Source organism: Rhinopithecus roxellana, chromosome 15 (genome assembly GCF_007565055.1).
Source record: "Rhinopithecus roxellana isolate Shanxi Qingling chromosome 15, ASM756505v1, whole genome shotgun sequence".
Lineage (NCBI taxonomy): Eukaryota > Metazoa > Chordata > Mammalia > Primates > Cercopithecidae > Rhinopithecus > Rhinopithecus roxellana.
Genome location: NC_044563.1, coordinates 124,372,742 through 124,949,457, shown reverse-complemented (window position 1 = coordinate 124,949,457; position 576,716 = coordinate 124,372,742). Strand labels below are relative to the sequence as shown.

The 576,716-nt window shown below is 39.9% G+C and overlaps 7 protein-coding genes across 22 annotated transcripts; 4 read left to right on the top strand and 3 right to left on the bottom strand.

The window, feature by feature from the left end:
- Positions 1-53,730: 53,730 nt before the first annotated feature.
- Positions 53,731-87,487, top strand: EXPH5 (exophilin 5). Of its 2 annotated transcripts, XM_030918661.1 has the most exons (5): positions 53,731-53,896; positions 56,667-56,829; positions 67,903-67,951; positions 77,635-77,773; positions 81,523-87,487. In XM_030918661.1, exons 1-5 carry the CDS (start codon positions 53,845-53,847, stop codon positions 86,910-86,912), a joined length of 5,793 nt encoding a protein of 1,930 aa, XP_030774521.1. In that variant the 5' UTR covers positions 53,731-53,844; the 3' UTR covers positions 86,913-87,487. The 2 variants fall into 2 exon arrangements, with proteins under 2 accessions (XP_030774521.1, XP_030774520.1); XM_030918660.1 differs by lacking the exons at positions 53,731-53,896; positions 56,667-56,829 and adding an exon at positions 57,831-57,881.
- A 10,361-nt stretch (positions 87,488-97,848) lies between these two features.
- POGLUT3 (protein O-glucosyltransferase 3) lies at positions 97,849-123,312 on the top strand. 2 transcript variants are annotated; one of them, XM_010371336.2, is made up of 8 exons: positions 97,849-98,238; positions 105,610-105,807; positions 110,840-111,123; positions 115,952-116,168; positions 116,800-116,996; positions 118,697-118,891; positions 120,310-120,414; positions 122,902-123,312. In XM_010371336.2, the coding sequence occupies exons 1-8, from the start codon at positions 98,037-98,039 to the stop codon at positions 123,025-123,027; spliced, it is 1,524 nt and encodes a 507-aa protein (XP_010369638.1). In that variant the 5' UTR covers positions 97,849-98,036; the 3' UTR covers positions 123,028-123,312. The 2 variants fall into 2 exon arrangements, with proteins under 2 accessions (XP_010369638.1, XP_030774522.1); XM_030918662.1 differs by lacking the exon at positions 97,849-98,238 and adding an exon at positions 103,821-103,953.
- An 8,015-nt stretch (positions 123,313-131,327) lies between these two features.
- C15H11orf65 (chromosome 15 C11orf65 homolog) lies at positions 131,328-268,077 on the top strand. Of its 2 annotated transcripts, XM_030917293.1 has the most exons (9): positions 131,344-131,382; positions 137,489-137,578; positions 153,342-153,434; positions 177,085-177,138; positions 177,271-177,471; positions 178,978-179,108; positions 190,969-191,139; positions 199,068-199,123; positions 201,876-202,410. In XM_030917293.1, the coding sequence occupies exons 2-9, from the start codon at positions 137,498-137,500 to the stop codon at positions 202,028-202,030; spliced, it is 942 nt and encodes a 313-aa protein (XP_030773153.1). In that variant the 5' UTR covers positions 131,344-131,382; positions 137,489-137,497; the 3' UTR covers positions 202,031-202,410. The 2 variants fall into 2 exon arrangements, with proteins under 2 accessions (XP_030773152.1, XP_030773153.1); XM_030917292.1 differs by lacking the exons at positions 153,342-153,434; positions 177,085-177,138; positions 201,876-202,410 and adding an exon at positions 267,526-268,077 and having other exon boundaries at positions 131,328-131,382.
- ATM (ATM serine/threonine kinase) lies at positions 215,988-350,138 on the bottom strand. Of its 11 annotated transcripts, none has more exons than XM_030917282.1 (63): positions 349,784-350,138; positions 345,272-345,373; positions 345,080-345,192; positions 343,658-343,803; positions 336,931-337,095; positions 328,710-328,875; positions 327,801-328,039; positions 325,705-325,868; positions 323,729-323,898; positions 321,943-322,314; positions 321,001-321,195; positions 320,120-320,215; positions 318,886-319,111; positions 316,592-316,717; positions 314,878-315,003; positions 313,436-313,525; positions 311,146-311,317; positions 309,849-310,048; positions 306,995-307,077; positions 306,742-306,897; positions 305,556-305,631; positions 305,311-305,441; positions 298,547-298,664; positions 296,942-297,115; positions 295,225-295,394; positions 293,628-293,874; positions 290,511-290,626; positions 288,005-288,131; positions 287,310-287,509; positions 284,317-284,491; positions 283,613-283,777; positions 281,902-282,034; positions 279,626-279,721; positions 277,070-277,241; positions 275,132-275,273; positions 273,892-274,068; positions 271,745-271,922; positions 268,612-268,699; positions 266,279-266,434; positions 264,119-264,206; positions 260,712-260,800; positions 260,510-260,612; positions 259,103-259,251; positions 256,714-256,818; positions 255,347-255,466; positions 252,053-252,287; positions 251,373-251,540; positions 249,548-249,661; positions 248,084-248,301; positions 246,902-247,109; positions 245,777-245,890; positions 245,300-245,458; positions 244,442-244,580; positions 243,383-243,465; positions 242,244-242,384; positions 241,365-241,481; positions 233,754-233,903; positions 231,189-231,354; positions 229,732-229,818; positions 224,029-224,143; positions 222,913-222,976; positions 218,636-218,772; positions 215,988-218,531 (listed from the first exon to the last, which is right to left on the bottom strand). In XM_030917282.1, the coding sequence occupies exons 2-63, from the start codon at positions 345,341-345,343 to the stop codon at positions 218,348-218,350; spliced, it is 9,171 nt and encodes a 3,056-aa protein (XP_030773142.1). In that variant the 5' UTR covers positions 345,344-345,373; positions 349,784-350,138; the 3' UTR covers positions 215,988-218,347. The 11 variants fall into 11 exon arrangements, 10 of the variants coding, with proteins under 10 accessions (XP_030773142.1, XP_030773143.1, XP_030773144.1 ...); XM_030917283.1 differs by having other exon boundaries at positions 259,103-259,161; XM_030917284.1 differs by lacking the exon at positions 279,626-279,721 and having other exon boundaries at positions 217,983-218,531.
- A 174-nt stretch (positions 350,139-350,312) lies between these two features.
- LOC104660483 (protein NPAT) lies at positions 350,313-413,640 on the top strand. 3 transcript variants are annotated; one of them, XM_030917281.1, is made up of 18 exons: positions 350,313-350,452; positions 376,023-376,141; positions 379,420-379,480; positions 381,216-381,288; positions 382,884-382,924; positions 383,915-384,010; positions 384,946-385,027; positions 387,076-387,163; positions 388,158-388,249; positions 388,333-388,420; positions 392,942-393,038; positions 393,647-393,775; positions 396,151-397,806; positions 400,299-400,414; positions 400,490-400,598; positions 408,426-408,486; positions 408,571-409,726; positions 411,839-413,640. In XM_030917281.1, exons 1-18 carry the CDS (start codon positions 350,416-350,418, stop codon positions 411,914-411,916), a joined length of 4,179 nt encoding a protein of 1,392 aa, XP_030773141.1. In that variant the 5' UTR covers positions 350,313-350,415; the 3' UTR covers positions 411,917-413,640. The 3 variants fall into 3 exon arrangements, with proteins under 3 accessions (XP_030773141.1, XP_030773140.1, XP_010359151.1); XM_030917280.1 differs by having other exon boundaries at positions 383,786-384,010; XM_010360849.2 differs by having other exon boundaries at positions 350,314-350,452; positions 383,786-384,010; positions 408,592-409,726; positions 411,839-413,455.
- Positions 413,641-424,433: 10,793 nt separating this feature from the next.
- ACAT1 (acetyl-CoA acetyltransferase 1) lies at positions 424,434-450,527 on the bottom strand. The gene is made up of 12 exons (XM_010360850.2): positions 450,369-450,527; positions 439,996-440,043; positions 438,035-438,152; positions 437,639-437,734; positions 437,032-437,132; positions 432,873-433,016; positions 431,701-431,851; positions 430,201-430,296; positions 429,344-429,457; positions 427,835-427,899; positions 425,522-425,679; positions 424,434-424,746 (listed from the first exon to the last, which is right to left on the bottom strand). The coding sequence occupies exons 1-12, from the start codon at positions 450,438-450,440 to the stop codon at positions 424,626-424,628; spliced, it is 1,284 nt and encodes a 427-aa protein (XP_010359152.1). The 5' UTR covers positions 450,441-450,527; the 3' UTR covers positions 424,434-424,625.
- A 16,527-nt stretch (positions 450,528-467,054) lies between these two features.
- Positions 467,055-569,925, bottom strand: CUL5 (cullin 5). Its single transcript, XM_010360851.2, is given in 20 exon segments — positions 467,055-470,641; positions 475,998-476,121; positions 476,728-476,846; positions 479,322-479,483; positions 479,988-480,163; positions 480,464-480,587; positions 485,643-485,774; positions 486,637-486,769; positions 496,885-496,949; positions 502,116-502,223; positions 503,140-503,270; positions 505,429-505,522; positions 520,490-520,570; positions 520,653-520,798; positions 522,648-522,789; positions 525,452-525,628; positions 529,044-529,143; positions 542,740-542,849; positions 569,234-569,260; positions 569,263-569,925. Coding segments are annotated over 20 exon segments (2,574 nt in total). The 5' UTR covers positions 569,491-569,925; the 3' UTR covers positions 467,055-470,446.
- Positions 569,926-576,716: the final 6,791 nt, after the last annotated feature.

Below are 576,716 nucleotides of genomic sequence, written 5' to 3'. Positions count from 1 at the left end.
CCGGGCTGGAGAGCAGTGGCCGGATCTCAGCTCACTGCAAGCTCCGCCTCCCGGGTTTTACGCCATTCTCCTGCCTCAGCCTCCGGAGTAGCTGGGACTACAGGCGCCCGCCACCTCGCCTGGGTAGTTTTTTGTATTTTTTAGTAGAGACGGGGTTTCGCAGTGTTAGTCAGGATGGTCTCGATCTCCTGACCTCGTGATCCGCCCGTCTCGGCCTCCCAAAGTGCTGGGATTACAGGCTTGAGCCACCGCGCCCGGCCAAGCAGGGTTCTTTTTAAGCTTAGTGATATTATGACTTTTAGCTTATACAGTCTTTCATATTTGTTTTTTTATCCTCATCCTCAACCTAATAAAGCAAATACTATTATCTTCTTTTTCAAAAGCTAATAAAACAACTACAATAATAGCTAACATTTGTTGAGTACTGACCCATGCAAGCTCTTTGTGTGCACTATCTCATTTAATTCTTACAACTGATGAGTTAAGGGATATCTTTATCTCCATTCAACAGAGGAAGCTTAGAGAGGATAAGTGACATGCTTGAGATCATACTGCTAGGGAGTGTCCGATCTGGGAACTCCATCTGTACATAATCACTGTGCTGTGCTGCCTCCTATAGTACCAAAAAGTTGAAGCAACTTTCCTCACCTGGCCCATCTAGCTCATAATAGAACCAAGACTGGGATCTATCCACTTTAAAACTCTTGCTATTTTATCTCCACTCAGCATAAAAATAAAAAACACACAATTCTATGTAGTCAAATGCCCAGCTAAAAGTTGGAGATGTTATTACTAAGGAAAATGGCATAATGGATATGGGAGGATAACTAGTACCATCTGCTTATATAGAAAAAATTGCTGGCAACCATTTATGTTAAAAAATGCATACATGCATTCTGTAAGGACAGACTTTATACTGTTAAAATGATTATCTTTGGGGAATGACATTTAAAGGGACTTTAACCCTTTTACTACTGTTTTATTTTGAGTTATCATATGCTATTTAAAATAGGCCAGGTGCTGTGGCCTGTAATCCCAGCACTTTGGGAGGCCGAGGTGAGTGGATTGACTGAGGTCAGGAGTTCAAGACCAGCCTAGCCAACACGGTGAAACCCCATGTCTATTAAAAATACAAAAATTAGCCTGGCGTGGTGGCTGGCCCCTGTAAGCCCAGCTACCTCGGAGGCTGAGACAGGAGAATCGCTTGAACCTGGGAGGTGGAGGGTGCGGTGAGCCAAGACTGCACCGTTGTACTCCAGCTTGGGTAACGAGCAAAACTCTGTCTCAAAATAAATAAATAAATAGAACTGTTTCTTTGGATAATAAATATGGAATGTTTGACTATTTTTTACTTTCATACTTTTTTTTATGAAGGTAAAATAGTTTTTAAAAATGTCTTAAGAAATAAATAACTTTTACTGGTAAATTTCTTTTTTTAAAATGTCTAAATGTTTTTCTGCCCTTGTCCTTTTCTTTACAATGTTAATGTGTGAACAGGTAAGTTGGTATATGGTAAGTTGTACATCAACCTTGATTTCTTGTGTGAGAGCCTCACACACTTAGGTACTCAATACCTAGTCAAATGGAACTTAACTTACTGCTATAGGAAATACAAACTAAGGGAAAGAAAGCTCTGAGGAAACCAGGTGAAGGGCGAAAGAAGGTCAGGTGAAGGTTAGTCAGAAGATACTTTCGTTCCTCATTAGTACAGATGGTCTTAAACCTGAGAACCACATGAAGGTCAAAAGGAGGTCAGGTTAAGTTTAGTAAGAAAATGCTTTCCTTCCCGGTTAGCATAGCAGGGTCTTAAAACTGAGAAGAAGGTGGCTAAGAACTAAGGAGGGCTAGCTAAGGCATGATCTTTCATAAACGTGGGTGGATTCTCTCTTTCACCTTCATTCAGGTCGGTTTTTCTGTAGTGAGTTATTCCCCAGGCTGTGAGATTTGAGAGAGATAGGCTCATCGCCCTCTCCTTCTCAGGATGTTTCCTTATTGACATTGCCAATGGCCCTATTAAAAGGCCATACTTCAAATATTAACAGATCACAGGAGCCAGCTTCCTCATTCCATGGTGTGTTAGGCTTTCTAGATGAAAGAGGAAATGGGAGATGACAGTGACCAAATTCCCTGCACCCCAACATAGAGTTGTGTTTTTTTATATTGATCAAGCTTGTCTTGGTTTGAACTTTGAAACGATGCATTTAACAGCAATTGAGGGAGGAAAGGGGGTGGGGGAGGGAGTAACTTATCCTGCCAACCATTATTTCGTTCTTCATCACTAGTTTTATTTTTTAAAGAACGTTACATAAATGGAAGCACAGAATACGTAACCTTTTGAGAATGGCTTCTTTAACTCAGTAAAATGAGGGTCACACAGGTTGTTGTATGTATAAATGATTCATTCTCATCAGGCAAGTTGGCTCACGCCTGTAATCCCAGCACTTCGGGAGGCTAAGGTAGGAGGATCACTTGAGGTTTCGCCATGCTGGCCAGGTTGAGACTAGCCTGGCCAACATGGCAAAACTCTGTCTCTACTAAAAATACAAAAATTAGCCAGGCATGGCGGCGCACATCTGTGGTCCCAGCTACTCGGGAAGCTGAGGCAGGAGAATCACTTCAGCCCAGGAGGTGGAGGTTGCAGTGAACCGAGATTGTGCCACTGCACTCCAGTCTGGGTGACAGAGCAAGACTTCATCTCAAAATAAATGAATGAACAAATAAATAATTCATTCCTTTATATCGCTAAGTAGTATTTAGTATTTCATTACATAGATTACTACAGTTTGTTTATCCTTTCACCCACTGAAGAACACTTGTCTTGTTTACACATTTTAATAATACTGAATAATGCTGCTATCAACATCCATGCGCAGGCTTTTGTGTGAACATGATTTTTATTAGCAGTGGAACTGCTGGATCATATTCTTGAATTTGCAAGAAACTGCCAAACTGTTTTCCCCACAGCTGTACCGTTCTGCATTCCTACCAACAGTATATAAGAGTTCCAAACTCTGTCTTTGTCATTCAGGCTCCTACAACAAAATACCTTAGACAAGGTAATTTATAAACAGCAGAAATCTATTGCTCGTAGTTCTAGACCCTGGGAAGTCCAAGATCAAGGCACTGGTAGATTCTGTGTTTGGTGAAGTCCCCCTCCTCATAGAGGGTGCCTTCTCTGTGTCCTCACATGGTAGAAGGGGCAAAAAGGCTTTCTCTCAGGCCTCATGTGAAAGGGCACTGATCCAGTCATGAGGGAGGAGCTCTTTCGACCTAATCACCTCCCAAAGGCCCCATCCCTTACTACCATCACCTTGAGGGGTAGGGCTCAACATGTGAATTTTGGGGGGACACATACTTTCAGACAAGAGCATAGTAGTTCTTCAGTCTTGCCAGCATTTGGTATTTTCAATTTTATTTTAACCATTCTAATAGGTATCTCCTCATGGATCTCCTCATGTTTCAATTTGCATCTCCCTAGTGACTAATGATGGTAAACATCTTTTTAAGTGCTTACTTGCCTTCCATATATTCTCTTTGGTGAAGTATCTGTTAAAGTCTTTTGAACAGTTTTTAATTGGGTTATTTGTTTTCTGATTGATGGATTTTGAGAATTCTTATATATTCTTGATACAGGTCTCCTGTTGAACACCAAGTTTGTAAACATTTTCTTCCCATCTGTAGCTTGTCTTAACTTTCCTACTGTGTCTTTGCAGAGTACAAGTTATCCAGTTTGATGAAATCCAACATACCAAACTTTTTTCTTTTATGAATCATGCTTTTAGCAGCATTCTAAGAATACTCTGTCTCAGCCCAGATTACAGACATTTTCTCCTATGATTTCTTTTTGAAGTTTTATAGTCTTATGTCTTACACTGATGCATTTTGAAATAAGATTTATGTAGAGTGTGAGGCTTAGATTGAGGCTTATTTTTGCATATTAATGCCCAATTATCCCAACACCATTGTTGAAAGACTGTCCTTCATTAAATTGCCTTTGCACCTTTGTAAAAAATTTGCTGTATTTCTGGACTCTGCTCTTTTCCATTGATCTCTATGTCTTTTCCTTCACAAATACTATGATATCTTGATTACTGTGGCTTTATAGTAGGTCTCAACATTAAGTAGTATGCTTTCTCCATTTTTTTTGTTTGTTTGTTTTGTTTTTGTTTTTGTTTTTTTGAGACGGGGTCTCTCTTTTTCACCCAAGCTGGAGTGCAGTGGCACAATCTCGGCTCAATGCAACCTCCACCTCCTGGGTTCAAACTATTCTCATGCCTCAACCTCCTGAGTAGTTGGGATTACAGGCGTGTGCCACCACACCTAGCTAACTTTTTTTTTTTTAATTTTTAGTAGAGACAAGGTTTCGCCATGTTGGCCAGGCTGGTGTCAAACTCCTGACCTCAGGTGATCTGCCCATCTTGGCCTCCCAAAATGCTGGGATTACAGGCGTGAGCCACTGTGCCCAGTCAGAATGAATTATTTACACATACAACAACCGTGTGACTCTCAAAGGTGTTTACTGAGTTACAGAAGCCTTTCAGGCCGGGCGCGGTGGCTCAAGCCTGTAATCCCAGCACTTTGGGAGGCTGAGACAGGCGGATCACGAGGTCAGGAGATCAAGACCATCCTGGCTAACCCGGTGAAACCCCGTCTCTACTAAAAAAGAAAATACAAAAAAAAAACTAGCCGGGCAAGGTGGCGAGCGCCTGTAGTCCCAGCTACTTGGGAGGCTGAGGCAGGAGAATGGCGTAAACCCGGGAGGCAGAGCTTGCAGTGAGCTGAGATCCGGCCACTGCACTCCAGCCTGGGCGACAGAGCGAGACTCCATCTCAAAAAAAAAAAAAAAAAAAAAAAAAAAGAAGCCATTCAATTTACTCTTTGTTTTTAAAACTATTTTGTCTATATCGTTCCTTTGCTTTTACATGTAAATTTTTACATTTAAGTTTAATATTGTTCATTGCTAGTATAGGGAAACACAATTGATGTTTGGTATTGATCTTGTACCCTACCACTTAGCTAAGCTTACTTATTGGCTCTAGGATGTTCTTTTTTGGGGGGGAGTTTTTTTGGGTGATTTTCTACATGGCCAATCATGTTACCTATAAATGGAGATGGTTTTATTTCTTCCTTTCCAATACGTATGCCTTTTATTTCTTTTTCTTGCCTAATATTGACTGGGACTTCAAGCATGAAGTTGAACAGGAGTATTGAGATTGTACTTCCTTGCTTTGTTGCTGAGCACTGTCTTTCACTATGAATTACGATGTTAGCTATGATTTTTTTTGTGGATGAGTGTTTTATTTTTTTGTTGTTGTTAATTTTTTTTTTTTTTTAATAGAGACGGGGTTTTGCTATGTTGGCCATACTGGTCTCCATCTCCTGGGCTCAAGTGATCCACCCGCCTCGGCCTCCCAAAGTGTTGGGATTACAGGCAGGAGCCACCATGCCCAGCCTATAGATGACTTTTATCTGGTTCTGTTTCTTGCTTGCTGAGAGTTTTTATCATGAACGTATCTTTAATTTTATTAAATACTTTTTCTGCATCAACTTATATGACCATGTGACTTTTTCTTCTATAGACTATTGATATACTTATTTATTTTATTATTATTTTTTTGAGATGGAGTCTTACTCTGTCGCCCAGGCTGGAGTGCAGTGGCACAATCTCGGCTCACTGCACTTGACTTCATGCCATTCTCCTGCCTCAGCCTCCCAAGTAGTTGGGACTATAGGCACCCGCCACCACGCCCGGCTAATTTTTTGTATTTTTAGTAGAGACGGGGTTTCACGGTGTTAGCGAGGATGGTTTCCATCTCCTGACCTCGTGATCTGCTCGCCTCAGCCTCCCAAAGTGGTGGGATTACAGGTGTGAGCCACTGCGCCCGACGATATACTTATTAACAGTAATTGATTTTAGAATATCAAACCAACCTTACTGTTGTGGGTTGAACTGTCCTCCAAAAAATTAAAAAAAAAAAAAAAAAACAAAGAAAAAAAGCTGTGTTAGAGTCCTAATTGCCAATACCTCAGAATGTGATCTTAATTAGAAATAGCGTCTTTACAGAGACAATCAAGTTAAAATGAGGTGATTAGGATGGGCCCTATTCTAATATGAATGATGTACTTATACAAAGTGGAAAATTTGGACGCAAAGACAGACAAGCATGCAGGGAGAATGCTTTGTGCAGACAGGAGTTAGGCTGCCACAAGGCAAGGAACTACTTCAGAAGCTAGAAGCCTGGAACTGACCCTTCCTTAGTGCCCCCAGAGGGAGCATGGCCCTGCCAGCACCTTGATCTCTAGCCTCCAGGACTGTGAAACGTGTGGTGCAAGTCGCTCAATGTGCCATACTTTATTATGGTAGCCAGAGAAAACGAATCCACTTATATTCTCAAGAAAATCTCACTTGGTCATCATGTGCTATTGTTTTTATATGATTTCACTACATTTGCTAATATTGAGGGTTTTTAAAAAATCTGGGTTCATGAGAGATACTGATATATAGTTTTCTGGGTTTTTATCCATTTTCTTTTTTTTTTTTTTCTTTGGAGCAGGGTCTCATTCTGTCACCCAGGCTGGAGTGCAGTGGTGTGATCTCAGCCCACTGCAACCTCCACCTTCCAGGCCTGAGTAATCCTCCCACCCTAGCCTCCCTAAGTAGCTGGGACTACAGGCATGTGCCACCACGCCCAGCTAACTATTTTGTATTTTTAGTGGAGACAGGGTTTCACCATGTTGCCCAGGCTGATCTTGAACTCTTGGGTTCAAGTGATCCCCCTGCCTCAGCCTCCCAAAGTGTAATCCCAAAGTACTGGGATTACAGCCCTAAGCCACCATGCTCAGCCTGTATACTATTTTCTGTGGTTTTGGTGTCAGTAATTCCAGCCTTATAAAATGACGTAGGAAATGTTTTCTTCTATTTTCTGGAAGAGATTATATAGCCTTGGCATTGCTTCTTCCTTAAACGTTTGGTAAAATGAAACAATGAAACCATCTGGAATGGGAAGTTTCTTTTTTGAAAGGTTTTAAACTACGCATTCAATTTCTTTGACAGATATACAGCTTTTTCAGCTATTTCATCATGAGTGAGTTTGACAGTGTGTGTTTTTTGAGAAATGGATCTATTCTAAGTTGTCAGGTTTGTACGCATAAAGTTGTTTATAATATTCATTTATTATCCTCTTAATGTCTGAAGATTATGTAGGAATAGCCCCTCTTTCATTCCTGATATTGATAATTTGTGTCCTTTCTCTATTTTTCTTTTTTAGTCATGATAAAGGTTTATCAAATTTATTGATCTTTTCAAAGGACCTGCTTTTTGTCTTACTTTGATTTTTCTTTATTGTTTTTCTGTTTCAATTTAATTGTTTTCTGCTCTGATACTTACCATTGCCTGCTTTATGTTTATTTTGTTATTTTTTTCTCATTTCTTAAGGTGAAAACTTAGATTATTGATTGAAGACCTTTCTTCTCTTCCAGTATAAGCATTTTTTGGTTTTTACATTATTTTAATTTTAATTAACAAATAATAATTGTACATATTCATGAAGTACATGGTGATCTTTTGATACATATAATAGATGGTGATTAGATCTGGATAACTAGCATATTCATAATCTCAAACATTTATCATTTCCTTGTGTTGGGGGCATTCAATATCCTCTCTTCTAGCTATTTGATATATATATATATATATATATATATTTTGTTTTGTTTTTGTTTTTTTCTGAGATAGAGTCTTGCTCTGTTGCCCAGGCTGGAGTGCAGTGGCACAATCTGGGCTCACTGCAACCTCCACCTCCTGGCCTCAAGCAGTCCTTCCAACTCAGCCTCCCTAGTAGCTGGGACTACAGGCACTCACCACCACGCCTGGCTAATTCTTCTATTTTTTGTAAAGACAAGGTTTCGCCATGTTGCCTAGGCTCTCAAACTCCTGAGTTCAAGTGATCTACCTGCCTCAGCCTCCCAAAGTGCTGGGATGACAGGCATGAGCTACCATGGCCAGCCATATTAATGTTATTAAGTACCTATAGTAATCCTACAGTGCTGTAGAACAGTAAAACTTATTCCTCCTGTCTAGCTGGAATTTTGTATCCTTCAACCAATCTCTCCCTCTCCTTCCTTTCCCCATTCCCAGCCTCTAATATCTTCTATTCTACTTTTTAATTCTATGACGTCAACCTTTTTTAGCCTCCACTTATGAGTGAGAACGTGTGGTGAGAACTTTGTGTTCTTGGTTTATTTCACTCAACATAACGTCATCCAGTTTCATCCATGTTGCCACAAATGACAAGATCTCGTTCTTTGTATGGCTGAATAATATTCTACAGTGTATATATGCCACATTTTCTCTATCCATTCATCTGTTGATTCCATATCTAGGGTATTGTGAATAGTGCTGCAATAAATATAGAAGTATAGCTATCTCTTTAATATACTGATTTCCTTTCTTTTGGATATACCCAGCAGTGGAATTGCTAGATCATGTGGTATTCTTTTTTTTTTTTTTGAGACGGAGTCTCGCTCTGTCGCCCAGGCTGGAGTGCAGTGGCCCCATCTCAGCTCACTGCAAGCTCCGCCTCCCAGGTTTACGCCATTCTCCTGCCTCAGCCTCCAGAGTAGCTGGGACGACAGGCGCCCGCCACCTCACCCGGCTAGATTTTTGTATTTTTTAGTAGAGACGGGGTTTCACCATGTTAGCCAGGATGGTCTCAATCTCCTGACCTCGTGATCCGCCCGTCTCGGCCTCCCAAAGTGCTGGGATTACAGGCTTGACCCACCGCGCCCGGCCGATCATGTGGTATTCTATATGTAGTGTCTTGAAGGACCTTCCATATTGTTCTCCATAGTGGCTATACAAGTTTACATTCACCACCCACAGTGTATAAGAGTTTCCTTTTCTCCACATCCTCACCAGCATTTGTTATTTTTTTTTCCTTTTTGATAATAGCTGTTCTAACCGTACTGAGATGATGCCTCATTATAATTTTGATTTGCATTTCCCTGATGATTACTGATGTTGAGCATTTTTTCGTGTATTTCTCACCCGTTTGTATGTCTTCTTTTGAGAAGTGTCTATTCAGATCATCTGCCCATTTTGAAACTGGATCGTCGGCTTTTTTGCTGTTGAGGTGTTTCAATTCATTGTGTATTCTAGATATTAATTCCCTTTTGGATTAATAGTTTGCAAATATTTTCTCCCACTCTGCAGGTTATCTTTTCACTCTATTGATTGTTTCTTTTGCTGTGAAGAAGCTTTTGAGTTTTATATAATCCCATTTGTTTATTTTTACTTTCGTTGCCTATGTTTTTGAGGTCTTATTCATAAAATATTTCCCCACACCAATGTCCTGAAGCATTTCCCTTATATTTTCTCCTAGTTTTGTCATTTCAGGTCTTATATTTTGATATTTTTAATCCATTTTGAGTTTTCTTTTAATCGGGTGAGAGGTTGGGATCTAGTTTCATTCTTTTGCATATGGATGGATATTCAGTTTTACCAACACCATTTACTGAAGAGACTGTCCTCTCCCCAGTGAATGGTCTTGGCACCTTGTCAAAAATTAGTTGGCTGTAGATATGTGAATTAATTTCTGGGTTCTCTATACTATTTCATTGGTATATGTGTCTGTTTATATGTCAGTACCATGCTGTTTTTGGTTATTACTGTTTTGTAGTATATTTTGTGGTCTGATAATGTGATAACCTCCAGCATTGTTCCTTTTGCTCACGATAGCTTTGGCTATCTGGGGGTCTTTTCTGGTTCCAAACAAATTTTAGGATTTTTTTTTTTTTCTGTGAAGAATGTCACTGATATTTTGATAAGGAATGCATTGAATCTGTAGATTGCTTTGGGTAGTGTTACCATTTTAACAATATTAATTTTTCTGATCCATAAGCATGGACTGCCTTTACATTTGTTTGTATCCTCTTCACTTTCTTTCGTCAATGTTTTGTAGTTTTCCTCATAGAGGTCTCTTACGTTATAGAGGTCTTTTACCTTATAGAGGTATTTTACCTCTTTTTTTTTTTTCTTGAGATGGAGTCTCACTCTGTCACCCAAGCTGGAGTGCGGTGGTGTGATCTCAGCTCACTGCAACCTCCGCCTCCCAGGTTCAAGTGATTCTCCTTCCTCAGCCTCTTAAGTAGCTGAGATTACAGGCACCCACCACCATACCCGACTAATTTTTTGTATTTTTAGTAAAGACAGGGTTTCACCATCTTGGCCAGGCTGGTCTTGAGCTCCTGACCTCATGATCCACCCACCTCAGCCTCCCAAACTGCTGGGATTACAGGTGTGAGCCACCATGTCCAGCCAAGGTATATTTTTTTAGTAGCTATTATAAATGTGTTTGCTTTCTTGATTTCTTTTTCAGCTAGTTCATTGTTCATGTATAGAAATACTACTGATTTTTTAATATGTTAATTTTGTATCTTGCAACTTTACCAAATTTGTTTATCAGTTCTAAGAGTTTTTTGGCAGAGTCTGGGTTTTTCTATATATAAAATCATGTCATCTGCAGATGCAAACAATTTGACTTTCTCCTTTCCAATTTGGATGTCCTTTCTTTCTTTCTCTTGCCTAATTGCCCTGGCAAGGACTTCCAGTACTGTGTTGAATAAGAGTGATGAGAGTGGGCATCCTTGTCTTGTTCCACTTCTTAGGGGAAAAGCTGAAAGTTTTTGTCCTTTTTATTAAAATGTTACCTGTGGGTTTGTCATACAAATCCTGTTTCATGTTGAGATACTTTTCTTCTATACCTAATTTATCAGAACTTTTATCATGAAGAGATGTTCAATTTTATCCAAAGCTTTTTCTGCATCTATTGAGATGATCATATGCTTTTTGTCTGTCATTCCATTGATGTGATGTATGACATTTATTGATTTGTGTATGTTGAACCATCCTTGCATTTCTGGGATAAATCCCACGTGATCATGGTGCATTATTTTTCTGATGTGCTGTAACATTTGGTTTGCTACTATTTTGTTGAGGATTTTTGTGTCCGCTCATCACTGATATTGGCTGGTAATTTTTTGTTGTTATTGTATCATCTGGTTTAATATCAGAGTTATACCAGCCACATAGAATGAGTTAGGAAGAGTTACTTCTTATTTAATTTTTTGAAATAGTTTGAAAGGAAGAATTAGTATTAATTCTTCTTTAAAGGTTTGGTAGAATTCAGCAGTAAAGCCATCCAGTCCTGGACTTTTCCTTGTTGGAAGACTTTTTATTACTGATTCAATCTTGCTATTTGTTATTGGTCTGTTCAGGTTTTCTGTATTTCTTCTTGGTTCAATGTTGGTAGGTTTTATGTGTCCAGGAATTTTTTCCATTTCCTCTAGGTTTTTGAAGTTATTGGCATGTAGTTGTCCATAGTAGTCTCTAATGATTCTATTTCTGTGGTATCCATGTGGTGTCTTCATTTCTGATTTTACTTATGTGGGTCTTCTCTCATTTTTTCTTAGTCTAGCTACTGGTTTGTCAACTTTGCTTATCTTTTTAAGAAACCAAGGTTTTGTTTCATAGATCTTTTGTATCTTTTTCATCTCAATTTTATTTATATCTGCTCTGATCTTTATTATTTCTTGTCTTCTACTAATTTGTGGTTTGGTTTGTTCAAGCTTTTCTAGTTCCTTGAGGTGCATTGTTAGGTTGTTTACTTGAAATCTTTCTAGTTTTTTGGTGTAGGCATTTATTGCTATAAACATGATTCTGAATACTGCTTTTGCTATGTTCCATAAGTTTTGGTATGTTGTATTTCTATTTTCATTTCCAGTGTAAACATTCAATGCTCTAAATTTCTCTTTAAGCACAGCTTTAGTTTTATCCCACAAATTTTGACATACTTTCCTTTTCATTACCGATTTCAGACTTTCCTCTTTTTAAATTAACATTTTATTTAACATTTAGTGCTATAAACTTCCCTCTCAGCACTCATATAGATTTGTTCCACAGATCTTGACACAATATGTTTTTATTTCATTCAGTTAAGTGCATATTTCCTTTCTCTTGAGACTTTTTCTTTGACCTATAGATTATTTTAAGTGGGCTGTTTAACTTTCAAGTGTTTGGAGATTCTTTTGTTATATTTCTATCACTGACTGGTAGTTTCAGTCCCTTATTGTCAAGAATATACTTTATATGATCCAGTTCTTTTAAACTTACTAAGGTTTGTTTTATGACCTAAGTTATGGCCTATCATGGTGATTGTTCAATTCACTTGCATTGAAAGAATGTATACTCTGATATTGTTTAGTGGAGCAATCTAAAAATCTTGGTTATATCCCTTTAGCTTATGTTGTTTAGTTCTATATTCTTGCATTTTACCTATTAATTCTGTCAATAACTGAAAAAGGAGTGTTGAAGTTCCAACTATAATTGTGGATTTATCTACTTCTTTCAGTTCTGTTAGTTTTTTTGTTTCACATATATACATATGAAGCAATATATGCATTATATATGAAGCATATATGTATTATATATGTTTATTATATGTTTATATTATATACATATATACACATATATGTACATACACATACATATGTATCTATTATATACATATATACACATATATGTATATACACATACATAGGCCTATATTATATACCTATATACACATATATGTATATATTGTATACATATATACACACTTATGTGTATATGTACATGTGTATATATTATATACATACATGTGTGTATATACACATACATATGTATATATTATATACATATACACATGCATATACACATATATACATATATACATGTGTATACACATGTATGTATATATTATATACATATGTACACGTATATATCTATGCACACACATATATTATAACATATATACATATGTATATATAATATATACATATATTATATATATACAGATATGTTATATATATATTATTTTTTGAGACAGTCTCACTCTGTCACCCAGGCTGGAGTGTTGTGGTGAGATCTCAGCTCACCGCAACCTCCACCTCCTGGGTTCAAGCAATTCTCATGCCTCAGCCTCCTGGGTAGCTGGGATTACAGGTGTACGCCACCACGCCCATCTAATTTTTATATTTTTGGTAGAGATGGGATTTCACCATGTTGGCCACAATGGTCTTGAATTCCTGACCTCAGGTGGCCTTGGCTTCCCAAAGTGCTGGAATTATAGGCATGAGCCACCACACCCTGCCTGCTTCTTGTATTTTGAAGCTTTGTTGTTAAGTGCATTTATATTTAGGATTGATATGTCTTCTTGGTGAATTGACACTCTTATCATTATGTAATGTCCCTCTTTATACCTTGTAATATGCTTTGCTTTGAGGTCTACTTTGTCTGGTATTAGTATAACTATTCCATCTTTCTTTTGATTAGCATTTGCATGAAACACCTTTTCTCATCATTTTTACTTTTAACATATATATATTATATGTTTACTTTTAACATATATATATTATATATATATGTTAATGTTATATATATAGTAATATATATAATATATATATAATATATATATAACATATATATTACTATATATACCTATATTACTTATTTGAATTTAAGTTATGGTAGGCTGCATTTAGTTGGGTCATTTTAAAAATTCCTTCTGAGTGGGGCCCAGTGGCTCATGCCTGTAATTCCAGCACTCTGGGAGGCTGAGGCGGCTGATCACTTGAGGTCAGGAGTTCAAGACCAGCCTGGGGAACACGGTGAAACCCCGTCTCCACCAAAAAATACAAAAATTAGCCAGGCATGGTATCAGGTGCCTGTTATCCCTGGCGATCAGGAGGCTGAGGCAAAAGAATTGCATGAACCCAGGAGGCGGAGGTTGCAGTGAGCCAAGATCATGCCACCGTACTCCAGCCTGGTCAACAGAGCGAGACTCCATTTAAAAAAAAAAAAAAAATTATTCTGATAATTTCCACCTGTTTCATGTGTTTATTTGAATCATTTTTATTTAATGTAATTATTGATATGTTTGGGGTTAAATCTACCATTTTATTTGTTTTCTGTTTGTTTCCTCTTTTTCCATTATACTCTCTCTCCCTTTTCTGCCTTCTTTTTGGTTATTTGCAACATTTTCAATATTCTATTTTAATATACATACTGTAATTTTTTTAATCTAAACTTCTCTCTTTTTTGTGGTTATGCTAGGGGTACATACATATCTCTTCATAGTCTACTTAGAATCACTATTTTACCCTTTAAGTGAAATGTAGAAGACTTGCCACCACATAAGCCACTTTCCCTCTCTGCTTTATACTGTAGTTGTTTTATGTGTTAGAACTACATACATTGAAAAATCCCATTAAATAATGTTACAATTTTTGCTTTTAATCATCAAACATATTTTAAAGAACTCAAGAAGAGAACAGTCTATTATATTTACTCAGTTTTACCATTTCTATTGCTCTTTTTCCATTCCAGATGATCCAAGTTTCCTTCTGGTATAATTTCCCCTCCATCTGAAGAATTTCCTTTAGCAATTATTTTATACCAAGTCTGCTAGCAATAAAGTCTCTATTTTCCTTTATCTGACAATATCTTTTTTTCATCTTCATTCCTGAATAATATTTTCATTGAATATAGAATCTAGGGTTGATGGCTCTTTTCTTTTAGCACTGTATGGCATTGCTTTCATGTGTTCCACTATCTGCACCATTTTCCCAGTACTTTCTGGTTCCCTGGAGCTCCCCCTTTCAGTCATCTGTCCCCTACTGGAAGGGCAGAAAGAGAAAAAAAGCAAAAGACCTCTGCCACATCCCCTTGGGACCACAGCTACTCTAATTTGAAGGGAAGATTCCCTTCCCTGAGAGTTTTAGTGTGTATGGGCCCCGGCTACCACTGCTGTTGCTGCCAGAAAACCCTTTTCCTACTCCTCAAGCCTGAACTAGAGAGCTTTTCCTGGAACTCTCTCCATTCGCTCCAATGCTCTCCTTCTGGGTTTTGCACTACCCTGAGTCCAAATCAGGGTATAGTGGAGGAGAGGGAAAAAGTAAATTCACAGCAGGTTCAGTGGTATTTTGCATTCTTTCACAATCTGCCTACTACTGTTTACTTATCAGATATCTGTTCTGTGCCTTGTGACCAGGTTCTATGGCTACATCTGCTAGGAGAGACAGGGTGAAAGCCCTTACTCTATCTTACCTGGAAGGAGAACTCCCCATATTCACTTTTTTTTTTTTTTTTTACTTCCAAACTAATTGTATAAGGCCAACATTACCCTCATACCAAAACCAGACAAAGACACAGTGAAGAAAGAAAACTGTAAGCCAATAACTAATAAATATCAATGCAAAAATAACAAAATACTAGCAAACTGAATTCAACAACACGTTAGAATGGTCATTCCTTATGATCAGGTGGGATACTTCCCTGGGATGCAAAGATAGTTCAACATATGCAAGTTAATAAACATGATGTATCACATTAGTAGAATCAAGGGCATCAACCATATGATCATTTAAATAGATGTCAAAAAAGCATTCGTTAAAATTCAACATCCTTTCATGATTTAAAAAAAAAAAAAAGCTCAACAAACTGCATGTAGAAGGAGCATACCTCAAAACAATCAAAGCAATATAGGACAGACCCACAGCTAGCATCATACTGAGTGGGAGAACACTGAAAGCCTTTCCTCCAAGATCTGGAACAAGACAAGGATACCCCTTTCACTACTTTTAGTTCAACAGAATACTGGAAGTCCAAGCTAGAGCAAGTAGGCAAGAGAAAGAAAGGGCATCCAAATTGGAAAGAAAGAAATCATTGTTCTTGTTTTCAGACAATATGATCTTATATTTAACACAAAAAACCTAAAGACTCTGCAAAAAAAATGTAGAACTGATAAATGAATTCAGTCAAGTTACAGGAGACAAAATCACCGTACAAAAATCATTTCTATATGCCAACATTAAACAATCTTTAAAAAATCTCATTTACAATAACTAGAAATAAAGGAATTTTTACTTAACCAAAGAACTGAAAGATCTCTACAATGAAAACTATAAAACGCTGATGATAGAAAGTGAAGAGGACATAAACAAATGGAAAGGCTACCCATGCTCATGGATTGGAAGAATTAATATTGTTTAAATACCCATACTACCCAAAGTGATCTATAGAATCAATGCAATCCCTATTAAAATGTCAATGAAATTCTTCACAGAAATAGAAAAACAACCCTAAAATGTAGATGGAACCACAAAAGACCCAGAATAGACAAATCAATCCTGAGCAAAAAGAGCAAAGCTGAAGTCATCACATCACCTGACTTCAAAATATACTACAAAGCAGCAGTAACTAAAATAACATGATACTGGCATGAAAACAGACACATAGACCAATGGAACAGAATAGAAAACTCAGAAATAAATCTACATTGGCCAGGCGCAGTGGCTCACGCCTGTAATCCCAACACTTTGGGAGGCCAAGACGGGCGGATCACGAGGTCAGGAGATCAACGGTGAAACCCCGTCTCTACTAAAAATACAAAAAATTAGCCGGACGTGTTGACGGGCGCCTGTAGTCCCAGCTACTGGGAGGCTCAGTGAGCCGAGATCGCGCCACTGCACTCCAGCCTGGGTGAAAGAGCGAGATTCCGTCTCAAAAAAAAAGAAAGAAAGAAAGAAAGAAAGAAAGAAATCCACATTTACAGCCAACTAATTTTCAACAAAGGTGCTGAGAATATACAATGGAGAAAGGACCCCTCTTCAATGAATGGTGCTGGGAAAACTGAATATCCATATGCGGAAGAATGAAAGTAGACCCCTATCTCTCACTATATACAAAAATCAAATCAAAGTGGATTAAACACTTAAATCTAAGACTTCAAACTATGAAACTACTAGAAGAAAACATAGGAGAGATGCTCCAGGACATTGGTCTGGGCAAATATTTGAGTAAGAAGTCAAAAGGACAGGCAACCAAAGCAAAAATTGACAAATGTGATTATATCAAGCTAAAAAGCTTCTCCACAGCAAAGAAACAATCAACATCATGAAGAGACAACCTACAGAATGGGAGAAAATATTTGCGAACTATTCATCCAACAGGGATTAATAACCAGAATATGTAAAGAACTCAAGCAACTCAATAGCAAAAAAAAAAAAAAAAAATCAAATTTTAAAATGGCCGAAAGATCTGAATAGACACTTCTCAAAATAATACATACAAGTGGCCAATAGGTATATGAAAAAATACTAAACATCACTAATCATCAGGGAAATGCAAATCAAAACCGCAATGAAATATCATTTCACCCGTTAAAATGGCTATTATCAAAAAGACAGAAAATAACAGATGGTGATGAGAATGTAAATTAGTACAGCCACTATGGATAACAGTTTGGAGGTTCCTCAAAAAACTACGAATAGAACTACCATATGATCCAGCAATCCCATTGCTAGGTACATATTCAAAAGAAAAAAAATCAGTGTATCAAAGAGATCTCTGCACTTCCATGTTTATTGCAGCACTATTCACAATAGCCAAGATACAGATCAACCTACGTGTTCATGAATGGATGAATGGATGAGGAAAATGTAGTGTATGTATACATAATGGAATATTATTCAGCCATAGAAAATGAGTTAAATCCTATAATTTGCAACAACATCGATGGAACTGGAAGATATTATATTAGGTGAAATAAACCTAGTACAGAAAGACAAATATCACATATTCTTACTCATATATGAGAGCTAAAAGAATTAGTCATGTGGAGGTATTGAATAGAAGGATGATTACAAGAAGCTGGGAAGGTAGTGGGGAAAGGAGGATGAAGAGGACAAAATACAGTTAAATACAAAAAACTTGGCACAAAAATAGTTAAATAGAAAGAATAATATCTAGTGTTTGGTAGCACAATAGGAAAACTAGAGTTAATAATTTCTTGTACACTTCAAAATAACTAGAAGTAAGGATCTGGAATGTTTCCAACACAAAAAAAATGATGAATGCTTGAGGCGATGGATATCTTACTCATATTTGATCATTACACATTGTATTCTTATATTAAATATCACATGTATCCCATAAATACGTACAACTACTATATATCCATAAAAATTAGAAACAAATTCAAAAAAGAATGAAAAATAAAATTTTATTGAAGTTAAATTAATATAACATAAAACTATCCACTTTAAAGCTAACAATTCTTTGGCATTTTGTACATTAACAATGTTGTACAATCACCCCCTCTATCTAGTACCAAAACATTTTCATCACCCCAAAATAGAACCCATTAAACAATTACTCTTCATTCCCACCTCCCCTCAACTGCTAGCAACCATGGATTTACCTATCCTGGATATTTCATGTAAATGGAATTATATAATTTTTATCTGTCTTCTTTTACTTAGCGTTAATGTTTTTGAGGTTCATCCACCTTATAACATGTATCAATACTTTATTCCTTTTCTTGATTGAATAATAGTCTATTGTATGCATATGCCACAATTTATTTATCTGTTCATCCATTGATAGACATTTGAGTTGTTTCCATATTTTGGTTGTGGTGAATAATGCTGCTATGAACAATTGTCTTACAAGTATTTGTTTGAGTACCTGTTCTCAGTTCTTCAGAGTATATAGCTAGGAATGGAATTACTGGAACATATGGTAATTCTATGTTTAACTTTTTGAGGAACTATCAAACTGTTATCCCCACATCATTTTATTTTATTTATTGATTGATTGATATGGAGTCTCACTCTGTCTCCCAGAGTGGAGTGGAGTGGCATGATCTCGGCTCACTGCAACCTCTGCCTCCCATGTTCAAACAGTTCTCCTGTCTCAGCCTCCTGAGTAGCTGGAACTACAGGCATGTGCCACCACAACTGGCTAATTCTTGTATTTTTAGTAGAGATGGGTTTTTGCCATGTTTGTCAGGCTGTTCTTGAACTCCTGACCTAAAGTGATCTGTCCGCCTCGGCCTCCCAAAGTGCTGGGATTACAGGCGTGAGCCACTGCGCCCAGCCTTCCCCCACATCATTTTTAACACAGTTGTGGTCTTATATATTTTTGTTATTTATGAACATCATAACATAAAAATAACCCCTTCATATTAAAGACTCTGAGTTAACATAACTTTTGTGGTTGTATACTATTCTACTGAATATATTCTATAATTTAGTTAACATTCCAATATTTTAGTCACTTTAGTGTTTTCTTATTCTATTTGTTTCTTATTGCTACATTAAGTAACACTGGCAAGCCTTTATGCTTACATTCTTAATTCAACTTAAATTATCTCAAGGGAAAGTTCCAAAAAGTAGAATCACTCATTTAAATAACATAGATATTTTCTAAGTTCTCATTACATGTTACCAAACTGCTTTCCAAAGTGTTCTACCAAATTGCACCTTCACTGGCAGTGCACGAAGGCCTTTGTTTTAACGTATACTTTCTATCCCTGGATGATGGTATTACTTTTTAAAAATCTTTGCCAATTTTGTGGAAAAAAATTGTGCTTCATTTAATTTCTAATGCTGTGATTATAATGAACTTAAACTGTTTTCATATGTTTACTATTCACATTTCTTGATTTGTGAATTGTCTCTTCACATCACTGCCCATTTATATATCAAGATCTGTATCCAGAATGCTTCTGCTCGCAAATAATAGAAAATCTAACCATGACTTTAACAAATTGGGGGTACATTTTTCTGACATAACAATACATCTGGAAGTAGGCAGCTGCTAGCTGATTTAGTGGTTTAAGGATGTCAGGATGGTGTCTTTGTAACGCAGAATGGCTGCAACTGCTCCAGACATCACATTCATATTCAAGGCAGAAAGGAAAAGGAAAGAGTGGAAACAACTGCTTCTTTTGGATATATATCCAAGAAAAGAGTCCTTTTTATCATGGAAGCAAAGGCCTTCTCTGATGCCTTCGAGTGGATTTCTACTTTATATTTCCTTGACCAGAACCATGTCATATGGCCATCCTTAGCTGCAAGGAAATTAAGAAAGCAAGAAATGGGATTGAAATATTAGAGTTTGACCAATGATGATCCATCCCCTGGGACTGAACACTCTGATGTTGACAACAAAATCAGAAAGGAGGGGAGTTGAGGGAAATGCATTCTAGAAGGCAGTCAACACTGTTTAACATGGCTTGGTGTGGTTTCAGTCTTACTGATTTATATATTTCACTAGACATTGAAGAAACTGACTTTTGTCCCATGTATTTCCCAGGTTTCAATTTGCAGGTAACTTCTCTTTATCTGAAAATAGATTTTTTTCTCAGTTTTATGTAACCAAATGTACCTCTTCTCTTTTTAAATTTCCTTTTTTTTTTTTTTTTTTTTTTTTTGAGACTGTCTTGCTCTGTCACCCAGGCTGCAGTGCAGTGGTTCAGTGTGCCCTGTAACTCCTAGACTCGAATGATCTCCCGCCTCAACCTCCTGAGTAGCTAGGACTATGAACGTGCACCACGACACCCAGCTAATTTTTTAAAAATCTTTTTGTAAAGACAGGGTCTCATTATGCTGCCTACATTGGTCTCTAACCCCTGGTCTCAAGTGATCCTCCTGCCTCACCTTTTGTTTTTAAGATGAGAATACTCTTCTCATCTAGAGATTAGAGTAATATTCACTTCTAGTCTTAATTTTTAATGTAATTTTTAAATTTACCTGACATATATTTTGTCTATAAGATAGGATTATATAAATTTATTTTTTCCAAATAGTTGGCAAATTGTCATAGTACCATTGATTTCCATCTCCTTCTGAGGCCCTTGATAATTCCCTTTAGGGAAAAGACTGTAGCAACCAAATAACAACCACAAATAGTTGATGAAGTGAAATGCTATAGCACCAGGTTGTGTAAAATCTAAGAAGGAAATCATATGGGGGAAAACACAGCTTTTTTTTTTTTTTTTTTTTTTTTTTTTTTTTGAGACGGAGTCTTGCTCTGTCGCCCAGGCTGGAGTGCAGTGGCGCGATCTCGGCTCACTGCAAGCTCCGCCTCCGGGTTTACGCCATTCTCCTGCCTCAGCCTCCCAAGTAGCTGGGACTACAGGCGCCCGCCATCTCGCCCGGCTAGTTTTTTTGTATTTTTTTTTTAGTAGAGACGGGGTTTCACCGTGTAGACCAGGATGGTCTCGATCTCCTGACCTCGTGATCCACCCGTCTCGGCCTCCCAAAGTGCTGGGATTACAGGCTTGAGCCACCGCGCCCGGCCAAACACAGCTTTTGTACAGAGAAGTGTGATTGTTGTCATACCTCTACCACGTACATAGTTAATTACTTCTGTCTCAGTTTCTTTCCTCTTCCCATTTTCTATGTCAGATGGCAAGCCCAACCAAGGGTGGACCATTCATCATGAGGTCTCCATCAAGTGGCCTGATTGCCATTTAGATCTGCTTGTTTTGCTGCTCAAATCAGTACCCTGTACCCTGTACTAGTATACTCTTTCTTTCTCTCTTTCTTCTTTCTTTCTTTCTTTCTCTTTCTTTCTTTCTTTCTTTCTTTCTTTCTTTCTCTCTTTCTTTCTTTCTTTCTTTCTTTTTCTTTCCTTCTTTCTCTCTTTCTTTCCTTCCCTCCTTCCTTCCTTCCTTTCTTCCTTTCTTTCTTTTTCTTTCTTTCTTTCTTTCTCTCTCTCTCTCTCTCTCTCTCTCTCTTTCTTTTTCTTTTTTTCAAAATTTTTTTGAGACAAGTTCTCTTTGTATTATTCAGACTGGTCTCAAACTCCTGGGCTCAAGCAATCCTCCTGCCTTGTCCGCCCAGACTGCTAGGATTACAGACGTGAGCAGCCCATTTTTTAACTTATAACAAAATTAATTTGCTTCAAAAATTACTTAATCGCAAAGATAAATGACTAACAGAATTACTAGACAAGGGCCTGGGGGCGGCGGCTCATGCCTGTAATCCCAGCACATTGGGAGGCCGAGGCGAGTGGATCACCTGAGGTCAGGAGTTCAAGACTAGCCTGGCCAACATGGTGAAATCCCGTCTCTACTAAAAATACAAAAATTATCTGGGCATAGTGGCGGGTGCCTGTAACCCCAGCTATTCAGGAGGCTGAGGCAGGAGAATCACTTAAACCCGGGAGGCGAAGGTTGCAGTGAGCTGAGATCACGCCATTGCACTGCAGCCTGGGCAACAAGGAGCGAAACTCTGTCTCAAAATACATAAGTCAATAAATAAAAATAAAAATTGCTAGATAAGAAAGCAAACAAAATAAGAATCTCACATGTTGTGAATCTAATGTTTCCACTCACAGGGGCACTGGTAAGGATCCTTAGGAGATCATTATCTGCACATCAGTCAGGATCCAACTAGGAAAACAGAAAGTAGTGCAGTGACTTGGTTCCACAGAGATAAAAAGAAGCAGAGAAACCAATCAGGGGACAGTGAGTAAACGTGTGGAGTACTTTGCCGCTTTAAAACTGCTTGGCAGGATCAAAGGGTTCTTCTGCCCCTGGAGCTGTTTAGGCAACTGTGAAGAATCACTTTTTACTTTTAGTTGCTTGGTTTTGTTTCACTGCCCACGTGGTGTGGGTTGTGCATAAACACAAATGCTGTCGTGCCCACAAGCTGGTTAGATCCTGGCCTGGTGAATAGCTTCTTTGAACCCCACTGTAGTTGGTCACATTGGCTCTACTTGAGCAGTTATGTTCAATGCCTATTGTAAACATTACTGTCAAGTATTTTATGTGTGGTTCCCTTCTTCAGATGTCAAAAAGGTATATGAAAATGACTTTTGGGATCGTACATATTTGAGGGGAGGTCTCAGTTGCTGACTGAATTACTACATTTGAACTCGAGCTTGCCCTTGGGAGCTCCCCTTCAGCATTACCAGGGGCCAAGTGAGAGCTCTGTTTGCTCAACATTGTACTCTAAGTAGTGGGTGTTAAGGGCTTCATGCCTCAGAGTAAAAAAAGCTCTTCACTCCTCAGAATAGAAAAAGCAGGGGGAATTCTGACAATAGCCTTCTCCATGGGGAGTACATCAGGGAGGGTCTGTCCACCTCTCTGCACTCTCTGGTCTGTTTCCCAGTGTCTCTTCCTCCTTAAGGACATCAGTTTCTTCCCTATTCTCAGCAACTCTGCTCTTCACCCCACCAAAATTCATTCTTAGTTGTAGGTTATGGTATAGCACTGGCTCCACAGTAGGTAACTAACTGGAAAGGCCAATAAATTAGGTCATGTCTATCCGGTTGTGTAATTGCTTTGCCTCTGCCATCCAGGCAAGTCTTTAAAAGGTTTATGAGTAACACGCTCCCTCCGGGGTAGCTGTCTCCACTTTCAAAGCCACACCAGGCCTCACCCTCAGCCAGCTCTACCCAGCTCTTTGTACAACTCCCAGTTCCACTGAACTCAGGCTCCAGCTTCTTCCTTAGACTTCCTTTCGTTTTCCCCATGTGTCAACTTATAACACCTTATCCTGGGCCTTCCAGAGCCTTAAGGAGAGTTCACAGTCACAAAACAATATATAAATGTAAATTTTTTCTTAAAAACAACTTGCACGTGTCTAAAACCCACCTTGCAAATAATGTAAATGCCACAATTTCCAAAAAGTTCTCCAAAACAACGACACTTTTATCATTAAAGTGATAATACTTTTCAATGGCTCATGCCAGTAATCCCAACACTTTGGGAAGTCAAGGTAGGAGGATCACTTGAAGCCAGGAGTTCAAGACCAGCCCGAGTAATGTAGTGAGACCCCATCTCTGCAGAATAATTTAAAAATTAGCCGAGCATGGTGGCACATGCCTATAGTCCCAGCTATTTGAGAGGCTGAGGTGGGAGAATCGCTTGAGCATGGGAGTTTGAAATTGCAGTGAGCTGACCACGCCACTACGCTGCAGCCTGGGCAACAGAGTGAGATCTTATCTCTAAAAAATAAAAAAATAATCTGGGCACAGTGGCTCACACCTGTAATCCCAGCACTTTAGGAAGCCGAAGCAGGAAAATCACTTACGGTCAGGAGTTTGAGAGTAGCCTGGCCAACATAATGAAACCCCATCTCTATAAAAAATACAAAACTTAGCCAGGCATAGTGGCGTGTGCCTGTGATCCCAGCTACTTGGGATGCTGAGGCAGGAGAATCGCTTGAACCCAGGAGGTGGAGGTTGCAGTGAGCCAAGATTGTACCACTGCACTCCAGCCTGGGAGACAGAGTGAGACTCCATCTTAAGAAAAATGAAAATAAAAAATGCTATTCTGTTCTCAGCTTGCCTGAACTTCATCTCTGAGGTGCTGCAGACACTCACAGGTGGCAGTCTCCTAAAGCTGAAAGATCCCACACCTCCAGGAACCTCGGCCATTTCAGGAGGCAGGCCAGACCTGGTTACTCTCTTGGCTCAGACCTGCTTTCCTTTCTGGAAGGTAAACAGTCATCTGGAGTTTTTGACTGTAGGTCAATCATCAGCATTAAGCATTGGGAGTAGCGCAATTTTGCCTTTTTTCTTGGAGCTGCCAGGTATGATAAACTCCTCCATTTGCAGCATTGAGGCAGTTGTCTTTGGAACCTGTCACTGTCTCAAGACCCTCCTGCCAGTGCCTCACAGCATCAGGAGTCAGAGGTCTAGGGACCTCTGTGTTCCTCCATAAAATGACAGCCCCATAGATTGTTTTTCCATGTCATGATTCAATGACACTTCTGTTCAACAGCACTAATTTATTTAGAGGATATATTTGAGATCCTACTGTGAACCTGGTACCGGAGATATATAAATGTTCTTTGTAACCTTTCAATACCATAAAAGAGGTGGGTTTAAAAACACTACATTCAGGCCAGGTGCAGTGGCTCATGCCTATAATCCCAGCATTTTGGGAGGCCAAAGTGGGTGGATCACAAGGTCAGAAGTTTGAGACCAGCGTGGCCAATGTGGTAAAACCCCCGTCTCTACTCAAAATACAAAAATTAGCCAGGCATAGTGGCGTGCATCTGCAATCCCAGCTACTTGGGAGGCTAAAGCAGGAGAATCACTTGAACCCAGGAGACGGAGGTTGCAGTGAGCCGAGATCACACCATTGCACTCCAGCTTGGGTGACAGAGAGAGGCTCCGTCTCCAAAAAATAAAAAATAAGAAAATAATAAATAAATAAATAAATAAAAGCAGTACATTCACTATAATGTGACGAATGATAAGATAGTCACACAGAGGGCCACAGAGGTCATTTAACCTCATGGGAAGTCTCAGAGAAGACTTGCTGGAGGAGATGATGCCTGAACTGAGTCTTGAAGGAGATGAGAGGTGAACAGCAAGTGGAGTGAACAACATTAGGCAAGACATAAAGATGTGAAAGACTACAGGGAGATGCAGACACCATCAGCAGTGAATGTCACCAGAATGCAACGTGAGAGGCAGCCACAGGCAAGAGAGTGAGCTAGGGGTAGCAGGGTGGAACGTGGACCTGTGTGCCAAGCCAAGGACCCTGAGCTTGACAAAACTGGAGGGGAAGAGGAGCCACTGAAATGTTTAGAGTCACTGAATAACAAGGTCAAATTAGGTGGATAGCTATGGGTGGCAAGTGAAGCCTGGATTAGGAGAGAATTGTGTTTAGGGGCCTCGATTAGGGATGAAGAGAAGGCAAGTGATTTAAGAAATACTTGGAAAGTCGAATTAGCAGGGCATGGTGGCTGACTGGCCGCAGGAGAAAGGAGAAAGGAGAGTTCATATGAACTCAGGTTTCTGGCTTTGACGAGTCTTTGGCGTTTGACCTACTACTGAAACGAGTGGGTCCAAATGGATTCTATACTTTGTGATTCCAGGGTAAGGTAATATATCTGAATACTAAAGGACATCAATTCTTCAATCAACTCTGAAATATTTAAAGGCATATCTCTTGTTGTACATTATTTCTCAGCGATTGAGGTCAAATTTTAGTCCTGTGACCAAGATTGGGGGTTGAGGGGAGGTGTGGACAGATTTCAAAGCAGAATTCTGGCCAAGGGAGCTTGGAACTTGTTCCTTGGCTCCAGATGGCCCGGTGAAAGACTTCTGGGAGAGAAGCTGAGAGCAGCCACCTGACAGTAGAGGAGGGAACCAATTGGCTCTCAGGAACCACCACACCAGTCAGCCATGGTGAGCAGCCTGCCAGGCAGCAGGTGCGTAGCAAGCCAGAGGAACCCGCGCACATAGTCATTTCCTCCCCTGCAGCTTTGGACTTCAGTCAGGAGCTTTATCTCTCCTATTCTAAGCAAAAATGGTTAAGGCCAACTGATTATTGAGACACCCTCCCCCCGCTCAAAAAAAAGTAAGACACTTTATTTCAGTAACTGCTTCTCCTCCCTGAAGCAGCAACAAGCTGGCTTTCAACGGCACTCTCCCCTTTGGTATGGGGTCAGCAGAAGGGTGTTTTGTCTTCAGCGAGTAGGAAACCCCCTATCTTCAGTGTGTTCTGCCCACCAGGATAGGGCACTGTGGATTTTGGTTTTGAAGCTTGTCCAGAGTCACTCAAGAGAGACAAAGCCGCCATTCTACTGTGTGCTACCCAACACCCACCAGGTAAGCTGCTGAGCAACAGGATGAAGCCCCTGGAAGATTGTTTGGCTTTGGTATTCCAGAATTTGCTTAAATATGTGGAACACACACCCCTGAGTTTAAAGCAGTGAGGCTGAGAATAATATCTTTAGCAGGCACAAGGATAAAGGAAAGAGATACCTGTTTCCAGTTTATCATGATGTTAGTTTGCTTAACTAAGTCCCATTTAACATTTGGGGGATCAAGATTTGTGATGTTTTCATTTTTCTTGGAGAAATACTTGACGAATATTTTGAAGGCCTAATATTTGTATGGGCTATGAAATCTGCTACGGTAAATGCAAAGTGTGGGACCCAAGAAATGTATAATCTGTTTGGGAGGACAGACCACAAGAATTCAAACAAGAATATAAGGCTACGCGTGACTAAGTACTTAATGGGTGGCATGGACAGCAGTGAGGTAGGGTTTTGGAGAAGAGAAAGATGGATGGGCGCTAACATTATTAGGCAAAACTTCATAGAGGCTGGCCTTGAAGTGGCAGGTGGATAAATGGGAGATAGATAAAGAAGAATGATTCCTAATTATGGCTTTATGCTTCCATTAAACCAATTCTACATAACATAATTATTGAGCTATAATCAGGAGTTGGAATACGTAAATCTTCAATTCAGAGACCCTGTTCATATCAATATGGAAATTAAAGTCCTAAAGAAGAAGGCTGACGTTTGTATACTGTCAGTAACCGCAGGCTTGTCAGATTTCGTCCCACCTGACTTCTTTCTCTTCCCCTCCTTAGCAATCTGTTCACCATCAGTAACTTCTACTAAATGTTCACTAATTTTTAACAACCTTGCACATAGAGTGAGATTTAAGTTAATTGTTTTTGTTTTAAAATTCTGTAAATGTCAAATAGAAGAGAAGCACGAAATCATTTCTGATAAAAATAGAAGTTAAATCTGTGTTAAAGGGTTTTGTGGTCCCTTTCTCCCTAGCTGTGGCTCTCGGCTGAATAGGTTGCATCAGGGAGTGATCACGCAGTGTGTTGGTGCTGTCTGTGTTGAGTGACTGGCAAAAGACCACTAAAGGAAATCTTTAGTTTCCCCTCTAAGTCTCATTCTTTACATAGGAGCATAGGAAGCCTCCAGAAGACTTGCAAGATCCTAGTATTGAGTCTTCTTCTATGCATCTATCAAGGAAAATGAGAGAATTTCAGAGCAGCTGGAATTATTTATTCATTTATTTTAGAGATGGGGTTTTGCCATGTTGCCCAGGCTATTCTTGAACTCCTGGGCTCAGGCAAGCCTCCCACCTCAGCCTCCCAAAGTGCTAGAATTATAGGCATGAGCCACCATGCTCAGCCTGAAATTCTTATTTATAACCCAGTGACACAAGATGGTAATAAAACTATTAATAGATAATAATCAACCTCATCATTTGGTCATTTTCTCTTGATGCAAGGCCAGCAAATAAAAATTTTATATCCACTTAAAACAAACAAAACAAAAACAAAGTTTCCTTCGCTCAAAAGGTCACTTAGAAGGAAAGTCTGCCGATGAAAGCCTTCACCCATTGATTCCTGCCCATCCCCTTCCATGCACACCTTACCTACTTTCCATATTATTCACTCATTCACCGGGGAATGAACATCACTCTTGATGAACAATAATGGATTCAGACCCAGCCTTAGTGGAGTTTATTCCCTGGCAAGTCTAGTTCCGATTGTCTTTTAAGACCTGTCTTCATGAATGCTTTCCCAGCCCTTAGCTAGAATTAATCTTACCCTTCTTCATAACGCTAAAGCAAGAATCTTGATTTTCTATTAATATATTATCAACCATGTCCTGTGTTATATCATAGCTGCTTTGTACATATCTTTTTCCACCAATAGATCTTGAGTTTCCTAGTGTCTTCACGTCATCCTTACACATTCAAAGCTCATTATGGTTGAACAGGATTTTTTTTCCTCACTCTAAAAGGCATTTTTCAACTCTTTAGCTAAGTGCCAGCACAAGTTAGACTGTGTGACAAAGAATATGTAGAAAGGGCATTGTAAACAAAAGAAAAACTTGGAAAATTGCCCAGAGAGCATGGCAAAGTGCTTGGAATGGTTGGCACCCAGGGTTTAAATGACGGAGTAATGGGAAACAAGTCCGGATAGGTAAGCATGGGGCTGGTGATAAAGAACTGAGCTTTACAGATGAGGAAGATGAGACACATAGATGTTATTTGATCAACCCAAATAATGAAGGAATTAGAACCCCTCACCTGATTATCCTCACCCTCCAGGCCCAGCACCCTCACGTAAGCTCGGACAGTGATTTTATGCTACCATGCCAGTCCAGGGCAATTGGCTGGGAAAAGATGAAGATAGTGACAGAGAGTGTCTATGACACTAATGTCTGTGTAGTTGGGCCACATTGTTCCTCTCTTTGTAGTGATCATGCAACTTGAAGAAAGGCAAGAACAATAGGAAGCAAACAACCGAGAAGCTTAGGTGTATTGAAGACAACATTCAGCACTGATCTGTGGCATGCTGTAGTGGCCAGTCCGAGTCCCAGGTTAGTGTGATACAGACATGGCCTGTAAATTACACTCTGAAGCAAATGCCAAGGTTGCCAATTTTGCCATTTGCTTGTCTCTTTACCTTGAATTTCATAGAACCAATATTTTAAATGGTGCCTGGGCCAAAATAATCAGCAAAGGTGTTGAGCACCTTTTTTATCAAAAACTACAGGCCGGGCGTGGTGGCTCGTGCTTGTAATCCCAGCATTTTGGGAGGCTGAGGCGGATGGATCACTTGAGGTCAGGAGATCGAGATCAGCCTGGCCAACATGGTGAAACCCTGTCTCTACTAAAAATACAAAAAAAATTAGCCGGGCATGGTGGTAGGTGCCTGTGATCCCAGCTACTCGGGAGGCCGAGGCAGAATAGCTTCAACCGGGGAGGTGGAGGTTGCAGTGAGCCAAGATCTCACCACTGCACTCCAGCCTGGATGAGACAGAGCGAAAAAAAAAAAAAAAAAGCTACACATATCCTATAAACAAAATAAATAATGTTCACCCTCTCTAGTAATCAAAGAAATAGGAAAAAAGAAAAAAAAAAAAAAAGAAAAATTTTTTTGGCCTATCAGATTAGCAAAGATCAAAAAGAACAGACATAACTAATATTGGGAAGGACATGGGGAAATGGATGTTCATACAAGGGAAAATTTGATATAACCTCTCTCCAGGGTAATTCGGTGTGATATATTTCATAAGTCATTAAAACATGTTCATCCTTTGGCCTGGCAATTCCACATCAAGGAAATTCATTCTACGGAATTAATCAGAGATGGGCACAATGCTAGTTTTGAACTGGGTTTATTTCAACATTATGACTCTAAAAAATTAGAAATAACTCCAATGAGAGGGAAGTAGGATCATAGGTTGCAGGATAGATATGCAGTGGTAGAATATTGACATAGCACAGCATTCTTAATGTAATGCTAAGTGGCAAACAGACTACACAACAGCATGCATAGGGTAAGAGCATTTTTTGAAAATGCAGGCATACATAACCGACATGTGGAGCAAGTAGGAATCATGGGATATAACCAGAAAGCGTCTTTAGTTTTGCCTCCTACTATCCCTTTATTTCTTTTTAATTTTTTTAGACAGAGTCTTGCTCTGTCACCCAGACTGGAGCGTAGTGGCATGATCTCAGCTCACTGCAACCTCTGCCTCCTGGGTTCAAGTGATTCTCCTGCCTCAGCCTCCTGAGTAGCTGGGATTACAGATGCACACCACCATGCCCAGCTAATTTTTTTTTTTTTTTTTTTTTGTATTTTTAGTAGAGACAAGGTTTCACCATGTTGGCCAGGCCGATCTCAAACTCCTGACCTCAAGTGATCCATCCGCCTCAGCCTCCCAAAGTTCTAGGATTACAGGCGTGAGCCACCGTGTGCAGCTATCTCCTACTATCCCTTTGAATGCCACTGGATAAAAACAAAGGCAGTCCCTTGACTTTTCTGGTCACTTTAAGACACAAACACAGTCACAATTCAATGATAATTAGAACATCTGGTCCTAGATTAATCCCAGTTTTATTCAGAGGAGCAGCCCCTCACACAGTCACCACTTGCTGCAGAGCAACGCCTAGGACAGTGAAGAGGATTTGATCCTTTTCCCTTTCGCCATCAGCCTCTGCCTCTCCACCCTTTCAATAGTTTTGTGTGTGTGTGTTTTTTTTTTTTTTTTTACTGTTCCAGGGTTGAAGCGGAGGGTGGCTGGGAGGCAGGTTTGAGTTTGAATGGAAGGCACGTGCAGAAAAGCTGTTGCTCGACTAGAATGGTTGTGAGGTGGCGTCACACTCTCTGGGTAGGGCAGATGTTTAAATCTGCCTCTTCTCTTGTGTGCTCTTCTGGGGTTTGCTGAGATGGCCTGTGGCCCGGCGCTGTTCCCCAGCAGCTCTTTCCATGCAGACGATGTGCTCTCCCCTGCTCTGTGCCAGGAATCCAGGGATTCACCCACAACCTCTTTCTACTCAGGTTTCTTCACCCCTGGAGCCAACTCTAGCAGACATGAACTAAGAGAACGCCATGCCTCCTCAGCCTCTCCTGGGGCCCACATCTTCTCCACGGGACACACTCACACTGTGGTTGCCTGAGAAACCCTGGAAATGAGGACTGATTGACAGCTGAGCTATGCACTTCATTCTGCAGTCAAAGCAACCGTCAGGCCCCAGTTTCTCCAACTCAGACTTCTCAGGCAGGAGGTAGATACCAGTCTACCTTTCCTCCAAACCACAAGGGACATAATTAAGCTCTTCCAGTCGTACTGGTTAAGCTCCCTTGCTCTAGAGAAAGCCTCCTCACAAATCCTCCCTCTGCCTTCACTCTTCCAAGTCAATGCATGTAAGGGGACTTAAAACCCTAACTAGAGAGATTTGGCTTTTGTTTGTTTTCAAAAATCCCACAAAGCAAGTTCTCCTGATCTTCTCACAACTCCCTTAGATGTCTTGAATCTCTTGCTTTCATGCTTTAGCTAAAAATGGGAGAGTCCTAGTCCTGTTACCACTGCTTTAAAACACGTGGATGAACATATGTACACACACAGCAGTATATCTGACTGTGGTAAATAAATGAGTGATTTATTTTATTCAAGTTTTTGTTTGTTTGTTTGTTTGTTTGTTTGTTTGTTTGTTTGTTTCAATGGAGACAGGATCTCGCCATGTTGCCCAGGCTGGCCTTGAACTCCTGTGCTCACTTGATCCTCCTGCCTCGGCCTCCCAAATTGTTGGGATTACAGGTGTGAGCCACCATGCCTGGCCTCTTCAAGTTTTTTCTTTAATTTCCAAGTCTTTTGCATTGAATGTAATTTTACTTTCTTTTTTTCTTTCTTTTTTTGAAACAGTCTTGCTCTGCCACCAAGGCTGGAGTGCAGTGGTGTGATCTCTGCTCACTGCAACCTCTCCCTCTCAGATTCAAGCAATTCTCCCACCTCAGCCTCCCTAGTTGCTGGGACTACAGATATGCACCACCATACCCAGCTAATTTTTGTATATATATATGTATATATATATTTTTTAGTAGAGAACGGGTTTCTCCATGTTGGCTAGGCTGGTCTCAAACTCCTGACCTCAAGTGATCCACTGCCTCGACCTCCTAAAGTGCTGCGATTACAGGCATAAGCCACCCAGCCCAGCCTGATGTAATTTTACTTTCATAATTACAAAAAAAAAAAAAAAAAATCAACGTGGAAAAAATTGTATAATGTCAAAGCAAAGTCAGTTTTATTGACATTTGAAATTTCCTGTCCCAATCAATGCTGGAGAATTCCTCTGTGAACAAATTCCTACATGCTGCTTATGGCTGGATGTTTTCATTATGGTCTTTCAGGTGACAAGGAACATACAGCAGTTTCCTCAAGGGATGGGTGGCACTTTATTGTCAGGATCTAATGGAGAAGTAAGGAAACACAGGAAACGGCCTCAGCCCTGCATGGCCAGTCCTCAGGAACTGGAATGTTGATCAGAATACTGCAGCATTCTGGTGCCAATCAATCAACCAGGCTGGTAACCACAGGCTTGTGGCCCGGCTTCTCTCTTCTGCTTCTTCCTACTCACTTCCATTGCCAGGGCTGATTTTCTTCTTGCAAGTTTCCTCTCTGCCCCAAAGTTTCTTCCTGTTCAAGACTCTGGTGCCTCATGGTTTCTATTCATGGTACTGCTTAATACCTTCTCGCTACGTATCTCTTAGCCATGTCACTTTGGTTTCTCTTTCTTGTCATTATGATTTTAAGACATGCCAAGAGGAAAGACGTTATTAAGTTGTTAATCACTCTCCAAAATAGAACAAGTAGAATTTTCTGGGCAGCATTCTTGCTCTTGTTTAGCTTTTGGGTCAAGCATGAATCTCTGGTTCAGGTGATTCAGGCAGGAATGCAAAAAATGTTGGATCCCATGAAGCAAAGCACAGGAACCACCCATGACTGCTTTACTATGAGTGGGACAGACTCCCAACACTTCATGGGATACCTGTATGCTAGAAAAGTGGTCCACATCTTTCAGACAGATCTACCACCATGCTTAATTCATTACTTTTGTGGCTTGATTAAGTGCTATTTTTGGGTGTTGGCAAAGAGAATAGAGATGCCAGAATGATTTAAAACAAAACAAAACAAGACGGAGGGAATCAGATATCCAGATTTCTTTTTCTATACCAATAACATCAAAGGGATTCAAAGCTAAATAGATGATGTATTTTTAAATCTAAGGTCATTATTAATAAATAATAGGCTACACCCATATATATATACCAAATAAACAGTTCTTTTCTTCTATAAAGCACACCTAGCACTACTGCTTCTTTGCGTTGACATGTCTTTTCATTTTTGTGAAATAAGTTGATTGTTTACAGACTGAGTTCAATTATTTTGTACCTATTCTTGATGCACTGAGACACATTTATTTAAAGTACATAATGTCCACCAAAGTTAGTTATATTATCCTTTATATTATGTAACAAAGCTTCTTTTAGGCCTTTTCTCCAAAGACTCATTGAGATTTCATGATAAAGTATTTAATACGTGATAGGGAATGATCACAAACTTTATTATTGAGATTGAGAAAGAGGAATTTAGATACTAGAATTTGAAAGTTAAAATGATAGTGAATTATTAGAACATATAACAATGACATTACCAGAAAAATATCTTTTACACAAAATCAAACTTCCATAAATAAGTTACATAATTTGGAGTAGTCACATGCATTTGTACTGCTAGCAGTATTTCATTTGACCCCCAAGTACAGATTTTGTTACAGAATTATTCCAGGAGTGGTTCTCAGGAGTATGTGTTGGTAAATAAATGTAACTACATCTACAGACAAAACTTAACGAGGTCTTCTGGATAAGATAATACCATATGAAAACAATATGTGTGTTTTGAATCGCCGAGGCAGAATAATCATTCTAATCATAACATTTAGTGCAAGGATTCAAGAGGAAACATTCAAAGTTAAAGCCCTTTGGCGTGTAATTCTGCAGTAATTTCTGATGAGGTGGCGTGGTCTGTCAGGTCAGTTGGTTTATCAGTAGATGGATAAAAAGGGTTTAAATGCCACACCCATCTTTGTAAGGCGGGGTTTATTTGCCAGAGGACTTGGAAAAGGCAGCAACCATGTGGAAAAGGGTTATTTCAAAAGTTAACTCTTTTTGAAAATAAGTACACTGTAATCCAAACCAATGAGCTTTAACTGATGTCAGCAACAAGCTTCCTTTGACCCAGTGAGTGAATCCTGAAGCAGATGTGGTTTGCGAGTCATGGACTCTCCGAACCTCCACTATCCCTAATGGGAACCAAGAGCAGTAGATTGATGGTGCTGACATTTAGAAAACCTCCAGGCATTTCCTCAGCATTCTGCATCTTAACACAAAGACTGAATAGCTATTTGAGATCTATCGTTCTTTCGTCTGATTTGCATATTTGACCAGTGTGTGTGGGTGGGGTGGGAAGGAGGATAGTGAGAGTCTCATATTGCAACATTAAATTCCTTAAAGTTAAAGCAAGGTCCAGAATGTTGGATTTGAGTTGGTTTCCCAACACCCTTAAAACTGCCTGATACAAAGGGTGAATTCAGTTGAATGCAATAATAGTGGATTTTAATTACAGTATGAGAAGTGAAAATAATGTCATCTTGTCACCTTTTTGCTTAGACACAGAAGGAATCTGTAAGAGCATCACTCTCCTTCAACTTTATGAAATAGCGTAGGCTGCTCTTTCTGTCTTCTATTCCTGGCAAGACAGATTCCAAGAATAAGAATTAAATTGCCTGAATATGAGGGAAAAAAAAAAAAAAAAACATGCTCTGCATTCTTATTAATGAAAATGAAGGAGAGATGCATATTCATGTGTACCATTCTATCTTGTTACCTAACTCTACATAACTAGCAGTGCAGAGGATGTGGTCAGAATTTAGGATGTAGTTGTCTTTGGAAAGAAGCCATGAACAATATAATGAACAAATTCAAGACGTTGAGATCATACACTCTGTCTATGGATGAAAACCTTCATGGTTCTAACCTGCCTTGCAGCTGTGCTAGTATACCAGACTTGCGAGAGGCATTTATGTCCCCATTCTGCAGCTCTGAACAGCTTCCGTGCACTTTTAGAATCCTGACACTCAACTTGCCATTAACCCTTGCCCTCCAAGTTTCAGTGGAAGATATCTGAGCATCTTTATAAAGGGGAATAAGAGGGATGAAAAAGCTAAAAGCTAGTTTTTCATTCTCTAGCATTCATTTTTTTTGGTTATTCAACAAATATTTCTTCCCTGCTTGCTGTGTGTTCAGGAAATCTACACCTGACTTGGGGAGCTGACAATCCAGTGATGAGACAACCAACACCAAAATAAAAGTACAGACACTCAACAGAGGAGGTTTATTCTAGGCATGGGTCGAATAAATCAGGCTCCTGGAAATAACTGCTCTTACTCAATGATTATCGTCATGCTGGTGGGGTGAGGGGGGTCTGAGCTGGGTAGAAGCTTAATTCTTTCACTCACCACTTTACAACCTCTGGCAAGTGTTTTCACCTTTCATGGTTTCAGCTCCTTTTACTGGATTCCTGTGGTGATTACATGAAATAATCTAGGTGGAAGCGCCCAGCATCATAGCTGTCACGTGAAGTGTGTTTACCAGTGCAAACTTTCCGTCTCAGGAAACAATATACATTTACAGTGTACAGGTTCCCATCACCTTCAGCAGCAGCATGAAGGTACTGGAAATGATACTAAATACTGCCTTCATTTTCCATAAAGTTATTGTCAGTTGGGATCTGGAATCATGTGTCCTTTTCTGGTCATTTCATTTTAATCACGTAAAGGATACAGACAGGAGCAGCAGAAAGTTCAAAGGAAGTGAAAGAAAGGACAGTAGATGCAAGAGGACAATATACCAGACTGGGACTTCCCAGGCTGAAATACAGAGGCCCAAGGGAGACAGAGTTAGAAACTATGAGTTCTGAGCCAAACACAGACTTGTTGACCACATTCTTAAATAGTGGAGCATACCCTTTGCAACCATAGCAAAAGTGTACTTAGAATCACAAAAAGTGGAAAGTGTGGTGCAGTGGCGTGTGCCAGCTACTTGGGAAGCTGAGGCAGGAGGATAGCCTGAGCTTGAAGGTTCAAGGTCAGCCAGGGCAACAGAGGCACTGTCTCTAAAAAAACAAAGTTTAAAAAGTGGGGGCTGGGCACCGTGGCTCACACCCATAATCCAAGCACTCTGAGAGTCTGAGGCAGGGGGATCACTTGAGGTCAGGAGTTCAAGACCAGCCTGGACAACATGATGAAACCCCATCTCTATTAAAAATACAAAAATTAACTGGATGCAGTGGTGGGCACCTGTAATCCCAGCTACTCAGGAGGCCAAAGCAGGAGAATTGCTTGAGCCTGGGAGGCAGAGGTTGCAGTGAGCTGAGATTATGCCACTGCACCCCAGCCTAGGTGACAGAGTGAGACTCCATCTCAAAAAATAAAAAAATTATAAGTGGGAAGGCATCCTTGATAGCCTCTAGTTCAACCCCCTAATTTTGTGGATGAAGAAATGCAGGTCCAGAGAAAAGAGAGTTTCCAAAACTCATATTCATTCACTAGTTCACCAAAGGCTGAGTCCCTACCCTATGTCAGACATCTTTCCAGAAAACAAGACAGGCAAGGTCCTCATGCTTGTAGATTATATTTTAATGGGGTACAAGAGATATAATCAATAAGAAAGTAAATAAGTGAAGAAGATAATTTTAAAAGAAGATTAACAAGATTAAGAAAAGTAAACAAGGGCCAGGTGCAGCAGCTCATGCCTGTAATCCCAGCACTTTGGGAGGCTGAGGAGAATGAATCGCTTGAGGTCAGGAGTTCAAGACCAGCCTGGCCAACATGGCAAAACCCCGTCTCCACTAAAATTACAAAATAATTAGCCTGACATGGTGGCAGGCACCTGTAATCCCAGCTATGCTAGGGAGGCTGAGACACGAGAATTCCCTGAACCCAGGAGGCAGAGGCTGCAGTGAGCCGAGATCTTGATTAAGTTTTCTTTTCTTAATCTTGTTAATCTTCTTTTGAAATTTCTTCACTTATTTACTTCTTATTGATTATATCTCTTGTAACCCATTAAAATATAATCTACAGGCATGTCTTGTTTTCTGGAAACACTCCAGCCTGGGCGACAGAGCAAGACTCCATCTTAAAACAAGCAAACAAACAAACAAACAAAAGAAAAGTAAAGTAAACCGAGTAACTTGATAGAAAGCAGCTGAATATGAGAGAAGGAATAATCTTTTGGAGAGCCGGGGGGGCCTCTCTAAAGATGTGACATTTTAGCTAAGGCCTAAATGGCACAAAGGCATAGCCATGTCACAAAATAGGGAAGAGCATTTCAGGTAGAGGGAACAAGTCTGAAGCCCAGTGGGAGCCAGCTTGGCCTGTTAGAGGGAAAAAAAGAAGCCAAATGCTGAGTGGAGAGGAAAGAGGAGTGATTAAAAGTGGTAGAAAAGGCAGAAGGTCAGACACTATGTAGACTTGAAGACTACAGAGTTTAACATTGTATTCTAAGCGTGATGAGAAGCTGCTAGAGGGATTTAAGCAGGGGATGGCATGATATATCTTACATTTACAAAAAATCATGTTCAATAAAATTGATGGGGGCCAGGCCTGATGGCTCATGCCTGTAATCCTAGCACTTTGGGAGGCCAAGGCAGGTAGATCACTTGAGGCCAGGAGTTCGAGACCAGCCTGGTCAACATGGCAAAACCCCATCTCTAATAAAAATACAAAATTAGCTGGGCTTGGTTGCGCATGCCTACTGTAATCCCAGCTACTCGGGAGGCTGAGGCAGGAGAATCGCTTGAACCTGGGAGGCAGAGATTGCAGTGAGCCAAGATTGTGCCACTGCACTCCAGTCTAGGTGACAGAGCAAGACTCCATCTCAAAACAAACAAACAAAAACAAAACAAAAATAAAATTGATGGGATGCCACTGATTTGTACTGACCTTCTCCTGTACTAGGTCCCAGGAGATCAAACCAAAATGGAAACACTCTTAAGTGCCACATGATCAAACTGAAACTTAAAAAACAAAAACAGGCAAATCCCCAAATAGCCCAGATTTTCCAAAACAAAACAAAACAAAACAAAACAACACAGCAGATTCACAACTAATTGCAAAGGGCCCAGCCAACGCCCACATGATAAGGCTTCCCTGCTTTAACCCTTACAAGGAAAGTAACCTGAAGTAGCCTGATGTTAATCAGTCCACTTTTTTGTATTATGTTGTTGTATTGTTACTGCTCAAGCTATCTTGTAAAAACCCACTGTTCTGCCAGGCAAGATGCTACTCAATTCATGAATCACTAATAAATGCCAATTAGATCTTTAAAACTCATTTTGTTGAAATTTTGTTCTTTGGCCATCACTCTTGCTCCTGCATGGAGCCCGGATGGAAGGGGAGCCAGAGTGCAGGGAGACAGATAGGGGCTTGTATTATTCCTGTTCTCACGCTGCTATGAAGGCATACCTGAGACTGGGTAATTTATAAAGGAAAGAGATTTGATTGACTCACAGTTACGCATGGCTGGGGAGGCCTCAGGAAACTTACAAATATAGCGGGAAGGAAAAGCAAACATATCCTTTTTCACATGGCGGCAGGAGAGAGAAGTGCTGAGTGAAGTGGAGTAAACCCCTTATAAAACCATAAGGTCTCCTGAGAACTCATTCACTATCATGAGAACAGCATAGGGGAACTGGCCCCATGATCTAATCACCTCCCATGAGGTCCCTCCCCCAATACATGGGGATTAGAATTCAGAATACAATTCAAGATGAGATTTTGGGTGGGGACACAACCAAACCACATCAGGGCTCCTGCAGACATCCAGGTGAAAGATGGTGGTGGCTTGGGCCAGGGAGGTGGCTATGGAGATACTTGCTAGACTGCAGGCTCCAGAAAGGTGAGAATCTTTGTCTCTTTTGTACACTAATATATTCCAAGCTGCTCGAACAGTGTATGATATATAGTAAATGCTCAATAAACTTTAGTTGATTCAGTAGATGGTTATTTTCTGAAATTAGACTAGAATCCAGGTTTCAGATAAATAAAAGTATAAGCTGTTCATGTATGCTCAAATAATATGCCTTATTCAGATGTGGAATAGTATGTGTTTTTAGACATTTTAATAAAGTACGTGCAATATTCTTGCAGTTGTGTGGCCCAAACCATGGCATCAGACAATGCATTCAGTGCAGTGTGAGAGTTAGCCTGGTGACAACAGGCAGTGAGCCTTGCCCAGTGCACTCCTCTTGTCTTGAGCTTGCCATCTAAGCTGTGTTTGTGAACATCTGCACTGCAGTTTGTTTTCTCATGATCATGCGTTGATTTAAGTACAACATAGAAAACTGGGAGTAGATCTGTTGGGCCTTTGCCAAATAGCTGATGTTTTTGAGTTTTACAGGATAAGGAAACCTGAGGATGATTCCCTCTCTTTTTTGTGGGGGAGACAGGGTCTCACTCTGTCACCCAAGGCTGGAGTGCAGTGGCATGATCTTGGCTCACTGCAACCTCTGCCTCTTGGCTTCAAGTGATTCTCCTGCCTCAGGCAGCCAAGTACCTGGGACTACAGGAGCGTGCTACCACACCTGGCTAATTTTTTTGTATCTTTAGTAGATACGGGGTTTCACCATGTTGGCCAAGCTGGTCTCAAACTCCTGACGTCAAGTGATCCACTCACCTTGGCCTCCCTAAGTGCTGGGATTACAGGCCTGAGCCACTGTGCCCAGCCATGATTCTCTTTACTACCATAGACCTCTTTTGTGTTGGGAGTGGTGATATGTAATTCCCGCCCTCCAACCCCATTATCCCTCCACCACCTTTACCACCCATCCTGCATATTTCACAGGTCACAATGACAGTGTTTCATTTGTTCCAGGCACAGCTGTACAGGCCTTACATACATTAACTCCAGTAATCCTCACACAAGCTCCAGGAGATATTACTCTTATCCCCACTTTACAAATGTGCAAACTGAGGCACAGAGAGGTTAAAATCACACCCAGTTAATAAAGATCAGGGTGGCTGGGCATGGTGGCTCACATCTGTAATCCCAGCACTTTGGGAGGCTGAGGTGGGAGGACCACTTGAGGCCAGGAGTTCAAGACCAGCCTGGCCAACACGGCAAAACACCATCTCTACAAAAATTAACCAGGCGTGGTGGTGCATGCCTGTAATCCCAGCTACTCAGGAGGCTGAGGCAGGAGAATCACTTGAACCCAGGAGGCAGAGGTTGCAGTGAGCTGAGATCACGCCACTACACTCCAGTCTGTGCAACAGAGTGAGACCCTGTCTCAAAAAAAAAAAAAAAAAAAAAAGGTCAGGAGCCACATTCATCCCAGGAAGTCTGATTTCAATTTAGTCTCAGTATTTTAATTTCTTCACTGGTAAAATAGGGATATTATCTACCTTCACAAGGGTTCTTGTGAAGTTTAAATTAGTTAATATGTGTAACATGCCTGGCCCAGGGCAAGCACTGTGTAACTGTTAGCTATGATTAGCTTTCCAGTATTATTCCTATGGAAAAATTGCTTTTTACATACATGATTTTAATTTATGTATAGGATCACATCTTGCACTTATGTCAAATATCAACTGCACTGCTTCACAATCATGGCAAAATCAGTTGGTAGAACTCATTTATTATCCCCTAGATGGAGCAAATATATAATGATCGACCATGAGTCTGGGACCATGCTAGGCCCTGGGGATACCAAAACAAATGAGACACAGCACCTGTCCTCAAGGAGCTGATGGCCTGGTGACACAACCAAATAGGCACATGACAAGTAATTAAATGTGATTTGGTAAATACAGAAGTGACAGTGAATGATTTCTGAGCTGGCTCAGGTAAAAGGTATAAATTCAAAAAGGGATCACGTAAACCTAGGAAGACAGAAGAGCTCTGATGAGCTACAAGAGGGACTGACACTTAAACCCTAAGTCTGACCTCAGGATGGACAGCTAGTCCTTTCTACAGCGCCTTCTTGAGGGTGACTGTTGGTCAAGGGCGACTATTGGTGAGAGACCAATCACTGTGCTCTGAACCAGAAGGGAATTACACATCCTTATTTTTACTTAGATAATTTATCTTTTCTTTCTGTTGTGAGTTTCTGGATGTTTTGTAAAAAGAAACATCCAGAAAGATTGCAATGGTCAATTTATTGTATTTTTTATTATTATTTTTTAAGATAGAGTCTCACTCTGTCGCCCAAGCTGGAGTGCGGTGGCACAATCTTGGCTCACTGCAACCTCTGCCTCCCCAGTTCAAGCAATTCTCCTGCCTCAGGCTCCCCAGGTAGCTGGGATTACAGGCACCCGCCATTACACTGGCTAATTTTTTTGTATTTTTTATAGAGACGGGGTTTCACCATGTTGGCCAGGCTGGTTTCAAACTCCTGTCCTCAAGTGATCTGCCCACCTCGGCCTCCCAAAGTGCTGGGATTACAGGCATGAGGCACTGCACCCGGCCTTTTTTGTTCTTTTCTTTTACCCAGGCTGGAGTGCAGTGGCATGATCTCAGCTCACTGCAGCCTTGACCTCCTGAGCTCAGATTATCCCACCTCAGCCTCTTGAATAGCTGGGATTACAGGCACGCACTAGCATGCCCAGCTAGTTTTGTTCGTTTGTTTGGGGTTTTTTTGTAGAGACAGAGTCTCAGTACATTGCTGGTCTCAAACTCCTGGGCTCAAGCAATCCTCCCACCTTGGCTCCCCAAAGGTGCTGGAATTACAGACGTGAGCTACCATACAATGGTCAATTTTTTAAATACAGAAAATACTGCTTTTTATCCTAGAGTAGGCAGTCTCTACCACAGCCATTCATGGAATTGAAGTGGAATTTATTATCCAGCTTGGCTTAAAAGCTGGTGCCATTATTTTGCTGCCTCTCTTTGAGTCCTAAAGGCTGCTGCCGTTACTCTTGTTGCTTGCTTGCTTTATAAAGTTTACACTTTTCCTTATCTGAGCTTCCCTTCCTTCAGACTTCCATGTATGATTTAACTTTACCCTTATGAAAAGAACAATATACTTGCTTGCTTTTTTTCAATATACTTGCTTGCTTTTTCTAATTCTTGCCCCTCCCTGAGTCTTGGCCATGGGCTGAACCAAAGAACAGGCTCAGATGTCAGGGACAAAGGCTCTCAAATAACAATCTTTTCAGAAGATCAACAGGGAGAGAGACCAGGCCCCGGATGATGAAGCTGCTGGTGCAGCCACTGAGCCACAAGGCTTTCTCTTCCTTCACTCTGCCTTTTTCTGACAGGGACTGCACAACAGTTGTTCTAAAACTTTCCCTGGAGGGTGAGCGGTAAGAAACCTGTTACCTGGAAGTATCACCTTTCTGAAGTAGGAGAACAGAAAGCCACACTCTCCCCAGGTGGTGAGTCTCTTGGGGCTTCAGGGTTTTGAAAAGGCTCTTGCTTGGACATCCTGATCCACCCTCCATTATGACACTGGCCCGACGTTTAAGCTCTGACTCGGGATACAGTTCCTGCTCCATCCTCTCCATTTGTGCTTTTCCGTGTGTCGTGGTTGCTGGGCAATATGACAAAATTATGTTTGGATTCCTGTGTGGGAGGAAAACTTTAAAGCTGCTTTGATCTGCAAATCAAGGGACAAATTCACTTTCACAGCATTCGGTGTAATTGGAAACTTTATTCTGGGGTTGGCTGATGGCTGAACTTGTAGGAGATCAAGGGACTATTTGGCAAGGCGCCCTTGAAGGCTGGCGTGGAGGGTTGATAGAGATTGGGGTGCTTAGCTGCCTGGAAGGAGAACAAGGTGTAACAAAACGGTCAGGTCAGCGAAGATCAGCGAAGATGTAAAAGAAAAAAAGGGATGCGTGTACAGAAGCAAGGGAGTAAGAAAAGTGAAAGAGAAATATCAGAGATGTCAGAGAGGAGATAAAAACAGAAGTGAGAACATCAAAAAGAGGAATGGATGCCCTTGGCAAGAGGAGCTGATAAAGGGAACTATTTTGAGAAACATTTGAGATTTTTCTGACAAGAAAATGGAAGCTATTCCTGGCTTAAGGAATTGTTTGTTTTCAAAACTTGCATAACTGCTCTCTCTTCAATCATATCTGAATTCTCGTTACTGCCTGTTTAATTGGCAAAAGTCACTGTAAGTTTATATCAATTGCATTGTTTATTGGTGGGATTACTAATGCCCACAGACAATGAGATATACGGTTAGGAGAACATGGGTTTTAGACTCAGAAGCGTGTGGGTTCATGTCTCAGTTTGGCAGCTCCAGCACAACTGCCACATCCTCTCTGTAAATGAGGACGATGCTGGAGCGGTGTTAGGGTGAGGACTGGCAATAAGGACTGCAAAATCCAGCAGGTGGCAAGAGCCCAATTCATATCGTTGGTTATTATTTTTTATTGGTATTATTTAACCTGAAGACAGGGTGTTTGGCCAGATTGTATCTGGAGTCCTCTTTCAGCTTTATAAGATTCCTCAATGATTTGGATGTGATGTAGGAATGTTGAGGTTTTTCTGATCATAGATTTTAGACTGGGAGATACCTTCAAGATAACCTCATCTGTATCCATGTTTTTTTCAATTTATACATAATGAACCACCCCAAAATTTATTTTTATTTTTATTTATTTATCTTTTTGAGACGAACTCTCACTCTGTTCCCCAGGCTGGAGTACAGTTGCATAGTCTTGGCTCACTGCAACCTCACCTCTCAGGTTCAAGCAATTCTCCTGCCTCAGCCTCCCGAGGAGCTGGGATTACAAGAGTGCACCACCACGCCCGGCTAATTTTTGTATTTTTAGTAGAGACGGGGTTTCTCCATGTTAGCTAGGTTGGTCTCAAACTCCCAAAGTAGTGCTGGTATTTCAGGTGTGAGCCACCGCTCCCGGTCTCACCCCAAAATTTAAAGGCTTAAAACTACTTCTGTTTATTAGCTTAGCATTCTATGGGCTAGCCATTTGGGCTGGACTCAGCTAGGTGGGTTGCCTGGGATCACACATTGGGCACCACTATGACAGCTTGGCTGGGTCTGGATGGTCTAAGATGCCTTCACCCACATGTTGGGTAGTTGGCAATGGCTCTCTGCTGGGCCTCTTTCTGTGCATGGTCTCATCCTCAAGGAGACCAACCCAAGCTTCCTTATACAGAAGTCTCAAGGTCTCAAGAGGAAGAGAGCAGAAGCTGTAAGATACATTGAGGCCTGGATTCAGAAATCTCAGTTTCACTTCCACCATATTCTATTGGTTTTAGCAAGTGCAAGTCTGGCCCAGATTCCAGGAGGAGGTGAAGGGAGGTGCCTCTTAACAGCAGTTGTCCTGGGTCAGTCTCACTTCAAAGGCCAGAACTCTTTCTGTTTTGCTTCCTTGGTAATAGTATATACAGTGCCATCACTGACTACCCGAACCTTGAATTTTCTGGTTGTTGACTGTACCTGTTCATCCACTTTCCTGACAACCACTAAGAAAGAGGTTAAAGAGACCTTGCCTCAGCCGGGTGCGTTGGCTCACGCCTGTAATTCCAGCACTTTGGGAGGCCGAGGCAGGTGGATCACGAGGTCAGGAGATCGAGACCATCCTGGCTAACACGGTGAAACCCTGTCTCCACTAAAAATACAAACATTAACCAGGCGAGGTGGCGGGTGCCTGTAGTCTCAGCTACTCGGGAGGCTGAGGCAGGAGAATGGTGTGAACCCGGGAGGCGGAGCTTGCAGTGAGCCGATATCGCACCACTGCACAACAGCCTGGGCAACAGAGCGAGACTCCACTGCCAAGGAGTATACCTCCAGGAATGATAGGAATTGTAGAGGAATTCTTTGCAAACAATCTACCCATCATTTATTCCTCTTCGACAAGTGGGGAAAGAAAAACCAAGAAAGTTAAATATTTGGCCAAGATCACCCAGCTAGAACCTGACACTACTCCTGGGCTCTGTCTCCTGTCTGATAGTACCTCAAGAATGGGCCAGGGAGGCTTTCATTAACAAGGAGCAGACAAGTGGGGCCAACGAATTACTTACAAACAACGACTGGGAGATAAACGGACAGCTATCATTTACTGAGCATGTTCTAAATGGTTAGTACATAATTAATTTGTCATGGAGAAAAGATGGGCACAAAGCCTTGCTCAGAATAAAGACAGACAAAAGTGACAAGCAAAGGTCAGCAAGGACTAAGCTGGGAAAGACAAAGAGGAGGGGGAGGTGGGTGTCATAACTCAAGGCTGGAAATAAAGGAAAAATAAGTTTAACTCAGGAATAGGAATATAAGAGGAGTGGCGTATTCAAGAGGTGCTAAGGTGAAATCCAAGGCAGCATTTCGCAGACAGATTCATGTGAATGAAGAAAGGACATTTTGACTTGGAGCAGAGGGCTGGGCCTCTGGCCCAGCAAGAAAAGACCTGATTTAATTTAATCAAGTTGATCAGCCTCAGGGTAAAACAAATTAGAAGTGTAGACAACAGTCCCTTGTGATATGTTGAGTCAAGCTGGACTAATTAAGCAGGCAAGCTGTGTATTAGTAATTTCCCTGTATGTATGTCATTCTCAACCCTGAGGTTCTCATTGGCATAAAGTGGACTGTACGTCCCAATTGCCCAATTGGCGCTGAATATATAACAAGCCCACATGGAAGAGGAAGAGCCTTGTGCAGGCTGGTTATAAAGTTGGTTGAATTCTGCTTACAAACAAATGTCATCTTTGTCAAACTGGGACTAGCGGGAATAGAAAGTACTGTCCTCAAGATTCATGTCACCGCATTTCCACTTTATGTTTAGATTTTTTTCTTACTTGCTAATGTCGAGCTTATTTGATGGTTTTTTAAGTAAATGAACGAATCTAGACCACTGATTTTATAATTGTTGTGCTCCTTTTAGTACCAGAAGCTCAGTAAACCATTGTAAATGTACAAACTATACTTCCTGGGGATCTTGGGTATGTAGGGTTAAGAAGATGAATTACAGGTACCCAGAAAGTTTGAGTTTAGACTTTTATGTCATATTTTCTCTTCCGGGTCACCCTTACATCAAAGGCCAAAACTATTTCTGTATTGCTTCCTTGGTAATAGTAAACATGATGCCATTATCAACTACCTGAACCTTGAATATTCTGGCTGACGACTGTACCTGTTAATCACTTTCCTGACAGCCATCCCTGGAGTCATCCTTGAAATATTTCTGCTTAAAAAATATTTGAATTTCTTCAAAATCTTGCCCCCTTCATGTATCTGCATGCCACTACTGTCTGAATTTCATTTCTCACTATCTTCAGGAAACAAATACTAGCATAAACGTATCCACGGATTATTTATAATTTACTTCCAACAGCGCTAACCAGAGTAGGGTTTGTATAGCTCAACATTCAAAATTTAATCAAAATGAAAGTCAATCTCATCACAATAAGACGATGATCAAAAACAGGAAAAAAAAGTCAAAAACTTTCTTATTTAAAACACATAAGAAAAATGAGCTTTTTTAAATTAAACATTTCTTATTCCAATATAGAACTCTGAGACACTGAGTTTTTTTTTTTTTTAAAGATGGAGTCTCACTCTGTCACCCAGGCTGGAGTGCAGTGGCGCAGTCTCGGCTCACTGCAACCTCCGTCTCCTGTGTTTAAGTGATTCTCCTGCCTCAGCCTCCTGAGTAGCTGGGATTACAGGCGCCCACCACCAAGCCTGGTGTATTTTTTGTATTTTTAGTATTTTTATTTTGTATTTTTAGTAGAGATGGGGTTTCACCACGTTGGCCAGGGCCTGGTCTCGAACTCCTGACCTCAGTGATCCACCTGCCTCAGTCTCCCAAAGTGCTGGGATTACAGGCATGAGCCACCACACCTGGCTAAGACACTGATTTATAAATTGACAAAATATACAATTGCCAAATCACAAAGTATAATTACTAAACAGACCTAAAGGAAGAGTTCAAGCCTTCCTATTATCAAAGAAATGTAACATATTTTATTAAACAAAGAAAATAAAGATTCTTAAAAAGAAAAATAATTACTCACAATTATAAATAGTACCACCAAAATATTAAATTAGAAAAATAAAAATACTTGAAATAATACCTTGTCTTCTAAGGATGCCTAGTGGCAGACTTGTACTTTGCTGGCATAAATGATATTGGTGTAGCTATTTTGGTAGTATGTATAAAGAAGGACAAAAAGGGCTAGGGTCTGTTGTTCATGCCTGTAATCCCAGCACTTTGAGATGCCAAGGTGGGAGGATCAATTGAGGCCAAGAGTGAGAGACCAGCCTGGGCAACAGAGTGAGAGCTCTATCTCTACAAAAAACTAAAATATTAGCTGGGCATAGCAGTGTGCAACTGTAGTCCTAGTTACTCAAGAGGTTGAAGCAAGAGAGTCATCTGAGCCCAGGAGTTCGAGGCTGCAGTGAGCTGTGATGGCACCACTGCACTCCAGCCTGGACAACAGAGTGAGACCCTGTCTCTAGAAAAAATAAAATTTAACTTTAAAAAAAAAATCACAAAAATGTTTTGACTCTTTGGCCCAATCATTCCACTTTCGTGTCTGACAGACACTGTAAAAATAGAAAATGCACAATAAAATTTATTATTACAGCAATATTTATAAAGAAAATTCTCAATGTCCTGGATGAGGAGAATAATAAATAAAGGTGGAAAACATACTAGCTTGAATATTAGGCAAATACTTAATGATTGCTCTGAAGGTGAGTGATGTTAAAGGTGTTGTTTAAGTTTCGGTAATGTTAAGTTTTTGCAGTGTTAACTTTTGGGTTTTTAAAGATTATATATGCATGATATCTGTAAGTGGCATCTTCTGTTTTTTTTTTTTTTTGAGACAGAGTCTTATTCTGTCATCCAGGCTGGAGTGCAGTGGTGCGATCTCAGCTCACTGCAAGCTCTGCCTCCTGGGTTCACACCATTTTCCTGCCTCAGCCTCCCAAGTAGCTGGGACTACAGGTGCCTGCCACCACGTCCAGCTAATTTTTTTTTTTTTTTTTTTTTGTATTTTTAGTAGAAACAGGGTTTCACCATGTTAGCCAGGCTGGTCTCGATCTCCTGACCTCATGATCCACCCGCCTCAGCCTCCCAAAGTGCTGGTATTACAGGCGTGAGCCACTGTGCGAGGCTTTTGAGTGGCATCTTCTATGCACTTCTGTAAATCAGAAGTCTAGGAATCTTCCTTGATGTGTCTCTACCCCTACTCGCCAAAACACCATTACTTGGGGGTCACTTTTCACCTTAAGTCACCCTGAACACTTTCCACTTTTCTCCAGCTTCCCCACTACCATCCTGGTCCAAGCAAACTTCTCTTTTAGACCTTAAGTCACCCTGAACACTTTCCACTTTTCTCCAGCTTCCCCACTACCATCCTGGTCCAAGCAAACACCTCTTTCTTTTAGATCCTACAAGTATCCCGACTGGTCTCCTGCCCTCCACTGGAATCTACTCTCTACCTGCAGCTAGGATGATCTTTCAAAAATGCAAATCCAATGTGTCTTGCCCCTGCTGAGCCATCATTGTTCCATGACCAAACACCAAACCGCAGAACCTTACCCCTAATGCTATGTTATCTAACAGCTGCCTCTCTTTCTGCTTTACTTGGGCTTCTTCTCTGTCCCCGCACTCCAGCTACACAGGCCTTATTTCAATTCCTTACTTCTTCCCTGGGTGCATTTGTTGCTCTACAGAGGCTACCCCTCTGCTTGGAAAGCTCCCTCCCAGACCCTTCTGCCATGACCCTTTGGCCTCATCCTTCGTCCTTCATTCTTCCAGCCCGATGTCATCTCAGGGAAACCTTCACTGCTGGTGCCTCAGCCCAGGTCCTTGTTATATGCTGTCTTAGCAACCATTTATTGGTTTTTGTTTTGTTTTGTTTTTTCAAGGCAGAGTCTCGCTGTGTCACCCAGGCTGGAGTGCAGTGGTATGATCTCGGCTCACTGCATCCTCCACCTCCCGAGTTCAAGCGATTCTCCTGCCTCAGCCTCCTGAGTAGCTGAGACTACAGGCGTGTGCCACCACACCCAGCTCACTTTTTGTATTTTTAGTAAAGATGGGGTTTCACCGTGTTAGCCAGGATGGTCTCAATCTTCTAACCTCATGATCCACCTGCCTTGGTCTCCCAATGTGTTGGGGTTACAGGCGTAAGCCACTGTGCCCGGCCTATTTACTATTTTTTTAGACCAGGTCTCACTCTTTTGCCCAGGCTGAGTGCAGTGGTGTGATCCTAGGTCACTGAGCCTCCAGCTCCTGAGTTTAAGGGATCATCCTGCCTCAGCCTCCTGAACAGCTGGGACTACAGGAGCACACCACTACACCTGGTTAATTTTTAAATTTTTTGTAGAAATGGGTTTTCGCTATGTTGGCCAGGCTGGTCTCTCACTCCTGGCCTCAAGTGATCCTCCCACCTTCCTTCCCAAAGCACTGGGATTACAGACAAAAGCAACCACACCCAGCCCTATTTACTTTTTTATTGTTTTCCCCGACACACACCCCCACTCCAGCAGAATTTAAATCCCATGAAGTCAGGGACTTGTTCACTGTACTTTGCTCAGGGTTCAAATGTGTGTTGGGTGAATAAGTCATATTTACCATTATTTGTTACCTTATGTCAGTATTGTTATTGGATTCATACCTGTCTCTCCCACTAGACTGTAATCTCTCTAGGGTTGGCGCTCACCACCGTATGCCACCATTGTATGCCAGCATTTGCACCATAGAAGGCCTTCTACAAACGTATATTGAATATTATATATATACCTCAGCATCCCAAGTAGCTAGGGCCATAGGTGCAAGCAACCACACCTGGCTAACTGTTAAATTTTTTGTAGAGACAGGGTCTCACCATGTTGCCCAGGCTGATCTTGAATTCCTGGACTCAAGCAGTCCTCCTGCCTTGGCCTCCCAAAGTGCTGGGATTACTGGTGTGAGGCACCACGCCCAGCCTGGATATATTTTATCACAATGGTGTGAGAAATGCAGTAGAAAAATCACACTGAAAGAGTAATATTGACTGTGTTCAGATTATGACAATGTTACTGACTTCTTTCTGTCTCCAAAAAAAAAAAATTGATGGAAAAGTGACAACACAAATAAAAATTCACAATTAAACAAAAAGAAGAAATAGCTCCATATATTGTAGATAATGTATAATAAAAAAGCTACAATAAAATGAAAAATAATAAGCTAAAAATAGAAATGATACCTATAATCTACTCTAAAACATCAGGTGTCTTCAGTTTTTTTTTTTTTTGGTGTCCCCTAAAGGGGGATCATTTTTACATAGCTACAATCATAGATAAATGTTGTATTTTCATTTTCCTGCTTCATGTTATGTCATGTGCATTTTCCCAGGATTCTATGTTGTCTACATAATTATTGTTAGCAACTCAGTTGCTCAGTTAAATTAATGCTCTTGGGGTGGGGTTATTGCTGTAAGATAAATTTCCTGGAGTGGAATTCAAAGTGTATGAGTACTTTCAGGGAAATACAGATTTCTGGCTTCATTGGACAGAAGACAGAAAAGAAGCAGGCAGTGGTGGATATGTACACAACCATGGAAGGAAAGCTTGAGGTATGATTAAGTAAACTGTGATTACCTTTAAAAGAGAGTCAGGGCTCGGCATGGTGGCTCATGCTTGTAATCTCAACACTTTGAGAGGCTGAAGCGAGAGGATCGCTTGAGGCCAGGAGTTCAAGGCAAGCGTGGGCAACAGAGTGAGATTCTGTCTCTACAAAAATTAGTCAGGGACAGTGGTCCCAGCTAAGGAAGGAGACTGCTACTACTCCTGCTGCCCTCCTCCCCCCACCTTGCCTAGTTCACAAGACAGGAGGAAAGAGAGAAAGCAAAAAGAAAGAAACAAAAGTAAGATAAATAGCCAGACAACCTTGGCACCACCACCCAGCCCTAGGGGTTAAAAAAAAAGTAATAATAATAATATCAACCCCTGACCTAAACTACTTGTGTTATCTGTAAATTCCAGACACTGTATGAAAAAAAATTGTAAAACTTTTTATTCTGTTAGCTGATGCATGTAGCCCCCAGTCATGTTTCCCACGCTTGCTCGATTTATCACGACCCTTTCACGTGGACCCCTTAAAGTTGTAAGCCTTTAAAAAGGCCAAGAATTTCTTTTTCAGGGAGCTCGGCTCTTAAGACGCAAGTCTGCCGACGCTCCTGGCCGAATAAAAACCTCTTCTTTCTTTAATCCGGTGTCTGAGGAGTTTTGTCTGCAGCTCGTCCTGCTACACAGCTACTGGGGAGGCTGAGGCCAGAGGATCACTTGAGCCTAGGAGGTCAAGGCTTCAGTGAGCTATAATCGCACCACTGCACTCCAGCCTGGGCAACAGAGTGAGACGTTGTTTATAGAAATAAATGCAGAAATAAAGAAAATGTGTAAAAAGAGAGTCAATATTACATCAAGCCTGTATGGGGGAAAATGTTGTTTATATGAAACATTTCTAAGTCAAGTAGCTTGACTGTCTCCTGAAATGAGACCGATGTTTTCAGAAACAGAGAAAGGTGGTGCCAGCTTTTGGGGAACTGACAATTAGGGAGGGCTCCAAGGAAGGGGAGGTCGTGTACAAATGTGGGTCATTAGTAAGTGAGGTGTTCATAAGTTAGAGGCAGCCAGTATTGGTTAGAAGCAGATACTTAGGATCTCTTAGTCTGCTCTGTTAGTAAATGAAGTAGCAATAGAGACAGGAGTACCAGGCATCAGAGGGCGGAAATGGCAAAAAATTTGCATTGAGGCACCAATGCAAATTCTGTAAGTTGAACATGTTGATTACTGTCTAGTGCTTTGCAAAATGCAAGTCTGGGCAGGGTGACCTCTGGCTCCTTTCTCGAATATTTTATAAAATAGCAGTATCATAGCCCCAAGCAGGAGCCTGAGTTGCAGCCATCTCGGTTCATTGCCTTTTAACTCTAGATTTGCCACTTCACAGATATCTTGCTCTTCAGCTCCTTAGCAATACAAAGACCCTAACACTGTGCTTTACAGCAGACCCTGGATAAAGGATAACAGCTGCTGAGCCACACGGAATACTTTTCCAAGCAGCAGAATCTCCCAAGGTTGGAACCCAACAATTTGCTTAACTTTTTCATTAGTGCTGTCTAAAAGCAACCACTCTATAAGCCTTGTCATCATGTTCTTCAGACTCCGCTTTCTGCTCATTTTGCCTCTGTCCAGGAACATCTCCCTCCGAATTAGGGACCTCTCATTTCCAAACAGTTCTAGAGTCTTCCTTAAATAGAGCAAAATGATCTACTTTGAAAAAAGTATTAATAAATCACAACAACCGGTGATTTAATTAAGAACTTAAAGCAGCATTTTCATTTGAAAGAGAATTGGGCAGGAAAGGGGAGGACAGAAAAAAAAGTAATAGGATTTCAGGCCACATGTTCTGATAATATGGGGCAGACACATTTGTGCACCGCATGGCTTTTCTGTCCATCTCAAATTATCCCATCTCTTACTACCTTTGCGTTAGACCTGTGCTCACTCATGGGCTTTTGTGTTTTTGTGTGTAAAGAACTTCATTATCTAAGATCATTATATTCGGCAGGGTGCGGTGGCTCACGCCTGTAATCCCAGCACTTTGGGAGGCCGAGGCAGGGGTGATCATCTGTGGTCAGGAGTTCAAGACCAGCCTGGTCAACATGGCAAAACCCCGTCTCTACTAAAAATACAGAAATTAGCCAGGTGTGGCTGTAGGCACCTGTAATCCTAGCTACTCAGGAGGCTGAGGCAGGAGAATCACTTGATCCCGGGAGGCAGAGGTTGCAGTGAGCCAAGATTATACCACTGCGCTCCAGCCTGGGTGACAGAGAGAGACTCTGTCTCAAAAATAATAATAATAATAATAAGAGTGTTACATTCAATAATTTCTTTTCTTCATGTTAGCTTTTATCTTTGACCACTGGATGGACAAGCAAGTATCCTATTTGTTACATTCACTGTTGAATCCATTGCCTACCTGGGGCCTCATAAACACTAAATTGATTAACATTGCTCAATAAACATTTAATGAATTAACAAGTGAATGAATGAGTAATCAGAATGAGAATATTCTAGTTTCTGCATGTCATTAGAACATCTATCATTCAATTGCATTATTAGGTCAGGTTTTAGCACATTGCTTAATCCAGGTTGTCCTCATCAGCCTGATGATTAGTTTAACTACTGGCAAAAACTTTTACTTTGCCATCATATTTACAAGAATACTAAAAAAGAAAAAAAAAAGAATATACCTAAAATACACGCAGTGTTGAAAGGGAAATTCTGATTAGAGCCATTTTTTTTCTAGACTCATAGATTATGCTGCTCCTCCATTAGGTAAAGTTTAACCCATCACATGAATTGGCATTAGATGTGAATGAATTTAAAGAGTGCATTGAGGCTGGACCAGGTGGCTCACTCCTATAATCCCAGCACTTTGGGAGGCTGAGGCATGCAGATCGCTTGAGCTCAGGAGTTCGAGACCAGCCTGGGCAACATGGTGAAACCCTATCTCTACTAAAAATAGAAAAAATTAGCTGGGCATGGTGGTATGCATCTGTGGTCTCAGCTACTTGGTAGGCTGAGGTGGGAGGATCACTTGAGCCCAGGAGGTGGAGGTTGCAGTGAGATGAGGTTGTGCCACTGCACTCCAGCCTGGTGACAGAGTGAGACCCCATCTCAAAAAAAAAAAAAGTGCATTGATTTAAGGATGAGCTTGATGTTAAGAAAATAAAGACTGCGCTAATGTTTTTATTTTATTTCAGCAAACTTCAGAAGACAAAGAGGGATATCAGATGGCTTCAGGGAGTGACTGGTGAATGGTTTGAAGAAATTCAAAGAAAAAAGTTTTGTAATGAAACAGATGTTAGCCAAATGTTAAAACAACCACTTACATACAGGCTAAGGAAGGAGATGGCAAAAAACGGTAAGAAAAACATTTTAGATTTAAAGTTGGTTTCTTTTTTTCTGTGGCATAGTATTGTAGATAATGGCCCAGTGGATCTCCAATGTAACCGATCCATGTTTAGAAATATTTTAAAGTCGTGCCGGGCGCGGTGGCTCAAGCCTGTAATCCCAGCACTTTGGGAGGCTGAGACGGGCGGATCACGAGGTCAGGAGATCGAGACCATCCTGGCTAACATGGTGAAACCCCGTCTCTACTAAAAACTACAAAAAACTACAAAAAACTATCCGGGCGAGGTGGCGGCGCCTGTAGTCCCAGCTACCCAGGAGGCTGAGGCAGGAGAATGGCGTGAACCCGGGAGGCAGAGCTTGCAGTGAGCTGAGATCCGGCCACAGCACTCCAGCCTGGGTGACAGAGCGAGACTCCATCTCAAAAAAAAAAAAAGAAATATTTTAAAGTCGTAAGCCACAAAAGTTTATAATACAATATACACTTAAAAAAAAGTGAACTGAAATTTTACTGTAATAATGTCTTGGGGTTTCTTGTTTTTTGTTTTTTGTTTTGAATCGGACAAGATAGCATAGTGGGTAGGAATATAGACTGTGATGTCAACAGAGGCCTGGATTCAAATCTACTCTGTCTCTATTCATGTGAGTCTGTTCAAGTCATTTACTGTCTGTAAACCTCAGTTTCCTCATCTTTAAATGGATACAATGATACCTACACCTCATAAGGTGGTTATGAGAATTAAGTAAAATTATACGTATAATGTATTAAGCTGGGTGGGGGCGGTGGCTCACAATTGCAATCCCAGCACTTTGGGAGGCTGAGGCAGGAGGTGGCAGGCGCCTGGAGTTTGAGACCAGCCCGGGCAACATGGTGAAACCTCATCTCTACAGAAAAATACAAAAGTTAGCTGGACGTAGTGGTGCCCGACTATAGCCCCAGCTACTCTGGAGGCTGAGGCGGAAGGATTAGTTGAGCCTAGGAGGCAGAGGTTGCAGTGAGCTGAGATCATGCCACTGCACTCCAGCCTGGGCAACAGAGTAAGACTGCACCTCAAAAAATAAATAAATAAATAATAAAATATTAAGCTGGAACAGGGTAAGCACTTAATAAATGGGATGACTATGATGAAGGGGAGGAAGAAAAAGGGGAGGGGTGGAGGAAAGGAGAATCAGAGATCAGAGGAGAAGGGAGGGAAGGTGGTGGAGGAGCTGCCACACTTCTGGAACTTTGGTAAACTCCATGAATGAGTTCTAATAAATGCCTTCTATGTAGATTAAAAGGATACTAAAACTTGCTTTCACAGGCTATTGTGAAGATAACCAAAGTGCACTAGAAACTATAATATACTAAAATAAAGTATCTTTTTACTGACGCAGAGTCACATTGACTACTTTTTTGCATGTTATTAACATTAGTAACATCATGAAACATGTAAAAATAATTCTAAACTTCTATATTGATAATATCTTGCAACTCTCATAATAAACGTATCTATGTAAAAAGACTCACAGTTCAGATTTTTTAGATCACCCCCATACATACCCTCCTGACTTTTCCCTTGTCCTAAATTCCCCTAATATTTATAAAGTCATCGTGTCCAAAATCATTATAAGAGCATGGATTTTAAAAAATTTTATTTATTTATTTATTTTGAGATGGAATCTCACTCTGTCACCCAGGCTGGAGTGTAGTGACGCCATCTTGGCTCATTGCAACCTCCACCTCCCGGGTTCAAGCGATTCTCCTGCCTCAGCTTCCTGAGTAGCTGGGATTACAGGTGTGCATCACAATGCCTGGCTAACTTTTTTGTATTTTTAGTAGAGATAGGGTTTCTCCATGTTGGCCAGGCTGGTCTTGAACTCTTGACCTCAGGTGATCCACCCACCTCAGCCTCCCAAAGTACTGGGATTACAGGCGTGAGCCACTGTGCCTGGCCAATACTATGGATTTTGTATATGTTGATGTTGCCTTTGAATTTTTAATACCCATATATTACCTATACATATATATTATATATAAACAGGTTGAATATCCATTATCTGACATGTTTGGGACCAGAAGTCTTTCTGATTTCAGATCTTTTTGGATTTTGAAATATTTGCATTATATAAACTGAAAAGTTGAGCATCCCAAATCCAAAAATCCCAAATCTGAAAGGCTCCAATGAGCATTTTCTTTAAGCATCATGTTGGTGCTCAAATTTTTTTGGATTTTGGAGGAATTTTGGATTTCAAGTTTTTTGGGTTTAGGATGCTCACCCTGTATATGTTACATGCAAACACATATATAAACCATGTATGTAGCAAATACATATCCACAGAGATAGATTTTGGAAACGAATGAAGAACAATCTAAATGACTTAATTTCCTTTTCCTTTACTTTCTTCAGTATAAGAAGTTATGTAGTATGTATCTATCACCATTGTTATAAGGTACTGAAATAAAAACTTCTGAAGGACAGCATGGTTAAGCAACATGAGAATTGAATGGGGTCCCTGACTTCCTAGCTTGAGTGAGGAAGAACACTGTACGGAATTTGATTCACAGTACACGTGGAAAGATTCCCTACTACTTGAGTTTTCTCTATGCAGCAGAACCATCAGAGGCGCAGGAGAGAGGTTGTTCTGACTCCCTTAGTCCCTGAGGTCTTCATGTGAGGTTGCCTGTCCTGTTTCTAGTCTGCATAGAGGGAGAAAGTGACATAAGAGCAGAGGCTTCATTCTTTCAAGTATATTTACTTGGAAATAATTGATGCAAAATTTTTACAATTTTTTTTTTTTAGATCCAATAGAATTACCTACATCAAGATCTAAAAATGTAACTAATCAGAAAAAGCCAACACCTTTTTCTTCCCGGATGAGCTTCAAGTCGTCATTTGCTTCCCTGTTCTCATTCAGGAAATCTGGAAAGGAGACTTCAAAGCTTCCATCGCTGGGACAGAAAGGGTGAGTTAAACACAGGTCATGTTACGGCCCATTTGTTATCCGATATCAGAGGCCAGCAGCCTGTTTTGTGTTCAAAGTGTTTAATATTTGTTCTTAGAATTTCAATTCAATTGGTATTCATAACAAAGGAAATGGGACTTAGCTTGCATAGTGACAAAGTTCTTAGGAAACCATGAAATTTGGCTCACCTGAAATCCAACTTCTAACGAACTGCAGAGTGCGTTGGTGGTGCATTTGGTGAGTGATGAGTTAAATATTGGGAAATAGTGATTGTCAGTTTTTCCACTGCTCCAAGAGTCTGGCCTATGCCCTGGCCAGGAAGATATATTTAAATAAAAACTACTCCTTCTTTGCAGAGTATGTGTCCTGGTCACGTCCTGGTCATAAGGAGAGTTGGGGTATAAAGACTAGATGAGAGAAAATGTGAGACGAACAAAGAAACTAGAGAAAAATAGAATTCTAAAACAGAGGGAGGAAATGTGATTACTGTTACTAGAAATACTGAGGGTTGTTCTCATGTGTTTGCTCAGAATGTATAAGGTGAGGGAGGAGAAGCTTTCGGAGCAGTGGAAACTTAGTTCCAGATGGTTCCCAGTTTAGAACTGTGCAAATCAGTTCACTTGACTCAGTATGTTGTTGGATTACTTTGTGAAAAACAAGCAAGGTTATGCTTAAGTGCAATTGAGCTGACTGCTAAATATTTTCGGCATGTCTTCCTGGTTGCAAAGCTTCCCACCCTCTTAAGGTGTTGGCTTGGCACGTGATGTGTTCCGTGTGCCGTCAAACCACACGGTGTGTTGCAGCACTAAATAAAAGGTGTTGGAGGTCACTGTTGCTGAGAAACAAGAGGCAGCAAGCAGCTGGTGGGTCGTGTGATGAGGCTGCTGGATTTAGCAGACCACTGTCCTCCCCTCTTGGGTGAATGGAGGGTTTTTCACTTCCAGCTTTCACCCGAGGCTGTTTTTGTCTGATGAAAAAAAGAGCTGACCGCAATGTAGATTTATGTGACCATAGCTACCAGAGTCACTTGCAAGGAAATACTCTTCAAATAGGTGAGTCGTTTCTCTTTGTAAAAATTTTTGAGAGACTAGTGATTCTCACATTTGGGGGATTAAAATTGAGAAAATGTTTCTTGCACAGTAAATATTTCTTTGAGGGAGAAAAAAATATTTCCACTGCACGGTACAGCTAGGATTTGTGATATCATTTGTATCCTACGTGATTTTCTTTAAGGTAGAATGTTGTATAGCTGAACCATCTAATATTAGTAAACTGGGAAAAGTTGAGGAACCTGTTAATTCTATGGGCAAGTTATTTCCAAGCTCATATTGCAAATTATTGCAAAGGTGGATCAAAGAAGATATAGATCTATAATCTTCATTCTGGGTATCATGTTTTTTGGTTACAGACCAAACTGGAAAACATTAAAACTCCTGCAACATTCTATTTAGCAAATGTTCTTCTTAGATATCAAAATACTTGCAGCTGTCTTTTATCGGGGAGAATTGAAACATACACACAACATGCAGAAATAAAATAAATATCATCATTTAAGTATATTTATGTGTGTTTAGTAGTTTTCAGAATTTGTCATCTTCAAATACATTTTACTTTCAAAACATAAATGGAAATATTTAACATTTATCTTATTATTATTGATATTGATAAGTATTTATTATTTCTGCTGGTACAGAATATAATTAAAGGCACTGGATTTTGCTCCTAAGAGGTTTCAGAAGATGACATATAAAAGCATGTCGTTTTTATTTTTAAATTTGAATGTGACCTAAATATTTGGATATGAATCCTATATGTGGGAGAAGAAGTGTTTATTAAAGGGGGCATTGTATTATGAGGAGGTGATATGAATCAGGTCATACATTATGAAGGGCTCTATAATCTCAGGTAGAACCTAACTTTCTTTGGCAGTGTTGATCTGAAATAGAAAATCAATCTGCAAAATGGAGTGTGATTCAGGAGCTCCTCCTTACCTACAAGCACTCTGGGAGGGACTGACAAATGGCCCACGGACACACAGTCATCCTCTGCAGGCAGCAGTCAGGTTTCTACTTGCTGAAGCCATCAAGGGCTTGACTGTCACACTCAGTGCTCTGGAAAACAAATCAGTAAAGCAATTTAGAGGATCTTTTGCAAATCAGAGAAAAAGAATCAACACAAGGTGAAAGATAGCCTTCTGATCAGCACTTTAAAACGTGCTTATCAGAGACTTTTTTTCTCTCTTTTTTAAGCTTTGGTTCTAACTGAGAAATGCACTGGGTAATAGGTAACCCTCCCCAGAAGAACATGGACTTCATCATTTCACCAGATTCACTTGTTCCCTTTAAGGCCTAGCCAATAATAGTATATGATATCTTCAAGCTCTGATTTCCTAATATCAGAGATAAAAAGCCATGGGAACACAGTGACTTGGTGAATTTGTAAAAAATGTAAAAAGAAAGGCCTGTCGTGGCGGCTTACGCCTGTAATCCCGGCACTTCGGAAGGGCAAGGCGGAAGGATCACTTGAGCCCAGGAATTTTGAGACCAGCTTGAGCAACACGCTGAAACCCCATCTCTACCAAAAAGATAAATTATCTGGGCATGGTGGCGCAAGCCTGTAGTTCCAGCAACTTAGGAAGGTGAGGTAGGAGGATCACTTTAGCCTGGGAGGTGGAGGGTACAGTGAGCCATGATCATACCGCTGCACTCCTGCCTGCGTGACAGAGTAAAACTCTGTTTCAAAAAAAAAGCAAAAAGATTGACCACTTCTGCCTCAAATATGATTTGCTCCTCTTCTCAAACATATACACTTCCCAAATTATCTCATTATGAATTTAATCCTATTCATAAATGATTGACCCTACTCCAACCCCAAGAAAAAAGAAAAATACTTTCCATTCATGTTTTAATGTATACATTCCTACCCAATAAATCCAAGAAAAGTATACATATACACATGTAGCTTTCCCTCAACATCTTCCTGCAAGTCATGTTTCCACGGGTCTTGTTCTGGGGTATCTAGTGCATGTAACATGTGCTCAGCCCCTACCACAGAATTTCAGTAACTTTGTCATCTCACGAATGCCTTCCACAGGGCATCCAATGGTGTATGTCATCAGCTTATACATGCAGTCTTCTCAGCTGCCAAGCAGAATCTATAGTTGTTCCTTTCTTATTCCAGACCCCCAATTATTCCAGTGATGCCTTCCCTACTACGAATAAGTGATGTGCATTGCCCTTTGGATGCAAAGAGCTTTGGGGGATCCACCTAGCTACTCTCAGGCATGTCCAAATTTTCCTGACCTGTAGGGTGTACACAGCTCAGACAGTCCAACTGCAACCTCTAGGTTACATAAGTAAAAAGGTCAAATTCTATTTTGGAAAATTAAAAGAGCAGGTCATTTTTTTTTTTTTCCTGGTCTCTCTGTCTCTTGATCTCTCTCTGTTACCCCCCTTCTTTCCTCCTCCCTCCCTCCTCCTTCCAAATGCTCTACTGTGTACTCTTGCTTGTTGCTAGTTGAGTGCCTATGTCTGAGTTGGAAGACACAGGAATCTAAGACACCTAGATTGCAGGAGAAGTCAGAGAAAGCAAGCTCCTTCTTTGGAAATGCTCCTTCTGTGATTCCAGGCATGGTGTCCACAGATAAATGGCAGCATTGTGGTGGCAAGAGGGAGAAACAAGACAAGGGGAGTGGTTTTGAGTTTTCTCCTGGGTGGCTTATGGTTCCCAGCTGGTCTGATCGATCATTATTAGAATCTCATCAGCAATTGTTAAATGAAGACCGACAATCAGGCTCCAACCTGGTGCTTTTGAAGTAAGGTACAGGGAGCTTTACTTATTTATTTTTAATTCTCCAGAATATTTGGGTACTCATTCAAGTTTGGGAACTGCTGCAGCTTAGCTTTCTCTCACTCTGGTAAGGGTTGTCAGAATTTTTGGCATAGGGGATAAAAGCCAGGTAATAGCTTCCCTTTCATTTATTTATCAAGCTTCTGTCCCACTCTGGATCAGACCCTCTGTTAAGAGCTGGAAATCAAACAGTGAAATGAAAGCAAAGTCCCCGCCTGGAAGATTTTATATTCTAGTAGGGAACACCATATTGCTGCATAGGTCAGGCAGGCAGCACGCCACAGAACTTTAGGATGTGCCACTTGCATCATGACCGTCATGGATTTGTACATGTCTTATGGAAATTTCCAGCAAATGACAGGAAGGGGTCTTGAGAAAGAAGTGCGCTTTAGAATTCACACAGGGATGCCATGTGGCCTAGCTGCCTAAGTAACAGCTGGGTACAGTGACAATTACAGTAGAAGGTGGTGAGTGCTATGGTGACGCATGATGTTCCTGCCAGGAAAAAATGTAGAAGCACTTAACTCAGACTAGAGGATCAAGATCCCTTCCTGGAAGAGGAGAGCTAATTTTTGAAAAACAAATAAGACTAAGCCAGGCAATTAAGAATCCAGATGCTGCACTTGGCAAAAGAAATGACATAAACCAAAGTGCAGAGAGTGGAGAAGGCAGGAATTCATCTAGGTCACTGAAGTTCAGTGACCCAGTACAAGGTGAGGGCTGATAAGAGATAGGGGAGGAGAGGTTGGCAGACGCCACAACACAGGGGCCCTATATGTGCAATGCCCCTAAGGAGCTTGGACTCATTCCTGCAGGCAGTGGGGAGCCATTAATACTTTTAAAATAATGCCACTCTTCTCCTTGTTTTGTACATATGACAGATAAAATCACCCAAAGCCAGTTCATCTGGACAAACACTAACCTTTTGGCATCTTTCCATGTGTGTGCATGCATCCATTGACGGTTTTTCAACAGAGAAGTGACATAATTGGGTCTTCATTTTAGAGAGATTACTGTAGCTCAGTGGTTTTCAACCAAGCGTGATTTTGTCACCCAAAGGACATTTGGCAATGTTTGAAAACATTTTTGGGTCAGATGTGGTGGCCGCCTGTAATCTCAGTGCTTTGGGAGGCTGAGGCAGGATGCTCACTTGAGGCCAGGAGTTTGAAATTAGCCTGGTCAACATAGTCAGGCTGTATCTCTACAAAACATTAAAAAATTAGCCAGGCATGGTGGCACACACCTGTAGTCCTAGCTACTTAGGAGGCTGAGGTAGCAGGATTGCTTAAGCCCAGAAGGTCAAGCTTCAGTGAACTGCGATTGTGCCTCTGCACTCCAGCCTGGGCAACAGAGCATGACCCTATCTCAATAAAAATAAAACATTTTTGTTTTCCACAACTGAAGAGGGGAGGGTGCAATTGGGATCCAGTGGGTAGAGGCCAGGGATGCTGCTAAACATCCTACAATGCTCACAACAGATCACCACAACAAAGAAACATCAACAGTGTAGAGACTGAGAAACTTTCTTCTAGCCGTATGCAAAGAATAGATTTGAGGGGGCAAAATTAGGCTCAGGGAGACCAAGTAGAGATTGCTAAGATAATGGTGGCCTAAACTAAGGTAGAGGCAAGAAGGAAGACAAAAGAATGGGCAGATTTGTACAAGATTTAGAATGTAGGCCAGACGAGGTGGCTCACATCCATAATCCCAGCACTTTGGGAAGCCGAGGCAGGTGGATCATGAGGTCAGGAGTTCATGACTAGTCTGGCCAACATGGCGAAACCCCGTCTCTACTAAAAATTAGACAAATTAGCCAGGTGTGGTGGCAGGTGCCTGTAATCCCAGATACTTGGGAGGCTGAGGCAGGAGAATCGCTCTAACCCGGGAGGCAGAGGTTGCAGTGAGCTGAGATTGCACCACTGCACTCCAGCCTGAACGACAGAGCGAGACTCCATCTCAAAAAAAAAAAAAAAAAGAAAGAAAGTAGACTCACGAGAACCTAAGAAATGAATGTGGTGGGTAAGGAAGAGAGAGAAGTAGAGATGAACTGTCCACTCTGACTGAGGAAACTAGGTAGATAGATGATCATGAACAATATGAGGAAGAGCAGATGTGGTACAGATAAGAATGAATACACTCATTAATTTATTCAGCAAAACTGCCTGAAGAATACCATGTGCAGCACTGTGGGACAAAACAGGCCTTGCATTCCCAGGCTGTACTCTTGTGAGGACAACCAGAAGGAAGTAGAGAAACACACAAGAACAATGCTAAGATGGGGAAACTCCATACGCCACAGGAGCATATATGAGGGGTATGTCTTCTAGACAAAGTCCAGGTAGGTCTCCTGGAGAAAATGACATTTCTAGTGATTCTTCAAGTACGAGATAGTCAGCCAGGCAAAGAGATGGTAGAACAGTGTTCTAGGCAAAACAACAAAATGTGCATAGGCTCAGAGGCCTATCTGATTTTCTACAGCAGGCTGGGCTTTCATCGGCAGTGAGGGTGATCGAAGCTTTGTTTGTTTTTGTTTTTTGTTTCATTTTCTTTAAATGGTCACACAAAGTTTTCATTTGCTAGCCTTGCTTCAAGAGAAACTGGCCAAATGATGAGGTTGATCATTATCTATTAATAGTTTCATTACAGTCCTGTGTCATTGGGTTATAAGTAAAAATCCCAGGTCAAGCATGGTGGCTCATGCCTGTAATCCCAGCACTTTAGGAGATCAAGGCAGGCGGATCACTTGAGCCCAGGAGTTCAAGATCAGCCTGGCCAACATGGTGAAACTCCATCTCTACAAAAAAAAAAAAAAAAAAAAAGCCAGTGTGGTGGTGCACTCCAGTAGTCCTAGCTACTCAGGAGGCTGAGGTAGGAGGATTGCTAGATCCCAGGAGGTAGAGGCTGCAGTGAGCCATGATCATGCCACTGTACTTCAGCTTGGGCAGCTAGGCAAGACCCTGTCTCAAAAAAAAGAAAATTCCCTATGGCAGAATGGATATAGGAAGGTGAGTTATGAGGCTGGAAAGTATGCAGGAACTAGATCATACAGGGCTTTATGAATGCAGAAAAAAATTTCAACTTTCACCTGAGAGCAAATGGAAGTCTGCAGGGAAGTGGCATGATTCAGTTTATATGGATCACTCTGAATAAAGCATAGAGGATTGGTTGGATTGGGACAAAAACCTGTACACAAAGGACAGTTAAGAGGTTATTACAGCAAAAAAGCCAAAAGATGATAAATGTCTTACTAGGGTAAAGTCAGGGAGATGTTAGAGATGTGGATGGGTTTGAGAGGGATTTCTGAGTTTGAATCAACAGGATTTGTTGATTAGGTGGATAGGAAGGACTGCAATGGAAGGAGGACATAGATTCTGTTTTGGACAAGTAGGATCTCAACGGCCTGTGGTTATCCAGGTGGAGGTCCTCCTCAGTGGGTAAAGTGTGCCCCACCAACACTTGGGGGGAAATCACCCAGGGTTCCAGTTAGAAAAGGATATTCTTGAGCTCCACTCAACTCTATTGAGTGAGAATTTCCAAATGGTGTCTGTAAAGGTGTGGAAATGAGAGAATATTTAATGGAGGTGGAATTAATTTGACAAGTCTAGAGTACAGGTACCTGTGGAAGAGTGGAATGTGAGCAGATGAGACTTGAAGGGTACTGGATTATCCAGGAGTGTTTGCCAGGTTAAAGAAAAGCCTTATGTCATGTTAAGATTTTGATTTTTAAAATTTTCTTAATTTTTTGTATTTTTAGTAGAGACAGAGTTTCACCATGTTGGCCAGGCTGGTCTCAAACACCTGACCTCAAATGATCTGCCCACCTCAGCTGGGATTACAGGCGTGAGCCACTGCGCCTGGCCTCATTTTAAGATTTTGGATAATACTTTATTGTAAGATTTTTAGGCAGGGGATTGATAAGATCAAATTTGCATTTTAGACAGATCTTTCTATTGCTAGTGTGAAGGATGGAGAGGAGTCCAGAAGAGAAATTGTGAAAGTTGATGCTCAGGCAGAATGACTGGAGATGGAGAAGTGGGGATATATGTGAAATATCTCAGATACAGCATCAATAGGACTTATGTGTAAATGCAGAAGACAAGGTAACTTAGTATTCCTTGAAATGACCAAGTCCAGGGGGCTTTTACCAGCATAGTTTTAATGATACCACTGTTGCTTTTATTGACTCTCTAAGTGGAAACTCTTCACATCAGAAACATAAATTAACTTGTGGGAAGGCCTGGGAGTGGGTGCAGAGACTCTGGCCCCCCAAAACTGCTGAGTCCTATACTCTTCTACCCAAATCCATAGGAGCACACGCAACCATGGCACTCTTAGGCAAGCATGTGTCCTTCCACTCGCTGCACACCCTCACATTTGGTGGTAGCATCCCAGCTGTGCTCCAGGCACCCTCTGGTCCTTTAGCTGCATCTCCCTCACACCTGCTATTCTCAGAAACCTGCTCCTGCTGCCTTCACTCCAAATCAGAAGGGGAGCCTGGTGAGCTGGTGAGTGTCAGACTGTGGGGAAGCACCGTGAGGGCTGTAGCCCAGCAGAATTCCAGAAAGAACCTTCACAGTCTGGCATGTAGTCCTGGCTCCAGGCATATTGGATTACTTGCCAGTCCCCGACCTCCCTTGCGGTGCCCCCATGTCCAAGCTTTTGCTCAGGCTGTTCTTTAGCCTCTTGTACCACTTCCACTGCCATCTTCCTATTGCCTTCCCTGTTTGTCCCAGGAAGTGCTTGCTGGCTCGCCCCTCTGCATTTCCCATGCATTTTACTTACACCTCTTCATCGTCCTTATCAAGCCTTGACTTAGGTTTTGGCTCTTTACATATCTGCTGTTTCCTAAAAGCTCTCAGAGAACAGGGTCCCTATCTGAGCCATATTTGTTTCCTCCAAAGAGCTCAACATAGTATGTAGAGTGTGGGAGGAAAACAGGCTCAATAAATGAGTATGGAAAAAAAGAATAAAAATAAAAGCAGCATTTAACTCCTAGATATTATTAGTAGATCCAGTATTTCAGAGTTATATGGAAACATCCATAGTTTTCATTTCAATTTCTGCTAAACTCTGAGCTAAACTGTAAAATGCATGTGGTTATCTTAAGGATATAAAATTATTTCATCTCCCAGGTTTTATGTTCAACTTTTATGAACCATGGAGCAGCTAGAAGTTTGAATGGACAACCGTGCCTTGCCACTTTTAACTGATCTGTACCTAGAGACCCAGTTTCTTTAACTCTTGATCCCCATTACTGTTCTGTCAGTGGAGGAAAGGGCCTGATTTCATACAGAGCACTCAGTCATTATGGTCTATTAAATCTTTTTTTTTTTTTTGAGACAGAGTTTTGTTCTTTTTGTCCACGCTGGAGTGCAATGGCGCAATCTCAGCTCTCTGCAACCTCCACCTCCTGGGTTCAAGCAATTCTCCTGCCTCAGCCTCCTGTGTAGCTGGGATTACAGGCACCCGCCACTGCACCTGGCTAATTTTGTATTTTTAGTAGAGACGGGGTTTCTCTATGTTGGTCAGGCTGGTCTCGAACTCCTGGCCTCAAGTGATCCACCTACCTCGGCCTCCCAAAGTGCTGGATTATAGGCGGGAGCCACCACACCTAGACAGTCTATTAAATCTTGAATTCAGACAGAGAACCCCTTGGCATAAGACTATAGATTTAAAAGATTATGCCAGACGCAGTGGCTCATGCCTGTAATCCCAGCACTTTGGGAGGCTGAGGTAGGAGGATGACCTGAGCCCAGGAGGTCAAGGCTGCAGTGTACTGAGATCACACCACTGCACTCCAGCCTGGCTGTCAGAGTGAGATCCTGTCTCAAATAAATAAATAAAAGATTAACATTTATCTCAGTTCTGCGCCTAGGTCTTAAATTTGTCACCTTCTCATTGAATTTGAGAAAGCAACACAAATATTAAAAGAATACGTGTTCACAATGAGAACACCTGGACACAGGAAGGGGAACATCACACACCGGGGCCTGTCGTGGGGTAGGGGGAGCTGGGAGGGATAGCGTTAGGAGATATACCTAATGTAAATGATGAGTTAATGGGTGCAGCACACCAACATGGCACATGTATACATATGTAACAAACCTGCACATTGTGCACGTGTACCCTAGAACTTAAAGTATAATAAAAAAAAAAAGAAAAAGAAAAAAAAAGAATACTTGTTCACTCCCAAAATGGTTTCCTAATAAGTCAGGCATCTTTATAGAAGTAAACATCCTAAAGCAATGTTCGTTGTGGTGGTGGTGGTTTTTTTCTCTTTTTTAGAAACAAAATTATCTTATGTACTGTTAAATCTGGTCATTACTTAATTGCTCTTTAAAATAAAAATGCAAAGAAACAGAAAATTTGTTTCCCATTAGGAAAAAAAGTCAGCATGCTGTGCTGGGTAAGAAAGAGGGCTCTGACCAGGCACCATGTCTCACACCTGTAATCCCAGCACTTTGGGAGGCCGAGGCAGGCGGATCACCTGAGGTCAGGAGTTCGAGACCAGCCTGGCCAACATGATAAAACCCCATCTCTACTAAAAATTAGCCAGGCGTGGTGGTGGGCGCCTGTAATCCCAGCCACTTGGGAGGCTGAGGCAGGAGAATTGCTTGAACCCAGGAGGCGAAGGCTGCAGTGAGCCGAGATTGTGCCACTGCACTCCAGCCTGGGCGACAAAGAGCAAAACTACGTCTCAAAAAAAAAAAAGAAAGAAAGAAAGAAAAGGAAAGAAAGAGGGCTCTGGATCCAGACAGCCTTTACCCAACTCCTAGCTCAGCAACTAACTGTGTATTCTGACTTCTCTGTACCTCCATCTTCTCATCTGTAAAATGGGAGTAGCCATAATGTCCATCTCAGTAGAGTGAAGTATCTAAATGAATTAACATGCACAAAGATCGAGCCTGACACAGAATAAACAGTGCAACAAACATAGCTATTATATTTTATGTGTTATGTTGTGCTCAAATGCAAATCCACTAATATGTAATTTTTTCTAGGCTACCTGAGGGACAAAGATGTAAAGCATTGATTCTAAGCAATCATAGAATACGGTTTCTATTTTTTTTCAATAATGCACTAACGAAGAAACATCTTTCTATGGTGAATTAGAAATAGATCTTCTCAAGATATCAAAATCTAATGGCAAATGTGCTGTTGATTTTTCCTCCTGGTAAAAGTTAGGCTCTTCTTCAAAGAAATCATTTCAAATTATTTCCACAGATGCGACGGCCACGCAGGACCTCCCGTGCCTGTGAGGGGAGCTGCTGTGGTAAGTAACCAGATAACTACCAGTTACTCTAAGAAATTCAGAATATATGTCATCCCAGGGTGGCTACATATTTAAGTAGTATTCCCCTCGGCTCAGTTTTAAATTTATTTTAGAAGCTTGGATTTCTCCTCAATAGTTCAAATTTTCCGAATAATATTTGGCTTCCAATTGACTTTGGTACTGGAATTCTCCGCCAGGAAGGAGTAAGGCCATCATGTTTCCACTCACGCCATCAGTGGCATCTCTGATATTTTACCACGTGTTGCTCCTGTACAGCCCTGAGGGATTGGGCAGAGGAGGTGGCCAGAGGAGGAGCCACAGCCACGTTTGCCAGCCAGGATGGGTCTGGACCAGAACCTTTCTGAGTGTGGTTATCATTTGTACTCAAAGAGGAAGCCACTCATAGGTGAGATGCAGGAACAAGTTTGCATGAGGGTTGACCCAGAGAGACGCATCCTCAGAGGCTAAAATTTAAATTTGTCACCATGTTCAGATGCTGACAAGATAAAGAAGCTTAAGAGTTCTGTTTCTGCTTTTTCATGGTCATAACTTTTGATCTGCACATGCCTGTGTCTTCCTGTGTAACTCATATGGTTTGGAGGTAAAAGAAATGGAGAGTTTTGGAAGGCACCTTTAGGAAGGTTTTGAAAGCGTGCAGGAGGAGAGCAAGTATATTTATCAGTGGATCGAAGCCTTAGTACTGGGACCTCTCTTTTTCTTTCTCTCTGTCTCTCTTTCTGCTCTCTCTCTCTCTCTCCCTCTCTCTTTGCAAAAAGCACGAGGTAAAATTCTGGTGAGGAGGAGTGCATTAAACAGAGGGTCTTTATTTTTTTTTTTTTTGAGACAGTTTCTCACTCTGTCACCCAGGCTGGAGTGCAGTGGTTCGATCTTGGCTCACTGCAACCTCTACCTCCAGGGTTCAAGCAATTCCCCTGCCTTAGCCTCCCAATTAGCTGGGATTACAGGACCGCACTACCATGCCCAGCTATATTTTTAGTAGAGACAGGGTTTCACCATATTGGCCAGGCTGGTCTTGAACTCCTGGCCTCAAGTGATCCTCCTGCCTCAACCTCCCAAAGTGCTAGGATTACAGACGTGAGTCACCGTGCCCGTCTGGAAACAGAGGTTCTTTACACCCCTTCTTTCTGGATAACACTGATCCCTATTTTTCTCCTCCATATGCCTCAGCCCTAACCATGACACCAGCATTAAAAATTGCTACACTCTAATGTAGAACTTGCTGTCCTCTAGGCACTTGACATAGATCATTTCATTTAATCCCCAGAGAAACTCTATAAAATAGGTACTATTATTCTCCCCCATTTAAAGATGAAGAAATTGAGGTTTAAAGAGTTAAAGATCACACTTGAGGTCACCCTGGTAATAGACTCAGGATTAGAAAGCCTGGGTTTCTGGAACTCCACAGCGGGAAGTCAGTAATGCCAGCAGCTCCTCAGCTCTGATGCCCTGTTTGCACATGGACCCTAGTTGCTCGCCACCTGCAGAGACTCTGCTTCAGCTGAGCAGTGGACTGAAGTGGCATGACCTCCCCATCCAGCTTTGCTCTCTGAGAGGACAGAGCCCTGCTCCAGGATGCTTCTGTACAGGATGCTTCTGTACAGGATGCTTCTGTACTCTTGATTCTCCTAGGGCAAGTATTCAGATTGACCATCCTCTGCCATTTGAGAGCCATGGGGTCTGAAGCAGAAAAGGCATGTAAAAAGAAAGGCAAATGCCTGAAAGAAGTGGAGCTAATTTGAAGTTTTGGTGATTTGAAAATCCAGTCTAGGGATTAATAGACATCTTACTTTGACAGTCCTGATTCCCACTTGCATGTAACCATTTCACTGCTTGGAGCATGTCAATCTAAAAGGCAAGAGCTAGGCAAATAAGTGAAATGGAACCCAGTGATTGTTGCTCCTCATGAATAGCTATTATGAAAAGGAAGAGAGAGGCTGGGAAGAGTGGCTCATGCCTATAATCCCAACACTTTGGGAGGCCAGGGTGGGAGGATTGCTTGAGGCCAGGAGTTTGAGATCAGCTTGGGCAACATAGTGAGACCCTGTCTCTACAAAAAACAAAAAGTTTTTAATTAGCTAGGTGTGGTGGCGCACACTTGTAGTACCAGCTAATCAGGAAGCTGAGGTGGAAGGATCACTTGAGCCCAGGAGTTGGAGGCTGCAGTGAGCTATGATTGCATCACTGTACTACAGCCTGGGCAACAGAGAGAGACCCTGTCTAAGACAGAAAGAAGGAATGAAGGAAGGAAGGAAGGAAGGAAGGAAGGAAGGAAGGAAGGAAGGAAGGAAGGAAGGAAGGGGAGAGAGAAAATAATGAAAGGAAAAAATAATAAAAGTACTATCTCTAAATTTTTTAAGTACTATCTAAAATAAGCCTTCTGCATGACATGTAGATTTCTCTTACTTACTCAAGGAAGTTCTAGCCCCTCAACCCCACAGAGAGCCGGAAATTGACCACTGATGCCATAGCGATTCTCCCCAAGATGTGAGGTGATGAGCGTCTCATCACTTGGTTGGTAGCCTGGCAGGAGTGGTACAAGCAGATTCCACCATTTCATGGGAAGTTGTATTATATTATTAGATGATCTTCCACTTAAAAAAGAAGGAAGCTGCTACTTAAACATTTGCCTAAGCTTAAAAGAAGCAAAAGAAACACAGAAATTTCAGAAAACATAGAAATTTTAGAGCTAGAGAAACACTTAGAGATCATCTAGCCCAGGGTTTCTCTCAACCTCAGCACCACTGACATTCTGGACTCCTGTGTATTGCAGGATGTTTGGGAGCACGTCTGGGCCACTTGACTACTCCTTATCCCTGAACAAACTCTGGCTACTGTCCAGTGATACTGCCAGCTCTGTACCCTTAGGAACACACCTCCAATGTGGCACTTCTTACACCGGGCTCTTTGTCCAGATTGGTGTGAGCTCCTCAGGCAGGGCCTGTGTATTAGTTTGTTTTCATGCTGTTGATAAAGAGATATCCGAGACTGGGTAATTTAAAGAAAAAGGGGCTTAATGGACTCACAGTCCCATGTGGCTGGGGAGGCCTCACAATCATGGTGGAAGGTGAAAGTCACATCTTACATGGTGGCAGACAAGAGAGAATGAGAGCCAAGCTAAAGGGGAAGCCCCTTATAAAACCATCAGATCTCGTGAGACTTATTCCCTACCACGAGAACAGTATGGGGGAAACCGCCCCGTGATTCAGTCATCTCCCCCTGGGTCCCTCCCACAATACGTGGGAATTATAGGAGCTACAATTCAAGATGAGATTTGGTTGGTGACACAGCCAAACCATATCAGCCTGTGTACCCCCACTGCCTGGCACAAACTGAGCACTCAGTAACTGAAAGAAGAAATGAATGAGTGGTTTTAAGCTGCAGCTACATCGGTGGATATGACCTGTGCTGGAAAACAGACATGGAACAAATTCAGGAACACCTTGAAAAATTAATTTGTTGATTTTACCAAGGCATTTGATAATATCAGTGAGTTTAGGCTTCAGCTCTGACAGCTGTTCTACAGGTTTGGCTGCCCTAGGAAGTTCTCAGGTACTCTAAGGCTACTCTATGACAGAGGTTTGTTTGTCTAGTCAGGTCAGAATGGCAGACAATATCAGTAGAGTGAATTGGAGTTGTGTAAAAGGCCTCATTTTGTTCAGCCTATTTTATGTACCATGTAACTGAGATCCTGAAAGCCAGCATTTTGCAACTGGCCTCTCATCCTGTGGGATACTTCTCTACCTCATTTGGCTGCCAGCATCGACAGGAGTCCTCCAGGAAATTCTCTATAACCACAAAAGAATAGTAGCAGCAACAGTAAGGATTATTAAGTGCTAGACATCATTCTAAATGCATCATAGCTATTAATATTAATTCACCCAATTCTTACAGCAACCCTATGCAATGGGTATTGTTACTGTTGCTGTTATTTTCCTTTTACCAAGAAAGAAACTAAGGTACAAAGAGATTAGATAACTTGCCCAAAGTCATATAAATATTAATGGGCAGAGCCAGGATTGGAACCTATGTAGAGCTCATGTGCTTAACCACTATGCTGTCCTGCCTCCAACATGCTTTTCTGAATCCTAATATTACAAATCTTCAGTGTCTCAATTTCTGTAATAATATATACTAGTAATCTTATATAATTACTTTTCTTCATTTTTTGAGATGGAGTCTCACTCTGTCACCCAGGCTGGAGTGCAGTGGCACAATCTTAGCTTGCTGCAACATCTGCCCCCAGGGCTTAAGCGATCCTCCCACCTCAGCCTCCCAAGTAGCTGAGACCATAGACATGTACCATCAAGCCTGCTAAGTTTTTGTACTTTTGGTAGAGACAGGGTTTCACCATGTTGCCCAGGATGGTCTTGAACTCTGGAGCTCAAGCGATCTGCCTGCCTTGGCCTCCCAAAATGCTGAGATTACAGGCGTGAGCCACCACACCCAGCCTTATATAGTTAGTTTTCTACCTTGGTATATCATAAATCAGTTCATAACTATGTGCAAAGTATCATGCCATATATAATGAAAGGCATGGAATGTCTCAGACAAGGTTCCTTTCTTCAGAGAGTTTACCATCTAACCAAAGATATGTACATTAGTGAAATAACAGTAAAAAAAAAAAAAAAAAAAAAAAACCATAATGGAAAGAAGAGGGCTTGGGATCCGATCATATGAGTATGAGTAGCCAGTGCCACCATATAGATTATTAATGTAACTTCAGTAAGGCACTTACACGAGATATAGTTTCCTCATCTGAAAAAATGGGAACGATAATTCCTAGTTAATTCATAAATTTGTTATAAGGATTCAGTAAGAGAGGACAGTTTTAAGTATATTAAAAATAAATGAGTAATTTTGTTCAAATACAAGAAAGTTGGAGGCTGGGCTTGGTGGCTCATGCCTGTAATCCCAGCACTTTAGGATGCCAAGGTGAGAGTGGGTTGCTTGAGCCCAGGAATTTGAGACCAGCCTGGGCAACACAGCAACCCCATTGCTACAAAAAATTAAAAAATTAGTCAGGTGTGGTGGCAAACATCTGTAGCCCCAGCTACTGAAGAGGCTGAAGTGGGAGGATTGCTTGAGCAGGGAGTTTGGGGTTACAGTGAGCTGTGATTGCACCACTGCACTCCACCCTGGGTGATGGAGCAAGTCCCTGTCTAAAAAAAAAAAAAAAAATTGGAAAGGATTTGTGTTTGAACCTCCTCATCCTCTAGGCCAGGGATGGGAAATAGGCTTCACCTTTTATGACAACTCCAAAGCATGCAGCATTATTTTGAGGGGGCTTCTGAGTCTAAAACTGAGCCCTGATGAGGATCAGTCAGTGTCTGCTCTGGGCCCTGGAGAGATTTACTTCTCTTCTAGGTCATAAGAAACTTCAGGAGCCTCCCAGCAGCTCTATGGTCTGTGTTTGGCTTCAGAGAATGCGAGAATGCCTGCTACAGGGATGTAATGCACTAATAAGCCAAGAGCTGCAAAACTTGATCATGAGGAGAATGAGGTATTTCAGCATTGGCTCTGGAATCTGACAGACTAGAAATGAACCTCCTCCCCTGACCAGTGTGACCAAAGGCAAATGACCTGACCTCTTGAAACCTGTTTTCTCAAAGTAGGGATAATAAGAATACCAAATCCACAGGGTAGTTAAAACTAAATGAACTGAAGTAACTCACATAAAGCCCTTAACACATTGCCTAGAATAATCAATGTTTAGTTGCTGCTGCTAACAACAATAATAATATCTCACACATAGCTTAAATAAAAATTAGGAGTCTATAGGGTAGTGATAGTTTTCAATCTTTATGTCTGATACCTACTATTGACTAACAGTTCCTTTTTTTTCTTTTTAAATCACTAACGTCACCCTTGAAGAGTTACAGTTGAGTGTAAATGAAACCTCAGTATTTTCTCTTGTTAGCTGTATAATTTACATCTCTGTGTGTTGAAAGCATCCTGAACATGTTGTTTGAGTAGGGTAGGTCTTGAAGTAGAGGGTCTGGGCGAAATAAAACCAGAGGAAATTACACTCAGGGTCTCTAGAAGGTAGTAATTCTTCCCAATCTAGAGAGGGTCATCTCTTCACATGACCCCTCAGTTCATGTACTTTTCATTTCACTGTAAATTATCATTACAAAGGCATGTGATTCTGGGGGCCACAAGGAATGTACTGGTCTACATACATAGAGAAAAGATTGTTTGGGTGTTAAATGGTCGAGAATGCCTGCTGTTCTCTTAATCAGATATATCTACTTTGCACCAACTACCAAAATTGAAGATTTGAGAAGAATGGATTTATAAGATCTGTAATGAATTGTTATTATCACTAACAACAATTATTGATGTAGGGTAACCTCTGAGTTGGACAGACAAAAGGGAACAATTTGATGTAGGGTAAAAAGAATTAACTTTAACCGATCTGATTTCTCAAATGATTAGTTTGAGGTTTTATTACCTCCAATCAGTATCCCATTATAATTGTGTTTTGCTTTTAACATTTGTTTACTTCTGAATTTTATGTTAGTATGCTAAATCATATTCAATGACCAATAAGTTATCATGGGAGCACTCCTTTCTTATTAATAAATCTCCTTTGTGAGTAGTCAACCGTGGCTTGCTCATAGAACTGAAAACCATAGGTCAATGAAATTTGGGCAGGTTTCTGTAGGAAATAACTGACCTAGACCTTGAGAAAGAAAACAAACAGGAGTGAAGATACAAGGTCGTGAGGAACGTAGGGGTGAAGAGAACCAGCGCCGTGGAATCTGACAGACCTGATATGGAGAAATTAAGAAGTTGGAGCTTTGGAAAGGATCGGCGTGTGGTCTTAGGCTTGAAAGACGAGATGAAATGTAGTGGTGAAGGTCAAATAGAAAGGGAAATTTTGAGGTGGGGGAGAGGGATTTAAGAGGCAAGGACTGGGTAGCAGAGTGAGCTGAAAATAAAGACTGTAAAGGGAAGTGGGTGAGTGTAGGATGAGTTAAAGTGCAGTCATGAGTGACAGAGCCAGTCTGACAAAGGAAATGCAAATGGAGTTTTGGCACAAGAAAGTGAAGGCTTGGGAGTGGATAATGTTCGAAAGGTTATGAAGACAAAAGCTTGAAAGTAGGGCAGTGATTAGATTTTATGAAATTAAGATGAACATTTGTTAGTAAAAATAATAATAATAATAGCTGGGCGAGGTGGCTTACGCCTGTAATCCCAGCACTTTGTAGGGCTGAGGCAGGAGGATTGCCTGAGGTCAGGAGTTCAAGACCAGTCTGGCCAATATGGTGAAACCCCATCTCTACTAAAAATACAAAAAAATTAGCCAGGTGTGGTGGCATGCACCTGTAATCCAGCTACTCGGGAAGCTGACGCAGGGGAATTACTTGAACCAGGGAGGTGGAGGTTGCAGTGAGCCAAGATCGCACCACTGCACTCCAGCCTGGGCGACAGAGCGAGACTCCACCTCAAAAAAAATAAATAAAATAAATAATAATAATAAAGGAAAACAAATTTAGTTCTATATCATTCTCCTAAATCCTTTCATTGAAAACTAGCAATAGGTTTTTTTTAAGTCATTTATTATTTATACAGTCATACTCTTGAGAGCCTTTGTTTCAGAACTATCAGATCAGCTCCTTATGGCTGTCTGAGGGATTCTACCATTCTAGATCAGCAGTCCACAACCTTTTTGGCACAAGGGACCCACTTCATGGAAAACAACTTTTCCACGGAAAGGGCTGGTGGATGGTTTGGGAATGAAACTTCCACTTCTGATCATCAGGCATTAGATTCTCATAAGGAGAGCACAACCTACATCCTTCGCATGCGCAGTTCACAATAGGGTTCGCCCTCCTGTGAGAATCTAAGGCCTAATCCTGGGGCTAAGGTGACTGGAAGCGGAGCTCAGGAGGTAATGCTTGCCCCTTACCCAACACTGTGCGGCCTGATTCCTAACAGGCCACAGATCAGTACCAGTCTGTGGCCCAGGGGTCAGGGACCCCTATTCTAGATGACCTCTAATGGAAACCCATTTTTTCCCCTAAATCCTCAGGTTCACAATTTTTTTTTTTTTAATTTTATTTTATTTCATATATTTTTTTGAGACAGAGTCTCCCTCTATCTCCCAGCCTGGAGCGCAGTGGTGTCATCTTAGCTCATTACAACCTCTACCTGCCCGGTTCAAGCGATTCTCCTGCCTCAGCCTCCCAGGTAGCTGGGATTACAGGCATCTGCCACCACGTCCAGCTAATTTTTGTATTTTTGTTTTCTTGAGGTTTTTTTTTTTTTTTTTTTTTTTTTGAGATGGAGTCTTGCTCTGTTGCCCAGACTGGTGTGCAGTGGCGTGATTTTAGCTCACTACAACTTCCACCTTCCAAATTCAAGTGATTCTCCTGGCCCAGCTTCCAGAGTAGCTGGGATTACAGGCACTCGCCACCACATCCAGCTAATTTTTGTATTTTTTAGTAGAGACAGGGGTTTCACCATGTTGTCCGGGCTGGTTTTGAACTCCTGGCCTCAAGTGATCTGCCCACTTTGGCCTCTCAAAGTGCTGGGATTACAGGCATGAGCCACCGCATGCAGCCAAGTTCACAAATCTTAAGGTCCACTAAGAGTTCTAGCTAACAGAGTCTTGAAAAAATACATATATCGTTAGGAAATCCAAAATCCAGCCATTGGAGCCATGGAGACAGCACTCCAAACTCAAGAGGGGTCAATTTCTTTCCTCTCTGCAAGGAAGCCCCACTAAGATCTGTGTAATGCTATTACCGCACCCCACCACTTACCCAAAGTTAGCCTTTGGTTGGAAGGTTTCCTTAGTATTGTTCCTTCCGTGGTCTCCAGGAAGATGTTACCAGAAAAAGGTCTGGATCCAGATCCCCAAGAGAAGGTTCTTGGATCTCGCACAAGAAGGAATTCAGGGCGAGTCTGTAAAGTGAAAGCAAGTTTATTAAGACAGTAAAGGAATAAAAGAATGGCTATTTCATAGACAGAGCAGCCCTGAGGGCTGCTGGTTGCCCATTTTTATGATTATTTCTTGGTGATATTGTGCTAAACAAGGGGTGCCTTATTCATGCCTCCCCTTTTTAGCCCATATAGGGTAACTTCCTGATGTTGCCATGCCATTTGAAACTGTCATGGTGCTGGCGGGAGTATAGCAGTGAGGACAACAGGAGAGGTCACTCTTGTCACCATCTTGGTATTTGGTGGGTTTTAGCCGGCTTCTTTAGTGCAACCTGTTTTATCAGCAAGATCTTTATGACCTGTACCTTGTGCCGACCTCCAATCTCATCCTGTGACTTAGAATGCCTTAACTGGCTGGGAATGCAGCCCACTGGGTCTCAACCTTATTTTACCCAGCCCCTATTCGAAATGGAGTTGCCCTGATTCAAACACCTCTGACAGTGCTGTGTAAGTTTGTAGGAAACTTTGGCAGACAGAGGCTCAGTACCTTGCCTGAAGTCTCATCATTGAAAGAATTAATGTAGGTATAGAGAAGTTGCAGGTCAGTTACAAATGGCAAAAACAACACATTGTAAATTGAGAAATAAATATTAGGAAAATGGATTTGTAGTCCTTAGACTAATATTTTTAAGCTTGGGACAGTTTTGTGGGAACGTGTGAGTATTCTGACTGGTGAAGGCTCAGAAATAATATTGTGTTCTCTACTTTAAAATTAGCAGGCAAAAATATACAGTTCACCTCTGGAAAATCAACTAGTTGACAGTGCATTTGTCCCAAAGCCAGCAGTCATGAGGGAGGAGAGTGGCATGCCTCCACCGTGGGATGCTTCACTGCTGGAGAATGAGTTTTTCCAAGGTAAGTTCATGCATTAAATTGCCTTTGCAACTACTGGTACTAAAGGAAGTAAACAATAACTAGTTTGTATTAAACTACTCAAAACATATCAAATGCTGTACTTTAATTTTTATGTCCTCATGTTTAGCTTATTTGAAGAGGATGCTGACATGTTATTAACACAAGTATTAAGAACTTATGATTAAATATAATCTAAGCAAACATTCTCAAATCAAGGACTGATAAATATATGGAGTAGTAATGTTTAATATTTAACCTCAGAGGTCAGGAGTTCAAGACCCCATCTCTACTGAAAATAATACAAAAATTAGCTAGGCATGGTGGTACGCACCTGTAATCTCAGCTACTCGGGAGGCTGAGGCAGGAGAGTTGCTTGAACCTGGGAGGCAGAAGTTGCAGTGAGCCGAGATCGTGCCACTGCACTCCAGCCTGGGTGAGAGAGCAAGACTCCATCTTGGAAAAAAAAAAAATTAACCTCAGGTAAAAAGGAAATACATCTTTAGGAAATATATCTACAAAGTTTGCTGTTTAATAGACTTTTATTGTTCCAGATTAGGACCGAAATGCACTGTGATAAAATCTAATTCATTAGACAATTAACCTTGTATGATGATAAAAACTGAAACAGGTTCCAAAAGCAGTGGCGTTCCAAATGCACCTGTATCTTATTACAATCTGATCATAGTTCACTTTTACAAAGGTTATTCTGTATAAGCCCGGCCATTTCAAAAGTTAACTCTGAAGTCGCCACCAGCTTCACCTTGAGGAACTACATTTAGTTTGCAAAGGCAATACCATCGCCTGGCCCCTATTGTGTGGTACAGCAGTCAGGAAGAGACAGTCAGCTGGACAGTCAACATAGGGGCTTTCTTCAGTAAGATGTTTCCTGGCAGAGAACAGAGGAAAATCTTTGTTCCAAAAGAAGGTTTTGTTGGAAGAGGAGAGCTACTGTTTACGGAATGAAAAAATAATGAAAAAAGTAATAATAATGTGGCCTTTCTGAAAATAATGTAGAGAAGTAGAACGGGAATTGTTCTGATGTCAGGAGTGGTGAGTAAACAGCATTGTTAATCTGGGATTCTAAGTGGCTTTAATTTAAAATCCTGTCGTGGGAATGTTAAGAGTGGTTACCTTTAAGTAGAATTCCTGGCAATTTACCTATATTGTTATACTTTTCTGTATTTTCTGTTGTAAATACATTCTGCTCTTGTAGTCAGCCAAGACTTTAAAGGGAAAGAAAACATAAACAGCTTGAAAGGGAGAATGGATATCAAAGAGATTTTCATTATAATTTGTTTTAAAGATAGATTTTTATTCATTATGCAGTTTTGTTTTGTTTTGTTTTGTTTTTTGCCCCACCTTATACCTCAGCATTGCTTATTTTATTGTGGCTATAGGGAACAAATTACTTCAGGTCCTAGGGATAAATAAATATTTTTCACTAAAACATTGACAGATCATTCCCTAAAGAATTCCTTAATTACATATCCTTAATACTCAAGATCAGTTCTTCTTTTGGTTGTACAAACTTAATAACACCAACTTGCAAATAAAATAGGATAGGGAAAAATCCAGAACAGATTTTTTTAAATCCCTTTAGCATCTGCCCTAACATAATTGGCATGTTGTATGTACATTTCACCTATGTGTTCTCAGACACTTACATTTCCTGTCATTATACAGTTGAAATTTCTGCGTATTTATTTGTAATTTGTAATTTCTGCGTATTTATTGAACATGAATATAGTAAACTATATCTATTAGAGACTGGGTCTTAGAGAGTCTACAAACCTCAAAAGATTATGATTCTGTTCAAAGTCTAATGTGTTTTTATTGAGGAAAACATGTCAAGTACAATTAAATTGGTACAATTCAAAGAAAAGCCAACTGTGTCACCAAAAGGTAACACAGGCTTGTCTGAGATCACAGAAGCTGTGGTCCTAGAGAGGAAGAGCCCTGAGTCTGGGCTTGGTCTAGGTCTTCAGTTATCATAAGGAGGCCCCTGGGCACTGACTTTAACATCACCCCCGACTTTGCTCCTGAGAGAAAAGTAATCATTATTTGACAACAGCAGCTTCATGTCTTTGTAAAACTATGAGCTCATCTCGTAGTGAAATCATTTGTATGGTTCATAAAGAGAAAAATATGAAAAGTGAGGGGTTTTTTTCTGGGTTTTTTTTTTTTTTTTTGAGACAGGGTCTCGCTCTGTCGCCCAGGCTGGAGTGCAGTGGCACCATCTCAGCTCACTGCAAGCTCTGCCTCCCAGGTTCACACCATTCTCCTGCCTCAGCAGGAGAATTCTCAGCCTCCCGAGTAGCTGGAACTAGAGGTGCCCGCCACCACGCCCGGCTAATTTTTTGTATTTTTAGTAGAGATGGGGTTTCACCATGTTAGCCAGGATGGTGTCGATCTCCTGACCTCGTGATCCGCCCGCCTTGGCCTCCCAAAGTGCTGGGATTACAGGCGTCAGCCACTGTGCCCGGCTGAAAAGTGAGGTTTTATGGCACAGAGGTTGCATTGCACAGTGGTCGTATGCATGAACACAGAGGTTGCATTGCACAGTGGTCATATGCATGGACACAGAGGTTGCATTGCACAGTGGTTGTATGCATGGACTCAGGAAACAGACGGTCTGGGTTCAAATCCCAGCGCTGTGTGATCTTAGGAATTTGCTTAATCTCTTCTTGCTTCAGTTTCCTCATTATAGAATAATAATGGTAGTAGGACCAACCTTCTAAGGTGGTGTAAGGATTTAATGAGTTAATATATTAAGTGTTTAGGACTCTGCGTGACACACAGGAAGTGCTGTTTTATAGGAGTGTTAATGGGTATTAATTTTTCCAGAAAAAAAAAATCTACCATTGGCATATCATTTAATAATATTATCTGGCACTTTTAATTAAATATATTGCTCGAATCCCCCATCCACCTTAAGTATGTTCATAAATTAGGTGCTAAGCTTTTGGTGGTAATACTGTTTTCGTAACAGTATAACCTAGAAATCATATGCTACTTACAGAGGCTCATTTCTATTATGATCCCAGGAGGTATACACAGCTGGAAATATTGTAGCAACCTAGTGACATGAAAGAAACGAAAGACAAGGCTTAACAACACTAACAATTGTCTAGTTATTCAATGTCTGCATTATTAGTTCCCTTTTATTACTAGCCCATATAGAAAAACTCAGTACGCTTTAGATGCACTAAAAAAAACCATGATTAAAATTCATTGTTAGAAGAATATAGTTCTATTTCCTTAGGGCGTTATGGAAGGTTCACTTTGGAAAAAAGTGATTTGAAAAAGCAGGAAATTCCATCCTGGCTAACACTGTGAAACCCCCTCTCTACTAAAAATACAAAAAAAAAAAAAAATTAGCCGGGCGCGGTGGCGGGCACTTGTAGTCCCAGTGACTCGGGAGGCTGAGGCAGGAGAATGGTGTGAACCTGGGAAGTGGAGCTTGCAGTGAGCCGAGATCGTGCCACTGCACTCCAGCCTGGGCTACAGAGCGAGACTCCGTCTAAAAAAGAAAAAAAAGAAAAAGCAGGAAATAAATTTTCACTATAGTCTTGTAAAAGTCAGACTATCTTAAAAATATAATCAAAATTAATGTTATAACATTTATGATAATATGATAAAAAATAAAATTGTAAACGATTATGTTTCTTGAAAAGGAGCCTTCAATAACTCAAATTATTATTAAACTGTAAAAACATATACAAAAAAGTTGATTCACATTCTCTTTTCAGTTTTAGATGACTTGGATAGCAAATTGGCTCAGGAACAGTCTGCAAGCTCAGTGAATACCAGAACACCCCTCAACTATGGATCAAGGACACAGTTCAGTCACTTTTATTCCAGTGGTAGCAGACATGGTAATATCACAGAAAGGCACAAAAAACACTATAATGAAACTTCCAATATGTCTATCTATGACATCCTAAGACCAGGAACTCCTAGGGAAGGTTTTAAAACCTTTTCTCCTAGGACAAGGACAATTTATGATATGTACAGGACAAGGGAGCCCAGAGTCTTTAAAGAAGATTATGTGCAAAAAAATACTTTAGGAAGTACTTCGCTGTGTTTTGACAGCAGACAACGGTTGGCCTTACCAGCCACAGGGCATTTCACAGCAAGAAGCTTGCATTTTCCAGCCACAACTCAGAACAAGAGTGGGTTTATACCACCAAGGCACCAGCAGAGTCCAAAGAGAACTCCTTTATCATCTATCATATGGAACAGATCGGATTCCTCTAGAGATAGGGAGAACCTGAGGGCACCATCACCAATGGAAATTGACCCTGCTGACAAGTATGTGTATCCCAGGGGTTTTCAGGAGAATAGGAGATATGAATCTTACCATTCACAGAATGTTTACCAACGTGTTAGTTTAAATGTTCCCATGGAGAATGCAATGAGTCCTGACACTTTTGAGAACTCAGAGAATATGCCATTCTACCATCAAAGCAACCCATTTGCCAGGTCTTTCTTCAGCAATACCTTTGGACAAAGCGGAGAACAGAGGAGATTTGGACAAAGTCCTTTTTGGAGCCAACAGAAAGGACATTCTTTCTGGTCTGATTTTCATCAAAGCAGGAAGTCATTCAGTTCTTCTGACAGAGACTTTGAAATGATTTCCATGGAAGCAAATAGTGCATCAGCCATTCATGGCCATAGTGTTTCTTCTGAACACTGGGAATCATTTTCTTCTGGTTATGGAACAGATGTTTCCAGAGTCCAAGAAGAGCCACATCCCTGGCAGTTTGATTTTCAGACATCCACACTGGAGAGCATGGCGGTATCACATGGTAGTGAGACCAAGTTGACTCCTCATTTTGGCACACCAAATGTTTGCTCCATGACTGGTTCAAGCTATCATGTCAAATCTGGTGAGTTGGTAAGCCAACAGGACAGTTCTCCTGTTGAAGTACATATAAACAAAGAAGCTTCCTCATTTGGAATTGCTCAGACTCTAGCATCCTCATTCAAAACTTCCTTTCCCCAGACTTCTGATGACAGAAGGAATCCTCAGAGTCCCAACTTGCAGAATCCCACAGTCACTTTGCAGAAAATTATTCCTAATAAGCCTGCCTCTCATCCAATGAGAAGCCATACAGAAGTCACTGTGACCAACAGCAATTCAATTGACTCTCTGTCTCTTGCCAAAAGCCAGCCCAATATCTTGGTCACAGAAGTGAATAATGAGAAAGACTTAAATGAATCTATTTCAGAAGAAGACAAACAGCTAAGCAAGATGGACCAGACAAACAAGGCAGGTGAAGTGCCCCAACCTGTTTCACAGAGAGGGATCTCAAACTCTTTACCTGATTTTCAAAATCCTTTCTCCCAGGACTCAGCCAAGAGCAACAGGTTTGGTTTCAGTGCATCTACCACAATAAGTTCAAAACAGTCACCCAGAGTCTTTTCCAGGAAAGATACCTCCAAAATGTATACACCGCACAAAGATAAATCCAATGACATTAAACAAGATAAGAGGTTTACTGAGAACAGAAAACTTGGCTCAACGGCTTCCCTTCCTTTCATTCAGGAACACAGAACACCACTATCTTTCCCCAGGACAGACCAAGGTTGTCACCAGGAATTAACTGTAAGTAATGAAGATATTTCAAGCATTATTACAAATAACCACTGGAGCTCTGCACCAACTGATATTCAAAATGCACAATCTCCAGAAAAGCCTGTTATTTTAGATACTGAGGGAGAACAATGTGCCACAATTCATTCTACCAACTGTGGCAAGTTGACTACTGGCCACAAGACCTCGTGTGATTCTTTAGATCTGTCATCAGCTGCACTACCAGATTCCTCACCATCAAATAATTCTTCCCTTGATGCTCCTGTGGTTCCATCTACTACAGTGTTCTCCAGGAGAAGTCCTTCAGACAAAGATCCATCGCTAGGAGAAAGAGAAGAAAAAGACAATGCTGGGAAGAACCAAAAGAATCAGTTTATTTTAAGCCACTCAGAAAACCAAGAGAGAAATGATAGTCATGTGCCTACACACGATGAAGTGGTTGATGTCAAATGCCATTCACACTCTCCTTTTAGGAATGAAAGAGGAAAGGGAAAAATAAGGCATCGTATATCCTGTATTGAAAAGTTAAGCAAAACAGAAAGTATATCAGTACCCACCAGTGATCACAGGAGCCTCATTGAAGCAAATCAAAGCAATTCCAAAGGTTCTGAGCTTGACACAATTTATTGTACCTTGCCAAGAAAATCAAGCAGTTTTCTCATACATGGCAGGCAGTCAGGGAGTAAAATAATGGCTGCTTCATTGAGGAATGGGCCACCTCCCTTCCAAATCAAAAATAACGTGGAAGATGCAATGGGGAACTATACATTAAACAAATTTAGTCCCGGCTCTCCTGAGTCAGTGAATGAATGTTCCAAAGTCATTTCAGACTCAGCCCTGGAAGCACCTGAAGCCACAAAGAGAATGACAAATGTAAAAAGCAGTGGATCTACTTCCATTAGAAAAGGACCCCTTCCATTCCTCATTAACAGGGCTATGTCGTGTCCCTCAGGGGAGCCACATGCCTCAACTGGAAGAGAAGAAAGAAAAAAGCCATTGACCTCAGGCAGGGATGCTTCTGAGCTAACACCAAGGGCTTGGGAGAGAATCATTAGCCCTGTGGAAAGTGACTCATCTGTTAGAGATTGTTCTTTAACCAAAAGACACCACCGAAAGGAAAACTTCCAAGAATGCACTGAGAAAGAGGGTAAAATGGCTGCCTCCAGGAGAAGTGTACTTGCCCTTTCAAATGAAGACCCTTTACCTTTTTGTTCAGACTTGTCAGGAAAAGAACGTGGGAAAACATTACATAAAGTTAAGACAACTAGTACGTTTTCTGTTTCTGGTGATGAAGATAATGTAAAATGTCTGGAGGTGGTCTCAATATATTATACTCTACCGAGGAAACCCAGCAAAAAATTCTGTAACCTCCTTCAACAGTATACACAAAATACTAATTCACTTACAGAATCACCTCAAGTGGAGACTGAAACATTTCCTAATGCTTTAGAAAAAGATGAACAGAATTATTTTACACGAGAGCAGTCAGGAACACCTTCATGTGAAAATCTAAAGATGTCGGTCAACTCTGATCAGACGCTGACCACTGAAAATATGACTGCCTTCCGATTATCAAATAGGGGGCCCCTAGTGCCTACATTACAGGAAATGGCTTCTGTTGAAGCAGCTGTTTCTCTTCCTGAAGAGGAATCTAAAGCTAGAGAGATTTTTTCAGATAATTTAGCTAAAACACCTCTAGGTGATTCAGAAAACAAGAAAGAAAGAGGTAAAAAACTGCAAAGTGAAACCCTGCATACTTTGTTGATGCTTCAGAGAAAAAATGTTTCTGAAGAAAAATCTGAAAATTGTCAACAATCCATTAATACAAGTAACAGTGGTCCCTCTAGTCTTCCAGCTCTTTCAGAAGTTAATATTGGAAATTCCCAAGCCAGAAGAAATTCTTGGGAGTGTACAGGGAGTGGCAGAGCCATTCCTTTTACTGGAAGTGGGAAGTGTCCTCAGAAAGATCACACATCCACAACTGTAGGTGAGAGCTCCAGTGGATCACAGCCTAGGGAAGGCAGAGGGGACGTCGGAACCAACTGCCAAAAAATGACTAATAAAACACTTTCTCACTCAGAGAGTCAAGTCTTTGCTCTTACTCCAGCATTGCATAAACTACAGCTTGGTGAAGAGACTCAGTCAGATGAACCAAACTTAGAGAGTCTGCAGTCTGAACCCAGAGAATTACCTCAAAGAAGTCAGGAGGCAAATATGACAGAGAGCAGGAAGGCTGAAGATGAAATGCAGAAATCAGCTTGGGATCAACCTTCACTTCCTGAAGGAAACAATAAAAATAAAACCAATTCTGATGACCTAGTAAAGGGGGAAAATAGATCTTCAGTTAAACACAGATTGGCAGTCATGTCTAAAGCAAACAGAAAATTCCCAGCTAAAGATGTAAGCCCCAGAAGACATGTAGCTACTATCTTCCCCCAAAGTGGAGGCAGATCTGGCTTTGACCATTTACCTCTTGGCACAGTGGAATGCAACCCACTGTTCCCTGAGCCTACTCCAAAATCTGCAGACTCCATAGGCGAAAGCAGGTTGAGTGAGGATGGAAAGCATGTGAAGAAATCCGAGAACCCTCTCCCCATTACTGTACTACCCAGCAGAGAACCTTCTACACATGTCAGCAACCAGAAGTCTAACAGCATTTCACAACGACATCAGAACGAGTTTAAAAATGTCTCAGAATCACCATCAAAGCTTGAGAGTTCTAAAGATGTCACAGTAGCTGAGAATTTAGAAAGAGAATCAGGAGCCCCATCCCCCATCACATTCACCAGCCTCAGGGAAGCAGAATTCTCTGACGATCAGAGGAGGCTGAGCCCTCCTTTTCCACTGGAGCCTGCACAGAAATCTAGAGTAAGCATCCCACTGGCCAGTTTTCTGCGGCAACAAAGGAGTGCTTCATCTCTGGAGTGGGAACCTGAGCCACACCTCTATCGTTCAAAGAGTTTAAAAAGCATTAATATGCATGGCGATCTACTACGAAAAAGTCATCCTCCAAAAGTCAGAGAGCGCCATTTTTCTGAAAGCACTTCTATTGACAATGCCCTGAGTCGACTGACCCTTGGGAATGAATTCTCTGTCAACAATGGGTACAGTCGAAGATTCAGATCTTTTTCTGAACTCCCCTCCTACGATGGAAATGAAAGTTGGGCTTATCGCAGCGGTACAAAAACAGGTACCAGGTCTGCAACATCTATATACAGACCTATCGACTATGGGATCTTTGGGAAAGAACAACAATTAGCTTTCTTAGAAAATGTAAAGAGGTCACTTACACAAGGAAGATTATGGAAACCAAGTTTTCTTAAGAACCCTGGCTTCCTAAAAGATGGTTTGAGGAACGCTCCCAACCCCTCAGAGTCATTAAGCTCAAATTCTCCCTGTAGTCAGATGCCAGAAGATGGCTTATCTCCAAGTGAACCGCTTAATATCTATGAGGATGACCCAGTGGACTCGGATTGTGACACAGACACAACCACAGATGATGAATACTACCTGGATGAAAATGACAAAGAGTCAGAACTGTGAGGCTTTTTCAATAAAATGCTTTACCTTTTTCACCAAAAGCTTATAATGGAACTGAGGTGTATGTGTGCATGTGCATGGGAGGATAAAAGATCTAGTCTGGGCAGTGTCTGCTCTGAAATCTCCCACATCTCCTTTTTTTCCTCCACACCCTATATAGATACTTCCTGAATGTTAGAACAATGAATTCTTGTTTTGAGAGAGTCTCTATTTTCTCTCTCTGTAAATGTTCTTAGCCTGCCTTTCCACCACTCCCACTTAATCCCCAATTCACTGTCTGATTCGGGCTTTCTACTCTATTTCTCTCCTCACATTTTTCATCTTTAATTGTGATTTACAACCCTAATATCCCAGGCACACATACAAAACTTACTAATTACCCCGCACAACTGTGAAACTCTGTATGGCTTCTTCCGGTCCACACCCTATACTCATGACATTAAATAAAAGGTAGGGATGATAACAATGGGGTAAATATTATCATCCTGTTTGACTCATGAACATTTAGGAAGTTTAAGGTGATGATCTTCTCTTTCAAAAAAGATAAAGGATTTTTTTTTTTTTAACTTGAGAAACTGCAAAAAGGAAAAAAAAAGGATAAAGGAATTTTCTAAGTACATCCTGTTATATCTGTAGTGGAGCCTGGGAGGCACATGGTCAAAGCACATGTTGAGGTTATAGATGAAGACCTGAATCCCTACCCTAGTAAGCTAATAGAAGGTTACCACTTCTAGAAATTCTTCTGAAACTGTGGGGCACTGGCTGGATTATTAAGGGCTTTTGATCAAGCCAAGGACTTAGGCCAGGCAACCTGGCCATACAGAGAGTTGCCTGGTCACAGAATTTCTGCTTCTGAAGAGAACATAGCTGAGGAGCAGAGAGAGGAAATAGGCATCCCTTCATGAGACCGACTTGTCTTTACTCCAGCTCTCTCAGCAACTGGCTTTTCCCATTTCCTCAGAACTATCCGTTTTCACATTTTCTTTTGTTGTTGTTCTTGTTGTTTGGTTTTGTTTTGTTTTTGTTTTTTGGAGATGGAGACTTGCTCTGTCACCCAGGCTGGAGTGCAGTAGCATGATCTCGGCTCACTGCAACCTCCGCCTCCTGGGTTCAAGTGATTCCCCTGCCTCAGCCTCCTGGGTAGCTGGGATCACAGGCGCACCCAGGTGCATGCCACCATGCCCAGCTAATATTTTTGTATTTTAGTAGAGACAGGGTTTCACCATGTTGCCCAGGCTGGTCTCAAACTCCTGAGCTCAGGCAATCTGCCTGCCTCAGCCTCCCAAAGTGCTAGGATTACAGGTGTGAACCACCATGCCCAGGTTTGGTTTTTTTGTTTGTTTGTTTATTTTTTGAGATGGAGTCTTGTTCTTGTTGCTCAGGCTACAGTGCAATGGTATGATCTCAGCTCACTGCAACCTCCTCCTCCCAAGTTCAAGCAATTATCCTGCTTCAGCCTCCTGAGTAGCTGGGACTACAGGCACCTGCCACCACACCTGGCTAATTTTTTTTTTTTTTTTTTTTTTTTTTGGTATTTTTAGTAGAGATGGAGTTTCACCGTGTTGGCCAGGCTGGTCTCAAATCCTGACCTCAGGTGATCTGCCCACCTCGGCCTCCCAGAGTGCTGGGATTATGGCCATGAGCCCCTGTGCCTGGCCCACATTTTCTTTAATTGCAAGGTAGACCATTTCTTTTCAGGTGGGACATATTAGTCCCAAATATCAAGTGGGAACCTTGGCCAAGTCCCTAAAATGCCGTCAAGTCAGATCTGTTACCCTGGAATTCAGTCTTCACTGCAGGATCATTTACCAAACCCTTGGGAAATTCTAAGGCAGAGCTCCTAAGGGCCTGTCACTATGGATCTCTCAATAATTTATCTAGAGTAAACCACTTATGATACCCACTGATATTTTGACTTTCCTAACTCTTTAGTTGCCATGCAGAACCTTGGGGGATTTCTCTTCTAATTCAGGATAAAGACCAATAGATGGCAGTGAAGATAATCTGCTTTAACTACAGAGAGCATGCATTCCTGGATCTCAATACTATGATAGTCAACATGAATGGATTTTATCTTGTTTGGTTTATATTTGCTTCGTGACCTAATCTAATTTTCCATCTTTTATACCTAGTCTGTTTCTTCATTATAAACTAAGAATAATGATAGGTGTTGGTGAAGCGTATAGAGATCTGGAACTGATAGAGATTTAAGAAAGAACTATATTATTTTTATCCTACTAACCATTCCCTTACCTAGACACAAAATGCCTGGGTTAGTTTACATGGTTCCCATGCAACTCAAAGCTAATGAACATGAGGTAACTAACATGAAAGCTATTCCCTAAATCTGTCAACTATTTTAAACTTCAAGGTCTGAACAATCCTGAACTCAAAAAGTTCAAAAATCAAATATTGTGAACTTTTCAATGCAAATTTGTGTGGTAAAGAATAGATAACACTTTATTTCCTGTTTAATATATGTTTGTAAATTCTGCCTTTCCTCTTTTTCTGTTTATCTGATTATTATTATTATTTTCTTTGAGACGGAGTCTCATTCTGTCACCCAGGCTGGGGTGCAATGATACGATCTTGGCTCACTGCAACCTCCACCTCCTGGGTTCAAGTGATTCTCCTGCCTCAGCCTCCCGAGTAGCTGGGATTACAGGCGCCCACCATCGCGCCTGGCTAATTTTTGCATTTTCAGTAGAGACAGGGTTTCGCTATGTTGGCCAGGCTGGTTTCGAACTCCTGACCTCAGGTGATCTGCCCTACTCAGCCTCCCAAGCTGCTGGGATTACAGGCATGAGCCACCTTGCCCAGCCTATTTATCTGACTATGTAAATAAAACGTTTATAAACCATGACCTACATTTTCTATGCAATTTTAAGATACTCAGAGTTAATATTTTAATATTGAGTTTCTTGATTTTTTTAATGGTCAGCTTTCAGATTATATTTCAGTATATACTCTGAGTCTACGTGTATGCTACAAAAGGTGAAATGAAGTTAGCTTATTTTTCAGTGAGTTTAGGCTATATTAAGAGTTAGGTAAGTTAGGTAAGGGTGAAACTGCTTTGGGGCCCAGACTGCACTGGAATCTACTATTTAAATTCAAAGGTAATTGATGGCCAGTGTTCAGTTGCACTATTTGTAACGTTTGCATGTTGGTCTGGCTCAAGTATCAGAAAAACACAAAATTCATGAAAATAGCACCTTTTATAATTTTATGCTTTTATAAAGCACTTCGTTAAGTATAGCAAATTTCTATGTATTTTAACATATAAGTCACTGCATTTTAATGTTCATTTTTGGTATAGCTATGGTAACTTATAATAGTCATTTTTATATTCATAACTTGTTTTTTGAAAGATATAATCATTATTAAAAGAAACATTCATGTAAATGGAGTAAATCATGGGGGAATCAATCCTAATAAGTACCTTATAAATTATAAACTTGTTTATATACTACATTTCTATAACCATAAATTTTATACTGTAAAGTCCATTTAAAATAGGGTTTAATGAGGTTATTTTAATTTTTAGAGACTCCCCTCTAGATAATTTACTCTTACATTGTAAATACATTGATGCCAACAAAATTCCAACTGCTACTAACAAAGGTTTGGTTGGTGATAAGCTAATAAAAGCTACTTTGTGTAGGAGGTAAATATGTGTACCAGAGGGGGTAAAAATCCACTTAGGTTATGGCAAAGATGGGAATCAAACTGGAAAGCTCATAGCTCCATAAAATTAATATTCTTTGTTAAGTGCCAGAGGGTTTAAGAGAACTTCTTGCTAAGAGTTTATTGATAATAATAATGCTTCAGAATATCCCATTTAAATGTACAGTGTAAATATGTAAAATATTTTACTTCCCAGGCAAGTTTGTGAATGTATTGCCACTTAGTGGCTCTTTGTGACTGGTGATTCTGTATATCTGAAACAAATAAGCTGTAAGCACTTTTGTTAAAACTTTGTCAAATAATCCTATTATGTACTTGTTCTCAGACCTGTTCTCTGGGTATGAAATGTGTTACAAGACAAGGTACAAATTTAAAACAATGCCTGTATTGAAATAAATGATTTAAACAGATGCACTATGTGATTTGGTTTTTATTCACATCCTCAAATGATTATTAATTTTTTTTTTTTTTTCGAGATGGAGTCTCACTCTGTCACCCAGGCTGGAGTGCAGTGGCCTGATCTTGGCTCACTGCAGCCTCCGCCTCCCGAGTTCAAGCAATTCTCCTGCCTAAACCTCCTGAGTAGCTGAGATTACAGACACGCACCACCATTCCCAGCTAATTTTTGTATTTTTAGTAGAGATGGGGTTTCACCATGTTGGTCAGTCTGGTCTCGAACTCCTGACCTTGTGATCCACCCACCTTGGTCTCCCAAAGTGCTGGGACTACAGGCATGAGCCACCGCACCTGGCCCAAATGATTATTTTTAAGTGTGAAAGTTTCAGGAAAAATATAAAAGGTGGGGGGCTTGAGGGAGGCATAAGTTTTCAAACCAGTCTTTCTTATGGCTATTGAATGAGATCTGCCATATAGGTGGTTTTAAAAAAACAGTGGCTTGCTTCTTTCTTATTTGTACCCAAAAAGTAACAACCAACAGCAGGAAATCAATGTGCCTTGTTGCATAATAGGAGAGGAATGAAGAAAGTCTGACATTTCTTTCTGGAGATTCTCACATTTATAAAGGAAGAGGGGCCGGGTGTTATGGCTCACACCTGTAATCCCAGCACTTTGGGAGACCGAGGCGGGTAAATCACCTGAGCTCAGGAGTTTGAGACCAGCCTAGCCTGGCCAACATGGTGAAACCCCGCCTCTACTAAAATACAAAAATTAGCCGGGCATGGTGGCATGCACCTGTAATCCCAGCTACTGGGAGGCTGAGGCAGGAGAATCACTTGAACCTATATGGCGGAGGTTGCAGTGAGCCAAGATCGCATGGCTGCACTCCAGCCTAGGCAACAGAAGAAGACTCTGTCTCAGGAAGAGGGAGCTACGTGGAGTTGGGTCATCCACTGTCCAGTAGCACTGACGAAAGATAAGCAGGTCTCTCCAGTTGATATAAGTCATGCGATGTGAATTCCTCCCAAGCAAATTAATTAATAAATTTGTACTAATCTTTTACCTTTTCTGGAAAAGCAACCCAAAACCCGTTTTCTGTCAGGGACAGGAGAGTGTCATCATCTTGAATATGGACAGCATTTTATTCAAAATATTTTTGCTGTCCTTTATTAAAAGTTAAAATACAGTGGATCAGCTAGGACTTTTAGTGATAGACAATAGAATCCTCTCTAGCTTGTTCAAATAGAAAAAAAAAAAATAGGACTTTTAGTGATAGACAATAGAATCCTCTCTAGCTTGTTCAAATAGAAAAACATCTATGGGAGGCTGGGCGCAGTGACTCATGCCTGTAATCCCAGCACTTTTGGAGGCCAACGCCGGCAGATCACTTGAGGTCAAGAGTTCAAGACCAGGGACTGGCCAACACAGCGAAACCCCATCTCTACTAAAAATACAAAAATTAACCAGATGTGGTAGTGGGTACCTGTAATCTCAGCTACTGGGGAAGTTGAGGTAGGAGAATGGCTTGAAACCAGGAGGCAGAGGCTGCAGTGAGCAGAGATCACGCCACTGCACTCCAGCCTGGATGACAGAGTGAGACTCCATCTCAAAAAAAAAAAAAAAAAAGCAAGAAAGAAAAGGAAAAGGTCTATTAAATTGTAAATTTTGCTCACAAACTCATTAATAGAGATAAGGAGATAGATTTTGAGCTGAAATTCCAGGACCAATTCTAAAATCCATGCCACAGAATTGGACCTGCCAAGGGAGCTGCTGTCTCTGTTATGACCAGGAAGATGCGGAATCAGGACATCGAGTGGGCCAATGTCCTGAATTACCACCTTCATTTGGTCCAGAAATTGCTCCTATAGAAATAAAAACACCAGTATGTATAGACTTGCATGTAGGATTTTTATTACTACAATGTTTGTTGTGGCAAAATCTGGAAACAAAGTTAATACCTGATTGAGAAATGACTGACATAGAACACTTACATATGTATATTGTAAAACCATTGAAAATTCCTCTTTGGCTTTAGAAACTGTCTAATTTTCAATGTCACTAAGTTGACTTAGAAGAATTTCCATGAGGTACTGTTAAGGGAGAAAAGTAAAATTCCATGTTTGTAAAGCATTCACCAAGAAACCTGCATATGCATGTGTACACATGGAGGGACACACTAGGTTATTAACGTTGGTTGTTTTGTAGACAGGTGTTGGGGGAGAAGACGTTCAAGAACAGGAGAAAAGAGAGAGAAGTTTCTTTCCTCCAAAGAAGAAACTGTAAATATACACACATATATGAATATATATAGAAATATATAAATAAATGAGAATAGTTATTATTCATGTACTTAAGTGCAATGATTTATCGGGGGTATACAGATTGAAAACTAAGCATAAGTTTTTAAAGGATTTCTGTACAGGAGAGTATTTAATAAATTACTTTTCTTTCTTAAAAAAAGTGATCATCGGTCAGGCACAGAGGCTCATGCCCATAATCCTAGCATTTTGGGAGCCCAAGGCAGGTGGATCACTTGAGGTCAGGAGTTCGAGACCAGCCTAGCCAACATGGTGAAAACCCATCTCTACTAAAAATAAAAAATTACCTGGCATCATGGCACACGCCTATAGTCCCAGCTACTCGGGAGGCTGAGGCAGGAGAATTGCTTGAACTCGGGAGGCGTTAAACCCAGGAGGCGGAGGTTGCAGTGAGCTGAGGTTGTGCCACTGCACTCTAGCCTGGGTGACAGAGTGAGACTGTCTCAAAAAAAAAAAAAAAAAAATTGATGATCATACTTAATTCTACAAAACGTTGTGTTTTAATAATATAAATGCTAGCACTAAGTTTCCCTCTAGGCCCGTGTTCTTTTCCCCAATCATCCTTTCTAGATTATGTCATCTTTCCAGTCTGGGAATTACAATTCCATTCTAGAAATGTTTTGGAGAGATGTGGTAGGTACTGACATGATTGCCCAGTAGATCCTTTTTCTTTGCTCTGGAAACTGACATCCCCTCCCTTCAGGCCATATGTTGACTGTGGAAGAATCAATGTTATTCAACCCTAAGAATTAGGGCACAATTGATTGTTTCAAGGTGGAATGTTTTGAAGGAAGTTGGTTCTGGATGGAAGTTAATATTTAAACCAATTGTCTCACCATCTAAAATGTACCCTATAGACTGTAATACACGGAAGGGCAGGGACTGAGTTTATATCCCTAGCACCTTGCATAATGCATGACATAAAGTCATGATATAAAGTGTGTGTTGAATAAATATTGTTGATATTATTAAAGTTTTGTGCATTTTATGGGATCTAATCTTGTCTAACCCTATGTAAGTTTTTGTATTCATTAGTGACATTGAAAATTAGACAATTTCCACAAAAACTAACCAGGCTTGGTGGCTTGCACCTGTAGGCCCAGCTACTCAGGAGGCTGAGGCAGGAGAATTGTTTGAACCTGGGAGACAGAAGTTCAATGAGCCGAGATCGCACCATTGTACTCCAGCCTGGGTGACAGAGCGACAGTCTGTCAAAATAAAATAAATGAATAAATAACAATTAAAGAAAGAAAATTACACAATTTCTAAAGTTAAAGAGGAATTTATTATAAAGATGCAAGGATGTCTCAGAAACCAGAAATAGAGACGCTGCTCATGAACTGTACCAGACTGTAGTGCACTACACATAACCCAGAGAGTTTTCTGTATTTCTCTTCTGTTTTCAGAATACGAGGGAAAAAAATAGCAAAGGTTATAATGCTTCTGTTGGAGAGCAGTCAGTATGTTAAAAATCTCCTAACCTTGATTTTAAACTCTCAGGGAAAGGGGATTAGTTCAGCATGAGTCAGTTTCCAAACTAGGAGCCAATGAACTGTAGCCATAGTTAAAGTTATGCTGTTACAAAGCCTCACTGTTAACCAGGTAGACTGTGGAGTAAAAAAAGAGGAGTTATCAGAAAAGGTAGAAATGTTATAAACTGAGTCGACAATAATTAACTGTGAATTTTACGTGGCATTAATGTAAAGATTCCAGGGGCCAGTGCAATTCACAGAAGTGTATTGAATCTAGACCTTCCAGAGTCACACACTGACTGTAATTCTATGTGTTTGAGATTGGAGTTCAATATGGAGATGAATGTGAAAGGGAATGAAAAACTTCTCGGAGTGTATCGTTTACTTCAAAATTTTATACATGATGTTCCTCCTATCCAGAATGCTCTCCTCCTTCTCTTTATGTGGCTGATTCCTATTTGACCTTCAAGGTTCGGCACAGATGTCATCTCTTTCAGAAGCCTCTCTTGGTTCTCCCAAGACTAGGTTAGCTGGCCTTTATATGTAGTGTATAAGTACACTGTACTATATTGGAAAAGGCTCTCTGCCATGGCACTTGAACTTCTCTGATCATTCTTGCTTGGTATGCCAGGCTTTCTGCATGGACCTTGAACTTCTCTGATCATTCTTGCTGGTCTGCCACTCTAATGTCCAGCTCTTTATCAGGCCATTTCTCTGGGCAGTGTTTGTAGCAAGCAACGTTGAGGGATGAGATAACATCTCCCCACCCACAAAGAGCAGGCTTAATTCTATGTAGCCTAAAAGAGGCAAATTCCTTTAGCTCAGTGCTCCTGTCCTGTAATGCAACCCACTTGAGGCATCCATCAGAGTCTGTGTGCATTGTCCCCACAAGGCTTGGGAGGCTTAGGAACAAAACGCAAACCAACATAAAGCTCTGGCTACTGCTTTTGCAGTGAATAATAAAGTTCTTTGATACAGGAGTGTTGTATCTTTTGACAGCATCCATGAAACAGTAACAGGCCAACTTGTTAGTTTTTAAGTGGGATAAAATCCTAGACCATGCAGTTCTTGAGGCCCATATTTTAACATCCATAGGCTATTTACATTGCCTCTTTGCCTTTCTTCTCCACTAAACTACAGGCACTTTGAAGTCAAAATACAATATCTAAAATACGGTAGGCATTTAATAAATATGTGTTGAATGAATGAAATTTGATTAATGATAAAGAGTCTGGTCAAGGCACTGGTTGCTCTGAAGAGATATACTCTTTGGAGACAGGTTAAGATGAGAAAGAAAACAGGTTGGTGCAGGCTTAGTATTGCTAAACACGAGTGTGTTCAGGTACAATTATATGGCTTCCCTGACGTGTTCTCAAAAAAAAAAAAAACACTGGGTGTTAACGCAAGTGTTATGTAATTTATTAGGCCATGTTTTACTATCATCCAGTACCAGCAAACCTCAGATTATTTCTCTGGAAACTGTTTTAAGTCAGATTTTGAAAGAGTGTGAGCAAAATGTGTTCCATACAATTTTTTTAAGTGATAGCTGGAACAGAGCAAAGCTATTTAAAGCAAGCAGACACCCCCACAAAATAAAATTTATCAATGAAAGTAATACCGAGTGATGTTACACTTTAGCCCTAAAATTTACCAGCAACTGACTACCAGTTCCTGAAAATCTTTCCAAAGTACAAAGAACACCATCCACAAGCACTGCTTAGCATTACTAAAATAGGTCAACAGAACTGTGAAAATGTGGGAAAGATTTTGCCCTGGTAAAACTTGGTCATAGCAAGAATGCTGAGTAGCACAGTTAAAGCTGTGAGGTGGACAAAGGCTTGCCTAGTGCCTGGCTCTGATGTTTTGGGGATTAAGGACCCCCAAGAGGGTGCAGAAACCCTGTGTCCATTCTAGGGTGTGAGTTCCTTCTGGCTCATTCAGCCAGAGGAAAATCTTTATTGTCTTTAAATAGATTCAGACCATAAGAGGACAAAAAGGAGGAAAAATCGTTAACAAATTGGATCAAATGATCAAAAAAAGAGAGGCAGACAGTGGCCTTGACAATCTCTCCTGGATCCAGCGTTCATCTTCTGAGGAGTGGTGGAGGTGGCTGAGACCACCACCCCTTCTCCTACATGGATTACAGAGGAACAGGAGGTTTCTGGCTTTGAGGTAAAGCTCACACACGGGCTCAAGGCAAGGCCTGGTCTTCTGCCACCCCAGTGGCCAGCTCCTCACTCTGGGCTTGGCCCAAACTCCGTGGATGTTATGTAAACACCTGCTGGAAGAAGGGGAGTGCGGGAGGAAGCGGGAAAAGGGAGGAGTGGTGGGGATCACAGTCCTGTGAGGAAGGCTGCTGAGCAGAAAAGCAACAGAACAGGCCACAAGAAAACGGTGCTGCTGTGAACAGCGGGCTGTGAGGGAGGCCGGGGCGGGGCCTGACCTTGGCTCTCATCTTGCAAACTCATTCCTTGGGAAAAGGCATTTCCCTAAACTACATCGATCTTGGGGTGGGACCCTTTCATCCTCCCACAACAATCACCACCGGGTCCTTTAAAAACACCAGAGCTGCGGACCCGGTGGCTCAGGCCTGTAATCCCGGTACTTTGGGAGGCCGAGGCGGGCGGATTGCTTGAAACCAGGAGTTCAAGACCACCTGGGCAACATAGTGAGACCCCGTCTCTACACATAATAGTAATAATAATAATAATAAATTAAATTAGCCAGCGTGGTGTCGTGTGCCTATAGTTGATCCCAGCTACCCGGGAGGCTGAGGCGGGAGAATCTCTTGAGCCCAGAAGTTCCAGGCTGCAGTGAGCTGTGATCGCGCCACTGCACTCCAGCCTAGGCGACAGAGCCAGCCCCCTTGTCTGTACAAAAACAAAGAAAGAAAAGAGAAGGAAAAGAAGGAAGAAAAAGAAGGATACTGGAGGTCGAGGCCAGGCGTGCCCGAGGCCTTGGCAATCAACAGCGCACACTCGCAGCCTCGGTCTCTGTGCGGGCCTCTCCACCCCTTTCCTCCATCCGGCCTATGGGGCTGCGGGGAGGAAGGGGCGCGCCCATCGCCGACCCCTGCAGGGCGCGCAGTGGGTGATTGGAGCCGGGGCCGGACAGAGGGCGGGAAAGGGAGCCTGCGCCGCAATCTTTCCCGCCCGAAAGAACCGCCCCTCCCTGCGCCCCAGTCCCAGCCCGGCCCGCGGCCCTCCGGGCCCCTCCTCGGCGCCGCGGAGTTGGACCACAGTTGTGCCCCGCAGACCATGCGCAGCCTCCCTCCGGCCCTGCTGCTGCAGCTGCGCCTCGCCCTGCTGGTGGCCGCGGGGGCCCCGGAGGTGCTGGTCAGCGCGCCGCGGAGCCTGGTGTGGGGGCCCGGGCTGCAGGCGGCCGTCGTCCTGCCGGTCCGCTATTTCTACCTGCAGGCGGTCAACTCGGAGGGCCAGAACCTCACTCGCTCGCCCCCAGGTAGTGTCCAGCCGCCGGCCTCCCTCGTCCCGCGGCCGGGTCCCCGCGCGTCCCTGCCGCGCTGGAGTCCGCCCGCGGCCTGCGTGGCGTCCCTCCTCGGCGTGTGTCGCCCCTTTTTGGGTCTGGTCAGCTCCTCTTCCCTTCTCCCGCCCGTAATCAAAGCGGGCAAAAATCACCACAAAAGTTTATGGAATGAATGAATGAACTTCAAGGGCGCTTCCGCATTTAATGTGCAGGGGTTGATGTTGCGAATGGACGGCGCCCGGGCGTTACAAGGAGTGTGCCGTGAGTCACACGTTGGCTTTCATCTCTGACTTAGCTGTCTGAACTGTGAGGGATTGCAGGGTGCGCTTTCCAGTGGTGAGTCATCAAGCCCACGGATCGCGTCGGATTACATGGTTTAGGCCTCATGGGTTTGGAGCAACGAACTCTTACGCAGAGGAAATGTCAGAGCCATAGGAAGGAGGAGGGGTTTGTTAGTTTTTTGTTTCCTTTTTAGTTCTCTGAGTTCTTGAAAGCAGATTACAGAAACTAGGGAAACTCAGTAGCAATCATTCGGTTTTCCCTCCACCGAGGGTGAGATGGATCTGGTCCTGAATCCCTTTCTGCCCGGTCCTCCTCCCATGTTGTCCTTCACATCTTACCTTTGCAACTTCTTAAAACTTGTCCTGCTGGTTTCACGCTGTTGCCAGTCAGGATTTGCTAATGTATAAGTTTAGGGCTCTGGCCAACTAGCACCTTGTTTTATCAGCGAAGAGACAATTAGAATAACCCAGTGCCTCTGCCCCTGCTAGTCCTGCTGGGAACATAGCTGCCAGAGGTGTGTCCCAGCTTGTGAAAGGGGTAAAGGGGTCTTGACAGTTGGGCAAAGCAGAGAATTTAGGAGCCAAACATAATTCACTTTTAGATTTAATGATTTTAAAAATTTCGTTCATTCAAGAAATACTTCTTTGATGTCTACTTCTGCGTTTGGTAATTCTGCTGGGGATCTAAGGATGAAAATGCCTGCCCATCAGGGAACTTAAAGTCTGTTGGTAAAAGACATGCAAATAACTGATCACTGTACAAGATAATGAAGGTATGTACAGAGTGCAGTGGCAACATTGAAGCACTGCCAGAGACTGGAGAAGTCCAGGAAGGTTTCAGGAGCAGAGACTTGAAGGATGAGAAGGTTTGCTGGGCAGGCATGTAGGTGGACACCCCGGCATGCGCAAAAGCACACAGACGTAAGAGACCGTGGTGTTCGGGAAAATAAGTACGGTAATTTAATGATACTGAGCAGAAAAGTCTAGTTCATTGTAGCCACTGGTCTTCAAGCGCCTTGAATGCCAAGCAAATGACTGTATAACTGGATAAAAGCGAGCCACTGGAGAAATTTGCGCTGAGGCAAGAATCTGCCTCTCCCTTAACCACCTCAGTGGCTTGTGTTCTACATTTGATTCAGAACACCACTCCTGAAGTTGTCTTTGAGCATTGCTTTGATAACGTGTCTACCAGTTAAACCCTAAAGACTCAGACATCTGGTTTCATATGCATGATATGCATTTAGGGAAAATAATTCCGACTGTATTGACTGAAACGGATGTGTGTATATCAGGGTTTCACAAACTTTTTCTTTAAAGGGCCAAATAGTAAATAATTTAGGCTTTGTAGGTGATATCATCTCTCACATTTATTCAGCTCTGCTTTGTAGCCATGGACCTATAACAAACCCGTTTATGTTACAATAAAACTTTTTATGGCTACTGAAATTTCAATTTCATATAATTTTCCATAAGTTACAGAATATTATTCTTTTGATTTTTCTCCAACCCTCTCCCTGCCATTTTGTTTTTTTTTTTTTTTTTTTGGAGACGGAGTCTCGCTCTATCGCCCAGGCTGGAGTGCAGTGGCGTGATCTCTGCTCACTGTAAGCTCCGCCTCCCGGGTTCACGCCATTCTCCTGCCTCAGCCTCCCCAGTAGCTGGGACTACAGGCGTCCGCCACCACACCCGGCTAATTTTTTGTATTTTTAGTAGAGATGGGGTTTCACCGTGTTAGCCAGGATGGTCTCAATCTCCTGACCTCATGATCCACTCGCCTTGGCCTCCCAAAGTGCTGGGATTACAGGAGTCAGCCACCACACCCGCCCCCCGCCTTTTTTTTTTTTTTTAAGAGACAGGGTCTCTGTCACCCAGGATGGAGTGCAGTGGTACAATTATAGCTACCGCAGCCTCAAATTCCTGGGCTCAAGGGATCCTCTTGCCTCAGTCTCCCCAAATGCTGGGATTACAGGCATAATCCACCATGCCCGTCCCCATTTTAAAACCATAAGTATTGTTAGCTTACAGGATTTACAAAAACAAGCAGTGAGCTGGATTAGCTATAGTTTGCCAACCTCTGATATATATTAAAGACTCTCAATTAAGATCCAAATGATACAGACTTAAAAGTTGTGTGTACATTTATATATGCATATATATTATATATACACATAAATATATTCTTTAAACAAATGAAAAAACAGTTTACAGTTTCTATTAAATATCTTAACAGAAGGAAAGTTACATTTATGTTTCTGCTTGGTTTACCCCTACGATCTATGACTTTCCTTTTTTTAGTCTTAGAAAGACTTCCCAGCCAGGGCAACATAGCAAGATTCCATCTCTACTGAAAATAAAAATTTAAGAAATTACCTACTTGGGAGGCTGAGGCAGGAGGGTCAGTTGAGCCCAGGAGCTCAAGGTTTCAGTGCATTATGATTGTGCTGCTGCACTCCAGCCTGGGCGACACAGCAAGACCCTTTCTCTAAATAAATAAATAAAATGAAGACTTTTCAGACAACCTTACTTTCATTCCTTTGGATTCCCTTTGTTTCCTTTCAGGCCTCTTGATTTCTGGCTTCCAGTTAAAAAGCTGCCCTATAGTTTTGAAAACTCACCCAACTAGTTTCTTACATTTCTGCCACCAGCATTCACTTCCAAGTCCTGAGGTCTTTCCCTCTTCAAGAACCAATTGAATGGCTCGGTATTCATGCCTTGCAATCTCAGCACTTTGGGAGGCCAAGGCAGGTAGATTGCCTGAACTCAGAAGTTTGAGACCAGCCTGGGCAACATGGCAAAACCCATCTACCAAAAACATCCAAAATATCAGCCAGGCGTGGTGGTGCACAGCTGTGGTCCCAGCTACTGGGGAGGCTGAGGTGAGAGGATCTCTTGAGCCTGGGAGGCCGAGGTTGCATTGAGCTGAGATTGCACCACTGCACTCCAACCTGGGTGACGGAGTGAGACCCCATCTCTCTCTTTCTCTCTCTCTCTCTCTCTCACACACACACACACACACACATACACAAGAACTAAAAAGAACTAATTGGAAAAGAGGAAAAATCTTTTCAAGCTATAGCCTGTTGTACACAACTGAGAAAGTTTCCCTTATTATCACTCCCATTCAAAGTGTAGAATTTATCTGAATGCCACTATTATGCTACATATATCCAAGTACCCAGATAACAAAAATATTGTGAACTTCAGTGATCTCAAGCAGGACATCTCAAACTGGGGTTCACAGACAGAAATTACAAGGTCTTTGTCCTTGGATGGGGGGAAGAAAAAAACCTGTATCTTTATTTTCAGTAAACTCTTGCTTAAATTGAACATTTCCTTCAACTATGAATGTAGGCAGTACCTGTTGATACTGTTATATTCCCAGCCTCTAGCACAATGCCTGGCAGAGATGCTGAGTATTATAGATGAAAAGAAGGAAAGGGTGGAGGGAGGGATGATTGAAATATGTCAAGATGGAAGGATATAAATAGTTATTTTCTACTCAGTCTTCTATTTTCATCAGTAATAATATCTTCATAAAATAATCTTACCTCCTGGTTGTGTAGTACTTTAGTGTTTTGTACTATGCCTTGCTTAATTTGTCCTCTAAAATAGTCTTGTAAGGTAGGAAGGATAGATATTACTGTCTTTACACATAAGAAACTGGGCTCAGTGAAGCTAAAATGCCTTGCCTGGTGGGCTCCACAGCGAATGTGTCAGAGCCAAGGCAGGAACAGCCCTTTAACCTTCTACTTCATTGCTTTTTCTGTTTTATCACATCATCCTTAATATGATTGTCGTGCGTCAGTTTACAATAAGATGTTGGAGGGTGTTCATCGTTGGCAGCTAGCCAGGTATTTTTGGAGGATTTCCATTTAGCCTCATGGTACAACACCTTGGCCTTCTGGGATTTTGCTTCCCTTGACCATGTGGGGTCAACACTTACGTTGCAGCTGTAGAGAGCCTTAATGAACTTTCTGAACAACAGAGGAGGAGATGACTCTAACGTATCCAAAGTGCCAGAAGTATTCCTCCAACTGTGACTGCTGCAAAGCTACATTCAAATATTGGCTCCTCTGCTCATTATGTATGTGACCTTGGGCAAGTTACTTTACTTCTTGGAGCATTGGTTTCTTGATGTATAAAATGGGAGTGACAGATACCTACCTCAAATTTCTTGTAGGAAATAAATGACACAGAAAATACATATGAAAGTCTCAAGCCCAGTAAAAAGTACTAAGTTAATTTCTAAATATGCGTTTGATTTCTTACCAAATCAAACATGTTCAAGATTTCGGATTGTGATGATGTAACACTTTGATACTACCAACCTCCTTTTGTCTGCATAGTCACTGCATTCTCATCCAGTCAGCTATTTTTCTTAAGTTTGAATTTATTGAGTAGAAAACTCAAGCTGAGCCTCATTTCCTTTTTTTTTTTTTTTTTTTTTTTGACACAGAGTCTAGCTCTGTTGCCCAGGCTGGAGTGCAGTGCTGCAATCTCAGCTCACTGCAACCTCCGCCTCCTGGGTTCAAGCGAATCTCCTGCCTCAGCCTCCTGAGTAGCTGGGATTACAGGTGTGTGCCACCACGCCCGGCTAATTTTTGCATTTTTAGTAGAGAAGGGGTTTCACCATGTTGGTCAGGCTGGTCTCAAACTCCTGACCTTGTGATCTGCCCACCTTGGCCTACCAAAGTGCTGGGATTACAGGCGTGAGCCACCACGCCCAGCCACTGAGCCTCAATTCTATCCCACTATATTAGTCCCCAGAGCTAATGAGAATTTTCATTCCTTCCATTTGAAGCAATTAGAAATTTCACTCTTTTCATTTTCTCTTTTATGAGGTTAGGATTCCTTATTTCTATTTCAGTCCTGATCAATATTATCTTGCATTAATTCTAACAGTTAATTTCATGTCAACAATGACACAGGCATGAAAGATTATAAAAAATAACTGAACATTTAAAATATGTATTTCCAATGGCTATATTATAGTTGTATACATACATTTTAGAATGTGACTTTTAAATGGTATTTCAGCGACAAAAAATATTACAACTGGAAGCGACCATAATTATTTATCTAATACTTTCAATTTACAAATAATTGACGCATTTTGGAGCTAGTTGTTTTTTTCTGCATGTCTTTCCCAAAAGTCACAGTCAATAATAGTCTTGTCTTATATCTGTTTTGTTTATTTAAAATAATAATGTATGGAGAATAAGACTATTTGATCAGGAAATAAGAAAACCTTTTTGTACATTTCCAGTTTGGGGAGAGAGCAATGGAAATGGCTTTCCAATTCCCAGACTTTCCTGTCCAGATTTCAATCTGCTGCACCATGTTGCCTTTCTGAAACCATGTGGGAAATAATGCAAAGCAATAATTTATGTGTTTCATTTATTCGGTTCAGGTAATTGGCCAACATTTCTAATAATTTCATATTAAATTATTACCACTTTATAGCATCTTCCATGTTTATTATACTTCATTTAGGTTAGCAGGTTTCTTTCATAATTTTATCATACTTGTTTCAAGGATCCTAAAATGTTTATGTTTGGTACTCAATTATTAATATTTAATAGCAAGATGTCAGATACCACATTGTTATTACTAAATTGAAGACTGAGAAACATTTCTGCGAACTCACAAGAAAAACCCTTACAGATCAAAAGAAAGTAGATCTTATACTTACTAGATTTAGAAACTAAGAATTTCACAAACTTGTTTAGTAATCTCAAAAGATATATTTTAAATATTCTAAATTTTATAATATGATAGATGTGAAGTGAAAAACAACTTTGGTCACAATTTTCTGTTTGCTAGGACTGGGGATTTCAGAGGATTCATTACTTTTTTTAGCATTTCCATTTGATATGGTGATCTAAATGGTACATCCACTGCACTCTCTGAGGAAGAAGTTTCAAAGTTTATTCCTGGCCACAATAGCATTAATCACAACAGTATCATTTCAAAGCCAAAATGTCAGCAAATAGGAAAGGGAAAGTTTGTTAAATAGGTATTATTTACCTAGAACAGAAACCCCACAAAACTTTAAAGGTGGAATGGATTATTATAGTGTAGCTGTTTCATTTCAAGCTGAACAAACAGACTCAGAAGTAATCTCTAGTATTTGCAAAGATGTGTATGTGTGTGTTTGTGTGTGTGTATGTGTGTGAACTTGTACAAGAGTCTGGTAACTAGCTATAATCTCTCTCTACCTAAGGAAATGGGCTTAGAAGTACCACTTGAAATTTGGGCTTAATAAACGGGGAAATTTTCACAGAAATGAAAGTTATTAGATACTGAAATGGTATACAAAGAAAGCTTGTGTGTATTTTACGAGGAGGAAGTTCGATTACTATAGAGATCTGTCATGATTAGAGTCCATGGGTTTTTAACTATCTGGGCTTTAATCCTACCTAAAGGAGGAAAGAGTAAACAAGCAAAAAGTTTATTTTTTATTTGCTTTCAAAAAATGAATTGCTTCTCTTCATGCAGTAAATCAATGTTGAGTCTGATCCGTAGTTTGAATACATGAACCAGACCAAGCACTGTGGCTCAAGCCTGTAATCCCAACACTTTGGGAGGCTGAGGCAGTGGGGATCGCTTGAGGTCAGGAGTTTGAGATCAGCCTGGGCAACATAGCAAGACCCCCTCCAACCCATCCCGCCCCCCACCATCTCTACAAAAAATTAAACAAATTAGCTGGGCATGGTGGCACACTCCTGTAGTCCCACCTATGCATGGGGCTGGTGCAGGTTGAGGCAGGAGGTTCATGAGCCCAGGAGGTTGGAGCTGTAATGAGCTAGGATTGCACCTCTGCACTCCAGCCTGGATGACAGAGCAAGACCCTGTCTCAAAAAAGAAAAAAAAAAAAAAAAAAAGAATGCATGAACCAGACATGATAGTTCCTGGCCTCAAAGATCTTCCAAAGTAAATGATTTTTTTAAAACCACCAATGCTGCAGGAATAAGCAACATATTTAAGTTATCCAGTGACACCTATCCAATAATTGTAAATCATAATCATGACATGGTAGAGTGGTTTATATCTCTTTTCCTTTCAGGTCAAACACCATTCAAAGTAGTAGTCAAATCTCTTTCACCCAAAGAGTTGGTCCGGATACATGTCCCTAAACCTTTGGACAGGAATGATGGAACATTTTTGATGAGATACCGGATGTATGAAACTGTCAATGAAGGGCTGAAGATAGAGGTCCTTTATGGTGATGAACATGTGGCTCAGTCTCCCTATATTTTGAAAGGTAAGGATTATTATATACTGCAGAGTCAGCCTTATGTGTAGGTCCTGTGCCTTTCAGAATGGCCTAAACCTGATGACTTCAAAGTCATGTGCAATAAACATTGTATACATACCTCCTGGAGCTCAATTTAAATTTTAAGGGAAAGAAAATTAAGTAAAGAGATTTAAATGATAAGAAAAGAAATCTTGTGTATTAACATCCATGTAGTTACTATTTGCAAAACTCTTCATTCCTTTGTGTAGATCCGTATTTCCATCTAGTAACATTTGCCTTCTGCCTAAAGGATTTTTATTAATATTTATTTTACTGTGAGAATGCTGGTGATGAATTCTTCCAGCTTGTGAATGTCTAAAAAAACTTTATTTTGCCTTTTGTTTGTTTGATTTGTTTTTTGTTTACTTTGAGACAGGGTCTTGCTCTGTGGCACAGGCTGGAGTACAGTGGCACAGTCAAAGCTCACTGCAGGCTGGGCGCAGTGGCTCCCACCTGTAATCCCAACACTTTGGGAGGCAGAGGCGGGCGGATGGCTTGAGCTTAGGAGTTCAAGACTAGCCTGGGCAACATGGTGAAACCCCGTCTCTACTGAAAATACAAAAATTAGCCAGGCATGATGGTGGCACATGCCTGAAGTCCCAGCTACTCAGGAGGCTGAGGCTGGAGAATCGCTTGAACCTGGGAGGTGGAGGTTGCAGTGAGCCAAAATCACGTCATTGCACGCCAGCCTGGGCGACAGAGTGAGACCCCGATCTCAAAAAAAAAGCTCACTGCAACCTCAGACTGCTGGGCTAGGCTATGTGCAGTGGCTCATACCTATAATCCCAGCACTTTGGGAGGCCGAGGTCAGGGGATCACTTGAGCCCAAGAATTCAAGACCAGGCTGGGCCACATGGCAAAAAACTGTCTCTACAAAAAATTAGCTGAGTGTGGTGGTACATATCTGTAGTCCCAGCTACTCAGGGGGCTGAGGTAAGAGGATCACCTGAGCCCAGGGAGGTTGAGGCTGCGGTAAGCTGTGATCGTGCCACTGTACTCCCGCCTGGGGGACAGAGTGAGACCCCCTGTCTCAAAAAAATATAAAACAGAAACAAAAATTGCTTAAAGCAAACCTCCTGCCTCAGCCTCTGGAGTAGCTAGGACTGCAGGCACACGCCACCATGCCCAGCTAATTAAAAAAATATTTTTTTGTTTCTCCAAAACATTATTTTGTTTCTACAGGGTCTTATTATGTTACCTAGGCTGATCTCCAACTCCTGTGCTCAAGTGATCCTCCTGCCTTGGCTCCCCAAAGTGCTGGGGTTACAGGCATGAGCCACCATGCCCAGCCTAGTTTGCCTTTGTTTTTAAAAGACATTGTCGGCCGGGCGCGGTGGCTCAAGCCTGTAATTCCAGCACTTTGGGAGGCCGAGACGGGCGGATCACGAGGTCAGGAGTTCGAGACCATCCTGGCTAACATGGTGAAACCCCGTCTCTACTAAAAAATATTTAAAAAAAGCTAGCCGGGCGAGGTGGCGGGCGCCTGTAGTCCCAGCTACTCGGGAGGCTGAGGCAGGAGAATGGCATAAACCCGGGAGGCGGAGCTTGCAGTGAGCTGAGATCCGGCCACTGCACTCCAGCCTGGGCGACAGCCAGACTAGGTCTAGGTCTCAAAAAAAAAAAAAAAAAAAGACATTGTCTCTAGTTATAGTTATAGGTTGACGGTTTTTTTTTCTTTTGATACTTTAAAGATGCGGTTCCACTGTCTTCTCACTTGCATTGCTTCTAACAATAAATCTAGCATTTTCCTTATCTTTGTTCATCTGTGTTGCTTTTAAGGTTTTTTCTTTATCAGTTCTTTTGAGAAGTTTGATTATTATGTGCCTTGGTGCAGTTTCCTTAATGTTTCCTGTCTTTTGGATTTGTGGAACTTCTTGGAATTTAATCATCCAAGTGATTTAAATTTCATCACATTTAGAAAAATGATGGCCATGATTGCTTCAAATATGTTTTCTGTTCCATTCCACCTTACCTTCAAGGATACTAATTACCCATATATTGGGCTTGAAACTATCCTATGGTTCATCGATATTCTTTTCATTTTTTAAATTCTTTTTGCTCTTTGTTTCATTTTGCAAAGTTTCTATTACTGTCTCTAAATTCTATTATATTCTCTTCTGAAATGTACGATCTGTTGTCAATCCTATACAGTCTAGTTTTCACCTCTTGATGCTTTTTCATCTTCTTGAGCTCATTTCTGGGGTGCAGTTACATTACTGGGAAATAGTTTAATCCTTCCAAGCTTTGCTTTTACAATTTGTTAGGTGGGACTAGTGCCATGTTTAGTCTAGGGCTAATTATTCCCCGCTACTGAGGCAATACCCTTCTGCATACTTTACCCAAGCCCTATGAATTAGAAGGCTTTCCAGTCTGGCTGGTACCCACTGGTAAGTACTGTTCCCTCTGATCATTTTGGATGGGTTCTTCCCCTTTCTTCCCCAAGAACATATGAACACTCAGGTGGCAAATATCTTAGATGTCCATTTCTCAGCCTGAAATCTGTTTTCATCCTTTGTCATTATCATTCTAAACATTTAGATGTTATATCTACATAATTAAACTGTATTATTTTTGGAACCAGTACAGGGGAAGAACTCATCCAACATGCACTGATCGTATGCTGTGCTTAATATGTGAAGAGGACTTCCTACAGAGGAACATCTCTAATGTTCTCTCTGTGCAGTGCTTCCTTTTTAGATACTCTGTCCTACAAAGTCTAGAGCTGCCTTGGTCCCCCTGGACTGTCAGCTCTGTCTCTTCAACTCAGTGAGGCTGCCTGCCTTTGCCTACAGGCCCCCTCCCTGCACTACAACCTCAAAGCTCCCTTAAGCAGTAGGCTGTAGGAATTATAGGGCTTACCTTATTTGTTCCCCATCTCTCAGACTCACTGTCCTTCATTGCCTAATACCTAGGGCCTTAAAAACTATTGTTTAAGGCCAAATGTGGTGACTCACACCTGTAATCCCAGCACTTTGGGAGGCCGAGGCAGGCAGATCACTTGATATCAGGAGTTCAAGACCAACCTGACCAATATGGCAAAACCCCATCTCTACTAAAAATACAAAAAATTAGCTGGGTGTGGTGGGAGTGCCTGTAATCCTAGCTATTCAGGAGGCCGGGGCAGGAGAATCACTTGAACCCAGGAGGCAGAGGTTGCAGTGAGCCGAGATCATACCACGGCACTCCAGCCTAGGCAACACAGTGAGACTCCATCTCAAAAAAACAATAACAAAAACAACAAAAAACTATTGTTTCATATGTTTTGTGGGGGTATTTTCTGGTTGTTTCAGGTGGGATGGTACAGCAGTCCCTGTTACTTGTTGTCAATGAAAAGAGTCAAATTTATGGCCAGGCACGGTGGCTCATGCCTGTAATCCCAGCACTTTGGGAGGCCAAGGCAGGTGGATCACTTGAGATCAGAAGTTTGAGACCAGCCTGGCCAACATGGTGAAACCCCATCTCTAGTAAAAATACAAAAAAGTTAGCCAAACATGGTGGTGTGCACCTATAATCCCAGTTACTCGGGAGGCTGAGGCAGAAGAATCGCTTGAGCCTGGGAGGTGGAGGTTGCAGTGAGCTGAGATCACACCACTACACTCCAGCCTGGGCGACTCTGCCAGAGTCTCAGCCCGAGTGGACTGTGTCCCCCTGCCACAAAAAAAAGAAAAAGAAAGAAAGAGAGGGAGGGAGGGAGGGAGGGAGGGAGGGAGGGAGGGAGAGAGAGAGAGAGAGAAAGAAAGAAAGGAGGGAGGAAGGAGGGGAGGAAGGAAGGAAGGAAGGAAGGGAGGAAGGGAGGGAGGGAGGGAGGAAGGAAGGAAGGAAGGAAGGAAGGAAGGAAGGAAGGAAGGAAGGAAGGAAGGAAGGAAGAAGAAAGAGTCCAGCTCTATAATATTTGAAGAGATTTATTCTGAGCCAAATATTCAACTCAGTGAGACTACCTGGTTTTGCCTACAGTGCCCCACCCTGCACTACAGCCTCGAAGCTCCCTTAAGCAGGAGGCTGTAGGAACTGTAGGGCTTACCTTATTGTTCCCCACCTCTCAGACTCAATGACCAATGGCCCATGACACAACCCTCAGGACATCCTGAGAACATGTGCTCAAGGTGGTCCGGCTACAACTTGGTTTTATACATTTTAGGGAGACAAAAGACATTAATCAATACATGTAAAATGTACATTGGTTTGGTCTGGAAAGGAGAGACAACTGGAAGGGGTGGGTGTGGTTGGGAGTGGTTGACGGTAGCTTCCAGGTCACAGGTAGATTCAAAGGTTTTCTGATTGGCAGTTGGTTGAAAAAATTAAGTTATTGTCTAAAAACTTAGAATCAATAGAAAGGAATGTCTGGGCTTATGATAAGGGTTTGTGGAAACCAAGATTTTATCATGCAGATAAGGCTTCCAGGTAGCAGGCTACAGAGAAGAGATTGCAAATGTTTCTTATTAGACTTAAAGAGTCAGTTCACCAAGGTCTGTGTTGATGTTAATGCTGGTCAGCTGGGCCTGAATTCCAAAAAGGAGGAGGGTATAATGAGGCATGCCTGTCTCCCCTTTCCCTTCATGGCCAAACTAGTTTTTCAGGTTAACTTTGAAATGCCCTTGGCCAAAAGGAAGGATCCATTTGGATGGTCTAGGAGGCTTAGAATTTAATTTTGGTTTACATAATGTCTAAAAATTAATACATTCTTTTTCTCCTTCCTAAAAGGTAAGTTGTTTTATGTTTGCCAGCCATTTATACCTTACTAGAAATGAATTTATCAGCTAAGTGACCAAGAGTAGGTTAGATTGGGAGAGGGCATATACTAAATTGTGTTATCCAAGGTGATGTGAAAAGGAAAGTAAAAGTGTAGGACTCTAACGTAATCACTTACACCACTGATTTGACTAGGGCAGATTATCTCTGGATAATCTTAGAATTCACCAAGAAGCAGAGACAGAAGTGACTCCCTGTGCTGTGGTGCTTGCTAATGGAGTGCGGCCTTGTTCATGTTTTCCTTCCCTAGGACCAGTGTACCATGAGTACTGTGAGTGTCCGGAAGATCCTCAGGCCTGGCAGAAAACTCTTTCTTGTCCAACCAAGGAACCACAGATCGCAAAAGATTTTGCTTCCTTTCCCAGCATCAATCTCCAGCAAATGCTAAACGAAGTCCCCAAAAGGTTTGGGGATGAGAGAGGTGCCATTGTTCATTACACGATTCTCGATAACCACATTTACCGGAGATCTTTAGGAAAATACACAGACTTCAAGATGTTCTCTGATGAGATTTTGTTATCATTGACAAGAAAGGTAGGAGAATGAATGAATTGATAATACAGTTTAATTATTTGGGTATACACATTTAAATGTTTAGAATTATAATGACAAAGGATGAAACAGATTTTAGGCTGAGAAATGGGCATCTAAGATATTTGCAATCTGAGTGTTCATATGTTCTCCACCTTTGTGGATCTCACTTTCCTGTAAGATTTAAAATTAAGTAGCTTGAGGCCGGACATGGTGGCTCATACAAGCCTGGCCAACATGGCAAAACCCCATCTCTAGTAAAAATACAAAAATTAGCTGGGCGTGGTGGTGGGCACCTGTAATCCCAGCTACTCAGGAGGCTGAGGTAGGAGAATCGTTTGAATCTAGAAGGTGGAGGCTGCAGTGGGCCAAGATTGCGCCACAGCACTCCCACCTGGGTGACAGAGTGAGATTCCATCTCGAATAAATAAATATAATAAAATAAAATAAAGTGGCTTAAGCCCCCATTCCAGGTAGGTATGCCGTACAGGACACTCCCAAGGTTTCTTTGAGCTTTCAGACATTTATAACAAGGTTACTACCTCTTACTCTTTTTTTTTAATAGTCTATATTTATAGTATCCAAACAGAACTGTCTCTTATTTATTTATTTATTTATTTTATTTTTTTAAATAGGGGTGGGGTCTTGCTGTGTCATGCAGGCTAGTCTCAAATTCTTGGGCTCAAGCCATCCTCCTGCCTCATCTCAGCCTTGGTCCTAGCTGGGACTATAGGCATGCACAACCATACCGAGAGGTCACTTTTCTGTTCCTGCTGAATACCACTCCTGTTTAGATTTCACCTTCTGCAGCTGTTTTCTTCTCTTCGCCTCAAAATGACTTGAACTTAGAACACATTTTCCGGGCCGGGCGCGGTGGCTCAAGCCTGTAATCCCAGCACTTTGGGAGGCTGAGACGGGCGGATCACGAGGTCAGGAGATCATAGACCATACTGGCTAACAAGGTGAAACCCCGTCTCTACTAAAAAAATACAAAAAACTAGCCGGGCGAGGTGGTGGGCGCCTCTAGTCCCAGCTACTCGGGAGACTGGGGCAGGAGAATGGCGTAAACCCGGGAGGCGGAGCTTGCAGTGAGCCGAGATCCCGGCCACTGCACTCTAGCCTGGGCGGCAGAGCGAGACTCCGTCTCAAAAAAAAAAAAAAAAAAAAGAATAAATAAATATAATAAAATAAAATAAAGTGGCTTAAGCCCCATTCCAGGTAGGTATGCCGTACAGGACAGTCCCAAGGTTTCTTTGAGCTTTCAGACATTTATAACAAGGTTACTACTTCCTACTCTTTTTTTTTAATAGTCTATATTTATAGTATCCAAACAGAACTGTCTCTTATTTATTTATTTATTTATTTATTTATTTATTTAATTTTTTTAAATAGGGGTGGGGTCTTGCTGTGTCATGCAGGCTAGTCTCAAATTCTTGGGCTCAAGCCATCCTCCTGCCTCATCTCAGCCTTGGTCCTAGCTGGGACTATAGGCATGCACAACCATACCGAGAGGTCACTTTAAGTTCTCTGTTCCTGCTGAATACCACTCCTGTTTAGATTTCACCTTCTGCAGCTGTTTTCTTCTCTTCGCCTCAAAATGACTTGAACTTAGAACACATTTTCCGGGCCGGGCGCAATGGCTCAAGCCTGTAATCCCAGCACTTTGGGAGGCCGAGACGGGTGGATCACGAGGTCAGGAGATCGAGACCATCCTGGCTAACACGGTGAAACCCCGTCTCTACTAAAAAAAAAAAAAAAAAAAGAACACATTTTCCTTGTTTTACCCTAAGCATACCTAGAAGATAGCATGCATGGAACATTTTGTCAAAGCTTGGGGTACCAGAAACAGGTTTTTTTTTCCCCACCAGTACATACTAAAAAACAAACAAAAATCCTGATATTTAAAAATAGACATCTCTGTACTAATCAGACTCTCAGTCATGCTTGCCTCTGGGAATTTCTTGTGGCTGTCCTTGACCTTAAGGTCTTAGCGTCTCACTAATGTGGTTAGGCCCCCTGTCTTTCAGGCTCTCCACATCCCCCAATAGCGCCCCCTTATCTTACTATTCAACCTCTCTTTCCACATTTGCAGAACTCTAAATTCCTCTTAAGCAGAGCAACTTAAACTACCTTTTGTCCTTGTTTCTGATCATACGGGGTGAGGGATGGAGCTGGGCAATATTTATCTTTCTTACTCAGAGAGACCATCAAGGGAGTTTGTTTGTTTGTTTGTTTGTTTTGAAACGGAGTCTCTCTCTGTCGCCCAGGCTGGAGTGCAGTGGCATGATCTCGGCTCACTGCAACCTCTGCCTCCCGGGTTCAAGCAATTCTCCTGCCTCAGCCTCCCGAGTAGCTGGGATTATAGGCATGCACCGTCACTCGTGGCTAATTTTTGTATTTTTAGTAAAGATGGGGTTTCACCATGTTGGTCAGGCTGGTCTTGAACTCTTGACCTCGTGATCCGCCCACCTTGGCCTCCCAAAGTGCTGGGCGTGAGCCACTGCACCCGGCCAAGGGATTTTTATAAACCAAAAAACAAAGCACAGTTTTCCTGATATGTTATACAGTTTCCCAAGTATGCTGACTGTGTGCCTGCAGTCAGTTCTTACTTTAAATAGCAGTCCCCAACCCCTCTGCCACCAGCCCACAATGTGAGGATGCAAGCATATGATAGGCATCTGCTCCTAAAGGTAGTGCTCTCTTCCTGGGCTACAACTAGTCAACTGTGCCCTGTATTCTTGCCTCTTTAATCCATGTTGCTGGTTTCATAGCAGTAGATTTCAACCAGGGATGATTTTGCCCCTCAGAGGACATTTGCCAATGTCTAGAGACATTTTTGGTTGTCACAGCTCAGGGGTTGCTGTTATCATCTAGTGGACAAGCATTCTACAGTGCAAAGGATAGCACCCCCCAACTCCATAGCAAAGAATCATCTAACCCCAAATGTCAATAATGTGAGCTTGAGAAACCCTACTCCACAGTGAGTACGTCCAATGTGGAGTTTATTAATGAGTTTATAAATAATAGCAGGGAGGCTGGGCACAGTGGCTCACACCTGTCATCCTAACACTCTGGGAGGCCGAGGCAGGTGAATCATTTGAGGTCAGGAGTTTGAGACCAGCCTGGCCAACATGGTGAAACCCCATCTCTACTAAAAATACAGAAATTAGCCAGGCGTGGTGGCACGCGCCTATAATCCCAGCTACTCAGGAGGCTGAGGCACGAGAATCACTTGAACCTGAGAGGCAGAGGCTGTGGTGGAGAATCACTTGAACCTGAGACGCAGAGGTTGTGGTGAGCCGAGATCGCACCACTGCACTCCAGCCCGGGTGGCAGAGCGAAACCCTGTCTCAAAATAATAATAATAATAATAATAATAATAATAATAATAATAATAATGGCAGGGAAGCAAGAGGGTGAATATTCACATCTCTCACCCTTTCCTTTTGGTATTTGCCCAGTGGCTGGGGAAGAAATAAATCTAAGATAAATGAGACTCAGTCCTAGTCTTTGAGTAGCCCACTCTAGTGGGAATTTTTTGTTGTTGTTTGGAAGTGGGGGTGGGATGTGAATACAAACAAATGATTATATCCCAATATGATGATAGGCATCAAGAAAAGTAAGTACCTCGGGTTTAAGTGCCAGAGGAGGGTGAGTCATAGAAGAGGTGGTATTAGATCTGGGCTTGAAGGATTAGAAAGGAGACTGCCAAGTTAAATAAGTAAAACATTCCAAGCGAAGGGAATTACATGTTGAGGTGGATGGCATTTTCAGAGAGTAGCCTGAGGTTTCCTGGTGTGTGGGCAGATGAAATATGAAGCTTATAGCCAAGCTGGAACAAGATAGTGAGGCCTTGAATGCCAGCCAGAGAGTTGAGATCTTGTGCCATAGGCTTAAGGTTCTGTTGAGCTTGGTAGTGACATTAACCAAGTTATTTTAGAAATGTTAGTTTTGGAATTAATTTTAGTTTTGGAAATCTGAGCAGCCCTAGAGCCCAGAATCAGAACATCTAGTAAGGAAGCTGTTGCAACAATCTAGGCAAGAAACGACGAGGGCCTAAACTGAGACATTGATCGTGGAGATGGAAACGGAGTGGCAGGTTCCAGAGGCAAGCGCATATGAGGTAAAGAGGGAGAATAGTGAAGGAAAACAAGGGTTTGGTTATAACTTTGTAGATTCTCTTAGGCAGCTGGCAGAGAGGGTTCTCGAAGGCATTCATACCTTTCTACACAATTTCCACTTCTCTAACACTACATTTTATTTTATTTCATTTTTTGTTTGTTTGTTTGTTTTTGTTTTTGTTTTTGTTGTTGTTTTGAGAGGGAGTCTCACTCTGTTGCCCAGGCTGGAGTGCAGTGACATGATCTCGACTCACTGCAACCTCTACCTCCCAGGTTCGAGCGATTCTCCTGCCTCAGCCTCCCAAGTAGCTGGGATTACAGGTGTCTGACACCAGTCCAGCTAATTTTTGTAATTTTAGTAGAGATGGGGTTTCACCATGTTGGCCAGACTGTTCTCAAACTCCTAACCTCAAGTGATCCACCTGCCTCGACCTCCCAAAGTGCTGGGATTGCAGGTGTGAGCCACCACGCCTGGCCTCAAACACCGAATTTTAAATGCACCTCTGGACAGAGGTAGTGACTCCTGGTTAAGTGAATTTGCCATGTAGGATCCTCACAGATGACAAATTGACAGGCATTCTTCTCTCTTCTCTTGCTGTTTTTGAATGGTTAGCCCGGTCAGAATATGTAAGAAAACCAAAGAACTATTGTATTTAGTACCAAAGACTGAGATCTTCCCAGCACTGATGTTTGTTTATATATTTATTTAGGTCCTTCTCCCAGATTTAGAATTTTATGTTAATCTTGGAGATTGGCCCTTGGAGCATCGAAAAGTCAATGGAACCCCCAGCCCCATACCTATCATTTCATGGTGTGGCTCTCTGGATTCAAGAGATGTTGTCCTCCCAACCTATGACATCACCCACTCGACGCTTGAAGCCATGCGGGGTGTTACAAATGATCTCCTCTCTATTCAGGGAAATACAGGTATTCAGGGAAATGCAAGGCTAATTAATGAAGAAAAAGCTTAGAGAGTGGGTTATACATATATGTTTGCATTCAGTAGCATATTAGAAAAAGTCTTTCTTGTATTCAAAATTCTGACCAACCTAGGGATTAAAGATTTGTGGATGTTACTCAGTTATTTAGTTTTTTCTGGTCACCCTATGTAAGAACAAAGACCAAGCTCACATTTTATTGTGAAACACAGAAAATGGAAGAAGCTAATGCCTTGGTGAGTGGGCGAAGTCATTGAATCTCTTTTTGCTTTGAACATGGTCCGACATTATTTCAGGTATTTCCTAGTATTATATAACAGAATATACCAATACTTGCATGAGCTTTCACTAGCAGACAAATAGATGAAATTAGAGCCTTCTTTTATATAATACAGCAAATAAAAGGACTATTTTTTTGAAAGTCTAAACTTGAAAGTTCTTCTGGCAAATTGAGACTCAATCCCATATTTTATTTGAAATAGCATCTACTTTAGAAGATGAGTTGATGATAAAAGAGCTTTAACATCTTAAATGACAACAGTAGATTAAAGAGGATTATGCTTACCATATTAAAATGTCAAATTCATAATCATAATTTTTTAATGGCTTCAAACTTGTAGGACCTTCCTGGATCAATAAAACAGGGAGAGCTTTCTTCAGAGGTAGAGACAGCCGAGAGGAGAGGCTTCAGTTGGTACAGCTGTCCAAAGAAAATCCTCAGCTACTAGATGCAGGAATTACAGGATATTTCTTTTTCCAAGAGAAAGAAAAGGAGCTTGGAAAAGCCAAGTTGATGGGTTTCTTTGATTTCTTTAAGGTATGCATTTGAGTCTTCTTCTGTGGATATGAAGTGATAAAATTTTGTATTAAAAGTCTACCAAAATAGGTGGGCTTCAGCAAATTTCTCGTCTTGTGAACTGACACACATGTTCACACTTTCTTAATAGATATCAGGAATTACAAAAATCATTGTGGTTTCCTTCTTTTGTTGTTAAGTTTACCAAATAACTCAGAACTGTACTTAATTCTCAAAATATAGTATAAGGATTAACCTGGGATTTTGGTGTATTTATGTCAATTTTTTTCTTTTTTTTTTTTTTTGTATTTGCTTTAATAAACTGAGAATTTAAATACCTTTTACCTAAAGTGATCTCAAATGTCTTTTGTAAATAGAAAAGGTATAAATTCCATATATGTAAAGTGGGAGTTGGGATTAGGGTTCAAGGCCTGCTTCTATCCTGCCTCTGCCACCAACTATGGGACCTTCCTGTCTTGGCGCCTTGGTCTTTAAACCCATGTGATACCTACCTACTCCTTCGGAACATTATCACGAGGCCCAGAGGAGAGATGTGAACAATGTGACAAAACCTGATGGGCTCAAAAACTCCTTGTACCAATTATTTAAGAAAAAATTATTTACCAAATCTGGGAGTGTGTCCTCTTCATCCCAGAGAATGAGTAGAACAGGGGATTTGGACTCAGAATAAGGTTTATACATTTCTCTGAATACCAGTTTTCTCAATTGTAAAAACAAAAAGAAGGGGTTAATAATACCTGCTTCAGATTATTATAATTGAATGAGGTTTAATGCCTATGAAAACTGCATTTGAAATGGAAAACAAAGTATATTAACCCAACAGATATGCAGACAGCTTTCCTACTGTGTTGCCAGCATTGCCCAAGTCCTTAAATGTCTCCAGGTTTCTGTCTCCTCAGCTCTAAAACTGTAAAGTAGAGACAGTGCCTGCCTGTTTCATAGACTGCATATAAGGAACAAATGAAATAATGAATAAATGAAAGTGTTCGTTGTTATCAGTATTCAGCTTTAAGAATTTTGAAAATAGTTTTCCCGGCTGGGCGTAGTGGCTCACGCCTATAATCCCAGCACTTTGGGATGCTGAGGCGGGCGGATCATCTGAGGTCACGAGTTTGAGACCAGCCTGGCCAACATGGGGAAACCCTGTCTCTACTAAAAATAGGAAAAAAATTAGCTGGCCGCAGTGGTGGGTGCCTGTAATCCCAGCTACTCAGGAGGCTGAGGCACTAGAATTGTATAAACCCAGGAGGCGGAGGTTGCAGTGAGCCAAGATCACGCCACTACACTCCAGCCTGGGTGACAGAGCAATACACTGTCTCAAAACAACAACAACAACAACAAAAAACAAAACAAAACAAAACAAAAAACTAATTAATTAAAATTTAAAAAGAAAAAATAGTTTTCCTACCTGAAATCTGGAAATCTGGATTCCATATTACAGAGACATGATTGAAATAGGTCTTCACTCCTATTTCCAAAAATTTCGCATCTTAGCTTTAAACAATATATTTCTTAAAATTAATCTGAGAAAGGCTCTTGTGATTTTTATACAAAGAGAAGATATAAGTTATAAAATAAAACTTTTAAACACCAAAGTTGGAAAATAATTCCTCTGTAGTTGGTATTATGGTGTTGATGAGAAGCAGAAGTGAAGCAAATGACTACTGAAAGTTTGTTTATGTTTGTTTTTCATCTTCCAGTACAAGTATCAAGTAAATGTGGATGGGACCGTGGCTGCTTACAGATATCCATATCTCATGCTGGGCGACAGTCTGGTTTTAAAGCAGGACTCGCCATACTATGAACATTTCTACATGGCATTAGAACCTTGGAAGCATTATGTTCCAATTAAAAGAAATCTGAGTGATTTATTAGAGAAAGTTAAATGGGCTAAGGTATGCTTTCAGCAATTTTTGTTTCTTTAAGCAATAACAAATTTACCAGTGTTAGATGAGTTCCATCACAACACAATTTGATGTGACATAATGGAATGAAAAGAAATATTGTCTTCTGAAATTGCTGTTCCCTTGAAATATCTAAAGAATCAGCATCAGAATCATTTTGCATACCCTCTATCAACATTTTTGAAGATTTTCAGAAGATTTGAAGTCCAGCCTTATATAAAATACAGATTTTCTAAATGCTGTGTTTACACATACAAACAAGAACATACAAAATGCAAATTACTGATTGAAAGACCAGAGTTAAGGTGCTTTATGAACAAGAAAACATTTCAGGCAATTACAGTACTCTTTTCTTATCCCCAGGTAGAAAAAAGGCACAAATTCTTAATGAATGTGTGTTATATAACGCAAGAATCACGTTTCCCATAAAATAGGAATTCCTTTTTAAAAAGTAAAAGTATTTAAAAAACTGTTGCATTTTATTATAAAACTACAAAAATGTACCCTTCCATTATGAGATTTTATACTAAGTTTCTAAGAAACAATATATGGTTATGGAAATAATCGGATGCCTGAGGCAGAATCACTTTTGTGACCCTTTGTAAAAGCCTCAGTTGCTCGCAAATGGCTTACCTGCGGACAGCATGGTAGAAGATTAACTATTTTCCAAAAGTATAATTAGGAATGCTGACTATTTCTGGTACTGAATGAACAGCCTGTGGGTACTAATGACTGAATTTTTCGGTTACAAAAGCAATACAGTCTTTTATAGCTACCATTTTATAACACAACTTTTTGGCTCTGACTGCATATTTGCATGGAGCTTTTAAAAGATATTATAACATGAAAACGTATTCATTCTACTATCATGCAGAGAGGAAATAGGCTGGTGGGACAGATGAGGAAGCTGAAGAGTACTTCCTGGGTGGCCAGGAAAGTACCAAGATGGTCACAATAGGGGCTGCACGTGGGTTGTTGCACTGTGGGGAGCAGTGGTTTCCTCGTACTGTGGAAAAGGGGCCAAACATGTGATCATTTCTTTTAACAGAGATGTCTAGGAAAATACTCTCTTCCCGTAGCCTCATTCTTTATTTATTTATTTATTTATTTATTTATTAGTTTATTTATTTATTTTTGAGACAGAGTCTCACTCTGTCACCCAGACTGGTATGCAGTGGCACGATCTCCACTCACTGCAACCTCCGCTTCCTGGGTTCAAGGAATCTCGTGCAGTGAGCTACCGCACCCGGCCCCTGTAGCCTCATTCTTAAGTTATAATTCCATTATGTTCTGTCTTTCCCATGCTGTTCACTTTCAACCCCACATCTGTTCCACTTCACACTTAACCCTCTCTTTGTGGGTCTTAGTAGTAATTTTAATTCATTTTTATTTATTTTTTAACCTTTCAGGAAAATGATGAAGAAGCCGAGAAGATTGCAAAAGAAGGACAGTTGATGGCTAGGGACCTACTACAGCCACACAGGCTTTACTGCTACTATTACGAAGTACTGCAGGTCAGTTCAGAGTGTCCGTCCACACTGCTGGGTCAGCTGTCCTCAGACTACCCGCTTGGCCTGTACACTTCCTGCCTGGCTTCCTGAAGGGCTCAGAGTCAGCCTATGGACTGGCTGGCTAAGCCAAGGCACTTGCCTAGGGAAAGATGGTGCTAAGTCTTCATTTGGTGGCCCCCTTTTTTTTGTTTTTTGTTTATTTTTTTTTGGGTTTTTTTGAGACGAAGTCTCACTCTGTCGCCCAGGCTGGAGTGTAGTGTCTCAATCTCAGCTCACTGCAGCCTCTGCCTTCCAGGTTCAAGCAATTCTTGGGAGCCTCAGACTCCCAAGTAGTTGGAATTACAGGCATGCGACACCACGCCCAGCTAATTTTTGTATTTCTAGTAGAAACGGAGTTTCACCATGTTGACCAGGCTGGTCTTGAACTCCTGACCTCAGGTGATCTGCCTGTCTTGGCCTCCTGAAGTGCTGGCATACAGGTGTGAGCCACCATGCCCAGCTGTGGCCTCCATATTTTCATCTTTATTCCATATTATGAAAAATGATGCTGGGAGCCCTCACAAATATAGATTAGCAGCTCCTCCCATCTGCTCAGTGCTCTCTTTTATTAAATGCTTTATTGAATTCCAACCTCAGAGAAAAACATTTTTCTTTATCTGGAAAACAAGACGGTTGGACTGGAGATCATTAACATCCCTTTTTAGTCAAAATGTGGCCTCCTTATTCTCCGTGATACTTAAGATTCATGCCTTTTACAGTACAAGGCAGAATGCAAATATTTAGCTTGCTATAGCAAACAAACTAATGAAAAATATGTATAACAGTTCTAATACCTTAGGGCTGAATCCTGAATTACAGTGTTTATTGGGATTCCGAGGATTGGTGTTTTGAGTAATTACCTTAAGTTTTACTCAGAAAAATCTAGACAGGAAGGATTAAAAAAAGGAAATTATGTTCTTGTTTTTAACCTAAATTTATTTTCCGGTAGGCATAATAAAAGTAAATTTCCCTAGATGCTTGTGGATACTACCCTCTCATATTTTCATTTTCATAGAAAAATAAAAATGATGTTACACCATTTACTAGAAGCAGCACTTCCTTCTCTTAAATTGGTCTACCCCCTCTGTTGGTCTAGCTTTAATTGTTAAACAGTTTTTTTTTTTTTAACAATTTCTTGGCTGGGCACAGTGGCTCGCACCTGTAATCCCAGCACTTTCGGAGGTCGAGGAGGGCGGATCACCTCAGGTCAGGAGTTCAAGACCAGCCTGGCCGTCATGGTGAAACCCCGTCTCTACTAAAAATACAAAATTAGCCACGTGTGGTGGCACATGCCTGTAATCTCAACTGCTCAAGAGGCTGAGGCAGGAGAATCGTTTGAACCTGGGAGGTGGAGGTTGCAGTGAACCAAGATTGCACCATTGTATTCCAGCCTGGGCAACAAGAGCAAAACGCATCACTCAGCTAATTTATTTAGTTTCTTTAGAAACAAGCTCTCGCCATGTTGCCCTGGTTCCTCAAGTGATCTTCCAGCCTCAGTCTCCCAAATAGTTTCACTTTTAATGGTAGGAATTTCTGTCTCTAAAATATTGATTAGGCTCATCTACTTATGTCAGCGTTTTGTTGCATTTGGTCCAGTACCAGGAATGTACAGCGAAATGGACATGGTATCATTGAACTGAAACATCCAATTTATATCCAGGCAGGATGGCTCATGCCTATAGTCGCAGCACTTTGGGAGGCCAAGGTAGGCAGATTGCTTGAGTCCAGGAGTCTTCAGCCTGTGCAACATGGTGAAACCCCATCTCTACAAAAAATTAAAAAATTAGCCGGGCATGTTAGTATGCACCTCTAGTCCCAGCTACTCAGGAGACTGAGGTGTAAGGATCACTTGAGCCTAGGATGTCAGAGGCTGCAGTGAGCCAAGATCACACCACTGCACTCCAGCCTCGGTGACAAAGTGAGACGGTGTCTCAAAAAAAAACACCCAACTTCATTTATAGAAATATTTCACTCAGGGCCACAGTGGAGGAACACTCCACAGACCTGTTGCCATTCAAAAATGTCTGTGACTATAGGCCTAAAGGAAAGGATGTGTGAGACTGCCAACTTTTCAGATGGTTATCTTGCTTGTTTGCTGGCTTGAGTATTCAACAAAGTCAATTATTCATTAACAAGTGTAAGATAAATGCGAGCTGCTGTTTGTTTCAGGCCTTTTGTAAGGTCTGTTGTTAAGCCCTTTTGTAGAGGCTTCCAACCAACACATGAAATTGTGGATTGGGGTTTCTTGCTAGATTATGAATTATCACTAGTGCCTGTGATAGCTAAAGTTAAAATGTAACTTTAGGACTGGAATAAACCAGACCTTTGGTTTTAGTCTGAAGACACAGAGCAACTAGAAAAGATGGCGTGACTGTGGATGGGAGTGGGTGGGGGAGTCAACAGAAGGAAGTGTGAACTAACCTTTCAGTTCCCTTTAAACCCACATTTCAGAAATATGCTGAGCGCCAGTCCAGCAAACCTGAAGTACGTGATGGAATGGAACTTGTTCCTCAGCCAGAAGATAACACAGCCATCTGCCAGTGCCACAGGAAAAAGCCTTCGAGAGAAGAGCTTTGAGTCAGCCCAGATTCACACTCCTGTGTATCCCGGCTACATCTTTAAGGAAAGATCGAATCTAAGCTGTGAAGGACAGTACAGAAGACTTTACCAAGTGGACTAGTTCTCCTGGTAGCTTTATATGTATAGATGGATGTAGCAGTACTGGTTTAGTATCCCTTATCTGAAATGCTTAGGACCAGGAGTGTTTCAGGTTTCAGATTTTTTCAGATTTGGGGATATTTGCATATACATAATGAGATATCTTGGGGATGAGATCCAAGTCTAAACACAAAATTCATTTATGTTTCATATATACCTTGTTCACATACCCTGAAGGTAATTTTATATAATATTTTTAATAATTTGTGCATGAAACAAAGTTTGTATACATTGAACTGTCAGAAAGCAAAGCTGTCACTATCTTAGCGACCCATGTGGTGGTGTCAGCACTCAAAGAGTTTTGGATTTTGGAGTATTTCAGATTTTGGATTTTTGAATGAGGGATGTTCAACCTGTATTTGAACAAGCATTACCAAATATCATTGGATATTAATATCTTTTTAGTAAAAACTGCTATTATCAGCATCATAGTTTCTCTAAAAAGAAAACTTGGGTATCATAGCAAATAGAGAGGCTTGCTAAAATATAAATTGGCCTCTGCAAAACTGTTTACATATTTATTAGTTTACATATTTTATTGGTTTATTTCTATCCCCTGTTCACTTTTTCTCTTCCACTTCCAATTATGAAGAGAAAATATTTGTTCAGGGATTTTTTCCCCCGTCACTGCATAATTTCTCCTCTTACAAGCTGCTTTTCGCTTTCATTAATAACAGCTTCCTTTTAGAAGGTCTGATAAGGATATTTAAGGAAGAAGAGAATGACTCTGTTATTAAAGGTGGCATGGAGACTGTGGTGGGAATATTTTTTAAAGCACTACTCGTATCCTTTAAACTAAATTTTGCCAAAGCCTGAGACAACATTAAGGAGAAATTGTGCCTTAAGGTAGTAATTCCAAATCTATCTGAGTTGTATACCCATCAAAGACAATAGCGTTATTAACATAGATGAATGTATGCTTTAGGCATCATTCATTATCTCTATATTGAATAGGTGAAAGATAACTGTAGTTGGCCAGGTGCGGTGGCTCAAGCCTGTAATCCCAGCACTTTGGGAGGCCAAGACGGGCGGATCACAAGGTCAGGAGATCGAGACCATTCTGGCTAACATGGTGAAAGCCCGTCTCTACTAAAAAATACAAAAAAAAAAAAAAACTAGCCAGGCGAGGTGGCGGGCGCCTGTAGTCCCAGCTACTCGGGAGGCTGAGGCAGGAGAATGGCGTAAATCCAGGAGGCGGAGCTTGCAGTGAGCTGAGATCCGGCCACTGCACTCCAGCCTGGGTGACAGAGCGAGACTCCGTCTCAAAAAAAAAAAAAAAAAAGATAACTGTAGTCAGGTGAAGGGTGTTCATTATTTTCAGGCTGAAAAGGGGATCCTTGAAAACACTGAAAACCTCTACAACAACCTTCAGGAAGCCTGCTATCTTGGGATTCACTAATAACAGGCCAAGAACAAAGGCAAGCATCCATTCCTCACTCCACCACTTTTCTATTTCAGTGGGTGTCATTGCTAAGATAAAGACTTTGGAAATTCTCTCTCTTTTAGGACAGGGTCAGGATTTAGGACTCACAGCCTGAAAGTTCATTACATACCCCTTGTAACCATCAGTCCAAGGTTCAGTTTACTAAAGCACATGCTCTAAAACAAGAGTTATCCTCATTCCCAATTTAAAAATATGTATTCATATTCCAATTTAAAAATATGCTGGTTGCAGTGGCTCATGCCTGTAATCCCAGCACTTTGGCAGGCCGAGGTGGACGGATCTTTTGAGGTCAGGAGTTTGAGACCAGCCTGGCCAACATGGTGAAACCCCATCTCTACTAAAAATACAAAAATTAGCTGGGCATGGTGGCATTTGCCTGTAATCCCAGCTACTTGGGAGGCTGAGGCAGGAGAATCGCTTGAACCTGGGAGGCAGAGATTGCAGTGAGCCAAGATCACACCACTGCACTCCAGCCTAGGCGACAGTGAGACTCCATCTCAAAAACTAAAACTAGCCTGGCGCGGTGGCTCAAGCCTGTAATCCCAGCACTTTGGGAGGCCGAGACGGGCGGATCACGAGGTCAGGAGTTTGAGACCATCCTGGCTAACACGGTGAAACCCCGTCTCTACTAAAAAATACAAAAAGCTAGCCGGGCGAGGTGGCTGGCGCCTGTAGTCCCAGCTACTCGGGAGGCTGAGGCAGGAGAATGGCGTAAACCCGGGAGGCGGAGCTTGCAGTGAGCTGAGGTCCGGCCACTGCACTCCAGCCCGGGCGACAGAGCGAGACTCCGTCTCAAAAAAAAAAAAAAAAAAAAAAAAAAAAAAAAAAAAAAAAAAAAAAAAAAAACTAAAACTAAAACTAAAACTAAAAATATGTACTCTCCTAATTGAGATATTTACTTAATCTGGAAAACAATGTAACTATTTTTAAAGTGGTTACATCTATTCTTGCTGAAGAACAATAAACAGAATTTTTTGACTAAGCATAACCAAATTTCAGAACAATTTAATCAACACCAAGTATCCAAGGCAAACTCTAGTACCCATCCATTGTGCAAAACCACAATCGCACAAGTATTAAATAAGAGCAAGCTGTCCTGAGACCATACCTAATGAATTTGTGTCTTAAATATTGTACACAGTGTTTTTGAGGCTTGTCAAAACTGGGATTATGGCAAGAAAGGTTGCCTGCCTCATGCCTTTCTGCCTCGAATTCCAGGTGCTAATGGCTAATGGCATTTTAAACATCTTAAATTTTTAAAAATGTATATTGCCTCTGCCAAACAGGCCTAACAGTTAATAGCAAGATGAGACAAACGAGGCAGCTTCAGTGAGTGGAACAGGAAGGATGTGCTTTAAAAAAAGGTGGAATCCCTCAAAAAATTCTACAGGGAGACAGCAGCCTTAATCTACATAATTCTTCATCTCACCAACTCAACTGCAGCCTTTAAAGAGTTAGTGTTAATGGCTTTCTGGTTTGTAAACAAAAATGTATCTATGTGGTTGAAAGTTTGAGAGGAGACTCACCAATATCTGAGGAGAAGATGGAGTGAAGGGAATTTTTACTTTTTGCTTTATACCTTTCTATAATATTTAAATTTTTTTTACTTTAATTATGGATCAAATTGCAAAATAAAAATGCCAACCTTAGAAAAGACAATAAATGCACAAAAGATATAAATAGGAACAGAAAATATTTATATTTTTTTCATTATGCTCTTTTTAAATCTATGTTTAGAACTTTTTATCTTGAGACATATATGTATACTTTTTAAATAAAATAAATTTTCTAAATAAAAATTTGAAAAGGATACCTTTTGTTTTTTAAGAAAGAGGTTGTAACCACTTATAGCCCTGGTATTTCTATAACTGCATTGGTCTAATTTTGATTCTATTATGTCTTCATGAATAAATGAACCAAAATCACCGCTCAGTCCCTAGAGGGCAGAAATCTATAGTAACATTAGAAGAAAAGGCCAGTCACAGTGGCTCACACCTCAGCACTTTGGGAGGCTGAGGCAGGAGGATCACTTGAGCCCGGGAGTTTAAGACTAGCCCTGGCAACACAGTGAGACCTTCAACTCTACAAAAGAAAAAATTTAAAAATTAGCTGGACATGGTGGTGAACACCTGTAGTCCCAGCTACTTGGGAGGCTGGGGTGGGATGACTGCTTGAGCCCAGGATTTCAAGATTACAGTGAGCTATGATCATGCCGCTGCACTCCAGCCTGGGCAACAGAGCAAGATCCTGTCTTGAAACCACCTCTGCAAAAATTATAAATGAGAGAATCATTACAGTGAAAGAGATCTGACCTAACCAACTCCATCTTTCTTCTAACCTCCAAGCTGTCCTTGTTTATTCCTGGGCATAGGCCAAACTAACCTTGGGAGGACCTTAGTTTATAGTTTAACTTTGAAACAAAGATGATAACAGCCCTTTCCCAAAAGAATCCCCCTTCATGCCTGGGGATTAGACTGCCTTTGCAGGACTAACAAATTAGCTACAACATAGAAATTATGATTTAGCAGTCATGCATCTGAAGGCTGCCGGATTTTGAACCTCCTCAAATTGCTCCTGGGGATAACATCACTATTGTAAAACCTAAAATCAGTGCTTGAGATATTTCGCAGACCCTGTACTCAATGATTCCACTAGCATCACTCAGATCAATAAACTGGCTCATCTGGTGTTGTGGCCCCAACCCAGGAACTGACAGCATAAGAGGACAGCTTCAACTCCCTTTGATTTCATCTCTGACCCAACTAATCAGCACCTCCCCCACTTTCTGATCCCCTACCCACCAAATTATCCTTAAAAACCACACTCCCCGACATTTCAGGGAGACTGATTCGAGTAATAAAACTCTGGTCTCCCACACAGCCAACTCTGCAAGAATTAAACTCTCTATTGCAATTCCCCTGTCTTGATAAATTGGCTCTGTCTAGGCAGCAGGCAAGGAGAACTCATTGGATGGTTACAGCCTCAAAAAAAAAAAAAAAAAAAAAAAAAGAAAGAAAAGAAAAGAAAAAACATTTAAGTTTGGCACCATTATTTTTGTTGATGGCGAAAATACAACAAGGGGCAGGGCGTGGTGGCTCACGCCTGTAATCCCAGCACTTGGGAAGGCCGAGGTGGGCGGATCACGGGGTCGGGAGATGAGACCATACTGACTAACACAGTGAAACCTCGTCTCTGCTAAAAATACAAAAAATTAGCCAGGCATCATGGAGGACACCGGTAGTCCCTGCTACTCGGGAGGCTGGGGCAGGCGAAGGGCATAAACCCGGGAGGCGGAGCTTGCAGTGAGCCGAGATCCCGCCACCGTACTTCAGCCTGGGCAACAGAACCAGACGCCATCTCAAAAAAATAAAAGAAAGAAAGAAAGAAAAAAATACAACAAGGGTACGCAGAAGATAAACAGTCCCCTGGCATAACAAGAGTCATTGTAGTGAAGAGGACAGATTTCTCAGCCAATAATTAGCTAAAGGTGCCAACTCCCTTCCCCTAGCCGCTTCAAACTGCTAAGCCTCAATAAAAGGATTGATGCCTGGTTGGAGGTCCCTCTGGCCTCCTTTAGGACCACTGCAGGACCTGTGCCTTTGACCCACACCCACTCCTCATGTGTGACATTGTGGTTTTCTACTACATGACATATTTTCCACAATTATAAAAGATTCCATGCTCACACCCAGGGGACAGCCTTGGAGTCCCCTATTGTTGGAGTTTGTTCCAGTGCCAAAGCAGACAGGAAAGAAATGGCATATAATTGTGACTCTTCTCCCTCGGCACTACAAATATTTCCCCTTTCCTCATACGAATTCATTTTTGTTTCTTTATCTCTTGTCTTCGCATGGTTTATAAAGAAAAATCTTTGCCTTGTAAGTGGAAAGCAAGAATATTAATTTCATAAATATGATATATTGTATAATAGTAAGACAAAGAAGAGAGAAAAGAGGAAGAGAATGAGTGGAGCGCGGAAGAGAGAAGGAAGGAAGGAACGATTTCTGTGAAACGACCCAGAAGTTCTTCTGAGTTCTGCTTCTTAGTAAACTGTTCCTAGATTTAAGCAGGTACATATAAATGAATAAACCTAACATTTGAGAGTTTCTAGTCTTAATGATCCCTTGTGGCTAAAGAAAGATACTTTTAAAGAACTGAACAATTTTTACATGTATTAGAGCAATAAGAAAATGTTCGAGCCTATTATGCAGAAATTGCTGAATTCTTCTGGATCAGGTTAGAGGTAACGTAAGTATTCGATAGTAACTATTGTAAACACTTTTTAAAATAATTCAGATAAGCACTACATTAAAAATATGTAGGGTTTATTAGGTTGATGCCAAAGTAATCGCGGTTTTCGCCATTATGTTTACGTATGTTTAATGGCAAAAATCGCAATTACTTTTGCACCCACCTAATAAAAATAATATATAAACAGCAGTAGACCTTAAATTTATTTTTATATTTCATCCTGTACATTTAGGAATTTTTGTTCTAAATTATTTACTGGCTTAGTTTTGTAGTTTTTTAATTGAAAATTTAAAAATTGTGGTAAAATATAAATTTATCATTCTAACTACTTTTAATTGTACAACTCAGTGGCCTTAAGTATATTCACATTGTTGTGTAATTTTGAATTTAATTTTTTTTTTTTAAGAGGGAATCTTGCTCTTGCCCAGGCTGAAGTGCAATGGCGGCATCTCCGCTCACCGCAACCTCCGCCTCCGGGGTTCTATCGATTTTCTTGCCTCAGCTTCCTGAGTACCTGGGACTACAGGGGGCGCGCCAGCATGCCTGCCTAATTTTTGTATTTTTAGTAGAGAGGGGGTTTCACCATGTTGTCCAGGCTGGTCTCAAACTCTGGACCTCAAGTGATTCGCCCACCTCAGCCTCCCAAAGTGCTGGGATTACAGGTGTGAGCCACCGCACCTGGCCTGAATTTAAAATTTTTAACCCAGTTTCTATTAGATTGAAAATTAAGATATACATAATGTTTCCATGACTATATTTTTAGTTTATTGTTCATAACTACTGTGTATTAATGCATCAAGGTAACTACATGAAGGGGAACTGAAGCTCACCCCTTGCTTATGATTGTGATTATTTTAAAGAACTCTGGAAGCTCAGTGAGTCACTGAATTAACCTACCAATAATTTTTTCTGTACAAATGTTTTCATAATACAGGGAAATTTCTCTTCAGGTGTTTCTTTTCTCCCCTTAAAAGTTTATCTTCCTTGGCCAGGTGCAGTGGCTCATGCCTGTAATCCCAGCACTTTGGGAGACCGAGGCGGGCGGATCACGAGGTCAGGAGATCGAGACCATCCTGGCTAACACGGTGAAACCCCGTCTCTACTAAAAATACAAAAAATTAGCCGGGCGTGCCGGCGGGCGCCTGTAGTCACAGCTACTCGGGAGGCTGAGGCAGAAGAATGGCGTAAACCCAGGAGGCGGAGCTTGCAGTGAGCCGAGTTGGCGCCACTGCACTCCAGCCTGGGAGACAGCGAGACTCCGTCTCAAAAAAAAAAAAATACAAAAAACTAGCCGGGCGAGGTGGCGGGCGCCTGTAGTCCCAGCTACTCGGGAGGCTGAGGCAGGAGAATGGCATGAACCCGGGAGGCGGAGCTTGCAGTGAGCTGAGATCCGGCCACTGCACTCCAGCCTGGGCGACAGAGCGAGACTCCGTCTCAAAAAAAAAAAAAAAACAAAAAAAAAAAAAAAAAAAGTTTATCTTCCTTACAAAGTAATTATATTCCATGCCTGAACATAGGAGGAACGTAGCAAAACTGGGCAGTTCTGAACAAGATTTTTTTCACATTGCAATAATCTGTGACCAACTAAAGGACTGCCGGAGTGTCAGAATCAGAATTCAAGCAAGTCAGACTTGCTTTAGATAAGCAGTGCTTGCATTATTTAAGGTCATTTGAAAACTCATTGAAGAGGTCGTCTGTTTTCACTTAAAACCAATTTAGCTTCACCAGCTGAAGAGCTTACATTTAGAAATAACATTGGACTGCAAGTCACGTATTCTTTGACCTTGAGCAAGACCTTAAATAGGCTAATTAAATAAGCCGGGCGCGGTGGTTCACACCTGCAATCCCAGTACTTTGGGAGGCCAAGGCGGGAGGTGGGTTTGGGGGGGGGGGGGGGATCGCTTGAGCCCAGGAGTTCAAGACCAGCTTGGGCAACATGGAGAAATCCTGTCGCCACTATTAATAAAAATAGAAAAATGAGCCTGGCGTGGTGGTGCACTCCTGTGGTCCCAGCTACTCGGGAGGCTGACGTGGGAGAATCACCTGAGCCCAAGGAGTTCCAGGGTGCAGTGAGCCGAGATCGCGCCACTGCACTCCAGCCTCGGCCACAGATTGAGACCCTATCTCAAAAAAAATTTTTACAAAAATTAATTAAATAGAAAATACTTCATTATGTTTCTCAACATCTTTAAGGTTCTTGGTTGAAATGACTGGGCTTCATTATATACCAAGCCCAACTTCGTAGACAATCACTTTGCTTTCCCTTGCAAAATCCTTTGCCTCAAAGCCATTGACAATCGAAAGCAGCCTTCTAACAGAACCAGCAGTCTTCATAGGCTTTTGGTCTAGATGCCCCGGACTTGGTCAGAGCGCGAGCAGAGGAAAGGCGCGGGAGGAGTGGCGGGGCCTATAAGGCGGGGCTAGGAGGGCAATGGGGCGGGATAGAACGGATTGAGTTACGTCATTTCCGTCTGCGACGTTACCTAGGAGTCCAGCGGCGCCAGGGCCAGCAGCGATTGGTAGGTCAAGGGAAAAGTGTCCCTTCCTTCTCAGCCCGTACTACTATTCCGCTAGCCTTTGTGGCTTTTGTTTTGAGCCTTCCTTGTTTCAAGGCCCTAAAGAACCCACACCCTTGATATCCGTTCCCCATCCGCCCCCCTTAAGGATGTTTCATGCCTCTAAAGACCCCCAGCGAGGCCTTCAGCTAGTTTACAGTCCTGCCTGGGAGTAACCCCTTCCTCAGAGCTTCCTTTCCTCGCCCTCGGTGAAGCTGCGTGGGGCTGGTCAACCAGCCCTTACCACTCATACTGCGCGTTCACAGACCCCCCACACCCCAATCCTCCGCAAAGATACTGCTCCGTCCACCTTCCCGCTGACCGGGAAGTACACATTAATCTTCCTTAGATTTTTCCTCATTTCTTTCCGTTCCCCCCTCCCATTGGTTTTACGTCATTTCATTTTTTTTAGAGATGGAAAAGGGAAACGCGTTTTTAAAGAATAGTTTAGTTGTTTTTCTTCTCCTGTCCCCGGTATCAAGGACCACATGTAAAGAGGAAAAGCGAAATTACGAAACTTATAAAGGCCACGAGAATCATTTGTGTATTCAATAAATTTAGTAGAGGAAACAAAATAGGAAGTATACAGGTTCGAATCCAAGCAAAGTGAAGATTGTTTGCTGCTTTAAAAGTGAAGCTAAGAATCCAAACACATCTTGTGGGCTTTTATCCGTGAAGTGTAAAAATAAATAAGACATCTATTATGATAAAAATTTGTATTGATTAGGGATATAATAAGCTTGGAAGATCTTTGTCTCTGAATCTACAAGTGGTACATGGGTGTAGTAAAATACTTCATTGCCTGAGCAGTTGTTTGATAGTACATTTTATTTATTAGTTTTTTTTTTGTTGTTTTTTTTCAGAAGGCATGCCGCTCTGTTGCCCAGGCTGAGTGCCGTGGCACGATCTCAGTTCACTGCAACCTCTGCCTCCCGGGTTCAAGCTATTCTCCTGCCTCAGCCTCCCAAGTAGCTGTGACTACAGGCGTGCACCACCACACCCAGCTAATTTTTGTATTTTTAGTAGAGACAGGGTTTCACCATATTGGCCAGGCTGGTCTCGAACCCCGTACTTCAGGTGATCCGCCCACCTCGGCCTCCCAAAGTGTTAGGATTACAGGCATGAGCCACCAGACCCAGCCTGGTAGTACATTTTAGTATCTTGAAACTTATGAAGGGTTTTCACAATGGTTAATTTATTTGGAGCATCATAATAGCCGTATAAAGTCGATCTTATTTCTTATCTAAAGCCAGCAATGGTCCCACCCTCCTTTCTGCTCCAGATGGTGTCCTCTTACACCTACTGAAAGGTTTTACCCTTTAACTTATCCCTTTCTTTGCCCTTTGAAGTTCTCCGTCACTTTAATTTCTCCCTAACTACTGGATGGTACATTTTAACATGCTTTAGAATCTCTGATGGTTTTTTTTTTGTTTGTTTGTTTGTTTTGTTTTTTGGTTTTTTTTTTTAGAGCGAGTTTCACTCTTGTTGCCCAGGCTGGAAGAATGGCATGATCTCGACTCACTGAAACCTCCGCCTCCCTGGTTCAAGCGATTCTCCTGCCTGAGCCTTCCTGAGTAGCTGGGATTACAGGCATGCGCCACTATGCCCAGCTAATTTTGTATTTTTAGTAGAGCCGGGTTTCTCCATGTTGGTCAGGCTGGTCTCAAACTCCCGACCTCAGATGATCAGCCCGCCTCGGCCTCCCGAAGTGCTGGGATTACAGGCATGAGTGACCGCGCCCAGCCTTTTTATTTTAAAAAACCTTTAATCCATTCTCACTCTCTAGCTACACCCCATTTTTCTGCTCCCTTACAGCACCCCAAAGAATTACTACTGTACTTACTGTCTCAACTTTCCCACTTCCTCAACCTACTCCAAACTTCCTTCCCTGTTTACTCCACTGAAACATACTCCACTGAAACAGTGCCTGTACTGTCACTAGTGACTTTATCTGGCCAAATCTCCCTTTCTTTCCTCTGTGTTTACTTGTCCTTGCAACAATATTTGACACAATTGAATATGTTCTTTCTGGAAATTGTGGAACTTCATTGTTTATTTCTGAATCATAATTTTGAATGCTGGAATATATTTCCTCAATATTTTGTGTATTCATAAACATATAATGGTGGCATATATGACATAGTTTTTTGGCAGCCTCTAAACACCCTTTAGCCTATGTCACTAGAGAAGTAGGAAGCAGGTGTATGCAGAAAGCCTGTGTGAAATTATTTAGATCAAAGTGTTCAATAAAGTGGGTCAGAATTTTTAAGATCCAGTGTTAAATTTTCACCTACAAAATTGAGAATGTATTTGGGAAAATGACAAAATTGTGATGGATTAATGCTAATGCTATCATGTTAAATAACATACACACTACATTGATGACAGGTAAAAATCATACAGTTTAGTTCTTGGAAAGAATATTAAAAGACCCGTTATAGTCCTAATATCTAATTTACGTTTAGTTTTTTACTTTTCTAAAATTTAGAGTCAGGCATTCCCATGGAATGTTTATGGGTATAAATTGGACACCATTTTTGAGGACAGTTTGGCAGTGTTAGGTTTTAATATGCATACTATTTTATTTTTTATGAAGTTATATTGTGTATCTCTGAACTAAATGCACATTGTGGAAAAAAAACAACAGTGTATAAGGGTATACTGGAACAAAAACATCTCTTCCCTTTCCGAACCCAGGCTCCTCAGTCCACAGGTCCCTTCCTAGAGACAGTCATTCTTAGTAATTTCTCATATCCTCTTCCAGAGACAGTCAATTCAAATGTATATGTGTGCCAGGCGCAGTGGCTCACGCCTGTAATCCCAGCACTTTGGGAGGCCGAGGTGGGTGGATCATGAGGTCGAGAGATGGAGACCATTCTGGCCAACATGGTGAAACCCCATCTCTACTTAAAATACAAAAATTAACTGGGCACGGTGACACACACCTGTAGTGCCAGGTACTCCAGAGGCTAAGGCGGGAGAATCGCGTGAACCCGGGAGGCGGAGGTTGCAGGGAGCCAAAATCACACCACTGCATTCCAGCCTGGCAACAGAGCGAGACTCCGTCTCAGAAAACAAACAGACAAAAAACAGAAATATATATGTGCCTACCTTTTGTCATAGCAATTCCACTTTTAAAAACTATCCTACAAAAATTGTTGCTGCTGAGTGCAATGGCTTATGCCTGTAATCCCAGCACTTTGGGAGGCCAAGGCGGGTGGATTGCCTGAGGCCAGCATTTCGAGACCAGCCTGGCCAACAGGGTGAAACTCTGTCTCTACTAAAAATACAAACATTAGCTGGGCATGGTGGCACACACCTGTAATTCCAGCTACTCAGGAGGCTAAGACATGAGAATCACTTGAACCCGGGAGGTGGAGGTTGCAGTGAGCTGAGATAATGTCTCTCTGCACTCCAGCCTGTGTGACAGAGCAAGACTGTCTCAAAAAAAAAAAAAAAAAAAAAAAAAAAAATTAATGAATCTTTTAGGCGTGAAATTTCCTTAATTTCATTTATGCCAACAGTTATTTGTCAATTAAGAGAATAATTGTACTTAAAATATTATCTCAGTTTTCTAACTGGAATAATGCACATGAATAGTTTTTATTCTGGAAAAGTTTGTATTATCATAATAGATAAGATTTATTGTGATGGGTCAGAAACTATACTATATGCTTTACCTGTATTATCTGACTTAATCCTGACCATTCTATGAGTTAGGTACAATGAGTCCCCATATTTTACAGGTGAGTAACTTGAAGTTTGAGTGAGTTAAGTAACTTTTGCAAAATCACACAGCTAAGGATGAGGTAGAATTTGTTAAGATTTAAACCCTGGTCTATCTTGCCTCAGAGCCCAAAGACTTAACCTCTCTTCCCATGCCTCCTATATTGTTTTTTTTTTTTTTGAGACGGAGTCTCACTCTGCCGCCCGGGCTGGAGTGCAGTGGCCGGATCTCAGCTCACTGCAAGCTCCGCCTCCCGGGTTCACGCCATTCTCCTGCCTCAGCCTCCCGAGTAGCTGGGACTACAGGCGCCTGCCACCACGCCCGGCTAGTTTTTTGTATTTTTTTTTTTTTTAGTAGAGACGGGGTTTCACCGTGTTAGCCAGGATGGTCTCGATCTCCTGACCTCGTGATCCGCCCGTAGGGAAAGCAAAAAAGACATAAGTTTTTTTCATAGAGAACCTTCTCCTGACTCTTAAAAATGTCAATTTAAAAAACAATTTACCAAATTAGGAAGAAAACACCATTAGTTTTAAGCATCTGAATAACTTTAAACATCAAAAGGGAAAAATGACAAATTGAGAAATATATAAATACATTTTTCTTTCATTTTTCTTATGAATGGCATATCCTTTTTGGCAGTTTTCTGTTTAGCCTCTGTCTTTCTAAACATATTAGTAGATGTATGTTATGTGTTTAAATAGGTCAGGGCTTTGGGATTTGTAAATCCTTACATGTTTTGCATTTTACATGCACCAATTCAGAATTTAAATTTTTATTATTTTTAGAGACATGGTCTTATTTTGTGGCCCAGGCTGGAGTGCAGTGGTGCAATCATAGCTCATTGCAGCTTTGAACTCCTGGGCTCAAGCCATCCTCCTGTTTCAGCCTCCCAAGTAGCTAGGACTACAGTTTGTGCCACCCTACCCAGCTTTTTGTTGTTGTTGTAGAGACAGGGGTCTTGCTATAGTGCCCAGGCTGGTGTTAAACTCCTAACCTCAAGCAATCCTCCTGCCTTGGCCTCCTAAAACCATGGAATTACAGGCATGAGTCACTGTATTCAGCCCAGAATTTTAAGCTTTTAAGCAAAATTTATTCACTTTGGACTATAATAAAGCATCTCAGAACTATATTGCTACTGTAAATGTAACGAGTGACATTATTCTGTGAAGTGTAATAGCTCTACGTAAAAATCCATGTTTCTCCCTGTATTCAGTGCATAACCTTTTTCTTCCTTTTATATTTGACCATATAAGGTCTAATTTTAGGTTAGGGACCTGTACAATGTTGTGGATGCAACTCTGTCTCTATGCACGTTAAAAAAAGGTTTATTTGAAGTCATACAACAGTGCATGTAAAAGTCATGGACTTTGAAGATAAACTTGAATCAGTAACTGGCTTAGTTACTCACTATTTGACCTTAGGCCTTAAAGCTTAGGCTCCTCATCTCTAACGCAAGCATGTTAGTGAAATCTGCTATGCAGGGTTATTGCTGGAATTAGAAAAAATATACAAATTAGGACATATTAAATCACCAATAATTGCTGACCACTTTTGGCTGGGCGCAGTGGCTCATGCCTGTAATCCAAACACTTTCAGAGGCAGAGGTGGGAGGATCACTTGAGTACAAGAATTCAAGACCAGCCTAGGAAAGATAGCAAGAACCTGTCTCTACAAAAAATTTTAAAAATTAGCTAGGTATTGTAGTATGTGCCTGTAGTCCCAGCTACTCAGGACGGCGAGGCAGGAGGAGCGATGGAGCCTAAGAGATCAAGGCTGCAATGACCTATGATCCTGCCATGGCATTCTAGCCGAGGCAACAGAGAAAGACTCTGTCTCTTAAAAAATAAAAAGGTGACTATTTTTATTTTTATTATTTTGATACAAAATCTTAATTGTTTTATTTATACAACTCTAATTTTCATTGAGTTGTAGCGGTAGTTTTATAATGGAGCATATAGAATAATTTTAGGCTGGGCATGGTGGCTAACGCTTATAATCGCAACACTTTGGGATGCCACGCCAGGAGGTGTTTGACACCAGCCTGGACAACATCGCAAGACCCCATCTCTACAAAAACATAATAATTAAAAAAAGAAAGCCAGGTGTGGTGGTGTGTGCCTACAGTCCCAGCTACTTAGGAAGTTAAGGTGAGAGGATCACTTGAGCCCACCAGTTTGAGGCTGCAGTGAGCTATCGTCGCAGCACTGCACTCCGCCCTGGGTGACAGAGCAAGAATCTAAAATAAATAAATAAATAAAAATGTCCCCCCAAAAAATAAATAAATAAAAATGAAAATAAATTAAAATTATTTAAAATGTACCCTTTTTGCTCATTTTCTTTTAGGAATTTCAAATGCCTTGGAAAGAGGAATTAGAAGTTATAAAGCAGGATAAAGCTGCCAGAGTCATTCAGCAGGCCTGGAAAAGTTTCCTTGTGAGTTTATTTAGAAGTTTTATTGAGATGTAATTTTTATGTCATGAAAATCAAAGTGTACAGTTCGATACTTTTTTTTTTTTTCAGACAGAATCTCACTCTCTGTTGCCTAGGCTGGAGTGCAATGGCACGATCTCGGCTCACTGCAGCTTCTGCCTCCCAGGTTCAAGCAATTCTCCCACCTCAGCCTCCCCAGTAGCTGGGATTATAGGCTCTCCACCATGCCCGGCTAATTTTTGTATTTTGAGTAGAGACGGGGTTTCACCATGTTGGCCAGGCTGGTCCCGAACTCCTGACTTCAGGTGATCCACCTTTCTTGGCCTCCCAAAGTGCTGAGATTACAGGCGTGAGCCACTGTACCCAGCCAGTTCAATACTTTTTATATAAAGTGTGCAATTCCGTAGCTTTTAGAATACTTGCAGAATTATGTGCCACTCTTCACTTTAAAAAGCAGACTTTTTGACTGGGCGCGGTGACTCACACCTGTAATCCCAGCACTTTGAGAGGCTGAGGCGGGTGGATCATAAGAGGTTGGGAGTTCGAGACCAGCCTGACCAACATGGAGAGATCCTGTCTCTACTAAAAATACAAAATTAGCTGGGCGTGGTGGCGCATGCCTGTAATCCCAACTACTTGGGAGGCTGAGGCAGGAGAATCACTTGAACCTGGGAGGTGGAGGTTGTGGTGAGCCTAGATCATGCCATTGCACTTCAGCCTGGGCAACAAAAACAACAAAAAAGCAGACTTTTTTAACGTTTCAAAAAGTTACAATTATTTCATTAGCTGCACAAATGTTTATTGAGTTCCTGATCGCACTTTTATAATGGTTATCAATGAAAGTATCATTAATAAGATTATTTGCCTTTCACCTCTAAACACTTTATTTCTTGACTGAGGAACCGGCATTGTGAGCAGATGTTAGGAATATAGCCACTCATTAAATATTTGTTGAGTACTTATTCTCAAGGAGCTTAAAGTTTATTAATAATACACTATATCCGGGTTAATGTCGTGGTCACTTCTTGTACTTTTGTAAGGGTAGAGCTGGTCTTATAGGTGTAAGGAATATTCCAAGTTGAATTATCTGGTTGAGTGAGAGCCAAGAACTAAAATGACCTCACTCTTTTCTCTCTGATAGCAGCAGGACTCTGTGCCTGGTAATTTTTTTTTTTTTTTTTTTTTTTTGAGACGGAGTCTCGCTCCGTTGCCCAGGCTGGAGTGCAGTGGCCGGATCTCAGCTCACTGCAAGCGCCACCTCACGGGTTCACGCCATTCTTCTGCCTCAGCCTCCTAAGTAGCTGGGACTACAGGCGCCTGCCACCTCGCCTGGCTAGTTTTTTGTATTTTTTAGTAGAGACGGGGTTTCAGCATGTTAGCCAGGATGGTCTCCATCTCCTGACCTCGTAATCTGCCCGTCTCGGCCTCTGAAAGTGCTGGGATTACAGGCTTGAGCCACCGCGCCCGGCCTGTGCCTGGTAATTTTAACTGAAGAAATATGGCTCTATTTCTAGCACACACTGATACAAAGGTTTTATGGCTTACAAGACCACCTTTGTATCAGTTAATCACATTTTGTAAAGTTGCTTCATTTTTTGCCTATACCAAGGCCATAAAACCTAGGGGTATGACTATGTTGATTTCTAGCACTAAAATTATATGTATTTTTAAAAGATACAGGAATCTCACTATGTTGCCCAGGATGGTCTCAAACTCCCGGGCTCAAGTGATCCTACCACCTCAACTTCCCAAGTAACTTGCCCTATAGCTGAGCACCATTATACCCAGCTAATCTTCTTTTAAAACTTATTCTTCCTTAGTTGGTTTTGATTGACATATACATCATCTAGGCTTAAGCTTTTCTATTGTTTGCAGCTATTTTCTCTCACATTCATCCAGCCACACACCTTTGACTAACTGTTGTGTTCCTGACATTGTGCTAGGCGTTTTACAATACATCCTTGCCCTTAAAGGAGCTTTGGCAGAAAAGCCGTGTAAATAGGGGTGTGTGTGTAGATTGAGGACACATTTCACCTTGTGTCCCTCCAGAACCCCATTGAAATGACACTGTATAGAAGGTTAATCCATAATAGAGGGGGTCATGAGCAGATAAAAATTTTATCTAATTTTTGGAAAACTAAAAATAGATGATAGCATCCTTTGGAAAAACTGTAGAAACACTTGCCTAGACACATTTCATAGGGGTTCCAATGAGGGAATTGGTTTGCCATTGGAACCACAGAGAGGATATGAATTTGGAGTTAACAATTTAAAAGAGCTGGAAGGAGAAGGACTGAAGCCAGGGGGTTTAATCGAAGGTCTGTACATGGAGCAGCTGTGCCAGTTGTCTCCAGTCTTTTGCAGACCAAGAGCTGCAGGTAGGTGGATGTTTACTGCTAGTCACAAATCTGCTTGTAGACAGATATATACTATTAGGCAAAAAAGACACAAAGAAACCCTGGAGGCTTATCTCTTTTTAAGAAAAAAAAATGAAAAATGAAAAATCAAATGAACTATCTGGAAAAGCTAGTTCTAGCATGGATTTGGCATTCCACAGTGAAACCCTCTTAATTATGCCCTGTTGCCTGTTAATTTTGGTATTTGAGAGACACCCTGCTTAATAGCTGGCTACTTGACCGTACCCATTAAAGAAAGCCTGCTAATTGCTTATTCCACTCATGTCATGAAGCCCCCAGGCAATTTTCCCACTCCTGAGTGAGAACACTGGGGAGACAGAATACTAACAAAAGACACTCGTACTAGCTCCTAGAAAAATTGACACAGACTTTCATTCTTAAGTATTAATGGACAACCAAGGTTCACTTTTAAGGAAAACCAATAATGTCAAAACAGAAAGGAAGAAAAAAGAGATAGAATCTAAAGAAAATAAAAATAGTAATAAATTTAAATTAGATCAGGATATTGAATGCCTCTAAGAGGGTTATATCCGGGAGGAAAATGGTACCCCATGCAACAGAAAGTATGACAGAGTCTGGATTTAGAAAAAAGAGATTAGAAACTCTGAAAAAAAGCTAACCGTGAAAGTCATGGTTCAGATATGACAGATTAAAATTGTTCTAAGATGTGAAGAGAATACATTTGCTTTTGATTATAGACACAGCATCTTGATTCTAGATAGAGTCAAGTGGGTGACTTCTAAAAAAGGATGCATAGTTTTAGCACATTGCTTGGCCGTAGAAGTGAATTATTTGCATAGTTATAGTAATGTAATGTAGGGATTTTAAAAAATTAAATATTTTAATCTAACGTGTACTTCTTTAATAAGTAATATAGAAGAATTTATGATGAAAAATAAGTATTTTACCCCATTTTACTTTCTTTCACCCTCATACCCCAAAAGCAACCATTTTTAATTTTTTTTTTTTTTTTTTTTCTGAGATGGAGTCTTGCTGTGCTGCCCAGGCTGGAGTGCAGTGGCTCAATCTTGGCTCACTGCAACCTCCATCTACCGGGTTCAATCAGTTCTCTGCCTCAGCCTGAGTACCTGGTATTACAGGTGCCCACTACCACACCCAGCTAATTTTTTTGTATTTTTAATAGAGATGAGGTTTCACCATCTTGACCAGGCTGGTCTTAAACTCCTGACCTCATGATCCACCCACCTCAGCCTCCCAAAGTGCTGGGATTACAGGCGTGAGCCACCACGCCTGGCCCATTTTTAGCTATTTTTATTGTAGATCTTCTAGTAGTTACTTCCATGCTTGTAAATAATATGCATGTACGATTATCTTTTATTAACTTTAGAAGTAATCCGTTGGCTTTCTGCAAAGATAATTGAGAACTTAGGTTACTTACCCTCCACAGCCCTGCTTATCTCCCCACCCAATATCATAATGTTATTTTTAAAATTCCTGTATTTTATTACCTTATTGGTTTAAAGAATATTTAAGTCTTAGTTATCTTGTTCCATCAGGCTGACATAGGCTCTCTTGACTCCACATTATATATGATGAGAACATAAGTATCCCTACCCTTTTCTTTACCTCTCCTCTCCATCTTCAAACCGCCAAGATCTATTACCTGTACTATTACGTTATAAGTATTCTCTGGAGGAGTTCATATATCCTCAATGGAAGTCCTTTGTTAAATACTATATGTGTTGAATATTTTCTCCCAGGCTTGCCTCATTCCTCTAAGAAGTTCTTAATGAAAAGAAGTCTTTAATTTTAATAAAGTCCAATTTGTGACTTTTTCTCTTTCTTTCCTTCTTTCCTTCTTTTCTTTCTTTCTTTTTCTTTCTTTGGCAGGGTTTAACTCTTTTGCCCATGCTAGAATGCAGTTGCATGATTACAGTTCACTGTAACCTTGAACTCCTGGGCTCAAGCAATCCTCCCTCCTCAGCCTCCTGTTTGGACTACAGGTGTGCACTGCCACGCCTGGCTAATTTTTTAATTTTCTGTAGAGACAGGGTCTCTCTATGTTGCCAAGGCTGGTGTTGAACTCCTGGCCTCAAGCAGTCCTCGCACTTTGGCCTCCCAAAGTGCTGAGATTAGAGATGTCAGCCACCATGCCCAGCCACCACTTTTTCTTCATGGTTAGTGCTTTCTGCATCCTGTTTAAGAAATTTTGTCTAACCTAGTCAGAAGATATTTTCCTTATGTTTGTCCTAGAGGCTTAATTGCTTTAGTTTCAGATTGAGATCTAGTATCCATCTCAAATTAATTTTTGTGTATACTCAGAGGTACAAAGTTCATTTTTTTCATATGGATATCCAACAGATCAAATACCTTTGATTGAAAATACCATCCTTTTCACAATAAATTGCCGTGGTGCCATTGTTTAAATCATGTAATCATATATGTAAAGTGTTTCTGTAGTGTCTATTCTGTTACATTGGTCTATTTGTGTATATTTATTTATTTATTGTTTAAGACAGAGTCTCATCCTGTTGCCTAGGCTGGAGTACAGTGGCACAATCTCAGCTCACTGAAATCTCCACCTCTCAGGTTCAAGCAATTCTCCTGCCTCAGCCTCCCAAGTAGCAGGGACTACAGGCATGCGTCACCATGCCTGGGTACTTTCTGTACTTTTTGTAGATGGGATGTCTTGCTGTGTTGCCCAGGCTGGTCTCTAACTCCTGAGCTCAAGTGATCTACCCGCCTTGGCCTCCCAAAGTGCTGGGATTACAGGCATGAGTCACCATACCTGGCCCATGTCTTTGGATCTTAAATTTCTCTCCATGAGGTTCTTTTTCTTTTCTTTTTTTTTAGCCGGAGTCTTGCTTTGTCACCCAGGCTGGAGTGCAGGGGCATGATCTCAGCTCATTGCAACCACTGCCTCCCAGGTTCAAGCAATTCTCCTGCCTCAGCCTCCCGAGTAGCTGGGATTACAGGCATGTGCCACCACACCTGGCTAATTTTTGTATTTTTGGTGGAGATGGGGTTTCACTATGTTGGTCAGGCTGGTCTCGAACTCCTGACCTTGTGATCCACCTGCCTTGACCTCCCAAAGTGCTGGGATTACAGGCATGAGCCACTGTGCCTGGCCTCTAATTGCTTTTTTATAAATTCCTTTGGATTTTCTTAGTCATGTTATCTTTGAATGATGATAGTTTTACTTTTCCTTTGTGAACATTATACCTTTGGTTTATAGAAACACCACTGATTTTTGTATGTTGAGTTTGTAACTTTACTAAATTTGCTTATTATTTTTAACAGTTTTTTGATAGGGTCTTTAAGGTCTTCTGTATATAAGATCATGTCATCTGCAAACAGAGACAATTTAACATCTTCCTTTTCAATTTGTATGTCATTTCTTTCTCTTGCCTAATTTCTCTGGCTGAGACTTCCAGTGCCATGTTGAATACAAGTAGTAAGCAGGGGCATCCTTGTTCCTGATCTTAGAGAAGAAACTTTTAACTTTTGACCATTGAGTATGATGTTAGCTGCGGACTTGTCATATGTGACCTTTAAAGGTAAATTAAGGAATATATTGAGACAAACAAACTGGAGACACAGCATACAAAACTTATGGGATGCAGCAAAGGCAATTCTAAAAGGCAATTTCATAGCAATAAATTCCTACATCACAAAACAAGAAAGATCTCAAACAACCTAATGTTACACTTTAAGGAACTAGAAACAGAAAAACAAACCAAAGTTAGCAGAAGGAAGGAAATAAAGATTAGAGCAGAAATAATTGAAATAAAAACTTGAAAAACAATGGGAAAGATCAACAAAACTAAGAGTTGGATTTTTGAAAAGATAAACAAAATTGGCAAATCTTTAACTAGACTAACTAAGTTTAAAAAAGAAAATCAGGTGTGGTGGCACACGTCTGTAGTCCCAGCTACTTGGGAGGCTGAGGCAGAAAGATCACTTTAGCCCAAGAGTTTGAGTCCAGCCTTGGCAGCACAGTGAGACTACATCTCTAAAAATAAATAAATAAATAAAAATGTAAAAGTAGGCCTGGCGCAGTGGCTTACGCCTGTAATCCCAGCACTTTGGGAGGCCGAGGTGGGCGGATCACCTGAGGTCAGGAGTTTGAGACCAGCCTGACCACATGGAGAAACCTCGTCTCTATTAAAAATACAAAATTAGCCGGGTGTGGTGGCACATAGGCATGCCAACTACTTGGGAGGCTGACGCAGGAGAATCGCTTGAACCCGGGAGGCGGAGGTTGTGGTGAGCTGAGATTGTGCCATTGCACCCCAGCCTGGGCAACAAGAGTGAATCTGTCTTAAAAACAAACAAACAAACAAAAACAAAAAAAGGAAAAGTTAAAAAAAAAAAAAAGACTCAAATAAAATCAGAAATGAAAGATGAGACATTACAACTGGTACTACAGAAATACAAAGGATAGTAAGAAACTACTATGAACAATTATAAGCCAATAAATAGGATAACTTAGAAGAAATGGGAAAATTCTTAGATACATATAACCTTCCAAGATGGAATCATGAAGAAATAGAAAATATGACCAGACCAATAATGAGTAAGGAGATTGGACCAGTAATAAAAAGCCTCCAATCAAAGAAAAGCCCAGGATGGCATCACTGTTGAATTCACTGATGGCCTTACTATTGAATTCTACTAAACATTTAAAGAAGAAATAATAACCTGCCCTTTTCAGACTCTTTCAAAAAATTGAAGAGAAGAACATACTTCTAACCTTATTTACAAAGCCAACATGACTTGGCTACTGAGGCCAGACAAGGATGCTATAATAAAATTACAGGTTAATACCCCCGATGAACATGGATGAATAGGATCTTTAACAAAATGCTAGCAAACTGAATTTAACAGCACATTAAAATAATGATCAAGTGAGATTTATTCTTTATGTGCAAGGTGGTTCAACATATACAAATCAATAAATGCGATGACCATATTAACAAAATAAAGGACAAAAAACATATGATCACTTCAATAGATATTTCGTATATTTTACAACACTTCTTGGCTGAAAGAACATTTTATTTTATATTGATATAGCTACCCTAGTGTTCTTTTGGTGAGTACATGACATTTTTTCTTATTCTTTTACTTTTCAGCTTTTTGTGCCTTATATTTAAACTGTGTCTCTTGTAAACAAAATACAGTTGGATTTAATTTTGCATAATTCTAAATAATCTTTGTCTTTTAATTAGCATGTTTAGACCATTTGTATTTATTGTAATTACTGTATTCATTGGGCTTAAGGCTACCATCTTGCTGTTTGTTTTCTACTTGTCCGATCTGTTCTTCCTGTATTTCCCCCTCCCTTTTCCCTTTCTTTGTAGTAATTAAATATTGTTAGTTTGTCATTATTTTCTTCTCTATTAACTTTGTAGTTATTTTGATTAAAGGATGCCATAAGTTGTTTTCTATTTCTCTTATTGACAGCAGGTGGCAATATTTTCCTTTTCTTTTTTTTTTTAATTATTTTATTTAAAAAAAAATTTTTTTAAATTATACTTTAAGTTCTAGGGTCCTTGTGCACAAAGTGCAGGTTTTTGTTACATATGTGTACATGTGCCATGTTGGTGTGCTGCACCCATTAGGTCGTAATTTACGTTAGGTATATCTCCTAATGCTCTCCCTCCCCTCTCCCCCTACCCCATGACAGGTAGGTTCCCCACCCTGTGTCCAAGTGTTCTCATTGTTCAATTCCCACCTGTGAGTGAGAACATACAGTATTTGGTTTTCTGTCCTTGCGATAGTTTGCTCAGAATGATGGTTTCCAGCTTCATCCATGTCCCTACAAAGGACATGAACTCATCCTTTTTTATGGCTGCATAGTATTCCATAGTGTATATGTGCCACATTTTCCTAATCCAGTCTACCATTCATGGACATTTGGATTGCTTCCAAGTCTTTGCTACTGTGAATAGTGCCACAGTAAACGTAAGTGTGCATGTGTCTTTATAGCAGCATGATTTATAATCCTTTGGGTAAATATACCCAGTAATGGGATTGCTGGGTCAAATGGTATTTCTAGTTCTAGATCCTTGAGGAATTGCCACCCTGTCTTCCACAATGGTTGAACTAGTTTACAGTCCCACCAACAGTGTAAAAGTGTTCCTATTTCTCCACATTCTCTCCAGCACCTGTTTTCTGACTTTTTAATGATCACCATTCTAACTGGTGTGAGATGGTATCTCATTGTGGTTTTAATTTGCATTTCTCTGATGGCCAGTGATGATGAGCATTTTTTCATGTGTCTGTTGGCTGCATAAATGTCTTCTTTTGATAAGTGTCTGTTCATATCCTCCGCCCACTTTTTGATGGGGTTGTTTGATTTTTTTCTTGTAAATTTGTTTAAGCTCTTTGTAGATTCTGGATATTAGCCTTTGTCAGATGGGTAGGTTGTAAAAATTTTCTCCCATTCTGTAGGTTGCCTGTTCACTGTGATGGTAGTTTCTTTTGCTGTGCAGAAGCTCTTTAGTTTAATCCCATTTGTCAATTTTGGCTTTTGTTGCCATTGATTTTGGTGTTTTAGTCATGAAGTCTTTGCCCAAGCCTATGTCCTGAATGGTATTGCCTAGGTTTTCTTCTAGGGTTTTAATGGTTTTAGGTCTAACTTTTAAGTCTCTAATCCATCTTGAATTAATTTTTGTATAAGGTGTAAGGAAGGGATCCAATTTCAGCTTTCTACGTATGGCTAGCCAGTTTTCCCAACACCGTTTATTAAATAGGGAATCCTTTCCCCATTTCTTGTTTTTGTCAGGTTTGTCAAAGATCAGGTGGTTGTAGATATATGGTATTATTTCTGAGGACTCTGTTCTTTTCCATTGGTCTATATCTCTGTTTTGGTATCAGTACTATGCTGTTTTGATTACTGTAGCCTTGTAGTCTAGTTTGAAGTCAGGTAATGTGATGCCTCCAGCTTTGTTCTTTTGACTTAGGATTGTTTTGGCTATATGGGCTCTTTTTTTGGTTCCATGTGAACGTTAAAGTAGTTTTTTCCAATTCTGTGAAGAAAGTCTTTGGAAGCTTGATGGGGATGGCACTGAATCTATAAATTACCTTGGGTAGTGTGGTCGTTTTCACGATATTGATTCTTCCTATCCATGAGCATGGAATGTTCTTCCATTTGTTAGTGTCCTCTTTTATTTAGTTGAACAGTGGTTTGTAGTTCTCCTTGAAGAGGTCCTTCACATCCCTTGTAAGTTGGATTCCTAGGTATTTTATTCTCTTTGAAGCAATTGTGAATGGGAGATCACTCATGATTTGGCTGTTTGGCTGTTATTGGCATATAGGAATGCTTGTGATTTTTGCACATTGATTTTGTATCCTGAGACTTTGCTGAAGTTGCTTATCAGCTTAAGGAGATTTGAGGCTGAGACAATGGGGTTTTCTAAATATATAATCATGTCATCTGCAAACAGAGACAATGTGACTTTCTCTCTTCCTGATTGAATACCCTTTATTTCTTTCTCCTGCGTGATTGCCCTGGCCAGAACTTCTAACACTTTGTTGAATAGGAGTGGTGAGAGAGGGCATCCCTGTCTTGTGCCAATTTTCATAGGGAATGCTTCCAGTTTTTGCCCATTCAGTATGACATTGGCTGTGGGTTTGTCATAAATAGCTCTTATTATTTTGAAATATGTCCCATCAATACCTAGTTTATTGAGAGTTGTTAGCATGAAGGGCTGTTGAATTTTGTCGAAGACCTTTTCTGCATCTATTGAGATAATCATGTGGTTTTTGTCTTTGGTTCTGTTTATATGATGGATTACGTTTATTGATTTATGTATATTGAACTAGCCTTGCATCCCAGGGATGAAGCTAACTTGGTCGTGGTGGATAAGCTTTTTGATGTGCTGTTGGATTCGGTTTGCCCGTGTTTTATTGAGGGTTTTTGCATCATTGTTCATCAGGGATATTGGTCTAAAATTCTCTTTTTTTGTTGTGTCTCTGCCAGGCTTTGATATCAGAATGATGCTGGCCTCATAAAAATGAGTTAGAGAGGATTCCCTCTTTTTCTATTGATTGGAATACTTTCAGAAGGAATGGTACCAGCTCCTCTTTGTACCTCTGGTAGAATTTGGGTGTGAATCCATCTGGTCCTGGACTTTTTTTGGTTGGTAGGCTATTAATTATTGCCTCAAATTCAGAGCCTGTTATTGATCTATTCAGGGATTCATCTTCTTCATGGTTTAGTCTTGGGAGGGTGTATGTGTCCCGGAATTTATCCATTTCTTCTAGGTTTTCTAGTTTATTTGCATAGAGGTGTTTATAGTATGCTCTGATGGTAGTCTGTATTTCTGTGGGATTGGTGGTGATATCCCCTTTATCATTTTTTATTGCATCTATTTGATTCTTCTCTCTTTTCTTCTTTATTAGTCTTGCTAGCAGTCTATCAATTTTGTAGATCATTTCAAAAAACCAGCTCCTGCCTTCATTGATTTCTTTGAAGGGTTTTTTTGTGTCTCTATCTCCTTCAGTTCTGCTCCAATCTTGGTTATTTCTTGCCTTCTTCTAGCTTTTGAATGTGTTTGCTCTTGCTTCTCTAGTTCTTTTAATTGTGATGTTAGGATGTCAATTTTAGATCTTTGCTGCTTTCTTTTGTGGGTACTTAGTGCTATAAATTTCCCTCTACACACTGCTTTAAATGTGTCCCAGAGATTCTGGTATGTTGTGTCTTTGTTCTCACTGGTTTCGAAGAACATCTTTATTTCTGCCTTCATTTTGTTATGTACCCAGTAGTCATTCAGGAGCAAGTTGTTCAGTTTCCATGTGGTTGAGTGGTTTTGAGGGAGTTTCTTAATCCTGAGTTCTACTTTGATTGCACTGTGGTCTGAGAGACAGTTTGTTATAATTTCTGTTCTTTTACATTTGCTGAGGAGTGCTTTACTTCCAACTATGTGATCAGTTTTGGAATAAGTGTGATGTGGTGCTGAGAAGAATGTATATTCTGTTGATTTGGGGTGGAGAGTTCTGTAGATGTCTGTTCGGTCCACTTGGTGCAGAGCTGAGTTCAATTCCTGGATATCCTTGTTAACTTTCTGTCTCATTGATCTGTCTAATGTTGACAATGGGGTGTTAAAGCCTCCCATTATGATTGTGTGGGAGTCTAGTCTCTGTAGGTCTCTAAGGACTTGCTCTATGAATTTGGGTGCTCCTGTATTGGGTGCATATATATTTAGGATAGTTAGCTCTTCTTGTTGAATTGATCCCTTTACCATTATGTAATGGCCTTCTTTGTCTGTTTTGACCTTTGTTGGTTTAAAGTCTGTTTTATCAGAGACTAGGATTGCAACCCCTGCTGTTTCTTGTTTGTTTGTTTGTTTGTTTTCCATTTGCTTGGTAGATCTTCCTTCAACTCTTTATTTTGAGCCTGTGTGTGTCTCTGCAGGTGAAATGGGTCTCCTGAATACAGCACACTGATGGGTCTTGACTCTTCATCCAGTTTGCCAGTCTGTGTCTTTTAATTGTAGCATTTAGCCCGTTTACATTTAAGGTTAGTATTGTTATGTGTGAACTTGATCCTGTCGTTACGATGTTAGCTGGTTATTTTGATCCTTAGTTGATGCACTTTCTTCCTAGCATTGATGGTCTTTACAATTTGGCATGTTTTTGCAGGGGCTGGTACCGGTTGTTCTTTCCATGTTTAGTGCTTTCTTCAGGAGCTCTTGTAAGGCAGGCCTGGTGGTGACAAAATCTCTCAGCATTTGCTTGTCTGTAAAGGATTTTATTTCTCCTTTGGTTATGAAGCTTAGTTTGGCTGGATATGAAATTCTGGGTTGAAAATTCTTTTCTTTAAGAATGTTGAATATTGGCCCCCACTCTCTTCTGGCTTGTAGAGTTTCTGCCGAGAGATCCGTTGTTAGTCTGATGGGTTTCCCTTTGTGGGTAACCTGACCTTTCTCTCTGGTTGCCGTTAATATTTTTTCCTGCATTTCAACTTTGGTGAATCTGACAATTATGTGTCTTGGAGTTGCTCTTCTCGAGGAGTATCTTTGTGGCTTTCCTGAATTTGAATGTTAGGCTGTCTTGCTAGGTTGGGGAAGTTCTCCTGGATAATATTCTGAAGAGTGTTTTCCAACTTGACTCCATTCTCCCCTTCACTTTCAGGTACACCAGTCAGACATAGATTTGGTCTTTTCACATAGTCCCATATTTCTTGGAGGCTTTATTCATTTCTTTTTACTCTTTTTTCTCTAAACTTCTCTTCTTGCTTCATTTCATTCATTTGATCTTCAATCACTGATACCCTTTCTTCCACTTCATCGAATCTGCTACTGAAGCTTGTGCATGTGTCATATAGTTCTTGTGCCATGGTTTTCAGCTCCATCAAGTCATTTAAGGTCTTCTCTACACTGTTTATTCTAGTTAGTCATTCGTCTAATCTTTTTCAAGGTTTTTAGCTTCTTTGCGATGGGCTCAAACATCCTCCCTTAGCTCAGAGAAGTTTGTTATTACCGATCATCTGAAGCCTCCTTCTCTCAACTCGTCAAAGTCATTCTCCATCCAGCTTTGTTCCATTGCTGGCAAGGAGCTGCATTCCTTTGGAGGAGAAGAGGCAGTCTTCAAAGCTGTCAGTATACAAAATCAACGTGCAAAAATCACAAGCATTCCTATACACCAATAATAGACAAACAGAGACCCAAATCATGAGTGAACTCCCATTCACAACTGCTACAAAAAGAATAAAATACCTTGGAATACAGCTCACAAGGGATGTGAAGGACCTTTTCAAGGAGAACTACAAATCACTGCTCAAGGAAATAAGAGAGGACACAAACAAGTGGAAAAACATCCCATGTTCATGGATAGGAAGAATCAATATTGTGAACATGGCCATACTGCCCAAAGTAATTTATAGATTCTATGCTATCCCCATCAAGCTACCATTGACTTTCTTCACAGAATTAGAAAAAACTACTTTAAATTTCATACGGAACCAAAAAAGAGCCCATATAGCCAACACAATCCTAAGCAAAGAGAACCAAAGTTAGAGGCATCATGCTACCTGACTTCAAACTATACTATAAGGCTATAGTAACCAAAACAGCATGGTACTGGTACCAAAACAGATATATAGACCAATGGAACAGAACAGAGGCCTCAGAAATACCACCACACATCTCATACTTGACAAACCTGACCAAAACAAGCACAAAACAAGCCTCTCTGGAGGCTCTAGGGAAGAATTTGCTGCCTTTTCCTCCTTCTAGAAGTTGCCTGCGTCCTTGGCTCATGGCATCCTTCAATTTATTTATTTATTTATTTATTTATTTATTTATTTATTTATTTTCTCTCTCTCTCTCTCTCTCTCTCCCCCCCCCCCCCCTTCTCCTTTCTTTCCTTCCTTTCTGTTTTTTTCCTCCTAAAATCCTTTCCTGGAGCAACCCCTATTTTCAAAGCCACCAATGACCTGTCAAATCTTTCTCACATCACACCACTCTGTTGCTGACTCTTACATGTCCTTTATATGGACCCTTGCAATTACCTTGGGCCAATCAGGATAATTTCCCTGTGTCAAAGTCAGCTGATTAGCAACCTTAGTTATATCTACAATCTTAATTCACCCTCTCCATGTAACAGCATATTTACAGTTCCAGATTACAGGGATTAGGTGTGAACATCTTTTGTTGGGGGGCATTATGCTGCCTACCACACTGTGATTAACACACTTTACATTTGTTTTAGGGGAATGTGAGCAGGAGAAAACTAAAGAAAAAAATGGCTAATATTTATATGCAGATATATGGAAAAAATACTCATAGATACTACCTGTTTCTGCAACTAATTATGGAATCATAACTGGTATTTTTAACTTTTTTCTTCCACTAGCTATTTCATATTCTCTCTTTTTTTCAGCAAGCACTTCAGCTGGTTGTGGTTCTTTGCTCAGGGGTGGAGGAAGGGAATGATGCAAAACTTCATTCCTAAAGGGGCTAGACCTAGAATAATTCTGCATGTGTGGGGTTATTATAATTTTCCAATTAACTTTTCTTACAGAATATGGTATTACTAAAAAACACCCCAAAAGTTCTCCTGAATTCTAGACATCTTCATACTATGAAGAAGCTCAAACTGAAGGTCTGTGTGGAAAGAGAGGCCCAGCTATCCTAGATATTCCAACAATTTCAGCTTAAGACCCTGATATGTGTGTGAGGCCATATTGATTAAATCACCCAACTCTAGCTGATCTGGCAGCTGACTAAGGCCACATGTATGAGTCCAACCAAGACCAGCAGAACTCCCCTGTCAACCCACAGAAAGAGAGAAATAAGAAATGGTTTTTGCTTTAAGCCACTAAGTTTTAGGGTGGTTTGTTATGTATTAGTAGACAGCTGATATAGTAACCACCTATTTAGAAGATACTGTTCAGATTTTAAACCATAATAAATATTTCTTGATACTCAATTTGGAGTTTTATTTGGGGAAAATTGTATCTTCCTTTCAGAAAGAATGCTATTAGTATAGACATGGGCTGTACCATCTTCCATAGGCAGTTGTAGTGGGGCTTTAGATTGTTATATTGGTACTATGGATTACTTAAATTTGAGTTTTTTTTTTTTTTATTTAACACAAGCAAACTGGGAGTGGGGTGTTTACCAAGGGTTATTAAAGCATTTTTAGGAAGCTAGGGTTTGAGGGGAGGGTTACGAAAGAAATAATTTTCCAAGATGGACTAATTGGTAGGGATTGTTTAGCTAAATTTGCACTAATGTGAAACATAGATAAACACTCAATAAATATTAATCGCTGTTACCATTACAGAATCCGGTAATAAATCAGTGGAATTACTATAGGAATGAGGAGGATTCTGCAATGGTAACAATGGCTAATATTTATTGAGTGTTTTCTTGTGTCAGAAAGCTTTAAGTGCTCTACAACTATTCATTCATTTATTTCTCACCAAAGCTGTATGAGATGGCTACTATGATTCCCACTTTATAGTTGAAGAAACTGAGTACAAAGAGGTTAAGCAACTTGTCGAGAGTCACAGCCGCTAAATACTAACAGCTGAACCCAGACAAGAGTATCCCATACTCAGTGTTCTTAATCTGTAGTCCATATTTTGTTTTTTTTCTAGATTACTCTGGAGAGTACACTGAGATGACTTTACTGAAGTTTGGGATATTACATTTATAGGTGGTAGTGATTCTATTACAAATTTAAGAATAAAACTCTGTGAGAATTATACTAATATTACTAGGTTTATCAAAGCAAACCCTGAGTGCATAATATTTCTAAAATCTGGTATGCATACATAAAATCTAACTTTATTCATTTTTCCCTAATTAGACAAAAAGCTAAGTAGAAATAGTAAATCCAGTTTTGATCATAAAATCTTGTGTTTGAACCTTTAGAATGTTGCTATATTTCAACACTTTAAAAGTCTGATTGATTTAAGAAGACAAGGGGAACCACGTCAGATCGTGAAATATATTAATCCCAAAGAGGTAAGGACATTACTTGTTGATATTGCATCCTATATTTTTCCTTAAAATGTGATTACTTTATCAATTCAGTGTGCTCATCATATTTCTTTTTAAAACTGTTTTTAATAAGTATTACACATATGTTGAAAGTTCATAAAACATAAATATATAGCTCAATGAATCATCACAAAGTAAACACCTATGTAACCATCACCCAGATCAATGTTTTCATACTCCAGATCACTCCCTTCAGGTACCCTACAAATCACTGCCAACTCCCTTCTTCCAAAAGGTAACCACTATTTTGTATTCTAACATAATACTTTAATTTTCTGTTTTTGAACTGTATATAAATAGAATCCTATAGTATGCTTGGGGTATATATTTGTTCATCCAACAATACATTTACATAGCTAAAATTCATTCATTTTTAATTAATAGGCATTATTCACTTTTATGAATATATTGCTATTTATTCATTCTACAGTTGATTGACCTTTGTATTTTTTCTAGTTTGGGGCTATTATAATAACGATTTCTGGAAATTTTCATGTCTCCTCATGGATAAGTGTACACATATTTTTGTTGTTGTTGTTTATACTACACCTAGAAATGGAATTGCTGAGCAACAAATTATGCTTATCTCAACTCTGGGAGATAATGCCAGATTATTTCCCAAAGCTATTGTACTAATTTATATTTGCACTAGCAATCTTTGGTATTCTTAGTGCTTTACATTCTCACCAATACATAATATTATCAGTTTGTAATTTGTATTTCCCTGATACTTTTGTGATGTGGAAAGTGCTTATTTAAGTCTCGTGTGTGTGTGTGTGTGTGTGTGTGTGTGTGTGTGTGTTCCCTATCCTTATGGGTTTTGGGGTTTTTTTTTTGTTTTTTGTTTTTTTTTAAGACAGGGTCTCACTCTGTCACCCAGGCTGGAGTGCAGTGGCACGATCAGGGCTCACTGCAGCCTCAACCTCCTGGACTCAAGCAATCCTCCTGCTTCAGCCCCATGAATAACTGGGACTATAGGCACATGCCACCGTGTCCCCCTAATTTTTTGTATTTTCAGTAGAGACAGGATTTTGCCATGTTGCTCAAACTGGTCTAGAACTCCTGGACTCAAGTGATCTGCCCACCTTGGCCTCCCAAAGTGCTGGGATTACAGGTGTAAGCCACTGTACCCCTTATTGGTCTTTTAAAAATCAATTCTTTGTATTTTTTTTTAACTACTTCTTTTTTCTCAACTTATTTTTTGTGGTAAAGCACACATAATATAAAATTTACTATCTTAACCATTTTTAAGAATACAGTTCAGTGGTACTAAACACATTTATAATGTGTGTAACCATCACCAACCATCACCACCACCCATCTCCATAAATCTTTTCATCTTATAAAACCAAAACTCTATCTTCATTAAACAGTAACTCCTAATTTTCCCTTCTACCTATCTCCCAGCAACTACCATTCTACCTTCTGTCCCTATTAATTTGACTAATTATCTCATAGGAGTAGATTTATATAGTACTTGTCTTTTTGTGATTGGCTTATGTCACTTAGCACAGTGTCAAGATTCACCCATGTAATAGTTTATTGCAGGATTTCTTTCTTTTCTTAAGGCTGAGTAATATTCCATTGTGTGTATATACTACATTGTACTTGTTCACTTGTCCATTGATGGACACTTGGGTTGCTTCCATCTTTTAATTATTATGAAAAATGCTTCTATGAATAGTTATACAAATATCTCTTTGAGACCCTTCTTTTAATTCTTTTGTGTATATATCCAGAAGTGGAATTGGTGGATCATATGGTAATTCCATTTTTAAGTTTTTTAGGAGCAACTATACTGTTTTCCACAGTGGCTGTACCATTTTGTACTCTCACCAATAATGCACAAGGGTTATATATTCTTTATAGAAGCCCTTTGTCCGTTATCTGTGTTACATGCATCTTTTTTTCACTCTATGACTTGTCACTCTCTTAATGGAGTCTTTCCTTTGATTTTTTGTTATTAAAAATGTCAAATATATACAAAAGGAGAAAGAGTAAAGTCAAAAGCCACCATGTACCCATCATCTAGCTTCAACAATTAGCAATTCATAACCAATCTTGTTTCATCTATACCTCTACCCACTTTCTACAACCTCTAGGTTATTTTGAAGCAGTGGTGTCTTTTGATGAACAAAGTTCTCAATTTTAATGTAATTCAGTTTATCAGTATTTTCCTATATGGTTGGTGCCTTTTTAATTTGGTTTTTCTTTTTTCTTTTTCTTTTTTTGAGACAGGGTCTCGTTCTATCTCCCAGGCTGGAGCGCAGTGGTGTGATCACAGTTCACTGCAGCCTCAACCTCCTGGGCCCAAGCGATCCTCTCACCTCAGCCTCACAAGTAGCTGGAGCAACAGGCATATGCCACCATGCCCAGCTAATTTTTTTCATTTTTTGTAGAGATAGGGTCTCCTTAGGATGCGCAGGCAGGCCTCAAACTCCTGGGCTCAAGCAATCCTTATGCCTTGGCCTCCCAATGTGCTGGGATAACAGGTGTGAGCCACTACACCAAGCTGGTGTTTTTTGCTTTGTTTTGTTTTTTGGTTTTTTGTTTGTTCGTTTTTTAGTACTTTAAGTTCTGGGATACATGTGCAGAATGTGCAGGTTTGTTACATAGGTATACACGTACCATGGTGATTTGCTGCACCCATCAGCCCGTCATCTACATTAGGTATTTCTCCTAATGCTATCCCTCCTCTAGCCCCAACCCCTCTACAGGCCCTAGTATGTGATGTTCCCCTCCCTGTGTCCATGTGTTCTCATTGTTCAACTCCCACTTATGAGGAGAACATGTGGTGTCTAGTTTTCTGCTCCTGTGTTAGTTTGCTGAGAATGATGGTTTCCAGCTTCATCCATGTCCCTGCAAAGGACATGAACACATCCTTTTTTATGGCTGCATGGTATTCCATGGTGTGTATGTGGCACATTTTCTTTATCCAGCCTATCACTGATGGGCACTTGAGTTGGTTCCAAGTTTTTGCTATTGTGAACAGTGCTCCAATAAACATATGTGTGCGTGTGTTTTTATAGTGTAATGATTTATAATCCTTTGGGTTTATTCCCAGTAATGGGATTGCTGGGTCAAATGGTACTTCTGGTTGTAGATCCTTGAGGAATTGTCACACTGTCTTCCACAATGGTAGAACTAATTTACACTCCCACCAACAGTGTAAAAGCGTTCCTGTTTCTCCACATCCTCTCCAGCATCTATTCTTTCCTGACTTTTTAATGATTGCCATTCTAACTGGTGTGAGATGATATCTCATTTTGGGTTTGATTTGCATTTCTGTAATGAGCAGTGATGCTGAGCTTTTTAAAATATGTTTGTTGACCACGTAATTGTCTTCTTTTGAGAAGTGTCTGTTTATATCCTTCACCCCCTTTTTAGTGAGGTTGTTTTTTTCTTGTAAATTTGTTTAAGTTCCTTATAGATTCTGGATATTAGCCCTTTGTCAGATGGATAGATTGCAAAAATTTTCTCCCCTTCTGTAGGTTGCCTGTTCATTCTGATGGTAGTTTCTTTTGCTGTGCAGAAGCTCTTTAGTTTAATTAGATCCCATTTGTCACTTTTGGGTTTTATTGCCATTGCTTTTAGTGTTTTAATCATGAAGTCTTTGCCCATGCCTATGTCCTGATGGTATTGCCTAGGTTTTCTTCTAGGATTTTTATGGTTTTAGGTCTTACGTTTAAGTCTTTAATCCATCTAGAGTTAATTTTTGTATAAGGCGTAAGGAAGGGGTCCAGTTTTAGTTTTCTGCATATGGCTAGCCATTTTTCCCAGCACTATTTATTAGATAGGAAATCTTTTCCCCATTGCTTGTTTTTGTCAGGTTCGTGAAAGATGAGATGGTGTCAAAGGTGTGTTTGTTTTGGTCAGGTTTGTCAAGGATGAGATGTGTGGTGGTGTTTCTGAGGCCTCTGTTCTGTTCCATTGGTCTATATATCTGTTTTGGTACCAGTACCATGCTGTTTTGGTTACTGTAGCCTTATAGTATAGTTTGAAGTCAGGTAGCATGATGCCTCTAACTTTGTTCTTTTTGCTTAGGATTGTGTTGGCTATATGGGCTCTTTTTTGGTTCCGTATGAAATTTAAAGTAGTTTTTTCTAATTCTGTGAAGAAAGTCAATGGTAGCTTGATGGGGATAGCATAGAATCTATAAATTACTTTGGGCAGTATGGCCATGTTCACAATATTGATTCTTCCTATCCACGAACATGGAATGTTTTTCCATTTGTTTGTGTCCTCTCTTATTTCCTTGAGCAGTGATTTGTAGTTCTCCTTGAAAAGGTCCTTCACATGCCTTGTGAGTTGTATTCCAAGGTATTTTATTCTTTTTGTAGCAGTTGTGAATGGGAGTTCACTCATGATTTGGGTCTCTGTTTGTCTATTATTGGTGTATAGGAATGCTTGTGATTTTTGCACGTTGATTTTGTGTACTGAGACTTTGCTGAAGTTGCTTATCAGCTTAAGGAGATTTGGGGCTGAGACAATGGGGTTTTCTTAATATACAGTCATGTCATCTGCAAACAGAGACAATTTGACTTCCTCTCTTCCTATTTGAATACCCTTTATTTTTTTCTCTTGCCTGATTGCTCTGGCCAGAACTTCCAATACTGTGTTGAAAAGGAGTGGTGAGAGAGGGCATCCTTGTCTTATACCGGTTTTCAAAGGGAATACATCCAGATTTTGCCCATTCAGTATGATATTGACTGTGGGTTTGTCATAAATAGCTCTTATTATTTTGAGATACTTTCCGTGAATACCTAGTTTATTGAAAGTTTTTAGCATGAAGGGGTGTTGAATTTTATCAGAGGCCTTTTCTGCGTCTATTGAGATAATCATGTGGTTTTTGTCATTGGTTCTGTTTATGTGATGGATTACATTTATTCATTTGTGTATGTTGAACCAGCTTTGCATCCCAGGGATGAAGCCTATTTGATTTTGGTGGATAAGCTTTTTGATGTGCTGCTGGATTCGGTTTGCCAGTATTTTATGGAAGATTTTTGCATCGATGTTCATCAGGGATATTGGCCTGAAATTTTCTTTTTTTGTTGTGTCTCTGCCAGGTTTTGTTATCAGGATGATGCTGACTTAATAAAATGAGTTAGGGAGTAGTCCTTTTTCTGTTGTTTGGAATAATTTCAGAAGGAATGGTACCAGCTCCTCTTTGTAGCTCTGGTAGAATTCAGCTGTGAATCCATCTAGTCCTGCGATTTTTTTGGTTGGTAGCCTATTAATTACTGCCTTAATTTCAGAACTTGTTTTTGGTCTATTCAAGGATTCGACTTCTTCCTGGTTTAGTCTTGGGAGGGTGTATGTGTCCAGGAATTTATCCATTTCTTCTAGATTTTCTAGTTTATTTGCAGAGGTGTGTATAGTGTTCTCTGATGGTAGTTTGTATTTCTCTGGGATCAGTGGTAATATCACGTTTATCATTTTTTATTGTGTCTATTTGATTCTTCTCTCTTCTTTATTAGTCTGGCTAATAGTCTATTTTGTTAATCTTTTCAAAAAAAAAAAAAAAAAAAAACAGCTCCTGGATTCACTGATTGTTTGAAGGCTTATGTCTCTATCTCCTTCAGTTCTGCTCTGATCTTAGTTATTTCTTGTCTTCTGCTAGCTTTTGAATATGTTTGCTCTTGCTTCTCTAGTACTTTTAATTGCGATGTTAGGGTATCGATTTTAGATCTTTCCTGCTTTCTCTTGTGACCATTTCGTGCCATAAATTTCCTGCTAAACACTGCTTTAGCTGTGTCCCAGGGATTCTGGTATGTTGTGTCGTTGTTCTCATTGGTTTCAAATAACTTATTTATTTCTGCCTTTGTTTCATTATTTATCCAGTAGTCATTCAGGAGCAGGTTGTTCAGTTTCCATGTAGTTGTGCAGTTTTGAGTGAGTTTTAAAATCCTGAGTTCTAATTTGATTGCAGTGTGGTCTGAGAGACTGTTAGGATTTCCGTTCTTTTGCATTTGCTGAGGAGTGTTTTACTTCCAGTTATGTGGTCAATTTAGAATAAGTGCGATGTGATGCTGAAAAGAATGTATGTTTTGTTGCTTTGGGGTGGAGAGTTCTGTAGATGTCTATTACGTCTGCTTGGTCTAGAGCTGAGTTCAAGTCCTGAATATCCTTGTTAATTTTCTGTCTCGTTGATCTGTCTGATATTGACAGTGGGGTGTTAAAGTCTCCCACTATTATTGTGTGGGAGTCTAAGTCTCTTTGTAGGTCTCTAAGAACTCGCTTTATGAATCTGAGTGCTCTTGTATTGGGCGCATATGTATTTAGGATAGTTAGCTGTTCTTGTTGCGTTGATCCCTTTACCATTATGTAATGCCTTTCTTTGTCTTTTTTGATCTTTGTTGGTTTAAAGTCTGTTTTATTGGAGACTAGGATTGCAACCTCTGCTGTTTTTTTTTGGTTTCCATTTGCTTGGTAAATATTCCTTCATCCCTTTTTTTTGAGCCTACCTGTGTCTTTGCATGTGAGATGAGTCTTCTGAATACAGCACGCCAGTGGGTCTTGACTCTCCAATTTGCGAGTCTGTGTCTTTTAACTGGAGCATTTAACCCATTTACATTTAAGGTTAATATTGTTACTGTGTGAATTTGACCCTGTCATTATGATGCTAGCTGGTTATTTTGCCCATAAGTTGGTGCAGTTTCTTCATAGTGTTGATGGTCTTTACAATTTGGTATGTTTTTGCAGTGGCTGGTACTAGCTTTTCCTTTCCATATTTAGTGCTTCCTTCAGGAGCTCTTGTAAGGCAGGCCTGGTGGTGACAAAATCTCTCAGCATTTGCTTATCTATAAAGGATTTTATTTCTCCTTTGGTTATGAAGCTTAATTTGGCTGGATATGAAATTCTGGGTGCAAAATTCTTTTCTTTAAGAGTGTTGAATATTGGCCCCCACTCTCTTCTAGCTTGTAGGGTTTCTGCAGCGTGATCTGCTGTTAGTCTGATGAACTTCCCTTTCTAGGTAACCTGACCTTTCTCTCTGGCTGCCCTTAACATTTTTTCCTTCATTTCAATTTTGGTGAATCTGATGATTATATGTTTGGGGTTGCTCTTCCCAAGGAGTATCTTTGTGGTATTCTCTGTATTTCCTGAGTTTGAATGTTGGCCTGTCTTGCTAAGTTGGGGAAGTTCTCCTGAATAATACCCTGAAGAGTGTTTTCCAACTTGGTTCCATTTTCCCCGTCACTTTCAGGTACATCAATCAAATGTAGGTTTGGTCTTTTCACATAGTCCCATATTTCTTGGAGGCTTTGTTCATTCCTTTTCGTTCTTTTTTCTCTAATCTTGTCTTCATGCTTTATTTCATTAAGTTGATCTTCAATCTCTGATATCGTTTCTTCCGCTTGATCGATACAGTTGTTGATACTTGTGTATGCTTCATGAAGTTCTTGTGCTGTGTTTTTCAGCTCCATCAGGTCATTTATGTTCTTCTCTAAATTGGTTATTCTAGAGAGCAATTCCTATAACCTTTTTTTAAGGTTCTTAGCTTCCTTGCATGGGTTAAAACATGCTCCATTAGCTCGGAGGAGTTTGTTGTTATCCACCTTCCAAAGCCTACTTCTGTCAATTCATCAAACTCATTCTCCGTCCAGTTTTGTTCCCTTGCTGGCAAGGAGTTCTGATACTTTGAAGGAGGAGAGGTGTTCTGGTTTTTGAAATTTTCAGGCTTTTTGTGCTGGCTTTTCCTCATCTTTTTGGATTTATCTGCCTTTGGTCTTTGATGTTGGTGACCTTCGAATGGGGTTTCTATGTGGATGTCTTTTTGTTGGTGTTGATGCCGTTCCTTTCTGTTTGTTAGTTTTCCTTCTAACAGGCCTCTCTGCTGCAGGTCTGCTGGAGTTTGCTGAAGGTCCACTCCAGACCCTGTTTGCCTGGGTATCACCAGCAGAGGCTGCAGAACAGCAAAGATTGCTGCCTGTTCCTTCCTCTGGAAGTTTTGTCCCAGACGGGCACCTGCCAGATGCCAGCCAGAGCTCTCCTGTATGAGGTGTCTGTCAACCCCTGCAAGGAGGTATCTTCCAGTCAGGAGGCACGGGGATCAGGGACCCACTTGAGGAGGCAGTCTGTCCCTTAGCAGAGCTCGAGCACTGTGCCGAGAGATCCTCTGCTCTCTGCAGAGCTGGCAGGCAGGGGCGTTTAAGTCTGCTGAAGCTACACCGACAGCCACCCCTTTCCCCAGGTGCTCTGTCACAGAGAGATGGGAGTTTTATCTATAAGCCCCTGACTGGGACTGCTGCCTATCTTTCAGAGATGTCCTTCCCAGAGAGGAGGAATCTGGAGGCAGTCTGGCTACTGTGGCTTTTTGGCACTGTGATGAGCTCTGCCCAATTCAGACTTCCTGGCAGCTTTGTTTACACTGTGAGGGGAAAACCGCCTACTCAAGCCTCAGTAATGGCGGACACCCCTCCCCCACCAAGCTTGAGCATCCCAGGTCGACTTCAGACTGCTGGACTGGCAGTGAGAATTTCAAGCCAGTGGATCTTAGTTTGCTAGGCTCTGTCTAGGTGGGATCCGCTGAGCTAGAGCGCTTGGCTCTGTGGCTTCAGCCCCCTTTCCTGGGGACTGAATGGTTCCGTCTCGCTGGCATTCCAGGCGCACTGGGGTATGAAAAAAATTGCAGCTAGCTTGGTGTCTGCCCAAAGGGCTGCCCAATTTTGTGCTTGAGACCCAGGGTCCTGTTGGCATAGGCACCCTAGGGAATCTCCTGGTATGTGGGTTGGGAGCATCATGCAAAAAGCGTAGTATCTGGCTGGAATGCACAGCTGTGCTTTTTATAAACTTTTCCAACTCCAAAGTTATAAAAATATTCTATTATACAAGATTTATTGATTTGCCTTTTATACTTAGATCTACAGTCCACCTGGGATTGACCTTTGTGTATGGTGTGAGGTACAGGTCAACATTTTTTTTTTTTTTTGAGGCAGAGTCTTGCTGTGTTGCCCAGGGTGGAGGCCCGTGGTGCTATCTCAGCTCACTGCAACCTCCACCTCCCATGTTCAAGTGATTCTCCTGCTTCAGCCCCTCTAGTAGCTGGGACTACAGGTGCCCGGCACCACACCCGGCTACTTTTTTATATTTTTAGTAAAGACAGGGTTTCACTGTGTTAGCCAGGATGGTCTCCATCTCCTGACCTCATGATCCGCCCACCTTGGCCTCCCAAAGTGCTGGGATTACAGGTGTGAGCCACCATGCCCGGCCCAGGTCAACATTCTCATTCTTCCATACAGATATCCAAGTGATTAAACACTATTTATTGAAAATACTATCCTATCCCTACTGTTCTGCAGTGCCACCTTTAAAATAATTAAATCAGGTGGCCATTTATGTATTGGTCTGTTCCATTGGTCTATTTTTCTACTATTGTCGTAACTATTACAGCTTTATAACAATCCTATTAAATGATAGAGAAGACACCCAATCTTACAATTCTTCTTCAAGAAAACACTCCAGGCTATTCTTGAATGCTTTTTATTTCCACATAAATCTTTGAATTAGCTTGTCTATTTCCACACCAAAATAAATCTGTTGGGGAAATAAATGAAAATTGTAGAGTAAGGAGTTCTAAGAATAACTGTCAGCTGGCGTGGTGGTTCACGCCTGTAATCCCAGTACTTTGGGAGGCTGAGTCAGGCGGATCATGAGGCCAGGAGTTCGAGACCAGCCTGGCCAATGTAGTGAACCGTGTCTCTACTAAAAATACAAAAATTAGCCGGGCACGGTGGCATGCGCCTGTAGTCCCAGCTACTCGGGAGGTTGATGCAGGAGAATCACTTGAACCAGGAGGCAGAGGTTGCAGCAAGCCGAGATTGTGCCACTGCACACCAATCCGGGTGACAGTGTGAGACTTCATCTCAAAAAAAAAAAAAAGAATAACTGTCAGAATCAACTTTATTGGAACTCTGGAGTCTAATTAAAAACTTAGAGCAACCAGAGGAGTGCTTTTAATGAAGAAAAAGGCTACTAAACTTTAAGAAAGCAGGGTGGTGTTTTTGCCTACCCATCAAACATCCCTTGTTCTCCAGCTTGGCAGCAGCCATAGAAACAAAGGCACCTATTCCTGGTATGGCTTACTGGGGCCAGAGTGCAAAATACAGAACGTGTTCTCAAAAATTGTGGTTATGTTTATTTGTTTGTTTGTGTGTGTGTGTGTGTGTGTGTTTGTCTTTGTTTTTGAGATGGAGTCTTGCTCTGTCACCCAGACTGGAGTGCAGTGTCGCCATCTTGGCTCACTGCAACCTTCGCCTCCCAGATTCAAGTGATTCTCCTGCCTCAGCCTCCCAAGTAGCTGGGATTACAGGCGCCACCACCACACTCAGCTAATTTTTTTGTATTTTTAGTAGAGACAGGGTTCACTACGTTGGCCAGGCTGGTCTCGAACTCCTGACCTCAGGTGATCCACACACCTCGGCCTCCCAAAGTTCTGGGATTACAGGCGTGAGCTATTGCACCTGGCCTGGTTGTGCATTTTGATCTGTCTGGCAGTTCCCTGAGGAACCTGCACAGAGGCTTGCCTTTATTTCACCCCTCTCCATGCCATCACAGGGATGGGCCAGCTTATGGGATTTAAAATCGTTTACAACCTGCAGCCACCTCAGGCAATAGATGGCAGACAAGGCAAGGACTGGCAAACCTAAAAATCTAGGTAGAATGAAGCTGAGGAGAAAGATACATGGGGATGTCTGAACAAATAGAGATTATCAAAAAAGAGAAAGATGACTAGTACTTACCAGGTGTTGGGGGTAGGGTGAAGGAAGTGACTGCTTGATAGATATGGGGTTTCCTTTTGCAGTGATGAAAATATTGTGAAAGTAGTGGCTGTACAATACGAAAGTACTAAATGTCACTAATGGTTAATTTATGTTGTGTGGATTTTTACCAAAATAAAACATATTTTTTAAGTCTATTGGAATTTTGGCTGGGTGTGGTGGCTCACACCTGTAATCCCAGCACTTTGGGAAACTGAGACAGGAGGATCACTTCAGCTCAGAAGTTTGAGACCAGCCAGGGCAACATAGTGAGACCCCATCTCTACAAAAAATAAAAAATTAAATTAAAAGTCTATTGAAATGTTGATTGGGATTGTATTGAATATTTAGCTCATTTTGAGGAAAACTGATATGACAATACTGAGAGCTCTAATTCGTGAACATTTGTGGGAAATATGGATAGGCTGCTTAGATCCCTCTTTAAGAATGATTTACTACCCAATCTCAGGGACTGCAGTCCACAGACAGCCTCCAGCTGTGAGAATCTTCAGTGTCTACCCTAACTGCAAAGAACTGCCTGATCCTAGGTCAACCCTTTCCAGGGAATCCCACATCCAGTGACTGAGCAGAGTGTGGTGGGTGAGGAGATGGGTCTGGAAGCCATTGTGATGTGCATCAACTCTTTTGGCAGTATTCACTTTAGAGGTCCCAGCAGGATTGGCCCAGGCTTTGTGTGGCTTACATTGCAGTTCAAACTCTTTTTCTGCCTAGTTCTTCTTCCCTCCCCTTTCTTCCATAGGTATTGAGCCCTAATAAACCTGTGGCACTCAAACTTCATATAAGCATCTTCTTTTGGAAAACCTAATTTAAAATATTATTTAGTTCTTCTAAATTTTCTCTCAACAAATGCTTTATAGTTTTCTACAGAGAGACCTTGCATCTCTTTTGTTAGGTTTATAACTTGCTTTTTAATGCTCCTATAAATGGTAATTACAAAATTTTTATTTTCTTATTTTTGATGCTATTATGTAGAAAGACAATCAATTTTTGTATATTAGCTTTGTTCCCAACAACTTTGCAATCCTCATTTATTAATTCTAATAATGTGTACATTGATTATTTTGGATTTTCAATATAAACAATCATGACATCCTCAATGAGTTTGTTTTTCCTTTTTCAAGCACAATACATTTTATTTCTTTTTCTTGCCAATATACACTGGCTGGAGTCTTCAGTAATGGTGAATAGAAGTGATAACCACTGTCTTATTTTGGATTTCAGAGGGAAGGATCAATATTTCATCATTAAGTATGAGGCGTGCTATTTTTGTTTGTTTGTTATAGAATCCTTTTATCTGATTAAGGAAGTTTCCTTCTATTCCTGTTGAGCTAAAAGAGTTTTTTTATTTTGTTTTTAGAGGCCAGGTCTCACTCTGTTACCCAGGCTGGAGTGCAGTGGTGCCATCATCGCTTGCTACAGCCTCAACCTCGTAGGCTCAAGTGATCCTTCCACCTCAGCCTCCCAAGTAGCTGGGACCCCAGGTGTGGGCCACCATGCCCAACTAATTAAAAAAAATTTTTTTGTAGAGACAGTCTTCTTATGTTGCCCAGACTGGTCTCAAATTCTTGTCCTCAAGCAATCCTCCTGCCTTGCTTGGCCTTTGAAAGTGCTAGCATTATAGACATGAGCCACCGTGGCCAGACAAGAGTTTTTTAGAAATCCAAGGACAGATGCTAAATTTTATGAGACCTTTTTTGCTTTAATTGAGATACTATTTTTCTTTTGTTCTTATTTTTTGTTTGAATGTTAAATCTTCTTAGCATTCCTAGAATAGGTACATTTTGGTTATGATTATCTTATCCCTTTTAAATATCACTGAATTTAGGTTGCTAATATTTGGTATAAATATTTTCACCTGTGTTTCTGCAGCACATGTAATTTACGGTCTCTGTCAGATTGCGGTATCACATTTAACTGGCCTCCTAAGACAAATTGGGAATGTTTCTACTCTGTTTACTTTCTGAATTTCTTTTTCATATTGTTATTTTGTCCTTAAATGTACTTTGTAAGGATTTACTAATAAAGCCATCTGTGCCAGGAGTTTTCTCCATGAAAAGATTTTAAATTACAATTTAGAATTATAGTCCTTTCTATTTTGTATTTCTTCTTGTGCTAGCTTTGATAAGTTATATTTTTCTAGGAAGTTTTCATATAAATTTTCAAATTTATTAGCTTAAAATTATTCATAATACCTCTTATGATCTTTCTAATGTCTTAGAATCTGTAATAGTTATCTTTATTTTATTCCTAGTATTGGTTATTTGTGTCTCCTCTTTGTATTCTTGAGCAGTCTCTTTGGAGTTTATTACTTTTATTAGTCTTTTCCAAAAACAATTTTTAGCTTTGTTGTTTCTTTGTATTGTTCGTTTGTGTCCTACCTCATCATTTTCTGCTGTTTATTATTTCCTTCTTTATATTTTCTTTGAATCCTGTTTGCTGTTGTTTTTCTAACTTTTTGAAATGGATGCTGAATTTATTGATTTGTAGCCTTTTCTGGTATATGTATTTAAGGACATAAATTTTTATCTAAGATTGGTTTTAGTTGCAGCTTACAAGTTTTGATATGTCATATTTTCATATCAAATTCAATTTAAAATATTTTAAAATTTCTACTTTATTTCAGTTATTTAGAATTGTACTTTTAAATTCCTGGACACTTGGAAATTAGCCAGTTATCTTTTTGTCCTCAGCCCTTATCTTGATTATGCTGTACTTTCAATTCTCTGTTAATTGTCTATTTTTTATTAATTTTTATCTGTACTTGAGAAGAATATATGTTTTCTAGTTATTGAGCATAGTATTGCATGGATGTCAATTAGGTCAAGTTTTTCAGTTATGTTGATCAAATCTTCTATAGCCTTGCTGAATATTTTTGTCTAGTTATACTATCAGTTACTGAGAGATATGTATTCAAAGCTTGCACTATGACTGAATATATGTCTATTTTTCTGGTAGTTTATATATATTTGAGACCATGTTATTAAGTGAATACTTAAGGTTATCGTATCTTTCTTGAATTGAACATTTTATCATTATAAAGTGTATCCCTTAAGGTCTTAAATTTCTGGTATTAATACAACCACATCAACTATCTCTTTTTTTAAAACAAATCAGAAAGTTTTATTGGCAGTAATATTGTGTTTCCTTTTTTTATTATCATACTTTAAGTTTTGGGATACATGTGCAGAATGTGCATGTTTGTTACATAGGTATACACATGCCATGGTGGTTTGCTGCACCCATCAACCTGTCATCTACATTAGGTATTTCTCCTAATGCTATCCCTCCCCTAGCCCTCCACCCACCGAAAGGCCCCGGAGTGTGATGTTCCCCTCTCTATGTCCATGTGTTCGTTCTCACTGTTCAACTCCCATTATGAGTGAGAACATGTGCACACCAACTGTCTCTTATTTGCATGGTATATCTTTCCTGTTATTTTACTTCCAACATTCTGAATCTTTACATTTTTGCTGTGTCTTTTTGTAGGCAGCAGGGTTTTTGTTTGTTTGTTTGTTTGTTTGTTTTTTTGAGACACAGTCTCGTTCTGTTGCCCAGGCTAGAGTGAAGTGGCAGTATCTATCTCAGCTCACTGCAACCTCTACCTCCCGGGTTCAAGCATTCTTGTGCCCCAGCCTCCCCAGTAGTTGGAATTACAGGCATGCGCCACCACGCCCAGCTAATTTTTTGTATTTTTAGTAGAGTTGGGGTTTTGCCATGTTGCCCAGGCTGGTCTCAAACTCCTGAACTCAGGCAATCCTCCCACCTTAGCCTCCCAAAGTGCTAGGATTACAGGCGTGAGCCTCTGTACCTGGCCTGGCAGCATGTTGTTAGCTAACATTTTTTATCCAGTAGGATACTCTTTGTCTTTTGTCATAACATTTACTTCATTCACATGTAATGTAATTACTGATATTTGGGAATTTAAATCTACCCTGTTACTATTTACTCTCTTTATGTCTCAGACATTCTACATTCTTTTTCAACATGTTATGGCCTTCTATGGGAATGAGTTTTTTTGTTTTATATTTTTCTCTATATATTATCATTCTTTTACACTTATTCAAGAGATTGCAACATGCATATTTGACTTATGAAATCATATATAGTTTTGCATTTTTATCTTCTCCCAGACAATGCACTTATTTCTCATTATCCCCTTTGACTTATATACTCTGGCTGTTATACTTTTAAATTCTCTATTGATGGATCTTATGGTAAGAGTACATTTAATTCAATAAGAAGCTGCCAAACTTTTTCCAAAGTTGCTGTGCTATTTTGCATTCCCACCAGCAAAGAATTACCGTTCCACATCCTTGCTAGCATCTAGTGTTGTCAGTATTTGAATTTGGTCCTTCTAACAGATGTATAGAGGTATCTCATTGTTTTTGTTTTGTTGTTGTTGTTTTGAGATGGAGTCTCTGTCGCCCAGGCTGGAGTGCAGTGGCACAATCTGGGCTCATTGCAACCTCTGCCTCCCAGATTCAAGTGATTCTCCTGCCTCAGTGTCCTGAGTAGCTGGGATTCACACCCCATCACACCCGTCTAATTTTTGCATTTTTAGTAGAGACGGGGTTTCACCATGTTAGCCATGGCTGGTCTCAAACTCCTGACCTCAAGTGATCCACCTGCGTCAGCCTCCCAAAGTGCTGTGATTGCAGGCTTGAGCCACTATGCCCGGGCCCTCATTGTTGTTTTAATTTGTAATTCCCTAATGACATACAACGCTGACCATCTTTTCATATGCTTATGTGTCATCTGTATATCTTCTCTAGTGAGATAGCTTTACAGGTCCTTTGTCCATTTTTAATTCAGATTGTTTGTTTTCCTATAGTGAAGGTTAAAGAGTTCTTTGTATATTTTAAATACCAGCCCTTTATCAGATATGTGTTTTGCAAGTATTTTCTTCCCAGTTTATGACTTGTCTTTTCATTATCTTAATGCCCTTCATTTAGTACAACTTTTTAATGAAGTCCATCCTATCTATTATGCTTTTGGTGTTATATCTAAAAAGTCATTACCAAACCCAAGCTCACCTAGATTTCCTCCTGTGTTATCTTCTAAGAGTTACACAGTTTTGCATTTTATATTTAAGTTATCATCCATTTTCAGTTACTGTTTTGTGAAAGGTGTAAGATCTTTGTCTAGATTTTTTTTTTTTCTTGAACGTGGATTCCCACAATGTCCAAATGGTGTTCCAGCACCATTTGTTGAAGACTATTCTTTCTCCACTAAATTGCCTGTGCTCCTTTGTCGGAGAATAGTTAACTAAGTTTGTGTGGGTCTGTTTCTGGGCTCTCTGTTCTGTTCCGTTGATTTATTTGTCTATTCTTTCACCAATACCACACTGTCTTGATTATTGTAGTTTCATGGTAAGTCTGGAAGTTGGGTAGTGTCAATTCTCCAACTTTGTTGTTCACCTTCAATATTATAGTGGCTATTCTGGGTCTTTTGCCTTTCCACTTAAAATTTATAATCAGTTTGTCCTTATACATAAAATAAGTTCCTGGGATTTTGATTGAGATTGCATCGAATCTATAGATCAAGAAAGAAGGGAAGAGCAGACATCTCGACAATATTGAGTCTTCCTATTCGGGTGTATGGAATCTCTCTCCATTCATTTAAATCTTCTTTGATTTCCTTCATCACAGTCTTGTAGTTTCCCTCATATCGATTTTTATGTATTTTGTTAGATTTATACCTAAGTATTTTACTTTTTTGGGTGCTGATATAAATGACATTGTGTTTTAAAATTTCAAATTCCAGTTGCTTATTGCTGGTTTATAATAAAGCAGTTGATTAGTGTATTAACCTTATGATTCATTGGGATTTTTTAACATAGACAATCATGTCATCTGTGAACAAAGACAGTTCTTTTTCTCCCTTCTCAATCTGTATACTTTTCATTTCCCTTTCTTGTTTTATTGCATTAGCTAGGACTTCCAGTGTGATGTTGAATAGAAAAGGTGAGGGGACATCTTTGTAGGAAAACATTTAGTTTCTCACCATTAAGTATGATGTCAGGTGTATGTTTCTTGTAGATATTATTAAGTAAAGGAAGTTCCCCTCTAGTCCTAGTTTGCTAAAGTTTTTATCATGAATGGGTGTTGAATTTGTGCTAAAATTGGTTTATTATCCTTTTTAGTGTCCATGCAATCAGTAGTGATGACCTGTATTTTGTTTCTTTTTTTTTTTCACCATTTTCATTCTTTCTACATTTTATTCCAAAAAAAAGGGGATGTGTGTGGAAGATTAAGATGTCCATGAAGAATAACCCGTCATCATGACAATAAAGTATTCAATTAGACAGAAATGACAAGGACCATTTCTGATATTAGTAATGTGTAGTATCTGTCTTTTTTTCTTAGTTACCCTAGCCAGAAGCTTACCAATTTTATTGATCTTTTCAAACCAGCTTTTTGTTTCTTTTCTCTCTAGGTTTCTTATTATCAATTTCATTGATTTCTGCTCTAATCTTTATTATTTATTTTCTTCTGCTTGCTTTGAATTTAATTTGCTTTGCTTTTCTAGTCCCTCAAGGCAGAACATTAGATTATTTCATTCAGATCTTTTTTGTTTTCTAATACACACATTCAGTACTATAAATTTTCCTGTAAGCTCTGTTTTTGCTGAATCCCTCAAATTTTAGTCAGTTGTATTTTCATTTTCATTTATTTCAAAGTATTTTTAACTTCTCTTGAGACTCTTTATTTGACCTACTTGTTATTTAGAAGTGTGTTATTTAATTTTCAAGTTTTGGAGTTTTCCAGCTATCTCTCTGTTACTGATTTCTAGTTTAATACTATTGAGGTATGAGAGTATATTTTGTATGATTTCTATTCCTTTTAAATTTGTTAAGATAGGCCCATATATGACAAATCCACAGCTAATATTGTACGGAATAGGGAAAAGTTGAAAGCACTTCCTGTAAGAACTGGAAAAAGACAAGGATGCTTATTATTACCACTCCTATTCAGGACAGTATTGAAGTCCTAGCCAGAGCAATCAGGCAAGAGAAGGAAATAAAAGGCATTCAAATGGGAAAATAAGAAGTCAGATTCTCTTTTTTTTTACTGATGACATGATCTTATATATATATCAAATGTTCTGATATAGAAGTGGGTGCTAAAAATGTATACACATGAAGGTAGACAGTGGAGTGATAGACAATGGAGAGTAGGAAGGATGAGCTGGTTGGAGGGAAGTGGACTATGAGAAATTAGTTAATGGATACAGTGTACATTAATTGGGTGATGGATACTCTAAAAGTCCTGACTTGACCACTCTGCATTCTATGTTTGTAACAAAATTGCACATGTGCTGCATAAATTTGTACAAATAAAAAAATGTGTTAAGGTGTGTTTTATGGCCCAAAACGTGGTCTGTCTTGCCAAATAATTTGTCTGTGCTTGAGAAGAATATGTATTCTGTTGTTCGAAGAAGTGTTTTATAAATGTCAATTGGATCCAGTTAATTTATGCTGCTGTTCAGTTCAATTATGGCCTTACTGATTTTCTGCCTTGCTGAATCTGTCAATTACCGATAGAGGGTTATTGAAATCTCCAATTATAAAAGTAAATTACTATATTTTTTCTTGCAGTTTTATCAGTTTTTGCTTCACATATTTTCCTGCTTTGTTGTTAAGTACTTACATTATCATCATGTAATGCTCCATTTAGTCCTGACAATTTTCCTTGATCTGAATTTGGCCTTGTCTGAAATTAGTATAGCAGTTTGGCTTTCATTCTATTAGTATCATATGTCTTTCTTCTTCTTATTCTTTCTTCTTTCTTCCTCTTCAATAAAGCCTCATTCTGTTGTCCAGGTTGGAGTGCGGTGGTGTTATAATGGGTCACTGCAGCGCTTGACCTCCCAGGCTCAAGTGATCCTCCCACCCCAGCCTCTGAAGTAGCTGGAACTACTGGTGCATGCCACCACACCCAGCTAATTTTAAATTTTTTATGTGGAGTCAGAGTCTCACTATATTGCCCAGGTTGGTCTTTGTTCTTTTCTTTGTTATTAATCTGTGTCTTTATATTTAAAGTGGATTGCTTGTGGATAACATATAGTTGGGTCTTGATTTTTTATTCACTCTGACAGTCTCTGATATGCCCTTTTTAATTGGTATAGGTAGATCATTGACATTTAAAGTTATTGATATAGTTCAATTGATATTTATTCTATTTGTAATTGTTTCCTGTTTGTTGCCTTTTTTTTTTTCTATATTCCTTTCTTTTTCTGCCTTCTCTGGTTTTAAGTGAGCATTTTATATGATTTCATGTGTATGTTTTACATGTAAATAGACTAAAGAACCCAAATGAAAGCAAAGGTTGTCAGACTGACAAAAACCGTATCTATTTATTATTTTTCAGGCATACTTTAAACAATAAGAATACCAAACAATAAGAATAAGACAATGGAAAAATATACATCATGCAAACTTTAATTAAAAGAAAGTCAGGCCAGGCATGGTGGCTCACGCCTATAATCCCAACACTTTGGGAGGCCAAGGTGGGTGGATAACTTGAGGTCAGGCATTTGAGACCAGCTTGGCCAACATGGTGAAACCCCGTTTCTACTAAAAATACAAAATTTAGTCAGGCAAAAGTTAGTCCCAGCTACTCGGGAAGCTGAGGCAGGAAAATCACTTGAACCCAGGAGGGGGAGGTTGCAGTTAGCTGAGATCACACCACTGCACTCCAGCCTAGATGACAGAGTGAGACTCCATCTCAAAAAAAAAAAAAAAAAGAAAAAGAAAATCAGTGTCATTATGTTAGTATTGGACAAATTAAGCTTTAAGGGATAAAGTTTGTGAGCTATAAAGAGGGCAGTTTCATAATGATAGAGTAAGTTCAACAGAAAAATATAAAAATTCTGTACTTATAAGACAAAAATGTACATAATTGCCAGAAGAAATATAGTAGTTATCAAGCATAGTCAAAGATTTTTAACACAGCTCTCTTGGTAACTGATAGAAACAAGCATGCAAAAAAATTTAGTACAGATATTATAGATTTTAAATCTTTACCTAATTGATATATAGAGAGAACACTGTCACTACTCTTGCAACACTGCAAAATGTCTGAAGTTCTGCAAAAGTAATGTTGTTTTTAAGTGCACAGAAAATGTTTCCCATAATAGGTCACATGCTTGGATTTAATGAAAGTCTCAACAAATTTCCAAGGTTTGAAATCACAGAGAATGTTTTCTAGTCTCAGTGGAATTAAACAAAAAATTAATGAGAGTACAGAAGTAGAAAACCACCAAATTTTTGCAAATTAAGCACATGAGATTAAATAATCTATGGATTAAAAGAGAAAATTAGAATATATTTTATACTAAGTCATAATGAAAATATGACATCAAAACTTGTGGAATGTATCTAAAGTAGAGCTCAGACAGAAATTTATACCTCTAAATGCAAATATTAGAAAAGAAGAGAAATTAAAAATCAGTTTACCAAGTTTATACTTCAAGCTAGAAAAAGATAACCAAATTAATCCCAAAGGAAGTAAAAGGTAGGGGGCCGGGCATGGTGGCTCATGCCAGTAATCCCAGCAGTTTGGGAGGCTGAAGCAGGGGGATCATGAGGTCAGGAGTTCAAGACCAGCCTGACCAACATGGTGAAACCCCGTCTCTACTAAAACTACAAAAAAATTAGCTAGTCGTGGTCATGCGCACTTCTGATCCCACTTACTTAGGAGGCTGAGGTAGGAGAATTGCTTGAACTCAGGAGGCAGAGGTTGTAGTGAGCCAAGATCGGGCCACTGCACCCTAGATTGGGTGACAGAGCAAGACTCTGTCTCAAAAAAAGAAAAGAAAAAAAAAGAAAGAAAAAAAAAACAGTAAAAGGAAGGAAATAGTGAAGATAAAATCAGATATCAATGAATAGAAAGTAGAAGTGGCTGGCAGGGTGGTTTACACCTGTAATCCCAGCACTTTGGGAAGCCAAGGTGCACAGATCGCTTGAGCCCAGGAGTTTGAGACCAGCCTGGGCAACATGGAGAAACCCCTTACCTACAAAAAATAAAAAAAATATTACCCTGTCACGGTGGTGCATGCCTGTAGTCCCAGCTACTTGGAATGGTTAGGTAGAAGGATCAGTTGAGCCGGGGAGGTTGAGGCTGCATTGAACCATGATGGTGCCACTATGCAAGTAAAAGCCAGTTGGTTCACTGAATAGGTTAATAAAATTGATAAGCCACTAGCATGATTGATAGATCCATATGGCCAATAAGCATATGCAAGGTGCTCAGCATGGTTAGTCATAAGAAAATACAAATAAAAACTACAGTGAGCTACCATTATAACCCCACCAGAATGGCTAAAATTAGAAGGATTGACAGTACCAAATGTTGATAAGGAGACGGAGCAACCAGAACTCTCATATATTGCTGGTATGGGGTTGTTAGAAAAATTTGGAAAACTCTTTGGTAGTCAGTAGTACAGCAAATTACAGATGCTCCTTGGCTTATCGCAGTGTTATGTTAAGATAAACTCATCGTAAAGTGAAAATATCATAAGTAAAAACTGCATTAAATACACCTAACCTGCCAAACATAACTTACCAGTTTAACTTAGTCTATACTATAGAGCAGCAGTCCTAACTTTTTGGTGCCAGGGACTGGTTTAGTGGAAGATAATTTTACCACAGACTTGGGATATGGAGGATGGTTTTGGGATGAAATTGTTCCACTGCAGATCACCAGGCATTAGATTCTCATAAGGCGTGTGCAACCTAGATCCTGTGCATGTGCAGTTCACAAGCGGGTTTGTGCGCCTGTGAGAATCTAATGCTGCTGCTGATCTGACTGAACGGGGAGCTCAGGCAGTAATGCTCCTGCTGCTCACCTCCTGCTGTGTGGCTCAGTCAGTTGTTTACCCTCATGATCATGTGACTGACTGGAAGCTGTGGCTTACTGCCACTGCCCAGCATCACGACAAGAGCATCATACCACATATTGCTAGCCTGGGAAAAGATCAAAATTCAAATTTTGAAGTATGATTTCTACTGAATGCATATCACTTTCACACCATTGTAGTCAAAATTGTAAGTTGAATCACTGTAAGTCGGCGCCATCTATATACTTACGTACCATATATATCTCATGACCTCTCATATTTCATTTCTGGGTATGTAACAAAGAGAAATGCTTGCTATAACCCACAGAAGACATGAAAATGAATGTTCACAGTAGTTTTATTCATTTTAACCCAAAACTAGAGACATAGCAAATGTCCAACAGTAATATAAATTGTCATATATTCTATTATATGATGGAAAGGTAGATAGCAGTGAAAAAGAACTAACTGCTGCTATCTACAACTACATACATGAATCTTAGAGATTTATCACAGATTCATGTTGAGCAAAAGAAGCCAAGCACAAGAGAGTACAATACATATGTAAAAATTCATGGAGCTGTACACTTAAGATCTGTCCACCTTAGTGAAAAAATGTGTATATGTATATTATTACAGTTCAAATGCAGAAAATAGGTTTTATAACAGCATCTCACACTTCATATTTGAATTCATAAAATTTTTAGTCAAGAGAAGATTATTCGGCAAAATTAATGTTGTCTTTAAGATTCTACAGTTTGAATAGCATCTATTTTCTGATCTAACCTAATATGATCAGGAGACAAGATTGAACTGCTTTCCAATAAAGGACCAAGAATTTTTTTCTCTACTTTCCATTTGGTGCAGCATACCAAACTAAAATCTAGAAAACCTATTATATACAATTCTTACATTATTTTATATTATTTTATCTATATATTTATTTATTGAGACAGAGTCTCTGTCGCCCAGGCTGGAGTGCAGCCTCCACCTCCCCGGTTCAAGCGATTCTCCTGCCTCAGCCTCTAGAGTAGCTGGAATTAACAGGCACCCAACACCACACCCAGCTAATTTTTGTATTTTTAGTAGAGATGGGGTTTTACCATGTTGGCCAGGCTGGCTTCAGAACTCCTTACCTCAAACAATCCACCCTCCTCAGCCTCCCAAAGTGTTGGGATTACAGGTGTGAACCACCACGCCTAGCCGAGAATTTTAAACATGGATTTTTAAATTTAACAATAGCTAATTAGAAAAGGTCATCTACTGTTGAATTTAGGTTGCTCATAATTTTTTCTTTGAATTTACCTGTAAGATAATATTTTATATGTAATATTTGACGACTTATTTAAAAGTTAAATTTTATGAGTAAAAAATTACTTGGCTTTTATGTTTATATGTTGTATAAAGAGGAAACAGTTTGGTATCATTTTTTCATTTACCATAGAAGCTGTGTTAGTTATTGATGTCCATAAGAAATTAAGTACTTAGCTTATAAAATATTTACTAATTACAAAAAACATTTTTTTAATGGTTGAGCACCTTGGCTCATGCCTGTAATCTCAGCACTTTGGGAGGCCAAGACAGGAGTATCAGTTGAGGCCAAGAATTCGAGACCAACCTGGCAACATAGACTCTTGTCTCTACATGAAAAAAAAAAAAAAAACAAAATTAACCAGGCATGGTGGTGCATACCTGTAGTCTCAGCTATTTGGGAGGCCGAGATGGGAGCATCACTTGAGCCCAAGAGGTTAAGGCTGCAGTGAGCTGAGATTGTGCCACCACACTCCAGCCTGGGCAACAAAGTGAAATCCCATCTCAAAAAAATTTTTTAAACAATTTTTCTAATTTAAAATTGTTTGTCTGAGGTTGATTCACTTGACCTATTTCCTAAATAGTCAATATTTAGCAATTATTTAAAATAATAGAGTGAGAAGTAGTGAATTGATACATACAGAATCCTGAAGAATAATATATAAGAATGATATATTTTCTTATAGGCAGAGCTTCTAGATGCTGCTGCTGGCATTCATGTGCGATTCAGATTAGGTGGAGTAAGTATGGATGAATGCTTATTTAGTAGTTTTAAAGCACATTTTTATGAAATTGAAACAATGTAATTTTTTAAATGTAAAACATTTTTGTAGTTAACATTACAATGGTTCTTTGAACTTTTCCATCTACAGGTGAAATTTCCACCTGATATATACTATAAGATTTTTACTCACAGACCTATTGAAGATCTGTGTGCTAACAGCCCTAGAAATTATGCAAAACTTCCAGCAAAGCATACATCTCATAATAAAAATGATCACCTTCAGGAAGAGGATCATAGTGGCTGGTATCATCGTATAGAAAACAATGGCTGGAGGCCAGTTTCTGATACAGTAAGAAAAATGTTAATGTTTAATCTTATGTATTTAGAAACCCATTTGTATTTTTGAAAATTAATTTTAAAATTATTTTTTAAAATAATAAATCCTAGTAATTTAATTGATACATTTTGCTTAAGTTAGCTACTTGGGGGTTGCTTATAATACTTCAAGGCACAGCAATTTATCTTTTTAATTACATTTAATTTTAATTTTAATTATCCACTTTGGTTTTTTGTTTTTTTTTTTGAGACGGAGTCTTGCTCTGCCGCCCAGACTGGAGTGCAGTGGCCTATTCTCAGCTCACTGCAAGCTCCGCCTCCCGGGTTCACGCCATTCTCCTGCCTCAGCCTCCCGAGTAGCTGGGACTACAGGCGCCCGCCTCGTCGCCCGGCTAGTTTTTTGTATTTTTTAGTAGAGACGGGGTTTCACCGTATTAGCCAGGATGGTCTCAATCTCCTGACCTCGTGATCCGCCCGCCTCGGCCTCCCAAAGTGCTGGGATTACAGGCTTGAGCCACCGCGCCCGGCCTAATTATCCACTTTGAATCTAGGCCATCTTTAGATACTCTCTGGTACTCAGCAGATTATATACTCAGTATGCGGATTGTAGAATGTGGTATGTTGAATATATTAACACTAAGTATGACGAGGCACTGTGGCTCATGCCTGTAATCCCAGCACTTTGAGCTGAGATGGCACCACTGCACTCCAGCCTGGGCAACAGAGTGAGACTCTGTCTCAAAAACAACAACAACAACAACAACAAAAACAAACAAAAGAATATACCAAGTATGAAAAGTAAAAATGATCAAGGTATGAATTCATTCATTTGTTTAATAAACTATTGCATATCAACCATATACCAGACATTGTTCTGGATGCAGGGGATAGACTTAAGTAGGTTGCCTTTCAATTAGGGAGACAGTCAAGTAAACAGGATATTTCAGTACAGTGTAGTAAATATGTTAAGTGGTTTAATAAGGGCAAATATATAGTGTTTGGAAGGATTAACAAACTCTCCTTATTATTTAGGGTGTGTGTGATAGAGCAGGGGGAATGAGCTGGAGAGTGAATATAGACAACCAGTTAGGAAAAAGTATCATAACGGGGAAACCACAAAGTCTTAGGACATGGTACAGGGACTTCTGCATTCCTGAAGGGTGGCTGTACTCCTTGAGAATTAGAGTCATCAGAAGCCATCAGCACTAAGAGTAGGTCAGGTCTATTCATATGAGAAGATGAGACATTCTTAGAATATATCTGTTTATCCATTCAACAAATACTTATTAAGTACCTCAGTACACTAGTACTTTGTTGGTCTATCTGTAGCATGTGCTTCTGAAGGCTGAGTGTACTATTCACCCGTAACTTAATTAGAAATACCTTGAAAGTATCTATCCTCTCCTCTGTTTCTATCTTGGCATATTCCTACTGAACACACAGAAGTTCTTTTCTATTGCCAGATAACCTCGCAATCAATATTTCAACATTTTGTATATTCGTTTTTGTTTCTCAATAGTTTTGGCTATCTACTGACAGTATAGTGGTAGAAGACAAAAAGGAAAGTGAATTCCATTTCTCTAAACTGAAGAGAAGGCAAGACTTGGAAAAGAAAAGAAAACTTAGAAAAATAGAGTGGATGAGGCAAATGTAAGTTGATGAAATACTTACTAAGGAAATATGTAGTATTTGGGGAAAAAAACAAATTTGAAATGAGGTATTGCTCCTCACAAGAGGGCATTAGCTGCAGGGGGTCTGCCCGCAGACCCTGACCCAAACGACGAATGAATAAAATGCACACTGACACACAGATATTCTGTTTTGCCCATCCTGCTGAGTGTCCGACCGCCTACACACCAAGAGAGGCTTGTCACTGTGGCTGGCCCCAGTCAGCTAGGGAGACTCATATTTATTCATTAAGATTAATTAACAAAAGCTTGAGTCAACGCCATTAGAGGGTAACTGACATTGTGGACTTCCCCAGTAAAAAGCACACATCAAAGGCTTGTCTTAAGACCACATGAGTAAACAAGCTAACTAGATTACACTTCCCCATATCCCGTTGTTTACTACTTTAAACTTTTTAACTAAAGGTAGTGGGACCAGGCCGCCTTCGGTGGGGTCTATTACCGAAGTCATGTGAAAACCCTTAGGCCTTCCAAAAAGGTTTTGTGGCCATGATAACTAATATTTTTCCCAGCAGCCTGATCGAATCCCAACATTGGAGAACTGTACCGCCTGATTTCAAGACTTACAAAGCTACTGTAATCATGATATTGTAGTACTGGCATATAGACAGACATATAGGTCAATGGAACAGAATATGGAATTGTGAAATAAACCCCCATGTGGCTGGGCATGGTGGCTCACGTCTGTAATCCCAGCACTTTGGGAGGCCGAGGTGGGCGGATCACGAGGTCGGGAGATTGAGACCATCCTGGCTAACACGGTGAAACCCCATCTCTAGTTAAAAGAAAAAAAAAATTAGCCGGGAGTAGTGGCAGGCGCCTGTAGTCCCAGCTACTCGGGAGGCTGAGGCAGGAGAATGGCGTGAGCCCGGGAGGCGGAGCTTTCAGTGAGCGGAGATCAAGCCATTGCACTCCAGCCTGGGCGACAGAGCGAGACTCCCTCTCAAAACAAACAAACAAAAGTATCAAAGACAGAAAGTGGAAGTTACAAGGCTTTTTCAGGCCTTATCTTGGAAGTCACAGCAACATTTATTCTGCATTCTGTTGGTCAAACTCAAGTCCTAACAGGCCTAAGGGGGTCAAGTAAAAGGTGAGACTCACAGGAAGTTCCATATACATTACAGCTTCACTTGCAGTACAGAGGAGAAGGGAAATCCTTCCACCGGGATAGAACCTCAAGTAGCATACCTGGTTGTATATTGTGCCTGGAAGAAAAGATGGCCAGAAGTACAGATCTATAGATGGATGGTGACTGATGGTTTGCCTGGATGGTCAGGGATTTGGAAAGAACATGGGTTAGAAAATTGGTGACAAGTGGTCTGGGGAAGAGGTATGTGCAGACTTCTCCAAATGGGCACCAAGTGAGAAGATGCTTGTGTCCTATGTGAATGCTCACCAAAGAACAATCTCAGCAGAGGAGAATCTTAATAATAGGTGAGCAAGATGACTCATTCCTTGGAATCAGTCAGCCTTTCCCTGCAGCCACTGCTATCCTTGCACTATCCAGCCTGGACGACAGAGTGAGACTCTGTCTCAAAATAAATAAATAAATAAGCCTCCATGTATATTGTTAATTAATTTTCAACAGAGGTGCCAAGGGAACTTAATTGGGAAAAAATGGTCTTTTCAACAAATTGAATATTCAAATGCAGAAAAATGAAACTTGAGTGTTATCTTACAGTATGTGTAAAATTAACTGAAAAGAGATCATAGATCTAAATATAAGAACAAAAACCACAAAGCATCTAAAAGTAATTGATGGAGAAAATCTTAGTGTCTTTTGTTCTGACCAAGATTTTTTAAAGAGGCCACAGAAGCTAGGAACTATGAAAGAAACAATTTTAAATTCTACTTCATCAAAATTAAAAGCTTTTGTTCTTTGACATGTTACAAAAATAAAAATACAAGCCATAGACAGGGATAAAACATTTGCAAAATATATATCTGACAAAGGTCTTGAATCAAGAATACGTAAAAAAAAAAAAAAAATCTCTCAAACAGTCACATTTTAAAGTGGGCAAAAAATTTGAATAAACACTCCATCAGTGAAGATATATACATAGCAAATTAGCATAACTCAACCAGTGACTATCATTAATCATTAGAGAAGTGCTAACTAAAACGATAATGAGATACCACTACACACCCACTAGAATGACTGAAATAGTCTGTCATGCCAATTGTTGGCAAGGATATGGAGCAAATGCCAATCAGTGTGTGTACTTCAGAAAACAGTTGGGCAGGTTTTTTTTTAAACAAGTAAACACACCAACTATTCTACCTAGTCATTCCACCCCTACATACTTACCCAATTGAAATAAAAACATGTCCACAGAAAGATTGTATGCGAATGCTCATAGCTGGTTTGTCATTGTAATAGCGAAAAACCAGAAACAGCACAAATGTGCATCAGCAGGTGAATGGATAAATAAGTGATAGGATATCTGCACAAAGGAATACTACTCAGCAGTACAACAGAATGAACTACTGATACACAGAACGACATGGACAAACCTCAAAATAATAATGAATGAAATAAATCTGTCAAAAAAGAGTACATACTCTATGATTCCATATACATACAGTTCTAGAAGACATAAATCTGTAGCGACACAAAGCAGATCAGTAGTTGTCTGGAGATAGAAAAGAGGAAAGAGAGAGGGATTCCAAAGGAGTACAAGGAAACTTTGGAGGGTGATGGATAGGTTCATTTTTTATGGTAGTGATGGATTTACAGGTATATGGACATGTCAAAACTGTACATTGTACAATTTAAATATGTGTAGTTTATTGTACATCAACCATACCTCAATAAAATAGTAAAATAAAAAAAATTTTAAAACCTGTGCAGAAAATCAGAAGACCTCCCTGGCAGCTCTGAAGTGGTCCTTTATCTCATATCCACAGCATGGGTTGAGGGCAACCCTGGGTTTCATTGCAAGGGTCACAGGGTTACTTACAATGCCTACAGTACTACCAAATGCTTAACCCTGCCAGGTCTTTTGCACTAAGATAAGGGGGGAAGAAGTAGAACCCTGAGCCCTGGGATTAGGACATTTGGGCAAACATACACAAAGCTAAGAATCTTGAACTTCCAAAGTGCCTTGTTGGTGTAGGGAACCCTTGCTCTCCCTTTTGAGGGAAGCAGCGCAGCCCTTTTCTGCATAAAAGCCTTTCAGTGACTGCACTGGCACAGTTGCCACACACACTTATGCTGATTCTCCTCAGGATTCCCCCTCCACTATTTCTCATTGCCTTTAGCTCACAAGGAGATTTGTATTTCAGGACAGCCCAGACAAAGGTACAGGATCCACTCCAAGAGGAGATCGTTTATAAACCAGAAGAGTTACAAGAAATTACTAATCTATATTGCCAGGAGTCTCAGAAGCATTGTGTGGGGGTGGATTCTAAGGTTGTTAGATCAAGAGTTGGCTGAGCCAAATTTACTGATATGGCCATACTCATCTGGGATTGTGGATTTAATGTTTTGGCCAGAAATTATGTTAATTGTCTGTTAAGTTAGCTAATCAAAGCCTGATTTAGGTAGAGCCAACCAAAGCTCAACCTTTGCAAAATGCTGGAACTTCTCTGGTATACTGTAGTATAGCAGGATTGATAAGGAATCAGAGAGACCAATGGGGTTGAGGAGGATATTTATTATTTTAGGTGTACCGGCCCGGTCGGATTAACATCCAAAGGACTGAGCCCTGAACAGAGAGTTAAGCTACCTTTTAAACACTTCATGGGGTTGGGGGAGATCTGTGCAGGGGGAAGCATGTTACAGAAGCGAGAAACCATAGTTAATTCAATTAATTGAGACATGCATTACATCATTTCTTACTTTTCAAGGAAAATATGTTTTATGACTTGAGTTTATTTGTCTAGTGACCTTGCAGCTGCACAGCTAGAGAAACAGGGTCTTTACAATGCCTGGGAAGGAGGAGAGATAAGGCTCACTAGCCACAGAAAAACAGGCAGTTAATTTTTAAAGCACTCCAACTCTTTCTCCTTCTCAGAGGGAATTGGGTTTTCTTATGTACAACTGAGTTTCTATTTACACATTCTTTAATTTTTTTAAATTCCTGTTCCATTAGAAAAGGGATTTCTAAAAGTTCAGGGAATTGTGCGTTTGTTTCTGTTATGTGCAATCTACTAAACCACCATCTAGCCATCACCCCAGGAAGTCCCAGGAGATACCTTTTTCATCAAGCTATGAAGTAATAGCTTGGTGAAGGGAGCAGCATGTTTCTTTCTCTCTCTCTCTTTTTTTTTTCCTTTGAGACGGAGTCTAACTCTGTCACCCAGGCTGGAGTGCAGTGGCGCAATCTCGGCTCACTGCAACCTCTGCCTCCCGGGTTCAAGCAATTCTCCTGCCTCAGCCTCCCGAGAAGCTGGGATAACAGGCATGCACCACCATGCCTGGCTAATTTTTTTGTATTTTTAGTAGAGACAGGGTTTCACCATATTGGCCAGGCTGGTCTCGAACTCCTGACCTTGTGATCTGCCTGCCTCGGCCTCCCAAAGTGCTGGAATTACAGGCGTGAGCCACCATGTCTGGCCCAGGAGCAGCATATTTCTTGATGAACTCTGTGGTGGCTGTCCTTTACAAGGCTGGAGATGACAGTGGGGAAAGCTATGATGGAACTGGTCCCTTTAGTTCATTGGGACTAATGGAACTTTGAAGTGGTAGAGGTCAGGTGATGATGACACAATTGCAGCGAGGCTTCCAGATGTGGCTTCTTCAACAGAGCAAATCAACACAGCGCCAGGTACCTGGTGTGCTGCAGCTGACCTGGCAAATGTGTTCTTTCCCATCATGATCACTAAGCAATAGGAGAAGTAGTCTGCATTTTCATGGAAAGAACAGAGTGTGTTTTTACATCTTGCTCCCAAAAATATATCAGCTTTCCTGCTCTTGTCCCCAGGGGCTTGTACATCTGTTTCCATAGAACATTATGCCTGTCCATTACATTGATGACCTTACCTTGATTGGATGTGGTGAGCAGAAAATAACAGCTCCTTGGTGGCTTAGTAGGACAAATGCATACTAAAAGGAGGCAGATAAACTTTGCAAAAAGTTAAGGATCTGCCATATAATTGAAGCGCTTAAAGACATTTGAGATATCCTTTCAAAAATGAGAGATAAGTTACTGTACCTTATACTGTCCATCTTGAAGAAGCACAACGCTTAGAGGCCCTCTCTCGATTTGAGAGCTAACGTATGACATATTTTGGGGATGCTGCTCCACCCTCTTTACTAGGTGATCTAATAAAGCAGACTGGCTCCAGTGGGACATGGAGCAAGAAAGAGGTGTGTAGCAGGTCCACAATGTGGTCAAGCTGCCCTACAACTTGAGCTTTATGGCCCAGCAGTCCCAACAGCATTAAAAATGTCCTTGGTAGTGAAAAACTGTAGAGTCTCTAAAGAGACCTAATGGGAGAATCATAGCACAGACCTCTAGGGTTTAGGAAGAAGGTAATGAATTCCTTCCTCTGCCAGAAGCTATATTCCATTTGAAAATCTGTTCCAGATTTGCAGCTGGGTCCTGGTAGAGACTGGATGCTTAATAATAGGGTACCAAGTGCTATGATCATGAACTGACCTGGGATTTATCTAATCAATTAAACAATAAAATTGAGAGTATCTAGCATTGTTTCAATATAAAATAATGCGGTCTATATGGGAATGAGTCTGAGAAGGTCCAGAAGGCCCAAGTAAGCTGCATGTGCAGGTGGCTCAGATTCCTGCAACCACTACTTAAGCTGCATTACCTCCACATCGTCTCCACATCGTCTCCATACCTTTGGCTTCACAGGGAGTCCCTATGACAAGTTAACAGGGAGGAATATGTTGGAGAAAATAAGTTGGATCTGTACAGGATGCTGCACCATCTAAAAATGGACAGTTACTGATTTCAGTTCCTCAGTTGGCCCAGAAAATGATCAAAAGATATCTTTCCAGTGAGCACAACTTCAGGTGGTATGTTTGGTTTTCCACTTCATTTGAAGGGGAAACAGCCTGAGGTAGGCATCTCGTTGACTGTGCTGACCAACATTTATAGTTTCCCAGCTGATCAACATTTGCAAAGAATAAAATTGGAAAATTGGTGAGTATAGGTCAGGGTAGAGGTATGCTCAGAATGGATACAAAGTATATTTCTGTCCCATGTGAATGCTCTCCAAAGGGGTTATATGAGGCAGACAGCTCTCAGTATCAGATGGACAAGATGATCCATCCTGTAAATGTCAGCTTTTCCCCCTGGCACCTCAGTGGTTGCACCGTGGAGTCTTGTCCAAAGTGACCAAGATTACAGGGATGGAGGCTTTATATAGACTCAACAACATGGTCTTTCCCTCACCAAAGCTGTTCTGGCTACAGTCGCTGCTGATTATATATCAAAGGCTATTGCTTTGCTCCCAGTAATGAGATATGCTGGCTAGTTGGTGGCAGGATGATTATATTAGACCATTCCCATAATAGAGGAGGCATCCATTTGTCCTCACAATGATAGACAAATATTCTGGATATTAATTTTATTTCTCTGCCTGCATTACTTCTGGCAATAATACCTCTCATAACATAATGCAGTATCCGTCATTATTTTATTCATACAACATTGCCTCTAATGGGGACCCATTAACAGCAAAGGAAGTGTGGTTATGGGCTGAGAGCAACAAAATTCCCCTACCATATGTGCCATCACCTAGAAACAGCTGGCTTTGACAGAGTGGTGGTATGACTTGTTGAAGTGCCCTTACAGTACCAGCTGCGAGACAGCATCTGGGTCAATAAACACAGGAAAGAAGTAAAATTCATATTATTATTCTACAATGCACATGAAAAATAATATGCATTTTACTTCTTTCCTGTGTTTGTTTACCTCAACACAATCCACATCTGTAACTGAGCTCTGTATTTCTAATTATATGGGCATTTCTAATTATATGGGCATTTCTGTATCAAACTCAACAGTTCCAAAACTGAATTTCTAATCTTCCCCATCATAAAAGTTGCTTATTCTCAGTATTCCTTCTGGTCTCAGCTTATGACACCACCATTTAGCCAGTCATCCAAGCCAGAAACAGAGGGCTTACCCTAGATTTCTCACTCTTATTAGTGCCTACATGTAATCTGTCATCAAGTCCTATTAATTCCACTTACAAAGTATCTCCCAAATCTGATCTTTTCTTTCATTCTCCACTGTAACATCTCATTTTTCATCTAACTTCTGATTAGTTTCCTAGTCTCTAGTCTCTTCGTCTTCTCTGTATAAACACTGAACTTATGTTTCTAATAATTTCCTTACTTAAAACATGTTGAGGGCTCCCCATTACCTACACCCCCCATAATATTTCCTCTCCCTAGAGTGCTCAGCTGCATGACAATGACATCTTCATCTTTTGATACTTGGCCCAAGTATCTCCTTCTGAAACCTTCCCTTACCCACCTAGACACAATTAGGTACTTCCTTTTGATGTGCCCCGTGGATCTTTTATATACTCATTGGTCACACTTTTGCAATTAACTGTGTATTTGTCTGCCACCTTCACTAGACTTTGAGTCCCTACAGAGCAGAGACTCTGTTCCATTTATTAGCACAGGATCTCAGACATAGTTCATGTTTAATGAATATATGTTGCTTATAGAATAAATAAATGAATGAATGATTTTTTTGACAGGATGTTCCATTTCCTTTTCATAGAGTTGCAGGGAGTGAATGAGAAATTTTACTTTGTGTGCTTTGTTCATTTATGGCATTTAAACACTCTTCATTCTGACTGTTGCTGAGAATCAGTAATGAACAAAATCAACAAAATTTTTATTTTTTCCCCCCTATCTTACTAAAAGAATTCTGGCTTTTAAATCTTGTCCCTTCCTGTGTCCTATAGATCTTAGCTTTCCTCAACCTCCTTTGCAACTTAAGCTTTGATTCTTCCTAGGTCTTTGTTGTTTTAACTTCTCTCTCTGTCATGACATTTAGACAAACATTTCTTATAATGTTTTTTCCTTCTAAATTTCCTAGTTTAGAAAGAATATAAGATCGTGTTAAAGTAAATACAACTAAAAATATATTGCAAAATTATCCATGAAGACAAAGTTTATGTCTTTTTTTTTTTTTTTTTCCAGAAATTGTCTTGCTCTGTTGCCTAGGCTGGAGTACATTGGTACCATATCATCTCACTGCAACTTCCACCCCCGGGTTCAAGCATTCTCCTGCCTCAGCCTCCTGAGGACCTGGGACTACAGCTACATGCCACCACACCCAGCTAACTTTTGTAGTTTTAGTAGAGCCTGGGTTTCACCATGCTGGCCAGGCCAACCTCAAACTCCTGACCTCAAGTGGTCTGCCCACCTTGGGCTCTCAAAGTTCTGGGATTACAGGCATGAGCCACCACCCCAGCCAATTTTGTGTCTTTTTTAAAAATCACTAGTTTGTTTATAAAACAAATTATGTTTATAAAGTGATCTTTTATTTCTGATCACTATATTTGAAACACTGTTGCTGCTTGCAAACCTGTTATTTTATCAATATACCATTTAATTATAATAGTAACTAATTTTAAAAGCGTTCAAAATCTGAGAATTAAATTATTTGAACAATTACTATGACTCTCTTGAAAACAGAGTGCATTTTATTCTTCCCTAATAAGAGGAAAAAGATATCTGAATTGTTATATATCACTGTTGAAAAAAGAAAAATAAGAGGCCAGGCACAGTGGCTCACGCCTGTAATCCTAGCACTTTTGGGAGGCAGAGGCGGGCAGATCACTGGAGGTCAGGAGTTTGAGACCAGCCTGGCTAACATGGTAAAGCCCCGTCTCTACGAAAAATAAAAAAATTAGCCAGGCATGGTGGTGCGCTCCTGTGATCCCAGCTACTTGGAAGGCTGAGGCAGGAGAACTGCTTGAACCCAGGAGGCACAAGTTACAGTGAGCCGAGATCTCGCCACTGCACTCCAGCCTGAGCAACAGAGCATTTGCTGTCATGGATCATTATCCATTTAAAATCTGATGAAGTCGAAATTTTATCAGGGCAAGGATGTATCTTCTCACTGTTAATAGCCCTACCACCCAATACAGTGTCAGCCTATGGTACACAGTTTACTGTGTACCAGTCATTGTTCTAAATGCTTTACATAGATTCACACTTCTTTTTTTTTATTATTTTAAAAAATTTGGGGGGGCTGGGCTCAGTGACTCATACCTGTAATCACAGCACTTTGGGAGGCTGAGGTGGGCAGATCACAAGGTCAGGAGTTCGAGACCAGCCTGGCCAATATGGTGAAACCCTGTCTCTACTAAAAATACAAAAATTAGCTGGGTGTGGTGGCACACACCTGTAGTCCCAGCTACTGGGGAGCTTGAGGCAGGAGAATTGCTTGAACCCAGGAGGCAGAGGTTGCAGTGAGCTGAGATCACATCACTGCACTCCAGCCTGGGTGACAGAGTGAGACTCCATCTCAAAAAACAAAAAAAAAAAAAATTGTAGAGACAGGTTGTCCCTATTTTGCCCAGGCTGGTCTTGAACTCCTGGGCTCAAGGGAGTGTCCTGCTTTGGTCTCCTAAAGTGCTGGGATTGCGGCCATAAGCCACCATCCGTGCCCATCCCACACGGATTTACACTCCTAAACCTCTCAAGAATGCTAGGAGGAAGTAGTGTTATGATTACTTTTTTTTTTTTTTTTTTTTTTTGTTTTTTTTTTTAAGAGATAAGGTCTCGCTCTGTTACCCAGCTGGAGTGCAGTAGTGCAATCATAGTTGACTGCAGCCTTGAACTTCGGGGCTCAAACAATTCTCCCACCTAAGCCTCACTGGTAGCTGGGACTACAGGCATGTGCCACTGTGCCTGGCTAATTTTTTTCTTGTTTGTAGAGATGGGGTCTCACTATGTTGTCCAGGATGTTCTTAAACTTCTGGCTTCAAGTGATCCTTCCGCCTTACCCTCCCAAAGTGCTGGGATTATAGGCCTGAGCCACCACACCTGGTCCTGATTACCATTTTAAGGAAGTGGTCAGTGAGGCCCAGAAAGGCTAGGTTGTTGTTGTTGTTGTTGTTGTTGTTGTTGTTGTTGTTATTATTATTATTATTATTATTATTATTATTATTTGAGACGGAGTCTTGCTCTGTCGCTCAGGCTGGAGTGCAATGGCCGGATCTCAGCTCACTGCAAGCTCCACCTCCCGGGTTTACGCCATTCTCCTGCCTCAGCCTCCGGAGTAGCTGGGACTACAGGCGCCCGCCACCTTGCCCGGCTAGTTTTTTTGTATTTTTTAGTAAAGATGGGGTTTCACCGTGTTAGCCAGGATGGTCTCGATCTCCTGACCTCGTGATCCGCCTGTCTCCCAAAGTGCTGGGATTACAGGCTTGAGCCACCGCGCCCGGCCAAGGCTAGGTTATTTAGCAAAGATTATATAACACAGAACCAAGATTCACATCCAGATAATTTGATACCAGAGTCTTACTCCATATCACCACTATGCTGTTTCCTAATCAATGAGTGTTTAATTAATAAACAAATAAACTTCATAATAGGTGACCCTTTAAAATGGCTACCAATGTAGATCTTAAACACCAAAAAAATGTTTTGATGATCTCGGTAAGGACTACTAACTTCTGTCTAGTTACTCAGCTCATTATCAGTGAATACATTATTTTATGTGTTCAGATTAAGACAGGCAGTGCTGCAGAAGGAGGCTGAACTTAAGACTAAGGGTCTGAATACTGGCTCTCATAAGTATTTACTGCTACATGATCTTGAACATTTCTTTACACATTTTTAAAATTATTAATCAAGATGAGGGTCTCTCTGTAGCCCAGGCTGGTCTCAACCTCCTGGCCTCAAATGATCCTCCTGCCTCAGTCTCCCAAAATGTTGGAATTACAGGCTTGAGCCACTGTGCCCGGCCTTGAACAATATTTTAACTTCTTCAGGTCTCAGTTTCTTTATCTCTAAAAGAGGTCTAAAAATAGCTGCCACAAATGGCTGTCTTTTCTTCTTTCTTTTTTTTTTTTTTTTTTTTGAGACTGAGTCTTGGTCTTGTCGCCCAGGGTGGAGTGCAGTGGCACGATCTCAGCTCACTGCAACCTCTGCCTCCGAGGTTCAAGCGATTCTCCTGCCTCAGCCTCCTGAGTAGCTGGGATTACAGGGGCCAGCCACCACACCCGGCTAATTTTTGTATTTTTGGTAGAGACGGGGTTTTGCCATGTTGGCCAGGCTGGTCTCGAACTCCTGACTTCGTGTCCACCTGCCTTGGCCTCCCAAAGTTCTGGGATTATAGGTGTGAGCCACTGCGCCGGGCCTGGCTGTGTCTTTTTAAAGAGAATTAAATAAGAATGTATGAAAAGTACCTGGCACAAATAAAATAGTGTATGTCTTCCCTTTACCTCTTCCTCTCTTTCCTTTTTTCACTTTCCTTCCTTTTTTATCTGCTATTAGCCCCTTGATTTTGTAAAATTTACTTAACTCCTCTAAGATTTATTTCCTCACCTATAAACTGAGTAGGTTAGTTATTTAGTTTCTAAGACCCTTTCCACTCTATCATTCTAATATTCAACAACTTAATAACTTAGTTTTTCCATATATCATAAAAATGCAACTTATTGAGGGGTGATTTGAAGTTAGTGTGGTTAAGTTGTTTTTTCCCCCAAAAGATCCCATCACATAGATCTTGGTTTAGATGCATCTGAGTTATATAGGAGGAAAACTTTATTCAATATGCAAATAGTTTTAATATGTAAATAACAACAATATATATCGCTTGTATCTACTTGTTATCTCCTATTTCAGAAGATTTACGTCTCTTTCCCTTTCCTCTATGTAGGTACTACTCAGGAAGTCTGGAGGCTAAGTCAACACATCGTGAAACTCTAGGACTAATTCACACTGCAACAAAGGGGCTGATTAGAGCTTTTGAAGATGGTGGCATAGATTCTGTGATGGAATGGGAAGTGGATGAAGTGCTGAACTGGACAAACACACTGAACTTTGATGAGTAAGTACATGTATTCTTGGGGAACAAGGGCAGTTATCATATTTTTTTCTAACATTTCCTATTTCCGTGTTGAATCTTGGGGCTGCAGATAATCTTCAAAGAAAAAAATCCTGAGTATAATTTGTCTAGAAAGAACAGAAGAAAAAAGGAGGGGTAAAAAATGACTGATACAAAAATAGTAAACAAAAAATTAGACTTAGGGCTCTTTATTCCTAAACTTTATTCTTGTGCCTTAGTCTGCTTTGCTTCTTACTTTGGGATTTAGAAAAAAGGCTAAGAGCATGAAATTAATAATACAAAGGTTTTCTTTCATCTATATTCCCTAACCTTTCTGTATGAGACAGTAAAACGTTATAATTTTTCAGCGATGTACTGTGGCCCTTGGAAAACATTTTAAAAATTTCTTTTGTGGTGGAAATATTTAATGTAGCCCCATTAAGGAAATGCAATCAAAACCATAATGAGATACCACTTCATACCTACTAGGAGAGCTATAATTAAAAAGACAGATAATAAAAAGTGTTTGCAAGAATGTGGGGAAATTGGAACTCTTATACACTGTTAGTGGGAGTGTGCAATGGTGCAGCCACTTTGGAAAACAATCTGGCAGTTCCTCAAATGCTTAAACACAGACCTGCCATGTGATCCAGCAGCTCCACTCCTAGATATATACCCAAGAGAAGGGGAAATACATGTCCACACAAAAACCTGTGCATGAATGTTCATAGCAGCATTAGTCATAAATAGCAAAAAGCAGAAATACTCCAAATGTCCATCACCTGATGAATGGCTAAATGAAATATGGTAGATCTACACAATAGAAGATTGTTCCACAATAAAAATAAGTGGGCTGGGCGTGGTGGCTCATGCCTGTAATCCCAGCACTTTAGGAGACTATGGTGGGCAGATTGCTTGAGCCCAGAGTTTGAGACTAGCCTGGGCAACATAGCAAGACTCCATCTCTACAAAAAATAAATAATTATCCAGGCCTGGTGGTGCACAACTGTAGTCCCAACTACTCAGGAGGCTGAGGTGGGAGGATCTCTTGAGCCAGGAGATAGATGCTGCAGTGAGTCATGATCACAACACTGCACTCTAGTCTGGGTGACAGAGCGAGACCCTGTCAAAAAAAAAAAAAAGGCCAAATGTAATGGCTCACGCCTGTAATCCCAGCACTTTTGGAGGCTGAGATGGGAGGACTGATTGAACCCAGGAGTTCAAGACCAGCCTGGGAAACACAGTGAGACCGCACCTCTATTAATAACAGAAAAAAGAAATTAAGTTCTGATATCCACCATAACATTGATGAATCTGCTAAGTAAAAGAAGCTAATCATAGGCTGGGCGCGGTGGCTCAAGCCTGTAATCCCAGCACTTTGGGAGGCCGAGACGGGCGGATCAGGAGGTCAGGAGATTGAGACCATCCTGGCTAACATGGTGAAACCCCGTCTCTACTAAAAAGTACAAAAAACTAGCCGGGCGAGGTGGCGGGCGCCTGTGGTCCCAGCTACTCGGGAGGCTGAGGCAGGAGAATGGCATAAACCTGGGAGGCGGAGCTTGCAGTGAGCTGCGATCCGGCCACTGCACTCCAGCCTGGGCAGCAGAGCGAGACTCTGTCTCAAAAAAAAAAAAAAAAATTAAAAAAAAAAGCCAATCACAAAGGATCACGTGTTATTTTATTTATATGAAATGTCCAGAACAGGCAAATCTGTAGAGACAGAAAGTAGATTAGTGGTTTCCTGGGGCTGGAGAATTAACTAGGGGGAAGGGGAGGTGGTGGCTATGGGGTGCAGGGTTTCTTTTTGAGGCAATGAAAATGATTGAAAATTCACTGTGGGCCAGGCGTGGTAGTTCACACCTGTAATCCCAGCACTTTGGGAGGCTGAGGCGGGTGGATCATTTGAGGTCAGGAGTTCAAGACCAGCCTGACCAACATGGTGAAATGCTGTCTATACTAAAAATACAAAAATTAGTTAGGCGTGGTGGTGGGCGCCTGTAATCCCAGCTACTCGGGAGGCTGAGGCAGGAGAATCACTTGAACCTGGGAGGCGGAGGTGGCAGTGAGCTGAGATCGCGCCATTGCCCTCCAGCCTAGGCAACAAGAGCAAAACTCCATCTCAAAAAAAAAAAAAAAAAAAGAAAAGAAAAAGAAAAGAAAGAAAAGACAAGAAAAGAAAATTCATTGTGGTGGTGGATGCACAACTCTGCAAATATTATACTAAAAGCCACTGGATATTATACTTTAAATGGGGGAATTGTATGGTATATGAATTATACCTCAATAAAGCTGCTTAAAATGTTCAATATTTACTCAACTACAATAAAGAATGTGGATACCGCATGAATGTAGAGGCAGAAAAATTTAAATGGAGATGGTGTAAATAAAGAAATGTTAGAAAACAGAAGAAATCAGTAAAAATGAGATAGGAAAATGGGGTAGGGAAAATTAAGGTAATGGTCATTGAACAATAGAACATGAAAAAAAGAAGCCAGAGGAAGCAGAGGAGAGAATAATGATGCAAGGAAAGATAAATGAAGAAAAGGGGGGAAGAATGATAAAGGACAAAGGAAAATCAAAACAAGAATAAAAGAAAAAAGAAGATACTGATGAGAAGGATAGATCAGAAAATAACAAGGACAAGATAAAAAATAAAGGACTAAGTATCCATAGTAGATGCCTTAAAATATTTTTAAATAAGAAGAAATTGCTATGATTCAATAACCCCAATATTTTGTGCAGACCCGAGTCTTGAGATTCCCTACAGCAGCACATCTGTAGTTTCTGGGACACTGAACAAATTGCAGATGGTAATAATGATGCAAGAAATGACAGCCAAATAAAGGACCTGGAATGCCTTGCTTTTACTTTTCTTCCTAAGAGTAAAAATTGCTGGGTGGAGAAGAGAGGGAAGAAAGGGAAAGAGAGGTAGGGGAGGTCCATTTTGAATGAGTTTCCCAGGACTGGATAGAGAATTTTCTCAGGTGAGCTTTTGAAATCCTGTTCTGCCTTTCCCTTGGCTGAAGAGAAAGCTATGGGCCGGCAAACAAGTACAAAAAATTCATACCAGATATTCTATATTCTGTCATTACTGTAATATAAAAAGAATAAAACCACTGAGTTCAAAGGAAAGAAAAAATAGGCATCTGGGTCCACATAAGACTTTCCCGTCATCATTGCTAAGTGATAGTAGGTGAAGTCTTAATGGCTTCCCTTTAAAAAAACGAAAAACAGCTGGGCGTGGTGGCACACGCCTGTAATCCCAGCACTTTGGGAGGCCGAAGCGGGTGGATCATGAGGTCAGGAGGTCGAGACTATCCTGGCTAACACGGTGAAACCCCGTCTCTATTAAAAATACAAAAAATTAGCCGGGCGAGGTGGTGAGCGCCTGTAGTCCCAGCTACTCAGGAGGCTGAGGCAGGAGAATGGCGTGAACCCAGGAGGCGGAGCTTGCAGTGAGCCGAGTTCGCGCCACTGCACTACAGCCTGGGGATCTCAGAGCGAGACTCCATCTCAAAAACAAAAACAAAAAACAAAAAACAAAACAAACAAAAAACAGAATAAACCAGTAAGACTTGAAGCGATTTCTTCATAGCATGTAGGAGTGGGATGGATATACCTAGCTTTCAGATGATAAGAGCAACTAAAAATTTCCATTTAAAAAAATGCAAATACCTTGTTTCCAACTTATGTGTAACTTCTATCAGTTTATTTTCTAAGCTGAGGATACTTGTAATTTTGTACCATCAATGTGAACCTTAGCAAAGTTTTACATTGAGCCTTGAACAACAAACATTTCAGATGAAATTTCAAGTGTGATTATCTGGGTATATTTCAGTAGCACTACTTGGCCACAAGCACTGATTATCTCAGTAAGACTAAACTTTGCAAAGGCCTTCCCCTAGCTAACTGCAGACATTAGGCATAAGCCCCTTCTTTCCAGCGCATTTATGGTCTCCACAGTCTACTTCCCCGTTTGACCTTTGTAGACCTCTAGATAGTTGTAACTGGCTTGGGGTGACATCTTGTTTGATGAAAATTTAAAAGTCTGACATTTGTCCCCTCTAGAGAATTGGTAACCCCTAATTCCTTGGAAAGTATCCTTTAAAATCTATGGACATTTTTCTATAGTTGGACAATTAGAATGGCATAGATGCCTTGAACACTGATATTTAGTGATAACAGCCAGTTTCTCCCCAAAGGCTTTTGTGCTAGTGTGTTATGACAGACCGATGCTCTCCTGAGGTGAAGCCACGTCCATCTTCAGATGTGTACTGCAACTATTAACCGAACATTATTATTATCATTTGGAAGAATGGATAGAGCCAGTTTCACTTGTGGACTCAAACACACTAATGAATACTGTTGCAAATTCCTGTATCCAGAGCTATGTTACTGCAGATGTTTAGAAACCAGAACAGTCCTCACATCACCATCACGGAGTTATGCACAATGCCACAGGACAGCTACTGTGGCTCTTGCTGGCATTCATGCATTCATCCTAATGGATATTCAGATGTTCCTCTTCCAGGATCATCATGTTTTTCAAACAGCAAGTGAATTGTGACATACCTATTAAGCAATCACCAGCTAGAAAATACTAAGTAATTTCCTGATATTCTGTTGGTGAGAGCTCTGTGCCTATGTCTGTTATGGATAGTATCTATATCTGAAGCTGCTCCTTTGATTTCTAAGATATGTAGTTTTGTGACCTCTCTGGCTAGGGACTTTTTCTGAGCTCTTAAAGTGTTAAATTTGTAGTTTAACAAAGGGATTCATTGTAGAGTCCACACACACTCGATTGTGTAACTATTTTCTAAAAATTTCTACAAATTTCTTATTGAGAAAGATCAGCTGTGTGTTATAAACAGCATGGTAATGCTATCATCAGACTTGCTTCTCTGTCTGTAAAACTTAGATTTTTGTAAAACTTAGATTTCTTTTTTTTTTTTTTTTTTTTTTTTGAGACAGAGTCTCGCTCTGTCGCCCGGGCTGGAGTGCAGTGGCCGGATCTCAGCTCACTGCAAGCTCCGCCTCCCAGGTTCACGCCATTCTCCTGCCTCAGCCTCCCGAGTAGCTGGGACTACAGGCGCCCACCACCTCGCCCAGCTAGTTTTTTGTATTTTTTAGTAGAGACGGGGGTTTCACCTTGTTAGCCAGGATGGTCTCGATCTCCTGACCTCGTGATCCGCCCGTCTCGGCCTCCCAAAGTGCTGGGATTACAGGCTTGAGCCACCGCGCCCGGCCAAACTTAGATTTCTTATCAATTACTGCTGGTATGTTCTTTATGTGAAGTTCTTTTTTTTTTTTTCTTTTTTTTTTTTTTTTTTTTTTTGAGATGGAATCTTGCTCTATCGCCCAGGCTGGAGTGCAGTGGCGCGATCTCGGCTCACCGCAAGCTCCGCCTCCCGGGTTCACGCCATTCTCCTGCCTCAGCCTCCTGAGTAGCTGGGACTACAGGCACCCGCCACCAGGCCTGGCTAAGTTTTTGTATTTTTAGTAAAGACGGGGTTTCACCGTGTTAGCCAGGATGGTCTCGATCTCCTGACCTCGCGATCCGCCCGCCTCCGCCTCCCAAAGTGCTGGGATTACAGGCGTGAGCCACCGCGCCCAGCCATGAAGTTCTTTTTAAAATAATGGAATAAAAGTCATGTGCTAATCTTGGATAAAGCAGGGACAGTGATGGGCCTAGCTATGGTATGTGTTTGTGCCCCAGACTGTCAGGGCTCAGCACACTATTGATCAAGGTCTTTTATCTTGGTTTCTTGAAGGTGGTGGCATGAAAGTCTTTTCTGTGTATAAATCCAAGCAAGCAGGGTGAGTCTTTATAGTGCTCCTGAGCAACCACTGAAAGCTCAAACAAAGTCTGCTAAAATTTAAGGTCAAACCAAACTGAATTGCCTACTGAGAGATTGTGGAAGGAGTTTATACCACCTGCTCTTGTCCTGCATCCTTTCATTTAAGTCACCCAGCAGTATCCTATTTAAGGCCATTGAAGAAAGTTCGCAGAGCACCAAGGGGTAGCAGTAGTGAGAAGGAGCCAAATTCAGACACAACATCTGATTGTAATTAAATACTGTTGGACAGGCCAGGTGCAGTGGCTCACGTCTATAATCCCAGCACTTTGAGAGGCCAAGGTAGGTGGATCACTTGAGCCCAAGAGTTCAAGACCAGCCTGGTCAAAATACCGAAACCACCCCTCCCCATCTCTGCAAAAAATTAAAAAGTTAGCCAGGTGTGGTGGCATGCACCTGTGGTCCCATCTATTCAGGAGGCTGAAGCAGGAGGATCACTTGAGCCCATGAGTTTAAGACTGCAGTGACCCATGATGGCACCAGTGCACTACAGCCTGGGAGACAGAGTGAGACCTTGTCTCTATAAAAATAAGTATTAAATACTGTTGGAAGTATATACCTTCCTACTGCAAAAAACTTCAGGATCCCAGGGTTGACAGAAGTAAAAAGAATTCAAATGGAATGAATAATTAGAAAATCACAGTGTCACTTTGGGAGGCCAAGGCAGGCAGATCACCTGAGGTCAGGAGTTCGAGACCAGCCTGGCCAACATGGTGAACCCTCCTCTCTACTAAAAATACAAAAATTAGCTGGGCGTGGTGGCAGGCGCCTGTAATCCCAGCTATTGGGAGGCTGAGGCAGGAGAATCGCCTGAACCTGGGAGGCGGAGGTTGCAGTGAGCCGAGATCATGCCATCGCACTCCAGCCTCGGGGACAAGAGCGAGATTCCATCTCAAAAAAAAAAAAAAAAAAAAGGAAAAAGAAAAGAAAATCACAGTGTTTTCTGAATTACATGACAATTTTTTTTTCCTTTTTTTGAGATCTCGCTCTGTCACCCAGGCTGGAGTGCAGTGGCGCCATCTCAGCTCACTGCAAGTTCCACCTCCCAGGTTTTAGGCCATTCTCATGCCTCAGCCTCCCGAGTAGCTGAAACTACAGGCGTGCACCACCACGCCTGGCTAATTTTTTGTATTTTTAGTAGAGATGGGGTTTTACCGTGTTAGCCAGGGTGGTCTCAATTTCCTTACCTCGTTATCCACCCACCTTGGCCTTCCAGAGTGCTGGGATTACAGGCGTGAGTCACCACACCGGGCCAATTACATGACGATTCTAATTCTTCACCTCTCTGTGCTAGCTCCTTTTCAGCACCTACTGTAACCAAATCTTGACCTGATTTTTTGATTAAAGTGGGTGCAGTTGTAAAGGCAGCTTAGGAAAGTGGTATATGGAGCCTAAAGTGAAGTAAGTCTTAGGCAACCTGCCTCTTGGTGCTTTCCATCATCCTCACAGAAGGTGGTACCTTGTCCTTCCCTATTCCACCTCTTCTCAGGCAACCCTGTTCTCTCTATTTTCAGTCTCTGTTCAGGAGCTGAGGTGACAGCTGCATTTACCCTACCTGAATGTATCTCTTACGTGTTCTGGACACTGAAAAGACAGCACTGCTGTTCTAATGAGCTCAGAAACTAGACACTTTAAATTTCCCTTCATATATCAGAGACAGTGGATCTGGCAATCCAGAACCAAGGAGAAAGTTTTTGTTGTTGTCTCCAGGAGAGTCTTCTGCCCATGCTTTAAATTTAGATGTTATTAACTAACATCTTAGTAAACACTCAGCTGAGGACATGATTTTGCAGGAATTCATAGAATAAAATGAGGAGGCATGCTAGAGGGAGGCAAAAGAACACTAAGTATGGCAGATGGTGGGCACCATTTTTATACCTCCTTCAACTCCTTGTCCTGAAGGTTCTTAGCTGGATGTGAGCTACTAGGAGGTGGGAAAGTCATGAGAATTACACATGGAGGCTAGTGAACATGCCATCATTAAGATTTCTCAAAAGAAAGTGGAATTTTAGACGTAGTCTAAGTATGTAGTAATGAATCGATTTAATTTAATGAATGCTCATATAATGTGCTTAGATACATTGCCAGCTGGAAGGAAATTGCTACAAGCAACTCTTCGGCTAATTTCAAAGGTAGGTGATTTTTAGCAGTACCTTATAGGAAATTCTCATGAACAAAAAATGCATTCCACACATGTATTTCTAGGCATTTAACCTTTCAGTAATCTGCATGATGTATAAATTTAGATGCATTTGTCAAGTCATTTTTACCTTTGTATGTAAGATTGCTGTTTGGGAATAGAGGGTAATGTCCTATATTATTTAAGGTTGAATAAAATGATTTTAAAAATATGAATCCTTTTTTTTTTTTGAGACTGGAGTCTCACTCTGTCGCCCAGGCTGGAGTGCAGTGGTGCAATCTCGGCTCACTGCAAGCTCCGCCTCCCGGGTTCGTGCCATTCTCCTGCCTCAGCCTGACTGCAGGTGCCCGCCATCACGCCCAGCTAATTTTTGTATTTTTATTATAGACGGGGTTTCACCATGTTAGCCAGAATAGTCTTGATCTCCTGACCTTGTGATCTGACTGCCTCGGCCTCCCAAAGTGCTGGGATTACAGGCGAGAGCCACTGCCCCTGGCCAAAATATGAATCCTATTTTAAAAGTTACTGGTCAGGCTCAGTGGCTCACACCTGTAATCCCAGCACTTTGGGAGGCTGAGGCAGATGACTCACTTGAGGTCAGGAGTTCGAGACCAGCCTGGCCAACATGGTGAAACCCTGACTCTACTAAAAATACAAAAATTAGCTGGGCATGGTGGCAGATGCCTGTAATCTCAGATACTCTAGAGGCTGTGGCAAGAGAATTGTTTGAACAGCGAGGTGGAGGTTGCGGTGAGCCAAGATTGCACCACTAAACTCCAGCCTGGGTAACAGAGTGAAAAAAAAAAAAAACAGTTACTTATAGTTTTAGTAATGATTTTTCATGAGCAGACTTCATTCGGTAAAATAAATGCCTCAAAATGTTGAAAACAGTTTTTAGGTTCTAGGCCACTATTGTTCTGCCAGTAGTTAGCAGTACTGAAATGCTGAAAGTGAAAGCCAGCATGTTGAAGAAGAGTGTCATCAGACCTCAGAAATGCCAATAATTTTAACATAGCCAAAGCCTAATGATGGTGTATGAGTTCTGTCCTAATAGCAGATAGGAGAAGCAATAAAGAGGTTAGGATTGTGGAGTTTTTTGTTTGTTTGTTTGTTTTTGATTTTGTTTTGAGACAGAGTCTCACTCTGTTGCCCAGGCTGGAGTGCAGTGGCCCAGATCTCAGTTCACTGCAGCCTCAGCCTCCCAAGCTCACCGATTCTCCCACTGCAGCCTCCTGGGTAGCTGGGGCCATAGGCACACACCACCATGCCCAGCTAATTTTTTTATTTTTGTCAAGATGGGATTTCGCCATGTTGCCCAGGCTGGTCTTGAACTCTTAGACTCATGTGATCTGCCCATCTTGGCTTCCCAACGGATAGTGGAGTCTTGATTCAGAGTGCCTGGGTTTGATTTTTGGCTCCACTCTTTACTGGCTATATGATCTTGGACAAGTTACTAGCTCAGTTTCCTCATCAGTAAAATAATAACAGTAGTACCTGGCACATAGGTTGTGAGAAAATGAGATAATCATGCACAGAGCTTAGAATAGTCCCTATCTCATAATGCATACTCCATAAATATGAACTATCCTTAGTATTTACTGATCCACCTATTTCCATCTCATTGCCACCCACTCAGCCCAAGTTGCCTTCATCCCTCTACAGGCTTCTGCAATAGCCTCCAAACCAATGCCTCTCCATTCCCTTCCTGCACAATAGATAGTGATCTTTTACATATTTAAATCAGCACAGAGACCCAGCACAGTGGCTCATGCCTGTAATCCCAGCACTTTGGGAGGCCAAGTTTGGAGGATTGCTTGAGGCAAAGAGTTCAAGACCAGCCTGGGCAACACAGAGAGACTCTCACTCTACAAAAAATAAAATGTCAGCAGGGCATGGTGGCATGCACCTGTAGTCCTTGCTACTTGGGAAGCTGAGGCGGGAGAATCGTTTGAGCCCAGGAGGTGGAGGCTGTGTGATTGCGCCACTGCACTCCAGCCTAGACAACAGAGTGAGACCCTGTCTCAAAAAAAAAAAAAAGAAAAAAGGAAACAATATAAATTACTGAGTTAAAAGAAATTACTGTGATAAGAAGGAAAGATATAGGATGGTAGTTGAAAGGAGCACAAGAGCAAGTGAAAATTATTTTAAGTAGTGGAGATTTGCATAACTGCAGTCAGTGAAGGTGATACATTGAAGATGTTGGCATTGGAGAAGAGGAGAATGTGTATCACTTCTTCAAGAAGCAAGAGAAGATAAATCCAGAGCAGATTTAGAAACATGGGCTCTTGAGAGGAAAAGGGCATCTCTCCCTTTGTGAATAAAGAAGTTAGCTAATAGTTAATTACAGAGCACCAACTAAATGCCAGATGCTCTAAGTTCTTTACATGCACTGTCACATTTAATTCTTGCAGGAATATGATGAGGTAGGTGCAGTTATTATCCCCATTTTACGGATGAGAACACTAAGACTTAGGTTAAATAATTTGTCCCAAATTACACAGTTAGTTACTAGTAGATCAGACCTAAAACCCAGGTCCTGCAGAGCCTTTTGTAGGGATGGACAGTGATATGTGAGAGTGAAAGTGGGATGAACTCAGAAATTTGGAGCATTTCTGGTTTCAGGTGAAGATATTTGCTTTAAGAGTGATGAAAAGGAATGTGGAACAGATTGGCACACAGTAGCATTTTGAATGAACATCTTATTATATCTGGTATCTTTCTAATCATTTGTCACTTCTCTTTAGGATTCAGATTTGATCAAGCACAGAAAAACATATATGACTATGGAGGAGATATATCAAAAATGCAAATGGAAACACCAGATCATACTTATTGTGAAAATGTTTATCAAGAACCAAATGTAACTAGATTAACGCCTGATTCTACTTATGGACTATAAAGTACTTTATTTCTATTCTGAGTTATAGACATTTGAGCCCTCCATCCATCAGTTATAGTCAAGGGATAGTGTATTCTGACTGGAATAACTTGTTTATATATTCTGGGCACAGAATCTAGCTCAGTTAAGTAAGGAAAATTGAGCAGAAATAGAACACTGGACTGAATACAATGATCATGGCAAATATAGAAATTATTCCTAGTGTTCTGAGAAACCGTAGTATTCTAACAGTTACACTTAAGTAAAGAGACTACATTTAGGTGCAAGAAACTTCAGACTGATTATTTTGCATGTTTACTGGAGGCATTTAGTGCAATCATGGAAGGCAGAGCTTTCGGTCCCTTTATCCCATATCCAAGTGTGCCTTGCTTCTTCCCCCATCTCCCGCTTTATCCCTCTCATTACTCCATTTTTTTCTTCACTGAACTTTTTTCTTTCTTCCTCTTGATTCTCTGTCTCCTTACTCATTATAGTTGTCTTTGCAATTCTGTTTCCCTCACACTTAGTTACTGCCTATTTTATGTCGTAGTTATTTCTTTCCTTTCTTTTGTAATGTGCTTTATCTTTCCTTGTTTACGTTTTTCTCTTTACTTGCTTTCATCAATGTTGTGCTTTCCTTTTTTCATTTTCCTTTCTACATCATTCCCCTAATCTCAGTTTTTTGGGGCCTACGATTTGCCTTCACTACTCTGCAGGCAATACAATTCTTTGGATTCCCATTCCCTTTCTTCCAGGTTAGAGCAGTTAATTAGTTTTTTATCACTGCATAATAAATTACCCCAAGACAGCAGCTTAAAGCACCAAAAGTTATTATCTTGTTCAGTTTCTGAGGGTTAGGAAACTGGGAGTGGTTTAGTTGGGTGGCTCTGGCTTGAAGTCTCTCAGGAGGTTGCAATAAAGATTTTGCCCAGGGCTGCAGTCAGCTGAAAGCTTGACTGGGTTGGAGAATCTGCCTACAAGACGGCACACGTGAACGGTTGTTGGCAGGAGGCCTCAATTCCTTGATACATAGACCTCCCCATAGGATAGCTTGAGTGCCCTCATAACATGGCTGAGCAAGCAACCTGAGAGAGAGAGCAAGGAGGAAGCCACAATGCCTTTTAAGACCTAGACTCAGAGGCCACACACCATCACTTCTGCCCTATTTTATTAATTAGAAATGCGTCAAGTCAAGCCTATACTTATGGAGAGGGGAATTAAGCTCTATCTCTTAAAAGGAAGACTATCACAAAATTTGTGAAAACATTTAAAATCAACACAAAGAGAAAAGGAACAATCTTAGTGGTTCCTTTCAAAGGAAACCATAAGACATTGGTACAGATAGTTTGTTTAGGAGATAATCGCAGAAAACACAAATTAGAAATTAGAGAATTAGAAATTAGAGAAATTAGAAATTAGAGAAAGTGACACACAGAAGGGAGAAAAACCAAAAAACATTTGTGTTAAGAATGGGTTATTGCTGTGGGTGTCCAGGCCTCAGTTTGCTAGGAATGCTCTGAGGAACCATACAGAATGCACTTCAGAATTTTCCTGCTAGTGGACAGAGAAACCAGGTATTTATCTACCAGCATGAGGAGCCAAACATGACCAGGCAGCAATCATAGCTTTAGGTTCAGTGGAATCCTTACTGTGACCTCCAGGGGAGCCATTCCCTCACTGGATACAGGGAGGATACATGTAACCAGTGGCTACATGGACTCAGTTCTGCTGGGACAAGAAGCACAAATTCCCAAGGGATCACTGAGAGTAGTGGTGAGAGGGGCCAACCTTATTTCCATCCCTTGGTTCTTGGACCCATATGTCATAACCGTATTTAAGTTATTTAGACAGAGCACCATATAATGGCTCTTGGTTCAATGTATATATCACATCCTGGAGGAAAATGCTCCAACCTAGCTGCCTGTCCTACTCAAGCTAGAACCTTAGGTTACTCTTTAATAGGCCAATTTAACACTCTAATAGTTTCTGGATTGTGTGGCATATGATAGGACTAGTGTTTTCCATGGTCATATACTCATTTTTAAAATTCCTTTACTGTAAAATTGGTCCCTTGGTTAGAAAGCCCATAATAGTAAATCATGCATTTTATAGGTCCTTAAATAGTGGTCCTTAAATAGTGGTTCTGATAGAGCCACCATGGTCAAGAAAGGCAAATCCATACCTGCACCAAGTAGCAATCCCTGTTAGGAATGAATTGCTGCAATGTCCAAATAAGAATGGGTCTGTTATAATCATGTTGCCACCAAATAACTGATTGGTCTTTTCAAATGATGGTGCCATATCAAGGCCAAGTGTCATTCAGCAGTGGAAGCAGCTAGATTAGTTTTTCTGAGAAAAGGCCCATGATTTTGGGCCCTTGGCTTCCATCCATGCCATCATGACTCTTCTGTACATGAGCTAATTGCATAAGCACTAGGGTGGCCAAGAGCATGTTGGCTGGCCCTCAGTGCCAAAGTCACCTTATCCATCTGGTTGTTCAGTGTGTCTTCTGTAGTGGATGCTCTCTGGTAAGCATAAAAGTGATAAGTGAAGATCCACACCTTATAAGTCAATCGTTATGACATTTCCCAGATTTCCTTGTCTCTGATCTAATTTTGCCCTTTCCGAGTTAAGTACCTGACCAATGAGTCAAACTATTTGCCACTGCCCAAGAATTCATGTATATCTCTACTTAAGGCTACTTCTCGCTCAATAAGAAGTGAATGACCAAGTATAGTGCTCAAAGCTTTGCCCACTAGGATTTTCCCTTACTGCTGTTCTTTAGGGCTATACCTAAGTGGGGCTGTAGTAAGGCATCAATCCAGTTTTAGCTTGAGCCAACTCATTCATGAACAAGGCCCAAGTTCATAGGGAACTTCTCTACCTCGAGTGACATACCATAGTATAACATAGTCAGTATCATCATTGTGGGCTGAGAGAGAAGCATTTGGGCAACTGCATTAGGTGACGTGGAGATGAGGGCTTTTGTTGTGTAACTTACTTGTGCTTTTCAAATCTGCTGGAGATAATTCCCAAATGTCTCATGTAATGGGTATCTACTGTGCCTGCTAGATCTGACAGTTCACAGCAAATAACCTCCCCCCTTGAAATCTGTCAGATATTACCCCTTTTTGAGAAACTATATCCATGACTATTTACTCTCCCAGACATTCCATGTAACATTTATCACCAAGCCCTGCTTGAGGAGTAAGAAAGTAAAGCAGCTGGCCTGTGCTCCCTTCACTTTGTCAAGGGAACTTCTAGGTATATCTAATGTTATTTGTCCTTGTGTAGAAGTTCCTTAGCAGGCTGACCCTGAGTAAGGGTTACTTAAATAAACCCAGGAGCTATGGATTTCTGAGGCATGGCTTCCTGAAGAATGTTATGTAACCTATACGATTCCATGGGGTATCAAATTGAGACGTTTTGTGATTTAAATATCCCTGCTCTGTGTAATGCAAACCCACAAAACCTTAACTGGAGACCTAATCTGTTATTCTAGGCCAGATAACCCATGTTCAGTGTGGCTGAAGCTCCACAGTCCAGCTGTCCCAGACCTTTCTCTGCCTTGTCTGAGCCTTGATTCCCTGTATCATTGAAATTATTTGTAAAACTTCATACTGAATGAAATCTTTATGTGAATCTGACATGACAATCCAATCTTTTGTTAGTTCACATACTAATATCATCACGTAAATACCTGCTGAATTCATGTATTTCATCTGTGCTGTCACAAACATAGACCATGCCACCATCATCTTTTGCTAACTGGTTTCTTTGACTCAGGTCTTGTTTTCCACACCACAGCCAAAGTGATCTTTCTAAATACAAATGTATTTAATTTTCTTCACTTAAAACACTTCAGTGCCACCTCATGGCAGCCAGGTTAAATCCAAACTTTTAAATATAGTTACAATGTCCTTGAGGAGTGATATGGTTTGGATTTGTGTCCCCGCCCAAATCTCATGTAATTGTAATCCCCATTGTTGGAGGAGGGGTCTGGTGGGAGGTGATTGGATCATGGGGGTGGGTTTCCCCCTTCCTGTTTTCATGATAGTGAGTTCTCACGAGATCTGGTTGTTTAAAAGTGTGTAGCGTGCCTCCTTTGCCCTCTTCCTCCTGCTCCAGCCATGTAGGACTTGCCTGTTTCTCCTTCACCTTCTGTCATGATTGTAAGTTTCCTGAGGCCACCTCAGCCATGCTTCCTGTGCAGCCTGTGGAACCAGACCCAATTAAATCTCTTTTCTTTATAGATTACCCAGTCTCAGGTAGTTCTTTATAAGCAATGAGAGAACAGACTAGTACAATGATCTTGCCCCTCTTCACCTCTCCAGACTCACCTTTCTCCACTTTCCATCCCCATACTATTAATATTCCATAATTTTCTATATAACCTATAACCTAGCCATATTGAAGTTTTCAGTTTTGTAAATGCACGATTCTGTCTTCCCACCAGCTGATTGCCCTGTCTGAAATGCTCCCTCATCAGTTCCTCCAATACCATTTTCCCAATATTCTGTGGAATATTGGTGAGTGTGGTTGTCTGTTGGCATCCCCGGGGGATTTGTTCCGGGCTCGCACAGACACCAAAATCTGCGGATGTTCAAGTCCCTTACATAAGACAACGTCGTGTTTACATATAACCTATACACATCCTCCTATATTAGTTTAAGGCATCTCCAGATGACTTATAATACCTGATACAATGTAAGTGCTATATAAATAGTTGTTATACTATATTGCTTAAAAATCTGTTATTTTAATTGTTATATTGGTATTTTTTATGTTTCAGATATTTTTTGTATGCAGTTGGTTGAATCTGTGAATGCAGAACCCTCAGATATGAGGGCCGACCATGTTTATTTGGCTGGAATTAACACAAAAAAATCTGATTAATAGTGATTTAAACAAAGAGGACTGTTTTCCTCAAATAGTCTATTCCACAAGTTACGTTTGTTCAGCTCTTTAATGATGCCATCACATAGCAAGGCTCTTTCTACCTTTTTGCTCTACCATCTTTAATATGTGGCTTGTTGTGTTTGAGCGTGTTCTCTTATGGTTGCAAGATGGCTATGAAAACTCCACACATCATGTCCATGATAGACAGAAAAGGGGCACCATAGCAAGTTCTCCTTTTATCAGAAAAGCAAAAGCCTTACTAGAAGCCCCTGCCTAAGTCACCTTAGACGTCGTTGAACAAAACTGGGTCACAGGGGCACCCTTGGCTAAAAGAAGCTAGAAAAGCAAAAATCTGTCTTTCAGTTTCCACAGTGGAAGGAATAAAGGATTGGAGATGACTGCTGGGTCAAAGGAACAGAGTCCACCACACTCTCCAGTCTGAATTACTCTATGTTCCCCAAAGCACCTTGTACTTTTACCCATCATGACACTTAGCACATTGTATCTTTAAAAAACTGTCCATAATCCTAATAGACCAATGTTTATACCTCAAGTATAAAAACAAATCAGCCAGAAAATCTATTATTTAATAATAGATTTAATTTAAAAATCTGATTTACTGAGATAAAATTTACATACAGTTTACCCATTTTGAGTGTTCAGCTTGATGAGTTTTAACAAATATATGCATTACTGTGATTTCCACAATATGTAAGACATTTCCATGACCTCCAAATTGTGCGTCTTTGTAGTTAACTGACTCACTCCAACTTAAGCCTCTGTCAACCACTAATCTCTCCATCACTAACATTCTGCCTTTTCTAGAATGTTATATAAATGAAATCATATAGTATGTGGTATTTTTTTGTCCCACTTCTTTCATTTAGCATAATGCTTTTGAGATTCATCCATGTTGTATCAGTAATTCATTCCTTGTTTAATGACTAGTGTTCCATATCACAATATGTTTATTCATTCACCAGCTGATAGACATTTCATTGTTTCCAGGTTGGGGCCATTAAAAAAAAGCCGCTATTGACATTCATACACAAGTTTTTGTTTGTTTTTGAGACACAGTTTCACTTTGTTGCCCTGGCTGGAGTGCAGTGGCATAGTCTCGGCTCACTGCAACTCTGGGGCTCAAGCGATTCTCATGCCTCAGACTCCCAAGGAGTTGGCATTACAGGCACCTGCCAACATGCTCAGCTAATTTTTTTTTTTTTCAGACGGAGTTTTGCTCTTGTTGCCAGGCTGGACTGCAATGGTGCAATCGTGGCTCACCACAACCTCCGCCTCCTGGGTTCAAGCAATTCTCCTGCCTCAGCCTTCCAAGTAGCTGAGATTACAGGCACCTGCCACCACGCCTGGCTATTTTTTTTTTTTTTTTTTTTTTGTATTTTTAGTAAAGACAGGGTTTCTCCATGTTGGTTAGGTTGGTCTCGAGCTCCTGACCTCAGGTGATCTACCCACCTCGGCCTCCCAAAGTGCTGGGATTACAGGTGTGAGCTACCATGCCCAACTCATGCTCAGCTAATTTTTGTATTCTTAGTAGAGACAGGGTTTTAACATGTTGGCCAGGCTGGTCTCGAACTCCTGACCTCAACTGATCCACCCACCTCGGCCTCCCAAAGTGCTGGGATTACAGGTGTAAGCCACCATGCCTGGCCTCATGCACAAGTCTTTATGGGGACATGTTTTAATTTCTCTTGGGAAATACCTGAGAGTGGGATTGCTCTGATGAACAATAAGTATACATTTAACTCTTTGTTGTATTTTACTTTGGGTTCCAGGATACATGTGCAAAACATGCAGTTTTGTTATATAGGTATACATGTGCCATAGTGGTTTGCTGCACCTATCAACCCATCATCTAGGTTTTAAACCCTGCGGCATTAGGTATTTGTCCTACTGCTCTCCCTCCCCTTGCCATCCACCTGCCGGTGGCCCCAGTGTGTGTTGCTTGCCTCCCTGTGTCCACGTGTTCTCCTCCCACTTATGAGTGAGATGTGGTGTTTAGTTTTCTGTTCCTGTGTTAGTTTGCTGAGGATGATGGCTTCAAGCTTCATCCATGTCCGTTGTAAAGGACACGATCTTGTTCTTTTTTATGGCTGCATAGTATTCCATGATGTATATGTGCCACATTTTCTTTATCCAGTTTATCATCGATAGGCATTTGGGTTGGTTCCAAGTCTTAGCTATTGTAAATAGTGCTGCGATAAACATAATGTGTGTGTGTCTTTATAGTAGAACGATTTATATCCCTTTGGGTATATACCCAGTAGTAGGATTGCTGGGTCAAATGGTATTTCTGGTTCTAGCTTCTTGAGGAATTGCCACACTGTCTTCCACCATGGTTGAACTAATTTACATTCCCACCAATAGTGTAAAAGCATTCCTATTTCTCCACAGCCTCAGCAGCATCTATTGTTTCTTGACTTTTTAATAATCGCCATTCTGAGATGGTATCTCATTGTGGTTTTGATTTACATTTCTCTAATCATCAGTGATGTTGAGCTTTTCTTCATACGTTTGTTGGCTGCATAAAGGTCTTGTTTTGAGAAGTGTCTGTTCATATCCTTTGCCCACTTTTTGATGGGGTTGTTTTTGTCTTGTAAATTTAAGTTCCTTGTAGATTCTGGATATTAGAAGCTGGAGGCCTCATGCTACCTGACTTCAAACTGTACTACAATGCTAGAGTAACCAAAACAGCATGGTACTGGTACCAAAACAGACATATAGACCCATGGATCAGAACAGAGACCTCAGAAATAACACCACACATGTACAACCATCTGATCTTCGACAAACCTGACAAAAGCAATGGGGAAAAGATTCCCTATTAAATAAATGGTGCTGGGAAAACTGGCTAGCCATATGCAGAAAAATGAAACTGGACCCTTTCCTCACACTTTACACAAAAATTAACTCAAGATGGATTAAAGACTTAAATGTGGCTGGGCACGGTAGCTCATACCTGTAATCCTAGCACTTTGGGAGGCTGAGGTGGGTGGATCACCTGAGGTCAGGAGTTCAAGACCAGCCTGGCCAACACGGCGAAAGCCTGTCTCTACTAAAAATACAAAAATTAGCCGGGCATGGTGGCGGGGGCCTCTAATCCCAGCTACTCACGAGGCTGAGGCAGGAGAATCGCTTGAACCTGACGGGTGGAGGTTGCAGTGAGCCGAGATTTTGCCACTTTACTCCAGCCTGGGCATAAGAGCGAAACTCCATCTTGGTCGGGGGGAGAAAAAGACTTAAGTGTAAAACCCCAAACCATAAACACCCTAGGAGAAAACCTAGGCAGTACCATTCAGGACATAGGCATGGGCAAGGACTTCATAACAAAAACACCAAAAGCAATTGCAACAAAAGCCAGAATTGACAAATGGGATCTAATTAAACTAAAGAGCTTTTGCAAAGCAAAAGAAACTAGCATCAGAGTGCACAGGCAACCTACAGAATGGGAGACAATTTTTGCAATCTATGCATCAGTTTATTTTATAATCTGCTTTCTAAGGTGGCTATACTATTTTGCATTTCCACCAGCAGTAAATAACTTTCAGTTGCTCCACTTGGTTTTTATAAATTGGTATTGTCTGATGTTTTAACTTTGCTTTTCTAGAGGATGTATAACAGTGAATGACATCTTCTTGTGATTTTAATTTGCATTTCCCCAATGACTAGTGATGATGAGGATTTCTAACTTGCCATTTTTAATATCTTCTTCACCAAAGTGTCTGTTCAAATCTTTGGGCAATTTTTAATTAGGTGTGTATCTCCTTATTTTTGTGTTGAAAGATTTAAAAAATATATTCTAAAACCAAATCCTTTATCACATACTGTTTTGCCAGTTTGTGGCTTGTGTTTTCATTTTCTTAACAATGTCTTTTGATGAGAAAGAGATTTTAATAATGCCCAAGTTACCATTTTTTCTTCACCGGTTCCTGCTTTTAGTGTCTTATCTAGGAAATCATTGCCTAAACCAAGGTCATAAAGTTCTTCTGCAAAATTTAGCTCTCACATTTAAATATATGATCCATTTCTAGTTAATTATTGTATATAGTGAGGGAAGGTTTGAGATTCATTTTCTTGAATATGGATATGCACCATTTATTGGAAAGACATCTTTTCTCTGTTACCTTGAAGACTTTGCTGAAAATCAGTAATCACTATGTTGGTCTATTTCTAGACTCCCTGTCCTGCTCCATTAATCTGTGTGTCTGTCTTTATGGCAATATCACCTTGTGTTTCTTTTTTTTTTTCTTTTTCTTTTATTGGTTGATTGATTGAGATGAAGTCTCTCTCTGTCACCCAGGTTGGAGTGCAGTGGTATAGTCTCAGCTCACTGTAACCTCCACCTCCCGGGTTCAAGCGATTCTCCTGCCTCAGCCTTCTGAGTAGCTGGGATTACAGGTATGCACCACCACCCCTGGCTAATTTTTGTACTTGGGTAATACACATATTTTATATGCCCAATCGTTTCATATTTTTGATGCTATTTTTTAAAAATTTCAACTTCAGACTGGTATTGATGCTATATAGAAATATTGTTGATGTCTTGTATATTGACATTTACCATGTGACATTGTTAATTCTAGAATTAAAGAAATACAGAATCTTTAGGATTTTCTACATATAGATGTTTGTCTTGTGCAAATGAAGATAACTGTAATTCTTTTCAAACGGTATGTCTTTTATTGCTTTCTATTTATATTACTGCATGGCTAGAAACTCCAGCGCAATGTGGAATAGAAGTGGTAAGAGTGGCATCCTTGCCTCATTCCTGATCTTTGGAGATAACCAAGGTTTTCCTCATTAAATATGATGTGAGCTGTTTTTCACAGATGTCCTTTGTCACATGTCTTTTATTCCTAGTTTGATGAGTTTTATCATGAATAAGTATTGAATTTTCTCACAAGCTTTTTCTGCACTACTGGCATGATCATATGGCTTATTTAGTTACATTGATTGAGTCAATCTGGAATAATGCCATTTGGTCATGATTTACCTCTTATATTGATAGAATTGATTTGCTAATATTTTGTGAGGAATTTTATGTAAGTGTTCATGGAGGATATTGATCTTTAGTTTTCTTTCTTGTAATTCTTTTTTTTTTTTTTTTTTGAGACAGAATCTCACTCTGTCACCCAGGCTGGAGTGCAATGGCACGTCTCGGCCCACTGCAACTTCTGCCTCCTGGGTTCAAGCGATTCTTGTGCCATGCACCACCACGCCTGGCTAATATATGTATTTTTAAATCTTTGGTAGAGATGAGGTCCCACCATGTTGGCCAGGCGGGTCTTGAACTCCTGACTTAAAGTGATCTGCTGCCTTGGCCTCCCAAAGTGCTGGGATTACAGGTGTAATCCTGGCATCTTTCTTGTAATTTTCTGTCTGGTTTTGATATGAGTATGCTGGCTTCATAAAATGGGTTATTCTAATATTATAAAGAGTTTTTGCAGAATTGATATTATTTTGTAGATGGCACTGACTTACCACAATTATTTTCTGTGTTTTTGTCCTTTTCATGTTTGAAATGCCTATGAGGTCCACTTGTCCATGATGCTTTACACTGCAGTGATTTAAAATAAATCTGGCAAGCAGCTAATTTCCTTTTTCTCTCTTAAAACCTTTGCAACTCTGATAATCATGGAAATCTAAAAACATTTTTTAAAAAATAAGAATTACTGGCCAGGCACAGTGGCTCACACCTGTAATCCCAGCACTTTGGGGTGCTGAGGCGGGCAGATCACTTGAGGTCAGGAGTTTTGAGACCAGCCTGGCCAACATGGTGAAACCTTGTCTCTATGAAAAATACAAAAATTAGCTGGACATGGTGGTGGGCACCTGTAGTCCCAGCTACTCAGAGGCTGAGGCAGGAGAATTACTTGAACCTGGGAGGCAGAGGTTGCAGTGAGCTGAGACAGTGCTGCTGCACTCCAGCCTGGGCAACAGAGCGGGACTCCATCTAGGAATGAATGAATGAATGAATGAATGAATAAATAAGGTTTAGTAGTATTTACAAAGGACTAGAAGTTTATATTAAATATTCAAACACAAATATTCAAACACTACAGTAGGGAACATTTTGGGTAGTTTTCAAGTAACCTAACATTACCATCTCCTAACAAGGCTAACAATACACAGAATCAGGTTTTGAAACCGTCAATTGAAGGATATCTTCTGTTTCTAAAACTTCTTAGAATACCATTTATAGGATTGGTGTAAAATATACAATGCTTCTACTTTTAAGAGTCACCCACACCCATTATATTTGCTACTCAGACATAAAAACAGAAAATAACAAGTATTGATAAGGATGTTGAGAAATTGGAATCCTTGTGCACTGATGGTGGAGTTGTAAAATGGTTCAGCCACTGTGGAAAAACAGTATGGTGGTTCCTTAAAAAGTTAAAAATAGAATGACTATATGATCCAACAATTCCATTTCTGGGTATAAAGAAAAAAGAGTTCTGAAGACATATTTGTATACCTATGTAAATAGTGACAATATTCACGATAGTCAAAGGGCAGAGACAACTCTGGTATCCATTGATGGATGAATGGATAAACAAAATATATACAGTATATACACACACACAATGGAATATTATTCAACCTTAAAAAGGAAGGAAATTCTGCAATGTATTACAACATAGATGAACCTTAAGGACATTATGCTAAGTGAAATAAGCTAGTCACAGAGACAAATATTGCATGATTCTACTTATAAAAGGTACAGTACCTGGAATGTCAAATTCAGAGAGACAGAAGGTAGAACAGTGGTTCCTAGAGGCTGGATGAATAGAGGAATGGGGAGTTGTTGAATGGGTATAGAATTTTAGTTTTGTAAGGTTAAAGGAGTGCTGGAGGTTGGTTGCACAACAACCACTGTATCATTGTATCGCTATGAACTGTATACTTAAAAATGAGATGGTATATTTTGTTCTGTGTGTGTTTTTTAAGTGACTCACCATTAGTAGTATACCAGCTATGAACACACACTTATATCAGGGCAAGAACTATATGCAAGATCATGACCACTTCTCTCCTATATGTTTCTGTCCCAGTATGGGAATACTGACCTTAACCTTTAATACTGTGTCTCAGTGTTCAGTGCTCTTTGTGTCGCTGGATTCCTTCAAATCAGCAATGTGTCTTATGTTGACTGCTAAGCTTTAATTCTCACGGGAGAATTATAATATCTTTCCTATTTTCCTGATTTTGTTACTGATTTTTCTTGGGATTCAAAATTTGGAAAAACAAAATTTCTCAAGAAATGCTGGAAAGGAAATCCCACTTGGAAACACTAACCAAAACATCTGCAAACAAAATAAAGCAATAGATAAAATGGACCAGCTGAGGTTATACTAGGAGTATAAGATGATTTAACCTTAGAAAATCAAACAGTGTAGTTTACATTAACATTCAAGGAAAATAATCATCATCAGTAAACGCAGATAAACCGCCAAAATTCACCATCTGTAATAAAACCTCACAGCAACCTAGGGACAGAAAGGAACTTCTTTAATCTGATAAGGGAAATATACACATTAAAGAAAACAAAAATCAAACCCTGCAGCAAACAGTAAATTTAAAGGTAAACACTAACATTTTTATCTTTGACATGAGGCGTGGAACAGAATGTCCCAACATTCTACGGATGATTGTGCTAAAGAGAAGTCCTAGCCAGTAAAGGAAAAAAATAAAAAGCAAACAGTATGGGATTGGAATATGATCCAACAATTCCATTTCCAACATTACTCACAGATGATATGATTATATACATAGAAAATCCAAACATTACTCATAGATGATATGATTATATACATAGAAAAATCCGAAAGAATCCAGATATATTTCTAGAAAGAATTAAAAGAGGTTACTGTGGTTACTGGATAGAAAAATCAATATGTAAAAACTAATTTTAATTCTAACAGTAATAATTAGGAAAAACTTATAAAAAAAAAGTCCTTTATAAGAACATTAAAAAAATAAAGTGCTTACGAATCAACATAGTGAACTATGCAAGATCTCTGCAAGGAAAACTAAAACTTAACTGAGTGACATTAGGAACGGGGGGGAAAATCCCTACCTGAAAGATTTAACCATAAATGAAAACACTAATAAAAATGTCTGTCAACCAAAAAAACTCCATTAAGAGAATGAAGACACAAGCCACAGAATCAGAAAAGATGTTAGCTAAGATGTTATGTAACCAACAAAGGATCAGTAGAAATATCAGCAAAGAATATGTACAGGCAATTCATCAAAGAGAAAATCATACTGACTAACAAGCATATACTAAAAAGTTTAATCTCCCTAATAATTAGTGAGGTACAAATTAAAATGAGACATACCATTTGAATCCCATCGAAATAACTATTTTATTTTGAAAATATCAAGTGAGGCAGCAAAATCACCCCTGGTTTTAAGAACCACTGCTTTTGGATCATACACAATGAAAGTATATATTTCTATATACTGTTGTACATAAAACTATGTATGCTGTACTTTTAATGGCAAAGGGATTTTTCAGAGGATAAATGTCTATTATGAGATCTCCTTACTTAACAAATTCTGAGTCGTTATAATCTTTGTGGAAACTGACTCCACTATATTCATGCAAAATTCAGTTTGTTAAAATCTAGGCAAAAGAGCCTAAAACTCTGAAGAGGACTGAATTTATTTTAAAAATATGATAAACAAGTAAAAAACTTTGCATTTAGGATACCAGGATCTTTGCACTTGTCATATTCTAGTACAGATCTTTTAGGCTAGAAATGTCAACTAGATCACTTTCTAGGCCCAAAGAAAGAACATTGATATTTGCCTTTTTGTCAGGAGGCGATTAAGAAACACTACTAGGATACTTAGACTGAGATGCAACATTATCAGACTGGCTGTGCGGTAGGCTCCCTGGATCACACTGCATCGTCAGTTGCCTATCCTCCTCAGATTGGGAGCTTTATATAGGCAGATTATGCCTGCCTTGCTCACTGCTTTCTCCTTAGGAACGAGTCCCATGCCTGGCATACAGAACACACAAATATTTGAATAAAGTGAATGAGTCTTAGTATATGCTTTTAGAATTATTTATTCAAAAACACTTTATAATAGATTCAGGTAACAGTCAAGTAATACAATCAATAGTACTAAAATAAATCTATAGAAAATAGATTTCATTAAGGTGCAATTAAAATACTTGAAATTGGGACACATCTCTATATTTCAAATCAACATACTGGCTTTCTACTTTTTAAAAGACTATTCTAGTCTTTAAGATGTCCAAAGTTTTTCCTCTTTGCTTTTATTTGCTTTGGACCATATTTAAATTTTTAACATTCCTAAGTGCATACATTTTAGGCATATACTATAATGACCAAGAGTTTTTTGTGAACCTACTGATTAGGTAGACACTTTGGGGAGGTATGACCTGCACAAAGTAGGGTGGGAGGGCTATTATCTCCCTTAATCTGGACACAACTGTTCAAGCAGTCTATAATTTATTAGCTTCTCTTAATAGCTTCACTATTTGGTTTTCATTGACCTTTTGAGCAACTGACTGGCAAACCCCAGGTTCTTTTCACCTGAAATCTTTTCATGTTAGATATTGTCCATATTACACTTGTACTTATAATTTACTATCTTCTTGCCTTGGACAACTTATTTCTCCAAATTTTGATTTCTGCAGCAGTAAATTGGGATTTCACTAATCTTGCAAGGCAAAGATCAGAGATGCTGCATATAATATGTGTCAGTGACTTAGCATACAACAAATATTCTATGATTAATATTTTCAAAATCTAACTACTCCTCTTTTGTCCTTGGCAGTTTTCTAAGTCATTTGCAGAAAGTGTTCCAGCTTGCCCGGCATGGTGGTGGGCACCTGTAATCCCAGCTACTCGAAAGGCTGAGGCCGGAGAATCTCTTGAACCTGGGAGGTGGAGGTTGCTATAAGCCAAAATCATGCCATTGCACTCTAGCCTGGGTGACAAGAGCAAAACTCCGTCTCAAGAAAAAAAAAAACAGAAATGTATTTGGATTTTTCCTAGTAAGATCACTGTGTTACTAAATAATGAAGAACCCAGGACTTGCCAAAGGCAGGCAGTGGGAATTAAATGTACCTCCTTCCACCCCTAACATAAAGGTGAGACACATGGAAGCTTATACTCTCAGTGAAAAAGGCATCAATCAAATATTCTGCCCACTAGCACAGGGAGATGAGGAGGAAGTATGTCTGCCTTGGCCGGAGAAATCTCCTATCAGTAAGTTATACTACACTTCAGGTGTGGAAACCCTAAAGCCAAGAAATTAAAAATAAGAATGGGCTGTGTCAGCAACAGCCCCGGGAATGTGACATAAACAGAGACTCACGATTCCCATAGATAAAGCCTTGCTGAAAATAAACTCAATTTTCACAAAGACAAAAATGGATAAAGTCTATCAAATACAAAAATCAACAGATATAAACAGCAGGAACTAAATTTAATAGAACTATTAGCGTGACTATCAAGTACAGACATTTAAAATAATTAGTGACATAAAAAGAAAACATTAAAAAATGACATCAAGAAACAGAGATCTGAAAAAATGATGCATAATTAGAAATGAAAGCCAATTTCTGAAAGAAGCCCAAGGGATAGGGTAAAAGAGATTATATACAGCTGACAAGAGAATTCATGAACTAGAAGGCAATATATGAAGGTATCACAGAAAGATAACATATATGGACAATACAGAAGGGCTTAAAAGATAAAGAGAATAGAATGAGAAGTTTCAATACACACTTTAAAAAATAGTAACTACACTAACTGTGTCTTTGAAATTTGTTCTCCGTAACAGCTTCATTATTTAGTAACACAGTGATCTTACTAGGAAAAATCCAAATACATTTCTGTTTTTTTTTTTTTCTTGAGACGGAGTTTTGCTCTTGTCACCCAGGCTAGAGTGCAATGGCATGATTTTGGCTCACAGCAACCTCCACCTCCCAGGTTCAAGAGATTCTCCGGCCTCAGCCTTTCGAGTAGCTGGGATTACAGGTGCCCACCACCATGCCTGGCTAATTTTTGTATTTTTAGTAGAGACGAGGTTTCACCATACTGGCCAAGCTAGTGTCTTGGCCAGGCTGGTCTCAAACTCCCGACCTTGTGATCCGCCCACCTCAGCCTCCCGAAGTGCCGGGATTACAGGCGTGAGCTGCTGTATCCAGCCCGAATAACCATTATTTCTAAAGAGTGAGAGCAGAGATGTTTCTTAAGACCATCAAAACATTTTTGAGTGGTGATTAAATCAAGTATTAAAACCAATATTAAAAAAAAACCCACAATAGTTCTTAGTTAAATATGAATCCCTACTTAAAGTATGTTGGCAGGTTAAAAATAAAGGCTAAAATATAATTTCTAAAGGCTGAATGCAAGGGTAATCATATGCTGAAGATCACACCCAAGCTTTCCATCCTGGGAAAAGTCGGCTGAGATTTTTGGGGTCCATGGCCTGCTGTATGAGCAGATTCACTTGTCCACCAACACTGAGCACAGTGCCTTCTTCCACTCCTTTCAGTTTCTCTTGTAGTCTCATTAAGACACGTTCAGCTACTTTGTTGAAACTCTGGTCAATATCACTAAGGACAAAAACACAAAGGTTTCAGTGAGGTGAACAGTTTAAAAGGCCTTGGGAATAAGAAAATCTGAACAACTGACAGGACCTTCTTAAAATACTGCTCACCTGAGATTTCGTTTGCATTCTTGGTCATCTGCATTCAGAGTAGGGTGAAGCTCAGTTTCATCTTCTGGCCTCTGCTGTAAATACAAAGCTTTCAAAGGATTCATGGTCCAGTCAAAGAGTGGATCATACAGAAGGACCTAAACAGAAAGAACATATGTATTAAAAGAACAATGTACATTTTAATCACATACTTAGAAACAGTGGAACCAGTATCATACAAATAACAGAGGCCAGTCACGTGGTAGATGATGGGGGAGGGGAACAAACATCATACACGCTTCATGTTTCCTTGTGGAGGAAACTATCCTAGCATAATGCTCCAAGCTTCTCATTCAACCCTGAATTCATTCTTCTTCCATGGTTAGGGGTGACATCCCCTGACCCATGTTTCCCAACTGGATGGAACTAATCTATTAAAAGGAGATAAGCATTAGTCACTTTCTTTCCTTCTCTCTCTACTCTTAACCCTGGGTTAGGGTATTTGCTTTGTAGGGCCCAATTCTTCCTCAGCCAGGCTGTCTCAAGATATAGATTGGGTTGTGGGGACTGCAGAGCATGAGCAAGCCTATTTGGACCTCACTCCTAAGCCATCTTCTCCAATAGTTTTATCAGTAACAAACCTGAAATTCTGATCTCTACTCTATTCCTATGGCTCTTTTTCTCTCAGTTCTAAATCTGGGTGGATCCAGAAAGGTATAATTTATTGAAACCTCCTGAAAACCCAAGGTTTGGTGCTGTGTTTGGAATCTTGAGATATGTATTAGGTGTAGAATTAGGATACCAAAACAACTGACATGGCTAGAGCAAGTGGCTTTAGGTCTTAAATTTTAGAAAGTGAGGTCATGAGGAATCTGATATTGGCAGTTCAGAACAGCTAACTGCTCTGGTATTTATAAACACAGAACTTAAAAAAAATAGGCTTTGGCAAACGCTTACAAATCTTAGTAGTAAGTGGAGACAATACGAAGAATGATTCTATAGGGCATTCCAGTATTACAAGGTTGGAACACTTTTTTGCTGCTGCCTGTACACAGTTTCTCAGTAAATCTGCAGGTTGGGACTATAAAATGTCTTTAGCAGATTTAGTTTCAGGACATGTACTATATTAGCAGAACCAAAATCTCTCTATTTTTTAATGCTGTTTTGAGTGTCCTCCAGGACCATTAAATACTGTGGAGAAACTGGGCTTGATTACATGTAGCTTGTTCGTAAGTTCAAGGGTTTCTATGTGACTTCAAGTTGGGCATTGACATGGCTTTAGATTTCAGAGATCCAAACCAGTTTCACCCACAAAAGGAAAATATTAGTATATTTTATTAATGAACTAATGAAAAGGAATGAAGGCCTCTAATATAGACTAGATGGTTTTCTTGGGTTGAAGTAGAAGAAAAATCCAAATTACTTCAAAACCAAGGGCTTGTGTCACGAGTCACACTTGGAAATATTAGAATTAAGGAGGAACTGGAATAAGTAAAAAATTATGCTTCAGTCTGACAAGACAGAAGTGGTTGGAAACAGTAAAGTCAATAGAGACTGATTAAGCTAGAGCAGGGTTTCTCACTCTCAGCACTACTGTCATTTTGGATGGGATATTTCTTTGCTGTGGGGGCTAACTTGTACATTCTGGGGTGTTCACCAGCATCCCTGGCCTCTACCCAGTAGATGCCAATACTGTCCTCATCTCCCATCCCCAATTGTGACAACCAAAAATGCCTCCAGACATTGCCAACTGTCCTCTTGGGGACAAAATTGCTCTTGGCTAAGCATCATTGAGCTAGAGGGAGAGAGATATTTCCTTAGCAGGACATATAAAATCTTTAGAGGACAGAATGGTCCATTGGGAAGAAAATGAAATCTTGAAGGCCAGGAGAGACAAATACACTGAGAGGAAAAGGGAAATACACCCAGGTCAAAGTGCTCTGAAGAAGGGGCTTAGGAAGCAGGGAGATCAGATCAGAAATAATGACTGTGTCTCAATGAAATCTAAGAGAAGAAAAGAATCCAAGAGGAGAGAAATGATGTCCCAGAGGACTGGGAACCTGGATGCTATTGAGAAGCACCCTCCTAAAGCTGAAGGCAGAAAGTGGTCTTACTGTGTTAAGATCACTGGGGAAGTTATTATTGAAGATTGGGATAATCACACCAAATGATTTTGGGAAATTCAGACAGATTTACGGAGGGAAGATCAGGTAGATGAGTGTAAAAATACACAAAGCATTGGAGGGTGTGTTTAAAGGTGAGAGTTATTGTAGGTGGAGATGCAAATCACTTTTCAGACTCAAAACCCTGACTCAGGAAATCCAAAGTCCTTACAATGGCAAAGAATCTGGCCACTGTCACTTCTCTAATTTGATCTCCTACCACTCTAAAAAATGAAGTCCATAAGCAGTTTGGCATTAAACTAGTAAGATTTTTGAGGCCCTAAAAGAACTACCGTCTTCTGGTGAATGTTAGGTAGGATAAAACTACTGGAAGAAACTCCCAACTCCACCTTAGCATAAAAATCCCTTCTGACTGAGACTAGGTAGAGTAAAATACTAAAGAATATGTTAAGCTGCTTTGACTCTTTAATTTGAAAAGTTTGGAGTTTTTTTTTAAATTTGTTTTTTTTTTTTTTAAAGACAGTCTTGCTCTTGTCGCCCAGGTTGGAGGGCAATGGCACGATTTTGGCTCACTATAACCTCCGCCTCCTGGGTTCAAGCGATTCTCCTGCCTCAGCCTCCTGAGAAGTTGGGATTACAGCTGCCTGCCACCACACCCAGCTAATTTTTGTATTTTTATTAGAGATGGGGTTTCACCATGTTGGCCAAACTGGTCTCGAACTCCTAACCTCAGGTGATCCACCCCCCTCGGCCTCTCAAAATGCCGGGATTACAGGCGTGAGCCACCGCACCTGGCCTGGGCTTCTTTTTCTTACATGACCAAGTGCAAGATAATATAACTTTAGAGTTTAATTTCGACATTATTGAGGCATCCATGTTATCATGTATTCTTTTTTTAAAATGTTACACATCATGCTTATTTTCTGTATCATTTATTCTTACTGCAGAACCAATGGCAAACTGTAACAAATGACAACATGTATGAACAGAATTTGAAATGGGTGAAAGAAAAAAGAATATATTTTTAACCTTGGGAATAGCACAGCCTTGGATTTAATTTTACCAACATATTACTGGGACCTATTTCAGCAAACTCTTTGTAGCAAAATCTGTATTACCATCTGTGGTCCAAAGGAGATCTATAAAGATGCTTCGGTTCATAAAGATGCACACAGGACCACCCTGTGGTCTTCCAAGGGATAAAGCCCCACCCTTATTGACCACAGGCTTAATGGTTAATGCCAATGAACTAAAACAGTTTTCATATCCTAGTTGTACAGTAGGAGAGGTTTTTAAAAATACATATATTCCTGCCCCATCCCTAGAAACCTGGTTTGGATTTGATCAGCATCAATGTCTTTTAAAAGCAGTACAAGTAATACTAACATGCAGCCAGTCCAACATTATCAGGTTAAAGGAAGAAAAGCTGAGGAGTGGAAGAGGCAAGCCCATGCTGCACTCTACCTGCCATGTTTCCCTGGGGAGGCCACACTCCTGATTTCTTGTCTCACATACCCTTACCAGGTTGGTGAATGACTGGCATAGGTACTAACAGCACAGACACTGAAATTTGTCTGACTTCCTTTTTTTCTGCCCTGGATCAAGACAAGGCAGTGATCCTGATTACATATGTTTGCTCTGCAGGCCCAAACCCTATACAGGTTCCTGAGAGTCCCAAGGTTAAGACAGCAGAGAGGTACTGAGGTAGCACCAGCAGTAAACTAGTTTGGCCCTCATTCCTAACCCATGTTCCTCTAGTAATGATGCTGACAATTTTATCTCCATTTGTCTGACTAATTAGTTCTGAACCTGGGCAGGGAAAAAGGAGATACCGATTTCCCTTAAGCCCTAATGGAAACCATTCTGAAAATAATACCACCACATGGAATATCTAAATGTCAAAGAGTTGATTTACGAATTGAAAACTAGAGACTACTTAACTTACAATGCTATAACATTCCAAGCAGCTCGAGGGGGCTGAAGGCATTTCTAAACCAGTATTTTTGGATGTGTGAAAAGGCTAAGTGCGCAATCTCCTCCCTTCTGCTGCCCAGCCACATCCCCCTATGTTATAATGAAGCAGTGTTCTTCACATCAGTGACTTCCCGATGAGGTACAGTCTACCTGGTTAAAAAAAAAAAAAAAAAAAAAAGGTCTCCTTATAAAATACTTTACCTCTACAATGGTTAACAGAGTTTCCTGAGAGTTTCTCATCACTTCCATGGTTTTCTCACAGCATCTAGAGTCAAACACATTATAAATACAGATTTTGTTACACACCAATGTTTTCAACATATCTTTATCTGTATACTCTCGTGTAGTATGCTGAGCCTATGCTTGTTAATACTCTACAAATTTGTATCTCAAAATAGCAGAATACCTGGCAGAGTGGGCTTTCATTAGATATCTGAAATGAATACAAGTATGTATTTGACTATTTCTGCAAGCTTGGCATTTATAAGAATAACACAACATTACTATGAAAGATTTATTTCCGTCTTTGATTTTCTTTTCTTTTCTTTTTTTTTTGCAACGGGATCTTGCTACATTGCCCTGGCTGGTCTCAAACTCCTGGGGCCAAGTCATCCTCCTGCCTCAGCGTCCCAAGTAGCTGGGATTACAGTCATGCACCTCTGTGCTCAGCTCTCAGTCTTTGATTATTGTGGCAATTATTAGTTTACACTGACTTCAATCTGCCCCAATCTGAGTACACAGACCTATGCTGAGAAAACTACAAGGAACTGCAAAGCTTTTTTTGTAGCACAATGTTACACTGGAACACAAGCTCCTATAAATAAAAATGTAGTCTCTTCTATATCCCCAGTGATGAACACCCAATAGTAGTTCTGATCACTAAAAAGGAGTCAGCCAGGACAGAGGTGTTAAAGGTGGGATGCTTCCAGAGGAGGTTTGGAATAACAGTATGTATGTTACATGGGCTTAGCTCCCAGGTGGGGTAGAAGGAGGGGGAACTATTATTGCTTTTACCCAGGGTCTTTTCCTTAGTATTGGTAAAGCACTGGGCTATGATTCCAGCATTAAATTCTATAATCTGTACAAATCTCTAACCCATGTGTGTATATATATGTGTATACACACACACACACACAAATTTTTTTTTAGAGACTGGGTCTCTCTCTATTGCCTAGGCTGGACTCAAACTCCTGGGCTCAAACAATCCTCCCACTTCAGCCTCCTGAGTAGCTGGGATTACAGGTGCAAAGAACCATGCCCAGCCCATGTAATTTTGACATCAAAAATTATTTCCCTCCTTTACTTTGTATCACTTACCTTCTGAAGACACCTTCAACACCAGTAATGCCCATGCCATCCACAATATCTCTGGTGAGTCTAAAAGGAACTGTCTCAGGAGTAGGAAGGATTTTGCCCTGTTCAAAAGCAACACCTAAAGTAAAGAATACAGTGAGGTTAGGAGGTTTGGCAGCTAATTTACTTTCTTTCCAGTTAGAATGTGAACTTTACAAAGGCAACAAACCATTTGTTACCTATATTCTATGAATACTAGTACATACAATAGTTTATTTCTACTCTGGCTGCCTTCCTCATCATCATCTCTATGAGATCCACCTCAAATCCAAATAACATAACTTCTTCTTGATGTAACTAGAGAAATCTAGGTTAAAGGGTGATTTTTAAAAATGAAGTAACTACTGGTATAATTTAAAATGGAGACGACATATTTATGTTTAAAAAATTTTTAGGCTGGGCGCCGTGGCTCACACCTGTAATCCCAGCACCTTGAGAGGCCGAGAAGGCCTGATCACCTGAGGTCAGGAGTTAAGAGACCAACCTGGCCAACATGGTGAAACCATGTCTCTACTAAAAATACAAAAATTAGCTGGGCGTGGTGGTAGGCGCCTGTAATCCCAGTTACTCGGGAGGCTGATACAAGAGAATCACTTGAACCTGGGAGGTGGAGGATACAGTGAGCTGAGATCGTGCCATTGCACTCCAGCCTGGGCAACAAGAGTGAAATTCTATCTCAAAAAAAAAAAAAAAAAAATGAGACTTTATAATTATATGTTCACTTGGAGTTACAAGAAATCATACAGGAAAGATCATCCCATATGCCTTTTACCCGTTTCACCCCAACTGTAATATCCTGCAAAACTATACTACTACTGACATCAATGAAGTCAAGATACACAATATTCCTGTCATAAGGATCCTTCATACTGCCCTTTATGGCCACACCTATTTCCTTCCCATAGCCTATCACCCAGCCCCCTAACCCCCTATTTTTCTAGCAACCACTAATCTGTTCTCCATTTTTACAATTTTGTCATTTCAAGTATGTTATACAAATGCAAGTGGAATAATCATACAGTATGTAACCTTTTGGGAATAGCTTTTCACACTCTGCCTAATTCTCTGGAGATTCATCCAAATTGTTATCAATAGTTCTGTTTCTTTTCATTGCTGAGTAGTATTTCAGGGCATGGATGTAACAGTTTGTTTAAGCATCTGCCCACTGTAGGACATCTGGATTTTTCCGGTTCTTGGCTATTATGAATAAAGCTGCTATATACATTTGTAGTACATGGCCATTTTATGAGTAGATTTTGTTAAGTTTTGCGAGTTCTTAAAGATTGTTCTTCTAGTATCGAGTCTAGGAACTCTGATTTGCCCTAGATGCTAAAGATTTCCTCTTAATTTTCTTCCTCTGTTGCTCAGCTTGAGTAATTTATACTGCTCTGTCTTCTGTTCACTGATCACTTCTTCTGTCTCCTCATTCTGCAGTTGAAATTTATTTTATTTACTATATTTTTCTATTCTAAAATTTCCATCTGGTTCTCCTTTATATCTATTTCTATACTGAGACTAATTATTTCTGTGCTGAGACTTACTATATTTTCATTTGTTTCAAGCATGTTTGTAATTGCTCCTTCAAGCGTTTTTATGATGGCTGCTTTAAAATCTTAGATAATTCAAACATCATTGTCATCTCAGTGCTGGCACCTACAGGTGGTCATTTTTCATTAAAGTTGAGACTTTCCTTGTTCCTGGTATGACTAATGATTTTCAATCGATGCCTACACCTTTTAGTTATTATGAGACTCAGGATCTTCCTTAAACTTCTGCTTTTGATGCCTTTGGGAGTCACCACCTTGTTACTGCTAGGTAAGGGCAAAAGACTAGATTCCCCAGTTGGCCTCCACTGACACTCAACAGGGAAAGGGTTTGCTGTAGCTGAGTAGGGCTGAAAGTCCAGGTTCCCCGGATATGTCCACGGACACCAAGGAATGAGTCAGAAAAAAGGAAAAAAAGGTTGGAAAATATAGACTAGCAGGTAACAGTATAGAGTGAGAAGGCCTAACATAGGGTTACTGGAGTCCCAGAAACAGGGAGGAACCTGGATGGACCCTACGGCATGACTATGACTAACACAATGTGATGGAAGTGATACTGTGCAAGCTGCAGGCCTAGCCCTTAACTTCCACTTCCTCCCCCTGAGAGCCCCAAGATGCTGAATAGGTCCAGGACACTATTGTGGACAGAGAGGCCACATAGGAGTGCTGAAGCATCAGACATGTAAGTGAAGAAGCCATCATGAACTCTGGCCCCGCTGAGTCTTAAGATAACTCCAACCCCAGATGCTAACTGCATCTGCATGAGAGATCCTAAGTGAAAACTGCCCAGCTAAACCCAGTCAACAGACTATGAGAGATAATAAATAAATAAATAAATAAATTGTGATTTTAAGCTACTGAATTCTGGGGTGGTTTGTTATGCAGCAACAGGTAACCAAACAGATATACACAGAATAGTATACAAATCACCCGTGTGTGTGACTGAGATTTTTGCAAAGTGAACAAATCCACATTAACAGAACGCACCAGCATTCCAGAGGCCCCCCTTCAGCCCCTCCTACCAGTCACTAACTACCTCTTTGAAAAGGTCACCACTATCCTGATTTCTAATGCTGTACATTGATTTTATCTGCCTTTGAATTTTATACAAATGGAATTATACATATGTACTCTTTTGTGTTGGAATCTTTCACTTAGCATTGCATTTGTGAGTCTTCTATAGTGTGCTATTGTCCATTCAATCTCATTATATACAAAGAGAGTATAAGTACACAATTTGTTCATCCATTCTACCTATGAGGGATATCTGGATTGTTTCCAGTTAGGGGCTATTATGAATAGTGCTACTATAAACATTTTTAAACATATGTGTGCATTTCTGTTGGAATGGAATTGATGGGTCACAGGATATACATAAAGTCAGCTTTAGTGGATAATGCCAAACAATATTCCAAAGGGGTTGTAGCAATTTACCCTTCTCATTTATAGATGCTTTTAGCACAACCTGAATGGACACAGGTTGGCATACTCCTACCTCTAATTTGCATCTTCCAGACCACTGCCTTTTCATTCTCAGATAAAGTCTCACTCCCCTGTTGAGATCCCCACCTTCTGGCTCTAACAAATCCCTCCCATCTTCATGTTTACTATGTAAACCTGTAAGGTTTTCTCTCACATTCACTGAATGTTGGCATGGACCTAGCTCACAATCTTCTCCTCTGTCCCAACTCTAGAATTCATTCTGGGGACAACCATACAATATCCACGACCATCTCTGTTCTAATGGAATTCAATTTCATTCTCTCTTAGCAACCACTCATATGGGTTGCACTCCAGAAATGAGTCTCCTAAGACTGCACCTTCTTAGACATTGTAAATTGTACATTCCAATCAAAACCTCTTCTCCTTCGACCCCATATTCTTACTAAACAGTCTCTGAATTTGAGATTTCTAGTTTATTAGCCCTCTTCCTTCCCTAACTCAGCCCATGGGTAGAGAATAAGCTTGATTACTCTCATCAGTGCTTCAAATCTGTTTGTCCCCTTGTCCCTCCGCCACATCTACCATTTTAAACTACAACTTAAGCTCCAAAGATGTTGAGGACTGCTGGAAAATCATACAACAACCCTACTGGGTCCACTGCAAATTTAGGATTGAAAGTGTCCCTTAAATTGCTTGCCAGTTCTTATTTATTTATCCCTTTCTAGTCAGGTCTTGGTCTCATTTCCATGGTAAATTTTAGAATTTTATTGTTCTTTTAAGGCCAGTTACCATCCCTCCAATTCTTAGCAAATGAACATGCTTTCTATTTCTCAGCGAAAACAGAATAGCAAATATAATTCCTTCATACTCCTTCCCCTCCAGCTTAAGACTTTCCTATTGGCATCACTTTTCCTCCTCTCTCAGCAGAAAAGCTAACATGCCTCTAATCTACCAGACTTACGTACTTTATGATATCCCTTGCTATTTCAATTATCTTTTGTTTTTCTCCTGTATCTTCAATATCTAACATGTTTACACCTCTCCTATCTTAAAAAAGCAAGGACCAAATGTGTTTCTCATCCCTGCCGCAAACTTCTCTGCCATCCTTCTCTTCCCTTCTTAACTTCTTATAGGAATATTCCACATTCTTTTTTTTTTTTTTTTTTTTTTTTTTTGAGATGGAGTCTTGCTCTATCAGCAGGCTGCAGTGCAGTGGCTTGATCTTGGCTCACTGCAACCTCTGCCTCCAAGGTTCAAGCAATTCTCCTGCCTCAGCCTCTCAAGTAGCTGGGACTACAGGCGCCCACCACCACACCAGGCTAATTTTTTGTATTTTAGTAGAGACAGGGTTTCACCATGTTGGCCAGGATGGTCTTGATCTTCCGATCTTGTGATCTGCGCCTGGCAGATTTCACATTCTTAATCTACACATCCTTAACTTCCATTCAGTCCTTGCCTTTTTACAGTATGGTTTCCTCTATTCTATCCAAAGGCGACTTCCAAGGCTTCTAAGATTGATTACTTGTTAAATTCAGAGGTCTATTTTCAGCATTCATCCTCTCTGACCTTTCTGTATCAGATACTATTGAGCACTACTTCTTTCATAAAAGATTTTCCCCTCTTGCCTTCCAAGATCCTGACTTCCTAGTTTTCAAGACTTGAGTACTTCTCAATTTTTTTCTGGCTTAGCCTTTCCAAAGCTCACTTTCCTTTTGATCTCATCTTTAGGTCTCTTTATCGAGGATGATGTGTAAGATCAGAACCTCCTCTAGCCCAACGACTTCAACAGAAATCTATTTGCTGAAGATTCTGGATCTTTGTCATTACATTCACACTCCTTTCTTTCTTATATATTAAACTGTCCATTCCACCTATAAATCCCATTAATACTTCAAAATAATGAGCAAAACCAAATTCATCACTTTCTTATTATTTACAAAACTTGATATACTCCTTAGCTAGAAGCTTCAGTTATCCGGGAGCCCCACTCTCCCACTATTTCCTCATTTAGTATCACTGGTACAGTTTACTACAAAAATGTCCCTCAAATCCAATCTTCTGGTTTCCACAACTTTAGTAAAAATCTTCATCATTTCTCTGCTAACCTATTTATATCCCTTAATTTTTCTTCCTGTTGTCAATACCACTCCCCAAAGTGCTCCTGAAACTACCTTTCTGAAAATAAAATATTATTATGTCCTTCATTTATTTCCTATGGTTTAACGCACTGAAGCTGAAACTCTTCAGCCTGACTTTTTACAGTCTAGTACCAATCTCTCTCTCAAGTGACTCAACTACAAGCATACTTCACTCCAGACACATTTAATGTCTCACCACTCCCACAACATGCTACATCTTAAAATTACTCCTTGTTTTAGTGGAATAGCCCTGATTCCTTCTTCTGAATCTGCTCTTATCTTCTGTCTGAATTATGCTTCCTTTCTTTCTTGAAGACCAGGCTCAAACGTCACCTCATCTATTAAGTTTCACTCAGTATCCCAGGCAGAGTTAACTGTTTCTTCCAGCACAACTGTTTATGCTGAAAACAAAAAACACCAATATTTACTGCTTTGATGTATCTGTCTCTCTTATATTTGTAATATCTTGGTAGGCAAACAACATTCCATGATGACCAAATATTTATTAAAAAGAATAAAGATACATAGATTTGATTACTTACCCAAATCTATATGTACAAGTTCTGCCGACTGCTCATTTATCAAGATATTCTGTACATGTCTATCCCCAAGTCCAAGTATGTAACCAACTGGAAAAAAAACAAAAAACAAAAAACGAACAATCTGAAATAACTGATTCCATCGCTTTCTAATATACAGCCATAATTTCAATTAAGACCACTGACTTGGTATAATCTTTAAGTGGTTTAGGATTTTTAGCCTACTTAAATGATGTGCATAACTGGCCATATTGAGTTTAACTCAAATCTTACCAGCTATTTTAATGCATACTGCATTTTACAAATCCTAGATGATTTGCTAAAAAAATTTCTGTTTACTAATAGGCACACATTTTAAAGTATTAGTACTTAAGAAATTATTGTGGCTAAAGTTGAGACCCATTATTTACCTGGGCCAAAACAGTGCATTATATGTACTCAAATTTTTATTGAACATACTTATAAGAAGTCTATGGATAAACTCTTCACTCTTCAGTGAAACCTTCTCCTTGATGAATTATATTTAACACAAACTAACCATTAATTCATTTCATTTCACCAGGTATATATCCCCCCAAAAAACTGCATTTCTGTATTTCAGACAGATGATGACATCTGATGGGAGAGAAATCACATGGCATTACAAAAAAAAACATTGGGTAGGCAGTCAGAATGACTGGATATCTGGCTCACTCTGTCATTAACTAGGCCTACTTTCTTGTTTATAAACTAGCTGTATCCGATTAGTGATTCTCTGTAGAAAAGAGTTTCACAATTCCCTGGGAACTCTTTTCAAAACATACAAGCCCTGCCTTCCTGGGATATAGTAGGTAAGTGATGAGTCGTCTTTAGTTTAAAAAAAAGAAACAATAGATTAGATGATCTCTAATGTTTCCATTAGTTCTCATGCTCTGGGATTTTGTTAACCATACTATCTACCTATTCTAATTTCTTAGGTGAAAAAAGTCAAAATATATATTGTATACAAAATACTCAAATATATCTCATGATTTCTATTCTGAAAACAAAATTCTATTAAACAATATTAATCACTAGGTGATAATATTTAGAGTTATTTTAGAGGTTATATGCAAAAGAACAAAAATAATTAAAGGAAGTAAGTTATCATAGGTTTTATTATTTTCCAAAGAAAGTCTCAGAAAATAATACATTGAGGAGAGAAAATACGCCACATTAACTATAAAACAAAGAAGAAGAAAACCCTTTTTATTATTTATCAAAGTACGAGAATTCTCTTCACATAAGTTATAAAAAGGTAGACACTAAGACTCAGGATGAACAAGAAACATAGTGATTTAATAATAAAGATGGTTTGGTTACTAACTACATCATCACTATCATCCCCCTGCAACTCAGAATGTAAAAAAAGTGCTGAATCAAAATAAAAATAAAACCTGCCAAACAACAAAGTGCTGAATCTACTATATGTACAAGATTACCAATAGAAGAAGTGGCTACACTGCGCGTATAGGCCAATCGCTTCTCAAACCAAATAGCTGGATCCAAGAATTTTTCCATGCAGAAGTAACGGAAAACTGGTTGAAAATTTTGGCAAACATCCATGAAGACTTCATATTTATCTTCAAAAGACTTTTTTTGCACCTCCTTTAAATACAGCATATATATAATTATTTTTCAATATTGTATTCAATTAAACTAATATCCACATTTTTATATAAAAATAGATATGGGGCAATAAAGATGAACAGGATACATTACCTACAAGAAGCTAACAGTCTGGATAGGGAAGCAATCAATTACAAGTGACAATCCCTTTAGGATTTCCGTTATTAATCGTTGGGAAGGAAGCACACCTACGGTGACTGTTATTTGTTTTGATTAAATTCTAATTTGAATAATCCTGTAATCTTAAGCAGAAGCAAAGACAGAAACACCTCAGTAGTTCCAGTAGCTCAGATGGCATCACAACATTGGATTGCAATAGAAAACAGGAAAAGGGAAACAACAGAGGAATCCCTCATGGATGGCAGGTGACATGACTCAGATCTCTATCCTCCAACATATTCTTGCTGTAAAATACTACCTGAAGCAAAGCTTACCGACTTCAACTCCCTCCCATCTATATGCTGATGATTTCTAAATCTGTATGTTTGGCCCAGATATCTTTATTAAGCTTTAGCTTAGTATGCTTCTCCAGCTGCCCATTCCACATCTTCACTTGGATCACTTCCAAATCCAAACAAATACTTCTTCATCTCCGGCAAACTTTAGTCACCTCTTCTATTCTTCAGTTCAGTAAAGAGCTTCACCATCTACCCAGCTGCCCCAACCAGAAAACTGGGAGGCACTGGCTACTCCTTTTCTCCAAATTTTTTTTTTTTGTTTGTTTTTTTGTTTTTTTGAGACAGGGTGACAGGGTCTCCATCACCTGGACTGGAGTGCAGGGGTGTGATCACAGCTCATTGCAACTTTGGCCCCGGGGCTCAAGCAATCCTTCCACCTCAGCCTCTTGAGTAGCTGGGATTACAGGCACGTGCTACCACTACCTGGCTGACTTTTTATTTTTTGTAGAGATAGGGTCTAACTCTATTTCCCAGGCTAGTCTTAAACTCCTGGGCTCAAGCAATCCTCCTGCCTTGGTCTCCTTAAGTGCTGGGATTACAGGCATGCGCTACCACACCTGCCCCCCAACCTTATTTTTAATCAGCAATCAAATCCTATGAATTCTGTCTCCTTCATATTTCTTATCTCTACCCACGATTCTCCCTTCCTACTGCTATTCATCTCAGTTCAGACCATCTCATGCCTCCAGTCTGCATTCTCAAAAATAGAACCCACAGTGCTGTCGGAGTTTCTTTCTAAAATGCAAGTCTGATATTACTATCCTTTAGGGTCTTATAAGACCTATAGCATAAATTGCAAACTCCTTTGCATTTCATAAAGCAACACTCCATCTTTTGACCAACAACTACTGCTCCAATCTCATCTTTTCTTCCTCAAACACTAAGCCTATGCTTATGTTGTCTGTGCCTGCTCATGCCTCTTCTCCTTTGCTTATATGCTCCTTCTGCCTGGAAAAACGACTCATTTACAAAACTTGGTTCACACACATTTTCCTCTGTGAAGCATTTCTTGGATCTACTTATCTCTATTCTCCCCACCCCAGGCAGAACTAAGCACTTCCTTCTCCATACCTACACTGTACCCTGTGTGCTGGGTACAGATTTCCATCACAACACCTATAGCACTTACCACATATTTTAAAAAACATGTCACAGAAAGCACAATGAAATGAAAAGTAAATGGATTTTGGATTTAGACAAGGCTCAAATCCTTGCTCTGTTTATTAGCTCACTGGCCTTGGGGAAGTTAAGTTCTCTGAATTTCTCATTTTAAAATGGGGATAAGGATCATGATGGTTAGTCATACTATTTGTGAAGTCTGAAGTCAGCACAGTACCTGGTAGATAGAAAGCATACAATAAATGTTGCTGATTCTGTGAATGAGTATCAGATTAGATGGCCAATGTGACATTGTAAATGTCTTAGAAGGTTTTCTATTTCAATTTCATAAAAAATTACTTCATACTCTTGTTGTTGTTGTTTTAGTGTGTGTCTGTTTTTTAGAGATGAGGTCTTGCTCTGTTGCCCAGGCTGGCCTCAAAATCCTGGGCTCAAGTGATCCCACAGACTCAGCCTCTCAAGTGGCTGGGATTACAGATGCATGCCATCGCGCCTGGCATTTTAGTGTTTTGTTTGTTAAGAATTAGTTTATTCCCAAATTGAAAATAGATCAGCACATATTGAATAAATAACCTTTACATTTCTTACCTGACAAGGGTTGACATATGTAGTTTAAAATCCTTCCTTTTTCACTCACACACTTTCATTCTGATGAGTTTACTTTCTTTTACTTATTATCTTTGATAATTATTACCTGACGAAATTTAAGGTTTTTTTGTATTCTACAATATCTGATAGCTGTCAGCTTTAATAAGCCATTAAATAATCTTGCAATAAGCTTTAATTTTGGGTGTCACTCACCATCATTTTCTTTTGGCATTGAAAGGCACTGAAATCATTTGGCCTGTATCTTTTATGAGCACCGTCTTCATTGTTAACAAGAAATTCACCAATAGGGATAGTTCCTGTACACCATTCAAGAACACCACTTCGCTGAGAGAGGGGAACCACCTGGAGTTACAGATTAAATAATTTTAAAAGGCCATTAAAGAGCATTTGGTGATCATTCAACTATCAGAGTCAGTACAAAGCATTTTTTTCAGGTTGTATTAATATTTCTCTGTCCATAGAAGACAAAGCTCCTTGGAGGAAACCAACCGGAAATAAACTTAAGCTCAAAGGATGTAATTTTCCAGTCAGCTGCCTAGATGTTTGAGAGCCTGCCCATCACTCAGTCCCCATGATTCTCTGCGAGGTCACTCCTGTTATTATACTCACCATCATCTGTCATTAATCCATACTTAGTTTGTCCAGTTAGGAGAGGAATTAACTGCTTTCCTAACAATTTTAATATCAATTAAAGTTGGGGAGCTTCACTTGGAAATTATTTTTTTTTTTTTTTTTTTTTTGAGACGGAGTCTTGCTCTGTCACCCGGGCTGGAGTGCAGTGGCCGGATCTCAGCTCACTGCAAGCTCCGCCTCCCGGGTTCACGCCATTCTCCTGGCTCAGCCTCCCGAGTAGCTGGGACTACAGGCGCCCGCCACCTCGCCCGGCTAGTTTTTTGTATTTTTAGTAGAGACGGGGTTTCACCGGGTTAGCCAGGATGGTCTTGATCTCCTGACCTCGTGATCCGCCCGTCTCGGCCTCCCAAAGTGCTGGGATTACAGGCTTGAGCCACCGCGCCCGGCCCACTTGGAAATTATTACCCCTGAATGTGATCTCAATTTTAGTGTAACTTCATTATTGAAATTACATGTACTCTTGCTTTACAGTCTTATTATCTTCACAGAGAGAAAATGTACTCCTAAATATAAAATAAGCAATTTTACAAGGAAATTTTTTAAAATTATAAGCACACAAAGTATAGAAAATGATATTAACAGATACCCTTTTATCCATTAAACAGCCATATCAAATCTAGGATTTTCTGACATTTGCTGGGAAAGAGATGAAGCTCCCCGTTGTGTGCTTCACTGACCCCAAGTTCCTCCCCACCATCAAGACGACATTAGCTGGTTTATCATGTTCATGTATTTTTTGGTATACTTTTATTTCAAAGCTATATGTACACAAATAGTTGTAAGTATTAAGTGAAATTATGATACTATATGTATACTTCTGTAATTTGGTTTTTTATTCAATACTATTTTATCCTAACTGTGAGCATATTTAACTCTACATCATTCAACAGCTATATACTACATAAATACACCACAATTATCCAATCTGCATTTACATTGTTTCCACATTTCCATGAAATATTGCTGCAATGAAATAAACTACTCCTGAACATATTTCAGTTTCTCTAGGCAGGGTGTCCAATCTTTTGGATTCCCTGAGACACACTGAAAGAACTGTCCTGGGCCATACATAAAATATGCCAACACTAACGATTGCTGATGAGTTAAAAAAGAAAAGAAAACAAAAAAAAAAAACTGCAAATCTCATGATCCTTTTTGTTCTAATTAACATTATTATATTCATTTTCTCAGCTGGTCATTCGTCTTTATGGTGTCTTTAATTCTATACATTTTTTAAATTTTAATTTTCTCACATACGTTGAACTGTTTTGTGTCTTAAGGAAGCATTTGATTAATTTATTAACATATATTTGTTGGGGGTATTATGTGTTACACACAGGGCTAGGGCACTGAAAACAGACTGGCAAAAAGGCAGATGAAGACTATGCCCTCATAAAGTTTCATTCTGGTGAGGAACATATATCCTAATAAACATTTCATGATATTAGATAATAAGTATAAGAGAACAAAACATAAGTTTAAAAAAGAGAGAAAGTGGGTAATGGCAACATGCTCGGAGGCCTTTCTGAGGGTAACACTGGAGCAGAAGCCTGAATGAAGGGAGTGACTGGTGTGAAGATCTGAGGGAAAAGCATTCCAGGCAGAAGCAGAAAAGCCCCGAGGCAGAAACAAATTGGTGTGTCTAAGCTATTGCAAAGACCAGGTAAGTCAAGTGGAGATGACTCATCTATACAAGCAGAAAGTGAGAGGAGTGTGAGGAGACTGGTAGATAAGGCTGGAGGGAGAATAGCAGAGGCAGATGACTTAGAGAGCTGTCATTCAGGACAATGTGAACTCATCTGGGGTTCTGAACAGGAAAATGGAATACAGCTGGCCCTCTGCATCCACAGATTCAACCAACTGTGGATCAAAAATATTCACCAAAAAACCCTCAATAAAAATTAAAAAAAAAACCCACAAACTTTAAAAACCAATACAGTACAACAACTATTTACATAGCATTTACACTATATAAAGTATTTTAAATAACCCAGAGATGATTTACAGTAATGGGAGAAGGTGCATAGGTTATAGGCAAATGCTACATACACCACTGTATATAAGTGACTTGATTTTAGTATCCACAGGGGGCTCTGGAAACAATCCCCCACAGATACCGAATGATAACAGTACTCTGTCTTAGATAGTTTTAAAAGGATCACTCTAACAGTTACGAATAAAACTAGCTTTTGAAAACCAAGAGCAGAAGTAAACTGTTGGTTTGAACTCTAGTATCTACAGAGATGTGACTGTAGAAGTCGGGTGGTAATAGCAGGGGTGGTAAAAAGTGACCTGCCTGGAAGTTGACCAATAGGACTTGCTGATGGCATAGATGAGACTTGAGGAGAGAGAAACAAGAGTTTAAAATGACTCCCATTACTTGGTGATATTTAGGAATTTTGTGAATTGTTTTAGGTGTGATGACAGTAATGTGATAATGGTTTTTTAAAACAGACATTATCTTATAGATCTACACACTGAAATGTTTACAGATGAAATGATATGACATCTTGCTTTAAAATAATATTGGAAGGAAGTTGATGGAGAAATGGAACAAAATTGTCCATGAGTTGGTAACTGCTGAAGCTAAGTGACGAGTACAAGGGGGTTCATGGTATTGTCTCCTTTTGCATGTTTGAAATTTTCCATAATAATAAAAGTAAAAAGAAAATAAAGCCTCTAGGTTTCAGTCTGAGCAACCAAGTGAAGGTGGTGCCATCTCTAACAATACACTTTGCATTTTAATTATGTTTATTATGTTTATTTTCCCTATGAGAATGTGAACACTTTAAGAACCAGGGCGATGTTTTACTGCTTCTATAGACCTAGCACTCACTAGAGTATCTAACCCAACATAGGCATATAAATTCACATTTATTGAACAAACGAATGATCTCATGGCCTTTCTGATTTCCCTTCCTGCCTAAGTATTCTACATTGCTCTCTTCTCCCCTGCTCTTTGACTTTGAGTTAGCTGTGACCCTTGATGCTTGATCACATTAACATTCTTGCAGTGTAGTGTACTTAAAGTCTCTTTTACATTGATTACTCTCTGTCAATATCTAGTTCTGGGGGGCGGGGGGAATCAAACCCTTATTTTTTGTTGAGAGATTGATTTAGAAAGGAATAGGTTAGCTTTTTCTGCCTCAGCTTAGAGTCTCAACTGTGATGTTGGTTGCTGGAGAAAGAGCTAAATTTGAATTTCAAAAAGCAAATGACAGTGTTTTCTCTGGTACTAAAGATTCTCTATAAGATTTCAATTGGATATCTGGGTATTTTGTGTAAATACCACAAAAAAGGACTGATGATTGTTTTCTCACTTCTCTCAAAATACACAGCTGATACCATCCTAGGTACACAGAAATGAAGTTAATTCATTATATTCAGTGAATGCCTTAAGATATCATGGCTTCTCTCCCCAGAACCATGACTGAGATGGAGGCTCTGAAATATGCATGACAAGGAATAAAAATTATTTATTGGCACAAGGCAGGATGACCAGGTTAAGTACAAAGCTCCTTTCAGCACTTTAAAACATATTAGAGACTTGCCTTTTAGAAAACAAATTCTCTGACACCTAAGATTTTAGGCTTGTTCAGTATACTTCGTAACAATGCATAGTTTTGGTGGAGAAAAATGGGGTCAGCCACCCTAATTCTGGTTAATGTTAAGGGTATGTCTGAGTTATCAACATATACAATAAGAACTGTCTTCATTTCCATCTGATTCTCTGACAAGAGGTATCTGGCATGCCTCAATATACAAGTCTCTCCTTTTGAGGTTGCACAATGGCACAAAGTTTGTATACCAAGATTTAGTTCCAGGTAGTCAATGTTTGTTCTTGGTGACACAGTGACCACAGAAGACCTGTATCTCAGGACTGGGAATGACTCCACAGATGACTGGACTGGGTAGACTACTTGGCTGTAGTCTAGGGAACCTCAACTAAAGGCAAGAACAGTTAGTTTAACATAATGATGACACAACTTTCACATTCTTGGAGTAAGCTCAAAATAACATAATTGGCTTGATGCCGTAATTCTAAGAAATAGTCAAACCTAAACTGTTGTGTTTAGAGGTTATACTTTAATATTGAGATGTATAACATTAAATACTCAATTAATTATCTGGGTTACCCCCCCCGCCCTTTTTTTTTTTTAAGACAAGGTCTTGCTCTGTTGCCCAGACTGAACTGCAGTGGCATGATCACAGCTAATGTACAGCCCGAAACTCCTGATTTCAAGCAATCCTCCCGCTTTAGCTTCTTGAGTAGCTGGGACTATAGGTGCAAGCTACCATGCCCAGCTACATTTGTAATTTTTTGTAGAGATGAGGTCTTGCTATGTTGCCCAGGTTGGTTTCAAACTACTGGCCTCAAGTGATCCTCCTGCCTTGGCCTCTCAAAGTGCTGAGATTACAGGCGTGAGGCACTGCATCTGGCCTCTAGACATTTTTCTTGAGACGAAGTCTCGGTCTGTCACCCAGGCTAGAGTGCAGTGGTATGATCTTGGCTCACTGCAACCTCTGCCTTCCGGTTGAAGTGATTCTCTCACCTCAGCCTCCCGAGTAGCTGAGACTAGAGGCATGCGCCACCATGCCTGGCTAATTTTTTTTGTATTTTTAGTAGAGATGGGGTTTGGCCATGTTCACCAGGCTAGTCTCAAACTCCTGGCCTGAAGTGATCCACCCACCTCGGCCTCCTGAAGTACTGGGATTACAGGTGTGGGCCACCATGCCCGGCTAGAAATCTTAATGGAATAATTTATATGGTAAAATAGTTTTGTGTGAAAACCAGCTGTTGAAAAAGTCATAAAGTAGAGATGTAAGTTTAGCAATTTCTGCCTTCAAGATATTCTAGGTCAGGCATTGGCTTTTTTGTACTTTACAGCAATGAACTTTGGAGGTTCAATTGTGTACCTGATTGGAAATCTTAGCTACTTTCTGAGAGTTCAGGAGGTGCTCCTATAGCCTGTACTTTTGTAACCCAATTCTTCAGTCATTATCTTTGCAATCTACAAGTCTGGCATTTAGAGCATAAAAAAATTTCCTTTCATTCACATTACAGGAAAATCTACTCTCTAAAAATTTCTTAGCAATCTCTACATTATCTGTCAGATTGGAGATAGCTAATACATCATCAACTTTGTTCTAAAATTAGGTCAGGTCAATAGATGGTAGAACAACTAAACTGGTGGGTCTCAAAGTGTTGTCCCTGGACCAGTGCAGCATCAACATCACTGGTATCTTGCTAGAAACGCACATTCACAGATTCCACCCTAATCTTGCTGAATTAGAAATTCTAAGAATGGGGCTCAGGAATCTGTGTTGTAACAAACTCTCTAAGTGACTATGATGTCTGCTAAAGCTCGAGTACCAATGATCTTAACCACATCAAAGAATTCCTGTACAGGCCGGGCGCGGTGGCTCAAGCCTGTAATCCTAGCACTTTGGGAGGCCGAGATGGGCAGATCACAAGGTCAGGAGATCGAGACCATCCTGGCTAACATGGTGAAACCCCGTCTCTACTAAAAAAATACAAAAAAACTAGCCGGCGAGGTGGCGGGCGCCTGTAGTCCCAGCTACTTGGGAGGCTGAGGCAGGAGAATGGCGTGAACCTGGGAGGTGGAGCTTGCAGTGAGCTGAGATCCAGCCACTGCACTCCAGCCTGGGTGACAGAGTGAGACTCCGTCTCAAAAAAAAAAAAAAAAAAAAAAAAAAAAAAAACACAGAATCCCTGTACAGAGTAGCTTTTATAGAGCAACTTTTGCTTTCTGTATTCATCGAGGATTAATTAGCTTTTTAAACTGCTAATGAAAAGCATCTATTATGTTAGTTATTATTACAGAAAGTTCCATGTCACAAATTTCTCACAAACTTGAAGGCTAAGGAAAAAAATTGTGCTTTCCTTAATGAACAGTATGCCCCTCTCCCAACCAGTAAGTTTTATATTTGTCTCTGAAAGCAGTAAGAAGCTCAAAACCAAGTTTTGCTTTTTATTACAATAGCCTAGCTCAAGCAGAATTTTGGAGGGTAGATCTAATTTATTCTTCTCCACTCCCTTATTTAGGGCTTTTAATTTAGCCATTATTTTAAAAATAAAACACATTCCTCGTAGAAAACCAGAAATATATAAAAAAGCAGGTGTCACCCATAGACCCTGTTAGAACATTTATAGAAGGAGAAAGTTTTAAAATGAGGTACAGGAATGAAATCACAAAAGACAAACCTATGGAAAATAGGCCCTTTAAGTTAAGGATTTATTGTTATTTCCAAACTGGTTAAATGAATAATTAATATGAGTCAAAGATGATTAGCTAATAGAATGTGACTGAGGACTGTCTTCTCAGGCAAACAGCTAGAGGAAATGTAAGTGGGCACACCACCATTGGGAGTAATTTGGCAATATGTACCAGATTACAGGTGCATGTATCCTCTAACCCAGCAATCCAACTTTTGGAAATCCATGCTACCGATTTGCCTGCACATGTATGAAATTTGTATGTTCAAGGTTATTCACTATAATACAGCATTGTTTGTACCAGCAAAAGACTGAAAACAACCCAAATGCCCATTGATAAGGACTTGTATAAAAAACTACATACATACACACAATGCAGCTGTTAAAAAAGGAGAAAGATTTCTGTGACATATTGTTGAGTAGAAAAAAAAGGAAAAAATACCTAACTATAAGAAACACCTAACTATAATTAACATTAATAAAGACTTTTTAAAAGAAAATAAATCTTTATTATTTGGTCCTTCACAGAAAACATTTGTAGACTCCTGGTCCAAATAATGGCATCTTCTTCTTCTTCTTCTTCTTCTTTTTTAAACAGGATCTTGCTGTGTTGCTCAGGCTGGGGGCTCACTGCAGAGCCTGAGCTCACTGCAGCCTCAAACTCCTGGACTCAAGTGATCCTCCCACCTCAGCCTCCCAAGTAGCTAAGGGACTACAAGCACATGCCATCGTGCCTGGCTTTTTTTTTTTTTTACTTTTTGTCAAGATGGGGTCTCACTATGTTGCCACGGCTGGTCTCGAACTCCTGGCCTCAAGCGATCCTCCCACCTTGGCCTCCCAAAGCATTAGGAATATAGGCATGAGCCACTTCACCCAGCCAAATGGCATCTTTTATATGTTTCTGGTGAAGTAACAGAAGTACAAATAGTTACCTTGTAAGTACAGATAGTTAATTTCCTCTTCCTAGTTTCAGTATTTCTCTGCAGTAATGTATTACACATCTGGAAGACCTGTTGCATGACAGCATCTTGTCTCAGGTCATCACGGCCCTTCAGAATAATTAAACATGAATAAACAAGTAGTACAGTTTATTTTATTATAAAAACACAGAGCCATCTGAGAATAGCAAAGGGCACTCAGAAACAAATCTGAGCATCTGTGCACCTCTTGACAGTCTCCCAAATAATTAAAGATCTACTGCCATTCTTTCATTTAGAATAAGCTACAACATTTACACTGATTTAGAAAAAGAAGTTTCCCCTAGCTACTTCTGTAATTAGATTAACTGGAAGTCCCCCATAGGAAGGCATACTGCAAACACCTGAGTAAAACAGCACTGTGTCTTTCCACCACTCCCCAGTAGGACCCAAAGAGCTCGTGAGCAAATGGTAAGGGAAGAATGCTCTCCCTTTTTGGTACATTAAATAGCCCTTGGAACAGTACCAGACCCAGTATACTGACACAAAGGACGTCAACTTGTACTATTCAAGGAGATAAGAGACAGACACCAAAGTATTTTTTTTTTTCACAAGAAGCAAGCTCACTGTACATGTCTGTACATCTTAATGGTATTCTTTTACTTGAATCAACCATATAATGATGGTCTTTCAGAGACACACATACACACACACACACACAAAATGGAGAAAAGCCTGGTTCTAGAAGGTAATGCATTTCTACTCTACAAATCTTCCTCATTTGCAATTATTCAAAATAAAGACAAAAACCCAAATAAAGCAGAAAGAAGATATCAACTAAAATTTTTCATCATTAAAACTCTTAAGGGCTAAGCCAGAGAAGGGATGGCTCACCTTAACAAGCTGTCTCCTCTCCTTGCCATCAGAACCTACACAATCTATTATTTTTGGTAAATTTACACCTCCTGCTAAGCGAAATTCTGCTTTAAATGACTGTATAGTCACGAGATTTCCATATTCTCCTGTGTGGTCCACCTAATAAAAGCATAAACATGATTGATAATAAGTCAGATACACTATTTGCACTTAAAGAAAAATACATTATAAATGGCAATTTTAATATTAAACAGAGGAACAAATGACAATGTGATACTGGTTAAGAACTGCAACTATAGGATGGGTGTGGTGGCTCTTGCCTGTAACTTTAACTACTGTTTAATTAAAGATTCACTAATATACGTAAAGTCATCTGAGAAATAACTCCTCACAAAAACATAAAGTAAATTTTGGAAAAGAGTAGGAGTTTTCTGGGTTGTAACTGCTAAATCTGGCATTTTAAGGAAATATTCAGCTAAATCACTTAGCTGATATAGCTAGAAAAATAGCAGTCAATCCAAATGATACAGCTACATTTCAAATCAAGTATCTAGATACTAAGCACTAAACTGCAAAATGAAAAGAAAGACAATGTATTTAAGATGATCATTTTCTAAACTTATAACACTTATTATTACATATATCCCTGCCCACATGAAATTACTTCCATTATTTCTTGCAATGAAAGAACATTAGAACAGAGCTAAGTGCATTGTGCATATGAAGTCAACTTAATATTATAATAATAGGTACTATATTACTTAATACTGTGATATATCACAGCCAATACATTTTATTGCACATAGAATTTTTAAAAACAATATATGACAATTGGAAACTTCCTTGCCAAGTCAAAAATTAATCTTGGCATAAGCACATAGAAACTCCTTCTGGCCAATGAAAGTAACAGTCTACAGACCTTCATAAGAAAGATGGGAGGTGTAGAACTGAAGGGAATGGAAAAGAAAGCAAGAGAAGCTTTTGAGTATTTTAGGGCTTGGGCAAAGGAAATATAATACTGAGAAATTATAGGTTGAAACACATGAAATTTGCCAATATTTAACCAATTCTGACTTACATAAAAATACTATTTCACATGGTTCAATCTAATAAATAAATTTAGTTTAAAAAAAAATCAAGAGTTAATTGTAAATTACCTTAATTTCCATAGTAGGGACAACAACATCTTCTAAATTCTTAAGTTTAGTAATTGGCTGGTCTGCTGGAATATTTATGCCTTCTGTATTGAAAAATGAAGAGATTTTAGTGACAAACTGAGGAAGAGCATTGAAGGTCAAGCAGGAATAGTCAGCAGATACCACTGGCCCCGACTTGTTGCTAATCTGTGGTTCAGGCTATGATTGAGAAATGAAGACTCTAGGCTTTGGCCACTATGCAGCTCAGGGTCAAAGCTCAACAGTGGCTAATGTAGCTTTAAGTAAATTTGCAGGTTACCTGACAGGGGTAACTAAACCAGATTCCACCTGAGGAACCAGACTAAGCATCTTAAAATACTTACGTAATAGTTTGCATAGTACATAGATAACATACTTCTGTCACATTACTATTAAATGCAACTAAAGACATGTCAATACTTTTTGTTTGCTTAGAGAAACAATATGTGAAGCCTCATTCATGTTTTAAAGTAATAAGAATTTAAAACTTGAAGATATGATTCTGAATAGAAAAAAAATGCAATTATTAAAGTATGGGGAGTACTTAGAAGCATACTTAGAGACTAGTCACAAAACCAAAGATTATAGCAGCTTATAATTATCTGAACCGACACAGTAAGAATAATAATTAAACAATGGCATTTTAGCACCTATGGAAGAAATGGTAAAGGCTTTTTGTTTTTAAGTCCCAGGGCACAGTTTTAGTAACCACATCATTTAAAAAAACTTTTGACTCTAGAAATGTTCAGTTATTCAATTATTTGAATAGACTTGCCTCTATGCAATTCTCCGTAATAAGTATGCCAGAAGATTATCAGAAGAAATCAAATAATTAATTTAGTGTAGTCACCTATTATCAGTTCTACCAAGAGATATTAAGTGAAAAAGCAACCAGGGAATGTTGAAGCTATCAGATACAAATTAAGCTTTTGGATTACGTTTGTGATTTTAAACAGATTTACATATTAGGCTCTATAATTAATATATCTCTACAGAGAGTAACATAGCAAGAAAGTAATATTCCTTCTTTGAAACACATACTTCTCTGAGTCTTCCACTGAGTGGCATCTAAGTTTGCTAATATAATATAAGCATCACAAAGTGCCTCAACACTTCTGACCATCTGAGGTCTCCTACTTCTGATAGTACATATTATTCTGTTTGCAGCTTCTGTTCGATCCTATTAATTAAAAACAAATAAAAAACATTACATAAGGAACTACCCAACATTTAAACTTCTCAGAGTTAGAAAAACAAAGAGAAAACCAGAATTTATGCACAAATCTAGACAATGGAATGATTATAATTCCTCAGATACAAACAAAACAGTCATAAATGAAATACATCAAAAATACATACTCTCATCAATGACTTAGGTGCCTTTCAAAAATCTATTGTTTCCCTTTGCCAGCTGCTGTGAGGAAAAAAGTAAAATACTACTGGTATCTCCTATGCTTTGACAAACATTAAGGAATTTTGAACCAATTTTAATTAATTAATTAATTAGAGACAGAGTTTCACTCTTGTTACCCAGGCTGGAGTGCAATAGTGCAATCTTGGCTCACTGCAACCTCTGCCTCCCGAGTTCAAGCTATTCTCCTGTCTCAGCCTCCCGAGTAGCTGGGATTACAGGTGCCCACCATCATGCCTAGCTAATTTTTGTATTTTTAGTAGACAGGGTCTCGCCGTATCTGTCAGCCAGGATGGTCTCGAACTCCTGACCTCAAGTGATCGACCCGCCTCAGTCTCCCAAAGTGCTGGGATTACAGGTGTGAGCCACCGTGCCAGCCTTGAACCAATTTTAGATGGCATCATAATAACACAAGATTTTAAAAATAAATATTCTAGGAAAGACTGAATATCACACTTCTAAAAGGTATATATGTTTAATCCAAATACCTCATCAAGCTGAGAGCTTTGTTTAGGCGCATTTTTAGTTATTCTACTTCTTCTTGCTACCTCTGGTTTAGTCAGAAATTCATCTCTGTTTGCATTTGCTAAGGCCAGTATAATAAATAAAGTATGATGGGGGTGATCCATTGAAATTCTAGAGATTAGCTGTAAGAAAATTAAGAACTATTAGATTTATGCAAATAGACAAAAAAAATATAATCCATATTTTTCATTTTGGTTAACATTAAAATGTGTATTACTGTCTAGATACTGCAGTGGGTAGAGCATGTATGTCTGCATGTGTGAGAAAGAGGCAGAGGCCTATGAGGAATTAGAGAAAATGAGTAATTTATGTGATGTGAGAAGAGACAAAATATAACATTTTGTATTTCCATTTCTTAGAGGGAATGGTATACATACTTTATATAATATATAGTAATAATAGAAAATAATTATTGTGGTTTGATTTTCAGGTTTACTTACATTATTGAGGACTTCATGAAATCCTAGGCCTCCCATCATCTTGGTCCCCATTCTAGCAGCCAGTTGGTACATAAGAGGCAAAAATTTATATGATGGAATCTTCATTCCATCTCTCTACCATTAAAAAAAAGACACAAAATTAATAAACAAGGTATTTCAAATATTCTCACATCTAAGCAAATAAATTATTTTAAGACAGTGCTCCTCTATTAGCACAAGCAAGTGGTTAACAAAACTTCATTAACTATATTTTTTTCCTTCATTTCTTACGTTATCTGAAGGTCTTTCTAATGGGTACTCTAGATTAATGCATTGGTAAATCAAAATATTTGGTCCTAAATTAAACTGGTTTCAGAACTGGAATACTTGGTACTGCTTATATTCCAAAAAATCTAAGGAAGACAAATGTGATCTTGATTCCTGAGAAGTCAGTGTACAATAAAATGAAGTAATTGCTTTTCCCCATAGGCCAAAAGTAATATTTAGTGTATACTACAGCAGAGATGGATTGTATCTATTATGTCTTATTCTTTTACTGCAGTAGAAACATTTTATCTCTAACCTTCAAATTGACTGACTATATATCTTGTCAACATAAATTTAATATTAAGTGTCATCACTATAACATTTCCAAAGAAAAACTTACACAATACTGCTGTCTTGACATTTTCTTAAAAATGTATTTTCTCTACTTACAAAAGTAATTTATTGTAAAAATCCCAGATTTTTGCAGCAGGGGGAAAACCCACCTGTGATCACATCATCTTTAATTGCTTTCTAAATCCTCCAATCTAATTCCCCATTCTAGACACTCTCCTATGGTAACTGCAAAGACATAGGACCAAGCTAAATTCTCTCACCTCCACACAAACTTGCATCATTTAGAGCTTGTCAGCTTATATAATATTATAATAATACAAAGGAACTTTTGTAGAAACAAGACTAGAACTTGTAAATAATTCTAAATACAGATCAAAGTTTAGAAAACTACAAAATGCTACTCATGTATAGAGCACTGGATGAAGTGCTAGGAATACAAAGAGGTATACAAAATCCCTGATATCAAGGGGCTTACGTCTAAGTTTTTCAAGCACAGGGTAGAATATTGGGCTGAATAACACTTGCCTTCATCATGCCATTGACCTCAGAAACTCCAGAATTTTCAAGCCAGAGGGAACAAAGTCGGAATACCCACATATCATGTTCTTCTCCACTTAATAAGCAGTTGATGTAATTTTCAACTGCTTTACATAAGAAGCGTTTACGATCCTCTTTCAGTGCACGCAGGGCAAGTTCATCCAACTCCAGCTCTCGCTGAACCTTTACTGTGTATCTTGCATAGAATAATTAAGGTAAAACACAAAAGCCATGAACTTTAACAGAACTACAAAATCACACACATGATATACAACATAAATGAAAAAAATTGGGTTTTTATCCCAGGGAAAAAAGCAAACTTCTAAGGATTATAAAGGAAATAAACTTACTTTTGTCTTAACTGTGCAGTTCACACACCTAGGCATCGAAGGACAAAGGGGACTCTCCCCAAGCTATTTAGCTAACTTAAACCTCTACTTACACTAAAATATACAGATTCAAGACAGGCTTAAATAAAGGGATTTAATTACATCAAAATCGGTAACTTTTGTAATTAATTTCAATATCTATCTCCTTTTCCACTACAATACCAACAAACCAAAAAAGCAAAACAGAAAGCTAATATCTATATTCTCCACAATGAACTTAGAAGCAGAGCATGAATTATTTACGAAAGAACACATGTCAATCTCTTACATACTAATTTGTGATTAACTACATACAGTAGGACCAAGGCAGACAGGGCACAATGCCTAACACCGATAATCCCAGCACTTTGGGAGGCCAAGGTGGGCAGATCGTTTGAGCCCAGGAGTTTGAGACCAGCCGGGGCAACATGGCAAAACCCCATCTCTGCAAAAAATACAAAAATTAGCCAGGTATGGCGTGCACCTGTAGCCCCAGCTACTTGTGGGGCTGATGGGAAGAATCATTTGAGCCCAGAAGGTCGAGGCTGCAGTGAGCTGGAGGACAGTGATCACACCACTGTACTCCAGCCTGGGTGACAGAGTGAGACCTTGTCTCAAAAAAAAACCCAAAAACCAAAAAACAAAAAGAACCCAGAAGACCAAGATAATCTATCTATAGTTAAGCCAACCTTTAGTGCTCACAACTATATCACATAAAAAGACCAAGTCACTCTTTCTGTGCAAAAACATTCACTCAGTTAACTGGTGAACATAAAATTGTCACTTGTAGAAACCTCGTTACCTGTTTGTCTGAATTTTATGTTCCCTAAGGAGACCTACTTCCTCTTTGGCTCTTTTCAGGAGAGCTTGCTTGTTTTCAAATTCTGATGATTTCATGTAGTTTTCAATTCTTTGGTATTGCGTATCTGAAAACCGGGCTAATGACAGAAATGCCTTCATTTTTCCATTTCTTAGCTCATCATTACTTTCTCCATCATAATTTCCAGCAACTTCTACTGCCTTCAAGAAAACACAACCAATTTAAATTATATTTACAAATACTAAATACATCTAAAGAATCACTCGTATTAAGGTAATACACTAAAGTTTAACTTATATACATGTAAAAGCTAGCTAAATTATATGAACTATTGCAAGCTTCTCCAAGCCATGGCCCATGGGCCGCATGTGGCCTAACACAAATTCGTACATTTTCTTAAAACATTATGAGATTTCTTTTGTGATTTTTTTTAAAGCTCATTAGCTATCATTAACATTAGCGTATTTTATGTGTGGCCCAAGGCAATTCTTTTTGCAATGTGGCCCAGGGAAGCCAAAAGATTGGACAGCCCTGAACTATAGTATTTTCTTGACTTTTCAAAACAACTTTGACAGTGTAGAAATAACCCAAACAGCTAATACTCGTAAAGAAGTCTGCAAAAACAAATAACTTTATAAAATTTAAAGACAATCAGGCTGGGTGTGGTGGCTCACACCTGTAATGCCAGCACTTTGGGAGGCCAAGGAGGGTGGATCACTTGAGGTCAGGAGTTCGAGACCAGCCTGGCCAACATGGAGAAACTCCGTCTCTACTAAAAATACAAAAAATTAGCCGGGTGTGGTGGCACACTCCTATAGTCCCAGCTACTGGGGAAGCTGAGGCAGGAGAATCACTTGAACCTGGGAGGTGGAGGATGCAGTGAGTCAAGATTGCGCCACTGTACTCCAGCCTGGACAACAGAGCAAGACTTCATCTCAAAAAAAATAAAAAGTAAAAAATAAATAAAGACAATCACATCATGTGTTTCATGTTACACTTATTTAGTGAGGTAACTATTTCCAGAATGAGTGAATCTAAAGGAATGAGGGAGAAACAGGAAAAGTCAAAGGGGGCTAGTGTACGGAAGCCTTTACTTGTGGGTGGCTGGGCTAATGAAGAGCAAAGGCTGACTTGCCTATTCCTTAATCAGTTATTTTTGTAGATGAATAAATGAAGAAATTATCAGAAACAACCTGCTGAAAGGGTAGCTGGTAGTGGAGGCAGTAAGGAGGAAGAAGAGATACTATACTTGGGCCTACTTTCCAAATCAGCTGCTTCATTTCTGTTTCACTCCACTCTAGAGACTATACAGAGCTACAACAGTAATAATATATAGAAAAATAAAACCATACTTTTATTTGCTTTTGAAATATATTGATCTTGATGAAAAGATGAAGCATATTCATGCTAAGTAACTTATCTTAAAGGTTGCTCCAAAAATCTTACCTTTTCTAGATAGGTCTGCATGATGACCGCAGGATTTTCTAAGCAAGTTTCTGCTAACCAGTTGCCACAAACCCTTAGACATTCTGTGTATATAAGTTTTAGGCTGGGATTGTTCTGTACAAGAAAGGCAAAATCTTAAAATACATTACCATGACTGTACCCAACTGTCCTTCATGTAAGGGGAAAAAAGCAGGTTAAAAATGTTTTTCCTCGGTAGGTGGGGGGGAAAAAAGTTTTTCCTCATCTGCTTTTGCCATACAACTACTTTAATAATCCCATGTAGGAAATGATCATCCTCTCTTTATTATTATTATTGCCATTATTGGAGCAAGTCACATTTATTGAGTACTTACATATGCCCGACACTTTGTAAAGGCTTTATATATATTAACTCATTTAATTCTCACAAGAATCCTATTAAATAAGTACTATTATTACCCCCAATTTGCGGATTAGAAAACTGAGGTACGAGGAAGTTGGGTAACTCCAGACAGCACATACTTCAGGGCAAATACTATTAAGCAATATTTACACATATCATATTGGCATTCAGTGCTTTGGTATAATGATTTCTCTAATAACAGAAGATGCTATACAATGAGTGCCCAACATCAAAAAGTACAGTAAAGGCCAGGTGTGGTGGCTCATGTCTGTAATCCCAGCACTCTGGGAGGCCAAGGTGGGTAGACTGCCTGAGCTCAGGAGTTCAGACCAGTCTGGCCAACGTGGTGAAACCCCAGCTCTACTAAAAATACGAAAAAATTAGCTGGGCATGGTGGCGTGTACCTGTAATCCCACTTACTCGGGAGGCTGAGGCAGGGGAATTGCTTGAACCAGGGAGGTGGAAGTTGCAGTGAGCCGAGGTCATGCCACTGCATTCCAGCCTGGGTGACAGAGCAAGACTCCGTCTCAAATATAAATAAATAAATAAAAAATAAAGCACAGTAGGCCGGGCGCGGTGGCTCACGCCTGTAATCCCAGCACTTTGGGAGGCCGAGGCGGGCGGATCACAAGGTCAGGAGATCGAGACCATGGTGAAACCCCGTCTCTACTAAAAATACAAAAAAAATTAGCCGGGCGCGGTGGCGGGCGCCTGTAGTCTCAGCTACTCAGGAGGCTGAGGTAGGAGAATGGTGTGAACCCGGGAGGCAGAGCTTGCAGTGAGCCGAGATCGTGCCACTGCACTCCAGCCTGGGCAACAGAGTGAGACTCCGCCTCAAAAAAAAAAAAAAAAAAAAGCACAGTAAGCTGATATTCACTAAGCAGGAACATGTCTGTGGGACACCACTGTAGACAAACGTTGGGGACACCAATGTCTCTACTTTATCCAGTGTGTATGCTGGGTTTATAGCTGAAGTAGCAACATAAGTTTGCAAAAACTAACAGGTAATGTTAGATAAAATATTAGATGTGATATTTTCAAAGCATTTGGATTGACAACCTAACTGTCCCAACTTGCTTTTATTTTCTAATTTAGTTCTCTCATTCATTTCCTCTTCCCTTTTTTCACTTGCCATTTCAAATTCAGAATAGCTATTTCATTCATTTCCCACATACCTTTCTTGAATTCTGTAGGAAGTTAAAGGCTTAATACTGGGATGCATTAAATGAATCTACCACATGACGAACTAATAGAATTGTTATATATAGGAAAAAGTTTCTAAACTTCTTTTACAAATTAATTTTCAAGACTAGTTTTACAATATCTTGTTCATAAATTAGTAATTTCAAGGCTCTAATAAAATTGTTATTAAAACGATTTTAAAGCACATTTGTGTTTTTTAAATAAGAGTAAAACACTAATCCAGCCAATAAAAAAACAAACCGCTGCACAGCTGGCATCCAACTTCTTGATCATTTGCTTGAGAATACTCAGGGCAAGACTCTGCTCCTTTTTTGCCCAGAATACTTGTGCTTCTTCCAGCTGCCACTCAGAGACTCCACAGCTAACTGGATTATACTGTTTAATTTGAAATATTGCCCTTTCAGGGAGCTGAAATGAAAATGACATATGGGAATAAATACTTCTACTATTACTACTACCACCATCAATAATAATAATAATGAAAGCAGTAACTACCATTCATTGAGAACTTAACTACTTGTCAGGGGCTATCTTAAGTACCTCTCTGTCTGCATGACATTTCCCCAACCCCACGTATGCCTATCTGTCCGTCTCTCTCTCTCTCTATATATATATGTATGTGTATCTGTGTGTCTATACATACAGTTTATAAAATCACCGAATTGTTATCAATATAGTATGTTAGGTATCTTCTCATTTTATAACCAGGAAATTGAGGCTGAGAAAAGATTAAGTACCTTGCCCAAGGCGTAAAGTCAGATCTAATTCCAAAATGGGAACTCTTAAACAACTATCTTTACTATATATTAATAGAGATCACTATCTCTTAATGACATTTCTTTTTCATTCAGGCTTTCTGTTTTTTAAATAATAAAAGGAAGGTCAAGAGGTAAGATGACATAGTTTTAAATTATATTTACCTGAGTGTTCTTGAAAGTTCTGGACAGTATAGAGAGTTCTACAAGGTGTTTGGTGAGAATCTCCTTAATACATTCTCTTTGTGAGTTCTCTATTTCCTTTTCCATCAGGATCTCCAAAATGACTGTGCGTAGAGCCATGATAGGCTCCTGAAAACTAAAATCACTGTCCTTGAGAAGCTGGGAGTGTTTCTGCCACTTAATATATACTTCAGAGAGTTGTCTATGTGTGACTGATCTGAATGCCACATCATAGAGTTCATGTAAGCAAGATAAATGAAAAAAAAAAAAAAAAAAAAAAAACTATGTAAGTTCTGAAACTTAAGACATAATATAATAATACAAAGGAACTTTTGTAGTGACAACACTAGAACTTGTAAATAATCCTAAATATGGATCAAAATTTAGAAAACTACAAAATGCTATGTGGTCAGAGCTCATAAGAGGTTATTAGCAGAGAGGCCACAGATAAGAAACATTAAAAAAAATTTTTTTAATACTCTGACATTACAAAAAGCAGCCCTTCTAAATACTCTTCTGAAACAAGAATATATTCATCAGACCTATCATAAAGAATGCCTACATCTTTAGTCCTGCTTCAATACTGCTTGTAGTAATGAAGACATGTCAGCAAGGAAATGAGGGATCCCCTACTGGGGACAACTTGATGCATAATTATAGATGTCAAAAAAAATCACAATCCAGTGAAGGAAAAGCTGGCATCTGGCAAAGGTTTCATTTACCAACATTATTAAAGGAACAGAAAAGGCATATTTACAATTAGTTTATATGAATAGTATGCTTCCCAAGTAACTGAACTATGAAATACTACCCAATCCTTCAGGGACATTTATTGAAAGAAATAAGAAAGAGGAAGCAGGGAGAGTAAGATGACAAAGTGATGACTAAGAAATGAAAGCTCTTTTAAGTTGCTTGATAGAGAAGGAACAGTAAGAAAAATGCTAGGAACCAAAACTTCAATTCCTCTCTAAATGATCCTACCACAGCAGGTCTCAAGCTTTTTGAGGAACTCCTTTACAATCAAACAGATTATCGAAGACCCCAAAGAACTTTCAATTGTTGGACCATATCTACTGATATTAGATATGATATCACATTAGAAAGACTGAGAAAAATCTAAAATGTATTAATTTATTCAAAAATAATAAATCTAGATATCATAAATAACAATTTTTAGGAAAAATAACTGCAGTAGTTTCTCTGTATGTGCAGAAAATTGGCTCCAAGACACCTTGATAATGCTGATGTTCAAAGTCCCTTACTTAAAACGGCAGGGTATTTTCCTATTACACATAACCTCTAGATTACATGTAATAGGAGAATGTGCATAGGTTATACACAAATCTCTAATTACATATAATACCTACTATAATGTAAATACTATGTAAATAAGTGTTATATCCTATTCTTTAACATTTTTTTCAAATATTTTTTATCACATTTGGTTGAATCTATACATCGAAACCTATAGATAAAGAATTTCAACTGTATACTTCCCAAAACAAAACAAAACAAAACTTAGTGAGAATGGCACTGTTTTGCATTTTTGCAAATCTCTTTAATGTCCCGATTAACAGAACGAGATGAATTCTCATCTCTGCTTCTGCATTCAGTTTGTTACGATTTGACGTTTTGGTTGAAGTACACGAATGAAATCTAATCTGAGAGCATAAGCGTTTGTTCACCAGTTCATCCAACTTTCCCTCTGCTTCTCTTCTTCCTATTTCTCTACCAAAGAAAGAGCCAGATTATTCTTTAGGCATTTCTTCTTTTTAAAATTTATTTTTAATTTTTATGGATATATAATAGTTGTATATATTTATTAGGTACGTGTGATACTTTGATACAAGCATACAATGTGTAATGATCAAATTTGGGTAACTGGGATGTCCATGATCTCAAACATTTATCATTTCTTTATGTTGGAAACATTCCAAACCTTCTTTTGTAGCTATTTAAAAATATACAGTAAATTACTGTTAACTACAGTTGCCCTATTGTGCTATCAAACACTAGATCTTATTCCTTCTATTTACCTGTATTTTTTTACCCATTAACCAGCCACTCTTCATCCTCTCCCTCCACAACACCCTTCCCTGCCTCTGGTTACTATCGTTCTATTCACTGTTTCTTAAAGAATTCTATACTCTTTTTAGCAGGAGAAATCTTTCATTCAGAGGAAAAATTTCTTGATTTCTGGCAGTAAGAACTGCCAAGGTACTTACTAATGAAAGCAGAAAAGAGTTTTGTTCCTTTATTTTCTTCCTAAGAAAAGCCACATTAATATGTATGTCTTCTGCTATGTCATTTTGAAAAAGCTATTATTCTTTTCTTCTGACTCTTAAAATTTCCTTCTGTTTTCTACTTCCAGAACATATTCCAAATTTTATTTTTGCATAAAGGTAGGGTGACCTTAGTCATTTATATCCTCTTTCTTTCCTCTTATAATAATAATAGTGACTCAAAATAGCACGGCTAAAAGGGGCTTTAGAGACCATCAAATATAAATCCCTGACTTTAGAAATGAGGAAACTGAGGACACAAAACACTTTACTTTGTCATCCTGACAGACTCAAGGCTGCCCTTACATAACTCTTCCACTTCTTTTACTCTAGCAGCAAGGCAGACATAAAATAACAGTAATGCAATGTAGTGCTAAAACTGAATGGAGTGTAACATGCTGTGCAAAAACATGAGGAAACAATTTTATCTGGGTAGGCCAGGGAAAAAGTTATAAAAGAAAAGCATATTCAAGCTGAATTTTTAAAACATTAATTTTTACAATGACTATTTTGGAAAATGTTTAATAAAAGCACAATTCACTGGGGCTAATCAACTTATATCTTGAAAAAAGGAAAGAAACACACACATCTGGTCTCTACATAGTTTTCTGTTTGTTTGTTTGTTTTTTGAGACAGAGTCTCGCTCTGTTGCCCAGGCTGGAATCCATAGCACAATCTCGGCTCACCGCAACCTCTGCCTGCTGTGCTGGGTTCAAGCAATTCTCCTGCTTCAGTCTCCTGAATAGCTGAGATTGATTACAGGTGCCCACCACCATACTCGGCTAATTTTTGTATTTTTAGTAGAGATAGGGTTTCACCATGTTGACCAGGCTGGTCTTGAACTCCTGACTTCAAGTGATCCACCCACCTCAGCCTCCTAAAGTGCTAGGATTACAGGCATGAGCCACTGCGCCCAGCTTATAGTTTTTTTAAAGTCACTACTGGTAACAGAAAAGCTGCACTTTAGGATAACAAAGTCATGTGAATTACATACTTTGAGAAAAGCTCCCCAATGCTTTCCAGCTCTCCAATGGCCTGCAACCTGCTGAGTGTGGGGTAGAGCGAATACACAGACTCAAGGCTGCGCTTACACAACTCTTCCACTTCTTTTACTCTAGTAGCAAAAAAGAAAAGACACTCTGAAAACAAAGAAAAGGTTTTCAGGGAAATGAAAGTTCAAATTTGTTGTTAAAGAGTTCTCATCATAGGCTTTGCTACTGATCTAGTAATACTAACAAGCAACAGTGAATATGAAATAGCAGCGGAAACAAAATACAACTGATCCTTGAACAACACAAATTTAAATGTGTGGTCCACTTATACTCAGAGTTTCTTCCATCTTTGCCACCCCTGAGATAGCAAGACCAACCCTTCCTCCTTATCCTACTTAACATGAAGGTGGCAAGGATGAAGACCTTTATGATAACCCACTTCCACTTAATTAAGAGTAAATATATGTTCTCTTCTTTATAATTTTCAATAACATTTTCTTTTCTCTAGCTTACTTTATTGTAAGAATATGGTATTATAATACTTATACAAACTATGTGTTAATCTATTGCTTAAGTTATTGGTAAGGCTTCTGGTTAACAGTAAGCTATTAGTAGTTAAGCTTTTGAGGAGTCAAAGTAATACTCACATTTTCAAATGTGTGAGGAGGAGGGGCTCAGCACTCCTAACCTCCAAGTGGTTCAAGGATCAACTGTAAACCTTGGAATCACACAGACCAAGATCTAAATTGCAGTTCTGTCACTTATAGCCGTGTAACTTTGGGCATGTTACTGGACTTCTCTAAGCCTTTTTTCGCATCCATAGTTATTGTCATGATTAGAGAATACATATGAAAGGAGTCTAACAGTGGCTAGCATATCATAGGCACTTAAATGATAGTAAATTTTATTTCTGTGATAAACATAGGATTTATTAAGTCACTACTGTTATAAAAACGCTACATTTGTTTAGCCCATTATAATTATTTCCTCATGTCTCATCACATTTGTGCCTCAAAACAAGTTTGTAAGTATTAACCATGAGTTACAATTTTATAAATTAGAACACTAAATGCCATACAATTACTAAATGAGACAAGACGAAATTCTCAGGATACTTGTACTGGAAGAGAACAAAGAGGGAATCACCAAAACTTTCTTGAAGGGTCAGGGTAAAGAATGAACCTGGAATCCCAGAAACAATTTGTTTTGAAGGAGGGTAGAGAATTCCACGGAAACATCTGATCACAGCCACTAAGTCTTTATCTCTTCATCAATGCAAATCCTTACATTAAAATTGTTTTTCAAGTTTTCAGAAAAGAAGCCATGACATTAAATGTTAAAATACAGTAACTTTGTCTTTTTATAATACCTTGCATATTTGAGACTTTCATAAAATGCAGAGAATTCTCTGTCTCTTAGAGATTGTAGAGCACTGTACAATGATTCATGGTAACTGGTTCCTTCTATTTCTTTGCTGTGAGATAATAAGTCAAAGAAAAAAATATATTTAAAAACAGAACCCTAAGATATACATGTACAAATAGCTTCACCAAAGGACAAAATTTTTAAATTAAAATTTCTCCATTCTAAAAAATGTGTTTCTAGAATTTTTTGTAAGAAATACAAATTTTATGAGTCATTTAAATTCTTTAAGCAGAAAAAAAGGAAATTACTCAGATACTTTGCCTGGTTCTAAATATGCTCTACTTTTATTTATTCAATAAATACCTATTATGTGCCAGGCACTAGGCACAAGGAGGATTTACAAGTTGACAAGTCAGATCAGGTCTCTACTCTCATGGAATTTATGTGCTGGTTTGGAGGAATACACAATAAATAAGTATTGGAGAGTAACAAGGGACATGCAGAGAATTAAAACAGGGTAACAAAACAAAATGGCTAGACGGCTATTATAGAATAGGTAGTCAAGAAAGGTCTCTCTGACAGAGATACAATATTATTTAACTAGGGTCAGAATGAAAAGAAGCCACTCGCATGGTAACTGGGGGAAAAGGAGAAGATACATCTAAGGCCCTTGGATAGAAACAGCTTGGCCTGATAAGAAAACACAAGAGAGGCCTGTGTGGCTGAAATACAAGGGGAAGGGGAAGAATAGTATACATTGATTTACAGAGGCAAGCAAGAATCAACTCACACAGGAAAAAGTTTTTAAAATGAGGGTATATCTCTAATTTTATAGCAGTCTTACAGTTTGAAATATTTGAAAGGCACTCCAATAATTATTATTTTTTGAGACAGAGTCTCACTCTGTTGCCCAGGATGGAGTGCAGTGACATGATCTCAGCTTACTGCAACCTCAGCCTCCCAAGCAGCTGGGACTACAAATGCATGCCACTGTGCCCAGCTAACTTCTGTATTTTTTTGTAGAGATGGGGTTTCACCATGTTGCCCAAGCTTGTCTTGAATTCCTAACTTCAAGTCATCTGCCCTCCCGGGCCTCCAAAAGTGCTGGGATTACACGCACGAGCCACCACGCTCGGCCAATAATTTTTTTTTCTATGAAGGCAACAAAACATACTTAAACATAATTTATTTTTTAGTGTTTATATTATCAAAAAACTTTACATAAATATGAAATCCTTTATTAGATTAGGTGCTTGGCTTTTCATTCAGAAAACATGGTGACCTTACATACAGATTATAAATGTTATCTTCCTGGGTAACTGAATGGTTTTTTTTGAGACAGAGCGAGACTCTGTCGATCTTGGCGATTGACAAGTGGTGCAATCTTGGCTCACTGCAACCTCTGCTTCCCAAGTTCAAGCACTCTCCTGCCTCAGTCTCCTGAGTAGCTTGGATTATAGGCGTGCAGCACCACACCCGGCTAATTTTCGCATTTTTAGTAGAGATGGAGTTTCACCCTGTTGGCCAGGCTGGTCTCAAACTCCTGATCTCCAGTGATCCATCTGCCCCAGCTCTCAAAGTGCTGGGATTCCAGGCGTGAGCCACCACACTGTTATTTATTTATGTATTTATTTATTTTTTAAGAGATGGAGTCTTGCTCTGTCGTCCGAGCTGGAGTGCAGTGGCGCTATGTCAGCTCACTGCAATCTCTACCTCCCGTGTTCTAGCAATTCTCCTGCCTCAGGCTCCCAAGCAGCTGGGACTACAGGGGCACGCCACCACGCCTGGCTAATTTTTTGTACTTTAGTAGAGACGTTGCCCAGGCTGGTCTCAAACTCCTGAGCTCAGGCAATCCACCCGGCTCGGCCTCCCAAAGTGCTAGGATTATAGGCGTGAGTCACTATGTCCAGCCGTATTATTTTTTAATAAAAGAAAATATTTCATAAATAAAGATAAGCGGTCCTTTGTGGATCCTCCAGTCAATATAAGTGTTATCTTACTGACTAATATGTTTGTAGCAGGGAGTAGAAAGAGGAATGCCTATACTTTGCTTGACACGCCTTAGTCCAACAAACAGTATGTGAGATGATTCTCATAAGAAAACCCTTTTCATGTTTCTGTTTTTAGAAATACTTAGGGGTGGGGTGAAGTTGTCCTAATGGAAGAAGAGAGTAAAATTCAAGCCTAGGTGCCTTAACTGCTTATTGCTATCTTACTGAAGGATTTAGGGCTATCTATAGCTTGCAACATCTACTGTGTGTGTGTGTGTGTGTGTGTGTGTGTGTGTGTGTGTATAAACTCCTGTTATATTCACAGAACAAGAGTAAAACAGTTGTTGTTTAGAACTAGGAGAGAGGCAAAAAAAAAGAAAATGAAGTCAAATTTCTTCTTACCTGACATTGGTGCAATGGTCCCACTGCATATTCCTCCATGCTGCTTGGTAATGGAGTTCCTGTAGTTCAGGACACCAGTCTTTATTTTCATAATCTAATCCTTTTAAATACACAGAAAGAATATGGCAGAGTCCCAAATTCTGCAAGGCCTAAACAGGAGTTATTTTTGTTTTTAAGTTAAGTAATCAAAGATATCAACAGAAAACCAGAGAAAAAAACAGCAAACATACAAATTAACTTAAACAAATTTTAGTTCACAATATCGCTTTAAATCCCAAAATATCAGCTGAGTGTGGTGGCTCATGCCTGTAATCTCAGCACTTTGGGAGGCTGAGGCAGGAGGATCACTTGAGCCCAGGAGTTTGAGACCAGCCTGGGCAACAAAGCAAGACCTTGTCTCTACAATTTTTTTTTTTTTTTTTTTTTAATTAGCTGGGTATGGTAGTGTGTACCTATAGCCCCAGCTAGTTGGGTGGCTGAAGTGAGAGGTGCCCTTGAGCCCAGGAGGTCAAGACTGCAGTGAGCTATGATCGCGCTATTGCACTCCAGCCTCAGTAACAGGGTGACAACTTATCTCTAAAAAAAAAATTTCTTTTTTTTTTGAGACGGAGTCTCACTCTGTCGCCCAGGCTGGAGTGCAGTGGTGTAAGCTCGGCTCACTGCAAGCTCCGCGTCCCGGGTTCATGCCATTCTCCTGCCTCAGCCTCCCAGGTAGCTGGGACTACAGGTGCCCGCCACCGTGCCTGGCTAATTTTTTTTTTTGTATTTTTAGTAGAGACAGGGTTTCACCGTGTTAGCCAGGATGGTCTCGATCTCCTGACCTTGTGATCCGCCCGCCTCAGCCTCCCAAAGTGCTGGGATTACAGGCGTGAGCCACCGCACCTGGCCAAAAAATTTTTTTTAATCCCAAAATATCGGTTAATGTTTCCCAAAAAACACAAAGATGGAGCTCAAAGGGCTCTAACATTTCATGGAAGAATGGCTAAGGAGTATTAGCCAGTAATAGAAACAATAGGTTCTGGGACCAACTCTATTGCAAACTATGAGAAATAGTTCACAGGAGATTTTCCATGTGAAGCAGTAAGTACACTACCTGGCACATTGTATATGCTCAACTAATGTCTTCTATTGTTATCCAACAACACTGTGATCAGGAAATCTACACTATATTTTAGATCAATGACCTGTCTGACTTTCCTGTGTCTCCCTGATTTTTTTCTCTTTTATTTTTTCTGCATCCCTCTGCTTCAGGAGTATCCCTGAATGTTTAGCCTAATCCTCTGAAAAACAGATAACTTCTAGTCTTATCTCTAGAGTTTATCTGGCTGTGTAAATTTCCACCAACATAGTGAAATAACCTCAGCACTACACTAGTGATGACTTTACCAAATTTGGGAAAAAATGTACCTGAATGATTCCCGCCTGGCGGGTTGATGAGGAGATTGCTGTTTCAAGGTCATATGTTACTAGGGCTTTGCCCCACATTGCTTCATGTTCATATGTTCGTAGTCTGTAAGAAAAGATTGTAAAAATAGCTTTGGGTTTTACACACACGTAACTCCTTCATAAACAGAATTACTATACCATTGTTCAGAAAAATGCAATTTACCTAGTAATGGGTTGTAACATCTTCCCTCCACCACAGCCATACAAACTATCTGGTTCTCCTATACTTCTGTAGATTTCTAAGAGAAGATCCTGAAAACACGGAAGCAACAAAAAATTGAAGAAGGAAAAAAAATCAGTCTATAAATTTAGCAAATTTTAAATTGTATCATTACCAATATGTAACTCCCAACTCTAAATGTTATGTTATATAAATAAAATGTAATGATTCTGAAATACAGTTGATCCTTAAACAAGAAAAGTTTGAACTGTGCAGGACAACTTACATGTGGATTTTTTTTTCAATAAATATAATGAAAACTTTTTGGAGGTTTGCAACAATCTGAAAAAACTCACAAACCACACAGTTTAGAACTATTGAAAAATTTTTTTAAAGTTATGTCATGAATGCATAAAATAAATGTATATACTAGTCTATACATTCTATCATTTGTATACATTTGATATGATACATTTTATCATTTACTACCATAAAATATATACAAATCTATTACAAAAAGTTAAAATGTATCAAAACTTACACATACACACTGTACACAGCATTATTTGTGGTTAAGACAAATGTAAACAAATGTAAAGATGCAGTATTAAATCATAATTGCATAAGATTAACTACAGTACATATTGTACTATTGTAATAATTTTGCAGCTACCTCAGTTACTATTGTGGTAAGCATTATTGTGTTGTGAGTATCCACTTAAAATGCCATGTGACACTAATAATTTCTGCATGAGCAGTTCATTTCTCTAGCAAATTGTATATAGCAATAAAAAGTAATCTCTCCAGGTTCTCGTGTATTTTTTCACTGTGTTTACTGCAATACTATAAGCCTTGATTAACACCACGGGTGGCTGGAGGTGCTCCCAAGATGCAGAGAAAAGTCATGCCATTACAAGAAAAAAGTGAATTGTTTGATAGGTACTGTAGATTGAGGCCTAAAGTACATATCAACCAGCGGTGGTTGCCTCAAATTTCAGACAGATGATTAATTGTAAAGAGATGATGTAAACTTACGGTATTGATAAATACAGTACAGTTCTGTAAATGCATTTTCTCTTCCTTATGATTTTCTCAATAACATTTTCTTTTCTTGAGCTACTTTATTTAAGAATACAGTATATAACACATATACAAAATATGTGTTGTTTATATCATCGGTAGGGCTTCTGCTCAACAGTAGACTATTAGTAGTTAACTTCTGACTACAAATTTAGTTTTACCCTGATTTTTAATAGCACAGGGGGTTAGCACCTCTAACCCCCACATTGTTCAAGGGTCAACTGTATATACCAATGATCTGGATCAGCAGCAACACAGTAGACTGGTCCTAGACAACAGGAGGACTGTAGTTTACCTGAGAAGAACTGCCTACAATTGCATGAATTAGATAAGAAACAAGTACCAACCTACCAGGCTTTTATCACATGCAAAAATAATCACACAAACAAAACCAAACAATCTTGTCAACACCTAAAACTGTACATGGGCTGGGCGCAGTGGCTCACACCTTTAATCCCAGTACTTTGGGTAGCTCAGGCAGACTGCTTGAGCTCAGGAATTCAAGATCAGCCTGGGCAACATGGCTAAACCTGTCTCTGCAAAAATTAGCTGGAGACGGTGGGGCATGCCTGTAGTCCCAGCTACTTGTGAGGCTGAGGTGGGAAGATGGCTTGAGCCTGGGAGGCAGAGGCTGCAGTGTGTTATGATTGCACCACTGCACTCCAGCCTGGGCAACAGAGCCAGACCCTGTCTGAGAAACAAAAAACAAAACAAACAAAAAAACCTGTACATCAGAAAATACAGTCCTACAAAGTCTGACTCTTGAAAACTGAATTTGGTAAGAATAAAGGTCATGGATTTTTCTTTGAAAAATAGCACAAAACTGTATTGGAATTGGTAAAATTTGATATGGATAAAGTAGTTTGGTTACTGAAATCTTTGTTGTAAAATTTACATAGAAAAGATAGATTTTGTTTAAAACAATCTCCGTTAAATAAAAATGAAAACATAAAAAAACATAAAATAGAAAAAATTAGGAACTCTACTGCATAGAAAGTTGACCAAGCAATTGAACTGCCTACATGGTGCTTGCTCTGTGAAATATTTTCTACATACAAATCCATTTATATTGGCATAATTCTATAGTTCCAACTCAAATGCTTCTATTCATAACGTGAAATCAAGTCCTCAGAGTAGAAAAGTTCAGCCCATGCTTAGCACAGTGCTTAGTACACACACGATATTCCAAAAACTCAGTAGAGGAGCAGGAGACTATGAAGAAGCCAAAAGTGAAAGGAGAAAAATCAGGAGAGTGGATCAAAAAGGTAAACAGAACATAGTTCATCAAGGCATGGTTGATGATGAAGTATTAATAAAACCTTAAGGAAAAGGAGGAATGAAAGGTGACCACCAGACTTAGCAACATGAATTTTATGAGAGATATTAGCAAGTGCTATTTTACTGGAATAAATGGAAGGAGGGGAAATACAGACAGCAAATAAAGACAACTCTTTCACAAAGTTTCTCTATGAGAGGAAGGAAGAGAGAGGGTGATACCTAAAAGAGAACATAGGGAAGAGGGAAATTATTTTGTGTTTGTGAGAAAGGGAATTTTTAAACAGGAGAGGTTTTAAAATGTTCAGAACATAGTTCAGAGGGAGAACCGCATATTAAAAAATAAAGTACCTGAGAAAGAGCAGATAAAAAAACAAAGCACAGGAAGAGTTAGTCTCAAATAGAAGGATAAACTGTTTCTGTAACGTGAGGGAAGGTTATTAAAGGAGCAGATGCCAGGAGATTTCAGATTTGATAGTGGGATGTGGCGAGATTTCCTCTCTATGCCTTCTATTTTCTCCAAATAGGAGGCAGGCTGAAAGCAATGGCGTAGAAGAGAAGATGAAAAGTTTAAGGAGAATGGAGAAGCTGAAATTGTCATTGTGAAGGAATAAGTTGACCAAAGAAATTTGGTCAGCATCCCAGACAGTAACATGAGCCAATTTAAGAATGGATATCAAGAAATGTATAGAAGAGGCAATCTGCTTCTTCTGTGACATACAATAAACGAGCAACTAAATATATAATTATAAACCCTAAGTGCTATAAAGGAAATGAACAGGGTGCTATGGCAGAAAATGCATGGTATAAATTCTTGAGAAAGGTGGTTTTACTTCCGTCTTTCAGGTGAAGGAACTCAACTAGTGGCAGAGTCAGTATTAGAATTCAAGTCTGTCTACTCCAAGGCTTAAGCTTCAGACCATAAATTTATATATATGGTGCTTAGTCCAATAAGTAAATTCAGTTTAAAAATCACATGGCATCTGTACAATGTCTATAACAACCCAAAGTATGAGATAAATATTGTCATAAATAATAGAACCTCTAATATTTACCTGTAAACTTATTCCAGTTTCTTCTTTACTTTTTTCACTCAAGCTAGAAATAGTTGTACTTTGGCTTCCTTCTTCAAATGCAAGACTTCTGTTTGTCACAAGAACACATCTTTTAATGAGAACATACTATTTGGAAGCTCCTGAATACATACACTATAGACTTTGACAGAAAAAAACTAATGAAGGTTGCAAACAAAACAGAATAAATCACTTATACTTTAAAACTTAATACCATTTATACCTAGGATGGAAAAGGAATTTGTGAATGAAAATTATATTTTAAGAATAATCTTCTAGATATGGAAAGCCCATATGCAAAAATATGATTATTTATAAAGAGACAGGATTGTTTAAAAATAGAGCACATGCCCTCCAGTTCAGGTACTATATACTCTGTCAGTGGTTTCACCTGAAATTCAACTCAATCAATAATTACAGACACACAAAGACCACAATAAGAATTTAATACCTAATAGATATAAATTAAGACATCTGATATTAACTATTGAAAAGGAAGTAGATCAGTAGGATCCACTTAAACCAAGATTATAAAACTAGAAAGTGACAGTCAGGATGAGAACTCAGATTTGTCTACTTTAAGGCCTTAACTTTATGCATTTTATACATATGACATTCAGTTCTGTAAGTAACTTCAATTCTAAAACCATGACAGTTATGGTGTCTATAACAGTAATAATCTAATACATAAAATAAATACTATCATAAGTGATACTGCCTCTAATATTTACCTATATGCTTATTCCAGTTTCTTTTTTTTTTTTTTTTTTTTTTTGAGATAAGGTCTCGTTCTGTCGCCTAGGCTGGAGTGCAGTGGCACAATCATGGTTCACTGCAGCCTCTCCCTCCTGGGCTCAAGTGATCCTCCTCCCTCAGCCTCCTGAGTTACTGGGACCACATGTGCAAGCCACTATGCCCAGCTAATTTATTTTTATTTTTAGTAGAGCTGAGGTCTCACTATGTTGCCCAGGCTGGTCTTGATCTCCTGTTCACAAGCAATCCTCTCACTTTGGCCTCCCAAAGTGCTGGGATTACATGCGTGAGCCACTGTGCCCAGCCTAGAAATAGTTATACTTTGGCTCCCTTCTTCAAATATAAGGCTTCCTACTGATCCACTTCCTTACCAACTACGTTTCTGTACAAAAATGGGTATAACCGCTTTAAAAAACAATTTGGGACCAGGTGCAGTGGCTCATTCTTGTAATCCCAGCACTTTGAAAGGCTGAGGTGGGAGGACTACTTGAGCGCAGGAGCTAGGGACCAGCCTGAGCAACATAGCAAGATCTTGTTTCTACTAAAAATAAAAATAAAAATAAATGAGCTGGATGCAGTGATGTGTGCCTATAGTCCCAACTAGTTGGAGGCTGAGGCAGGAGAATCACTTGAGCCTGGAAGATCAAGGTTACAGTGAGCTATGATCGCACCTCTGCACCACAGCCTGGGCAAAATAATGAGACCCAGGCCATTTCAAACGAACAAAGATTTGAAGAGGGCAGTTGGGATAATAAAGTGTTTTACTTTATTTTTTACTCTTACTTTCTTGATTATTTTTTGTTCTTCACCATGATCTAGGGGTATATTTATTAAATTCTTACGACAGTTCTAACTCAGGTCAGAGGAAAGCAAATTAAATTCACTAGAAATACAGGTAGATAAAGAAATGAAACTTAGTCACAGAAAGAAATCAGTCACATTACTTTATAGCCATTTTGGATTATAATTTTGGGTATTTTATATCCAAAATGAATCTTGAATAGTTTAGGAATTAGTAGTAAATCTAATCTGATTGAAGTTAGGAAATAATTTAATCATTTGAAAAATATTTATCACCCTTAAATTAAGTACTCGATGCTAGGGCTGTTATGGGGAATATACAGAAAATTAAGTATGGACTCTGTCCTACAGGAATTTGCTATCTGTTAAATTTTTATAATACCTAAGTATAAACATTCCTATTGTTTCAGAGCAGGAATTACATATTCCTTTTTAAAAATTTATTATAATTTCACTTTAAAACAAAATTTCTATCTAAATAATGTCTTTTAAACGGGGAACAGGAGGCAAAGTAAATCTTTACTGTATACCCTTAATGAGACAATGCCAACATTAATTCTAAAAACCAAAAATTGTAAATTCCATTACCTTTTCTCTTGATCATCCATGCTTTTCTTATCTGCATAGATTTCTGCATAGAGTAAAGCTGTAAAGTGAGCAGCACAAGACTGAGCTACCTTGGCAACTTCTAGATAATTTAAATCCAGCCAGAAAGCATCATCAAAAATTGTTCCTGAAGAAGGTCTAAAGAAAAATTAGATATAATATCACTCACTTTTTAAAACTTCAATATCAAAAGAAAAGCATGTTGATATTGAATACAATGGTAGTAACTGCTTAATAGAAAATTACAAATTCCCGAAAACCACTTTTCCCCAATATATACCTATAAACATTATAACATGGCTGAAGAGTCCGATTTAATCATCTTTTTGGTTGTTCTTTTTTCCCTCAAACTGATCAGAGAATCTGATAAAACCTATAGACTATCACTTGATACAAAATCGGGGTTCATATCTGCTCCCCACCAAGAAATCCATGTACCACAGGCTAAGAATAGGATACACAGAATAGCTAATACAAATGCACACAAGCACCCCCCCAACACACACTTTTAATATTCCTATTAAATAGTCAATTTAATAAAAATATTGTTTCATCTAAGACACAAATACATGTCTTTCCTATTGTGACTTATTTTCTCCTTAATGTATTGCCTAGGTTGAGTTACTTAATAAAAAAACCTTCCACTGTGTTAACAGGTAGGTCAAGATTGAAAGGGACCATAGATAGTATCTTTTTTAAAACTAGCATTATAGAGATGGGACATGGTAGTGGTTAAGAGCACTGGTGTTGAAGTACAATACAGGTAGGTTCAAATCTAGCTATATTACCTACTACCAGCTGTGTGATCTTAGCAACTTAACTTCTTAAACCTCAGTTTCCTAGTTTCCTTACTTGTAAATGCTGGAACAACATGGACCTTGGAGAATGAGTGCAACAATTAAATAATGCCTGCAAAGCTGATGAATAAGGCACACCCTACTACATAGCAAGCACTCAACTAAAGTTAATTTTCTGAGGAACCTGAGGTTCAGAGAAGTGAAATAATTTCCCCATGGAAAGGAAGACACTGCAGACATTATTCTGATTTTGAAAGATGATAAGACTGAGGTTCAAAGATACCAAGCAATTTTTTGTTGTTGTTTTATTGTTGTTCTTTGTTTTTGCCCAACATACTGTATAGGATAACAAGTAATTTTTACACAGCACAAGCTTGGACTTGAATGCATGTCTTTACCCCCTTTTCTATATCCCATTCATACTTTCTCAAGGAATCTTCTTTAGGATCTTATTCAGAATTAAAATGGAATATGAAGAATTTTTATCTTCTCCAAATCCTGCTAATGTCAACACCATTCTACCCCAATGGTAAATCTGAAATGAATGACTCAAAGGTAAAACTGCCTCCCAACACCAAGAAAACAAATGCTCTCAACTACGTTAAAGCTTCTGATAGGCCTTCTGAGAAGATAATCTGGTATAAAACTATAAGGTAAAATAACCAGAAGCAAAGACACTGAAAAGCACAAAACTTCTTTTTCTACTAGAGAAGAAGAATGGCTAAGAATACATAGATATTAATTTTTTAAGATATTAATGCATTTAGACTTAAAAACATTTCATTTTTCACTCACCTCTCCCTCTCATTCTTTACCAACCACTGCCACCACTACCATACACACTTATGAGACATCGATTCCTACCTATTCAAATTATAGGCCTACTACACTATTTCTTCAGAGTTCTGGTCAACTCTCAAGCAGTATTGATCAGTCAGACCATTCATTCTAGCAATTCCTGTACGCATTGTTAAAAATTTCATGAGAAATAACAGGAACAAAGATACTATAATATAAAACAATTTACCAGAAACAATAAAATAAACATTGTCACAGCACAGTACTGCCACAGATTTTGAGACCACTGCACACAGTAAAGAAACTTACATCTTAAAATAAAGATACATAAGGAAGACATTTACACAACTCTATTTACTTCTTAGAACTAAAGCAAAGAGAAAAGTAAAAAGAGTGATAATACAGCTAAATGTAACTTGGAAAAACACTTGCTCCTATCCCGAACATAGATGAAATAAATTGGAGCCAAGAAGGCTGCATAATTTAACAAAGGTAACACTGTTACTGGTACAGCTGGTACTAGAATTGAGAGTTCTTGACACTGATTTAACTGAAGTGCTATCCTGAATATGGATTACTGCAAGGAGATACAAATATCACACAAATTAAATATAGCACTTTGCAACAGCTTCACCTAAGACAATCATGTTAAAATTCAGCCAATAGTTAACAAGTTACACTCTAGATCCTAAACATAAGAAGCAACACTCATTACATTACCTCTTTTGTCTTCTCATGTAGTCCACAACAGCAAGCATTGTTCTTTGTGATTTTTTATCCAAACAGCATCGGAAAAAGTGCTCTGACTCTGACAAACAAAAATATCTCCCCTCAGTCCCAGGCATTCTTGCTTACGCACTTTCTTCCTTCTTGTTTATGTGTCTGTAACCCACTATGCTATAAGGTTCTAGTGGGCAGTACCTAACACAAAATTGGTTCTGAGGGAATTTAATAGCATTTCTTTTGCTTTTAAAAGAAACTGTTATCTTAATAAAAGTGAGAACTTACATTGTAATTTATATTTTATTTCTGAGGAGGACTAATTAATTGATTCAATAAGATCTTTTATGTGCTAGGTCCTCAGTATATAACCATGAACAAGATAGACCATGTCAGACCACACAGAACTCACTGACTAGCCTGGGAGATTACAACACAATATGATTAAGTGTTATAACAGGAAAGTTTAAAATGCTATAGAATCTTAGCAGAGGGAACCTCACTTATAGATAAGAAAAGTTTCATAGAAAAAGTGATACTGGCCAGGTGCAATGGCTCACGCCTGTAATCCCAGCACCTTGGAAGGTCGAGGCAGGCGGATCACTTGAGGCCAAGAGTTTGAGACCAGCCTGGCTAACATGGTGAAACCCTATCTCTATTAAATATACACAAATTAGCAGGGCGTGCTGGCACACATCTGTAATCCCAGCTACTCAGGAGGCTGAGGCACAAGAATTGCTTGAACCTGAGGGGCAGAGGCTGCAGTGAGCCGAGATCGCACCACTGCACTTCAGCCTGGGTTACATAGTGAGACTCTTGTCTCAAGAAAAAAAAAAGAAAAAAGAAAAAGTGATACCTGAAAGAAGAGTAATAGTCACAAGAGCAGGAAAGGACAGTGCTACAGGCAATAATAACAATATCTGAGATAGCTGGAAGCAAGAAATAACTTGGAAAATTTAATGAAAGAATTTCACCTGTGCTAAGTCATAGAGCTAGAAAGCAGTAAGGATGCTAAGGGCAGAGAGAAACAAATGGACTAAGTTATTCATAATACGGAATTGGCAAGATTTGGTAATTAGATGAAATACATGAGAGGTTTCTAGAGTAAGCAACTGAGTGCCATTTGTCAAAGAGGTACACATTTAAAAAAGTAGACCGGGGGAAGAGATGAAGAAGATGACACATTTGCTTTTGGACAGCTGAGTATGAGATGCACATGGGACATTTAGTGAAGGCAATGAGGCTTACAGCCATCAGAAAAGATATACCATTTAAATTTTATAAAAATATGCCTTTACTTTCCTTTTCAATAATAGAATTTTATATGTGAAGTTTAAATTTTCACTTAAGGTAATAAAAATATTGGCACTGTACACAGATATAATAAAACAATTACCTTCCAATGGTTGTGGCATAAATACATAACTGATAAACATGAAAAAAGTCTTGGCCATGTTCACAATAACAAATTACCAGATTATCATAAACAATGATTACCTTAAACTATGTAATAAAAATTGTTTTTAATAGTACTGTAAATTATATATTAAAGTTTTAAACACTTAAATCACTTATACCTGTATTTTCCCAATTAAAGATAAGAGATACATTTTTGATAGTTTACAAAGCCTCTATGAAAATTTTTATTTTAGGATTTTCATTTCAGTGGCCTAAAGAAAATTCATATAAGCACATTCTAGATCATTTATAGAACAGCTTATAATCTAGTAGGATCACAGGATGGGCATCTATGTCTATGTTTATAATTTATATTTTTCCAAATAGTAGATTTGTAATTGCTGTTAGCCAACAGGAAAGAAAATACATAAAATATAAAGCATAGTAAACTGAAGTCTAAATGACATTAGAGTCATGTCAAATGAAGGTTGTAGCAGTAAAACTAGAAGAAACAACTGGAAGAACTGAGTAATCACAACCTTTGCTGAAGCGACTGGAAGGATTGGGAGGAGCAGACTAGTTGTGGCAAAATATCACATTAAATCAACAATTACATTAGAATTGATTGGTCTTTAAGTACAACAAGTGAATTTGTACCTAGCTTTAAGATTGCAAATAAAACACATTAATAATATATAATAAAGAGAGTTAACAATAATCTGTGAATTTTGTATCCTTTCATAAAATTTAGGTTTTAAAAACTGACCCATAATGAGCCCTCAAGTATGCATATATGTAATATACATACCCAACCCTGGTGGAATTTCTTTTGCTATTATGCTCTTGGCATGAGAAACACTCGTTATATGTCACAGAAGGAAAGTAGGTTATAAGAGTAAATAAAGTGCAATTCAATTTTTGTTTTAAAAAACTTAGAAGGATATATACCAAATGTTAATTATAGTTATACAAAGGTTTTTTTTTCTTTTTCTTTTTTTTTAAGACAGAGTCTCACTGTGTTGTTCAGTCTGGAATGCAGTGGTGTCATCTTGGCTCACTGCAACCCTCTACCTCCTGGGTTCAAGTGATTCTCCTGCCTCAGTCTCCCAAGTAGCTGCAATTACAGGTGCCTGCCACCACGCCCAGCTAATTTTTGTATTTTTAGCAGGGACGGGGTTTCACCATGTTGGCCAGGTTGGTCTTGAACTCCTGACCTCAAGTGATCCACCAACCTTGGCCTCCCAAAGTGCTGGGATTACAGGCGTTGAGCCACTGTGCCCAACCAAAGGCTGCTTTTTAAATTGAGTTGGCCAGAGCTCTGAAAACATGAAAATTCTATCATATCTGCACCACAGTACCTAAAATATCTGATTGTGTTTATTTGTTTTTTCCATTGCTAGAATGTGGGTGTTTCTTTTTCACATTAATATTGCTGGTGCAAGCACAGTGCCTGGCACATATTGAAAGCTCAATTAGTTGACCCATTATCAATAGCCAAAATGTACTGAGGGAATACTGTACATCAAGTATTATCCTAGGCACTTTACACACACTATTTCATTGAAAACTTGTTGCAACTATTGCAACTTTTATCTCCATTCCACAGATAAAGAAACAAATTTAGAGGTTACAGATTTAATCCTGTCAAGTGCTTTTAGCGGGATTCCACCTTAAATCTATCTTTCTCTAGAACTGAGAAGTTTACAGTATTAATGTTAAAAATTTAATAGAATACCTGAATCCAAGTTTGCAGGGGTTGTGGATCGGCTCGTTTGTGAGAAGTGTCGAAGACAGCTGGTGAAAAATCCCTGAACATGTGTAGAAAGCAGATTTCTCCATGATTCATTTGTATCTTGGAGCAAAATATCATGAATCAAGTATGGAAGTACAATCTGACAAAAGTCAGTTTTCACCTAGAATATACCAAAAAATCCACCCAATAGTTTGAGTAAAAATGAGTAAAACTAATACATTTTACTTAAACTTTTCATGCCCTGTTGACATATTAAATTTCTAAAAGATGACAGATTAATCTGCCATAAACTCAACATACTGCTAAAAAAAAAACAAACAAAAAACATGTATTAGGTGGTGTTTAAAAAAAACACACTAGGCTAGTATAACAATATCAAATGTATATGTTAGTGACATTGTAACTGTTTATTTTCAGTCTAGGCCATTAGCATAATGAAATAGACCATTGCTTACAAATGAAATTATATCACCACTTTAAATACAGTTTCAGAATTGAAAAGTGTTAGTAACAGAAGGAGTTTTCTGATTTGATAGAAGAGAGAAAAAGGTATCAAAAGTTTAAGACAAAAGTTGAAAATCTGATTTTTATGCATTTTCTATCCTCAGTGAAGAACTACAACAGTCATGTTAAAAATGTTTATGTTTTGGCCGGGCGCGGTGGCTCAAGCCTGTAATCCCAGCACTTTGGGAGGCCGAGACGGGTGGATCGCGATCGCGGTCAGGAGATCGAGACCAACCTAGCTAACACGGCGAAACCCCGTCTCTACTAAAAAATACAGAAAAACTAGCCGGGCGAGGTGGCGGGCGCCTGTAGTCCCAGCCACTTGGGAGGCTGAGGCAGGAGAATGGCGTAAACCCGGGAGGCGGAGCTTGCAGTGAGCTGAGATCCGGCCACTGCACTCCAGCCTGGGCGACAGAGCGAGACTCCGTCTCAAAAAAAAAAAAAAAAAAAAAAAAGTTTATGTTTTAATAAGCCCAACTTCTGGGTATAAAATTTGGTTAATTATTTGTGGTATATTCCAAAGAGCAGAAAAGCACTCTAATACATCTGGCACATTAAAACAGTATTCAGCTTTACTTTTGCTATTCACCGCACTCCATGTTTAACATATGAATGAATCATTACACTCCATATCCATCATATTCATCAGACTTCACACACATAAGACAGGTTATAGATTACTAATTGCACCCTTTTTCTTTTTCAAACCAAAGACAAGGCAAAACACCACTTTTAGAGCTAGAGAATTTAAAGTACCAGAAATGAGGTGTGTACATACGTATATTTGGAACATTTTATCTTCTGGCTCAAAGTTAAAACTTTATAAAAATCTTAGCTTTGTTCACTAATGAGAAATAAGCTGTATGTGTGTTCGGGGTACCACTCTGCTGAACTGGTATGAGTGCGGTGTAGTATTGTAGAGAAGGTGATGTTTTATTCATTGTCATTACTTTTTCTGTAGAAAATAAGAACTGCTTTTTACATTGCTTCCAATGTGAGTACATTATGAAAATACTTTCCTATCAGTTATCTGTAATTGGCAGATGTTTAACCTAGTCAGATGTTGTATTTTCACATTTCTGTTGAATCACATTTGACAGTGCTATAAATTAACTCTGTAAAGCATCAGGTTTTGCTGTTTTAGATTACATATTTGATGGAAGAGTATAAACTTTCTGTTTCATTTGGTATGCACCTTCACTCTTTATGGAGATACATACTATATCCTCAAAAATAAAAAAGCTACGCTGATTGCTGCCCCACTCCTTTTTCTTATTCAGGAAAGCGTATCAGGGAAAATAAATGTGCTCTTATCAGAAGACGTAAACAAAGTTAGAACAGGCTTTTGGTTAATGCAAATAATTTATAATCAGCAGTATTTTAACTATCATTAGTATTAGTAACAAATTATTCAAGGCACCCGTTAGAACTCCTCTAGGATGTTGCTATCCTGAAGCTGAAACCTAATGCGTAAAGTTATGACTAAATACGGATGCTCACTTTAATAAATTTACAACAGTTTGAGTGGGGGTGATATTATGTGAAGATGATGTGCAGTAACACAGAACTCTTTAGATAAACAGGTCATAAACAAGGAATTAAATCAGGCTAATTAATCTTCTTACTTCACACATTGGCTTTAATAATTGAAGAATTTCACATTTTGTGCCTCCACTGTCCAAAAAAGCACAAGTCAGTGTCTTTATCCAAATGTCATGATTTTCACTTAGAGGCATCCACAGATTTATGTCATCCAGGCCTTCAAAAGGGTTTTCTTTGTCAAATCTGGGTACTTCTAAAAACTAGAAAGAAATGGATTAGAAAATGTAAATAAGAGAACTGGAAATCATTGTACCTTTCCTACCTAAAATGAGTATAACAAATCTGTTTCTGAGTAAAGCTAAATACAGTTAAAACTAAATCTGGAGGCAATGTTTACCTTTTAAAATTAAAACATTTATGTGTATACGAGAGTCAGAGTGGTATGGTAAAAACTGCTGCTTTAGGCACCAGAAAAACTGGGTCCTACTCTCAGCTCTGTCACTCATTAGTAGCATATTACACAAATCACAAACTCTGACTCATCTGTCTCTTGAACAAAACCAGACCATACCTATCACATAGACTTGATTTCAAAATGAAATGAGATTTTAAAATGTTAAAATTATAATGCCTTCCAGGTTATATTATTAGTTTCATTAACAGTTTATATTACTAGTAATTTTACTAAGACCAAAATTATATTTGTGATGCACTGAAAGTACTGCTTCAATGTTGGTTTCTGCCCTGAAATTAAATTGGTGAAAACTAAACTGTGTACTTCTCAGTCACTTTATGAAAAGAAGATAGTAGAGAGGAATGCTTAGACTAAGGAAGGAACAAGTGTTCTTAAACATGCCTCACAGAGTACTTACAGTGGAATCCTATTATGATACTAACATGGAAAAAGGAAGAAATCTATGGGTCATCCTGTATTTCACCAGGGGATTGTGATACATTAACTTGCCATGGAAATAAACACTTGTGGATCACAATAACTATAAATCATACCCAGAGCTAACAGCTTTCATGGGCGCAAAGTAGGGTTTTCTATTTCTAAAAAAATAAGGTTTGTCTTTAAGAATTTCCCCTCCCCCCAAATCAACTACTATTTCCTCAGGTTACCTATCTCAGCTTTTCCACACTGCCATGATAAGTAAAAAGTAGCAAATTCCTTGGATTTATGAAATATGGTTTAAATTACTTATAGGAAAGGTTAATTGTTAGTACAATACTATTTCAAGCAAGTTAACAGTCACAACCCACAGCAAACAGAACTGTTTTAGATATGGTGGGTATTCGATAAACATTTATTACTTAAGAGACCTTTTTTCTCGATGTTCTAAAAGGCTGTAGATAGGCCAGCATTGGATCTGTTGTCATCTTATAAATCTCCCAGAAACTATGTCCAGTCTTTGTGGCTAAAATGTTTTTCAAACAAGTAACAGCTGCTGATCGAACTGTGACACTGAAAAAACAATTCATATGTCTATCAAGTACACCAGTTATTAATCTTGATGAATGTTAACCTCCACTGAAAAAATTTCAAAACTAAAATTTAAAATTTGTATTAGGAAACTTTACATTCACCAAATTCTCCAAAATCAAACAAAATTATCAAAGGACTTTCACTAGTCATTCAGTAAACTTGAATTACTAATCAATGCAACAGCAATTCCCTTCATTCAATACAGTTTAATTGTGACTACTATAAATTAAAAAGACTCACAAAAAGAAATACTTGAAAATATGTTCTAATACATGTAAGTAATAAAAATTCTGGGAATCCTTTGGTCCACATCTTCATATGCTAAAGTCCCTTGAATATCTAAAGTTTTTCCCTGTTAAAGAAAAATACAAAAAACTTCTACCTGCTTCCTAGTATTCTTAAGTTTAAGTCACACTAATATTTCTGTGCATCTGTTTCAGAAAAACCAATTTCGAGTTACTATGAAACGAATGAAACATCTAATGCTTGCAAATTTTCTGTGGTACTCTCTTCAAAAACTGTGCTTGATATACCTTTAAACACATTTAAAAAATGAGATGAACTGGCTGGCTGTGGTGTGGCTCAAGCACATAAACCTTGCACATTAGGAGGTTGAGGCAGGAGGATTGCTTGAGCCCAAGAATTTGGGGTTACAGTAAGCATGATCTATGATGTATGATCATGCCACTGCACTCCAGTCTGGGTGATAGAGCAAGAACCTGTCTCAAAAAAAGAAAAAAGAAAAAAAGAGAGAGATGAATTAATACATGTTAATACAAGGATAGACTGATGGCTAGAAGTGATTAAGCAAGGATAGCAGTAAAATATAGAAACTATGTGATAAGCATATGGGTGTTTACTATAAAATTATTCCCATTTTGCTATATGTTTAAAGTTTTTTATAATAAAATGTTCAGAAAGAAACCATACAAATTTGTTTAATGAAACAAAAACAACAAAAGAAAAAATATATAGGTACATTAAATCAATAACAGAAACAGGGCAGTTAGACATTACTGCCAATCATTTATTCCTCAAGAGAAGGAGAAAGGGAAGTACAGAAAAAAAATCAAAACATGTATTTATCTTAGAAAGGTGCCTGGTTGTGAAGAAAACCCTTTGAGCCTACCACCAAATATGGTGGTGATGGAATACTCAAAGACACCAATCAATCCATCAACAAATGAGAGAGAGAAAAAGCACTGCACACAAAAGTAATCTCAACTAACCAGTTGAAATTTTGATATGTGGTGCAATTCTGTTTTGCATAGAGAATAAATAAGCAATAGAAAACCCTGTCTGATTAGCTTAAGACTTCTAGGGTTATAAAACAACCTCTCTGCTTTATGGCTTATTTTAAAAGGATCAAAATAAGGCCTCACTTAGAGGAGAGTGGCACTTCTGATATTGACAAGAGCCTAAAACATCTCCCTTTATACTCCCCTATCTTAATTTTCTGTGTAGAACCATCTGGCATTTTTCTTATTTATTGTTTATTTGTCTAGTCCCACTAAAATTTTAACAGGGACCTTGTCTGGAATGTTCACCATTATATCAAGTGTCTGGCACATAGTAGGGTCAATAATTCTGTGAATTAATAAAAATACAAGAATTTTCAATCTTATAAAGACATTGAGATTAAATCTCAATAAAGACATTGAGATTAAAAAAAGGACAAAGCTTTAGTTACTGAGAATATCAATTTGTGTGAAGTATCATTCTCCATGAATGTCATATTAAGTGGGATTACATATAAGGTATCAATAAATACTCACCAATCTTCTACCAGTGTGTTATTCAGGTAGGTCAGCATTATGAAGGTCCACTGAAGTTCTTTACCTTCAAATAACTTAAGGGCCTTGGTATAAGATGCATCTTTACTATGTTGTATAGCTATGGTAGAGAAATCTATAGGACCCACTTCTCCCAAGCAGCTTCCAACAGCCTCTACATATAGAAATTCTATTTCAGTAGAGTCATAGGTAAGAGATCATACATAAAACTGAAATTTTCTAATTTCAAAACTATAGTGCTGTTTTGCTGTACTTTGAGAATTAACCTTAAGGCCGAGCACGGTGGCTCACACCTGTAATCCCAGCACTTTGGGGGACAGAGGCAGGTGGATCACCTGAGGTCAGGAGTTCGAGACCAGCCTGGCCAACATGGTAAAGCCCCATCTTTACTAAAAATACAAAATTAGCCAAGCGTGGTGGCGCAGGCCTGTAATCCCAGCTACTCAGGAGGGTGAGGCAGGAGAATCATTTGAACCCAGGAGGCGGAGGCTGCAGTGAGCCAAGATTGCACCACTGCACTCTAGCCTGGGTGGAAAAAAAAGAGAGAGAGAGAGAGAGAGAGAGAATCAACCTTAAAACTGTTAAAATTTTTGTTGAGATATCACACAAATTCCATAATCTTAAACACAGTTCAATGAAAATTTATACATACAAATATACATTTTTTTCTGCCTGTGTTCTCCCTAACCAGATGAAGATAGGACATTTTCAGCAACCCAGAGGGCTCTTGGTGCTCTTTCCATCATGATGGTATTTACTAAAATAAGTTCACAAATTTTTTGAGAGTCCTTCTTTCAAAGGGTAGAACCTAATTTCCCTCCCGTTGAGTGTGGGCTGTACTTAGTGATTCACTTCTAACAAACAGAATGTATATGTCTTTCACCTCTTTGATTAAATTTATTCCTGGGTATTTATTTCTTTTAGATGCTATTGTAAATGGAATTGCTTTTCTAATTCTTTCTGGATTGTCCACTGCTAGTATATACAAACACCACTAATTATGTGTTGATCTTGTACCCTGCAACTTTGCTAAATTCATTTATTCGCTCTACAGTAGCTTTCTTGTGCATTCTCTGGGATTTTCTCTACCGTATCATCTGTAAATACAGATAGTTTTACTTCCTTTCTAATTGGCATGCTTTTAATTTCTTTTTCTTGTTTAATTGCTCTGGCTAGAACTTCCAGTACAATGTTGAACAGCAGTAGTGAAAGTGGACAGCCTTGTCTCATTCCTGATCTTAGGGGGAAAGCTGTGAGTACAAACCACATTAATTTTATGCTACACAGGAAAGCCACTTAGGGCTTCGGTTATAAATCAAGTCTGTCCCTAAAAGCAGTGCCACTATGGACAAGGAGGTAAATACGCTGGTTAAAGAAAACTTCTACAGTTCTGGTAAGATTCTGTTTCTTAGTCTGGGTGCTACATGTACAAATGTACTCTGCGAACGTTCTTCAAGCTAGATATTTTTGATCTGTATACTTTTCTATATGTAGGATATATCTCAATTTTAAAAACCTAAAAAAAAAGGAAGTACTCTAGATATTAGGCTCCTACCGAGAAGTTAAGACTGTTGAAGAAAGATAGTAGAATCTGTAAAACACTACTTATTCCTCCTATTTTTCTAATTTGAAGCAAAACCATCATGAGAGCTTCAAGCTGACTATAATCAGGTGATTTCTCCATCCCGTGGTCACTAAATCTAAACACCTAAACTGGACATGATGTTAGCTTCTTATCTTACATTAGGTTTCCCCTAAAATGGCTGTAGGAAAGGACTTGAATGGTTTTTAATTATTTAAGTTTAATCTAGCCCTCCAAGTCTTCATTCTTATGACTGTTACATAACAAAAGACACTGAGTACCTGTCAGTTATATTTACAAAATACATTGGCAGTCAATTTATTTGCAACTTAACTCTAAAAATAGATATTTCTGCCTTTCCTAAATATTTATAAGGCATTTTCAAATTAAGTTATACACATATGTAAATCTCTTAACTTTTCATTTTATATGAATATTTAAGGAAGAAAAGTACAAAAGGGGGCTTTTTAGGGACACTTTAATAGGCATGTAACTTAGCTAGCATCTCGTATTTCCCCAATATCCCAAATGACAAACCCTCACTTATTTTGAAGATATAATAAAGATGACCACTCATATAATAAAGATGACCACCACATAACTCACATTCAGCCAATACAATCATGCTTTGCTTAATGACACAGATATGTTCTGAGAAATGTGTCATTGGGCAATTCTGTCATTGTGCGACCATCACAGAATATACTTACACAAACCTAGATGGTATAGCCTACTACACACCTAGGCTATATGGTATAGCTTACTGCATCTAGGCTAAAAACCTGTATAGCATGTTACTATACTGAATACTACAGGCAATTGTAACACAATAGTAAGTATTTGTATATCTAAACAGAAAACCTACAGTAAAAATACAGTATTCTAATCATATATAATCCTATATGTGATCCACGGTTGACTGAAATGTTGTCATGCAGCACATGACTGTAGTTTACCTAGCACTTCTTTTTCACCAGTGTGGTTTATTGCCATCTTGGATAACTGCAACAAATTGACAACTAGCTTCACCATAATCCCATCTTGTGGATTATCTAGAAATAATTTTTTAAAAATTAGTTTCAACTAGCACAAAGACAACACTTTTGTTTACAATAACATATATATTAAATTATCTGACTAGAAAATTTCTATAAAGTTTAAAGAAGGTTGTAAGTCATGAGTAGCTCAAAAAATACATAGAGAATGAATCTGAACTTCCTTAATACCACAGATTCTTTTGAAAGTGATTAGCAGTATTTGACAACAGAGAAAATAAAATGTCTTAAACAAATTGTGCAGATAAGTCAACACTTTAGCAAAATCACAAACAGATGCACAAGAATCATTCAACACTAAAGCTAGAAGGGACTTTGGGAGCTTGCTTGGCTTTTTAACATCTGACATTTAGAGTTTAGACCAGCACTGTCCCACAGAACTTTCTGCAATGATGGAAATGTCTATAATCTACACTGTCCAATGATCACTACTGACCAAATGTACTACTGAGAACTGCATATGTGTTCAACACAATGAAAAAACTGAACTTCAAATTTCATTTAATTTTACTTCACTTAAATAGCCAAATGGCTAGTGGCTATAAGGCACAAGGCAGATCTAGCCCATAAAATACTCAAGAACACAAGAACAAGAAATAATGGTGTTTCTATTTACATACATTTTATACATCTCAAAAGTACTAGAAACTCTGCTCAGTCAAAACTAAAATTCATTTTAAAAAGTACTGAGGGTAAAAACAACACAACAGAAATACAAAATTAGACCGGGTGCGGTGGCTCATGCCTGTAATCCCAGCACTTTGGGAGGCTGAGATGGGCAGATCACCTGAGGTCAGGAGTTCAAGACCAGCCTGGACAACATGTGAAACCCCGTCTCTACTAAAGATATAAAAAATCAGCTGGGCATGGTGGCACACAACTGTAATCCCTGCTACTCGGGAGGCTGGGACAGGAGAATCATCTGAATCCGGGAGGTGGAAGTTGCAGTGAGCAGAGATCATGTCACTGCACTCCAGCCTGAGTGACAGAGCGACACTCCGTCTCAAAACAAAAAAAAAATAGAAAGTTTCCCAAATACTGTAATAATGTACATTTCAAATCAAATTAACATAAATATAGATGTTTCATAAGTAAAAAGCAAGCTAGAAAAACTTACAAATACATACACACACATATATACACACACATAAACACACATGGCTAAAGTATTAAAATGAGACATATTTCTTTCATTCAGGTAAATTGGACTAGAAGACAAGACTAGCTTGTATGTCTGGCTCTAAGGAATTAAATTTTTCTTTTACATAGTCAGAAGGTGTTAAAATGTTTAAGCATGGGCCGGGCACAATGGCTCACGCCTGTAATCCCAGCACTTTGGGAGGCTGAGGTGGGCGGATCGCCTGAGCTCAGGAGTTCGAGACCAGCCTGGCCAACATGGTGAAACCCTGTCTCTACTAAAAAAAGTACAAAAACTTAGCCAGGCGTAATGGCAGGTGCCTGTAATCCCAGCTACTAGGGAGGCTGAGGCTCGAGAATCTGAGCTTGGGAGGTGGAGGTTGCAGTGAACCAAGATAGCGCCACTGCACTCCACCCTGGGCAACAAGAGCGAAACTCTGTCTTAAAAGAAAAAAAGAAGTTAAAAATGTTTAAGCATGGCTAGACGCCGTGGCTCATGCCTCTAATCCCAATGCTTTGTGAAGCTAAGGCAGGAGGATCGCTTGAGGCCAGGAATTCAAGACCAACCTAGGCAACATAGTGGGACCCCTGTCCCTACAAAAAATAGAATAAAAAAATAAAGTAGCTATGTGTAGTGGTGTGTGCCTGTAGTCCCAGTTATTCAGAAGGCTGAGACAGGAGAATTCCTTGAACCCTACGATGGTGCCACTGCACTCCAGCGTGGGTGACAGAGTGAGACTCTAAAAAAAAAAAAAAAAAAAAAAAATCTGTCTCTGAAAAAAAAAAATTTAGGCAGTAGAAAAACACGATCATATTTGGGTTTAGAGAAATCGTTATGGCAGAGGATGAATACAATAGGAAGAGTTCAGGGGGAGGGGCCCAGTTAGGACCAGTTTTACAGTTAGATGAGAAATGAGGGTCTGAACTAAATGATGAGAGCCTGAACTAAGTCTGTGACAGTGAAACCAAGAGCAAGACTTTACAAAATATTCTTTCAAGAGGAAACAGGTAGAAATAACCCATGTCATTAAAATTAGTACCCTGAGATGCTCTCATAATGTCCATCATCTGATCTTTATGTAGTTCCAGTTGTCTTCGAAGATCCTTTAGTCCTTCAAGTCTTGTCAATGGAAGTGCATCATAAACACTTACTGAGAGAAAATGGTTAATTTCCTAAAAGAGAAAATTAATTAAAATGTAACTTGCTTTTAACATGTATTGGTTAAGCCTGTGAAATAAAACTTAATAAAAGAAAAAAATTAGTTAAGTGCCATTTATAGACACTGACTCATGTCTGTATTACTACCAAACAAGGAAGAAATAAATGACTTCTTCCACTGCAAACCCTACAATGTTTTAATTCTTTCTTTTAGACAGAGTCTCGCTCTGTCATCAAGGCTAGAGTGCAGTGGCACTATTGAGGCTCACTGCTATCTCTGCCTCCCGGGTTCAAGTGATTCTAATGTCTCAGCCTCCCGAATACAGGATTTACAGGAATTCAGCCTCCCAAATACAGGATTCAGCCTCCCGAATAATCAGCCTCCCAAATACAGGACTTACAGAAATGTGCCACCATGACTAGCTAATTTTGTATTTTTAGTAGAGACGGGGTTTTGCCATGTTGGCCAGGCTGGTCTTGAACTCCTGACCTCACATGACCTGCCTGCCTCAGCCTTCCAAAGTGCTGAGATTACAGGCGTGAGCGACTGCACCCAGCCTAATCCTTTAAATTCTAACAGACTCTCTCATGGTAACACAGATTTCAAGATTGTTATAGCATACTCAACTGGAGGGAAATGCTTAAATTTCTCTTTAGTAGTATAACTCTACGTCTTAACATATTTAAATATGTTTTTATATTTACACAGAGTCAAATACAGACTATCATTTAAAAATTATAATTAAGATCTGTATGGAAGAATATACCTAAACATAATTTTGAGCTTTATAAAGATTAAAACTTGAAATATGCTTTCGAAAGTTAAACATTATCTCTTACACAAACATTAAATAGACATTGAAAAGATCCAATGGTAGTTTTGGGCTATTAGTGGACCTTAGGATCTTATGTGTTAAAATCAAAACTATTTTATGTCACATTCCTTGAAAACTTAAATTTGGATCTTTACCAGGAAGTTTTGATATTTATACTTTGACTTCAATACAAAGAGATACATTAAGATTCATTTTTTTATTTGTTAAGTAGGTAGATCTCATGTTATACACACACATACACACACAGGTATGTGTGTATATACATATATACACATATATATCTAAGTATATAGATATCTATCTATCTATTTATATATATCTATATACTTAGATATATATATGTATTTTTTTGAGACTGGGTCTCACTCTGTCACCCAGGCTGGAGTGCAGTGGCACAATCTTGGCTTATTGCAGCCTTGACCTCCAGGGCTCAGGTGATCCTTCCACCTGAGCTACCTCAGTAGCTCATTCTACAAGCACGTATCACCATGCCCGACTAATTTTTCGTAGAGACGGGGTTTCGTCACGTTGCCCAGGCTAGTCTTGAACTCCTGGGCTCAGGCAATCCTCCTGCCTCAGCCTTGCAAAAGTGCTGAGATTACAGGCATGAGCCAATGTGCCTAGCCTACGTATATATTTTTAATCACAATTTAAAAAAAGATTCCATTTTTTATTGCTAGAGCATTACAGATTTTTAAAAAGTACTACGGTCTATGTTCTTTAACAAAAAATAGTAGATGATGAAATTTTTATTACCTCCAAGAGTGAAAAGGGTCCTCTACTGTATTTGATTTTTTGCTGAGTAATACGCAAATCCTTAAAAACAACATGGTCAGGAAAAGGATCTAAAAGCTTAATCGTGAGATAGAGGTTTTCATTATCCTTGTTATCTATCACTAAGTATTTCAACAAGTCCAATACCTAAATATAATTTAAAAAGAAAAAATTATGAGAGAAATAATTTTAAAGTAAGCCAACAAAACTTACTGTAATAAATGATAAAATCTATTAACCTAGATCAGATTAAATGTTCTAATTACATCTAAGATACCCAGCTTTTAGTTTCCGTGTTTTCAAATAATTCAATAACTATATAAGGTACTACTACAAGGTGGGTACTGAGGTTAAAAAAAAAAAAGCCAGTATTAATGAAACAGTTTATATAAGTAGTAACTCAAACACCACCATAATGTTGTGAACTCCTATCTCTAGTTTTGACTACCTCTATACTTCAGCATAGTAGATGAAACCATCAGGTTATTTATTAGATCAAAAGTACCAAGTGCTCTGTAATTGATTACAAAAGTTAATTCATTAAGCATATTGTTCCAATCATTTTACAAAAAAATTCGCAATAAACTCACCAATTATACCAAGTAAACAAAAAACACTCAAATCCTTCTAACAATACTTTATAAATATATTTTAAATACCATTCTGAAGATGATTCAGAAAATTACCTGTTTCTGAACCTCCACCTGCTCATCCACAAGGGGTATAAGTGTACCAACAATAACATGAAGATGGTTTTCTAGAGCATCCTTACAGTAAGTCACTGCTGTCTGGCAAACCTGACTTAATAAGTCACAACAAAGGGAGAAGCTACGTAATGACACATCCATGATACGAGAAGGCCTAATATAGGGAGAAAACAACAACCAGTAAGTTCTGGAAAATTACTCTGAAATAAATTCATTCAGAAGTCACTTTTGTTCAGCATCTCTTAATTCTTATATGCCTTGACATAAATATTTTAATGTCTTATAAGCCAAAATGAGAAGTGACATCAGCAAAATGCAGAATAGACAGCTCTAAGCTTCCATCCTTTAACAGAAACACTGAAAAACAGGCAAACTTGTCAGAACTAATTTTGTTAGAATTCTGTAAAATAGTCAAAGGTTTACAGTAATCAAGAAAATATTGAATCAAGAAACATGCAACTGAGAAAAAGTAGGAAAGCTTCGTGGTGACTTTATTTGTCCTTGCCCACCTCTACCCCAGGTTGGCAACAATCACAAAAGCAGCGGCCTGTATCCTCCGTGTGAGACGCTGGCTCACGATAGTTCATGGAGCTAAGCAGATTAGTTGCAAACTATTGTATATGTCTATTCTAACTTGTCTGGAGCCAAAGACTGATGTAAAGTGCGTGACTCTGTTTTGTTTAACCTCATACAAGCTACAAAAGATATGGGTGTTGCTTGAAACTTTGTAAGGCTGACCAACAACCTGCAGGTGCATAGGGCAAAAGATTACTGTTGAGCCATACAAGAGGCTGCCTAAAGCCTAGGAGTAGCTGGAGAGAATATTTCTTTGGGAAATTAGTGTATTCAAAAGCACCCACAAATTAGGGGGAATTGAGAAAGCCACACACATGCTTCAAGATAAGACTCTTGCTCAGAAAAGACCAGAGAAGACCCTAAGCTTGTATTTGGGGCTGATCCCAAGCAATGCAAGCATGGCTAAGTGTTGAAGAAGAATCCTAGCATAAAGCCAATCTGCAAACACTAGGAAAAGTTTTCTCCTCTCATACCTCCTCATCCCAACACTCTTGGCTTCCAAGGAAATCTCTATCAAACACTATCTAAACACAAGCTAAAGTACAAAGTTTTCAGTGACCACACAAGGCAAGACACAAAAGGACATATATTGTACAACTCTAGATTAAAATATCTACAATAGGCAAATTCATTGAGACAGAAAATAGATGAGTTTCTCAATGGCCAGGAAGGGGGAAGAGGGAATGTGGAGTTATTGTGGAATGAGTAGAGAGGTTCCGTTTGAGAAAATGAAAGTTTGGACATAGATAGTGGTGATGGCTGCACAACAATGGAAATGTAATTGATGCCACTGAACTAGCCATTCAATAGCAAAAATAAAAATTTTATGTTACATATTTTACCACAATAAAAAAGACATTAACAAATAGAAATCTCATTAAAATCAATGGAAAAGATCAGAGATGCTAAATTGAACAACCCCAATTCTTGTTTTTTTTTTTTTTCTTTTTTTTTTTTGAGACAGAGTCTTACTCTGTCGCTCAGGCTGGAGTGCAGTGGCACAAGCTTGACTCACTGCAAGCTCCGCCTCCCGGGTTCATGCCATTCTCCTGCCTCAGCCTCCCGAGTAGCTGGGACTACAGGCGCCCGCCAGCATGCCCAGCTAATTTTTTTGTATTTTTAGTAGAGACAGGGTTTCACTGTGTTAGCCAGGATAGTCTCAATCTCCTGACCTCACGATCCACCCGCCTTGGCTTCCCAAAGTGCTGGGATTATAGGTGTGAGCCACCACACCCAGCTGAATAACCCCAATTTTGTAGAAATGTTTATTTGAGGCCATCAATAGCTAGAATATTAGTATTAAAATGTTGAAGATCCTTCTTAAGATTTCTAGAATTGGAGAAGTAGTGTTTTTTTTTTTTTTTTTTTTTTTTTTTTTTTTTTTTATTGAATGAAAGTCTCAGTCTGTTGCCCAGGCAGGAATGCAGTGGTGCAACCAAGGCTCACTGGCAGCCTCAAGCTCATGAGCTCAAGCCATCCTCCTACTTCAGCCTCCTAAGTAGCTAGAACTACAGGTGCATATCATCATACCCGGATAATTTTCTTTCTTTTTTTTTTTTTTTGAGACAACAGTCTCGCTCTGCCTCCCAGGCTGGAGTGTAGTGGCACACTCTTTGCTCACTGTAACCTGCAACCTCTGCCTCCCGAGCTCAAGCAATCCTCCCACCTCAGGCTCCAGAGTAGCTGAGACTACAGGTACATGCCACAATCCCTGGCTAATTTTTTAAAAATTTTTTTGTAGAGATGGGGTTTCACATCATGTTGCCCAGACTGGTCTCTAACTCCTGGGCTCAAGCAATCCACCTACCCCAACCTCCTAAAGTGCTGGGATTATAGGTGTGAGCTGCCACACCTACTACTAATTTTCTTTTTTAAAAAATTTTTAGTAGCAACAAGGTCTGCTATGTTTCCCAGGCAAGTAGTGCAATTTTAAAAAACTAATAGGTAAATATGATAGACATCGTAAAAAGCAAAATTCAGAAAGCAACACTCTTATATCTACCTCTTAGAAGCATATAAACTTTCAATTAAAAGAACAGGATAGGTTGGGCATAGTAGCTCATGCCTGTAATCCCAGCACATTGGGAGGCTGAGGTTGACAGTTCATTTGAGCACAGGAGTTTGAGAACCACCCTGGGCAATATGGTGAAACCCCACCTCTACAAAACACACAAAAAATTAACCGGGCATGGTGGTATGCTCCTGGAGTCCCAGCTACTCAGGAGGCTGAGGAGGAAGGATAATCTGAACCCAGGAGGTTGAGGATGCAGTGAGCCGTGATTGCACCCAGCCTGGGCAGACAGAGTGAGTCTTTGTCTCAAAACAAAACAAAGCAAAAAAACAGGAAGAAGAGGATAGAAAGACTGCTTATATATTGGTCCAAATGTGTTATTTACCTTTGGTTGATATAGTGAATCAGAGTATAAATAACATCTCGAAGAACAAACGCCCAAGCTCCTCCTAAGCCACTTTTTATATCTTTCAGTAATAAACTAACAAACAAGTGGTATATTTTAAGAATTCTGTGCTTCTTATAAACATTATTTGTTTCAGCTGCTTGCTCACATATGGCAAGAAGAATTTTCTGATAGGAATCCTAGAAAATAAACAGATTTAGTAAAAACTTGTTTAATTAGATAGTCGGCTACAATAAATACATTTTATATTTTTTCTTCCAATATTTGAATACATACACGTTTTATATTTAAAATAACTAAATAACAGAATTTAGATTTGGGTTCGATATCAAGTGCAAAATGTTACATTAAGAAAATTACTATCTTAAACTATTGCCAATTTATTTAATTTTCAGAAAGTAAACTATAATTAAATAGTATATTCCTATGAAAAAGTAAATACATTCCGAGCTAATATATGAATAAAGTGTCACAAGATTCTGTTCTCATATATAACATATTTCAATTAAAGTTGACAAGTAAAATACCATTTAAACTTGTAAATAAATGTTTTCCTTTTTAATTATGAGATAAATTTTTTTTGTTTACTTTTCCTCTTTAAGATGTACTTACAAAGATTTTTTTAGCTAAAAAAGAAAGAATGCTCTATTATTAAACTCATTATGTATACTTACAGGGCTTTTGGAAAGAATTTCTAAAATGCTCTTTAACTTGGTTTTATGACAATTGCTGATATAGGCAAATGTTGCTTTAATCACATGCGATGGAAAATGAGGTGGATTAGGAGCAGGATCCAAATCCCTAACAGAGTTAAGGGAAAAAATACAGTCATCATTTTAAAAAGTTTTGTTCATAGACCAGTGAACTTCCAAAATGAAAATTTAGATTTTAATAACCCCCAAATTCAAAAACTATTTTTCTACTGAAAAACTACTTTTAATAAAATCACAAATAAATATCAGAGTCCAGATATATAAATCAGATTATCTAAATACCTTTCACCCTCAATAACTTAAATAATCTTTTTTTTTTTTTTTTTTTTTGAGGCGGAGTCTCGCTCTGTCGCCCGGACTGGAGTGCAGTGGCCGGATCTCAGCTCACTGCAAGCTCCGCCTCCCGGGTTTACGCCATTCTCCTGCCTCAGCCTCCCGAGTAGCTGGGACTACAGGCGCCCGCCACCTCGCCCGGCTAGTTTTTGTATTTTTAGCAGAGACGGGGTTTCACTGTGTTAGCCAGGATAGTCTCGATCTCCTGACCTCGTGATCCGCCCGTCTCGGCCTCCCAAAGTGCTGGGATTACAGGCTTGAGCCACCGCGCCCGGCCAACTTAAATAATCTTAAATGATCTTGTAATGATTTTATTTTATTTTATTTTTTATTTTATTTTATTTTTTATTATACTTTAAGTTCTAGGGTACATGTGCATAACGTGCAGGTTTGTTACATATGTATACTTGTGCCATGTTGGTGTGCTGCACCCATCAACTCGTCAGCACCCCTCAATTCATCATTTATATCAGGTATAACTCCCAATGCAATCCCTCCCCCCTCCCCCCTCCCCATGATAGGCCTCAATGTGTGATGTTCCCTTTCCTGAGTCCAAGTGATCTCATTGTTCAGTTCCCACCTATGAGTGAGAACATGCGGTGTTTGGTTTTCTGTTCTTGCGATAGTTTGCTAAGAATGATGGTTTCCAGCTGCATCCATGTCCCTACAAAGGACACAAACTCATCCTTTTTTATGGCTGCATAGTATTCCACGGTGTATATGTGCCACATTTTCTTAATCCAGTCTGTCACAGATGGACATTTAGGTTGATTCCAAGTCTTTGCTATTGTGAATAGTGCCGCAATAAACATACGTGTGCATGTGTCTTTATAGCAGCATGATTTATAATCCTTTGGGTATATACCCAGTAGTGGGATGGCTGGGTCATATGGTACATCTAGTTCTAGATCCTTGAGGAATCGCCATACTGTTTTCCATAATGGTTGAACTAGTTTACAATCCCACCAACAGTGTAAAAGCGTTCCTATTTCTCCACATCCTCTCCAGCACCTGTTGTTTCCTGACTTTTGAATGATTGCCATTCTAACTGGTGTGAGATGGTATCTCATTGTGGTTTTGATTTGCATTTCTCTGATGGCCAGTGATGATTTTCTTAAAAAATCTTTTAAGGCAGTTCTGCAAATGAGCCTCAGTATTACTTCAGTTCAGAATCAAAGCTCTATGCCAGTACTGAAAAAGCAGTATTTTAAGACATGGCAATCAACACTTATTTAGATAGCATGAAATTACATATGTGAAAGTACTTTCTCAGATATTATTACTATTTTATATGCCCAGAACGGTAGGGCACATGAAAAAAAATAAATAAATAAACTAAAGCCTATTTTGAAGTAGCTTACAATCACACCAGGAAAATAACTCTAATGTGCATATACAACTCAGAGACATTCACATCCAAATTAAATTGTACAGATAATAAAGCACAATAAAGAAAAAGTGAGGCTGGGCACAGTGGCTCACGCCTGTAATCCCAGGACTTTGATTGGCCAACACAGGGGAATCAGTTGAGGCCAGGAGTTCGAGACCAGCCTGGGCAATATGGTGAAACCCCGTCTCTACCAAAAACATAAAAAATTAGCCAGGTATAGTGGTGCACATCTGCTGTCCCAGCTACTGGAGAGGCTGAGGTGAAAGGAAGGATCGCTTGAGCCTGGGAGGTGGAGGTGGCAGTGGGCCGCGATTATGCCACCACACTCCAGCCTGAGCAACAGAGTGAGACTCTATCTCAAAAAAAAAAAAAAAAAAAAAAAAAAGAAAAGGTGATCAAGAAAGGCAAGACCTAGATAAAGAGAACTAGGAATAATGTGCATGAAGAAAAAAATTTCAAGGGACAACAGATGGCACAATGTTCAAATATTACAGAAAGACTAAGAAAAGGTTATTGGGTTGGCCAACCAAGTGGTCAATTTAGAAAGAGTAATTACTGTGGGGAGACTATGGTAAAAGAGGATCGGTAATTACCTCAATTCAAAGGTGGCTATTTTTAAAGAAACAAACTTTTTAAAAAGAGTGATGTCTATAAATTGAAATAGATATTGAAGGTGTCAACTAATAAACTTCTTTAAGAACTTGTGAAGCTACAGCTAGTTCTCTAAGTTTAAAATGTACATACCCTGAAAAGTCACAGAGGTCAGTGCTCTGACTGGCACTAGAATTTGCTGGCTCATGTAACGTCATCAATAACTCCACCACAATCTCTGGTAAGTTACTAATGAATAAATGATCGATCTGCAAGGGCACAAAATTAAAATACATCTAATATTTTATATCTTTGAACCTCAAGACAGCTCAAAAGGCATATATTACCTTATTTCCAAAATTATTCAACGATTGCAAAAGAAAATAGATGACTCAAAGTCCAAGATCTACAAGATTATAACTAACTCTTTTTCTTCTATGCAGTGAACCTGTAGACTAAGAGGAAAAAGTAGGAAAATCAAGCCAAACAAGGCCCCTTTAATCCAATTCTTCAATTTTACAGAATCATTTTAAATAAGACTTCAGGTCTATCATTAAGTTATGTGACCTGGTAATTTTTCTGCCAACCAAATTTCCCACTGATCTGTAACTGCTCCTCTAACTGAATTTTACTCTTGGCTTTTTATTTGGGAATTCTTTCTCAATTACAGAACTTTACCGTTAAGAATTCCCAGTGACTGGGAATAATCTCATCTTTGTTCCCTGCATAACTTCTTCCCAGACTTCTACTTGAGTGCCATCCCAAATTCTAAGGCTAGCTGATATCCACATCCCCTTTCATCAATAGTAGAATAAAACCCTTCCCAACAGATTTGGACTTTTCATCAATCTACTTCCCACTATAGACAGGTAGCTTCACAAAAGACACAAATTCTCTAAATAAAAAGAATAAGTCTGCTATGTTACACGTTAGTTAAATGAATGAGATTTGTGAAGTCTTAAGGGTGAATTTAACAACTTTCCAAATAAGGAATTACAGTGATCTAAACCAAAAGGCAAATGGCTACTTTACTTAATGCATAAGGAAGTTCAAAAACATACTTCCTAATAAAAAATATTTTAGAAGGTGACAAGAAAGAAACCTAACGTAAATGAGGCAGGGCAATAAGGTCTGGAGGAAGGGAACCTAAGGCCAATCCACGCTGACTTCCTAGAACGAAATCAAGAGGAAAACCCCAACTTTCCACGCTCAAGTAACGAAAGGACAAGAGGCTAATCCCTTTGCAACCTCCTCCCTTTTACTGTGGCAGATAAGAAATTAAAAGTACCTCTGATTGGTCCCCTCCTATAACTAATCAGACTGATTACGGGCCACTACTTTATTTACATAGGGTGTATACCAAGTAACCAATGGGAAACCTCTAAAGGGTATTTAAACCCCAGAAAATTCTGTAACCAGGCCCTTGAGCCACTTGGTTGGGGCCAACTCCCGCCCTGTGGAGTATAATTTCATTTTTGATAAATTTCTGCCTTTGTTGCTTCATTCTTTCCTTGCTTTGTGTGTTTTATACAATTTTTTTTTTTTTTTTTTGAGACAAAGTCTCCCTCTGTTGCCCAGGCTGGAGTGCAGTGGCACCATCTTGGCTCACCGTAACCTCCGCCTCCTGGGTTCAAGTGATTCTCCTGATTCAGCTTCCCAAACAGCTGGGATTACAGGCACGCATCACCATACCCAGTAGAGACGGGGTTTCACCATGTTGGCCAGGTTGGACTCGAACTCCTGTTATTTAATTTTTGCTGTTCTTCATTCTTGAGGCAAGTGTTTCAATCAAGACTGAACATAATTACTTTTCCCTCCAAAACCTATTCAGGCTCTAAAAATTGCTGTCTTTTGGTTTGAATACATTAAAAAAGAATAGTAAGATTAAGAATGCTCAGAAGACTAAGCTGGGAGATTGAATGGGAGTGGCTAGAGGCTGTCTCTCTCAAATCCCATAACCTCTGGAGTGCCTATTTCTGTTCCAGCTGTCTTTGGGAAAGGAGTCCTCAGCTCACCAATTCCCTTCAGACAGCAGACTTACAACCAGTTCTGAATAGGTCCACCTAAGCAACTGAGGAAATGCTGTTCCATTTCTTGGTTCAATATAGATAGCTAGGAAACTAAAAAGGTCTCTTGAAGTTTACCTAATATTGACCAAGTTTGGTTAGTTATCCCTTACTTATATCCAAAATAAATAAACACATAAATAAATTTGGGGTGACCATAGCTTTTTTATCTTAAAAAATTTATATGTATGTTTTAATATAAGTTGCTTCAAAAAAATTTGGAATGTATATAAATTATTATAAAACAAACGAAGCTTGTTAAATCCTTCTTTACTTGACTCCTTCTTTTGACAAAGATTTAATGAATACCCAAAATATATTACATGGTTGAGATACATCAGCCAAAAAAAAAAAAAAAAAAAAGAGAGAGAAATGTATGCCGGAGAAGACTGGCAAATAATTAACATAATTCAAAAGTAAATTATGGTCCAGCAAGGTGGCTTACACCTGTAATCCCAGCACTTTGGGAGGCTGAGGTGGGAAGATCACCTGAGTTAGAGTTCAAGACCAGCCTGGCCAACATGGCAAAATCCCGTCTCTACTAAAAATACGAAAATTAGCTGGGTGTGGTGGCACACACCTGTAGTCCCAGCTACTTGGGTGGTTGAGGCAGGAGAATTGCTTGAACCCAGGAGACAGAGGCTTCAGTGAACTGCGATCATGCCACTGTACTCCAGTCTAGGCAGCAGAGTGAGACTCTGCCTCAAAAACAAAAGCAAAGACAAAACAAAAAAAAAAGTAAATTGTATCATATGTTAGAAGGTAATAAGTGTCATGAAAAAACAAACAGCAGGGTATGAGAACTACAGGAATGAGGGATGGTTCTTTTTCTTGAAAAGTGGAAAGCTTGGTGAGACTGAAGAGAGGGTGAAGGTTTTCTGTACACTGTTTAGTATTCCTTGACTTTAACAACCAGTTTGCATTCGTGTATTACTGCAGTTAAAATACATTTTTAAATGGCAGAAGAAAATTATTCAAATGGTTTTTTGGGTTATTTCTAATTCGAAACATTTCTACTTAGTTAAAAGCCAATCAGAGGGAGAGAACATGACATAACCAAAAAAATTCATGGGTTGGCTATGCTAGATAATGATTACCACAAGCTAAGTTTCAATATATAAATAAGAATAAATAGCCTTAAAACTTAAAGGTTATATCTCAGATCATTCAGGGAATGAAAAGTAGATAAAAATTGAAGCCATACCTGTTTTCCCAGTAAGTTTTCACTTTTAAGCATATCATAGACCTTGGTAGCAGTCTCTCTTTGCTGTGCCATCCCACTGTCTCCTGTACCCTCATAGGCAAAATAAGGAAGAATATTTACAAGAATCTTTGGAAAGCAGTCTGTTAGAAGACTTTTCCAGTCCTCTTGAATCTGATTAGCAATGGACTTCACCTCATCAAAATGACTTCTAATCACCAGATGTGGAACCAAAACCTTATAACAAGATCTAAAAATATAAAAATTTAAACTATAGATTATATATAACTTTTCCAAGTAAAATCTTATAAAATAGTTCTTAAAATACTGTTTTAATAGCATCAGCATTAAAGTATCACAGTTTATCCAGATTATTAAACATTCTTTAATTTTCTAAATGGAAAAATTAACTAAATTCTAAATAGTCACATTAAAAAAATAAAAAAGCTTAGAACATACCACTACAATTATGGGATTTAAAAATGGGGACCTTGTTCAGTAGCACCCTTAGCATAAAGAAAAAACAAAACAATAAATAAATAAAAATGGAGATGTGAATTTATATTTATTTCTTCTGCATAATCAACTAATGTAAATGAAGTTGACCCTTGAAAAACATGGGTTTGAACTTATAATTGCATATTTTTCAACCAAATGCAGATAGAAAAACAGTATTCACGGGACGTGAAAGTCTGTATATACAGAGGACTGACTTTTCATATACGTGAGTTCTGCAGGGCTGACTTGGGGACTTGAGTATGTGCAGATTTAGGCATACATTGGGAATCCTGGAATGAATCCCTCGCATATACAGAGAGATGACTATATTGTTCTTGCCAAAATGAATGAACCATAAGGAACACTAAATTTACTTCTGTAGGAATATCCTTCTTAAAGGAAGTTACCTACATACAACTCATAATCTATTAGAAAGCTCTATTAGGATGGGCCTGAAACTCAGTCTGTGATCTACTACATGTAAAATGCATAGCAAAGTCCATAACACAGAGCATGCTCAACAAATATGAGATGCCTTCCCATCATCCTGATACCTAAACACTACTTTTTGGTTGTTTCAAACCTCTCCATTTTCAAATTTTTCTTCTACGGAGTTAAAGTTAGCAAAATAAAAGTTTTACATTAAGTTTCTAACTCTAATAGAAGTAATGACTAAACGGCCTATAGTCAAGCAACAGAAAAGAAAAACAGGCAGAAATAATCAGCTACTAGTAATCTATCTTCAATCTTTTCCAAAGGAAAGATCATCAAATATTAAAGCTGAAAGGAAACTGAAAGATCTCCTTGTGTAACTTCCTTACTTTACATATTAAAAAACCAAGGCATAGATAGACGGTCTTTATGTGGTTTGACCAAAGTCACACAGCTGGTTGTTGGCACAGCTAGGACCGGATCTGAAGTCCAGTGACTCCCTTCAATACATTCTTATTAAAAGAAGCTGTCCCGCTTCTCATACTATGTAGCCTCCCACACACACGTGTGTATGGGTATGGTATGTGTGGTGCTGGTGATAGGGACTTGCTAAATATTGTTAACTAATTTTAAATTAAACAAATTTCACATATGTCATGTATAAACTTACCTATAGAAATCCTCAATATTTGTATAGTTTAATAAAATAAAAGGAAAAGAAGATAAGTTGTATTCAGTATCTTGAAGATTTAGCCATTCCAAAACCAGATAATCTAAATGAGATGCCATAAAGTCTTCTAAACATCTATATCCAAAAGTTTCAGAAACTTTCTCTAAAACCTGCACGAACCAAAAAGTCAATGTGTTAAGAAAAATGAAAAAATAAATCATTTAAATGCTTGTTAATATTATTTAGAATAAGACCTAGAAACAACATTCATTTAACTTTTCTTCATTTCCTCATCTATGAGATGGGAATAATAATTAAGAAAATGTACTCAACTGGCACAGTATCTGACACATAGCAAACCCTTAATAAATGTTAAGTAAATAAAAACATAAAAATATGCATAAAAACATAAACAGTTTCCAACATTTGGCTATACTTAAAGGAAGATTTAATGTAAGATTATTGGCCAGGCATGGTGGTTCACCTGTAATCCCAATGCTTTGGGAGTCTGAGGAGGGAGGGTTGCTTAAGCCCAAGAGTTCAAGACCAGCTTGGACAACACAGCAAGAGCCTGTCTGTACAAAAAATTAGCCAGGTGCCTGTAGTCCCAGCTACTCAGGAGGCTGAGGCAGGAGAACGGCATGAACCCGGGAGGCAGAGCTTGCAGTGAGCAGAGATCGCACCACTGCACTCCAGCCTGGGCGACAGAGCGAGACTCTGTCTCAAAAAAAAATAAAAATAAAAAAATAAAAAAATTAGCCAGGTGTGGTGGTACATGCCTGTAGTCCCATCTACTCAGGAGGCTTGGGAGGATCGCTTGAGCCCAGGAGGTCAAGACTGCAGTGAGCCATGATTGCATCACCGCACTCCAGCCTGGGTGACAGAGTGAGACCCTGTCTTTCAAAAGAAATAAATAAAAATAAAATAAAATTATTCCTCTCAGGCTTAAATCCAAATAAGGAAAAATCCAAACAATACATACCACTAATGATTATTAGGTAATGTACTTGTATACTTTTAAGAAACACCAAACAAGTCTTATACTGAGAGGTAAAAGGCTAACTGATTATAGGTTGGCTTACTACAAAGCACCACGGAAACTATGCTGGTAGAATGTTAACTGGCATATCAGTCCACTGACCTACCACTGATTTATCGCATAAAAATTTGCAATGGAAAGGCCGGGAACTTCCTAAACCATAAATGCTGAGGGGATGGAAAAGAGAGGGGGCCAACGTTCTACAATACCGTGCTGATGTAGTAATTACAAGGCTTGAACCCTAGTCCTTCCCCCCTGATAATTGAACTTAAAAGCCTGATAGTTCTAAAATTTGACTTCTGGCCCTGCCAGATCCCAATGTGGTGCCCCAGTATCTACCGGGCAAAACACCTATACTGCTCTTGTCTCCATGTGTTTCCCTCAATAAATACTATTTCCAAAAGCCTGGTCAGTCTGGTGGGCAAGTCATTCACTCTTGTTAGTTCAATGAAAGCCTTGTGAAATGCTCTCAAATGGAATGTAAGAAACAACAGTGCATGCACATAAATACACTATTTGAATAGTTTTTATATAACTGCTTTCCAATATTCCCAACCTAAAAAATAAAACTGTTTCCTAGTCTTAAATAAGTGCAACTTAGAAAATCTACCTTTAACTTTTTAAATTATTTCATAGTGACCTAAGGAAGCTTATAATAAAATACTCATCCACATATACCTTTTTCACAAGGTGAGGTTCTAATCCATTCTCCTTCACAGATTTACATAGGGCAAACAAAGCCTGTTTTTCACAGATAGGGCTACAGGATAAAACCACAGCTATCAACATCAGTAAAAGAGATTTTCTATTATAAATTTCATCCAAAGGTTCAGGGTTCTCAGCACTATGGGACTTAAAAAGAAATTAAAAAAAAAAATGTAATGTAAAATGTAAATGCTTAACAATCAATTATAAAATCCCAACTGAACTCCAGATTTTTTGACTAGCTATACACATTTAAAAAACCTCCTACTCACTAATCCTAGTTCTGTCTTTTGGTACAAGAAACAGTAAGGACCAATACCTTTGCTAAATCACAAGCACTGACATGTTTAAACAATTATGAGCTTTCCACTAAGTCAATTCCTTCACCCATTTTTTATAAGACACAGATCTATAATATCCTGGCTAAAAATCTTTTACTTTACTAAGAACCAAACCAAACATTATAGTTATCCTCTAAAAAATACAGAAACATTTAATAACTGAAACAGTGTAATTGGATTGCTTGTAACACAAAGGATATTTGTTTGGGGGATGGATACCCCATTCTCCATGATGTGATTATTTTACATTGTATACCTGTATCAAAACATCTCATGTACTCCCCAAATACATATATATATACACCTACTATGCACCCATAAAAATTAAAAAATCTAAAAATAAAGCAAAAAGTATAAAAGATCCAAGTTCTTGTATCAACTTTGTTCATGACAATATGCTTCTGTTAATGCAGTATAAGACAGAGTTAGCCTTTTTTGATAACTGTAATACAATGTTGATTCATACTATAATCTCAAGATATAAAACTTCTTAGGTCTTTTTCTAAATGAATTGCTGTGAGATCAGTATTTTCCCAGTTTGCAGATGACAGGCTGCTTTAAAATGTATAATATACATTATCTCATTAGATTTTATGTTATTTATACTTATCTTTCTAATCTATTGAAATTCTTTTCTAAACTCACATTCTTTCAATTGTGCCTTTCAATTTCCTGCTATCACAGATTTGACAGTTATTTAACTATCTTAAATACTTGTAAGAAACAAATCAGGGCATAAATAAATGAAAAAATTTGAAACCTAAGATAATCATTACCATAATAAGTATATTATTCTACAGAAATGTGAAATATCACGTTTCACTGTAAACACCACAATGATTTGATCTTGTGTGAGATTCTTCTCCTCAATCCATTTCTTCCCATTGTCACCTGTTCTCTTAATTAGCTTTTAATCAGATCACATACGAAAGGATTTTTAAAATAAAAAAGGAAGTCATTTATACTCCCATAAAAACTCAGTTAAATTTTGGGTTTCTCCATAAAAATTCTAAACCAAAAGAAACATATTAAGGTAAACCAAAAGAAATTTCTATGATTTGGCCCATTGTGACCTAGAAATAATGCAGTTTCATTCAATTCATACAGTTGTTTTAGAGCAGCTTTATACTGTAAACTACTGCATTATAAACTCTCTTATGCCAAACTTGGTAAAGTAATTTATGGGATATTCATAGCAAGCATATGATAACAGCAAATACATGTTACTTAAAATTACCATTTCTCTCATTCCTTCCTGAGCTTTCAAGTATGCATTTTCAAAAGCTGTTTGCTGAAGCCTCAAAGGAAGTGCTTTCAGTAACCTGGAAGAATCTCTCTTCGTGTCCTGGAACAATCTTAAAACAAGCAAACCAACAAACAAAAAGTGAAATAATTTTTTAATTTCAAACCCTACTTGCCAAAGCGTATTCCAGAATAAAAATAAATCACTCTGTGAGACATAATAACATACTAGCTCTTTCTTAAAGACTAATAAAACCTGAGTTTATTTAAAGAGGTTCAGACCAGCAGCTTAGTATTAAGGTCTTGAATACAAAATCTATTTTCTCCTAGAATTGAAGAGGGTCTCAAAATATATTTTAACTGTTGCCCAAATTTGAGTGCACTGAACTCAAACTAGCCAGAAAAGATCAACTGTTCTCTGGCCAAACACCAATTAGTTGAGTCCACAGATTCCATTGTCAACCTGCTCTAATATTTAATCACTCTGAAAGTGGGTAAGTTAATGTTTTCATGTATCATCTAAATTTTGTTTTATGTGATGGAAAAAAGTTGATCAGTACACCTTTTGTGTAATAGCCACATATTTAAGGATAACTCTTTAATCAACTTTGTCTTTTATCCTTTTTTAGTAATCGAATCTTTTATAATTGTTTATGTTCCTCTGATTCTTCTAGTTTCTCTCACTGCTCTTAAAATAGCTGAACATTAGGTATCTGCTATTGTCTGAATGCTTAACCCCTCCGAATGTCATGTTGAAATCTGATCCCCATTAGGTTATGCCTAATGGGAGGTGTCTGAGTCTTGGAGGCAGATCCCTCACAAATAGATTAAGGCCTGAGGGTAAGGAATGAGTGAGTTCTCACTATTCAGTTCCCACAAGAGCTGGTTATTAAAAAAAAAAAAAAAAAAAAAAGAGCATGGCACGGCCTTCCCTGCCTCCAACCTTGCTTCCTCTCTCACCATGTGATCTCTGCACACACTGATTCCTCTTTGCCTTCTGCCATGAGTCTGAGGCCCTTACCAGACGTAGATGCCATACGCCAAATAAACCTCTATTCTTTATAAATACCCAGCCTCAGGTATTCCTTTATAGCAACACAAAGGGACTAAGACAAAATCTAACAAGTGTAAAAAAAAAAAAAAAAAAAAAAAAAAAAAAAAAAAAAAGAATGCTACTTGCATGTCACTCTTGAATTTATACTTTTTGAATCTTCAATTTTTCTCAATGCCACCACTACACTGCTGCCTTATTACATTCAACTCAGTCTTATATTACCTCAGTCCTTAAAGTTCAGCATACATTTGCTATCTTTTATCTGTGAAATGTAATAAGGACGTGAACTACTAAACATACTCATGAGAAATCCTTACAATGCATTATGGTCTTACTAAAAAAGAGTTCCAAACCTGAGGAGTTAGACACAAATCTAGTTTATGAAAACACTACTGTCAACATATTCAAATACTGAAATATTAGTTTTAATACTTTATGTGACTGCTGAACAATATAGTGATCTTTTATTACTGATCACTTACATTTGACCAGTAAAGTTACTCAAATGATTTTCAGCTTTGATGTTTTTGGAGCATCATGTAATTTTTTTTCAAGTACATTCATTTATTTTAAAACAGTTATTAGATACCTATCACATGCCAAGTATTGTTTTAGGTGCTAAAAATACAACAATGAACAGAACAGACAAAAACCAGTGCCTTTTAGGAACATATATACTAGTGGAATAGGGAGAAGTAAATATATTAAAATATGTTTCAAGTTATCATAAATGCTAGAGAAAAATGAAACAAGGGAATAGCAAGATGGCAAAATAGGAACAGCTCTGGTCTGCAGCTCCCAGAGAGATCAGCACAGAAGGTGGTGATTTCTGCATTTCCAACTGAGGTACCTGGCTCATCTCATTGAAACTCGTTAGACAGTGGGTGCAGCCCACGGAGGGAGAGCCGAAGCAGGGTGGGGTGGAGCCTCACCCAGGAAGCGCAAGGGGTCGGGGAACTCCCTCCCCTAGCCAAGGAAAGCCGTGAGAAGCTATGCTGTGACGAACTGTGGATCCCGGCCCAGATACTATGCTTTTCCCATGGTCTTTGCAACCAGCAGACCAGGAGATTCCCTTGGGTGCCTACACCACCAGGGCCCTGGGTTTCAAGCGCAAAGCTGGGCAGCCATTTGGGCAGACACTGAGCTAGCTGCAGGAGTTTTTTTCATATCCCAGTGGCACCTGGAACGCCAGCAAGACAGACCCATTCACTCCCCTGGAAAGGAGGCTGAAGTCAGGGAGCTGAGTGGTCTAGACCAGCGGATCCCACCTCCATGGAGCCCAGGAAGTTAAGATTCACTGGCTTGAAATTCTCGCTGCCAGCACAACAGTCTGAAATTGACCTAGGATGCTGCAGCTTGGTGGGCGGAAGGGCATCTGCAATTACTGAGGCTTTAGTAGGATGTTTTCCCCTCACAGTATAAACAAAGCCACTAGGAAGTTCGAACAGAGTGGAGCCCACCATAGTGCCACAAAGCCACTGTAGCCAGACTGCCTCTCTAGCTTCCTCCTCTCTGGGCAGGGTATCTCTGAAAGACAGGCAGCAGCCCCAGTCAGGGGCTTACAGATAAAACTCCCATCTCCCTGACACAGAGCACCTGGGGGAAGGGGCTGCTGTGGGCGCAGCTTCAGCAGACTTAAACATCCCTGCCTGCCAGCTATGAAGAGAGCAGCGGATCTCCCAGCACAGCGCTCGAGCTCTGCTAAGGGACAGACTGCCTCCTCAAGTGGGTCCCTGACCCCCGTGCCTCCTGACTGGGAGACACCTCCCAGCAGGGGTCGACAGACACCTCATACAGGAGAGCTCCGGATGCCATCTGGCAGGTGCCCGTCTGGGACAAACTTTCCCAGAGGAAGGAACAGGCAGCAATCTTGCTGTTCTGCAGCCTCCACTGGTGATACCCAGGCAAACAGGGTCTGGAATAGACCTCCAGCAAACTCCAGCAGACCTGCAGGAGAGGGGCCTGACTATAAAAAGGAAAACTAATAAACAGAAAGGAATAGCATCAACATCAACAAAAAGGACGTCCACACAGAAACGTCATCCAAAGGTCACCAACATCAATGACCAAAGGTAGATAAATCCACGAAGATGAGGAAAAACCAGCACAAAAAGGCTGAAAATTCCAAAAACCAGAATGCCTCTTCTGCTTCAAAGGATCACAACTCCTCGCCAGCAAGGGAACAAAACTGGACGGAGAATGGGTTTGATAAACTGACAGAAGTAGGCTTTGGAAGGTGGGTAATAACAAACTCCTCCAAGCTAAAGGAGCATGTTCTAACCCAATGCAAGGAAGCTAAGAACCTTGAAAAAAGGTTAGAGGAATTTCTAACTAAAATAACCAGTTTAGAAAAGAACATAAATGACCTGATGGAGCTGAAAAACACAGCACGAGAACTTCATGAAGCATTCACAAGTATCAATAGCTGAATCAATCAAGGAGAATAAAGGATATTAGAGACTGAAGATCAACTTACTGAAATAAAGCATGAAGACAAGATTAGAGAAAAAAGAATGAAAAGGAATGAACAAAGCCTCCAAGAAATATGGGACTATGTGAAAACACCAAATCTACGTTTGAGTGGTGTACCTGAAAGTGATGGGGAGAACGGAATCAAGTTGGAAAACACTCTTCAGGACACTATCAGAGCTTCCCCAACCTAGTGAGACAGGCCAACATTCAAATTCAAGAAATACAGAGAACACCACAAAGATACTCCTCGAGAAGAGCAATCCCAAGACACATAATCATCATATTCACCAAGGTTGAAATGAAGGAAAAAATGTTAAGGGCAGGCAGAGAGAAAGGTCGAGTTACTCACGAAAGGAAGCCCATCAGACTAACAGTAGATCTCTCAGCAGAAACCTTACAAGCCAGAAAAGAGTGGGAGCCAATATTCAACACTCTTAAAGAAAAGAATTTTCCACTCAGAATTTCACATCCAGCCAAACTAAGCTTTGTAACCAAAAGAGAAATAAAATCCTTTACAGACAAGCAAATGCTGAGAGATTCTGTCACCACCAGGCCTGCCTTACAAGAGCTCCTGAAGGAATAACTAAATATGGAAAGGAAAAACAGGTACTGGCCACTAGAAAAACATACCAAACTGTAAAGACCATCGACACTATGAAGAAACTGCATCAACTAATGGGCAAAATAACCAGCTAGCATCATAATGACAGGATCAAATTCACACATAACAATATTAACCTTAAATGTAAATGGGCTAAATGTCCCAGTTAAAAGACAGAGACTGGCAAATTGGATAGAGTCAAGACCTATCAGTGTGCTGTATTCAGGAGACCCATCTCATATGCAAAGACACACATAGGCTCAAAATAAAGGGATGGAGGAATACTTACCAAGCAAATGGAAAGGAAAAAAAGCAAGGGTTGCAATCCTAGTCTCTGATAAAACAAACATCCAACAAAGATCAAAAATGACAAAGAAGGGCATTAGATAATGGTATAGGGATCAATGCAACAAGAAGTACTAACCATTCTAAATATATATGCACCCAATACAGGAGCACCCAGATGTGTAAAGCAAGTTCTTAGAGACATACAAAGAGACTTAGACTCCCACACAATAATAGCGGGAGACTTTAACACCCCACTGTCAAAATTACACAGATCAACGAGACAGAAAATTAACAAGGATATTCAGGACTTGAACTGAGCTCTGGACCAAGCAGACCTAAGAGACATCTACAGAACTCTCTAACCCAAATCAACAGAGTAATATACATTCTTCTCAGCACCACATCACACTTATTCTAAAATTGACCACATAATTGAAAGCAAAACACTCCTTAGCAAATGCAAAAGAAAGGAAATCATAACAAACAGTCTCTCAGATCACAGTGCAATCAAATTAGAACTCAGGATTAAGAAACTCACTCAAAATCACACAACTACATGGAATCTGAACAACCTGCTCCTGAATGACTACTGGATAAATAAGGAAATGAAGGCAGAAATAAGTAAGTTCTTTGAAACCAATGAGAACAAAGACACAATGTACCAGAATCTCTGGGACCCAGCTAAAGCAGTGTTTACAGGGAAATTTATAGCCCTACATGCCCACAGGACAAAGTGGGAAAGATCTAAAATTGACACCCTAACATCACAATTAAAAGAACTAGAGAAGCAAGAGCGAACAAATTCAAAAGCTAGCAGAAGACAAGAAATAACTAAGATCAGAGCTGAAGTGAAGGACATAGAGACACAAAAAAACCTTTCGAAAAAATCAATCCAGGAGCTGGTTTTTTGAAAAGATTAACAAAAGAGACCACCAGCAAGACTAATAAAGAAGAGAGAAGAATCAAATAGATACAATAAAAAATGATAAAGAGGATAAAACCACTGATCCCACAGAAATACAAACTACCATCAGAGAATACTATACATGCCTCTACGCAAATAAACTAGAAAATCTAGAAGAAACTGATAAATTCCTAGACACATACAACCTCCCAAGACTAAACCAGGAAGAAGTCGAATCCCTGAATAGACCAGTAACAAGTTCTGAAATTGAGGCAATAATTAATAGCCTATCAACCAAAAAAACCCCAGGACCAGATGGATTCATAGCTGAATTCTACCAGAGGTACAAAAAGGAGCTGGTACCATTCCTTTTGAAACTATTCCAAACAACAGAAAAAGAGGGACTCCTCCCTAACTCATCAGCATCATCCTGATACCAAAACCTGGCAGAGACACAACAAAAAAAGAAAATTTCAGGCCAATATCCGTGATGAACATCCATGCGAAAATCCTCAATAAAATACTGGCAAACTGAATCCAGCACATCAAAATGCTTATCCACCACTATCAAGTCAGCTTCATCCCTGGGATGCAAGGCTGAGTCAATATATGCAAATCAATAAACATAAGCCATCTCATAAACAGAACCAATGACAAAAACTACATGATTAAAGGCTCGTGCCTGTAATCCCAGCACTTTGGGAGGCCAAGGCAGGTGGATCACCTGAGTTCAGGAGTTCGAGACCAGCCTGGCCAACATGGCGAAACCCCATCTCTACTAAAAATAAAAAAATCAGCTGGGTGTGGTGGCAGGCACCTATAATCCCAGCTACTCAGGAGGCTGAGGCAGGACAACTGCTTGAAATGAGGAGGTGGAGGCTGCAGTGAGCCAAAATCGCGCCATTGCACTCCAGCCTGGGAGACATGAGCAAAACTCCGCCTCAAAAAAAAAAAAGAAAATGAATGAAATTATTATATGTTTATTCCAGTACTCAAATATAAAAGATCCTCATGATAGAATCCTTCCAGTGCTTCACTGGATGTTCACTCAAGTAAATATAATTGTAATTAGCACAATGTAAAATGCGCTAATTATCATTTTATAAACTCACATAAAATCACAGTAATTTCCAAACAGTCCGTATCTCCTGTACGTGGTAGTAGACACACGTCACTCAAGTCAACCACTTGTTAGCTCTGTGGCATAAGCAAGTTACTTTACCTCACTAAGTCACAGTTTTCATTTACAAATTGAAGGAAATAATAGAATCTAAGTTACAGAAGTGTAAGAATTAAGAATAAACATAAATGCCAGGCACACTGTATATACTCAACAAGTGTTAGCTATTTTTAATATCTCAACTGTGAGCTGTTACTATGTAAGACATTCTACTGCCATCTGCAGCATTTCAAATACTTCATGAATATGTGACCCATTACCTATTGATTGACTCTGCAGCCAACATGCGAACTCGGTGATGATTATCAGCAAGAAATTGTGTAAATACTTCATTTACAGGAAAGTCTTTTCCCATTACATTAAGAATGGCCCATTGTGAATAAGGATCGGCCTATGGGAAAAGAACTGAGGTTAAATACGAAATAGAGAAAAATTACTCATTAACAAACAAAAACTGCTTTAAATTTTTCAATGAAGATCTTACTAATAAAATGTAAAAACTCACCTCAAGCAAAGTTTTAAGGCAGTTTACTAGGGCCATTCTGACAGAGAATGTACATTTCCTCTCCTTTGCTAGATGCCTGAAATCAAGTAAGTTTTCCAAAGTTAAATAATCATTCTGGTAAAAGCACTCAGAAAACTCACTGAATATTAAGGTTATTATAAGTTGCTTCCAATATGTCTTTCTGTGCTAAACTTATTTGTCATTATGAGGAATATACCAACATACTCACCTTCCCAAAAATTCAAGCTAAAAGAAATTAGTTTGAAAGAATTCATTTTAGTGTATATTATTCATTTTATACCATTATATCTCTTTTTCGGAGACTACCATAGGGTTAACCACATTATAGTAAACTTACTTTAGAAAGAAATTTCTTTGTTAAAGTTTTGTTTGGTATATTGAAGATTTCAAAATCACATTCAGGCCGGGTAGTGCTGGCTCACGCCTGTAATCCCAACACTTTGGGAGGCCGAGGTGGGCGGATCACTTGAGATCAGGAGTTTGGGACCAGCCTGGCCAACATGTTGAAACCCCATCTCTACTAAAAATACAAAAAAATTAGCCAGGCGTTGTGGCGGGAGCCTGTAATCATAGCTGCTTAGGAGGCTGAGGCAGGAGAATTGCTTGAACCTAGTACGTGGAGGTTGCAGTGAGCAGATACAGCACCACTGCACTCCAGCCTAGGTGATGGAGTGAGACTCTGTCTAAAAAAACCACAAAAACAAAAAACATTCTATTGATTTAGAATTACTCATCAACCAAATAGTACAAGGGTTCTAAATTATATGTATGTGCTCCTCTGTAAGTATCATGGTGTTATCTCAGAATGTGAAAATATGCATAAAATAACCAGATAAGAACAAGGCCAATTTGTTCACTCTGGAACATGAACAATTCAACTGATTTTGGCTTGTTGTCCTTTCTTTATTCACTATACATGTCAAATTATTAAGTGATTCAAAATTTGCAGAGAAAGGAGTTAAACAGTTTAGAAAACCAAGCCTTAAACAAAAAGCAATGTAGTTATTCAAGCAACTGAGGAAACACAAATTACATTCTGCTATTCTTAAAAGATGTATTAGCTATGTAGGAAGATCAGAAGAAATCACTGATGTGGATACAAAATTTGCATTCATATCCACAGATAGCAAAAGAAAAATAAGACCACAAAGTAGACTGTACCTACCAAAATGCTCCAATTACTGTAAGAAACTGTCCTTGAGCATCCCTTGTGTTCTCAGAGTCCATACTGCTTTGACCTAGGTTTTTCACTATATGAAGGACATGGTTTAAAATAGTTTTACAAACATCTTGGTCACGACGATACAAAGAACACACATTGCTGTGGTAAAAAAAAGTTTAACTTTATAAGCTTAACAGAACACATCGGTTATTTTATAAATTTAAAGTGAACATAACATAAGGTTTTAATTTCTTACGATAGTGGTTTCAGAAGTTCAACAACATCTTCCATTGGCAAGGGGTATTCTTCTCCAGGAAGCTCCTTTAAAAGCATTAGATACTAAGATGGTAGGAGGGAAAAAAATCAGGTTTATTCACAAATCATTTACTTTAAAAAGTATATAAACATAGGGCGGGCGCAGTGGCTCACACCTGTAATCCTAGCAATTTGGGAGGCTGAAGCGGGCGGATCACAAGGTCAGGAGTTTGAGACCAGTCTGGCCAATATGGTGAAACCCCATCTCTACTAAAAACACAAAAATTAGCCGGGGGTGGTGGTGGGTGTCTATAATCCCAGCTACTCAGGAGGCTGAGGCAGGAGAATCGCTTGAACCCGGGAGGCAGAGGTTGCAGTGAGCCAAGATCGTGCCACTGCATTCCAGCCTGGGCAACAGAGTGAGATTCTGTTTCAAAAAAAAATTTTTTTGGCCGGGCGCGGTGGCTCAAGCCTGTAATCCCAGCACTTTGGGAGGCCGAGACGGGCGGATCACGAGGTCAGGAGATCGAGACCGTCCTGGCTAACATGGTGAAACCCCGTCTCTACTAAAAAATACAAAAAACTAGCTGGGTGAGGTGGCGGGCGCCTGTAGTCCCAGCTACTCGGGAGGCTGAGGCAGGAGAATGGCGTAAGCCCAGGAGGTGGAGCTTGCAGTGAGCTGAGATCCGGCCACTGCACTCCAGCCTGGGCGACAGAGCCAGACTCCGTCTCAAAAAAAAAAAAAAAAAAAAAAAAAAAAAATTTTTTAAGTATATAAACATAAATTCATACATGCACACACATGCGTGCACACACACAGCTGTAAATTTTTAAAAGGTGTATAGTAAAAACAGAAGGCTTTGAAGTCAAACAGCAGAATTCAAATCCCAGTACCACAGCCTTAACTTTTCTGGTTAAAAAACTTGCCTTATGTCATCTAGGGCCTTCGTACCCTCATCTGTAGAGTAGAGATATATCACTTACCTGGCCAGATAACTGTGAGGATTAGATAAAATAAACGTAAAAGTCCAGCTTCTATTGTGGGAGTCAATAAATGATCATTATTACCACTGCTGCAGTTAAGAGCTTGAGCAAGATTCTGAAACTGTAAGTCTCCACTCTCCCAAATAATGCTTGGGGATAATAGACCAGTGGTTGAAAACTATTCTATTAACGAATTTTGGAAAGCAGAAATCATCACGGGCAGGGAAGAAGTCAAACACCTTGACCTATCTTCCCATAAGGCAATCTTGTAAGGCTCTTTATGGTACTATGGACAGAAAGGGCTGTTGCAACGACCAGTTATAATGGTAGTTATTATCTAGGCAGCCAGTTTCCGAGAACTACCAAATAATTTTCTAGCTATACTGAAATAATAAGGGATTTTTTTTCCTATTTAAATATAGAATAACATATTTCTTATTCCTTTTCAGATATTAACAAAGGAAATTAAACGATCCTTTTCATTATTTGACATGAGAGTCATGTACATGAGGTTACTGAATGTTTTGAAGTGACTTGAAACACCAATACTTTAAGAAAAGCATATAACTTCCTCTTGGTCAGGGATAGAGACTTAACTAGAGTATCTATCTGCCAGGACCTAAACCAGGGGCCCAAATAGGGCACAACCAAACTTGTTTTCTTACTCTAAGGGACTGACGTGCATTTTCACCAAGGGTGGGAAACATGACCACGGATTCCACCAATGACTCAGCCTAAAATTTACTGTGATCATAGGTTCTAATGTTTGACAATTTGCTGGAACTGGGGACATGACCTAGGATCCAACTTGTTCCTCGCTAGGCCAGGGGCTCTACCTCCATATACACTGGGGCTGGGGCTAAGAAAATGGCTCACATGGTCAGATTAGTTATATACAAGGTTGCTGAGCAAATAAGTAAATGAGCAAATAAGTAAAGGTTGAGTGGATAGCCAGGTTTTGGGGTGTTTTTTTAACTGCTAGTAAAGAAATTTATAAATTTAGTCAGAAAAAAAGATAAACTGTGTGATGTTGGCTTGGATTTGAAGGTATCTATCAACAGACAGATAAATGGAAAGGGTGAAGGCAGAAGAGGAATTACTTTTGGAACATTCTCATCAAAGTATAAATCTAATCATAAGGAAACATCAGACAAACTCAGAGCAATGGACCTGTACTATTCAAATATATGAAGGTCATGATAAATAAAGAACTGTTCCAGACTGAAGGAGACTAAACAGACTACACACCTAAACGCAATGACAAAATGTTAACTTCCTGATTTTGATGATTATACTCTGGCTAAAGAAGTGTATCCTTATTTTTAGGAAATATACACTGAAGTATAAGGAGCATCATGTGTGCAACTTCAACTCAAAATGGTTCAGAGAAAATGATATGTATCTGTGTATGAGTGTGTGTGTGGAGAGAGGGAATGATTAGGTAAATATGGTAAAATGTTAACTGTAGTATTCTTGTAACTTCACTATCATTTTGAAATCAAATCCAAAAAACTGGAAATATTTAAACTAAGGTCAAAGGCAAGATTCCAACTTCAAACACAATGTTATGTAATATTTTTACATTCAGGGTCTATGTTTCTTAGCCTAATTAAATAATTTATAAGAATTAAACCTAAAGAGAATAAATCTATCCAAAACCCATCTAAGTTTTAATATTTCAGCATCCACTTAAATTTGTTCATAGCACATTAAAAGAAAAAGTGTTATTTTCCAACTAGTCTCAGGTTCATTCCTCAAGAAAGCAATTTCAATTCTTCAAAGATACCATGTGATTCTTACATGTCAACTCATTACATTTAGTCAGCAACATCAGATAAAACCCAAGAGCTTCTTCATGTAACGTAACTCACCATATGCAGGTGGAGGGATTTGGTAGGGTCTAGCGTGCTAGAATCAATTAACATTAACAATTTCCTCCGAATATCAGCTGCCCTAAAGGACACAGTATTGGTCTGAGCAGTAGTTACACACAAACACAAGAACTTGAGCATGTCTAAGAAGAGTAGATCTTGCTTTGACAGATATTCTTCAGCTAAAGGATTAATGGCACCTAAAAATAAAAAGCACTCATTAACACAAAGAGAGGGGGCACAACAGCCACATATATTCATATTAACTTAAATTTCCTCCTCTTCACAAAAAAAAAAAATATGAAAAGCAAAATTATAGTGAAATTAATTATATACTAAAAGCTTCAAAAGTCTTTTTGAAAAATTATCCAGCATTCTTTTGTCAAGAAATAATTTAAAATATGGGGGAAAAACCCTTTAGACAAAGGATCACTGCAATAATGTTTATTATAGGAAAATAGAAAAAAAATTTAAATTTCTAATAATAAAAAATGTCAAGTAAATTATGGTAGTTATATAAGATTGAAAAATGGTGAAGCCATTAAAAAGAATGACTATCAAAAAAAGCAACTACATGGAAAAATACTTATAATTAAACAGGCATTCATAACATATGTGAATGTTGATGTTGATTACAATTTTGAAAGTTTCTACAGAGAAATAATAGAAAAAGGTTAACAGCAATGGGATTACAGATATGTTTTCATTTCCTGCTATTTGCCCAAATAACCTATCATATGGTTTTATTTATTTATTTTTTTTTTTTGAGACGGAGTCTCGCTCTGTCGCCCAGGCTGGAATGCAGTTGCACAATCTCGGCTCACTGCAACCTCCACCTTTCCAGGTTCATGCCATTCTCCTTCCTCAGTCTCCCGAGTAGCTGGGACTACAGGGACCTGCCACCAGGCCCGGCTAATTTTTGTGTTTTTAGTAGAAACGGGGTTTCACCATGTTAGCTAGGATGGTCTTGATCTCCTGACCTCCTGATCCGCCTGCCTCAGCCTCCCAAAGTGCTGAGATTACAAGCGTGAGCCCCCACCCCTGGCCTGGTTTTATTTCTTTAATAGTTATCTTAAGTTCCTTTTACGAAGAATAAAATAAGAAACTAATAAAATATGAAACTAATAAATTCAAGTAAAAATCAGAAAAATATAAAGTATATAGGAAAAGAACAATCCTAAAAGGCTATACTAAGGAAAAATGAAATAAGCATAAAATTGATATCAATGAGGCCTCTTATACTGCCAAACCAATATAAATAGGTAAAAGAAATACCAAGTAGTAAACAGGTATTTACCTACGGTACTTTGGCTCTCTCCAGGTTCATTTGCATCACTAACACTACTATCAGGGTAATCATTAAATAGATTCATGGATGACTGCTCCTCCACCTCCATTAGATTTCCATTAGTATCCTGTTCCATTGATTCTACTTCTCCACGGTCAAATGGCTTTTTGATTAAGGATGCCTTCAAGGAAGAGAAACAAAGATGTTCAAGATGGCTTCTTGCAGGAGCATGTTGTAGTTAAAATTTACCTAATCAGGCCAGGCACAGAGGCTCACGTCTGTAATCCCAGCAACTTGGGAGGCCGAGGCAGGCAGATCACCTGAGGTCAGGAGTTCAAAATCAGCCTGGCCAACATGGTGAAACCTCGTCTCTATTCAAAATACAAAAATTAGCTGGGTGTGGTGGTGGACACCTGTAATCCCAGCTACTCAGGAAGCTGAGGCAGGAGAATCACTTGAACTCGGGAGGCAGAGGTTGCAGTGAGCTGAGATCATGCCACTGCACTCTAGCCTGGGTTTGACAAAGCAAGACTCTGTCTCAAAAAAAAAAAAAAAAATTTACCTCGTCAAACAATTCAAGGTTCATGTGTAAATATGAACACTACAGTGCTTTTTCTACTAAATCTAAATGTCCAACAATAGTAAAATGGATATATAACCTGCAATATGTCTACATAACAAAATAATATGCAAACTTTAAAAATTATTTCTTATACTAAGAAGTTCTGTAACACCCAAAGTGTTACCCAAAGAGGGGGCAGGAAAATGTCTAAATTGGTATGACTATTTTGGAGGACAATGACAATATCCATCAAAAAGTAAAATTTACATTCCTTTTGAACAAGAAAGTCTACTGCTAGAAATTATCCTATATCCATCATATACACAAATACAAACAGACAAAATAAAAGTACAATAATCTGTACCACAGAAGTCGTTGTAACCCAAAAAACTAGAAACCACTTAAAATGTTAATTAAGAGCAGATAGTCTTTTTGGCCCAGTGCAGTGGCTCACACCAGTAATCCAAGCACTTTGGAAGGCCAAGGTGGGCGGATCATTTGAGGTCAGGAGTTCTACACCAGCCTGGCCAACACAGTGAAATCTGGTCTGTACTAAAAATATAAAAATTAGCCGGTTGCGGTGGCACACATCTGTAATCCTAGCTTCTCAGGAGGCTGAGGCAGGAGACTCTCTTGAAGCTGAGAGGTGGAGGCTGCAGTGAGCCAAGACTGTGCCACTGAACTCCAGCCCGGGCAACAGAGCAAGACTTCATCTCAATAAAACAAAAATAAAAATCAATAAAAAAGAAAAAAGAAAAAAGAAAGGAGCAGATAAGCTTTCATATACATATATACTATTCACTATTCCCACACAATAGAATACCATGCACTACTAAATAAATAAAGTGTAACAGCAGATAGCTTATAAGTACAGTGACATGGAAAATGATTAAGATGTGTCATAAAATGGAAATATTCAAGTTATAGAATATGTTTTCACTCAATAGATATTTCAATATCTACTTTGTATGCCCGGCAGTGTTCCAGAAAAAAGAATGTATGTGGCATAAGCCCATTTGTATGGAAGAAAAATAAATACTACAATACGAATATGTTGCTTGCCTGGCAAGATTTTTGGTCACTTTTAAAGAACAAAGAATTATTTTAAATTTTGGTACAATGTTGCATAGAAACAGGTGTGAGCCTGGATGATTCCTTCCCAATTTTTTAGTGTATTATTTATTGAGAAACTAAAGGCAGGCACTGACTATGCTAGGTATTGATATTAAGAAGCAGTCAGGTGTATTTCCCCACAAGACAAGTAACTTTATTTAATTTCCACATTTTATTTTATTTAAAAAAAAATTTTTTTTTTTTTTTTGAGACGGAGTTTCACTCTGTCGCCTAGGCTGGAGTGCAGTGGCATGATCTTGGCTCACTGCAATCTCTGCCTCCCAGGTTTAAGTGATTCTCCTGCCTCCGCCTCCTGAGTAGCTGGGACTACAGGTGCATGTCAGCATGCCCGGCTAATTTTTTAGTATTTTTAGTAGAGACGGGGTTTCAACATGTTAGTCAGGATGGTCTCAATCTCCTGACCTTGTGATCCACCCACCTCGGCCTCCCAAAGTGCTGGAATTACAGGAGTGAGCCACCGCGCCCGGCCTTAATTTCCACATTTATAAAAATGTAAGATGCTATATGTTGTGAGATGCATCCTTATTTACAAAGATATTTCAACAAAAAAATTATGCCTATTAGAATCAAAATATGGTAAGAAAAAAAAGGAAGCATACTTACAAAACTTTTACAAATATCTGCAATGTCATTCATTAGCTTTGATGTTAACAATCGCAGGAAAAAGCCAGATGCAATCTTATTTGGACTCTTCTGCAATTAAGACAAACAAAGAACCAAGCAACAAAGAAATAAAAACAATTATTCTTGGCAGATAGTGTTTTCTCTATCTTGAATGAAATGTAGATAAATAGTTTACTATCAGGGCCAAGATACACACTGCTTCAAAAACACATCTTTTCTATACTGTGCATCTTTCATTGTGCTTTAACAACATTAAAGTAACAGCTATTGACCCTAAACATAAGTAAGCTATAATTATAGGTTAGAGTTTATTCTTCTACTTTTCTCCTTCCCCACTTACACCAAAAGGGAAGAAAAACACGTTACAAAACCAAGAAATACGTTGATAATATTGATATATGGCCATGTACCTAATACTAGGTTTCAAATATATTTCCAATTATTATCAATACTCTGGGGCCTGGCTTGGCTACCCCACAGGCTGCTGCAGATAAAAACAAAGATTACACACAGTAGCACTCTTTCTACCAAATGTTATGTAAGATGATCTGAGCAAAAGAAAGTAAAGTATGTGCTGGAGTTATTGTTGTGCTGCTCACTAGCCCTGCTATGCATACCACATAGTTTGGGTCAAAAAATTTTTATTGACTGAATGAAAATATCCTAGGAATAAAAAAGTCATCTTTATGGTTGTATATAAAAGTTGTAAGACAATCTCAGAAAACTTCCTGAAATTATAAAATTAGTTTCATGAGAAACTCAGATTCCTATTGCTTCTTCGTCTGGATATTACCTTTATGTACCATTCAATTTAATTTTAAATCGGTTTGTGCAACTTAGAATGTGACCAGATATGGTAGCTCAAACCTGTAATCACAGCACTTTGAGACGCCATGGTGGAAGGATCACTTGAGCCCAGGGTTTGAGATTAGCTGGGGCAATGTGTAAAACCCCATCAATACAAAAAAATACAAAAATACAAAAATCAACCTGGCATGGTGGTATACACTTGTAGTCCCAGCTACTAAGGAGGCTGAGGTGGGAGGATCACTTGAGCTCAGGAAGTCAAAGCTGCTGGATCGCAGTGATGTGATCACTCGCTCTGGGTAAAAGAGCGAGAGACTGTATCAAAAAAAAAGAATAAAAATAAAAGTAAAAAATAAACTTATGAGTGGACACCAAAACAGTAACACCAACCAGTAATCAATCCCTTGCATAGGCTACAATTCCAAGTACAAAGAAAATGTTAGCTAGGTGGTGCATGAACGTAGTCCCAATTACTTGGGAGGTTGAGGCAGGAGAATTGCTGGAAACCAGGAGGTCAAGGCTATAGTGAGTTGTGACAATCTCACTGCACTGCAGCCCGGGTGACAGAGAAAGATCCTATCTCACAAAACAAAACAAGAAGAATAAAATCTTACCTTGGTACAGTTACTCAAGCAACGTGTACATAGATGCATCATATTTCTCAAGGAACCAATTCTGAATTCCTCATTTGTCTTATTTTTAAACAGAGTGATACTTTCTCCTGCACATTGCATTAGAGACTATTACGAATAGAAGGAAAAATGCAAATTCCAGTTAAAATTATAGTTTAGTATTGCTTTTTAAAGTGTACTTTGATCTTGGACAAACTATAAAATAAAAAATAAAGTGCACTTAAGAGAAAAAATGAAATGTTCTTAGAAGTTCCACATAGTTATACAGCATAAGCAAAAATCATTAACAGTTTTTTTAAATGGCAAATCTTATACTCTGTTCCTGCAAATCATACCAGTAACAGAGTACTACCAAGAGATAAGAGTTGCATTCTTACAGCCTACTTGATTAACACCCTTAATCAAAGATTCTTCAATATAACTGATCAAAGGGAAAACTTTAAAAAAGACAAAAATCAATATTTTAATGAGATTAAATTTTAATGTGATAATACTTCATTTACTATTATTTATAGTTGGCTTACAGTAATTTCAAATTTTAAGAATACATAGGCTGGGCATGGTGGCTCATGACTGTAATCCCAGCATTTTGGGAGGCCAAGGCAGGCAGATCATGAAGTCAGGAGATCAAGACCATCCTGCCCAACATGGTGAAACCCCGTCTCTACTAAAAATACAAAATTAGCCGGGCATGGTGGTGGGCACCTGTAATCCCAGCTACTTGGGAGGCTGAGGTAGGAGAACCAGGGAATCAGAGGTTGCAGTGAGCTGAGATCATGCCACTACACTCTAGTCTGGCAGCAGAGCAAGACTGTCTCAAGTTTCCTGACTTTTTAATGGCGATCATTAAAAAGTCAGGAAACAACAGATGCTGCAGAGGATGAGGAGAAACAGGAATGCTTTTACACTGTTGGTGGGAGTGTAAATTAGTTCAACCATTGTGGAAGACAGTGTGGCGATCCCTCAAGGATCTAGAACTAGAAATACCATTTGACTCAGCAATCCCATTACTGGGTATATACCCAAAGGATTATAAATCATTTTACTATAAAGACACATGCACACACATGTTTATAGAGGCACCGTTCACAATAGCAAAAACTTGGAAGCAACCCAAATGCCCATCAATGACAGACCGGATAAAGATAATGTGGCACATATACACCATGGAATACTATGCAGCCATAAAAAAGGATGAGTTCATGTCCTTTGCAGGGACATGGAGGAAGCTGGAAACCATCATTCTCAGCAAACTAACACAAGAACAGAAAAACAAACACCACATGTTCTCACTCGTAAGTGGGAGCTGAACAATGAGAACACACGGACACAGAGAGGGGAACATCACACACCAGGGCCTGTCAGGGGGTGGGGGGCTAGGGGAGGGACAGCATTAGGAGAAATACCTAACGTAGATGACGGGTTGATAAGTGCAGCAAACCACCATGGCACTGTATACCTACGTAACAAACCTGCATGTTCTGTATCATGTACCCCAGGGCTTAAAGTATAATAATAATTAAAAATTAAAACAATTTAAAAATACATAGTATAATTTCTTCTCATATTACACAAATAAAAGAGAAAGGGTTAACCTGCACAAAATTTAATGTCTTCCAAACAAATGTAATAATTTTCTCAGGAATACATTTCATTTAAATTTAATTTGAAACTTTATTAGTATAAATTCTCCTACCTTGGCTTTCTGGAATAATTCTGACTTATATGCTTCCTCTTCAGCTATTACACCCATATAACAGTAGCAGCCAAGGACACCCACCAAAAGACTTGAACACCGGACAAGTGTTTCTGAATTTGTAATCTTAAAGTAAACCACAAATAAAAATATATATATTTCATAAATAATTTAGTATACTCTATCTTTTGCAAGAACAAATTCTACATACATATTAAAAAACAAAAGTTCAGTTAACTGACTTAAAGATGGCATATTCTGAATATCTCTAAAAACAGCTAGGAGATCACTGTAGAATTATAACCAGGATTCTCCAGAAAAATAGCCTAAGTATCTCCTAATGGCCAAGCAGGTTCGGGTGGAGTGTGTACTGTACACGCAGGCCCTTAAATATTTGAGGTAGGGATGAAAGAAAAGAAAAAAAGCTTCACAGGCAAACAAATGACTATAAGTCTTAGATCACAAGTAGAAATTTAAGTCATATAAAGGGACAATAAAATGACATTTTAAGCTTCTGAAGAACAGGAACCTTGACTTATTCAGCTTTTTAGACTCCACAGACTAGCATAAAACATTTTTTCTAGTAGATAAAGTTTAGACAGCTGGCCCGGCATGGTGGCTCACACCTGTAACTCCAACACTTTGGGAGGCCGAGGTGGGCGGATTACCTGAGGTCAGGAGTTTGAGACCAACCTGGCTAACGTGGTGAAACCTTGTCTCTACCAAAAATACAAAAATTAGCCGGGCGTGATGGCAGGCACCTATAATCCCAGCTATTCAGGAGGCTGAGGCAGGAAAATTGCTTGAACCCAGGAGGTGAAGGTTGCAATGAGCCGAGATCACACCACTGCACTCCAGCCTGGGCAACACAGCAAGACTCCATCTCAAAAAAAAAAAAAAGTTTAGACAATTTGATAGATCTATGTAAGAATCTGCTAAGTTACAAACAAGATGTTCAGATTTTTTTTTTTTGCTCCTATAGGGTAGGAAATGGCATTTTAGGAGAAGATATACAAAACTAAATTACTTTGTAATGAAAGTGGTTTACAATTGTGGTGCAGAAGAATGTCAGTAAAAGATCACAAAGAGGTACACTGTCCCTTCTCAGGTCCTCAAGTCATTTTCCCTGGTTACTGAATTCACTCCTTTCAACAGATTGTAGGCTTTATTTCATTTAATCATTTACCATGTAATAAGGCACTGTGGAGGATACAAAGATTAATAAAAGTATGTATGCCCTTTTAAGAGTTTATGTTTAAGAGTTATAGTTCAAGAGATATTTGTATACAAACCATATGTAAATATCCATGGTATAAAGAAGATGCTGTCATTAAAAATGTGAAACATTAAGTACTATGAAATTAAAAGATGAAAAATTATTAGGCCAGGCACAGTGGCTCACGCCTGTAATCCTAGCACTTTGGGATGCGGAGGTGGGTCCACCACCTGAGGTCGGGAGTTCAAGACCAGCCTGGCCAACATGGCAAAACCCCATCTCTACTAAAAATACAAAAATTAGCTGGGCATGATAGCACGTGCCTGTCCCAGCTACTTGGAAGACTGAGGCAGGAGAATTGCTTGAGCTGGAAGACGGAGGTTGCAGTGAGCCAAGATCATGTCACTGCACTCCAGCCTGGGCAACAGAGCGAGGCTCCATCTCAAAAAGAAAAATTCTTAGAATCTTACCTTCTGAGATTCTAAGAAAGGCATTAGCAAGGATTTTCACATGTGGATGATCTGAATACACAGAAATAGGTAGAAAGACATTTCACATTTTCAAAAATGGAAGTTTTGGCAAGAGAATAGTATACATGAAGAGAACTTGTGATTTTATGAGGCTAAAGGAAATTCCTAGACGACGTCTAAAATAATTGCTAGTCCATTTATTGTATTTACTAATCACTTGTCTCTCTTCAAATGCCACCAAAATCTATTAGATTTGTTTAAATTGTGTTCTTTTCTATTACTGTAACATCTCCCTCCTTTGTATTTAGAGGTTTTTTCAATCATATAATCCCCATGCTCAAACTCTTACTATTCCTCACTAACCTACACGAGGAATTCTTTTACGTCTATCATAATTTCCAGTACAGAGGAAGTACTCAAATTATCATTCTTGAGTTTTCCTTTAATGATGCTAAGTTGTCCCAATTTGTAGCCCTTTCCTGCCACTTTGCTTTTAAAATCAAGCCTCCCACCATCCTTGGTGTTTTTCCTGCCCCTATTTCTCCTTCCTAACAGTTTATCAAAGCTGAATCATATATAAACTTAGTTCTTTTTTTAAAAAATCTCACCTCAGATGAGTAATTATTTAGAAGCTGTTCTGACAATCCCAGAAGATAGTGATCCAGTGATTCCTTGAGATTCTGGTGGACAGAGAAGCCAATACTGGACTGGTGCTTTTCTATACCACATTCTCTCACGATGGTTAAAAAGTCCATCTTGTCAAAAGTTGTCTGAAGAAATAGTTCTTCTACTTCTGAGAATGAAAGTTCTTCTTTATCTTTTCGGTGGTGGTCACTTCAAGAAAGTAAAATCTTTAATTTATAAACAAAGTACCTAATGCTTCTCCTATATGTATTCGCAATATATTACAAAGGGAAACATTAACCTAGCATCTACATCATTCAAAGACTACTTATATAATTAATAGATTATTATTTTAAATGCTTCTCTCCTTTGGACTTTGATACCTACTTGTATCAAATTTCATTATTCAGTAGCAAAATTTACCAATAGACAGAGAAAAAAATACAAGTTACAATTTCAAAGGCAAATTCAGAAAGTATTTTTAAAAATACCAGATATCAATGTTAAGCATAACATTCTCCGCAAACACAACCCTTTTTTCCCCAAGCAGAAGGAGTAACAAGCATAGATTTAAAAACCTTTAATATCTGGTATGGTTAAGCAGTTACACATCCTTTGGGTTAGAAAAGTAATGATCTTGCAACCAAGTTTCATTATTGTTGTTGGTATTTATTTGTTTTTCACTATTAATTTCTCCAAAAAGTAGGAATTTTTTTCATCTTTTGCCCTCTTGGGGGAGATAAGGAATCTTTGTGCCAGTGAGTAGTTTTCAGTCACAGCAATACAATCTAAGTCTCTTGAGTCAATCAACTAAAATCAGGTTTGGATTTATTTTTGTTTTCAATTATCCTTAGTTTTTAAAGCTAACAAATAGTCAAATCATTGTTGATGTACAGAAATGGGTAATATCTTTAAGAACTTATTTCATATAAATTATATATTCTTAATTTCCTAGCAAAATCACTCAACTTTTCTCATTGGCACTTGCCACATATTATACTACACAGCATTAAAAAATTGTAACCTTGGTCTAATGTTATATAACACAGATTACAACCACTGAATAAAAACAGCCTCTTCCCTGGCTAACAGCTGCAATTTGTTTTGGACCAATTTAGTTTACAATTATTAAGATGCAGCTACTACACAGCTAAAATTATCATCTTCGTAATTAAACTTATAGCTTAAAATGACAAAGAACATTATTAGATAACATACCATTCTGGCACACTTTGGAAAAAATTCATTGCAGCTTTACAGTTTTTCATAGTGAGACTCACAAGAATTTTCTCCAGTACAAGATGAGGAAAATTACTATAAAGAAAAACAAAAAGCTTCACGTAGAAGACCAAAAGCCACATAAAGAATACTTTAAACTTTAACATCCACGTTTAGCTATAAATCTTGACTTCTAAAATTTGGATCCTAGATTAAAATTGTTTTCATCTATACTGAATTTCCTAATATCTAAAAGGACAATTTAAGGAGGACAACCATTGTTACTATCATTTCCAATACTGTTTAGAAACAGGATGTCTGATTAACAGTATTTCTGAAATAAATAAAAGGTTGTAAAATTGAAGCAAAAGTACTTTAATTGGATCCATTCAGAGGTCTGCTCTCCAATCATTTGGTTCCAATTACCATCTGTGCAAAGGTTAAGTGGACAAGTGACTCTATTCCTTTATCCTAGTGCTTACATCCTGTTTTGTCTTCCTCATTTCCTCACCTCATTCATAAAACATATTTTACCAAAAAGACACTCCCATTATGAGAAAGGATCCAGGATCTACATAACTGAGATATATGGACTCATTTATTCAAAAAATCAGAAAGGAACACATAAATGCTCAAAGAATTATATGTGCATTCTTCATGCACATCCCCCATATTCTCACAGTGAGACAACCCTTTATTTCAGAAGCAATCAGGCATAAAGATACAGATAGACTGTAAAAACAAACATAATATTTAATAATTAAGGTTAGATCTGGGAGATTCTGCATTACTATTATAAAATAAAGCCATCTGGCATCAAGTAAGTGGCAAGAGCCTGACAAAACAAAAAAACCAGCAGCATGCTAACGAACTTAAATTACCTGTGAAGAATTGGAGGCACTTCTGTACTATTTTCTAAGTCACCCTCTAGCTGATAGAATAAGAGCCATTTCATTATTGATTCCTTTAAAGAAAAGCTTCTATTTACTTCACACATATTTTGCTCTATTCCCATTTTTACTGTTCCAGGAACTATACTGGTGGTCAGTGCCAAAGTCAAACAGCATACTGCAGGACTATAACAAAACAAAGGACAATTGTGAAAAGCAAGCTCTTGGAGGGGCAAAGATTTTATCTATCAGGACAGTGCCTGGCACAAACATTTAGTTAAGTTAACTAAATGAACATAAAAATTGTTAAAAGTCTGATTACATTTGGGAAGATTCTTGATTAAAAAATAGTTCTTTTATTAACAGTGCATAGTATTACAATTTTAACAAGGCTATTGAATAAATAATGATAAATTGCACATAAAAGAAATTTAAACTCTTGGTAATTCTTTAAAGGAAGTCTTTTGGATACACATATACAATTAGAAGGAATAAAACCTGGTGTCTGATACATCAATAGGATGACTATGGTTAACATTAATCTATTGTACATTTCAAAATAGCAAGAAGAGAATAATTTAAATGTTCCTAGCATGAAGAAAAGATATGTAGGGTGATGATATCCCATCACTCTACATGAGTGTGTCATATGGGTGTGTCAAATTATCACACGTACCTTGAAAATACATAACTCTATCATAGATCAATTAAAAATTTTTTAATTAAAAAAAAGAAATTCCTTAACATTTGGCTTTAATAATTTGTCGACATTTATGCATTTATTAAGCCTTCTTGGCCAAACAAGAAAAGCATCTGAAATAGAATTTGACATATTTAACTGAAGTAACAAACTATGAAAATGATCAGGGATATGTGAGAGTGTGTCTGTGTGTGTTTATATGTAAAGTCAGACATAATACATGCTAAACTTACCATGAAGGTCTGCAGGCTGACCCAGTAAATAACTTCCAGAATTCTCTGTCAACCTCAACTAAACTACTCTGAATTATGGCTCCAAGTAAGCCAAAGTTTTCAGCTTGTATTTGCTCAGAACTTATACCACGAAAGGTAATACACCAAATTTTATTCCAGAGTTTTAATAAATCTGACTTTTGTGAGCTTTCTAGGTTTGACCTCTTGTCTTGACACAATGCAACTTCTGTAAGGCATCGTAACACATATGGTGTACGCTCCCCATGTCGCTGTTGGGGTAGAAGTTGAGATAGTATCATCAGTAATGGAGACAGCTCACAGTTAGGTAAACTTGCAGGATACTTTGATATTAATTGGGCTGCAATCTGTAGCCTAAAAAAAAAAAAAAAAAAAGGATAATTTGAAAACTATTCAATCACATTAACAAACTAAGAGGAAATATACAGACATGGTACTCTTACAATATCCTAATTAGAGAATCACCATCATCATTTCCACAGTACTCTAAAAATAAACTGGCTCTTAATAGTTACTATGTCCCACTTCCTAAATTGCCAGGAAAATTGTCAGCGTTTTGGCTAGCTGGGTAAGTTGTTAAGTTTCCCTTAAACAAATATTTTTAAAGATATTAAATTAGCAATATTTGGGCCAGGTGTGGTGGCTCACACCTGTAATCCCACCACTTTGGGAGGCCAAGGCAGGTGGCTCACGAGGTTAGGCATTTGAGACCAGCTGGCCAACATGGTGAAACCCAATCTCTATTAAAAATACAGAAATTAGCCGGGCATGGTGGCACATGCCTGGAATCCCAGCTACTCAGAAGGCTGAGGCAGGATAACCACTTGGACCCAGAAGGCGGAGGTTGCACTCAGCAACCTCTAGGTTGTATTCTCTACAATGTGTGGTATTTAAGAATAGGAATCTTATGTTATTCGTCTCTGTATCCCTAACACTTCGCCCACAGCAGGTGTTCAATAAACAACTCGACTAAATGGACAAATTAAGAATCTTAAACAGCTATTCTTAAATATAAAAATGAGCTTAAGCAATAGGTATTTAAATCAATATGCTTTTCCCCCTGAAGTCACTTACATTTAAACATTCCATCAACATGGTAATCAAAAGAGCAATGATCATGAGTTTGACTATAATCTATAAATCTCTGTCCTTACAAAAGTTGCTTAACCTCCCTGGGTTTCAGTTTCTTTTCAGTAAAGCAAACAGGCTGAACTAGATAAATTCTAAACATCCTTACCAGAACTAATATTTTGGGATTCCAAAGTATTCCATAATTTATTTGCTTACTTAAATATATATGTGAACATTATATGAGAATAAAGAAGATAGAAAATAAGAGAAAATAACTTTTTATCATAAGGTCAAAATCATTGTGATTTCTTAAAGTTATCTTTAACTTCTTCCTAATTCTATTAGAAGGTGCCATGTATGCTAAAATCTTTTGTTGAAGTGTACAATTCAGTGAATTCCACGAGGCACACACTTCTAATTGCCTATCAGACAGCCAGTCCTCCTTCTTAACTTGCTATGACAATATGATTAGAAAAGGTGGCCTTGCCCTTGGCCCCAGCAAGTGAGCCATTAATGATTGATCTCATTTGTCATGGCAATCATATATCCCTTTGCTAGTAATAGGTTTGGGGGTAGACAAAATACTTAGTTCTGGTTGAGATGAAAGGATTCCACTGAAAGTTTTCTGAAAAATAACATAAAAGAGAATAAAATGAGACTGAATGAGACACTGAATGAGAAATTGATAACATTTTACCAAGGGACAAGATCAAAATCATTCTGGGACTTCTGAAGGTGATCTTTTATTACTTCCCAGCCTAGTTCTATTTTCTTCCTTTTACAAGGTACACTGTAATCACTAGATTCTCTTTGTGTAGTAGTATAAGATTGAGAAATCTCCAAGGATCTGGTATCTTCATTAAAAACCTGTAAAATAAAAATAAATCCACTTTTTTTTTTTTCTTTGAGACGGAGTTTCGCTGTTGTTGCCCAGGCTGGAGTGGAATGGCACGATCTCGGATCACCACAACCTCTGCCTCCCAGGTTCAAACAATTCTCCTGCCTCAGCCTCCTGAGTAGCTGGGATTACAGGCATGCATCACCATGCCCAGTTAACTTTTTATTTTTAGTAGAGATGGAGTTTCTCCATGTTAGTCAGACTGGTCTTGTACTCCCAACCTTAGGTGATCCGCCCACCTCAGTCTCCCAAAGTGCTGGGATTACAGGCGTGAGCCACCGCGCCTGGCCAAATCCACTTTTCTCATTGCTATTGTCTTCTAATATTTCATTAGGGGGAAAAAAACATCCTTTCTGAAATGAAGATACAGGGAACTCATAAAGCAAGAGTAATACATTACAGAAACACATAAATCTGATAACACAGTAAGAAACAAACATTTTGCATGACAGTAATGGCACTCGTAGAAAGCAGGTATTACCAAGTAATGCATTACTTTTATTTCCTGGGAACATTTACTAAAAGCACTAAGAAATCTAAAAGTAAAGCAAAAACCTTTACTTTCAAAGGGACTCAATTTTTTAAATTTAAGAAATTTTAAGAAATATTAAGAAAGTATTTGACAGAGTGAAATTACTACTCAGGATGTTAACCAAACCTCTGGGGAAAAGAGTTTTATTTAAGAAACATTAGGCCACCAGGTGATGAATAGGTAAGTAAAATGGAGTATATTCATACAACTGAATATTATTCCGTAATAAAAATGAAGCACTGATTCATGGTAAAACATGGATGAACTCTGAAACATTATGCTAAGTGAAAGAAACCAGACACAAAAGACTTACATATTGTATGATTCCATTTAAACGAACTGTCCCAAACAGGAAAATCCACAAAAACCAAGACTGAGTAGTGGCTGGTTGCCAGGATCTAGGAGATGCAGGGAATGGGGACTGAATGCTAGGAAGGGATGAGGTTTCTATTGGGATGATAAAAAAGTTCTGGGCTGGGCACGGTGGCTCACGCCTGTAATCCCAGCACTTTGGGAGACCGAGGCGGACGGATCACAAGGTCAGGAGTCCAGGAGACCAGACTGGCCAATATGGTGAAACCCTGTCTCTACTAAAAATACAAAAATTAGCTGGGCGTGGTGGCAGGCACCTGTAGTCCCAGCTACTCGGGAGGCTGAGGCAGAAGAATCACTTGAACCCGGGAAGGGGAGTTTGCAGTGAGCCGAGACTGCACCACTGCACTCCAGCCTGGGTGACAGAGTGAGGCTCCATCTCAAAAAAAAAAAAAAAAAAGTTTCTGGAATTAGTGATGATGGTTGTACAACACAGTAAAAATACTAAAAACTACTGAAATGTACAACTCAAAATCATGAATTTTATGCTACGTGAACTCTAGCTTAATTGCAAAAAAAAAAAAAACAGACTGGGCTTGGTGGCTCATGCCTGTAATTCCAGCACTTTGTAAAACAGAGTCGAATCGAATCGAATCATTAGGGTTAGGGTCACCTTATTTCCTAGAGACAATCATTTAAGAATGAAAAAGTTCATTGTTAGTTTTCAGTAAGTCTATATCTGCAAATGCATTAACTTTTAAGTTACAAAGGTAATTCCAAATATTTCTGATATTTTGAAAGGAATAGTTGCCTGTACAGAGTCATTTTATAGGCTTTTTGTAAGAACACAGGTTTTAAAAGCCCAAAATGCCCAGTTTTTAAAAAAAATTAACAGGAAATTTCTAAATGTGACATGACCTACTTACTGTACCTGGTGACAAATATCTGCCATCAATTCAATCAAATTTTCTTTGACGGCAATATTACGAAATCCTGAAGAATACTTTCCTCTACTTCCTATATGACTTATCTCATTCACTAGCAGATCATATAAGTTGTATAAAATACTTTTCCATTTTGTTGATTCATAAGCACCTGTAAACCAAAAAATTAAAATGTAATTTATTTATGTACTCTGCTTACACTGCTAGCTCCCACAAAATTATTCAGCTGTCAAGCCACATCAACGTTAGAAGACTTCTGGTCCAACCTTCCATCCAGTACTAATGCCTCTTCTGACAAGATCCTTGACAAACTCTAATTCATAACTGTCCATTTTACATTTACGTAACTGTATTTCTTATAAATTTCTTCCATATTCTGACCTAAAATCTGCCTTTCTCCAATTTATTCTCCCACCTGAGGCAAATAGAATTAATATGTTCCATCTTTGATATGAGGACCAAGTTCTCCATATGCCTTTTTCTGGCCTAAGAGAAAAATATTACCAGTTCCTTCAACTAGTATACAAATGACATAGTATTCAGACTTCTCACCACTTCAGTCATATTTCCCAAGACACGTTCCAGTCAACTTAAAATGCTGACTGTACAAAATGTGGTGAACATGATAATCCAACTGTGGTCTGACTAGTATGTGGAACAAAAGGTCTATTATTTCCCACAAACAAGGTACTATAAAATCTATTAATGTAGTCTGAAACTACATTAGCTTTTCTGGCATCCTCATCATCCTGCCAATTTTAAATTCATCCTAAATACACAGTTAACTAAATCCTTAAACATATCATATCACCTCCTAATAAGCCTGATCTTCATCCTGGTGAGAGGAGGTGAGTAAAAGATGAAAAACTATGAAAAGTCACTATTCTTTCACTTATGGTAGTTTCATGGGCTACATATTATCTAGATAAACTTATTAGAAGAGCCCATAAAACAAATACACAGCTACTTTTGATAAAAAGTGGCCACACGGCCAGGCGCAGTGGCTCATGCCTATAATCCCAGCACTTTGGGAGGCCGAGGCAGGTGAATGGCTTGAGGTCAGGAGCTCAAGACCAGCTTGGCCAACATGGTAAGACCCCATCTCTATTAAAATACAAAAGTTAGCCAGGCATGGTGGCGGGCACCTGTAATCCCAGCTAATCAGAAGACTGAGGCTGGAGAATTGCTTGAACCCAGGAGGCGGAGGTTGCAGTGAGCTGACATTGTCACTGCACTTCAGCCTGGGCGACAGAGTGAGACTCTGTCTTAAAAAAAAAAAAAAGAAGTGGCTACAAGACATTTCCTCCATTATAGCTGCTATTACTCAGTGTGGTATGCTGTCTTCAGAAAGTCACTATACTAGCCATGATGAGTTGGTCCAAAGGCTAGTACAAGCCCAAAGGCAATCATAAACAAAGCAAGAGGAAACTCTAGTTCTAGTCAATAAAGTTCCTAACTACAGAAAAGCACTATACCTTCTGGGCAATACTCTCTTGGTATAGGACATATATGAAGGAATTAAGGAGAATAAGTGATTCTCCTTAATAAGTGATACTCTACTAGGGCAAACAGGGCCCTAGAGTAACTATGAGGCTTAAGGAAGCAATTTCCCTGTTTTTGCCTCACATTCCTATTAAAGTAATATGTATGTATCTTCCTTAGGAGCTGAATAATCTGACTGGTTTTAGTCCAATTTACGTATTTTATCTTCTAATAAAAGCAATAGGTAGATAAACAAGATCCTGCTTTCTTTAAATTTTTTTGCCCTACAGTCTGTGTCAGACCCCTCAGTACCTAAGTAATGATGCATAATTAGCTCCTAGAGGGAACAATGTCTCAGATTTGTTTGTATTTTCCATAATACCTAACACTGTATTGAACAAATAGAAAGGCATAACAGAATCTGCCACCACTGCTTCAAATTCTAAAAACTCTATGAAAAACATTCTCATTGCAAATTAACATTACCAACCAGAGCAATCCAGAGGAAAGTCATAGTCTCCTAAAGAACACTAATTTTATACTTAAACCTCTACGTTTGAATGAAGAAGCCAATTCAAAACAGTAAACATTTCCTTTATACCTTTTTCTTGGGTTTTGGCTCCTTTTGGATGATGGATATAAATTTGCAGTTGAAATAATTCAATAATGACTTCTTTTAAAGAATCATTAAGTCTATGTTGAGTCCAAATATAAAGCAAAGTGGGAAGAATTTCATCTCCTAATTCACACACTCGAATTCGAAAGTTGACAGCCAAAGTCTTGAGGAAGATAGTAAGAGCTGCTAAGATATGATTTAGACCTGGAGAGCTCTTTTCTTGTCTGTGAGGAAACAAACAAACTCAACTGGGTGTAACAGGGGGAACAAACTGCACAAATTGAAGACAGTTACAAAGTGGTATGCTGGAAGAAAAGAAAAAAAAACTCTAATTTTCAAACAATAGTCTTAATTTCAAAACCATTAAAAAAAAATAATAACAGCATTACTTCACACTAACAAAAAATTAGTTCTTATTTGGTGTTAAGAGACCACTTCTGTTAGCTCTCCCTGCTGCTAAAACATTATCTAAAAATAAACAAAACTGATTCATAACACCATTTATAAAATGTCTTACATTATAAATTGAGTACTGCCACACATATGTACAATAGTAATACTTCCAAAATATTTTCCTATTTTATTTTATTCTCAGTATATTACAACCATCCTCAAAAATGGGGGAAATGCAACGACTTAGAGGATATTTAACTTTCCTGGTCAACAGAACATCAGCAAGACACATCTCCCACTTGAAAACATGGTGCAGCGTTCTGCATATTGGATATTCAGAAAGTGTCAGACTTGGTTGTCTCTTCCGGAATCCACTAGTTGTTATGATGGATCAATGTTTTATTTAAAGGTAGAATTCTTAGTTATTGAGTCTAAAACATGGTCTTGCAAGAAGGTCAAAAGTATTTCAATACAAAACAAAAGAAAAAGGGATTAGATTACCTCGCACACTGAATAGCCTTGGAAAAAAAGTCCAAAAATTTGGAATTTAATCCATCAGTCTGAGAACAGCATCCTTTGGTAACAGCATGAATTATTCTAGCCACTAAAACTCTATGAACATCTTGTGAAGGTTTCAGATAAAGCCTGAAGTACACAGAGAACAATTCTTAAAAAAGAGAAAAAAAAATTATTAGTCATGATTTTTTAAAAGTCGAAATATATTAAATGTTACAACTTAAATATTCCATAATCCCATACAGAAAAATGATTTTAAAACAGCACTAATTTACTTTTAACATAGTAAAAGTACTCTATCAGTATTTAATTTTCTCTTATATAAAATGCCTTTAAGACAGAAACAACTATAAACTGCTGTGAGGGCACCAGTTTAAGAGCCAGATCGCAGAAACATGACTTCTCTAAGGCTCTGTTCCATCACCTAGGCCCAACAAAGCACTTACAGTACATACTCCACGGGTTTTTTTTTTTTCTTTTTTCTTCTTTTTGAGACAGAGTCTTGCTCTGTCGTCCATGCTGGAGTGCAATGGTGCAATCTTGGCTCACGGCAACCTCTGCCTCCTGGGTTCAAGTGATTCTCATGACTCAGCCTCCCAAGTAGCTGGGACCACAGGCGCACAAAACCATGCCTGGCTGATTTTTGTACTGCTAGTAAAGATGGGGTTTCACCATGTTGATCAGGCTACTCTCAAACTCCTGGCCTCAAGTAATCTACCCACCTTGGCCTCCCAAAGTGCTGGGATTATGGGCATGAGTCACTGGGCCTGGCCTCTGCAGTTTTTTAAAATAATAATACTGTTTGATTATTAATATGCACAAAATGTGTTGAGACCTATGAAGGGTATGAAATTTTACTCTGCTTGGTTTGTTTCTTATTTATTTGAGGTAGAGTCTTACTCTGTCACCCAAACTGGAGTGTGGTGGTAAGATGGCGGCTCACTGTGGCTTCAGTCTCCCCAGACTCAGGTATCCTTCACCTTAGCCTCCCAAGTAGCTGGGTCTAGAGGTCCACACAACCACACCCAACTGATTTGTATTTTAGTTAGAGACAGGGTTTCACCATGTTGCCCAGGCTGGTCTTGAACTCCTGGGCTCAAGTGATCCACCTGCTTTGGCCTCCCAAAGTGCTAGGATTACACACATAAGCCACTGTGCCTGGCTGAGATTTTACCCTACTTGTTACCTAATAAATTAGCATGACAGTTTCCTGAGTGCTGGCAGGAGACCTGAGATTCCTGATAAGACAAAAAGGACAGTTTATTTCTCCCAGCAATGATACTAGCCAGACTACCTTCATTTTTGCACCAGTTCCCCAGTACCAAAGGCAAGATGAAATGGGACACTTGACAATGTGAAACAGTGGACTGAGTTATAACAGAGAAACTGCAAGCTTTTTATAATGAAGAGGCTGTAGGTAAATCTGTCCTGTTTTAGAGGAAGCCATCATCTGATCTCAGATGATCCACCTGCCTCAGCCTCCGAAAGTGCTGAGATTACAGGTGTGAGCCACTGCGCCCAGCCCCCAAATAACATGATTACACAGTTATACTTGTGTATATTGGGACTTTAAATATAGACAATCATGTCATCTACAAAAGGGAAGTGTTTCTTCCTTTCCAATCTGTATGCCTTTTATTTTTCTTGTCTAACTACTCTGGCTAGAACCTCCAATATAATGTTGAAAAGGAGTGGTGAGAGTGCATATCCTTATCTTGTTCCCAATTTGTCTTATGAAAGGCTTTAAATCATGGATTTAATTTCTTTAATTCAATCTATTCTAATAGTTATGGGACTAGTCAAATTATCTATTTTATATTGGATAACTTTTGATAATGTATGCTTTTGAGGAACTGACCCATTTAAATTAAGAGATGTTCATAGTGTTTCCTTATTATCCTTTTAATATCTATAGGATCTGCAATTAGATCTCATTTCATTTCTAATATCAGTAACTTTGGTCTTTTTTTGTTTTTTTTAAGAGACGGAAGTCTCACTATGCTTCCCAGGCTGGATTTGGACTCCTGGGCTCAAGTGATCCTCCCACCTCAGCCTATCAAGCCATAAAAAGACATGGAGGAGCTGAGAACGGTGGCTCACACCTGTAATCCCAACACTTTGTGAGGCTGAGTTCAAGCTGCTGGCCTGAGCAACATAATAAGACCTTATCTCTAGTGAAAATGAAAAATTAGCAGGGTGTGATAGCTTGTATCTGTGGTCCCAGCTACTTGGAAGGGGGTGGGAGGATCATTTGAGCTCAGGAGGTTGAAGCTGCAGTGAGCCATGATCACACCACCACACTCCAGCCTGGGTGACAGAGTGAGGCCCTATCTCAAAAATAAAAAAAAAAAGAAAAAGAAAAAAGAAAGAAAAAGACATGAAGGAAACTTAAATGCATATTACTAAATGAAAGAAGGCAATCTGAAAAGGATACATACTGTTATGATTCCAACCACAGTCACACACTATATGACAACATTCTGTTCAATGACAAATGGCAATATGAAAAGGTGGTACCATAAGATTATATTAGAACTGAAAATTTCCTGTTTAAATACTTAGTGATGTCATAGCACAAGAAATCACTCACAAGCATTTGTGGTGATACTTGTGTAAAAAAAACCCACTGCATTGTCAGTCATATAAAAGTGTAACACATACAATCATGTACAGTACATAAACCTTGAAAATGATAATAAACAACTAAGTTACTGGTAAATGACTATGTTAGGTTCATGTACTTACTCTACTATGCTTTTTATCACTTTTATACTATATTCCTCCTTCTTCATAAAAAAACAAACAAACAAAAAACAGTAAAACAGTCTCATGTAGGTCCTTTAGGAGGTATTTCAGAATAAAGCACCATTATCACAGGAGATGAAAGCTCCATGCATGTCCCTGAAGTTCTACCAAGGGGACAAGATGCAGAGACGGGAGACAATGATACTGATGATCCCGACCTTATGTAGGCCTAAGCTCATGTGTGTGTTTGTGTCTTTGTTTTAAACAAAAAAGTTTAAAGGAAAAAATAGAATAATAATAATTTCATTTAAAAAGCTTACAGAACAAAAGAAAAAACATCTATAACTATATAAAGAAAAAACATTTTTGTACAGCTGTACAATGCATTCGTATTTTAAGCTGTGTTAATTACAAAAGAATCAAAAAGTTTAAAAAATGTTTAACTTTAAAGTTACAGTAGCTAATGTTAACTTAGTATTGAAGAAAGAAAAATATATATTTTTAAATTTAGTACGGACTAAGTGTTTATAAATTCTACAGTAGTATATAGTATCCCAGGCCTTCACATTACCATACATTTACATACCCAGACCAACTTCCAGTCCTGCAAGTTCCATTCTAAGTGCCCTAGACAAGTGCACCATGTTTTATCCTTTATACCATACTTTTACTGTACCTTCTCTATGTTTATATATGTTTAGATATACAAATACTTGCCATTGTGTCACAACTGCCTGCAGTATTCAGTACAGTAACATGCTGCACAGGTTTGTAGTGCAGGAGCAGTAATACCATACAGCCTAGGTGTGTAGTGTTATACCATCTAAGTTTGTATAAATACACCCTATGATGTTCACACAAAAAAGAAATTGCCTAATGATGTATTTCTCGGAACATATCCACATTGGTAAGAGATGCACGACTATATATGCTGGAAAAGGCCAAACCATGAAGATAGCAAAAAGATCCGTGGTTCCCACAGTTTGCAAGGAGGAAGAGATGAACAGGTGAAGCACAGAGGATTTTTCTGGCAGTGAAACTATTCTTTATGATACTATAGTAGTGAATAATTGTTACCATTCTCTCCCAGAGGAAAAAAAAATACGACCATCTCATTAGATACAGTAAAAGATCTTTTAAAATGTCAATACACTTCTCAAAATCCATAGCATATGTACCACCAAAAGTGAATCTTGGACTCTGGATAATAAGGATGTGTCCCAGCATAGTTCTACTGATGATAACAAATGTACTACTGGTGCAAGATGTTGACAGTAGGGCATGCTGTGTGTGTCCAGTGGACTTTCCATTCAGTTTTGCTGTAAACTTAAAATTCCTCTAAAAGATAAAAGTCTATTTAAAAAAATGGAAACCACTAGGTTTGAGAAACTGAGTAATTGTCAGTGTAGCTTAAACACAGAAATTAGAAGCGCTTTAGTTAAGTTAGACAGGTAGGAAGGAGCACAATTACACAGTGCTTTCAAGGCCTGGAAGGGGAATCCTCATTTTCTACTAGTTGTTCTAGGGAGAATGTAGAGAAACTGGAACCCTTGTGTGCTGCTGGTGAGAATGTAAAATGGTGTAGCTCCTGTGTAAAACAGGATGTTGGTTCTTTAAAAAATTAAATATAGAATTACCACATGATCTGGCAATTCTACTTCCGGGTAGATAATCAAAAGAACTGAAAGCGGGAAACTCAGGAGAAATTTGTATACTTATGTTCATGGTAGCATTATTCACAATAACCAGAAGGTAGAAACAACCCATGTCCACCAACTGATGAATGAACAAAATGTGGCATATACACACAACAGAATAGTGTTCAGTTTTTAAAAAGAGCGAAATTCTGACACAAGCTCTAACACTGATGAGCCTCAAAGACATTTTAGTAAGTGTAATTTGCAAAAGGACAAATACTTGTAGGAGTCCTTTACTTCAGGCTGCTATAACAAAGTATCATAGATTAGGTGGCTTAGAAACCACAGAAATTTATTTATCTCAATTTTGGAGGCTGAAAGCAGATCCAGATGCCAGCATTGTGGGTTTCTGGTGAGGGCCCTTTTTGGGGCTGCAGACTACTGACTTTGAACTGTATCTTCAAATGGCAGAAAGACAGCAAGTTAGCTCTCCGGCCTCTTTTTACAGGGGCATTAATCCCATCCATGAAGGCTCAACCTGCATGACCTAATTACCTCCTAAATCCCACACTTCCAAATACCATCCCTTTGGGAGTTAGATTTCAACATAATTGGTGGGACATAAACAACCCATAAAAATGAAGCACCCAAAATAGCCAAATTCATAGTGACAGAAAGTAGAATGGTAGCTGCCAGGGGCTAGGGGAGGGGAAATGGTAAATTATTGTTTACTGAGTATAGAAAAAAAAGTTCTGGAGATGGATGGTGGAGATGATTATACAACAATATGAATGCACTTAATACTACACAACTGTACACTTAAAAACAGTTAAAATTATAAATATTATATATATTTTACCACAATAAAAAAATCTCATTGGACGTCCTAGCCAATGAAATAAGGCACAAAAACAAAATAAAAGCCACATGGCTCAGAAAGAAAGAAAAAAAAATTACTGCTTACAGAAGACATGTTTGTCTACAAAGAAAATCCCAAAGAACATTCAAAGAAAGCTACTAGATTTAATAAGTGTTTTTAGCAAGGTCCCAAAATATAAGGTCACTATACAAAACTCAGCTGTACTTCTGTATAATTTTTGTGCACTGAACAATTTGAAAATCAAAATGTTAAAAACAATGCAATTTACAAACTACTGCAGTAATAAATCTAACAAAACATATACAAAATCTTTATGTTTATACTATTATAAATAAATATCAATTTGCAGCTGGGTGTGGTGGTTCATGCCTATAATCCCAACACTTTGGGAGATCAAGGGGGGGGATCACTTGAGCCCAGGAATTTGAGACCAGCCTAGGCAACACAGTGAGATCCTGTGTCTATTTTTTTTAATATAAAATTAAGGAAAAAAATTGTCAATTTACAATAAGAAATCTATATGCTGACAATTATAAAACACTAATGAAAGAAATCAAAAAAGACATCAGTGGCGAGGTGCGGTGTCTCAAGTCTATAATCCCAGCACTTTGGGAGGCCGAGGCAGGCAGATCACCTGAGGTCAGAAATTTGAGACCAGCCTGGCCAACATGAGGAAACCCTGTCTCCACTAAAAATATAAAAATTAGCCCGGTGTGGTGGCACATGCCTGTAATCCCAGCTACTCAGGAGGCTGAGGCAGGAGAATCGCTTGAACCTAGGAGGTGGAGGTTGTAGTGAGATCATGCCACTGCACTCCAGCCTGTGCAACAGAGGAAGACTCTGTCTCAAAAAACAAACAAGCAAACAAAAAACCTAAGTAAATGGAGAGATACACAGTGTTCATGGATTTGAAAACTCCACATTGTTAAGATTTCTATTCTTCCCAAATTGTTCAACAGATTCAATGCAATTAGTATCAAAATCCCAGCAAGATCTTTTGTAGAAATCAGTAAGCTGATTCCAAAATTTATATGGAAATGCTGCCTCAGTCTTAGGCCATTCTTCTCATCTCACACTAAATTCTATATACAAATCTCATCCATAGTCATGGCTTCAATCACCACCTGTACCGAATATATATTTTGAGCACAGACTTCACTTCTCCCACAGAGTCCTCATCTAAGCAAGCTTTAGAAAAGGAAAACTAAGTAAAAAAATATTTTGATAAAAAGGCTAATTATAAGAAGTAACATCCAGGAAGAAGTGGCAAAGGTTAGCTTAAAAAAAGAAAAAAAAGAAGAAGTAAGAGTAGTTAGTTTAAAAATAAAAAGGGGGTTTCAGAGAACACACTAGATGACAGAATTTAGTAAGGAGACCAGGGGAAAGACTGCCTTTGTTTCAGTGACAGCCATGGTTACAAGTGATAATGTAAAATGCCCTAAATATGAGCAGCCATACTGGGGAAAGATTGGGCTAAGTAACCTAGATACCACCAGCCTATTCCCCAAAGGCTGTCTCTAAGCTTGTTGAGGGCCCTGTACAGACACAGCCTATCTTGTGTTCAGAGTAACATAAAGGCTCCGAATGATTCATAAGAAATTAGTACAACAGCTGAGAAGGCGTTTATTCTCATGGGAACAGTAGAGTGTAATGTGGGAGTGAGGTTACTGATTAGGTAGTAGTTTTGTGGTTCACATGTATCTCATTTCGAAATAATAAAATGGCAATAAAGAACATGGACAAATGTCTTCTAGTTGGCAAAATTTAGCTTAAACACTTTTCCATGAAAAAAAAAAAAAGCTTCTAAACTTTTACAGTCCATGTAGTTGAAGACTTAGACATCTGACTTAAAATCATCTTGCTAATGTCAAATCCTACTTTCACTTATTCTCAAACCCAGAAATGCTCCATCTTTGAAATCAACAAACTGAAGTATTTCAATTTCTGACCATAATTTCCTTCCTTTGTGGTCTCTCAGTACCTCCCAGCTATAAACAGGTAACAACACAAGATTCCTCCCTAGCACACACTCTACACATCTAGTGAGTCACTGGGTCCCGTACATTGTCTTCTAATGCATTCTATTCTAATATATTTGATTTCCATTACCTTAGAAGTAGCGTGCTAATTGCCTAATCCAATAGATACTTCTGTGTTTTATCCTTTCTATAACAACTTAAAATGTTGGCCACATCCATTTGAACTTTAAACTCTCTTGCTTTCACTTTTTTTTTTTTTTTTTTTTAATGGAAACAGGGTCTCACTCTGCCACCCAGGCCAGAGTGCAGTGTGATCACAGCTTACTGCAGCCTCAACCTCCAGGGCTCAAGTGATCCTCCTGCCTCAGCCTCCAGAGTAGCTGGGACTACAAGCATGTGCCATTACCCCCGCTATTTTTTGTAAAGACACTTTCACCATGTTGCCCAGACTGGTCTTGAACTCCTGAGCTCAAGCAAACAACCTGCCTTGGCCTCCCAACGTGCTAGGATTACAGGCATGAGCCACCGTACCCTGCCCGCTTTCACTTTTATGGTACTTCTCTCTCTTGGTTTTCTCCCTTTCTACTTAAATCATGGTTGAGTTTAGGTGTCATTATTTTGTATACCTACTGAAACCAAATATATCTGTATCACAGCACATTATCATCTCTGGTTTATTTGGGTTTTATTCTGCCACTGTCAACTCCTTGATGATGGAGATGGTATCTTTCAACTGTAATTCCAGCTCTGGTATCAGGCACCTGATATATTATTCATGACTTTATTCAGAAGCTACATAATAAATAAAAATTAAGGGTCAGGTTCGATAACCACATAATTTTACTCAAGTACTGTTAAACTGTCAGGTCACTTGGGGGATATAGACAGATATAGACAAAGTGCTTTCTTTGGTGAAGTTTCATTTCATGAGGAAAAATTCACAAATAACAACCTTCAAAACATACCTAACCACTGTTGCTGAGATATTTCACACCAGTATTTTCTCACAGAAAGAATGTCTTTGAGTAGTATGTTGCTATAATCAGCTCCGTAAACAGCACCACTAGATGAATCTTTCACTGTATCCATGATATAATTCAAGAGTTCTTGACATTTTAGCCTAGGTGCTCCTATTTAAAAATAAACAAATAAAGAAAAACATAAATTTAAACAAAAATAAAAGACACTTGGAATGGCAACTATGTAAATAATTTCATTTGGGAAATTACTATTAACTAACCTTCTTCTGTAGAGAAGAAATTGGCAAATTATGGCCCCAAGTAAAATTCAGCCAGTTGGCTGTTTTTGTAAACAACATTTCATTGGAACATAGTCACATCCATTCATTTACTTATTGTCTATGGCTCCTTTTGTAATTAAGACAGAGATGACTACTATATGGCCTATAAAGTCAAGGACATTTACTATCTGGCCTCTTTACACAGTAAGTTTGCCAGTGCCTCTTTAATAGGAATATATAGCAAAAACAATCTTTTTTTTTTTTTTTTTTTGAGATAGAATCTTGGTCTGTCGCAGTGGCACAATCTCAGTGCACTGCAGCCTCCACCTCCCAGGTTCAAGTGATTCTCCCACCCCAGCCTCCCAAGTAGCTGAGACTACAGGTGTGCACCACCACGCTCAGCTAATTTCTGTATTTTTAGTAGAGACGGGGTTTCACCATGTTGGCCAGGCTGGTCTTGAACTACTGGCCTCAAGTGATCTGCCCACCTCGAAAAGCAATCATTCTTAAACAACTAAAACCTTAATAATTCACAATTTCTGGTGTTAGACCAAAAATGATCCCAAGCTTTTTGGCACTCTTTATGAAGAATAAATTTATTAGAATAACATAAGATTACAAGAAGAATATTTACTTTGGAAAGCAAAATTAGTTCTAAGTCCTATAATAGCATTTATGGCATACAAATACCTCAGGTTGTAATTTTTTTTTTTTTTATGACAGGGTCTCGCTCTATCACCCAGGCTGGTGTGCAGTGGCATGATCACACCCAAAGCAGCCTCAACCTCTCAGACTCAAGGGATCCTCCCACCTCAGCCTTGTGAGTACCTGGGACTATAGATGTTGTGCCACCATGCCCAGCTAATTTTATAAATTCTTCATAGAGACAGAATCTCTCACAATGTTCCCCAGGCTGGTCTTGAACTCCTGAGCTCAAGGGATTCTCCTGTCTTGGCCTCCCAAAGTGCGGAGACTATAGGTATGAGCCACTGTGCCTGACCCCCGTAGTCATTTTTAACAGCATATTATTTACTTATTAGAGATTCTGAAAACTCAGCATCACTAGACACATATTCTTGAAGGTAACAAAATTACATTTAAAAATAATTTAATTCTCATTTTCAGTAAATTATATTTATGTCACAGCAGAAATGCCATTTTTCAATACTGACAATCTTAAAATTGAATATATTTATTGCTGTAACTATGAGCAGAGCACAACTCATGTAAATATGAATATATTCTGGATTAGGGTTTTCGTATGATGAAACTAGTTACATTCACAAGTATCAGACTATGGTAAATAAATATACAGTGATATAACTGTAAAACCATCTTCACTTATGGCTCATTTCATAATTTTAGGCACTGTCCAGTTATGAAATGCACAACCATGTGATCCTTTTTTCTAGTACCCTGTGCATCTCTCTTACAGTCCTTGTAAACATTTTTCTAATCTAAAACATCCATTGCATTATTAGATCTTTAAGGAAAGGAATTAATCTCTATATTCTGACATAAAAGCCCAGTGACTGCCTTAATAGCAAATGCTCAATAAAAATTAATTTGTGTTGAACAACTACAGAAATTAATATTATAATAAAATCTTATTTTTCTATGTCCTTTATCCCAATATATCTCCCTCCCCTACCAAATATGAGAAGTATTTCAAGTAATGCGTTGACATTTTTTCATTGTTTTGCTTGTTTTTGAGGCAGAGTATCACTCTGGCACCCATGCTGGAGTGCAGTGGCCCCATCATGACTCACTGCAGCCTTGACCTCCTAGACCTAAGGGATCCACCCACTACAGGCAAGCACCACTGCACCTAGCTAATTTTTTAAGTTTTTGTAGAGATGGGGTCTCCCTATGTTGCCCAGGTTGGTCTCAAACTTCTGGTATCAAATCTTTCTTAAGAGTACAACTAAATTGCCTGCAGAGACTTTTTTTTTTTTTTTTTTGGACACAGGATCTCACTCTGTCACCCAGGTTGGAGTGCGGTAGCATGATCTTGGCTCACTGCAACCACTGCCTCCTGGGCTCAAGCAATCTTCTTCCGTAAAGCTGGGACTATAGGTGGTCACCACCACACCTAGCTAGTTTTTGTGTTTTTGTAGAGACGAAGTCTCACCATGTTACCCAGGTTGGTCTCAAAATCCTGTGCTCAAGCAATCTGCTTGCCGCGGCCTCACAAAGTACTAGGAGTAGAGGCATGAGCCACTGTGCCCAGCTGACCTGCAGAGACTTTCAGGAATCTTAGAGAACTTAACATTTTTCACAGCTGAGTTTTACATTATCTAGACTCTATTTAAGCTTTGTACAAAAGCAGACAAATCCTAACATAAAGAAATGAACAGGCTGGGCACAGTGGCTCACGCCTATAATCCCAGCATCCCCTTGGGACAACAAGGCGGGTGGATCACTTGAGATCAGGAGTTCGAGACAAGCCTGACCAACATGGTGAAACCCCATCTCTACTAAAAATACAAAATTAGCTGGGCATGGTGGGGCATGCCTGTAATCCCAGCTACTTGGGAGGCTGAGGCGGGAGAGTCGCTTGAGCCCAGGAGGCTGCAGTGATCCGAGATGGTGCCATTGCACTCTAGCCTGAGCAACAAGAGCAAAACTCTGTCTCAAAAAAAAAAGATAAGAAAAGAAATGAACAACAGGCTGGGTGTGGTGGCTCACACCTATAATCACAGCATTTTGGGAGGCAGAGGCAGGCAGATCACTTGAGGCCAGGAGTTTGAGACCACCCTGGCCAACATGGCAAAACCCTCACCTCTACTAAAAATACAAAAATTACCCGGGCCTGGCGGCGTGTGCCTATAGTCCCAGCTACTCTAGAGGCTGACGCAGGAGAATCGCTTGCGCCCAGGAGGAAGAAGCTGCAGAGAGCCGAGATTGCACCACTGCACTCCAGTCTTGGCAACAAAGCAAGACTCTGCCTCGAAAAAAAAAAAAAAGGAGAGAAATCATAATATTTGCTTACTTGTTTCTTCTCAGCTGCCTTTTACTTCTTTTTTTCTAATCTCTATTTCTTTCATCATACCTTGGATACCAATACTAAGCAAGAGTGGCAAAGTCTAGACATATGTTAAATTTCCATCAACCCTCCAATCTTTTGGGAAAAAAAAAAAAAAAACTGAGGTGGGGTGAGGGAAGAGTAACTCCCTGGTTTTGCCCCAAGATTAAAAAGGTTTAAGTTACAAAGTCAAATTTGAAAGAAAAGGAAGCTGTAAATAAAAATACACATTTTCAACTACTTAAATGACCTGCATTGATAATTTTACCATCTCTTTCTTATAAACAACACGCTGATGCATTTTCAAATGTAATCTACTTTGTTAATTTTGCAATTAAAAGGATTGTTCACTGCAAGGCAAAACTACTGTACACGCTGCAAACTTTTCTGGTGGGTTACAAAATTGACGTGTTATCTTTCTCTCACATTCACTCTTTCAGTAAGTACCTACTACATCCCAGCGTTACTAGCAAATACAATATTTTACCGGATACAAAGTTACCACACAGAGCAAAGTGGGTGCAGAATATTTCGGAGTAGTTTTCCTTTGTCTCTGCTGGAGTCTCTGACGAGGGGCTGAAGTTATCCACACAAGCTGGCATCTCAGGGGAGGTGGAAAATTGACTAAACAATTATACTTTGCCCTCAAGTCTCATATCACCATTCTGAAATATCATTCACTAATAATCTGCATACTTGTACTAAATATTTACTAATTTGGATGCTCTCCTGATTTTTTTTTTTTTTTTTGGGGGGACAGTTTTGCTCTTGTTGCCCAGGCCGGAGTGCAATGGCACGATCTCAGCTCACTGCAACCTCCACCTCCCAGGTTCAAGCAGTTCTCCTGCCTCAGCCTCCCGAGTAGCTGGGATTATAGGCACCCGCCACCACGCCCAGCTATTTTTTGTATTTTTAGTAGAGATGGGGTTTCGCTATATTGGCCAGGCTGGTCTCGAATTCCTGACCTCAGGTAATCCGCCTGCCTCAGCTTCCCAAAGTGCTGGGATTACAGGTGTGAGCAACCATGCTCCACCCTTCTGATTCTTTTTTTTTTTTTGAGACGGAGTCTCGCTCTGTCGCCCAGGCTGGAGTGCAATGGCCGGATCTCAGCTCACTGCAAGCTCCGCCCCCCGGGTTTACACCATTCTCCTGCCTCAGCCTCCCAAGTAGCTGGGACTACAGGCGCCCGCCACCTCGCCCGGCTAGTTTTTTTGCATTTTTTAGTAGAGACGGGGTTTCACCGTATTAGCCAGGATGGTCTCGATCTCCTGACCTCGTGATCCGCCCGTCTCGGCCTCCCAAAGTGCTGGGATTACAGGCTTGAGCCACCGCGCCCGGCCCCTTCTGATTCTTAAGAGTTGGTATCACAAAGCAACATCCTTATCTGTGAAGAGCCCAGGAGTCCCTGAACACACATTTCTGCCTCTAGCTTTTCAGTATGTATAAAGCCCATTTCCTTACAAAAGCTTACCAGGATCCTGCATTTTGGTTCCAAAAAATCAACTCTTCACAATATTAATTGTACAAGTTAAAGATAGGAACTATCTGGCTCATCAGGAGAAAAAAATCTTTTTTGGGGTTTTTTTTCCCTCAAATCATAGTAAGTACAATGTCAATTAAGTGTTGGAAGGAAGGAAGTGTTGGAGCCAAGGAAGCTCACATGATCTTAGAATGAATCAGCAAAAGTACAGAATGAAAGATAAGTAAGACTTACTGCTCTCTGTACTAATCAGAATATACCTAAAAGATTGAGTCCTGGCCAGGTGCAATGGCTCACGCCTGTAATCTCAGCATTTCAGGAGGCCAAGGTGGGAAAATCACTTGAGGTCAGGAGTTTGAGACCAGCCTGGCCAACACAGTGAAACCCTGTCTCTAATAAAAATACAAAAATTAGCCACACATGGTGGCCCGTGTCTATAGTCCCAGCTACTTGGGAGGCTGAGGCAGGAGGATCACCTGACCCCGGGAGATAGGGATTGCAGTGAGCCAAGATCACACCACTGCACTCCAGCCTGGGCTACAAAGCAAGATCTTGTATTAAAAAAAATGAGTCCCACACTTTTTGTTTGTTTTTCTAGCCTCTTCCCTGTACGTAGAGGCCCACACTTCAAGACAGATAATTAAACTGAAGAATATTCAGAGGAGAGTGGTATAACACCTAGGTCACATGAGATAAAGAGAGTGAGTTTATGAACTTTAAAGATGAGGACTCAGGAAATATTGTGGCTACCTTCAAACATCTCTAAGGATGTCACACTAAAAAAATAAACAGGAGTTTTTGATATACTCTCAGAAGGGAGAAGCAGTAACAAAAGACAGGTTTTTAATACTTTTTTTTTTTTGAGAGTCTCGCTCTGTCGCCCAGGATAGAGTATAGTGGCGTAATCTCAGCTCACTGCAACCTCTGCCTCCTGGGTGCAAACAATTCTAGTGCTTCAGCCTCTCAAGTAGCTGGAATTACAGGCGTGTGCCACCATGCCCAGTTAATTTTTGTATTTTTAGTAGAGACAGGGTTTCGCCATGTTGGTCAGGCTGGTCTCAATCTCCTGACCTCAGGTAATCTGCCTGCCTTGGCCTCCCAAAGTGCTGGGATTACAGGAGTGAGCCACTGCGCCCGGCCAGTTTTTAATACTCTTAATACTATTCAAAGATGGAAAAGAAAGCCTTGAAAGTATATTCAATCATTAAGACTGCACTTCTACCTAAAGGCTAGGGACGTATAGAGGGCATCCAAGACTGGGTAGTTAAAACAGTAATTTTTAATTCCTTCACTGGGCATGGTGGCTCACATCTGCAATACCAATAACTAGGGAGGCTGAGCAGGTGGAGGACTGCTTGAGGTCAGGAGTTCAAGATCAGCCTGGGCAAAACAGTGAAATAACATCAACTAAAAAAAAAAAATTAGCCTGGCATGGTGATGCACATCTGTAGTCCTAGCTACAAGAAAGCCAAGACAGGAGGATCACTTAGGAACTCAGAAGCTTGAGCCTGCAGTGAGTTATCATCACACCATTGCACTCCAGCCTGGGTAACAGAGTGACGCCCTATCTCTTAAATAAATAAATCCCTTCAATCCTCAGATTTCTGTCATTCTATGCTTGAATAAATTTCCCCAAATATTTGAACCAGTAATATTAAAAATCAGGCTGGCCTGAGTGCAGTGGTCTTTACAACTAATTGATCACAACCAGTTACAGATTTCTTTGTTACTTCTCCACTCCCACTGCTTCACTTGACTAGCCTTAAAAAAAAAAAAAAACCTTTTAATAAAAATAAAAATCATTATATGTACTTGCACTCAATTTTTAATCTTATTATATTTAGAACAAACTTATGCAACAGTTAAGTCCTTAAAATGATCTGGAAAAAAAACCCATGAAACAGTAATCTGTTAAGCCATTTATTTATAATTTATAACACCACTTACTTCTATTTGCACATTTGATGAAGTATTTGACCAAACTACTGATTTCCTGCATCTTTTTCTGCCTGGAGGCTTGTGTTGAGGCTGATACATTTGGTTTTGCTATTCTCAGACATTCTGTTTCTTTCTGAATATACCTCTGTAAAAACCTTCAAGAAAACAAAATTCAATTTCAGAAACTTGTTGAATCCTTAAATTATAATAATTTCAAAAGCTGTTCATGCCATCACAAAAGCAACTTTTAAACTACCTTTCTTAGATTACTATACCAGCTGAATAAAACAAATAAAACAATTAAATCTCTCTTTCAAGGCCTAACGCCTACAAGACCAATTTAATGTCTGGTTTGCAAAGTCCTTAATCTTCTATGACTTTCTACTGCTTTACTGCCTGCTTTCTAAATTTATCATTAAAAGTTCACAGTGCTAGTAAGGACCCTCTCAATCCTCTCTGAACTCCTTCTGTTATTCTGTACTGGATCTACCTCTTTCTTAGGCAGTTGGTAATGTTGCTAGCCATTAAATGAAGCCTGCCTAGAAGATACTCATAACTAGCCAGGAGTGCCAGGTACATATTTGACCTACCAGATCAGCTTATACAAAATAGTATTCATCTTCAGGTTATATTTGTTGTATTTAAAATAAACTAGAAAGCCAGAGGAAAAAGAGCATGTATGTTTCATTTTATATGCATTCAAATCTGCAACAGTCAATCTAATACCAAATAGGAGCTAAAAATAAAACAGAATCTGTCGTAAACACTGAAGGACAACTAAATACATACTTCCTCATGACAACAAACGTTATTTCTAGTTTATTTAATACTCTATTTAAAATACTTTATTCATCTTTCCTAATTCTTACAATCTGTTTCTAGTTATAAATGGATTTCATGGTTGAAAATGATGTCTCAATGTAAAAATGCATCAACCCTGTTGGTTTAACTGATTGCTGTCCAGCAATCAGTTGTGTTTTTTCATTGTTTGAGGTTCTTTTTGTTTTTAACCAAATTCATATACAAGTATTCCAATCTTCCTTTTACTTGTTTTATTACAATTTAACACGTGGCATTTACTTATAATCAGAGCAATCTTTAAAGGTGTGAAAGTAATATCCAAACATTTATTATAATTTTTTTCTCTAATCTGAAGTCTTGTGAACTAATTATAATGACAGAAATTCTCTCTCAATTTTCAGTGAGATATGTCTAAAACATTTTATTGAAGAAATAATTTATAATTTTTAAGTTTAAGAACAAGCTTTAAAAATTATGTTTTGGATAAATATTAAATGCCAAATTCATATGCAAGGCATAATGATATATAGGAAACAAAGACAAATGTTACGACACACAAAAATAATAGTACAACAGAAATAAATATGAAAGAGAAAAATGAAGACAGTAAAATAAATTTGAATAGAATACCTAAAAACAGCATCCCAATTCAAGTATTTTCCTTGTTTGGAATCTGAATGCCGATCTAGATGTATAATTGTTTCAGGATCTCGAATCAGGCGCTTAAATTTCTCAACTTCTTTCTGAAAATAAAAAGGAAATAATAATGGGTTACTAATCACACTTATTTCAAGGAAAAATTGAATTTAAGTAATTTACTACCTTTCGTTCTGTAGCTCTATCATGTTCTAGTTGACGGCAGCAAATAAGCAGATCATTAAGTGCTAGACTCATGGTTCACAATTTCAGAATACACATCACTGTCTGCAAAAAAAAATATATAGGTATATATGTATATGTATATATATGCATAGAGAGGTGTGAAAAAATGTATATATATAATTATTTCATATTGCAGTATTTATAGATTTAATCGTACAATTAGAAGCATATTCTCATCAAAGGCACAATAATTTTTCTTAACATTTCCATATTTAAAATGAGATTTTCTTAAAATCTATACAAGCAGTGCTGTAACACAAAAATGTTTGCCTTGCTTGCAGTGGTAGCAGGATTAAAATAAAAGTTAATTTACACTGGTTGCGGTGGCTCACACCTGTAATCCCAGCACTTTGGGAGGCCAAGGTGGGAGGATCACAAGGTCAGGAGTTCAACCAGCCTGGCCAATATGTTGAAACCCTGTCTCTACTAAAAATACAAAAATTAGCCGGGCTTGTTGTCGCGCGCCTGTAATCCCAGCTACTCAAGAGGCTGAGGCAGGAAAATCGCTTGAACCCTGGAGGCAGAGCTTTCAGTGAGCCAAGATGGAGCCATAGTACTCCAGCCTGGGCGACAGAGGAAGGCTCCATTGGGGTGGGAGATGGGGGAAGTATATTTACTTTTTATTACTCTAAGACCAAAGAAATATGACATTTAAATTCAGACATGAAAGATAAATAGAAAACAGCCAGGCAAATAAGGAAATGAGTACTCAGGAATTTAACATTGACAATGAATTATTTAAAAGCACTCTTGGCCAGGCGTGGTGGTGCATGCTTGTAGTCCCAGCTACTCAGGAGGCTGAGGCAGAATAATCACTTGAACCCGGGAGGCGGTGGCTGCAGTGAGCAGAGATAGCACCACTGCACTCCAGCCTGGTGACAGAGCAAGACTACGTCTCAAAGGAAAAAAAAAAAAGAAAAAAGCACTCTTGCTCATATGGAGAGATGTGTCATTTTGCTGAGCCAAAGGCTTAAAACATGCTTTGGAACTGATAAGTAGGAGGCTATCAGAGCTAGTAAGCTTTGCCTACCACTTCCATCTCAACTGGTAATTAAGGTTCTCATTGAAACATAACGATAGGAGTAAAATATTTGTTTTAAAAGGAAATTCTATGCTATGGTGGTATATTTTGCAAATGTCAAGGATCAACTATGTTTTACTATGTCTTGATTCCACTGTAGTAGCTCTCTTCTTTTGGGGGCTTCTGATATAATCAAACTCTCTTTTGATGTCCTTCAAAAAAATCTAGTAAGAACAGCATTTCAACATGGACACAAAGATGGGAAAACAGACACTGGGGACTGTTTGAGGGACGGAGAGAGAGGGAGCTATGGCTTGAAGCGCTACCTATCAGGTACTATGCTCACTACCTGAGTGACAGGATCATTCGTACACCAAGCCTCAGCAACATGCAATTTACCCATGTAACAAACCCACACATCTACCCCCAGAACCTAAAATAAAATAGAAAAGAAAAAAGAAACAGCATTCTGTTTTACTAGTTCTGATCTAAACCTTTATATGATACAAAGAAGTTTTTTTATTAGACTATGAATGTCTGTAAACAGAGAAAAAACACATATATTTATGTATATTATACCTACACATACCTACATCTCAAGATGTAAAAAGGTAGGGAAACTCCTTCTCCTATCCATCCATCTAAATTCTACTTAATCTTTCAAGATCAAGTATGTTTCTCTGCCCCGATTCAATCTCACAGAATCTCAAAATTGGGAGGAACTAAGAGACCAGGTCCAATCATCCTATAAAGGAAGGAATGTCTCCTACAAAATGAATGCCCTGTCTTTGAATATTCTCAGTAAGAGCTGACTACCCGGGCCTGGCGCAGTGGCTCATGCCTGGAATCCCAGCATTCTGGGAGGCCGAGGTGAGCATTTCACGAGGTCAGGAGTTCAAGACCAGCCAGCCTGGCCAACATGGTGAAACTCCGTCTCTACAAAAAACACAAGAATTAGCCAGGTGTGGTAGCACGTGCCTGTAATCCTAGCCATTGGGGAGACTGAGGCAGGAGACTCACTTAAACCCAGGAGGCGGAAGTTGCAGTTAGCTGAGATCACGCAATTGCACTCAGCCTGGGCGACAGAGCAAAAATCTGTCTCAAAAAAAAAAAAAAAAAAAAGAGCTGACTACCCATTTTATTAGCAGACGGCTCTAATTCTCTTCTCCTTTTGTATTCACTGGTGGTTCTTCTGACCTCCCCCATCCCCCAACACTATGACAACCTCCACTTTACTCTGCTATAGATTACAGATTGTTATTTGAGTCCTTTTCATTTAATTATATACTTCCTGTGAACAAGTATTATCATTTTTGTTTTTCTATTCCTTATGGTTTTATCTAGGAATCTTCTTACTTCTTCAATTTCAGTTTAAAGCCCTCTTGAGTCAATAAGGAAAATGAAGCTGGTAATGTAACCAACGAAAATACCTTAGCAATATCCAAAGAACCATAAGGGTTGGCACCTTTATTCCTAAATATACTAAAGATTTGCCACTTCCCGGAAAAGGCAGCCCTAAACTTGACTTTTTTTTCCCCCATGGTGTGACTTCTTTGAACTTGTTTTTCTTACCTTCAGTTTCTTAATGATTACTTTGAAGAAAACAAAACAGTTCAGTATTATCTACATAAACAGAAGATGTTCGTTCACTGATAGATGCAAACAATATTTACGACGTATAGGTAGACAAATGATGAACTAAACAGATACAAATCCTACCCTCATGGAATCATATCTGGGCAGCAGAGTGACAGTAAACAAGTAAACTGATAAATCAATGCATAATTCCAAATTGTGATGTATGCCTCTGAGGAAACAAAAATACAGTGATAGAAAATAACTGTAGAGAGGATCATTTTAGATAAATTGTCAGGGAACATATCTCAGAGGAGTTTATAATAAAGCCAAGATCTGAACTAACTGGTGCCAAACCAAAAAAGGGCTAGAGGACCAACACTTCAGGGAAGGAAACCAGCACAGCCAAAGGGTTCTACAATGTAAAAGCATATAGTATGTTGGCGGAACTGAAAGAAGGCAGAGGAACTATTAGGTAATCAACTAGAGTGTCACCACATAAAGATGAACTTCATTTATACATTAATCCAGAATATCTAGGTTCCACTCAAGGTTCAAATGAAAAGATACAGATTTCCTACTTCCTACGAGCCTCTGAATTGACGAATTCAATGTTCCTTTTTAGATCTCAACCAAGTTGACCCCTTTGCAGAACTTGTCAATGACGCTTATATCCCATCTTCCTAGAAATAACTCTGCCCTTGGCATGTCATTCTTTTCTAGTGCTAAGGAGTGTGGCCTCTGTAGTCAGAATGTGTTAGTTCAAATCCTGGTTCAGCCACTTACAAACCGTATAATCTAGAGCAAGTTCACTAATCTCTTCAAACCTCAGTTTCTCAATGAGAAAAGGAAAAACAATACTAGTACCTACCTCTATGAGTTCCTGTAAGGACCCATATACATGCTTACAGTGCCCTGAAACACAGCAAATGTTAGCAATGATCATATTCCCTTCCTTTATGACTGTTTCGAAAGTCTCCTGATAGCTCTTCTTCCGCTCATACCTCAAAGAACAGCTTTGATTTCTTAGTCTCATCCATTCCTACGACTTCAGCAGTTGAAAACCCACAAAATAATATTGCATTCAATGCCAGACCTCACTCCGGAGCTTCAGGGTCCTTCTACACTTTGTGCCTTTACACGCATTTTTCCTTCTATCTGGAAGGCTTCTACCATCTGCCAAGGTAACACTGCGAGGTCTCACCACAAACTGAATTGATAGTCTCAGGCTGAGTTTGCAGAGAACCAAAGTCACTCCTCTACCATCAGAGTACTCCCCATCACATACATTATCATCTATTGTAGTTGTCTTTCTACTTATCTGTACCTGGCAACAATAGTAGCTAACGCTCACGAGTGCTCACCGCAGGTCAAGATTATCTCACTTATCTTCACAAGACAGTAGAGAGAGGCCACACGAGTGACAGTCAGAATTCCAACTCCAGCCGTATGCTTCCAGAGCCCAAGCTCTTAACCGCGAGGCTGAAGTTGAAATATCAATCAATGCTCGCTGACTAAAAGTACTAAATACGAGAGAGAGATCAAAAGATGACTAGTCAAGTCGCGTAGTTAAATCTGAACCCTAAGGTGACACGAAAAGAGGATGAGCAGGAGGGAGGGTTCAATTCAGGGCGTTTAAAAGGATGAGGTTATTGGCCAAGTCCGCTAGGAACCCGAAGAGAGGCCGGGAAAGATGGAGTGAGGAGAGGAATCAAGGGAAAGATGGAGTGAGGAGAGGAGTCAAGGGCCGCTCTGGAGGGGTGCATGAGATTGGGGGTCTGGGGAGAGGACAAACTGGATCGCACGCGACTGAATTTTCCAACGCAGGAGCCTCTGCGTTGCCTCTGCGCCCCTACCGTTGTACTCGGAAGGTCAAAGTGGTATCAACCACGGCGATGGCTGCAGCGCAGATCCCGGCTCTTTTCGCCTCCTCCCGCGGCGACGGCTTCTTTTCCCCGTTAGCCACGCAGGTACCTACTCCCGCTTCCGGTTCAAACCCTGCGTAACTGTACAGCGCCCACTTCTGGAAGAAGAAGCAGGGCCGAGCGGCGGTAGAGCACTGTGTGCCCATGCGCGCCAAGCATCACGCGGTCTCCGCGCTCAAAACACTCCCCCAAAACATCCGGCCCGTCGGAGCAAATGCGCCTGCGCCCTGTCCACCAATGGCCAGAGACCTAGCATTTGCGACTTGCCCTTCGGCTCGGGCTCCGGGGTTCTCACCCACCCTCCTCACCCTCTTCACCCCCGCCCCTCCAAGTCTGAGGACGGAAGTGACGACAGTTCCAAAGGCGAACGGAGGCGGGTTTCATTTCGGCGCCTTTCTTTCTCTGGCAGAAGCGATTGGCTGGCGTAAAGCGAAAGAGGCGGGACAAATTGCCGCGGGTTCAGTACCGCCACTGGAACCGGGAGATGCGGCGCAGGAGCTGTCGCTGTGCTTGCTTTAACCTGAGTCTTGTTCCTTATTGTGGTTCCTGCTACGGTTTTGATCATGTTGTTACCCTCGGACGTAGCCCGGCTTGTATTGGGTAAGCGCGGGCTCGGAAAGGAGGGTTATTGGCCCCGGCTGTGCCGGACACAAGGACCTTTGAGGCCAAAGGTTTTCCCTGGGTGGGGAAGCTTTGGGGTTTTGCCTCCCAGCTTACGAGTTGATACTGGCGGTGATTCTTCGTCACTCGGAGGTTCTAGGCAGTTTAAGCCTCTTTGTATGTAGATGTTTCTCTTCAGAGGCTGCGTGGCGAGGGGAAGGCCGAGGGGAAGCTCGAGGTGGAACACCTGGGGCAGGATTCGGAGGGAAAGTCAGGCCTCCACAGCTAATTAGGACCCCTGAAAGAGCGTTTGCGTGACGGACGAGTTGCGTGTGCTTCAACCTTGGGCGCACTTTCCGTGGTTCATTGCTGGGACCAAAATAGGGCAAAGAGGGACTTCCCCGGCCCCCCATCTTTGTAGGGAGACCTTCCTGCCGCCCTTTTAATTACCCGCCCTTATAACTACGAATTTGGGAGTAAGGGTGATCTTCCTTCTCCATCCTCCACGCAATACGTCGTCCAGTGTAGAGATGTGAAATGCTACTTGCATATTTTAAAACAGCAATTCCTATACCTTTGATCAGCAAAAAATTTCAGAGGGTTAATTGCCTTAAATTAGTTGAACGTTTTCTAGCCCTAGTTTTACCTTCATTTGAGGAGGGGTGGTTTGTGGGTCACTTCTCTGTCAGGGTGTATTGTCTGTGTGAGAAACGGGTTTTGTTGTTTGTCCCCTGAAAGAATAAAGAGGATTGTACTACAGGGGACGAGAGTCACGTAAAGCTCAAAACCCGAGCCAGTGATTTACAGACGTCGTATGCGACGTCCTTAAAAGTAAATGGCAAGCATCTGTGATGAAACCTCCCGTAGTATTCGCAGCCATTACTACCATTATTTTATTGTTCGGAAAACCCATTTGTCTTGTGCCTCCTTTAAATGCCCAGCGCTGTCCACAAAAATGTTATTTGCGTAGGGCTCTTGATAAGCACATTTTGCAGGAAACGTTAAACGGAACTGGTTCCACCATCCATTTTTGAAGAAACTAATGACAAGTTTAAACTAATGTTTTGTTAATGTCTGGTTAATCTTTTGCTTAAGAATTCTGAGTTTTGGCATTTTGGTAATCTAGTTGAGTTTCGGTAACTGTAGTCTTAAACATGATTTCTCAGCCTCAGTACTGTTAACATTTTGGGCCTCATAATTCTTTATTGTGGGGCGCTATCCTGTGCTCAAACATTGTAGGATGTTAGCAGCATTCCTGGCTTCTATTCACTAGATTACAGTAGGACACCGATTCCCCACCCTGCCCTTACCCAGTTGTGATTAGGGAAAATGTCTGTAGGTGTTGCTAGTATGTCCACTGGAGGGCAGAATCATCCCTAGTTAAGACTTAAGTCCTAAGAAAGCAGTATCATTTTCTAATTGAAATAATTCGCATCAATTTGTGAGTATTCTTTCTCCACAAACCAGCTACTCTGCTGACTTCCTGCTTTTCATTTAATGTACAAAAAACGCCAGCCATGGTTTTCTTACTTTAAAAATCTTTGTCATTCACATTCCATTTTCACTGCTACCAGTCCCGCGATGTGCCTGCCATTACTTCTCTTTTGGACTTCTGTCATGGCTTCCCAGATAGTTGTCCTTGCAATTCATTTTATTTACTGCTGTCACAAATCTCCCTGAAGCGTTCACACTATACCTTTTATTCTGAAAGTTGAGATAAGTCTGTTCTTACTAAAAATTTCAGATGTGCAGGAGTATACAATACAAAAAAAAAAGCCTCCCCATGCCTAATGCTCTTACTTTTGTTATTTGTCATTATACATCTTAAATATATACATATCGTGTGTATCTTTCTCATATCAGGTTTATTATTTACTCATGATTCTTCTATCAGTACCCCCTCCCCATCTTCAGCTCCTCTTGTTATTGGCCCCTTCATAATGTTTTTTCCAGCAAATCTTTGGGTGCTTAATGTGTTCCAAACACTATGTCAATTGCTGAACATAGAGAAGTAAGTTTTCTCCCCTTAGTGTTCAGATAATTAGGGTTTTTTTACTCTTAAACATACACACACACAAAAACACTTTTCTGGACCCCAGTAGACATTAGACACAAATTAAACAGGACGTTCTGGCTGATGTTCTGTGTCACCCTTTCACAAGTCAAATGTATTCAAAGAACAAAGAATTCCATTAGTTGCTGTTCTTCACCTACTTTTTATCCTTCAGGACCCTGCCCTCTGACTTTTGCATCTCACCACTCCACTTAAGTAGCCCTTGTTGCCTTGTTGGGATTTCACAAAATGTATGGGCCAGAATACATCAAAGTGTTGTTTATTGCCTCTGGGCTATCAGTTCAGTTTTTATCCATTTATTCAAGGTGATCTGTGGAACTGATCCTACTTACCTCTCCAGCTTGATCTCAACTTCTTAACATCTGCTTTATGCTACAGACATGCCAAACGAATTGAAGTTTCTTTGGATATTCTTATATATATATTCTACTTCTCTTTGTCTTCCCAGTACACTTGCATTCAAGGTTCAGGTCACACCTGATCTCGGAAACTTCATTCAGCAAATACAGTTAGTACTTTCTTAAATGTTGCCACAGCATTGTACTTCTATTACAACCTTATCATGTCTTATTGTAGCTGTGTGTTTACTTTTTTTGATAAAATATACATAACAAAATTCACCATTTTAAAATGTATAGTTCTTAAAGCCCAAAATAATGAGTTTGTTGTTGTTGTTTTTGTTTTTATTGTACAGATCAGTAGTGTTAACTGTGTTGACATTGTTCTACAACCATCACTACCATCAGTTTCTGGAACTTTTTCATCTTCCCAATTTGAAACTTGCTTTTTTGTTTTATTAGTAGTCTTAGTCATGGATGAATGGACAAGCTTCAAGAGTTCTGGGAGTCCCCAAAACTATCATCTGTAAAGGTTTTCTTAAATAGATTTGTTACCTTCTGTATGAGACAGTATGCATTAAAAAAAATAGAAACCACTCTGAGTAACATGGAAAGATTTAATGAGAGAATTGGTTACATTGGTGAGAGAAAAACTAAGACACCCAGCAGCTTACAACTAAGGCATCTCAATGGTTAGTGACAGTAGGAAGCCACTACGCTAATGATAAGGAGAGAGGAAGCAACCAAGAGGCTGAGTTGACTGTGTGGAACATGGAAGACTTGCCTTATGAGGGAGTGGTAGTCATAGAGGAGACTACTGAGGCAGAAAGGGAGTGGGGGGAAAATGTGGCTGCTTCCTCCTGCCCTCCAGCCTCCCACCAGTGCTTCCTATTTACTGAGCCCAGTCTGTAGCAGGCTGACAAGAGCTTGGGGAACATTGCCTATATAGAGTCAAGCTTTATGTCATAGAGTAGAGAGCAACAGAAGAGTCAAGAACGTATTTGAAGTCAAACAGGACCAGAATTGACATACCCCTAACAGGTCAAGAGCTGCTGGTTCTATTCACCTTTATATCACCAAAACGTAGATATTTAATAAAACATTTGCAAAAGTATGGCTGTGATTATGACACTCCCCTTTGTTTATTGAATAATATATGTACTCCTTGCTGTCTAAAACTTTTCATGATCCTTACCCGCTTTGTCTTTTCTGTTGTATCTCCAACTCTTCCCCTTCATAAACTGTGCTGCATCCAAACTGGACATGTTCCCCAAATATGCTTGCATATATGCTTTCTGTCAGCTTCTTTGGGATTCCCAGCCATCCTTCAGAATTCATCTGCACCTTCAAACGTCACATAATTTCCAAGCTTAGTAGTGGTTTCTCCAGCCCCTCCCTTCTCGTGAAGTAAATCAGCTCTATTTTCTTACCATTTTTGCTTTGCATCACAGTTATTTGTGTATATATCTTCTATCTCCAAGTAAGTTGTAACTTTATAGACAGAAACCTTGTCCCTGTTATTTATGGATCTAGTAATATAAGGCACCATAAGGTAAGGCTTCCTAAGAATTATTTGCATGCTTAAAGGACATTAAATTACTAATCTTTCTAGGGAAATAGTAGAATATGTGAAGGAAATGTTTTCACATAGCGTGCTTTACTATCTCTTGCTTGCTTTAAACCTCTCTTTTTATCTTTCCCTCTCTACAAGTAGGAAGAAAAAATACTCTTCATATAGGTAGGATTTTATCCTTTCTTCTCTTTTTCAGTTGTGTTTACCCTTCAGTTTATTTAGTTACTCATTACCACCTCCACTTATAATAAAAGTAGGCTGAAGATAGTATTATGTTAAGAAAGAAACTCAAGCATACTTTCTTACCTATTTGGGCACCTTTGTCAGTAAGTTTACACAAAAAAAAAATTTCTTGTATTCTTAAGTTGTTTTTAGGAATAAAAGGAAAAAACGGTAATAACTAATATTAGTTATAGGATAACCATTTGTATTATACTGATAAGAGATGATTAGTGCCTAGTTTGTATTTTCTGTTTTATTAATTTATTTATTGAGGTGGCGTTTCACTCTTGTCATCCAGGCTGGAGAGCAGCAGCGAGATCTCGGCTCACTGCAACCTCCACCTCCCAGGTTCAAGTAATTCTCCTGCCTCAGTCTCCCAAGTAGCTGGGATTACAGGCGCTTGCCACCACGCCCGGCTAATTTTTGTATTTTTAGTAGAGACGAGGTTTCACCATGTTGGCCAGGCTGGTCTGGAACTCCTGACCTCAGGTGATCCACTCGCCTTGGCCTCCCAAATGCTGAGATTACAGCCATGAGCCACCGTGCCAGGCCTGTATTTTCATCATGTTTGGATTTTCATTCATTTAACATCTGAGATTTAGAATTAATTTGTGCCTAAAATTTCCCATTACCTGACTGAGAATTGGTTATAGTCAGATACTTAATGATGATAAATAAACATTTTGTAGGCAGATACTAATCATATATATATAGTAAGGCCTAATTTAATAGCATTAATAGGTTCAATAGGATCTTGAAAACTGCAACTTTAAGGAAAATGATATATAATCAAACTAATTTTACCATAGGCTAACTGATAAAACAATTTCTTCAGCGTATTTTTGGTCACAAAAATATCACCACACTTGTAAATAAAGTCCAAAACACTTCTAATATTAAACATTGAAATAAATGTAAGCTATACATACATTTAAGAAGGATTAATAAAAACAAGATAATTACTTACCCAATTAGTCCAGTTCAAGGTTGCAGGTAGCTAGAGCCTATCCCAGCAGCTTAGGGTGCAAGACAGGAACTAACCCTGGGCAGGATGTCATTCTGTTGAAGGGAGCACTCCCACACCCACATACATTCATTGACGCTCACACTATAATAATTTAGACACACCATTTAACAACATGCACATCTTTGGAGTGTGGGAAGAAACTAGTGTACCTGGAGAAAACCCATGCAGGCATGGGGAAAATGTGTAAACTCCATACATAACAGTGTCCTCGGCCAGAAATTGATTTTTTTTCCTCATCAACAATATAACAAAAACATTGAACAAAATGATGGCATTTGAGGACTTGGTATATGATGATCAATGAACATGAGAGTAGTCAACTATGTACTACATTGTTTTGGAACTTTTGGGACACAACTAAACCAGAATACATCAAGTCTAATCTAAAATGAGAACTCAAGATTGCCAATGTTGAGTATATTTCTAAGAGCAGAAGGTAATGTATCCTAGATGTTACTATTTTGAGATGCATTATAACTTAAACACTTATTATAGAAGTAATCTATCCTTTAACAGTCTCATCTCGTGTGTGCTATACAGAGGTATAACGTTTTATGAAATACCATGAATTATCTGTGATGATTCCTTTCCAGGTTACGCTAGCACAAATGACAGTATTTTTCTGAAAAAGGTTAACTGTATCACTGTATTCTGTCTAGGGCATTGTTTCTCAACCTTTATTTCATTACACATCTTTAAGGAAACTTCTTAGGCTTTTTTTTTTCCCGACCCTCCTCCCCACATGAAATTGTAATGTTTTAGTGTCATAAGTATATTGTATATGTTTATATATCGTGTATATCTGTGATTTATGCATAAAAAGAGGGAGGGAGATTTTCTTCATTGCTCCCTGTCCCAGAACCAATTTTCACCCTCTTAGGGCAGTATCACTCCTTTTGAGAATGCATGGTCTAGGGAAAAGCAAATCTACTTCAAGGTAGATATAAATCTACTGCAGATCTATAGTATATTTTAATACCACCATCTATCAGATGTCCCCAAGTGACTGAATGCATCTAGGGTGATAAGTACTTGAAACTCCACCAGGAAAAGGAAGTATATTTGAGGTCTTCAATTTAAATCTTGAAGCATATGAGGAAAAAGCTCCAACTGTCCTAATTTCAAGGTGATTCTAATAGTTTATAGATGTTTTAAATTTTTGTGTTTACAAAAAGCTAGTAACAGCTAACTCACCTATTCCAAATATTATAATTGTCAGAAAGCCAGCCATCATAAAAATTACTTTTCAGCCAGCTGTAGTTTTCACAAAAAGGGAAGAAAACATTGCATTGTATCTTTGATCTAATTAATTTCACATCTGTGATTTGATGTTCAATGATGGAAAGATTGAAGTCATGTTATCTGAGATAAAGCTTTCTTCAGATATCCAAATGTTTTCTCCAAAACACAATGCCATCGGGTTTTGATGTGTATATTTGTTTGTTTCTTCTTATTAGCAAGAGGTTGGAAAACAGATTCATCCACTGCAAGTAGAGAGTGGTGAGTTGATTCCCAAATCACAGCTAGGGCGTTGCCTGTAATGAGATGACCATATTCTTGCCCTTTCCTTTTTAAAACCTTGGTGTAGAATGACTTCATAGGCCATCTTATTAGTTTTTTCACCTGTTGGACCTGGTTAAAGATACAGTTCCAGGTGAAGAGAGTAGACCCTTATAAAGTTGGAAGAGATCTTAGAAATAATTTCTTTTTTTATCTTTTAAGTTCAGGGATACATGTGCAGTTTGTTATATAGGTAAACTTGTGTCATAGCGGTTTGTTGTACATATTATTTCATCACCCAGGTGTTAAGCCTAGAGCCCATTAGTTATTTTTGCTGATCCTCTGCCTCCCACCCTTCACCATCCAGTAGGCCCCAGTGTGTGTTCTTCCCTCTATGTGCCCATGTGTTCCTATCATTTAGTTCCCACTTACAGTTTTAGTAGCTAATGAATACTTGTTGACAATTATGCCAGCACTGAGATAAGTGTACTTCAAAGGAAAGTATAAGGGAATACTTATAAATATTAAGTAATACCTGTAAGGGAATATTTAGTAGTGGGGAATAGGGAGTATTTTTACTAAACTGTGAAGAATGAGTTGAAGATAGCTAGGCTGAGAAAAGATTAGCTGCCCAAGCAAAGGAAATAGAATATACAGTGGCCTTGAAATACAATCAATGGTATATCTGTGGGACTGAAAGACCAGTTTGGCTGGAAGCAATAAAATGGCAAAACATAGGCTGAAGAGGAAATTAGGGTACGAAGCAAGTAGAACCTCATACGACACGTTAAAAATTTGGAATCATAGGCCGGGTGCAGTGGTTCACACGTGTAATCCCAGCACTTTGGGAGGCCTAGGCAGGCAAATCACCTAAGGTCAGGAGTTCTAGACCAGCCTGGCCAACATGGCAAAACCCTGTCTCTACTAAAAATATAAAAATTAGCCAGGCATGGTGGCAGGCGTCTGTAATTCCAGCTACTTGTGAGGCTGAGGCAGGAGAATTCGCTTGAACCTAGGAGGCAGAGGTTGCAGTGAGCCAGGATCGCACCATTGCGCTCCAGCGTGGGTGACAAGAGCAGGACTCCAACTAAAAAAAAGAATTGGAATCATATTTTTTTCATCGAGATATGATGCACACACTACAAGATATGAAATTGGTTGGTTTTCAGGGTATAAAAATCCAGGATATTTGTGGATTCATAATGTGCAGATATCACCACTTATTTCAATATTTCCATCACTCCAAAGAGAATCCTTATACTGTTAAGTCACTTCCAATTCCCCCTTCCCCTGTCTTCTGCCAACCACAAATCTACTTTCTGTATCTATACATTTGCCTTGCCTGGACATTGCACATTAATGAAATAGAATTTTGGCTTTTTGCCGGGCGCGGTGGCTCAAGCCTGTAATCCCAGCACTTTGGGAGGCCGAGACGGGCAGATCACGAGGTCAGGAGATCGAGACCATCCTGGCTAACATGGTGAAACCTCTTCTCTACTAAAAAAAAAAAAAAAAATACAAAAAACTAGCCGGGCGAGGTGGCGGGTGCCTGTAGTCCCAGCTACTCGGGAGGCTGAGGCAGGAGAATGGCGTAAACCCGGGAGGCGGAGCTTGCAGTGAGCTGAGATCCGGCCACTGCACTCCAGCCTGGGCTACAGAGCGAGACTCCGTCTCAAAAAAAAAAAAAAAAAAAAAGAATTTTGGCTTTTTGTGTCTGACTTTCACATAGCAGAATGTTTTCAGCATTATTCCATGTTGTAGCAGATATTAGTACTTCATTCCTTTTTATAGCTGAATATTTCATTATATGAATATGCCATATTTTGTTTGTCCATTCATTAATGGACACTGTTATGAAGAACGCAGGCCAGGTGTAATGGTTCACCCTATAATCCCAACACTTGGGAGGCCAAGGCAGGAGGATGGCTGGAAGCCAGGAGAGCAAGACCAGCCTGGGCAGCATACTGAGACACCCCATCTCTACCAATAAATAAGTAATTAGCTGGGCATTTGTTTGGTGGTACATGCCTCTAGTCCTAGCTACTGGGGCGGCTGAAGTGGGAGGATCAGCCCAGGAGTTCAAGGTTATAGTGAGCTATGATTGTGCCACTCTGCTCCAGCCTGGGTGACAGAGTAAGACTCCGTCTCTGAAAAAAAATTAACTGACCATAAATGTTTGGATTCTATGCTTCAGAATTGACTAGATAAATAAGAAAGATCTGGATTTTTTATTTTGTTTCACTAATTTATGTGTCAAACTTCATGCCAGTATATCGTCTTGATTACTGTAGCTTCATAGTAAGTTTTGAAATTGGTAAGTGTAAGTGCTTCAACTTTTTCTTCATTTTCAAGAATTATTTTGGCTATTCCAGCCCCCTTGTATTACCTTAGGAGTTTTAGGATCAGTTTGTCAATTTGTGCACAAAAGGCAGTTGAGATTATGATAGGAATTGTGGTGAATGTATAGGTGAATTTTGGGAGTATTGAATTTTTAACAGTATTGAACCTTTCGGTCCATGAACACAGTATGTCTTTGCATGGATTTAGGTCTTTACATTCCTCCATTGATGTTTTCCAGTTTTTAGTATGCAAGTCCTTTACTTTTGTTAAACTTATTCCTAAGTATTTTATTTCTTTTGATGCTATTGTAGCTAGCATTGCACTCTTAATTTTTGGTTGTTCATTGCGATTGATTGACTTTTATATATTTATTGTGTATTCTGCAACCTTGTTGAAGTCATTTATTAGCTCTAATAGTTTTTGTTTTGTTTTGGTTTGGTTTGGTTTTGAGACAGAATTTAGCTCTTGTTGCCCAGGCTGGAGTGCAATGGCTCAATCTCGACTCACCACAACCTCTGCCTCCCGGATTCAAGTGATTCTCCTGCCTCGGCCTCTGGAATAGCTGGGATTACAGGCATGCGTCACCTTGCCCAGCTAATTTTGTATTTTTAGTAGAGCCAGGGTTTCTCCGTGTTGGTCAGGCTGGTTTTGAACTCCCGACCTCAGGTGATTTGCCGGCCTCGGCCTCCCAAAGTTCTGGATTACAGGCATGAGCCACCATGCCTGGCCTAGGGAGGTTTCTTCTTTTTTTTGAGACAGAGTCTCGCTCTTGCACAGACTGGAGTGCGGTGGCACCATCTCGGGTCATTGCAACCTCCACCTCCCTGGTTCAAGTGATTCCCCTGCCTCAGCCTCCCTAGTAGCTGGGATTAAGGTGGACGACACCATACCCAACTCATTTTTTTGTATTTTTAGTAGAGACGGGGTTTCACCATGTTGGCCAGACTGGTCTTGAACTCCTGACCTCAGGCAATCTGCTGGCCTTGGCCTCCCAAAGTGCTGGGATTATAGGCACAAGCCATGGTGCCAAGCCTCTAATAGTTTTTTTAATGGCTTCCATAGGATTTTCTATATAAGACATGTCATCTGCAAATAGGGGTAATCTGACTTTTTCCTTTCCAATCTGGATGCTCTTTTTTTTTTTTTTTTTTTTTTTGAGATGGAGTCTCGCTCTGTTGCCCAGGCTGGAGTGGAGTGGCACTATCTCAGCTCACTGCAACCTCTGCCTCCCGGATTCAAGCGATTCTTCTGCTTCTGCCTCCTGAGTAGTTGGCATTACAGGCATGCAACACCACACTGACTAATTTTTATATTTTTAGTAGAGACGGGGTTTCACCATGTTGGGTAGTCTGGTCCGGAACTCCTGACCTCAGGTGATCCGCCCACCTCGGCCTCCCAAATTGCTGGAATTACAGGTGTGAGCCACCGCACCCACCCTGGATGCTTTTTATTTCAAGTTTTTTCCTAAGTGCCCTGCCTAGAGGATACATGCGATGTTTAATAGAAATGACAAGAACAGACATTCTTACCTTTTCCCTGATCTTATGGGGAAAGCTTTGAATTTTAAACCATTGAAGATGATGTTACTTGGCTTTTTTTTTTTTTTTAGTAGATACCTCTATCAGGTTGAGGAAATTTCCTTTTATTTCTAGTGTTTTTATCATGAAAGGGTGTTGGAATTTGTCTTTTTTGGTTTCTTTGGTAGTGTTGTGTTTTGTTTTGTTTTGTTTTGTTTTGTTTTGCTTTTGAAACAGGTTCTTACTCTGTCATCCAGGCTGGACTATGGTGGCATGATTATGGTCCACTGCAGCCTCAGCCTCCCAGGCTAAAACTATCCTACCTCACCCTCCCAAGTAACTGGAACTATAGGCATGTGCCACCATGCCCAGCTAAATTTTTAATTTTTTGTAGAGATGGGGGGGTCTCACTGTATTGTCCAGAATGGTTGGATTTTGTTCAGTTGCTTTTTCCATGATAATGTGACTTTTATGTTTTACGCTGTGAATATAGTATATTACACTGATTTATTTTTATTCAACCAACCTTGCATTACTGCATTAAATCCCACTTGGTCATGGTGCATCACTGTTTTTCATATGTTGCTGGATTTTAATTGCTAGTGTTTTGTTAAGGATTTGTTTTTCCTGGAGACAGGGTCTCACTCTGTCACCTATTCTGGAGTGCAGTGGCACAATCATGGCTCACTGCAGCCTTGACTTCCCAGGCTTAAGTGATCCTTCCATTTCAGCCTCCCGAGTAGCTGGGACCACAGGTGCACACCACCATGCCCAGCTGACTTTTGTATTTTTTGTAGAGATGGTGTTTTGCCATGATGCCCAGGCTGGTCTGGAACTCCTGAGCTCAAGCAGTCCTCCTGCCTTGGCCTCCCACAGTGCTACTCTCGCCCTACAGGTGAGAGCCACTGTGCCCACCCTGTTGAGGACTTTTATGTTCACTTTGTTTCTTTTTTTTTTTTTTAGACAGAGTCTCGCTCTGTTGCCAAGCTGGAATGCAGTGGCGTGATCTCGGCTCACTGCAACCTCTGACTCCCTGGTTCAAGCGATTCTCCTGTCCCAGCCTCCCAAGTAGTTGGAATTACAGGCACACACCACCAGACGCAGCTAATTTTTGTATTTTTAGTAGAAATGGGTTTTCACCATGTTGGCCAGAATAGTCTCGATGTCCTGATCTCGTGATCTGCCTGCCTCGGCCTCCCAAAGTGCTAGGATTATAGGTATGAGCCACTGACCCCGGCCCCTGTGTCCACTTTCATAAGGAATATTGGCGTGTAGTTTTGTGATGTCTTTCTCTGGTTTTGGTATCAGGGTAATATTGGTCTAAAAGAATGAGTTGAGAAGTCCTCTCCTAGTATTTCAAAAAGAGTTTGTAAAGGATTGGTGTTTCATTCTGTGTTTTGTAGAATTCACCAGTGAGGGCATTTGATCCCAGCTGGGCTTTTCCTTATGAGAAGTTTCTTTATTACAAACTCCGTTTCTTTACTTGTTATAGGTCTATTCAGGTTTTCTGTTTCTTCTTGAGTCAGTTCTCGTAGTTTGGGTCTATTAGTCCGTTCTTGTGTTTCTATGAAGAAATACCTGAGAGTGGGTAACTTATAAAGAAGAGAGATTTAATTAGCTCACAGTTCTTTAGGTTTTGCAGGAAGCATGGTGCTGGCATCTGCTTGCCTTCTGGAGGCCTTGGGAAGCTTAACAATCATGGCAGAAGGTGAAGGGGGAAGCTGGCCTCTCACATGGCAAGACTGAGAGCAAGAGAGAAAGAGGTGTCACACACTTTTAAATGACCAGGTCTTGTGAGAACTCACTATCTCAAGGATAGCACCAAGGCATGAGGAATCTGCCCCTGTGACCAAAACACCTCCCACCAGGCTCCACCTCCAACATTGGGGATTACAATTCAAGGTGAGATTTAGCAGGAGCAACATCTAAACTATGTGAGGGTCTTTCTAAGAATTACCCATTTCATTTAGATTGTCTAAATTGTTGAGATAACAACTGTTTATACTATTCATTTACATTCCCATTTATTTCTATAATACTGATAGTAATATCCTCTCTTACTTTTCTGATCTAGTATAATGTGAGTACTCTCTTTTTTTTTGGTTGGTCTAGCTATAGAATTGTCAACATTGTTGACCTTTTCAGAGAACTAGCTTTTGTTTTTATTCATTTTTCTCTGTTTTTGTTTCGTTTATTTATACTCTGCTTATTTCCTTCTGCTTTGCTCTTTTTCTAGTTTCTTAAGGTAGATGATGCGGTTATTGAAATTTTTTTTTTTTTTTTTTTTGAGATGGAGTCTCGCTCTGTCACCCAGGCTGGAGTGCAGTGGCGCGATCTCCGCTCACTGCAAGCTCCGCCTCCCGGGTTCATGCCATTCTCCTGCCTCAGCCTCCCGAGTAGCTGGCACTACAGGTGCCTGCCACCACACCCAGCTAATTTTTTGTATTTTTAGTAGGAACAGGGTTTCACCGTGTTAGCCAGGATGGTCTCGATCTCCTGACTTCGTGATCCACCCGCCTTGGTCTCCTAAAGTGCTGGGATTACAGGCATGAGCCACCGCGCCTGGCCTAATGTGGTTATTGATTTTAAATTTTAAGGTTTTTGTTTGTTTGTTTTGAGACAAGATCTCAGTCTGTTGCCCACACTATAATGCAGTGGCACGATCATAGTTCACTATAACCTTGAACTCCTGAACTACTGGGACTATAGGCACATGCCAGCACACCTACCTAATTTAAAGAGACTTTTTTAGACACAGGCTCTTGAACTCCGCACCTCATGGTACCCTCCTGCCCCAGCCTGCCAAATAGCTGGGATTATAGGTGTATGCCACCATGCTTGGCTTATCTTTTATTTATTTATTTTATTTATTTTTGACATGGAGTCTTGCCCTGTCACCCAGGCTGGAGTGCAGTGGCACGGTCTCGGCTCACTGCAGCCTCCACCTCTCAGGATCACCCAATTCTCCTGCCTCAGTCTCCTGAGTATCTGAGATTACAGGTGCCTGCCACCATACCTAGTTAATTTTTTGTATTGTTAGTAGAGATGGAGTTTGCCATGTTGGCCAGGCTGGTCTCGAGCTCCTGATCTCAGGTGATCTTCCTGCCTCAGCCTCCCAAAGTGCTGAGATTACAGACGTGAGCCACCATACCTGGCATCTCTTTTTTAAACACAAGTGTGTATAGCTGTAAATTTTCCAGTGTGCACTGCTTTAATTGCATCTCATAAATTTATTGGCACTTATTTCATATCCTAATATATGGTCGACGCTGGACAATGTTCTATTTACAGTTGAGAAAAATACGTAGTATGCTGTTTTTGACTGGAGTGTTCTATAGATATCTGGTAGGTCTAGTTGCTTTACAGTTTAAATTTTCTGTTTATTAATCTTCTGCCTAGTTGTTCTATGTATTACTGAAAGTGTGGTATAGAAGCCTTCAACTTTTATTGTTGAATTATCTGTTTCTCCCTTCCCTTCCATGAGTTTGCTTAATACTTTGGGCTCAGTTAGGTGTATTTGTGTTTTTAAGTGTTATTTCTTTTTTTTTTTTTTTTTTTTTTTTTTTGAAGGTAGGGTCTCACCCGGTTGCCCAGGCTGGAGTGCAGTGGTGCCGTCATGGCTCACTGCAGGCTTGACCTCCTGGGCTTAAGCTGTCCTCCTACCTCCGCCTCTAGAGCAACTGGAACTACAGGTGCATACCACCAAGTCCAGCTAATTTCTAAAAACCATAGAGGTGGTTTCTCACTAGGTTTCCCAGAATGGTCTTGAACTCCTAGGCTCAAGCGATTCTACCGCCTCAGACTCCCAAAGTGAGCTACTGCACCCAGCCATTGTTATCTTTTTGTGGATTGACCTTTTTTGTCGTTATCTTTGTCTCTAGTAACAATATTTGTCTTAATATCTACTTTGATACAGGTTGAGTATCCCTTATTCAAAAATTCAAAATGCTTCGAAACCAAAACTGTTTGAATACCAACATGAACCTCAAAGGAAATGTTCATTGGAGCATTTCAGATTTTCAGATTATCAATGCTCAACTTAAGTATAATGCAAATGTTCCAAAATCTGAAACACTTCTGGTCCCAAGCATTTCAGATAAGGGATACTCAACCTGTATTAATGTAACAACTTTAAGTCTTACTTGATTACTGGATAGTATAATCCAGTAATCTTTACTATCCTTTTACTTTCACCCTGTTTGTGTCTTTGAATCAGTCTGGAGCAGCTGGTGCCAAGACGCCAGCTGCAGTGCTGGAGGTGTGGCCAGGGCTGTGTGCTCCACAGGGCGGCAGGAGCTGGAAAGAGATGGGTGCCCTGTCCCCTTCCAGGTTGGATGAGCAGGAGCCCTGACCTCCCAGGTGCAGCTGCAGCTGTGGAGCAGCCATCCCTGCACTCTCTGGGGCCCAGGAAGCCCCCCTTTCCCCACAGGCTTGGAAGTGCCTACTCCCACTGCCTGGCCTCTCCCCGCTCCCAGTGTCCACTCCAATTTCAGAGTAAAGTTGAGGCTGAGCCTGCTGCTGTCAGGACCTGGCCGGGTGTGTGCACACTAGGGACAGCACCAACACACCAGCCTCATGCTGCCTTGGTCTGCCTCCGTACTTTCAGCTCTGATGAGCACATGAGGGAGGCCGAGAGTGAGGCTGAAGGCAGCTTGGCATGGACCTGCCCCTTGGCATGAACAGCCTAAGCACTGTGAGCACCTTAAATGTCAGGTTGATGGTGGCAGGAGGCAGATGGTCACCTAGGCGGAAAGGGGCGGGTCCCTGGTGAAGCCACACCTTCAGGCCAGAGACATCTAGAGCCTGGGGGCCAGACTGCAGATCCAATGCCCAGAGTGAGAGTTTATGGTGCTTTTTCTGGGCCCACCGGTGGCTGCCCATGGACCCATCAGCACATACTTCCTTCCATATGAGGCCTGTAAAAACCCCAGACTCAGCCAGACTCACAGAGATGTTGGGACTACCAGTTGTGAGAAGGAACCACTCACTATGCGTCTCCTCTACACTGAGAACTGGTCACTTGTTGGGACAACCTGCCTGCAGAAAGGAGCTACCCACTGCAGGTTTCTTCTCCACTGAGAGTTAGACACTCGTCAGGATGACCTGCCCGCAGAAAGGAGCTTCCTACTGTGGGTCTCCTCTCTGTTGAGAGCTGGACACTCGTCAGGATGACCTGCCTGTACAGAAAGGCACTGCAGAAAGGAGCTTCCCACTGTGGGTATCCTCTCCCCTAAAAGCTGGATACTCGTGGGGACGACCTGCCTACGGAAAGGAGCTAACCACTGTGGGTCTCCCGAGGGCTGTTCTGTCACTCAGTGAAGCTCCTCTCCGCCTTGCTCACCTTCCAGTTGACCATGAACCTCATTCTTTCTGGACGCAGGATAATAATGTGGGACCCACTGAAAGGCGGGACTGAAAGATCTGTAAAACAAACAGGGTTGAAACATGCCCCCTCGCTCACCACGTTGCAGACAATGAGAAGGAAAGAAGAGCTGAGGCCCTTTGGGGAGCCCAGACCTAAGAGCTCCCCAAACCTGGGCTGTGACACCCTCTTTGGGGCTCTGGGGTTCTTGATGTCTCCAAGCTTCAGGGTGCCACTGCGTTCCCCAGTGCCTACAGTGGAAGCCACTGTGGTGTGCCTGATCCAGATGCAGCCTCACAGGGAGCTATTGCCTGGATGTGCCCACCCACTGTATCCAGCATGCCTGGCTATGCTCAGTGGCTGGACCCCGCGCTCACTCATACACCCCCTCACTGCTTCATGCCTGGCTCACCCGTAGCAGGCATGGGATTAGGCCCAGTAGCATGAGCCGAACACAGCCTGCTGGGCCAAGTAAGTGGAACAAGCCCAGCAGACCCTAGCAAAACTCAGGCAAAGGTACCACCAACCACAGGAGTTTCAAACTGGAAAAGCGACACCCTAAGGATCCTATAACAACAGCATATAGTTGGATCATGTTTTTAAGGTCATATAAATTACACCTTCATACATTGTATGCCCATATTGTTGTATACAGTTATCTTTTTAAGCAGAGATGGGGAAGAAAGTTTACATACAAAAAATGCTTATACTCTTTTATTTTTATTTATTTATGTATGTATTTACTTTTGAGACACAGTCTCACTCTGTCGCCCAGGCTGGAATGCAGTGGCATGATCTCACCTCACTGCAGCCTCCGCCTCCCCACTTCAAGAGGTTCTCATGCCTCAGCTTCCCAAGTAGCTGAGATTACAGGCGAGTCCCACCATGCCTGGCTAATTTTTTTGTATTTTTAGTAGAGATGGGGTTTTGCTATGTTGGCCAGATTGGTCTCAAACTCCTGGCCTCAAGTGATCCACCCGCCTGAACCTCCCAAAGTGCTGGGATTACAGGCATGAGCCACTGCACCTAGCCTATACTGCTTTATATTATGCTGTTACCAAGTTACTCTCCAATGTCATCTCATTTTAGCCTGAAGGAGTCCCCTTTTAGTATTTCTTACAGGGAAAATCTGCTAGCAACTAATTCTCTTAGTTGTTTATCTGATAACATATAATTTTTAAATTTTAATTTGGAGTCTTGCTAGATATAGAATTCTTCCTTGAGGCTGGATGTGGTGGCTTACTCCTGTAATCCTAGCACTTTGTGGGGGCCAAGGTGGGAGGATCGCTTGAGGCTAGGAGTTCAAGACCTACCTAGGCAACATATAGTGAGACACCATCTCTATTAAAAAATTGTTTCTTTTAATTAGCCAGGCATAGTTGTGAGTACCTGTTATCCCAGCTACCTGGGAGACTGGAGGTGGAAGTATCATTTGAGCCCCAGCATTCAAAGCTACAGTGAGCTATAATGGTGTCACTGCTCTTCAGCCTGGGCAACAGAGACCCTGTCTCAAAAAGAAAAAAAAATTCTTGGTTGACCTTTTTTTGCTATCAGTTTTTTATCTTTTTTCTTCAACAATCAAAGTAAACATCAGGTCTTTGAATATCATCTCACTACTTCTGGTTTCTGATGAGAAATCAGCTGTCAGTCTTACTGAGAAACCCTTGTTATATATATGTTGAGTTGTTTCTTGCTGCTTTCACAATTTTGTTTGTCTTCGTATTTTCAGTTTTATTATGGTCTAGGTATGGATCTCTTAGTTTATCTTACTTGGAGACTGTTGAGCTACCTTCATGTGTAGATTAAGTTTTTTCTCAAATTTGCACATTTTTGGAAATTCTTCAAATATTCTTTCTGGCATTTCTATCGTTCTAGGATTTCCATTATGCTTATGTTGGTACACTTGATGGTGTCCCTTAGGTTTCTGAGACTCTGTTCACTTTTCATCATTCTGGATTTGTTTCCATTCCTCAGATCAAAGGACTGTTACAACTCTGTCTCCTTTGTGCCATCCATAAGGCAGCAAATGATAGGGGGCTGTGTTTCAGCTCATTTGTGTTACAGCTCGTTCAGTCCCACTGCCCTGCTCTGGCTTGTGGCTCCTGGGCCTGCTTGACCCTGCCACTGTTTCCTGTCATATGGGGCGGCTGTCCGGTCCTGGCGAAGGTGGGGAGGGCTGCAATGTTACAGCCCCTTTCCCACCAGCAGGTTCCGGGGTCTTGTCCCACATCCAAGAAGAATGAGGTTACACAGACAGGAGAGACTGAGCAAGGTGGAAAACGGTTTTTATTGAGCAACAAAACAACTCTCAACATGAGAGGGGACCCAAAGCGGATAACCCTCTGTGTGATAGAGGGCCCAGAGGTAGGCAGCCCCCACATGTGGCTGAGTCTAGCGTTTTTATGGGCTCAGAATGTGGGAGTGCATGTTGAATGGTCTATGGGCGGGCCTGGAAAAAGCATAATTGATTTGGCCTTAGGCATCAAGGAAGTTCTCATTCTAGTTGTGGACTCTGCCTGGAACTGGCATCCAGTTTTCAGGTTTCAGGCTGTCTTTGACTTGAATGTTGGGTTTCACCATGTACCTGCCCCTGTCTGCCTGGGAATTTGTCTCTTGCTGCTATCAATCCTCCCTCTGAAGAAGCACATCTAACTGCCATTAGAGTGAGGACAATGACCACAATTGCTGCTTTCTGTTGACAGGGGTGCTGTTTTGCAAAAACGGCAGTCCGATCTCTCTCAGAGGCCTAAGAGTTCCTAGGAAAAGGGAGCCATCATCTGAGGCTCCATTTGCATGACCATATGGAGTTTGATGATCTCTAATTGAGAAGAAACAAATTTTACAAGGAGGTTAAATATATATGGACCAAATAGTATATTATACAAAGAGGAGCTAGAAGGGAAAAATGTAGTCCCAAAGATAACAGAAATAAGGCGCAAAATACACTAAACATGCTGAAACAATGTTATGGCTAGAGCTGTTTCACACTGGTGAAAGAAATTAAATCTTGTATGGGGACAGTTAAACTTCAGAAGAAAAATAACTGTTTAGGGGAGTATATAATCCCTTGGGAGTTCAGGATTAAGGGGTCCTTGGCAAAGATCCCTTGTGGGGAAAAGAACTAGGGTGAGAAGAGCAAGCATAGGAGAGACTATAAAGAGGATGTCCATGATAGGTTAATGACACTTAACCTTTTGTCATATTTAGCTTGAGGTCTCTGGTTTTTTCACACTGGTACGTTGGGTACTGTTCCAGGTCAACAGAGGTAATTCCGTCAGTTTTCCTAGGCCTTTACTCCAACATAATGAATCTAAGAATCTTTTCCAGTGACATTTACTGGCGTAGGAGTAGAAGGAAGTATGGTATAAGGTCTCTCCCGGTGCAGACCTGGAGAGGGAGAGAGGATAAAAAGTGCCTTTACCCAGTACTATGTCCCCTGGGTTGAATAGAGATGGCCTTAGTTCACAGAATTGGGCCTCTGACAGTTGTTTCAGTTCCTATTGGAAATGGGCCAAAGATGTTATACATGTAATCTAATCAGAGGTTTCTTGGTCTAGCAAGAAGTCATTGGTGAGAAAAGGTCGTCTGTGTATCATTTCGAAGGGAATTAAATCCAGCTTTGTAGGGGTGTTTCTAAGATGTAGTAGGGCTATGGGAAGAAGAGTAATCCAGGGCAGATGAGTCTCCCAAGACAGTTTTCTGTGGTACCTTTTGATAATGTCATCTGTCTTTTCTACCTTTCCTGAAGATTGTGGCTTCCAAGCACAATGAAGATAGTATTGTATGCCTACTGCCTTTGAGACCCCCTGGGTGACAGCCGCCTTGAAGGAAGGGCCATTATTACTCTGGAGGTGTTTAGGAAGTCCAAAGCAAGGAATTACATCATTAATTAGTACTTTTATCACCTCAGAAGCTTTCTCTCTCCAACATGGAAATGTTTCTACTCAGTTAGTGAAATTATCTACCCACACTAGGAGGTATTGGATGCCTCTTGTCTTCCGCATGGGGTGAAATCTGTCTGCCAGTCTTCCCCTGGGGAACCTCCCATTATTTGGGTTCCGGAAGGGAGAAGATGTTGCTTGACGGGATTATTTCTAATACTAACAAGTATTTCTAATACTTCTAAGGCAAGTCTCACAAACATTAGTGACCTGTTTGACCATTTTTAGCAGATTTTTACCTGAAAACATTTGGGCCAATTGATAGGTTTTATGCTTACCTAGGTGGAGGGCTTGCTGAAGGATTTTAAGAACTTGTAAGAACTACCTGGCCGGTAGCTGGTTTATAAAGTTTGCTGTCCTCTGATTTTAACCATCCCGAAGGCTAAAAGATGTGTCCCTGAGAGGTGGCTCATTCTATTTCTGCAGGAGAATATTGAGGTTTTATTTCTCTTGGAGCCCTCCCAGATCAGAGGGGCCTCAAGTGGATCAGAAATCTGGGGCCCTCTTGCTGCCGATTTAGCTGCTTGGTCTGCCAACTTAGTTCCTCAGCTATTTCATCTGTTCGCTTTTAGTGGCCTTTACAATGTATTATTACCACTTCCCATGGAAGGAAAACTGAGGGTAATGATCTCTTAATTTCCTGGTGGTATGAGAGACCTATTAGCTGTGAGGAAGTCCCTTTCTTTCCAGATAGTGGCATGGGCAGGGAGGACTAGGAAAGTGTACTCAGAATGAATATAAATGTTAACTGCTTTCCGTTTGCTTAATTCACCCTCATGAGGGCAGTTACCTCAGCTAGTTGATCACTTGTGTCTGAGGAGAGAGGCATGCTATCAGTAATATCATTTAGGGTGACTATTGCATATCCTGCTTTATGGATCCCTTATTCCACAAAAGAACTTCCATCTGTGAAGAGAGTCCAGTCTGGGTTCTCTAAGGGGGTTTCTTCGAGGTCCTCTCTGGCCGCATAGGTTTCCCCTACTATCTGTTCGCAGTCATGTTCAAGCTCCCCAGCTTTCTCTGAGAGGAAAGTTGCTGGGTTTAGGGAGGGACAGGTTCTTAACTGGGCTGCAGATCTCTCTAATAGCACAGCTTAATATTTGAGGAGACAGTTGTCCACTACCCAGAGCCTCCCCTTAGAAGACAGCAGTCCTGCCATATTATGTGGGGTATAAATGGTTACGTTGTACCCCATGGTTACCTTAGTGGCCTCTGGTACTGACAAGGTTACTGCTGTGACTGCCTGGAGGCAGACTGGCCATCCTTTAGCTACCAAATTAAGTTCCTTGCTTAGGTAACCTACAGGTTTCTGGGCTGGACCTTGGGCCTGAGTTGGAACTCCCTGGGCCATTCTCTTCCTTTCTGATACATAAAGATTGAATGTCTTCCCTATGGGAAGACTAAGGGCTGGTGCCTCAAGCCAGGCTTGTTTCAGTTGGTCAAAGGTCCTTTTAGCCTCTGGTTCCCAAATTAGGGAGTGAGTCTTAGTTGCCTGAGTCTCCTTTATTGTGTGATATAAGGAACAAACTATTTCACCATACCCGAGTATCCATAGTCCTGTAATCCCCAAGAATCCTCTCAGTTCCTTGAGGGTTTGGGGGAGGGGAAAAGAGGAGATGGACTTAATCCTTTCTTCACGTAGTTCCCTGGTCCCCTCTGACAAGACTAGACCTAGGTACTTCACTGAAGTCTGACAGAGCTGAGCCTTAGATTTTGAGACCTTATATCCTCTGTTAGCCGGAAAATTAAGACAAGCCTTACGCTCGTCCTGAGACTTCCTTAATTGGAGCGCAAAGGAGAATATCATCATCTACATGTTGTAAACCTGAGGATAAAGAAACTCAGATCTTTTGACAACACTTGCCCAAACAGCTGGGAGCTGTCTTAAAACCTCTGTGGTAACACCATCCAGGTTAGCTGTGTAGTCTGGTTGGATGGATCCTTGAATGCAAACAAATACTGGCAGTTGGGGTGTAATGGTATGCAGAAAAAAGATGTGCTTTAGGTTCAGGACTGTGAACCATTTAGTTCTCCCAAGTATTTGAGTTAGTAGGGTATAGGGATTGGGAACCACCATATGGATTGGAACCACATCCTCATTAATGAGGCAGAGGTCTTGGACCAGTCTCCTTCCTTTATTGTGTTTTTATAAATCCAGTATCAGAGTATTACAAGAGCTGTTGCAGGGTTTAAGGAAGCCCTGCATCCTTGAGTTATCAGTGATGGCTTCTAGCCCTTTTCTAACTTGTGGTTTTAGGGGATATTGTCTCTGGTTAGAGAAGTTGGGATCCTTAAGGTGGACCCAGACCAGTATGGCAATTATGGCTGCACCAATTTTCCTTTGAGTTGCCCAGACTTCTGGGTTAATTAATATCGGTCTGCACTAAGGTGAGACAAAGAGTCTGTCCTGGAGCCATAAGGATGGTGGGTCCCATACCAGCTAAAATACCCCTGCCTAGCAGAGGAGTTGAGCTTTCAGCCAGGTGCGGTGGCTCAAGCCTGTAATCCCAGCACTTTGGGAGGGCGAGACGGGCGGATCACGAGGTCAGGAGATTGAGACCATCCTGGCTAACACAGTGAAACCCCGTCTCTACTAAAAATACAAAAAACTAGCCAGGCGAGGTGGCGGGCACCTGTAGTCCCAGCTATTTGGGAAACTGAGGCAGGAGAATGGCGTGAACCCGGGAGGCGGAGCTTGCAGTGAGCTGAGATTGGGCCACTGCACTCCAGCCTGGGCGACAGAGCGAGACTCCGTCTCAAAAAAAAAAAAAAAAGTCATGGGTAAACAAAAGGTCACCTCAACTATAACTAAGGGGTTGGGAAAAACATCAGATTAAAGGCTTTCCTGAGACGTCCCTAACAGTCATACTAAGAAAGGAAGGGAGGACTGGCCTAATAAGTTGCCGCCCAAGAGGGAAAAAAATCAGTCCCTTACATAGCAACGCTCCCTGTAGTCACAGGACTGTGCTGACTCCTGACACGGTTGGGGCGGGGGAGGGGGGCGGGAACAACTTAAATGCAGGGAGGGGAAGTTGCCTGAGGGAAATAGCCTCTTGCCCGATGCAAATGGGTTCTTTCAACAGGTGAAAGAAAACTCAATCATTACATCCTTCTTCTAAAAACAGAAAAAACCAAGTTGTTCTGAATTACACTGCTGATGACTAAGCAAAATGCTCATTCCACTCAGTAATGTTGTCACTGTGGTTTGCAACAACACCCTTAATGTTGTATATGAAGACGAGATAGGAGCCAGGAAAGAAAGAAAATGCTATAGGAAAGACTGGAGGTCTTGACTGACACCTGAACGGGCTCTTGGGGATTGGGGCCAGTCCAGGAGCCTTCGGGTAACACTGAGGTATAGCCTCAGCCAGATGCCTTCAGTTGTCCGACGACCTTATTCTGATCCTGTGCAATGGCTAGACCTCTGTGAAGGGAGACTGGATTGAAACAAAGCCAACATTCCCAGTACCTGAGGGTGATGGCGGAGGCTTGACAAAGTCTTCCCCGGCAAGCCTGTCCTTTGCAGCTGTGCCATTTGCTCTTAACTGGCTGATAGAGGTCCAGTGCTTCATCCATTTTCGGAAAAAAATGTGAAGGCAAGAAGCCTCAGAAATGAAAGTGTAAGAGGTCCACTCTTACCCTTCCACAGATCCCAGACAAGCCTCCAGAAATGACACAGGATTCATTCAGTGCCGCTGTGCTGGCCAGCATCTCCGTGGCCTGTGGCACGCCTATCTGGGCCTCACTCACCTCTATGCTCACTGCTGGGCCCTCTGCCCACTCGACCCAGCAGACTGCTTCTGGCTTGGATTCCATGCCCACTGCAGCTCTGCATTCAGCCCACAACTGGTCCAGTTGTGCCATGATTGTCTTCTACCTTGGGAGCCGGCATCTGGATGAGGGTGACATAGCAGGACCCAGAAACTTGGGGATACCAGCAACCACAGAGCCCCAGCTGTTGCCCAGGGAGTCCCCAAGGACCATTACAACTCTCTCTTCTTCCCACCGCCCATAGCATGGCAAACGGAGGTGGCAGGGGAACGCATGTTTCAGCTCCTTTGTGTTACAGCTCGTTCCATCCCCCTACCCTGCTTCAGTCTACGGTTCCTAGACTGGCCCAGCCTCACTGCTGCTTACTGTCGGGTAGCTGCCCAGTGCCAGCAGAGGGCTGGAGGGCTACAGTGTTAGAGTTCCTTTCACCACCATTCAGCAGGTTCTGGGATCTTGTCCTGCGTTTAAGAAGAATGAGATTATGCCGACAGTGGAGAGTGAGCAAGGCAACAGCTCTCGACACGAGAGGGGACCCGACATGAGTAGACCTCCATGTGAGAGGGGATTCCAAAGGCGGGTAGTCCCCATGTGTGGCTGAGTCTGAGGTTTTTATGGGCTCAGAATGGGAGAGTGCAGGCTGATTGCTCCATGGATGAACCTGGAAAAAGCACCATTTGATTGGCTAAAAGACATCGAGGAAGTTCTCACTCTGGTCATGGACTCTACACAGAACTGTCAGTCCAGTTTTCAGGCTTCAGGCTGTCTTTGGCTTGAAGGTTGTCAGGTTTCACCGGGTACCCTACCCCGTCTGCTTGGGAGTTTGTCTCCTGCTCGTATCAACTGTATTATTTCTTTATTCATATTTTCTATTTGGTGAGAGATTATTTTCGTAATTTTCTAGACATGGATTCCTTTACTTTTTCCAACTTATTTAAAAATAGCTCATTTATAGTCTCAAGTCTAACATCTGGATTTCCCTGGGCAGACTTTTGGTTTTTTGACTCTGTATGAGCCATACTTTCTTATTTCTGTGTGTATATCATAATATTTTGTGAAAAAATTGGATGTTTTAAATAATATAATGCGACAACTCTTGGAATTAGATTTTTCTTCTTCCGTGTTTGTTGTTGTCTTAGCTGTTGCTGTTTGTCTAGTGAGTTTGCTGAACTAATTTTATGCAGTCTATATTCTGTGAAGAGTTGGTACTCTATGATTGGATGATGATTTCCTTAACTACTGGGAGCAAATAAATATCCCATTGTTTGCCAAGGGGGTCTTTGTGTGCATTGGGGCATGCTTTAGTTCAGCCAAGCAGTTGACCCACTCTGCCTTAACCTTCCTTCACTAGTTAAAGTTAAGGTTCTTGTTGGAATTGGTAATGCTTTGATTCCCAAAGGGCATAAATTAAGAATTAAGGGAGTTCCTGTCTCACTTTTCATGCAGAGTAGGTCTTCTGTTCATTCTTTTTATAAATCGTTTGGCAAATAAATGAAGTATACAAATACATAGCATTGTTGTGAGAACATAGTTTTCTGATAACTCAGTAATTGAATTTATACCATCAACTGACCTGGTCATTATGGAAGTTATGCAGTAGAGGAACATAGTTATTTATCATTAATTTATTGGTTCTCCTGTAAGTACCGTGAAATAATTATACTTGGTTAAACACTTTATTTTACTAGTTTAGCTAGAATTGTTTCCTGTGAAAGGGCCACCTGTTCTATGAATTATGCTTTGTATTGCAGCACAAGCTGGTGTTTCTGTTCAAGGCAGCCAAACACTAGAGCATTCCACCTAAGGTTTAAATTGTGATATCAGTGCATGCTATAGCATTTTCAATAGCAGTTTTAACCAAAAGTACAGAATTCAGCATAAGTACTTAAACTTTTATTTTTTATTTAGGTTACTTACAGCAAGAAAACCTCATTTCTACCTGCCAGACTTTTATTTTGGAAAGTTCAGATTTAAAAGAATATGCAGAACACTGTACAGATGAAGGGTTTATTCCAGCATGCTTACTGGTGAGTTACTTATTCCTTAAGGGAAATACTTCATCAACACAAGAGACTACAAACATAGTCATAAAATCAGCTTATCAGAAAAAAAAATTGAAATTGGCATAAGTTTGATGGTTTATATTCATGCATGACTGGTAAGACCCAAAGAAGACCAGCTGTTCTTTTTACAAATTTATGCCAGAACTATTAAATGAATTACAACTTTGACTCTGAGAATTAGTTTCAAAATGACACCCTCGTTTATGATTAGTTTCGCTGCTGCTATCTTCAAGCCTTTTTTTTTCCTTCCTGACCTGTATCTGGCTGCTGCTTTCAGACAAATACAAAACAGATACTTTGATTGATTATTGTCATCTCTTTTGTTAAATATCACTAGACCAACAAACCATTTGGCATGTAGTGGATACCTTCCAGAACTACATTATTTCACATGGTGTTTACTATTTTAAACATGGCTCCTTGAAGACAATCACAGATAACATCAATGTCTGCTTAGGAAACTGAAAATGATGCAAAACTAAAGTTAAGCAAGGTCATAGAATACAGAGTATACACAAATCCATTGTATTCTGTATGCCTGCAATAAACAATTGAAATTTGAAAATTTTTTGAAAATATGCATTTACAATAGCAACAAACAAACAAAATGCTTAGAGATAATATAACAAAATATGTGTGAAATCCAGATGCTCCAAATTGCCTGAAATCTAAGGCCTGAATAAAAGGAGAATTGTACTGTGTGCACAGATTGAGAGACTCAATATTGTTAAGGTGTTATTCCCCCCAATTTAATTATAGATTTTTCACAGTCAAAATGCCTGCAAGCATTTTTATAGATAACATGGAGCTGAATTCTAAATTTTAAATGGAAAAGAAACTAGAATAGCCTAAAGAGTTTCTGAAAAAGAACAATTTGGAGGATTCACGTTACCAGATTTCAAAACTTACTAAAAAACTGTGATAATAAAGATTAAGGGGCATTTTTGATAGTTTAGGCATGTAGATCAGTGGAACCAAATACAAAGTCCATATAGAGACCCACACATCTGATTTTGACAAAGGCTTAAAGGCAATTCATTGCAGGAAGGATGCTCGTATCAACAAATGTTGCTGGAACACTCAGACATCCATATGTAGAAAAAGAACCTCTACAGATACCTCATACCTTATGCAAAAATTAACCATAAAATGGATCACAATGTAAAACACAAGACCGTAAGACTTCTAAATGAAAACATAAGAAAAAAATTGTGCAAAGTTGGATTTGACAATGAGTTTTATATATGACACCAAAAGCATGGGCTATAAAGGCAAAACTTAGGTCAATTTATAAAAAATTAAAAACTTGCTCTACAAGAGGCATGTTAAAAGAAATGGGCTGGGCCAGACACAATGGCTCATGCCTATAATCCCAGCACTTTGGGAGGCCCAGGCAAGAGGATTGCTTGAACTCAGGAGTTCTATACCAGCCTGGGCAGCATAGTGAGACTTCATCACTAGAAAACAATTTTTAAAAATTAGCCAGGTGTGGTGGTGTACTTAGTCCCAGCTGCTTGGGAGGATGAGGCTGGAGGATCACTTGAGCCCAGGAGGTGAAGGCTGCAGTGAGCCACAGTTGCATCGCTGCACTTCAGCCTGGATGACAGAGTAAAACTCTGTCTCAAAAAAAAAGGCTGGGTGAAAATATTTGTATCTTACATGTCTGATAAAGGGTTTATACCCAGAACATATGTATAGAACTCTTAAAACTTAACAACAAAAACCAAACAATTTTTTTAAGTAGATAAGAGCTCTGAAGATACTTTTACCAAAGAAAATATACAGATGGCAATAAGCATATGAAAAGATCTTCCATATCATTAGTTATTAGGAAAATGCAAATTAATACCCCAGTGAGATACAAATACCTATTAGAATGGCTAATATAAGAAAACAGGTTTAAAAACTGGCAAGTCCTTGACCACAAATATGCAGAGCAGCAGGAACTCTTGTCTGTTACTGGTAAGAATTAAAAATCATACAGTTGCTTTTGAAAACAGTTTGACATTTGCTTATATGATTAAGCATATACTCCCCATGTGAACCAACATTCACATAACCCAAATCAGTTGAAAAACTTGTGTTCACACAAAAACCTAGACACTGGTGTTTGCTTATAGTGCCTGAAAACTGAAAACAGGCCAAGTGTGGTGGCTCACACCTGTAATCCCAGCACTTTGGGAGGGCAAGGCAAGCGGATAGTGAGGTCAAGAGTTCGAGACCATCCTGGCCAACATAGTGAAACCCTGTCTCTACTATAAATACAAAACTTAGCCAGGCATGATGATGCATGCCTGTAGTCCCAGCTACTCGGGAGGCTGAGGCAGGAGAATTGCTTGAACCTGGGAGATGGAGGTTTTGGCGAGCCGAGACTGTGCCATTGCACTGCAGCCTGAGCAACAGAGCAAGACTCCATCTCAAAAAAAAAAACTGAAAACAGGCCGGGCATGATGGCTCACACATTTAATCCCAGCACTTTGGGAGGCTGAGGCAGGAACATGGCTTGAAGCCAGGAGTTCAAGGCTATAGTGAGCTGTGAGCAGCCACTATACTCCAGCCTGTGTGACAGAGCAAGACCCTGTCTCTAAAAAAAAAAAAAAATTTAAAAACTAGTGACATCCAAGATGTCTTTCAAAAAGTGACAAACTCTGATGTGTTCGTAACAAAGTAATACTACTACTCAGCAATAAAAAGCAACATGCTGTTCGCACAATAACATGGATGAATATTAAATAAATCCTTCTAATTTTTTCTGATTTCTTCTAAATTAACAATTCTGAACAAATAACAAATTGTAGATAGTGGGAGCCAGATTCCTCACTGTGTGAGAAAGAAGATATAAATAAGCATAATAATGAAACCAGTGGTGTTGGGTTATAATCTGAGATATTAGTATGACACTGTGGTTATTTTAATATATATACAGATAGATGCAGAAATACAAATGCTTGTGTATATGCATTTGTACATGTATGTGTAGCTATCTGCTGAGAGGGTCTAGAAGCAGTAATACCCAAGTAGCTATAATGTCCTAGTCCAACAGGCAAGATTCTTTCGAAGCTTGGATGCAAACTCTAATGTCAGTGGCTATTTTCATTTTCGATTACCTGCTTCTTTACCCTTTCCTCATCAGCTACTCTGCAGTTAGATCTTTTATTAACTTGGATGGTGGAATCTTTTCTTGTGAGAAATTATTGGTAGTATTATACAATTTTGGTAATATTTGATCTTTTTCTTTTCAGTCCTTATTTGGAAAAAACTTGACAACAATTTTAAATGAGTATGTAGCTATGAAAACAAAAGGTAAGAGTTCTGATTTGGAGTTTTTTTGCTAATGTTTACAATATTTATCTCCTTGATTTAGTTAAAAATAATTTTTAAAGGTGTCTCATAAAAGCCTTGAGAAAACTTGTCTCCATTGTGATGAGATAAATTTTTCTGGGACACATCTAATTTGTTTGTGGGTTCTGTTTTTTGTTTGTTTGTTTTTGTTTTTTGTTTTTGAGACGGAGTTTCGCTCTTGTTCAGGCTGGAGTGCAATGGCATGATCTCGGCTCACTGCAACCTCCAGCTCTTGGATTCAAGCTATTCTCCTCCATCAGCCTCCCAAGTAGCTGAGATTACAGGCCTGCACCACCATGCCCGGCTAATTTTGTATTTTTAGTAGAGGCGGGGTTTCTCCATGTTGGTCAGGCTGGTCTCGAGCTCCTGACCTCAGGTGATCCATCACCTCGGTCTCCCAAAGTGTTGGGATTACAAGTATGAGCCAGTGCCCCTGGCCATTTGTTTGTGTTTATATTGAGTGATACATAAATTGCAACAATCTTTATATTAGCAAAAATAACCCAAAAATTACCTTTAAAAAATATGTAAAATAAAACTCTTACCTCTGTGTTATCTATACTGATAAACAGACATCACTATGTGTTAAAAAGTTTTAAACTGACATTTTAATTTTAATTCTATGTAGTAAGTCTGAACATAGAAGCCAGTCATAAACTGGCTTATAGTTACCAGCATATAAAATTCTACTTGCCTTAATTAAGGATGTTTTAGAGAAAAAGTTTTGACTGCTTATTCTCTAATATTGATTATTTTCAATAGCTTACAATATTAACAAAACAATTAGCATTAAACAGTTTGCATAAGATAACATAAAAAGAAGCTTGACCTTTTTTGACATTGTCACTGTGTATAAGCTTTGTGCTATGTGCTTTCATATGGTTTTTTTCCTCATTTAATATTTTGTTTGTTTTGGTTGGTTGTTTGTTTGAGACGGAAGTATCTCTCCGTTGCCCAGGCTAGAGTGCAATGGCGCGATCTCGGCTCACCGCAACCTCCGCTTCCTGGGTTCAAGCAATTCTCCTGTCTCAATCTCCTGAGTAGCTGGGACTATAGGCGCACGCCACCATGCCTAGCTAATTTTTATGGTTTTAGGAGAGACAGGGTTTCACTGTGTTGGCCAGGCTGGTCTCGAACTCCTGACCTCATCGTCTGCCCACCTCGGCCTCCCAAAGTGCTGGGATTACAGGCGTGAGGCATCATGCCTGGCCTCTCATTTAGTCTTTAGAATAACCCAGTGAGAGATATTGTTTAAAGCCATTTTTAAATACGAGAAAATTTAGGATTAAATTTCCACACTTACAAGGAATTTGCATAACCTTTATGATAATTATTATAAGACAAATTATTTTAATTCACTTTCATATGTCATATGATATCAGATAGAACAAAGATCAAAAAAAGTGTTTCTCCCTTTTTTAATAAAATGAAGGTGTAAAATTATTGGCCAAAAAATGCTCAGAGATTTTACAGATATCCATTTATACTCATATCATACCTGATACTCAGTGGCTTTAGAAGAGAAAGCAACCTTATTATAGCTTTGCAAGCTGTTTTACAAAGTAGATTTATTTCTCATTTTCCAACATACTGTCAATAATTGAGAGACAAGGTTTTTTGGTGTGTCTTTGTTCAAAATGAATGATGAAATTTCTTCACCTGGGTTTATTAAGAACCTTTTCCTCCTGTGATTTAGAAACATCAAATAATGTCCCAGCAATAATGTCATCTTTATGGAAGAAATTGGACCATACACTTTCTCAGATCAGGTAATAAGCTATTAGAATGTGCCTAATGATTTCGGAATGCAAATACACTTTGGGTTTAAATCTTCTTAAGACCTACACAGCGTACTTATGTAACACTTGTGCAGTTTTGAAATTACTCTAGAGGTTGCTGGTACTGTGGAGACTACTGACTGACATAATTTAAAATAAATAGCATACTTTTAATAAAATATTTAGAAAACTAAGCTATGTAGTAGTTTAATGACATTTCTAAGTTTCCATAGCAATTTGGAGGCAGATATATTGTTGGAATACAAATCACCTAATCCCAGGCCACTGTGAATTCCCTTAGGCAGCTGTCTCTATTACATATTCACAGAATTGATGCATTGAACCCATGCCCACTTGATTTCTTAACTTGAAATAAGCTTGAAGAAAAATGCTAATTCTGAAATCTTACGGTATCAATTTTATGAAAATCTCATATTTGACTATAGAATTTGTTATGAAAACCATAGTCTCTTAACCTTTCTTTCAGAGCTATAAGTGACTACCCCACCCAACTTCAGCATGGGTTTCATTTTCTTTCTCTGCTTAAACTGCTAAAATGGCTCCAAATGCTTTCTGCTTAACTCTGGACCACATCTTACTTGATAGTCTTTTCTTTATATTTCTCTTTCCTGACTCGAGTTTTGTGGATCTTGTTGGAGACTTACTTGACATAGTTTTTATTATAATGGCACGGTGTCTGTGACTTTATCAAATAAAGGGGTGGGCCATTCTGATTCATACTAAAATAACTTGCACTGTGAATTTTTCCATATTTGTTTGCGTCTTTAGGGGTTCAATAAAATAATTTCATAGCCATAAATTTGATAAAAGCTGAATGTCCTCTGACATTAACTTGGGGATTCCAAAGTATTTATATATGGAGTCATGGAAAATCAGAATTTCTCTATGGGAAGGCATCTCTGTAATTGTGAAAGATAATAAAAAATGTATACTATGTATATTCTTACTTAAAAATGTAATATGCAGAGTTTCTAAAGTTAAATTATATTCTTTTTATTTTTTGAAGAGGTAGGGTCTCACTCTGTTACCCAAGCTGGAGTGCAGTGGTGTGATCATAGCTCTCGTAGCCTTGAACGCCTCAGCTCAAAAGTTTCTCCCACCTCAGCCTCCCAAGTACCTAGGACTACAGGCGCGTGCCACCTGGCTAATTTTTATTTCATTTCGTGGAGACAGTGTTGCTGTGGTCCTCAGGCTGGTCATGAACTCTCAGCCTCAAGTGATCCTCTCACCTCAGCCCCCCAACGTGCTGGGATTACAGGCATGAACCACCGTACCCAGCCCAGATTGCATTCTTAATGTAATGTCAAGGCACTCTAACGCATATTACATTGGATAGAAACTTGTTAATTAAAATTATATGTGTTGTGAGTGTGTCTACATGCCACTATTTTTCTCCTAAAGCAAATCAGAGTTACTTACCCAAAAAATGTGTTTGTCTTTTTTGTCTGAGAGAGATTTTTTGCTTTTTACCTCATAACTAACTTCAGGTCTGACTGGAACTAAATCATAGTGGATGTCGGCAACAAAAATTTTTTGATGGATAACTACTTTGTTTTCTTTGTTAGGAGCATGCAAAGTTCCCCAAGGTTTGCTGGCAGTCAGAGAGGTTGGTATCCAACTTTAAACAATGTTCACAATTACTTCAAAGTTACACTATCAGATGAACATTTTAATTCATTATACACATGTGCTGAGTGTATATTTTGCTTAAAGTACTGTTTTTCTTTGTTTTTTTTTTTTTTGTTTGTTTGTTTGTTTGTTTTTGTTTCTTGAAACGGTGTCTCGCTCTGTTGCCCAGGCTGGAGTGCAATGACATGATCTCAGCTCACCACAACCTCCACCTCCTGGGTTCAAGCGATTCTCCTGCCTCAGCCTCCCAAGTAGCTAGGGCTACAAGCGTGTGCCACCACACCCAGCTAATTTTTTTTAAATTTTTCAATAATTATTTTTTGTATTTTTGTATTTTTTTTATTTTTGTAATTTTTTTGTATTTTGCCATGTTAGCCAGGATGGTCTCAATCTCCTGACCCCGTGGTCTGCCTGCCTCAGCCTTCCAAAGTGCTGAGATTACAGGTGTGAGCCACCGCACCTGGCCAAACTACCTTTTTTCTAAGTACAGTTATGTTAATATTTTCATTTATCATAAAAATATTTTGTAAATACTCCCTACATTTCACATAGACTCATGTAGAATGTTTTCATTCTCATGAGTTTAGGTTTATTAATTCATGGGGGTAATTATCAATATGAATTATTGCAGAACAAATATAATCTTGGATTTATAAAACTTGAGTGTATTCATTTTAGTTTCTTCTGAAAGTCACATAAATTTAGTTGATATATTTAGGGGTCATTCTTCAGTCTGTTGATATAACATGTTATATAATAGGATGCATCATATTGACTTCTTATAATTCCCAAACTACCCTGACATTGAAATTGTTTTTTAAATGCTTATATGTTTCAGCCCGAACAAGAACTGGAATTGCAGAAATCAAACGGCAGAGAAAGCTTGCATCTCAAACAGCTCCAGCCAGTGCAGAGTTGCTCACTTTACCTTACCTTTCAGGACAGTTTACCACTTCTTCTTCCACAGGTACACAAGTTACTCGACCAAGTGGCCAAATTTCAGATCCATCGAGGTCATATTTTGTAGTGGTCAACCATTCACAGTCACAAGATACTGTAACCAGTAAGTTTACATTTTGTTCTCTTAAATTTTGTTGTTAATGAAATTGTATGAATGAGATAATATACTAATGTCTTTATACTCATAGTGTAAAATTATGCCCCCCACACCAAAAAAAAATAGAGAGACTAAAAGTGGAACAGACTTCTAGATTTGCTATAAGCATATAAAATCTTTAAGGCATTTTAATCTAGGATCCTTCCTATTTCTACTCTAATTGAAGTCCACCTCGAACTCTCTAATTCTCCATTTTTGGCATTAAGAGAAAAGGACCTTGTTGTATTTGATTTTAAATGGAATGTACATTATATTTTCTACCTCCTTGCCTTTGTTGATATCAGTCTGTCCTCCTGGAATGAGGAATGCCTTTCCACTTCTCCTCTATCTTTACATGTTAGAAGTCCTACATATGCCTGGCTGAACCTTAGAGTTAGGAATATCCTTAGAGAGCGTGTGGTATATCTTATTTGTTGCATACTTGAAGCTTTTGAAAACACATGATAGTAAGGGATAAGAAGCTAGTTAATTGAGTTGGGATTAGAATTCAGGAGTTAGCACTCTGAGTTCACAAACCAATTATCTTTCTGTGCAGTTAAAATTTATTGCCATTAAGATCTCCCCCATTTTCATCTTTTCCAAATCCTTTTCTACACCCAGAATGCTTAGTTTATACTTCTTAGACTTTTTCCATTCTACCATATTATTTTTTGTTGAGACTATACTGTACTTTGCATTTTATTGTAAAACCTTAAAGCATAAAGACTATGTTTTATTGATCTTAATATCTTTTCCCATGCTTTAAACATGGTAGGCACTCAGTACATGTTAATTGAATTTAACATAAAATAATAATGACCATTTAAAGCTTTTTATCCCATTACAAGTTTAGAAAACTATTCCATTTCTTTGGCTTACTGTTATGTTTTCTTGAAATACAGCTGGAGAAGCTTTAAACGTCATTCCTGGTGCTCAGGAAAAGAAAGCACATGCCAGTTTAATGTCTCCCGGTAGACGCAAAAGGTAAATGCTTTTTAAAAGAGACAAGTTACCCATATCCATTTTAAAAAAAATTATATCAGGATACTTACATTGTGAATAAACTAATAAGACCAGATTATGTTCTGATCTGTTACTAGAACTATTCCAAAATACATTGTCTTTCTTCACATTCTAACCCGCCTGAAATTGGGTTGCATCTCTCAATTAATGGCATATCACTGTTTCATGAGAAATATGTTTATTCTGTAATTGTATATAAAATAATGGTGTATCTTACAAATGATGTTATCCCAGATTTTTTGAAGTCCATGGTTTTTTTTTTATTTTTTTTATTTTTATTTTTTATTATACTTCAAGTTCTAGGGTACATGTACATAACGTGCAGGTTTGTTACATATGTATACTTGTGCCATGTTGGTGTGCTGCACCCATCGACTCGTCACCACCCATCAACTCATCATTTATATCATGTATAACTCCCCAATGCAATCCTTCCCCCCTCCCCCCTCCCCATAATAGGCCCCAGTGTGTGGTGTTCCCCTTCCCGAGTCCAAGTGATCTCATTGTTCAGTTCCCACCTATGAGTGAGAACATGCGGTGTTTGGTTTTCTGTTCTTGTGATAGTTTGCTAAGAATGATGGTTTCCAGCTGCATCCATGTCCCTACAAAGGACGCAAGGTCATCCTTTTTTATGGCTGCATAGTATTCCATGGTGTATATGTGCCACATTTTCTTAATCCAGTCTGTCACAGATGGACATTTGGGTTGATTCCAAGTCTTTGCTATCGTGAATAGTGCCGCAATAAACATACGTGTGCATGTGTCTTTGTAGTAGAATAATTTATAATCCTTTGGGTATATACCCAGTAGTGGGATGGGAAGTCCATGTTTTTTAACCGAATGTAAATAATACCATTATGTTCTATGCTGCACACACATTTAAAGTCCTAAGATCAATTGATGGAATTTTTCCAGGCACAATCTTTGAGAAAAGTGTTTTTCTGTCTTACCCTGTGTGTCTTTGTTTGAAGGATATTTTTAAAAAGAAATAGTAGTTTTAAAATGTTTCTTCTAGTTTCTTAGTTGCCAAGCCCTGGATATTTTTGTTAGAGTTTTTACTTTTGGTTGTCTTTCATTCAAGACTGACCTCAGCCTCCTTTGTTGGAGCCTTTCTCACTTCACCATATAAAATAACAAACAGTAATATCGATTTATTTTTAGAGATAGGGCCTTGCTGTCTTGGCCAGGCTGGAGTATAGTGGTGCGATCATAACTCATTGCAGCCTCGAACTTGTGGGCTCAGAAGATCCTCCCACCTTAGCCTCCCCAGTAGCCAGCACCACAGGCACATGCCACCACACCCAGCTAATTTTTTTATTTTTTGTAGAGATGGGGGTCTCACTTTGTTGCCCAGGCTAGCCTCAAACTCCTGGCTTCAAGTGATCTTCCCACCTTGGCCTCCCAAATTGCTGGGATTACAGATGTGAGCCACCATGCGCAGCCATAAAAGAGCAATGTTAATATTTAACATTTATAGGAACCTTGACTTTTTAAATAAAGTCTTTATATATACTTTATTTCATTCCGTTCTTTAGTAAACCCAGTAATGCAGTTGGTCATTATAAAGTGGGTTAGAGAGTCAGAGCTTGCTGTGCTTCAGACCACATAGGTAGTAAGTGGTAAAGCTAGACTTCAAACTCATTTTTTTGAATCCAAGACTACTAATACTTTTTGTACTTCCCTTTGTTCCTACCACAAATAGAGAATATACAGTTGACCATGAACAACACAGGTTTGAACTGCATGGGTTCATTTATACTCAAGTTTTTTTTCAACCAAACACAGATTGAAAATTTAGTAGTAAAACCTACCTAGATGCAGTGTGCTGACTTTTTGAGTACATGTGGATTTTGGTATCCTTGGGGGTCATGAAACCAGCCCCCTACAGATACAGAGACAACTATATCTGTTCTGCTATGGTGATCTTAAAATTTATGTCTGTATATGTATTTATCTTTAAATCCGTTGAACATAGTGGTTAAAAGAAAAGCTTTTAAAATGTGTTTCAGTGAATCTCAGAGAAAAAGTACCACTTTGTCTGGCCCTCATTCAACAATACGGAATTTCCAAGATCCAAACGCATTTGCAGTAGAAAAAGTAAGTGACTCTGCCAAACTTTGCAACTTAAAATATTCCTGAGTTAAAAAATACAGATATATACACAAATGTATGTATATATGTATCAAATAAAGAAACAGTGGTAAGTTTATAGATATCTATAAATATATTGTTGTTGTTGGATCATTTAATAAAATACTGGCCAGGTGCTGTGGCAAACACCTGTAATCCCAGCACTTTGGGAAGCTGAGGCAGGCAGATTGCTTGAGCTCAGGAGTTCAAGACCAACCTGGGCAACATGGTAAAACCCCGTCTCTACAAAAAATACAAAAATTGGCTAGGTATAGTAGTGCTTGTCTGTAGTCCTCGCTGCTTGGGAGGCTGAGATGGGAGGATTGCTTGAGCCTGGGAGGTCGAGGCTGCAGCGAGCCATGATCATACCACAACACTCAAGCCTGGGTGACAGAGTGAGACCCTGTCTCAAAAAAAAAAAAAAAAAAAAAAAAACATCTAGTGAGTAGTGGCTTATACCTGTAATCCCAGCACTTTGAGAGGCCAAGGGGAGCCGATCTCTTGAGGCCAGGAATTCAAGACCAGCCTGGCCAACTATCTCTACTAAAAATACAAAAATTAGCTGGGTGTGATGGTGCACGCCCATAATCCCAGCTGTTATTCAGGAGGCTGAGGCACAAGAATTGCTTGAACTGGGAGGTGGAGGTTGCAGTGAACTGAGATCGTGCCACTGCACTCCAGCCTGGGCTACAGAGGGACACTGTAAAAATAGGGCATTTACTGGGGTTTGGTGATGAGTGTGGAAGTATATAAGAAAGAGTTGGTGAAAGATCTGTGAAAACATTTGCAAGTTATAGTGTTGTATTCAGGTATTAATATGGAGGGAGCCACCACAACTTCTGAGTTTCCATTTAGGTTTATTAAAACTATCCAACTCTTACCGGTTTGTTCTTTTCTAATAAATATTAAATATCAGAATACTCTTTATTGTCCTTTTGCTAACAGTGGCTTTCTTTTCCAGCAAATGGTTATTGAAAATGCACGAGAAAAAATACTAAGCAACAAATCTCTTCAAGAAAAGCTAGCAGAAAACATAAATAAATTTTTAACTAGGTAAGCTGTATATGTTTAAAATGCCTAATTGTTTTTGCCTAATTGCATAACTATAATAAAGATTTTTCTTTCTTTATTAACAGTGATAACAGTATTGCCCAAGTACCTAAGCAAACAGATAACAACCCTACGGAGCCAGAGACTTCAATTGATGAATTCCTAGGACTTCCGGTATGGGTGGTTGGGGTGCACATGTGTGCGTGTGTGTTACTTATACTTAAGATTGATGGTATTTTGGTTTCATTTCAAAACCATTGCCAACATAAGATGTTATGATTTGCCATCTAATTAGATTAAATGGTTTACAATAGTAAGATCAAACTTTTCTTCATTCATTGAATGTAATCTGTTCCTGAAAAACACATCGGATGATGACTTAAAATAGAATCTATATTGCCTCCACAGTCATGAATTCCTAAGTATTTAATACTTAAAAATTGGTTAGTGGGTATATTTGTGTGTAATAAACAGTAATACAGTGTTTATATAAATTACATTTCTTCTGCACTGCTACAGATTGTATAATACTTTAGAGAAACAATGGAATGATATATTAACGATATGTGATGGGGCCAGGCACGGTGGCTCAATGCCTGTTATCCCAGCACTTTGGGAGGCCAAGGAGGGCAGATCACTTAAGGCCAGGAATTCGAGACCATCCTGGCCAACATTGGCGAAATCCCATCTCTACCAAAAATGCAAAAATTAGATGGGCATCATGACATGTGCTTGTTATCCCAGCAGCTCAGGTGGCTGAAGCAGGAGAATCCTTAAATCCAGGAGGCAAAGGTTGCAGTGAGCGGAGATCGCACCACTGCTCTCTAGCCTGGGCGACAGAGTGAGACCCTGTCTCAAAAAAATAAGAAAAAAAGATATCTAATGAATCCAAGTAATAGTTAACTAAATAAAATGAACAAGACTTTTTTTTTTTTTTTTTTTTTGAGACAGAGTCTCTGTTTCCCAGGCTGGAGTGCAGTGGCACAGTGTCAGTTCATTGCAAACTCTGCCTCCCGGGTTCACACCATTCTCCTGCCTCAGCCTCCCGAGTAGCTGGACTACAGGCACCCGCCACCACACCTGGCCAATTTTTTTGTATTTTTAGTAGAGACAGGGTTTCACTGTGTTAGCCAGGATGGTCTCCATCTCCTGACCTCGTGATCCACCCACCTTGGTCTTCCAAAGTGCTGGGATTACAGCCGTGAGCCACCATGCCCAGCCAATAAAATGAACCAGACCTTTTTAAAAAGAAAGATTGTTAACCAAATGACAGTTTGCCTGTGAGCCTTAATACTAAGAGAAGAAAGATGGGGACAGTGGTCACTGTTGCTATTCATTGGTAGTAAATACAAAGGAGAGTGAGCTAGTAAGGGAGAAATATAACAGTCTATGTTTTAAGATTTGTTGGGCTAGGTGCGGTGGTTCACGCCTGTATTCCCAGAACTTTGGGAGGCTGAGACAGGCAGATCACGAGGTCAGGAGATCGAGACCATCCTGGCTAACACAGTGAAACCCCGTCTCTACTAAAAATGCAAAAAATTAGCCGGGCGTGGTGGCGGGCGCTTGTAGTCCCAGCTACTCAGGGGGCTGAGGCAGGAGAATGGCTTGAACCCGGGAGGCGGAGCTTACAGTGAGCCAAGATCGGGCTGCTGCACTCCAGCCTGGGCGACTGAGCGAGACTCTGTCTCAACAAAAAAAAAAAGGTTGGTTGATGTGCAACTATCCTTTAATATACTTTTTTTTTTTTTTTTTTTTTTTTGAGACGGGGGTCTCACTCTGTTGCCCAGGCTTGAGTGCAGTGGCTCAATCATGGCTCACAGTAGCCTTGATCTCCCTCAGCTCAAGCGATAACTCCCACGTCAGCCTTCTCAGTAGCTGGGACTACAGGCACATGCCACCATGCTCAGATAATTTTTGGTTTTTGTTTGGTTTTGTTTTTTGAGATGGAGTATCACTGGGTCGCCCAGGCTGTAGTGCAGTAGCACGATCTCTGTTCACTACAACCTCTGCCTCCCGAGTTCAAATGATTCTCTTGCCTCAGCCTCCCAAGTAGCTGGGATTATAGGCATGTGCCTCCACGCTTGGCTAATTTTTGTATTTTTAGTAGAGACTAGGTTTCACCATGTTGACCAGGATGGTCTTGAACTCCTGGCCTCAGGTGATCTGCCTGCCTCGGCCTCCCAAAGTGCTGGGATTACAGGTGTGAGCTACCTCACCTGACCCAAATACCCTTTTTGAAGAGCAGCTGCAATCGTGATTTTAGGACATCTTTTTACTTGGACCATTGGACAATGGAAATATTTTTATTGGCATGCCCATGTGAGTGTATTAGAGCAGGTTTTCTTTCAGTTGAATTCTGAGAAAGCCATTGAGCCCTTGAGTTGTTTTTCTCTTTGTCAGTTCTACCAGTACTTCTTTTAAAAACCTCTCTTATCTTACCATTTAATAAATATGGGCCAGGCACAGTGGCTCATAGCTTTAATCCCAGCACTTTGAGAGGCCACGGCAGGAGGATGCTTGAGCCCAGAAGTTCAAGACCAGCCTGGACAATATAATGAGACCTCATCTATACAAAAAAATTTTTTTTAAATTAGCCAGGTGTTGTTGCATGCACCTGTTGTCCCAACTACTCGGGAGGCTGAAATGGGAAGATCACTTGAGCCTGGGTGCTTGAGGCTGCAGTGAGCTGTGATTTCACCACTACACTCCAGCCTGGGCAACAGAACAAGACACTGTCTCAAAACCAAAAAACAAATATGTATGCTCTGTTCTAAGTTTTTGTATCCTCCAACTTTTTGCTTATTGTTTCTCTACAAATACATCAGATGCTTACCATAATCCGGGTACTTTGTTAAATACTGTGAAGGATTGTAAGAAAGTAAAGGCACAACCTACTGTTCTTGGTTGTTCATAATACTGTATTTGTAGAAAGTTAAGAATTAAGATTTAGCTGGGTGCGGTGGCTCACGCCTGTAATCCCAGCAGTTTGGGAGGCTGAGGCAGGTGGATCACCTGAGTTCAGGAGTTCGAGACCAGCCTGGCCAACATGGTGAAACCCCACCTCTACCAAAAATTAGCTAGATGTGGTGGTGCGCACCTGTAGTCCCAGCTACTGAGAAGGCTGAGGCGGAAAATCGCTTGAACCCGGGAGGCGGAGTTACAGTGAGTCGAGATCGCGCCACTGCACTCCAGCTTAGGCGACAGAGTGAGACTGCATCTCAAAACTAAAAAAAAAGAATTAAGATTTAAATAATAGTTTTTAAGACAGTATAGGGAATTTTGTAACAGAAATCCCAAAAGGCTCAAGAAGTAGCACCAGGATGTCTGAAAGTGCCTCTTAAAGCTGAGGCTACAAACAGGATAATAAGGTGCAAAATTAAGGAAGGAGTTAAACCCTGTATCTACTCCCTATTTCTTATGCTCCCCCAGAAACACTTGTCAGTCATGAGCCCTCACAGCAAGAAATCTGACTGACTCAAAAGAAAAGAACTAAAAATACAAATGGTTCTACAACATTATTCCATAGCTTAGCTTGTAGTTGACAAGCTCACCCCTGCCATTGGTACGGGGCTTTTGAGGTAGGTTTTGGCATGTTAGTTTTAAAGCTGAATAGATAAGGATTGGCAACGTTTAAGGAAAGCATTTTACGTGAAGAACCCATAGCAGACAGATAAAAGGGATAAAATAGGTATATATTGAAGGACCTATAAAGCAGTCTACAAGAGTAATAATGTAAAGAAAGTAGATTATAGAACTTTATAGTATGGGCCAGGCACAGTAACTCATGGCTATAGTCCCAGCAGTTTGGGAGGCTGAGGTGAGTGGATCGCTTGAACCCAGGAGTTCAAGACCAGCCTGGGCAACATGGTGAAACCCCATCTCTACCAAAAATACGAAAACTAGCTGGGTGTGGTGGCACATGTGTAGTTTCAGCTACTCAGAAGGCTGAGGTGAGAGGATCACCTGAGCCTGGGAGGTCAAGGCTGCAGTGAACTGTGCGCCACTGCATTCCACTCCAGCTTGGGTGACAGAGTGACACCCTGTCTCAAAAAAAAAAAAAAAACTTTATAGTATAATATTATTTCCATTTATATACATATATTCATTTTATATCATTTTAATGTTTAGGAATATATTCACCAAAGTTCTTATCTCTAAGAAGTAGGATTAGGAAACCGTCATCTTCTATCTAGTTTTGTTTTAATTTGTTTTAAATGAGCATATCATTGGAAATTGTCTTGGAGTGGGGGGAATGCTACTATATAAAAAGTCAAAAATAGTCAAGTGTCTGCTAATTATTTTGCTGGTATTAAATCATATTATTCAAACTGGGCACAGTGGCCCACGTCTATAATCCGAGTGCTCTGGGAGGCTGAGGCAAGAAGATCACTTGAGCCCAAGAGTTCAGGACTAGCCTGGGCAATGTACCAACCCCATCTCTACCAAAAATAAAATGAAATAAAATAAGCTGGGCATAATGGTGCACCTGTAGTCCCAGCTACTCAAGAGGCTGAGGCAGGAGCATCAGTTGAGCCCAGGAATTTCAGATTATAGTGAGCTACAGTGACTATACCACTGTACCACTACACTCCAGCCTGGGCAAAAGAGTGAGACCTTGTTTCATATATACATACAGTATGTAAATATATATAAATTCAGTTAGAATCATGCCTTCACCCTACTCCTTTCTTGCAGAGTGAAATTCACATGTCTGAAGAAGCTATACAGGACATATTGGAACAGACAGAATCAGACCCAGCATTTCAGGCACTCTTTGATCTCTTTGACTATGGTAAGGAGACTATTTCAAGACAGAAAAAAAGGCTTCTCCAGTTTCTTTGGTAACTTAACTGGAGTGAATCAGCATTCCCCAGAGTATCTAAAAAAGTTCTTGTTTTCATTTCATCAGACATATGGATATGTTAAAGGAGTTTTTGTTGTTTTGTTTGTTTTTACCTGAGAAACTTCAGCTATTAAAGTGGAGAGTAGTTTTGTTTTTTATTTTTGTGGCATTTTTGCCAGCCAACAGGGAATGTGTTGATGTTGACCACTATACAAATGTACTAAACACAATTGAATGGTACAAAGGGAATGCAAAAAACTGGCCATTGTCCTCAATCTTATGATTTAGTGCAGTAGTTCTCAAAGTATAGTCCCCCAAACCAACAATCTCAGCATTATGTGAGAACCCGTTAGAAAATGCAAATTACTGGGCTAAAGTTTAAGAAACACCTATTTGGTGTAAAAATCTTTGTACTTGTAAATGATATTAAAAGCAGCATTTTTTAATAAAACCCTAAATCAAAGTATAACATTTGCTTAATCACCCACAAGCTGTATTGATTGATGTTTATTTTTTGTTTTGGTCATTTAATTATTTGCCTATTCCCTTTTTAACAGGTAAAACAAAGAATAATAAAAATATATCACAAAGTATTTCCAGTCAACCTATGGAATCCAATCCCAGTATAGTCTTAGCAGATGAAACTAATCTAGCAGTTAAAGGTTCTTTTGAAACAGAAGAATCTGGTAAGAATTTGGTTTTGTTAATGTCATCAATCCAAATCTTAATATTCGTCTCAAAATTCAAAGGCAGAAAATACTAATTTGGAAGTAGAAGTTGTTCAGATTGTTACAAATCATTTTTGTATTTTTCTCTCCGTTAAAAGCAATTATAAATCTTTGGTAGTTTGATTAAAAAGAAAATTTAGGGTATTCATTCTTTTACTGTAAGTTTTTTTTGTTGGTGTGTTTTTGTTTCTTGAGATGAGGTCTCCCTCTTGTCATCCAAGCTGGAGTGCAGTGGCACAATCATAGCTCACTGCATGCAGCCTCAAACGATCCTCCCAACACTTTGGGAAGCAGAGGTAGCATTACAGGTGTGAACCACCACACTTAACCTCATTCCTTTATAATTCAGTCTATTCTTGACATGTGCAATTTAGTATTAATGTTGTTCAGTTGCTCAAAAGTCTGTAACATTTATTTTTATTAAGGCACATCTTTTCTGCTCACCTGTTTTTAAATGTTATCACTGCTCCCACCACTAAAAAATCTGATGGCTTCCAATGTTCATTCACATCCTGTCCTTCAAGAATCTCAGACTACGTGTCTCCTTTAATTCCTCTGCCAACAATCAAGTCCAATTCTCCATTTCTTCTTAGCCTGAATTATAGTGGGTTGTGTTTTTGCAGTATATATCATGTCTAGAAGGTTGTGTTCTACCCTGTACAAAGTGAAACTTGAAATTCTGTTTTCTGAGAAAGACTTCCTACTTCACTGAGGAACTACTTATCCTGAATTTATGTGGCCTATATACAATTTCCACTGTTTTCCCCACAATAAGGATTCCGATGTGCTCTGTACTCAACAGCAAGTGTCACATTTAATAGAATTAGAGTAGTCCCCCCTTATCTGTGGGGGATATATTACAAGCCCCACAGTGGGTGCCTGAATTGGGTGGTACCAAAACCTATCAGTATTTACTGTTTTTTTCCAATTCAGGCATACCTATGGTAAAGTTTAATTTAAAATTAGGCACAATAAGAAATTAACAGTAATAAAATGGGACAGTTATAACAGTATATTATAATAAAAGTTATGTGAATGTAGTCTTCCTCAATATCTTATTGTACTGTACTCACCTCTTTTTAGACTGTGGTTGACTGTAGGTAACTGAAACCACACGAAGCAAAACTGCAGATAATGGGAGACTGCTGTATATGCTAGTTGACATAAATTTTCTGGTTTTTTAAAAAGCATTTTTCATACTGATTCAAGTTAATGTTTTCTGTCCTAAATTTTGAATGCTGTATTGTTTTCTGAAACACTTTTTCCAGGCCGGGCACGGTGGCTCATGCCTGTAATCCCAGCACTTTGGGAGGCCAAGAAGGACAGATTACTTAAGGTCAGGAATTCAGGACCAGCCTAGCCAACATGGTGAAACCCCATGTCTACTAAAAATATAAAAATTAGCCAGGTGTAGTGGCGTGTGCCTGTCATCCCAGCTACTCAAGAGGCTGAGGCAGGAGAATCATATGAACCTGAGAGGCAGAGGCTGCAGTGAGCTGAGAATGGTACCACTGCCCTCTGGCCTGGGCGACAGGGCGAGACTCTGTCTCAAAAGAAAAAAAGGAAATACTCTTTCCTCTTACTCATATCATACTCTCTTTATTTTTTAAGATCTTCTCATACAGTGCCTCCTTTATACTGCTTTCTCATGGTGCGTTTTGTTCCTATGCTGTTACAGTTTTTACCATACTTTCTTATATGACTTTCTCTTCTATAGTTGGTTCCTTGACTAACCTCTCCAAGATTAGAGATTGGATCATTCATCTTTGTATCCCAGTAACAAAGCATGGTTGGTCTTCAGTAAATATGTGTTTAATGTTAAAGAGTACACAATGAGATCGAGTGTCAATCATGCAAAATGTACTTGGCCCCATCTCACCTTTAAGAATATGTCAGATAAGTCAGGTGTGGTGGCTCATGTCTGTGATCCCAACACTTTGGGAGGCCGGGGCAGTAGATAAATTAAGGTCAGAAGAAATGTTAGAAGTTGAAAAGTTAAGTGTTTCAAAATTTCATGTTTGAAGCCAGTATGTTTTTTACCTATTGAAATACTAGATTTTTTTAAACCTCTTTACTTTTTCCTTCTTTGTGTCATCTGTCTTCCAAGAAGCTTAGAAAACAAATTGACACTTGTGTAAAAAGTCATCAGTCACTAGAAAGTACCTGTAAATTTTTTGATACTCAGTTAATGGGAAGCACAGCGTATCAGACTTCCACTTACTGGTATGCAAAGATGAGTTATTTCCTTGGCAAAATAAGTTCTATAGCAAAGATGACTACCATAGAAGCTGAACATATTTACCTTATCTGCCTACCTCCCTGATATTTTGCAGATGGTCAGTCTGGTCAGCCACCATTTTGTACATCCTATCAGAATGACGACCCATTAAATGCTTTGAAGAATAGCAACAACCATGATGTGCTTAGACAGGAAGACCAGGAAAATTTTTCCCAAATAAGCTCCAGCATACAGAAAAAGGCCTTTAAAACAGCTGTACCCACTGAACAGAAATGTGACATTGACATTACCTTTGAGTCTGTGCCTAATTTGAATGACTTTAACCAAAGAGGGAATTCTAATGCTGCATGTAATCCACATTGTGCTGAATTATACACCAATCAGATGTCCACTGAAACTGAAATGGCTATAGAGATTGAAAAGAACTCTTTGTCTTCAAATGTACCAAGTGAATCTCAATTACAGCCTGATCAGCCTGATATACCAATAGCTTCATTTGTTTCACTTGGTTGTGAAGCTAACAATGAAAACTTAATTCTCTCTGGGAAAAGTTCTCAACTTTTATCCCAAGATACTTCATTAACTGGAAAGCCATCTAAAAAAAGTCAATTTTATGAAAATTCTAATGATACAGTAAAACTTAAAACTACTTTTCATGGTTCCAAGTCACCAGATTCTAGTGAAATTCACAAGAGTAAAATAGAAATTAATGTGTTAGAACCAGTTATGTCACAGCTGTCAAACTGCCAAGATAATTCTTGTCTTCAAAGTGAAATACTACCTGTGTCTGTTGAAGGTTCACATTTAAATGTATCTGAACAACAAGTAGAAATTCATCTTCAAGATTCGCTCTCTTCTGCTAAACAACCATCTAATGATTCAACATCTGCTGAGTTAAATCATACAGAAAATGAAGCTCAGCCATCCAAGTCTGAGAATTCACAAGAGCCTTCATCTTCTGTAAAAGAAGAGAATACTATTTTTCTGTCTTTAGGTGGAAATGATAACTGTGAGAAAGTTGCAGTGATGCCTCCAGAAGGCACTCCTATAGAAAACAGTCACTCTCTTCCTCCAGAATCTATGTGTTCTTCAGTGGGAGATTCTCACCCTGAGTCCCAAAATACTGATGATAAAGCTTCTAGCAACAACTCAGCAGAGATAGATGCATCAAATATCGTCTCTCTCAAAGTTATCATTAGTGATGATCCATTTGTTTCCTCAGATACTGAACTTACCAGTGCTGTTTCTAGTATTAATGGAGAAAACCTGCCAACTATAATCTTGTCTTCTCCTACTAAATCACCTGCTAAAAATGCAGAATTAGTTAAATGCCTGTCTTCAGAAGAAACTGTAGGTGCTGTTGTATATGCTGAAGTAGGGGATTCAGCCTCAATGGAACAGAGTCTTTTAGCATTCAAATCTGAAGACTCTGCAGTAAACAACACTCAGAATGAAGATGGCATTGCTTCTTCAGCTAATGTTACACCATGTGTTTCCAAGGATGGAGGATATATACAGTTGATGCCGGCCACAAGCACAACTTTTGGCAATTCAAATAACATTCTGATAGCTACCTGTGTGACTGATCCAACAGCCTTAGGAACATCTGTGAGTCAGTCTAATGTAGTGGTGTTGCCTGGAAATTCTGCCCCTATGACTGCCCAACCTCTGCCACCTCAGTTACAGACACCACCAAGGTCAAACAGTGTTTTTGCTGTCAACCAAGCTGTGTCACCAAACTTTTCACAAGGTAACTTTAATAACATAGTTGAAATTCGTTTCTCTGGGTTGGGATCTTAATTTCTTTTGTATGTGTTGTTATTGACTAGGAAGTAATAACTCATGGGTAGATGGTATGAGAAAAGATTCTGAAATTTGTGGTTATGCTGCTTCTTTATGCTAGCTAATTCAAACTTTTTTTTTTTCTTAATCTAGTAAGCTGTGGGTTTTAGTGGGTTTTTTCCTTTTTTCTGTTCACAAATACTTCTCAATCTATGTGCTAATAAGTTACAAGAAACAGAAAAGACAGACTAATTCATCACATAGCTGTATAAAACCCAGTGTTGTGGGGGGTTTTTAAAAATAGCTCTTATAGTCATGGTCTTCAGGGAACTTATCTATTTGGAGAAACTTTCCAGAAAAACTTGAATTTCGGCCTGGTGTAGTGGTTCACGCCTGTAATCCCAGCACTTTGGGAGGCCGAGTTGGGGCGATCACCTGAGGTCAGGAGTTTGAGACCAGCCTCACCAACATGGTAAAACCCCATTTCTACTAAAAATACTAAAAAATGAGCCAGGCCTGGTGGCAGGCGCCTGTAATCCCAACTACTCGGGAGGCTGAGGCAGGAGAATCTCTTGAACCTAGGTGAACCCAGGAAACAGGTTTCAGTGAGCCAAGATCATGCCATTGCACTTCAGCCTGGGCAACAAGAGTGAGACTCTGTCTCATAAAAAACAAAACTTGAATTTCTTCCTTCATAAAATCCTAATTTTTCACTGCCTTTCACCTTCTAGAATTGATCTCTGTCTTTAAAATCCTTTGTTTATGGCTGGGCGCAGTGGCTCATGCCCGTAATCCCAGCACTTTGGGAGGCCGCCGTGGGCAGATCACCTGAGGTCAGGAGTTCAAGACCAGCCTGGCCAACATGGTGAAACCCCGTATCTACTAAAAATATAAAAATTAGCTGGGCATGGTGGTGGGCACCTGTAATCCCAGCTACTTGGGAGGCTGAGACAGAAGAATCGCTTGAAGCTGGGAGGCAGAGGTTGCAGTGAGCCAAGACCAAGCCATTACACTTCAGCCTGGGCAACAGTGTAAGACTCTGTCTCAAAAAAAAAAAAAAAAAAAAAAATCCTTTATTCATAGGGGCTCTTGTGGCATTTATTGCCTGCTGTGTTATATGTAGTTAGTGATTGATATGCCTGTCATATTGATAATTTTTTGTTGTATGTTCCTCAGTGATAGCGCTTATGGCACATTTATTTACATTTCCTTATGTGTTGGTTCCCAAGCTTCCCTCTTTTCCCTTTTTGTTACATTATAGACATACAATAAAATTTCATTAAATATCAACAATTAGTGTTAAACCTAATGGGTCTGTTTTAAGTGCCATTACAAATTACATAAAGGAGAGGTCGGAATTAGTAGAGAATGTGGGGCTTGAGCTAAAGCTTAAAGAATGAAGGTAGGATTTGGAGTTAAAGCAAGGAAGTTTTTATAACTTATAAAACCTATGAGTTATAAAGAGAAGCAGTACAAGCATAGATAGAGAGACCATAGTGGGTTGCATGAAAATGAGGGGATCAGGCCGGGCGCGGTGGCTCAAGCCTGTAATCCCAGCACTTTGGGAGGCCGAGACGGGCGGATCACAAGGTCAGGAGATCGAGACCATCCTGGCTAACACGGTGAAACCCCGTCTCTACTAAAAATACAAAAAAACTAGCCGGGCGAGGTGGCGGGCGCCTGTAGTCCCAGCTACTCGGGAGGCTGAGGCAGGAGAATGGCGTAAACCCGGGAGGCGGAGCTTGCAGTGAGCTGAGATCCGGCCACTGCACTCCAGCCCGGGTGACAGAGCAAGACTCCGCCTCAAAAAAAAAAACAAAAAAAAAAAAAAGAAAATGAGGGGATCAATCTGCCAGTAATGTATTAGGCAAAAGTTTGTTTATGGCACAGGACTAAATTACGGTAGCCACAGACTATGTTGTTGACTTCTAAGGACTATATAGACATTGTAATTTTCCCTCCATAATTTTGTCCAGTTATGTGCTTACCTTGCCCCCTTTTGATCAATACCATTGAGATATGTAATAGGTTGGGGTTATGAGCATAGTTCTGGCTATAAATATTCAGTTGGGGTTCTAATTTTCTGGTATAAGGTTCAGACTTGAAACATTCACCACTCATTTTCTAACTAGTTTCATTATTTCTAGAGGAATCCAGATATGATTGTAATATGTCTTGGCTGTAGAGTCATATGCTTGATCAACGTGGTTCACTGACTGAATAACATAAGACCACCTTAATATTTGGATTGACTTTTTCTTAATTTGTTAGCCTTGCTGTTTTTCCTAAAACTGTTTCAGTTTTGTGTTTTGTTTTGTTTTGTTTTTGGAGAGTGGATTGTAAGGAAGAGGGATTGTTGATAGAATTTATTTCAAAACAGTAATTAATTTGTGCCAAACGTTTGTTTTGTGCCAAAGCATTTGAGAGGAAATCTTATTTTAACAGTAACTGTTTTTTTAGGATCTGCCATAATAATTGCCTCTCCAGTCCAGCCTGTACTCCAGGGAATGGTAGGGATGATCCCAGTATCTGTGGTTGGACAGAATGGAAATAACTTTTCTACTCCTCCTCGGCAGGTAAGATTTATGAACTGAAAATGGTGCATTGATGCTTTTCAAGCTTAGTGTAATTAATGACTTTTTCTCTTCTAGGTTCTTCATATGCCTTTGGCAGCACCTGTATGCAATAGAAGTATCCCTCAATTCCCAGTCCCTCCAAAATCTCAGAAGGCTCAGGGACTGAGAAACAAGCCTTGTATAGGTACCATTTTTAAATTCATTAATGTCAACTTTGTATGTTCATTTGTTTGCAGCAACACGTAAATGTTTTCTTTTTGAATACCTAAACCGTTTTATCAACAAATGATCACCCTACGTTTGCTAGTAACAGATATCATAATGTAGCCAACTGTCTACTGAACAGCTTTGGTTCTGAGAAAATTGTTTCCTTTGTTGAATCTGTTAGGTTTTGCCCAGTAGTCCTTGGTTTATTCTTTGCAGCTTCCCTAAGTTAAGTATAATCCCTGTTTTTCCCAACAACTTTTGAGTGTTTAGTGAATGCCTCGTATAATTGTTTGAGACTTTAGAGCAGTTCTTTTTGTATTTTAGTGTGTATATGAACTACTTGAGGATTTTGTTAAATGCAGGTACTGAAATAATAGGACTAGTACAGCGCCTGAAATTCCTCATTTCTAACAGCTTCTAAGCAATGCCAGGGCTGCTGGTACTGGACCACACTTGAAGCAAGGCTTTAGAGTTTGCAAATTACCTTCCTGTGTTTCCTGTTTTAACCATTGTCCCAACCATCTGTTTACTTATTTGAAAAACCTGGTAGTCACTCTTAAAACACATTTTTCCTCTCCTTCTTAGTTCAAGTATTTGTCATTTTTCATCTAAGTTGTATCAATAGTGTCTTGTAGTCTCCCTTCTTTTCATCTTTGTTGTTTCGGTTCACCTTATATCTACTGGCTGAGTGACTTTTTTTCCCTAAAATACAAATCTGAATATGTTGCTTCCCTGCCTAAAAACTTTCAGCAACTCCCCTTTGCCCACAGGATAAAATTGAAATTTCTCAGGGTGACATATATGCATACATTTGTCATCGAGTCACTCTCGACCTCTCCATTCTCATCTCTTACCACTTCTCAGCATGGACCCTTTGTACAGACTATAGTTGCTGCTCTCCTTATACTTGGTGATCTTTCTTGTCCCTCTACCTTTACCAATGCTATCTCTTCTACCTAGAATTCCCCTTCTTACCCAGCTCTTACTCTCAATCTGGGTCTTATTTATCCTTCAAAGTTAACTTAAATGTGACTTTATCCTAGGAAACATTTTTAACCAACGGTGGCTAAGGTGGATATTCTGGTTTTATTTTTTTCTTTAATTCTTAGTGATACCTATGCTATAGCACTTAACACATTACATTGTATTTTGTCTCAGTAGTGTGTCTTAAATGCACTCATAATACAAAGAACTCACTAAATGCTATCATCAAATCAGCCTTTCCTTAAGCTAAACAGTATACATCTATTGATGTAGGCTTAAGTTGCGTTTTGACTTATTGAGGCACCCTCTTAGACTTACGTCATGTTGTAACTACTCTATATTATCTTTATGTTCTTTCTCATAACTAGTTCATTCCTTTTAATGGTCATTTGATAGCTATCACATAAATGTATTTTATGTATCTCCTATCAGTGGACTTTTCAGATGTTTTCAAGGTTTTTAATCTGACATGGAATGATAGGAGGAACACCTTTGTAAATCCCTCTGTGTGAACCCATATGAGAGTTTCTTTGGGGGCTTATTCCCAGAAATATTTGGATACACTGGATATACATAGAGAAGAAAGTTTATACTTCTACCATTATTTTCCCTGCTTCCCTCACAACACTACCAATATTTGATACCATGTGATATTTTTAACTTTTGCCACTATGATGGATGTAAAGTGGTAGTATCTCTCATCATTCTTTTGCTTTATTCTGATTACTGATAAAGTTTGGAATCCTCTCATAACCATAAATAATATTTTCCCTTCTGTGAATTGCTTATTCATATCCTTTTCCTACTTCTCTATTAAATTTCCTGTCTGTTGAGGTGTTATACTTTTATTAGTAACATATCACAGATGTCTTCATAGTCTGACACTTGTTTTTATCCCTTACAAAGTTAATACCAGAAAAAAACATTGGTGAAGTTAAGCATCCATTTATGATTAAAGCTCTTAAAGGCTCTCTATAGTAAACATTATGGGTTCCCTTTAAAGCTGTGAATAACACAAGGATACTGATTCCCACCCTGTATGTAATAAGCCAATGTTTCCAACACCAGTAAATTAATTATTAAGTATTATCAGTCTTTTCCCCCACTGACATCTGATTATACTTCCACCATAAACAAGGTCCCATACATATGTGGTTCCAGACAGTGCCGTAAGAAAATATTTGGAACTGGGCATGGTGGCTCATCCCCATAATCCCGCACCTTGGGAGGCCGAGGCAGGAGGATTGCTTGAGTCTAGGAGTTTGAGACCAGCCTGGGCAATATAGTGAGACCATGTCTCTAGAAAATGATTTTTTTAAAAGTAGCCAGCTGTGATGGCAGATAATAGTCCCACCTATTCGGGAGGGTGAGGCAGAAGGATTGCTTAAGTCCAGGAGGTTGAGGCTGTAAGTGAGCCATGATCATGCCACTACACTCCAGTCTGGGCAACAGTGAGACCCTGTCTCAGAAAAGAAAAGAGATAGGTGTAAAGATTTGAAGAGAGGGAATTAAACTGTTATGGAAAATGAAGTGATTTTTATACAGTAAAGCCACAGGGAGTTAATAGAAAAATTAATAGAACTAATAATTCAGTAAGGTTGCCAGGTATGATTAATTTATTAAAATTGTGTTTTTAGGTGCCAGCAATAAACACCTATTAAATGTAATAGAAAATAAGATACTGTTTATAATGACCACAAAAATGATAAAGTATAAAGGAAGTAACCTAACCAAAAATGTTAGAAATGGGGAATATTTGAAATTTTTCATAAAGGATATATAAATAGAAGAGAACTGTGTTCATAGGTTTGAAAATTTAACAGTGTAAAGATTGCAGTTCTCCTAGTTGAATCAAAAATTCAATATAATTTTCCTTTAAAATCCCAGTAGAATATTTTGGGAGATGGGAAAAACTATAAAATCTATGAGAAAGAATAAAAGTCCATGACTAGCCAAGATAGAAGAGCAGAGGACAGAGTCATTCTACCAAATAATAAAATGTTGCAAAGCCACAGTAATTAAAACAAAAAGACAAATGGAACAAGATAGTTTAGAAAGAGACCTTGTACATGGTAATGTTAACATCAGAAGTCAAGAGCAAGATGGATGGTATAATACATGAAATGTATTGATCATTAAATATATAATATATAGAGAAGAAAGTAGATCCCTTCCTCATACAAAGATGAAGTCCAAGGTGATTAAAGACCTAAAAGTAAAAAGTCAAACAATTAAATGATAGAAGAATGTATAAGAGAATATTTTTATGACATTGGGATAAAGGATTTCTTTCTTTTTTTTTTTTTTTTTACTTGAGATGGGAGTCTTGCTCTGTCACCCAGGCTAGAATGCAGTGGCATGGTCTTGGCTCACTGCTGCCTTCCTTTGCCTCCCGAGTTCAAGCGATTCTCCTGTCTCAGCCTCCTGAGTAGCTGGGATTACAGGCGCATGCCACTACACTCAGCTAATTTTTGTATCTTCAGTAGAGATGGAAAGGTTTCACTATCTTGGCCAGGCTGGTCTTGAACTCCTGACCTCTTGATCCCCCGACCTCGGCCTCCCAAAGTGCTGGGATTACAGGCATGAGCCATCGCTCCTGGCCTGGGATTTCTTTTTTTAAATGAAAAGACTTCAGGCACAATGGCTCACTCCTGTTAATTCCAGCACTTTGGGAGGCCAAGACAGGTGGATAACTTAAGTCCAGGAGTTTGAGACCAGCCTATGCAACATAATGAGACTCTGTCTTTACAGAAATTTTTTTTTTTTTAATTAGCCAGGTGTGGACCGGGCACGGTGGCTCACGCCTATAATCCCAGCACTTTGGGAGGCCGAGGCAGGCGGATCATGAGGTCAGGAGATCAAGACCATCCTGGCTGACACGGTGAAACCCCGTCTGTACTAAAAAATACAAAAAACTAGCCGGGTGAGGTGGCGGGCACCTGTAGTCCCAGCTACTCGGGAAGCTGAGGCAGGAGAATGGTGTAAACCCAGGAGGCGGAGCTTGCAGTGTGCTGAGATCCGGCCACTGCACTCCAGCCTGGGCGACAGAACGAGACTCTGTCTCAAAAAAAAAAAAAAAAAAAGCCAGATGTGGTGGCATGAACTTGTAGTCTCAGCTACTTGAGAACCTGAGGTTGGAGGATCCCTTGAGCCCAGGAGTTTGAGAGTGCAGTGAGCTGTCTTCATGCCACTGCACTCCAGCCTAGGCAGTAGAGCAAGACCCTATCACAACAACAACAAAAATATATATATGTATATATGTGTGTGTATATATTAATAGAAGAAAAGAAAAGAAACTGGGTGTGGTGGCATGTGTCTGCAATCCTAGCCACTTGGGAGGCTGAGGCAGGAGGATCGCGAGCCCAGGAGTTTGAGACCAGCCTGGGCAACAAATAGTGAGACCCATCTCAAATAAAATTTTAAAATGAGAAATACATAACTTAAAAATGGAAAAAATTGATAGAGTGAACTACCCCAGAATTTAAAGTTTCTGTTCAACAAAAGACACCATACACAAAATAACAGCAGATTTTTATTCCGAACCTTGATGACTATGCTACCTGGTTCTCAGACTTTTCTCCCTACATTTTTTCATCATCATGAATGACAAAATACCCATGTTGTAAATCTACTCACCACCCTAACCCTCAGAGGTTTTTTATCCTTTTCACTCCTTATTTATTTATTTATTTATTTATTTATTTTTGAGGTGGAGTCTTGCTCTTGTCGCCCAGGCTAGAATGCAGTGGCACAATCTCGGCTCACTGCAACCTCCACCTGCTGGGTTCAAACAATTCTTCTACCTCAGCCTCCTGAGTAGCTGGGGCTACTGGCACACACCACCATGCCCAGCTAGTTTTTGTATTTTTAGTAGAGATGGGGTTTCTCCATGTTGGCGAGGCTGTTCTTGAACTCCTGACCTCAGGTGATCTGCCTGCCTCTGCCTCCCAAAGTGCTGGAAATACAGGCATGAGCCACCGCACCCAGCCCGCGCCTTTCCACTCCTAAGACTTATTTTAACTTCAGCCAACCTCTTCCATAGCCACACCTTGAATTTTTCACCTTTTTATTAGACTTACAAGATTTTTAAAGGCCAGTGATGTGTCTCAAAACACTCGTTTCCATATACCCATTGAATTCCTCTTCAACCAGTGATAGCTTTTCTTATTTGAATCCTTACCTTTCACTTGAACTTGTATCTTGTTTCTGGATTCACTTCCTTTACTAAACAGCCTAGAGCCCAGAAGCCACCACATCAGCCACTTTTGCCAGTACTTTTAATAACCTGCATATACACATTCTTCTACATACACACTGGCTACTCTACAGCCCTTGATCTGTCCAGCCAACCATCTCAGCTTTTATACCTGGGCTTGCTAGCATTAGGCGCCTTAGAAATGCTACCATTCCCTACCACTTAAAAATGCATTTCTCACCCACCTTCCACTTGGCAATCAATTTAAATGTCTGCCTGTCTGCTTTCTCTTCTGTTCCTCCTTCAAACTATTCCAGTCTTGCACAGCACATCTCAAATCTAGTCCTGCTCCTCCTCACTTTTAGCTACTGGTTTTATTTTCCATCTTAACCAGTATTAAACTTCACTTTCCTGATCATCATTTTCATTCAGTACATACCTATTCTGCTTCCAAAATCATCCTTTCTTAAATAACTGTCTTTCATTCTTTCTAAGGTTAATGCAGTCTACATGTGCTCCAGATTCTTCTATATATTTTTCATCTTTTCCTGTTTGGCTTCTCTCCCTAGCTATAAACATAGGTTTGTCCCACCTGCTGACCTTTTATCTTAATCTCTTAACCTCTCTTAATCTTCCATTTCTTCATTCAAATTATTATCTTTTCTCATGTATTTACTGAAACTGTCTACACTAAGGTCACCAGTAGCCTCCTAATATTGCATCATTGAAACTTTTCCATTCTTACCTTACTTTGCTTTCCCTATACTGTTGATACTGTGGTGGCTTCTGGAGCCATAACTAAACTATTCTCCTCCCTTGCTAATTTTGTGTAACTCAGAGCCTTCAGACTCTACATATTTCTCACCTCTCTTCCTCAAAGACTTCTGCCTAGTGTTTTTCCCCTTGGTTAATGTCACAATTTATTTTTTTCCTTTACTTTTTGTAATGCAAATGCCCATTATTGTCTCTCAGACCCTCATCATCTCTTACCTGAAATATAGCCATCTACACAGAGTTTCTACTTCCAGTTTTCTGTCTTCTCAGTTCCATCTTCCACATTATTGCCAGATTGATCTTCCAAAAACATAAACCTATTCATGCATCTTCACTATTTAACACTCTTAAAGGGGCCAGGCATGGTGGCTCACTCCTGTAATCCCAGCACTTTGGGAAGCCAAAGAGGGTACGATCACCTGAGGTCAGGAGTTTGAGACTAGCCTGGCTTACATAGTGAAATCCCTTCTCTACTGAAAATACAAAAATTAGCCGGGCATGGCAGTGTGCACCTGTAATCCCAGCTACTCGTGAGACTGAGGCACTAGAATTGCTTGAACCCAGGAGGTGGAGGTTGCAGTGAGCCAAGATCATGCCATTGCACTCCAGCCTGGGCAACAGAGAGAGACTCTGTCTCAAAAATAAATAAATACATAAATAAATCTCTTAAAGGATTGCCTCTGAAACCTTTTGCGTAATACGTAAGATTCTTCATAATCTCATCTTTGCTCTTCTTTCTAGTTTTGATATCTTGCTGCTCTCCCACATAAACGCTGAAGCTCGTGGAAATTAAAATATGGCTATTAAAACTTCAGAGCATGTGCTCTGAGTGACATAGGCTTGTAAACATGATAGGTACTTGGACAGAATTTTAAAATAGATATAATCTGTTGTTTTCTTTAAGTGACTACCTGGATGTAAGTAGTACATTATGTGCTATATTGAGCATTGTAATTTGTAGATCCAAAGACTGGATTTATAATATTTGCCTGAACTGGGCACGGTGGTTCACGCCTATAATCCAGCCATTTGGGAGGCCCAGGTGAGCAGGTCACTTGAGGCCAGGAGTTTGAAACTAGCCTGGCCAACGTGGCGAAACCCCATCTCTACTAAAAACACAAAAAATTAACTGGGTGTGGTGGTGGGCGCCTGTAATCCCAGCTACTCAGGAGGCGGAGGCAGGAGAATCGCTCGAACCCGGGAGGCAGAGGTTGCAGTGAGCTGAGATCGTGCCACTGCGCTTCAGTCTGGGTGACAGAGCATGACTGTCTCAAAAAAAACAAACAAACAGACAAACATAATATTTGCCTGAAGTTGACGCATGTCATTTGCTCCATATCTGGATTTCCTCTGTAGCAGTGGGGAAATAGCCATCTTGTACTTATTTCAAAACTACTCTTTAAAAGCTGCTTTGTCAGCATGTTCTATTTGCATGTTAGCTGTCACTTAAAAATTTTTCTCGGCCGGGCATGGTGGCTCAAGCCTGTAATCCCAGCACTTTGGGAGGCCGAGACGGGCGGATCACGAGGTCAGGAGATCGAGACCATCCTGGCTAACACAGTGAAACCCCGTCTCTACTAAAAAATACAAAAAACTAGCCGGGCGAGGTGGCGGGCGCCTGTAGTCCCAGCTACTCGGGAGGCTGAGGCAGGAGAATGGCATAAACCCGGGAGGCAGAGCTTGCAGTGAGCTGAGATCCGGCCACTGCACTCCAGCCTGGGCGACAGAGCAAGACTCCGTCTCAAAAAAAAAAAAAAAAATTTTCTCATGATATGTGGTAATTGTCATCTGTTCCATCCTCTTTCAGAGGAGTGTATTCTTTTTCTCAGGAATGTGCATTTATAATTTCAGGAAAACAAGTAAATAATTCGGTGGATTCGTCAGGTCATTCAGTTGGATATCATGCCCAAAGGTGAGTATAAAGTAGTTTCTATCATAGATTATTTGAATGCTCAGATTTAAAACATAAAGGATTTCTTTATGCTGCTAGAAATAGTTTTGTTTTGTTTTGTTTTAGAACTGAAGTTTCTGACAAGACTATTGCCACAGATCTTGGGAAGAAATCAGAAGAAACCACAGTTCCCTTCCCAGAAGAGAGTGTAGTTCCAGCTGCTAAACCATGCCACAGACGTGTACTCTGCTTTGACAGCACTGCTGCTCCCGTGGCAAATACACAGGGGCCAAACCATAAGATGGTGTCCCAAAACAAAGAAAGGAATGCAGTCTGTTTTCCTAATCTTGACTCACCCAATGTGTCCTCCACCTTAAAACCTCCTTCTAATAATGCTATCAAAAGAGAGAAAGAGAAGCCTCCTCTGCCTAAGATTTTATCTAAATCGGAAAGTGCCATTAGCCGGCATACCACCATAAGAGAAACTCAATCAGAAAAGAAAGTTTCACCAACAGAAATTGTGCTTGAATCTTTCCATAAAGCAACAGCTAATAAGGAGAATGAATTATGCAGCGATGTAGAAAGGCAGAAAAATCTAGAAAATTCGAAACTATCTATTGGGCAGCAAAATGGGGGTTTGCGAAGTGAGAAATCTGTAGCTTCACTGCAAGAAATGACCAAAAAACAAGGCACATCTTCAAACAATAAAAATGTCCTTTCAGTAGGTACAGCTGTGAAGGATCTAAAACAAGAACAAACTAAATCCACCAGTTCTTTGATTACCACAGAAATGTTACAGGATATACAGAGGCACAGCTCAGTAAGTAGGCTTGCTGAGAGTAGTGATTTACCTGTACCCCGGACACCTGGCTCAGGGGCAGGGGAAAAACATAAAGAAGAACCTATAGATATTATCAAGGCCCCCTCTAGTAGGCGTTTCAGTGAAGACAGTAGCACATCAAAAGTAATGGTCCCTCCTGTCACCCCAGACCTGCCTGCCTGCAGCCCTGCCAGTGAAACAGGCAGTGAAAACAGTGTAAATATGGCTGCCCACACATTAATGATTCTCTCCAGGGCAGCCATTTCTAGGACTACTTCAGCAACTCCTCTGAAAGATAACACACAACAGTTTAGAGCATCTTCAAGGAGCACCACAAAAAAGCGGAAAATTGAGGAATTAGATGAACGTGAGCGAAACTCTCGTACTTCTAGTAAAAATCTTACAAATTCATCAGTACCAATGAAAAAGAAGAAAATTAAGGCAAGTTTGAAAGTTTTAATTTCCAAACCACACCTTTTTTTCCCTTTAATAATTATAGAATTCAGCAGTTCTTGCCACAACTTAACTGAATGTTACGGCTAAGACAGCTTTTAGCTTTCATTGACAAAATACATTGTCCAGCAGTGTTAATTTGGTATGCGCAGGGTTTCTAGGTTAAACAGCATTTTCAGAACCACTGCTGAGGCATTTGTTTATAAACATCTTTCCAGGGGAAAAAAAAATACAGTTTTTGTTTCTTTCTTGGTAGAACTCAAGTTTTTTCATGAGCATGACATAGTCATGAAAGATTGGGAAACACTATTAAACACTTGTGTGGAATTACCAAGTAATAAAGGACTTTGTTCTTAGATCTTCAGTCGTCCCCCCCCCCCCCCGCCCCCGCCCACATCTTGTAATCTCTTCCATAGGCCCTTAAAAATGTTAGCATATGGCTGGGCGTGGTGACTCACGCTTCTAATCCCAGCACTTTGGGAGGCTGAGGTGGGCAGATCACGAGGTCAGGAGATTGAGACCATCATGGCTAACGGTGAAACCCCGTCTGTACTAAAAATGCAAAAAATTAGCCAGGCATGGTGGCGGGCGCGTGTAGTCCCAGCTAATCCGGAGGCTGAGGCAGGAGAATGGCGTGAACTCGGCTCACTGCAAGCTCCACTTCCCAGGTTCACTGTGCTCCAGCCTGGGTGACAGAGTGAGACGCCTCAAAAAAAAAAAAAAAAAAAAAGATAACTAGAGCACTGGAAAAATTAAATTTACCTATGTTTTTCCTTTTTTTTATTTTGAGACAGGGTTTCACTCCCGTCACCCAGGCTGGAGTGCAATGGTGTGATCTCAGCTCACTGCAGCCTCCACCTCCCAGGCTCAAGCGATTCTCCTACCTCAGCCTCCCAAGTAGCTGGGGCTACAGGCATGTGCCACTGCACCTGGCTAATACTTTTTCCTTTTTTTTTTTTTTTTTTTGAGATGGAGCCTTGTGCTATTACCCACTGGAGTACAGTGGCACGATCTCGCCTCACTGCAACTTCTGCCTGAGTTCAAGCAATTTCCCTGCCTCAGACCCCAGAGTAGCTGGGATTACAGGTGTCTGCCACCACACCAGGCTAATTTTTGTATTTTTAGTAGAGATAGGGTTTCACCACATTGACCAGGCTGGTCTTGAACTCCTGACCTCGTGATCCACCCGCCTTGGCCTTTCAGGGTGCTGAGATTCAGGCGTAAGCCGCCACACCTGGACATTTGTTCTGTTTTTTAAATTTTTTTTTATAGAGACAAGGTTTTGCCATGTTGCCCAGGCTGATCTTGAAGTCCTGAGCTCAGGTGATCTGCATGCCTTGGCCTCCCAAAGTGCTGGGATTACAGGCATGAGCCACTGCACTTGGCCTTACTTACGTTTTTTCTTTAAGCATGGTTGTCTCTAGGAAGGCAATGCAGGGATAGCATTGATAAATGAAATTCATTTATTTTCAATTTGGTTAGCTATTTAGTAAGTGAATTGAATAGAAAGTGTTTAAAATGTCATAGAGGAAGTATGGTATCAGGGAAATAATTTAGGCTTTGTTGCCCTACAAGTCTGGGTTTGAATCCTGCATCTACTGTGTATTGGTCCTGTGATCATGATTAAGTCTGTAGCCTCTCTGAGTCTCAGCCTCATCACTTGACATGATATTACCAGATACCTTAGGCTGTGAAATCTAAATGTAGTATATACATGAAGTATCTGGTGTATATTAAGTTTTGGAACTGACAAGTAGTACCTGTTACTTTAAACATCTGTCAGTAAAGCTTTCTTAGCAGTAATAACCACCTAGCATAGAAAGCATGTTCTATCTTGTCTCACTCAACATTCAGATACTCTGGATTTGTATAATGTCTTTTGCCATAAACTAACATTCAGGTGCTATTGAAGTATATTTAATTAACTTTGGGTTTATAAAACTTGTCTCTACTTCTCTATAGAAGTAAAATTCTAATAGACTAAAAAAGTTTGACAATTTTAGTAGTATGTGAAAGAACCCAATACACTGTTTTAGGTGATTTACTAAGAAAGCATTTTGGCCTTGTTTGAGTTTATTTTTTCTTTCTCTTTTTCAACAGAAAAAGAAGCTTCCCAGTTCATTTCCAGCGGGAATGGATGTAGACAAATTTTTATTATCATTGCATTATGATGAGTAAACATTCTGGGCACATAAGAACAGTAGGTGTTCAAAACTCGTATCCCTTAAACTGAGTGTAGGGAATGGGATATTGACAGAATTTGAAAGCGTGACCTGCACTTTGATTGTACTGAAATTTCACTTTATATCTAAAACATGCTGTTTCTAAAACAGCTTCCGAGTTTGTAAATAGACTTACTTGGTTTATTTTTATTTTGGGAAAAACATTTGCAGAAATGGAAGTAAAGTCAATCTGCAAAACTGTATAGCTTTGACAATTCCATATTGTAAATACTGTGTAAATCTTGTTGAAATAGAGTTAAATCAACCTAATGTGTTTTTTGACTTCTTATGATCCCTAATTCTAAGACTTACTCATCTGGAATAGTTTCTCACTTGTTTTGGAGGAAAATGATGCTTACTCTTATAAATTACCTTCAGTAACTGTTCAACAAGACATTTAAATACACAGCCACTAAGTACTACAAAATGATAACCACCTCAACCGATAGCAAAATATCTAATTAGAAATCAATAGTTTGATGAGTTTTTCTCCTAGAGTGAATACTACCCCTTTCTTAGAATTGCTGTAAGTATTATATTTCTGGAATTTTACACTTTACCTATTTCTTGTGATCCCTCTGTTCTCTGTTTTAAAGAGAGAATTTTGTAAACCATTTATTGAATGTTCTGATCTTTCATTTATAACTTTTAAGATTTTTACAGGACTTTAAGTGGTTAGACTATTGAGCCATAAAAAGTTTGGTTTGTAGTAGAGATTTCTTGATATGTACTTTTCCCCTAAATGCTGGGGATTTAAAGAATTGCACTAATTCATAGAACTCTTTACATTGTAGTGACCAATGCACATATAATTTAAATCTCGTATTCTATGTGAAAGTTTATGTGGAGGATTATCTTCTGGTGTTGTGTCCATCATAAGATGTAAAAAGAGAAATCATAGTTTTATATTTTAGTTTCTCCTACAATGGGGTATGTTAAATAACTATATCTATACTTAGATACAGTGCATTGTCTGTGTCCCTTAAAGTGTTACAAAGAGTTTCTCTCAAAAGGTCCTTAAGGAGAGTTGAGAGATGAGAGAGGTGCCTTCTCTGTATTAGACTCACACACATCAGTCAAGTTGAAGAATTGGTTTAAACTTTTAAATGAGAACAGAAATTATAATTAGTACCTGACCAATTGTGCCTAGATATTAAAGTATGTTCTCTTTAGTACTTTCCGTTCAATTAAATGTCAGTATATTAGGGATTTTTTTCTACAGGTGTATATTTTGTTAAAGAGTCACTTTCCTCAACCATTTTTTTGTACTGGGCCTTAAAAAAAATCCATCCAACCTTAACACAACATTTCTCAGTGTAGAAATCATGTCTTCTTAATTGCTGAACCTTACTGCAAAAACTTGTGATGTAAGAAATTTTTATGATGTGGCAGTGGTCTATTCCTGAGAAACTAAATATCATATAGTTAATGTTTATTTAACTCAACTTGAGATTGTACTACAGTTAGGTTTGAATAAATATTTTCATTAACTTCAGAAGTTTGAATTACTTTACATTGGCAGTCTTGTTTAGAAACTGATTAAATTCCTTTGCAAGTCAATTCTTACTCTTTTTTGGGAGTTTGTACAATGCTGAAAATCACAGTTTTCTTCTTATTCAGTTCATACTTGGGTATGCTAAGTACTGAAAATTCATATAGAAATAAAATAAGTTGAGTTTCTTCAAGATGCATAGTTAACTAACCAGGAACTGCTAAATAAAGTTGAAAGATAACTTGCATTTGGAGCTTTTATGTTCAAAGGCAAGATCATATCCCCATTTTACCTTAAAAGTCAACAGGTCCTGGACTTCTAAGGTACAATAGGTACACTATTGTACCTGGTAACCTGTTTGAATACTTAAATGCCCAGTGGCTGCATTTCAGGGTTGATGTATACTACAACAATCCATGGCTGTTTTTATAATTACATGTAAGGATCCAGTCTGTTGTTTGGCTATTACTTAGAGGTTAATGCAGTCAGTGTATGCCACATCTGAGAAGTGTTAAGTAAAATCTTGTTACAGATTTAGCCCTGGATATTATTAGAACTACAGTGTGTTGAAATTGCACATGAGAAAAGCATCCATCAGCATTCATGCAAAGGCTACATATCATGACTATTAGGAGTAATTGCAAAAGCATATTACTATATATTCTGCATTCATCCTTTCTCTGGTCATCTTTCAGGCTCAGGCCCAGCTTTCTGAAATTACATAAGTTTTGACTTTATTATTACTTATTTTGCTACTTCCTTTAAACAGTGGACTCATTGTGTGGTTTTTTTTCTTTTTATAAATGTTATCATTTTGTCATACTTTTGTCTTTTTTCGTAAATTTGTATCTACATTGTTGAATTCATGATACATGTAGTTACCTAATGCTTTTTGTTTTTTTGAGAGAGGGTCTCACTCTGTTGCCCAGGCTGAAGTACAGTGGCAAAATCATGGCTCACTGCAGCCTCAACCTCCCAGGTTCAAGTGATCCTCCAACCTCAGCCTCCCGAATAGCTGGGACTGTAAGCATATTCCATCATACCCAGTTTTTTTGTTTTTTGTTTTTTTGTCTTTCGGAGAGATGGTGTCTCACTATGTTGCCCAGGCTAATCTCAAACTCTTGGACTCAAGCAGTCCTTCTACCTCAGCCTCCCAAGTGTTGGAATTACAGGCATGTGAGCCACCTCATCCAGCTGCTGCCTTTTACTTCCAATAATATAAAGCTTTTTTTAGCTATTACAAACAAAAACAGCAGTGAGCATTTTTGTAAATAAACATTTGTTTATGTTAACTATTTCCTTAGAAATTTTAGAGAGTAGAATTACCAAAAAGAAGTTAGTGTACCTTTTTTTAAGGATCTCAGTATATTTTGCCACATGCTGCTATTAAACTTGCATCAATTTACATTTCTACCAGCAAATTGTCATTTTTTTGCATAGCATATGCTTATCCATTTCCAGAGGTATATTCAACTATATCATCACCTGTTTCTAGGTTTGTATTTCCTGATTTGGTAAAATTAGGAGTTAGCTCCTAATCTATTTGTTTCTTGTTTTGGTACCTGATATGAAAAAAGGGTCAGTGTACATTTTTTCCCTAAATATTTAACTGCTTGACAATTTGTTCACTTGAAAATTTAACCACTGCACAGTTTGTTCAGATAAGCTTTCCTTTCCCCTGCTCATTTATTTAAGATGTCTGTCTTATCCTACACTGATTAACAATCTCTTATTCACAATTCTAAAACCCAAAAGATTCTGGCAAACAATTTTTTTCCCCTAGATTTAACATCAGAACTCATTCTGTGGCAAACCTGACCTGAAATGACATGAGGCCACTTAACAGTCTTTATCTCATTTATAGTAATGTTGATTAGTCTGCTGTTCCAGACTCAACTGGGGGGCATATGGTGTATACATCTAGTTTTTAGAAATCCAAAATATTCTGGTTTATGAACCCCAGCTAACCCCAAAGGTGTATGATCAAAGATTTTGGACTTGTATTAAATGTATACACATATATACACACTATATGGTATGTGTATAGTCTATTCTGTGCCACTGATTAAATCATAACTTTTGTGTCCACTGTTACTGTTTTTGTTTTTTCAAGTACTCACCCTTTTATGCTTCCTGATGAACTTTAGAATTACTTGTATTATTTCAAATTAAGTTTCTATTGGAATATTTGAACTACATTAATGTCATAAGCTAATTCATAAAGAAGCAAAGGGTAATTACCGGTCATATGGTATGTATCAAAGTGTTCCAGTTACCCCTATCAGAAATATCTTGCTAAACTGGGTGTTTTTGTTTGTTACTATTTTTAGAAAGCTCTTCATTTCATAGTTTTAACTGGTTATTGCTGTTATGTAGGGATGGTCCTGCTTTATTAATATAAATTTTTTTTTTTTTTTTTTTTTTTTTTGAGACGGAGTCTCGCTCTGTCACCCAGGCTGGAGTGCAGTGGCCAGATCTCAGCTCACTGCAAGCTCCGCCTCCCGGGTTCACGCCATTCTCCTGCCTCAGCCTCCCGAGTAGCTGGGACTACAGGCGCCGCCACCTCGCCTGGCTAGTTTTTTGTATTTTTTAGTAGAGACGGGGTTTCACCGTGTTAGCCAGGATAATCTCGATCTCCTGACCTTGTGATCCGCCCGTCTCGGCCTCCCAAAGTGCTGGGATTACAGGCTTGAGCCACCGCACCCCGCCTATTAATATAAAATTTTTATGGAGACATATAAAGAGAAAAGTGCACCACTATAACTTCATGCCCTTCAGTGAATTTTCTTTAAGTAAATACATCCACATAATCACTATGAACATTAACAGTACCCTAGCATAGTCATTTTTGTGACTTCTAGCACCAGAGATTAATTTAGTTTTGTTTTCCTTAACGATATCAATGGATACATGGAGTATATAATCTGTGAGAAACACTCATGTTTTGTGTAATTCAGCTCAGTCATCCTCAATGCTGTGTATATATTCATTGTATTATATTACAGTTAATCCATTTTATAGATGGAAAAAGTTTATTATGAACAGACTGCTGTGAATGTTCTTGCACATTTTTTTGTGAATGCATTACACTTCTCATTTGGATAGATACTTAGGAATAGGGTTGCTGGAACACAGCTGCATATATTCAGACATTCAAATTTTTTCATTTTCCAGAATGGTTGTAACAGTTTATGCTATACTCACAGTGTAATAAGTTCTCGATACTCCGTGTTATTTCCAATGTTAGATATTTTCATTTTAGCGGTGTGTATTGGTATATGTTGTAGTTTTAATTTGGTGTTGGTTTTCTGGGGTTTTATTTTTTTTTAATGAAGTTGAACACCTTTTCAAATACTATTTGGGCATCTTTTGTGGACAGTCCAAGGTTTTTGCCCATTTTAGTATTGGGTTGTCTGCCTTTTTCTTACTGGTTTTTAGTTGTTCTTTCTGTATTCTGGATACAGGTCCTTTTTCGGATGGGTATTAGGTATCTGAGTATTTTCCCTTGTTGTTATTCTGAAAGCTTTATGGTTCAGCCTATTTCATTTTGATTTGACTGTCTATCTGGAATTGATTTTCCACATTGATGTACAATTAACCCACACTATTTATTACCAAAGATTATCCTTTCCCAACTACATTGCACACTTTTCTCATAAGCTGGTAAATGTGTAAGTTTGTTTCTGGACTGTATTCTGTGCCATTGGTCTGCTTTAAGATGTGCTAATAATACACTGTCTTAATTACTGTAGGAAATCTTTTTTTTGGGGTGGGGGGGACACAGTCTCACTCTGTCACCCAGGCTGGAGGGCATCGGTGTGATCTCTGGTGACTGAAACCTCCACCTCCCAGGTTCAAGCAATTCTCCTTCCTGAGCCTTCCGAGTAGCTGGGATTACAGTTGTGCGCCACCATATCCAGTTAATTTTTGTATTTTTAGTAGAGACAGGGCTTCACCATGTTGTCCAGGCTGGTCTTGAACTCCTGACCTCAGGTGATCCACCCACCTCAGCCTCCCCAGGTGCTGGTATTACAGGCGTGAGCCACCATGCCAAGCCCAAAATCTTTTATATTTTAGTTGCTATTTATTTTCTATACTGAGTGAAGTCTGTTAGTACTTGGGCTTGGATTTACCAGTGCTACTTTTTAATTTACGAAGTATTATCTAAATAATTATTTTCCAATTTTATTTATTTTTACTACACTGATATTAGCACTTCCAGTGCAACTAATAATGATCAAAGTCTGCTTCATGGTCTTGTTCCTTATTTTAATGGCAATGTTAAGTATAATGTTTGCTTTTGTTAAGTATGTTTGCTTTTGTTTGTAGAATTTTACGTCAGAAGTACCTGTTCAACTTAATTGCCATGTTTAAGCATCAATTAAAATATTTCCATTGAACTCATGAATTTATTTTTATATTGGTGATTATTTTAAGTAAATTTGTTTTGTGAACATTTTATTTAAATGTTTTTGGTTTTTGTTTTTGAGACAAGATCTTGCTATATTGCCTGGCTACAGTGCAGTGGCTGTTCATGGGTGCAGTCATAGCCCACTATAGCCTTGAACTACTGGGCTCAAAGGATCCTCCTGCCTCAACTTCCTGAGTAGCTGGGACTACAGGTGCACACCAACACACCCAGTGAAAAGTTTACTTTTAATGAGATTGGTTTCAAACTTATGCCAGTTTTTAAAATGAATTTTAAACCTTTCCTTCTTTTTCTAGTTTATTTGAATATTGGGGATAATAAATAGTACAAGTGCTAAAATGTGAAGTTTAAATTTTACAATATATGTAAAAGCACTTAGATTAATGTCTGGAACATAATAAGCACTTTAAGAACTAGTTGCTATTATAGCTGATGCTGTTTTTTATTTCTTTTTTCTGCAACAGTTTATTTAGAATGGGAAGTAACTTCCTTGAGACTAAATCACTACTAAATTATCTAGGCCTGGAGGCTTTTGCTTAAACAGTTTTCCTTTTTTTTTTTCTCCTAAATTTCTTCCTGGCTGATTTATTATCTGTTCAGGGTTTGACCTTTTTTTTCCTGAGTCAAATACCACATTTTTTCTAAATTTTGCTTTTGTTCTCTTTTAAATTAGATGTGATTTTTTTTTTTTCTGTCAAAAACACTTCTTAGATTCAACAGATATATAGGAGTCTACTTTATTCTTTGTGCTTCCTACTTTCTCAGGGTCCTTTTTGCATGTTTATTTAACTTAAATTGAATAAACAGTTACCTGATTTTTTTTTCCCCCTTAAACCATGTAAGCACTTAAGGCTATGAATTTGCTTCTGATTTCAACTTGCAGCAAAATTTGGAAGGTGGGGTAAGTACTTTAATATTCATACATAATTATTTGTTAATAATGTAATAAATGATACCAGGCTCTTTTTTGCCTAAAATTTTTTTTATTGTGGTCAGGATAAGTTGCAGGTTTTATAAATGTTGCATGGGTGCTTAGAAACAGGTATTCTTGGCTGAGCATGGTGGCTCACACCTGTAATCCCAGCACTTTGGGAGGCCAAGGCAAGCAGATCACTTGAACCCAGGAGTTCAAGACCAGCCTGGGCAACATGATGAAACCCCATCTCTACAAAAAATTAGCCGGGCGCGGTAGTGTGCACCTGTGGTCCTAGCTACCAGGGAGGCTGAGGTGGGTGTATCACTTGAGCCCAGGAAGTCAAGGCTGCAGTGAGATGAGACCATGCCACTGCACTACAACCTGGGCAACGGAGTGAGACCCAATCTCAAAAAAAAGTTTTAAAAAAGAGAAATAGGTATTGTTTATAAAGGTAAAATTTGATATTTATTCAGTCTTATACTATTTGAATCCTGTCTTTCATACTTTTTTCACAAATGTTTAATCCATGAAACATTATTATCTTGGTCATAGCTTTGGCTTTGTTTTCTGCATGGTCTACAGCCATCATAAAAAGTAGTTCTTTCCCGATTTTAACAGTTTCTGCCTTCTCATAATTTATGATACATGCCAACCCTTTTTACCTTTTTGTTTGTTTGTTTTTGAGAAAGAGTTTCGCTCTTGTTGCCCAGGCTGGAGTGCAGTGGCGTGATCTCAGCTCACTGCAACCTCCACTTCCCTGGCCCAAACGATTCTCCTGCCTCAGCCTCCCATGTAGCTGGGATTACAGGTATGTGCCACCACGCCTGGCTAATTTTGTATTTTTAGTAGAGATGGGGTTTCTCCATGTTTGCCAGGCTGGTCTTCAAACTCCTGACCTCAGGTGATCCACCCACCTCGGCCTCCCAAAGTGCTGGGATTACAGGCGTGAGCCACCACGCCGAGCCTCTTTTTACTTTATAATTGGATTTTTAAGCTTTTGTCTTATAGTAACTTAAGATATGGAACTGGAACCGTAACAGTCCATTGCCCATTGTGCGTGACAAGTCAGTATGCAAGACCCTGGGTGCAGCAAAGAAAGATGTTTAATTGCAGGGCCACCGAATGAGGAGACTAGAGGAAACTTCAAATCTGTCTCCCTGAGGGTTTAGGAAGTGGGCCAAGGTACAGCCTGTTTATTGCCTAGTTATAACTATATTTCTGTCCAGGACACAGCATGCAATTCTTTTTTTTTTTTTTTTTTTTTTTTGAGATGGAGTCTCGCTCTGTGGCCCAGTCTTGAGTGCAGTGGCCGGATCTCAGCTCACTACAAGCTCCACCTCCGGGGTTCACGCCATTCTCCTGCCTCAGCCTCCCGAGTAGCTGGGACTACAGGTGCCCGCCACCTCGAGCGGCTAGTTTTTTGTATTTTTTAGTAGAGACAGGGTTTCACCGTGTTAGCCAGGATAGTCTCGATCTCCTGACCTCGTGATCCGCCCGTCTCGGCCTCCCAAAGTGCTGGGATTACAGACTTCAGCCACCGCGCCAGGCCACATGCAATTCTTTTTTTTTTTTTTTTTTTTTTTTTTTTTGAGGCGGAGTCTCGCTCTGTCGCCCGGACTGGAGTGCAGTGGCCGGATCTCAGCTCACTGCAAGCTCTGCCTCCCGGGTTTACCCCATTCTCCTACCTCAGCCTCCCGGGTAGCTGGGACTACAGGCGCCCGCCACCTCGCCCGGCTAGTTTTTTTTTTTTTTTTTTTTGTATTTTTAGTAGAGACGGGGTTTCACCGTGTTAGCCAGGATGGTCTTGATCTCCTGACCTCGTGATCCACGCGTCTCGGCCTCCCAAAGTGCTGGGATTACAGGCTTGAGCCACCGCGCCTGGCCACATGCAATTCTTGTAAGTCCTGTGAGGGCAGTCTCAGAACTTGTCCTACTGGCGTTTACCTTTATTTAGCAGGTAAAGATACGTGTTACCGATATTTCACCATGTGAACCAAGGGGAACCAGGAGCTAGGTAAAATACAAGGAAAAAAGGAAACTTAACACGTTTTAGAATACTTCACTGAAGGTAAGTAGTGCATCCAAAGGTCAGTGATCTGGAAAACATTTGAAAAGTGTTCTTGACAATTCTGGGGAAAAAATGGAAAGGAAGAGAGAAAACATAGAGAACCAGAAAGTAAATGGTATTTCTTTTCTTTAAGAGACAAGGTCTCCCTCTCTCTGTTCCCCAGGCTGGAGTACAGTGGCAAGATCGTTTCACTGTAACCTTGAAGTTCCCCCTTGGCCCTCTGAAGTTTCGCTGGAAAATAAAATTGTTTGCAAAAGGCAGATTAATTGGAGAAAAGGAATATACATTTATTTAATGTGTATACATGGGGGCCTTCAAAGACCTGACCCCGTCCCCAGTGGGGTGTAGAAACTTTTTTTTTTTTGAGATGAAGTCTTGCTCTGTCGCCCAGGCTGGAGTGCAATGGTGTGATCTTGGCTCACTGCAACCTCCGCCTCCTTGGTTGAAGCAATTCTTCTACCTCAGCCTCCCGAGTTGCTGGGACTACAGGCATGCGCCACCACGACCGGCTAATTTTTGTATTTATAGTAGAGACAGGGTTTCACCATGTTGGCCAGACTGCTGTCGAACTTCTTACCTGAGGTGATCCGCCCATCTCAGCCTCTCAAAAGTGCCGGGATTACAGAAATGAGCCACTGTGTCTGGCCGGGTGTAGGAACTTAATACCATCTTCAGGTTACAGAAGTAATGTGAGCTCCCAGCATGGCCAAAAACATGTTATTTTGGTACATCAGGTTTTAGTGGCAAGACAGCTTAAGGGGAGGGAAAGGGGACCTGACTAGGAAAGGTGGTCTTGTTAGTAGCTTTCTCAGAGAATGGATGGTAAATGTTTAAGACCTTTAAAGGTGTCAGACAGGCTGTCATTTACCCTTTTCTAGATTCCAGACAAGGGAAGTCCTGGCTGCATTAATGGAGATTCTCCATAGATGCAAATTTCTTCCACAAAAGAAAGCTTTGCAGCACCACTTCTGTTTGCTGGCTCTCTGACAGCCATCTCAAAATATGTCAGATAAATATAATTTGAGGTAAAATATTTTTATTTCCTTCAACCACTACCTCTCCTTCTTCCCCAGCCAGTCCTTAAGCAGTCATTTAAAAAATTAAAAACTTTCACCTAACTGAATTCTTAATTCTTCATTCCATGGGCTTGCCTAAACCTTTGTCATTTTTGGAGGAAACATCAGAGTACTTCATTTTCTAAACTCTTCCGTGTTTGAGACACACCTTTTAGTGTCTTATTTTGTTTCATTAAAAACAGTTAGATGTTCTGTCACTTGTTTTCTTGGATTGAATGTAATAGAAATAAGAACTACGGCTACCTATTTTTCTAACTAGGTATTAGAGAAATTTAATACATTTTCTCCAGAATGTCTTAGTATGATTTTCTGCTAATTAATTTTGCCAATAAAATATGCTCTATAGGGCTGGGCGTGGTGGCTCATGCCTGTAATCCCAGCACTTTGGGAGGCCGAGGCAGAAGGATCACCTGAAGTCAGGAGTGCGAGACCAGCCTGGCCTACGTGGCAAAATTCTTGTCTCGCCGGGCGCAGTGGCTCACGCCTGTAATCCCAGCACTTTGGGAGGCTGAGACCGGCGGATCACGAGGTCAGGAGATCGAGACCATCCTGGCTAACACGGTGAAACCCCGTCTCTACTAAAAATACAAAAAACTAGCCGGGCGTGGTGGCGGGCGCCTGTAGTCCCAGCTACATGGAAGGCTGAGGCAGGAGAATGGCGTGAACCCGGGAGGCGGAGCTTGCAGTGAACCGAGATCGCGCCACTGCGCTCCAGCCTGGGCAATAAAGTAAGACTCTGTCTCAAAAAAAAAAAAAAAAAAAAAAAAAAAATTCTTGTCTCTATTGAAAATACAAAAATTAGCTAGGTGTGGTGGTGTATGCCTGTATACTCAGGAGGCTGAGGCACGAGAATCACTTGAACCCTGGGAATGGAGGTTGCAGTGAGCCAAGATCGTGCCACTGCATTCCATCCTGAGCTACAGAGTGAAACTCTGTCTCAAAAAAGAAAAAAGAAAGAAATATGCTCTTTAAAATCTTCCCCCTTAGGACTTAAAAATCTGAGTTTTTCTATTATCTTTATGTTTTCTGTTGTGTTAGATTATTGCTTCAGAGTATCTTTTTTTTTTTTTTTTTTTTAAAGAAACACCATTTAAGCTGGGCATGGTAGCATGTGCCTATAGTCCTAACTACTCAGGAGGCTGAGGCAGGCAAATCACTTGAGAACCCAGGAGTTCAAGGTTACAGTGAGCTATGGTCATGCCACTGCACTCCAGCCTAAGCAATACCTTATCTCTTACAAACAAACAAACACAAAAATCTACTTACTGGTTGATTCTGTTTCTTCTTTTTTCTATTTTTTCCCAGAATTTTCAGAGCACTTCTCAGATGTTTTCCAGATCATTGACCTTTGGACGCAATGTTAGTTTCTGCTTATCTTCAATGAAGTATTCTCATGTTTTGGGTTTCCTTTTCTCATCTTATCCAGCTCCTGGTTCAGTTATAAGTTTTTGTAAGTGGAGGCAGATAATTATTGAAAGACATTTAACTAAAGTATAGGAAGTTAAGAACGTGGGTTCTGGAGCTCAACTAACTTGGAGTTGAACCCTAGCCAGCTTTTTGCCCTTGGAATTTATTTAGCTACTCTGTCTCAATTTCCTTATTTATAAAGGAGGGATAATAATGGTACCCACTCTTAGAAGTTTTTGTGACAGTTAAATGAGTTTATACATACAAAGCACATAACAAGCCTCAAAAGTTGTTGATGATTACAGATGTTTTTGAAAATACTCTTCCTCTGAATCTTAAGAGCAGTTGATTTTTCCCATATATTGTCATTTTGCTCCTTCAAAGGATCTACAATACATTATTTGCCAACAGATAATGTGTACACAATGACCTTTACTGCCCCCTCCTCTTCCTGAGGGCGAGTTTTCCCTCTTCAGAGCTGCAGTTGAGGGTGGTGTGCATAGCCCCTGCCTATAGTGTTTTAATTTTTTCCCAGATAAAATGCAATGCAGGATACTTGTGTTGCAGTCTGTCCTGCTTAAGAAAAGGCATTGTGGTTTATTGGAAGTGGTGATCTGTTCCCTTTTTTATAAATCCATTCAGTTTATCAGTTTCTGCTTCCTTTCCCACTCTCTGTGCTGCTGTAGTAATTCAGAGCCCAAACTGCAGGGTTTCTATTTGACCTCCCCCAACTCTGAATGTTGAGGTTATAAGAAATTGCCCCCACTCTAGACCCTGAGCACATGGGCTTCTGTCTTGTTTTGTAGTACTGTTGCACACACTGTGGTTTGAGTGATTATATGAAGCACTGTTAGTTTGTCCAGAATAGCCAAGTCTTACTGTAAAGAGAAGTAATTTACTAAATGTAAATTACCTACAGAGAACATTCACTTGACCTTTAACAATCCTCAAAAATATAAATTTGTTCTCACAAATGGAAGCTTCTAGCTGCTTACGTAAGTCACTAATATTACACATTGGTATTTCTACTATATTTTGATTATAAGTATAGACTCAGAATGCAAAGATATATCAGACTTTTCAAGGTTACCAAAAAAAAGCAGAAGAAAAAATTTAATTTCAAAAGGTTTTGGGATTTTATTTTGATTTTTAAAAGTTAACATAGAAAATAATATAAATGAAACAGCTTATCTGAATATAAGCTAACCCACAGTAGTCACACTGATTACAGCAGGCCTTCTGGTCACATAGGGTTGTCTCCTTAAATAGCAGGTTGTCTACAGCTTCTGAATTAGCATGGCAGAAGCACCTCCTCCTCCATTGCAAATACTGGCAAGACCGTATTCTCCTTGCTTCAAGGCATGAGTCAAATGACCAACAATCCTGGCTCCAGACATTCTAAAATTAAAAAAGCATTTACTTCTTTAATGAAGTACAGAATTTATGAGTAACCAAAATGTTTCTATTCCAATTTAACTTCGTGAAAACCTTACTAGCCACTACTTCTTGCTGAATTTACTACTACTATTCTAAAACTAAAACTTGGAGGACTTGTTTCAGGAAGGGTCACAGATCTTAGATCTTTTATTTATTTTTTGAGATGGAGTCTTGCTCTGTCGCCAGGCTGGAGTGCAGTGGCGCATCTCAGCTCACTGCAACTTCCGCCTCCCAGGTTCAAGCAATTCTCCTGCCTCAGCCTCCCAAGTAGCTGGGACTACAGGCGTACACCACCACACCCAGCTAATTTTCGTATTTTAAAGTACAGAAGAATATAATGGAAGATGGAAGGGGGATGTGGAATAAACTACATATTGGGTACAGTGCACACATTTGGGTGACAGGTGCACTGAAATCAGCTCCCACCACTATAAATTAGGTAACCAAAACCCACAGTACCCTAAAGCTAATGAAATAAATAGGAGAAAGAAAAAGGGGGGAAAAGTCTAAATGTACACTTTAATTTTCTTCTTCAACATAAAACGTTATTAGGTTTCAAATAACAGATGTGACAGGTCTCTGTTCAGTATTGGATACCATCTATCAGAAATGATTTTTGCCTTATGAAAGATGGGTAGGAGGGAAAACTTAAGAGCAACAGGAATTATGAGTTTTAAGTTTAGCTAGAAACACAAAGGCAGCTATTAACCTAGATACAGTTATTATTTGTACCTACCCAATTGGATGCCCCAGAGAAACAGCTCCTCCATTGATATTCACTTTTTGGGGATCAATCTCCAACATTTTAATGTTTGCTAGTACAACCAGACTAAAGGCTTCATTTACTTCCCACATTGCAATATCTTCTTTTTTTAATCCCACATCTTTAAGAACCTAAGATTTTTTAAAAGACAGATGATGTTCAAATAATTAGCAATCACAACTTACTGTCATTTCCTTGAAATACTACAATTGGAAGTTCTTGGTTTCAGATGGAAGGATCTCTATTTTCAGATTTTTTTTTTTTAGACGGAGTCTTGCTCTGTCTCCCAGGCTGGAGTGCCATGGCACGCCATCTTGGCTCACTACAACCTCTGCCTCCCAGGTTCAAGCAATTCTCCTGTCTCACCCTCCTGAGTAGCTGGGATTATAGACACCCACCACCATGCCCAGCTAATTTTTATATTTTTAATAGAGATGGGGTTTCACCATGTTGGCCAGGCTGGTCTCAAAACTACTGACCTCAGTTGATCCGCTCACTTCAACCTCCCAAAGTGCTGGGATTACAGGCGTGAGTCACTGTGCCCAGCCTATTTTCAGATTTTTAGTTGCTTATCCTATTCCATTATATCAAAGAATTTTGTTTGCATTATGTCTATTTGGACATAGAGGACAGAAAATTTGATTTTCTTTCCACAGATGTTTGAAAAGGTGCATTTTCTATTTAGGGGTACATAATGCTTTATATATTCTTAAGCTTTGCTTTACTGATTGTGTGTTGCTTAGTTCTACATTCTTTTTTGTTGTTGTTGTTGTTGATTTGTTTTAAGACAGGGTCTTTGTCGCCCAGGCTGAAGTGGAATGGCACAGTCATGGCCCACTGCAGCCTTGATCTCCCAGGCTCAAGCGATCTGCCTGCTTCGGCCTCCCAAAGTGCTGGGATTACAGGCGAGAGCCACTGCACCCAGCCAGTTCTATGTTCTTGACTGCTAATGAAAGAGGTGTATTAGTTTCTACTATAAGTAATATTAATGCATACCCTGCAGTTTCTGCTTTATAAAAGTTACTGTAGGGTTATCTGGGCCACAGATACTTACACCTGTTGCAGTTTCATTGTAAGTCATTTATTTAAAATCTTATACTATATGATCTGTTTTGTTTTGGTAGTTCCTCAGCTATGCAGGAAGGTGTATTTGTGCCAGTATTATCCCTATGCTAATACTTTTTAAAACATTACTAGTGAGTGCCCTTTTTCTTTACAGAAGAAATTTGATTGTTGTGAGCAATAATAAAATTAACATGGAACTCTTCCTCCACCTTCCTCTCTTCAACTAGTGGACTAAGGTAGCTTTCTAGCCTATATAGCTCAAACAGCTTCCACTGTTCCAACAACACAAAACAAAATATGGTACCCATATATAGCCACGTCTGTAGCTCTCAGAAGTTATTCTACCTTCAGAATCAGAATCCAGAATTGTGTAGTACTCTTGCTTTCCAATGTGATGCACTCACTTTCAGAAGCTGCATGTTCCTGTCATTTTCTGAGATCTGCCAGCTCTGAGCAGATCATCACTCCACTGGCCCCTTGTTTCTGATCCTTCTCTATTCTTGTTTCCTACTGATTCTGCAGTTGTTTTCATTGCGGGGGTTGGGGACAGAGGGGAGAATCTGATTTTACTAAAATTCTGCAATTTTTTCTTATCTGGGTGCTTACAGAAGTTTACTGTCAGGGTGAGGCCCTCTCAAAAGGAAGTATTTACTTAAGATTTCTAAGAACCCTGAACCCCTAAAAATTTTCTTTTCCTGTGACTGCTTAGCAATTTCCCACTGAGACTTGGTTATTTCTCCTTTGATAGCACTTACTGACAATTTGGAATATGTAGGTTTTCTGTCTCTAGTTTCACTATTTACTCCAAAGACCTGCTGCCAGCTGTTCCTTTTCAGAATGGAGTCCTCTCCTGGGGAGTGACTAGTTGCTTTCCGTTCTAGATTTGGAACTACCAGCCAGCATTCCCTTTTCTTTGCCAAACCAACCTCCCCTTTGTGGTTACCACACCAGGTGTGTGAGTTCTGTATGATACTTACAAATAATTCAGATGTGTAGTTTTACCTGTTCTACTGAAGATGTAGTTTGTGGGCTGTTCCTTATTTATTTTTTTGTTATCCTTGTTGCTCTTACTCTTTTCAGGAGAGGACATGGGAAGATTTGAAACCAAGCTATCTCTCTGCTTTGGCAGATAAACAACATTTAAATTCTAAAAACTGCAGCCTTGGTATAAGCAAACTAGAAGTTGGCATAATGGAGTATCATCCCTCACTTTGTTCTCACCATAGATACAGCATATACAGGAGCAATTGGAAAATCAATAGGTTCTACAGCAGCGTCAGCAAATGCTGTTTAAAAAAAGGGGGAGGGTGAGTTGTTAAAATCTTTTTTTTTACTACATAGAATATGCAAAAGTCAAGTTTAACCCATTAAATGCACATTTCCTAACCCCTTTAATATATGTAAATACATTTCTTCCTTTTCTAAGATTCTACACTTTATAAAATTACTCCAGTAATCTAAGACACTGATTTTCATTGGGAGGGAGTTTGGGGGTATTTGCCTCTAGGAACATTGGCACCATCTAGAGATGTTTTTGGTTGTAGGAATAGTTCGGATGCCACTGGGTAGAGACTAAGGATTCTGCTAAACATCTACAATGCATAGAACAGTCCCTACAACAAAGAATTATTTAGTGCAAAAGTCAATAGTGCTGAGGTTAAGAAACCATGATCTAAGAAAAAAAATGAAGTTATAAGGCTTTTTATAAAATAACAAAACAGCATCTGTTTAAATCCTTAGGAAGAAGGCAAGACAGATTTTTGCAGCTAAAAATCAGCTTAAGGACATTGAGAACTTACCCAAGGCCACAGTGTTAATATTAAAACGCCACACATCTAAATTTTGTATTTCTGGACTCCTAATCCCATATTATTTTTTTCCTGCATAGCTGCCTCTCTAGGAAAATGCATGTACTTTATTTTCTTCTATTTATCGTAATGAACAGGAAGTTTTTTAAAGCTTAATCTTTAAAAAAAAAAAAAAAAAAAAAAAAAAAGACAAGATCTGGCTCTGTTGCCTCGGCTGGAGTGCAGTGGTGCTGCAGCTTTGACATCTTGGGCTCAAATGATTGTCAGCCTTAGCCTCCTAGGTAACTGGGACTACAGGCATGCCACCACACCTGGCTAATTTTTTGCTTTAGAAATGGGTTCTCACTGTGTTCCCCAGGCTGGTCTCAAACTCCTGGCCTCAAGCAGTCCTGCCTTAGCCTCCCAAAATGCTGGGGTCACAGGTGTGAGCCACTGTGCCTAGCCCTTAAAGCTTAATCTTATATAAAGTATAATGAAAATATTAAAGGAGCTTCTATCTCAATTGAAATATGTATTAAATTCTGCCACAGGTACAACCTATAGATAGTAATATTGAATATTGGAGTTGGCTATATCTAACAAGTAAACTTAATTACAGGAAGAGCTTATAGATGTTTAAAAACCGTTTTTTCTTAAGACAGGGTCTCACTCTGTCACCCAAGCTGGAGTGCAGTGGCACAATCTCAGCTCGCTGCAACCTCAAACTCAGGAGGGCTCAAGGCATCCTCCCACCTCAGCTTCCCGAGTAGACGGTAGTGCAGGCACATGTCACCATGCTCAGCTAATTTTTTAACTTTTTGTAGAGATGAAGTCTCACTATATTGCCCAGGCTGATTTTGAACTCCGGAGCTCAAGCAATCCTCCCACCTCAACCTCTGAAAGTGCTAGGATTAGAAGTGTGAGCCACCTCGCCTGGCCTTACCTACTATTCTTGCCAGTGGTGTAACATTGAGCCTCTTGGCTGCATCTGCCGTCATCAGAACCAGAGCAGCTGCTCCATCGTTCAGTGTACTGGCATTGGCAGCTGTTACTGTACCTGAAAGCAAAAATAAGCATGAAGTCAAAACATTACTTCACAATAAATGCATTTGGTTCAATTTAACAAATACTGCCTGGGCTGCTAAATGTTTAAAGAAATTACAAATATGGGTGGAGACAATTCCTGCCCTCAGGAAACATGTACATATAACTGCAAGACAATGTACCTTTGTATACCTTTTTGTGTTCATAAAACTAAGTTTTCTCAAAGATCAGAAACATGCATGATGGCACTGGGTAAATGCTGGTCTACAACTCTTGAAAGAAGGGACCAGTTAATATTTTTGTATCCAGGGTCTAACTTTCCTTATCCAATATATAGCAGATACTCACTACATGTTTTTCAAATCAGATATTTCTTCTTATCTAGAATCACCTGAAGTTAAATATCAATGAATGCTAAAAACTACCAAACCACTTTAAATAGGAGAATGTTACCGTATATAAATTATATCAATAAATCTGTTTTTTTCAATGCCAGTGAAGACCCTATCATAGACTGCTACATATGAAAAACTGAATTCTATAGCCATGTTACACATCTCTTTCCTTAGATTTATATATTGAAGGTATAAACTATCAGTTTTATACTTTCAATTAATCTTACATGAGCCTGATATATTGAAGATGTTAAATAACATCTAGATGTTTTCTATAATTACTTTTTAAAAATCCTTAGGCAATTCTAAGAATTAGATATGGTATACTGGCTCAATTTTTTCTTCATTTCTTAACACTAACCATTTTCTTTCTGGAAAACTGTCTTCAGCTTTGGAACTTTGCTAAAATCAACACGTTTATATTCTTCATCTTCTTTCACCACTACATCTGGTTGACCTAAAATAAAAATATTTTAAGTGAAATCGCTCAAAACAAGTAGTCATTCAGCAAGCAACTGTTGTACAAGATGCCCAGTGGTCTGTGCCTCCCTTTGTATCCCTGCCTCCCTTAAACCATCCCAAGTAAACACTAATCTAGAATTTATTATCTATAATCTCTATTATGTTACCATCTTAAAGAGAAACTTACAAAGTAGCTTCACAAATTTTTTTTTTTTTTTTTTTTTTGAGGCAGGGTTTTGCTCTTGCTTAGGCTGGTATGATCACCGTTTACCTCAGACTCTCCAGGCCCACGTGATCCTCCCACTTCAGCCTCCCAAATAGCTGGGAGTACAGGTGTGAGCCACCACAGCCAGCTAATTTTGCTTGTTTGCTTGCTTGCTTGTTTGAAATGGTCTTGTAGTCTCCCAGTAGAGTGCAATGCTGCAATCGTAGCTCACTGCAGCCTTGAACTCCTGGGCTCAATTGATCCTCCTGCCTTGGATTCCCTAGTAGCTGGGACTACAGGCATGTGTCGCTACACCCAGTTAATTTTTAATTTTTTTGTGTGGAGGCCGAGTCTCACTTTGTTGCCCAGGCTGGTCACAAACTCCTGGGCTCAAGCAGTCCTCCCACCTTAGCCTCCCAAAGTGTTGGGATTACAGGTGTGACCCACTGCACCCAGCCACAAAATTTAAATCTACACCTCCACATCCCATTCTCTTCTTTCTCAACTCCCTTCTATGATCACAGACTCCACTCTCCTGACCCCAGAGGTAGCTATCTGACCTATACTAGATAAGCTCTAGTATTCTATCATCTAGAGCACAGTAATCATTCCTGGAATAGAATTGTAACCTAAAGCAAGTTAATGAGTTTTTATTGTGGATTTATTCTGCTGGAACTGGTGAGAAAGTCCCTTTCCTTTTTGAGAATCGTATATATGTGACCCTAGAGGTAGAGGCAGCAACTTTAGAAAGGCTGACAGAATAAAGCACAAAAGCCTGTAGGTGTGAGAAGCCAGAAGCACATGCCTTAGTAGTAGTGAACACCCAGTTCCAATCCCTGAAGTTCCCAGAGCTGAATGGTTGCTACTGTTCATCCTTCAGTTCTTGGAGGCACTCCCAGTAACCTTCTAGTAAATCCCTTTTCAATTTAAAATACCGTGTTGACTGTCACTTACAGGAAAAAGAGTTCTAATAAATTTCTCAAAATAATACTCTTAGGGATCTTATAAATGGATTGAAACCTGACATTAAGTTGGGTGGATTTATGTTCTCTCTGAACTGGCAACTCTTCACTTTTTATTAACCATAAGCAGTGTCCTCAGTTGAAATGAACAAAGATAATGTCCTAATTTAAAACTTAAGCATAAAACATTCAGCAACATGAAAAGTCTATTTATCCTTTTTGGAACTTTTACCTTTTACTGTAACTGTGACAGGAATAACTTCATTTCCAAATTTCCCAGCTTCCCATGCTGCTTTACTTCTGGTATAAGAATTAATAGCATAAGCGTCCTGTTCATCTCGTGCAATATTCAGCTTCTTTGCTGTATTCTCAGCACAGCTGCCCTGATGAAAAGTTGAAATAGTTTAAAGTTAGTTAACTTTGCATAATTTAGAAAATATCTTTTAACTTTGCATAGCTTATATGCAAAGTGTTTAGTAGTTACGTTTCTTAAAATATATTTCTTAGGCCGGACGTGGTGCTCAAACGCCTGTAATCCCAGCACTTTGGGAGGTCGAGGCGGGCAGATCATGAGGTCAGGAGACCAAGACCATCCTGGCCAACATGGTGAAACCCCGTCTCTACTAAAAATCAGCCGGGCATGGAGGCATGCACCTGTAGTCCCAGCTACTCGGGAGCGTGAGGCAGGAGAATTACTTGAGCCCAGGAGGCGGAGGCTGCAGTGAGCCAAGATTGTGCCACTGCATTCCAGCCTGGGCAACAGAGCAAGACTCCATTTCAAAAAATAAAAATAACAACATATACACACAACATTTCTTTTATACCAGGTCACTTTTCACTCATGTCTTTTTTTGAGATGGAGTTTCACTCTTGTCACCCAGGCTGGAGTGCAGTGGTGCAATCTTGGCTCAATGCAACCTCTGCCTCCCGGGTTCCAGCAATTCTCCTGCCTCAGCCTCCCAAGTAGCTGGGATTACAGACACCACCACCATGCCTGGCTAATTTTTTATATTTTTAATAAAGACGGGGTCTCACCACATTGGCCAAGCTGGTCTCAAACTCCTGACCTCAGGTGATCTGCCTACCTCGGCCTCCCAAAGTGCTGTGATTACAGGCCAGAGCCACCGCATCCGGCCCACTCATGTCTTATCTTCAAATACTTGAATTAGCCAAGCAGTTGCTAGCTGAGCATCAGAAAATACCGTATTTAAATGTGGGACAATTTCTTTAATGACTGAACCATGCCAATGCAATAGGCATACAAAAATATTTTCCGAAAGTGCATGGCTAAAATCAACATTTATAGAGCCCATCTTTCAGTTCAGTTTGTAAAGTACATACAGTAAGAAAAATCAAACAGTATTGGACACTAGATAGCATTTATCCACTAAAAATCACATTTACCATATGAATTTTATTGTAGACATCAGTTAGCCCGTCTTTAACGATCAAATCTTCAAGCTTTACCCCACCGTATGGTGTTGATCCTCTGTTCATTACATATGGAACATTGGACATGCTCTCCATCCCACCTGCCACCATCACATCCTGCGCAGCAACACCAGAAAAACCCAATGTTAATTCAAACAGTTGCAAATCCATGACACCCTTTATACAGCTACCACCAAACAAGTATTCTACATGCATTTATTAAACATTTGTTACACAGTGAATATAGGAAGTACCCTCTTTACCACTTCACCCTGATGAAAAGAAGTGGTGTAAAATAATATAATGAGAAATAAGTTGGCTGGGTGCAGTGGCTCACACCTGTAATCCCAGCACTTTAGGAGGCTGAGGCGGGTGGATCACTTGAGGTCAGGAGTTCAGGATCAGCCTGGCCAACATGGTGAAACCCCATCTCTACTAAAAATACAAAAATTAGGTGGGTGTGATGGTGGGCGCCATCCCGAGTAGCTGGAGGGCAAGGCAGGAGGATTGCTTGAACCTGGGAGGCAGAGGTTGCTGTCAGCTGAGATTGTGCCACTGCACTCCAGCCTGGGGGGCAGAGCAAGACTCCAAAAAAAAAAAAAAAAGTGGAGGCGGAGGTTGCAGTGAGCTGAGATCGTGGCACTGCACTCCAGCCTGGGCGACAGAGCAAGACTGTCTCAAAAGAAGTTCACAACCAGACATTAATAAGAATTCCAGAAATCTGGCTGGGTGCGGTGTCTCATGCCTGTAATCCCAGCACTTTGGGAGGCTGAGGCGGGTGGATCACGAGGTCAGGAGATCGAGACCATCCTGGCTAACACAGTGAAACCCCGTCTCTACTCAAAATACAAAAAATTAGCCAGGTGTGGTGACATGCCTGTAGTCCCAGCTACTTGGGAGGCTGAGGCAGGAGAATGGCGTGAACCCAGGAGGCAGAGCTTGCAATGAGCCAAGATTGCACCACTGCACTCCAGCCTGGGTGACAAAGCAAGACTGTCTAAAAAAAAAAAAAAAAAAATACCAGAAATCTTTCATGTAAAACCATCTTCTGAAATTCTTAAGTTTTCTTCTAGACAGGGTCTCGCTGTTGCCCAGGCTGGAGTGCAGTGGCATGATCTCAGCTCACTGCAATCTCCGCATTTTGGGCTCAAGTGATTCTCCCACCTCAGTCTCCCAAGTAGCTGGGACTACAGGCATGCACCATCACACCCAGCTAATTTTTGTATAATATTTTTAGTAGAGATGGGGTTTCGCTATGTCACCCAGGCTGGTCTCAAACTCCCAGACTGAAGCGATCTGCCCACCTCGGCTTCCCAAAGTGCTGGGATAACAGGCGTGAGCCACCGTGCCAGGACTGAAATTCTTACCTTCTAACCCTTCACTTCATTCATGCTGCTAAAAACTTAATGTGCTCTAGAAGATTAGAAGTAATCTCAGTTCATGAAAATAATCCTACTTCCTTGACTGAGATCCTCATCATCTCTTCCTGGACAGCTGAAATAATTTTCCACTTGATCTTCTGACATGCAGCCTTTCCACCAAAGCATCATCGACACTCATCTGACTCACTTTGGCTAGAATATAAGTCTGATCATTTCACACTTTAGAGAACTCAGCATAATATATAAAGCCTTTACAGTATCCCTTCTCTCCCCTTTTTCAGTCTCACAGCCTAACCTATACCCCAGGTCACAGGGAACTAGTTAAAGCTCTCCAGAGACACCATGCACATTTCACACAGAAACCTGCACTTTCCCCACCCACCAACATGTAAAACATCTACGTTTCCTTTAAAACTAATCAGAACACTACTTCATGTCTGCCTTGACCATTTCTTTTTTTTTTTTTTTTTTTTTTTTTTTTTGAGACGGAGTCTTGCTCTGTCGCCCAGGCTGGAGTGCAGTGGCCGGATCTCAGCTCACTGCAAGCTCCGCCTCCCGGGTTTACGCCATTCTCCTGCCTCAGCCTCCCCAGTAGCTGGGACTACAGGCGCCCACCACCTCGCCCGGCTAGTTTTTTTTTTGTATTTTTTAGTAGAGACGGGGTTTCACCGTGTTAGCCAGGATGGTCTCCATCTCCTGACCTCGTGATCCGCCCGTCTCGGCCTCCCAAAGTGCTGGGATTACAGGCTTGAGCCACCGCGCCCGGCCGTCCATTTATTTCTATCCTTTCTTGAAACTTTCTCTTCCTTTGTGTTCCCCAATTACTATGCAATGCTTTTAATATTATTATATGTTTATATGTCAAGTCTTCCCACTAGACTATGCTCCTTTGAGGCCAGACGCCCTGTCATATTTTTACATCCTTGGCAACTGACATATAGAGTTTTAATAAATATTAATCAACTTAGTACTTTTGCAAGTCAACAAAAAAATCACTTGCATTATAAGGGCTAGTTAAAAACACAGTTTAATATAAAACATTAAACGTAAAGCCAATAATATCTTCTTACAGTCTTTAATCAGGCATACAGACAAGCAAGCTCTATACCAAAGAAACCTAAATATTTTGCCTATTCCAAAATATAAAAATTCTTAACCAGTTCTCATCTAAGTTTTATTCACTTGTACTTTTTACTGGGGGTGATGGCAGTAATAAGTGACAGAAAATAAGGTATCAATTCTTCCTTATAAAGCAAAACTGACCATTTTCCAAGGTCATAAATATTCAAAACAAAGCACTTGCAAGTATGCCTGTAAGTCACTCTATATATTCACAAATGAATAAAATAATATTAAAGTATTTCAATATAGTACAAATGGCATTTGCTAGAGAACCACAACACATCAATTAAGACAAAACTTTCCATGACAAAGAATTTTGAAACTAAATCTCATGACCATTTTTCACCCACTGGTTTGACGAGGGTTTGGTACCACCCAGTGGTGGTGCAGATCCAGACAAGTCACACAACTTTTGTAAAGTATAACTGGTACAACTTTTATGGAAAGCATTTGCAAATGCCAAAATGTTCAAATCCTGACTCAGCATTTCTTTTAGGCATTTTTCCAACAGAGACCTGCACATGTACAGATGTTTTTAAATATTTTGTTTACCACTCTATTTCCAGTGACTGTCACATGGTAGATGCTCAGCCCTGTAACTCTGTGGCTGTCTCAGACACACTGAAAAAAATCTTCATCTGAAAAATGAAGGGCTCAGATCTGCGAGAATCTTGGTTCTTCTGTGTGTCCAGGTCTCACCTCGTGACATGACAGCATATATTTGCTAAGGAGCCTGTCTCTTGCTTGATCTCAAGTAAAGACAAGATACAGATCAGCAAGGCCAATTAGAAAGCCTGTAGAACTTAAATGAGTTCAGGCATTGTAGAAACTACAAATTAGTCATCAAGCCTGGGCTCAAACAATGATCTGATTCCCAGGGTTAAGCACCTTGTTCTCCTTTATAATGAAAACATTTATAATAAATTCTGGCAAATATAGTATTTATGAACTTTTAGTCACCCCGCCTCAGAAAAAGACCCAAATGCCTTGGCTAAAAACTATTTTTTTTTAGAGTCTTGCTCTGTCTCCCAGGCTGGAGTGGAGTGGTACAATCTCAGCTCACTGCAACCTCTGCCTCCCAGATGCAAGTGATTCTTGTGCCTCAGCTTCCCAAGTAGCTGGGATTACAGGCGCCTGCTACCATGTCCAGCTAATTTTTGTGTTTTTCGTAGAGATGGGGTTTCACCATGTTGGCCAGGCTGGTCTTGAACCCCAGGCCTCAAGTGATCTGCCCCCAGCCTCCACCTCCCAAAGTGCTGGGATTACAGGAGTGAGCCACTGCACTTAGGCCTAAAAACTTTTTAACACAAGATACTCAGGCTATCTTTTTCTTTTTTAAAGAACAGGGTCTCGCTTGCTATGTTGCCTACGCTGGTCTCAAACTCCTGGGATCCTCCTGCCTTGACCTTCCAAAGTGCTGAATTACGGGCATGATACCCAGCCTACGCTATCATTTTGACCATACTTCAGATGGACTTAGCAAATCCAGACACTCTTGAGTGTGTGAGAAAACATAGTAACTTACGAGAAAGAATCTCATTTCTAAAGCATGAATATGCCTAGATTTTTGTGTCTTTTAGCCCTAGGTATTATTCTGATTAATAAATGGAAAGGATGGTGTTTCTTACCTGATGTCCACACATAAGACTTTGAGAGGCCATCATGATGGCTTTCATTCCTGAAGCACAAACTTTGTTTATGGTGGTGCATGGAGTAGAAATAGGTAAGCCTAAAACCAATAAGTCACTTTTGAAAAACAGATACTCAAACACAACCGCAGAACTTAATAGAGCATGTTACTATAAACTACAACATTTCTTCTGCCAATATAACTACAAATTATATAATGCATTTAATATTTAAGCTTAAATAACCTTCATTTTGCCATTTTATACTTTTTTTTTTTTTTTGAGACAGAGTCTCACTCTGTCGCCCAGGTTGGAGTGTAATGGTGCAATCTTGGCTCATGCAACCTCCGCCTTCTGGGTTCAAGCGATTCTTCTGCCTCAGCCTCCCAAGTAGCTGGGATTACAGGCATGCACCACCACACCTGGCTAATTTTTGTATTTTTAGTAGAGATGGGGTTTCACCATGTTGGCCAGGATGGTCTCAATCTCTTGACCTCATAATCCACCCACCTCGGCCTCCCAAAGTGCTGGGATTACAGGCGTGAGCCACCGCACCCGACCCCTTTTACACATTTTAAGTATAAAAGCAAAAATGTCTTCCAAGTACCTGCACCCAATACTGCCTGCCTTGTAGGGGCTTGTCCTTCACCTCCTTGTAGAACATTACCCATGTATGCTTCTTTCACTTCTTCTTTTGGAATCCCTTTATTTAAAAAAAAAAAAAAAAAAAAGACAAAAAGACATTTAATTCAATTTAATAATTAGTGATTACCTAATAAGGTATGTGACATTACACAATAGGAATGGTTTCTTTTTTTTTTTTTTTTTTTGTCAGTTTTGAGTTTCAATCTAAACTGTATAGTAGAAAGACTTCTTTACAAGGGAAAGCAGAAATGTAGGCATTAAGTCATTTCTAAGTGTTACATACATAGTTAATGCAAAATAAATCTTTTCCATGAAATATTTTTGCTCCCTTAACACGAAAAGCAAAGCAACTACTGACCTGCCTTTTCAATGGCTCCCTGAATTGCAATGGAACCAAGCTTAGTGGCTGGCAGCAAGGAAAGGCTGCCTAAAAAAGATCCAATGGGTGTTCTTGTAGCACTTACTATGACCACTTCCTGGCAAGACACAAGATGGTAAAAATTATAGGTATTTTACCCAAATCGTATTTCATTAAACATAATTCATAAATACATTATCCAAAGAAAACACTTCTATGAATGAGTAGTCATCAAAAATTAAAATAATCTCAATAGTTGAACAGCTGTAAAGATAATCAGTTCAATGCTAGTGCTTTATGATTTAAGACCTTATGGAAACCAACTCTAAAACAGATGTAGATCCTTCCCAGTTCTCTACAGGAGGTTTGAGGACAGAAGCTTAAGTTTCCTTTCTATTCCTCAGTCAAAACTCAAGAAATGGTCACTGTACCTTATTTTTTTGTTTGTTTTTGTATTTTTGTTTTTGAGACAGGTCTTGCTCAGCTGCCCAGGCTGGAATGCAGTGGCACGATCATAGCTCATTGCAGCCTCAAACTCCTCGACTCAAACAATCCTTCTGCCTCAGCCTACCAAAGTACTAGGATTAAGGGTATGAGCCACCACACTCAGCCACTTTACTCTTGTTAACTGCATAATAAACAACTCTAATGAAGAGGGTCCCTTATTGAAAGGAACTCTGGCTAGGAATCAAGACCTGTATCCTAGATGGGGCTATACCACTTAACTAGGACACAGCAAGGGCCAGAATTTTTTTTTATATATAATTTGAGACGGAGTCTCACTGTGTCACCCAGGCTGGACTGCAGTAGTATGATCTTGGCTCACTGCAACCTCTGCCTCCTGGGTTCAAGCGATTCTCCTGCCTCAGCCTCCTGAGTAGCTGGGATTACAAGCATCTGCCACCACACCCAGCTAATTTTTGTATTTTTAATAGAGATGGGGTTTTGCCATGTTGGCCAGGCTGGTCTTGAACTCCTAACCTCAGGTGATCCACCCGCCTTGGCCTCCCAAAGTGCTGGGATCACAGGCATGAGCCACTGTGCCCAGCCGTAATTTCTTTTTTTTGTTTTTAGACGGAGTTCCGCTCTGTTGCCCAGGCAGGAGTGCAGGCGCCCGAACTCAACTCACTGCAAGCTCCACCTCCCGGGTTCACACCATTCTCCTGCCTCCGCCTCCCGAGTAGCTGGGACTACAGGTGCCCGCCACCGCGCCCGGCTAATTTTTTGTATTTTTAGTGGAGATGGGGATTCACCATGTAGGATGGTCTCAATCTCCTGACCTCGTGATCCACCCACCTTGGCCTCCCAAAGTGCTGGGATTACAGGCATGAGCCACCCCACCCAGCCCAGAGCCATAATTTCTTAAACAGTAAGACAATAATATGAACATTAAGCAAAAGAAGATAAAAGCTCTCTTGAATACTATAAAACAGCACTGTGACAGTTCTCTCTTCACACTTGTCTCCCACAATCTCCTATTAAGTTTAGAGATAAATAACAGAATGGTTGCCTAGATTTTGATAGAAGATCTTAACTAAGTCACTTTAGTGACCCTTACAAAACAGAGGACTCCTCAGAAGGTCCTAGGAGATGTTGTAATGGCCCTCCTTGTCTAATTCCCAGCTGGTCCACTCCCTCGCTTCTAGGATCTTCTATATGGTCTCTGCTTGTACCACACACAATACAATGGGAGTCCCTGTGAGTAATGGAAGAACACTGCCCAGTTCTAGAGGGAATGTTGTTTTGCAGCAGAGTATGAGGAAGCAGCAAACATTGGCAGAGACTAACTGAAATGTTTTTCTATTATAGTCATCTACTTTAACTGAATATTTGAATAGTTAGCTATTCCTAACTGTTGGATAATCCTGCTTTGACTTTCACATATACCCAAATCATAAGTATATGCATTTTTATTGACATTTCCTTTAAATTCTGGAACTTTTAAAGCACAACTTACTTACCTTCAAAGTGGGTTTTGATACGTAACTCCGTCCCACATATCTTATTTCCTGTAATATAAATATTTACAATGTTATAATGTAAAAATTATTAAACTATATCATTTTATATTTCTCAGTGATAAGGTTATAGTGATTTCTTCCTACATCTTTATGCTTTTATTTCCAAGTTTTCTGCGGTCAGAATATATCACTTTTAACAATTAGAAAAAAATGACTGCTTTATAATAAACTTTTCTGATTATTCATTGGAAATGTATGTTTTAACTCCTAAGTTTACTATCTTAAAATTTCTAAGTCTTGGCCAGGCGTGGTGGCTCACGCCTGTAATCCTAGCACTTTGGGAGGCCTAGGTGGGTGGGTCACCTGAGGTCAGGAGTTCAAGACCAGCCTGGACAACATGGTGAGACCCAGTCTCTACTAAAAATACAAAAGTTAGCCCAACATTGTGGCACATGCCTATAATCCCAGCTACTCTGGAGGCTGAGGCAGAATAGCTTGAACCCAGGAGGCAGAAGTTGCAGTGAACCAAGATGCCGGCACTGCACTCCAGCCTCGACAACAGAGCAAGACTCCATCTCAAAAAAAAAAAAAATTCCAAGTCTTTCTTAAATATAACTTTCTAAAATGTAATTTTGACTTAAAGCTAGGTTCTAAATTAGTCTTAGAATCTAACAAGATATTTTCATTTCTTTAAGACTGTTTTCAAGTAAAACTTGCTGTTTCTCCCCATCCACTTCCAACAATTGTCTTTGATTTATATGAGGCAAACACATCTCATATAAATATGACCTATAATAGCAGATAAATTATTTCTTAAAAAAGGAAAGAGTAAACATCTTGCCCCTACTACTTCTCAGTTCTTTCCACACTTCTTAGGAACAAATGTCAACAGTAGGCTGGGAGAGTGGCTCATGCCTATAATCCCAACACTTTGGAAGGCTGAGGTGGGCGTATCACTTGAGGTCAGGAGTTAGAGATCAGCCTGGCCAACTTGGCGAAAAAACACCGTCTCTACTAAAAATACAAAAATTAGCGTGGCATGGTAGCAGGCACCTGTAATCCCTGCCACTCGGGAGGCTGAGGCAGAAGAATTGCTTGAACCCAGGAGGCGGAGGTTGTAGCGAGCCAAGATCACGCCACTGCACTCCAGCCTGGGAGACAAGAGTGAAACTCCATAATAAATTAATCAATTCTGACAACGCAGGACACAATTCAGAGACCTAACTGATCTGAAATTAGACTATCAGTAACTGGGCGAGGTGGCTCATGCCTGTAATCCCAGCACTTTGGGAGGCCGAGACGGGTGGATCACAAGGACAGCAGTTCAAGACCAACCTGACCAACATGGTGAAACCCCGTCTCTACTAGAAATACAAAAGTTAGCTGGGTGTGGTGGTCCATGCCGGTAAGCCCAGCTAATCAGGAGTCTGAGGTAGGAGAATCACTTGAACCTGGGAGGCAGAGGCAGCAGTGAGGCGAGATCACGCCACTGTACACCAGCCTGGGCGACAGAGCGAGACTCCATCTCAAAAAATGATAATAAATTTAAAAAATAATAAGTTAAAGACTTACAAAAAAAAGTTCCTAATTGTAGTAAACATGCCCGTCACTGCCTCTCCAAACACATGTCTTTGTCAAAGGGCAAGCCTAAGTACTTAGAAGGTGACTCCCCTGCCTCTGGCCAGAGCTGATGGGATCAGGAATGGAATAGACTCACCCAAGCTGGCACCCTGAGAGACTGGGTCAGTTGGATGACAGTGGGGACTGGGACTGAAAAGTCAAAAGGGCTGGAGCTGACCAGCCAATGCCACAGAAAAGCAGCGGTTAGAACAAAGAGAAAAGCCATGAATACGCTGAGAAGCAAAAGAATGGAACATACATCCTCAGAGACAGGAGAAATAGACCATGGCACACCACAAGAGGCAAAAGATGGCTTGGTTAGTGATTTTCTAGCTTGGGTTCTGGCAGGGTCAGTTGCACTTTATTTTGTTTAAAACTTTTCATATATAGAAGTAAAAAATAAACCAGAACTCTTGGACTCAAGCACTTCTCCTGCCTCAGCCTCCCAAGTATCTGCGACTACAGGCACGTGTCCCTGCACCTGGCCGGCTGCACTTTATTTCCTATCCTTGGATGTCCTAGTGCTTGCCCACTGTATCTCTTCAAAAAGTTCCCTTTCTGGAGATTCCTTAAAGAACTAAAACTAGAACTACCATTTGGTCCAGCAATCCCACTACTGGGTATCTACCCAGAGGAAAAGAAGTCATCATACGAAGGCCGTGCGCAGCAGCTCACTCCTTTGATCCCAGCACTTTGGGAGGCTGAGGCAGGTGGATAATGAGGTCGGGAGTTCAAGACCAGCCTAGCCAACATAGTGAAACCCCATCTCTACTAAAAATACAAAAATTAGCTGGGTGTGGTGGCGCACATCTGTAATCCCAGCTACTCGTGAAGCTGAAGCAGGAGAATCGCTTGAACCCGGGAGGCAGAGGTTGCAGTGAGCCGAGATCAGGCCACTGCATTCCAGCCTGGGCAACAGAGCAAGACTCAGTCTCAAAAAAAAAAGTCATACGAAAAAGTCACTTGCACACGCATGTTCATAGCAGCACAATTCACAATTGCAAAAATATGGAACCAGCCCAAATGCCCATCAGTCAACAAGTGGATAAAGCAAATGTATATATACCATGGAATACTACTCAGCCATAACAAGGAATGAAATAATGGCATTCACTGCAACCTGGATGGAATTGGAGACTATTATTCTAAGTGAACTAACTCAGGAATGAAAAAACCAAACAGCATATGTTCTCACTCGTAAGTGGGAGCTGCGCTATGAGGACACAAAGGCATAAGAATGATACAGTGGACTTAGTGTCTCAGAGGAAAGGGTGGGGGTGAGGAATAAAAGACTATACACTGGGGACAGTGTATACTGCTCGGGTGATAGGTGCACCAAAATCTCAGATATCACCACTAAAGAACGTATTCATATAATCCAACACCACCTGTTCCCAAGAGCCTATTGAAATAAAAATTAAATTTTAAAAGTCCCCTTTCTACTTAGCTAGTTTGTTCCTTGTTTACTAAGCCACTTCTTTTAAGCTTCTGGTCCAGTTTAATGGAAGCTTCCCTGGTTCTCTCCACTTTGCTCTGGATCCCATTTCCAGTTGCCTTTTCAAAGACAGCACAGTTATCCTTTGCCTCTCCTCTACATCATTCATCCCTTTTACTTCTGGATAATTCCATAAGCATACAAACAGGCTCTGATTCCCCCCACCTAAAAAACAAAGTAAAAATAAATAAATGTCTCTTGACCCACATTCCCACTGAGCTTTCACCTCATTTCTTTTTTTCTTTTTGAAAAAAGGCTGGAGTGCAGTGGCGCAATCTCTGCTCACTGCAACCTCCGCCTCCTGGGTTCAAGCAATTCTCCTGCCTCAGCCTCCCGAGTACCTGGGACTACAGGCATGTACCACCACGCCCGGCTAATTTTTGTATTTTTAGTAGAAATGGGGTTTCACCATGTTGACCAGACTGGTTTTGAACTCCTGACCTCAGGTGATCCGCCTGCCTCGGCCTCCCAAAGTGCTGGGATTACAGGTGTGAGCCACTGCGCATGAAAGGCAAGAAAGGTTCTCCTACAATGTCTGTTTGCTTGTCCTCACTTCCTTTTTACAGTTCAGCCCACTCAGATCCGGATTTTATTTCTGCCTGTTTATCACTGTTGGTTCTGAGCAACATCAACAGTGTCTGTGTAGCAAAATCCAACTTGTTGTAATTGTCTCACTTAACCTTTTAACACATCAGCAAGACTAGGTTCACCTTTCTTTGAGAAATATGCTGAGCAGTTAAGAGCCTGGGCTTACCAGTTCAGTGTTCTTTGTTTTGTAGAGACAGAGTCTCACTATCTTACCCAGCTGGTCTCAAACTCCTGAGCTCAAGCAATCCTCCTGCGTTGGCCTTCCAAAGTGCTGGGATTACAGGCGTGAGCCACTGTGCCCTGCAAGCTGAGTATTCTTGAGCAAGTTACTCAGACACACTTACCTTGGTTTTCTCAAATACCCTCCACGGGCTGTTATGAGAATAAAATGAGGTAATATGTATAATCCACTGCAGAATCTCTTTCTTGTCTTGGCTTCCATTACAAACGTGGACTCCTACCTCATTAGTCATATTTACCTCAGTCTCCTTTACTATTTCATCTTCCCCTTCCAGCCTCCAAGTGCTGAATGTCCCAGGGCTTTGTTCCAGGCCTCTTTCAATTTAACTTCACTATCTCCTTAGATAATCATATCCAGTCGCATGGCTTTAAAAAGCATTTATGAGGCCAGGCGCAGTGGCTGGCTCACGCCTGTAATCCCAGCACTTTGGGAGGCCGAGGCAGGCGGATCACGAAGTTGGGAGATCAAGACTATCCTGGCTAACACGGTGAAACCCCGTCTCTACTAATAATACAAAAACAAAATTAGCCGGGCGTGGTGGCGGGCGCCTGTAGTCCCAGCTACTCGGGAGGCTGAGGCTGGAGAACGGCGTGAACCCGGGAGGCGGAGCTTGCAGTGAACCAAGATCGTGCCACTGCACTCCAGCCTGGGCAACAGAGCAAGACTCTGTCTCAAAAAAAAAAAAAAAGCATTTATGTGCTGATGATTTTCCAAATTTCTATCTCCAACCCTGACCTTTCAATAATGAGGTCAGGAGTTCAAGACCAGCCTGGCCAACATGGTGAAACCCCATTTCACCATGTTGCTACCCAAGCGCCAACCTGACAGCTGCAGGTGAATGTCCAAATCATAGCTCTTAATTTCCAACCCTAGAAAACTTGTTTGTGGCCGGGTTCAGTGGCTCACCCCCGTAATCCCAGCACTTTGGGAGGCCAAGGAGGGGTGGATCACGAGGTCAGGAGTTCGAGACCAGCCTGGCCAACATGGTAAAACCCCGTCTCTGGCCGGGCGCGGTGGCTCACGCCTGTAATCCCAGCACTTTGGGAGGCCGAGGCGGGCGGATCACAAGGTCAGGAGATCGAGACCACAGTGAAACCCCGTCTCTACTAAAAATACAAAAAATTAGCCGGGTGCAGTGGCGGGCACCTGTAGTCCCAGCTACTCAGGAGGCTGAGGCAGGAGAATGGCATGAACCCGGAAGGCGGAGCTTGCAGTGAGCCGAGATTGCGCCACTGCACTCCAGCCTGGGAGACAGAGCGAGACTCCATCTCAAAAAACAAACAAACAAAAAAAAAAAAAACAAACACCCCGTCTCTACCAAAAATACAAAAAAGAAAAAATAAATTAGCAGGGCATGGTGGCACGCACCTGTGATCCCAGCTACTCCAGAGGCTGAGGCAAGAGAACTGCTTAAACCCAGGAGGCAGAGGTTGCAGTGAGCTGAGATTATACCATTGCACTCCAGCCTGGGTGACAGAGTAAGACTCCATCTCAAAAGAAAAAAAGAAAAAGAAAACCTGTTTGTTCCCGGTATTCTTAGGTGCTCAAGCCAAAATCACCCTTTATCACAGTCCCTAAAACCCAGATACTGTCAACAGCATCCAAAACATAACTAAATTAGTCCACTCTGCCTCATCTCCACTGCTGCCACCTAGTCCAAGTCACCATCTCTTGTTCGTATTAATGGCCTTCTACCTAGTTCCCTGCCTCCCCTGGCACCTCTCTACAGTCCATCCAGTTTTGAAAATGTAAATCAGATCATATTACTCTACTGCTTAAAACAATGTAATGGCTTTTCATTGCTCTTGGAATTATATCCAAACTCTTTACCTCATCCTACAAGGGCCTGCATGATCTGGCTCTTGGTTTTCTCTCCAAATTTACATCACTCTTGCTCTGTGCCAGGCACTGGCATCTCTTTGTTCTAAACCCTATCGTGATACCTCAGGGTCTCTGCAGTGTGCCTCTGCCAGTCATAGCCTCCTCAGGCCAGGCATGGTGGCTCATGCCTGTAATCCCAGCACTTTGGGGAGGCCGAGGCAGGTGGATCACTTGAGATTAGGAGTTTGAGACCAGCCTGGCCAACGTGGTGAAACCCCATGTCTACTAAAAATACAAAAATTAGCCGGGTGTGGGGGTGGGCACCTGTAGTCCCAGCTACTTGGGAGGTTGAGGTGGGAGAATCGCTTGAATCCAGGAGGCGGAAGTTGTAGTGAGCCGAGATCATGCCACTGCACTCCAGTCCGGGCAACAGAGTGCGATCCTGTCTCCAAAAAAATCAAAAACAAAACAAACAGCTTCCCCAGCAATCCATGGCTGGCTCATTTTTATTCTTCATGTCTTTTCTAATGACACATTCCCAGAGTGGTCCACGCTAACTACTCTATCTAAAGTTACCCTCTACTTTTTCCTCTCTTTAATATGAATATCTTTATTTCCTTCGAAGCACCTCTCACACTGTAAGTATGTGGTTCACATCTTTGTTTTATTTTCCACCCCTCCAACATAATGCAGGGTTCCTGATGGCAGGACGGTGTCTCTTGTTCACTGCTACATCCCTATGACTTAGTGCAGTGCCTAGTGCTCATTAAATATCAGAAATGAATGACAAAATTATAGTATGGTCAGGACACTGAACCATACTGTGTACAATAAATACATGCTGAATGAACACAACCCATTAAGTTTTATCTACATAACACAACTATCTTTCAGGGAGGGCTCTTGTTCGTATTAATGGCCTTCTACCTAGTTCCCTGCCTCCTCTGACACCTCTCTACAGTCCATCCAGTTTTGAAAATGTAAATCCTATGCCATGCCAGAAAGAGGTCAGCACTCCTACTGCAACTTCCATAACGCCTGTGCACATTCTAATTGTTCCAGAACATATAATTTTGTAACCTTCAGGTGGCTTGTCTCCCTACTAGACTGAATTCCAAGAAGAGACTGATTTTATTTATTTTCTATCCCAGTGATGGCAGCAGACATGAAACAAATATTTCAAGACAGTCTGAAACTTACCAATTACTCAGAGAAACAAAATTTCAGCTACAATAAATGTTATGAAACCAGCAAAACTGATCATGAACTAAAGAGTAACTGAGGGCCTACTTTACATAGGAGAGTCAAAAAAGGCCTTCTAGCAATGTTAGTGGAGCTGAGAAATGAATGTTAGTCATCCTTGGAAAGATCCAGGAAAAGCACATTTGAGGCATTAGGAACAAGTAGGACAAAGGCCATGAATTAGGAACAAACTTGGCACACATACTAAGTATAAAAAGAAGGGTCCTGTGGCAAAAGCAGAGTGAGCACAGCAACAGCTGAGGTCACAGAGTAAGTAGGGCCCAGCAGATCATGAAGAAGTGTCTAGATTCTGGCCTGTGGGCAATGACAAGCCACTGAACGCTCTTATGTTATAAAAAGACCACTCTGGCTGCAGTGTAGAGAACTGAGAGTACTAGGGTAAGATTAGAAAAAGGGAAGGGGGCCGGGTGTGGTGGCTCACACCTGTAATCCCAGCACTTTAGGAGGCTGTGGTGGACAGATCATCAGAGGTGGATCACCTGGTGGGCTGGTCAGGAGTTTGAGACTATCCTGGCTAACATGGTGAAACCCTGTCTCTACTAAAAATACAAAAATTAGCGGGCATGATGGCAGGTGCCTATAATCCCAGGTACTCAGGAGGCTGAGGCAGGAGAACTGCTTGAACCCGGGAGGCAGAGGTTGCAGTGAGCCAAGATTGCGCCACGGCACTCCAGCCTGGGCAACAAGAGTGAAACTTGGTCTCAAAAAATGAAAAAAAGAAAGAAATTAGCCACAGGAAGGAACTAGCATACAGGCTGGCAGGTCAGAAGGAAGAAGCAAGGTTACCAAAGCCAAGGGGTCAGGAGCCCAGCAGAAGCAGGAACCACAAGAGACAGACACTGCCAGAGACAGACACACAGACAGAGAAATTACTCTGGCTTCTCCCTTCCTCCTGTCTTCCAATCTTCCACTGGTGCCTCACAGTGGCTACACCCAGCCAGAAGCCAGCTGATACTGGTCAGCCTACAGTAATGCAGACAGAATAGGGGAGGGGAGAGAAATGAATCTGGGAGCAAGTAGGCCCAAGACTGGCACAAGATAGGAAATGTTTTAAAGTCTGAGTATTAAAAGAAGCTGAAAATTGGATCAAAACACAAAACAGGAGTTTCAAGGAGGGAGTGGACAATAGTGTCAAATATAGGATAAAGGTCAAGAAGAAAAAACATGGGCCGAGCACAATGGCTCAGCGCTTTGGGAGGCCAGGAGTTCAAGACCAGCGTGGCCAACAAAACCAGACTCTGTGTCTACAAAAACTAAAATAAACATAGATTTTAAAACATAATTTAAAACCACAGAAAAAGGAAATCACTGGTATTTTTCAGCTTGAGTGGCACAGAAATTTAACTGCAGAGAGTTAAGGAGAAATGGATGCAGAATAAATGGGAGGTAATGAGTAAAGACCACTCCTTTGACTAGAGAGAGAAAAGTGATTCAAGCTAGAAAGGCAACACGCTCCAATAAAGTCCATAAAGATTTGTTGAACATAAAAGAGACCTGATAAGCAAAGGGAAAAGAGCCAATGTAATGAGAGTTCAAATTCTATTCTACAAAATAGCACAGAAAACTGAAAATCCTGTTTATTGATTCAGTAAATGACCATTTAATTCAAGTATCCAATACAACTGCTTCCTAGAGTTCAGTAACATGAATGTCACATATCATACATTAGAGCATGTACAGGCGTTTTTTTCCATGAGGAGTATTTGTTTTTGATTGTACGAGTATTTGTGTTTCATTTTAAGATTTTTTTTTAAGATGGAGTCTCACTCTGTTGCCCAGGCTGGAGTGCAGTGGCACGATCTCAGCTCACTGCAACCTCCTGCCTCAGCCTCCCAAGTAGCTGGGATTACAGGCACCCACCACCACGCCTGGCTTTTTTTTTTTTTTTTTTTTTTTTTTTTTTTGTATTTTTAATAGAGGTCGGGTTTCACCATGTTGGTCAAGCTGGTCTTGAACTCCTGACTTCAAATGATCTACCCACCTCAGCCTCCCAAAGTGCTGGGATTACTGGCATAAGCCACCTCAACCACCCTGATTGTAAGATCTTAATTAAACCATAAATTAAGAAGGTTCTGAACTTTTTTTTTTTTTTTTACATCTCTAGAGTACCTAGTTCACCTATCTCACTTAGTCAATACTGACTGAAACCCAAGATAACCTAATTACATTCTTGTGATTTCTCCACTCATCCCATGAGACTAACAAATGGCTAAAAGCTCATCTTCCTTGGAAACTTACGCATTTTGACTTTTCTATTATTTCAGTCACCCAGGATCAATTTTAGACTTTCTTTTCCCTTGGCTTCACACCCTCACTCCATAATTGTAAAGTCCTACACTGGTTCTTCACAATCTCTTGCACAGCTCCTACCGCCAGCACCCTTGTGCAAGTAATGTTACTCTATGCCCAGACATAAGAACTAGAGTCACCTCCCACTGCAACAAAAACAAACATACCAATAATCCCTACTTAACTAGGGTCAAATCCATACACTCACAACATAACTGGATCTCCAAGCTTATTGCCCCAATCGACCTGGAAAACTCAAGTTTCACTAACCACACCCTGAAGGTCTCTACCTATTCCTGAGGCTTTGCCTAACAATCTGCTGTGCGTACTCCCTTGCTTACGCATGTGGAGAATAAATTCTTTGGGACTCTGCCCCTGCTGTGTTCCCTAAACACAATAGTAAGAAGAGAGACATCCCTTGGAACACCATCAGTATGTGAGCTTTGCTCTTATGTCAAGTATAATTTATTGTATTATCTGAATAGTCATTTGCTTTCCCTGACAAATTTTAGGCTGCTCCAAAAAACATCTGTTATGATCACATGGTGCCCTCTCCCCTTGTACGCCCAATGATAATCTATTGTATTAAAAAAGAAAAGGAACCTCTCCTGACAATAACGCACACGAACATCTTTTAAAGAAAATCTCGGAAGCAGCTGCACAGGCCTGCAAAGAGGCTCTCCCCCATCCCACCGCTCAGGCCCGGCCAGCGCCAATCCCGGCCGTCCTGTCCGCCCAGACGCGTGCCCTCGTGTTTGACACCAGACACCTGCCCTGGTGTTTAACACGTACTGGTGTTTGACACACCAGTAACGCTCATTAAGATGATTACGCCGAGACCTCGGAAGTAGAAAAGTGCTGTAAAAATACGCGAGTCCCTGGGTGTTATGGGAGCACTTAGGCGGTTTTTGGACAAGACCCAGTCGCCTGCCTGTCCTGGGGCCTACGCCGCGCGCCCGGGCCGCGGGAGCCGCAACGGCCGCGGGCTGGAAGCTTTCGAGGCGGGGGACTCCTCGCTTCCCAGGTCTGAGCGCTGTGGGGACGAACCCCGCTCACCTTCACCAGCCTCCGGAGCAGGGGGCTGCGGCTGCGGGCGCCGCTGAGCAGAAGTGCCGCCAGCACAGCCATGGTTGCGGAACGCGGAGGGGTGGCTGCACAGGCAGAAAGGACTTCGGCGTCCTCCCCAACCCGGCACCCACAGCTACCCGGAGCGGGCACCGCCCATCCTGCCTCCTCCAATAGTAACCCCGGACCGTCATAGTCGGCAGCGATTGGCCGACAGCCAAGGGCGGGGCGGAGGGTGGCGCTGGAACGCCGCAGCCTGGGCGAGGAAAGGTTGACAAGTGAATGACGTGGATGGAAACGCTGGCACCGGGGTCAACGAACACATGACACGCTGCTGGTTCCCGTGTCCACCACTTCTAACCTGCCGGGGCCGTTGGTTTATGTGTAATCCGAGCTTTTTCTAGTCACTGAGCATGTTTCCCTTAGGCCTACCCAGCACAAACTCATGAAAATATTTTAGGATTACTTTTTCTTTTTCTTTTTCTTTTCTTTTCTTTTTTTTTTTTTTTTTTTTTTTTTTTTTTTTTTTTTTTTTTTTTTTTGAGGCAGGGTCTCACTCTATCACCCAGGCTGGAGTGCAGTGACGTGATCACAGCTTACTGCAATCTCGACCTCCAGGGCTCAAACGATCCTCCCTCCCCAGCCACCCAAGTAGCTGGGACTACAGGCGCCAAGCCTCCACAACCGGATAATTTTTGTATTTTTTGTGGAGACGGGGTTTCACCATGTTGGCCAGACTGGTCTTGAACTCCTGGACTCAAGTAAGCCTCCCTCCTCGGCCTCCCAAAGTGCGGGGATTACAGGCGCGGGCGACCACACCCGGAAAATTTTTGTATTTTTTTGTAAAGACTAAGTCTCCCTATGTTGCCTAGGCTGGTTGCTAACTCCTGGGCTCAAGCAATCGACCAGCCTCGGCCTCTCAAAATGCTGGGATTACAGGCGTGAACCATCCCATCCAGCTGTGAAAATATTTTGAAGCAATCAAATTCCAGGCTCAGTCCAGATACAAATATGGGTAAAAGGCTTCAAGTGAGTCCAGTCCCCAACCTTCAACCACTCCAGCTGAGACCCCAGACATCATGGAGCAGAGACAAGCCATCCCCACCATGTTGTCTGAATTCATGATTCACAGAAATGAGGGAAAACAAATGGTTGTTATTTTAAGCCATTATGTTTTGGAGTTTTTTTTTTTTTTTTTTTTTAATATAGGGTCTCACTCTGTCACCCAGGCTAGAGTACAGCGATGCACTCATAGCTCACTGCAGCCTCAAACTCCTGGTCTCAGGGGATCCTCCTTGTCTCTGCCTCCTGTAGCTAGGGGATCCTCCTGTCTCTGCTTCCCAAGTAGCTAGGACTACAGGCAGGTTCCACCATGCTAATTTTTTTTATTTTTATTTTATGTGGAGAAGGGGTCTTGTTGCCCAGGCTGGTCTCAAACTCCTGACCTTAAGACATCTTCTGGCTTTGGCCTCCCAAAGCACAGAGATTATAGGCATAAGCCGCTTCAACAGGTCTGTTCAGGGGTAAATTTTTTTTTTTTTTTTTTTTTTTTTGAGACAATGTCTCGCTCTTGTCACCCAAGCTGGAGAACAGTGGCGTGATCTTGGCTCATTGCAACCTCTGCCTCCTGCGTTCCAGCAATTCTCCAGCCTCAGTCTCCCAAGTAGCTAGGATTACGGGTGCACGCTGCCACGCCTGGCTAATCTTTTGTATTTTAGTCGAGACGGGGTTTCACCATGTTGCCCAGAGGCTGGTCTCAAACTCCTGAGCTCAGGAAATCCACCCCCCTCAGTTTCCCAAAGTACTGGGATTACAGGCATCAGCCACCATGCCTGGCTGGAGTAATTTTTTAATATAGCTATAAATATAGCACCCTGTCTTTAATTTCCCCGTCACTCCAGGTTTGTCCCTTAAAGTCCTCTGTGATTCCTGCACCGACACGAACCTCTCTATTCAACAGCTCACCAAGGCCTACCTCCTTTGGAATGTCACACTGACACCTTCCCCTTCTACCAGAGGCCAAATATTTTTCATACTAGGCTGCTTTGAGAATTATTGAAAGGAAGTCATTACATTGTATGTCAGTGTTTAAGCTGCGTGTGTGTGTGTGTGTGTGAGAGAGAGAGAGAGAGAAACAGATAATATTTCTAACTGAAAAAGTTGAATTTTTAAAGAAATGATTCAGAAAACTAAAGGTCTGGCCTCATAGAGATAACCAGTTGTGAGAGGCCAAAGCTGATGAGTGGGGCATCACACTGTAAAAAATGACTGGTTAGGCTGGGCATGGTGGCTCACACCTGTAATCACAGCACTTTGGGAGGTCCAGGTGAGTGGATCATTTGAAGTCAGGAGTTCAAAACCAGCCTGGCCAACACAGCAAAAACCCATCTTTACTAAAAATACAAAAATTAGCAGGGCATGGTGGTGGGCACCTGTGATCCCACCTACTTAGGAGGCTGAGGCAGGATAATTGCTTGAACCTGGGAGGTGGAGGTTGCAGTGAACTTAGATCACGCCACTGCACTCCAGCCTGGACAACAGAATGAGACTGTGTCTCAAAAAAAGAAGAAGGAAAAAAAAAAAAAAAAAGACTGGTTATATAGCTATGTATATAGTTCTTAATATGAACCAGTTCATTCACAGTTTAATTAATCCTCACAAAAATCCACTGAATTAGGAAGTAGCATTATCCACATTTTCCAGAAATTTGTCCAAGGGCACAAAGCTTGTAGTTAGTGACACAGTTGCAATTGGAATCTAGGCAGTTTGGTTGCTAGGGCTAAGCTTCTAGGCACTCACTACACTAGTTGTGTCTTAGGAGAGACCTGCCCTAGGAGAAACCTAACTAGGAACATAGAAGTCAGCTCTAATTGGACAATTCTGCCATCAGAGGCACTACCAGGAAATATTGCCACTATGTTCATCAGGACAGCTTCTAGAGAAGTTCAGAGAGATTTAGGAACATTGAGGGGAGAAGAACACTACATTTCCTTCTGGAGCTACAGCAGGCAAGCTGCTCTTTAAAACTGAACTTCAAAAAAAATAAGAGTAGCTTTATCACCAATATGAGCACCAGGCAAAAATGTAGCTAATAATTTCACTTAAGAATCTAGGACTCGACTGGGCGCAATGGCTCACGCCTGTAATCCCAGCACTTCAGAAGGCGGAGGCAGGCGAATCACAAGATGAGGAGATCAAGACCATCCTGGCTAATACAGTGAAACCCCGTCTCCACTAAAAATACAAAAAATTAGCCGGGCGCGGTGGCTCAAGCCTGTAATCCCAGCACTCTGGGAGGCCGAGACGGGTGGATCACGAGGTCAGGAGATCGAGACCATCCTGGCTAACACTGTGAAACCCCGTCTCTACTAAAAAATACAAAAAACTAGCCGGGCGAGGTGGCGGGCGCCTGTAGTCCCAGCTACTGGGGAAGCTGAGGCAGGAGAATGGCGTGAACCCGGGAGGCTGAGCTTGCAGTGAGCCGAGATCGCGCCAGTGCACTCCAGCCTGGGCGACAGAGGGAGTCCCCGTCTCAAAAAAAAAAAAAAAAAAAAAAAAAAAAAAAAAAAAAGGCCGGGCATGGTGGCTCACGCCTGTAATCCCAGCACTTTGGGAGGCCGAGGCGGGCGAATCACAAGGTCAGGAGGTCGAGACCACGGTGAAACCCCATCTCTACTAAAAATACAAAAAATTAGCCGGGCGCGGTGGCGGGCGCCTGTAGTCGCAGCTACTCTGGAGGCTGAGGCAGGAGAATGGCGTGAACCCGGGAGGCGGAGCTAGAAGTGAGCCAAGAACTCGCCACTGCACTCCAACCTGGGCGACAGAGAGAGACTCAGTCTCAAAAAAAAGAAAAAAGGAAAAAAAAAGAAAGTGACTAGATTAACATTTCTTCTGTGAAATAGAAATGGAGTGTTGAAATGAAAATTAAGCACAATTAAGAGAGAATTATTTTTATTTTATTTGTATTTTAAAATATATTATTATTATTGGTAGTAGTAGTAGTAGTATTTTGGTAGAGACAGGGTCTCACTATGTTGCCCAGGCTGGTCTCCAACTCCTGGGCCCAAGCAATCCTCCCTCCGCAGCTTCCCAAAGTGCTGGGATTACAGGTGTGAGCCACCACACCTGGCCAAAGAATTTAAAAACATTTTTTGCATATCTGAATTTGTGGCTTTGGATTATCATCCCTGTCATAGCAGGGAATATAGCATCTGGACAGATGTATTGATGAAGAGCTACTTAAAAAGTAGTTTATCTGGGATGCTCAGTTTATTACATTTGTCAAGGAGATCTAGTCAATACCTCCATCTAGTGGCAAACTTGTAAGTGGAGACTTACGTCTTACAAAGTATATTAAGTCTTGACAAAATAAAGCCCTCTTTCTCTCTGAAATGTCCATAAGACCCAGAGTGGCTTTCTAGAAGCAGAAGTTAGTTTTAGGAATATTAGAACAATATTTTCACAGCAGGAAACAAGTGGAAAAATAAAAACATTTAAGGAAAAACTTGTGGGTATTATATTTATAATACAAAGATGTTTGATAGTCGCTTCCAAGTAAGTTCTTCTGCAACTAACAACTTCTGTCAAACGTAGCTTACTGGAATAACTCATTGTACTAGGTTAAACAGTGTCCTCCCAAAAGATGTTTGTTTGTTTAAGAGACGGTCTCTGGCCAGCTACAGTGGCTCATGCCTATAATTCCAGAACTTTGGGAGGCCAAGGAGGGCAGATCACCCGAGGTCAGGAGTTCAAGATCAGCCTGGCCAACATGGTGAAACCCTGTCTCTAGTAAAAATACAAAAAATTAGCTGGGTGTGGTGGTGGGCTCCTGTAATCCCAGCTACTCAGGAGGCTGAGGCAGGAGAATTGCTTGAACCCAGGAGGTGGAGGTTGCAGTGAGTTGAGATCACGCCACTACACTCCAGCCTCAGCAACAAAACAAAACTTGTTCTCAAAAAAAGAAAAAAAGAAGAAAAAAAAAAAAAAAAAGCGAGACAGAGCCTTGCTCTAGTCACCCAGGCTGGAGTGTGATCATAACTCACTGCAGCCTCCTAGGCTCAAGTAATCCTCCTGCCTCAGCCTTCCAAGTAGCTAGGACTACACATGTGTGTTACCATGCCCACCTAATTTTTGTTTTTTGTAGAGATGGGGTGCACACATTTCCACCAATTGTCTCTTCAAGGCAATCTAGGCTATCTATCATGTGCCTCAAAATTCTTCCTCTGCCCATCACCCCAATCTATTAATAAAGGCATTTCCATGTTTGTGTATATTAATATGGCAGCACCCCACTTTTCAGTACCAAAATCTGTATTTGTTTCCTAAGGTTGCAGTAGCAAATTACCACTAACTGGGTGGCTTAAAACAACAGAAATGGGCCGGGCGCAGTGGCTCCAGCCTGTAATCCCAGCACTTTGGGAGGCCGAGACGGGCGGATCACGAGGTCAGGAGATCGAGACCATCCTGGCTAACACAGTGAAACTCCGTCCCTACTAAAAATACAAAAACTAGCTGGGCGAAGTGGCGGGCGCCTGTAGTCCCAGCTACTTGGGAGGCTGAGGCAGGAGAATGGCCTAAAACCCGGGAGGCGGAGCTTGCAGTGAGCTGAGATCCGGCCATTGCACTCCAGCCCCGGCGACAGAGCGAGACTCTGCCTCAAAAAAAAAAAAAAAAACAGAAATGTATTTTCTCACAGTTCTTGAGGCTGGAGTCCACGATCCAGGTGCTGGCAGGATTAGTTCCTTCTGTGGGTTCTGAGGGACAGTCTGTTCCGTGCCTCTCTCCAAGATCGTGGTGGTTGTTGGAAATCCCTAGTGTTCCTGGCTTTATAGAGGCATCAGTCCAATCACTGCCTTCTCCCCTGTGTGTGGCTTTTTCTCCACTTTTGCTATAAGGACATCAGTCATTGGCTTTAGGGCCCATCCAAATCCAATATGATCTCATCTTAATTTGATTACACCTGCAAGTTCTCTATTTCCAAATAGTCACATTCATAGGTACTGCGAGTTCAGACTCTAATATATCTGTTAGGGGCCAGGTGTGGTGGGTCAGGCCTGTAATCCCAGTACTTTGGGGGGCCAAGGCAGGAGGATGACTTGAGACTAGGGGTTTGATACCAGCTTGGGCAATACAGTGAGACCACCATCTCTATGGAAAAAAAAAAAAAAAAAATTAGCCAAGGCCAGGCATGGTGGCTCATACCTGTAATCCCAGCACTTTGGGAGGCAAAGGCGGGAGGATGACTTGAAGCCAGGAGTTGGAAACCAGCCTGTTTCCATTAAAATGCAAGTGGAGGGAGATAAATTGAGGTAGGAATTGTTAGCGGATGGAATGTCTTAACTGTGAGTTGTCCAAGTTCTTGGTGTATTGGATAAAAAATTGAACAAAATGCACTAACAAAGCAACAAAAGAACAGGCTAACGAAGGCACAGATTTATTGAAGAAGCAGTACAATTCACAGGGTGGGAGCGGGCTTGAGCAAGCGGCTCAACAGCCTCTTCAATTGGGGTTTTTATTAAGCTAAAGGAACCAAGCAACACCCCTCGGTGCCCTTTAGAGGACTCCAATTGGCCGCACCCCATGAAGGATTGGCTGCGACCAGAGGCTGACGTGGAGGCTTGGCACACGATCAGAGGCAGATGTGGAAACTTCTGTCTCATTATCACAGGAACGAGGATGTGGCCTGTGTGCTGTCCAGTTTTGCCTAGAACTGGCTGCACCTGCTATTCTTTTGCTTCTGCCTTAACCCTTGATTGCCCGAATTCCTTATTCTCCTGCCTCAGAATTGTTAAGCAAAAAGGAACCAGGACTTGATTATTTGGAAAATTCTCAGCCTAACTATACTGCTGCCAAGGATGAGAAGGTCTGGCCTGAAGAGTGTGTCTGGACAATACTTTGCTAAAGAGAGTTGTGTGTTGGCCGGGCATGGTGGCTCAGGCCTGTAATCCCAGCACTTTGGGAGGCCAAGGTGGGCGGATCACGAGGTCAGGAGATCGAGACCATCCTGGCTAACACGGTGAAACCCTGTCTCTACTAAAAATACAAAAAATTAGCCGGGCATGGTGGTGGGCGCCTGTAGTCCCAGCTACTTGGGAGGCTGAGGCAGGAGAATGGCGTGAACCGGGGAGGCAGAGCTTGCAGTGAGCCAAGATCATGCCACTGAACTCCAGTCTGGGAGACACAGCGAGACTCCATCTCAAAAAAAAAAAAAAAAAAAAGTTGAGTTGTGTGACTTATGGATCCACTCAGCCGTGTCAGCAGAAGCCAGGAATAGAGTTGGTGTTATCCAGGAAAGATCTGTGGAGAACTTGAAAGTTCTAATGGTGTGGATCCCCTTGACATCCACAGAAAACAAGATTCTTGAGAATTTTATACCAGCAGAAATACTCCCAGCCTTGATGGAAAGGGACAGAGACAGAACAAATTGAAGGGAAAATGACTGACTCCCAGGGCAGAGCCATGGATGCAGAGGCCAGAGAGAGGATGGAGCTATAGGTCCAGAGGCCAAGGCCAACCGCACCCTCTGGGCCCAGAGGCTGGATTGAGTCAGAGGGTCATTAAGGCCTTGAAAACGAATGTAGTTTTCCCTTTTGTGTTATAAACCTGTGTGAGACAGTGACCCCTTTAATTCCATGAAAATTCTGCCTTTCATAATGGAAATGTCTGTCCTATGCTTGCCTCATCTCAGTCCCTTTGTGCTGTTGTAATAGACATCTGATTATTACTGGGTAATTTATAAGTAATAGAAATTTACTACTTACAGTTCTGGAGGCTTGGAAGTCCATGATGCCGGCATTAGGTGTCTGGTGAGGGCCTTCTTGCTCTTCCTCATGTAGCAGAAGAGCAGATGGGCAAAAGGGCACCTAAGCAGGTTCCTTCCAGCCCTTTTGTAAGGTGCCAATCCAATCATGAGGGCACAGCCCTCATGGCCTCATCATCTCCTAAGGGGCCCACCTCTTAATACCACAGCAATGTGATTACGTTTCAACATGAACTTTGGAGGGCACACATTCAAACCATTGCACCCACCATTGTACTTTGGAAGCAGATAACTTGTTTCCTAGTTTCACATGTCCACAGTTAGGAGAGGAATTTTGCCCTAGAATGTATCATATCATACCTAGAGTCTCAGTGATACCTGGTTTGCATGATTTAGATAATGAGATGTGCAATGTTTTGAGCTGACGATACTTAGATGAGATTTTGGATTTATAGTTAATGCTGAAACAAGTTAAGATTTTTGAGGATGCTGGGATTAGGTGAATGTATTTTGCACGTGGGATGAATGTGAATTTTATGGGGCTAGAGGATTGACTGTACTGGGTTGAAGTGTTCCCCCCAAATTCACAACCACCAAAACGTCAGAATATGACCTTGTTTGGAAACATGGTCTTTGAAGATGTGATTAGTTAAGATGAGGTCACACTGGTGTACACTAGGCCATAAATCCAATATGACTGGTGGTGTCCTTATAAGAAGATGGACGAAAAGATGGCCTTGGGAAAGTGGAGGTAGGAACTAGTGCGATGCAGCAATAAGTTAAGGAATGCCACAGATGCGAGCGACCCCCAGACACTAGAAAAGGCCAAAAAAGGGCCCTTCCCTGTATTCTTCAGAGAGAGAGAGAGAGAGAGAGAGAATAGCATGGTCCCAGCAACACCTTGATTTCAGACTTCCAGCCTCTAGAATTGTGCAACAATAAATCTGTTGTTTTAGGTCACGCAATCTGTGGCACTTTGTTATAGCAACTCTAGAAAACAAATACACTCATCCTGGAGGGATGCCCATAGTTTTTCCTTATGTTTACTAGTTTATGTGCCATAAGACACCTCATTCACTGAAATCCTGAGACAGGTACAAAGTGTCAACAGAGCTTCTTCAGTGGGCACATGGAAATGTTTGTACCCTCTGTATCAGAATAAGAAAATGATTACGATATAGACAGAAAGATGCAAAAGACAACAGTAGAGTGTTCCTAAAAACCTTCATATGATTTATCCTGGGACTGTCAAAGCTGCAGATACCAGAATAAAGTCACTTTTGTTGGACCCAGACAAAATAGGGCCGGGAAGGAGGCACATGCATGCATGTCTGAGGTAAGAACGGTTTTCAAGGACTTACTAAAAACTGCTTCACGTGCTTCATGCATCTCCTGCTCTGATAAGGTTTTTCATTAAACATTCTTTAGGACTGCAATAATTCAAACAAGACATTCTCCAGAGAATACCTGCCCAGTAACAGCATCTGCATCAATGCACTGATAACAGCTCTGGCTTTGAACCTATGGAACCCACGGACTCTTGTTTCGAAGCAGCTTATGAAAATCTTTTTTTTTTTTTTGGCTAATAAAAGCTCCCCTTACACAGAACACACTGGATGCTTGCCATTAATGCATTACAGATTGTAATTTTTCTCTTATCCCCAAGTAAACGCAACATATTTAGAGAGAATTTTCTCTAGTGTCTTTTTTTTTTTTTTTTTTTTTTTTTTGAGAGGGAGTCTGGCTCTGTTACCCAGGCTGGAGTGCAGTGGCGCAATCTCTGCTCACTGCACCCTCTGCCTCCCAGGTTCAAGCAATTATCCTGCCTCAGCCTCCAGAGTAGCTGGGAATACAGGTGCGTGCCACCACGCCTGGCTAATTTTTTGTATTTTTTTTTTTTTTTTTTTTTTTTTTTTTGAGACGGAGGCTTCTTCTGTCTCCCAGGCTGGAGTGCAGTGGCGCGATCTCGGCTCACTGCAAGCTCCGCCTCCCGGGTTCACGCCATTCTCCTGCCTCAGCCTCCCCAGCAGCTGCGACTACAGGCGCCGCCACCACGCCTGGCTACTTTTTTTGTATTTTTAGTAAAGACGGGGTTTCACCGTGTTAGCCAGGATGGTCTCGATCTCCTGATCTAGTGATCCGCCCGCCTCGGTCTCCCAAAGTGCTGGGATTACAGGTATGAGCCACTGCACCTGGCCTAGTGTCTTTTTTAAAAATGTTGACAGGATCTCTTAGAACAAAACAAAACAAAACAAAAAGATCCAAGAGGGCATTTTAGAAAGTTGTTTTTTGTTTTGTTTTGTTTTGTTTTGTTTTTGTTTTTTTTTTTTGTTTTTTTTTTTTTTTTTTTTTGAGACGGAGTCTCGCTGTGTCGCCCAGGCTGGAGTGCAGTGGCGTGATCTCGGCTCACTGCAAGCTCCGCCTCCCGGGTTCCCGCCATTCTCCCGCCTCAGCCTCCGAGTAGCTGGGACTACAGGCGCCCGCCACCGCGCCCGGCTAGTTTTTTGTATTTTTAGTAGAGACGGGGTTTCACCGTGTTAGCCAGGAGGGTCTCGATCTCCTGACCTCGTGATCCACCCGCCTCGGCCTCCCAAAGTGCTGGGATTACAGGCTTGAGCCACCGCGCCCGGCCTTGTTTTGTTTTTTTGAGACAGGGTCTCACTCTGTCACCCAGGCAGGAGTGCAGTGGCACGATCACTGCTCTCCGCAGCCTCAACCTCTCCCGCCCAGGTGATCCTCCCACCTCAGACTTCTGAGTAGCTGGGACTACAGGCGCACGCCAACACACCTGGCTACGTTTTGTATTTTTTGTAGAGATGGGTTTTCGCCATGGCGGCTCAAACTCCTCAGCTCAAGCGAGCCTCCCACCTTGGCCTCCCAAAGTGCAGGGATAACAGGCGTGAGCCACCACACCAGGCTAGAAGTTCTTCATTTCTTAAGTGTAAGACATTAGTCCTACTTGCCCAGATAATGCCTCCGGGCTCGTTACACGTTCCTCTATTTTAGAGGATGATGTGGTCTATTCAACAGTGATTCCCAAATCTATCAATTCAATTTCACAAATAGCGGGCCCATAATTAAGTGGAGAATTGTACTAGAAAGTGTGAGGGATTTAAACATGATAAAAGTCCTTGCCCTGCTTTTCTGTTTTAGATTTAGAGTGCTCTCTCAGCCACAGGCTAAAGAGAAATACTCCATTCACACCTTCTGGGGTCTTGGGACTCAGGCACTGAATTATAAGCTCAATTAAGAGAAAACTTGAGATTAGGTCAATGGCTCAAAAATGCCAAAAGCGAACACTCTTACCACAGCTTAACCCTCTGTACATTTAGGCAATCCACTGCAAAAATGTAGGCCTGCCCAGAACAGAGAAGCATGCAAAAGAAAAAATGAAAATAAATAAATAAATAAATAAATAAATAAATAAATAAATAAATAAATAATGTAAGCCAGAAGTAACCCAGCAGCTAGTAAAGGTGCATCATTCTCTACCTCAGATGGTATAAACATGTTACAGTGTGTGTATTCAGTGAACACAGGAGAAGCAGAGGTTTAAAAAAGGCCAGCTTCTGGAGGTAAGACAGAAGTGGAATCAAGTGTGGTGTGGGCAGGGGAGCAATAGGGAATTACATCAAGGTTACTAACCTGGGCAACTGAGATAGTATTAATCGGAGCAAGTGATAGATGATATGTTCAAGAAGTAGCTGGAAATACATGCTGACTTTAGAAGAGAAACCTGGGCTGGAGACAGTCTGAAGCATCCCCATGCAGATCGTGTCAAAGCCAGGGAAGTAGATGACATCCCCCAGGAAGAGTATGTCGCTTACCAAGAGTGGAGAGTTACGAGATGAAATCATGGGATGTGCAGGCAGAAGAGCCAGAGAATGAGACAAAGCTGAGAGAGAGAGGAGTGACACCAAGACAGAATAGTGTCTTTCAAGCCAAAGAATGAAACAAACTTTTTTTTTTTTTTTTTTTTTTTTTGTAGAGACGGGGTCTGGCTCTGTTGCCTAGGTTCTTCTCGAGCCACCTTCCCACTTTGGCCTCCCAAACTGTTGGCATTACAGGCATGAGCCACTGCACTTTGCCAGAAATGAACTTATAATAGCACTAATAAGGTCACTGATGACCTTGGCAAGAGGTACAGTGAAGACATGAGCCATTCCTACCATATTGAAGATACGAAGGCCAAGCGTGGTGGTAGCTCATGCCTAATAATCCCAGCACTTTGGGAGGCAGAGATGGGAGGATCCTTTGAGGCCAGGAGTTTGAGATCAGCCTGAGCAACATAGCAAGACCCCATCTCTGCAAAAATTAAAAAAAAAAAAAAAAAAAAAAAAAAAGAGGAAAGAAAAAGAGCCAGGCACAGTGGCATGTACCTGTGGTGCCAGCTACTTGGGGAGGCTGAGGCGAGAGCATTGTTTGAGCCCAGATGGTAGAGGTTGCAGTGAGCTGTGACCACAAAACTATGCTCTAATCTGGCCTGGGTGACAGAGCAAGACCGTATCTCAAAAAGATATAGAGACAGTAAGACTGTGCAATGCTCTTCCAACACGTTTAGCAGAGAAGGGAAGGGGGAAAATAAGGCCATAGCATGACCGAGGTAAGAGGAGCGAATTTTTTGAAGGATGGTGGGTACTTCAATATGTATATAGGCCAATGATTTTCAAAATTGACTGTCATCAGCATCATCTAGAGGGCTTGTTAAAATTCAGATTGTGGGGCTTGACCTGAACAAGTTTCTGATTGAGTAGGTCTAGGGTGGAGCTCAAGAACTTACATTTCCAACAAGCTCCCAAGTGACAGTGCTGGTCTGTGGACCAAAATGGAGAACCACTGGAGTAGGCGAAGAAAAAAATATCCAAAAGAACAATGTTTGAAATATTTAGGCGATGGAGATATTTATAAGGCAAAACATAGCGGGAAGGAGAGGATGGAATTCAGAAAAAGGTAAAATAGTTGGTCTTGAGCAACAAGTGAGGTCATCTCTTCCTCTGAGACAGGCAGGCAGATGAAGATGTACATGATTAGAGGTAAAGTTTACAGGTGGTGAAAAGGCAAGTTAAGAGTTCATGCCTGAAGGCCTTATTTTTTCTGCTTATTTTTTCAAAGCAGTTTCATCTACTGAGAATTTAGGAGATAAAGTAGAGTAGGGGAAAATATAAATAATTATACATTTAACAGCCATTGGAAAAAAAAATGTTAAAGTATTCCCGAGTTCCACTTATTTTTTTTTTTTTTTGAGACGGAGTCTGGCTCTGTCACCCAGGCTGGAGTGCAGTGGCCAGATCTCAGCTCACTGCAAGCTCCGCCTCCCAGGCTGACGCCATTCTCCTGCCTCAGCCTCCGGAGTAGCTGGGACTACAGGCGCCCGCCACCTCGCCCGGCTAGTTTTTCGTATTTTTTTTTTTAATAGTAGAGACGGGGTTTCACTGTGTTAGCCAGGATGGTCTTGATCTCCTGACCTCGTGATCCGCCCGTCTCGGCCTCCCAAAGTGCTGGGATTACAGGCTTGAGCCACTGTGCCCGGCCAGTTCCACTTATTTTTAAGACAGAGTCTCACTCTGTTGCCTAGACTGGAGGGCAGTGGCACAATCACAGCTCACTGGAGTGGAGCCTCAGCCTCCTGAGTAGCTGGGACTACAAGTGTGTGCAACCAACCACCCCTGGCTAATTTTTACATTTTTGTGGAGATGGGGACCTCACTATGTTGCCCAGGCTGGTCTTGAACCTGGCTTCATGTGATCCTCCTGCTTCAGTCTCCTAAAGTGCTGGGATTAGAGGTGTGAGCCACACCTGGACCATCAACCACTGCCGAAGAAAAATCTAAACAGTATCAGCCTGCCTCAGTAATTACAGCATAATTAAGGAAAAAAGGAAATACTCTATTTCCTTTATTATTAAGTAAAATAGCAAGAAGCCATTAACACTCAGAGAAGTCTTCAGTTATTCTCTAGATAAGTAGAGCAGATCAGAGTTTGGATCAGCACTCCTGAAGTTAGGCCATGACCAATCCACAAAGGAAGCTGTTACTCATTTTACTCACTCTAGGACATCACTATTGAAGATTTTTTTTTTTTTTTTTTTTTTTTTGAGACGGAGTCTCGCTGCATCGCCCAGGCTGCAGTGCAGTAGCACGATCTCGGCTCACTGCAAGCTCCGCCTCCTGGGTTCGCGCCATTCTCCTGCCTCAGCCCACCGAGTAGCTGGGACTACAGGCGCCCGCCACCTCGCTCGGCTAATTGTTTTGTATTTTTAGTAGAGACGGGGTTTCACCGTGTTAGCCAGGATGGTCTCGATCTCCTGATCTCATGATCTGCCCATCTCGGCCTCCCAAAGTGCTGGGATTACAGGCGTGGGCCACCGTGCCCGGCATATTAAAAGATTTTTGGCTGGGCGCGGTGGCTCAAGCCTGTAATCCCAGCACTTTGGGAGGCCGAGACGGGCGGATCACGAGGTCAGGAGATCGAGACCATCCTGGCTAACACGGTGAAACCCTGTCTCTACTAAAAAAATACAAAAAACTAGCCGGGTGAGGTGACGGGCGCCTGTAGTCCCAGCTACTTGGGAGGCTGAGGCAGGAGAATGGCCTAAAACCCGGGAGGCGGAGCTTGCAGTGAGCTGAGATCTGGCCACTGCACTCCAGCCTGGGCGACAGAGCAAGACTCCGTCTCAAAAAGAAAAAAAAAAAAAAAGATTTTTAAGCTTGGGTGTGTTAACTCTTAATATTTACATATGGAATTGTTTATATTTTTATATGCATGTATTTTGCTTTAATCAGATGTTCACATAAGTCTAGAACTCTTCAACTCTCACCATCAACTGTTAATCTCAACTGTCACCCTGCTCTGGATTGTCCACTGTCAAAACAGGAGTTCAGTGACATGAAAAGTCCATATTCAATTGTGTAGCCCAGAATGGAGAATGGGAAATGAAGTCTCCACACTTAAAATGTAAAATATTGGCTGAGTGCGGTGGCTCATGTCTGTAATCCCAGCATTCCTGGATGCCAAGGGAGGATTGCTTGAACCCACGAGTTTGAAACCAGTCTGGGCAACATAGTGAGACCTCCTCTCTGCAAATAAAAAAACAAAAATTACCTGGGCATGGTGGTGTGTGCCTGTGTTCCCAGCTACTCAGGAGGCTAAAGTGGGAGGATCACTGGAGTCCAGGAGCTCAAGGCTGCAATAAGCTGCGACTGTGCCACTGCACTCCAGTCTAGGCGACAGAGAGAAACTCTGTATCAAAAAAAAAACACCCTAAAATATTGAACTATGTTCTCAGGCACATGTGCTATCACTCATTCAATCCTACTATGTGCCCTTTTTACATTCAGGTTTAACAGGGATGAATCCAACTTGATATTTTGGGGACCCTCTTTAAGAAAAGTAATACAAAATTAAAAATACAGAACTCCTAGGGCACCCCCTCCCAGGGCCTTGTACAAGTAAGGGGCCCAAAACCTTAAGCTTAGTTTCTTGGTTTAAGTGAAATCTGTTTCTTGGTTCAGACGAAATTTTACACTGAAAAAATGCTTCCTCTAGCTTCATTTCCGAGTCAACTCCTCCCCCAACCCCAACCTCCCAAATGCCAGTGTAAGTTCAAGGTTGAGTTTAGAGTCATTATGAAGTCAAATGTGTTCCTCCATCCAGCTGTCCAAAACATTTATTGACTACTACAGTAGGAAAAAGATATGATCCCTCAATGTAAAGGAGCTCTATAACATTTATTTATTTATGAACGAATGAATGAATGAATGAATGAATGAATGAGAATCTGGCCCTGTTGCCCAGGCTGGAGCACAGTGGTGCGATCTCGGCTCGCTGCAATCTCCACCTCCCAGGCCCAAGCGATTCTCTTGCCTCAGTCTCCTAAGTAGCTGGGATTACAGGTATTTTTAGTAGAGACGGGGTATTGCCATGTTGGCCAGGGTGGTCTTGAACTCCTGACCTCAAGGGATCTGCCCGCCTCAGCTTCTCAAAGTGCTGGGATTACAGGTGTCAGCCACTGTGCCCGGCCTAAAATTTCTTTTGAATTTTTAATTTCTCTAAAACTTTAAAATAAGTTTTAAATTTTTAAATCTTTTAAATTTAAATTTAGTTCCTCTGTGTAATGAAGTTCCAGTATGCAATTCAAATTTCTTATAGTCAGTTTTTTTGATTAAATTGTTCACTTGATCAGTAACTAATCGCTATTATCTGTCCTTATTGCTAAACTATTTCTAGCTTAAAAATAACTATTTCACAAATTTTCAAATATATTCAAAATGTGAAATATGTTTTACTTTTTTTTTTTTTGAGACAGAGTCTCGTTCTGTCACCCAGGCTGGAGTGCAGTAGCACAATCTTGGCTCACTGCAAGCTCTGCCTCCCGGGTGATTCTGCCTTAGCCTTCCCAGGCGTGCGCCACTATGCCTGGCTAATTTTTGTATTTTTAGTAGAGACGGGGTTTCACCATGTTTGCCAGGCTGGTCTCGAACTCCTGACTTCAGGTGATCCATCCACCTTGGCCTCCCAAAGTGCTGGGATTACAGGCGTGAGTCACGATGCCTGGCCCATTTTTTACTTTTATCTGCTATAAAATTTGAATTTTGTTATGACAAAGCCTATCTAAGTTGATGGATATATTAATCATTTTCAGGTTGGAGTTTTTTTTTTTTTTTTTTTTTTTTTTTTTTTACCTCTTCCAGGCATATAGCCACATGCTATCATCAGTGGAAAAGCTACATTCCTGACTGCTCTCATTTTGAATTAGAATTTGAAGTCTAATATAAATAAATGGATTACTTTTCATATTTCTGATTAAAATAAGGCTGGCTGAGATTTATTAATTTACCTTGAAATTTAAAAATATACCTACTATAAAAATTTTAATTAAACTCTTTGAAGCTATTTTATAGTAGAACATCAACATTTTCTGGATAGGTAAAAGCTTTTATATTACATTTTTATTTTGCAAGAAAATAAATTATACAACTTAAAAAATAAAATCCAAAAATTAAGCAGTTCATCAAAATATTTCAGCCTACTGCATACAGAAACTGCTACTACTTAAAATTGTACAGCATTATCATCTCAGTATGTAGTGGCACACATTCAAAATCGTATAGACCATATGAGGATAGATTACAACTTAGAAACTAAAATAAATTTGTTCAACACTCCAGACAACATACAGTGTAGATGACAGGAAAGCTCTCATGTAATGTTTATTTCACAAACATGACCTTGAAAGAATTTATAAGACACCATCCCAGTCATTTACATGAGAATAGAAAAACCAGCTTGAGTTTAAGATAGCAAATCTTTCTGTAAAACTAGCAAATCTTTCACCCAGACTGAAGTGTTAAAATTTGCCCTTTGAGCAGTGAGATACCTTACTGCAAGTAATGCAAAATACTTTTTAAACTACTCAGGTCATATTTTCTATTAAATTTAATAAAAAGTAAAACAAAGAAAGCTAACATTTCATTTTTGGAAGGTTTAACATTTATGCACAAAATAAGAGCGAGAGACTTAAATTAAAAAGTTGACAGAACTCAGGGACCCCTCCAATAAATGTAAAAATTGGAAGACTTCAGAATTTATTTCAAGATCCTCATTTAATCATTGGAATAGTAATATTCTAATAGTTATCTCATTGTGACTATCAAAATTGTTCTATATTTTCACTTCCTTAACTTTGTCTTATGTCTACTTACTGTGGCAATGAGATGGCAACACAAGTTAACATTTTCCAGATGGAATGTCTCTGTCTTTGAACTAGAAGATGGGTATTCAGAGCTTAAGATAGCCTCCGAAGTGTCTTATTGCTATACCACTAATTTTTAATAATTAAATGTATTTTTTTTTTTTTTTTGGAGAGGGAGGCTGGATTTTCTTTTCCCTTAACTGCAGGTTTTATCCCTGCTCGGCACCAATTTTAAGTGCACACTGGAGAGAAGAGACCTGAATAAAGGATGCCAACTGTGATTCCAGACCTTTACAAACTGCTGATAAGATTTTTTTTTTTTTTTTTAATTTGCAGATCTGTTGTTAAAGAAAACTGAACAATGGCATAGGCACCTTGTCAACTAAATGGTTTTCATCAACACCAAAAAGTAGTTAAACTTTTGTATACATAACCAAAAAAAAAAAACTGTACGTTTACAGTATTTGCTGCTGTTCATTCCCAGCAATTAGGACATACAATTAGGACATAATTGGCTATTAAAAATTTATAAAATTTAAAAACTTTGCTATGAATTTAGTGTTACCCACTTTTGCATTAAATTCACCTTCATAAATCAAAACATCATGACTCTCATTCTTAAATTAAACGACCCAAAATTAGAAGTTCCAAAAAAGTTCTAAGAACAATTATGGTTTAAAACAACAAATCTAAATTTTTTAAATGGACTACAATTTTTCCTCCTATTGTTTCCTCCTTTGGCATTCTTGTATTGGGACAAGCAAATACGCCAATGCTGAATTATCTGTTAAACATAAGGGCCACAATTACTACAAAATTATTTCTTCTAAATTTCAAATATACCCATTATGAACAGTCACCTAATTAGAGAAAACTGTGAGCACTAATTTTAGTTTAATTCTTCACAATATGCTCAGTCTAATAATTGACATTTGCTACCTTAAAGATGAAGTGTAAAATTTTAAACAAAATTCCAATTTCCTATGAATTTCAGAACAGGCATTTGACTATACTCAGCAAAACTCTAAATGTTTTAAATTGCTTTCCTTCCATTCAGCAGGCAGTTCACAAAGCCTCTTGGGATGGGGACAGATCCATGAAATGCTCTTGAAAGCACTCCACTGTAACATAATACTGTATGTCTTTCTGTATTCCATTTCCTGCTATCTTCAAAAACCATACTTTAAAAATATTACTTAACATCAAACAAGATATAAAATAATTTGCAAGAAAATTTGAAACGTGCACCACAATGAATAAAAACCCAAGTTGAGCCATTCTTTCCCCAAGGGGGATAATTTTCTCTTTTAAGTTGTTCACGTCCTCAAGTCCTAAAATTTCCACTACTCTGGGTCTTCAGTTGCCAGCAACTAGTTAAGTTGCTACTTTGGATAGACTGAAAGGAACATGGTAAATGTTGCCTTCTGATGATTTAAAAAATGTTTATTTTTAAAATATATAAATATATATGTACATATATTTGGCAAGTTTACTGCTTGTATTAAGAGTGCAACAATTTTGCTTCTGTTTTTCAGGTCTTATGTTGTGGTTTTTCTCTTACCCCTAGGTGACTGATTCAAACCTGAGGCTACAAATCCCTAATCATGAGACCTTAAAATACCAAAATACTTCTATGCTACAGATTAAGAGATCAGTTACATAACTATATCAGAACAGAAGATTTCTGTGGTGTTTTTAATAAATTGAGATATGGCATAATAAATATTAGGTATATAAATATCAAGTGTGTTAGTAAACACACAGTATGTTTAGTAAACACACTTAATATTTTTGTTTTGCTATTTTGACTCTGCAATCATAATGACCTACCTATCTCCATAAATTTTTTTAAACAATTGAAGCAACAATTAATATAAGCTTCACTTTTCAAAACAAGCTCTCCAGCCATATTAAAAAAACAAAACAAAACAAAAAAACAACTCCTTATCATTGAACAACTAAAATAGCAGTCTCCTGTTTAAAGAAAACCAACATTTGAAAGTTGAAAATATTTAATACCATTTTTAGGTCACCATTAAAATCCAGTTATTATACTGAGCAATGTTTGAACAATTTGATACTATTAAATACTTAACTTCTCACCTACATCTGCCCTTTCCCAATGTTGCACTGACCAGCTCACTCTTTTCATCAAAAGAAACCAAGAGTGCTATTTCTAGTTTTAATTGCATTTTTTAAAAACAAAAGATAACAGCATTTTTCAGTGCATGAATATCTGAAGATCCTTCCTTGTGCAAGTACATTTTTTAAGAGAGGAAAAAAGAGAAAAAAGCAACAAGAACCCCGCCCTTATCCTTCCCAACTGTATTTCTCCTGGTGGGTACAAATCAAATTCACTTTTAAAAGTTGATAATGGGCTCTTCATGAATGCAAGTTTCTCCACAAAACAGCATGCTGTTAAGAGTGTGCAACATGAAGGGAATGCCATCATGCTAACTAATGTGATTGGCAAAATATAGTTGTTCTTGTAAGGTAAGGCAGAGATTTTAATATTTATGTAATCAAAGTCCAAATAAACCTTTCTCCAGCACAAACTTTACAACTTTCTGCCCAAGCACTCCAAAATTTGGGTTCTAAATATTGTCCATGATATTCAAAATTATGCCATATATATGAAAGTGTTGATATCAGACTCATCTCTTCTGATGTATTTGTGCTCTATTAGCCACTCTATTTGCTCTTTTATCATTTTCTTTTGTGGCAAGAACATGTTTTTCAAAATTTCTACTAATTCAGTCTGCAGCTGAGCATTACTAATTTTCTTTCTCATTTTCATTATTTGTATGATAGCTTCCTAAAAGAAAAAATAAAAATAAAAGTGCATTAATATATGAAATTTATTTTAAGTACAACAAACTGAAAAATGACTTTTTATGCACATTCATCCTCTACCCAACATCTACCCAAATGAATAACAATCACTAGGGGATTAATCTTGAGACCAGTATCTTTTACTTCACAAATAAAAACATCTTTTTTTTTTTATTACCCATAAAAGAAAATCTGCCTACTGGGGTGGGGAGCTAGGGGAGGGATAGCATGAGGAGAAACACCTCATGTAGATGACAGGTTGATGGGTGCAGCAAACCACTATGACACGTGTATCATACACGTGTAACAAAGCTACACATTCTGCACGTGTATCCCAGAACTTAAAGTATGTATTTTTTAAAAATCTGATAATAGATATTTTGAAAAATAAGGAAAAGCAAAATTACCTCTGCTGCAAGAAAACTACACCTAATGTTTTAATATTATTTCCTTCAATTTCTTTTTTCCCATACCATTCACATTCTTAAAAGTCATCTTACCTGTGAAAACAATATGTATATAACCTGGTATCATGTTAAACGTTAATTAAAATACAACAAACTCCTTACACCGAATTTTTCCCTTGTATTCAGTTATTTCTTTGTGTAGTAGTACAGGTCAGTTGGAGTCTGTTTTAAAAGTCATTAAGTAGTATTCTTTATATATTTACCAGATTAATTCATTATATTTGCTACAAATATTATCTTCAGTTTATACTGACTCAATTAAATGTTTTTAAGGTTTTTTTTTCCTTCTCTTTAAATACAGAGACAAAGTTTTGCTGTGTTGGCCAGGTTAGTCTTGAACCCCCAGCCTCAAATAACCCCCTGCCCTAGTCTCCCAAAGTGCTAGGATTACAGGTGTTAGCCACAATGCCCAGTAGTTTTTAAGTTTCTAAAGAAATAAATCTTTTTCATCTAGGTCATTTTATCAAAATTTTTCTTGAAGATTTCCTTAATTACTGTTAAGTTTACAATAAGAGTTATTAGAAAATCATTAAATATTCTTTTCTCTTTTACCTTTTCCAGCACAAGCGCTCTCTTTACCCAACAAAAGGCATCTGTATGCTGGGTGTGGTGGCTCGTGTGTGATATCCTAGCACTTTGGGAGTTTGCTGTGGGTGGATTGCTTGAGTCCAGGAGTTTGAGACCAGCCTGGGCAACATGGCGAAACCCCATCTCTATAAAAAATACAAAAGTTAGCCGGGCATGGTGGCATGTGTCTGTGGTCCCAGCTATTCAGGAGGCTGAAGAAAGAGGATTGCTTGAGCCTGGGAGGTGGAGGTTGCAGTAAGCTGAGATCACACCACTGCACTCCAGCCCGAGACCCTGTCTCCAAAACAAAAGGCATCTATCTCTTAGCACAAATTAGAGTTTGTTGTAAAAGAAATGTCAAAATAGAAAAAGAAGTAACATTTGCTTTTAACATTTAAAAACATAATTTTGCTGCAAATCAACAGACTTGGGAGTCAGGCACTATTCAGTAAGAGAAAAATTCCTTCAACTTCCCCTGTACAGATACGATAACCAGCCGGGGAGGGCGGCTCATGCCTGTAATCCCAGCAATTTGGGAAGTTGAGGGGGGGCGGATTGTTTGAGTTGTGGAGTTTGAGACCAGCCTGGGCAACATGGCAAAACCCCATCTCTACAAAATATACAAAAAGTATTAGCCGGGCATGGTGACATGCACCTGTGGTCCCAGCTACTCAGGGGGCTGAGGCAGGATCGCTTGAGCCTGGAAGGCAGAGGTTGCAGTGAGCTGAGATTGCACCACTGCACTCCAGCCTGGGTGACAGAGTGAGACCCTGTCTCAAAAAAACAGAAAAACAGGCCAGGCGTGTTGGCTCACGCCTGTAATCCCAGCACTTTAGGAGGCCAAGGCAAGTGGATCACGAAGTCAGGAGTTCAAGACCAGCCTGGCCAACATGGTGAAACCCGTCTCTACTAAAAATACAAAAAATAGCTTGGCGTGGTGTCGAGCACCTCTAATCCCAGCTACTCGGGAGTCTGAGGCAGAAGAATTGTTTGAACCTGGGAGGCGGAGGTTGTAGTGAGCCAAGATCGTGCCATTCCACTCCAGCCTGGGCAACAGGGCGAGACCCCGTCTCAAAAAACAAAACAAAAATAAATAAAAGATATGATGACCCCCTTCACTGACACCAGAAGGTCAAGTGAATTCCTCTCACCCTGGATGGTATTCAGATACCAGACTCCTGATCATCATAAATTGGGGTTTATGTCAGGGGTTCAGAAGGAAAGTATGTTCCTTCAGGCACTTGAAGATTACAGGAACCCAGAGGAAAAGCAGAGGCATTTGTAAACGTCCCAATTTCTCCTTAGGTAGAGGTGAAGGTGGTAGTTAGATAACCTAAGGGGAAAACAGAGCAGAGGGACACTGGCCCTGGTCCCCATTTGATATGCTGGAGGTCACTTAAAGAGTAGCATAGTATGATGGAAATAATCTGCACTTCTGACTCTCCCTCAGTTCCCACGTGTGACAGCAAGAGTTTCGAGCTAATGGACCTGCCACAGGGCCTTTAATGACAGGGCAAGGTGATCCTGCCATTATTCTGCAGAGAATAATGACACTGTGCCATGTAGGCCAAGGAGCCACACAGAAGATGTAGTGGAGTCTCAGAGCCTTCAAGAGCTCAGTAAGAGCAGGGGGAAGACAGCAAGGAAGAGGCCATAGGGTCCTTAGTAACTAGAAAAAGAATGAACCATAAATTCATCTGCTATAGACAACAGCAGCAGTTACCAACAGAAAGCCAAATTCCCAAAGATGATAAACTACTTCACAGCTGCCAAAACCAACAATCCAGGACACTGTCATAACTACAAAGATATGACACTCCCTTCACTGTCATTACCGGTCAAGCAAATCCCTCTCAACCTCAATATACCCAGATGCCACCTATGCAAATAGCAATCATTGGGGATGAGTGGAGTAGGATCAGGAGGAAATAAAGTCTGAGCATTACCTAAAGACAGCTTAGATTACTGGATTGTACATAATTATGGGTCACATTAAGACAAAGGGACCTCAATTTCTCTGCACATCTTATAGTATCAATACACCCGCTTATACATTTCAACTCTTTTTTTATTTTATTTTTTTAGATGGAGTCTTGCTCTGTCGTCAGGTTGGAGTGCAGTGGTGCGATCTCGGCTCACTGCAACCTCTGCCTCCCGGGTTCAGGAGATTCCACTCCCTCAGCCTCCTGGGTAGCCGGGACTACAGGCATGTACCACCATGCCTGGCTAATTTTTTGTATTTTAGTAGAGACGGGGTTTCATCATGTTGGTCAGGATGGTCTCGATCTCCTGGCCTCGTGATCCGCCTGCCTCAGCCTCCCAAAGCATTGGGATTACAGGCGTGAGCCACTGTGCCTGGCCAATTTTTCTTTTTTTTTGAGACAGGGTCTCACTCTGTCACCCAGGCTGGAGTGCAGTGGTGCAATCTCAGCTCACTGCAACCTCTGCCTTCCAGGCTCAAGCAATTCTCCTGCCTCAGCTCCTTGAGTAGCTGGGACCACAGGCACATGCCACCATGCCTGGCTATGTTCACACCATGCCCGGTTATGTTCACACAGGTATATATATTTATCACAACTCACTGAAAATTATACTTTGAAAGATACATTCCATTGTGTCTAAATTACAACTAAAAATTGTAGCAACAAAAAAGAGCTCAACCTTTCTATTTATTCAACTCTCCTAAATTTCCCAGTAAAGGGCCACTCTCTTCATACAGCTCCTACACAGTAGTTTTTTTGTTTTTTTGTTTTTTTTTTTTTGAGATGGAGTCTCGCTCTGTCGCCCAGGCTGGAGTGCAGTGGCCGGATCTCGCTCATTGCAAGCTCCGCCTCCTGGGTTTACGCCATTCTCCTGCCTCAGCCTCCCGAGTAGCTGGGACTACAGGTGCCCGCCACCTCGCCCGGCTAGTTTTTTTTTTTTTTTTTTAGTAGAGACGGGGTTTCACCATGTTAGCCAGGATGGTCTCAATCTCCTGACCTCGTGATCCGCCCGTCTCGGCCTCCCAAAGTGCTGGGATTACAGGCTTGAGCCACCGTGCCCGGCTAGTTTTTTAAAAATGTGTACGAATTTTTCTTATTTTCCTTTTATTTACTGCTACATAGAAATGCAAGTGGTTTTTATTCATCTTTTCTCTGCTACATTATCGTATTACATGATCTATAGGTAATAAGCATTTTTAATCTTTTCGTCTTCTTACAAATTTTAAAAAGTACAGTGGGCTGGGCATAGTGGCTCACACTTGTAATCCCAGCACTTTGGGAGGCCAAGGCAGGCATATCGCTTGAGCCTAGGAGTTCAAGACCAGCCTGGGCAACATGGCGAAACCCTGTCTCCACTAAAAATACAAACTAGCTGAGTGTGGTGGTGTATGCCTGTGGTCCCAGCTAATCAGGAGGCAGAGGTGGGAAACTCCTTGGAGCCCAGGGAGTTGAGGCTGCAGTGGGTTGAGATGGTGCCACTGCACTCTAGCCTGGGCAACAGATTGAGACCCTGTCTCAAAAAACAAACAAACAAAAAACAGAAAAAAAAAGTACACTGGCCAAAAGTTTCAAACAGTATTAAATGAAAATAGTAAAAGTTGAAAGATTTGGTTTTAAAAGGACTGTTTCTAAAGTTAAAACAATCATGCATAGGTGTTACTTATTACATTCAGAAGATCTTAATCCTAGTTTTAAACTTTTTTTTTTTTTTTGAGACGGAGTCTCGCTCTGTCGCCCAGGCTGGAGCGCAGTGGCCGGATCTCAGCTCACTGCAAGCTCCGCCTCCTGGGTTTACGTCATTCTCCTGCCTCAGCCTCCCGAGTAGCTGGGACTACAGGCGCCCACCACCTCGCCCGGCTAGTTTTTTGTATTTTTTTTAGTAGAGACGGGGTTTCACCGTGTTAGCCAGGATGGTCTCGATCTCCCGACCTCGTGATCCGCCCGTCTCGGCCTCCCAAAGTGCTGGGATTACAGGCTTGAGCCACCGCGCCTGGCCTTAAACTATTTTTAAAAGAATAAATGAATATTAGAGAACGTTTTTGGTTCTAAGTAAGTTTCCCAATTTCACATTATAATGCAATATGACACTGGAATTCATATTCCAAATGGAATGGAAATTTTAATACCTTTTTAAAAAATTGACTGAGAAAAGATCTCACTTTGTTGCCCAAGAGATCCTCCTGTCTCAGCCTCCCAAAGTGTTGGGATTACGTGCGTGAGCCACCGCACTTGGCCCCTACATGCTTTTAAATTCAAAATTTAAAAAACAAAAAAAAAACTATGGTTTTTTTTAAACTTCAGACATTCTGTCAATATTACAAACCTGGGTTCTTAGTATTCGTAGTTGAACTATTCCTTCATTCTCTTCTTCTCTCATCCTTTCTGTAGTGAGCTGCAAACGTCCAATCAAGTTGATTTTGCCCCTTTTCTGAACCTTTGCATTTTTTCTACAAAAAGAATTGAATCAAATATTTTATGGCGAAAAACACTTTAAAAATCCTATTATAGCAACAATGTATGAGAGAAAAGATTTTAAAATATTCCAAAAATATCAGAACTGTTTAAAGGAAAAATGACAACCTACATATTGCTTTAAAACAAACTCTATTTTCCTTAAACATGATAACTAACCTGTTAATAAAATGAGTGATTATGTTCTCTGTAAAAACAAAGTTAATATTTCATATTGCCACGAAAGTGACAAATTGAAGACATATGGGTTATGCCTAACCGGGTCTTGACAAAAACAAACAAACAAACAAACAAAAAGCTTTGTCTGAATAAAGTTGCTTTATAGCACAAAAGGATATCAACCTGAAAGACAAAATGCAACATAGTATAATGTCAGAGACCAAAAATGTATCAATGAAAAATATAGTAAAGAAGTAAACATCTGATTAATATTTTCCATAAACAACTAAATGATGTAAGCTTAGAGTGATGACAGTATATAGTTATGTTTTAAATATAATGTAAGGAAAGTAATTATTTTGCAAAAAACAAAGTGCTAAAATTCAAACAAGGTGTTATTTTAGATCAACTAACAAGCTTACATTAAACTGAACTCCTGGTTCACTGAGAAGAGGGTACCTTCTGTAAAGTCTTTGGGTGAGTTGACTTGAGGTTCATACAATAAAACTTGCCGTTTGAGTTTTGGGAAAGCTACTAAAGACTACGAAGAATAAGGAGAAAACAATTAGCATCTATAAACAGTATGGAATACTAAGATCAATTCTCCCACATAATCAACATAGGCAAGAAAAAGATTACAAACACCAACTTAAAATGTTTGGTACTTCCATGAGTATAATATTTGAATGCATAATGAGGAAAGAGAGGAGGTGAAAAGAGTTGGTTATGAGAAAGCAATAAATGCTGTCTTTACAATAAGACAAGAAACTGGGACTGGTCACGCACGACCATAGTAGACACCATCTGCCAGTTATATACCAGCTATTTCCTCCATAGGTAATAATTAATTTTGGAACTTCAGGCCAAGTGCAGTGGCTCACACCTGTAACTCCAGCACTTTGGGAAGCTGAGGCAGGCAGATGACTTGAGCTCAGGAGTTTGAAACCAGCCTGGGCAACACGGCGAAACCCCATCTCTACTGAAAATACAAAAATTAGCCAGGCGTGGGGCATGCCCCCGTAGTTCCAGCTACTAGGGGGACTGAGGTGGGAGGATCGCTTGAATCTGGGAGGTGGAGGTTGTAGTGAGCTGAGATTGTGCCACTGAACTCCAACCTGGATGACAATGCAAGCCTGTCTCAAAAAAAAAAAAAAATTGGAACTTTAAGAAGTCTATGGAGTAGAAATAAAATGTAGTTGTGAGCAGGGGGATAATGAGTACAATCTACAAGTCCTCAAACAGACCAAAGTTTTCTTTTAGATTTTTGGTCATCATAAAACCTCTGAACACATTCTCAGTATAAAAATTAAGTATATTTCTGAGGTACGGTGGCTCAGGCCTTTAATCCCAGCACTTTGGCCGGGCGCGGTGGCTCATGCCTGTAATCCCAGCTCTCAGGGAGGCAGAGGCGGGAGGATAGCTTGAGCCCAGGAGTTCGAGACCTGCCTGGGTAATATAGTGAGACCCCGTTCTCCACAAAAAGGAAAAAAAAAAAAACAGAAAAAAAAGACAAATCCCAGCACTTTGGGAGGCTGAGGCGGGCAAATTACCTGAGGTCAGGAGTTTGAGACTAGCCTGACCAACATGGTGAAACCCCATCTCTACTAAAAATATATAATTAGCTGGATGTAGGGGCACATCCCTGTAATTCCAGCTACTTGGGAGGCCGATACTGGAGAGTTGCTTAAACCTGGGAGGCGGAGGTTGCAGTGAGCTGACATTGCGCCATTGCACTCCAGCCTGAGTGACAAGAGCGAACCTGTCTCAAAACAAACAAACAAAAAAAACAAACCAAAAGTACATAGCTGGTCACATTCCTCACAGGTAAAACTTAAATACCAACTCAATCTTTCTCTTTTTTTTTTTTTTTTTTTTTTTTTTGAGGCGGAGTCTCGCTCTGTCGCCCGGACTGGAGTACAGTGGCCAGATCTCAGCTCACTGCAAGCTCCGCCTCCCGGGCTTACGCCATTCTCCTGCCTCAGCCTCCCGAGTAGCTGGGACTACAGGCGCCTGCCACCTCGCCCGGCTAGTTTTTGTATTTTTAGTAGAGACGGGGTTTCACCGTGTTAGCCAGGATGGTCTTGATCTCCTGACCTCGTGATCCACCCGTCTCGGCCTCCCAAAGTGCTGGGATTACAGGCTTGAGCCACTGCGCCCGGCCAATCTTTCTCTTTTTTAAAAAAAAAATTTTTTTGAGATGGGTCTCACCATGTTGCCCAGGCTGGAGTGCAGTGGCATGATTGTGGCTCACTGCATCCTCCTGGGCTCAAGCAATCCTCCCACTTCAGCCTTCCAAGTGGCTGGGGATACAGCCACCAAGCTGGCTAATTTTTTTTTTTTTTTTTAGAGATGGGATTGCACTATGTTGCCTAGCTAGTTGCAAACTCCTCAGTTCAAGCAATCCTCTCCTCCCACCTTGGCCTCCCACAGTGCTGGGATCACAGCCATGAGCCACTGCTCCTGGCCTCTCCTTTTTTTTGAAGCACTTTTTTCTGCCTTGTTAACCCGCCTACTGGCAATTTATTTTTTTCATAAATATCTCATTAGTATGTGGCGATGTATATATATAATAATATACATAATTATATATATACATATATAATATATATATATATATTTTTCAGACGGAGTCTGACTCTGTTGCCTGGGCTGGAGTGTAGTGGCACAATCTCGGCTCACTGCAACTTTTGCCTCCTGAATTCAAGCGATTCTCCTGCCTCAGCCTCCCAAGTAGCTGGGATTACAGGCGCGTGCCACCACATCCAGCTAATTTTTGTATTTTTAGTAGAGATGGGGTTTCACTAGGCTGGTCTTGAACTCCTGACCTCAAGTGATCTGCCCACCTCAGCCTCCCAAAGTGCTGGGATTACAGGCGTGATCCACTGTGCCCGGCCTCTATTTTTCATGATAAGACCTTTTGAAACTGTTATGAATTTAATAATATATTACAAGCCAAGCATATATTTCCTGCTACATGAGAGGATACAATCTTAAAAACAAAAAAACATAAACCAACCCATAAAGTCCTTCTAAGTTCAGCATCAGGGAGTTCAGTTGCAAGTTTAAGATTTTCAAAGCTGATTTTCTCTCTGGGTCTTTGGTTCCATGCAAACAACACAGCGAGCTGAAACGTGGTTACCTCCAAATCATACTGACCAACTTCATTCTTAAATGTTATCTACAATAGATAAAATAGATTTTTAATAAATAAGAATCTATAACATGAATTTATATATGAAAAAGGCTGCTGTCTTCCAATATCCACTCTTGCTTTCACAGTAATAAACATTTTAGAAGACATTAATGACTGCCCAGAATACATGCTTATCTCCCAGCTTTCCATGTAACAAAATGTGGCCATGAGACTGAGTACTGGCCAATGTGATGCAAATGGAAATGACAGAGGAAACTTCTAGAAGTTGTCCCTAATGAAAGGTATAAGCTACCCTCACCTTTTGCTTTCTGTTGCCAGGAAGACAGAGATAGCTGGGATCATGTTGAATTCTGAGGACAAGGGCAGAAGCCTATGTCCCTAACAACTTCATGAAAAAATTTCACTATTTCTGCTCAAACTTTTACACGAGAGAGGTGAAAATCTATTTTGTGTAAGCAATTCTTCTGTGGAGTCCTGCTACTTTCATCCAAACTGAAAGCTGAAGTAACAGACACACTATCTACTTACAATTCCATTTGACATGAGATGATGCCAATGTAATTTTCTACCACTATGGTTTTTTTTGTAGAATTCTTCTACTTCTGGTATCAGGTCCTCCAGTTCAGTAGGAAGTGAGACAAAGACTTTCTCAGAACTTCTTGACCAGGCACCAGCATTCAGAATTTTTATATTAACTGAATCAGCTATAGAAAACAAGATCAGGAATATAAAGTAAATTATCTTAATGGATAAAATTCAAAATAAATACAGGGTAACTTTGGGTGAAAAATCAGTAAGACTATAAAGATTTTGTTAAAAGTGTCCTTTTGTTTTGAAATAAAGATCTGTAAATCTAACACACTGCTTTGATAGCTGTCTCCATGGAAATGGACTTCATAACATCTTTCGATCTATTACTGCTGAGGTTTATTTTTAATTTACTGGAAAACAAAGATATTCTTTTTTCTAAGTTTAAAAATATATATGTAATTATAAAATAATACCTGGTAATGCCAATTTATTATTTTTGTGCATTTCCTTAAAAGCTTGGTTCAAATCTTCAGATACTTTTATGTCCTGAAACATTCTAGCAAGCTTGTTCACATAATCCGCTGGCATACCAACTTCCTATAAAAATCAAAGACGGAAGAGGTAATAAATACATAATCTGATATACTACTGGGAAAAATTTTAATGAAAAAACTAAGTCTTAGATGTTTTAATACAAAATTTTTCTCTTATTTATTAGAATTTTATTGTCTAATACCTATGAAATTTGCTCTTAGAAACAAAATATGGTATTACAAGGGGTCCCTGCTTTGTGCAATTTTAGTATGTATGAATTTCAGTTACCACAGTGCAGTTACATAATACCAATTCCCCAAGAACAAAGCTCAACTTTCAGTTGACATCATATAATAAATGTAACTGCATAAAGTAAAAACTTTATTTCTAACTCTTCGATCCACAAATGACAAAAATAACAGTGACTAATCATAATATGTCTTTCAAAATCAATTAGTTGGCATGGTGTGTAATCCTAGCACTTTGGGAGGCTGAGGCAGGATCACTTGAAGCCAGGATTTTAAGACCAGCCTGGGCAACACAGTGAGACCCCATCACTACAAAAATTTTTTAAAAGTTAGCAGGATATGGTGGCATACTGCCGATAGTCCCAGCTACTCGGAAAGCTGGGGTGGGTGGACTGCTTGAGCCCAGGAGTTTGAGCTCTGATTGTGTTACTGCACTCCAGCCTGGGCAACAGAAGAAGATCCTGTTTCTTACAAAAATAAAATAAATACATTTTTAAAAAATGTGAACGCAATCTATCAGTCATTTGTTTATTCAGTTAAACCACAGAGAGCAAAGTGTGCAGTTTCGTTGTATCCTTGGCTTCCAGTAATAAACCCACATGACAACTTACAAAAAAGAATAATCAAACAACATAACTGGCACACAAAAATAATAAAAGTAAACTGAGGAAATGAAAAGTGATAATGCTGGAAATGAAAGTAAAATAGAACAAAAATGGAGTTACAGAAGAAAGCTGACTGTGGTTGTCAGGCTGATAATGCCAGTGTTGAGGAACTTAGTGAAGGCAAATTATCAACAAAAAAGATAAAAGTGGTGAGTGACAAAAAAGATAAGATACCTAAGAGGAAGTGATCCTGGCAAAAATGCTATAAAGGAATTTGCAGTATTTCATGACACTGAAAGCCCAAAAGATAAAATGCTAGATGATCTAAATTACAGGGGGTATGACAACTCTCCAAGGCAAAGAAAAGATGCTTACTCTGTCAAGTTACACAAGAAGGTAAGAGCTATTCAAACTACTCTTTTTTTCTTTTTTTTTTGAGGCAGAGTCTCGCTCTGTCGCCCAGGCTGGAGTGCAGTGGCACGATCTTGGCTCACTGTAAGCTCCGCCTCCCGGGTTCACGCCATTCTCCTGCCTCAGCCTCCCGAGTAGCTGGGACTACAGGCGCCCGCCACTACGCTGGCTAATTTTTTTATATTTTTAGTAGAGACAGGGTTTCACCGTGTTAGCCAGGATGGTCTCGATCTCCTGATCTCGTGATCCGCCCGCCTTGGCCTCCCAAAGTGCTGGGATTACAGGCATGAGCCACCGTGCCCGGCCTCAAACTACTCTTTATTAACAGCTTTACTGAGTCAGATAATTTATCATAAAATTTACCCTTTTAAAGTATACAATTTGGTCGGGCTCACACCTGTAATCCCAGCACTCTGGGAGGCCGAGGTGGGTGGATCACCTGAGGTCAGGAGGTTGAGACCAGTCTGGCCAACATGGTGAAACCCATCTTTACTAAAAATAGAAAAATTAGCCGGGCTTGGTGGCACACGCCTGTAATCCCAGCTACTCAGGAAGCTAAGGCAGGAAAATTGCTTGAACCCGGGTGGCCGAAGTTGCAGTGAGCCGATATCACACCATTGCACTCCAGCCTGGGCAACAAAGTGAGACTCTGTCTCAAAAAAAATTAAAATTAAAATTAAATAAAGTACACGATTTAATAAAGTTTAGCATATTCCCAGAGGTGTGCAACTATCACCACTATCTAATTTTAGAACATTTCCATCACCCCAAAAAGAAACCCCATACTATTTACAGTCACTCCTCATTTCCCCTCCTGGCCCCAACTCCTGCAAGTCACTAATTTACTGTCTGTGTCTGTGGATTTGCTTATTCTGGACACTTCGTATTACTGGAATCATATGATATGGTCTTTGGGATTGGCTTCTTTCGCTTAGCATTATGTTTTCAAAGTTCATCTAATATTGTAGCATGTATTGGTACTTCATTCCTTTTTATCACAAAAAATATTCTAGTCTATGGATAAATCACATTTTATTCATTAGCTCACTGACATTTTGGGGTGTTTCCACTTTCTGACTATTATTAGTAATCTTGCCATGAATATTTGTTTACAAGTTTTTACATGAAATATATGTTTTCATTTCTCTTCAAATGAATTACCTAAGAGCGAAATTGCTGGGTCAACTCTGTTTAACATTTTAAGGAACTGCCCAACAGTTTTCCAAAGTGGCTGCACCATCTTATATCCCCACTAGCAACTTACGAAGGTTCCAATTTCTCCTCTTCCTTACTAACATTTGTTATTGTCTGTCTTTATTTTAGCTACCCCAGTGGGAATAAAGTAGTACCACTTTGTGTTTTTTTGTTTGTTTGTTTTTGAGAAAGGGTTCACTCTGTTGCCCAGGCTGCAGTGCAGTGGCACAATCTCAGCTCATTACAACTTTGAACCTCTGGGCTCAAGCGATCATCCCATCTCAGCCTCCCGAGTAGCTAGAACTATAGGCACACATCACCATGCCTAGCTAATTTCTGTATTTTCTGTAGAGATTGGGTATTGTTATGTTGCCCAGGGTGGTTTCTAACTCCTGGCTTCATGCGATCCTCCCACCCCAGCCTTCCAAAGTATTTGGGATAAGCGGGAGCCACCAAGTCCAGCCTCTCCTTGCATTTCACTAATGACTAATGATGTTGAGTGTCTTTGCATGCACTTACTGGCCATTTGTGTATCTTCTGTGAAGAGACGTCAATTTGAAACCTTTGCCTGCTTTTAATTATTTGTCTTGTGTGTGTGTGTGAGTGAGGGACACAGGACCTGACCCTGTTGCTCAGGCAGGAGTACAGTGGTATGATCTCCGTTCACTGTAACCTCCACCTCACAGGCTCAGGCGTCCTCCCACCTCAGCCTCCCAAGGAGCTGGGACTAAGGTGTCACCATGCCCAGCTAATTTTTGTATTTTTTGTAGAGATGGGGTTTCACCACGTCGCCCAGGCTTGTCTCCAACTCTGAGCACAAGCCATCTGCCCCCTCACCCCAGCCTCCCAAAGTGCTGGGATTACAGGTGTGAGCCACCATGCCTGGCCTTATTTGTCATTTTACTGTTGGGTCTTGGTATTTTTTTTTTAACAAAGAAATAACGTAGGCCAGGCGTGGTGGGTCATGCCTATAATCTCAGTACTTTGGGAGGCTGAGGCAGGAGGATCACCTGAGCCCAGGAGTTCAAGACCAGCCTGGCCAAAACGCAAAACCCCGTCTCTACTAAAAATACAAAAATTAGCCAGGTGTCATGGCGCAAGCCTGTAGTCCCAGCTACTTAGGAGGTTGAGACAGGAGAATTGCTTGAATCTGGGAGATGGAGGTTTCAGTGAGTCAAGATGGCACCACTGCAATCCAGCCTGGGCAACAGAGCAAGACTCTGTCTCCAAATAAAAAAAAAAAAGAAAGAAAGAAATAATTTAACTCTAAAGGTTTCTCGTAGTAAATATGTATTAGTTTTGCTATTTTTCCCTTTTTCCTATATATTTATAAGTGACAGTAAGAGTTTTGAGTCTTTTGACAGTAGTTTTTAAAAGTCACAGAATTATCATTCATTTTCCTACTAAGCAGTTTCAGTTAGCACAGTCATTTTTACTATCCTACAGTGCCATGCAAACGGCTATCTATAAGTTAAAATATCTGTAGGTCTCTCTCGTGTGTGCTCGCTCGCACTCTCTCTCTTTCCATATATATATATATATATATGGAGAGAGATACATACACAGAAATGAAAGACATTTACTTTAATAATTAAAACAAAAAAAACTCAAAAACTTTTATATTGGAATTTAGTTATAATCAGCATTGATTCCCTAAATAGGCCATCATTTAAAGGTTCTTTTTGCTATACAGAAGTATTTGTTATTTATAAACATCTCTAAAGTTAAGCATTCATTCCTGAAAATACCTTAAAGATATAATAGTCTACTTATTTATTTATTTATTTATTTACTGAGATGGAGTCTCGCTCTGTCACCCAGGCTGGAGTGCAGTGGCACAATCTCGGCTCACTGAAAGCTCCACCCCCTGGGTTCACACCATTATCCTGCCTCAGCCTCCCGAATAGCTGGGACTACAGGCACCTGTCACCACGCCTGGTTAATTTTTTTGTATTTTTAGTAGAGATGGGGTTTCACTATGTTAGCCAGGATCGTCTCGATCTCCTGACCTCGTGATCCACCCGCCTCGGCCTCCCAGATGTTGGGATTACAGGCGTGAGCCACCATGCCTGGCCCCTGTAGTCTATTTATTAATAAGGTCAGTTTAAACGAGAGTTGATGTACAAATGAGAGTGAAACAGTACAAACAACTCAAGAACAAAGACACTTTACTAAAAGTATTAAGAACATTTATTTATTAGATATATCACTTTATTTTACATAATTGATGCTATATTCGTTTTTTTGAAATGGAGTCTTGCTCTGTCACCCAAGCTGGAGTGCAATGGCGTGATCTCGGCTCACTGCAACCTCCATCTCCTGGGTTCCAGCGATTCTCCTGCCTCAGTCTCCCAAGCAGCTGGAATTACAGGAGTGCACCAGCACGTCCAGCTGATTTTTGCATTTTTAGTAGAGACAGGGTTTTGCCATGCTGGCCAGGCTGGTCTTGAACTCCTGACTTCAGGTGATCCACCTGCCTCGGCCTCCCAAAGTACTGGGATTACAGGTCGAGCCACTGCATCCAGCCTAATTGATGCTATATTCTTATTTTATGTTTCCTGCTTCTTTTACATTAACAATATCTCCGAAATGTATTACTTAAGCACATATAAAAATGATGCAATATATTAGAAAACCAAATTTTTTTTAAAATTACTTACTCTTAGCCACTCTACCATGTTTTCTTCAATTTCACTATCGGCAGAGATGTCTAATATAAGACGTCGTGTCAAATGAGCTTTATGATACCTCATAAAAACATCTTTGTTCTGTACATACTTAAGTACCAAGAGCTGTATGAAAAACAAAGTTACTTTCAGTTCTTATATACTCTTAGCCATCTCTCGAATTTAGACCTTCCTGTATCCACCAATTGTCACAAGTCAGAAATTTTTATAAGCATATAGATAGAGGCCTACTAAATTATCCATCTCTGAGAAACACCCAGTCCTGATATACTACTTTAAAAGTTAGCAAAATTGAGACTATAACCAAATAAAATTGTAGTTGCTCTAAATATCAGTTTTTTAGATTTTATATAAAATGCAACGATATACTTTACATGAAAAAAATCAATGTTTTTTTCTCCCCCCGCAAGTTTCTCTTCTACTTATCTTTTTCACATTTTTTTCTGACACTAATCATCTCTCTGGGCCTTTCTGTCTACACTTGCCCAATATCTTATTTTTTTTCTTGTTTGTATTCCTGGGCTTACATCATTACACTAACAACTGGGTGACAAAGATGAAAGCAACTACTTAATCTACTCTCATTCATCCCTTGCTATCTATCTTGGACTCTCACCAAAACGAAGGAGTGAAAAATTCCCAATCTCTCAACTATCATTCCAAATTTGTTGGAATGATTCCAAATTTGTTGGAATGATACGTCTTGTATTAGTAGCTAGAACTTAATTCCTAAAAATAATCAAGAAAGGAGAGGAATTAAATGGTATTCCCTTGAAGAAGCTGTAGAATAAAAATTTTCAGAAAGAAAAATAACCCCCCTTAGAGGTCTTGCACTGTAAAACTTCATAACATTAGTTCTTTACAGATAATACATTTTTAAATTGATACTATCACAGGAAGTCCTGTAAGCAGAACACAAATTCAAAGTAAGGTAATTTTAAAAGTTGAAATACAAAACATTATGTACCACTTCTTTAAGTTTTGCTTCAATCTCTTCGGAGGTTAGTTTTTTGCTTAATGGTGTTTTTCTTAGCAACATGTCACAGTAATTGGCAAGCAGCTCAGGGCATTTTGATTCAGGCTGAGTTTTTAATCCCACCCTAAAAAACAAATTAAAAGCAGTTGATGGAAAAATGATTGATGTTTGCAATTATTTTTTTCGAAAGCCAATTATTCACATGCGAATTTCTTCTGTTAAATAATCTAGTGATCAGGTTTGGAACTAGGATGAGCAAGCATCCCAGGGTGCCTAATTTAGGGAGGCACTCACTGTTAGGTACCCCTAAGTGCTGATGCCGCACTTGCAGAACCCTGAGAGTAAGAACCTCCTTCAATTTTGCACTCTAGGTGCCTTCTTGCCTCACCCTAGTGCTGACCTTGGCAATGATAATTAAAATATTTTGTTCAGAAATCTGTTAAAATACTTTTGAAAAACTGTTAAATTCTTGGAAACTTATGTTAACATTTAAAACTTTTATGATTAATATATTAAAACAGTTATTTCACTCTTTAAAATGTATCCAATATGACCTACATTCCATAATGATGATATATATACCATCATGCAGTTAAAAAAAACTATAAATGAATTATTCCTAAGCAGTAAAGAATTTGTATCTTGATTTCATTTTCCTGATACAAATTTTTCTTTAGTTTGAGATGGAGTTTTGGTCTTGTCCCCAGGCTGGAGTGCAATGGTGCCATCCTGGCTCACTGCAAACTCCGCCTCTCAGGTTCAAGCCATTCTCCTGCCTCAGCCTCCTGAGCAGCCAGGATTACAGGTGCCCACCACCATGCCAGGCTAATTTTTGCATTTTTAGCAGAGATGGGGTTTCGCCATGTTGGCCAGGCTGGTCTCAAATTTCTGACCTCAGGTGACCCACCTGCCTCGGCCTCCCAAAAAAGTGCTAGGATTATATGCATAAGCCACCGCACCTAGCTCCTGATAACAATGTAAACACAGCATATTGTTGTTTTTTAAAAAATAACTGAGACAGAAACACACACAAATTAAAAAATTTTAAAAAATGAGACAAGGTCTCACTATCTATACTGTCCAGGCTGGACTCCTCCTGAGTAGCTGGGACTATAGGTGCATGTCAGTGCACTCAGCAGTATATTGTATTTTTATGCTTGAAAGTCTTATATTTATTTTTTATCCTACTTCTCTAAAAATATACGTAAATAAATTTAAATTCGGGATTTTGAAATTTCTTGTGCTTATAAAATGCAAGTATTGTTTTCCAAGGATTGAGCTATCCAAATGTTAAGTATACAAATAATCCAAACAATTATATTGTGCATACACATACATAAAATATATGTATGTGTAAAATTTTACTGAATGTGTCAACTCGTAGTGGAGTGGAGTGGATGAAACTTTTTTCCTCCCAATTATAAATCCAGGAATCAGCATAGATTAATTTCTTTTATTTGTATAAATTTATGTCTTTGCCCTGAGAAATCTTATTCACATAAGTAGATGAGACTAGAATAAGTTTGTCTTATTATATCATTCAATTATTTGAGCACCTCCTGAGCCATATGCAAAACAAAAAATATCCATACTGATCTAATATTAAAAATTATTTTTAATTATGCATATTTAAAGAATGGCTAACATCTATCAGTGAGGTGACAAATGAAGAAAACACAATCCATCCATCTCTCCTTGCAATGCCTGGCTCAGGTGTGAACTACTGTAACAATTGAAGTGATCTACCTCCCTCCTTCATTCAACCTATTGAGAGGTCAGCTATCAGTTTTTGTTTTTGTTTTGACATGGACATCTAGATACGTTGCTCAGGCTGGTCTTGAACTCCTGGGCTCAAGCAATCTTCACTCCTCAGCCTCCCAACTAGCTGGGATTACAAGCTAGCTATTAGTCCTATATTGTTTCTTTGAAGATAGGGTGTTATTTTTCCCCCTGTGACTGTTTTAAAAGTTTTATTATTGTTTTCAGTTTTAAGCTGTTTTACTATGATGTACCTAGGAATGGTTTAATTTGTATTTATCCCACTTGGGATTCACAGACACCCTTAAATCTTTAATCAATTTTGGAAAATTTTAGTCAATACCATTTCAAATATTGGTTAATACCCTCTTTTCTATGCTCTATGACTCCAATTATATATGGTTTTAGACACTTTCTTTCCTCAGATAACAATTTCCATCTATTTGTCCATTAATACGTATTATTTCTTCATTGCTATTATCTAAGCTTATTAATAATTACTGATATATAATTTGCAAATCATACAAATCACTCACTTAAAATGTACAATACAGTGCTTTTAAAGTATATTCAGAAGGTTGTGTAATCATCACAATAAAATTTTAGAACATTTTCATTACCCCAAAAAGAAACCCCATACCTGCTAGCAGTCAAATCCCATTCTCTAGCTATCCTACTCTTGCCTCCCAGGCCTAGGCAACAACTAGTCTACTCTATGGATGTGTTGATTCTGGATATCTCAGATAAATGTTTTCATACAATAAGTGGTATTTTGTGACCCGCTTCTTTTACTTAGCATCAAGTTTTCAAGATTCATCCATATGTCATAGCATGTACCAGTAGTTCATCCCCCTTTTTTAACATGTATCTTTTATTGAGAGTAAAAAAGATTTATCATTTTCATTTTTAAGTGTAAAATTCAGTGGCATTAAGTACATTTCACGATGCTGTACAAACATCACTGATATCTATTTTCAGAGTTTCTTCATTATCCCAAACAGAAATCTTGTATACATGGAACAGTAACTTCCCATCCCCTGGTAACTTTTATTCTACTTTTTGTCTCAATGGATTTGTCTGTTCTTGATACCTCATACAACTGTATTCATGTAAAATTTGTCCTTATGTGTCTGGCTTATTTGAATCACCATAATGTTTTCAAGGTTCATCTACCTTGTGGCATATAGCAGAATAATAATTCATTTCTTATGAATGAATAATATTCCACTGTATGGATGTAGCACATTTTGCTTATCTATGCAACTAATGGACATTTGGGTTGTTTACACTTTTTGGCTATTAAGAGTAATACCACTCTACTATGAACATGTATGAGCATGTTTCTGAATGAAAGTATGTTTTCATTTCTCTTTGGTATACACCTCAGAGTAGAACAGTTGGGCCATACAGCAACTGTGTTGAACTTCTTTTGTTTGTTTTAAAAGGCTAGTCAAGTGAAGCAGGGGGAGTGGAGGAGGAACAACTAAATCTGTAACTGGTTGTGATCAATTAGTTGTAAACACCACTGCACTTGGACCAGCCTATGTTGAACTTCTTGAGGAACTACCAAACTGTTTTCACAGCAGCTGTGCCACCAACAATATGATTCCAATTTTTCCATATCCTTACCAACACTTGTTATATCTGTCTTTTTTATTTTAGTCATCCTACTGGGTATGAAGTGGTAGCTCATTGTAGTTAAGCTATTAATCTTTTTAAAAATTTATTAATTTATTTTTTATTACACTTTAAGTTCTAGGGTACATGTGCACAACGTGCAGGTTTGTTACATATGTATACATGTGCCATGTTGGTGTGCTGCACCCGTTAACTTGTCATTTACATTAGGTATATCTCCTAATGCTATCCCTCCCCGCTCCCTCCACCCCACGACAAGCCCCAGTGTATGATGTTTCCCTTCCTGTGTCCAAGTATTCTCATTGTTCAATTCCCTAATTAAAGTCCTTATGTGCTAACTCCAACATCAGGATCACCTGAGAATCTGCTTCTAAAATGATTCTTTTAGTTAAGTCATTAATTTCTCTGTCTTCATAGGACTAGTAATGTTGTACCGAATACTGAACACTGTATATAAAAGAATCACACAGGCACAAGATGATGTTATCTTGCATTAAGAATGGGTTCACCCTTTGTTCTGCTATGAAGGGGAATCAGTCCCTCTCCAGGGTTAACCACTGAATCGAAGATATGTCCCTCCTGGACTTTCAGTTCAGTGTCCAATGGGTTTTGTTACTCCAGTCCTGTGTGACCACCAAAACATCTACTGCCCCCCAGCTGTATTGCTTAGCCTAGCCAAAACTGCATTCTCAGCTGCAGCTTCTCCTTAGGGAAACACAGTTACAAATCCTCAAGTAACCTCTGAAAGGTTTATCTGGCATTTCTGTACATTTCAATCCTTTGTCATAGCTATTTCTATAGCTCTTAAATAACATAAAATTACTATTTTCTATATTTACCCGATTTTCTAGCTGTTCTCAACAGCAGCATTGGTTTACCACAAACTACTCCACTCCTCCTCAGAAGCAAGTCTTCCAAATAACTTGGATGCTACCACCAGTTTATTCTTCTAAAACAGGGGTGTCCAATCTTTTGGCCTCCCTGGGCCACACTGGAAGAAGGACTGTCTTGGGCCATACATAAAATACACTAACACTAATGACAGATGATGAGCTAAAAAAAAAAAAAACTGCCAAAAAATCTCATAATGTTTCACGGAAGTTTACGAATGTGTGTGTTGGGCCACATTCAAAGCCGTCCTGGGGACCATAAGACCCGTGCGGTTGGACAAGCTTGTTCTAGAACATCACCTCCTCCACACCTCCAATAGCCACAACACCAATAGGTGCTGCCTGGATCAGCTAATGACACTTATTCTACTCCACAGAAATTTTCTACTTTGAGACAGGGTATCACTCTGTTGCCCAGACTGGAGTGCAGTGGTGCCATCATAGCTCACTGCAGCCTTGACCTCCTGGGTTCAAACGATCCTCGTGAATAGCTAGGACTACAGGTGTGCGCCATCATGCTCATTTAATTTTTTAAACATTTTGTTGTTGCCTCACTATGTTGCCCTGATTGGTCTTAAACTCCTGGCCTCAAACAATCCTCCCACCTTGGCTCACCAAAGTGCTGAGATTACAAGCATGAGCCATGGCACCCAGCCTAGAAATGTTCTACTTTAATGTGGAGCTAAAAGTAGGACACAGTCACCTTAGAATCAGAAAACTAATAGAAACCCAGCAATCCTCACTTCGGAAATCTATCCTGTAGATAAAGAGTCACAAATATTAAATGTACAATATTATCCTCTGTAGCACTAACAGTAATAGCAACACATCAGAAACTACTTAATGCAGCAGTAAAGGACCAGTTAAATAAGCTATAGTACATCTACCAGACAGAGTGCCATGTTGCTATTCAGCATAGGAGGTTATGAAAAACCAACATAAAACAATAGAATGGCAAAAGACTGAGAGCAAGCACCCTAAAATCAGAAATAAGACAAGGATGCCTGAATTCACTCCTGCTATTTGTTACTGTAGTAGATGTTCCAGTCAGAGCAATTAGGCAGAGCAAAGAAAATAGAACCAAACTGGAAAGGAAGAAGTAAAAGTATTTCTATTTGCAGATGTTATGACCTTATATACAGAAAAGCTGAAACAATCCATAAAAAAGCTATCTGAGCTAATAAATAAATTTAGGAAAGTTGCAAAGCACAAAATAAACACATAAAAATAGTCTGTGGTTGGGCACGGTAGCTCATGCCTGTACTTCTGCCACTTTGAGAGGCAGAGGCAGGAGGCTCACTTGAACCCAGGAGTGCAAGACCACACTGGGCAACACAGCAAGACGCTGTCTCAAAAAAAAAATAAGCCGGGCATGGTGGTATGGCCCTTAGTCCCAGGTACTCAGAAGGTGGAGGCTTGAGCCCAGGAGGCGAAGGCTGCAGTGAGCTGTGATCATGCCATTGCACTCCAGCCTAGGTGACAGAGCGAAACCCTGCCTGAAAAAAAAAGAAACAGAAAAAAAAAAAAATAATTTGTTTTTTTATACACCAGCAATGAACAATCCAGAAAGAAATTAAGAAAACAATTCCAGGCTTGGCACGGTGGCTCCTGTCCATAATCCTAGCACTTTGAGGGGCTAAGGTGGGAGAACCACTTGAGCCCAGGAGTTCAAGACCAGCCTGGGCAACACAGTGAGAGACTATCTCTACCAAAAACAATTAGCCAGGTGTGGTGGCCTGAACCTGTGGTCCCAGCTACTCAGAAGGCTGAGGTGGGAGGATCACTTGAGCCCAGGAGAGCAAGACTGCAGTGAGCCACGACTGCGCCACTGCACTCCAGCCTTGGTGACACAATGGACCTTGCCTTCAAGAAAAAAAAAAAAGAAAGAAGATGGATGGGAAAGGGAAAGGTAGGGAAGGGGAAGGGAAGGAAAGGAAGGAGGGAGGAAGGAAGAGCAATTCAATTTACAACAGCATCCAAAGAAAATATCAAGGAATAAATTTAACCAAGAATGTGGAAGACTTGTACACTGAAAGCTATAAAACATTGCTGAAAGAAATATAAAAAACAAATAAAAAGAAATTCCATTTTCATAATTGGGAGACATAACATTAATACAATTCAATGCATTTCCTATCAAAATTCCAAAGGTCTTTTTCACAGAAATGGAAAAGCTGATTCTCAAATTCACAAAGAATTAGAAGGGAACCCAAATAGCCAAAATGATCTTGAAAAAGAACAAAGTTGAAACATGCACACGTCTTGCTTTCAAAGCTTATTGCAAGGCTACAGTAAATCACAACAGTGCGGCACCAGCATAAGGACAAATATATAGACCAATGGAACCGAACTAAGCATCCAAAAATAAACACATACATCCACTGGCCAACTGATTTTTTTTTTTTTTTTTTTTTGAGACGGAGTCTCGCACTCTCGCCCAGGCTGGAGTGCAGTAGCGCCATCTCAGCTCACTGCAAGCTCTGCCTCCCAGGTTCACGCCATTTTCCTGCCTCAGACACCCGAGTAGCTGGGACTACAGGCAACCGCCACCAAGCCCGGCTAATTTTTTGTATACTACAGACGCCTGCCACCATGCCCGGCTAATTTTTTGTATTTTAGAGATGGGGTCTCCCCATGTTAGCCAGGATGGTCTTGATCTCCTGACCTGTGATCTGCCCACCTTGGCCTCCCAAAGTGCTGGGATTACAGGCGTGAGCCACTGAGCCCAGCGGTCAACTGATTTTTGATAATGGAGCAAAGACTGTTCAGTGAGTGCTGGAACAACTGGATATCCACATGCAAAAATATGAAGTTGGATCTATATCTCACAACATACACAGAAACTAACTCAAAATGGATCAATGACTGAAATATAAAAGCCAAAACTATAAAACCCTTTTTTGTTGTTGTTGAGATGAAGTCTCATTCTGTCACCCAGGCTGGAGTGTAATGGCATGATCTCAGCTCACTGCAACCTCCGCCTCCCAGATTCCGACGATTCTCCTGTCTCAGCCTCCCAAATAGCTGGGATTACAGGCATGAGCTACCACACCTGGCTAATTTTTTGTATTTTTAGTAGAGACACGGTTTCACCATCTTGGCCAGGCTGGTCTTGAACTCCTGACCTCAAGTGATCCACCTACTTTGGCCTCCCAAAGTTCTGGGATTACAGGTGTGAGCCACTGTGCCCGGCCCTATAAAACTCTTAAAAAAAAAAAAAGTAACAATAAATCTTCATGATCTAAATATGAAACCAAAAGCAAAAGCAACAAAAGAAAAAAATAGGTAAACTGAACTTAATCAAAATTAAAAGCTTTTGTGCATCAAAGGACAGTATCAAGAAAATGAAAAGACAACTTACAAAATGGGAAAAAATATTAGCAAATCATATATCTGATACGGATCTAGTACCAGAATATATAAAGAACTCTTACAACTCAGCAACAAAGACAAAGAATCCAACTAAAAATGGGCAAAAGGGCCAGGCACGGTGGCTCATGCCTGTAATCTCAGCACTTTGGGATGCCGAGGCGGGCAAATCACAAGGTCAAGAGATCGAGACCATCCTGGCCAACATGGTGAAACTCCATCTCTACCAAAAATACAAAAATTAGCTGGGCATGGTGGCACATGCCTGTAGTCCCAGCTACTCGGGAGGCTGAGGCAGGAGAATCACTTGAACCCAGGAGGCGGAGGTTGCAGTGAGACAAGATCACACCACTGCACTCTAGTCTGGCGACAGAACAAGCCTCCATCTCAAACAACCCCCCCCCAAAAAAAAAAAAAAAAGGGCAAAAGGCCTGGGTATGGTAGCTCATGCCTGTAAGCTCAACACTTTGGGAGACTGAGGCAGGAGGTTCTCTTGAGGCCAGGAGTTCGAGACCAGCCTGAGCAACATAGCAAGCCCTCATCTCTGAAAGAAATTAGTCAGGTATGGTGGTGTGTGCCTGTAGTCCCAGCTACTCAGGAGGCTGAACCAGGACTGCTTAGGCCCAGGAGGTGGAGGCTGCAGTGAGCTATGATGACTCTTCATAAGGGAAAATATAGGAATCCCCCCTACCAAAAAAAAAAAGATGAAAAATTGCTGAACATCAAGAGTCATGAGGGAGATGAGAATGAAAACATTAAGAATACCACTACATACATCCCAGATGACTCAAGTTAAAAGAACATGAAACAATGGTGAGAATGAGGATCAGCTGGTACTCTTATACTCTATTGGTGGAAGAATAAAACAGAATAACCACTTCAGAAAGCAAACTACTGTTACATGCCAAAACATAAAAGAATTTCAAAAACACAATGCTGAATGAAAGAAGTTTTACACAAAAAGTACACAATGTATGATCTCATTTATACAAAGTCCTAGATTAGGTAAAACTAATCTATATTGAGGGAATTAATCAGGACAGCAGATGCCTCTGGAAGGAGGTGGGGTGGGACTGAATGGGGATAGACATGAGGTAATTTTGTACAATGATAAAGACATCATACACATTAATAGGGGTATAGGCATTTGTCAAATCTGACTCAAATGTACACTTAAGATTTATGCAAGGGACTGTATATAAATTTTACCTAAAAACATAAATATCAAATTCAATAAATGACTGCATGCTGAAGTATTTAGGGACTAAAGGTTACTGATGCCTGCAACCTCTTTAGAAACACACTTAAAAAGTTGACTGATGGATGTATACAGGGAGATACACACTTGATAAAGCAACTACAGTAACTCTATTGTAAGTTTGAACATTTTCATTAAAAAAGTGCTTGGGACTGGGTGCGGTGGCTCATGCCTGTAATCCCAGCACTTTGGGAGGCTGAGGTGGGAGGATCACTTGAGGTCAGGAGTTTGAGACCAGCCTGGCCAATATGGCAAAACCCTGTCTCCACTAAAAATACAAAAAAAATCAGCCGGACATGGTGGCGTGTGCCTATAATCCCAGCTATTCGGGAGGCGGAGGCAGAAGAATTGTTTGAATCCATGAGGTAAAGGTTGCAGTGAGCTGAGGTTGCACCACTGCACTCCAGCCTGGGTGACAGAGTGAGACCCTGCCTCAAATAAATAAATAAAATAAATAAATAGATAAATAATACAAAAAATGCTTGGGTGAAAGAGAATGAAGAAGATCTATCTACTCATGTGAAGAGATGGTCGAGACGCAGTGCTATGTTTCACATATTTCACAGTTTATAAAAGAGAACATAATATATGCCCTTCTAAAATATGTCAGTATTATAATATGGTATGACTCAGATGTCTTCCGTTGTAATATTACTCAAGCAACATACACTGCTCAAAAAAGACAAAATGAAAACACTAAATGAAAAATACCTGATTACTTTTCCTTCTTAAGAAACACGATTTTTCAGTATTTTTCAAATATTTTAGCATTATATATAAAATTTCTTTAAAATGGTAATTCTTAGTTAGAAGTACATCAAAAGATTTTTTTCGATTAACCTTTATTGCTATTTAGTACTACTCTGAAAGTGCTATAACTAGCTTAGATTTCAGTTGTCAGATTTTCTATAAGCTATGCTTAGCACAGGCATATTCATCTTACCAATTACAGAACAATTTTTTAAAATGCTAATAGGAAAATTTACATTAAAACTGAGTTCTTTTTATATCATTATGGTAAATTGAGTCATTTTCTATGCTTCCATGGGTAATAGAATACTTTTAGTGACTAATGAGGGAAAAAGAAGTAGAGATCCTAAAAGATTAGGAATATTTTTTTTCTACTTGAAAAAATAAAGTCAATTTTTGTATTGTAAAATAATTTAATAAAAAATTGTAAATGAACTTTAACAGCCAAAAGCAGCAAAAGTTACAAAACTAACAATAACAAAAACAAACCTAACAAGGTACTTTGCATACCTAGTTAATCCCTATTACACTAAAAAACATTTAAGTATTTTTAAAGTATGGTTTTAAAAAACTTACCCCTTCTGCTTCAAAGGTAATTCAAGTTTAAATATAGTAGCATCATTAACAACTGCTTTATATGCCTGCAAAAATAATTTGGAATAAAATATTTTTAATATATAAAATATACAGATAAATTTTTATACATCCCAAAACACATAAAAATATGTTAGTTTTTATTTCTAATGGTATATCTGACCAAACAATTTGCCTAGTCAAAGACTTTAGCAAGTTCTTTGTCATATCATAATTATCAATATTCTCAAGTGAGGCTTTTTTTTTTTTCTTCTGAGATGAAGTCTCACTCTGTCAACCAGGCTGGAGTACAGTGGCTGGAGTGCAGTGGCGCAATCTCCACTCACTGCAACCTCCGCCTCCTGGATTCAAGCGATTCTCCTGCCTCAGCCTCCCGAGTAGCTGAGATTACAGGTGCCCACCACTACGCCTGGCTAACTTGTATTTTTAGTAGAGATGGAGTTTCACCATGTTGGCCAGGCTGGTCTCAAACTCCTGACTGACCTCAGGTGATCTGCCTGCCTTGGCCTCCAAAGTGCTGGGATTACAGGGGTTAGCCACCATGCCTACCCTCAAGTGAGATCTTCTTCCTTTTTTTTTTTTTTTTTTTTTTTTTTTTTGGAGACAGAGTTTCACTCTTGTTGCCCAGGCTGGAGTGCAGTGGTACTGATCTCAGCTCACTGCAACCACCGCCTCCCAGGTTCAAGTGATTCTCCTGCCTCAGCCTCCTGAGTAGCTGGAATTACAGGTGTGCACCACTGTGCCCGGCTAATTTTGGTATTTTTAGTACAGACAGGGTTTCACCATGTTGGCTAGGCTGGTCTTGAACTCCTGAACTAAAGTGATTCACCCGTCTCAGCCTCTCAAAGTGCTGGATTACAGGCGTGAGCCACCACACCCAGCCTGCACACGAGGTTCTTGTTAAAGTCACTTGCAATTCCATGTTGCTGAAGACAATGGTTAATCTCCATCTTATTTGATTCATTACCAGCATTTTAAAACAGTGGATCACACCCTCCTCCTGAAAGTACTTTTTTTCACTTGCCTTCTAGCACATAACATTCTCCTGGTCATTCCTCCCTTCTCATGAAAGATGACTCCTTATTTTTCTAACAATGAAATATCAGAATTCCCTAGGCCAATCCTTGGACCTGTCCTCTTTTCTATCTCCACTCATTATTTTGGTGATTACAGCCTGTGTCAGTGCTTTAAAAGCCATTTATATGCTGAAGCTGTCAAACATATTTTTCCAGCTCCATTCTCTCTCTAAAGCTCCAGACTCAACATTACCACAAGGATGTTTAACAGATATTTCAAAGTTAACTTATTCAAAACTGAGTTTCTGATCTCTCTGCAACAATCTCTCCAAAACCTATTTCTCTTACAGTCTTCCTTATCGCAGTGAACATATCCTTCTAATTGATCAGAACACGAATCTGAGTGTCATCCCTGACTAGTCTCTATCACATTCTACATCTGATTCAATAGCAAATCCTGAATAGTCTATCTTCATAACATAATCATAATCCCAGCAATCCCTCTTCTAGGCATATACTCAAAGGAAATGAAATCACCACTTCACAAAGATAACTGCACTCCCACATTCACTGCATTACTCACAATAGCCAAAATATGGACACAACCTTAGTGTCCATCAGTGGATAAAGAAACTGGTACATATATACTACGGAAGCCTGGAAGACCTTATGCTAAGTGAACTAAGCCAGACACAGGAAGAAAAATACTGCATGATCTCACCTATACGTAGAACCTAAAAAAAATTCAAATACACAGTGAGAGGAACGAAAGAGTAGTACCAGAGGTAAAATGGGTGGGAAAGAAACAAGGAAATGTAGGTCAAATGATACAAAGTAGCAGATACACAGGATTAAAAAAGTCTAGAGAGCTGATGTACAGCATGAGAACTACAGGTAGTAAAATTATACTGGGCTGGGCATGGTGGCTCATGCCTGTAATCCTAGCACTTTGGGAGGCTGTGGTGGATGGATCGCTTGAGCCCAGGAGTTCAAGACCAGCCTGGACAACATAATTGAGAACTCATCTCTACAAAAAAAATTACAAATTAGCCAAACATAGTGGTGCATGCCTGTAGTCCCAGCTACCCCGGAGGCTGAGGTGGGAAGATCACCTGAGCCCAGAGGGGTCAAAGCTCAGTGAGCCATGTTGTGCCACTGCACTCTCTCCAGCCTGGGTGACAGAGCAAGAGTCTGTCTCAAAATAAATACATAAATAAAACAAAACAAATTAAAATTATATTGTATATTGGATTCATGCTAAGTAAGTAGACTTTGGGTGCTCTTGCCACAAAAACAAAACAAAACAAGAAAATGGGTAACTATGTGAGATGATGGATATGTTTATTTCCTTCACCAGTGAGATGACAGGACTGAGACAGCATCAGTGTGGGTGAAGAGTTCTCAAAGAACATGATTTAAAGGGAAAGCGGGCCAGGGTGATGGCTCACGTCTATAGTCCCAGAACTCTGGAAGGCCAACGCAGGAGTTCAAGACCAGCCCGAACAACATAGCTAGATGTTGTCTCTACAGAAAAGCTCTAAAAACCTAGCCAGGTGTGGTTGTGTGTGCTCACAGTCCCAGAAACTCAGATGGCTAAGCGGGAGGATTGCTTGAGCCCAGGAGTTCAAGGCTGCGGTCAGCTATGATTGCACCACTGCACTCCAGCCTGGGCGACAGAGCAAACCTCCCTGACAAGTCACTTCTAAAGCCTGTTGTCATTTTTATTTTCCAATTCCAAGCCACATACCTGGTGGAGCAGATGCTGTCAAACCTTCCCACATCCCTTAGACTTTTCCCACTATTAGTATCTGCACGTGCACCCAAAGGTGTTTTTTGTAAAACTGCAGAAATATGTGTTGCCTATGCAAATGGCAGGCAGGAAATTTTAAGAACTCAACACTTGACAGGTGAGGTAATTTTAAGCAGTGTTTTTACTAAGTTTCCTTGCAGAATTAAGTTCAAGTAGCTCACTGTAGAGCTGACTTAATAGTACGCCACACTATCATCCCTGCATTTCCCAAATAAGCTACTTGCATTAAAAAAAAAAAAAAAAGAATTATCGAACTACTTTTGACCACCTCTACCATCACTCTGGGACAAGCCTCCATCATCATTTAATTGAATTATTTAAGTAAGTTCTTAACTGGTATTCTTCCTTCTTTCTTCCCTTCAGTCTATTTTTGCAACAGTCAGAGCGATCCTGTTAATACATAAATCACATCCTACCATTCTGTTTAAAATTTTTAAATGATTTCCCATCCTACTCACAGTAAAAACTAACTCCTTACCATGGCTCAGTCTTATATGATCTGGCTTCTTTTTTTTTTTTTTTTTTTTTTTTTTTTTTTTGAGGCGGAGTCTCGCTCTGTCACCCGGGCTGGAGTGCAGTGGCCGGATCTCAGCTCACTGCAAGCTCCGCCTCCCAGATTTACGCCATTCTCCTGCCTCAGCCTCCTGAGTAGCTGGGACTACAGGCGCCCGCCACCTCGCCCGGCTAGTTTTTGTATTTTTTTAGTAGAGACGAGGTTTCACCGTGTCAGCCAGGATGGTCTTGATCTCCTGACCTCATGATCCGCCCGTCTCGGCCTCCCAAAGTGCTGGGATTACAGGCTTGAGCCACCGCGCCCGGCCTATTTTTTGCAACAGTCAGAGCGATCCTGTCAATACATAAATCACATCCTACCATTCTGTTTAAAATTTTTAAATGATTTCCCATCCTACTCACAGTAAAAACTAACTCCTTACCATGGCTCAGTCTTATATGATCTGGCTTCTTAGGAAGCCTTTGCAGGCTACTCAATTTAAGACTTCATAGCACCCCACCATTTCTATACTCCCTTAACTCCTTTCCTACTTTACCTACTTATTTATTTGTTTTATTTTATTTATTTATTTTTTGAGATGGAGTTTTGCTCTTGTTGCCCAGGCTGAAGTGCAATGGCACAATCTCAGCTCACCACAACTTCCACCTCCAGGGTTCAAGCAATTCTCCTGCCTCAGCCTCCTGAGTAGCTGGAATTAACAGGCATGTGCCACCACGCCCAGCTAATTTTTCATATTTTTAGTAGAGACGGGGTTTCTCCATGTTGGTCAGGCTGATCTCGAACTCCTCACCTCTGGTGATCCGCCCGCCTTGGCCTCCCAAAGTGCTGGGATTACAGGCGTGAGCCACCACGCCCAGCCTATTTGTTTGTTTTAAAATAGACAAAAAGAGGCTGGGCACAGTGGCTCAGGCCTGTAATCCCAGCACTTTGGGATGCCGAGGTGGGCCGATCACCTGAGGTCAGGAGTTTGAGACCAGCCTGGCCAACACAGTGAAACCCCGCCTCTAGTAAATATACAAAAATTAGCCGGGCATGGTGGTGGGTGCCTGTAATCCCAGCTACACGAGAGGCTGAGGCAGGAGAATCGTTTGAACCCAGGAGGTGGAAGTTGCAGTGAACCAAGATCACGCCATTGCACTCAAGCCTGGGCAACAAGAGTGAAACTCAATCTCAAAAAAAAAAAAAAAAAAAAAAAATTAAAATAGACAAAAAGAGTGAGAAAAAATCCTACTGGAGAAAGTTGTTTTTTTAGAATCATTCAGACTTGGGAAGTAATGAAAGGTAGCCAAAGAAGAGAAAAACTAGCTGCAATTTCTTCTTATAGGTTTATTACACTAAAAAAGATAAAACGCTAAGGACAGTATGGTGTTTCATTATCATTATCCTATACTAATAAGGATGGAAAAAGATGGTATGCAATACAAATGCTTCCCTGGGAAACAAGGATAAGTATAACGTAACTCTTGAAGGAGTCCCATGAAAGGATGGAGGATGGAGGAATCAACTCTGCTTGTGATGAGCTATGGAGCGAGGCAGGATATCAAGGAAGCTCCAGGGGAAGTATTCTTTGAGCTGGGTCTTAATGGAAGGATGAATAGGAATTCAATAGATCAGTAATATTCAAAAACAGAAAAATATTCTTGGAAAAATGAGAAAAAAGCAACTTTCTAATAAATTCTAATTCACAAGGCTATCAAATGCTTAACGAATGCTTACAAACAAAACAAATACAGTTGTTCTCCACTGATGAAAAATAACAGTTGCTAGATTAAGTTTATAATTAATAGCAAAATAATACAAATTGATTATTAGAAGTAAATTATGAGGGTAAAACTTTTAAAACAGTGTTTTTTATATATACAGGAATATATACCTTATCTCTTGCAGTAAGAAATCGTGGATCATCTTGAAAAGCTTCTTTGACGAGTTTACTAAATCTATTAAATAGTGTAAGTAACTGCTCAACATATTTCTCAGAGTCCTAGAAACAAAAGTTTTTATATTAAGTTTTTAAAAGAAAAAGAACACCAAAAAAATGAGAAAATATAAACATAATTTTAATAAAACTCATTTAAAACTGGGGATATTTTTTCTTAAAAATAAAACTAAAAGGTGGTCCAATATTACTGTTTTGCCACTTCTTTTTTTTTCTTTCTTCCTTTGTGTTTTTTTTGAGATGCAGTCTGCTCTGTCGCCCAGGCTGGAGTACAGGGGCGCCATCTCGGCTCACTGCAAGCTCTGCCTCCAGGGTTCACGCTATTCTCCTACCTCAGCCTCCCGAGTAGCTAGGTCTACAGGCGCCCAGCCACCACGCCTGGTTTTTTTTTGTATTTTTAGTAGAGACGGGGGTTTCACCATGTTAGCCAGGATGGTCTCGATCTCTTGACCTTGTGATCTGCCTGCTTCGGCCTCCCAAAGTGCTGGGATTACAGGCGTGAGCCACCACGCCCGGCCCCCTGTTTTACTGAGAAAATAGTATCAATTTTCAATTCTGCATTTTTAAAAATTTAATGTTCTTATTTGTAATCAACACATAACTGTACATATTATGAGGTACAATGTTATATTTCAATGCATGTATATACAGTATAATGATCAAATTGAGGTAACTACCATATCCATCACTTCAAACATTTATAATTTCTTTGTGGTAACAACATAAAAAATCTCTTCTAACTTTCTTGAAATATACACTACATTGCTACTTGCTACAGCTATCCTGCTGGGTCACAGAACACCAAAACTTATTCTTCCTATTGAACTATAACTTTATACCCCACTAACCAACCTCTTCTGGTCCCCCAACCCCCAGCCTCTGGTAACCACTTACTATACAATCCTGCATTTAAAAAATAGCCTTGATATATATCTATCATTGCCATTAAAAAAAAACTTACAGTAGTAATAGTTTCAGCAGCTGCTACCATATCTGCCAGGCCAGCACTAATGATATGTTCCTCCAAGTCTTTCAACATTGGCTCTATACCATTAGGAACTTTGTCCATCAATGAAAACATTAAATGTAACTCTGGAAGGACAGAACACATTCATGTAATCATTTCATTTACTAGAATAAGAATTTAGAGAAACATTAGTTAAAAGTTTGTAATGTTAACAGTATTCTGTGGATACAATGTAATTAGGGGTCGTTTTTTTTTTTTTTTGTTGCTGTTTTTGTTTTCGAAATAGGGTCCCACTCTGTCACCCAAGCTGGGTACAGTGGTTCGATCGTGGCTCACCACGGCCTCGACCTCTTGGGCCCAAGCAATCCTCCCACCTCAGCCTCCTGAGTAGCTGGGACCACTGGCTAATGTTTTTTGTAATTTTGTAGAGATAGCATCTCCCAGTGTTGTCTAAGCTGGTCTCAAACTTCAGGGCTCACACAATCCTCTCACCTTGGTCTCTCAAAGTGCTGGGATCATAGGTGTGAGCCACTGCACTTGGTCTAAAAATTACATTTAAAAAAAAATCAAATTAAAAGTGATCAGACTGGGCGTGGTGGTTCACACTTTAATTCCAGCACTTCGGGAGGCCAAGGTGGGAAGATCATTTGAGCCCAGGAGTTAAAAAGACCAGCCAGGGCAACATGGCAAAACCCATCGCAACACACACACACACACACACACACACACACACACACACAAAACAAACAAAATATTAGCTCGGTGTGGTGGTGCATGTCTTTGATCCCAGATACTTGGGAGGCTGAAGTGTGAGGACTGCCTGAGCCCAGGAGGCTGTGGCTGCGGTGAGCCATGATTGCACCATTGCACTCAGACTGGGTGACAGGGCAAGACAGTCTCAAAAAATAAAAATAAAAAAAGTGATCAAATACTGCAAAACCCAACTCCTTTCTTTAAAAGCTCATTTAGCCAGACGCAGGGGACATCAGCCTGGGCAACATGGTGAGGCTCTGACTCTATAAAAAATACAAAAATTAGCCAGACATGGTGGTACACGGCTGCAGTCCCAGTTACTCAGGAGGCTGGGAGGTGGGAGGATCACTTGAGCCCAGGAGGTCAAGGCTATAGCGAGTTGTGATCATGCCACAGCATTCCAGCTTGGGCAACACGGCGAGACCCAGTCTCAAAAGAAAAGGTGAGTCATTCGATTTTCAATGCAAAGGAATATTTATTTACACACAAGATTAGTATATTTCATAAGGTAGATGTAATATTAAATATACAGCCACATCATCAAAAGGTAAAAAATAACATGAGTAATAATTATGAAAGCAACTGTATTAGAGATTAGAATATAAAACTGTATCCATAAAGAATTTTTCAATTTACAAAGCACTTTTTCATGTTATGCCATTTTATTGACCTTCACAAAAACCCTAACTCACGGTACTGATTACCACTAAAAAAAACCTTTTGAAAAAAGTGCAACATAGATCAGACATAACTCTAATTAGACTGGCACAAAGAATACAAGTATTTTGTTTATGCCAATAAAGCAGCTTGCTAAAATACTACTGAATTACTCCTAAAAAGTGTATGAACTTAAGTGAATTGAAATATGTACTTTAAATGTAACTAGAGATTAAATAGGACGACCTTGCAGTTAAATACAATAAAATCTGGAAACTCAGCAGAAGTTATTTAAAAAACAAAAGCAAAAAAAATGTTAAAAGCAGTTTTACCGCAGTAGTAGGTATATGTGCAATTTTTGTTTCTTTAGTTTGTTATATACTTGCTACCTCTCAAAACATATCTTTTTAAGAAAACATTGAAGCAATAAAAAAATCCTTTAGAAATCGTAAAAGTATTTTTGGGGATAGAGATGAAGACTATTAACATGGAGTGTTTTATTACTTTCTAAAAAGATTCATCACAAGGTTGCACACAAAAGTCAAATACCTGGTTCTAATCTATAACATATGTTTCCAGTTTAAGTTGGCCTTTAAAAGCAGTGTCTTGCTTTTCAGAAAAAAGTAGAAATTCACCATACACATAGACAGATGTCGATAGCTAAGAGGGAAAATGTTTAAAATTTAAGTTTATATACTCTTTAGCAGTGCCTCTGTGTTAAATATTTTATCTATTTCCTTAAGTACAGTTCACTCTAACAGTTCCACATATACCTATGTGGAAAAGAATTATCTAAGAGCAACTTACTAAGTGATTTGTTTCAAAGATACCCTCTTAGAAGATTATGATAACTTTATGTGATGTTTTACCTACTTTCAGTTTCATTTCTCTTGATCATGCCTTGGCACTCAGCTAAGATAGTCTCTTTAAATGATGTCACCAGGGCATTTACACAGCATTCCATGAGCTGAAATATATCAAAAATTAGTCAAGGCTACTATATAGGCTGTATAGCACAAATCTATTTCAAATCACAAAATAAAACAATATTGTCCAATAGAAAAAAATAATTATACTGAAAGTAGATTTCACTTACCTTTACTACAGGATTATTGAAGATGGATATGCTATACTAGTTTACCAAAGTATATTTTCCCCTAAAGAAAAAACTATAGAACTAGACTCTCTTTAGACATTTTAACAAAAGTCCTCAAGGAGAGGAGAGAAAAATATACAAGATAAAAATATACAAACCCAAACTTTGATTAACTCTTCCTGTCTGGAGAGAACTTGTTTTAGAATTAGGTTATAAAATTCTAGAAGTGTGAATACATTCATTCAACAAACCATTATTGGATGCCTACTACATGCAGGCACCAAAGAAGTATTTAGGAGACAAGAATAAGCTATAATTCCTGGCCGGGCGCGGTGGCTCAAGCCTGTAATCCCAGCACTTTGGGAGGCCGAGACAGGCGGATCACGAGGTCAGGAGATCGAGACCATCCTGGCTAACACGGTGAAACCCCGTCTCTACTAAAAAAAATACAAAAAAACTAGCCGGGCGAGGTGGCGGGCGCCTGTAGTCCCAGTTACTCGGGAGGCTGAGGCAGGAGAATGGCGTAAACCCGTGAGGCGGAGCTTGCAGTGAGCTGAGATCCGGCCACTGCACTCCAGCCCGGCGACAGAGCGAGACTCCGTCTCAGAAAAAAAAAAAAAAAAAAAAAAAAGATATAATTCCTGCTCTCGAAGAGAACACTGTCTAACTGAGAGTGAGGAGGGCAGTAAACCTACACTGCTAACTAAGTATAACTCAGTTAAGTGGCATCACACACATACACAAACACACATAAAATAAAAACAAACTTAGAAACTACTTTTTTCTAGGGTAGTTAAAATGGCCTCATCCACAAGTTGATATCTAAATGGGATCCTGTAAAATAAGTATAAGCCCTAAAATGGGTTACGTATTCTAGGAATACCAGGAAGCTTAAAATGGTAGAGAAGGGATAGATAGTGGAAGAGAAGGCTACTAAACCTAGTGGTAGAAACAATAGTTACTGTGGGAATTCAAATAGGAAGAAACTGATGAAGGCTAGACGATCTGAGCTACTTTATTACAATTTTATTATAACATGAGTTAAAAGAATCCTTATAGGATTTTGGGTAAGTAGAAGAAAACATTGCTAAAATGAATCCATGAAAATAAAGTAACAGAATGAGTTATATGAATAAGAAAATATTTCTTATTGGAGTAGAGTGACTCTTGCTGAACCATATTAAGTTAGAAAAATAGGTTAGGGTCAAATTATGAAGGTTCTTAAAAATCAGGGGTATGAAATAATGATACTCTGGGGTTTTTTTTGGTTTTTGAGAAGGACTCTCACTCTGTCACCCAGGCTGGAGTACAGTGGCATGATCTTGGTTCATTGCAAGCCCCGCCTCCCAGGTTCACGCCACTCTCCCATCTCAGCCTCCGGAGAAGCTGGGACAACAGGCGCCTATCACCACACCCTGCTAAATCTGTTTTTGTATTTTTAGTAGAGACGGGGTTTCATCGTGTTAGCCAGGATAGTCTCAATCTCCTGACCTTGTGATCAGCCTGCCTCAGCCTCCCAAAGTGCTGAGATTACAGGCATGAGCCACCATGCCCGACCAGTACTCCAGTTTTTGAATAGAAAAGTAAAACAATGAAAGTGATGTTTACGAAAGATTATCCTGAATTCACAAAAGAATAAATACAAATGATCAGTAATAAGAATAAATATGCAGGCCAGGCTGGGCAACACAGTGAGACCCTCTTTCTAAAAAAATAATAATAAAACATAGAGGAGTGGAGCAAGATGGCCAAATAGAAGCCTCCACCGATCATTCCTCCTGCAGGAACACCAAATTTAACAACTATCTACACACACAAAAACACCTTCATAAGTACCAAAAATCAGGTGAGCAGTCATAGCACACAGTTTTAACTTCATACCACTGAAAGAGGCACTGAAGAGGGTAGGAAAGATAGTCTTGAATCGCCAGTGCTACCCCTCCCTCATCCCCCAGCACCATCCGTATGGCACCGAGAATCTGTGTGCTTGGGAGAGGGAGACAGCAGCGACTGTGAGATATTGCATTGAATTCACTGCCACCCTTTCATAGCAGAAAGCAAAAGTAGGCTGAACTCAGCTGACACATGCCCATGGAGGGAGCATTTAGACCAGCCCTAGACAGAGGGGAATCGCCCATTCCAGCAGTGAGGACTTGAGTTCTAGCAAGCCTCACACTGTAGGCTAAAGGGCTCTGGGGCTCCAAATAAACTTGAAAGGCAGTCTAGGCCACAAGGACTGTCTGTACCTTCTAGGCAAACCCTAGGGCTGAGATGGGCTCAGATGCATACAACTTACTGAGACACCAGCCAGTGCAGCTAAGGGAGTGCTTGTACCACCCCTCCCCCAACCCCAGGCAGCACAGCTTGCAACTTCAAAAGAGACCCCTTCCTTCTGCTTGAGGAGAGGAGAGGGAAGAGTAAAGAGAATTTTGTCTTACATCTTGGATACCAGCTCAGCCATAGTAGCATAGGGTATTGGTCAGAATCATTCCAGGTCCTAGCTCCCAGACAACATTTCTAGACACACCCTGGGACAGAAGGGGGAACCTGCTGGCTTGAAGGGGACAATCTAATCCTGGTAGGATCCATCACCGCTGACTAAGGAGCCCTTGGGCCCTAAATAACCAGCAGCAACAACCAGGTAGTATGCCATGGGCCTTGGGTGAACCTTTGAGACATGCTGGCTTCAGGTGAGACCTAGCACATTCCCAGTTGTGATGGCTATGGTGACACACTCCTTTTGCTTGAGAAAAGCAGAGGCAAAAATAAAGGGGACTTCGTCTTGCATCTTAGGTAACAGCTCAGCCACAGGAGTGTAGAGCACCAGGTGGGCTCTCGGGCTTCCTGATTCCAGGTCTTGGCTCTTGGATGGCATTTCTGGACCTGCCCTGGACCAGGGAGGAGCCACTGCCCTGAAGGGTTAGTCCCGGGCCAGGCACCATCCATCACAAGCTGACTGAAGAGCAGTACTAAGAGCGAAGTTGACAGCTATAAGCACTTACATCAAAAAAGGAGAAAAACTTTAGGTGAACAATCTAATGATTAATCTTAAAGAACTAAAACAGTAAGAGGAAACCAAACCCAAAAGTAGTAGGAGAAATAATGAAGACCAGACAATAAATAAATGAAATTAAAATAAAGAATATAAAAGATCAACAAAACAAAAAGTTAGTTTCTTGGAAAGATAAACAAAAAAATCAACAAACCTTTGGCCAGACTAAGAAAAAAAGAGAGAAGATCCAAAGAAATAAAATCAGAGATGAAAAAGGAGACATTACAACTGATACTACAGAAATTCAAGGGATCACTAGTGTCTACTATTAGGAAAGGTATGTATGACAATAAATTGGAAGATGTAGAAGAAATGAGTGAATTCCTAGACACACCCAGCCTACCAAGATTGAACCATGAAGAAACCCAAAACTTGAATAGATCAATAATAATGAGATAGAAGCCATAATAAAATTTCTCCCAACAAAAAAAAGCCTGGCACTTGATGGCTTCACTGCTGAATCCTACCAAATATTTAAAGTAGAACTAATATCAATTCTACTCAAACTGTTCTGAAAATAGAGGAGGGAATACTTCCAAACTCATTCTATGAGGCCAGTATTGCCCTGATACCAAAAGCAGACAAAGACACATTTAAAAAAGAAAACTACAGGCCAATATCACTGATGAATATTGATGCAAAAATCCTCAACAAAGTACTAGCAAACCAAATTTTTGTTTTGTTTTTGTTTTTCTGAGACAGAGTTTCACTCTGTTGCCCAGGCTAGAGTGCAGTGGCATTATCTTGACTCACTGCAAGCTCCACCTCCCAAGTTCAAGTGACTCTCCTGCCTTAGCCTCCGAGTGGCTGGGATTACAGGCACCTCACACCTTGCCTGCTAATTTTTGTATTTTTTTCAGTAGAGATGGGGTTTCACCATGTTGGCCAGGCTGGTCTCGAACTTCTGACCTCAAGTGATCCACCCGCCTTGGCCTCCCAATGTGCTGGGATTACAGGCATGAGCCACTGAGCCCAGCCTAGCGAACCAAATTTAGTAACACATTAAAAAAAATCATTCATCATGATCAAGTGGGATTTATCCCCGGATGCAAGGATGATTCAACATACACAAATTGATCAATGTGATACATCATATCAACAGAATGGCAGACAAAAACCATATGTTCATTTCAATTGATGTTGAAAAAGCATCTGATAAAACTCAACATTCCTGCATGATACAAACCCTCAAAACACTGGGTATAGAATGAACATACCTCAGCATAATAAAAGCCACATATGAGAGACCCATAGCTAGTATCATACTGAATGGAGAAAAACTATAAACCTTTCCTCTAAGATTTGAAACATGACAAGGATGCCCACTATCACCAATTTTATTCAAAATAATACTGGAAGTTGTAGCTAGAGGAATCAGACAAGAGAAAGAAAGAGCATCCAAACTGGAAAGGAAGATGTCAAACTACCCTTGTTTGCAGATGATATTACCTACAATGAGACCTCATCTCATCCCAGTTAAAGTAGCTTTTATCTATAAGACAGGCAATAACAAATATTGGTGAGGATGTGGAGAAAAGGGAACGCTAGTATAATGATGGTGAGAATGTAAATTAGTACAAGCACTATGGAGCAGTTTGGAGGTTCCTCAAAAAACTAATACAGAGCTACCTTATGATCCAGCAATCCCACTGCTGGCTATATACCAAAAAGAAAGGAAATGAGCACATGGAAGAGATATGTGCACTCCCACGTTTATTGCGGCACTATTTATAATCAAGATCTGGAAGCAATCTTACTGTCCATCAACAAATGGAGAATGAAAATGTAAATAAACACAATGGAGTACTATTCAGCCATAAAAAAAGAATGAGATCCTGTCATTTGCAACAACACGGATGAAACTGGAAAACACTGTGTTAGGTGAAATAAACCAGGCACAGAAAGACAAATTTCACACAATCTCACTCATTTGTGGGAGCTAAAAATTAAAACAATTGAACTCATGGAGATAGAGAGTAAAGGATAGTTACCAGATGCTGGGTAGGGTAGTGAGGTGGTGGTGGGGAAATAGGGACGGTTAATGGGTACAAAAACAGGATGAATAGTCGGGCGCAGCGGCTCAAACCTGTAATCCCCGCACCTTGGGAGGCTGAGCCAGGTGGATCGCCTGAGGTCAGGAATTCGAGAGCAGCCTGACCAACACGGAGAAACCCCATCTCTACTAAAAATACAAAATTAGCCAGGCATGGTGGTGCATGCCTGCAATCCCAGCTACTTGGGAGGCTGAGGCAGGAGAATCACTTGAACCTGGGAGGTGGAGGTTGAGGTGAGGCGAGATCACACCATAGCACTCCAGCCTGGGTGGGCAACAAGAGCAAAACTCTGTCTCAAAAAAAAAAAAAAACAGGATGAATAAAACATAGTATTTGATAACATAACAGGGTGACTCTAGTAAAAAATAATTTAATTGTACATTTAAAAATAACTAAAAGAATTGGATTGTCTATAACACAAGGATAAATGCTTGAGGTGATGGATACCATTTACCCTGATGTGATTATCATGTGTTGCATGCCCATAACAAAATGTCTCATGTAACCCATAAATACATACAACTACATACACCACGTACGTATGCACAAAATAAAAAACTATTTTATATTTATAAAATAAATAATTATAATTTTATGTACTTATAATTATTATTTATAGTTATTATAAACATAATTAATGTTTAATATTATAATTATTAATATTCATTAATTTTTAAATGCACACAAAAAATATTGTAAAACCTATGATACCGGGAGATTGGTAAAGATCAACAGACAAAACTCAGATCAGCGATGATATGGATAAACAAGCACACAGTTGATGGGACTACATTCCTAAAAGTCAGTTTCGTATTTATTGTGTAGCAATTTGTAAAAGGTTCAGGGACTTTTACTTCAGCTATCTAATTTCCAGGAGATTCGATTCCAAGAGGAAGCCAAGTGTGAGAAAAGATGTGTACACAAGGATGTTAAAAAGACAGAGGTATTTAAGGATATTCCAGAAAGCACTATTTATAAGAAATAAACTATAAACAATGAAATGGTCATCATTAGAGAACCAGTTAGTAATACTACAGTGCATACAGGTTATGTTATAATATAGATTGTAATATGCTTTGGCTCTGTATCCCCACCCAAATTTCATCTTGAATTGTAATCCCCACATGTTGAGAGAGGGACCTGGTGGGAGGCGACTGGATCAGCATGGTTTTCCCTCATGCTGTTCTTGTGACAGAGAGGGAATTCTCAAAATCTGATGGTTTTAAAAGTGGCAGTTTCCCCTGCACACAAACACACTCTCTCTCTCTCCTGCCGCCATGTAAGATGTGCTCTGCCTCCCCTTCGCCTTCCGCCATGATTCAGTTTCCTGAGGACTCCCAGGCCATGTGGAACTGTGAGTCAACTAAATCTCTTTCCTTTATAAATTACCCAGTCTCAGGTAGTATCTTTACAGCAGTGTGAAAATGGACTAATACAATGTAAGCGGAGTAAAAATGAGCAACATCATAAATTTATTTTTAAACGTAGGAATGCAGGAAGGAAGGGAGGCAAAACGGGGAGGGAAATAGGGAGGAATGGAAAAGAAAGGAAAAAAGAAAAAGAAGGATCAACAAAACAAGTATGACAAAATAATGATAATTGTTGAATCTGGAGGACTGGGTATGGGGGTAGGGTTCATTATAGTATTTTCTCTACTTGTGTAAATATTTTAAAACTTTCATTACAAAGCTCTTTTTAAAAATAAAGAGAACAATTACGGTATAGATTTCTATATATTAAAAAATCCTTCAGAAAATTATTTTACCTAGGCAAAATGAAGGGAGATTGCTAGATAGAATTCTCTCCTTATTTCAAATGAGTCTTGTCCTAACAACAGAGTCAGTTTCTTAAGGACAGAAATCATGTTATTCCTCTTTTGTATTTCTTCCCATTTACCAAACTACTATATACATAGTCGATCCTAAATATATAACTTGTTATTTGAAAATACATCTTGAATGGAAAGTATAGTGATAAGCCATCTCTCTCACCTTGTATTCCCTTTCTGTCTCCTTTTGCTAGATTCCGTGAAGAAAAAAACTTTTTGCCATATGCCATCAACTCCTGTATGTTTGCCTGAGATGAGCACAACTTCTAAATCCATAGCAATCTCTCCCCAGAGGTCTGCAAGGCGAAACACTTTAACTATCAATGTGCTTGATGTTTTAACCTCCTCTATAGCAAGACTATAAACTCTTCAAAAATAATGCCTGCCATAAAACACAGCAGGCACTCCAATAAGTACCTGTTGAATGAATGAATTCACAGGTCTGGAAGATGAAAAAGATGAAAGATGAGACAGGTAGGCTATGAAACGTGGTAGATTCTTCTTCTTTTTTTTTTTTTTTTTTTTTTGAGACAGTTTCGCTCTTGTTGCCCAAGCTGGAGTGCAATGGTGCCATCTCACTGCAACCTCTGCCTCCCGGGTTCAAGCGATTCTCTTGCCTCAGCCTCCCAAGTAGCTGGGATTACAGGCACGCACCACCATGCCCGGCTAATTTTTTGTATTTTTAGTAGAAACGGGGCTTCACCATGTTAGCCAGGCTGGTGTCGAACTCCTGACCTCAGGTGATCCACCTGCCTCGGCCTCCCAAAATGCTGGGATTACAGGCGTGGGCCACCGCGCCCAGCCAGATTCTTCTTTTAGTAGTATTCAATTTGCATAATTATTTCTACCTCGTTGAAATTTCATTTTAAAAAAAAAAGCATTTCTGATTTTCATTAGTTATATAGCTCTGTATAAGGAATAGTTTGCTTTGCCTCAGCTATGAAGTAAGAGTTGAAATAAAAATTATCTTGAGCTCCCCCACTTTATGATTCTACTCTATCATTACCAGGCCCTTAACCATACAAGGATATCTGTAATGTATTCAATCACTAATTTCCTGGCCTTTCTAGTTTGACTAAGATTCTTTCTGTACTATTATGATTAGTGGCACTACAAAAGTCTGGATCACCTTGCCTTTTTGAACACCAAACTTAATTTTTTTTAAATTTTAGACCTCCTCTGTGGAGAGGATACTATGCCTGACATACCGAAATACTGAAGGTTAATAAGTGCTTATTTTAATGTTAATAATTTGTAACTTGTGACCTAGTTGTCTACTCGGCTTTTTAAATCCGTTTTGCACAGATGGTAAAACAGTTTTTACTTGTCTTAGAATTAGTAAGTAGTTTTCTCTGAACCAGTGCCTAACAGTAAAAGCTATCATGCCAGGCACAGTGCTTAAATGCTTAATATATCATATTTCATTTAATTCTGCTAATACAAAAGGGTACTATTCAGTTTTTTTTTTTTTTTAAGACAGAGTCTAGCTCTGTCACCCAGGCTGGAGTGCAATGGTGTGATCTCTCCTCACTGCAACCTCCACCTCCTGGGTTCAAGCGATTCTCCTGCCTCAGCCTCCTGAGTAGCTGAGATTACAGATGCATGCCACCACACCCAGCTAATTTTTTTGTATTTTTTTTTAGTAGAGACAGGGTTTCACCATGTTGGCCAGACTGGTCTCGAACTCCTGACCTCATGATCCACCCATCTTGGCCTCCCTAAGTGCTGAGATTGCAGGCATAAGCCACTGCGCCTGGCCTATTCCATTTTATAGTTAGGAAAAGAGAGACTACAAAGGATGAATAACAACAAAATGCAGACAGCTGGTAAAATAACATCTGTGGGATTCAAATTTTCATCTAATTCCAACACGTATGACCCTAACCACTGTAATACACTCCCTCCCTATCGGTGCCCTGGTCATTCTGAAGTGATCAAGACTTACAGTACCAATTCACTTTTCTATTCCTCTATTGTATAAACAATCCATTTTATTCTAGTCTAGATAGACTAAGTCTATCTTATTATCCCCAACTAGCATACTGCCTGACACACTGTGGGTATGTAGTAAATACTACCTGAATTTCCCCAGGAAATACTAAGGTATGCAGGACTATCACCTAAAAACCAAACACAAATTTTAAGTCATTGTGGCTTAAAGCTGGGTGTGGTTGCATGCGCCTACAGCCCCAGCAACTCAGGAGGCTGAGGTGGGAAGATTACTGAAGGCCAGGAATTTGAGGATACAGTGCACTCTGATCAAACCTGTGAATAGTCACTGCACTCCAGCCTGGGCAACATAGCGAGGCTCTGTCTCTTAAAACAAAAAAGGCATTTTGGCTCAATTTTTTTTTCTTGCTCTTTTCTTATGGTTGTTGTTACTTTTTGCTGTCAATATGCCTGTTCAGCAGCACAGCTTGGAAGCCTATTACCTTGTTTTACTAATACATTCCTGTTCATCTGCTATAGGCCCACTCAGTGATAATCAAGCTTATTAGAATTGTATGTAAAATCAGATCTAAGTAGGGTCTAAGTGGCTCTCCTATAAGTAAAAATAAAACTGTAAGAGTAGGGCTTCAGACATCTAATGCAACACTTAACTGCTCAGAACTCTTGGACTAATTTACTTTTTTTTTTTTTTTTTTGAGACGGAGTCTTGCTCTGTCACCTAGGCTGGAGTGCAGTGGCATGATCTTGGCTCACTGCAACCTCCGCCTCCTGGATTCAAGGAATTCTCCTGCTTCAGCCTCCTGAATAGCTGGGATTACAGGTGCATGCCACCAGGCCCAACTAATTTTTTTGTATTTTTTTTTTTTAGTAAAGACAGGGTTTCACCATGTTGACCAGACTGGTCTCAAACTCCAGACCTTGTGATCCGCCCACTTCAGCCTCCCAAAGTGCTGGGATTACAGGCGTGAGCCCTCACGCACAGCCTAATTTACTTTATAGATTTCTCCCCTGAATTGCAAATAGTTAAAATTTCTGAAACGGCTGTCCTCTGGATGAGTACTACTATATTATGCATACTACAAACACATGTATATTGACACTTAAAACATGCTTACACACGTGTGCAAAGAAACACACAGCAGTTGATCCAAGTTTGGGCACTTGATCCAAGCCGGACCAGTTACAGTAGGGTCAATTAAAACCAGCGGAGGAAGACTCTTATCACCTCTTAGGTCACAAACTGGAAGGATAGGCTGGCAGCTCTCATGGTCTCCACTTCAAGCAAATGCCTATCAACTCTAAGTGATAATAACGCAGACCAGAAGAAAAATTTCTCCAAATATATCATATTTATGGTATCACATCACATACCTAGAAAGTTCTCACAGAGTCACGAGTTTCTGAAACCACATTTACTTCCTTTTAGTCTTACCCTAGCACTGTCCACGAGGAATTTTACATGAACCCATAGACCCACCTGTTTTTTTTGAGATGGGTTTTGTCCTTTGCAACCAAGAGTGCTAATTACATACATAGATGTGCAATACATATACCCAAATAATTTACCAAACTGTATGTCTCTTCTTTATATATTCTAAAGTGCTTAATAGTATCTTTAACTCAGGATCTAGATTAGACTGAAATTGAAACCCAGCTTCACCATTTCCTATCTGTGTGAGGGCAACCTTCTGTACATTTCTGAATTTGTTTCCTCGTTTGTAAAACAGGAACAACTTATTAGATATACCTCCCAAATATACTTTGAATCCATCTTCTTATATATCCATCTCTACTGCCACCAATACCTCTCATCCAGATTGTTAAATACCATACTGCAGACCAAACGCTATTTTGTAATATGGAAATCGAATCAGTTCTCGGCTTAAAATCTTTGATTGGCTTCTGATTGCACTGAACTCTGCTTTCTTGTCTATCCTTATCTTGCATCACTCTCCATCCCTCACCTGTGATGCTCTAGCCACACTAACCTTTTTCTGTTCCTAAAATATGTTAAGCTCCTTCCCCCTTCAAAGCTTTTACACTTGCTCTTCCTTTGGCCTGAAATGCTTTTGTCTCAGATCTTCACAAGGCTAGTTCCCTATCATTCAGGTCTTAACTCCAATATCATTCCCTCAAGGAGACCTTTTCTGACCATATTCCATAAAGTAAAAGCAGCAGCAGAAGCATTACCACCACCAATACACTCTATAGCATTACTCTTACTTCATTAAAAAATAAAAACAAAAAAAAAAAATCAGTTTCGGCCGGGTGTGGCGGTTCACACCTGTAATCCCAGCACTTTGGGAGGCAGAGCTGGGTGGATCACGAAGTCAGGAAATCAAGACCATTCTGGCTAACATGGTGAAACCCTGTCTCTACTAAAAATACAAAAAATTAGCCGGGCGTGGTGGTGGGCACCTGTAGTCCCAGCTACTCAGGAGGCTAAGGCATGAGAATCACATGAACCTGGGAGGCAGAGGTTGCAGTGAGCGGAGATTACGCCTCTGCACTCTAGCCTGGGTGACACATCAAGGCTATGTTTCCAAAAAAAAAAAAAAAGAAGGCACTCTTCATAATATTCTTTTTTTTTTTTTTTTTTTGAGACAGAGTCTTGCTCTGTCGCCCAGACTGGAGCACAGTGGCGCAATCTCGGCTCACTGCAACCTCTGCCTCCCAGGTTCAAGAGATTCTCCTGCCTCAGCCTCGTGAGTAGCTGGGATTACAGGTGCATGCCACCATGCCCGGCTAATTTTTGTATTTTTAATAGAGACAGGGTTTCACCATATTGGTCAGGCTGGTCTCGAACTCCTGACCAGGTGATGTGCCCGCCTCGGCCTCCCAAAGTGCTGGGATTACAGGTGTGAGCCACTGCGCCCAGCCAATATTCTTTTTCAACTTCTTTATTTTGATTGATGATTACAGAAAAGTTAGCAGAAAAATAGCACCTCACTTCTCCCAACATTAACATCTTACATAACTATAGTACAACTATCAAAACCAGGAAAATAGTATTGGTGCAATACTATCAATTTAACTGTAGCTCTTATTCATTTCACCAGTTTTTCCACTAATGTCCTTCTATTCCAGGATCCTATCCACAAGCCCATGTTGCATTTAGTTGTTATTTCTCCTACTCTCATCCAATCTGTGGCAGTTCCTTTATCCTTCAGTCTGTTACAGTCTTGACACCTTAAAGAATATTAGCCATTTTGTAGGCTATCAATCAATTTGGAATTGTTTAATCTTTCCTCATTATTACAGTAAGATTATACATTTTTGGCAAGAATAAAACAGAAATAATATTGTATTCTTCTTAGTGTATCATATCACAGGGTATATCAGCATGTCCTACTACTGGTGATGCTCACCTTGATCACTTAATTAAGATGGCATCTTCAGGCTTCTCCTTTAGTAAATATCTTGGGGAAGATACTTTGAAACTATGCAAATATCCTATTTCATTTCAAACTTTTGACCATTACTGCCAAGTGCCGTGGCTCGTGCCTGTAATCCCAGCACTCTGGGAGGTCGAGGTGGGAGAACTGCTCAAGTCCAGGAGTTTGAAAGAAGCCTTAGCGCAACACAGTGAGATGTGATCTCAAAAAATAAAAAATTAGCCAGTCGTAGTGGCATGCATCTGTAGTCCCAGCTACTCTGGACTCATTCTTTTAGTTGGCCCTTTATAGTTGAAAATTCATAAGTTTAATGTGGCTATGATATAACCAACTTATATAAATTGCAGTAGGAGATCAAAACAATTTCACCTTATAAAACTCTAACATCCCCATCCAGGTGCTACAGGTACATCAATCTATAACAAATATCCAAATCCTCCAAAATGAACTCATCCTTTCTCCCTCACTAAGACTTATTTTTATACCTAATCTCTCCATAGCAGCACAGCTCTCTATGGCTGAAACCTCAGAAACATTATTGGCTTGATTCTCTGTGATATTTAGCCCCATCCATGTGAACAACGTTCCACCTCTAAGAAGTTTCTCTCTCCCCTTGTCTTTTCCATTCCCACTACTGTAACTAACTCTACTTGGTCTGCCTAATACCTTGCCTGAATTACTGCAAACACTTTCTACTTCTTATTCCCAGCTCTTCCCCATTCCAGTCTTTCATCTTTCCTGTCACCAGATTAATCTTCCTAAGGGACAACTCTGTGGCCCACCTGTTTTCAAAAAAAAGTCAATAGCCTTCCTGGCCTTCTGAATGTAGCCCAAGCCGGGATTTATATATCTATAAAGAACTTCTATAAATAACCACTAAATTATCCTTCCTTTTGCCAATATCAAAACTATTTCAACCGCTCAAAGAGGATGCATACTGCAAATCAAGGACAAGCAAAACAAAAATTAAAAGAACCAAAGGGAAAAGACATCCAACTCAGCATGATTTCTGAACAAAGAATAAAACAAACACAACTACCACTTAAGATGGACAAAGCCAAAGAAAAGTCAAAAGTAAAAAAAAATTTTTAATCCCATTCATAGTTGAAAAATATTTGATTATGGGCAAGCTAGAATGTTATTCCTGAGAATGCAAATCTAAATCAAGTTCCTAGGCTCCAAAGACTGAAAGGAACCAGAGGAAATATTATTGTTGTGTTTCAACAATTCCAAGACTGTCCCAACTACATTCTAACTTTACTTATACTAAAGCACCCTAAGGTCAGTCCTCCATATAAAAGAAAACACCTACCATGGTACTATCACTGACCAGTTTTTTGCTTTTTAAAATATGCATTTTATCATATAACATAAAGTAAATAAAACAATATAAAAAGCTGATGCTTTCATCAAATTATTAATATTTTGAGGCCAAGTATGGTGGCTCATGCCCATAATCCCAGCATTTTGGGAGGCTGAGGAGGAAGGATTGCTTGAGGCCAGGAGTTCAAAACCAGCCTGGGCTACATAGCAAAACCTGCTCTCTATGAAAAAAAAAAAGAAAAACACATTAGCCAGGTGGCCGGGCGCAGTCACTCACACCTGTAATCCCAACACTCTGGGAGGCCAAGGCGGGTGATCACCTGAGCTTAGGAGTTCAAGACCAGCCTGGGCAGCATGGTGAAACCCCATCTCTACTAAAAATAAAAAAATTAGTCAGGCATGGTGGCATGCGCTCATAGTCCCAGCACTTGGGAGGCTGAGGCAGGAGAACTGCTTGAGCCTTTCAGGCAGAGGTTGCAGGGAGACAAGATTGTACCACTGCACTCTAGCCTGGGCAACAGAGAGAGCCCTTGTCTCAAAAAAAAAAAAGATAAAGTGTGTATATATATATATATATATATTTGTCAGGCATGGTGACGTATGCCTGTAGTCCCAGCTACTTAGGAGGCTGAGGCAGGAGGGGCCCTTATGCCCAGGAGTTACAGTGAGGTATAACTGTACCACTGCACTCCAGCCTGGGCAACAGAGCAAGACTTTGTTTCTAAAAATAATAATAATTAATATTTTACCTCATGACAAATGAAGTTTGAAACATCTTCCCAGAAGGAGAAGAAATATCCCCTAGGAATAAATGATTCATTATTCACTAATTTGGTGTTTGCAGCCACTTCAGAGAACATAACTGGCACAAAAAAAGAGAGTCAATTGTATCTCTAAGGGAGCATATATTACTTGCAACATGAAAATCACAAAAATGGTTAACTTTAGATATCCATAAAACATAATAAAAGAAAACTTACCAAAAATTAATTATATTAAATAACCTCTAGAACAGGTATGGCAAATAGATTTGATCTTGCATACCAGCTCCAAAGGACAATGTGTTCTGAATAAGATACTTCCTATGAAGCTGTGCTATGGTTCATAGGCAAAAAGAACTAAAATCAATTAACAATGTTGGCTGTTAAATAATGTTATTTGTGTTGTTTATTTGCCATTCCTATGCTTCTGTATTTCAAATAATCCCACAAAATGTACAATTATAACATTACTTACTGCTTCAACAGAGTTACATTCTCGTCTTGTTTCTAAATAACGTAGTGCTCGTTTTTCTTCTTCTTTTAATTTAGCATCTGCCTGTCCAGAAGCAAAATAGCAATCATTTTAAGAATATCAAGAGAATTGCTCAAATTATCACATATGCTAAGTTCTAACTTACATATTTCATATAATTCTGTACACCATTTTGTTGTAAATACGAGGGTGCTTGTGTTCTATAAAATCTCTCTGTTGAATCCAAGTATGCCTTCTCAAAATTGTCCCTATAAATTTGAAGCTTATCCTCAGGATTAGAACAAAGGTTAACTGAAAAACAGAAAATAAAGTATTACTCCAATTATGATTAAAATCAATATTTTGGGTATAATAAATGAAATAAATATCGAGGAGTCACTATGTGCAAGGTAATAATGCTCAAGAGAACATATAATTTTTATAAGACAAAATCCTTCTGCATAAGAAGATGACAGCACAAAGCAGGAAAGTAACAAATAAATAATACAAATATAGACTATTTTATTTTTGAATAGGTAAGAGACTGACTTCTAACTGAATAATCAAGAAAACATTCACAGAAGCAATGGGATTTAAACTGAATCTTAAAGAATCAACTAGAATTTGCATAAATGGAGATTAGTAAGGTAAGTAAATATTCAGAAGCAGAAAAGCACAAGAAAATATGACTAGGTTGTCTAAGTGGATTGCAAGGTTAATAGAAGGTAAGGTAGAATGGTAAATTACAAATGGTTGTGAAGATGTCCTGGGCAACATAGTAAAATCATGTGTCTACAGAAAAATTAAGGCCGTGCACAAAGGCTCACACTTGTAATCCTAGCACTGTGGGAGGCCAAGATGGGCAGATTACTTGAAGTCAAGAGTTTAAGACCAGCCTGGCCACTATGGTGAAACCCTGTCTCTACTAAAAATACAAAAATTAGCTGGGCGTGATGTCACACACCTGTAATCTCAGCTATTCTGGAGGCTGAAGTATGAAAACTGCTTGGACCCGGGAAGTGGAGGTTGCAGTGAGCTGAGAGTATGCCACTGCACTTCAACCTGGGTGACAGAGTGAGATTCTGTCTCAAAAAAAGAAAAAAAAAAAAAGAAAAACATTAGCCAGGTGTGGTGGTACATGCCTGCAGTCCCAGCTACTCAGGAGGCTGAGATAGGAGGACTGTTTGAGCCTGAGAGGTGGAGGTTCAATGACCCATGATCACGTCACTGCACTCTAGCTTGGGCAACAGAGCAAAACCCCATCTCTTAAAAAAAAAAAAAAAAAAAAGCATGGTGTAGCACTTAAGGGGTAAGTAGAAAAAATACCAATAAAATAGTGCTTAAACATTTATGAACAGCATATGGGTTAAACAACAGCAATAAGATCATTATAAGACGACTGTTTCAAAACTCTGCATGTAAAGTTTAATGTCTGGTGGCAGTTCAAATAAAAACAAATAAATTTCAGGAACACTGCTAATGAAAATCTAAAGGCTTGATAACTAAAGGATTATGGGGGCAATGAAGAAAAGCCAGTCAAAAATAACTCTATAGGTTCATTAACTCAATAAATACTTACCTAGAGTGATTTTGTGCCATGCATTCTATGTTCACTAAAGACACAGTGCTAATAACACAATTAAACAAAAGTACTATGCCAAGGAGGCACAGGTACTGTGAAGCACTAAATGACAGAACTTAACTTAGTCTGGGAATGAAGAAAGGCCTCCAGGAGGAGGATGAAGCGTGGGGAAGAGGCATACTCTAAGTAACAGGAAACAGATTAGAAGTCAGAGAGAATGTGCTCCTACATGCTCTCCTTTTCATTACTTTTCATGGAATTAACCTGCTTCCTGAAACATGAATACCTAACCTTTTAATGAACTAGTTACCTTTTATAAGCTATACATTCAAATTTATGTATCTAATTTACTTCACTAAAAAGACTTGCCAAGAAATTAATGGCATGAAAATATTAACCACATTAATATGAATTTGTATACACTTTTAAGCAGAATATAATTTGTGTACTCTTAAAAAAAATCTAGTACAAAAAGTAGATGTAACTTTGTATGCTAATAAACACAACTTTGTGCTATTCCGTAATTGTTCTACAATTTCCATGAAACAGAAATTATGATCATAAAAGTTCAGAACATACCATACGATTCTCTTACTCCAATAACCAGTTGAGAATCAAAAGCTTCTCCCAATCTCTCAGCATGTACCAGCTTCATTGCACTATCTTGGAGTCTGTTTTTTATATTTGAAAAGATTGACTCATTCCATGTATCAAGCATAAGCTAGGAAAACAAGAACAAATTGTAACATAATTTTCAATTATTAATACACAAAGTATCATGTACAAACACCAAAAAAGGAAATCAAATTCGTAGGCCTGGGCCAGGTGCAGTGGCTCATGCCTGTAGTCCCACCAATTTGGGAGGCCGAGGCAGGTGGATCGCTGGAGTCCATGAGTTCGAGACCAGCCTGGGTAGCAGGGCAAACTCCTCTCTCTATAAAAAAAACACACACACACACACAAAAATAGCCAGGCATGGTGGTGCACACCTGTAGTCCCAATGAGCCGAGACCATGCCACTGCACTCCAGCCTGGGTGACAGAGTAAGACCCTGTCTCAAAATAACTTAGGTTGCATTCACTCAAATACTTCAGGGAAGCAGTATATTTAGCATAATGGTAAACAAGGGTCGACTAAGTGTGGTCTAATCCCAAAACCTTGGGAGGCCAACGTGGGAGGATCACTTGAGGCCAGGAGTTTGAGAGCAGCCTTGGCAACACAGTAAGACCCATCTCAACGACAACAAAAAATACAAAAATTTGCTAGGCATGCTGGCATGCACTTGTACTCCCAGCTACTTGGGAGGCTGAGGTGGGAGGATCACTTAAGTCCAAGAGGGCAAGGCTGCAGCAAGCCCAGATCACACCATTCCACTCTAGCCTGGGCAACACAGCAAGACCCCATTTCAAACAAAACAAAAGTAAATAAAGAACAAATGTTTCAGAATCCAACATAACTGGAATTCAATCCCAGCTGTTACTTATTTATCTGCTTTCTTATGTGTAAAATGGTCAAAATAATAGTGCAAATTTCAGTGGTTGTAAAAATTAACTATGATAATACATGGAAAATGTTTATTTTCCTATAGTTCCATGGTTGAATTTCAGATATACTGATGGTTTGAAATAGACATATACATATGTTTGTAAAGACACATAAAAAATGCAAAAAGGATCAACTGAAAATCTGATACTGGACCTTATAAAAGAGTAGGCAACTCTACTTTTTAGATGCTCCATTAAATGATAAAAATGGTATATAATCATCGGTGATTATATCAGTACTCCAAGAAACTTGGTCAGATGTAGGAGATACATTAATAACAGCAACAATAACAACAAGAGTTAACAGTTTTCTAACACTCATTCTGTACCTGGGACTGCTGTATGTACTGTCCACATATAACTCATTTAATCCTCATAATCTTGATATAGGTACTATGATTATCCCCCCTTTAGATACGTGAAACCTGGGGTACAGATAGCAAAGCTAACTTTCCACATTTATGCATCTCATCAGTGGCAACACTGAGATGTGAATCCAAAAACTGTGGTCCCAGAATTGATACACTTAATCACTAAGTGGATGCTGCTTCCCACAACCAATAGAGAATGTCAAAACTTCCCACAACCAACAGAGAATGGCCAAAAAAAGAGGACAAGATTATGAGACTACAAATTAAATAGCAGCCAGAAGTGCTTTTCACTTTTATTTTTTTCTTGGCACTAATTTCCCATATTGCAGTGATTTCTATCACTGAAGAACCACCGGGTATCTAAATTTACAGAATCCCTGTCAACATCAGAGCAAATTTTAAGGCTGGGATGGGGCAACAATGCCCAGGTTACACTATTGTAATGCTGGAGTGTGTTACTATAACCATCACAGCAAACAGCAAATTGACTAAAGTTCAAATGGCATTTTTTACTTTTCAAATCTATGGTTCCATTTGATTCTTAAAAGTGGAAAGATACATGGAAAATGAGGACAGAGGTTGAAGAGTTGAAAGGGCCCTAGGACCCTTCATATTCAGCACTGAGTTCTTTCCATTAAATCATGACTGGTTACCTGACACAAATTTTGAATAGAAAATAGGCACAGTACACACTGAATTTATAATAGAAGAATTAAGTAAAAGGGAAATTATAAACATAGCAGTTTAGCCACAATTAAATATAAAGATATCAGAAGGTAACCTAATAAAAGGAAATTTTTGAGAGAGGAGAAAAGTAATTTAATTTCTAGTAAGGGTATAGGCTGGGTGTGGTGGCTCATGCCTGTAATTCCAACAGTTTCGGAGGCCGAGACAGGCGGATCACCTGAGGGCAGGAGTTCGAGACCAGCCTGGCCAACATGGTGAAACCAGGTCTCTACTAAAAATACAAAAAAATAGCCAGGTGTGGTGGCGCATGCCTGTAGTCCCAGCTACTCAGGAGGCTGAGGCAGAAGAACTGCTTGAACCCGGGAGGTGGAGGCTACAGTGAGCAGAGATTGTGCCACTGCACACTCCAGCCTAGGCGACAGAGTGATGCTCCAGTTCTTTTAAAAAAAAAAAAAAAAAAAAAAAAAAGAGTATAAAGAAATATAATAGAGACATAAAATACTGAAGATAATACCAGGAAAAGGAGAAAGTAAAAAGGAAAAGTAAAGGAGATAATGGTTGAAGACACAGATCTACAGCTTAAGACCACATAAAAAGATGAAACAAGACTGAAGCTAAAGACATAAATAAGAGTATTATTCAATAAAATCTAATAAGAGTTGAAAAGCAATTTACATGTGAAGTAGAAAAACCCACTTAAAAGTTTAAATTACTTTCAAATGCTTCCAAATCACCCTCTTTCTGAAGAATATTAGGAAAACAATGAGAAAAACAGTCTTACCTTTCGAACAATACTGTCTTCCACATTTGATTTTTTATTGCTGCCCTGTTTACCCATTAAAGTAATCTCTAGTTGACAAAAAGGTTTTGGTAAAATATCACATTGTGTAAAGAACTTTCTCCATTCAACAATATATGCTTTTAGCAAAGCTGTATCATCTTGATGGCTCAGTACTCGCTGAAAAAAAGAGGTGTACCAATTTGAAATAAATGCAGTTGCTTTGAAAAATTAAGAACAAAACATATCATCCCAAAATTTAAATTGTACATAATTTTTAAATTATTGTACAAGCTCTTATATCCAAAAGAAATTAAAACATGTTCACAAAAAAAACTTGTATACGAATGTTCATAGCAGCATTATTCAAAAGAGATAAAAAGTAGAAACAACCCAAATATCCACTAGCTGAAATATGGATAAACAATATAGGGGCCAGGCATGGTGGCTCATACCTGTAGTCCCAGCACTTTGGGAGGCTGAGGCGGGAGGATTGCTTGAGCTCAGGAATTTGAGACCAACCTGGGCAACACAGCAAGACCTCATCTCTACAAATAAAACAAAAAATTAGCTGGGTGTGGTGGTGCGTGCCTGTGGTCCCAGCTACTTAGGAGGTTGAGGATTGCTTCAGAGGCTACAGTAAGCTGTGATTTGGCCACTGCACTCTGGCCTGGGTGACAGAAAAATACCCTGTCTCAAAAAGAAAAAAAAAAAAAACTAAACAAATGAAAAAAGAAACCAAAAAACCCCACAATATATGGCATATCCAAACAACAGATATTATTCGGCCATAAAGAGAAACAAGTATTGTGAAAGAAACTAGTGACAAAAGGCCATATATTATTATTCCAATTATAGAAAATGTCAAATATAGAAATATCCATAGGGACAACAGATCAGTGATTTAGTGGGTTGGGAGAAGGGAGTGACTGTTCATAGGTATAGGATTTCTTTTTAGGGTGATGAAAATATTCTGGGATCATTGGGTGACGGTTGCACAACTTTATGAAATATACTACAACTCACTGAATCATATCCTTTAAGAGAGTAAATTTTATGGTATGTTAATTATATCTCAATTTTTTAAAAGGTAGTGGAGTCACGTCAGGTACAGTGGCTCATACTTGTAATCCCAGCACTTTGGGAGGCTGAGGCAGGTAGATTACGAGGTCATGAGTTCAAGACCAGCCTGACCAACATGGTGAAATCCCGTCTCTACTAGAAATACAAAAATTAGCCAGACATGGTGGCATGCGCCTGTAATCTCAGCTGCTTGGGAGGCTGAGGCGGGAGAATCGCTTGAATCCGGGAGGCGGAGGTTGTAGTGAGCCGAGATCGAGCTAGGCGACAGAACGAGAATCCATCTCAAAAAAAAAAAAAAAAAAAAAGGTGGTGGAGTCTATTTCCCCATTATTAGAGTTTGGGCCGGTCCTGTGATTTACTTTGACCAACAGAACACTACCGATGTGACACTGTGAGATTTCTCAGCCTATCCGTGAACAGGTATTGTAGATTCTACTTTCATCTCAAAGGCTGGTTTCCTTGAGAATGAGAAACTACACAGGGAAGAGAAAGCCGCACCAAAAACCATATATGTGTTTTAATGCTTTCTTAGACCACCTTGTCCAACAACTCACTGCTGCTGCATTAATAAGCTTAGGCAAAAATCAGCTGAGACCAGCCCAAATTGCTAAGCCACAGAATTGTGAACAAATAAAACAGTTGTATTAATCTAAGTTAAAAAAAAAAAAAAAAGACTCTACCTATGTTTATTATTTTTACTTCTTTTTTTTTTTGTTCTTTAAAAAATGTTATAAACATTTCAATGCATATTGCCTTTCAACCATTTGGAAGATCTGGTCCTTCCTAACAAGGTACGTTCAATTGAAGATTACCTAGTAAAATGATTCACAATTTAAAAAAAAATTCTTAAGCATTTAAAAATCTCTTTAAGATGGGTCTTTTTCAGACCCATGTCTAGCATTGCTATTCCTATTAACTGCTCAGAATCAGTGGTGCTAAATCCCATTCTTGGATTTTTGCTGATGTCTACATTTCTAGACTTTATTCAGTCATGTTACAGTGAAACCCTTCCCTACTTTTTTTCCCAGTGTTCAGTATATTTTTTAACATCTGTTAATAACATCTAAGGTAACTCTTTATAAGTTTATTTCCAGACACTGAAGAATAAAGCTCTATCAATTTGAAATAAACAATTTATCTTTATCAAGTAATAAAAAGAAAACATTGTACATTTCCCAATGCAAGTAGAAACTGTATCTCTAAATTAGTTCTAAGAAAATAGTTTTAAATTGTGATATTGAAACATTTAATTTTCTAAGTGCTTGAAAATAAAATTTATTTTCATTAAAAGGTAACTTCCTATAAAACTACAATTTAAAAAAACTGTCAAGAAATTATCAATAAAACACTTAATTTCTTAAGTAATATCCAATACATTAGTCTTACTCCATCATGGTAGTAGCTACTAGCAAAATTAAAATATATGCCAATCATATACTTGATTTCAATATCTTAAGTCATATATAGAAAAAACTCATTTTTAATTTTCAACTGCTAAGCACCCTTTAGTATTTAATAATACGATTTAACAAACTACTTTTACTAATGTTGTATAAGACATTAATGGAATGATCCAACTAAAGAATAAGAAATTCTAGCCTGGACTTCTAGCCATCAGATCAGACTTTTTTTTTTCTTTTTCAGCCTCAACCTTCTGGGCTCACACAATTCTCCTGCCTCAGCCCCCAGAGTGGCTGCAACCACAGGTGTGCATCATCACGCTTGGGTAATTTTTTATTTGTATAGAGACAAACGTTTCCCAGGCTGGTCTCAAACTCTTGAACTCAAGTGATTTGCCTGCCTCAGCCTCCCAAAGTGCTGGGATTACAGTCCTGAGCTACTGTGCCCTGCCCCACACCTCATGTTATAGAAAGGAAAATAATCTCATGTCCTTAGGGTCCTCCTCAAAAAGGTAAGGGATTTATTCATAAAGAAAGGCCGTGGTTGATTTGAAACATTACAAGGTGTCAAAAAAAACAAACAAAACACTAACTCTTGAATAACTGATCTAATGCCTAAATGAGCTTTGTCTTCCTTTTGATATTATTAGCCATTTATACATAATAGCAATACAAGAGTGCTGAATTTTGGCTCAGCACTAGCAATACAAAGGACCGTCTAAAGAATTTACAACTGGAGAAGGATCTGGAATTGAAATTACTGTCAACTTGAGAAGAGGTATTAGTAATGAGAGAAAAAAAACAGATTTGTGTGGACTGATGTGTAGCCAAAAAATAATGATGGCGGGAACTTCTAAAAAAATAAAAAATTGAATTTGCTATAGCATCTTTTAATTAAATATAACATGTACTCTCTTGACAGAAGTATCACTGTGGGAAAAAAATAATCCAACTAATGACGATCATTTCATTAATAAATTTATTTAACAAATGTGTCAAAAGTCAATGCAATATTTTTAAATTACTTCAAGAAGTTCTACTTTCAAAATTATAAAATATGATATTATCTGAGTAGTTTTAAAACAAGTCTAAAATAAGCACGTAGAACTTACTGCCTGTGCTTGCTTAATAAACTCAAGAATATCTTCTTTTAAAGCCTGATGAATTTTTGCTGGGCCTTTATCATCCCAAAGACAGACTGCATGCACATCCCTGTGAATATAAAGTAAGTAAACAAACATTAATGACGAAACAAGAACTGAACAAAACATCTTAAATTCTATTTCAGTACAGTTTCCACAGACCATATTAGAACCAAGCTAATATTGTCTGAATTCACTCATACAAACGAAGCACGCTTGTAAATTGCCTCATATATACATGTTTCTATTTTTATTTTCTTTTGCCATTGTTTTCCTCCTTAATTCTCTGCTACTTACCACATAAAATTTAGTTATGAAAGCATGTCTCCATCTCCCAATGTCACTGCCCAAAGTTAACTGCCGGTAATATTTTCCTGTGCAAAAACAACTACAAATCTTTTTAATTCTTTAACACAATAGTTGTACACTATTTTGTCCTTTTAATTATTTTTAAAATTTTTTTAATTTTTATTTTTTAGAGACAAGGTCTCACTCTGTTGCCCAGGCTAGTGTGCAGTGGCAAGATCATGGCTCACTGCAGCCTTGACCTCCTGGGTTGAGGAGATCCTCCCACCTCAGGCTCCCAAGAGCTGGGACTATAGGAGCATGCCACCACGCCTAAATTTTTAAAAATTCTTTTGTAGAGACAGTCTTGCTATGTTGTCCAGGCTGGTCTTGAACTCGTGGTTTCAAGGGATCCTCCTGCCTCAGTCTCCAAAGTGCTGGAATTAAAAGTGTGAGCCACCATGCCCAGCCTTGTTATATACTCTGTCACCCAGGCTGGAGTGCAGTGCCACAACCATAGCTCACTGCAGTCTCAAACTTCTGTGCTCAAGGGATCCCCCCGCCTCAGCCTCCTGAGTAGCTGGGACTACAAGCATGCACCTGTCTAGTTTTTTAAATTTTTGATAGAGATGGGGTTTTGCTATGTTGCCCAGTCTGGGCTTGAACTCAAATTCTCAAGCAATTCTCCTGCCTCAGCCTCCCAAAATGGTGGGATTGTGGGCCTATTTTGTCTTTTTAAAAGAATTAGTCACTTAAATCACAATAAAGCAAATCTCCTAGCTTCCCCATGTATTACCCATTTACACATCAATTACTCTTTCTCCTTTAAACAAAAAAACAAAAACAAAAGTTATCATAAACTGATATACAAAAACTCAGAACTTACAAAGCTGACATAGTTTACAAAAAGGTCCTTCATTACAGAAATATATTTAATATTAGTACAGCATGTTCAGAAAATTAATTTCTTAATTACCTAGTTGTAGGCTAGGTGTGGTGGCTCAAGCCTGTAATCCAAGCACTTGGGGGAGGATGAGGTGGGCAGATCACTTGAGGTCAGGAGTTCAAGACCAGCCTGGCCAACATGCTGAAACCCCCATCTCTACTAATAATACAAAAATTAGCCAGGCATGGTGGTGAACACCTGTAATCCCAGCTACTTGGAGGCTGAGGCATGAGAATCACTTGAACTCGGGAGGCAGAGGTTGCAGTGAGCCAAGATGGCGCCACTGAACTCCAGCCTGGGCAACAGAGTGAAACGGTGTCTCAAAAAAAAAAAAAAAAAAAAATTAAAATTAAAAAAAAAAAAAGTAAAAAAAATTACCAAGTTATAAGTGAAATTACCAAGTTGTAAATCAGAGGAACTTACAACAAAAGGACAGGGTCACACTGAAGAATCATTCATTCAAAAAATGTTCCCCAGTGATTCATTCAATTCATAATGGAGCCTCTACTATAAAAAAAAGTCAAAGAAATCCAAATAAAACATCTCCAGAATTATAACATCAATAATCAAATTGTTTTATATTCTAACTACTCTGTTTTTTTTGTTTTTGAGATAGTGTCTCACTCTGTTGCCCAGTCTGAGGTGTAGTGGCATGAACACAGCTCACTGCAGCCTCAACCTCCTGGGCTCAACCCTGCCTCAGTCTCCCAACCAGCTGGGACCACAGGTGTGTGCCACCATGCCTGTCTAATTTTTTATTTTTTGTAGAGACACGGTGTCCCTATGTTGTCTGGACTGATCACGAACTCCTGAACTCAAACAATCCTGCCACCTCAGCCTCCCAAAGGGCCAGGATATAGGCATGAGCCACTGGGCTTGGCCTATATTCCAATTTTTAGAGAATTATTAGAGCCCAAAGTTTTGTCTCCATATTAATTTGAATGCTTTTTTCACTTGTTCAATTCAGTTTGATAATGGCATCTGGTCCAGTGCCTAGGATGCTATAAGCACACAAATATTTGTTAAACAACAATATAAAAGGTAACACCTGACTACTTACTATGTGCCAGATACTATTCTTTTATTTATTTATTTATTTATTTACTTTGAGACGGAGTTTCGCTCTTGTTGCCCAGGCTTAAGAGCAATGGCATGATCTTGGCTCACTGCAACCTCCGCCTGCTGGGTTCAAGCGATTCTCGGGCCTCAGCCTCCCAAGTAGCTGGGATTACAGGCATGCGACACAGGCTAATTTTTGTATTTTTAGTAGAGATGGAGTTTTACCATATTGGTCAGGCTGGTGTCGAATTCCTGACCTCAGGTGATCCACCTGCCTTGGCCTCCCAAAGTGCTGGATTACAGGCTGAGGCACCAGTCATATACTATTCTAAGTTCTTTTAACCTACTTTATCTTCATAGCAAGTCTTAAGTACTCCTATTTTATCCTTATTTTACAGATGGGGAAATTGAAGGAAAACAATCCAAGATTACACAGTATATGGTGGAGCCAAGAAATGAGGCTCCAGAACTCACACGAAACCAAATCTACTCTTGAAACTCTCCAATCTATTAAACAAGAAGCTAAAGTGATCTTTACAAAACTCGTCACATCATATTACCCCATACTTAAATCCTCTAATGGTTTCCCAACACTCTTAGAATAAATTACAAAACGATTAAATGACTCCTGCATACCTAATCAGTCTCACCTAATGACTAAAGGAATCTAGAGTCTAAAAGAAGAGACTGGCCGGGCATATTGGTTCATGCCTGTAATCCTAGCACTCTTGGAGGGCAAGGCAGGAGGATCATTTGAGGCCAGAAGTTCGAGACCAGCCTAGGCTGCATGGCAAGACCTCATCTATACAAAAATAAAATAAAATAATTAGTTGGGCATGGTGGCACATGCCTGTAGTCCCAGCTTTTCAGGAGACTGATGAGGGAAGATCACCTGAACTCAGAAGTTCAAGGTTACAGTGAGCTACAATTATTGCCACTGCACTCCAGCCTGAGCGACAGAGTAATGCTCTGCCTCTAAAAACAATTTTTTTTTTTTAAAGAAACAGGCTGGGCATGGTGGCTCATGCCTTTAACTCTAGCACTTTGGGAGGCCAAGGTGCACAGATACTTGAGGCCAGGAGTTTGTAACCAGCCTGGCCAACATGGTGAAACCCCATCTCTACTAAAAATACAAAAGTTAGCCAGGCATGATGGTGCGCGCCTGTAGTCCCAGCTACTTGGGAGGCTGAGGCAAGGGAATCACTTGAACCCAGGAACCAGAGGTTGCAGTGAGGCAAGATTGCACCTCTGCACTCCAGCCTGGCCAACAGGGCAAGACTCTGTCTCAAAAAAGAAAAAAAAAAAAAAGAAACTGATAGAAAATTGATTGACTATAACTTAGTATGTTACAACTATTTTATGTATATAAACAAAAGATGGTTTAGGAACTCAGGGATAGGGTAAGGGTGAGTGAGAGGTAGAGAAGAAAAGGAAAGGCTTTCTGGAATAGCTGGTTCCTGAGCTTAATCTCCAAAAATAGGAGTTTGCCAGGGAAAGATGTATAAAGATAGGAAAGAGGATATTTTATGAAAAAAACGACAGTATAAAGAATTGTGGGCCAGGTGCAGTGGCTCACGCTTGTAATCCCAGCTCTAAGGGATGCCAAAGTTGGTGGATCACTTGAGGCCAGGTGTTCAGGACCAGCCTAGACAACATGGTGAAACCCCATCTCTACTAAAAGAAAAATACAAAAATTAGCCTGATGTGGTGGTGCACACCTGTAGCCCCAGCTATTTGGGAGGCTGAGGCATGAGAATTGCTTGAACCCAGGAGGTGGAGGCTGCAGTGAGCTGAGATTTTGCCACTGCACTGCAGCCCAGGCAACAGAGCAAGACTCTGTCTCAAAAAAAAAAAAAAAAAAAAAAAAGAATTGTGGATGACTATGGTAACTGCAGTGAACTATAAGCACATCAATGTGGCTACCCTGTAAAGTGAAATGCGAAGTGATAAGTTGTAAGAAAGAAATTGAGCAACCCAACCCCCTTTTATCCCTTATATTCAATCACAGTCCTATTATATTCATCATGCAAATGTCTCTCTAATACGGACATTTCCCTCCCATTACCATAATGAGAGTCACCATCATCTTTCATTTAGTTTACTATAACAAAACTAACATGTATTAACTGCTTACTACGTGCCAGACACTCCACATTGACTCGTGTTAGTTTAAGAAGCCTTTTAAGAAGCTGACAGGGCCTGGCGCGGTGGCTCACGCCTGTAATCCCAGCACTTTGGGAGGCCAAGGCGGGTGGATCACCTGAGGTCAGGAGTTCAAGACCAGCCTGGCCAACATGATGAAACTCTGTCTCCACTAAAAATACAAAAAATTAGCCAGGTGTGGCGGCAGGCGCCTGTAATCCCAGCTACTTGGGAGGCTGAGGCAGGAGAATCGCTTGAACCCAGGAGGCAGAGGTTGCAGTGAGCCAAGATCACGCCACTGCACTCCAACCTAGGCAACAAAAGCAAAACTTTGTCTTAAAAAAAAAAAAAAAACACACCAGGCCAGGTGTGGGCATGGTGGCTCACGCCTGTAATCCCAGCATTTGGGAGGCTGAGGTGGGCAGATCACCTGAGGTCAGGAGTTCGCGGCCAGCCTGGACAACACAGTGAAACCCTGTCTCTACTAAAAATACAAAAATTAACCAGCGCAGTGGTGGGTGCCTGTAATCCCAGATACTTGGGAAGCTGAGGCAGGAGAAACGCTTGAGCCCGGGAAGCAGAGGTTGCGATGAGCCGAGATCGTGCCACTGCACTCCAGCCTGGGTGACAGAGATTCCGTCTCAAAAAAAAAAAAAGAAAAAAAAAAGATGAAGAAGCTGATGAGATTATTAATGTAAGAGATTTACTAAGGGAACACCTGTGAAGGAAAATGGAAAATGGGCTAGAGAAAGCTTGGTGTAGGTCTGATCCCTGTAGAGGAGACAAGAAAGGAAGTTTGAACAGTAAGAATCAGCGTAGTTCTAAGAAAGGTCGGTAAGGCTGTTGAAGAATTCTGGAGCCAAAGTCACCCATCAGAGGAGACCTGTGCATCCCTAAAACAAACCTACCTTTGTAACCCTGCCGTACTCAAATCTCTTCTGCATATATGTCAGAAAGGTTCAAACAGGACTTGAGTCTCACAGGACAACAGGGAATGGTGTGGTAAAGGGGGTGGAGTTAGAGAATTCCCTAGAAATCTTATCTAAAGAAGAGTCAAACTTAGAAGGGATTTGGTACATCTTCTCCAGTTCTCTTTTCTCAATTGCCAGTTACTTCTCTGCATTGCTATACCAGGGAAGAATGTGCTCAACGTACTTTTCTTTGTTGAGACAGGGTCTCTCCCTGTCACCCTGCCTGGAGTGCAGTGGCATGATCAGCTCATCATAACTTAAAACTCCTGTGCTCAAGGATCCTTCTGCCTCAGCCCCCTGAGTAGCTGGGACTACAGGCATGTGCCACCACGACCAGCTAATTTTTGTTTTTTTTGAGATGAAGTCTCACTCTGTCAGCCAGGCTGGAGTGCAGTGGCACAATCGCAGCTCACTGCAACCTCCGCTTCCCAAGTTCAAGCAATTCTCGTGCCTCAGCCGGCCAAGTAGCTGGGATTACAGTTGTGCAACACCACACCCAGCCAATTTTTGTATTTTTAGTAAAGACGGGGTTTCGCCATGTTGACTAGGGTGGTATCGAACTCCTGACCTCAGGTGAACACCTGCCTTCACCTCCCAAAGTGCTGGGATTACAGGCATGAGCCACCATACCCAGCCTTGGCTAATTTTTTGTAGGGATAGAATCTCGCTGGTTCTCAGGCTGGTCTCGAACTCCGGCCTCAAGCAATCCTCCAGTCTCGACCTCCCAAAGTGTTGGGATTACAGGCATGAGCCATCACACCCAGCCCCAAGGTGCTTTTAAAAGGGAACATGATATAAGGTAAATCTTTTTAAAAATTTAACTGTACTAGAAAAATCTAGGATTTGGGAAATAGGAGAGAGAAGAAATAGAAGCTTCTCAAGTCTTAAGGAGGCAGACAGAAGTGACGGGAAAAGAAGCAAGAAGTAAAAACTATTCCAAAGGTTTTGATTTCCTTGTGTAGAAGAGAAGAAGAAATAGTGTGACCTTGGTGTGGTAAAATGGTATGTATTTTGTTTCCAAATAGGAGGACTATCACATGCTTCTAACTAAGAGCAAGAAACATGAAGGCAACCACTAATGAAATAAACTTTAAAATTAATAAAAACAAAGAAAGGAAAATGAAGAAACAATAACATCAGATCCATGATAAAAAGTTATAGAAGCAATAAAAGCAGAAATATCAGTCATAACATTAAACCTGAACTGAATAACCAAGCCCATTAAAAAACAGTGTGCCTTTTAAAAGGACAAATACTATATGATTCCATTTATATGAGTTACCTACATAAGCAAATTCACAGATGGAAAGTAAAATGGAGCTGGGAGGAGGAAGAATGAGGAATTATTGTTTAATGGCTACAAAGCTTCTGTTTCAGATGATGAAGAGGTTTGGGGAATGGACTGTGTTGATGTTTGCATAACATTGTGAATACAATTAATGCCACTGAATTGTACACTTAAAAATGGCTAAAATTGTAAATGAATCTAGAGCAGCAGTTCTCAATTGAGGAAGGTATTATTCCCCTAGAAGGGTATCTGGAAACATGAGAATCTTTGTTTTTATAATGCAGGGTGGGGAGAAAGACACAGAAGGAGTGTTCATGACTGGAGTTGATAAGCATGCACAGGCTGGGCGCAGTGGCTCACACCTGTAATCCCAGCACTTTGGGAGGCCAAGGTGGGTGGATCACCTGAGGTCAGAAGTTCAAGACCAGTCTGACCAACATGGCGAAACCCCATCTCTGCTAAACACAAAAAATTTGCCAGGTGTGGTGGCGCATGCCTGTAATCCCAGCTACTTGGGAGGCTGAGGCAGAATTGCTTGAACCCGGGAGGCAGAGGTTGCAGCGAGCCAAGATCGTACCACTGCACTCCAGCCTGGGCAACAAGAATGAAACTCTATCTCAATTAAAAAAAAAAAAAGAGAGAGAAGGACAAAAGTGATATTGTACAATATGCAGAACAATCTCTTATACCACCCAAAATACCAAGAGTACTTCAATTGAGAAAGAATATAGATCATGAGAAAAGGGGGGAAAATCTCAGATTTTCAATGTACATTAACATCAATATATTATTTAGTAACTGAGATTTAGAAGGATATAAGCAACCTAAATGTTAATGATTAACATGACCTAAATAGGGCTAAAATTTACAAGCGTGTTAATTATTGTCAGTCTTGGTGATAAACAGGAATCCCTTTACCTAAAAGGACTATACATTGAACTGCTTTAAGTACTCCAAGGAGATGAAAGATCTTTTTTTTTTTTTGTGAGATGGAGTTTTGCTCTTGTTTCCCAGGCTGGAGTGGAATGGCACAATCTTGGCTCACTGCAACCTCCGCCTCCTGGGTCCAAGTGATTCTCCTGCCTCAGCCTCCTGAGTAGCTGGGATTACTAGGGTCCACCACCACACTCAGGTAATTTTTGTATTTTTAGTAGACATGTTGGCCAGGCTAGTCTTGAACTCCTGACCACAGGTTATCTACGCACCTCGGCCTCCCAAAGTGCTGGGATTACAGGTGTGAGCCACCACGCCCGGCCAAAAGATCTTTAAAAACAACGTGCTAGGCCGGGCGCGGTGGCTCAAGCCTGTAATCCCAGCACTTTGGGAGGCTGAGACAGGCGGATCACGAGGTCAGGAGATCAACACCATTCTGGCTGACACGGTGAAACCCCGTCTCTACTAAAAAATACAAAAAACTAGCCGGGAGAGGTGGCGGGCGCCTGTAGTCCCAGCTACTCGGGAGGCTGAGGCAGGAGAATGGCTTGAATCCGGGAGGTGGAGCTTGCAGTGCTGGCCACTGCATTCCAGCCTGTGTGACAGAGAGAGATTCCGTCTCAAAAAAAGAACACACAAAAAAAATGTGTTGAGGCCACTAACTGTAGCAAGTACAAGGTTACTGACAATTTCTACTTTGAAGTCCACTTTAATAGGGAACACCATCACCCTATGCTCCTTTTCTAAGTCAGGAGTACTCAGAGAACAAGCACTATTCTCGATAATAAATCTTATCAACACAGACTGGCAAAAACAACATAACAACAAAAAACCCCACCACACCCAACATATCATTCATAAAATAGTTTACTACTGAATGATTAACAAAAAACATATGTATACATGAATGTAATAAAGCTTTAAAATGCCTCAGCTGTTTCTTACTGAACTTTAATTTCCCAAAGGCCAGAAGTATAAGTTAATTGATAGTATGCAACAAGGTTCTACATCATTTAGGAAATTAGAGCATTTTAAGTGATAGAGAAAATGATTACAACAGCTCAATGTGTACAGCTTATGCAATTATACATCTATAATTCATTGATACGGCATTTTAATAGTGTGTCTGAGACTGCTATCCTAAGAAACACCTGTGTGCAAGTCTGGCCTTTGGCAAGGATGTAGCAATCTGGATTTTTGGGAGGATTCCCATCATTCCTTAATGAGAACATTTTACGTGCCTAAACTATTTACACAAACAGTGTGACTTACGTTGAACACTTCCTTTTCTTCTGCCAGTCTCGAATTTTGGTATGTGCCAGGCATAAGTTGCTTACATGACCAGCCCCCAGTAGAAAGTTTGGGTGCTGAGTCTCTAATTAGCTTCCCTGGTAGACAATATTTTATATGTGTTGTCACTGTCAGTGCTGGAGGAATTAAGCTTAATGTGTGACTCCTCTGCGAGAAGACATTTGGAAGTTTGTATTTCGTTTCCCCTGGACTTTGGCACATGCACTTTTTCCTTGTTGATTTTGCTTTGCTTCCCACTGTAATAAATCATAGCCACGAATACAACTACATAGCGAGTCCTATGAATACTTCCAGCAATCACTGAGCCTAGGGGTGACCTTGGGATTGCCAACACAGCTGGTGTGAGAAGTTGGACTCGTGAAGAGAGAAGAAGCAGTAGGATGACAAACATCTGCTGCTTCAGTGGCTATAAAATCATTCATAGTATGAAACAGCAGTTGAGTTTCTGTCTTTTGTGACAGGTAAAAATTACCTATGAAATTTGAAAATGATAGCTCTAACACCAGGAGAATTGGCTACCTCATTCCCCTGGCAGTTTCTGGCCATGCTGACTAAAGTGAAGGGAGAAAAAAACAGAGCCTGGATGATGTCTCTGTTGGATTTTTTTTTTTTCTTGCCTCCAGGTGGAAAGAGGCCCAAAAGTTCCCAAAGGTGAGTTTGGGTGGACTAAAAATGTTAAAAGTTTGTATGCTCTCTCCTCCAAATAGGAAAAAAATAATAGCAAAATCAGAGCCCAGTGCTGGAGCAAAGCTTTAGATAAACTATGGGAGAAACAGGAGTGGGGAGAGTGAACCACTCCAGCTGTCTCTTCAGCCTAGCTGCTGCTGCTGCAGTCCCTCCCTACACCTTGCATGCCAGTCAGGATCTCCCAGTAGCTGTAATGTTACTCTTATAAACACTGAATTTACTGCTGACGGTTGATTAAATTTAAAATAAGGAATAAGGATGGCCAGGCACGTTGGCTCACACCTGTAATCCCAACACTTTCAGAGGCCGAGGTAGTCAGATAACTTTGAGGTCAAGAGTTCGAGACTATCCTAGCCAACATGGTGAAACCCTATCTCTACTAAAAATACAAAAAGTAGCCTGGTGCAGTGGTGGGTACCTGTAGCCCCAGCTACTCAAGAGGCAAGGCAGGAGTATCACTTGAACCTGGGAGTCGGAGGTTGCAGTGAGCTGAGATTGTGCCACTGCAATCCAGCCTGGGAAAAAGAGCAAGACTCCGTCTCAATAAACAAACAAATAAATTTAAAATAAGGGAAAAACGTGGTGGGGGGTTAAGAGATGACTTTGTACTTTGCAGCTACTGCATCTAGATGTATAATCAAAACTGACATAAGATGTAATATGCTGCTAGTCATTTCACAAATGCTAGAGGGATTGTCCCAATCAGGAAAAGTTAGTGAGACAAAACTTCTTGCTTTTTTCTGCTGAAGGGACTGGAATTTAAACTCTGTGAGTATTGGGAACAGAATAAGTTTCCACAATGGATATTTACTATGACTTTTTAAACTACTGATGCCCCGGGAAAAAGAGAGACAACATGAAAACAAAGGAAATCTCCAGATGAAGGAAATACACTTTTGGAATTTTAAATGCAGTTTTTCATTGTTATTGAATTCTTGTAAAATTAGATGTCTGACCCTTAGAAGCTGATGATTTTCCAGCCGTATGTGCATATTTTTGGGCAGATCAAGTTGGATCCTAAGACAAGGTAAAAAGGACTTAGGACAGTCTTGCTGATCACTTGGACTTGAAATATGACTGCGAGCCTGCAGTATCTTGGCTTTGCTCCTGCCAAAGACAAGACACTAACTGTTTTTGGAATCCTGAAATCACAGATCTCAATTACCTGGATCTGATGCTAGGCTGAAACCTGACACTGCTACCGGGCTATTTCAACCTCAACATGAGCTGTGCTGAACCAAAAGCAGGCATATACTCAATAAACAGGACTTTGCCTCAATTTTTTTTTTTTTTTTGAGACAAGGTCTCGCTCTGTCACCCAGCCTGGAGTGCAGTGGCACAGTCACAGCTTGCTGCAGCCTCAATGCAGCAAGCAATCTGCTTGAAGACTCAAGCAATCCTCCCACCTCAGCTCCCAATTAGATGGGACTACAGGCGTGTGTCACCACACCCAGATTTTTTTTTTTTTTTTTAAGAGACAGGGTCTCAATATGTTGCCCAGGCTGGTCTTGAACTCCTGGGCTCGAGCGATCATCCTGTCTTGGCCTCCCAAAGTCCTGGGATTATAGGTGTAAGCCACTTTGGCCATCAAAGATTACTGAAGACTTAAAAGATATTCTTCTGTGGAGCCAGAAACCATGAAAAAACATCATGGATTCTGGCTGGACCACCTCAGCCACTCACAGACACCCAAAGAAAAAGGCTTATTCTCTGATGGGACTATGCAAAATGAAGCTGCTGATTGGTCTTATATATCTGATATGGAGACTAACAGTATTCCCAACTGGTAGTTCCTACCAAAAGCTGTAGTTGGCAGAGGGCACATCACAACGAGTGTAGCCCCTTCGCCCACTTCTTACAGATTAGATTTTGAGCCCTTCTTGAGATGTCTCACTGCTACTGACTTCTGTTTGCCTTTCTGGATTGGTTGCAGTTTGCAGCAATAGATTTAATAACCTGACTCTATTTCTCTCTTTCCTGTCACCCCTCCTGGTACACACACACCTTAGTAAGTCAGTCTGGTTACTAAATGCAGCTGTCCCCAGAAACGAACTGATATTTTCTAGGCTACCCACTAGATATATGATCAGGACAAAAGGGAGATAGCATAAGCCCATTTTGAAAAGTTTTAAAAATTCAGGATTTCATCCTGACCATTTCCTAAATATCATATGTCTTTTAATTAAGTTGTATACAAATGTTTTTAGTAAAAAAACTTTTGTCCCTCATGCAGATCTGGATGATGGAGAAGACATGAAATTTTCATTACTGAAAGGGATACACTGATTTTATAAGGAAGAAAAAACAAAACCTAGCATCTGGGAAGGGACAGTGGAGGAGGAGGAGATTAATGATTTTTGCTTCTCACAACTATTCCTGAAAGCTTTCCCCCTTTTCCTAAAGGAAATCTCTTAGGGTTGCCTTTCCAAGATGCCACGAGTCCTTTTAATTCAAACTGGTTAACTTACAATCACACCTAACAGCACCAACTATGAGATGGCAAGGAACAGCCTCAGCTTCTGAACTTTCCATGTAGAGCACCTCCTGTTTGGAACTAACTGCCTTCAGGCAGTCCATCTGAAACCAAGGCCTGAACTGAATTATAAATCAACTACACTGAATTGGGAACCCCAGAATATAAGGTCCCATGGTGGGAGGCCACAGCGGGAGCCTTGTTAACCTGTACTACCTGACTAATATCTTGCTTGGGGTATCTTAACACTTTTAAACTTTTTGTTTCTAGAACTACATGTGCCCTCTGGGATTATATTTGTTAGTGTATGTACCCTAGCATGGCACTGTCTCAATCCTGGAAGGTTTTCAGGTCCGCTTCAACTTACTGCCCTGAGTTATACTGTGCCTGAGTTGACAATTGTGCCTGAGTTGACCATGTTAAAAAAAGGCCTATAAAGAACTGAAAGAGAAAGCCACATGGTTTTTTAAGATAAACTTTATGATTAATGGAGTTTAACTGGCTAAATCCAGGACCTCTAAAAAGGGATAACTCGCCAGGCATGGTAGCTCATGCCTATAATCCCAGCACTTTGGGAGGCCAAGGTGGGCAGATCACCTGAGGTCAGGAGTTTAAGATTAGCCTGGATAACATGGAGAAACCTTGACTCTACTAAAAATACAAAAACTGGCCAGGCATGGTGGTGCACACTTGTAATCCCAGCTACTCAGGAGGCGGAGGCACGAGAATCACTTGAACCCTGGAGGCAGAAGTTGCAGTGAGCCAAGATGGCGCCCCTGCAATCCAGCCTAGGCAACAAAGCAAGACTCCATCTCAAAAAAAAAAAAAAAAAGGGTTGGAGGCAACTGAGACCAATACTACAGGTTGGTCTTGCCCTGCTACATGGGGGAATGCTGACATAATTCTACTGTAAAGACAATTTGGCCAATGGCACAAAGTTAAACCAGCACCCGAGACTGCATCCCCTAGAAATGCCTGCTTGTAAGATTAGCCCTTGGCTGGCATCTGAGAATTTGAATGGTCAACAGTTTCCTACACTTAAATAAAACTTTCCTGAAATAACAGTGGCTCACTGTACCTAAACTGCTTATATAAACATTATGGTTTACACTGATTTTGGAACATGTTGAAAGAGACTGCCTATGTGACCAGCCCTATAAAAACCCTGAGTACCAAGTCTCCAGTAAGCTTCTCTGGTAGACAACATATCACACACTGTCCATCATTGCTGGAAAAATTAAGTGTGTCCTGTGTGACTCCCCTCTGCGAAAGGACTCTTCTTGGAAGCTTGTGTTTGTTTTTTCCTGCACTTCACCCCATGTACCTTTTCCCTTTGCTGATTTTGCTTTGGATCCTTTCACCGTAAAGACTCATAGCTGCGAGTATGATTGTATGTTTGGTCCTGTGAGCCCCCTAGCAAATCATCATACCTGGGAGAGGTTTTGGAGACCCTCAGCATAACTAGTAATACTATTTAATAGGTAAACAGAACAACCTAGAGTTACACATTCCATTTGGGTATGAAAAGACATCACCAAAATTTACTTTATGTTAGCAAACTGGGTACTTACGAAAACAGATCAAACCACTGCTGTTTTGTAACAGATTCCTGGCGTAAAAGCTTCAAAACAATCGGGCGCATAAAATCCCATTTGTCTTCAAACTGAAGAGAACCTTTATTCTTGGGGGGGGAAAAAAAGATAAAAGGGAGTTTAATTTAAATGCAGTTAAATAAAAAGTATCCTGTAATTTTTATGAGACAGCTAGAGAAATGAAGGGCTCAAATTTAAATGAACCAGTTTTCCATAATGGAATCCCTACAGGCTTAATCTGTTATTGAGGAATCACAGGAAGACAATCATAAAAGAGAAAAATTAATTGCACAAACGTGTTTAGTGAAGAATTTGGCCTTGTCCAAAGAGACAGTTTGGTCTTTCCTCTTGGCTTCTAGTAGATAATCTCTGGACACTTAGAAAGTTACATCTAAAAAGTGTGTCTTTGTCTGGGAGGCCTTGGGTCATACTGGATAGGCTAATAATGCAATTCAGGGAGGGGACTGTTCACACCTATATAATCCTAGGTGGAGGCTGACCAATCGGAAAGACGAACAATGTAACTTGAGATAGGGGTCTGGACTCACATAGGGTCAGTCAACATGGAGACTGAAATCCCTGTGAGCAATCAATCAACCACACCTATGTGAATAACCTCCATAAAAACTCAACAGTAAAGGTTGGGTAAGCTTCCCTATTTAGTGGTACTCATGCATACTGTCACACATTGATGCCGGGAGAGAAATGTGTCCTGACCACATGGGGAGAGAGCAAGATAAGCTCTGTATTTGGAACTCTCCTAAACTCTGCCCTATGAGTCTCTTCCTTTGGCTGATCTTATCCAAATCCTTTCCCTATAACAAATCGTAACTATGGGTACAACAGCTTTCACTAAACGCTATGAGCCTTTCTAATGAATTATCAAACCTGAGAGTGGTTTTGGGAATCCCCTAAACTTACAGTTGGTGTCAGAAGTGACAGTGGTCTTATATGGAGCCTGTATGGTCTCTTTTTGTAGTTGTCCTAAACTCTTCCCAAAAAGTATATTGGAAATCTATATAAACTCTGAAAACTGAGGAGAAAAAAAAAAACAGAAAAATCCCCATCTCCTTTTATAATGCTAACAAAAAACCCTGACACTGAACTGTTGAGAAAAGCATAAGAAATGGAAAGTCTAGGCCAATCTTACCAGAGAAGAAAGACGCAAAAATCTAAATAAATATTATCAAATCAAACAAGCGGCATATCAAAACAATCAGACCTCATAATCATACAGTTTCTCTCTGGAATGTTAAAACTAGGGCAATATTAGGAAAAAAATAATCAATTACATTACCAAAAACAAAGGGACAGAGAGACCCCATATGTGTTAGTCATTAGTTTAGTACTCCTTTTCAAGTTAAGTGTGACCATGTGATTTGTTTTTTGTTTGTTTTTGAGACAGGGTCTTGCTCTGTCACCCAGGCTGGAGTGCAGTGGAATGATCATAGCTAACTGTAGCCTTGACCCCCTCGGCTCAAGCAATTCTCCTGCCTCAGCCTCCCAAGTAGCTGGGACTACACGTGCGCACTCACCTCGGTCTCCCAAAATGCTGAGGTTATGGGAGTGAGCCATGAACTAGGACCATCTGATTTATTTTGGCCAATAAATTTCAACAAAAGTCATTCATTTTCCTTTTTTTTTTTAACTTTTAAGTTTAGGGGTACATGTGTAGGATTTGCAGGTTTGTTACAAAGGTAAACTTGTGTCATGGATTTGTTGTACAGATTATTTCATTACCTAGGATTAAGTGATTATTTTTCCTGATCCTCTCCCTCCTCCCACCCTTCACCCTCTGGTAGGCCCTAGTGTGTGTTGTTTCCTCTATGTATCCATGTGTTCTCATCATTTAGCTCCCACTTATAAGCGAGAACATGCAGTATTTGGTCTTCTGTTCCTGCCATTAGTTTGGTAAGGAAAATGGCCTCCAGTTCCATCCATGTCCCTGCAAAGGACATTATCTCGTTTTTTTTAATGGTTGTATACTATTCGATGGTGTGTATGTACCACATTTTCTTTATCCAGTCTATCACTGATGGGTATTGGAGGTGATTTCATGTCTTTGTTAGAGTGAATAGTACTGTGATGAACATATGTGTACATGTGTCTTTATACTACAGCACTGCAGTAACCAAAAAACAGCATGGTACTGATACAAGAACATATACATAGACTAATGGAACAGAATACAGCCCAGAAATAAGACCATACACCTATAACTATCTGATCTTCAACAAACCTGACAAAAGCAACAGAGAAAGGACTCCCTATTCAATAAATGGTGCTGGGATAACTGGCTAGCCATATGTAGAAAAGTAAAACCAGATACCTTTCTTATACCACATGCAAAAATTAACTCAAGATGGATTAAAGACTTAAATGTAAAACCTAATTTTCTAGTACACCAGCATCAAACACCCTATGAAACTCATGACTGTCTTTTTTTTTTTTTTTTTGAGAGAGAGAGTCTCGTTCTGTTGCCCAGGCTGGAGTGTAGTGGCATAATCTTGGCTCACTATAGCCTCTGCCTCCCAGGGTCAGGTAATTTTGATGCCTCAGCCTCCGAGCGGCTGGGATTAGACATGCACCACCACACCTGGCTAATTTTTGTATTTTTAGTAGAGACGAGGTTTCGCCATGTTGGTCAGGCTGGTCTCGAACTCCTGGATTCATGTGATCCGCCCTCCTCAGCCTTCCCAAGCGCTAGAACTACAAGTATGAGTCACTACGCCTGGACTCATGATTATTTTTCAATTATACAAATCTGTTGAGGATATTGCTCAGGTTAAGAATCTGAGATGCATATAGTGATTGTGTGGAATATGCAAACTCCCTGAAATTATAACACTGAAACAGTTTCTCAACGTATGATCTGACAACAACCTACATGAAAATCATCTGAGGTGGTGATTACACATATAGATTCCTAAAACCTATCTCAGGCCTATTGGATCAGAATCTCTTGAAGTTGGTCCACAATCTGCATGTTTATCAAATTCATGATAAAAATGTTAGATGGTCTATGACCCAAACTACGTTAAAAACCACACATTTACATCATACTCTTACAAATGCTGCTTATATTCACGAACATAGTTCATCCTGAAAGTTAATATACTGTCTTGTTCCAGGCGCCTGCTTCTATCACACTGTATTCTTTTTTTTTTTTTTTTGAGACAGAGTTTCGCTCTTGTTGCCCAGGCTGGAGCGTAGTGGCGTGATCTAAACTCACCGCAACCTCCACTTCCCGGGTTCAAGCGATTCTCCTCCTCAGCCTCCCAAGTAACTTTACAGGCATGCACCACCACGCCTGGCTAATTTTGTATTTTTAGTAGAGACAGGGTTTCTCCATGTTGATCAGGCTGGTCTCAAACTCCCAACCTCAGGTGATCCACCCACATCGGCCTCCCAAAGTGCTAGGATTACAGGTGTGAGCCACTGCACCCAGACACTGTATTCTTATTATAAGGACCCATCGGAGATATCCACTAAAAACTTAGTACTGGTATTAGCTATGCTTCTTTCCTGAACAGCTAGTTTCTTTTTACCTTATGGACTTAAATGAATCATGTAAGTAACTTCACTCTCCTCTTAGTGTTGGCTACTGGGAAATTCAGAGTCAGAATTATGATCCTGTGGCATATACTTTGTACACTAACTCTATGCCTGGCCTCACATTACTTTTTCTACTTTTTATTATTTTCCTGTAACCCTCATTTTCTTCTTTTATTCTTCCCTACGAGGAAAAGGTGTGCAAATAAACAAACATGAAAGAACCATGGAAAGAACACACTTTTCTTGACTAACGTGGAGAAACAGAATACTCTCTTCATAAGAGGACACTTTCTAATTTCAACTAAGTCTACTTCCACAAGCACTTTTGTTAATTTTAATTATAAAATTAAACATAGTGCAAGTCCTGCAATTAAAAATAAAAAACGGTGCAGAGGACCACAGTAGAAAGATACTAGAGATAAATTAAACACTGGTTAGGCTCTGAAGTCTCCTAATAGACATTGTTAAGTACCAGGAAACATATTTTTGCTCTCCCTTTTGACGGAACACATAATAAATTCTTTCCTCTAATACTCAATTTTAAAAGGAATTTAATAATTAAATGTTTTCTATTAAACTTTTATAATAGATTCCAAAAATGATGCTCAAGTAGTTCTTTGACCTATTCTCTATTAATCTGAAGAGCATATCATTAAATCATAACTAAGCGGTGGGACACCAAATCCAATATCTACAAAAGAGAATGCCTTATTAATAAGAAAGGAATCTTCAGACTATGAACCTCGATTTACATACATTTTCACTGACTGACTGAAGGCTGCCTCATCTCTATTAACTTGCTACAAAGTTTCTTGAATTCCTTCATTATTATTCAGAATAGCAAACAGGCTGGACTCAACAGTTGCTAGCACGTCTAGAATTCTCCCATTCACTGGCTCTTTAGAGAACTTCAACATTTGCCATACTCCTGCCCCTCTATCCTTCACTCCTTACAGCACAACTAATCCCCTCATAAGCACTCTTCTCACACAGATGGGCCGCAGTAAGTCAACAGGGAGTTGGCAATAGGGGAATATCTGGAAAAAAGAGTATTCTAGGCAGAGAAAGCAGCCAATGCAAAGAACATTAAGGTAGAAGCATGCTTAATATATTCAAGGTAGAGCAAAGTAAAGAAAGCGGAGAGAGCAGATAAGGTCATAGGAGTAACTCAGCTTACTGGATATTACTGAGCTGGATCTTGTAGGACCCTGAAGGCCATTATAAAGCCTTTGGTTTCTACTATAAGTAAGATGAAGAGCCATTAAAAGACTCTGAGCAAGAAGTGTCATCATCTCTTTTTTTTTTTTGAGACGGAGTCTCATTCTATTGCCCAGGCTGGAGTGCAATGACGTGATCTCGGCTCACTGCAACCTCTGCCTACTGGGTTTGAGCAATTCTCCTGCCTCAGCCTCCTGAGTAGCTGGGATTACAGGTGCGCACCACCACACTCAGTTAATTTTTGTATTTTAGTAGAGACAAGGTTTCACAACATTGGCCAGGCTGGTCTCGAACTCCTGACCTCGTGATCCGCCCACCTCAGCCTCCCAAAGTGCTGGGATTACATGCGTGATCTACCACGCCTGGCCTGAAGTGTCATAATCTTATTTACATTTTAAAATCTCCCTCATTACTATGTTGAGAATGCACTATAAGGGGGCAAGGGTTAAAACTGGGTGTAGGATTAGAAAGCACTGATGGTGACCTGGACTGAGGTGATAGCAATGGAGGTATGAGAAGTGGCTCGATTTTAGATGCCCAAGAGGTAGGCATGAGATACGAGAAAATGGAGTAAAGCATGACTTTAAGGCTTTTGTCCAATAAGTGTGGCACTACCATCAACTAGAATAAAAGAAGATTTGACAGGCTTATGACAAAAGCTTGTGAGACTGGTTTTAGATGTATTACATTTAACATATCTATTAGACATTCATGTGAAAATGTTGAATAGACAGTTCAATATGGAAATTTAGAATTTAAAAGGCCTATCAGAAAATAAAAACTTGAAGTCATCAGAATACAGATGGTTTTTTTTTTTTTTTTTTTTTGAGACGGAGTCTTGCTCTGTTTCCCGGGCTGGAGTGCAGTGGCCGGATCTCAGCTCACTGCAAGCTCCGCCTCCCGGGTTCCCGCCATTCTCCTGCCTCAGCCTCCCGAGTAGCTGGGACTATAGGCGCCCGCCACCTCGCCCGGCTAGTTTTTTGTATTTTTTAGTAGAGACGGGGTTTCACCGTGTTAGCCAGGATGGTCTCGATCTCCTGACCTCGTGATTCGCCTGTCTCGGCCTCCCACAGTGCTGGGATTACAGGCTTGAGCCACCACGCCCGGCCACAGATGGGTTTTAAAACCTGTTTTTGGATGAGATCACTGTGAGAGAAGTGATAAAGACAGAGACCCAAGCTGTGAGTTCTTAGGTATCCAACATCAAGAGGTGGAGAGAGGGGTAAGAACTAGCAAAGGAGACAGAAACAGCAACCACAGCACAGGTGGCAAGAAAACCAAAAGTATGGTATTCTGGACAAAAAGTGAATAAAGTATATCGGAAAGAGAGAATAATCAATTTTAAGAAATTCTCCTGACAGAGTAGGTAAGATAACCACTGAAACAGCAATATGGAAATCACTGAGAGTTTGTCCACAGAAGTTTTTGCAGAGTAGTAAGGACAAAACCCAGGTTAGAGTGGAATAAAGAGTGGAATTAAGAGAGAACAAGGAGCCAGGCACAATGGTTCACGCCTGTAATCCCAACACTGGGAGGCCGAGGCGGGCGGATCACTTGAGCCCAGGAGTTCGAGACCAGCCTGGGCAACATGGCAAAACCCTGTCTCTACCAAAAATACAAAAAATTTGGCCGGAAACGGTGACTCGCACCTGTAATCCCAGCACTTTGGGAGGCCGGGGGTGGGTGGATGACTTGAGGTCAGGAGTTCGAGACCAGCCTGACCTACATGGTGAAACTGTGTCTCTACTGAAAATACAAAAACCAGCCAGGTGTGGTGGTGGGCCCTGGTAATTCCAGCTACTTGGGAGGCTGAGGCAGGAGAATTGCTTGAACCTGGGAGGTGGAGGTTGCAGTGAACCGAGATTGTGCCGCTATACTCCAGGCTGGGCAGCAGAGGCAGACTTTGTCTCAAAGGAAAAAAAAAAATTAGCCGGGCATGGTGGCACCTATAATCTCAGCTACTAAGGCTTGGAGGCGGAGGTTGCAGTAAGCCATGATGGCGCCACTGCACTCCAGCCTGGGTAACGGTGAGACCTTATCTCAAAAAATAAATAAGTAAATAAAAACAAAAATAAATAGAGAAGAGGAAAACTAGAAAGAGTACAGACAACTTCCTTCACAATTTTTTCTGTATAAGAGAGCAAAGAATTGGCGTGGTAATTGATAGGGCGAGAGGAAGTAAAAAAATAATAATTTCTTTTTTTTTTTTTTTTGAGACGGAGTCTCGCTCTGTCGTTCAGGCTGGAGTGCAGTGGCGTGATCTCCACTCATTGCAACCTCCGCCTCGTGAGTTCAAGTGATTTTCCTGCCTCAGTCTCCCGAGTAGCTGGGACTACAGGCACCCGCCACCACGCCCAGCCAATTTTTGTATTTTTAGTAGAGACAGGGTTTCACCATATTGGCCAGGCTGGTCTTGAACTCCTGACCTCGTGATCCACCCGCCTCGGCCTCCCAAAGTGCTGGGATTACAAACATGAGCCACCACGCCCAGCCAAAATAATAATTTTTTAAAGCTAGGATACAGTATGATTGTATGCTGATAGGAACGTTCAAGGATATAATGAAATGTTAATGATGTGGGGAAAGGGAGAGAAACTGCTAGTGAATTTAAATTGCACTGGGTAGGCAAGAGGGAATGGGATCTAGTGCGTACGTGGAGGAAGTGACTACAGGCTAAGAGGAGAAGGCAAAAGAATGTCCATGCAGGGGCTGGTACGAGGACAGATGTCGTATGACTGAGAAGTTCATATTTTATTGCTTTAATTTCCCAGTGATGTGGAAATAAGGACAATGTCTGAGAAGATGGGGGAGGAAATGCCAGAATATTGATAGAAAAGATGTGAAAAATACATCTAGGAAAGTGGAAGAACAAGAGACTCTGGAAATGCAGTATGACTGGCCTCACTGTGGTCATGAATTTAAGGTGAAAACAGCATGGCTGTGTCTTTTTGTCCAGTGACATTCAGCTGTCAGGTACTGGCACTGAAAAGTGGAAACAGATTTAACCAGGGTTGAACACTTTTCCCAAGCGGAATAAGACAGGGGCAAGGAAGTGAAAAGTGTATTGAAGAGAATGATTATAATGATTGAGAAGAGAATGTATGTCGGGTAAGGGGGAGAAAATGGACTTCAAGATGAAAAGAGAAAGAGACTTCTGCTTCCAATCATGACAGAATAACAGGAACCAGATTTTCCCTCCTGCCTAAACAACTAGAAAACCAAAAGGCAGGGCAGGACAGTGCTTCCTGAGAAAAGAAAAACAAATGAGGTGAGTGCTACAAATGTCCAAACATACTGCCTAGAAGAGTGTCTCCAGGCCTCATCACAAGGAGGGTAAACCCAAACAGCGGCTGGTGGTTTCACTACGTTTAAGAGACAGAATTCCGAGTTTGAAAAGGCTGAGGTGACTAGAATTCGTGGCACCAAGGGAGCTCTGGATATCTATAGAGAAGGCCCCTGCAGCCTGTGGCTGAGTACTAACCTGTACCTGGGTGTGAGAAAACTATATGAGACGGGGGAAAGAACCATTAGGAAGGAATGGGCAGAACAATCAGCAGAGCGCATACAGGGCCAGAAACAGTTAGTGTTGCCACCAGCCAGAGTGGAAACACTCCTTAAAGTGCCAGGCATTGGGTAGAGTCCACAGAAAGTTACTGAGTCTACAGTGGAGCCAAAGTAGCCCTACTCTGAGTGGTATTCTGGACACACTCTAACAAAACTTAAAGGTAAGCTTCAAAAGGATCAAACTGATTCCAAGCTACCTAACTGAATCACAGCCAAATCCAAAACTATTTAGAGAAAATTTTTAAAATCAGGCCCCTAAAACATATACTCACAGTGTCTGACATCCAGTTAAAAACTACCAAGCATGCAAAGAAACAGCAAAATATAACCTATCACCAAGAGAAAAAAAAAACATCAAAAGAAGCTGACCCAGAAATGACACAGGTGTTACATTCAGTAAACAAGTCAGCTATTATACATATTCTATATGACCAAAAAGGTAGGGGAAGGCATGAACATCACAGAAATAAAATATTTTTAAAATGAATATCAGGTAAGCTGTGGAACATCAAATGACCTAACCTACACATAATTGGAATCTTGATGTAAGGGTATAGCGAATATTTGAAGAAAAATGCAAAAATGTTGTCTAATTTGATGAAAACTATAAACCACAGATATAAGACATTAAACAATAAGTTGGCAGAGTCAGTGAACTGAAGGCTTTAGTAATGGAGGTGGACTGTTGGAATAAAAGCACTAGAGAGAGTCAGAAAGACAGGGTGGTACCAAGTACATCAAGTAGGATGCTTGAAACTGAGATTATGGAAGGATGGAATTTAGCAAAAATCTATCATTTCTATTGTCTTTGTTTAATCATTTCACTGCAAGATTTTCTACTATTTTTTTCACTGCAAATATATGGCATTTCACTAATTGGGGATTATAAAGGCCAACAAATTTTGTACATGTGGTATTTATTGTATAAAATACTTCTTTTGATTTTCCTTACATTTCCATGAACACGAATGGTTTGAATATCTGACATCTGTAAATACATTTTAGTTCAGCATTTGTATCTTCTATTATTTAGCTTCACAATAATCTTCAGTGTAGATGTGTAAACCACTGCATCACTGTGATTATTTTATTTATAATATCTGACTGCTAATTATGTGTTAGGTGCTGTACTGTTCCAAATAGTTTACAAGTATTAATTAATCTTTATAACTATCCTATGTGTTCAGTGATATTATTCCTTTAATATTATTATTATTATTATTATTATTATTATTTTTGAGACAGGATTTTGCTCTGTTGCCTAGGCTAGAGTGCAGTGGCACAATCACAGCTCACTGCATGTTCAAACTCTTGGCCTCAAATGATCAGTAGCCCTCCTGCCTCAGCTTCCCAAACTGCTGGGATTACAGGTATGATCACTGTGCCTGGCCTATTCACATTTTATGCACACTGTACAACCTGAGATTAAGTTAGATTACTTGTCTAAAATTACAGGCAAAATAAGTGGCAGGTCAGGAAATCAAATCCAAGAAATTTAGCTCGGTTAAAGCCACGTTCTTAATTAACTATTCTCTGGTCCTTTCCTGGATAAGGAATGAATGGGCTTCTAATCCATGGGCCAGATCCAGCCCTTGACTTAATTTCGTCAGGCTTATAGAGTAACTACAAAGACCTATGATTATAAAATTTAGTGACAATTATCTAGAAACCATACGGTGGAAACATCACTACGTAAGATACATTTCTTTTCAAACATGGTGTAGGAGGAGGAGGAGGACACTGTTTTCCAATAAGTTAAATATCTCTTTCCACTGAAATAAATTTCATACCACATTCCCTTTAAACTTTTCAGTTCCTTTTATAAAGGAAAAAAATTTCAAACAAATTCTAGCAATACTTGTATTTTTTGAAACCCAAACAAATAATTTTAAGGAAAAAGCAAAAATAATAAAACTGATAAAAGAGTTTAAACTTATTTTGGGGAGCTTGTCATTTATTACATTTATTCATTGAACAAACACCTGAGACTCTACTGTGCACCAGCGCACATAAGTGAAAAGTCCTCAAGCAGCTCTCATTCTAGTATAGTGTTCCTTTAACTGTAGTACACAGACTCCCGAAGGGTCCCAGTACATATTCTTTGTTTTTTTCTTTTTTCAAATACTAACTTGAACCAGACACCCAAGATACATTCTTAAGACTCAATCTGTAAAAAGAATTTTAAAATGTTGTTTTTGTTTTTAAAAATCTAATAAAATATTAATACAAGTAGAAATCTGAACTGCTCATATGACCTTAAAACTAAGCACTAACCATAAAGGGAAAAAAATTTATAAACTGCACTATATTAAAATTAACATTAGCCATTAAAAGACACCATTAAGGGACTGAAAAGGCAGCCCACAGAATGGAGGAGATATTGCCTTTTTTTTTTTTTTCTTTAATACAGAATTTTGTTCATTGCCCAGGCTGGAGTGCAATGGCAAGATCTTGGCTCACCACAACCTCTGCCTCCCTGGTTCAATGATTCTCATTCTCCTGCCTCAGCTTCCTAAGTATCTGGGATTACAGGCATGCGTCGCCATGCCCAGCTAATTTTGCATTTTTAGTAGAGGTGGGGTTTCATCATGTTGGTTAGACTGGTCTCGAACTCCTGACCTCAGGTGATCCACCTGCCTCGGCCTCCCAAAGTGCCAGGATTACAGGCGTGAGCCACCACACCAGGCTAGGAAAGGATATTTCTAATACGTATATCCAAAAAAGGCTCTCATCCAGAATATGTAAAGAACCAAAAAATCCATAAGAAAAGCAAAACAACTCAATTTTATAATTGACTTTTTTTTTAGAGATAGGGTCTTGCTGTCACCTAGGCTGGAGTGCAGTGGCACCATCATTGCTCACTGTAGTCTTGAACCACTGGCTCAGAGAAAGTTAGAAAATTTATATCTCAAAAGCACAGAGCTAAGGCTTCAGGCCTAAATACTGTACCATCATTTGCCCAAACCAAGGAGGGAGGGTGGATTACAGAAGAATAACTTAATTTTTAAAAATGTGTTTGGGTCCTGTGTTAATTGGCTTAGAAAAAAAAAAGTGTTTGGGGTGGGGGTAGGTGTTATCAGCCAGAAATACAAGATGTTATATAGATCTTTCTAGAACATATTATTGCTTAAAAAAATGCACATCCCCCATTGAAATTTAAGTGTGCATTTTCAAGCAATTAGTGCATCTGTAACAATCCCACTTTACTAGGTTATGAATAAAAGAGCAGATATATAATGGTGTAGAAATATAATATTTGGTATCATGTTAAAAAATAAGAATGTTTAAACACAAGAATGTAAACAAAAATAGAAAAATCCACTGGCTTGCAAAATGATTCAAATACAATCATTTTTAAGTAATTCACTTACTTTACAACAAAATAATACAAATGTTGACCTATTGGTTTGCCCTGAAAACACCCAGAAATCCCTACATAACTCTAGGGACAAAAACATACCACATGAAATTATAGAAGCAATATTATGGCAATATTTTAATGATGTCAAATGTTTAAAAGAAAACATTTAAAAGAAAACAGAGCAGCTCATGCATATAATCTCAGCATTTCGGGAGACCAAGGTGGGAGGATCACTTGAGGCCAGGATTTCAAGACCAGCCTGGGCATCATAGCAAGACCCCATCTCTAAGAATGGATGGGTGAATGGATGGATGGATGGATGGATAGACAGACAGACAGATATAGGTAGAGAGAGAGAGAGAGAGAGAGAGAGAGAGCGAGCGATAGATAGATAGAAGGATGGACGGGCATGGTGGGGCACACCTGCAGTCATAGCTACTCCAGAGGCTGAGGCGTGACAACTGCTTGGGCCCAGGAGTTCGAGGCTGCAGTGAGCTATGATCATGCCACTGCATTTCAGACTGAGGAACAAAAGTGAGACCCTATCTCTGAAAAATAAATAAATAACTGGGCGGCGTGGCTCATGCCTGTAATCCCATTACTGCGGGTGGTCAAGGTGGAAGAATCACTTGAGTCCAGGAGTTTGAAACCAGCCTGGGCAACATGGTGAGAACTCATCTCTACAAAAATAACATAACATAACATAAGATAACAATGTATCATAAAATAAAATATTAGCTGGGTGTGGTGGTGGACTACTACTCCAGAGGCTGAGGCAAGAGCACTGCTTAAGTTCAGGAATTCAAGGCTGCAGTGAGCTATGATCATGCCACTGCACTCCAGCCTGAGTGGCAGAGTAAGAAAAATAAAATTTAAAATAAAAATAAAATTGAAAAATAAAACAAAGAAACAAAGAATTTGTTATTATTGCTGTATATCTTGCTACATCTTGCTTATGACAAAGGTTTAAGAAAAGCTAAGGTGAAAAGACAAGCTGAAGGAAAAGCAAGAAATAATGGCATTCACAGAATTAATGGCATTTTTTTTTATCACCTTACTTTTACATGCCCATAACATTTTGAACAACACACAACCACAGGTTAGTTGTTTTAAGATTTGTGAAGTTCCCACCACACTGATTGTGGATTACAGCCATGCGTCACTTAATTCTGAGAAATGCATCGTTAAGCAATTTCATCGTTGTGTGAAAATAACAGCATGTACTTACACAAATCTAATGGTAGAGCCTACTACACACTTAAGCTATATGGTATAGTCTATTATCCTAGGCTACCAACCTATACAGCATGTAACTGTACTGAAGCTGGAGGCAATTAGAACAAAATGGTAAGTATTTGTGTATCTAAACACAGAAAAGGTACAGCAAAAATACAGTATGAAAAATAAAAAATGGTACACCTAAATCGGGCACTCACCATGAACAGAGCCTGCAGGACTGGAAGATGCTCTAGGCGAGTCAGTGAGTGAGTGGTGAATGCATGTGAAGGCCTAGGGCATTACCATATATTACTGTACACTTTATAAACACTTAGGCTATGCTAAATTATACAAAAATGTTTTTCTTCAATAATAAATTAATTTAGGCTTATTGTAACTTTTTAACTTTAAAAACCTTTCCTCTTTTTGGAAAACTTGTTGACTTTTTTATAAATAACACTTATCTTGAAACACAAACACATGGCCTCTAATCCTAGCCCTTTGGGAAGCTGAGGTGCAAGGATCACTTGAGCTCAGGAGTTTGAGACCAGCCTAGGCAACATGGTGAGACCTTGTCTCTATTTTAAGAAAAAGCCAACAAAAAAAATCACAAACACATTATACAGCTGCACAAACATATTTACTTTCTTTACACCCTTATTCTATAAACTTTTCTATTAAAAAAGGTTTTTTATTTTTAAACTTTTTCATTAAAAACTAAGACAGACACACACAGTAGCCTAGGACTCCACAGCGTCAGGATAATCACCACCACTGTCTTCAACCTTCACATCTTGTCCCACTAGAAAGTCTTCAGGAACACTACCCTGAATGGCGCTGTCATCTATGATAACAAGGCCTTCTTCTGGAATGCCTCCTAAATGACCTGACTGAAGCTATTTTACAGTTAACTTTTAAACTTATTAGAGGGTACACACTCTAAAAAAACAATAACAAGTATATAACCGTAAATGTACTACTACAGTTTGGATGTTTGTCCACCAAGTCTCACGTTGAAATTTGATCCCCGATATTGTAAGCGGGCCTAATGAAAAGTGTTGGGTCATGGTGGTGGATCCCTCATGAACAGATTAACGATAGTGGGGGTGGGGGCAGAGTGGTGAGCAGTGAGTTCTCACTCTGTTAGTTCCCTGACAGCTGGTTGTTAAAAAGAGTCTGGTAGCTCTCCCCGCTCTCCTGCTTCCTTTCTTGCCATGTGATCTCTACACACACAGGATCCCCTTCACCTTCTGCCATGAGTAGAAGCAGGCTGAGGACCTCACCAGCCTACAGAACTGTGGGCCAAATAAATCTTTTCTTTATAAATTACCCAGTCTCAGGTATTCCTTTATAGCAACACAAATGGACTAAGATATACATAAATCAGTAACACAGTCATTTATTATTATTAGAACAATAATTTTATCAGCCTATTATCTAAGGATTATGTACTATATACAATTACATGTGCTAGACTTTTATAAGAGTGGCAGCACAATAGGTTCAAGTACACCAGCATCGCCACAGACATAAGTGATATGTTACTGCACTACTACATTACAAACATTGCCAGACAATAGGAAGTTTTTAGCTCCCACTATAATCCTATAAGACCACCATTATATATGTGATCCGTTGTTGACCAAAACATCAATATGCAGTAAATGACTGTATATCCAATTAATGGCACTCTAATAACTTTACCAAAGGAAGCCAGTTGGCATATTTTAGATAATTCATGTAAATTATGAGGTTAGCTATTTGTATATGTGCTGCCGAAGCGAGCACGAGGTTATTTAGCTATTTGAATGTGTGGGTTCCCTTACTGTTTATGAAGCCACTATTGCTCCCAGTTACGTGATTTTAAAACCCCATTTGCCAATTCCCACTATCCAAAAGAATCAAACTACTGTACAGTTGTCCCTTTGTATAGGTGGGGAAATGATTCTAGCACCCACCTCACCCCACCCCACCCCACCCCACCCCTCGGGACACCAAAACCCATAGATGTTCAAGTCCCTGATATAAAATGTCACAGCATTTGCTTATTACCCATGCACATCCTGCCATATACTTTATATCATCTCTAAATTACTTATAATACCTACTATAGTGTAAATGTTATGAAAATAGCTGCTATACTGTATTGTTTAGGGAATTATAAGAAAAAAGATCTGTACATATTCAATACAGATGCAATTTTTTTTCTGAGGTTTTTTTTCAGATTACTGCTATTTATAGATACAGAAACTGAGGCACAGAGATGTTAAGTAACTTGCCCAATATCACACAGCTAGCAAATGGCAGAACCTGGAGACCAACCCAAGCAGTGTGGCTCCAGAGGCTGAGCTCATAACCACTGTTATATTGCAAGTACACTACTTGCATCTATTAGGGATTCATAAAACCTTTCTTATATCAACAAAAGTGAGGTGGCTTAATAAAAATAAATGTGTGCAGGTGCCATACTAAGTGCATATATGTGATGTTTCTCTTTTTTTTTTTTGAGATATAGTCTCACTCTGTCACCCAGGCTGGAGTGCAATGGAGTGATCTCGGCTCACTGCAACCTCTGCCTCCTGGGTTCACGTGATTCTCCTGCCTCAGCCTCCCGAGTAGCTGGGAATACAGGCATGTGCCATCATGCTCAGCTAATTTTTGTCTTTTTTTAGTAGAGATGGGGTTTCACCATGTTGGCCAGGCTGGTCTTGAACTCCTGACCTCAGGTGATCCGCCTGCCTCAGCCTCCCAAAGTGCTGAGATTATAGGCATGAACCATTGCGCCTGGCCTTTTCTGAGTATTTTTAATCTTTGGTTGGTTGAATCCATAGACATGGAACTCATGAATACTGAGGGCTGATTATATATATTTGAATACCAGCAATTCTCACTACTGCAATTTTCACTATGTTCCAGCCACAGCAACCTTTTAAAGATGTTCCTCAAACAGGCCAAGCTCATCACTGCACCTCAAGACCTTTGCCTTAGAATGTAGATCATTCAGGTCTCAGTTCCAATGTTACCTCAGAGATGCCTCCCAAACCAACCTAAGAAAAATGCCCTTCCTCCATTCCTCTCTGCACAACCAGAGACAAAGTCTTGAGATGGTAGAAGAGACACTCTGATTGGCTATGAGACTGAAATTTTAATTTGGAATAACCAGACTTTTAAGAAAAGCCCAGGAAAGCTATGGGATTTGGCTGAAATGTCAACATGTGGCAGAGAAAGAACATTCAACAAAAAACAGTCAAACGCAGTTTTTTGGGGAAAAATTATTTTCTGTTGTAAATAAGTGAGTAAAATAGTGGCTCCACCTTCCGAACACTCTTTCTTTTTTTTTTTTTTTTGAGACAGTGTCTCACTCTGTCGCCCAGGCTAGAGTGCAGTAGCATGAACATTGCTTACTGCAGCCTTGATCTTCTGTGCTCAAGCAATCCTCCTGCCTCAGCCTCCCATGTAGCTGAGACTACAGGCATGTACCAAATGTACCAATATGCCTGGATAATTCTTAAATTTTTTGTAGAGACGAGCTCTTACCATGTTGCCCAGACTGGTCTTGAACTCCTGGGCTCAAGCGATCTTCCCACCTGGGCTCCTCAAAATGCTGAAATTACAGGCGTGAGCCTCCGCATCTGGCTTTGAACATCTTATCATGTTGTTCTCACTACTACCCTAATTACCAGCAAAAACTATGCAAGTGTATTCTTTATGTCTTTAGTGTCAGTATTCATCCATCAGGATATAAGCTCCAAAGTCTAAGAACTTTGTCATATTCACTGACACTTTTTTTTTTTTTGGAGACAGGGTCTTGCTTTGTCGCCCAGTCTGGAGTACAGTGGTGTAATCTCAATTCACTGCAGCCTCAACCTCCTGGGCTCAAGCAAGTCTCCCAACTCAGCCTTCTGAGTAGCTAGAACTACAACTGTACACCACGACCCCCAGGTATTTTTTAAATTTTTTTGTAGAGACGAGTTTCACCATGTTGTTCAGGGTGGTCTAAAACTCCTGGGCTCAGGTAATCCACCCACCTCAACTCCCAAAGTGCTTGGATTACAGGTGTGAGCCACTGTGCCCAGCCTAACTGACATTTAAAATGGTATCCAGTACACCTTAAATGCTCAGATTTTTATGGAATGAACAAACTCCAGTTACACAGATCAATTACCTTTGATACTATTTGTATGTACTCCATGGATATGACCAACTTTTTTTTTAATTTTTATTTTTGTAGAGGTGGTAGGTCTTGCTATGCTGCCCAGTCTAGTCTCCAACTCCTGGCCTCAAGTGATCCTCCTGCCTCAGCTTCCCAAAGTGTTGGGCATGAGCCACTGCATCCAGCCTCTGACCAAAGTTTTAACCTGAGCTGTATCCTGCTTTTTTTGTTGTTGCTGTTTTTTGTTTTTTGTACAAATGGGGTTGCCCAGGCTGGTATCAAACTCCTGGCCTCAAGGAATATTCTCATCTTGGCCTCCCAAATCACTGGGATTACAGGCGTGAGTTACTGCACCCAGCCCTGCTTTCTTTACAGAGCATATCAGGCATCTATTTCCTCCACCTACTAACCAAGGCAGGAGGCAAATGGCTTTTAATGACAACTGGGTTCACCAGGACACTAGGCAAATATTTATTAAGAGAAACCTCAGGTAGGCATTGTAGCTCACGCCTGTAATCCCAGCACTTTGGGAGGATGGGGCAGATTGCTTGAGCCCAGGAAATCCATATCTGGGCAACATGGCAAAACCCTGTCTCAAAAAATTCTTTTGAATGAGCTGGGCATGATGGTGTTGCACCTGTGGGAGGATGAGGTGGGAGGAACACCTGAGCCTGAGGAGGTCAAGGCTGCAGGGAGCTAATTGCACCACTGTACTCCAGACTGGGGGACAGAGTGAGACCCTGTCTCAACAGAAAAGGAAAAGAAAAAGAAAAAGAAAAGAGAAAAGGAAAGAAAAACCTCTCTGGCTGACTGGCTCTTTTGCTCATACCTGTAATCCCAGCACTTTGGGAGGCCTATACAGGAAGATCCCTGGAGCTCAGGAGTAGAGACCAGTCTGGGCAATATGGTGAGATCCCATCCCTATAAAAAATTAGCCAGGCCTAGTGTGGTATGTGCCCGTAGTTTCAGCCACTCAGGAAGCTGAAGTGGGAGGATCGCTTGAGCCTGGGAGATGAAGACTGAAGTGAGCCATGATCATGCCACGGCACTCCAGTTTGTGTGAGAGTTAAACCTCCTCTCAAAAAAAACAAAAACAAAAACAAAACCTCTCTTTTTACTAGAAAGATGCCTAGTATCCTCTTTCTACCTTCCAGCAGTCTAACATTCCCCTCCTCTAATCCACTGAAAAATGACTGATCAAAATTTATCCTGAGCTGCCACTTCCTTTTAGAAGTTTTATTTAACATACATCACCTCCAGATTATGGTAATTGTTCAATCATTTATTTTCATAGAACATGAAAGATTCTACCATTTACATGTATCATAAAGTTTTACAGTTACTGATTAGTCCACTATTCCCTCTCCCATTCCTTCCCATGACCAACAGAGACACCCCTGAAATTCGTTTTCTCCCTAGGCTGTGTCAAATGCAACCACCTCTCTAGGACAGTACACTGAAGTAGGGGAAGGCCGCTCTAAGGTTCATGTCCCTCTTAGATGTGCCTTTCAAGAGGGCAATTTCTATCAACCCAATGAAAAACTGACAAGTTCTTAATGAGGTTCTCATTTATACTTAACTAGACATATTAAAAAGAATTCTCTGGTTATATATCTTAACCAAATTCACCAACAATATTCAAATCTTTGTATCACATCCATATTCCTCGCCAAACATGATCCTGACTCTGTGCTTTCACACTGGCTGTTCCTTCTAGAAGGAACTCTTCTAAATATGTACATGACTTGCTCCCTTGCTTCATTCTGGTCTTACCTCAAATACCATCTCCTCAGAGGCATTCCCTCACTATCTTATCAAAAATAAGCCAGATGCAGTGGCTCACGCCTATAATCCCAGCACTTTGGGAGGCTGAGGCAGGCAGATCACTTGAGGTCAGGTGTTCAAAACTAGCCTGGCCAATATGGTGAAACTCCTGTCTCTACTACAACTGCAAAAATTAGCTGAGCTTGGTGGTGGGCACCTGTAATCCCAGCTACTCGGGAGGCTGAGACAGGAAAATTGCCTGAACCCAGTAGGTGGAGGTTGCAGTGAGCCAAGATCATGCCATTGCACTCCAGCCTGGGCAAGCGAGCAAGACCCTGTCTCAAAATAAATAAATAAATAAATAAAATAATAATAATAATAATAATAGTACTGAGCACTCTACTCTCTCCTTTACCCTGGTTGTTTTTCTTCATAGTACCTATCACAACTTGAGCTACAGTATGTATTTAACTGTTTATGTTTATTGTCTCTCTTCCCAACAAAAATGTAAATTACACAAGGGCAGGAGCTGTCTGCCTAGTTCATCCTTTTCTACATAGAATTAGGAAATATTAAATTCTTGTTCAGTGAATAAATTTATTTCCCATAGACTTAATTATTCCTGGTATGGTTATGGTTTCAATGAACAAGATGTCACTGGCACAAATGCCCCTCATCCATGGCCATCTCACAAGCAGAGTATAAATACACTGAAAATGGAAGTAATAACTTTTATGTGTAAAAGCCAAAAATAGATTGACGGCTTGAGAGTACCTCTGCTCACATATTTTTCAAATATTCCTCAGTAACTATAGAACTTTATTTCAAACCCCCTTGCCTAGCACTGAAGGCCCTTTATAATCTGACCCGACTTCCCTTTTACTCCTATCCCTCTTGTTGTTTCCCTGTATTCTGGGTTTCTATGCTGCAACAATCCCAAGGAACACTATTCATACAGAATATCTAACACAACATGCAGCCCTCCTTACACTGCAGCCAAACTGATCTAGCCTAGATTCCTGCCAAATTTTCTCCTAATTACCACCTACAAAAAGTTTACCCATTATTCAAAATCCAGCTCCAACACTTTCTTCATAAAATTTTCACTGATCATCCCACCAGAAATTATTTCCTCAATCTGTGAGGGAGCATAGAGCAATTGGTAACACATCTGAAACCTTTGCCTTACAGTAAATCATTAGTAACTTTTAATCTCCTTCAGTACATGGCAAATTCCCAAAGAGCATGGACATTGTTCTATATATCTTTGCATTCTCCATGGTGCCTTGCACACGGGTGTCAATAAAGTTATTTTAATAATGAATAAATTCTACAGACACTTTTTATTGTTGTTGTTTTATAGAAACAGGGTCTTGCTATATTGCCCAGGTTGGCCTCAAGTAATCCTCTCACCTCATCCTCCCAAGGTGCTGGGATTACAGGCATGAGCCACCACACCTGGCCTCTATACACACTCTGAATCACTGCTTTACATTTCCATTTTCTTTCCTCTTAAAGGATAAACAAAACTTCCACTGAGAGAAGAGAAGTAGTATGAATCATATTTCAGTTTAATGTTTGATTTCTCTTGTGGTTCGGTTATACACTACTGCCTTCTTGTGACTCCATCTCACTAGATCCAATTAGAAAGGGACAGAATGAGAGTTAAGAGTTAGTTATTAGGCAGAAAATGATCTCTGGCATGCTAGTGAGCCAACAAGTAACCAGCCAGGTAGGGGTGTGTGCACACACATGTATGAGAGAGAGACAGACGAGAGACAGAGAGAGAGGATACTAGTTGTTATTAGGAGAAGACCCAGCTGGAAAGATCTCAAATAATTTAAATCATCAAAGGTATCTGAACAGGAAAGTGATATGGTGAGAATTGCATTTTGATCTAGAGCTCAGATCAGAGCTAAGAGATAAAAATAGTGAAATCATGGGAGTTAAGACTGTCCCAGAAAAAAACATACAAAGATAGAAAAGGGCTGAAGATAAAATCCTGGGAAATAATTCTATTGGGGACAAGGGAGAGAAGTCAGTGAAAAACAAAGGTGATTTGAGAGACAGCAGACCAAGAAGGGAATGTCATAAAAACCAAAAGAGAAGCAGAGGTAAAGAGCAATAATGCCAGAAAAGAGGATAAATATTATCAGAGAAGAATCTCATTTGATAATCAGGAGGTTGCTAATGCTTTTACGACTGACAGGTTCTATACAACTGGGTAGGAGAGAAGAGTGAGCCATATTACAGTAAGTTAAAGGGCTAAGAATTATAAAGGCAGCAAATGGGGGCTGCTTTTCCAAGAACTGTGACAGTGAGAAATGGACAAAAGTTTGAGTTAGAGGCAGAGTAAAAGTTCATATGATGAGGAGGCAGAGTGCAGGGGCTCACACCTGTAATCCCAATACTTTGGGTGGCCGAGGCAGGTGGATCACTTGAGGTCAAGAGTTTGAGACCACCCTGGCCAACATGGTAAAATCACGTCTCTACTAAAAATTCAAAAATTAGCTGGGTGTGCTGCTGTGTGCCTGTAATCCCAGCTACTCAGGAGGCTGACGCAGGAGAATTGTTTGAATCCGGGAGGCGGAGGTTGTAGGGAGTGGAGATCCCACCATTGCACTCCAGCCTGGGCAACAAGAGTGAAACTCTTGTCTCTAAAAAAAAAAAAAAAGTTTATATGAGGCAACCCATGAACTTTCTTATAGGCATAGGAGTGAGAAAAACGGGAAACTGAAAAAAAAAAAAAGAGGGGACATACCACCAAGTCCTGGGGGGAAGATGAGGACTGAACAAGAACAAGCAGGAGACAATTTGGGAGGTAGCATGGAACAGAGGAGAATACAGGAGAAACAAGAAAAATGTGTGGTATCGACCAAGGAAGTTAAAGGCACTTCAAATAGCTGGGTAAAGTAACGTGCTAAGAATTAAGAGGGGAGCCGGGTGCAGTGGCTCACGCCTGTAATCCCAGTACTTTGGGAGGTCGAGGCGGGCGGATCATGAGGTCAGGAGATTGAGACCATCCTGGCTAACACAGTGAAACCCCATCTCTACTAAAAATACAAAAATTAGTCAGGCGTGGTGGTGGGTGCCTGTAGTTTCAGCTACTCAGGAGGCTGAGGCAGGAGAATGGCATGAACCCAGGAGGCTGCAGTGAGCCGAGATAGCGCCACTGCACTCCAGCCTGGGCGACAAAGCGAGAGTCTGTCTCAAAAAAAAAAAGGGGGGGGGTTGTGAGGCTTAGCAAAAAAAGGTTTAAACAATTGCTGTTTGGAGTAGAACAATGAACTGGAAATGAAAAAAATGAGCACTAAGGGCCAAGATGATAATTGCAAAAGAAAAGGAATAATCACAATTACATGTTCAAAGTAATCTAAAACAAGATAAAATTATAATATCAGATCCCTACGAACGTTCTACAGACACACTTTCTAAGGAAAAACAACAAAGACAAAGTAGTTATATGGAAAGGTTTTCAGAAATATAAACCCCTAAGCAGTTGATAACTGTATATGTCAAAATGTGCTACACAAATCTTTACATAGCTGAAAGACTTCTAAGATCCAGCAATAGTCCGCTTGCTTTAAACAGACAATAAAATTATTAGAGTCAAATTCCAATATTAAAAAAGAAAAGCAGCCTGACATGGTGGCTCACGCCAATAATGCCAGCACTTTGGAAGACAGAGGCAGGTGGATCATGAGGTCAAGAGATGGAGACCATCCTGGCCAACATGGTGAAACCGTTTCTACTAAAAATACAAAAATTAGCTGGATGTGGTGGCGCATGCCTGTAGTCCCCCCCACCACCAGCTACTCGGGAGGCTGAGGCAGGAGAATCACTTGAACCTGGGAGGTGGAGGTTGTAATGAACCAAGATCGCGCCACTGAACTCCAGCCTGGCAACAGAGCAAGACTCCATCTTAAACAAACAAACAAAAAAATTAAAAAGAAAGAAAAGCTGGTGATTTTTATGACATTGGCTTCTAACTTCTAAGTTACACATCAAGAAAGTTTTGAGCTATGTGTGATGGCTCAAGCCTGTAATCCCAGCACTTTGGGAAGCCAAGGCTGGCAGATGGCTTGAGCCTAGGAGTTCAAGACCAGCCTGGACAACACAGGGAAACCTCGTTTCCATAAAAAATTAGCCAGGTATGCTGGTGCACACTAGGACATGCTGGTCCCAGCTAGGAGGCTGAGGTGGGAGAATCACCTGAGCCCGGGAAGTTCAGGCTGCAGTGAACCGTCATTGTGCCACTGCACTCCAGCCTTGGCATCGGAGTAAGACTCTGTCCCTTGTCGCCAAGAAAAAAAAAAGAAGAAAGTTTTGAATCTTTCAAAACATATTAGCTATGCTTTTGAACTCTGTGTCCTCCACAAATTCAATAAACTTAACTTTATTCAGCTTACTGATAAAGTAAGTAAGGACCTATACTTTCAGCACAACACTAAAGGCCTCCTTCAAGGACTGATTTATTATCCTTCATTATCATTCATTACCTGAACTATACCTTCAGGTATAGTTGTCTGACTGATAATGAATCAAATTCTAATAGTAGTCTCATCAAGCCCACACTTCTCCATTTTGACCATGGGACCTAATTTTGTCAAAAATGCTCTGGTGAAATCTAACTGTACAATATCAAAGGCATTTTTCTAATGAACCAAGTTATTAATCCCATCAAAAATGGGTATGAGGCTAATTTAGCCACTCCCCAGCCAGTTCTGTCTCTATTCAAGGTAGCACCAGCCTTGAATTTAAATAATCCTACAAATTATGTTACAGAACTACCCTGCAGAGGTCTCACTACATTTCTCCCAAAGACAAACTTCAGTCTTCCCACTTGATGATTAGTTACTTTTTAATGTACAAATAGTCATCCATCCTCATCCTCGGTCTCACTTTCCAGTTTCAGTGATACGTGGTAAACCATGATCTGAAAATATTAGACAAAAAAAATTCCAGAAAGAAACAATGGGTTTTAAATTGCACATTCTGAGCACTGTGTTGAAATCTCCCACAGTCTGGCTCCATCCAGTATATCCATGTTGTATACCTTACTCTCCCATTAGTCACTTAGTAGCCCTCTTGGTAATCAGATCAGAAAAAACAGTATATATAAGGTTTGGTACTGTTCATGGTTTCAAGCATCCACAGGTGTCTTGGAATATATTCCCTGGGGGTAAGTGGGGGATGGTGGGTAGTGGGTAGCAGGGGCTACTATATAAGGCAATCCCTCATCACCTCCCAATGAGGATAGAAAAAGATTTTCTGGCCCACTTGAATACATAAACTTTTAGATATATATAGATAAAAGAATCAAATGTTCATTTATAATGTCTATTACATTATACATCTTTAAAATCATCTACTATATAAAATAATATTCATTTAGAAATTCAGCTTTTTCCCTTAATAAACATTTCATAAGACAATGTCATTGAATTTTTCCCAATGTATCATTGGCATCTGTCTTCATGTTCACCAGAGTGAGTCACTTACTAGATTTTTTTTTCAAAGTATTATCACCTTCCCTTTATTTGTAAATGTTCAAGTTAAAACACTTTTTAAAATCTTGTGAGCTTTTAAACCTAAACCCTGAGTACCCGTTTTCTGTATATTCAGGCAGTTTTTCCATTCACAGGTCTGTGCTGTGGCTGTAGATTCAGAATTTCCACAAGGTAAGTACTTAACTAATCTGAACCAAAGTCGCCTCCACAGGTAAGTACTTAACTAATATGGACCAAAGTAGCTTCTCCAAACAATCCTTTGTGAGGTTTTGTAAGGAGCAGAACAGTGACTTACTTTTCTGAGAGTTATTTTTGGGGAGAAAAAGACCTTGCTTTATATCCAGGTAATCAACAAGTCAAAATTTCGCAGAATCAGGGACAAAATTACTTCTTAAACACATTTCAATGAATAGCATAGATACTGTTTATGTAACCGTACAGATGCAACAGGAGTCTTCAGAAATTAAACCAATTGTCTTTCCTTTTTTTTTTTTTCCATTCAGTCGCACAGAGCAGTGGCGTGATCATAGTTAACTATAACCTCTAACTCAGAATTATCAATAGCACCTATATTGTAGGAACACTGTGAATATTAATGTATCTAAAACAACCCTCCCACCTTGGCTTCTCAAAGAGCTGAGATTACAGGAGTGAGCCACTGTGCCCAGTCCACAAATTTTCTTTCTGAAGTAAAGCATGGGAATTTTGCTATACCATTATAAAAGAGAAAAGCAGAGTGGGATGGGTTACTCAATTCCCCTGAATTAGTTTTCTTAAAGAAAGAGGGGGAGTAGTTCTAGTAATTTATTGTATTATACTAATTAAGTGCCAGGCACGGTTTTAAGCATTATAGATACATTACCTAATTTAATCTTCACAATGGTCCTATGATACAGGTGCTACTGATACTGCTGTCCTACTCATAAGGAAACTTGCCCAAAGTCATACAGCTTTTAAGTGGTGGCTATTCAGGGAGTCTAATTCTAGGGCCCCTCTCCCTTTCAAAAGGTGATATATACAGTACTCCCACCTCTTAGTAAAATTTGTTCTTCATTTTATGAGGCAGTCCCATCTGTTAGACAATCAAATATCAGTGGTCTAAAGAAGATAGGATGGTTAGGTTCCCACACATTTTCTTTTGTATTATTTTCTAGTATTCATCCACATTGCCTGAAGGCATGAGAGGTCTGAGGAAGAGGTGGTTCATCCTTTGTATTAGGCTGGTGCAAAAGTAACTGCGGTTTTTGCCATTAATATTATGTTCCCTGAGCTAATCAATACCCCCATTTCTGTCGTACTTTAAGGCAAATGATTAACTACTACAGACGCCTACACAGAACAGACTAGTTCCAAGTCTTCCTCATTCTTCTCCAAACTTTTTAACTGGTGGAGAATCTGCCCCTGTGGGCCTAGATCTCCCCTGCTATATAAAACTAACTTTAAACATTGTCTTTGACAAGGTAACTTTCCTGCGCCCTAAAACGATGGTATCGTTTCATCAGTTGTCATCTGGTTGTGCCCCGTAACGGGGATGGGGGTTAGGAAGCAGTTTCCTAAGAAAAAGGAAAAAGTTGAACTCAAGAATGGGAGAATTAGGAGGGAAGGTGTAACACGCAGAAAAGGGAGGAAGGGGGGTGGAGTGGGAGGCACTGCTGGTCTGACTTGGAATTTCGTGCAGAGAGAACGAGAACAGAAATGGAAGAACTGGGGGGTCGAGTCACTGAAACCTATTAGGCAGCATTTTCTTGGTTTTTCCTTTGATGCGTCTTAGACACTGCTTTACAAAAAACTGAGACCTAACAGTACTAACGGCCCACCTGGTCAGGACACCGCACGACCATTCATCTCCCGCTCCCAGCCAGAGCTGGTCCCTTGAAAGCATCGCTCCCTGCCAGCGCTCAGTCAGGCTTTTCTCCCAGCGGCCAGTCGGCGGGAGGGACCACCAGAGCCTGTCGACCCCAAGGCCACAGACCCGCGTTCCGGTTCTCGCCGGCTGCCACCGCGGCTTCCCTGCCAGTGGACAACCCCTGAACACTCCCACATTTCGCAGCTGAACCTGAACCATGCCTTTCCCGAAGAGCAGAACCCAGCGGCCACACAGTAAAATCCAAGCTGCAGTGAGGGTCTTACCTTTAACAGATTAGACGTCGCCATATTCCTTCAACTTGGACTCTCGCGAGACGACGCGAGAATTTGTGGCGCTCCCGGCCAGGCCTTGACCGGAGGCCGGAGTTCCCACCAGGGCCCAGGGCCCGCGGGCCCGCACCGGGGTGTGGCGGGCGCGGGGGCGGCGTGCCGACAGCGCTGACCTCGTCCCAAGCACCAGGAGCTTCCTCACTCTTGTCCCCTACATGGTCACCAGAGCTTCCCCACGCGAAAGACCTCATGCACGCGCTCAGGAAGACGGGAACGGCGAATGCTGCCGAGAAGGTAACGGGAGCCGACCTGACTTGGAAGAGGAAGCATCGACTCCACGCGCCTCCCCGACTCCCTCGGATTAGCCTTTGTGGTTGCACCCTCCGCGGCCACCCGCAACGAATTTAGCTCGGCTTAGGCCCGGCAGCTCAGGTTCTGCGGCCGCGTCACGTGACGCGAGGGCGGGGACGCGCTCGGGAGCGAGCGTGGGAGCCTGGAAGCCTCGGTGGGTCCCAAGGCCGCAACGAGGCCAGGACCGCGCCCTCTGCTGGCGGGACCTGGCGTTTTCCCGCACTCCTCCCCAAATCCCGGACTCGGTGTTAAGGGAGTTGCATTGCCGTGAAATGCTTAAAACAGCTGTCTTCAATAATTGGTGCATAGAATGCGCCCAGTAAATATGTGTTGAGTGCGCAAGCGTGTTGACTCTTAATATTTATATTCAAGAATGTCTGGCACTTAGATAAAATATTGTTAAGCGCTTTGGGAGGCCGAAGGGGGGGGATCACTTGAGGCCAGTTCAAGACCCTCATCTTTACAAAAAAGTTTGGGGAAAAAAAAAAAGATTGTTTAGGTAATGAATATTAATCTTTGATTTTCTGAAGGCACGTTATCCTAGAAGATCCTAAACTATAAGCCCGCAGGTTTTACCCCTTCAGACCACAAACCACTGGCCGATAAGAGAATATAATTTACATGTAGAACCTACAGGATATCTGGTATTGTATTATGCACGTTTACAAACAGCCTTCATACGGCCATAATGTGTAGAAATAAGTAAGAGCTCTTGACTAAAAGCAGAGAAGAGGGATGCACCTACTTAAAGAATCCAGTCAAGTAGTTAATACTTGTTTGAGCACTTGTATGTACTAGGCACAGGAAATACAGGATTAAATAAAAGAGAAGACCTCTGCCCTCTTGGAGTTTATGGCCTAATAAAGTAGCCAAATGTTAAGCATGGTTACACAGGTCAAATATCACTTAGTGGGAGTTGTGATAAATACTGCAAAGAGGCCGGGCGCAGTGGCTCACGCCTATAATCCCAGCACTTTGGGAGGCCAAGGCAAACACCTGTGGTCAGGAGTTTGAGACCAACCTGGCCAACATGATGAAACCCTGTCTACTAAAAATACAAAAATTAGCCGGGCGTGGTGGTGGGCACCCGTAATCCGAGCTACTCGGCAGACTGAGGCAGGAGAATCGCTTGAACCCTGAAGATGGAGATTGCAGTGAGCCAAGATCGCGCTATTGCACTCTAGCCTGGGCAACAGAGTGAGATTCCATCTCAAAATAAATAAATAAATACAAAGAAGACAAAAAACTGCAAACAAAAAAATAGTGTGCACTTGAGAGCTTAGGAGGGGAAAGGAAACTGGTATCCTAATCTCCACCCTTTGCTTATGAAAGGAACTTTATAACTGAACCTTAAGACACTTTTGAGAGTCTGATTTGAACATCCCACTGTCAACCAAAGCGTTCCAATTTTCCTAACTCACTTGTTCTGGAAACACCACTGCTACAACTCTGGCTTCAATAAGTTATCCGTTCCATTGACACCACCACTTGTTATCTGCCATCTCCTTCTGTTGTCACTCTTTCTCATCCAATTTAGAATCGGCCCACTGTTATAAAAATGTTTAAATATTTAAAATGCTTAAATATTTAGTTCTTAAAAATAGCGCAGGCACATAATACAAAATTCAGAAGGTGCTAAAAATAATACAATCAAAAGTAGGCCTTTCACTTTCTGGGGTGATGTAATGTTCTATATTGTGGTAGGAACTTCAGTTATTCAGGTGTATGCACTTGTCAAAACTCAGCCAGTATACCTTAAAATTTATGCATTTCAGCCAGGCACAGTGGCCCAGGCCTGTAATCCCAGCACTTTCGGAGGCGAAGGCAGGCAGATCACTTGAGCCCAGGGGTTCGAGACCAACTTGTGCAACGTAGCTGTCAAAAAAAAAAAAAAAATTAAAAAAAAACTTAGGCATTTAATTCAAAAGAGAAAATAGTAAACAAAATTTGAGTTTAATGCTATCCATACTGAAGAATTTAGGAGTAAGCGAATCTATGTTTATAATTTACTTGGAAATGTTTCAAAAAATAAGATGAACTGATGGTTGGGTAGAAACATTGATAAAGCGGGCTGAGTGCGGTGGCTCACGCCTGTAATCCCAGTGCTTTGGGAGGCCAAGGCCGGTGGATCACCTGAGGTCAAGAGTTCAAGACCAGCCTGGCCAACATGGTGAAACCTCGTCTTTACTAAAAATATAAAAAATTAGCTGGGCATGGTGGCAGATGCCTATAATCCCAGCTACTTGGGAGGCTGAGGCAGGAGAATCACTTGAACCCGGGAGGCAGAGGTTGCAGTGAGCCAAGATCGCGCCACTGCACTTCAGCCTGGGCAACAAGAGCGAAACTCTGTCTCAAAATATATATATACATACCTATATAGATAGATAGATAGAGCAAGTATAATAAAATGTTAATGATAGAGTCTAGGTGGTGGATATGCTAGTGTTCCCTGTGTAAAACCAGCTCATTTATGTGTTTAAAATTTTTCATAATTAAATATTTGGGGACAATTTTTTAAAAATAGGCCTGTCTTCCTCCACAGTCCCCCAGGCATCTGTTCTTTCTTCTCATAGACAACGGTTACATTTCTTATGAATGCCTAGGACATTCTGTGCATGTATAAGCATTCATATATGTATTATTTTTTCTCTCCCCACAAATCATGGTATACTACTTGTATTCTTGAACATACTTGTTTTCACTCAGCAGTGTGATATAAATTACTGAAAAAAATTATTTTTTTTCCCACTTTCTTTTCTTCTTTTTGAGACAGAGTCTTGCTCTGTCACCCAGGCTAGAGTGAGGTGGCATGATTTCCACTCACTGCAACCCCCACCTCCCAGGTTCAAGTGACTCTCACGCCTCAGTGGCCTGAATAGCTGGAATTACAGACATGAGCCACCACGCCTAGCTAATTTTTATATGGAAACGGGGTTTTACCATATTGGCCAGGCTGGTCTCGAATTCCGGGCCTCAAGCAATCCTCCCACCTCAGCCTCCTAAAGTGCTGGGATTACAGTTGTGAGCCACCATACCTCACCTTTGACCTTAAAAGTCAAAGCTTTTAAGTTGTAAGAGGGTCTTTGTGAAATTATGTTGGCAAGTAGAAATGAGCATATGTTTCTTCTTATATTTGTATAAGACATATAAAAAGCAACCATTCCTTCTTATATTTCATAGGCTCTTACGTGATTAATTACATAGGAAAATGCTCAGAATATAATAGGTAAAAATATAGGATACAAAATTCCACATATGTGCCATAATTCCAACTTTGTAAAGAAAGCTACAGTTTTATTTCCTACTCTGAATAGTGGATAAACTGGAAAACATATTCAAAATGTTACCAGTGTTTGTGAGTAGTAGAAAATGGAATAATTTTACTTTTATTTATTTAAAATCTTTTTAAAAATCACCTGCTGACTGGGCGTGGTGGCCCACACCTATAATCCCAGCACTTTGGGAGGCCAAGGTGGGAGGATCACCTGAGGTCGGGAGTTCGAGACCAGCCCGACCAACATGGAGACATCCCTCCTCCACTAAAAATACAAAATTAGCCAGGCATGGTGGTGCATGTCTGTAATCCCGGCTACTTGGAAGACTGAGGCAGGAGAATCACTTGAACCCAGGAGGGGAGGTTGCGGTCAGCCGAGATCACACCATTGCATTCCAGCCTGGGCAATAAAAAGCGAAATTCTGTCTAAAAAAAAAAAATCGTCTGCTAATTTAAGAAAATTTAGCCATCATGTTAAACCAGAATATCTTACAAAATGAAAATTCTCTCTAATCTTTTCTCTCCCACCTCCTAAAATATCTGCTTTTAACCGTTTGTTTTATTCTTCTCATTTGTTTTCTATGTATGCAGTAAAACATATGTAAAGGAGTTTCTCAAATGTGGCTGATCATTTACATCAAAATAACTTGGGGTGCTTATTTTAAAAGCAGATTTCTAGGCTCTGCCCTCTGAAGATTCTGAGTCTACAGGTCAGGAGTGAGGCTCCAAATCTACCTTTTCCCTAAGCATCCCAGGTGACTTTTCTTGTGCACCAATGGCCAAGAATTCTTGTGCATCAATGGCCCAGAATTTATCATAGAATGCTTAAGAGTTTGTGCTTTAGAACCAAACAGATCCTGCCATTTATGAGCTATGAGACATTGGGTACATTACTTAACCCTGCTGAGTCACAGTTTCCTTGTCTGTATCTGTAATATAATGTATTACAGTGGCTTGCACCTGTAATCCCAGCACTTTGGGAGGCCAAGGCAGGCAGATCACCTGAGGTCAGGAGTTCAAGACCATCCTGGCCAACACGGTGGAACTCCATCTCTACTAAAAATACAAAAATTAGCTGGGCGTGGTGGTGAGCACCTGTAATCCCAGCTACTGGGGAGGCTGGGGCAGGAGAATTGCTTGAACCCGGGAGTCGGAGGTTGCAGTGAGCTGAGATTGTACCACTGCACTCCAGCCTGGGTGAGAGGGCAGGACTCCATCTCAAAAAAAAGAAAAAGAAAAAAAAAATGTATTATACATGTAAGCACCCAGTAAATATAGTAAGAAGAAGACCTAACACATACAATGCTTATGATCATATGTCAGGCACAGTTCTATGCACTTTACATAGATGAATACATTTGATGTAGGAATTTAATTCCTCCTTATAGAGACTTTAAGTATGTTTTGTTTGTTTGTTTGTTTGTTTGTTTCTTTTGAGACAGTGTTTTGCTCTTGTTGCCCAGGCTGGAGTGTAATGGCGTGATCTTGGCTCACCGCAACCTCTGCCTCCCGAGTTCAAGTGATTCTTCCTCCTGAGAAGCTGGGATTATAGGCATTTGTCACCACGCCTGGTTACTTTTGTATTTTTAGTAGAGATGGGGTTTCTCCATGTTGGTCAGGCTGGTCTCGAACGACCTCAGATGATCCACCTGCCTCAGCCTCCCTGAGTGCTGAGATTATAGGCATGAGCCACAACGCCCAGCCTTAAGTATCTTTTAAACTTCACACCTGAGAAGAAGAAGAGTCAGGTAGCTGATGTGAATGATCCATCATTTAGAAGGGGAAAAATGATGATGGAAAGGATACAAAGGAGAAAATTTGCCCGAACCATGTTCTTGGTAAGGAAAGAGGATGGCACTTAGGGCACTCATAGGGAGAGGTGCACCTTGCTTAGCACCATGGACAGTCACACCTACTGGTAGGATAGACACGAGACAGTAGATGGGCTCTTGGAAGTGAAGGTTCTCTTCCGATTGCTTCTCTTCTCTAATTGAAGTTGGAAGCCAGGTCATCAGCTGATAGTGAGGATGATGTGAGGTTTAAGAAGAAAGAAGAGAAGAAGATGGGAAATTATTATCTATGATGGTGGGAGAGGAAAGAGAAATGTATAATGATTTCTGGGCAGCCCTAAGTGCCAACTTGAGACTAGTTATCCCAAATTTTAATTGAGATCTCTCAGCATAGCTAAGGAAACTAACATTCACCAGGGTTAATTAATGTGCCCAAGGTCTCACAGCTCCTAAGTGGCAGGACTTGTTTGATTCAAAAGACATATTCAGCCACTCGGGTGCAGGCGTAGAATTGGATGTAACCAAAGTTGGGGTTTTGCTGAGAGAGAATGATGGAGGGCGTTGACCGTATATACAAGAGAGTGAGTATGATGATCGACCCTTGGATTTAAGCTGAATTAGGAGGGCAAAGAACAATGAAAAGACAGTAGGGTCAAAGTACTGTACATTCACATTGCGGTCTAAGGATTGTCAGAGTCAAGATACAAGTGGTACTAGGCTGAAAATATAGGAAGTGATAGTCGGAGAATGAAATTGAGCTTAGGTTATTGGGAGCATTACGGGTAGTGGCAAGGGCTACACTCTGATTGAGAGGGAGAGAGTAGTTGGCTGGGTGCGGTGGCTCATACCTGTAATCCCAGCACTTTATGAGGGCAAGGAAGGCGGATCTCTTGAGGCCAGGAGTTGGAGACCAGCCTGGCTGTCATGGTGAAACTCCGTCTCTACTAAAAATACAAAAATTAGCTGGGCATGGTGGCGCACACCTGTAATCCCAGCTACTCAGGAGGCTGAGGCAGGAGAATCACTTGAAACCAGGAGGTGGAGGTTGCAGTGAGCAGAGATCACACCATTGCCCACTGACTGGGAAATAGAGTGAGACTGTGTCTCAAAAAAAAAAAAGAGAGCAAGAGAGAGAGTAGTTGAGGTGGAGAACAGAATCATTGGGAGAGTGGAGGTTAAGAAATGTAGAAGCCAGGCATACCTGATGCTTTTGGTGTTCGGTCACATCCTCTTGACCTATTTCTGATTTCATCAGTGGCTATGAAATTTCTACGTGAGCTCAGATGCCCCCAATACTTTCCCACGTGAAAAGAGCAGCTCTCCTTTCTGCTTGCACCTTGAGGTCTTCTCTGAAGGTCCAGGAGCCTGCTAGGTCCACAGACAACTGCAGCAAAGCACAAGGAAGACAATGCTTCCGGGAGCAACCGGCAACCAGGAGAGTCGTCAGCAGCCACTGGGTGTGTGTCCCAACCTCTGTTCTGTTGGTGGACAATTTTATGGGGCACTCAGGATGCTTCCCAGAGGTCTCAGTGGACTTGAGTCCCCTTTGTTTATGGTGATGACCTTGATGGCACGCTTTACAGAGGTTTTTCCTCCTTCCTTATCTTACTCTCTGTACTTTCTCATTCTTGCTTCTTGGGTTATCTCCCAAAGGAATCACTTGTATCCCAAGTCCTTGTTTCAGACTTGCTTTAAGGAGAAACCTTACTAAACACCAGGGTACTAATAATCTTTTTTTTTTTTTTTAAGACAGGGTCTTGCTCTGTCGCCCAGGCTGGAATGCAGAGGCGCAATCTTGGCTCACTGCAACCTCTGCCTCCCAAGTTCAAGCAATTCTCTTGCCTCACCCTCCCAAGTAACTAATAATGTTTTATATAGATGTTGAAATCACTAAGAATGACCACAGGAATAATGCTGGAGAGAATGATACTGGAGTCAAGATCTAAATTCATTAAGGAATGAGGGTATATGACCTGGGAAGTCAGTACATGACGGAAAAGGAGCGTTAATGCATGAATAGCTGACTGACACGAGACTCAGACCTGAGTGTTTTTGGGGAATG

Bases quoted from the DNA above. Each gene is read 5' to 3' on its own strand.
- EXPH5 (XM_030918661.1), top strand. From the start codon at position 53,845: ATGTTAAAACAACCACTTACATACAGGCTAAGGAAGGAGATGGCAAAA. The intron at 56,830-67,902 runs GTGAGTTAAACA...TTATTTCCACAG, and splicing joins CCATCGCTGGGACAGAAAGG to ATGCGACGGCCACGCAGGAC. The intron at 67,952-77,634 runs GTAAGTAACCAG...CTTTAAAATTAG, and splicing joins CTGTGAGGGGAGCTGCTGTG to CAGGCAAAAATATACAGTTC.
- POGLUT3 (XM_010371336.2), top strand. From the start codon at position 98,037: ATGCGCAGCCTCCCTCCGGCCCTGCTGCTGCAGCTGCGCCTCGCCCTG. The intron at 98,239-105,609 runs GTAGTGTCCAGC...TTTTCCTTTCAG, and splicing joins CCTCACTCGCTCGCCCCCAG to GTCAAACACCATTCAAAGTA. The intron at 118,892-120,309 runs GTATGCTTTCAG...TTAACCTTTCAG, and splicing joins AGAAAGTTAAATGGGCTAAG to GAAAATGATGAAGAAGCCGA.
- C15H11orf65 (XM_030917293.1), top strand. From the start codon at position 137,498: ATGCCTTGGAAAGAGGAATTAGAAGTTATAAAGCAGGATAAAGCTGCC. The intron at 153,435-177,084 runs GTAAGGACATTA...ATTTTCTTATAG, and splicing joins AATATATTAATCCCAAAGAG to GCAGAGCTTCTAGATGCTGC. The intron at 191,140-199,067 runs GTAAGTACATGT...TAATGTGCTTAG, and splicing joins AACACACTGAACTTTGATGA to ATACATTGCCAGCTGGAAGG.
- ATM (XM_030917282.1), bottom strand. From the start codon at position 345,343: ATGAGTCTAGCACTTAATGATCTGCTTATTTGCTGCCGTCAACTAGAA. The intron at 325,869-327,800 runs GTATAAAGGAAA...TTTGGTTTACAG, and splicing joins AGCCAAAACCCAAGAAAAAG to GTGCTTATGAATCAACAAAA. The intron at 248,302-249,547 runs GTAAGATTTTTG...GTTTTCTTGAAG, and splicing joins TGCAGACCTATCTAGAAAAG to GCAGTAGAAGTTGCTGGAAA.
- LOC104660483 (XM_030917280.1), top strand. From the start codon at position 350,416: ATGTTGTTACCCTCGGACGTAGCCCGGCTTGTATTGG. The intron at 387,164-388,157 runs GTAAGTGACTCT...TTTCTTTTCCAG, and splicing joins ACGCATTTGCAGTAGAAAAA to CAAATGGTTATTGAAAATGC. The intron at 400,415-400,489 runs GTAAGATTTATG...TTTCTCTTCTAG, and splicing joins TTTCTACTCCTCCTCGGCAG to GTTCTTCATATGCCTTTGGC.
- ACAT1 (XM_010360850.2), bottom strand. From the start codon at position 450,440: ATGGCTGTGCTGGCGGCACTTCTGCTCAGCGGCGCCCGCAGCCGCAGC. The intron at 437,735-438,034 runs GTCAGTAGTTGC...TTTTAAATAAAG, and splicing joins GGGAGCCATTGAAAAGGCAG to GGATTCCAAAAGAAGAAGTG. The intron at 427,900-429,343 runs GTAAGGCCAGGC...TTTTTTAAACAG, and splicing joins ACCACTGGCAAGAATAGTAG to CATTTGCTGACGCTGCTGTA.